Here is a 493,406-nt window from a genome sequence, read left to right as displayed (position 1 = left end):
GGGCTTGCTGGGGCCCGGGCGGCGCACAGAGAGGGGAGGCCTCGGGGGCCGGGGGGAGGCGGCGCTGGGGGACCCACGGGGGGCGAGCAAGGGGCGGCCCCGGGGGACAGGAGGAGGTGAGCCGGTGGGGACGGGAAGGGGTGGCCGACGGGCGCGCGGGGAGGGGGGGGGTCGGCCACCGCGGGCCGGCGCCCGGGGACCCGGCGCGGCGGCGGCGGCGGCGTCGAGGCGCGGCCACGCGGCGGGGCAGGGCGAGGGGGGGCGGCGCGGCGGCGCCGAACTACAAGCCCCAGCGTGCCCCGCGCCGCGGCGGGCGGCGGGCGGCTGCGCGAGGGGGCGCGGCGGGGAGGAAGCCCCGCCCCCGGCGGCGGCAGGCGGCGCTGCGGTTGGCCGGCGGCGCTGCCGCTCAGAGCGGGGGTCGGGGGTCAGAGTGCGCGGAGGTGAGTGGCGGTGTTGGGGACTCGTGGTGCGGAGTGTGTGCGGGGCGGGGGGGGAGGGCCGGGCCGGGGCGGCCCCCGCCGCGGGGCGGGGGGGGGTGGGGGAGAGCACGGCGCCGCCGGGCAGCGGGCGGCGGCACGGCCGCGGCGGGGCCCGGCCGGCGCGGGGGCCCGGCAGGCCCGGCGGAGGCGTGGGGCCGCCGTGGCCCGGGGCGGGGGGTGGAGGCCTGGCCCGGAGCCGGGGGGCGGGCGGGGGGGGGGGGGGGGGAGCCGGGGAAAGGGGAGGGAGGGGGGGGGGGGCGCGGCCTGGCCCCCCGCGGCGGCGGGGCCTGTGGCGGGGCGGCGGGCCGCGGCCGGGGGTGTGGGGCGGCGCGCCGGGCTGCGGGGCGGACGGTGGCGGGGGTGGGGGGTGTGGGGAGGCCGTCGGGGACGGGTGGGGGGGGGGGGCGGCCCCGGCCCGAGGGGAGGGCGCGGGGCGGCGGCGGGCAGGCGTGGCGGCGCCTCGTCCGCTCGACGCCGAGCCCCGGGCTCCTCTCTGGTGGAGCTCGGGGCCGCCGGGCCCTCCGCTCCCCGCGCTCTGTCTTGGGTGGAGGTCTGGAGGGTGGCGGCGGCGGCCCCCCCGGGTCCCGGCCGGAGCGGGGTCAGTCGCTGTTGGGGCTCGAGGAGGGGGAAAAACGTGTCTCCCCGGGGAGCGGGGGGCGTGCGCGGGGTGAGCGAGAGGCAGCAGCGACGAGGGTTTTTCACGTTCCTTTTGGGATGTGGAGGTTCATAGACGGCGGTGATGGGGAGTAGGAGTTGTTTTTTTTTTTTAATTTTTTTTTCCTGTTTTTTTTTTTATGCTGTGAGATTGAACTGGTCACCTGTCTCAGATCTTGAGACTGAAGTAAACTTGAGAGGGCTTAGAAGTGCAGGATCTGTTTACTTGTTTCCCGACTGGCAGTAGGAATCTCTTCTCCTGTTCTTTTCTTGCTGCTGTGCCGTTACAGGTGTTTCTTCTAAACTGAGATACATGAAGAGGTGTTGTCGTTTACTCCTTATGTTCTCTCTTTTACAGTCCTGTGTCTGGTGGATTTACGTGGTCATTGCTGGCCTGTTTGCTAATAAGTCTGACGTTTGTTTTACTACTTTTTTACTTATCTCTTTCCTTATTGAGCTTCTGGTTTCAGAAATGGGTGGATTGACAGCTGCTGCTTAGTCTGAACTCTTAATATTCTTTCAACAGTGAAGTGAGGGACCAGCAAGTTTTCTAATATGTTAATGCTTGCACTGTGCCTCAGGAAGGATGAGGTATGCAGGGCCACAGGCAGGTACATCGCAAAGGCACTTGTCCCATCAGATACTGTTAGATAGTTGTTTGAGGATTTTTTTTTTTAATGGTAACTTGACTTTATTTTATCCTTTAGTTGCTCTTTGCAACATTGTAGCATCTCATATCACTTGATGTTAAAGTTGGCATTTGAACTTTTATTTCCAAGAATGAATTGTTCTTAAAATAAGTAATGTGTTAGAAGTCCAGTTGGTTACTTTTCAGTGTGTGGGCTTGGGAAATTTGATTTCGGATATTTTTGTTTCCCTTTTCAAGTACTGAATTCTGGCCTTTGCAACTGAATTTTCATGTTAGTTTATAGTGTGGACTAAATGCCTGTCTTGTTTCAAAGAGTGGCCCTTTTATGGTTTTTGTTCATCTCAGACTTTGGGTTGCTCCACATGAATGGTGTGTTGGGGTTTTTTTTGTTTGTTTTTTTTTTTAAAAAAAGCCAGACAGATTTGACTGTTACCAAAATCCAAAAGAAGAAACCCATTAAAGCATTAAAAAGAAAATGCTCATGTGCTTGATGCTAAATAAAGAAGTCCTTGGATTGAGTATACACTAATATGACCTAAAGTTTCTGGTCTGCAGTTGAGAGATACTTAACTTGATTCCTTTAGGAGGCCCGATTACAGCTGTTCTGGTGCTTGTCTTGTTTTGGCTCTGTTAACTTTAGTAGGCCTTGATTTTATTTATTCTCCCCCACCCCCTGCCTTCCCCTTAAATTTTGGAAATGGAGCTCTGGAAGAAACTTAAATGTGTTAAGATTTTGCACTTGACTCTCCCCGGATATCAATCCAGTAGCCACCTCCAGTAAAGGGCCTCATGACTGCAGAGTGCAGGTCTGGTGAAGTTCAGGTAAACGGTGTAGGACCAGCCACTCTGACTGTACTTATAGGAGGACACTGAAGGCTATTAAGCAACTATGCATTTGTCACAAGTCTGTCCTTGGATCCGAAGCACGTGTTATTGCTGGAAGTGGTCATCGCGGAGACTCCTGGCGTTTTACTCTAGTAGGGCTGAGCTAATATACCAGCATGGTGCAATGGCAAGCAGGCAGATGAGGGGAGAAGAGGACAAGTTGTGGCTCTCAAAGCGTAACCTAGAGCAGAGGTACTGGCTGTTGCTGCTAGATACCATTTGGCAACTTTTCTCTCCCCTAAGAGAAGTTACCTGTGTTGGCCAAATGCCACCTGAGAAGTTGCATTCTCTCCAGATACGTTATGCAGGTAAAGATACTTCACTCCCAACCAAAAAAAAAAAAAATTTCCTTTTTTTTTTAATTTCAGCTGTATTTGTTACAGTTGGGGTTTTTTGGGGTTTTTTTTGTGGTTGAATGTTAGGGTCAATGTCGTCTTTGGCTGGTTTTCCAGGCTCACTGAGACTGGGTTGTGTGGAAACCATGCCCCACTGTAGCTGCTGCCTTGCTTGGAGCATTTGCCTGTCTACCAGGACAGAGCTTTAACGGAATACAGACTTTTTTTTAACACTTTTGGAGTTCATTTGTGAAGATCAAAAGCAACCAGTGTATTGAGCAATGCAAGTGTTGTCTCCCTGAATCCAGGCTGAGATTTATTTGGCACTCTCGAGTGTTAACCTTCAAGTTCGTTTTTCAGATAACGAAGGTGTGCAGCTGTATAAGTGGTGTGAACAACTGTGGCATTCATGTGTATGAAAATCAAGTAATTATGCATGCTAGATTCCATTAAACAAAGGGTGGCCTGCTATGTCTCCCTTCCACTAAATTAGGCCAATATGCAATAGTAGCTTTTACTGACTAGAAGCGTAGTAGCTACAAATCTCTTACTCCTGGCACTAGGAGCTCTGCTGTGGATTGAGGGCACTGAAATGCCATAAATTTCAGAACTTGCTCCAAAGACCAGGGCTGGGAAAGTATGAATGAAAACCAAGATGTGTTATTTTTTGACAGCGAATAGATGGACCATTGGAACGAGCTGTCTGAAGGTAGTGGGGAGCCTCCATACTTGATGCTGCAATTCAAGGCCAGAAACTTTTTCTGAAAGGTGTTCAAGCCTTTGGGCTCAATTCAGGAGTAATGAAGTGGAAACTTTATGGCCAGCATTACATGAGGTTCAGACAGGATGGTCCGATGGGCTTTCCGACTTCAAGTTTTATGTGTTTATGCTGCTAGAGCCAAGATACGTTCTCCATTTCCTGCAAAGTGCCACGCCATCCCAGGTGTACGTATCCTGGTCTGAGTACGTGGCTGGGTGAGCGGCTGAGCCGACCAACAGCTCCCAGTGGCTCATCTTCCTCCTGCTTCTGCCAGTGTGGGCCCATCCTCTCCTTTGAGCTTTGGCACTCATCCAGCCTGACCCCGAGCTGATTCGTCTCACTAAACCAGCAGGAAACTATCTTGTTTTAATTGTGTTTTATTCTGGCTGCATTAGTCCTTTTATAGGTTCCTGTGGTTGAATTGGCTCGCAGAGGGGCCAGACAAGCTCAGGAACTGGTGTAGGGAAATCAGCAGGAGAGTAAGACCGAGAGGGAAGGACAGGCCTGCCTCCTTTTGGCCTCCCAGACCTATTGGCTTGGTTACCCCCATTTTGTGTAGCTTCACCCTGGCTCATTTTCTTTATGACTCCCACGCAGAGGCGAGAGACTGGGCTAGAGGATTCTTGGTCTGATCCTCTGCAACCATTCTTTTCCTTAATACCAAATCTGCTCCTCCACTGTGACTTTCCAGTCTTTTGCTGTATGCATCTCTGTTGTTGCTGCTTTGTTTTAATTTTTGTTGTTTCCTTCCTCTACATTTCCTCTAAGTGACCAGTCCTTTACTGTGTGGAACTTCTTCAGACTCCAGCTTAGACCTGTTTGCCTATCTGCAGTTACTCTTGGAGGAGGTTTAAAAATACACAGCAAAGCCTGTCTTAGGAGACCAGTCAAGGAGCTGACAAAAGTGGGTTGCCTAGCAGAGGTGGCCTGATAAAATTGGAGTGGAATTGTACTGTGCATCTTTGGGACGGCTTCTGGGTGGTCTGTTCAGACGAGTTTGAGTCCTGGCGGTGTGGAGTCTTGTGCGGGTTTCACTGTGTTGTCAAGTGAACTGAGATGTGTTTGTTTCCCAGCCTCATAGGGTGTGATAGCCCCAGCAAGTGCTTCCCTAAGTAATCAGCGCCTTCGGCCTTGCTCATTGTGATCTCACAAGCCATCGCGTCTGTGATGTCACAATGGAAGAGATTCTGGTGCTCTGACATAGCTGACATATCTGGTGGTGCCTTTGACATATCAGCCAAGGAATGCAGCGGGAAGAATGAGCTCAAGAAACGGGAGAGACCTTCCTTAACCTGAGAGCGCCCTCCATCCTTTAGTCAACCCTTTCCGTGTTCACTTATCTCTTCCATAATGGCCATATAGAGGGAAGCTGGTGCCTATATAGAGTGAATTTTTTTTTTTAATTGAACTACCAAGATGCACGTATCTCCCGGATGAGCGGTTGCCTGACTTTGCTCCTGTAACCCTCATTCTTCTCTGCTGTTACCCTCACTTGTTGTATTGCATCTAATTTTAGACTGTAAGTTCTTGAGAACAGGGTCCTCTTCATCTCTAGTGGGAAGAGGTTGGGTGCGATTGCAGAGTGCTGTAAAAACAAAATGATTGATGCCAAGTTGTATCTGAGCTGAGTAATGATGGGACAGCATATAGGCATCCCATGGCAGTGCTTTGGGAAAGTTACATTACAAATTTTCCAAAACACAGGCTTGGTTGTCTAGCAGTGCCGGAGACAAACCCAACCAAAAGTGAAGGGAGTGCAACCGTGGAATTGTACTGGATTCATGTTCAAGGGATGATACTGTGAGGTTAACATATTAAAGAAGCAAATTTACCTGTCTAAAATTATGTTACATTATTAAAACGGTTCCAAAAGCTTTGTGTTTTGTTGTTTGTTTTACTTTATGTATTTTTTTTTTTTTTGCAAGTTTGGATGGTGACAGTGGATAAGCTGGTTTTGTTCATAGTCTCTCATTTCCTGCCTTGCAGGCTAGCCAGGTGCTGTCATTTTTGGACTGTAGTTCATCTAATGAAATATTTGGGTTTAGGTTAAGGTTGATCTAAAAAAAAAATAGTTATCTCTATTGTTCTTCAGTTATATCTTCACACAACTGAAATATGGGCTCACATTTGACCTGTGAGTATGCATTTGAATGGCTACCAAAATGGAAGTCCTGCATTTTTTTTGTTATACTCTGTTCCAGGTGTTGCTAAATGTATGCAATTTTGTTCTACAAAAAGCATCTTTATTACCCTATCTTTTTACTCTTTATATTTATAATTTAATAAAATAAGACAAACCTGACTTACATTTTGGATTGGTTTTGGTTGCTCTAGCCTTGAGTTCAGTTGTCTGTAGGAGGCCAGGAGTCACAGCTGCCCCTACCCAGGCTTTGCACAGGCAATGAACTGAAGCGTATGACTCCCAAAGCTTGCTTGCTTTTGTTTTTTAATTTTAGTTTGTCTTGTCCTTTAGATTAGTGTCGGGGGTTTTTGTTTGTTTATGACAAACTTTACTTTTTTGTTTGCTGTAACAAAGTAATCTAACGTGTAAACACAGGCTCTCGTAAAACATATAATTTCTTGGGTGACCCCTCCAACCTGAACTTAGTTTTTTGTCTTCTTGCCCCCTCCCTACATCAGCTTATCAAACTGGACAGTGAAGTGAAATATTTTGGGGTTAAAGGCAAGCTGTTAAAGTTATGCCTTCTCTTGCTGCCAGGTGATTTTAATTAGATGTGGTTGTAAAAAGTAAATATTAATGTTATGTGCAAAGAGCCCATTAAGCTCAAGTTCCTAGGCTAATTTGTCTCACCATTGATGAATTTGAATCCTCTGCAACTTGCGTGGTGCACATCTCTGTATGTGGCTTTGGGGCTGTCCCGCAGGTGGGGGAGAGCACTTGTAATGCCCTGCTGGCTTTTGTCACCAGTGTTCTTCACGTGGCGGGAGTTCCCCATCTTGTTCCTTGCCGCTTGTGGTTGCCCCTAAGCGGCTTCCCCGGTGCAGCCACCGGTGCAGATTCTCTGTTTTGCGCTCGGTGGGGCCCCTGGCAAGCCGGCAGCTACAGCTGGCACTTGCCTTTCTCCTGGCTTTCCTTACTTGCTGGTGATCAAACTGTCGTGCTTTAGTATCGTGTGCTTGGACCGCTAACAAGCGAGAGCTGTAGTCAGCCTGACCTTGTCCTGTTACCTGCGGCTGATGTCCAGAGATTTAATTTTTTTTTAATTATTTTTTAAAAGACAGTTGCTGATTATAGCCGGTGATGTCACGTGTGGCACCCGCTGTTATACAGCACATAACGTGAACTTTATCTTCCAGCCGAAGCCCACCACACGTGGCCATTTCCCGTGTTATTGGGTGTTGCAAATGTAAAGTGCTGTCACATTTTCCTAGGTCTGTGTACAATCTGTCAAAATAATTCCTGAGGTCCAGCCTCAGTTCATGGTCCCGTTATGTTTCATACGTATCTGTGTAAGGAATTGGAGCTGTGTGATATGAAATATTAACCCAGTAAGGTCGAATGCCAGATGTGACAGCTTGTGCTGTCTGAGATTATAATCTGAACCTGTGTGCATAAGAAATATATATGTGGTGTTTTACGTAGGTTTGGAAATGGAATCACTGAACATGTGGATTTATATGGATAGAGCCGGGTTTCTAATTTTTGAAGGTGTGTTGCTTGCATTGTTGACCGTTGGAGAAAAATACGGGATAATTACTAGTGCCTTGCATTGTCACAGCCGTTTTGAATGCTTTACATGACTTCTAATAAAATGTGTTTGCTCACCAGCTATCTTGTGCTCTGAGGCACTCTGACCTTGCCAAAGAAGATGATGTGAGGTCTTCCCAGGGCACCTCGAGCAGTGGCTGGGTAAACACGCAGTTAAAACTTCATTGGGCTGAAGGTGCAGAGTTTGCAGTGGGGTTGCTCTTATTTGTATGCTGTCTGTGTAGGGGAATCAGCATGCAATACCCCACTTGCACACCTTTGTTTGGAGCTTTGTTGCTCCCTCTGCTACCTGGGAGAGTGGGGAGGAAGGCTGCTTTTAGGATGAGGAGCCTGGTCCCGTTGTTTGACATGGACCACCTGCAGAAGTTGTTAGTGTAAACAGGCACTAGATAGATGTTGGCTGTTATTTCCCTCTGCTGATGTGCCATGGTATGTGTGTGACACAGACCTGCTGGGATCTGGAGTGGTGCTGCTGTGTCTGCATGGTGACGTGCCTGAATCCTGCCGAGACGGCCGGTTTACCTTTGCCGTGTGGACTCAGTGGCTCGGGAACCTCTGCACTGCTGTGCATGGTGCGGGCCAGCCTGAAGATTCATGGGGTTTACGTCTGATACCCTAGTCTTGCCAGTTAAGATACATTAGAGAAGTACTGATCTTGCTCTGTGTGGGTGGATAATGTATGTTTTATTGCATGTGTTTGATTTAGGGGTTGGAGCCTGCCTGCCTCCCCCACTCCAACTGTATATTTTACTTTATGCAGCAGGCTAAAGACCAGGTTTTACCGCAACTAACTTACAAGCTGCTTTATTCTGAGATACTATATTTGCTGTGATGGGCCTTTAGATTCATAGTCAGTAGCTTGAAGATTTAAAGCACGTATACCTTAAATATCTCTTATCTGGTGCAGGTTAGAAGTGAATATAGCTAACTTCTATTTGGCTGTAACGCATTTATTAATGACAGTAAAAGTTGTAGATGGAAAAGCAATAGGTAGAACTGAGCCGCTTTAGAATAAATGCAATGTTGGGCTCTCCATTATGGTTTTGTAACTTGAGTTTTCAGTTTTCTGGGTACCTGCTCCCTGGCACACTGCTTGAAGAAAGCAAACAGCCCCCCAAAATGTGAAAGCCACAAGGTGGAGATGCATATACGCCATGGAATTGGCAGCGTGGGCAGGGGCTCAGTCTTAAACATCTCAGCTCCTTTGATTTTTGCCTTTCACTCAAAACCTTGAAAAGGGAAGGTTACCAAATGCATGTTTACTCGAAGCACACAACCTGCTCAGCTGCAATTATCTCCTAATCTGGTCCTTCCGAGTTTCTCTGGTCTCGCAGGTAAATACAGATTTAGCCGTTATTCGAGGCATATTATTTACCTCATTAAGTGTGTGTTTTGGCACGTGCATTATTTACCTGACGGACTAACGGATGGGAGAGAGCAAACGCTGTCTTTTGTGCAAACAGCGACTTTGTTCGTGGGCGGCGAGTCCTCCGTTTCGCCTTGCCCATTTCGGCTCCATGTGTGGCAGCGGGCGCATCCAGCCCTTCACGGCAGAGCGAAAAGTAAGCGCAGGCGTGGGGAGGCTGGGCGTGGAAACCAGGCGGGTGGGGGGCACGTGGTGCGATGGAGCTCTTGCCCAGAGCCATGAGCGGTGGGACCAACTGTGGGGATGGATTTAAATATCTATGTAGTGAGGTGTGTGTATATATATATATATATATATACCCACACACACAGTTAGAGGGGGTACTCATATCCTTGTTCGACAGGACTGGGTTGCTTCAATTCACCTGTTTTGCTATCAGTCCCTCTACCCAGCTATGTAACACCTCCATGAGTTGGGCTTGAACTCTCATCCCAATAAATCTATTAGCGGCCCTGAGGCTGACTTGCCTTGGGCAGTGACAGTCCTGTCAAGTTTTTCCTGCAATGTTTTAAAAGAAAAAGCGTAGGGAGGGGAAATCCAGGTAGTCTCATGTGGATAATGTAATTTATTAAATAGCATTTGTTAAATAGAAGCATCAGAAGGTGATGGCTGGGTGAGGTATTTCTTTGGGAGGGAGACTGTAACCTAGAGAGTCCTGCTTGCATTTTACAGCTCCTGCAGTACACAGAGCAAATGAGAACTTCCCTGGGGAGGAGCCTTCCAGCCGCCAGACATGTGGATTTGTAATGGAAATGGGAGGTTTTGGTGCAACTAACAGGTGTTTCAGGGCCAAGCTGTTTGGATGGGTTGTAGTGTTGATATGTGTATTGCTGTATTCAATTCCTACCATGTATCAGAAGTTGCATTGCATATGAAAAGACCAAAGGCCTCCTCAGAAATGTCAATGGGGTTTAGATCAGATTTTCTATGTTTTAAGTGGTTTGTTTTGTGTTCTGCCATGATAAGGTTCAGCAGGAGGGTGTGATCTGGTGCCTGGAGCCATGACTGTTGTGTGTCTCAGTTGTTAATTTAGAGCCACTTGCAGAGGTTAATTTCCAGTTGCCTGTGATTCTGGACACCTTGAGCTCAGTCCAAATGTCATCTGTTGTGCTTAGAGCAGGTTACTGTGTTATTTCAGGTTTGTGATGCTGGAACCTCCACTGGGAAGCACAAAGGAAATCCCTGTCAGAGGATGACCGTGAAGAGATACTAGCAGAGATGAGATGTACGTGTGCATGAGTAACATGAGTCTGTCTTCAGTTTCAGATGCCTCTGGATGTTCAATGATAGCAGTCCTCCATACTGGAGCAGCAAAGTTTCCCCAAAACTTAATTCCAAAGGCAAGACAAGCTGTGTGCTCCCTCCTCCGGGCTGGTGTTCTCAAAGGGTACAGCTCCATCGTAAGCAGGAAACTGGCGTCCCACGGCTTTGGAGCTTCCATGGCAGCAATGTCATCCTTCCCTCCACAGAGATATCACTACTTCTTAGTGCTGGATTTTGAGGCTACGTGTGATAAACCACAGATTCATCCTCAGGTAAATAGTCAATCCTGTTGAAATTATCCCCTTGCAAGTTGCTGCTGCTGTTCTGAGGGGTGGAAGGAAAATGCACAGTGCTGGCTCACTCGTTTTCTCTGGTTTGTCCCGCCTCCTTTCTGTTGCTGGTCCTCCAGGGCTCTTGCCAGTCACCTGCTTTCTCAGGAGCAATGCCAGGACCATTCGGTGGGAATGAAATGAAGGAGCCTGATTTCCATCAAGGAAGTGACAATTCATGTGTTATCGAAAGCATCTTTGTCATGTATGCTTGTCATCTGCCTGAACTGGTGAGGGTCTAGAAATTTTTGGCTGAGAACCTGCATTAGTAGAGTACTCATGGCAGCCTTGTTGGTTCTGCAAGGAAAAAGGCATGTTGGCACATGAATATGTGCAACATAATGGTGTTTCTAAGTAGAGAAGGACAACAGTTTGGAGCTATCTGATCTTGATGAAGTTATCTTGCCTGGGTGTTAACTCTGGAGTGTAATGAGACAGGAAGAGTTCAGCTTCAGAGAGGTCTTCCAGTGCCCTACCACTTGAGACATACAGAGATCCAGATGAAGTACAGAGGTTTTTCTGCAGACAGTTCTTCCATAGTAGTGTAGAGCATATTAGTAAATATATTTTCAGTTGTCAGCAGGATGGGCCTAAGTTTTCCATTTAAATTAGAAAACCATGCTAAAAATCAAAAAAACACACTGATACTGGGTTGGTAACAAACAAACAGAATTTCTGAGTCTCTAAATTGAACTTGGACTTCGCAGCCTCCTCTCCCAAGCAATTGGCCTCTTACGGGTATTGCTGGTAATATATGCATTGGGTCAGAATAACTTCCATCTGCTTTGTTTCGAATATAGTAAAGGCTAAGCAGTTTTCAGTGTGGTATCTCATTACTGAAGTGACTCCATACAGTGTGTTTGTTTCCCAGTGCAGCTGTGGTTTCCCTTGGGCTTGTCCTGTCAAAGGGATGCTGCAAGTCGGGATCAAACTTGACTTCTCTCTTCCCCAGTAGTGCCTTGGTGAGTGCCGCCTGCTTCTCATGTTTCTTGAAAAATGGACAGCAAATTCCCTGCTCTTTTGCTGGGTCTTTGTGGGAGGCTGTTGTGGCTCTGCATCCAGTTCTGCTAGCAGGGTCTTAACCACTCTCCAAGTGAGATGTCAGGCTGTTTCCTGCACGCTCTGCCTCGGGTGCATAGACCTGTCAAAGCTGTAAATTGGATCTACCTTGTCCCTTTGGGTATGGGTTTGGTCTGTGCACATTTTGATGCAAAACCATGATGCATGTGGAGCTAGTTTACAGCTAGCAGTAAAAAGGAGCATGAGTAGAATATGATTACTACTGTTTTAAGGAGCTTTGTCCCCAAGTCCTTGCCAGGGAAAGTAATGGTCTGGGCCAATGCAGATCTGCTATATATTTTGTTGGTGAGATAGCACCTTTAAGGTGGAGATGTTCTTCAGTGTTGTTTTTCCAGTCTGCTGTGTTCAGTGCCTGTCTACATCATACTGTGCGTGGAAAGGGCTGTCAGTCCCTCATATCCTCACCAACAAATTAGTTTGACAAATAAAGAAATGGCTTTTGCTACATGGGAATCACTCGCTGTAGCTGGAAAGGCTGAAGGTGCCTGCCAGAGTCAGGCAACTTTATAAAATTAGACTTTAGTTGATGCCCCTACCTACATCTTACCTTTTTGCTGACCAGCATGGCTTTTATCCTCTTCACTGCTTGGCGGTGTGTCATGGTGAGCAAACTGTGCCATGTTATTTCAGCGATGTTTTGTGCAAGGTTTTAGTGGCAGGATCTTTCACTGGAGCAGTGGCAGATGGGTTTTGGAGGTTTGGTCTGAGGACAGACCTGGGAGCTAAGAATGGTCAGGTGCTGATCTTCGCTGTGATCCTAATCCTTTTTCTGCTTTTGTTTTAATACCTGCAAAATAGAAGTCTAGATACAATGAAATTCAAATGCATTGGGATTTGGTGAGGAGGCTGCATGCACAGAGCTAAGCTGTGATTCAGGTTACTTTAAGTGGGTAGGCATAGCTGTAAATTCAGCCAGCTCAGCCTAAAAGTCTTGCAGAGCGCATTTGCCACCGTGCGGCACACTTAACATTTCTCACTAACTGCTCTTCAAAATATTCTGGCTTCTTACCAGAAACTATTGAAAGAGCTATCTTTTTATCTACACTAAGGTGTGTGACTGCCACATCTGCTCCCCCTCCCACTGTATTTACTTGTGCTCTTCTGCAATCAGCAGCCTCGCTGGCTTTATCCCTGGGGAAGTCCTTCATGCTCATTTGGGAGCCCTGAAGACACCTTCATTTCCATTCCCTTTCATGCTGCCCAATCGCTCTCCGAGGTCTCGTGGTATGGCCTCCATAATGGGGATCAAGGAGGGTCAAGGACAGTGGTATTCCCCTGGGAAGCTGTCTGCATCATGGCTGCAGTGGCTGGGACCACTGGCTGAGTTCCTCCTGGCCGCTGCCCTTTGCTTTACCACTTCTGGGTTGGGCATGGAGGGTCCTTCATGTTCCCTGCCCTACACCCACAGAGGAATGGTAGCATCCTTGCAGTCCTGGCTTCTGATGGCTTTCAACAGATATGCCCCTAAATCAAAGCATATATTTATATGCACAAAGAAGCAGCTTAGTTTTATGGGTTTTTTTGATATATTTATAAATCATGAGGCCATCCCAGAGAGAAAAGAAGGTGGGGGGTTTAACTGCACTGCCCTGGATGGATAGATGGGAAAACCTGAAAGAATAGAGGCACAGTCTGTGTCATGTAGTGTTTTAGCCAGCCAAAGGTCAGTAGGAGTTGGCAGTAAGGGATGTTTATGGCTGGCCCCTTGCATCTCTTTAAAGCTCACCTTGTGCATTTGGAATTTGATCCAAAGCCCAGTGGGGTCAGATGGGAGCTGTTGTTCTGCAGAGGTCAGTGGACCTCGGACCACGGCGGTGGTAGTGTGCTTCATTTTTCAGCTCTAACCCTGACTTTTTTTCCTTTACTCTCTGCTAAGAGTTTGTAAGTACCTGCTGCTTTTATACGCTGTCAGCCTGTAGAGCTGGGTACATATGGTGCTTTAGCTACACAAGAGAAGATGCATTAATAAGTGGGAGTCTCGCTCTTTTGTCCTTTTGTCCTTGTATACACCAGTGTTTATGGTGGTCAGTGCTTTCAGTGACTGTGTTAAGGAGCTCCCCAGGCTCAGATCTGTGGCTGGCTGTAACCTTATTTTATTAATGCAGTGAGTGGGTGTGCCTCTTTTGGTCAGCAAGCCAAGTATCTTGCCTTCAACTTCAGCAGAGTGGATGAAAAGCAATGATTTTTGTTTAAATGTAACAAGTCTGAAGGTAGAAATCAGATCTGTTCAAAGCTGAATTTGAAATTAGGCTTCTACATAGGATGTTAATCTCTACTGTAATCTATTTAAAGCCACTTAAATGAAAAACAAATAAAATTCAAGCTTTGTATGTCTTCTGCCTGGAAGTGTAAAAGAGTATCAGACCCCTGACCTGATGAAAGAACTGGACCTAGGAGTTGCTAAGCTGCTAAATGAGCTTTTGGTAGTGATGAAGTTGCTTTTTTTCATGTCAGTTTTTTCAGGTACTTGACTTCAGTGTCTGAGATTCACTCAAATTTGATAATCAGTTGGGAATTAGAAATTTACCTCTTCCAAACTCTGTGTAAGAGGAAGGTATGAAATGTTCAGATCTTCTCATTGCCGAAAAAGGTTGTGACCAGAGATGGAAGAATAAATCGTTTACAGACAATACTTTCCTTGTTCTCTTAAACAGCACATTTTAAATACAAAAATATCTTGATATTTTTCTTTAGTGTATCCTACATATTTCAAGTTTGTTTAGACTGCATTTTGATAGTTATTTGGGCGGAATTTTTAATTATAATTACTGTCAAATGAAACTGGACATGCTAATAAATACAGAACATCACTCACCATTTTAACATAAAACTGTAAACACTGAGACTATGAATAAGCTATTCATATAGCTTATAACTATATTAGCTCAGTTACTAATTTATTTTTAAGTGTACAAACAGATCTGGATGATCATAGTATATTTCCTGATGGGCAAAAGCATATTAACACATGGAAGCCAGTCTTTCTGTAAGATAATATTATGTACAAATGCATGACAAGGTTAAATTGGGTTCAGGCTGTGTTTCCTTGAGTGCTAGTGTAAAAGAGCATTAAAGACGTTTTCCCCTGAACATCCGTCTTGTGGTTCTGGCTCGCAGTCGCGGGCTGGTGCAGCTGGAGTGGCTGCAATGATCACTGCCTCTCCACCGCCCGTACTGCTCTACCCATGGTCTCGTTCCCATGGCAGGGACAACTGAATGATGTGTCTCTGCTCCCGAGAAGCTGTGATTTATAGACTGACCTTGTAATGGGAATGGATGTTGATTTCCACCAAATTTAGGCCGTAGCAACAGATGTGCAGTCCCTGCCAAGCTCCCTGCTCAGGGTGAGTAGATAGGGGATAGGCAAGCCACCTTGGGAGCTGTAGCCTAGGCTCAGAGGACTTTCTAGGAGGAATATGTCCCTGATATCACAAACCTGCTGCGGGAGGAGGTTATGGAGGGACTGCTGGTCCGCTGCGAGGCATCTTCTGTGTGCTTTTCAAACGGTGTTCTGTGGAGCCTGTGTCAAGGCAATCCTAGCTGAAGGCCACGACAGGAATGCAGAAGGTGGCTCACACAGTAACGGAGATTGTCACAATCCTACCCAGAGGTGGATAATGGAGATGTGCCTGCCTATTCTATCTAGACGTCCCTGCGTAGCAGCTTTCTTCTTGCATGGTTTTTGTGTGGCTGTAAAGCTCAGTGCATTAGAAATCACCTGCCAAAACCTTTATTAAGGATGATCGTGAATTGCTGAAAAGTGAAGAAATTCAGGCTTGTTTCCCATGGCAACTTTAACGCGGCACTCTTGTGCATAAGTATTACAGTGGAATATTAATCTGCAATTACCTGTCTTCGTGCAGCTTAGGCTTGGGTGTAGTTTTAAATACCTCGTTCTCAATTCAGCTTCTTACAGTGTTGTTTCTAGAGGAATGCCGTTAAAAATGCACGTAACACAGTGACTTACAGTCTTTTTACTAAAAGTAAGTTAAAAAAAAATATTTATCATCTCTTTGCCAATTATGGCTATTGTTATGCCATTCATTTTATGTCGGAATGCTTGAAGTTCCTAGAGTGGCAGGAAATAGTTCATATAAAAGCTGTTTCAGATGGATTTTTCTGTTTGCGTCAATTTTTTGAACAATCTTTTGAAAAAACTTTTTGAGGCCTTGTAGCTAGTTCCTCTGAACAGTTAAAAATTTTGCAGAGAGCACATGAATATCCATAGCTCAACATCCTGCAAGGTGCATCTGAAATTAAAGAGATGCCGTTCTTTTATAATCATATTTTCTGTATGTCACGTGCTTCCTCGCAATTCTGTTAGACTGTTGTGAAATCTTATTTTGACCAATATGGAGGATAATGTCTTTATTTTAAAAGACATAGAGAGAAGACCAGCGTTTTGGAGAGGCTTCTGCAGCGTCTGAGACACCAGGTGTGGTGTAACCCTCAAAAGCTGCATTCTCCATGGCAGTCGTTTTGCCTTGGAGACCTCCCTCATTCTCCCAGTAAGTGGGGACAACCTTGCTGTGACCCATATGAATCTGACAGGGTGGGTTATGGCTTCAGGCAACAGAATTAACTGTATTTATTTAAAACCCGATGAGCTAGAGAACATGAACAGTTACTGAACCCAAATCTCCTGGAGAGCACAACCACGAGACCACCAGGCAAGACATCTGATGTATGAAAAAAAAATTCAAAGCAATTTCTTATTTAAAGATATAAACCCAGCATTATTATAGCAACAAGCCTAAAATACCAAGGCACTCAGGTGGCCAATTGCTGCAGTCCTAACCTGACCCAACCTGCTTAGCTTTCAGCTGGTTATTGACAGGCCGATGAGATGACTACTCTAAAGCAATCAGTCATGTTGCCCTTTCCCTCGCAGCGTGTGGAGACCCCACATCAGTTATGCATCCCGGCGTGCAATTCCCCACCTGTGCTGTTTGAACGCTGTATCCTTAGCTGTGCAAACATTACACATCGTTTAAGTGACAAGTTGCAAAGTTAAGTAGACTTGTTGTTACAGCAGAAAGTAGTTGAGCGGCAGTCACCCTGAAAAGAAAAGATCCAGCTAGCTCAGGAATGTGCAAGTCTGCTGTATCGTGTTTAAAGGTTTGTTCGCCTCTCCGTAAAGCCGCTGATGAGGGTAACGTGTGCTGCTGGAAATATTCACGCCACGTGCATTTCTGAAGTGAAGGAAACGGTTGCCACAGGTTTGTACATTCGCTGTGCTTGTCCTGCCGTGTGTATGGCCCTGTACGGTCGCTGATGATCAGTGTGTGCCTGCTGCTCTTTTGCAGCCTCTGAGGCAGGGGGTGTATTTTGCATCCCTCCCAGAATGATGTTTTAAAAACAGGCAGTATTATTCCACGGTGTGGCATCTATCTAGCACTGCACAGGGACGCCACTTTTCAGGCTGCTGTGGTTCCTGGGGAATGGTCTTTGCTGCATTAAGGTGGTCTTTTCTTAGTTTTGAACAAAACCTTCCTGATAAAGAGAAAGCGCAGCTCAGCTCTTTTGGTGAGAAGGGCACAGGACGTGCCTAAGCCTTGTGCTTTTCTTCCCCTTTGTGCCAAGCTGGCTGTGCAACCATCCCTGTGTTGTCTTTGTTGGTCTGTGCACTTGTTAGCTGGCAAAATAGCTCTTCGTTATGTTATTTAGTTCCTCTCTGCCAGGCAGAAATGCGCTGTCACAAGCAGCTAGTTGTGATGTCTGTAAAACCCTGGGTGTTCATTTACATGCACTAGTGTGCCCTTTCTACCCATCCCAGATGTTTTAGTGTTGCTGGGAACATTGATCATTTGTGCTGCTCAATATCAGGTGAAGAGGTTGAGTCTTGAAATGATTTGATAATTCTGCAACAAGGACTGCACAGGCTGGTTGCCTGCGGTAGAAAGGAGTGGATGTGAAAAAGAATATAGTTTAGTTGTCATCTTACAATGGAAAGGTAGTATTTGGAAATGTGTGTGTGCTGTTTTTAAGGTGGTTTGAGTACTAAACTTCCCCCAAACTGTCAAGCTTGAATTGTTATTGGCTGTGTCGGTGGAGGTTTTCTGGGTGGTTAAATATATGTCAGTAGTGCTTGAAGAAAGAAGTTGAGGTGTTGATGTCTGTTGGTCTATATTTCTCATCCCAAGTGTGGAAAGAGGAGGGAGGTCGTGCCTTACTCTTGATGTCTGGGTGCTGCTGGAAAGATCAAAATAGCTTTGTGGGTTTTGGCAGGTAAGATGATGCTGATGGTGAGAGGCAGGAACTAGCCTGGGAGCAAATCACTACCAACAGTTTTGTTCAGGATGGCAGGACAAGGGTTGTGAGCCACTTGTCAAGATTTCAGGCACAATGGCAGGTAGGAAAGAAGCCCCAAAGATGACAGTGATAAATTTAGGGGGGAAATGTCATTTGCAAGACATGTGGATCCTCCTTTTCTTGGCCCTGTAAGAAGGGACCTCAGCTGAGGAGGTGCTTCACTTTGGATTCCATATTGCAAAAAAAAATTGAGACTATTTCAAGAGGGTGCAGAAGAGAAACAGTGAGTGTGACCAGGGGTCTGCAAAATACAACTGTGAGTGCAGGCTGGATGGCATTGGGGTTGTGTTTAGTGCAGTGACAAGAGGGGTATGTAAGATGAGGTATTCTGTTGCAAAAATGAGAAAGGCAATGTTCTGGCCTGCGTCTGCTGTGGGTAGGAAGAGCAGTCATGAATTTAAACAACAGCAAGGGAAATTCTGATTAGACATTAGGAAAAACTTTCCAATGATAAGACTAATGAAACAGGAGGGTAGAGTGCCTGGGGAGCGTGTGAGTCTCTCTTATTGGAGTCTGTAAAAACAGCCTAGACAAAGTCAGAAATTATTTAGGGGGAGGTGATGCTGCCCTCAGGCAGGTGCATGGACTAGATGTCTCTCTTAAAGCTCAAGCTCCTGGAGGCATGTGATTAGATGGGAATTTCAGCTTCTATTAAAGAAAGAGAAATGGTCCCTCACCCTCACAGTTGTAAGGAAGCACCTGGAAATAAGAGCCAGGTTTGATGCCAGTGCAGAACCCAAAACGCAACACAAAATTGATCTTTGAGGAAATCCAGCCTTTGACATTAGGCTTCAGTGCCTGAGTGTTGGGGGTCAGCAGTGAGGTTCACGTAAGAGCAGGGGGAGGAAGAAACCTTGGATATTCAATGATCGGGCAGCAGAATTTGTCTTTACGTCATCTTATCCCAGTGTTTCGTGATCTTTCCATATTCCTGCCAGTTTTCTTGTGTTTTTATTTTGTTGTGTATTTCCCTTCACGCTTTTCCAGGATATAACAGTTGTTTAAATGTATTAAATTGTTGGGTATGTGCATATGTGTACTTCAAGCTAGGTAGTGCTGGAAAAAGAAATTTGGGGGTCAGTGGCTTCCCCGAAGACCTTTTGATGGGGTTAATCAGTACACAGAGTAACTTACCTAGGACAGAAGCACTGAGAGACTCCTCACCATGTGTGCAGGTGGACATCCTTTGGAAAGTCAGCATAGCCCTGATTCAGCAGAAGTCCTGCTGTCCCCCACTGCAGAGGTGTTGCCTTTATGGTGCTTGTTTTGGTTAGTTTAATAAAAATTTAGAAGTGGGGAAAAGACCTATGAGGTCATCTTCGTTACTGCCCCTGAGGGCCAGTGCAAGGCTGCTCACTTGGAAACAGCTTTAGTTAAAATAATAATTAAGGCAGAGAATGGAAACTAGGGAGGCAGATCTGTTAGGCTAGTGCTGTCCTTACTATGTCCCTTTTCGATTTTAATTGCCTTGGAAAAAAAGGAAAATCACAAGGCTTTAAAAGCTCTGATTCTTCCTGCTCTTCAACCCCCGCCCCCTCCCCGATCTTGGAGGCATCAACTCTCATCTGTCAAAGTGTAAATCAGCAATTAAAACACAAACAGCGAAATGCCAAAGATGACCCGAAGCACAAAGCAACTGACAAACAAGTCCGGACAAATCGGTGGATAATTTATAAGCATTGCCCTAAAATCTAATTATTTGGCAATTCGAATTTGCAGCCGGCCAGGGCTGTGCAATAAATTTAACCCGCCATAAATTATTTAGGAGCAGCCCGTGGTGTAAATCAAAAACACGAGTGTTTGTTTAAGAAATAAGCTCCTTGTGCATAAAATGACTTTTTTTCTTTAAAGAGGGGGGGAAAAAAGCATCCCTGAACAAAATGAGCTGGTGCTGTGTCCCTCCACGGAGACTCTCTTGCCTCTTCTGCTCTTACCTTTTTTGAAGGTGTAAAGGGGTCTTTTGGTAGGAAGTTTTATGCTTTTCCTTATCAGAAAAAATCCCTTTCTCTCAACGGCCTCTGCTTGTTTTTATTGCATTTTGAACAGTCAGCTCTGATTTTTATGGGCATCTTTTATTCTTGTGTTTATTAAACTTCTTCACATGGGGGTGGGAGTAAGGGATAAATTATTCTCTGGTAGTTGTTGAACTGAATAGGCCACACGGTCGTACTCAAATATTTAACTCAGTGTCCTGAAGCGTGCCCTGTCCACTTGGTATGTAGGCTTCTGGATTAAAAGGTTGTGAGAGCTGGGAAATTCTTGCTGGGCACTGTATTCTTTTCCTCTAATGATGTTAGTGCTCCCCAGATCCAAAAGAATAAGCGAAAAGATTCCTCTGTGGGAATTAGTGTAACTTCAGGTGCTTTCTTCTCTGAACTCCAGAGATCTGTCCATTGCGGGAAATTATTTAGCAAGTATAGTTGTGTGCTTGTTCATTTCTTTTATTAGCGGGAAGATCAAGACAGCTGAATTTGTGCATCCCTGCTCCGGTGTTAAAAGAAGGCGAGTTTCATTTAGGATGGTTGGGTAAGGAGAGGCTGCGTTTATAGCAGTGCTTTCACATGCCCTTATGAATTTTTCAAATCACTCTTAAATGAAGTCCCTAGTCATTCCACAGTTACCCTGAAGCCTGCTGCTGCTCAGCCCACTGGCCTGGGACAGCCAGGTTGCATGGGAGGCTTCCACCTGGGACCTCTTTTTTGGGAATTTTTTTTTTTTTTTTTAAAGGCAAAAATTGCGAGCAAGCTGTCACATAGATTTGCTTGAAGTGCCATGAAATCATAAATGCAAGATCGTTGTAAAGAGAATGGACCTGGTAATGGATATGTATAAGCCTCCGGCTCTGTAGGTTCCTATTGTTACCGTGTTGGGGGGCGCAGCTGAGGGGAGGGACAGGGTGCCGATGTCTTTTTCTTTAAGCGTGTTAATATTGATTTTAGAAGCTCTGTGTTCCAACAATATAAATGCAAATGCCTGTAATTGGGAGCCGCGTGCAGAATTTCTCAACAGAAAACATGTTCAACTTTTCATGACAATGAAAGGAAAATAAAAAGCTGCTTATTTATTGCTGGTGGTTTGAATCCTGGATTTCCTTTCAAGTTACTTTGCAGTGCTAAATAAAATACCTAATTGCAGTGCTCGCAAAATTCAAATGGGTACATTTGTTCTTCTGGTAGCTTGCGGCTATTTGCAGCCTCTGGACACCCTCAGCATTATTTCAGCACATCCATAACTTCTTGTTGTGCTATAAGGAAAAGCTGTGGGGGACAAAAAAAAAAAGACTTAGAAGCCCCAAATACTGCTGGCACAAATCACTGCCAAAGTTGGAACGTGTACTCAGTGTTGAAGGTGGAAATGGGTGAGGATCTCAATGTAATGCTTATGGATGATCAGACTGATAAAAGAAAGGAAGTGTCAGTGAACCTCTCCTTTTAATTCCCTTGTGCCGCTCTCCTCCACCTTTTCCACCTGGGAAGAAGCAGTGAAGGTCCTTGATGGTGGAGATGGAGCTGAGCATGTTGAGCTCACCGGGCTGCTGTGAAACGTGAGAGTGCCCGGCTGCCTGCCTTCATCACGGTCTGTTGGGGGGTTGTGTGTGTGTGTGTGTAAGTGCTCACCATTTCATAATAATTACTAATGAAATTCTAGATCTGTAATAACATTTTGGATATCTAAAACAAACCATATGCTTGTAAAAAAAAAAAGGGGGAGAGGAAAAAAAAGTGGAAACAGATCAACTTTAAGCCATAAATTCCTGGTAATAGAGGCCTCTTTTTTTTTTTTTCTTTTCCCCCCTTTCTGTTTATGTTTGATAGATATTTTTGTTTCTGCAGGAATGTCAACTCTTAATTTCATGATGTATCATGGGCTTAAGAAAATTGAATTTAATAAAGGCAAAAGATGAATGGCACCTTTAAAGGTCCCAACACTTGTCTTTATTAGCAGGACAAACTGCAGGGTCTCCAAACACTGCTTCTCTCCAAATGAAAGTTTAAATGAAAAGTACAGCAGTGTCACAGGTTAAATTTCATTGCAGGACTGGCTAACGTCGTTAGTGAGGAGTGGGGCTGATTTCATGGGGCTGGTATCTGTTGCCTTAGATACCAGTGGAGCAAACACTGCCAGAGACTGGAAAAATCTCCGCTATAGGAAGCGTGCAGATAAACAGCCTTTTGGGAAAGATCCTTTACCACTGGCTTCAAAAACTGACCAAATAAGCCCGAAAGAGCGGCTGCGCTTTCTCCCAAGATGCTCAAGTCCCTCCTGGGGTTCCACCCCCGCTCCTGGCCGCACGCTTCCCACAGACCTGCAGTAATTCTGGATGTTGTTAAATTTTCCACATTTTTTTAGTACAGCTTTTTATTTCTTCTGTCTGTCTTAATCCGACCCTCCTGGAAGTGCTTTTTGCCTTTGGTTCTGGAAGGCAAGCGACGCCTTTGTGTATCAGATCAGCGGCAGGGCTGTCTTTCAGTCTCGCTTTGCATCCAGCCACTTGATGGCCCCTGAGGATGTTTCTGGTCCCTTAGGACCGATCTCGGCACTGCAACGCAGCCCTGCTGTGAAATCCAGCTGGTGCGTGTCCCTCTCCAGGAGGGGGGAACGCTCGTCTTACCCTGCCGTGGGCTTGCCCGCTTCCGTGGTCACCCCCTGGGTGGGATGCAGTCCTAAGGGGCAACGAGCCGCCCCAGCCAGGTTTGAAGGATGGGGCGGTGTTATCCTGGGCTTAAGCTTGGCTCTTTTATGACGTCCTGTCCATTGGCTTCAAACTCTGCGGTCTGTTTTCCTTCCGAACAGAAATTTGCTGCTTTCAGAGCCTATCTGTGGTAGCTCTTTTGAAAGGAGGATCAACCGTGTCCAGTGTTTCTTACTCAGATTGAGTTTCTCGTGTTTCCACGGGTCCTCCTGGGTGGCTGAAGCTGGTGAGTTTGGCTGTACCACAACAGGCAATCTGGGCAATGCTCAGGTGTTTTGCCTCTGTGTCTTCCTCCCCTTCCAGCCCACGGGTTGAGGTTTGTCTCTTCCGTGGGGAAACTTGGTGACTCCCGGTGGGATGGTACGGCCATGGGGAAGGATGTGCCCAACCCTCTGCTCTGCCTTAGCCGGCACAGCACACGCAGAGTGTGGCACAGTCGACTGTGGGGATATGGTTAAGACCTGCATCCTCTGCAGCTTGACTGCTCGGTGTCTACACCTGGGCACTTCAGCGCTGTTAACACTTTATTTTAATTTTTTTTTTTTCCTAACTTTCCATCTCAGCGGCACGTGCTCCCCACGTGCCCTGGTCTGGGCTGCGTGCCTGCTGCTCCAGGGCGCTGTTCTGCTGTGGCCACAGGCTCTGTCTACTGTGGAAATTGGGTGTTTCTCCTGTCTATTTAAGAATTTGTTCTTTCCATTTACCCACCCAGCTACTTGCTCTCCCTCTGCCTGCCGGGGTGGTGATGTCATCAGCTCATATGTATGACCTCACGATAATTTCCGCCTGCAGGTCATGAGGGTTGCAGCCAGGGTCCAAAAACTGTGTTAGTTCCTCTGCAGCGGCTGCATTTTCCACATGCTAATTTTACTCACAGGAGTTGGATTTTTTTTTTTTATTTTTTTATTATTTCTTATTTGTCTCTTCCAGATGTTTTCAGGCAGTTTTTTTTTGTTGTTAAACTAATTCCATTCATGTTTTAAAAATTTATGAAAGCGCTAATAAAAATGTCAAAGTGGTAAAAATGTTAGCTTTTGCTCTGCTTTGATTAAATTTTGCAAACTGTTTTTGAATATTAAAAAGCAATATTTTTTTTATTCTCTCTCCCTCTCTCTGTTTCTCTCCAGAAGTGATTTGAGAGGCTTGTTGCATGGATATCACTCAGCAGGCTCATTTGCACTCGAGAACCTTGGTGCCATGCATCTCTATTAAATAACATAGACAAATTATTCTTTAAAGACACCAAACAAATTGTCACTTCTCCTCTTACATTAAACTGGAAGGAGAAAAGGGAGTGGAGAAGGAGGGGGGTGAACACAAAGGATTTTATCGCTTTTATTCAGTGGTTGGCTTTTTTAATTTCATATATATTTTTTAATAATTGAGAAATCCATCGCAACTGGATTTGTTTAAACTTTTTATTAACAGGTCCATGTAAATTTTTGATTGCTGATTATTCAAATAACTGAACATTCTTCCGATGAAGGAATGTTTTTATTTCCCTATCAGCATAAATTGGCTACAAAGAGCAAAATGAAGCAGGGCTTGCTACTGTGCTCTATCCCATAGGGATGGAGCCGGGGGGAGGGTGCTTCCAGCTCCTCTCCTTACTCTGCTGGAGGACAGCAGTGCTCCTCAGCCTCTCCTGGGAAGGAGGTGCCTCATGCAGTAGCTCCTGTTGTCTGTCCTCCATAAGGATGGCAAGGTGGAGAGGATGGGACTGGTTTTGGGGAGGGCGCAGCCCCTGGGAGGTCCTTGCTAAACAGATGTGAGCCCATTGCAAGTATACCTCCGTGTTCCCTGGGTGGTGCGTGCGAGTGGTGCTAGACCATCTTCCTTAGGTTCAGCTCAGGCAATGATGTGTGCAGTTGCAGCGCTGAGCACAGAGACCTCCTTGCTGCCCATCCCAGCTGCGATGAGCATTGGCAGCGTCCTCATCTGTGCTCACGGCGTTGGATGTACTTTGTGCTTCGGCACCACTTTCCACTTGTATTGCAGAGCTTTGTATTGGGCTTGGTTTTCTTTGGGACTGTCAGGCCCCTCTTTTTACAGCCAGCTTGCTACGTGGGATCGTTTCCAGCTTCATTTCTGTTTGTTTTAAATGAACAGCTGCTTTTCTTTTTGCCCTCTTCAGGAAATCATCGAATTCCCTATCCTGAAGCTGAATGGCAGGACGATGGAGATCGAATCCACCTTTCACATGTATGTTCAGCCTGTGGTGCATCCCCAGCTTACGCCCTTCTGTACAGAGGTAAAGTGCAAAGGTTCCCTGGTGCTCCAAGAGTCTCCCTGGGAAGCAGGTTTCCATTGCACCAGGGGTTGGGATTGCAGCTTCACAGTGCGGCTGCAAGGCAGCGTGTCATGCCAGCCTCGAGTTAAGGACAAGGGGAATCATTTTTTTGTCATTGCAGTAGCATGTAAATACCTCAGTTCGGATTCATAAGTAACTCTAGCTATCATCTGCTAACTAAGATAGTTGTATTTACGACTAACTAACGTCTCACTTGGTGACCACAAAATAAAAAGCACTCATGTTAGCTGATGCTCAAAATCCTGTAGCCTCTCTGTGAGCTCTTCATGATTTTGCTGTGCTGCTCTTTGGTGGGGAAGGTCAAAGAGAGCATGGTCTGAGGGAATAAAGTGTTGTATGGCTGCATGGTTCAGAGGCTCTAAATGACTCTCCTGTGGGCCTGCCTGTTGGGGTTTGATGAGTCCTTCGGAGTGGTAGGATAACCCATGTCTGTATTTTTAAGACTTTCTTTTTGATGTCGTGCTTGTGGCGTACTTGAAATGATTGCTGGAGAAGTGGCCTCTTGTTACTTGGTTACTCTCATTGCTGAGGACAGCTGCTCTTGAGCTGCGGCCACCTTTCCCCGGATACAGACAAGAGGATGAAGGTGGTAAATGCAATCCCTGAGGGTTCAAAGGAATAGGGGGGCAGGGGTTGTTTTTTTGGTTTTTGGTTTTGTTTTTTTTTCATTCAACACAAAAAGTTAACTGTTTCTGCAAGTACGTTCTTCCTCCCTGTTGTAACCATCAAAGCAAAGTTTAAGTTCCTTTTGCTTTGGGCTTTTTTTCCTGTCACTCCACTGGTTCCATGTTGTCCAGCTCAGCGACTACAGTACTGACTGTGGGAACCAGGGTATCCAAGCTCTTCGTTCTGTCCCTGTCTCATCTGGCATCATCGACACCGTGGCATGTTTTCCCCGACCTCCATGGCTGCAGGTTTAAGCCCTTGAAGTGCTTGTCCCGCCTGTACTAACTTGATGGAAAAATGACTCCTCTGTGTTAGGTGAAGTCCCCTCCAGGACCAACCAGCGCCTTCCATATTTCCACATTGTAAAAACAAATACTTTTTTTTATTCTCTTGTAACTAAAAACCATCTGAAGGTATTTTATTTAAACTTAAAAAAAAAAAAAAAAAAGAAAAAAAGACTAAGCACAGAAAACATTATTCCCAGGAGAGGGGCTTTTAGAAAGCTATAAATGTGTGAAAACAGAGGGTTATAATGGAAACGATTTTGCAACCTTAATGCTAGAAGCCTGGACAACTACTTTGGCTGTCCTTATCCCCATGAGACTTGCTGGACATATGCTTGTACGAATGTGATAAATCTCACAGCTTGCACCAGATCTTTGCTAAAGCAACGTCATCTTCCAGAGTAGAGCCCAAATTGTCAGTTTTGCATGTCATCTAAATTCTAGAGAGAAGTCGTCTCACTCATTAACTCCCACCAAAATTCCTTTTTCTGGAAATTCCTCTGTTGCGTCCTTCCCCCCGCTGCTAAAGGTTGCAGCTCTGTTCTTGCACAAGAGTCTACGTGTCTTGCTTGGTGTGACTGTCTGAGCTGAATGGAGCCTCCAGCCTGCTGCAGCCTGAGGACTTTAGAGGTTCTCTGGATGCCAAGCTTGTGACTGGGACATTCAACCCAGAATGGACTGAATGGGACCAGTGGTGCTGGTTTCTCCATCTTCTCTTGCTCACAGGAGCCTGGAGCAGCTGTTGCTGTCTCTGCAGGTTTGTCTCCCCTGCATGGAGCCCTTGAGCAAGTGAAGCTGTGTGTGTGTGCTGCCTGTGCGTTTGCAGGAGTCCCCAGGATGGGCATGAGTGTCCCAGCTGCGGTGTTGTGCTGCAGGCTCTGCTGCTGACCTCGGTCTGGTGTCTTGTGTCCTGAGTTGGGAGCTGGTTTTAACCCTAGCCTGGAAGCCACCAGCTCCTGGGCAACCCCCCACTGCGCCTGTGCTGCTCGGTTCACAGCATGGCCCCTGTCCCTCCTGGCTTGGCGGTCCCCCTGCCTGTTGCAGGGGCTGCCATGAGGTCCAGGGAGTGGGATTGTGCTGGAGGGGTAACTGGGCTTGTCCCTGGGCCCCGTATCTGGGTCTGACTTTGAAACCCTGCCTTAAGAGCCACAGGTGAGCTGGTCGTACTGAGGACCTTACTAAACAATTGCAAAAATGTCCTTTCATATTTGCAGCCACTCCATATTTGGAGTCTGTAGTGGCTACGTGGAGACCTGTGGGGTCAGTGGCTCCTGCTAGGCAGGTGCAGGGGTCAGCCCTGTGCTGCAAGTGTAGGTTCCCCTGAGACCCCCGGGGACACAGCTGGGACGTGCTGTGTGTCCAGCTCCTGCAGAGCTGCTGCCCGCACAGCTCCAACGCTTGCCATTGACTTTCAGCTGGTTTATGTTTTCTGAAAAATACCCATTTTGCTAAATGCCAGTAAAGGGCTTTGTCTAGGCACCTCTACTTACAAAGGGTGAGAGTTATTGGCCTCTTTGTCTACAAAGAAAGACCAGGCCTGATTATCAGATTGTACACGAGAGACAAGTGCTTAGGTAATCAGCAAACTGTCTTGGAGTAGAAATACGATGGTTTCCCAGATAAACTGTAGGAAAAGCAGTGGTGTTGACATTACACGGGAGCCTGTCTGCTGTGCTGCTGCTTTTCCCTCTCCCCTCCACTTGCTGCCTTTGCCAGGAAGCAATAGGACTGCTTGGTATAGACCGTGTGGGAGGATTACTGGGGTTGCTCGATGTTACTCCTTGGGTCTGGAGTACCTCTCACATCCCTCTTCTTCAAGAAGGAAGACAGCACAGCATGGGAAGGGTGCCTGCAAGGGTGGAGAGCTTGTGGTCAACCTCAAGGCATCCGTTTGCATAGCTTTTGGTGTGTCTGTGCTCTCCCCTGGCTACAGGAGGTTCTTCTGACTCCCCACACCAACGGCCAGAAGCATGTCTTCCAGTGCTGGCTCACTCTGTAGCCCTCCTCTGGTCCCCTTTCTCTTGACCTGCTTCTGTAAAACAACAGGTTACAAGGCTTGGTGATGATGAGGGGTGTGCTGAACGTTTTAGACAGAGAAGGTGGAAAGTGCTTGCAAGTAGTTAAAAGCTGTTGTTAGGTTCATAAAGCTCATCATGCCCTTTTGGAAGATGCAAGTGGTTTGTCTGATGCCCAAGACAGTTCGTGCCAGGAGCTTAAGTGAAAGGTTTCCTCTACACAAAAGGTGCTTGTACAGGTTTTTTCATGGTACTTTGCTCTCTTTTTATGATTAATTTTTATTGATTTTTTTTTTTCCTGAAGGAACAGACAATAAAAGTACAAAAAAATAAATGTCTTATAGCTTGTTTATGTTCCCAAGTACCATGTGCTTCTTGGGATCGCCAGTGAAACTTTACAATTGTGCAGTTTTATGTCTTTATACTTTATCAAAGCTGCAAGACCAGATAATGCTGCAGAGACCCAATGCACTAGGTTGGGTGTTACAGATGGACATAACTGATAAGAAAGGACCAGAAAGGGTGAGAGAGTAGAAATCTGGTCCCTTTTGAGCGCTCTCTGACCTGTATTGAAATGTACCCACAGAGCAGGTATATCCCTTTGTATTTGTGAGTGCGATTTCTGCAGCATGAATCTTGTGGCCTTGTGTGCTTGGCGATGTGTTCTTGTGTGGATAAGTTGGTACTTTTCTTGGCCTGGCAAGGAAGGAGGGAAGGAGTCTTGGGCAAGATCAAGCAGTGACTCTTCGGTGGGACCTCTGTGTTCACCTTCCTGTTCCTCCCTCCTCCTGATGGGAAATGTCTGGATGCGGCCATTTCACCCTGTCCTCCCATGGCCATCAGGGGTGCGGCACTGAAGAGATGCAGTCCTGAAGGTGCCTGGAGCGGTAGAAGCCATTTACATCAGTGCCGGCCGTGATACTGAAAGGTTGCCTGTCATGCTTAGTACAGGAAAGACACGGACCTGTTGGAGCGGTCCAGAGGAGGGCCACAAAAATGATCAGAGGGATGGAGCACCTCTCCTGTGAAGAAAGGCTGAGAGTTGGGGTTGTTCAGCCTGGAGAAGAGAAGGCTCCAGGGAGACCTTACTGCAGCGTTTCAGTACTTAAAGGGGGCTTATAAGAAATATAGGGACAGACTTTATAGTAGGGCCTGTTGTGACAGGACAAGGGATAATGGTTTTAAACTGAAAGAGGGTAGATTCAGACTAAATATAAGGAAGAAATTTTTTATGATGAACGTAGTGAAACACTGGAACAGGTTGCCCGCAGAGGTGGTAGATACCCCATCCCTGGGAACATTCAGGGTCAGGTTGGACAGAGCTCTGAGCAACTTGATCTAGTCGAAGATGTCCTTGCTCATTGCAGGGGGGGTTGGACTGGATGACCTTTAAAGATCCCTTCCAACCCAAGCTATTCTATAATCCTTTCCCAAAAGCTCATCTTCAGACACTTCCAGAGGTTTGATCTGAGCTGCCCTCTGAGAGATAGAGCCAGCACTTTGCAGTAGGTGAGCTGTCCACCTCTGCCAGGCAAATGCATGGAGAGAAAGATGGCAAGAAAAGCAAAAAAACAAGCCAGTGAGCTTTAAAAACTGCTCTAAAAAGCCATGCGTTGATCTCTCAAATCTGTTTGTCTCTCAGAGCATGGGAAGTCTGTAGGTAGCAGCTGTTACCCAACTAAAATACAGATTAATATAAAAACAGTTTCTGGAATATAAAAGAGTGTTTGTGTCCCTCCACTTCCTTAAAATTCCACCTCATAATGCCTTGATGAACTTGAGAAACCCACCTAGAGGAACTCTGCATTCTTAAAATTAAAATACTTCCCCTAAAAGGTATATATTACCATTCCATGGAAGTCACTATGAGAAAATAATCTTTCTACTTACAGCTTATTCAGTGAGTCAGGTATTTGGTATTCATTAAATGTAATTACAGTTTAATTGGAGTTTAATCTCTTTTTTTTTTTTTTTTTTTCCTTCCTCTGAGTTCGGTGCTGTAAGCCAGCAGCCAAAGAAACAGAGAGGTAGAAACCATTGAGCTTCTTTCAGTTGCCACACATTTAACAAAGCAGAGCCCTGTGGTTTGTGAGAGGGCTTATGTTTTACAAGTAGGCTGAGCTGGTCTGTGTGGAAGAGTTACTCCTGGGTGGTGGGGGGGCTGTCAGCACATCTTGACTGGACGCTGTGGCTTCTGGAGGCTTGGATGCGTGTGCAGGCAGCAGGGCATGCTCCTAGGCTGTGTTTGACCTTTGTTTTATGAAAACGTGCGAGATGTGTAGCTTCAGGAAAGTGCCACATGAAGTGAAATCCTGTAGTGTGCACTTGTTTTAATAATGATTTTTTTAATTACTTGGGTGCATTGATGGCAAGCTACTGACCTCCGATATTCAATATGTTAAAAGACAGTTTTGTCAGTTGGAAGACAGACAGAAAAATTATCTATTTTCCATGTGCCTCAAGCTATCCTGGGCAGACACAGGCAGAAGCCCATGAGACTGCATCTTTTTATGCGTGTGTCTAGCTTTAAACAGCCAAGCAGTCCGGGTACAGTCAGTAGGACTATCTGTTGGCAGGACCTGCTCCTAAGGAACCTCCTGAAAAACAGAGTAGACCAGGGTGCTGGAAGAAAGCGGTTTTCTTCAGATTTCGTTCAGTTGTTTTAAATACAATTTTGAAATGCAGAGAGGTGCTGTGATGGACTATGGGAAAGCGTGCATGCTGGCTGCCCAGCGCAGAGGAGGTTGACTGTGTCCACTCTGGGTCTCACTTACCAATAGTGGTCTGTTCTGTTAACCTAACACCGTGCAACTTTGGTGTCACCGCAATAGCAGGGGGATGACCAGAGACCCCGGTAGTTACTGCTGCCTGTGTAAGTCAAGGCAACATCAAAACTGGTAAAATGCATTTTGAAAAAGGGCAGCATTTTGGGCATCGTGCCAGTACACGAAGTAGAGGGCACCACTGCTCCCCAGGTAGATGCTGCCCTGCTGAGAGTTTGCTGTCTTGTGGTGTGGGTAGGAGCCCACCTACATTTCTGTTTGGGATGAAGCTGTGCCCTTGCCCGTGGCTGGGGAGCTGCCAGGGTCACTCTGCTGTGGATGGCTTCTCAGCAATGTCCATGTGGGTCATAGGAGCATGTTTTGGTTGCAGCGAGATGGACAGGAGAGGAGACCTCTCTAATGATCTTTTGAGTGCTGCTCTGATGCCTGCTTTCTGTTTGTCTCTCGTTTCAGCTGACTGGGATTATTCAAGGCATGGTGGATGGGCAGCCAAGCCTCCAGCAAGTGCTTGAGGTAAGCAGAGTAACCTTTAGTTCCCGAACTCTGACCTCTGGTCCTGTCGTCCCCTCTTCATCTCTTTCCCTGCACCCTCCCCTTGCTGAGAATCGAACCGCGTAATTTGACTATGATTACAGCTTCATTAGAATAACATTTGCTGTCACATTGGTGACATGCTGCTGAGAGTATTGAACCATTGATCTGTCATCTCCAGCTGTTCATGTCAAGGGTGCTGACAAGATATCCAAACTCCTGCCAGTAGATAGGAGAAGAGGCGATTCTTGCTTGAGCCAGTTTTAAAGCACCAAGACATTGCTTGAGACCACCGCTCCGGGAGCTTCTGCCTTCATTTTCTTTCCCCTCCCTTAGCACTTTATTAAATTAATTTTTTCTACCTATTTAAATGCTCAATAATACATGTAGTATAGAAAGAAAATGCCTCTAAATCTAATCTGGAGGATGTGCGAATGCAGATATGGCCCTAATAATGCCATCTGCTTAATGTTGAATTCCTACAGCATTTAGGGCTTAATTAGCTTGGAAGTATTTCTCCATCAATAGCTTTTGTTGGTAGTCAAATAGTGAAGGAAACCTCCTCAAGCAGAGCCCGCTTGGGCTGCAGGTTGGTGTTCGATGCATTGTTTCTGTCAGGATTTCCACTGCTGTGTTACCTAATTGTTCCTAATCAGAATAATTGCAACAATTGCTTATCTGAGGAAATCAAATTAAAGGCTTTAAAATCCTCCATGGAGACAGCACTTCATGGGGCTCCCATCAGGGAGTGTAGAAAGGTTACTGCTGCTATCCCTCGCTCCGGGGAGCCTCGTGCAGGGCAAGCTGGAAGATCCTGGCAGCCCAAGGGAGGCAGAAGTGTGGCTGAGAGGCTGGATGCTGCTTTGAGGGCAGCTTTACTCCAGAGGGCTGTTGTACAATAACTTGCAGAAAGAAGAGCCGTCCTCTGCCAGAAAAGCTGCGGCAGTGACACGAGGCTGAAGACAGTGCTCTGTGAAGGTGACGTCTTGCATCCATGCAAACCCAACTCTCCCCAGTGCTCTCCAGAGAGCACGTAGCAGCGGTGCATGTCCGTAAGCATACGAATGCCTGTGCCTGCTTCCCCAGGAGGGAGAGCCCTCTTTGCCTGGATGGGTGAATGTACATCGCTGCTGGACTATTATAGAAAATGGTTCATTCTGTTTCTATGGGAGCTTCCTATGAGTGTGGAAACATTTCTGTAGATTTTTTTTTTTTTTTTTTTTTATGACTGAAAAGGTGTTCGTACAGCCACACGTTTCTAGGTTAAAATGAGATTCAGGTCAGGCAGCTTCTGGGGCGTGCTAGTTTATTCAGGAGCAGAAGGTGTCGAGCAAGGGAAAAGAGGAGGGATTTCTCTTGCTGAAGCACTGGAACTGCTGCTAGTGAGGCTGCATAATAGCAGCGGATTGCCTGTCACCTGTCACTGGAAGATTTTGGGCATGACATTTGCTAGTTCTAGCTGGAGTAAGTGTCTATGCAGCGGTTTTAGTCTAGGTTAATCCCTGAGGTGGACGTGCATCCTCCAGATTAACATGGCCCGTTCTGAAGTGGATCCAGAACATCTGTCCCTATGGGAAGTTGATCAGGAATAGTGGATTCACTTTAAATCCACACTGTACCCTGCACAAGCACTACCTCAGAACTGTAAGGAGGAAAGAGAGACCCAGCCTGGAGAGGAAGGGGACGCATAGCTTTGTTTCTTACTGCCGCACAGTGCCTGTGTGTGCCCAGCCTTTCCATTTCTCCCCCTCTCCCATATCCCCTTGGAGGCGTATGAATTGGAGCATGTGAGAAATGCTGTAGGTTAGGGGTAGCATCCCAGGACGCCCATGTTTTCTCACTGGAGGGGACACAAGTTATGCTCACTATAAGCCCATTTGGTACAGGGAGAGGAAAAGTGGAGGAGGAATGCCAGGTAACAGTGCAGTTGTATCGTCCCGTTAACGCTGCACAACTTCCATCCCTCCACAAGCAGAGCTGCTGCGGTGTCTGATAAGATCGTCTCTGCTCTGGTTGCCTGATGTCTCCTATCAGAAATCTTCAAAGGTCCAAACGTGCTGTTGTTGAGATGGCAAGCAAAGAGAGAAGAGAGAGAGGGAGAGGGTGGATAAGATCACAATTTTCTTCTCTCTTGATTGCAAGCAGCTTATCTGAGTTTAACTGTTGTGGCTCGGCCTGTCTCTGCAAAACTCATCCCCTTTTCTTGCCTTCCTTTCAGAGGGTTGACGAGTGGATGGCGAAGGAAGGCCTCTTAGATCCCAGCGTCAAGTCGATTTTTGTGACCTGTGGAGACTGGGATTTGAAAGTGATGTGAGTATGGAAGGGGAGGGAGATTTTTCTGGGCTTCATTGCTCCATGCTTGCCTGTAGTGCATATGTCTTTGTCCTTACAAGCCTCAGACTGTCCCTAGTCTTTGTTTCTTAGGGAAATCGCTGTTTGCCATGCGTAAGTGGGAGTGGAGGCTTGTTTAAGAAGACAGATGGGTGCTGGGCATAGTGGAAGATCACTGTGTAGGATATTCCCTATAGCAAATGAATCCTTTCAGAACCCCAAGAAAGGTTGAAACTGGAGCTTTGTGATGTTTTCCCTTTTATCCAATATACTTTCCAAAGGGATGGATATTTCTGAGCACATACATGGAACTCTTTCTGTACACCCAAATCGAGCAATGGTCCTTACCTGACTTCCATGTGCAAGGCTTTCTCTCTGTCATCCTGGTACAGTAACTGGATGTGAATCACAGAGTAGTCTTTGGAAAGAGAGTACAAGCCAAGTCTGGTATGCTTCATCAGTGTTCTTATCGTTAAGGTCATCTTACAGTCGCCCAACTGAACATCTGGAGAGTACCAGGTGGGGACCTGCACTGGGATCTGCAAGTGTCAGTGTATGTGTGTGTTTTGTTATGAAAATAGCTAGACTACCAACCTAAAAATGTTATTCAAAAAAACCGAGTTAAATGTCTAAGAATTAGATTAGTCTAATCTGTAAGGTATTTGCAGATCAGTGTCATATTCTGCTGAATTCACTTGGATTCCTATAATCTTGCTTCAGCTTTTCATTTCCTCAGAGTGCTGGATAAAGACTCCTGTTGTTATCACACTGGTAAAGCATGGGCTTGACACGTCCAATGCTAAACTGACATCCACAACTCGTTAGTAGTGTTACTTGGTTTTCACTGTGACGTTGATTTCCTCCAGTCGGAAGCCTAAATAAACTGCATACAGCCTGGGAGCAATCAACACCAGTTCTTCCCTGCAGAGTGGTCTTTGTAGAGTGGCAGCTCCTTGCCTCTTCTTGGTATGATTAGTGAGACATGAGATACGAGGACCGAAACAGCAGCACAGGCGCTAGTGGAGATGAGAAATTTGCCGTGCTCTAGACAGGGGTGTGTATGCAAGCTTTTGAGTCAAAATCTGGGTCTCTGCTGGGGCAGTGTCCAGAGCTGATATATATTGCCAGTTCCTGTGTTACTGGTTTAAATTGGAAGTGAGGCTTATTTTTCTTCATATATTATGTTTAAACTTTTATTAGAGACCAGCACAAAGACAGGTGCAGGGATGTGCTAAACTTCTGTTTCTCATCTGTTCTCTTTTCTCAGTTCTTTACTCCTGTATTGCTGTTCTGAGAGTCCAGTTTACCACTTTTGGTGATGGCTGTGAGGAACAGAGTTATCTTTGCTCAAAGCCCATCTTTCCATCACTTTCACAGTGGGATGACAAGGTTCCCAGATAATGACATCCTAACTTGGTGTCTGTATGGAGTGGGCAGCCTTCTGGATGTTGGGGTTTTTTTGCTTCAGAGCTCTACAGTGGGAAAATAGAGGTAAAAATGAGCCCCATTTCTGGTGAGCCGTAGAGGTTGTGGGGTGAGCTCGCTCAGCAGGACATGCAGTTCTGGAGCAGAGATACTCAATTCGCCATTTGCAGTGGTCTCTCGCATGGATTGTGCCTCACTAGTCAGCTGGAAAAGAAGACTCCACTCCTGGCCATGAGGTTGCAGCGAGTGGTTCATTTCTCCCTCTTCCTTTTAAAAATTTTTTTTAAACCATTAACTTCAGAATTCAATCCTGAAGCGTCTCCAGGGCAAAGCAGAAAATACATTTCGTGTTTCCAACCACATGGATAGCGGGAGTCTGGCTGCAGCCGCTTGGTGAGTAGCACATCACGCCACTCCATCGCCGATTGGGTGCCGCAGCATGAAGCGTCACATCTGATTAGCGCCGTGCCAGTGAATGAGGCTTGAGTGAGGACTCCCTGCCAGCTCTGACTTGTCTCATTTCCCATTACTTTTATCCGTCACCACAAATGCCGAGTCTCCCTCCTGAACTAATTAAGTTTGCCTGTGTTTAGACACATTGCCAAATAGGGTTTAGCAAAGCAGAACTGAGCATCTCTTTTTAAAGAGGGAAGGCAGAGAGCTGAAACAAGGCCGCTCAGACAGGGAGATAGAGCCTGAGAGATGTGGAACATCTAGGAGGTATTCCAGGGAATCACCCGGTGCTTCCCTTCAAGACTTGCAGTGTAGCTGGTGCCCTTTGCGACTGTGTCAAGACCACACGTGGGACACAGAAGGCACTGGGGCAGTGGGAGGGGAGGCGGTGCTGCTTGTCCACATTTGGAGGAGTGTGTTGATGGAAGCATTGTGTGGTAGAAACCCCACTGGGTTCCAGAGGAATTCAGGACAATGAGGTGAGTGCGGTGCTTCCTGGCTTGGGCAGTGGCAACTTGGGGCAGGTCCATTCCTAACTCTGCTGCTCCTGCTTGCTTGGTAATGACAGCTGCCTGCAGAGCTGCCTGCGAAGCAAGCTGCAGTCCTCTTACCCAGTGTCTCGTGAGGTTCGGAGTTCCTGTCCTCCGTTGTCCTTAGCTCAGCTCTTGGTGGGAAACCATGCAGCCTTGTTCCTGGCTTCTCCAGCAATGACCTGGGCATTTAATTTGGCTTCTGTCTGCCTGTGCTGTTGAAGAGCTAAGACATGGTATCTTCTGGACAGGGCTGTCTACTGTGAGTGCTTCCAGTGGGTGCCACTGGTAGGTGCCAGGGCACTGGGAGGCACAATGGGGTGAGCAAACTGGATGGGGGGAGTGGCTGGAACAAAGAGGAAGAATCTACAAGCCTGTAAATGGTGGATGTGGGGACAAGGTGGGGAAATAGCCCTGTCGAAGCCAGGAGTTACAATATGTATAACACTCCTAGCTCAAAGAAAAACACCAGAGGAATAGTGATTGTCAAGGTACTGCTCTCTGCTGATGGTGTCTAGCAGTATCTGAGTCTGCAGGATTCAAGATGGAAACTCAGCTGCTAAAGGACCTGGGAAACCTCTGCTTGGCTCGGGGATCCTCAGGGAATGAGGCGCTGTGTGGCTACAGACTTGTTTCTCTTGAACGTTGGAGCTTTCTTGGAAGATCACAGAGCTGTTTGTCTGGCTTCGCTCTGACAGCAGGGGAGCACTAGTCATAAGGAGCTGGGTGTCCAGAAGAGGACACCAAGCATCTGGGAAGGGTTCATGGACGTTCAGCATGAGTCAAGGTCCTCGGCCATGCCACCAAAGGCTTTGTCATGGGTGTGGTGCACCATCAGAAGGAGAGTCCCTGTTGGAGGGATTTGGTCGCTGCTGGAGAGAGCCCATTGTGCGAGAGGGCTCAGAAATGGAGCACTGCTCCTCTACTGGCTGCGCCTGGATCCACCGGCTTTCAGCGCTCGGTGTGTGTGAGCCAGGCTGGAGTCGGGGAGACAGCAGCTCTCCTGCCACCCCTCCCCTTCCCTCTTGTTAAGATGCAATTTCTTTAATGAGGAAAACCTCTTGAGTAGGAACATCACCTTTCTGAAGGCTTGTCCTGACAAGGCAGTTCAAGCCGACAGAGTCGCATATCAACTTCAGCAAATATCAGTCACTCATTACAGAGACTCTTCTCCCCCACCACCCCCCAGCAACACCCCTCGTTCCCAGACAAGGGAATGAATCACACTGCTGCTCTTGAATACATCATGACAAGTCGTGGTTCTAATGAGAGAGGGCCATTCATTCTGGGTGGAAAGTTCCCTGTGTCGACACAGAAATGTTATTAATTAAAGAGAGCTACCTGAAGCAAAAGATGAAAGGAGCACCAGACCTGCCAAGCTAAAATATGAGTGGGGATACAGCCTCGTTAGGCACACGGTCCTAGGGCCTCCAAGTGCTCAGTGGGAGGATTCCTTTAGCCTGTTGCAAGGAGCTATCCTCCAAGTTTAACAGCTCCAGGGATGGATTCAGATACCTGGTGTAGACTGCTTTAGTGCTTGGCCCTCATCCTGCACCTAGGATGGAACTGCCACTATTCATTAAGCAACTTGCATTGATGTGGCATTGGGTGGCGAGGGTAACGTGCCTCTGAAGGGCTGAGGGAGCTGCTGACTGCAGGAGACGGTTTTAGTGGAAAAGAGGGTACTTGGTGTCTGCCAGGGTTGAACCCTTGTAATGTAAGCTCTTTAGTGTGGTTTATCTCCTCTGAAATGTCAAATTGCCTCCCTCCGTGTATGGAACCGGTTTGCCTGCTCTTAAGCACAATGTGAATTAATCTCGGCAACCAAAGAAGCATTTTTACTGTGTGTTCATAGCTACAGAGCTGAGATACAGTGAGGTTAAGTGATATGCCTATGGTTGTGCAGGCAGGCAGAGGCAGAGAAAGGAGCTGAAGCCACATGTGCTGAATCTCAGACCTGCACGTTAATGTCAAGAGCATCAGTTAATCCTTCTCCTTCCAGTTTTGGATCATTCCGCAAATGTGTTGAACATAGGTAAAAATGCATGTAGGCTTTGGTCTGTATAGCTCTGACATGAAGATGCTTGTACTGCACTTACTGTGGCTGATTAGAACATGCTAATTTATGTCTTTACAGGAAACTACTGCTCAGAAGTTTTTTATTTTCTTAAATAAGTGTTAAAAGGCAAGTACTCTCTAATATAGTGATAAAACAGTGAAGTGTCTTGAAATGTTTATAGCCTTTGGTGCTCTTCCTAGGTTGCATATTAGTAAATTCTGAGCAGTAAATTATACCATTGCTTAATTTTATCTTACTGTTTTAATTCTTTCTTTGCAAGTTACGCAGGCTGGGAGGACGCTTGCCTTCTCAGACCAGCTCGGAGTGTGGCAATGGGTTGGTCTTTTCAACCTTCTGTCCTGGAGGCTTGGTTTGAGATCAGCCTTAGGTCATGAATGAAGAAGGATTGATGGTGTTAGCGTCCCTTGTGCATGCCGTTCTTTATCACAAGAGCAGGAGGGGGTTGGTAGCCTCTGCCTGGGGGAGAAATCGCAGACAGCCACTGAAAGGAGTGAGTGGGACCGCTTGGGTAGCTGTGGGGAAAGGCAGGAGAAGGCGTAAGGGTGGGCTGGTTGGGTGGAGGGTGACTTTGCGAGTAACAAGAAAGAGCTGGCAACTGAAAGATAACATAATAATCTGCATTTAAAAACAATAAAACAATTCCTTTCCAACTAAGCAAAGATTAGCTTGTTGTTGCTGCTTTTAGTGGGGGTCATTTTGCTGACCAAGCCTATGGTGTATCTCTTCATGTGGTTACATTGGCTGAAGGAAGAGGGTGGTGTGAACTACAGTGCAGGGATGGGACTGAGTATCCAGGGTCAGGAACCTTTCGAGTCAGCTTTGCTGATGGAGTCGTTCATGTAATTACATCCTAAAGTGCTTTGCCAGAGCTAAGCAAGCAAGCCTTGTGAGCATGCTCTTCTCTAGCACTTACAGGGAGTAGCACTGACCCCATTCACTTCTGCAATCCTGCAGTCCAGCTTTTTGTTTTTAAAGGAAATTATATTACTTATGCAAAATAAATTTTGGATTTTAAGATTCCCCCTCTGTACACTCTTCTTTAAAATGAATGTAGCACACTTGACTTTTGTTACCCTTCTGCAGTGGTTCCCCTGGCTGTCTCCTGTTCTTGCCTTTGTTTGAAAGCCATTGGTTGCCGGAGCTTCTGCAAGTTATGTTGTCCGAGATGTGTGACTGGGAATGCCTTTGGGTTAAGCTTTGGACATGAAATCTTTGCATAGGGATCATCATGCAACGGACTATCACCTTCAGGTCTGCTAGTTGTCTGGCACGTCATAGCAAAGACATTTGTCATAGTCAGGGCTGTAGTGGCCACAGATTTATTGAGCTGTGATGCCTGACACACTCTGGGGAGCACGGACTCTGCTGGCTGGGAATTAGGACCAAAGAAGTTGGAAACAGCATGAAAGACAGTGGAGAAACTTGGAATAAATTTACAGTGTAGGGGGGGAATGAGACAGGCATTGCATCAAGTACTTTATTTCCAGCACTGAACCATTGGGATGGGGTAATGAATGGAGAAGGTGGATTTTCCATCCCTGGGTAACCTAACTCAAGCTGTGTTTGGAAACAGTCACGCTGAACTGAATGCAAGCTGTTGGTCTTAGTGTCATCTGCTCATACAGTGAGGAGCCACAATTCCCTCTGCAGCAGGAATTGCTAAGGTGAATTCTGTGTCCAGTGTTATAATGAATTCAGGCAAAACGGTTTCAAAATCAATGGGTCTATAATGGATATTTGGTAAAAAGCACACCCTGGCCTCTGTATGAGAGAGCCCTCTAATAGCAACTCAGCATCATGGTTATCCTGTGCCCTGGGGAACTGAAAAGCTGGTTGGCTTGGGGACTACAGAGGATAAACCACTGGCGGGCTGTTTGCATCTGAGTTTTGTCGTCTGCGGCATGTGTGAAAAATAAGATTAGCTTCACAAAGTGTGAATTTTCTTTATTACTTCAAAAAGCTTAATTTTTCTAGCATTAGACAGCTGTAGTGTTTCATGCTGGGGCTAAAATGCTAAAATCCCTTTGGATCCCAGCTCTTCTTACTTCCCAGCTGAAGCAAAGCAGTTGTGTGTTGGCACCAGTGCTGCCTTCCCAGTGGCTTGGCTGGGAGTGGTGCTCTCATGGCTTTTCTGCTTAGAGAGCTCTGCTTGAAAAATACTGCCAGCCTGGGAGCAGCGTCTTTTCCCTTTCACTTGCTCTATTCAAGCCTTGTATAAGTCAGTAGCTTTCTTGAAAGCATTTTATTTTGTTTGCATGTTTGTTTCCTGTTGGGAGCCATTTTCCTGGATGGGTTCAGTCCCTTTCTTCCTGAAGCTCCTGGCTGGCAAAGACCTACTGGGCCATCTTGAGGTCATCCCTGGTATTTTCCCTCCAGCATATTCTCGTGTGCCTTGTCCAGCAACTCTCCGTATCCTGAGGAGTGGATGTCTGGGTGTGTGCAGGACTCTCGGGAGGATGCTGGAGCTGCAGACTAACTTTTTTAGCTGAGTCCATTCCACGTTGGAGTCACCTTTTTCTGTGTGTTTGGCCAGGGTGCTGCCCTCAGCCTGGCACCCTGAAGATGGTGTCTTGTGCTCCGAGATTGCTCTGGACCAGGTGTTAGCAATGGTGTGAGGCACGTGGAGGTGGTACAGGAAGAAAGAGCAGAATAGAGGAGTTGGGGAGAAGAAGACTGAGGAAGTAGTGTGATGTGCTGCTGGGGCTGTGTGCGGGAAGCTCATACTGCCCAGGACTTCATCCTGCCTTGGTCCCACCAGCCTTCTCTGCCTCTGTGAGCAGGGCTTTCTCCTCCCATCTGCCCAACACCTACAGTCTGGGACACCTTTCGTTTTCCCTCCATAGGTGCCTCTTGGTCATCCCTAATTTCCCTGCGTCAGTTTTTCCATCTGGGTATTGAGCCAGGTCTCGGTGCTGACCATCGGCCAGCATGCTGGAGGTGCCTGGGCACCGGCTGAGTTCAGCTCGTTGTCCCTGCCTGCAGTCACGTGTGTCCCCTGCAAACCAGGCAGAGGGAGGAGGCTGGTGGGAGGTTGCCAAGACCTCTCCTCCAGCTCGCTATGCTCCCAGCTCTGAAGAGAACTGTTACATTTTATGGACCATTTAGCTTCCCAATGGTGATCCTAATTCTTCACAGCATGTATGTGCCATTTCTTGGTTATTAAAAGGACCCCTGAAAAGGAGCTGCCCTCTGAGTCAGTGTTCTTCCATGCAGTTAATTGCAGGAGGATTTTGCTTAGACCGTGAGGCTTAATATTTCCAAACTGCCCCTGTGCTAAGAGGGTGAATTAATACGTAGGTCTCCCCGTGGCTGCAGGGACTGACCCTTGCACACCGCCAGTAAGCAGGTGGGGGAAGAACACTTCTGCCGGGAGTAATTCAAACTTGGAATTGCTGTGGAGGAAGTCCACTTGCTTTCTGCATAGCGATCAAGGGCGCTTTAAGGGCTGACTGGCCAGGTGTCTCAGTCTTTCATCTCTATATCCTTATATTGTGTGACACTTCAGGTGCCAAAATAGCTTCTGTTCCTTGGGGCCCAAGCAAGCTCCACACTTACTGGGAAAGAAGTGATTACCTTGGACTGACAAGTCAGCCAAAGGATGGATAGCTGTGGCTGCACAGCAGGTGTGAGATGGATGGATGGGTGGGTGGATGGATGGATGGATGGGAGGTGGTTCAAGGGGAGGTTCTTGCCAAGCCACTGCGCTGCGTATGAGAAGACAGAGACGGCAAGCCATTTTCTGTGTATTTCAGGTGTGAGGAAGATGCTGAGGTCCCCTGGCATTGCGAAATGCCAAGTGAAATGTTACTGCCATGCGGAGCACAGCAGCGTGTCAGGATTAATGAGACTGGTGTAGGGAGAGCACACGTGGCCGGTCTGGAGGGTTAATGTGTGTGAGGGGGATAGGCTTAGGCAGGGGTTTGTCATCAGGGTTGCCGTGCTTGGGAAGCGCGGTCTAACGGCAAGACCACATGAAAAGAAATTGGAGCTTGCAAGGGGAGCGCTAAAAGTCATCAGTTGCCAAAGTTTTTTTGCGTTTGCTGCAGGCCTGAAGCAAATCGCTGGCTTAAGGGGCTCTGAGCACCTGGGTCTTGCACTGGATTTACAGGTAAGGTGAAATTAGGAGGGGGCTAAGTGATTAATTCCTCTTGCTGTGACCAGGATGGGAGATGATTCTGACTTGCCACTTCTCCTCAGAAGTTTCTTCAGAAGCTGGTAAGGACTCTGGTTGTGAAACCCGAGAAGCAAAGAGGATCCCTGGGTGCCTGACAATTCCTTTTCTCTGCTGGTTCTTTCTCGCAGGCAGCCTCGGGCTGCCTGTCTCTTTGTTAAGAGAGTGACAGCAATGTGACACCGTGAAAATAATTACTAACAAATCACGGTGGTGACTGCAAACAGCTCGCTGTCTTCAGAGGCATGTCAGGGAGCATTAGAGCAGGGCCGTGGGAGCGGCAGAGCGGCTAGGGGCTCTTTCTCTGCTCTAGGCTGAGGGAAGATCTTTGGAGACCTTTGGCGCCTGCCACCCCCACATCATTCCCTTCTCGTTGGCTTTTTCTTTCTTTCCTCCCTTCCCTGCCTTTGCCATCAATAATTAAGCCCATTAATTGCACAGTGAGTTCAGGAAAGCTGCGAATGGTAAGACCGGGCTTCTGCCTTCCCTGGATTCAGCAGCCAGCCACAGAGCAGCAGAGGAATTTCTGGAGGGGTATCGTGGGCAGAAGCACATCCAAGCTGTGTTTCCTATCTTGTAGCCCTTGTGTGCTGCCCAGGGCGGTAATGTTTATTAGCTGTGTGCCCCTAGGAGTTCATGGGCTGCTGGTACAGTTGAAGAATGGCCTGTGTCCTTGTCCTCGGGAGCCTCCAGTCTCAGTGAACCTGAAAGTAGGTTTGTATTTGTGTAGAGCATCATGGCAAATGTGCAGTCAGCTGGCATCTCCAGAAAAAAAATGGGCAGAGGCACGAGAGGTCCTTCCAGGATGCAGCAGGGACGGTGCAGATCAGTGTAGCTGAAGCTGCAGGTGAAGATGATCCTTCAGAGATTAAACGGTGGACAGGTCACAGGTGAAGAAGGTGGTTGGTACCAAACAGCAGCTGGGGGAGTCTCTGCAGGGATGAGGCTGCTGTGGCTGTGGGGGAGCAGGGACCCTTCTGCAGAGCTACCTGGACAGAGCCTGAGAGTAAGCTTTCTATAAAGCCTTTCTTTATATTGCTATAAAGCTCCCTCCAAAGGGAGGGTCTGGCAGATATACCGATAGGAAACTGGAAAGCAGTTGCTGGCTGAAGTGTCCTTCAGCAGCATTGATAATCAAACCCCTGGGCAACCTTTGAGAGGGGAGCTCACAGCCTCCCCTCCTTGTTCTTGGTGGTGTTTCATCCTCTGGTTTGAGAACAGGCTGTGCCATCTGGGAGTTACATGTGTAGAGAAGCACCCTGCAAGGGGAACCAGAAGGTGTGGGTAGGAGCCCACTCCCAGGCACCTGCTCCACCGAGCAGCTCTTTCCCATTCCCCTAGTTACTCAAGTGATTTTCCCAACTGTCACATCTGTAAATAATGTTGCTGGCATATCTAGCTAGATGCAGAGTGGCGATGGAGGGGGGAGGGCTGCTGCTGAGGGTGGCTGTAACAGCCCCTCTCCCCGACTCATACAATATTTATGCAGGGCTGGAAGTCGGCGGCACTGACCTCCGGGTCATGCTGTTAAACAGCTCCCGCAGCCCCTGCATCCTAATTGCTGCACTTGTCCTTTGCTCTGGAGGATTCGCTGCGCCTTCTCTCTGGCGAAGCAAATACTAATGGCAGCTTGTGCTTGGAGGTGGGGAGCGGTCTCTTCCCCACAAGGAAAAGACAAACTTGTTCCCCCTTGTGCAGATGTAATTTGCAGCTGCACAGAAACGTGTGCTCGGACGCTGTTACATGATGTGCCAGGCTCCCCACTGCTGCCGGCCTGGAGGCTGCCGAGAGCCCATGAAGCTGTTGTGCGTCTAATTTTGGGTTGTGTATCATCAGAGGGGATAGGGAGGGGTTTACCCCATCCCACTGGCTCCTTATAGGATTTCTGTCTTCCCTTCAGTGGGGAGAGGGAAGAAGAGGCAATCACAGAAGTCAGATGAGAGAGTAGACCTGGATGATGTGGTGCCAGAGGGCAGAGACGGTGCCAGGAAAGAAGAGGGGCTCAAACAGCATCACAAAATGGAATGGCGTATTTTCTTGTAGATAAGTGATCTGCTTCGGTGAGTGGGAAGAGAGGTGATGCAGAAGGCTGGAGGCCCTCTGTGTGGGTGAGGGCCTCCTGCCCCCCTTGCAAGTGGTACAGCTGTGGCTGGAGGTAGAGGGGTTTTTCACCTGGCAGGCAGGGGCTTTCGGCTGATTCAGGTGGTTCAAGAAAGCCCAGAAGATAAAGCCCTTTGATTGCTAGAGCTGCCATGGCTTTCCCCCATGCTGTTTGGCTGGGCTCCATCCTTGCTTGGGGCTTCACGTCGGGTGTCTGCGAGTCTAGTGACCTGACTGGCCACCCACGTCCCTTATCCTGCCTTCCTGAGTTGGCAGGTCGCCTTTGTGACTGGAAAAGTGCTGTTTAGACTGGAGACTAATGGCCTTTAAGTGACATGATTGTATTATGTTAAGCGTCTATGGGCTTTACCATTAGGCACTAAACAGTTTATGACTCATAGCAGAGAAGCCCTTGTCCCAGAGAGTTTATACACTAAATGGTCTGGACAGGCAAGGCATGGAAAAGACGAGGTTTCCTCCTGCCTGTTGCACAGCAGGTCTGAGGAAGGACTGGGACAGGACGTGTCTTCTTAGTTCTAGATCAGTGCCTTGCTCTAGGTCTTGCATGCTCTGGTTTCCTGGGGAGAAACACTTCTGCAGTGGGAATTGGGCAGTGGGAGGAGAAGCGTGTTTAATTTAGCTTAGTTTTTGTGCGTGTTTTGGTTTTGAGGGGGCTTAGACACGATGCGTTGCGGGTGCATCCATTGCATCAGATATATTCCCTTACTCGGTGCGTAATTACAGTATTCTGCAGCAGGAGTCTGAAAACTCCTTCTTAAAACAGCTAGTATGCAGAGGACCAGGCGACTACTAAATTAGCGTCTGTATGAAAGACTTCTAAGAGACCATATAGATGGAGAAAGGACACGCTCTGTGTAATCAGGCTCTGCTGCAGCGTGAATCACAGAATGATTTAAATAGACATCTCTAATCCAGCCCCCTGCTCAAAGCAGAATTAACTTCAAACTTAGATCAGGGTGCTCAGGGTCTTCTCCAGATGAGTTTGAATGTCTCCAGGGGAGGAGATTCTACCACCAATCTGTTCCAGTGCTTTATTACCTGCACAGTGAAGAGTTTTTCCTGATGACAAATTGGAAGTTCACCTGCTGCAGCCTGTGGTCATGATGAGTGACTTTCACTGAGAACATGCTTGTGTGGTAGATGTACACAGTAGCCGATTCTGTACACTCCTGTTCATAAGATGCTGTATAATAAGCACACGGACTGTCACAGCAAGCTTGTGTGTAGAAATCTGTTTTTAAGGAGTTTTCATAGTGTCAGGTTCCCAAGGGTCTGGGGGTGACCTCCGCATTGGAGACTTTCCAGTTTCTCTTTCCTTGGGAGCAGTGTTATGCATTTCTGATGTCAAAGGGAAGTCCACCCAGTCATCCTCCCTGTCTGGAAGGGCTGGTGAGAGCATTTGCTCTACCCCTTCACCAATCTGCAGAACTCGATATGGAGGAGTGCAAAGCTTCTGCCTGCTGCACTCCTAACCTCAGCTGAACCGTGGAGCCAGCGAGCTCTGGTTTCCTGCATGGTAATTAAGTAGTTATTTAAAAATCAAAAGGCTCAATTCTGATCCTGCTCTCACTGGCTATTTACTAACTCCAGGTAGAGTTACTCCAGGTTTACTCCCACATGCATAGCAGCAGAATCAGGCCCAGTAAATAGAGCTATGAATCTTTTTAAGAGAAGCTGTTAAGCGGTAGCACATAGATTTATTGTAGCATCATGTGTGTGCAATTGTTGATGAACATCTTCTGTTGGAGGCTGAATACCTGCTGTGTTACAGCCTTGCTTTTAATGTTGAGATAGCATCTCTGCCAACATCTAGCTGACGCACAGACAGATACCCATAAAAGGACCAGATCTCACATGGTGTTAAATGCCTTCATGTTTCATTAAGGTTGATGGCAGTGGAAGGCACGCAGTGCTTTGCAGGACGAGTGAGTCACGATGAGCCACTTGCCCTGTGTGCTTTTTGTAGCAGAGTTATTTTCCTAGTGTATACGTTTTTCTGGTTGCAGTCTGGGCTAACAGCCTTTTTCATGTGCAGGCTAGCTGCTTGGAAAGCATGGGTGTTGAGGCTCTCCCAAATTTCTTAGTACCCAGCAGAAATTTAAAGAGGGATCTGGCTGTTAGCATATGACAGGTGATGGGTGTTCAGGCATTTCAGCCAGTGCTGCTGTGAGTCCCAAGTGTTAAGGCTTGCAGCTTGCCTTTTAAGCTTCCTAGGCAGGAATATGCCTGGTAGAGAGAGAAAGCAGCGCTGTCCAGAATGGCATCACAGAAAAAGAAAGGAAGGTCTGAAAGTGCCAGGTATTAGCCTCACTGCTTAGCCTGGGTTTTTTGGCCTCATTACACTAATCCAATTAAAGATTGATGGAAAAAGATAACACACACTCCAGTGAAGGGGTTTGTGTGGTGACTGCTTGCCTTCCTGGGCAGCTGGAGTGGCCCTAGTTATCTTGTGCATCACCACACCTCCCCGGGCCCTGCAGACCCACTGGTGCCTCCACATGCCGTGGTATGTGCTCTTCTCCTGCATCATGTCTCTCTTATTACTAATGGAGCATGGATGCATTTTAGCTGCTGGTCAGCCCTCATTAATATCCAGAGATGACAGGTTGACATTTGTAAAGAAGACTTGCATTGACCTTCATGTTGTGCATCGGTGCAGTTGCCATGCGGTGCCCTGTGCTGGATGTTTCTTCCTGCGCTGCCTCAGGAATGCGTTTGTGTTAGCGAAGGGACAGGCTGCTCTGTAACCCTTTGCTGCTGCCGGGAACACAGGGAGTGTGTCTGGATGTCTTTGCATCCCTCTGCCCATTCCCAGGACCGTTCCCTGTACAGCTTCCATCCATCCCAGTGAACAGGACTGGGGGGTGTTGGCGTTGCACTCGTGGCTCCTTGTGGAGGTTGTTATTTGGTTACTGGGACCTTAATGGAAGACAACTTCATGCCAATGGCGATGTCCCGTCTGCTTCCTTTTCCTGGCTCCTGTCTGGGGATGGAGCAGAAGAAAATGCTGCACTGCCCAGGCATCCTGAGCGCTGTCAGTCGCCTGTCTCTCCCCCGACCCACCCCATCCTGGCTCGAGGACTGCTGCAGCCCGCTTGGCAATGACATTTATTAACAGAGGGAGCTTTGAAAAAAGGCAAGCTGCTCCTGCAAAGGCTCCTCGCTGTAACTCCGTCTCCTCCTCTCGCCAGCCCGTCTGAGGCAATGGCTGCTGGTGTTGAAATTCATTAGTGTTTCCTGACAGGCGATGGAGGCTTGCTCTGTCTGTTCCCTCTTCCCTGCTCTCATGTCCCTGCTTCATGCACGCTGATACTTAAAGCTGATGTGCGGCTCGTAGGCTTGTTGCACTGTGACAAGTTTGGGGGTGGTTGAGAGAACTGAGGGGGTGGAAGGAAAGCAAAGAGGGAGGGAGATGGGACCTGTCTCAGGGTTTCTGTGAAAGCCTAGAGCTTTTCAGACCCTCTCCAGATGTATTGTCTTTCCACAGCTACTGCTTGTGAATTTTAAGTACAGCCATACTGGGGTGGTTTGTCCTGCACTGACGGGGCGCGGAGGGATGGCACCCTGGGTGTGCTTGGTGAGACTGGGGTGCAGTCACCTGGCAAGGGCTCGTCTGGTGGGAAGCAAGGGCAGGTGGGCTCCTCCAGCCCCTTGGCAGGTGTGTGGGGCTGAGGAGCATATGAGTGGGGTGCCAGAGGTCTGGCAGGGTGTTCAGGTGTTCATCCCTCCATCCTTCATTTTGGACAGAAGCATGAGGGGAGCCTGGCTCAGCTCTTGCCTCTTTGCACTGAGTGGCGTAGCGACTCCAGCACTGGGGAGGAGATGTCTCCCTGTCAAAGCCTTGGATTACGCAGGAAAGCTGCTCCTGTCTAATTTGAATTATTGGGATGGGGGAGTTTGGGGTTTAGGCGTTTTTTGGACATGTGTGTCAGCATGCTTCAATTTCCACAGGCTGCAGAGTGGCTTTGGCTGTGCTGTGGGCCCGAGGCGCTCCGCTCATGTGCAGGTGCTGTGGCATCACGCTGTCAGAGCCCTCCTGGCCCAGCATGGTGGTTTTGACAAAGCCCAGCCAGGCTTTCTGCCCCTCTGTGGGGTGCTCCTGCAGCCTCCGTGCTCTAGAGCAAGAGTGTCACCCCTTTGCATCCCCAGGCCATTGAACCCTCCTGGCTGGGACTTACTGTTTTAACCAAGTTTGGATTAACCTAAGGCTGTCTCTTTGGGAGGATGTGGTTTACCTAAACTGCTTTAAATTCCTAGCTTGGCTCCAGCTCATGTGAGGTTCAGTGCAGACAGAGGTGGCTTTGCCTGTCATGGTGCTGTTTCTCTGCTAAAACGTCTCAGGTGCCTTAGCACAGGATATTATTCCCTCACTAGCTTTCTCTGTTAGGAGAGGGCACCCAAGCTTTCCACTTGGCCTGCCAGACATCCCACCCTACATCAAAACAGAGCAGCACCTCTGCGCCGCATGGTCCAGAGCGACGCCTTGACCAGCCTTGCTTTGAACTAGGGTGCAAGGCTGAGATGGGTTTGACAGCTCCTCTATCTAAGGCTATCACCTTGTTGCTGTTGTGTGCTGCAGCATCCAAGCAGCTTTCTTCAGACTTCCCAGCCCTCCTTCAACAAAGGATATCCAGGGCAGGAGCCTGCCTGCCCTTTCCTTTGCAGCCCGGTGCAGTGGGGTTGGCCTGGACACAATTAAAACATTCTGCATCTCTTACAATGCAAGGTCTCCAGGGCGTGGATTTTTTGGAAGGCTGAGATCAGGTCTATAAAAACCAAGATTTAATGTCCCTTTATCTTTCCATAGAGGGACTTGTTCTTTTGACTGGTTCAATATCAATACACCCAGTGTGTAGAAAGTGGCCCAATTTCTTTGTCTCCTGACATCCTGAACCCAGAAGCAGATGGACGTTAACCAGCTCTGATTAGTTGGGAGAATCAAGCATTAATTTTTTATACGCCAGGACCACCTGAGTGACGGAAATCAATTACGGCTGCCCCTCCCCCTTCCATATTAATGTGGTGGCTCTGAGCAGAGACGGAGGAACCTGTTGAAATGAGAAACCCCTATTTCTTAGTTTGACCCCCTAGATAATTAGGGTTAAATTGATATGCTATCGCACTGGTGACACATTTTATCTGCCTCTGTTTGTACAAGAGGATACAATAGTGGAGGAAGGACCAATTTGTGCCCTGCTCTAGCTAACCAGACCGAGATAAAAGGTGTCACTAGTACGATAACGTTCTTGCCTCATGCTCCTTTATTGTTGCTCAATTTGCCTTTTTTTTTTTTTTTTTAATCCTGTTCTTTTTCTTTCAATACCCTTGGTCATATTTTAACTCCATGCCATCGCATAATGACGTCCTGCTAAATGTGTGTGGAGATAGGCAACTCTGGCTGACAGCCTTCCCTGATAACCGAATTCCAGCCCATCCATCACTAGGCTGCTCTCCTTAACTTAAGGAAAGTGATAACTAAAGCAAGGCCGTTTATCACCGCCAAGCTGTGCGCTTCTTGCCGCCTTGGAGAGAGATGGCTTCAACGGGAGAAATGCAGCCATGTCACTTCGCCTCCTGTTTGCATCCCGTTCATCTCCAGACCCCATTTACCCTGCAGAGTGGAGGAGCAGGGCTGGATGGAAATCAGAGCCTGGGGTGATGAAAGCTCTCTGAAAATAGTGCAGAGCTGCCACTGCTGACCACAGTCCAAGGAGGACTTAGACTTGTTTGGCTGGTGGAGGAGAGTGTGCTACCTGATGTCAATTGCTCTTCTGCCCAAAGGGGACCTGCATTTTGCAAGAAGGCAGAGGCTGTGTGCTCCCATCTCTGCTGCTGGGAGGACAGACTTTACCAGAGCTGCATCAGAGGCTGGAAAATCCCACAGCCATTTTCAAGTTTCTCTCAAGTGCAGTCATACCTGAAGCCACGGTGTTTGGCTGATGGGGTGGTTTTGAGAGCCACCTTCATTCCCAAGGAGTGAGAGCTTCAGTGCTTGGGGAGGCAGCGAGACTTTGTTCAAAAGCTGGAAGGATCATGGGATGTTGAATGCAGTGAAATGTGCCATCATTTCTCTTCTCCCTTACCTGAGGGAGGGCCACATCCTTAGCTCTTTGCTCAAGCAAAGCTGCCCCAATGAACAAGGCTGACTCTTGCAAGAGCAAGAAGCTGTATGGAGCATAAAAGCACGTTTATCAAATGAGCTGCTCAAGTGAGTGGTGGCCCTGGTAAATAGAGGTACTTCCTTAGAGGCCCTGGCACTTCTGTTCCCCAGGAAAGCCACAGATGTGCCTTGTTCACTCCAACCTGGAGAAGATGCTGGAAAAAATCCTGCCTGAATCACCAGGCTGAGGAGTGGGGGGGACCGCTGCAGGTAACGAGCTTGGAGCTGGGGAAGAGATGCAGGGATTGCAGGCATGTTTTCCTTCCCGTAGCTACCTGGGGACTTGGTGTCTGTGCGGTGAGCACCCTCGGTTCCCTGTGCTGGGAGCACTGCGTACCCAGCCTAGACCAGACCCATACGGCAATCCTTCGCTAAAGGCAAGCGCATTGAGTGGCTGTATCCCTCCTGGCCTGGAGCCGCCAGGCCTGCATCTTCCAGCTCGGGGAGTAGACTGATGCTTTGGTCTGTGTTGCTGACAGCCCGCCCAGGTTATAGCATGAGTGTAGGTCTTCTAGTGCTTGAAAAACTTGGTGAAGTCTCTCTGGTGCTAATGTGAAATGAGGGGAGCACAAGCGCGGAGGGGGAGGGGGTATGTCCTTAGGTCACACCGCTTCACAGGCAGTTTCTGGGGTTGTTACTTGTTTGCAGAAATGTGTCATTTATTTAGTTGACATATTTATTTGGAGCGTTTATTTTCTCCAATTAAAGACCCACTGTCCAGCGCCCAGGGCACACTGCCATCAGTCTCAGGGTGGAAGTAGAACCAGACTGTCCAGTTCGCTGGGCCTTTTGGTCCCACAGGGATGGAAAGGCTTTAGATGTCATTCGTTGCACTGCGTGGTTAGCTGTCAATTCCTGTGGCTAACAAGAACAATGCTGTACTTGCTTCTTCTGGACCCTATCCAAACATTAGGTGAATTGATAATTATTCCTCTAACTGGAGCTAGGCTGAGACCTGTATTTATGAAAACCTCTTGGGCTGGGAGGAGAAACTCAGCTTTTAGTAACATACCTTTTGCTAACTGCTATCATCATCCTCTCTGGCTAAATGTGAGCAGTCTAAGAGAGGTTGAGCTGATCACGTGTCTGTATTTAGACCAGTCATTTGTTTTAGGTGGTTCCTTTTCTTGTGATCTTTTTTGATTTGGGCATGAGTAGAAAGCAGCTTTCCTGGAGAAAGAGCTTGTTTAGCATGCTGGTTGGGGCTGGTGGGGTCTGTTCAACTACAGGATGTCATGGACGTATGTGTAATGGTTGTAAAATGCATGGACCAGGCTGCTATTTATGTGACGGCTATGCAATTGCGAGGAGTGACTCCAGGTGGTTTATTTCAGCATGATGGTGCTAGCATCAGATGAGCCGTGCCCAGAGATGAGACCATGCTGTCAAGTCACATTGCTTACCCTGCAAATCGCCATAGCCCTGCTGCTTCCAAGCCCGTTCTTTTGACAAGCTTCTTGCTTTCAAAGAAATTCCTCTAGACCTCCTTATTCAAATGTGTTTGTATGACTTAAATTATTGCTCCTAAATGATGATATGTGCGTCTTTTCAGGACCAGGCATTTGGTTTTGGCACAGGGAGTGTATTCCTTTCTTAGCCTAAGCAGGGCTCAGAAAGCCAGTACACTGGTGGGGCCCAGTGTGTGCTGGCTCCATTGGCCACATATTCCTGGGAGATTCCCCTGGATATGTTTGCCAGCTTCCTTCCTTTTCTTCCCATAGAAATGGAGGCAGCACCGAGACCAAACCACTCTGGTACTGCACTACTCTGAGTCTCAACGTTATCTGCAAGTGCATTGTCTGTGTCTCTCCTTCATCTCCTTAATTGGGAAACTGCATGTAGGTCTGAAGAGATGCTGCCCTGTTCACCAAAAGGTTTGGAGCTGGGCTGAGCACTTGGGTACTGTATGGGGTGCTGATGGTGCACCCCAGCTCATGGTGGTGTATCTAGCTTGTATCCACATCTGACCAGAGATTGTTCCTGAATTTCAGCCTTGAATCTGAAGTCCGGTCTGGATTATTCACTCTTTCCTTTATGGAGAGTGGGAGAAGACTGTGCCCTGGACATGATCTGTCTTGGGCTGTTTGAGCAGCTGATGCTGGCACTTGCAGCTCTTCCCTCCTCCCCTACAACCTCCCCCTACAGCCCCCAAGTGCCAGAGGAAGCTGTGAGATTCCCTACCCTCCTCTGTTTGCAAAAGCCGATTTCTGGGGTTGTGGCTTTTAACATGCACAAACGGCTTTAATTTAGTCATTTATTTAGTTGACATATTTATTTGGGATGTTCCTTTGCTTCAGTTAAAGATCCCGTGACCAGTGCCCCAGGCGTGCTCAGAAGTACGTGAATGAACAAGATCCATCAATTACTCTTGATCAGATCAAACCGGCCGGGGAAAACTCACATAACTCATCTCCCTGCACAGGCTCGGCTGGAGCTGCACAGCTTTGCAGCTTGGTCTTCCCCGGCTGCGGGGCGCATCGTAGCTGCCCTGCAAACACACTGGGGTCAGCACAGTGTGGGAGAAACAGCTTTCCAAATCCTGGGGTCCTGCTGTCCCTTCAAGGAGTCCACCTCCCTTACCGGTGCCATTTTGTTTTGTGAGCCCTATTCTAGCGGCTTGCTGTAGGAAGGGAGAGGTTAAATACATGTGCTCGCAGCTGTGGCTGCTGGTGCTCAAACCCATAGTGAGACAGTGTGCAGCACCTTGCATCTTTAGAGTCGTGACTGCTCTCTTCTTCAGAGCACCTGCTTGGAAAACAGCCTCTGCTTTCTTAGCCCTAAAAAGTTGGTCCTGCAGCATTACTACCCAAAAATGAATGCATTGGTGCCTCCTTTCCTCCCTCATTGTCTCATTCGGTGTTTTAACCATAAAGGCCAAATGGAAAAGCACCAGGGCATGACAGGTGAATTGTCAGTCCTTCTGTCTGCCCTGTAAGCCGCTGCCTGAGCCAGATGGTTTTGCAGGGATTTGTGATGAATTCACTTAGCTAAGGACAGCCTGGATGTTCCAGTCGTGTTTATGTGTTAGCCACTGTGGGAGAAGAGCTGCATGCTGCACTTGCATGCAGCGCCTGTTCAAACTGTTCAGTCTGAAAGCTGTGAGCAGGCTGGATGTATATAAGTCTTCAGCCAAGCTCTGCTCTTGTGAGATTTTTTTTGCCAAGAGCTACAGTCCTTCTGATGTGCAGCATGTTACAGCAGACTTGAGGGTCTCTTCCATCTCAGAACAAAATGCACTTAAGAAAACAGAGTTTGTGTTGTCAGGACACTGATTGAATCAAACCTGCTCTCTCTTCTCTCTTACAGGTTACCAGGACAATGCCAGTACTTAGGGCTGCCGGTTGCTGATTACTTCAAACAGTGGATTAATCTGAAAAAGGTACTTTTGTGCAAACTGCCAGTCCCCGTCTCCCTCTCTTCCCCCTCCCCTTGTCCTTCTCCTTTCCTCTTTAAGGAGGTGTCTAATAACTACTGCTGTTTTGCATTGAAATGAGTTATTTTCTCAGAAGCTGGGCTGAGCGAGTCCTCCAGCTCCCTATTGTATCTCCTCTAATAGAGTCTTACTGTACTTGATGGGATGTGTTCTGCAGCTGGGGAGAATCCCATTGTGGCAGGCACAGTGTGGTGTCTCTGCATAATAGTGGGACACTGTGAGGCCCCTCTTCAGCGAAGGTTGTGTTGGCCCCAGTGTTGCTGACTGTTTTGTTTTGCAGCCGTATAAGGCTACTAGGAGCTCGGTTCCCTTCAGATCAAAATCTGGTTGATAAACATGTGGAAATATTCCCAAATAAAAATGAGTATTTCCCTTTGTGCTGTGGGGAAGGGGAGCTGTCTCAGCAGCACATCCACCTAAGAAACCAGTGGTCACTTTGCAAAACAAAATACCTTGGACTTTACTGTCTGGTGCCTTGTGTTGCTCCATGCCTTCTCTGGGTGGTTAAAGAGCAGCCTGCTGTGCATCCACAGGGTCTCCTGGCACAGGTGCTCCATCTACACAGAAAAATGTAGTGATGCCATAAGCCAGAAATCAAAGCGGGAAGAAAAGAACAAGTGTGATTACAAGCAGTAGCAGGGGGAGGGGGGAGGCTGGGGTCTGTGCCCAAGAGAAACTGGGGTGGCCCTCCTGGTTAAACCTTTGGAAGAGTAGGATTCCCCTCCCCCATTCAATTTAATGTTTCATTTGGGTTTCTGCACCTTTTCCTGATAATTAGGGGTCTCGGTAAGTGGAATTTGCTTGTAAACAGCTCATTGTACTTGTGGGCTTTCCTTTTGTCCTTTTATTTATTTATTGTTTTAAATGGAGGCATGAGTGACAGGCTGAGCGGCCGCAGAAGGACAATTTGCATGATCTGTTCCGTCAAATAGGGTAGAACATGAACTTAACAAGGGATGCTGGCAGCACATTCCTGGCTGAACTTGTCAAAGGGTCTTGTATTTCCCTGCTGTCAGAGCAAATCTTTTGGCTGATTGCTGGTCCTTGGTAAATGAAATCTGAAAGCACATTGGGGCATTCTGCAGTTCAGTGACCATTAATGATCGCCATTTGAAGTTCACTAAACTTCCGGTGAATGGATAGCAGCTATATAACCAGCAGGTTGATGGCTGCAGAATAATAATATTAAAAAAAAAAAAAATCCCTGTGTTCCATGATGTTTGCTAAGAAGTAGGTTGATCCAGCCGTGCTCCTCCTCTGGGCCTCAGGATGAATGACTTATGGCTCTCTCCCATAGTTCAAGGCTCCTGGATTTAGCATGTTAGGAGCTGGGATTTATTGTAGTGTGGACATCCAGGCAAGTGGCTGTTCTTCAAGATGGGCATTCATGTATTGGCATTCAGCAAATACCATGATACTAAGTTGAGGGCTGGTGAGCATCCATGAAGTACCAAGCACATGGCTAAAAGAAAGAGGAGGAGGAAAGCACTCCCCTTCCAGCTCTCTGGAGGGGCCGCTGGCTGAGTGTGTAGGATGGGGGCATGTGGGTTGGAGCCTGTGTCTTCTTGTCTGCCTCTGCAAATGTGTTACCCAGAAAGTAAGGCTCCAATCTCTTTCAGATCATGCGGGGAGGGTATGTGTGTGAGAAATGTTCATCTTACTTGAAACCCTCTAATCCCTTAAAAATCTGAAGTTTTTCTGATTCTCTAATATCTGATGCCCTGTGACACAGGGTTGTTCCAGGGTCCCTGTGCCCCTCTGGGAAGTGACCCAGCTTGAAGAGGAGAGCAAGGGCCTCTCCTGTCCTGTGCCTCAATAGCTGCCTCCCCTGGGGCTTGCTCTTACCCCAGGGTGAGGATCTTTCCATGCCGCTCACTGCCTCACTCTCTGGGGGTGCTTGTGGGGGAACTGCCTGTGCGTTTTCACGAGAGTATTTCCAGCCTAGGCAAATAATTCTGACCAAGCAGCAGGACCCAATGGGACCTCATTCTCTTTTGAGTGAGCTCCCAGCATGAGACAAATAAGGTTGGACAGGTACGTAGCCCTTCTGCTCTTCCCTGCATAGCTCAGGTGGCCCCTTTTCCTATCCCTCTGGTATGTTCTTGAGTTAGAAATACCTCCTAGGCTGAGTCTGCCTCTGAGCTGATCCGTGAAGTGAAGGTGTTGGGGAGGGGATGGTGTGAAACTGCTAATTTCTAGGTCATGGATAATGCAGAGACTTGGATGTTTCAAATGTTGAGAAAACAGTTCATGTGAGTGTAAGTGGCACGTGTGACAGAGCAGTTTCCTGCAGGATGGTCCCACCTGCATCTGCTCTCTGTCCTTTGGGTCTCTGCTTGTGAGCAGTGATACCAAGAGGATCCTACTGAGTTAGGGAACTGCTGCTGCAAATACAAGGCAATGCAAAAGGGTGGGATTACGTACAGAAAGGTGTGTACATGGGGCAGACGTGTTTGTGTACCTGTGTGTAGTGCAGTAGCAACAAAATATGTTCCAAATTCCCTCTGCCCATGCACACACGGCTTCAGCTGCTCTTTGTCTCTGATTTGTATCATCTGAAGAAACAGTCCTTGTCTGTGCTGCTTCTGCCAAAGCACGGGATGCCCCAGAGCTCAGCAGTCCCTCTTCCTGAGGTGGTCAGTTGGTCTTTTCTAGGATTCATTCTCTAATAAATTCCTTCCCTTGTCACTTCTGTGCTGCAGGACCAGTTGAGGTGAGCACCCAGGCCTCTTTCAGAGTATCCAAGACTTGCCTCTCAGGCAAGCTGAAGATGGGAATCAGCCCCCACTAGCTGCCACGCTTGTGTTGTCCCAGGAAACTTTGTGCAGGTGGTGGTGAGCTCCACACCTGATTGCTGTGATGGTGGCCACAATGTCTTGGGATCTGTGAAAAAACCTCCTGTGGAGGACAAAAGGAGAAAAGCTGCCTGTGCACTTGACCGCGTTTGCTGAAGTTTTACCTTGCCCTGTGCCCCCCCAGCCTGCTAATGCATCCCTTCTGTCAAGCCTGATCCGTGTTTGCTGACATTTTTAATGTCACTGAGCGATCTTGTATTTCTGGTGAACTGTCAGTGTAGAGCTGACTCGGGGCAGAGAGTTTATCATGTTCTTCACTTTGATTAGCTCAGCCTTGTGGGAGGGTAGCAGAAAGCAGAGGAGGCTTTCTTTGAATGCTGCAACATTTCAGATATCCCCCTAAACCATCTCGATAGAGAGCCACCATCCCATCTGCCAGTTCTCCTTATGTGCCTGTCATGTTGATCCACAGAGGCCCCGTGGGTTAGGACTGAGGTGCAGAACCTGAGCTACATCGTTGGAGCTGGATGCTTAGGATGTAAATAGCAGAGAGTGCTTCATGTCAGGAATGAGGGGCACCAGTGGAGAAATATGTGCAGAAAGCAGGAGGCTGTGGGTCAAGATTTATGTGAAAAGAAAAGCTGCTGCAGCTAACAAGCTATGAGCAAGCTGCTGCCCCAAGAGTATCCTCAGGTAGCCTAGATATATTCATTAGTGCTTATTCTAACACAACGATCAGCTCTCGTTTCTGCTTCCTTTGCTCTTCCAGGAGCCTCTGTGGTTTATTGTTCCAGGTCCCACGTGAGTTAGCAGCATCGTTGGTCCTGTGACAGATCCTCACCCTGCGGGAATGGAACCAGCGCTGTGTTAGGCTGAGGATGTGGTGCCTGCAATCACAGGGTGGCCGGGAGCCTGGGAATGGGAAACCCGGCAGGCAGCAGGAGTGCCAGCACCGCTGGGTTTGGGAGCACGTCACAGAGGGGAGAGTGGTTTGGTGGAGGGAGGAGGTGGAAGAAGGGTGGTGAAGCTAGATTTTCTTACAATTAGCTTGTGCAAGAAAAACATCAGAGGGGTGATGAAGGTGTCAAAATGGCCAGACCAAAAGTCTAACCCAGATCCTCTGAGTGCCAGAGGCCAGTAGCTGATGCTTGCAGGTGTAACGAGGAGAGCATGGTTTGAGTCAGCTTTCTCTGGTTCCCACCAATTTCCTCTTCAAGGACTGTGAGCTGGCAGCTGCCCCTGGACCACTGTGTCTAGCACCCACTGGTTTTACTACATCTGTCTACCAGGAACTTGTACGCCCTTCTCTAAATCTGCTCATGCTTTTGGTTTCTAGAGCATCCTGCAGCAATGAGTTTTACTATTTAATTATGTATTAATTATATTCTGTTTGTTCATATGTTGTGTGAAGGTGGAGGTTCTTTTGTTTCTTTTAAACCTCCTGTCAGATCATTTTCTTGAGCCTAGGTCTCGCATTGTGTGAAAGAGCAAGTAAGTGTTTCCAGTTCTTCTCCCTTGTGTTATTCTTGACTTGAGACCTCTGCCATACTCTTGCTCAGTTGTCTCTCTTCCAGAGCAGCATAACTTGTCAGAGGGCCGGCACAAAGGCACTTGCGGGCTCTCTGACTCTAGAACTGGGTTGTGGAAACTATTTTTAACGCTGTATACACTATCCTGATCTTCCATTTCTTCTCTGGATGATATGCAGTTAAAAGATACCAGAGGAGTGTTTTATGTAACCACTAAGGGTTTGGTTTGTTCCTTGTTTTTCAAACGATATTGTATTTATTTTTAAAAAAAGACAATCTTCATATCCATCACAGAGCTACCTCTTTCTCGGGACAGCTATTCTAGCATGTTTGACCATCTTTGATTTCTGTTCGCAGAGCGCAGCATGTCTTTAGATACAATAATAATGGCTGCTTTAGAAGTGACAGAAAACTGGTCCTAGTTTGACATCCTCCTGAAGTCCAGGAGAGTTTTTATGAAAGGCAAGGGTTGAATGATGTGTGTGGATGAATGCAGCTTTCCTTCTCTGGGTATCACAAAACAGAGTTGATGGAGCCTTGGGGAGCACAGCGTGACCATTCTGGGGGTGCCATGGCTGTGTGCAGAGCTGGCCTTTTCCAGGCCCAGCCTTTATTTATCTGTAGATACTTGTAGTTGGAAGCAAACTGTTAATACACATGCACAAATGTTTTAAGGTCACCTACTCACATTGTGAAATCTGACAGAGGAAGCATGTAATAGGATGTTTTTGTTAATATTTGGCAACTAGAAATAAACACATCCTAAACAAACAAAGATTTGCTAACAGCTTTTTGTCTCTCCTCTGAATTAACAATTCCTGCTGCCTTCAGGGTGGGAGGAGGAGCTCAGTGCTTCTCAGGCACTTGGTGCTGAAGTGTTTTGAGTGCTTTGGACAGAGAACATTGAAATGGGTGCAAGTGAGAAATGGTTTATTTTGTGGCCCATATGCCTGGAAGTTGCTTTTGTGAGGTTTAACTTCTTGAGGACTTACTGTGATTGTTATCTATTGCCTGTTTATTGGGTTACTGCTTACAGGGAATATAAAATGCCTAGTTAGGTTAGAAATCATGGGCAGGGATCCTCAGGCAGAGTGCTTCACAGCCAAAGCATCAAGCACATGAGTAGATGTTGCCAGTTAACTGCGAAGAGCTGCTCATATGCCCACGATGCTCCATGGTTTGCTGGTTTGCAGCATGGGTGAGTGCTCTGAGACTCTGTCAGACCTTTCTTCAGTGGAAGCTGTGCTTTCCTGGGCTCCTCATCCCTAGCTGTAGAGCTCTTGGCTTTAGAAAGTCTCTCTCAGAAGGCAGGGATGGGAGAGGTTGTAAATGGAAATTAAAGGAGAAGCGTGACTCCAGGGTTAAGGGGAGTAAGAGTGTCTTTTCCATGGAGAATAGGAAAGAAAAGTGCCTGTGCAATGGCATTGGTTCATAGTTGGAAGGAAATGGAAGAATTGCTTAAAACAGCAAAATGACTGTGTTTAATAAATACTTTGCTCTGTATTTAGAGAAAGGCAGAGGATGCCATATTGCTGAGCAAGAGGTTTGCTGTTACAACATGATTTTCTGATAAAGTTAAGTGGTAGCTTTCGATTGGCATTTTGCATAGCTGGTTTACAGGACTTTTAAAGAGCTGGCTGAGAAGCCCTGGCCTGTTAATAAGTCTTTGAACATGGGGGAAGTTCTAGAGGACTGGAAGAAAGCTAATGTTGTACCAGTAATTTAGAAGGGCAAATGGGATGACCGATGAAGTAATTATAGCCCTATCAGCTTGACATTAATTCTGGGCAAAGTAATGAAAAGCCAGATATCATAGTTGATTAATAAAGAATGAAAAGAGGGTAATATAATGCCAATCAATGTGGATTTATGGAAACTAGATCTTTTTCAAACTAACTTGATATTTTTTTTATCGGACTACATGTTTGGTTGATAAAGGTAACCATGTCAATGTAATATACTTCTGGAAGGCATTTGACTTGGTACCTTATGACATTTTGATTAAGAAACAAGAGTGATACAAAATCAACATGGCACACATTACATTGATTAAGAACGAGCAAACTGACAGCTCCTAGCATTTAATTGTAAATGGGTAATCATCATGGAGTGCATGTCTTCCTAGTGGGGTCCCACAGGGATCTATTTCTCAGACCTCTTGTATTTAACACTTTTATCAATGCCCTGAAAGAAAACATAAAAATCATTTTCGATAAAGTGTGCAGATACTGAATCTAGGAGGCGGCTGCTGTTGGATTTATAAACAGGCAGTGGTGAGTAGGAGTAGAGGAGCTGGATCATCTCTTTCTTTGGGACTGATTTGATCAGTGTGGGATGCTGGGTCCCTCTCCAGCATCTCTGCATCAGAAGGGATTCTGGAAACTTGAAGGCTGGATGAGAACTGCCAAGACCCACAGAAACACTCACCATGCTGTAAAGCCCCTGAGAGCCATTTAGGGTACAGAGAGAAGGGAAAGGGAGACTTGGCTGTAGTCCCTAAGTATCTAAAGGGAGAGCTGAAATGTGGCGAGAGGTTCCTCCAGTCTAGCAGACAAAAGCATAAGCAGTTCCAGTGCCTGGAAGCCAAAGCGAGGTAATTCAGGTGCAGATTTCTACAGTGAGGGTAATTAACCGTTGGAACAACTTACCGAGGGCTGTGGTGGATTCTCCAGCTCAGGAGGGAAGGTTTTTTCCTAAAAAGATCAGCTCTGGTTCAAACAGGAATTAATTTGGGGCAGCCTCGTGGCCTATGCAGGTCAGGCCAGCCGATCACGGCGGTTTCTCCTGCCGTGATAATCTTCGACTGTCCGTCTTGGCGTAGCTCTGGCTGTTCCGTTGCCTTGCGGTGAGAGCACCCTCGAAGGCTCCTGACTTAGGGGAGCGTGGGCGGCACGGACGCCACGAGGCTGGGGACGGAGAGGACGGCATCCCGGGGAGCGTGGTGCTGCCAGCGCGGGCAGGAGAGCTCTCCTGCTTCGAGGGCTGGAGCGTAGCAGCCGTCCACGACTTCTCCTTTAAATCTGTCGTGCAGCTGTCTGAACTCTGAAATTTCTTTCACTCTCTCCCTCGCCTTGTTAACATGTGTTGCCTTTGGGGTAATCAGGGAAAAAATATTATGTCCTTTTACAATTACCGGGTTTTGGAATATTAAAATGTCTCTCTGCATCGGCAGTGTTATTTTGATTGGTATTCTAACCTTTGACTAGCCCATAAAGCGAGCCGCTCTTCAAGCCAATATTGCAGGACTGAAATTTAATTCCGAAATGATTCCAGATAATAGGGAGACAGATAATATATGCATGAAGGATATTATGTTTGGACTAAATGCAGCAGGGCCAGGGCTTGGGAGTTGAATAATAGCCCAGAGTGAGTTATAATCTGTGGGACAGAAATACCTTACTGTCAGGGCCAGGAGAGGAACTCTTAAATCAAAGGGAGGGAGACGGGGAGGGAGTCGAGGATAGTCATCTCAAAGGGAAAGGGCATCCAGGAGAGGCCTTAAAGGAGCAGCCCTCTCTGTCCCGCTGCAGAGGGACCTGTCCTCTGTTTCTTATTTAACAAGGAGTGCTGAGCAAAAACACATTTCCAAGGAAAACCAATAAGCGGGGGTTGTGCTGGGAAGAGAGGGTGAGAGTCTGCAAGTTCTTGGCAGTCTTTTCCCTTTCCTCCTCCTGGACTCATTAGAAGGGGATACAGGATGGGTTGATGCATCAGACTTCTTTGCTTCCGTTTCCCTAGAAGTTATAACCAGATGGATGGAGGGGATGTTGACGTGGTGGGTTTGCAATACGTGCTAAGGTACGGTGCTCACGTAATGCAGAGTAACCGTCAGGGTTGCTTTTGGTATCCACTTTTGCATAGAATAAAGGAAGCGGAGGCATGGCGTGTGGGCTGCGTGGCCAGTAGTTGTTGTTCAGGCATCTGCCCTCTGCCTCCTCAGCCCAGGAGTCACTGGCAGGCAGGGTTGTCTCCCTCCCTCAGAGCTGCTGCCCAGGCTGGTGCCTGGAGACACAGAGTAGGAGCATGCTATGTGGCAGCTAGGTGCAAATTTAGTGCCTTTTGAATACTGGAGGCTTTAAGAAACAACACCCCCCTCTGGGCTGTCTGCCCCAGGGAAGGAAACTTGCGGTTTTTGCTATTTGCTCCTCTGCAAGTGGCACTTTGGAAGCTGCCGGCAAAGCACAAGCACAGTGGAGCAGTCAGCAGGGTACTTTTTGCTCTGCAGTAGCTCAGCCCTATAACTTTAACCTGTTAGGCAAGGCGTTGGGAGTTTTTCTGTAGCTAGACTTCGCAGAGCATTGCGGAATACTGTGCCAGCAGCTGTCCCGGGAGGAGGGGAGCTGAGCAAGCGGAGATGGAGAATGATCTCTGCTGCTGGGGTGACACAAACCCATGTCGATATAACAGGCTTTGGCTCAGTGGCACGAGCTTATAGTTTCAAAGTAATGATCCCAGCCTCGCATTTCATTTCCTTTTCTTGCAGTCTCAGGAGCTGGTCTTGCTACAGCTGAGAGGGGCTCTAGATGCAGCCTGGAGGCTTCACTGGTTTTGGATGACTTGAGCAGTAATATACATGCCCATCCCAGGAGGGCAGAAAAAACCAGTGTCCATCTTCACCTAGATCAAATGGTTTTGTGTGTTTCCCCCTCCTTTGGCTTTTGTTGGTGTTTTTTTTATTGCATCCTAAAAGACAGGAGCAATTTTCTGTGGAGCATGTGTCTGTACGAACTGTTCTGGGAGCAGACGGGAAAGATGTGATCCTCAGAGGGTTAATGTAAGTTTTTGGTCTTGGTTCACCAGAAACTAGCTAAGTTTCCTGGCTTGCAAAATAGCGGATTAGGTTAGTAATTACTTCTGGCCATAAAATCCACAAGTGTGTGAAAGAGCACTCTTCTTGCTGCCAAACTCATGCCAAGCAGAAGGTTGTAGGCTGGGCACAGGCAGCCAGTTCCTCTCTCACTGCTGTTCAGACTCTGCTGGGTGGGTGAAGACAGCCGCTGACAAGGTCCTATTACATGGAAGCCATTTAGAGATACTCCAGTGCAAAGGGGACATGTCAGTATGTCTGTCCTATTCACAAGAAGCTTTTCCCTCCTTCCTGTAGCTATCCTGCATGTGCTTTAGCATGTGTTCATCTCACAGCATCTCACACACCAATTAACTTCTTTACCATCGGGGTTCTCCTACACTCTCTTTTGCTAAGACACATTAAAGTTGTGCTAGGCGCATGTTAAAATCTCACCTCTTTTCCTAGGCAAGGTGTTTTGGAGCCTAGTTTTAGCCTTTGGGACAAAGCAGTTTTGCATACTGCCCTCGGCGAGGACCTGGCACAGGTGGAGAAAGCCCAGAAGAGAACATGAGAAGAATCAGAGGGCTGGAAGACGTGACCTCCAGGGGAAGTTTGAGGGATCTGGGATGCTCAGCTTACAGAAGACTAAGCAGAAACCATTTTTGTAGGAATTAAAGTACTCAGAGGAGGGGAAAAGTTTATTCTGGGTGGCTGCAGTGGACACAGCTCTTAGTCATGTCCTTACCTGCTGCGAGGAGATCAATAAACAGTCTCTGTGGGTGAGAACAGGGATGCAGGACCTTTAGCTCTTGAGATTTTTGGAGTTTAGAAGAATATAGTGGGGATGGTTTGGGTGGAGATGGTCCTGCCTTGAAGCAGACGGTATGGGTCATCACTTGTGCCTTCCTGCCCTGTTTGCTGTGACACTTCTGTGCCCTTACACTTGGACACAGGCTGTCTGCTTTCCTTGGGACACGTTGCTGAAACTCGGAGTACCTGAGCAGGGAAAGAAGGGGTGGTTGCCCTGGGTGCCATGTATTGTCTCCACTCCTCTCCCGATGCCATGTGCCCTGATCAGTATGTTTGTACGAGGAAAATCCCAAGGCAGCCTTTATTATTTGGCAAAGCCTTCAAGCTCCAGCAAGGACTGGGGCTTCCTGGTGTGACACATGGTAGGGATAAGGCAGGAAGGTAGTTATTCAAGAGAAACTGAAGAACACAATTATCTTGGCCTCATGTAGCCTGCAGGTACTGGACAAAGCAGAGAGGAGTATTTGTTGCTTTTGTACTTTTTTTAACCAGTGCAAAAGCTTTGCCTTCTAGATGAAATTTTAAGCAGCAGTTTGCCGAGTGCACTGCAACGGTTGCTCTACCGAAAGCATCCTTGTCTATGCAAGTGGTTGGGGGCAGGTTGGCGTTTGTGGTTCTTCTACGTGCACATCACCGTAGCCTGCAGGCAAAAGGCGGAGAGGCAGCTGCTCAGACCTTGCATGCTGCTCTTCCTGCTGAGTGCCATATTGCTTGGCTGCACCTCACTATGCCTGCGCTCCCCTTGCTGGGGGATTTGAACATCTGTCCCCTGCACTGAGAAGCCTCCTGGTTCCCATCTGGCTGTGCGTGCACTGCTGCTGAGGTTAAACATACTGCTCAGGCCTTTACACCGTGAGTCTGGTTGCTGCTTGCAGGTTGAGGAGGGAGCCACGCTGGCTTTCCTGGTCCTGCCTGTTTATGGGGCAGTGTGCTCTAGGTGCCAAAGGCAAAGTTTTGGAAAGAGCATTTGAAAGCAAGCAAAATAACCCACAATGATACCTAAGCAACTTGTGCTTTTGATAAGAAATCTTTCTGCAATGTCAAGGTTATGCAAGCTGAAGTGGCCTGATGGTCTCCACAGTGGAGTCTGGAGAGGCAGGGAGTTGCTGCGGGGCTGGTCATGGTGTGACTGGGACCTGTCAGCTGGATGCTCTCTGTAGCTGGGGGTAACGGTGTGTACAGTGTGACCGGAGCACGCCTGATGTGCCACATGCTTGCATCCAGACTTGCCGTGTAATGTGCCCTTTGCATGGCAGCCCAGGAGCAAACCAGGGAAGTGATAAGGATGGTCAGAGTTAGGCCCTCGATCTCCCAGTGAGCAGGTGTCTGTCCGGCACAGGTCTGGTGTTTCACCTGCACACAGGACTGTGGCTGTGCCTGCGGCGCACCGGCACTGTTGGCAGAAGCTGGAGGCCTCCAATCTCATGTGCCTGCTTATGTGAAGGTGCGGGGCAGCCTGTGTTTTCCCACATCTCATGTGTACTGCGGTCAGCTGGAGAGGCTGGAGCCTTCTGTGTGCCCTCGTATTGCGAGAGGCAAGCCTGACCCCGGGCCTGACACAGCTCCCCGCAGTCAATACCAGAGCAAGGCATGAGGAGAAGGGATTAGAGGCAGGGCATGTTTTACAATAATCCTGCAACGTGTGCTGCATTTCAGGCCAGGAGGAGCTAGGAGGCGAAGGCACAATGTGTGAAAGATGGCCTTTCCCAGAGTCCTGTGGGTCAGGCGAGGGGCAGAGCATCCCTGCATCCCAGCCCTTCTGCTGGAGCTTTATGTGGGTACCCGCACAGCTGCCTAGTTCCTGGGAAAGGAGCTGTGTCCTCTTTTCTCTGCATTTAAAAGATGGGAGCTCCACCTAAGAGCATGAAAATGGACCTGTGTAGTTCTCTGCAGAGGGATGAGGGGTTAATCAGATTTTCTAGCCTTGGGGATTAAAACATCAACTGGTTTAGTCCTCGTTGTCCTACCAAGCCAGCATGGCTAGAAGAGGGAGAGTGGCGGCCTGACATCTCCACCAACAGCAGCAGGCTGGTTTATGGTAGCAATCGGCTTGCCAGTAAGTGGAAAGAGCTTTTTTGGTATGAGGTGTTCCTGGTGCCCTGTGCTAAGCGTGATGCACCATCCTGCTGAAAGGAATGGGACTTTGCTACTGCTGTCTTGGCTGGGAAAGTGTGGGTGTGCAGCCTCTGCCCCATTGCACAGAGGCATACCGTGGCTTGGCTTTTGCTTGTCATGGGCTCGATGTAAAGCGGCAAGAGATGCTGAACTGGGAGATAGGAGATACAGTAGTGGAATTTGTATATTAATAACTTACAGTGCTTCACACTCATTTAATTAATTAATTAAATCCTTCAGAACCTTAAGGCTACTAAGCAAGTTGATTTCAGAGTTGGGATTAAAAGTCTCCTGCTGCCCTTTCCCCATGCTGGCACAGCACTTCTGGCTCCATCCTGGCTTTTGCTCTCTCCACTTGCAGGTTTCCTTGCTTGAGCTCTTTGCCTGCAGCCTGTGGATTGGATCTATCACAGTGGCTTGCTAAGAACTGGCTGGAAAGTCTGCAGATACGATCTGCTTTTGTTTAGGAAACAGCCCATCTTTTGCCCTCGTCTAGGCATAAACTTCTCATATTTTGTGGCCTGCTGGGGAGGGACGCTCTGATCACTCCGAAGCATGAGCCCAACCAGGGGCTATCTCACAGCGGCTGGTTTTCCCAGATGCCTGGGCACAGACTGGGACCACCTCCTTGGGTGTTCTGATATGAATGTTGCTGCCGGCTCTATGGGGCATCAAAGCTCCTGAGCAAATGGGCCATCCTGAAGTCATGGTGTGGCTTGCTGCACTGTAGCCTTCCCAAGCTTGCTCAGTACCCATCCAGTTCTCAGCAGTGCCCTTCTGGGTGCCAGTAGGTGCAGAGGCAAGATGCTTATATTTGCTGACAACATGCATCTTCCCTTCCTCATGTTGAATCTCGTGTTGAAAAAGCTCATAATGATGTTGTTTGATGTTTTCTTGGGCATCCTATCCACAGATGAATATACAGGTCTCACTCATGGCTGACGGATCAGCTCCACCTCCCTCACCTTTCTTTGAGCCAAGATACTCTAGCATTTCTGCACTGCACTCAATATACCTTAAAGCCACCAACTTCCATTAAGCCACCTAGGATGGAGCGTGGCTGAGGTGGTCTCTCTCCTGCATGCAGTGGTTGGCATCCCCAGCGGGTTTCAGTGACGTGGAGATGAAACCTCAGCGTGCCGTTCTGCCAGCACTGCTCCTGCATGCATCCTGCAGATGCATTTTTAAACAAACTCTGGATATTTAGTGTACGGTCTTGCGCCAACTTCAGGAAAGCCTGCTCTCTGTGCTCTCCCAGTGTTGTAACCTCTGTCAGCTTGGCTCTGATTGATGGTATTAATATTTTAGAGATCATTTAGGATCTCCGCCTTGGCTGTGCCGCTCGCTCGGGGAGGAGCTGTCCTGCGTGGATGTCTGCAGCTGCCAGAGGAGCGCGGTTGCTGCCTGCCGGTGTGTTTTGGAGGAGGCAGGTCTGCAGGTTAGCAGGGCCACCAAGACTAATGGGAGCACAAGGCCTTCAAAGAGCGAATTGCTAGCCTCCAGCATGTGCAAGCTGGCCCTTTCTGTAGATGAGGGTCTTTCAGCCTCCCTGGAACACTCCCTTCTGTCCTTGCCTCTTGGCAAAGGGACCAACTTCCCTCTGGACGTTGTCCCACCGACTGCATTTGGCCAAGGTCCTTGCTGTGGAGGGGTGTCCCCATGCCTCTGCTCAGCCCTTCCAGTTCCTGGAGCTGGCCTCAGCGGAGCTGCCAAACCCAAAAGAGCTCTGCATCTCTCCTGTGTTTTGAGTCTCCCTTTGCCATTGCACCATGTATGATTTAGCCACATGGAGTTGGTTCTGCTGCAGTCTTGTCTGTGGAGTCAGTCTTTAAGCTCAAGTTGCAGAGTTCACACGTGCCCTTGCGGCTCCCGGATCCATCCCTGGTGCTGATCGGGAGGTGACTGACATCCTTTGTCAGTGCTCTGCAGCGCACCATCTCCAGCTGCGTCTCAGGAGCTGCACGTGGACCCATCCTGCACCTCCCTGCCTTGCGTTCTGCCCTTGGTCTGCTCTAAACAGTGGAGCTGCGTGGCCATTCCTCTTGGTGCAGGAGAGCTCTGGTGATGCTCTGCTTGCTCAGCCTTCCCCATAGGGCCCGGATAAATCCAGCTGTGGGAATGGGGCCGACGTGCTGCAGGGACGGGGGCTCCGGCAGATCCAGGAGACAGTGAAGCCGTGTGACTGAATCCCAGACTGTGTTTGCTCTGCCTAATTATCAAAAGTATGAGTTTGTTCTGCTAGGTGCACATTATGCCTTTATTGTGGTGTAATTATGCCAGCTGCCTATGTTTAGTGTCATAAAAAGGAATAAAATGCCCATTACCCGCCTAAAGAATTCTTCTTGTGGGTTTTTTTTATTTTTATTGCTCTGGAGTACACAGTGGGGATATCTTTGATCGGCAATTCTCCATGTAAAATAGCTAGTGAAATACTGTGCCTTTCAGAGAGCTCCTCCAGCCAGCAGCCTGCGAAGGCAGCTGGCCTGCCAGCCTCACCTGGCGCTGCCTCTGCTGCTTACTGCCAGCCCGATCTGGTGGTCAAGATGGTGAAGCCACCACGGTGCCTTCCCCTGCGGAAGCTCAGCTGCATTCCGGCAGCATTTCCCTGCTGCCATCCAGGTCCCAAAGCTCCCTCCTGCCGACACAGCGCCCGAGAGGTGCGGGGTGCTTTTGAAGCCTGGGAGAAGATGCAGCCTCTCTACCTGCTGGAGCTGTTCGGAAAGACACAACGGTGCCTGGGTCTGGCCGAGCTATTTTTCGGACATAATGATGTGTCAAGGAGTCCCGTGCCCGGGGGGAAACCCATAAGGTAGTCGAGGGAGCAGCGCAGAGCGATGTGCGAGTGGGAGCGGTTATACTCCTTTGCCCTCCTCGTCTGGAGCGCCGAAAACACAAGCCAAGCAGCCTGAACCTGCCAACGGCCTGGCGGTGCTCTTGCAAGAGCAGGGATGCTAAGCCTCATCCCCCAGCCAACTCGCGGCCCCTGCAGTCGGGCTTTGGCTGCTTTGGGGTTTCTTGTGGCGTCTAGATATCTGGGGCCGTGTTTCTGTGGTGGTGAGAGATGCCTCGGAGGAGCCGTGTCCTCCAAGAGCTGAGGTTCTGTGCAAACATCAATTACTGAAACACGTACTCCTGCCAGGGAAGAGCGGCTGGAGGCTTGCTTTGTGTGCGTAAATGCTAGGGGCATTTTGGTAATATTAAATCATTTCTGATGGAAAAAAAATACAGAAAACCCCAAATCCAAACCCCACATCTTTAGAGGTTGTTAAAAGCTGCCTCTCTGCCTTTCCTTCATCTAATAGTTTCAGTCTCTAATTGGAAATGGACTTTATTAGCCTCATTAGGAGCAGTTAGTGCTGGCTATAGATAGCTCTTAAATATATGGTTTCAGTGGATGGTAAATCTGTTGGGTTAGTTGGCTTGTTTTTCAACTCGATGATCTTTTCAGCAGGTCCCTGGTCCCCCCAGCCCAGCTGTGCCACAGATACCTCACACAATGTCCCTTTTAATTCCCTCCGCTTATTTTTTACGTCAGGTGTTCCTTGAAGTGGCCTTCACAGCTCTCCACCCTTTCAGCCGATGACTACGTCAGGGGAAGATGGACTTGCGCCTCCCCGCAGCTTCATTGCATATGCACACGCCGTCTGCCCCGGCGGCACGATTGCCTTGGTGAAGAATCCAAGGGGCTGCTGATAGCAATCATTGATTAAGAGGGTAATTGTCCTGAAAATTCAGATTGATCAAAAGGCAGAAATGATAACTTGTGTAACTGTGTTTAAAACCACGTCCTGTCAATAGGGGAGACTGAGACGTGGCGAGCAGAAAGCAGGGAGAATTGGATGTGCGAGCGGGTGAGTGTGCCTGTGGTTCGGGGAGGAGGGGGAGCCATTCTTCCTTGGGGTCCGTAGCAGGATGTTTCTTGTCACTGACGCTGGGCTATTGGAGATTCAATCACTTTTATCTTCCCCTCTCTCTCAATCCAAATGCCTTTTCATATTAGAAAATTAGAATCAGCTCTGCTCATGCAAGATTTATTAGCTCTGCTGAGCAATACCACAGAAGAGTAAATGATGTCGCGTTTCAGGGGCTTTTTACACATTATGACCAAACTTGCAACTTCTTAAATATTCTTCCATTGAGCCACTGCAGGGTGTGAAAGGGATGGGGAGACAAACTTCTCTCTGGAAATAGTTCTGCAGCAGTCCGGATGTCTCTTCTTTATGATCAGAATGATTGGATTTGGTTGCTAATACAGATCTTTTCTTTGGGCTCAGTTTCTGCGCTTATTGCTCTAGAAATCCAACTGTAAGATTTGAGCCTGTTTATCACATTTTTTTCTTGGTTCCCTTTGTAGAAACACTTTTCGGTGCTACAATGTATGTCTTTGGAGCTCTGCTGCTAGCTGGCACTCCTTTACAGCTGAAGAAGACAAGTCTTGTTTCCTGCTCAAATTTTTTCCCTTGTGTTTTGCACTGGGTGGCTGCTTTTTTAAATGCCTTCTGACCCTGTGCCGTACACAGCTCATGTTTTGCGTAGTGATGGTCCTTTGGTCTTCAGGCAAGCTCTTTAAAGACATGAATGAATTTAGGCTCATAATGTCAATAGATATTATTGTGGGGATATTGAGGCACTGGGTGGTTGGAAGATTTTCCTGTGAATCCACATCAGAGATTGGAACAGAAATTAGGTCTCATCTCTCCTGCTCCTGGACTTCAGCCACAAGGCTTGTTTGTGAGGCTTTTCGCTTTCAAATCGCTTTGCAGGCATTAAATCCATGCAGCATCCTCGTGGGCTGGCTGCACAAGAGGGTCACTCAGCCACAAGAGTCAGAACGACTGGCTCTTGGGAGCCTCTGCCTGAGGTGCTGTTCAGTTTTTCTCCCCATCTCAAAAATTAAAGCATTTGAGATTCACCATATTTCACTGATGATATACAAATCACCAGTGCTCCGCAGCACTCCACCCCTCTCAGTGGGCATTGTGTATGTAGCCCCTATACAAAAATAGTGGCTGTTGTCAAGGTAAACACCATTTTTCTGCTAGTTCTGGTTTGGGATATTTCCAAAAGAGAGCAAATTTTTCTCCAGCCATGATTATTTGGGAAAGTAGACAGCACCACACAGGGATGCTGATACCACCGCTCAGTGTCTCACACCAAAACCAGCATTAAACAACAGAAGCCAGAATCAAGCCATGGAAGGGAATAGTCCGCTCATAGCTTCATCTGCTGTCATCGTCGTGCGGTGGAGCCCAGCGCCTGCAGATGAGCTTCTGCCAATCTTTTGTCTGAGTCTGATTTTTCCTTGACGTGGCCAAGCTGCTGGGAGGATTGCAGTGCAGACAGGGCAGAGGAGAGGTTGCGGTGGCCTTGTGGTAAGGTTCTCTCTCACCCATCAGCATAGCCAACACAGGTCATCAGCGTGGCTCATCATTGTGGGCTCCAAATGCTCAGCAGCATCTTCCGCTTGGCAGGTTTAAAGGGACTTTGTTAACAGGCAGTGCTAATGACATTTAAAACAACACCATACTTGGACCTGTCCAAATGCAAGTCTAACTTGGCACAAAATTTTGCCATTCATCTTAGCAAAAGGCATTTCTGAAGAGCTGCTTAAAGCTGCGGCTGGCTGGCAGGGAGGTTTCTCGTTGAGTGTCGGTGCTTGGGAGGCGGATACACTTGACAAGCAGAAGGACTTGACTTTTTCCCCTTCTGTGTACAAGCACTATGTATTATTCAAGGTCTTCTTAAGTCAATGCTGGGTTATTAATCGGTCGCTTCTCTGCATGTTAAATTTGCCTACTAATTTCGAGGCTCTGGAAGAGGACTGCAGCTATGAGCTTGCACAGTATCTTCCCTCCGTGAGTCTCCGTACACCCACATGTGCAATCTGGGGCTGCTGCACCCCCTTGCCTTGGGTTCAGATGACATGGTGCTGCCCGCGCGCCAGCCACACGGGGAGGTGAGCTCCGGGTTACTGACTTAATGTTCCCTTTTCCAGATAGTCACTGATGGTGAGGGGGAGCAGGGGCAGGGCCAGAGCAGTAAAAGCCTTGCCAAACCTTGAGGGGCCAGGCAAGACCCCAGCAAAGCACTTCCTAAGGACTAGGGGTACTACAGTCCCAGGTGACACTGGAGAGAGATACAGCGGTGTCCAGGTCTGGGGCAGGCATTGTGCACAGCCCAGGAGGGGTTTGCTCCACGAGATAGGTGCTACCCACCTCCCCTTGGCTCCTGCTCGGTTTGCAGGCTGATGTAATGAGTTATTTGCAGCCATTTTGGAGACAGCCTTGGTGTCTTGGGACTCTTCCTTCCCTGTCCCCCAGCCAGGCCTCCATGCTCCTGTCTCCTCTCCCTCCACGAGCTCTGGTGGTGCTGCCTGCGGTAGGCAAGGCACACGGGCCAGCAGCGCCTGCACGTTCCAGGAATCACGTCAGCTGTCATTACTTACATTACCTTGATTGGGAACAGTCAGTTATGTCACCGTCCATCATCGTGTCTCTCCTGGGAGATGCTGAGGAAGGAGGAAAGGAGCAGGAATTATAAAGTGCTTCTGCGGTGCTCCGCCAATCCCACAGCTCCGTTGGCTGAACATCTGTCATCAGACAGCTTGAAGAGAAGGTGCTTTGTCTGATGGATCTTCCCATTGTAGCTCCACAGGGAAGAGCCTTCTGCAACACTGGGACTGCCCCGAGGGAAGAGCACTGGGGGCTTTTGTGGAGTTTAACGTGAAGGGAACGATGCTGCTGCCTGGAAGGCTCTGGGGGGACCGCAGGAGAGCCTGCTGGACAGCCGGGGCTGTGGGCTGGCCTCCTCTGGCTGAGGGCTGCTTTGGAGCCAGGTAGAGTTACCAAAACTATCTCTGGTCCGAATGAGGCAGACCTCGGACTTGCACATTGTCCCCACGCGTGACTGCAGAGGATTCCTGGCCATGTCTCAGGTGAGAGTTCATCCTCTCTTTGGCTGTGAGCTCCAAATTCTCCTAATGAGAATGAGATTTGGCTTTTGATGACAGAAACTTCTTATTTCTAATGGAAAATGATCTGGAAAGTTTCCAGCCCTCTCTGCCCTGATTGATTTGGGACTCTGGCTCCAGTTCCAGCAGCGAGTCTCTTCGGCTCAGGTGCCCCTCGCAGGCTGGGGGACAACACGTGGCAGTAGCTGTGTCCATCTCTGGTGGCAGAGCCCATGGTGCCATGTGTGGTGGGGAGGACAGTTTGTCTGTCTAGCAGCCTCCTGTGAATAAATTTGTGCCTGAACTCAAGATGGGTTTCAGAGGATAAGGAGGAACAGGAGCTCCATGGCTGTGGCCAGGAGGTGTTCCAGGGCTGTAAGGCCAGGTTCCCCAAGGCTTGTGTGACCATGTCTGTCAAGGCTGAAAGTGAGAACGGTTCAAGAAGCACACGTTGCCCGACAGGACACACTGGAAGGTGGGGAAAGCAGTAATGCCCTCCTCCTTGGGTTTCTTGCTATATGCGTGTTGGTCCTGGCACTGTGACTTTGGGAGAAACGCTACCTGTTAAGCACAGTGCTCATATTTTAATTTCTGTTAGCTGGGCAGGGAGGGAGGGTGGTTTGGTAGCAGCTGGACCTCAGCGAGACCCAGGAGGTGGGTGTTCAACCCAGCTGGGACCTGGCAGTGCCTCTCCAGAGATCAGGCAGCTGGAGGGGAGGAAAGCCAGGGCAGGAGAGGGCTGCACCCAAGGACTGAAGTGGGGAAGAGAAGTTTCATGGTTCTGTACGTTTCTCCTTGGAGCAGCTCCATCAAAGGCAAGACTACGGTCCAAAAGGAGCTCTTAAAACACAGAGGAGCTGGCTGGCACCAGCAGTGGCTCACAGGTGCTGCGCAGGGTGTGCATGCGGGTAGTAATGGGCAGCTGAAGCAGCCTGGTCTCAGCCAGGGCTGTGCAAGGCATCTTGTGCAAGTACAGCCAGCAAGGTCTGACCTGTAATCCATCCTGTCATTTAAACAACTTGCACTATATAGAAGTGATGCTTTATGTGAGCCAGGGGCATTGCTGCTGTTACTCTTAGCTGAGTTTGAAGAACTCTTGCTGTCCCCAGCTTTAGGTGTAGGCTTTGTTCTGCTGGATGGCCCAGGTGCATGGAGCTTGCTAAGCAAAGAAAAGATTGCAGAGGGTACATGGAGCAGAGGAGAGTTGTTCTGGAGGAAAGGTGGGTTTCCATGGTGGGGGGATAGCTAGTGAAGTAAATACGTGCTATAAACATGTTCAGAGCATCTCTGTGTGAAGAACCCCGCACAGCCTTTTTGAGTGAATAGAAAGAGAGCCTGGGTTCAGTTCATATGTCTGTTTTCTTTTCTTTTCTTCTTCTGGTCAACTGTGGCTGTAGATAAGAGTTTTCTATTTGAAGTTCAGAAGGGAAGGGAAATCCATTGTTAGAAGAGGAGACTTTCTTTCTGCTTGATACCTATCTCCAGCGACACAGCGGAGAAGGAAAAGATTTGCTATGATAAAGGTAGCTTTAAAAAAAAAAAAAAAGGCACATTGAGTGTTGCTTTTCTCTGTACTTCAAAGCCTGGAGTAATATGGAACAGTGTAAAAGAAGAGAGAAAAAAAACAACCTAGCCCAGCCTCTGCATGGGGGCTGTGAATGCAGAGCCATAATAGAGCACCATCCTGGCCAGAAATCCAGCGTTCTGCCCGAGCCGTTCATCTGGGCTTGGCGTGGTGTTGGTCAGTGTGCACAGCACCTGCCTGGAGTCCACAGGGATGGGCTTCAAGGGGGATGCTCATTGTGGGGGGAGCAGAGGAAACGTTTTGCAGGTGTGCATCCTCTGGGAAGGACTGAACCAAGGGAAGTCACTCGCTGGAAAGAAAATCAGGCAAGTCTGGAAGGAGTATGGGAAAAACGTGCCAATAAACATTTAATTATTAAACTAACTCTTGAGATTGCATAGAGTGTTCAATATGGTGTGGCAGAATGAAGAAGCTGAACAGCGCAGCTCTGGTGAAGGCTGTGTGTGGGAAATGGCTAAACATCTCCGTCCGTGCGCCCTGGAGCCAGTGGGATTGGCTTTCTGGGGTCCTGGGCTGTAGGGTCAGCTTTCCCTGGGGCTCAGGTGTTTCCAAATGAGGCAGAGCAGAGGGGTGCTGGGGAGGGAGTGCCTGTGGCTGCCACCCCCTTGCTTGGAGCAGGCACAGCTGAGCTCCATGAGCATACAGGGGGGCTCCAGCCTCCATGATTGCCAAAAGGACTTGGGTGGCCCAAATGCAGGTCTGGGCTGTGCGACATGGGCAGGGATGGGAGCTCCCTGCCAGGGGACAAGGCAGGGGACAGAGAGGTGCAGCCCGGGGAGCAGGGGCTTGTGACACCCCTGTTACAGTACTGCTGTGTCCACACAGGCTTCCCCTTTCCACTGGCCCCGTGGGTGCCCTTTAGCCAGACTGATGGCATGGGGCCCCACATCTGCCCTGCTGCCATCATAGTTTTGGTCTTCGTCCCCATCCCAAGCTCAGCGTGTGGTCTTGGCTTCTGGGGCAGCCCTTGCTGTGCCAGCCCACTGCTGTTCTGCCAGGGGGTCTTGGGCTCGCTGAGCTGCTGGGGTACTCCTGGAGCAGCTACTGGCCGATACCCCACGTTCGCCTCTGAGAAGCTGGTGCAAGTAAAGGAGAGAGCAAGCGTGTGCTGGAGGCTTTGCCTCTGCTGGAGTGTGGGGAGGAGCAGGACGAGAAACCAACAAACTCATTTTCAGCGCTGACCTGAGCGGAGGCTGGAAGTGAAAAGATTTCCAGCAAACCTGGGCTGGTCAGGGTTGCTAACGAGCCTTTCCTTTGAGCAATGTTTTACATTCTTTAAAGATCGCAGGGAGCTCTTGGGGAGAATCTGCTAAAGTAAATGGCAGAGTCAAGTGTGCCGGCTCCTTTCTTTCCCTTTTCTTTTTCCTTTTTTTTTCCTTTCCCCTTTCTTGGTTCTCTTTATTATGTGGAGTTGCTCTGGCTCTTTCTCTCACTTCTGTTTCTCCTTTTGTTCTCTCTTTGTCTATTTATCACACTGTGAAGGTTGAAAGAGATGTTATTAATCTGGGAGAATGAAGGCAGGATTAGTGGTATGAATCGGATTTTGAGAGCTGTAATGATAGAAAGACTCGCTCTGCTGGCGGGCTGCGTGAGTTTGATAAATGGGGAGCACTCCAAACTGACTCGCGCCTTCCTCCGCACTGCTCGCTTTGCCCGCTGGGGCGTGCCATGCTCTCAGATCTGCCAGCCATCCCACACCGCTCCTACCTGAACCAGAGCAAAAAGCCAAGGGTAAATCAGAGACAAATATCTCCCATTGCACTTAAAGAGATCATTTCTTTCAACATCTTTTTCAAACAGAGTCCTGTCAAGTTCTTGGACAGCCTTGTGGGGAGGTAGGATCCTTCCTTGGAGTATGGCTCGGAGCCGCGGCCATGCATTATTGTCTCCTGCCGTGGCTTTGCAGAGAGCAGCGAGGGGTTAGCATGGCTGCAGCGAGGAGTTAGCATGGCTGCAGCAGAGCTCCCGTCCTGCAAGGCACAAAGGAGCAGGATCATCTCTGTAGGGCTGCACCCTGCTGTCTTTGCCTTCTGAGAATTGCACCGAGCTTCAAACCCCCGGGGGACTGGGAGAAGGCAGGGGGTATTTCATCATAAGTTGCTTTGGGGTCTTTCCCTGAAGTCTCCTGAATGAGGGATCCTGCCCTTGCATAACGTGAGTCAGGATCCCTGTTAGCAAGCTTGGGAGGGGTAAAGCAGGCTCCGGGGACAGCAGGCAGAGCAACAGCCCCCAGCTGCGGGGCACAGCAGGACTGTCTGGACCAGCAACTTTAGTGAATAGGGTCCTTTCCTGGGATCACCCCACTGCACGCTCACCCACTTGAACCCTTCCTCATCCCCACCCTTGAGTGTGTGGTGGTCCATGTTGCACCCTACAGAGCCAGAAAAGCTAGGGACAGACTTGTAGGTGTAGGGTACGTAGCACTTTGAAGCTGGTTCGCGAGCACGGAGCTCACTGCCCTGTTGCGGTGGTGCCACCAGGCATTTATACATGGGGACTGTGCCCTTGTCCTAGGGCCCTTCATGGTGGTCCTTACCGCAGCCCGTGCTGTGGCTTCTGCTGTGGGCATTTTGGGCTCGCTGCTTGCTCTCATGGTTAGGTTTGGGTCTTGTGGTCCAGCCCACGAGTGTGCATTTGCTGAAGTGAGATGCGGTTGTGTGAGGGCCATGTGCAATGTGTTGGGAAGGTTTGGGTGCTTCAGTGCCCCTCGCCCCAGGGGCTGTGGGCAGGGACTTGGCCCTACAGCCCATCCAGGGGAGCACTGAGTGTCTAGTGGTGGGTGCAGGACCACCCGCCACCGCAAGGTTTGCGTCTCACCTGGGTTGAGCAGGGGATTATTGCTCGGTAGAGGAGGGGGACAGCAGTGTGCGGGAGGGACCCCTGCTTCGAAGGGGGAGGCAGACCACGGGCAGCCCACAGTTGTCAATGTCCCTTTAACTACAAGGTAATGGACTCGCCCACGCTCGGGCTGAGCTCTCTTCCTGCCATTGCAGGAACGGTAATGATTGTCGAGGTAGAGCTAATGAGACGTGCACATCTTTAAAGGATCGTGTCTTCTGAGACAAAATTAAAAGAAAAAAAGAGAAAAGAAGGGATGGGGGAAGGAGAGAAAGTCCGACTGCAGTGCTTTGGCCAGCGAGGCGTCCGTCCATCCGTTCTGCCTGTCCCTTGGCAGGATCACCCCTAAATGACTAGCAGGGTCTCTTTGCTTCCTGCCGCAACTCCTGTTTGGCTCTGGGAACCTCTTCGGCTCCCTGAGGCCCCCTGACAGCCCCTCCGCAGGTCGGGTACCCAGGGCGAGGGAGCAGGGCGCTGCTGGCCGTGTGAGAGCATGGCAGGAGCACCTTTGCTGGGCAGGCAGCGGGAGGGCAGGCAGCCCAGCCGCTGTATGGCACAGCTGTGGGGGCAGCGGAGCTGGAAAGCGGGACGGGAGGAAGGCGTGCAAGGAGATGAAAGACACAGGAATGTCCTGTCCTGGGTTGGTTGAAGATGTGGGGTTGGTGGTGCTATCAGTCCTGGCTGGCTCATCCCTGTCTCCATCCCTTGCTTCCAGGTCTGGGATGCTGCACTTGGCACTTCCCAGCGTACATAAAGGTACTGGGGATCTGGATACCGGGGAGTTAGTGATCCCCCCAAATGCCTGCCCCACAGGGGGAAGGAAGAGGTGGCTCCCCTTTGGTGTTGGGAGATGCCCCATGGGCACTCCTGGTGCAGGAGAGGCTGTGCGGAGCAGGCTGAGCCAGATCTGGCCCTTTGGGAAGAGCTGGTGGGGGAGCTGGCACCTTGTGTGTAGTGCATGGTGTGACTGTCTGCACACAGATTTCCTCCCATTCTCACTATTTCAACTTCACAGGTTGAATTGGTTCAGAGCATCCAAACTAAATGAGGAGAGAAATGATCAGTCAAATATTTCTTAAATCCTGTCTTTAAGAGCTAAGTGCTTGGCTGGAACTTTAAGGCAGGTAATGAGGCTCACTTCAGATCAGCTTGTGATGTGGAAACTGCTAGATTGACCAGGCTGCAACTAGAAGAAAGCTCTGTCACAGCCGGGGACAGCGCGGCACGGGACTCCCCACGCCCCGGCACTCTGCACCAGCCTGCTGCCGCCTGCAGCTCCCTGCTGCCTGCGCCTGTCTTTGCCCTCATCTTGCAAGGAGTAAAATACAGCTGGGAGCTTGGGGGAGCAGCCTGCTTGCACGGAACTGGGTAACTCCCTTCTGCATAGGGGGATGTGCATGTCAGTCAGTGCTTTGGAGTCCAGCCCCAGTTTGCTCCAGCCATGCGGGTGAGAGCTTGGGGCGGAAGCAGCGACCCAGAGGACTCCTGTCCCTCCAAAGGATTCTCACCGGTTTTCAGTTTAAAGCTGTCAGATTTCTTGTGCTGCAAAAATCAGAGTGACTTCAAGCCAGTGGCTCTGTGAGGTGGGGTGCTCTCTTAGTTTCGTCTCTAGCTGGTGCAAGGGGAGAAGGAAAATGTCTCTATTCCAGCAGCCTGGTAAGAACGCGTTGGTAGGATTGGTCCTTCCTTTTCAAGACACCATCCTTCCCTCTGCAGTGGGGCACTAGCAGTGCTTGTGTGCAGCCTGACAGCACCTTTGCAAGGCACTTTCCAGAGCAGAGGGCTTGGTTTGCTGGAGGAAAAGTGGCAGTGCAGGAGCAGCAGAGGAGAAGGGAGCAATGCTGGACAAGATGGGATGTACCAGGTGACTCTTCCCAGCTCCAAAATACTCAGTTCTCCTTTAGTCTGGGACCGGGGAAGAATCTGGTCTTACCTGGCTGCTCTGCACAGCACTGCCAGTGCCAAACTCCTATGCTCTTGCTCCTAGTCATACCATGCCCACCTGGCAGCACCTTGCCATACTGCTGTCCTCTGGGCCTTTCCTGGGCAGGAGCTGGGGACCCTCTGAGCTTTCTGCTTTGTATCCAGGATTTTTAGGCCTTCTGTTGTTAATTGTTGAGATGTAATAATGTGATTAGTGCACTATTAAAAAAATCGCTGATATGATTACCATGGATTTAATATCACATGATATATCATTACATTGTTACATGGTGACAGATGTAATTGAAATACACTTATTGGAGCCTGGGGTCGTGTTTCATTCAATCACAGCAGCACCTCCGGGGGGCAGAGCAGAAATGGCTAAAAAAAAAAATAAAAAGGCATCAGGATTGGAAATTATAATGAAAACAAAGAAACTTGCAGGCTGTTCAAGTCTGGGGCAACTGCTGCTTTGGCTTTTTCTCCATAGGAATTTAGAAAGGTAGAACTTAGGCGCGCTGTCTTGTGGATCAGCCGGAGGAGATAGGTCAGCCAAGTTGAAACTGTCTGCTCAGGGGATGAGCAGGAGGACTTGTGTTATGGACCTGTACCCAGAAGGCTTCCAGCCATCTTGCAGCACATGAGCCCGGCTGCTATGGACACTATACCACTGACCTGCCAGCCCCTCTTGGCTCCTTTTTAAAAGGCACGTGGACCCGAAGATGGTACCTGTTGTGCTGTGGGAAAGCCAGCCAGCTGGCCCCTACCTCCTGCCTAATTCTGCCTGTTTTGGAGTCAGGGATCACTCAGCTGCCTGCGTTTGGCCCAGGCTGTGCCACGGAGGGCAGGTAGGCAGCGGTGAGCTTGCCTGCAGGACCGCAACCCAGGTCGTGTTTCGTTCCATGTCAGTGAGAAGAGGTGACATCTGTCTCTGCCGCGTTATCCTCGGGAGGATCTGCACATGGGCTCTGGGCAGCTGGGGCGAGGAAAGGAGCACCTATCATGTACCCTCTGCAGAGGCAGCCAGCTAAACCGGAGCCTTGGCAAGGAAGGGACTCTGCTGTCTCTGCCCGTGGGGCTGGGGCAAAGCTTGGGCTAGAGAAACGTGCCTGCAGGAGAAGCACAAAGACCCTACCTGCTGCTGGCACAAGCCTGCTACTGGTCCTTTTCAATATGGTGGTGAACAAGAAGCTGGTGGTGAACACGGAGGTCTCCTTTTCCTCTATCGCCTCCCCTTCCAGGGAAACAACTGTTAGCCACCCTCCCAGTCCCCCCCAAGGCAAGTGATAGTTTGGGGTGTTGCACTGGGCAGGATGGGGCTGTGGCAAGACCTCAGAGATACAGCATGACATGATTAATGCACATTAATTGCTCTGATCGTCACCAAGTGCTAAGTCTTCTCCTGTAAAGGGGGCCAGCGAGGGGCTGTGGCCTTCCAGAGCTGTGATTAGGACTTGGGTACACCTGTCCCCAACCCTACTGCAGGTCCCCAGGGTTATTTTATCCCTGCAAGACGGTGTGTAGGTGACTTTGAAACTGAAGGTGCTGTGTTTAATCTCATCCTTGTCCAAAACAAAGGAAGGAGGAAGAATTTGCGGATGGAGTGAAGGCAACTTTTCCAACCAAGAGGAGAACGGCAGTGTGGTTGAGACATCTGGATGTTTGCATAATGACGCGCCGGCATCTGGCCCTGCATCGCTGGCTCGGCGTTCACACGTTCCGCGCAGCATCACCTCCTGCTCCAATGCGTCTGTCCCGGGAGCTGGGTTACAAACCTTGCTGATGCTTGAGGGGTCATTTCTGTTTTAGGCTTTTGATTCTGTGTCATCCCCCATAAGGGTGCTCCCACCCCTCTTTTGTGGAGCCAGCATGCCCATTATAAGCCCTTGTTTTGCTGGGAGCTGTGGAAATTGATTTCCAGCTGGTGTGGGAGCACTCTGGCTGGGAAGGCTCTGGCAAGCATCTTTCTTTCGAGGTTAAAAACATAATTTCAGTCTGACCTCTGAGTTTCGGAGCTTTTGTTGGTTTTCTCCACCCCCAGATGGTTTTTGTGTGTGATTTTAAAATAGCCTTCTTCTCTTGGTTGAAGCTAGCTGATGCGTCCGCTTCTCATTCGAGGATTGTTGTGTTTTATTAATGCTGTTATTATTCCATTACTGTCATTGTGCTCTTTTATAGCAAATAGCTTAATTTAGTTGAGATACACAGATGCTGAGAGTTTAAGTGAAATCTTCAGCACTTGGTATGCTGGGCACTGAGCAGATACTCCCTAAGCACTTTGGTATAAACCTTTCACTTTAAAACAAATTGGCTGCTGGGGTAATGCTGGGTGGCAGGAGTTTGGGAGAGGGGAAAAGTGGGGGGGGAGCAAGTACCTGTTTAGCACCCTAGGGAGGACTTCATAGTCAAACGTGGCTATAGGTGCTCAGGAATAAAGCTCTCACTGAGGGTTTTACTCCCAAGATGGAATAAAGCTCCCACTGAGGGTTTTACTCCCAAGATGGGCTGTGATGGGGTCCTCTTCCCTACCAATGCTGCAGGACAGGGGGAATTACACCACCAGCATTGCTGGGTTGCTTTGGGTTGAGGTTTTTTAGGGGTGGAGGGGTGGAGTGTGCTGTATTTTCTCCAGCTGAAGCTGCCTGGCTCCTGGGAGAGGTGGGGACTGGTCATGGTGTCACCACGGGGTGGATGAGACAGTGCCATTGAAACCAAATTAATCTGGTTGAAGAACAACGTTGCTGCTGGAAAGCTGGACTGTGCTGTGAGTAGTTCTTGGGGTAGAGGAGAGGGGTTGAGAAATAGCATTGGTGCACAGATGACTTCGGGGCCAAGGGTCCTGTTGTTAGAAATGACTTGGGTGCTTAAGCCTCCTGGGGAGCTAGTGCAATCTAGGCTCTGAAGTACCTTAGCTACTTTTGAAATTTTACCTCTTATTGTTGACAGATGTTCATCTGAAATGGATGCTTCTTGCTCAGTGCCTCTGGGCGTTCATTAATACTAGTGATAACAATTCCAGATTGTCTCCTACACCATTTTCCCTGCCTCCATTCCTTAAAAATTACAAAGGTAAAGCCAAAACCCTGTTAGTGTCATGTTACTTGTGTACTTAACTCTTACTGCCTTGGCAAAACCTGCTGATCCTGGTGCTATCAGTGCCAAAATTACTTTGTGTGGGGCAGGGAAAGCCAAGAATGGAGTAAAGTAAAATGGAGCAAGCAGGTGCCACACAGGTTGAGATGGTGCTGATGGTGGTGTTGGCTCAAGTGAAGGTGTCCTCTCCACCTGGCCATGGCAGGGAGGGTGCCATGTCCCTGCCAGGCAGTCCTTCAGGGAGCAGCCCTGTGCCTTCACCCTCTCCCACCCGCAGCTGTAGGACACCCTCGTCTTTCTGGGGAGGGCTCTTCCATTTTCTTGAGCTCCTCGGGGACAGCCTCTTTGGGGTGTAGCTGGCAAAGACTTGCTTCCCCACCTTTTCCCGTGGCCAAGCGAGAGGAGCAGCTCCCCATGGTGCGGGGACGGGTTGGGGAGGAGGTGTGCACTGGCCCATGCTGCCCGTCCCCAGTGTGCACTCATAATAGCTTGGGGGTCTGTGGGAAGTTATCGGGATCATTTTTTCTTCCTGCTTTGAGGCAGCTTTGTGGCTTTATCTGGCTTTCGAGGCGACCGGGGTAGCTAACAACATGCACGGAGCATCCTCTGTGGAGGAGACCTGGTGCCCGGTTTTGCTAGAGGTCTGCTTTACCACTTATGAGAAACGAGTTAACCTCCCTTTGATCTCGGTTCACGGCTAACCCTTTAACAAAGTCCGGGATGTGCGAGGAAATCAATACTCAAGGCATTGAATTTAACACCAGCCATCAACTCAAGCGTAACACACACACACTGACTGACTCCGATTACAAGGAGCGGGCTGGTTTGAAGCTCGTTTGCCAGCTCTCTGGGGTGATGCGGGGCGGCAGCGGGGAGAGCAGGCGCGCTCACATGGCTTGCTGTCACTTGAGGGGGGAGTAAGAGGGACCTGGCACGCTCTGCCATGTCCTCCCGATCGGCTCTGCCTCTTGGTGCCCCTTGTCTCTCTCCTCATGCCTCTGATTTGCAACCCCGGCAGCTGTTCCCCGACACAGGAGGAGAGAGCTTGGATGCTGTGTGCTGTCGCTGAACGCCTGTTTGCGTACACACGTAATTGCTCTTCGCTGGTGAGGAGCTGCAGCAGGACTTGAGGCAGGGCAGGTTCCGCTGAGCTGGACAGAAAGGGTACTAGAACTTAAAAATCTGAAAAATAAAATGCTGCAGGCAGGAAAGGTTGAGCGTCTGGTCAAGGAGGCAGCCATGTCATTTCTCCAGCTCCAGTCGTCCCCGCAGAGATCTAATTAGATCAGTGGAGAGCTAATTGGGACACCTTGTTCCATACCAGACGCTCGCCCTTTGCTGGAACATTGGCAGGAGGTGGCGGGCGGGCTGCCTGGCATGGCTCTGTCGCCAGGAAAGCCAGGTGGTCCACAGCCAAGCACTTTCTAGACAGCCCATGAACCTTCTCGTCACATCTCAGCCCTCCAGCCCTGTGCTGCAGACCAGCTCTCCTCTGGGGGGCATTTGTTCTTGCTTGCTCTTCTTGTTTCCACCAGCCATAGCCAGAGCTGAGACAGCACACGAGGGGTTCATGGGGCAGCTGAAGGATGCTGAGAGGCATGGGATGAGCGTTACATGACCCCACAGCTCTGTCCTTGTGCCGCGGCTGCATGGGGGCCATCCCTCTGCTACCCATGCTCAGTAATAACTCCGCTGGGCACGTACTCCTGGGACCTGCTCCTCAGGTCTCATATCATCAGCAGGCAGCAACTAGGCAAATCCTAATAGTGGTTCCGAGGCGCACTGGCAGGGAAGGGCCAGCCGAGCCGCTGAATCTGGCCCTCAGCAGCAGCAAGGCAATGATTGTTCTTACTACAGGCAGAACTGCAGGCACAGCTAAAAGCCATAACTACAGAGTGTCCCAGCTTGCCCGGTAAGGAGACCCTGGCTGGCTGGCTGCAAGAGAGGGTGGTCGCTGCGTGTGCCTTTGCCGGAGCCCAGCCTGGCTGGCGGTCGGTGAGCCTGGTGGCACCAAAGAGCCATGGAGGTGCCTTTCGCTCCCCTGGGAGATGCGAGTTGAGGCCTTGGGGACCCGAAGCCCTTCGTTTCTATCAACCGTGTCATGATCACCTCTGTCACCTTCTCAGGACCATAATGCAGTGCTGATCCCCCCTTCCCAGTCCAGGTAGCTAGTCCTACCCCCACTCCTGCCTGGCCATAGCTGATGCAGTTCATCCGCCCATGCCTCCTCTAACAACCTCTTCTCGGGACCTTGCCATGTCCTCCTTTCGGGTCCCTTTATTCTCTGCTTTCCTGACCTCTCTCCAAATCGATTCTCTCATGGCATGCCGCCTGGCCCCTTGGACCATCTCCTTCTGTTTGCTCTTCCATCGAAATTGGGGAGCCTCAATTTTGCCACCTGCTGCCCTGGTAGGCTGTGCTGGCTGGGCCTGCGTGGGTTGCCTGCTTGCCTGGTGTTTGCATCCATCAGAGCTCTTAGAGGCACCTCTGCTTTAACCTCCTCAGTCTTAACCCTGACCTGAGTCAACAGTCATGAGGAAGAGCTGCTGCTTAGATGATCCAGTGTAAACTCTACCTTTGATTAGACAGGTATCATCCCCAGGCACTGGCGCAGCAGTACCTTGTTAACTTTCCTTGGTGTTCCCTCACTGCAGCCATGAGAGCCTCCGACGCGGGCAAGGGACATGGCCACTGCCCTCGTAATCTTTATTGATCTTTTCCCTGATGCCTTGTGCATTGTATTCTCTTGCCTTTCTCTTGCTCTTCCAGCTGCCTCTCCTCTGAGTGGCTTTGCATCTTGTGGGAGTGCTGAGAAACTCTATTTTATTCGATTCTTGCAGAGCAGTAACACTCAGAGGCCCCGACAGCTTTGTTGGGTTGGTGCTGTGCCAAATGTGAAAGATTGGGTTTTGCTCCTGAGGGTCTGCAGTCTGGGAGGGGGTAAGAGGGAGCAGGGCACATGTTTCCATGCCCCTCTGGTCTGTCCTATATGGGTCAGTTTCTCTGCATCGTGCCAGAGGTGAGTTTTGGAGAAGGTCATTTATCTGTCCCAGGAAGGCGTGCTAGACATGAGAGTGGAAGGATTTGTAAGACGTGAGCAGAGGGAGATATGTATGTGATAAGACATACAGGCAAGTGCATAGAAGTGGTGAGAAGGTCCTGCAGGATCACTCTGGTTTCTTTCCCATCCCCCAGGGCCTGGGTTTTAGGAACAGATTATGAAACTAAGACGTGAACCTGCTGGTCGCCCAGCACCCCTCCCTTGCTGCCACCTTGCAAGCACCTAACCTTGACAATGCCAGGTAGTGAAAACCAGAGGGTTGAATTGCCTTGTCTCGCACCTGCAATGTGAACGGACATTCAGTCGTACGGCACCTCCCCTACACTTTTCTCTTGGTAACCTGTCCGTGGGGTCTCTGCCCTCCGTGGTCCCATTCTCCCCCTGTCTAGCATGTTTGTGCATAGCAGCTGAACCGTCACCAGACGTGTCCCTTCCAAAAATGTCCAGACCACCGGGTGCTGAGACATGCCGTGCATGCTGCAAAGGAGCGGTGTGTCTGCTTTGGACAAATGGCTTTGTTTTGCACTGGAAAAACTGGAGTCAAAATGTCATGTCAGTGTTTCGCATGGGAATAGATTGCTCCTTTCCAAAGGGCAGCAGTTCTGTCACTGGGTTTTACTTTGTGGTTCCCAAGCAGAACTGTTCCCACACAGTGAAAGAAGACAATATTTTGGCTTTTTCGTCCTGGTTAAGGGTGAAAGGCAATGTCAGAGCATCGGTGTTTCAGTGGGGTAGACGTGGTTTCCCAGTGTGTAACAGCAAGAGCATGCTCCCTGCCAGGAGGCGAGGACGAGTCCTGGGGATGTGCTGCTTCTGCTTCCAGCACGTTTGATCCAGCTGGGCTCTTTCAAGGTGTGTGGAAATGAGCTACAATCTCATCATTCCTGCGGAGGCTTCTCGGAGGAGATAGCGGAAGGGTCACAGCGCCTCTGGAAATCTCCCTTCAGGCGATGTGCCGTCGCATTTCACAGCAGACAGACAGAATAACCTTTAGGGCATGGTAAGAGGCAGCGTTTTGAACTCCAAGCTGGGGAGCTCAGGAGCTCATTTCTCTGACACATCATCTGTGTCCCTGCCGCTTCCTGCATCCCCCTGAAATACCTTTGTCCTAATCCATCACTTCCTTAGCTGGAATTAAAAAAAAAAAAGCTGGGGAGTTGGTCCCTTGTGTGCTGGCCACGCAGAAACCAGCCTCCCCTGTGGGAACGCACCCAGACCCTCTGCCGTGGACAATGTTGCCTTAATTTGAGCTGCTCTCAGCCTGCATGGAGGTGGGGGGCTGCCCCGCCAAGCCAGCCCCAGCAGCGGCACAGCTCCCCTGCTCTCTCTTGCCTTCCCTGCATTGCGGCCTCTCTGGAGAGGTGCAGTACTTGGGTCCTGAGCTGTTTTTTTCTCCCAGATTTATCTGACGTGGTCGTGGGGAGATGGGTGGGCTGGAGCCAGGCAAACTGGGGCATGTGCAGGCTGGCACGGGCTGCCCTTATGAACCGGAGGCTCCCACAGCAGTGTGTTAGCGGCTGTGCCGCACTGGGAGGAAAGCACTGGCTCTCCCTCCTCCCCTCTCTGGAGTAAATAATGGTACTTTTTATTTAGCTATTATTTCCCAGTGGCAGATAGCTCCTCGGCTGTCTGTTTAACTATCTTTATCTCATCCTCCTTCTCTGTTTGATATAGTTATAGATAAACAGATAGCTACCTTAGTAAATAACATGTTTTTAAGAGACCGGTGGTATGGTTAACATAGTGCAGCAGCTGTTGATTTGTCTTTCACTGTTGTGGTTTTTTTTCTTAAGGAAATGCTTTAAATAAGGGATACTTCATCTATTAAAAAAAAATACACTTGTAGCAGCTGCTAAGCCCATCCATAAGCCTGCTTTACGTTGTATTTGTGATGGGACTGACAGTGCATGGAGGAGCCTGATTATACACAATTCCATTTTAGCAAGCCCTGCGATGTAATTTCACAGGGCGATCAGTGTTTGAATGTAATAGCAGCCTGTGCTAAGGTGTCAGAATATTAAAGGCGCTAATGGAAAAGCTCCCTGGTACACAAGGGGGACAGCATTACAGGAGACGTCGCAGATGGCTGGGCACTAAACTAATGGGGCAGGATCCAAGAAGGGAAAAAAAACCTAGAGAAGGGAGAGCTCACGGGAGCACGGGCACCTGCTTCCCTCTCACACGGAAATTAAACAGCAAGCGAGGGAGAGGCGAGCGTGTGCATGTGTAAAAATAGAAATCGAGGGGGGAAAATACCCCTTTTGGAAGGGCTTGAAGGTTTTGACAGTGAGCCCAGTGCCAGCTTTGCTTGGGAAAGGCATGGGGTTAGATTAAAGGGGTGCATCTGGGGGACTGTGGGGCATGTCTGAGCATCACAGCCATCGTTGGTGGCCCTGGAAAGAGAAGAAGGACGTGATCAGTGGATGCTGTTACCTACCCTTGTGTAATATGGCAAAACTGCAGCTCTCTTTGGCAGTTGTTAATCTCCGGTTAAATCCAAGGAGGGTGAGACGTGTCCATCTCGCTGCTGCCCCGACAGCTCAGCTCTGCAGCATGGCGCATCTGCTGGGGCTCCATCATGCCATTTTCTGTCCTCGTGTATGCAGGGGCTGACAGTGGGTCTGATTTCAGGGCAGTGGCAACATTTGCCTGTTTTCCAGCACCGTTGGAGGCATCTTCCCCTTCCCCCTGAACCCCCAGTTTCCCCAGGAGCAGCCAGAATCGGACTGGTCCATTCTTGTCTGTGTGGAGAGGCAACCGTGGCTGCAGTGAATCATCATGAAGTGTGTTCCTGGGTTCTCCTTGGTGTCATAGCAAGCTTCCCCACTCTGCTGGCCACAGTGCTCCCAGGTGGGGAGAGGCTTAGCGCTGCTTTCCTGCTTGAATTGGCCCTGCAGGGGCTGGGCCAGTTCCCAGTGGATAGCACCGCAGGACATGAGCCCATCCTTCCCAGGGCTGGAGGGGTAAATCAGCCATATGTAGGTACTCCCTGGTAGCCGTCTGCCACGTCGTCGTGTGTCTCTGCCTTTCAGGCGCTGATCGGGAGCTGCTTGTGTATCTCGGCGTTGGGACCTGATTGCATACATCAGCGTAACCCAGCCTGGGTCTCAGTCACCCTGAGGTGCAGCCAGAAATGCCAGGACACATCGAAAAGGCAGCCCTGTTCAAACAGACATGACCTGTGGCTCAAGGGCAGGGCCACTTGTCCTGGACTGGGAAAGGTGCTGGCCATGTGTCCTCCAGCCCCTTGTCTTCACAGGAGCCCCCGGAATCCTGCTGGAATTCTCTGCTCGGCCGCCTGACCCCGAACCCAGACCCCCTGGTCCTACCAGCAGCCCCATTCTTGAGCTGCTTTCTTGGCGGTTTATGGCTCTGCTTGTCCCCTCTCCTGTGCCAGCACTGGCTTGTGCACACCCCAGCTCTATTTCCCAGCCCCCCGGGGACCCAGACCTGTAGCTTTGTTTTGCTTGTGACCAAACCCAGGGCTTTGACCCAGGTCTCCACGGCATTAACCTAGTGTGTCACCAGCCGCAGAGCACACAGCAGTCGAGAACATTTTATCCAGGATAATCCCTAGCCTGGGAGCAAGGCAGAGACTGTTCTTGTTCAAACACGGGGAAGTGTGAAGCCTAAACCGCTTGGCAGTTTGACACTCCGGAGTCAGGCACACCAGCGTGTTTCTATTGCAGTCTAAGCCAGGGCACGTGCTAATCCTGCGCAGCGGCAGGGCTACCTCCCCGCCGCCCGACGGGGCTGCAGCGTCCAAATGCACCCTGGAGAGGGGCTGTTGGTGGCTGCAGGGTCCATCCTGCCCCTCATGAAGTTAAGAGGAGTTTTGACAGTGAATTTGCACGGCTGTGGCTGAGTTGGGGTATTGCCGGGACCTAGGCGGGCTGAGGCTGCTCAGACATGTGGATAGGAAGAAGGGCCAGGCATGAGATCATTGCATGCCTCAGTTTCCCTTTTGCAGTGCTGCTATGGACAGAGATCTGACGGCATGAGCTGCTTATTTTAATAAGGAGAAAGCATGTACAGTTATGCTGCATCCTCCACATCTTATCTGACACCTTGTTGCCTTCCCTTAAGCTTGACCTCTCCTCCTCCCATGGACTGGGGGCACATCGCCTCTGTAAAACACTTCCCAAAGGTGGGCAGAGCCAGGCAGCTCCTGTGTGCCCAGCACTCACCTCTCCAAAAATAGACCATTCATCTTTTTATTTGTTTAATTTACTGCCTGACGTGAGGGATGAAGATGTGGCTGTTTTAACAAGCAGCTTTGCAATTGGACCGAAGTGGACACCAGCTGGGCTTGCCAAAGGTTGCTCGGCAAGGCCAGGTAGGGCTGGCAAGGTGGCTTGTGTGCCAAGGGCTCCCTGCTTGCCCAGGACATGGGAGAAGCTGGCTGTGTGGTTCTGTTTTCTGAAAAACCTTCGAGTGCCATTGTGTAAAGAGGGCAAAGCATCAGGCAGGGTCCCAGCACCTTTTCAGCAATGCGGGAGGATTATATCCAGATTTCATCCTCCCACTGCAGGGTGCTGGCAATGGCAGGAATTTCCAAGGGCAGCACCTGCTTCCACCTAAGTGGGGCCAGACCCATTCGTGGTGTCCCCACGTTCGGTGTGTCGGCCCCTCTCCTCCCCCTGCAGCTCTCAGGGGGGTTGTGCTCCAGAGAGGGACGTTCCCTGGGAAAGGGCACCGCTCACATCTTCTCCTGCGTCCTCCCATGTCCAAACCCCAGCCAAACCACCTCCTGCTTGGTGGCACTGCAGATTTGTTTGGCAGAGGACAAACGCCCTCTGCTCTTGTCACCCCCACCCCTTAATTATTAGCACAGATATTTAATCCAAGGCTTCGGTGGGTGCCACATTGGGCAGAAGTTGTTTTCATGCACCCGGTGCCACTCACGAGTGTTCAGAGAGCTTGGTGCACTGAGAAAAAGTAATTAAATGTGAATGGTGTTAATGCTGTACCTGGTCAGTCTGGAGGCCCTTCTTGCTGCCGCGTTTGTAAAAATTAAATGCCTCTTATTAGCGGCACAGCAGAGGTCTGTAATACGCGTGGACAGAAAGGCAGGGATGGATGGAGTTGGTGTCAGGGCAGCAATTGCTTATCATGCCTTATCTGGGAATATGAAACTGTATTGCATGACATCCAGAGGCAGGCTGAATAGATATGCCAATTCATCTCGAGCCCGGGCTTTGACAAGCTAGACTGCCCTTGTTGAAAGGCATCAGTCAAACAAGAGCTGCTGGCTGCTTTTCCCTTTCTTATACTTTCTCTCGCTCCCGCGCTCCCTCTCCCTCTCTCGCCGCCTCCCCTCCCTCCGCCTTTTTTTTTCTAAGCTTTTTCCACACAAAATTGAAAAGCTTTGGAAATAATAATAATAAAAGCCCCCCAAACTAATACCATTTTAAGTACACCCCTCCCTCCCTCCCCAAATGGGATTGATAAGGAACCCCAGTGTATGAAGGCATGTTTAGATAACATTGAGAATATTATAGCGAGTGAGAGAAAGTAGGGGGAAAAGCTTCCTGCCGCGTCTAAGCCGGGAAAGGCGACGGCACCCTGGCTAATACGAGTGTTTAATATTTGATGTGTTGGGATAAAGCAGGATCACCTTCGAATTGAATTGAGTGTCAGAATGAGAATCTATTACTGAAATTCTTGTGTGATTTGACAGCAAAGCAGACGATGTTATTCTTCACTAGTTACCGCAATCTTCTCCCCTACATCACTTAAATATTTTTTTCTTTGCTTGAGTAAACACACATTATCCTTTTTTTTTTCCACCCCCCTTTCCTTTTTTCTCTCCCTCTTTTACACTTTTTTTTTCTTAAATCAAACCTGCCTTTCGCAGGGCTGATGGAGTAGATTGTTATTTCTTTATTTGTCCTATTAAATGGAATTCCTGATCGTTTAATCCTGCTTTTGTAAGTGATTTAAAAATACTTGAAAAGCTGTGAATGCGGTAGGACTTCTGACTAAACTGCTTAAAAGGGACACGCTACACCTGGGTTTAGCTCCTGCCTCCCGACAGCCAGCGAGGGTAGCAGGCTCCAGCGCTGCCGGGGCTGAGCCATCCCGGGCTCCGTGCCTCTGTCCTGCTGGACAAGCTTTCCTCTGTGCCTTCCCTGAAGCAGAGGAGCTCTGCCGTTGTCAGCTGGGGCTTGGCAAGCTGCTTATTCATTACCCACCTCTTCTTTAATTGCATTCAGCCCCGATCCAGCAGCCTTGCTACTAAATGATTTGGCGGTGGGGTCAGGCCCTCAGTGGTGTTAAATTTGCCTTGTGTCATGCCGGTAAGTTTATGTGGCAAGAAATCCCAGCAAGAAATGTCCACCTCCCATCTCTGAAGTGGCACGCAATTAAAACGGGATGTCAAGGGACCACCCCGGCGTCCCCAGTGTCCTGGGTGCTATTTGGGGGTGGCCTCCAAGACACCCCCAGCCCCAAAACATTATGGTTACTGGGTGGCACTGAAAACATTTTAAGCGGTGTTTAAAAGCCCTCTTAGTCGTAGACATGACCTCTTTTTTTCTTCCCACCATACAAAGTAATATAAAACCTTGACACTTCATCGTGGCAGCGGCGGAATGAGGGCAGTTAGAGGGAAATACTTATTTGGGGTGGATGCAGTGCACAGCTGACATGACAAGAGGAGGAAGACACTTCTGCTGTCACAAAGTCATTTTCTCCATTGTGAAAATGTCAGGGGGGTCGGCTCCAATCGGCAGGCTACTGTGCCCAGCCTGATTCTGGGGTAGCACAGCTGGCGCGTGTTGCTTGCCCAAGCCGGGGGCAGCTGGGGACATCTCACGGCCGCTTTCTAGCTGTTTAAAAACATGTTCTTCTCAGGCGTCTTTTTTAAATCCTTAACGGAAACTTTCAGCAAAAACCACTTTTTTTTTATTCCTTAGTACCCACCCTTCAGCATCTTCTCAAACCACTGAGCCCCTTTGCTCCTGGGAGGATTTTTTCCAAAATGAAATATTTTCTCCCTGCCTGAAAGTGTCCGTATTAATATTAAAATTACAATTAGCGGGTGAAACATTTAAAACCTCTTGATGGGACATGAAAAACGAGAGGGTTGCCGGGCTGGGCAGGGCAGGAGGAGGCTCTGTGCTGGTCCTGGCAGTTCTTGCTGCCATGGTTTGTGGACACGCTTGTGCTGTTGCAAAGCACAGAGCTGCTTTTCCCTCCTGCCCTTCAGCTAAAGCGCCCAGGGCGGTGCAACACCGGCAGCTTTAGTGGAGGGCAGAGGGGCTGGCGGCTGGCTGAGCAAGTCGCAGCATCGGCACGTGTGGAAAGGACGGGGCTGGCTCTGTCAGCGTCGGCACCTTGACCTAGCAGAGCTCCGACAGCTCTGTGAGGACCAGCCCTGTCCCTCCCTGCGTGTGCGGGAAGGATTTGTGGGGCTCCCCGTGGAAGTGAGCATCCTGACCTCTGCGCAGGTGCCCTGTTTGCATGATGCGGGACGTTAAATCTTGCCTTAATGTGACTGCTGAACACCAGTTTTTGTGAAGTGTGCAGGGCACTTCCCCATAAATAAATGATAGAGCATTATTCAGTCCACTTAGATCAATACATCAGTTTGACAAGTTCCAGTTCTGGGAATTTTCTGACCCCCTGGAACATCTTCTCTGCAGCTGTGCTGCTTATAAACCGCGATGTGTAGCCCAAACAAGCTCCAGGGAGCGGGGCGTCAGGACCCGACTGTGTTGGCACTGCCTCCTTGCTGCCCAGCGTTGCTGGGGATGGGGGCTAGTTTGCACTGGGATTGCAGCAAGGGCAGGTGGGTAGAACTCGGTGCCAAACTGGGCAGCATTTTTGCAAGAACTGGGCAAATGCTACCCATGTTCTTCCCCTGCGAGCAGCGCCATGGCACTGCCCAGCCTCGCTGGCATGCCCTCCCTGCGCTCCTCTCCCAGCGCAGAGGACCATCTTTAACCCCCAGCGCTACCAGAAGTGGTCCACAGAGTTCTTGTTTCAGGCTCTTTGCAAATTGAGGCAGATGCAGCATGGCCATCGGGAAGTTTTGTGGCCTGGTACAACAGCAGGATGATCTCAGACCATCTTTGCTTTATTATAAAGCTAGTCCTAGATGCTTTGATACTGCGCACGCAGCATCTCCCTGCCCCAGGGTGCTGTACGCCATGTCTTATCCTCACTTCTGGTTTTTGGATTTTCTGCAGGTTGTGTGAGGTACAGGTTACCTAAGGACTTACCTCTCCATACTGGCACTTTTAACAGGGTGTGGATAATCTGTGGTGCTGGCTCTATGCATGGAAACACAGTATGTTCCTAATCTCCTGCTGCTGTTAGCTCACATTTTTCACAGGAGTATCTGCTTACCTTTGATTCGAGATCCCTACATCAGGGGCCTAGGGCGGTATTTGTCTGTGAACTGCTGCGTATGCCTATGGGATTGTATAAGTAAATAAATATAATTAATAATCATCTGACTTCAGAGCAGCATTGGCAGGGAGGTAAATGTAGCCTTCATAGAATTACAAACAAAATCAGGAAAAAAGGGAGAGCTTTCTAGGAGCTGGTGTGAATGGAAATAATTGTGTTCAGGCTGCTTGAAAATTATTCTGCAAACAGCATTTGGGTGGTTTTTAGCAGATCAGAGGCATTGACTTTGTCTCTAAATCAGAATTTTGACCAAAACCATTTAAAAATAGCTTTTTTAAAAGATGTCTGCATTTTTTATCAGTTAAAATGCAGATGAAAATAAAATGCCACGGGGTCCTGGCCCTGCTTCAGTGTCTGACCTAGAAGGCAGCAACCCAGTCCCTGCAACACCAGGACTGAACAAAGGGGAGGAACAAATTAGTGTGATTTCCTGGCAAAAAGGCTTTCATGACATTGTTTTAAATCCTTCGTCTTGCAAGTGAACCAGGGGCATCTTGGACTTTCTTACGGTTTGCTGTAGGGGTAAGCTTTGAAGGGGCAGGGGTCTGTGCCGCTGCCGGCAGCCGTGCGGGGCTGGAGCGGCGGCAGAGCCGGTGGGAGAGCCGCTGCAGGCGGCACTGGTTTCCCAGCGGCTGCGGTGAGCCGGCGGCAAGCCGACGGCCACAGCCACCCCAGCGGGCTGGGGAGCCCTGCGTCGGGGAGCCTCCGGCACCTTCTGCCTCGCTTTAACAGTCAGAAGAAGAACTTTCCTGTTTAAAGATTAAACGTTGTCTTTAAATATTAAACAGCAAAGCTCCTCGCTCTTGATTGTGTGGCTGCTGCCGGCAGGAGGCTCAGAATTGCCAATTTTAATTAAAAAACTTTATTTTCCAATGCAGCCCAGCGATGGCTCCTCCTCCCGGCCAGGACTGGCTGACCTCTCCCCTTGCTTGCCTTCGTCTCTGCCCGCATTTCCCTCTGCCTGCAGCAAAGTGACGGTCCCTGCCAGCCCCGAAGTGTGAGCGGCCTCGTCTGGGACTGATCAATGCCCCTGGCACTTCCTTCCAAAACCCCAGGAAAAACAATTAAAACCCAATCGATCCTGCAGGCAGCTTTGAATATGCATAAGTGCACACTTGACCTTCAGTGGTCAGGCCAACTTCCACCCCGGCTGCTTAGCTAGTTTGCTCAGGTATTGCGGCTGTACCGAATGACCTTGATTAGGAAAGCAAAACGCGATGCAAAGATGGGCCCGGTGCCCATCCTGGGGCAGGGGCACGTGCCGCCGGCTCCCTGCTGCCGCTGCTGCTGCTGCTGCGCAGCCAGGGGAGGCAGGCTGGGGTTGGCACTAGCACCCAGCTGTCAGGAGCTTTCCAGAGCTGTCCCTGTGGCTTTCCCGGGATCCTGCCAGCCTCCCGCTGTGCTCCCTCCGTTGCTCCTGGCTGGGGTCCGAGGGATGTGTCTGGGCTGGGAAGGCAGCCTGCGATAACGGTAGCTCAGATCCTGCCCTGTCCCTGTACCGGGACAGCCCTGCTCCCTCCCAGTCCCATGTGTCCTCCCCCAAAGCGTGCGGGGATACCCCTTCCCCAGGGATGCCCCCCACTGCTGGTGACCCCAGGCCTGGACCTGCTGGTGCTGAGCGTGGGGACCTTCCTGCGCTGTGCCTGGGCTTGCTCGTTGGAACGGAGCCCAGGAGAGGGAGCCACACGCGGAGCCACTGCCGCTGTCACCCAGGGCCACCCGGCAGGTGGGTGGCAGGGTCCCATCCTGCACCCTGGCCCCCTGTTCCCCCCAGCCCCCCGGCTGGGCAGCCTGCATCTCAGCCGTGGCGATGAAGATACCAGAGCATGTTTGTCGAAGGCAAAGGAAACCTCCTCGTTGTGTACACAAAGTGTAATTTCAGTGAATTATGCATAGACTTAATTAGGAGTTTTAATTGCTAATCATCTCCCAACAGGATTAGCAATGCTGTCTATTAATTATCTGTGGAGCCCTCTGTTTTGCTAAGGCAGGAGTAACAAAGCAGCATGAATGGTTACGTCGGCCAGTAATAAATTAACTCCCCCAAGCCCCGTAACTCCCGGGGGACCGCCAGCTGCGAGGGCTGCGTGGGGGCCGGCCCTGCCTGCGCTGGGCAGAGCAGCAGGTAGCGGGGGCAGAGGGACTGGCAGCAGGTCCTAGTGGCAGGCAGGTGGGTGGTGGGCTGGAGGGGGGGACCACTCGGCTCCGCTCGCCCCGTTCGGCCCCGATCCCGCTGCAGAGAGCATCTCCCCCAGCGTTTGCAGCCCGCGGAGGGTGTCGGCGATGCCCTGCCGCGCTGTGGCCACGGTTAGCGATGATCCCCGCTGCAGGAGGGAGATAGGGGCTGCTGGATTGACCCAATCTCATCTGGGGACAATGGCCCTCACGGCAACAGAGATAGCGCCGACGTGAGCGACGCTAAGCCCACGCGCCCTTCTTACTGCTCACAATGCAGCGCTGAGCTTAATTCCTCAAGATGAAGAAGATACGTGGCTGTCAGGCTGTAATTACAGCCGTGTATGTGACACGGAGGCCCAGCTGCTTTCACGTTTGCATTGTCCGGTGGATTTGTGTGCTGCTCAGGCTCCCGGCTGCCTCGCTTCTGCTGGGAGCCCTGCCAGGGGACACGATGGGGATGGAGCAGGCTCCCTCCGGCCAGGCTGTGGGCTCTGTGCAGTGGGGTGAGCAGTGCTGGCTCCCGGAGGAGTTTCTCCCAGTGATGGAAAGCCCCAAGGCAACTGGGGTCTGGAGATGGAAAGGAGAGGGGAGGCTGGGAGGACTGTGCTTGCTCAAGGGGAAGGGGGCTGCTGGCCAGGCCAGCCTGGGCATGGGCACCCCTTTCCAAATCCCCCTGACTCCTGCTGCCAACCCCATCCTTGGTGAAGCAGGAATGGGCAGATGATGTTGGACCAACCCAGGGACAAGTGGGATGAACTCGCAGCCCCTGGCTCGCCCCAGCACGGTGAAGGTGGCCTTGGGTGATGCCAGTCCGGCACAGTGGCCAGCAAACCTCGTGAGGGTTGTCACCCACATGAAGCTCCGGGACAGGTCCTGGACACCTCTTCTCTGAGGAGCATCAGGTGGGACAGGCCAGGGTGAGGGTGCTTTGTGCAGGCAGCTCCAGGAGAGCTGCTGCAAGGGCGATGCATGGGTCCACACTGAACACGGCAAACGCAGACCCACGCCGGACCTGGGAACAGCCAGGCCTGAGCGAGCACAGCTGGCTGCCAGCAGCGAGGCGCTCCCCCCAAACATGTCTGCACGTGGGCTGTGCGCCGGTCTGACCCTCTGCTTCTCTCTTCCAGGCGTACAGCTTTGCCATGGGGAGTTGGCCAAAGAACGGGCTCTTAGACATGAACAAAGGACTGAACCTACAGCACATAGGGAGGCCTCACAGCGGGATAGGTGAGTGATGCCGCCCCGCGCCCTTCCTGTCCCCACGGCTGCTGCTTCTGGTGCGTGGGACATGCCTCCGCTCCCGAGAGCTGATCCAGGCTGGAGTGCTGAGAGCCAGCCAAAGGACTGCGGGGTCTCTGGCTGGTGGAAGGGACGAAGATGTGTCAGGGCAGGATGGGCATGTGGGGTGAGCTCTCCATCGCTAGCACATCCCAGTCTGCCAAACATACCTGCCCGTCCCTCCGTCTGGGGAACTGCTCCCCTCCTTGGCCACTCTGGCAGTGCTCGGGCTGGGGGTGGATGTGGGCAGCGCCAGGGCTTGCGCAGTGCCTGGGGCACAGAGCAGGGGTCCCCAGGCTGGGCAGGATGCTCTCCCTGTCGGACCAGTCCTCCAGCTGCTCTGGATGCTGCATTCGTCTTTGGAGAGGAGGCTCTGCCAGGCAGCGCAGCCTCGGGAGCTGGCTGGAAACACGCTGCAGAGTGAAGATATGTGGCCCCAGCTGGAGAACTGAATCATCGTCCTGTTTGCTCACAAGTGTGATGAGTTTCACGGTCCTGCAGCCTGCTCCAAGATAAACAGCTGAGACTACTGTGCGCAGTGGCAGAGCTCCATGTTTCCCCTAGCTCCTCTGCACCAGGGATCAAGGTGATATGAGGAGGGAGAACTGGCCTGGGACACCGAGGCCATATATCTGCCTGCTGCTTAACTCTGGGGGTGCAGAGCTGGGGCATCAGCAGGCTGTGGTACGGGCAGGAGCTCAGATTTACTGGGCTGTAGGCAGGGCTGTAACTCAGGGCTGCATCGCTCTTGCCTGTCTTGTTTCTCTGCGGGGCATTGGATCACCTCTTGGAGACCAGCAGTCAGATGTTCCCTCTGCCTGCCAGCTCTTCATCCATAGTCACTTGTGAGCATTAAAGTTTGCAAAGAGGTAAGATTTACTTGGAAAAGTCACCAGCTACCTGGGCCTTGAGGAGGCTGTTTAATATTGTTTCAAGACTCTAACCATTAAACTCTCCAATCAATCCAAGTTAAGGAGATGAATTATTTAAAGCTCACCAGCTTTTAATTAGCAAGCTCCTTTTGAACTATGGATCTGGTTGCATTATTGACGGAGGTAGCATTAAAATTTGCTTCCTTGCCTGGGAGCAGATTTGCCTCGCTTCTGTGCCATGTTGGAATCACGGGAGGGGGGGAGCAGGGACTGCAGGAGTTGTGTGTCCATGTCCTGCTCTGGGGGCTTGGGCTTTTGCTAGGGTCTCCTGGGGGATGCAGGGTTGGTTTGTGCCTCGTCTTTCCTCATTTTATTTAGGGCAAGAGCTGTCTGTTGCTGTCATCTCTTACCTTGACAAAGCATCCCCAGCTCTCGAGTATCATCTGTCTGCCATTGGTTTCTGCCCATGTTTATCTCAGTGCTGCTGTCTTGCACAGGTGTCTCTGCCTGATGGAGTTCAGGAGGTGCTGTTCATGTCCTCCTCACTCCAGTCCTTTAGGAGGGTTTTGCTTCTTCATTTCTGCCAAACTCCCTCTGGGGGGAGCACTCCCGGCTCTCCCCAGTACAGGGTGAGCCATGGACAGATTGCCTATGGAGAAGCAAGGCCCAGCAGCCAAGCTCCATTCTTGCAGCTTTCCGACCCAGCAGCAAACCTGCCCTTCACACACTGTTTGGAAGGGGGTTTACGTGGGTGCTGTGAATGATGCCAGGCCAGCAGTGTGACAGTCTCCATCTCCCTGGCACCGCCGATGGTGCACACGTGCCATGTGTGTTGCAGCCTTCTGGCTGCTCCATTTGGGCTGGGTCCAGAGCAGCTCTGCCCCGGGTGTCTGTGATCCTCCGCCTGCCTGCAGAGGCAGCAGCCGCTGGCACCCTGTGTCTGGTGGCTTTACTGCAGGCTGAACCCCCGGGAGTGAGCTGGAGGCACGGCTCATTGAATGGCAGCCGGGGAGAACGGCTTCTCCTCCCGGCCAGCTTGGGAGCCCCAGGCACAGCTGCTGCCTGCGGCGTCAGGGCTGCTGGCTCTGGGGCTTGGTAGCCCAGTGTCCCCCCTGGGAGAAGGCTCGAGGCGATGCTGGTGTCTGGAGACATGCCTTGCCTGGCATTTTGTCAGGGCTCCAGTCTCCTGGCCTTCTGGCCACTTCATTTCCCAGCCTGCTGGCTTTTCGGGTCCTAGGCATGGATCAAGTGTTGGCTCTGGAGACAGCCCAAGAGGTCCCCAGGCCAAGGGCCGAGGAGGGGCTGCTCACTGCAGAGACAGCCTGGCTTCCTTGGGTCCAGCTTTGCCGCCTCGTCCTGGGGCAAGTGTTGGTCCTCCACAGCTGAGTCCTTCCATATCGGCCACTGGGACTGGGCACAGTCATCCCAATTGCTGACAGTCACCCTGTGACCTGAGAAGTCCTCGCCACTCTCCTCCTTCATGCTCTCAACTGCTCTTGCTTCAGGGCTGGGAGGACCTTTCCCTGCCCAGGGCTGCCCACCCCTTCCCTCCGTGGCTGTAAGGAGCCTTGCTCCTGCCACAGGCCTGCCCACTCAGATGAATAAATGACCCCACCTCAAGGACTGCTGCCAGAGAAGAGTGGAGAACAATGAAGATGAGATGGGAGCTGGCTGTGGCTCTCAGGATGCTCCCATGCAGTCTAGAGCCTCCCTTCTCTTTTGTGGTCGGTTCTGGGGTGCAGCAGGGTTGGGGGAAGTTGGCGAGCTGAGAGGGGGGTCCCCAGGGGTGCCCAAGGTGGGTGTAACTAAGGTCAGCCTCTGATTTTCATGGCCATTGTGGGTCACTGATGTCCAGAAGTCTGCAAACCAAAGAGGGCTGAGAAGGGAGTAGCAAGGAAATGGGTTAGCCAGCCACACCAGTTTCACGAATACTGTGCTGTGTAAGAGAGCGTCCGTGCAGCTCCTTTCCTGGCAGCATGGGGAACGGTCCGGGGCGATGCAGGCAGCCCTGTGAAGCCTCAGCTCGCTTATGCAGGAATGTGCAATATGGATGTTTCCCTTCAAATCTGACAGAAAAATTGCAGTGGATGGCCACTTGTTTTTGCAAACAATTTGCAAGGAATTCTGCCGTCTCGCCTGATCGGTTGTGTATTGCTTTGTTTTCAAATCACTCTCTGATTCACTGGCTCAGCAGATATCTGCTCCAAATCCCTGCACTTGGCATGCTCTGGGACCAGTCCCGCTCCATGCTTCATCTCCTCTCCTTCGTCTTGTTCAAAATCCGGGAGCTCAGGGCGCTCGACACCCTGCAGGGCCAAGGCCAGATTCTGGATGGGAACCTCACCTTTAGCATCTGGTGCGTGTGGGCAGGAGGGGCTCGTGGTGGAGCACGGCGGAGTCTCACCTCATCCCCTGGGACATACAGCTGCACATACAGCAAGTTGCTGAACAGAGCTCATGTTCTAGCTTTTGTCTGGTTTCTACTTGTGAGCCAGTGAGCTGCAAATCTTGTCGAGGGGTTAGAAAAGTGTCACCAAATACACCAAAGCTGCCTTGGGGTGGAATGGGTGCACGTCTGGTGCCGTTTTCTTGGGAGGGAAAAGGTAAAGGAAGGGGGGAAATGTCAATATTTCAGCTTGCTGAGAAATGCCAGGCAGAATAAGGGGATAGGAAAGTCCTGCTCCAGAGTGAGGATGCAGGAAATCCTTAGGATATGGGAAAGGAGCAAAAGGGGAGTGAAACCTGTTCTTTGATGCCTTGTCTTGAGTTGGTATTTCAGCTTGAAGGATTCCCTCTGTGCTGAATGTGGCCCTGAGGACCAGAGAGGACTTTTTTCTGCAGCTTCCATCTCTCCTTAAACATGGGTTAAATATGTGTCAGCTCTGAGCGTGGGCTGTAGGATCTTGGGGTGAGGAACTTCTTTTTTGTTTGGTATTTTCTTGGCCCTCAACAAAATGAAGTTGAGTCTTGCCAAGAAGTTAGTCATCTTACAGATGTGTGCATGTTGCCGTTCTTAAAACATATGTTTGAGGTGCTGCCTGCCAAAAACACGCTGCAGTTTGTAATGGGGGTCTTGGCACTCTCATGCAAAGACCAGCATTCACAGGCTGCACACTAGTGGAGCTGGGTTCTTGCATTTGGGGTCTCTCTACTGAGTTTCAGAGACTGATATAAATCAGAAGGATTAAAATCCCAGGCTTTAGTTGTGAGTTAAATCAGCCAGCAAATCACCTGGGTTCAGTAATTGATTTTCTTCTGGTTTTTCCCTTTTTTTTTTTCCCCTGTTTCCCTGAAAAAAGGTCAAGTTTTACTGACCAGCACCTGTCAAACAAAGTACAGTTCTCCTTACCACTGCCCAGTTGTTAAATCTGGTTATTCTTTTATTCATCAAATACTCTATTTTTGCTACATTTACTTTGATTGGTTATGTTACATAATATGCCTTTAGTCTTAGTTTTTAGATATTTGTTACATTAGAAAAATGGTGAATTACTATTTGTTCTTAAAGAGGTGGTGATTAAATTATTACTCATAATGAATCTTTTGGATAAAAATTCGAATACCATGCTAAAGTACCCCAGCAGTAGTTGAATTGGTTTTCTTAGTAAAGTCCTGTTTCCCTTGCATGTACTCAATACAGAAGGAAAAGCAAATTTCAGAATACTTTTTAGTTACAAACACCTGATGCATGAAACCAAAGCAAGAAGTGATCGGTGAGTTGAAGGAGTGTTTCTGGAAACCACCCTTTCAAGATTTTAGAATTAGTACATCTCATCCTCTCCCACCTTAGTTTGTTGTTTTGTTTGCTTTCCCTGATTATGGAAAAGATAAAAGACACACCTTCTTTTTCTTTTTTCAGTCCTTTGTTGTTTCTCAGCTCTGAACAAGCCAGTTACTGAACTGAAAATACACCGAAAAAAGTAAAATGTTTCCAAATCTGCAGAAGTAGCTGCTGCTGCTGCTGCTGGGAAAGCTTGTTTCTCATTTGTCAGCTCGGCTTCTACCTCCAGTGCACTGACTGTCTTCAAAACATGATGCTACCCCTTGCTAGTGGTCTTTTTTGAATGTAACTGAATTTAGTTGGATCTTTAAAGTTTAGGCTTTAGCACACAGATTATTACGATTTTAGATTTAGTTCTAAACATCTGGTTTGGGGTTTTTTTCTCTTTTTTGGGGAAGGAGGGTAACCAGGCTGCTGTGTCTCTTGCTAGTGAACCCACAGTACCCATCCCACGCGACCAGGAGATCTGGTCCCATAGTAGCGCCTGTCTTGACACGATGCCCTCGCTGGGCTGTTTTACACCAGCTGGTGTAATCCCATGAGCTGTGAGCCTCCGTGCGGGACTTCATCATCTTTCCTGTGCCATGGTCGCCCCGGCCGGGGCTGTGCTGTGCTCCCTCCATGGGGATCTCTGCTGTGCCAAATGGAAAAGCCCTACCTGCCTGGGCAGGTCAGCTGCCCATGCAGCGAGCGACCCAGCAAGCCACCATGCCTTCCCGGCTCCATCCCTCTCTTTTCATTTACTGATTGGAAATCTCGGAAGGTTAGGGTCTGATATTGTTCCTGATCTAGAGCATTAATTAGGCCTCGAAAAGAAGAAGAGGAATTGCGTGTTTTTAACAGTGAGGTTAATGGGATGCTCGCAGAGTAGACAGTTTTAATGAGCTTCAACTCGATGTGCAGTGAGTTTACTCTTCGTGTTAAAAGGGTCACACTGCAGTAGTTTGATGTGGATTGTCTCCTGGCCCCCGGTGTCATAGGTGAGCGTCTGTCAGAGTCCAGTCAGAGCGCATTTACTTAGTGACACGATTCTAATTAACTACCTCGAGCTGCCACCACCGCGGGGAGCTGGGCCAGCGCCTGCCAGGGGTGCCTCCTGCCCGGCGGAGCCATCCCTCTCCCCACATCACTCTGCCTGCTCTGCCTGCTCGTGTCCCGGCAGCGCCGGGCTGCTCTCCGCACTGACATTGAAGGAGAGGGCAGCGAGGGCCACGCTCGCTAAGTGTGGTGGCAGGCAGCGGGCCGCCCGCCGTGATGGGCGCCTTTGGCTGTCAGCACTGGCTCTCCCCCTCCCCGTGAGCTCGGCAGGGGCTGATCAGGCTTTGCCTTGCCCTGCAAGGTGCTGGGAGCATGTGGTCCTGGCAGCTTGCGGCCCTGGGAGCTTGCTGGCTTTATTTCAGCCTCCTCTCATTCTTCCCTGCTTTCCTTTTCCCTCTTTAGTTTTCCTGGCTCTCCCGGGGGTGCAGGGAAGCCTGCAGCCCCCCAGCATCTGTGGGATCCCCGGTCACCCTTGGTGCCCACCTGCCTCCTCTGCAGCGGGGCGGGGGGAACAAGGGGACAGGGACAGCATTTAGTGAAACTCCCCTCCGTTTTTTTCACCACTTTCCATCCCAGCCTGCGTGGCCCTGGCTGGCAGAGCCGGTCCCACCCTCCCTGTCCCTCCCAGGGGATGGGAGAAGCCTTGGAGAACCCCACGCTCCCCCGGAGCAGGCAAACCCCGTTCTTTGGCTCTTCGTTTCTCAGCAGAGGTGGCACGCAGCTGGTGCCGTGCCCGGGGGCAGTGCCGCTTGCACCATACCGTCTTTATGCCGGGGGATGCCAAAAGCGAGAGCCGAGCACGGGGTTCACGGCTGCGGAGCAGGGCACGGGGCTGCCTCGGGGGCCGCTGCCCCACGCACAGCAGCCCCAGCCCAAGGCAGAAGGGGAAAAACTCCCAGTTAAATAATTAAAAGAGACTTAAGTAAAAATCAACAGAAATGTCATCAAATGAGCAGTGTCATTTTGAATTAGCGCTTGTAAAGGTCAGGCAGATCCAGAACAGGTGGAGCGGCTGCGTGCCGGGTGTTGCGGCCAGGCGGCATGTCCCAGCACCCAGGGAGGCAGGGTGCTGGGACCGGCCCAGCCGTGCCGGGGCACCCGTCGGACCGCGGGTGCAGGGACAGGGCAGCAGGAGGGCGGCGAGGGGTCCCACCGCGAGCACCAGGCCCCGCATCGCCCAGGAGGGGTGGGGAGGGAGGGCCGGCCGGGGCGGCCAGTTAGAGGACGCGCGTCTGTCAGAGTCCAGTCAGAGCACATTAACGCGGTGACATGATTCTAATTAACTACCGTGAGAGGTGTCACAGCTGGAAAAGCAGTGAGCGGAGACAAGCTTTTAAAAAAAGAAAAAAGCAATGTGACAGTCTTTTTTTCCCCCTCTTTCTTTTTCTTTTCTTTTCCCTTTTTTTTTTTTTTTTTTTTACTCTTGTGTGCTCTCTCCCCTCCATGTGGGAGTGGATCTAAAGATAATTAGGATGTCTGGCTGCCTGGGAACCTGAGCTGGGGCTCTTTTGCTTTCAGTCATTTAAGTTTTCGACATCTCTCTGAAGGGACTTGGTGGCGCAGTGGATTACTGTGCGCTAGAGTGACAGAACACTCTTCTAATCGTAAACCCTTTTTAGAAAGGATTCTGCTCTCCCTTTTTCCCCGGGAGCAGCGGGGGGTATGTTCTGATCACTGCAGCTCTGTTCCCATACATGCTACAATGGGAAACTCAAGGTCTTTCAGCTGTTTCCTGCAGTTAACAAAGGAGGCACAGAAGAAAGAAAGGAAGGATGATTGAGTGTTTGTGTTGACTGCACTCACCCCTCCGTCCTACCCTGCCGAAAGCTGGTCGTGCACCCGCTGGGGTGGGGGCACGCGCTCACCCGACGCCGCTGCCTGCCGGGGGGCTGTGATGGGTTCGTCACACCTTGCCCCTCGCCTGAGGACTCGTGGTCCCCGGAGGGAGCAGTCCTTTGGAGGGGAGGGTGAGACCGGCTGCGGGGCTTCAGCTGCCTGAGAAAAGTGGGGTGCCGCCATGCGCTCCTCCCAGCCCTGGGGCAGGCGGCAGCAGCGCCCGCTTGCTCGGGATGTGTGGAAGGTAAGCGCGAGCCCCTCTCTTTGGGCTGGAAGCAGTTACGTTTGCAGCACCGGTGTCAGACTGAAGATTTAAGGGGGGGTTCTGGATTATTTGCTCTTTGCTGTGCTGCAATGCCTGGGAGGCCCAGCTGCAGATCCGGGCAGGTCTATTCTCTCAAGCCTCGGACCTGGCTGACCCCCAGCAGGACAGCGCTGCCATCATCCTGGAGCTGCCCTTTGGCACGGCTGCTGCTGTACCCTCCTTCCTCTGGCTTCTGGTTTTAGGACCAGCGGTGGGGACTGCCTCCCTTGGCGAGAAGAGCAGATCTGCTGTCCTTCCCTTGCAGGCCAGCTGTGATTCTCAGCCCAACACCTGGCCCAATTGCTGTCCCCATTTGACAGATAAGAAAACTCTCAAGTATGTTTTTTGTATCACTCTAAACTGTTGTTGGCATAGTGGGAGCACAGGGAGAGGCTGATGGTTTGTATTATGTGTTCTCTGTCTTACCAGTCAGCCAGTTCCAAACCCAGGAGCATGCAGACGTGAACTGATCTGTGCTATAGAGACCCTTGCACTGCCTCGGACGCATCCCGCTGTTGGCTATTTGTCCAGTCCTGTGGCTGAGCCTTACAAAATATCCCCCCGCCACACACAGCTGGAACAACCCTTGCACTGACCAAGCCCTGTCCCACGTTGTGCTGGGCAGGTAAAACGTCTTTGCTAGCACTTGTTCGCCTGCCCCTGTAACAACCAGCATTTCCCATGCACCGTGATGCATCCTCCGACACAGCGAGACACATGTTAGGTGAGAGGCCTTGGAAGATCATTAACTTTCTAGAGAGCTTTTTCTACAGAAAGTAGCAACATAAAGCACTGAGTGACATTTTGATTTCCCTGTGGATTCTTTTGGTGCCTTGGTGTCTCTCTGCAATGTGTCCCAGACGAGGCTAAATGGTAGCGCGTCTTGCCTTACCTGTGAGGAGGGGAAGAGTTTCCTGTTAATGAACATAAACATCTCAATTAAGAGCACAGATTGCCTGCTCTGCTCTGCAACAGACTCTGGTGGAAGGTGTCTTTTAACACCGTGCTGTCATGCAACAGCAATGTGTCCCCAGACTTGCCCTTCCATACCTGCGTCCCAGGGGATCGCAAGGATGCTGCTGTCCCTCTCAGGTTAGCCCTCGTCTCCAGCGTTCAGGCATCCATGTTGTCCTGACTCTGGCCTCCCTGGGCAGCGCAGGGCTGGTGGCTGTGAGCACCGTGGTCCCCCCATGCGAGGAGGAGAGAGTCCTGCCCAAGTTTTAGCAAAGATCTGCCTTTAACGAGAGTGGTGGCAGAGGTACGGAGCGACGGCTGTGTCAGCAAGGGTCGCCAGGTTTAAAGCTGCCCCGCTTCACCTAATGAGAAACGATTGCAAGGTGCAAGAGGGGAAGGGGTAGCCGCCAGTCGGAGAGACTCCACCGCAATTTAACAAGTTTCCATTCCCCTGAGTTCCCTGACAAGACCCCCCTCTAAGTCTGTACAGGAATTCATACGAATAGGATAATTAGGATGTTTCAAAGCTGCGACCCTCAGAGGAGTCCTTGGATTAATCTGTTTTTTCCCTTAAAGACATCTGTAACTACAATCTTTGTTTCTCTCCTCTTCTTCCCCCCCTCCTTCTTCTCCCCCCTTGTCTGTCTCTGTATCTCCTGTCAAACCGTTGCAGACGTAAATGACAAAGAAATCAGAAAGAGAGATCAATGCAGTCCAAATTAGCACTTGGAGATAGACTGTGCTGGAGATGTCAGAGCCTGACCCCAGTTGATCTGCCAGCCTCTGCCGGTGATATTATGCAAATTGCATCCATCTGGCAGAGCCCATGAAGGACTAATGGGGCAGGGAGGGGGCTGTGGCCAGGCGCCTTTGGGAAGCAGAGAGAGCTGGGGGTCTTTGGGGAAGAGGGTCCGTGATCGACAGGAGAGATAAAGTACTGCATTGGCTTCGTTTGCGCTCCTGGGTGGATTAAAACCCAAACTCCAGATAAGAGATAACCAAACTTCATTTCGTTTTTTATTTTATTCCTTATTGCTACCCCCACACAACCTAGTACCAAAAAGAAGGGGGAAAAAAAAGATGGTTCTTGGTGCTCTTGTTTCCTGCACGTCATTACCACTGATGGCAGTTTGAGGGGAGAGACAAAGTAGGGGAAAGAAAGAAAAAAAAAAAAAAAAAGCTAGCTGCTTAAAAGACTGCTGTAATAGGAGCATGGATAATAGAAATCTCAAATTACGGTGATCGCCTTGTTAAGAAGTTTGAAAATATGGCCAGATTGTCTTTAATGAGAGAAATATGGCTGTTAGTTAGTGAAGGAGGAGGGAATGGACCTTGTTTCAAGATCTGTAGCTCGCCCATCAAAGAGGCGCCGGCTGTTTCATTTCAAAATCCTGTTCCTCTGCCTGATATTAAAAATAGTTGTTAAAGGCTTTGACTAGCAAGACGATTCTCTTTGGCTTCCTACTCTCTCTCCACCTCCCCCGAAAGACTTCGCTAAGAGAACTTCTGCTTTAAAAAAGGCCAAGCAAAGAAAGAAAGAGAGGAAAGTTTTGGGCCACGGGGTGATGCTGCCCCTGGCACTCCGGGGTACCCAGAGCCTTCAGGCTGAGCACTCCCGGCACCGTGGCCGTCCCCGCCGCGGCAGAGGGGAGCCCCCTCCGTGCCATGTGCCTGCTGTGCCGGGATGAGTGCTGCGACGTGGTACCATCACTGCTCTCCTCCTGGCAGCCCCGACCTGGGCACGGGACGGCAGAGGCTTTTTTGGCATCTGGACCCCCGTTAAGCACCGTGGTGCTGCTTTCCTTCCCTCTCCCCGGTGCCTGGGAAGCGGTGCTGGGCCAGGGCTGGGGATGCAGAGGAGGGGTCTGACAGAAGGCAGGTCTGGCAGCTGCCTGCCGGCCCCCACCTCTTGTTAAGAGCTAACGGGCACCTCTGTGCTGTTAGGCTCTGACCCGTAACTCCTGCCTCGCCGCTGTGCTGACAGTCCCCTCTTCATTCTCCCCTGAAATCAAAGGATCGCATTAATTGGTTTAAGGATCGCTGCCCCGTGTCCTGAGCGGCCTGTTTAAGATAACGAACTCGGAGTGTATTAATAGCTGGTATAACTCAGCAGAGGATCTAGGGACGAGGCCTAGCTGGGGAAGATGCTGCTGGGTGGGAAAGATGGGCACCGAGGCATCGAAATCTGTCCAGTGCTGTGTTTTTCCCTGTTCTTACACAAATCAGTGCAATTCCCCTGCTCCCAAGTTGCTAACGTTGAAATCCCAGGGCAAAGGGCTCTGGCAGGAGGGGACGGCTGCGCCAGCCAAACTGCTGCCCTTTCCCAGCGTGGCCTTGCTCACTTTGTGGGTCTGCAGTGGGATCAGAGGGGATCTGCTCTCCTCTTTGTCTGCCAGAGTAAGGTTCTTCCCAAAGCCACAGCTGCCAGTGCGCAAGCTGATCCCGGCTGTGCCATTAACCACCCGAGCTCTGGCTTGTTCCCGGTCGTGTGGCAGAGCCCCATGGCGGGCGCTGCGCTGGGACGGCAGTGTTCCCCTCTGTCCACGAGAGTCCTGAGCAGTCCTGCTCCAGCTTGGAAGCTGGGTTCTTCAAACCCAGCGAGAGCACGAGCAGCTCCTCCCAGCCTGGGCCCCGAACTGGGTGCTGCCAGTGTGCGGGACCTGGAGGAGAGGCAGGAGGAGAGGGTCATGGTCACTGCTAAGGTTGGGTGTGCCAGTCCACGCTGCTGGGACTGAGGTTCCGTGTCCAGTGCCGTGGTGTGACATGTCTGCCCTGCGTGTTTGGAGGTCTCTGGGGGGGTGGCATGAAGCAGGGCCCCAAGAGCTCCTATCAGTTTTTGGCCAGGTGGTGGCCAAGCGGTGCAGTGGGATAAGCCAGGCTGGGCTGCTGTGCCGGGTGGGCTACAGGCCTGTCCTGCTTCATCCCCCCATGGCACCGAGCTGATCTTTAACCATGGAAAAACCCCTATCCAGTGACGTGATGCAAAACCCCGCAGTGATGGAGAGCACCCGGCAGCCCTGGGTAAGTTTTCCTGCTGTAGTCAGCCTCGCTGTTAATTACACGTAGGCCTGTAATGTGCAGGGGGAGCGACCGCCCGGCCGGAGGGGCTGTATCTGCGCAGACCTTCCTGCGGCACCCCAGCCCTGCATTGCCCCTTGCTTTCCTGCCCACCCCTCGGCAGCAGGCGCGGTGCTGGTGCTGCCGGTTGCCTGTGCTTACCAGGGCGTGCGCGTCTCCCTGCCCGCCGCCGCCTCTCAGCCTGGCCCCAGTGGGCAGGGGACACGCGCCCCGGCACTGCCACCTCGGGACCCTTCCCTGGGGGTTCTGCACGTGGGGTGAGCCCGCGGGGGGCAGGACCCCCGGCCCCTTGCCCCACAGAGGGCACAGCAGCAGCAGCATCTTGCTGGGAAGCCCACGCCAGCCGTTAGCTGCAGCTTCCCAGCGCCGGGGGTACCAGGGCTGTGTCCCCTCTCCCGTCCTGTGTGTTTCCAACCAAGAACCAGCGGTTTGGCTTTATTTACATGCCCAGGGGACTCAGAGCTTGGCAGCTGGGCCATCTCCAGCACCCACAAAGCCCTCTGCTAGTGCTCTCCCCCTCCAGAAGTACATATATAACAGCCAAGAGAGGCAGAGAGGGAGAGAAAAAGAGAGAGACAACGGCTTTGCCTCCACGCTCCCGTCCAGAGCAGTCTCCTAATGAGAAGAATATGGCTGCTAGTTAGCAGAGGGGTGTGTCCTGTAGGCTAAAATGAGATAGTTACACTGCACTGATTGAAGGTTGAGGTTAGAGGGCAGCACAATTATGTTCAGGAGATTCAAGGGCTCTGTTTGATGCGGCAGTTCTAAGCTCCCAGCCAGTGTCAGTAGTTTAGCTCAGGGTTTCTTTTTTTTCTTTTTTTTTTTTTTTGTGGGCTAAAGACAGGAAGGATAAAAACTATGAGAATGAGTTGTTACTATTATTATAAAGTGGTGTGAGGTTTTTTTTTTTTTAAACCACCAGTTCACCCCCCCTTTTGCTTAACTGTTTCCTGATCATTATTTTTTAAGCTGCTCAGAGGGAAGAAGAGAGCATCCCCTTCCCCCTGGAGAGTGGCTCTGAATTTTCTCCCAGACAGGGAAGGTGATTTTTTTGTGCCTGTGCTTCAGCTCAGTTCTCTGACTGCGGATCAGGAAAGCAATTAGCAGTTCAAATTATGCCAAGGCCAAATTCTTTGTCTCAAAATCATGGGTTAAGAGTTGCAAAAGATCCATAATTGTCTGGTGCTGAACTAGGTATTTTTTCTGAGAGCATTTCCAGTGCTTAGGACTGTTTATGGGGGAGTCTCTTGTGTTTCAAAAGCGCTGCAGTGGCGCTGCCTTTTCCCAGAGCCTGCAGGAGTGCCCAGGCGCCGCACCAGTGTCCAGGCACCGTGGCAACATCCCCGGCCTCTCCAGCCTCTCTCCCACCAGCTGGCTTGCTGCTTTGCAGGCGACCATGCATCCTCTCATCCGTCCCAAGGCAATCCTTGTCGCCGTCTCCCTTCTCCACTGCCCTGTCCTCTAACCCATCTGTAGCTTTGGGTGCAGCCTGCCTGCACCCTCCGGCCACTGCCCGCACCCTCCGCCGGCCACCCGCACTGCAGCGAGGCGAGGACCGCTCGCCTGTGACAGCGGCACGTGGGAGCCCCGTGCTGCCCGTGCAAGGAGGCTGTTGCTCGCTCAGCGGCAGCACCCAGCCTTGCTAGGTCAAACACGGGGCGCCAGCCTGCCCGCGCCAGCCACCCCACCCCGAGGGATGAACCAAGGAGCGCCTGCCCCTTTCTCTCCTTGCCTGTTCCCCAGGGCCCATCTCCCCGGTCGCATTTGTGTCCCAAGCCCACACTTTGCGTTGCCTTTTGATCCGAGTGACAGCCTGCTTTATTTATTCTAATGGTTCTCGGTTTTAAATGTTAATTCCTCCCTGAAGAAAATGTCTTTTCGGGATGAGTTGCCCATCAGCAGGGACGTGGAGGGTGTGCTGGCATCCCCGGCCCCTGTGCAGAGCCAGGCGTTAACCCAACAGGCGAGAGCCCAGTAGGTGCAGGGAGCCGTGGGGCCCAGGGATCGCCTCAGTCCCTGCCACCGCCACGGCTGGGCTGTCCCGGGGACGCCGCATCGGCGGGCAGGGCTAGCCAGGACGGATGCATCCCTAGCGTCACGGCTCGTCCCCGTGCAGCCTGTTTGGCACAGCGCCACGCACCGCTGCCACGGCCCCCCGTCATCCCCGCTGCAATTAGGGGCTGATGGATTGTCCCCGGGCCGGGGTCTCGGTACGGCCCCCTGAAGGGGACGTGGCACGTGCGGAGGCAGGCAGGGGCCCGCTGGGCTGCCGCTGTCGAACAACAATTTCTAATCTTGATTGGAGAGGAGGGCAGTGGTCTGGGGGGGAGGAATCGGAGATAAATGTTAGCTCATTTCTTAAGTAATTAGTTACCTCCTCATCCCCATGTTGTAATTGTGAACAAGCTGTAATGTTTAATTAGTGTGTAAATGAAACCCCAATTTCATAATGGCTGCGGTGACAGCGCTAAGTGAGACAGGCACAGAAGGGGCCACATTGTTTCAGCGGGAGATGAAGCTGTCGCCCAGCAAGCCGAGCGTCTCTGGGAGAAAATGGAAATGATAAACGAAGTGAGGCTAATTAGCAAAATCATACAGGCCCCACTGATGGTTCTCATCAAGGGGAGGTAATGAAGCGGGCGGGCCAAGCTGAGGGGGGATTAATTGGAGCTGATTCCTGCACATACAGAGGCTGTAGAGCAGCCGACGCAGGGATGCAAACTTTCCTGCTTTGCTTGTCTCGCCCTTCCCCAGGACCCAGCCGTGGGGAGAGCCTGTGGGGAGCAGGGACCGACCCTGGGAGATGGCCCTGGAGCAGGCAGGACGCGGGTGCAGGGGAACGCTCCCTGCCTGCGGGCGTCTGGGCAGAGGCACATGGGCACCCACCCCACAGAAAGCATGGTGTGAGGGCTCTGAAATGTCGGAGAGCTGCTGCAGGGCTGGTTTATAGCCCGAGGAGGGTTATAACCCTTTCTTAGCTCCTTTCAAGTACCTCCTCCTCTGCTGACTGTATTTTGAGAATAGACGTTCAGAGAGTAAATAAAGCGCCTCTGCTCGATGGGTGCTGGGGAAGGGGTGAATCTCCCCTGCTCACCCTCTGGGCCGGGGTCTCTGCAGACCCGAGGCCCGTGGCAGCACGGCACGGCAGCTGAGCCGGAGCTCGCTGCAGCAGGGGAGCCTGGGGCGTCGTGGAGCTGAACTTTATCCTTTCGAGCTGTGTGAGAAATGCCCTTTCTACAGCTGCTGGTGCACAACCCTGATCACGTTGCATTACTTACTGACATTTCAGGGAGTGCGTGGAGCCCCGCTGCCGGTGGGCTCGGCCCCAAACACCCCATCCCTGCTGCGGATGGGGGACTGGCTGCCTGTGGGCCAGGCTGCCCCCAAACCTGCTCTTTACCTTCTGCCAACTCAATATCAGAAGCGAGCAAAAGCCTTGCCAAGCAGAAGAGAGCACAGCAATACCTGTCTGTCTGGGCTTGCGTCTGTCTGTCTGTCCAAGCAGGTTGTTCCTGGCTGCACGTGGAGCTGTGGGACCGTGAGCAGGTCTTTTCAGTGTCTCAGCTTGGCAAGTGCCAGATCCTGGGATGTCCAGTGCCTGCCCGGAGTCACTGCGTCCCTCCCTCGTGGCATCTCGGAGCCCCTTGCTGCCTCTCCTGCTGAGTAATGAGAGATTTCCCTGGGCCTCCGAGGGCTCTAAAGAGGGGCTGAGCAATATTATTTATTCAGTTGTTTACAGAAGCGTTTGATCGGGAATAGTTCTTCACTGCCAGCCTGTTGTGTATTATTCATTGCAATAATCTCTGCAGATTGTGATAAACTGTAACTGCGGCGGGGCAGCGCGTAGCTGGGCTGTACTGCCACCACTGCCTGCACCGGCCTCTAAAATATCGGCAGCTGCAATCATAAATCTCAATTTACAAGTGGGACTATTGCACGGGGAGTTATAGTTATACTAATGATTACTTCTCTGTCTTATTTTTCATGTTGCAACAGAGTAATAAATTTTTAAGAACAGCCTGGGCAAAGCATTAGCGAAGCCTGCGTGTCCTCCCACCACGCTGTCGGCAGAAAGCGGCGTTCCCAGTCTCCCGCGGGCATCTCACCAGCAGGGCACCTGCCCCACTTCTCAAGGAGGTGATGCAAAGGGGGGACACTTTGTGTCCCCACATTGGGAGAAGTGTGGTAGAAACTCCCAACAAGCACGATGGGTCGGTAGGCTGGAGCATCGCTTCGGGGTCAGCTCTTGACATTTGCTGTCCTAGAGAAGACAGTTCATCTCCCTGCCTTGGTTTCCCTGCTGGGAACGGGGGGCTGAGCCTGTCCCTCTGATGCTGAGCTAGTCTTTCTTAGTCAAGCTCAGGAGATCCTGGGGCTGACAAGGCCAAGGGATGGGGATTTGATGACTGAGAGTGGAGATGATGTTTGAGGGGTGCTTTCTGTCCCTGTAGCTCACCACTCTCCTGGCGCTGGGGCTTTCCCAGAGATGGAGGGGTGGGAGCTGCCTTTTTGCAGATGGTGTGCCTGCAGTGTGCCCACGGCATGGAAACAGGGTGATGGCTTGGCTGGTCCCACCTGGAGGAAAACGCCCCTTCCTGGGGAACAGCAAGGGTCAGCAGGGAAGGCTCTGGCTAGAGGAACCCAGACCCTGCTCCCATCCCCATCTCTGACCAGTGACTCACTAGCAGCTGGGGATGTCCCTCCTGGGGGAGTCCCCATGGAGGCACTCCCCCAAAGACCAAGTTTCTTCCCCAGAAGGCAGCGGTGGGACATGGGGTTCAGCGAGCATTTCCCGAGTGTTTATCACAGCTCCGAGGTCTGTGATGTGAGGCCTCTGATGGATGCCTCCATTCACAGACTTGACATTATGATGTACAGGGAGCCTAGAGACATATAGATTTTCAAAGTGGCCACTTTGAGCATAATTATAAATATCCAGCCTCTTTACATAGTGAATTGCTGCCAGGAAAAGAAGGGACCCGGGAGGGCTGAAATTCTGGCATCCAGGCTTTCTTGAGAAAGGAGCCTTGGCGGAGGTTCCCCACCCATTTCGGGGTGCCAGGAAGGGATGAGCGTTAAGGGATGATGCCTTTCCCATCCTGTGCTCCCCTGACAGCTCCTCCCCCCTTCCCCTTGGTGCTAGCAGTGTCTCTCACCAGGGGACATCTCCCGGGCGCTGTCTAGGACCCTCTCCTCCCCTGCTTGTCTGCACCAGCACACTGCAACCTGATCTTAACTGCTTCTGAGTGGCTGGCTCCCCTTCCAGATCATGGCACAGAGCATCAGGGGCATCAGGGAGCTGGGGACAGGCGGTCCCAGTCTCTGTGCCTGGTCCATGTCCCCAGAGACACAGCGAAGGAGAGCTCTTCCCCTAGCTCATGGCCAGCTCGTCTACTTCCACTTGCCTTTGGAGCATCGCAGCCCATGCAGGACTAGGACTCAGCACAGAGGCACCAGTTTTCAGGTGGGCAGAAGAAGATCCCTCCAGTGGAAGGGGTGCTGGATGCAGACCTGGCAGCTGAGACCCAGGCACAGTCAGGAGCACTCCCGCATGCCCCCTTGGACCCTCCTAGAAAAAAGGCAGCTGTCCTGGAGGAAACCATCTGGAAGTCCCTTTATCATGCTTTTCTCTTGTGGTTTGGATGGCATTAGAGCATCACCACTTCCCTGTCCCTGCTGGAGCTGGGGTGAGGGTGCTCTGGAGAGGATATCTGCAGGCAGCAGTGTGTCCGTCCCTGCACATGAGTGTATAGGCTCAAACATGCATCGGTCATCACCTTCCCCAGCCTGGGACTGGGGCATGCTGGAATATTGCAGGGAAAAACAGAGGGGATGTTTGAGGATTTGTGCTCTGTTTGCGAGCAGGGTATGGAGGAGAGAAGGTCAAAGAAGAAAATTGGAGCTGAATTGAAATCAATGGCAGGTAGAGATTAGAGCGGTGCCCCAATTAACTGCAGTGATCTGAGGGGAGGCGGGGGGAGGGCTCTAGCTCTCCAGGTTAGGACCCCCCCAGTGGGCCCCGGTTCTGCTCTATGGAGATGTGAATGCCCCAGACAAACAGGGAACATGGCCGGGGGCCTGGCATGAGCACATTGGGCCAAGGACTTGCTGGTGGGCAAGGGCTGGAGTAGTCGGAGGCTGTGGATGGCGGCAGACCTAGGTGGTTTGGTGTTGGATTGAATCCCACTCCCTCCTTCCTTCTCTGCATGTCTTGCCAGGCTGTCTGCCTCCCCATCCCAGCTTTTTGTCCTCATTTCCTTGTCCCAGTCTCTTCCCTCATTTCTCTGGTTTCATCTCAGCTCCCCCCACCACCAGCCCCACTAACTCCCCATCACTGTTTCCTCCCGCTTCTCCTGCCCCTGACTCCAGCTCTTGTTGGTGCAAGTGTTTCAATGAAGCCGTTTCCTCCGTCGCACTTCCTGGGGAAGTCATCGAGCGCCCGGAGAGCCGGGTCTCCGCTCCCTGTGCAGGTGCCTAGAGTGGGTGCCAGGGGGGTTGCAGCAGCTGGGAGCAGGGGTCTGGCCTAGGGATGGGCGTCAGTGCACGTGCGGCCACCCAGGGCTGCGGGTAGGGCTGGCTTTGCCCAAAGTTGGCGAGATTCTGATGGGAAATCCAAAACTCTCCCTGGCCCCAAAATCACCTTCCTGACAGACTTCAAGGCTTTGTTCCAAAACATCTGGGCATGCACAAAAAACCCCCGCAACAACAAGTAGCTGGAATTTAAGGGAAATAGCGACATATTTTTCATTCTTGTTGATGGCAATGTATTAACGGTTCAGGCTGGAATTTCCTGGGAAAAAAATTCAGCGTGTGTTGGACATCCAGCATGGAATATCTCAGCCAAATTGCTGAACTTTGGGGAAAATCAGGGTAGGTCATGTCAGAGCAAGGGGAAGCCACCAGCCCCTCTTTTTCCCCAACACACACCCTCCCACCTATTCCTAGGGCCGGGACAGCCAGGAGCCCAGCTCCCATGGCCCCAGGCTCACAGGGATCAGGCTTTGCTCTCACGAGCAGCCCTGTGCGCTGCAGCATGTTGCACATCACCCAAGGAACATTAATTAACATTGCTGGAAGATCTTACGAAAGGTGCAATTTGAATGATCTGGCACTGCAGTCATTCAGATGCTGAGTTAATTCAATCCTTGCACACAGTGCTCCTACAGATTGTTGGCTTTAAACAAACAGCAGTGACAGATTTGTTGCTGCGGAAATGTGGTCATTAAGTTGGGAGCGTGTGTTTGACCTGAAAGCGATTGAGTGATGGATGCAAGTCATTTTAAAGCTGCAGCAGCCAAAAGGATGCTCCTTTTGGAGAGCAATCTTGCATCTGAGGAGTGTAAATAATTTAAACAAACAAGTAAAGTAAGGTGAAAGCACTACCATTGGCCGCTCTATTGTATTACGGCACTAAATGCAAAGCAGGGCAGTGCTGCCGGCTCTGTGGCGGAGGAGAGCTCTTTTGTGCGGCACTGGCATAAAGAGGTGCAAGGTGCCAGCTTTGGGGCTGTCCCTGGGGATAAATGGTCCCAACTGAGCTCACATCACTTTTAGTCACTCGCAAGTGCAGGCAGTGTGAGCGCCGCGGGATCCCCAAGGAACGGGGACCAAAGCGGCTCAGTGGTGGTCACCCTGATGTCCTGGCAGAGCAGGACTCAGGCGTCCTGCAGTGTGGGAATGTGCCACTCCAGCCACTCCTCTCATCAAGCCAAAGGAGCCCAATACTCCCTTGGCTTCCAGACGCCCATGTCTGGCTCATCTGGCCCAACAAGAATGCTTTGGAGAACCAGGAGCTCATCACGCTGTTGGGCTGCTACTCCATGCCAGCCTCGCTCTGAGCCATCCTCTCACTGCTGTTGATGATCCTCTCACCCATGGGCTGGGAGCTGGGAGGGAGCATTAGAGCCGCACTGGTCACGTCGCACGGGTCTGCGCCTTCCGCCGCTGGAATTGGCGTCCCAGTAATGAGGCTGGTAGTTACTGTGCAGTGGAAACAGCCATTGCTTAAGCCTCAATATCTCAGCCATTTAATTTAATGGGTTTTTTTAAATACCAAAAGCAATTAAGTTCACATTGTGAGCTAATCGCCTACAAAATTTCATTTCAAAGATGCTCAGACTGTTTGTGAGAGAATTGCTGGAAAGAGACCCAAATATGCCACCATGTCTGTCCGTTTGTCCTTCTCTGCCTTCCCTCTTTCCCAGCCAGAGCTAGGCAGACATCTCGAAAGCAAACAATCACGTTCTCAGTCTCCTGCTTTTCTGGCAGGTTTTTCCATGGTGCGAATTATAGATGTGTAAGTTAAATGCCAATGATTGGTGATGGTTATAGTGCTTAGCTGGTACCACAGGCGTGAAAAACAGGGATTTTAGGGCTGCCTGATGGGCAAGAGCCAGATTGCTGTTGTTGGGGAGCAGTTGGGCGCACAGCCTTGTACCCCGGGCCAGGAGGAGATGGTGGGAGCTCTGCCCATAAGCATGTGTTACCTGCTGCCTTGAGGCCATATGTCTGTGCTGCTGTAGCTGAGGGTGTAAGTGGTGCCTGAGTAGGAACACCCAAACCTTGCACAAGCCTTTTGGCTTTGGAAAGGTGTCCCAGGCGAGCTGTTTGCAGCATGTCCACCCCATCCCTCGGTGGCTCACCCCATGTGCCTGCCTCCCTGCTCCTCCTCCGGCCCCAGCAGCCCCAGACGATGGCATCCATCCAAGGCAGCCCCCGCAGGGGCCAGCTTGTCTGTAGGCTGCATGGCTTTATCAGATCGGAGAAGAGCCGGAGGTCTTTGCCAGAGATTACTTGTTCTCCTAAACAGCCATGTTACTGAATACGGAATAATCCCCCCTCGACAGCCAGCTGGGGGTTTCATTTCCTGCACTGTGGCTATCCTGTTAACGCTCTCTCCTTAAAGCACCTTTGCCGGCTGAGCCACCCACACGCTGCCTGTCACCCCACTGGCACGATGGGCAGGGGCACGCTCCGCACCGCTCCTCGCCAAGCTGCCTGCCCCCGCTTTGTTCGGCTGAGCCATGCGCTGCCGCCCATTTCAGATGTGGCGTTGCCTGGTCCGGACCCCCCTTGCCGTCCTCCCCGGCCAGTTTCCCTGGCCAGCAGCGGGGAGGTGATTTATGGAGTCCCGTGCGCACCCGGTGAGTCCAGCTCTCTGCATTTCAGGGAGATCCATCGCACGGGGAGGGGAGGTCACCGCGTTGCAGGTTTGCTAACCTTGCCCGCTTATTAAAAATGGTAAAAGCCTCCCTCAGGACTCGTGAAGTATAGATCCAGAGAGCTCCATATGCTGTTCCCCTTAATGAGATGTCTGCCTGAAGAGCAATAGCAAAACACACCATCCAGTTCAGGGTCCCTATAGCTAGATGGCCTGGCTGTAAACAGAGCCGTCCGTCTTAATGGGCTATCGTGTAAAAACTTCTCCCAGTCAATAAATCAAAGGGGCTCCATTTATATCATGTGCTGCCTTCGCTATTAGGCTGCCTCTGGATGGCATGTTCTGATACAGAGCTCCCCAGGACCACCAGGCGAGGCCAGAGTCTCTAATGGGCATTTAATTTAGGCTTCCCCTTGCTGATACCTCTGTGGAGCTCAGCAGCTGGGGCTCAGCAGGGGATCCCCTGTGGTTTGGGATGGCCCTGCTGTGGGGGAAAGGGCACCCATGAATCGGGACCTGGCTGGCATCACCTCCCCTGCCCTGCTGGGTAGGACCCTCTGGTGTACTGGGGACACTTGGGGAGCTGCTGGGGACCGGACCCTCCCTGGGAAGGGTTGCATGGGGGCTGGCGAGCACCCCTGCTCATCTGGGAGCAGCAGCAGTAGCAGCCTGGTGCAGATATTTATTTTTCATTCCCTCCCTTGTGCTGCTCGGATGCCACCGGAGGGAAGTTCCGCTCCAGCCACCATCCCAGGCAGAGATATTAGTCCTCATTACTAATTAAAGGAAGCAGGAGTAATTGACGGATGGTAGATGGCAGGGGAGCCGGTGTGATGAACAGCCCCTGTCCCTGTGCCGAGGACGCATGCTGAGCGCTACCTGTTAGCTACAAATAAACAAACCTGATAAATAATAAATAGTTTGAGAAGAGTGGCCGAGCATTATTTAAATTAATAGGGATTAGAGGGAGAGGCCTGAAAGAGCATTCCTCCGGATGAGCTATCCCCGGACGAGCAGGGACTCATTTGTTGCAGACTGGAGTAAACAAGGAGATGGGGAGGATACATCACAGCAGGGCCTTGCGGCGCTGCTCGGGCTTGTATTGGCACGGCCGTGCTTTTCCTGGCCACCCCTGCGCCGAGGCTCCCCGTGTCCCTGCCACCTCGCCGGCGTCACCGGGCTGGGGCACCGGGGGCAGTGGGGGAGCCAGGCTGCTGTGGCGGAGCAGTGGGGAGCGGAGCGGACGCTCGGCTGCCGTGACACGGCTGCCGGCGGGGTCCCATGCCGTGGCAGGGCACCCCGCAAGTTTTCCCAGCCAGCTTGATGGGCACCCGAGCTGTGCGGCAGCTGCTGCCTGCCTGTGCCCAGGCCCTCGCTGCCAGCTGCGGTTTGGTCCCAGCCAGTGAATCCAGCTGCCGGGGGGTCTCTCCTCACCCCCTGACATTTGGATAACCCCCCCCGCCCGCTCAGAGCCGGGCGGCTGGGGGTGGCAGAGGGAGGAGGGATGCTGGGGAAGGAGGAGAGCAGAGGGCGGGCGCTCTGCTCGCTATCACATCTACTCCATCTTATCGCCACGGTAATTTGATGATAAAAAATAATCCGAGGCTGGAAAGGAAACATGTGTAGTGGAGTAAAGATTGAATGTAGGTGGATTGTGCCCTGGGGCAGCGGCTGGGAGATAGAAGGAAATGTCCTTCTGTTTGACATACTGCCGAGATGCGGCCCCGTGCCCCCCGCCTTGCCGAGCCCTGCCCACGGCACGGGGAGCCCACCGGCCCATGTGCCACATGGCGGGCAGGAGGGTGCCTGCTGCGGCCCCCCGCTGCTTACTGCCCCTCTGCCCACACCCCCCGTACTCCACGGGACCCCGTGGGGTGCTGCCCCCCACCCTCCCACCCCATGGCTCACTCCCAGCGTGCTTCTGATTTATTTTTTTTTCCCTTTGGTTATGCTTCACAACTCATTTTATCAGCTGTCAGTAGCCAAATGTCTTTTTTAAGGAGTGGGTTATAGCCACTAATGTACTGAATGCTATTGCACTGGCTGCAGTTAGTGTTCCACGGCTAAATTACTATAATTAATGTTCCACTAGAACTGTTTGTAACAGGCGGCTGCGGGAGCCCCGGGTCTGGGCTTTCACAGCCACTGAATTATCTCTCCTCCCCGGAGAAAGAGCCTCTCGCAAGGGGAGGGCTGAGGTCAGCACCAGGACAGGCAGGCACGAGCTGAGCCGGGCTCTGGCCGACTGGGGGTCCAGGAGCTGTTCCTTGCGGCACAGACCCCGCCGTGTCCCCCAATCCCAGCTGCTCTGTCCCACGGGAGTGCGGCCGGGTGCGCGGTGGGCTACGGCGGTTCTCTGGCTGGGATGTGCCACGACACTGCAGCATCGCCCACTGGCCCCAGGGCTTCACTCGCCACCCTCCACGAGTCGCGTTACAAAGATGAAATGCAGTGCCTAGAGAGAAGCTCCCCAAAATTCGCAAAGGGCAGTCGGCGGAGATGTTTCCCTCGTGCCAGGCACGGCACCTCTGCCCACGGCACGGCCCAGTGGGTTAGAGCATGTGCCTGCAGCGAGGCTGCACCCAAAACCATCCCTGCCCTCCCTGCTCCCCCTTTTGCCTCCCAGCAAGGCCGGAGTTGCAGGGAAAAAAAATTCTCGTTCCACAGGCAGGGAGGCCCGCACACACCCCTTGTTTTGCTAAATGCATTCGTTCAATACCTGCAACAAACAGATTAGCCGGGGCTTTATCAGGGACAAGAGAAGGGAGAGCAATGTGATAATGGTTTTCAGCAAATCCTCGGGCTGTCACAGATTAGAGCGGCCGCGGCAGGAGCATTATCAGCCCTTTCCTCCTCTCCCCATCGCCTCCCCCTTTGTCTCCTCTCACCATCGGATTTCTCCAGCCAATCTATCCCGGCGAGAGCCGGGCAGATACAAGAAGAAGTCGGTTTCCATCTGATCCGCGATTGGTTTTTCCCGGCAGCCGATCCGTGTCGTGGCATCGATCCGTGGGCCCCCCCGGCACTCGTCACCTTGCGTGTCTGGAGAGGAAGGTGGCGGAGGGAAGGGGGATCGGGGGGGGGGATGCTTTAAACTTGCCGCGTACCATTGATCCGCATGTGGGAGCGTGGCCAGGCCGGCCCCGCCAGGCAGGAGGGGCACGAGCAGCCTGCCCTCATCAGAGGAGTTTAAATGGCTGTGACCTTCTTATTAAAGGAGAGCAATGGCTTCGGAGGGCTGGCGGGAGGAGGGGGCCGAGCCCCGGTCCCCAGGGAAGGTGGCCGGGAGCTGCCCGGCCCTCACTGTCCTGCCGAGGGGCAGCTCGGTGAGACTGGCACCGGGGCACAGGGAGCTTGCCGGGAGCCCTCCTCTCTCCCAGGGGACACCCACTGCACCCACATCCCCATTTCTGCTCCCCAGCTGTCTGTGCCACACCGAGGGCGGCCGGGCACGAGCGAGGATCCCCGTCCTGGCTCTGCAGCTTGCCGGAGCCTGGGGGAGAGGTTCTGTCAGGTGGGAGCTGTTGGGTTAACCCCGATGGGTGGGCAGCTTTCTCAGGAGACCTGAAGCTGCAGGGGGTCCCTTTTTCCTTCTGGGCATTGGGGACGTCATCCTGATGGCTACGGCCAGCAGGCAGCCAGCAGCACCAGGCGCGGGAGTTTGTTGAGACACCTGGAGATGCTCAGAGGCCATTGCCCGACGGGCAGGGCAGCGGTGCTGTACCAGGCAGGGCCCTGCATCCTTGGGGTCAAGCTGGAGAGTCATGGTGTGACCGGCTGTGCCGCCTGCCACCCCCCGTACCCCTCTGCCAGGGCAGAGCTGTGGCAGCTCTGCCTCGTTTCGCCTTCCCTGGCTCACCCGAGGGACGGTGGGTGGGAGGGCAGGAGGGGATATAACAAGTAATGGCCCCAAGTGTGGAAACAGTGTTAATAAAGTGTATTTCACTTTTAATTTTGGCATATAATGTAATGATCTTTTTTAAGGCCCTATCATATTATCTGCATGACTAGATTATTGAGTCTTCATCATCTCCAGATAAATTTATGACCAGGATGATGCTTGGAATTTATTATCAGTCAATAGAGCTCAATACTGTAACAAGGCGTGTAATAAGATATACATATTTAATGATCCGGAGTAAAACAGCCCCGCTAATGGGCAGGATGAGACGGAGGCTGGAGCGTTAATTTCCACCTCCTGCCCCTTTCCGTGGGAGCCTGCACCGTTCAGACAGGACACAGCCCCAGGGTCCCATGCGTTGCCTGGCATGGGCTGGGAGCAGTGACCGGCTCTGGGGGATGCAAGGCAGCACAGCCCTCGTGCCGCTGCGGCTGGAAGCACATGCCTGCTGCATGTATGCATTAGTGGGAAGGCACATGTACCGGCCCATCCCTGCGGGCGATGTGCAGGTCTGTCTCACACATAGCACACAGGTCTCTCCGACGTGGCTTTGCAGGTCTGGCTGACATCCCCACCTGCACCACGTACGGACCTGGCACACATCTGCCTCGTGTGCAGCTCCCTCCAGCCTGGCGGTCTGGGTGAGCGTTGCACAAAGCTGCTGTTCCAGCAGCTGCTGAGATGGCTGGCAAAGGCCGCCCGGTGCTTTTCATGTTTCAGAGGCAAGCCTGAAATCCTGCCTCGGGACGGTGCAGGGCTCTTCGGCTCGACAAGGGGAACCGAGCCCAGAGCAGGGGTGGACGAACGGACTCTGTCCCCACCGTGCGAGGGTGCCTCTGGCCTGGCAAAGCCTTTGGTGGGGACACAGTCCCGAGCGAGCTGCACTTGTGGTGACATCAGGGCAGGGTGCCCCACGCTCCTGCTCTCCCAGCTGCGTCCCCGGCAGGAGAGCGGGCAGCACCAGGGTGGTCACGCCGCGGGGAGCAGGGCAGGTCTGCGTGCCGAAGCACCCTGGCCCTGCATGCAACTTCCCGCAGATGCAGTCGTGGCGAACGGGGACCCATCTCCCTCGCCAGGTTATATTTTGAGCTGCCGGCGCTGATTTTTCCAGCCCTTTGGGTTGTTATTAAATTAGTTTCCTAGGACTTTTTTAATAAGCATTTTTGATGTCTTTGAAGCGTGCAGCTTTGTGGGAAGATTACAGTCCCGCATCCATCTCGCTGGGAGAGAAACAATGGCAGCAGGGCTGCCGTTTGATCTCTCCTCCAGAAGGCAAGAGAGGGTTTGTGTGAGACAAAGAGGTGAGCTGCTGATTTGGAGCTAATGTTTAAAAATAGGTAGGTCTCCCTCCAAGATAAAGAGACCTGCCCTTCTCTGTGTAATCGTCTGCCTCTGCCTCGCTGGACCTGCAGAAACACAGCTCGCTTTATTTGAAGGCTTCGAGTGCAGCGCCGCAGTTTGATTCTGGGTCCTTTTAAAGCAATAACTAGGCCATCTGACCAAGCTTTAAAGAGCAGGAGAACTTTCCATTAGGACTCGCCACACACTCTCGGCGGCACTGGAATTGCATCCTTGCCTTTTATTTCCTTTCTCTGACATCTCGTGTCACTCACAGGCAGGAGAAACTCAGCTTTATAAACTCTCTCATTTCTCCCTTGAAATTTCTCCCTAATTAGGGTCCCAATCCCAGTGGTGGGACTGGGTGTCGGGAGCTGGACATGGAGCAGAGCCAATGGCTGGGCAAGTGGTGGGGGGCTTGCAGGGCTCGAAATGCCCTGCAAAACCCCAGGGTGGTTTGGCCTTCTGCTGCCCTAAATAATCCCTCCATCCGAGCAGGGCATGGCAGCATGTGGAGGGGGTACAGGAAGCAGGGACACCTGCAGTGGTGCTGGGGACCAGAGGGAAGGCAGACCGAATTGCTCCCTGCAGGCTGGGCACCTCCTGACCCCCAGCAGCATCAGTCAGGGGCAGGGAGACGGCATCTCACACATCTGTCCCCGCAGCTCCCATGCAGCAGAACCAGAGCAACTGTCCGTGCCATGCCAAGCACCCATGTGCCTGGCCCCCGTGCTGGCTCTGGCTGGGACCATCGGGTGAATTACACACCATGAGCACCCAGCTTTGGCCAGGCATGCCGTCGCCACGGGGAGAAAAGGCATCGGGGGAGCTGAATTCCCTTTATCTGTGTGTAACTACTGCTGCCTTTAACAGCCTGGAATAAACTAGCCATAAATATCGTGATCATAAGTGCTTAGATATGGCAACTTTACACTGAACAGAGGTTTTAACCTTCCCTGCGGAGGCTATCCAGCTCTACATCACTGACTGTTTCCATCCAGCTGCACGGCCAAAGACGAGCACTAGGTGAGCTGCTCAGAGCAGCCACGCCAGCTCTCAGCCCAGTCCAGCCCCAGTCCTTACCCCAGTTTTGGGGTAGGACTTCCCTCCTGCTCTCAGGGCATGGCTGCTGCCACCGTGTGTCCTGCTGGAGGGGCCAGGAAGGAGCCATCCCACCCCCCGCTGCCTGCCTGCCCTCTGCCCTCTCTGGGGTGTGCAACGGGAGAAGGGGCAATGGGGCAGCCCCCAGCGCCCTTCCCGTGGGATGAAGCTCCACCACCCTGGCAGGGCTGCCTGCTCCCACCAGTGCCCCCCGGGATCCCCAGGGACCCGCTCCAGCGGCAGCGATGGTCCTGGCTGCGCAGGCAGGGCAAAGGCAGAGCCGTGGTGGTGATGGGCCGTGGGCCGGGCAGTGTTGCTGCAGCAGCATCACGTCTCCCACCCGTCCCCTGGACTTCTCTCTTGCTCTGGTACTGGTGGGGCTGGACATGCCGGCAGAGCTGCTGCCCGCTCACCTCCCCTGCCTGTCCCGTCCCCTTCTGGCAGCTGCCCACAGCCCTACAGTCTGCCCAGGCTGGTCCAGGAGATGAGGCTGTTGCATCTGCTGAGCACCCTGTGGGGCTCCCAGCCTCCTCCCTCACCGCACTTTGCTCTGGCATCTCTGGCTGTGTTTGAGCAGCGCCTGTGGGCAGGAATCCTCCATCCATGTTGCAGAGATGGGCAGGCACCAGCCTGGCCATCCCTGGCATCCAGCACAGCCGGGAGGAAGAGTGCAGAGAGCATCTCTGCCCTGTCCCGTCCCCAAGTCCAGCTGGGTCTCCCCAGGCGCCCCAGCCCCAGCAGGCAGCAGTCCTGCTGCCCTCTTGCCACTGCTGCCATCCTTTCTTCCTCTAAGGAAGCACCAGCGTTGGAGCCAGCGGTTTACTGGGCTCCTGTGGGGACCCACCTCCCATTCCCATTCCCGTTCCCACCCACAGAGTCCTGGAGAGGGCCACCAACTTCTGCAGGGTCTTGTCACCATCACCTTGTCACCGAGCCAGGCCAGGGGTCCGGTACCAGCCCCGGAGCAAAGGGGCGGCTTGCATGCTCCCTGCGCCTCACCAGTGCCCCACCATGACTTTATTTTGCACGGCGACTTTCAGGCGAGCTGTAAAACACTTGGACGAGTTAAATAATACACGACAGTGTACGGTATAAATTACAGGAAGCCAGCGGTGGAGCGACATTGTATGCTGAATAAATTAAAGGCTGCGTGACTTACAGGCAAGATTGATCTCCTGCCGAGCATTTTGTTTAGTGACGTGCTTGTCATAAGGGAGAGCTAATTACGGGCGCAGAGGCGCGCAGCTCCGACGCTGGGGAGTACGGCGCAAACTGGGCTCCCAAATGTCAGTGGGGTCCTCACACTTCCAGGATTTGCTCTTTCCGAGGCCGGCCGTGTGCCAGGCCCCCATGAGCTGGGTGCCGGCTGTGTTCCCGGGGCCATCCAGCTCCGTCACAGCCCAGGGCAAAGGACCGTGCTGCCACGGGGAGCTGCCGGGGACTGAAAGTGGATGCCCTGGCTCAGGAGACACAGATGTCTGGTGGCTCTGGGGGTCTGCCGTGGGCAAGGGCTGGTGTTGGGGCTGCTTTGGCAGCAGGCTGACGGGGGGCATGGAGGTGTCCCAACCCGAGCCTATTCCCAATGGAGCAGAGCCATGCAGGAGCACACTCTTTGCTCCTGCAGCTGGTCAGAGCCAGTGCTGCCTGTCCTCGAGCCCTAGCACTGCTCACAAGGTGACACAGGGACCCCGCTGGTGCGGGGGGACCCAGGGCTGGCTGAGCAGCAGAGCTGAGAGCCGGGGGGCTGATTTGGGGGCTGAAGAGTACAAAAAGGCAAATCCTTGCCAGAAATTAGGTAGATCTTGTAGTAGTAGGATACTGCCGTGAGCCACCAAGGAAGGGGGGGGTGGTCTTCTTGAGGGCACGGTTTGGGCTGGATAATTTTGGGGAAGACGTGCTTTACCCACAGGCACACAGGAGTCGGGTGAGAGGCTTGGGTGCCCGTCTGCTGACTTCAACTGCCAAACTCAGAGCCGAGTTTGGAGGCCCGTCCTGCTGGGCTCCTCCTGCGGGCAGCAGAGCAGGGATGGCTCCAGTGCGGCGTCACCCCTGCCAGGAGGTCTGTCCCCACCGCCCGCATGGCCGAGCGATGCCGAGCAGCCGGCGTGCAGCCGGCGATGCCGCGGAAGAGGCTGCGCCACGGGGCCGGCGGAGGGGAGACCTCCCCGGGCTGCCGAGAGGGTGCCGGCGGCTGGAGGCCATGCTTCGGAGCGGGCTGGCCGGCGGGATGCGCTCCCCTCCGGCTCGGCCGGCTCGGCGGCTGTCTGTCACTCGGTGGGATTATGAGTAGTGAGCGTAATGCATCGGCGTATGAATAGGGTTGTCTGGCTGATGGTGATGTATCGTTTTTCATTACTGCCTCTCAAGCCCTCCCTGCTCCACGTGTGGAAATTCTATTTATTCCCTAATTTGTAAAAATTCCCTCCTTATCTGATACCAATCAGGGAGGGGTAATTGGCTCTCCAGGGCTAGCGGCTGGGGTCCTGATGAAGAGATATGTGTGTCTGCTCTGGCTGTCCAGGCACCCTGCCCTGCTGCACCAGCGACACGGGCCACAATTAATAATGATTTGCAAATGGCAGACAAGCAATAACGCAGAAAGATGTCCAGCCAGCCTCCTGCCCGCCCCTTAATTTCCTTCTGTAATATAAATGGCACGGGAACGAAAATCCAGCGCTATAAATTCTGAAATTAGTTATTCACCGTAATAAATGGTTCCCTTTTTGGTGTGCGTCCCCCCCATCCTTCTCCCCTGACCCCCCCCGCCGACTCCTTCCTCCCCTGCCGCCCCCCTCGCCCGCTACCTACTTCATTGGAGTCCTAATATGCAAATGCTGTAATTTAACGGGATGGTGAAGTTGATTTTCATGTTAACTTAATTACTTTGATTTATGAAGGGCTGGGATGCAGACATGGCTCCATCCTTGCCCACCTCCCACCCTCGTCCCTCTGCGGTCTCACTGACCCGCCGCCTCTCTTCCCTTGTCTTCCCTTTCCTCAGTCCTCCCTCTTCTTCCCCAAGTTTAGTGTTTTATTAGCTGCCTTTAAGTGGACATAAGTCCTCGCGACAATCGCGTGATGCGGAGGACAAATTCCCCGTCCTGCCTTGTTTAATCGTGCCTGGATAATGGATGTATAATTGACTCATTTGAATGCTTTTGCCTACAGGAGTGCAGAGCATTAAATGTTTGATTGCCTTAATTTCCAAACAGATCATTATCCCCTTCTTACCCGCTCTTAATAAACACTTTATGAGGATTTTTTTTGTAAAGGAAAAAAAATCTCCACTCCTCGTACTTCTCTGAAGTGATAAACTCTAATTAAGTCTAATATTTAAAAATATGGTAATGGTGACTTGTTTGAATAAGTGGCCTGCATTTCCATAATTTCATTATTACGTAAAACACGCTAATTATTTGAAGTGTGCTTATTACTAAAAGAGAAATCTCCTTCTAATAAAGATGAAATTGGCTTTTTTCCCTGTATTGCCACGCACGCTGCTCCCCTTCCCTCCCGGCCGGTGAGCAGCCGCAGCCGGGAGCGGGGCGATGGAAGCGCTCGCTTTGTTTGCCCGGGGATGCCTGCCGGCCTGCGAGGATGCTGGATGTGAGGGGACGGTCACAGCGGCTGGCAGACGAACCGAGCGCACCCTGTGCCACCCTTGGTCCCAGCAATGTCGGCGTCCTTGGGGCTCGTGGGCTCTAGGAGCTGTTGGGGTTGATGCGAGAGAGCTCAGCCCCGGCTGCCACCCCCTCCAGCTGGGATGCCCCTGATCTCGGGGTGTCCCCGCACGACATTGCCTATGCCAGCCCATCCGGCAGCCTGCGGGGCTGGCAGGTGTCTCAGCAGCCGGGTGTCTTGCGGTGCTGTGTCCCCAGACACCCAGCTCTGTCTGCTCTGGGACGGGGCCAGTGCAAGGGGCACATGATGGGAAGAGCAGTCTCCAGCACAGAGGACGGGACAAAACGTCCCGTCACCCATGGGGTGATGGTGGCCAGCCCGGGCAGGAGGAATCAGGTGCCCGGGGCTTAGGTTGAACGCCGGGACGGGTCCCCTCTGCTGTGCTTTTGTCTGCCCAGCTGCTTCCTGGGGACACCGGCAGTGTCACCTTCCTGCAGTCCTGGGCACTGCCAGAGATGGGCCCTCCCCACTCCAGCATCCCTGCTAGGGTGAGCCGGATTCGGACGCCTTGCTGACCTCGGTGTGCAGGGGGTGGGACGAGCGTCCCATCCCCCTGGGACGGGGACAGCAACAGGTAGGGGAAGGACAAGTATTGATTGTGTCCAAACCCTCTTCAGAGCCCGTGTGGGCGCTCTGTGGTGGGGCAGGCAGGGGAGGCACTAGGATGAAGTCAATATAAAACTAATTTTCTTTTCTTCGTGAAGAAATGAGGTGTGTGGCAGTAACGTAATTGCAGATAATGAGGTAAGTTATTCTTAATATTCTGCGTGTCGCTGTCAGCTCCACCTAATATACCTGCCGGCTGTGCAGGGCACACAGAGCCCCTCGCCCTGCGTGCAGGGTTATGAGGCCATTCATTTGGGAGCAGCCCGGCAGGACCACCCCCGGCGTCCCCATGGATCCCTTCGGGCTGGGAGCTCTGGGCTCTGCCATGTCCTTGTCACCGCTGTTGCCAGGCATCCCGGTGTCCCCACCTCACCCAGCATGTCACGGTGGGGAGGGATGCAGGGCAGACACAGCTCCCTCCCAGCTCCAGCACGGACAGGGTGAGCGGCTGCGAGAGCCTGGCTCCCTGTGCCAGGCAAACGCTGTCACTCCTTGCCCCTGATGGCTGTCCCCTCCTGGGACATGCCGGCTCAGGCGGAGCAACACAGCCCGCCGGGGAGGACCCAGCACCCAGTGCTCCCCTTTGCGATTGCTGGGGACGCTGGCAGCAGTGCGGGGCTGCATGGGGACCGCACGGCTCCTGCCGGCCACAAGGCCACCTGCTGTCACCCGGGGTCGGCAGTGGGGAGACGAAGGGCGGCGGTGGCTGGGCGGCCCTGTTCCCGCTTTGCAGGGAGCTGTTATACAAAGGCAGCAGTGATATTATTCATTAACAGTAATCTGCCATTAGAACATTGACAAATGGCCCCTCGTCGCCTGAGCATCAGTTCTTGTACAGCCCATAAAGCATGGGGACAGTTTAAATATGGACCTGCTCAGCTCGGGCCGGGGGTGATCCGTCTTCCCGGCCACAGCCCAGGTGCGGCGGGGCTGCCTCCAAATGAGCACATTTAGGGGGGCCCTGTGCTCCCCCAACCACCCCCAGCCCGCCCGGGCGGCCGCTGGGATTGAAAAGCTCGCTCCTTGCGTGGCAAGCGTCTCAGCCCAGCGCACAGCGGTCGCGGCAGTGCTCGGCCCTCTGAGCCCCTGTGGCGGTGGCGTCCGGAGGGTCTGGTCCCATGGGGAGGTGGGGGAAATGCCAGCAGGGCGGCACGCGTGGGGACGCGGCCCCTTCCCTTCTCCCCAGTGCCTGGGGTGGGTGCGGAGGTGATGCTCTCCCTGAGTGAGCATCACTCCTCCTGGCAGCCCGTTCCTGTGGCGCAGCCGCATCATGCCTGGGCTGTGGTCCAGCCTCCTGCTGACAAAATGCTTGAGCTCGTCCTGGGCTCGCAGTGGTGCCGCTTTGCCACGGCCGGAGGGAGGGCACGCGCTGGGCGGTGAGTCCAGTGCCATGGGCCAAGGGGTTTCTGCCTCTGTGCCGGCAGAGGAGCACGGCGGAATGTCTGTCCCCCTCCAAGGACGAGGGCAACCAGCTATGATGAACGGTCGCAAACTCCAGCCCTAATTAAAAGAGGGCTCCGGCTGCCCCATGCCTGTGCACGTGCTGCTGTCCTCGGCTGTCACTGCAGCGAGAGCTTGGCAAGACACGGAGAGGGCCGTGGTGTCGTGACTTGGGTGTCGAGGCGATGCGGTGTTGCAGTGGGTAATGCTGAAACACCAGAAGGAAGGGTTAAAACCCGGTGGAGCTAAGCCAGCCGCGGCAAGGGGAAGTTGGGGCGGCACGTCACCCCGCGCTGCACTGGCAGCACCTCGGGGGGAGCTCGACCCCGGCTGTCCTGGGGCCGCCATGGGGGGACACGGGGCGATGCTGGGAAGCGGCACGACAAGGCGAGGGGCAGGGAGGCAGGGCAGAGCCGCCGCTCCGTTGGCAGGAGGCAGGATAACCCCAGGCTGACCCCTTTCACACACACCGCACAACACCCCTAAATCAATTGCATCTTATTATTACAATATCAATATACAATATTCCTACAATAACACCATTGATTTTCTACTCAGAGGCTGCACCTAAGTCTGTTTTAAAGAGGAGGGAGTTAATAGTGCCCTCATTAAAAATCTATAGATTACCCCCCACCCCCAAAAAAGAAAAAGCAGTTTATATTCATTAGGGCTATTGAATATAAAGTAATATGTTTGTGTAGGACATTGGAGTAATGTGATAATCCGTCCGCATATCAGGGAGAAATCCACTTAGCAACCCTGTCAGCTTGACAAGAAAAATGTGCCCATAAAGTCGGGAATACATTGAGGGAGCGAGCGCGAGGAGAGCAGGGGCGCGCGTGCGTGCGCGCGCCTGTGCAGCCCCCGCAGAGCCGTGCTGGCCGGTGGCGTGGGGCCACCTTCACCCCGTCCCCCTGCTCAGGCCTGGGGACGCAGGCGGGCACCCCGACGGCCCCTGGGGGTGCCTGGGACCGGGACGAGCCAGGTGCGCTGGGATAGGGATCGTGGGGGACTCTGCACCCTGCCAGCCTCCGCAGCCCCGGGCAGGGTCACCCTGATGGGACGGGGCTGGTGGGTGCCCGCCTGGGTGCCGGGGCAGCCCCGCCGCGGCCCCCTGCTCCCCAGGGAGAGCCAGGCTGGGGGGCGCAGGGTGGGCAGGGCTGCCCGTGTCCCCCCACCTGCCTCGGACGCCGCTCGTCCCCCACCCCGTGGTCACCTTTGCGATGGATTAAGCACTGAAAGAGCAGCAAAGCAATCCTGTTTGCGCTCTCTTAGGCTGTCAATTGCCATTTTTGTAATAGAAATTCCTTTCACAAGGTAACGACGGCCAGATTTAGAGGATTTCATATTGCTAATAATTCCCCAAACAGCCATCTGACTGTGTTGTTTTAAAAGCCGCTTAGTTTCTTGCTTTGGAGTTTATGAAAATCTCCCACTCTAATATCCCGAGAGCCAGCCTATAATTGTGTTATTAAATCAATCGGAGCGGATTACATTGTAAAATCAATAGATGGCTGTAATTGCATATTAGAAAGTTGTTCTGCTGTTGTTGATTTTTTTTTACATGGATAATTATAATAAGCGTGTTTACCTTAGCTCTGATTTGGAATGAGTCTCACTAAATGACTTATGACGAGCTTGGCGCTCCCGCTGCCAGGGGGCCGTGGCATCGTTTGGGACGGCGAGGACGATGTTGCCAGCATTGGCATGTGGGTGGCATCGACCCACCGGGATCCCACCGGCTTCGCAGGGCGCCAGCCCGGAGCCTAGGGTGGCTCCCAGCGCTGGCACCTGGCACGAGAGCTCGTCAGGGCTTTGGGGAGACGGCTGGTGGGGTTCAGGAAGCAGCCGGTGGTCCCAGAGGGTCTCCCCAGGGACCAGCTCCGGAGTCCCAGGAGGTGCCATGGAGTCTCGCCGCCAGTTTGGCCGCTCCCCAGGTCTCTGCGCAGTTCCCCTTTCGGAATATGGAGCAATAGCCAAGTCCCGGCGGCCCACGCCAGCCCAGGGAGATGCTATGGGCAGGGAGGTGGGCAGCGGGATGCCTGGGAGTGGTGAAGGGCAGGGGCCAGGGCTGTGCTTTCAAATCCAAGCCAGCCGCCTGCCAGACAGCTCAGAAGCCAGGATTTGCTTTGCTGTTGCTTTCTGGGGGGACCAGGCCAGGGCTGGCTGTGGAGTGGGGGTACTTTGGCTGCAGATGGTGGCACTGCCCCTGCCTCGGTTTCCCTGGCTTTCGAGCCTCCATTTCCCTGTTAGGTCCCACTGGAAGCTGACTCCAGGGGCAGGTCTGGTGCTGGTTTACCAGGGGCTCAGCTGGCCGGGGGGGACGAGATGGATGGAGCAGGGGGTCCAAAGGATGGCGAGGAACTTGCTTGAGCAGGAACAAGTGGCAGTGGGAGCTGGCACTGTGGCTTGCTGGGCAGGACATCAGTCACCTCCAGGGCCCTTCCGGAGCCATCGGTGCCACCTCAGCCAGCGGAGAGGACAGGGGCACAGAGAGACGGGCTCATCTCTGCCCCCACACCAGCTCGTGGGGCTGGGACACCCCTCCTTCCTCAGCCTGTCCTCATGCCCAGCTCCCATCCCCGGCCTGGCACACCAGCAAGGGGAAGGGGGTGCCATGAGAGGGCCTGGTGGGACACTCGGGAGGCACATGGCTTTGACGGAGACGTTGCCTCTCCCACTGCGGCCATCAGCCAGGAGGGTCCCCGGCAGCTGCAGGCAGTGCCCTGGGCAGCTGCATGCGGGGGAAGCCCCCTGTGCCTCCGACCGACACTGGGGGACGGGTGATGGCTTTGCCACTGGGTCACCGGGCGCAGCGGTGCTGGGCAGGGCTGCTGGTCTGACACGGAGCGGCAAGGCGGCCTGGCAGCCCCGTCCCCGCAGGCAGGCGCCTGGCAGCAGGGCAGTGCTGCCCGTCTGCGCAGGGCCCTCAATCCGGCACGCGGCACTGTCAGCAGGCAGCCTGCTGTCTCCTAGACAGTGAAATATGGCCACAATTAGCCCGGATACAGTTCAATTATGATAAACAGCGTTTGCACCCTTTAAGCCGTGATTAAAAGGCCTCCTCCCGTTGATAGAGAGACCTAATTTCACATTATTATCGCTGTAGCTTGATTATAAAGCACTCCCTGGATTTACAGTTGGGAGATGGATGTGGAGGCTTCTTTATCATTTACACATCAGTAATGATGCAGCCTTCCTTCCACCACAACATCCATCCAGCAGCGGCGAGGAGAGGGGGGCCCTGCCTGCGCCCCCCCCCTCCCGGGGCACCCTCTCCCCGTGTCAGCCGGGCCCCGCTGCCACACGCAAGTGGGCAAAGTCACCCTTACGGTAACAGCTTGATAAATGGGCGGGCGGTAATGAAATGGAGACATCAAGGCGTGGGGCGAGGAAGAAAGAGTGGTAATCGGAACGAGTGGAGCTGTCCCGAAACGGAGGGGAGCGGGAAGAAGGATCGCCTCTGCGCCGTGTGCTGTCAAGGGAGAAATTACACATTTACTCTTGCTTTTTCTTAAGGAGACGGCCCTCATAGATCAAAACATGGATTTACAAGCCAATTTTCAACATGAAATATAGACACCAGGAATCAATTTAAGCCCGGCTTCTATTTTAGCAAACGGTGCCTGCGTTTAGTCCCAGGTAAATAACATCAGCCGGAGCCTTCCCCCTCCCCGGCTCGCTGCCTTGCCACCGCTCGCTCTGGCGGCCGCGGTGCTGCCGGCCAGGCCCTGGCACCCACTTCAACCACGGCCCTGCACCGGGGATGGCTGCGGCTTGCCGGCCTGGCCACCCGCTGCTTGTCAGCCTGGGCCAGCAGGCGTGGGGCAGCACCGAGGGCTGGCTCTGGTGGGGATGGGGATGACCCCGAACCGCAGCAGTGAGCCGAGGGAGCCAGGTGCCACGCAGCCCCTGCCTAAGGAGGGTGAGGGGAAGGAGAGGACCCCACTTGGCTGGTGGAGGGCAGCTCCAGCATCACCCGCTATCCTCATCCCAGTGCGGGGACAGCCCCTTCACTGGCCAGTGCCACCAAGGGACAGGGGTGCTGGAAGAGGAGGCTGGGGCGAGCAGCACTGGGCTTGCACGGAAGCAGCCGCTGGCAAGAGCTGGGGGCCAGCGTGGGTCCAGCTTGCAGGAACGCTGCCTTCCCGATCCCCAGGCTCCCCACGAGCTGTGGGGCAAGTTCAGGCCTGGAGGACGCGGAGATGTGTTCGCCAGCAGCCTGGGCGATGCTACTGCCCCAGGCAAGCCTCCGGGTCCTGGGCATGGATCCATCCCAGTGCAGCACGAGGCCATACCGGGATGCAGGTGGCCAGTGCTGGGGACGCTGCACTCACCCCACACCACTGCAAGGCACTTGGGACAGAGTGCCTAGACTGGTGGGGACACAGGGGCCGCATGCCTGGAGCTGCACAGCCCCCCACGTCCCCCAGAGAGGGGGGCCGTGCAGCTCCAGGCACAGCCCCAGCGTGGGACTCAGAGCTTGATCCAAAAGCTCCCAGTTGGATCGTGGCTCTAACCCGGCATCTCTGTGCTCTCTCTGCAGACGACTGTAAGAACATTGCCAACATCATGAAGACACTGGCCCATAGAGGCTTCATCTTCAAGCAGACCTCCAAACCCTTTTGATCCCCAAGGCAAGCCAGGCAAGGGCTGCATGCGCCCGGCGCCGGCGAGGCGGGGAGGACGGGCTCCAGCATTAAAAAAAAACGGCAACCGAGGCCAGAGGAACCGACACAAAAAATCTCAATTTCAGCTGTTAACTCCAGTAGAGGTTGTATATATGGGAAGGCAAATCTGTGTAGACCTGATGTGACTCCCTCTCTGGGCTGCTCCGGACATTATGCCATGCTAGCGGACAGCCGCGTAGGGCGCTTGCACCACATTTTAGACTCGTAGTTTGTTCTTTTTCTTTGGCTCCCGATTTCCGTCCCTCCCTCCATATCCCACCCCGTCCTCCCTCTCCCGCCCCGTAGCCAGAGCATCCCCCATCTCTTCCCCGGCATGGGCCGTCCCCGCCTTCCCTTCTTTCTTTTCTCTGGTTTTATGTTTTCAGGCCTCGACGGCTGCTGCAGCGAGGCTGGTGCATGCCCACGCCCGGGCAGCACTCACGGAGGCTCAGCAGCGTCGAGACGGCCCCTTGCCCTCCCCGCCAGCCCCCTCGCCTCTCCCCCGAGCGCCTGTTCCCCTTTTTGAGTCGACACTAACCCCTCTCTGACTCCTGTATGTGACAAACGCGATCCGTCTCTTTATGTTCAAGGTGAAGTGCCTGTATTCTCCGCTGCAGAGCCCCTGGCAGCCCCACCGTGGGCTGTGGGGCCCCGGAGGGCTCCCTTCAGTGGGGCAGGGGCCCGGCGGGCAGGCGGGCAGCAGGAGGGAGGTGACAGTGTCCGCGCAGAGCCCCGTCCCCGTCCCATCTGCTCGTGCCTCTTGCGGGGCTGGGTGGGATGCCCAGCCCTGCCCCGCCGACCGATTCCAGCTCCACCGGGGACGGGCCCGCCGCAGCACCGCGTCCGTTGCCGGCGGTGGACGTGCCAGCGCGCGCTGGCCCCCGGCCCGCAGGTACCCGAACAGGGGAGCTGCAAATAGCCCCCGGGCCCCTGACCCCGCTCCCCTCCGACCCCGTCCGGCCTCCCTCGGTTCCCGAGCTGAGGCTTGGCCCCCCACGTGCCCACGGTCCCCGCGGGCCGTGCCGTGCCCCTCGCAGGTCCCCGCGGACGCTCAGCAGCAGCTGGCTTGTTGCCTGAGAGAGTTGCCGAGCACGTCCCCTCCGGCTGGGTGGGCTCCCAGCCGGCCAGGGCGGTTGGGGGGCAGCCGTGGGGCAGGCTGAGGGCGCACATCCCCCCGGCGTCACCCAGCCCCGGGGCCCTGCTGAATGGAGCCCTCATCCGGGCGCTGACCTGCAGGGAGGCTGCAGCCCCGGGCCCGTGCGTGCATGGCCTGGAGCGAAGCCGGTGACGGCAGCCAGAAGGGCAATACAGGCACTGAACTTGGCGGTACATGACTGCATGGTGTGTGGTGTTCCAGTTAAACCAACCGATAATGCAAACCCAGCATTTTCATTGTCTAGTTATTCCAATCCTTGCTGTAAATGTGCCACATGAATAAAGTTTGGGGGTAAAGGAGCCTGGGCTGTGCCCATGCATGTGCGAGTGTGTACGGGGGGGGGGGGGCAGAGGCGGGGGTGTGCTGCCTGGATACATGGGAGCAGGGTGCCCCACCAGCGGAGCTGTGCTCCCTGGGATATGGCACTGCACCCTGTCCATGCTCCCCAAAAAGGCAAACTTTTTGGCTGTGAAAGGGAGGTCTGGGTTCCCTGCTGTTGGGAGCACTGCCCCGCTCTCCAGCATGGGCACCACGGGTGGGCCTGCAGTCTCCCCCGCTACCTCGGGTTTGCTTGTGCCCCAGGACAGCTCTGCCCCGAGGATGCCACCAGCACACCCCAGCTGGGCTGCACCCATGGGTGCACCCCAGTGCAGCCTTCTGCCCGGAGCAGGGTGACAGCCACCACCACGTCCCACTGGCATCTGTCACCCCGCCCTGCAGCCTGGCACACCGTACCTGCACGGCCGCTACCGCACTTACGAGTATCTCCGCTACAGGCTGGAGCCAGCGTGGCTCTGCCCAGGGCACAGGAGCACTCGCTCTGCCCCGGGCAGCAGAGCCAGCACAAGCGCAGCACCATGATGCGCGGGAGCCATACCCGGCCGTGCAGGAGCCACCACCGCATCCAGGTGCCCAAGGGACCTGCCGCGGTGCTGCCAGGTGACAGGGACGCAGCCGTCCAGCTGGCACAGAGCGGGCAGCTCCTGGAGGGAAGGGGCAGCCCCAGCCCACTTGCTCCAAGCAAAGGTCACGGGGGTTTTAATGGCTCCCTCTGTGCAGCCCCGATCAGCTTTATTGACCTATTTTCGATGGAGTCGTCTAATTAGTTTTCTATGAAAACTAAGAACTTGGCCTTTGCCCTTTACTCCTGCAGGCGAGAACGTGACTCAGAGGACGTTGTCACGGCAGATCGATTGCCAGTTACACTTGAAAGGCAGGCAGAGGGGACGCGGGGTGGGCAAGCAGGCAGCGGGGCAGCAGCCCGGAGCAGGGCACGCAGCCGGGGCCACCTGTGCCCACAGTAGGCAGTGCACGAATCCAAGCTCCCATTGCTGGCTTCAGCGACGCCTCAGCCCCCCCAAGGCCCTGCAAAACACAGGACACAGGGACCAGGGGCCCCTTTCACCGTAGACTGAAGCCAGAGGTGTCTGCCTGCCTTGGGTAGAGCAGCAGCAGGAGGAACTGGGCCTGACAGAGTGCTGGGGACAACACGAGTGTTTCCCGGCAGGGGCATCCCCTCACCCAGGCGAGGCAGTGCTTGCAGGCATGGGACACACAAGAGCTGCCAGAGGAGAGCAGAGCATGTGGGATGCTGGAGGGAGCTCCCCAGCCTGGCACAAGCAGCACTGCAGCAGACGAGAACAGGGCCTGGCGGCCCCAAAGGCACCAGGGGCTACAGCAACCCCCGCTGCCACCCCATGACCGAGGCAGACTGGCTCAGGGAGAGCCACCGGCAGCCAGGGCTCCCAGTATGGCTAGCAGCACCCAGCCTGCCCAGGCTGGAGGCAAGACATCTCACACCATCTCCTCCTGCTCCATGCGGGCTCACCAGAGCTAATGATGACTCTGCTCCAGTACAAGTGATGGGTTCTGTATTTACAGGGACGCTCAGAAAAATCTGGCATGTAAAAAAAAAAAACAACCCAAAAAACAACCACCAGAACAAACCACAGCTAGCACTAGCAGCCGTGGGGCAGCCATGCACGGCTTTGGGCGGAACAGTGGCCACTAGCAGAGCCCAGCACGGCCCCAGGGCCACCCTCCAGCACCTGCTGCAGGTGTCTGGAGGTCACACTGCTCTGGAGGTCAGATGAGGCTGGGGCCGTGGTGCTGGGCAGAGGATGGCTCCCGCTGTTCTCTGGAGAGCTGTATCATTTGCCCCAGCAAGGCCCCTGTCCTGCCCCATTGCTGCAGGCAGCCAGCTGTCCCTGGGGGCTCTGGGACAGGACGGCACTGACCCTGCACACAGCTCTGCACCTCCTCCTCGCCCAGCGCAGGGGGCTCACGGCTTCTTCACCTTCTTGACGGAGGAGGAGCTGGAGGCCAACTCCCTTCGCTTTCTCTGCTCCAAGAGGGAGGCGGGAAACAAAAGAAAAAGCAGGGTCAGCAGGTGAGAGTGCTTGGGTCACACGGAAAACACAACCGCCTGTCCCGGAGTCTGTCCCAGGGCCAGCCACGGGGCTCCAGTATCACAACTGGCAGCGCCCAATGGACCACACTGCCATCTGCCCGGCTGAAGGCAGAGCCAGGTCCTTGCACGATGGGCGGGATGGAGCTAATCCAGCAGAGATGAGGGGCTGCGATGGCACCCTTGCAGGGGATGTCACGTCCCTGACATGGGCAGAGCTTTGGGACAGTCATCTTTGCAGTGCAGGGTCTGGGAACGAGCAAGAGAATGGGGCTGAGCTCTGCAACAACCCCGTGGCCCCAGGAGCCCTGACCAAGCAAGCTGGCATGCAACAAGCCCTAAGGAGCAGGGCCTTGAGAATGGGGCAGAGCAGCTCTGCACTACAGCCAGCTGCGCTGGGGATGCTCAGCATGGGACAGAGCAGAGCTGGGAAATGCTCCTCCACCATCAAAACCTGCCATGAAGCGGCCCAGGAGCAGAGCAGGAGGCTGACAGAGAACTACAGCTCCTCAGAAACACCACCTTTTTTCTGGGCAGTGCGTGGATACACCTGAGCGAGACCGGTGGGCTCTGGCGAGCCTCACCCTTCACAGACAAGATTTCAAGGCTGAATCCGGCCATTGGAAAGATGGGGCCATTCGCGCCAAAGGGAGAACATGACCCTAGCCCCACCGCCGCATTGCAGTGAGACTCTGTGCTAGGCGCTGCACGGACACTATGGCCAAGACCACAGCGGGTTCAGCACCCAAAGCCGGGCTCTGCGTGCGGGGCGCCCCAAGCATGCCAGAGCCACCAGGTACCCCGTGCCGTAGGGCACTGGGTGCCATAGGGACACGTGGTGCCAAAGCCCTGGGGTCCCCGCTGCACAGCATGAGATCGAGTCCGCTTTTCACACTGCACCACAGGCAGTGGTGGAGGCCGGTGCTGCAGCACCCCCTGCACAGGCACAGTGACTGCAGTCAGGATCCCACCATGCCCAGCCCTGCAGCCATCCCTGTCCCCAAAGGCCTGCAGAGCCGCTGCCCTGGCTGGCAAGCACCCAAGGGATGGACAAGGCAGCACTGACATGGTCTCCAAAATGAACCAGGCTTGCCCATCCCTGTTCCTCCAGCCCTGCCGGTCCTGCACGCGTGCAGCAGCACACATGGTGGGAGGCCCTGCTGCCTCCTCCGGTGGGAAGGCAGCCCCCAGTTCCCGCTGGGCGCTGGGCGAAGGGCAAACAGAGCATGGAATTTGCACGGCTAAAAGTTAAATACAACACACACACGGATTTCGTCAGAGGCCCTGGCACGGCTGCCTTCGCAGGATCCGATTAACAGGGAAATAAAAGGGCCAGAGAACCCACACAGCAGTGTGAACAGATGCCCTATAAAAATCAAATACATGGTAATCAAGGGGACCGAAAGGTACATTTAAAAAAACAAAAACCCACCCTGGAAACAAAGGAGCTGGGCTTTGTGGCTTTCCTGGGAGGGCTGCGGAATTAATGGGGAAGAGCACATGTGTTTGATAATCTTTATATGGCAAAAGACCCATCTTTCAAATATGTCACAAATTCATATTAATCACCTTCCTATTGCCTTCTGTGGCGCAGCTATTCCAGTTGCCTTGGGCAAAATTGGGAACTGTCTGGTTAAAAAAAATGTTTTACATTATAATTTACAAGAGCCTACAAGTCTAGTTTCTTTTAATGGAAAGAACGATTTAAAAAAAAGAGAGGAATATATATACACCCTGGTATATATACACTATATATATATTAAAATATATATATATATAAAAGACAGATATTGTAACTCCATCTGGAAAGAGAGAATGTTTGATCTTAACAATGTAACTTCTAGCTTTCAAACAGGCTCAGAAAACAAGAAGTCAGCAGGAGTTCAGATAAAGGAAGCTTAAAAGTCAAATAATTCTGACTCTGAACCCGAGACTTCTTAGACTCAAGGTCCTTTCCTTTACCCATTAATGGGCTGACTTGTGAGCTCAGGAACAAAGTGCTGCAATGTGAGGATTTCTGAGAGTCACTCATTACAGATCACTGAGTGGAGTCTGAGTTGCGGAAATCAAAGGATCTAATCTGGAGTAACTGGCTGAACTTCTGCTTGGAACTAATTTGTTCCGAGTTCGGCTCACCTTTCACCTCCCGAAGGCCCCGAGTAAAGTCCCTACCGGGGTCAGCAGCAGACGGCACTGGGGGGATCCCAGCTCAGCTTTAATGGTCAGCGATGAGCATTGCAGCCCCCAGAAAAGGGTGGGCAGGCAGCCAGGGTAGGAGGGAAGCAGTGGACACAGCAGGCCAGAATGGTGCCAGGCTTCCCGCTGCCCCATGGGGTCTCGCTGCTGAGAGACGCAGACACCTCTCCTAAACTGGGCTAAAACACCCTACTGAAAAGTCCCCCATCCCCACTGCATGCCAAGGGGGATGGTGGCAGCCAGCTGTTGCCACAACCAGTATCTCAAGACCCTGGTGTGCCTTTGCCCATCTGTTCCAATTCCTGGAAAGGAATCCAGGCATGCTGGGCAGGGCTTGGGAGTCAGGACTCCTAGTCCTATTCCTGGCTTTGCCACTCACTCCCTCCAACATCTGGAGCAAGATACTTCTCTCCAGGGAAACAAATCTGGCTTCAGGGGGAGCAGCTGGTTTGGAGGCTGAACTAATCCATGCTTAATCCAATGTGTGGAGTGCCATGGACGGGCAGTGCTAGACAGCACAAAGGGATTCTCCAACTCAGAGGAATTTGAAGCAGGGAGATTAAATTATTCCCCCAAGGACCCCTGGCAGCTCAGTGGCAAAGCACACACTTGAACTTGGGAGTTCAAGGCTGGCGTGGCAGGGTTAAACCGCTGAAGCAGCCTCCGTGAGGGGAAGGGCAAGGTGTCACCCGCAAGTGCCCACCTCCAAGGCTGTAGCAGGCAAGGGAGGGAAAGGCCACTACAAAGCACTACTGCGCTTGCTCTGCAGAGAGCTGCTTGTTTGCACTACCAATATTGCTGCCCCTGCTGCAAGCGGCCCAGCGTGGGGGAAAAGTGCTGTGCTTGCAGAGGCAGGCTGCTTTCTCAGCACTGTGTCCTGGGCCCACTGCCTCCCACGCTGTCCCCATCACACCAGGGCCTGGGACACCTCAGGGTTATCACTGTGCAGGGTGGGGACACATGCATGCACCCTACCAGCCGAACAGACAGCAACTGCCCCAGCCACCCCCCTTCTCAGAGCTGACCCCAGCCCGCTGATCTTCCAGAGGCCAATTTTAGCCATGATGCTGAGCGAGAGGCACTGGGGCTGCTCCTGCCAGCTCTGGGCAGGGTAGGGAGCATCACCAACACACAGCCTCCACTCAGCTCAGCTCATCCTTGCAAAAGCCAGTTGTGGGCCGCAGGCTGCTGGTCTCTCCCACCGCCACATTGCCCAGAACTGCGGGAAAGGTTCAGGGCAAGCACAGTGCCAGGCCCTGCCTGACTCTTCAAACATACCTGAGCCAGGCAGAACGTGGTACAGCAGCCTCATTCCCCTTCTCTCCAAGATACCCCTCCAGCTGGGATGTAATTTTTTCCCCCCCTCGAAAGGTAGCATAAAATGGTCACAGTGTGAATGTGCTTGACCTTTTGTCTTGGACTAATCTAATTGTGTCGTCTTTGTGTAATCAGCCGGTAAAGGTCAGTGCTGTATTTAACATGGGGGCCCTTTAGGTACTGAATTTGCCTTGCAGTGAATTAACTTGATTATATTTCTTTCAAATATGTCAGAGACCAGGTCAGTTTAACCCTTTCTGTGCTGCCTGGGCCCACCCCTTTGTTTCCAATTCCAGGAGGTGGCACTGAGGAACAACGTGGTCAGAAACACACACATGGGCTCCCTCTTCCTGCAGCCACTGCCACCACCATCACCACCACCTCTCCCACCTTCCCAACAAGCAAAGTCTCCAGGGAGAGCAAGTGTGTTGTGAATCAGCCCAGAAAGTTTGCAAACCAAGACACTCCAGACCCACAGGGAGGGGTGAGATTTCAGATTGAATGCAGTAGGGAAAAAAAAAATTCAGAAGACTCCTTTGCAAACATGAACCTGTCTCAGTGGAACGCTTCCTTATGACTCCATACTGTCACAATCAAATAGGACATTACTCAAGTCCAGATTAATGTGTCGCCTCTGCCGTTGACAGATAAGATGTTCTCAATATCCTGCAATACATTATACATTTCAGAAAGTAAAGGTCTGTGCCGCTACCGGGAGCAGTATGTCTGAGGCGTCGAGGATGCCACTGTGTGGAGACGGGCAGCTTTTATCAGGCAGTTCAGCTCAGCTGTGCCAGGGGACTGCAGAGAGGGGAAAGCAACCTCAGCTGATCCCCAGGCTTACCCTTGGCCCTGAGGCAGTTGTGAGGGGCTCGGCAGCCTGCTCTCGTGGAGGCAGGAAGGAGAGGCTGGTGATTGGCATCCTGCAGAGGTACATGCACAGGACATTGTGACAGGGCTCGCAGTGGAAGAACCCCTAGTCTGGCTTTCCTTTCCCGGCACTGGAAATAGGGTATAAAAAACACCCCTTTGCTCTTCAAACACCTCTCTCCTTCCCAAGCCTCCTGCTCCAGGCAGCGCTACTGCCTGACTCCAGGGACTTGGGTAGGTCATGGCTCATCATCTCAAGGCTGCTTTCCCCACTCGCTTCCCTCTGCCGAGCAACCCTTATGGGGCTGTGTCTAGAAGGAAAATGCCTCAGGCCTACAGCTGTACTGGCATCACTGTTGCTGCCCTAGTGCAAGCTCTCGTCACCCAAAGCCTTGCTGCTTTGGTCCACGGTGGCACCCACGTCAAGCCATCTGCCTGCATGCAGGATATAGAAAGCCCTGCTGACCCCACCTATAGCACCAAGAACACTGTCCAGCACAGGAGACAGCCCAGAGAGCAGCACTGGGACTTGGGGGGAACAGGCGTGCTGTGCTCCCTTGGACGCGCACACCTGGAGGGAGAGCAGGGCAGCATCCCCAGCGCTTGTCAGGGCATCTGCGTCGGAGACCTGAGTGCTCCCTGTTCTGCCCCCCCAACCTTCCTTCTCACCGAGTTGGGGGTCAGTGGTGCTCCTACTACATCAATGATCTGGTCCTTGGCATCTCCCTTGCTCTCCTCGATGCTGAGCCCTGCCTGGCCATCTGGATGGGCGCCTTCCACACTGAGGGGGCCAATACTACCAGCTTTGGCCAGGGCCTCATAGCGGTGCCGTAACATCTGCAGCTCATATTCGCAGTTGGCAAAGGCTTGCTTCAGCTCATACAGCAGCACCAGGTCACTCCGTAGCTCGTTGAACATCTGCACGATCTCCTCTGTGGGCATAGGGTTGAGATCTAGGGAGAAAAAGGGCCTCTGTTAAACACGCAGACCCGGAACCCTACAACAGAAGATCCCTAGAAAGCTCCTGGCTGCCCATTCACTCCCACAAAGATATGCCAGGAGCCTCACTGCCATCACATGGCTCATTAGCAACCGGCATCCCTAAGGGCTGGAGACCTGAATTTCCAGGCTATCCTTCAGCTCTGGCCAAGGCCTAAGGGTGAACCTGCAAAGTCCAGGACTCGGCAAGTGAAGGATGATGGAAGATGCAGATCAGACCAGACAACTGAACTACCCACCAGGTCATATGAAGCGAGCTCAGTCTTGGGAGCAAGTCCTCACACACTGCTGCAGAGGACAGAAGAGCTCCTGCTGTTCCCTACACCTTCACCAACAAGGGTGGACGGGCTGAGCTCCCTCGCCTCTCTTGTTGCTCCTCCCAGGGTAGGACTGAGGCAGAGAATTGCTCTGCTGCTGTGTTAGAGACATGTATTAATGCAGACCTGAACTGCTTGTAGCAGGGGCTGGCAGATCACCTCTACACACCATGCATTCTGCTGCAGCCCATCACACACACACACAGAGAGCCAGGAAGAGCTGCATGTTTTGGAGAAGAAAAGGATGAAGGTCTGCGCATTTGTCCTGATATACAGCAGTGGCCCACACAAAGCCCAAGTGTGTTTCTGCACTCTAAGGCACAGCAGGGCTGGAGCACCAGGAAGCCCTCGAGATACGTGTGTTTTGTAAGGCAGGAGTGGGGAGTCAGGAACCCCTCCCTACCCTCGTGGAAAGTGAGCTCTAAGAAGCACTCACATCCTTCCCCAAGGCTTCCCTAGCAAGCAAAGACAGTAACTCCCTTAGTTTTAAAGCAGAAAGGGGAAACCACCCTGGCTGAGCCACTTTCACCAGCCACAGGAGGCCTTCAGAACTGCACACACTCTCTGAGACAACATATCAAGCCATAAACCAGTTGGCCAAAAAACCTAACAGGAGTTAACAGAAGTCAGTACTGGGAGCAGGCTCAGTCATCTCTTATAAATCACCGATAAGGCTTTTTTTTTTAATTCTTCTTTTCTTTTTCTATTTTTAAAAATCCCCCCAGCCACAGTGGGGGGAAAAGGAATCATCAGGTGTCTAATCAAGCGGCACTGCATGCTGGGACCTGTAGTACCTACAAACTGTACCCTCTGCATGGAGGGCAGCAGCTAGCCATGGGCTGCACTTCTTCCCCTCTAGCTACGAGCGGGTACTGTACATGTTAAGTGAACCCTTCTTTCTGCTGCTAAGACACCGGAGTTCAAGAGTGAGGGATGTGTGTTTACTCGCCTTTCAGCAGAGATGCTCCAGATTTTCACACAGCATGCAACCTATAAAGGGGGGATGAACAGTCCCAGACGCATTTTGGACTTGCCACCGTGAGCAGTAAATTAAGAGGAAACGAAGCTTGAAAGCAAGACAGGGCAGCCCTGAACAATGCGCGTGCCGTGGTCACTAACACACTTAGAAGTACCTCTCCTAGCAAGGCTGAGATTTGCCTTCCTAATACTGTGCTGCCTCTCTTGATGGTTAAAAAGGCCCAAACAACAGAGAAACAAAGGCTCTTTTAAAACATTTTTCTACTGGGAGGAAAAAAAAAAAACCCCTGTGCATCTTGTTCTGGCTTTTACCCTCTCTTTTTTTTTTTTTTAAAACACATAAAATATTTTAAAAACCATTCACATACTGTTATTCAAGAAACTGGCTGTATTACTAGGGGAAAAAATAGCCCATCTCGAGAACAAAGGCTAGCTCTGTGTGTCTCTTTCTCTCTCGTGTGCCCCCTTTACTCACCTACTCCGAGTTCCATCAGCATCTGCTCCAGGGCTTTAATCTTCTTCTGTCCCACCGAGCTTGGCAGTTTCATCTGGAACACAAAGGTAACAGAGCCACACAGCTCAGAGATAGCCCTCACTCACAGCCGTCTAGTTCAAAAGGCAAGAGAGCTTTTCTTTTTATAGTGCAGGGGAACAAAAAAAGAAAGGGAGAGAAAGGAAAATCAAGTGGTAAGAGAGGGAGACAGGGGCTGAAAGTTTTCAGACTAGGTCCGAGGGCAGGTATTGAAAAGCCTGGTCGTGAGGGCTTTTATTTTCTCTCTCGTGTGTGTGCAAGACACGCTGTTTTACAGTTTCCATGTGTCACTGAATTAACAACAAAAGTTCTTCTTGGCTTCAAACCCTCTCCTGCGGTGCCCAGCCCATCAAAGGGCTCATTTACACAGTGGCTAATGTGCAATGCTGCCCTACTTTATTCGCTTTAGCCGGCCTGATTAGACTCATGCGCTAACAGACTCACTTCTCCTTTTACCTGCTGAGCCCCAGACCTGTGGGATTCATTTACAGAGCAGGCTTTATAACAAAGGGGAGAGACAGAGAGAGCACAGTTACTTGACTGGCGGAAGTGTGAACACACATTTACATCGGAGCTAAGGGGCTAGGTGAGAGAGGAAGCATCAGATGTGAGCTATGAAAGGGAATCTGAGCTGGCCAGGAGAGGAAGAATGCATACACTTAGCAGGGTCCTTCCTCTGCATTCATTTGGGCTCTAGCAGGAGTGCTAGCTGCTCAGACCAAGCATTTATTAGATTACAAGCAGCACAAACGTTGTTGGCACAATATGGCAGGGCGAACAGGTTTCCAAGCCCTGCGTATATATCCAAGAACGAATGAAAGCACTTTCCTTCCTCAGCAATGCTAGAAGACAGACCAGGAAATAAACGATGCTCAACACCACAGTGTCAAACACCTCACTGCACACAGTCGTAGGCTCTCCCTCCATATCCAGCCCTAGGAAGGCGAGCTCACCTCTCCATCCAGGGATCACCATCACCAGCCCAAGCTGCCCAGCAGGCCATTGAATAGCCAAGAGGTGAGAGCATCCTGCACACCACCTGCTGATCAGTGGCCCCAACCTTGGCCAAACCAACCATAAGCCTGCAACACCGGGCTGGGAATGACCTGAAGGAAGAGCCATTCTTTACTCCACCTTAAAACTGGCCTCTGAAGTGAGCTCACTGGAAGGTCCCACGGTCACCTTACTTCCCATAAGCCACAGGGTGAAGTTCCGCAAAACAGACAGCCCAATGTCAATCTCCCAAATTAGGCCCATCTTCTCCACAGTGTTCACTGCCCCAACACAAAAATGACGACAAGAGACACCATCTGGAACTTCTTAATTCCTTTGAAGGCAGGAGCACTGCATGTACATACCCAAATAGTGAAAATGCTAACCTTAACTCAGCTATGGCTGAATGCGTCCCCTCAGCAGCTCCACAATCCCAGTGCAGGACCTGCTGGGAAAACCTGCCTTCTCCACCACATCATTTCAGCCAAGAAACCAGAGTATGGATGCCACAGAGCACTCCAGGGGAATGGGCCTTTCACAATATATGCTAAGAAGCGCCTAGTCCTTTTGCTAGGTATTACCACTACAATTAAGACTCCAGCAAAGGACCAAGAGGACTATCAGGGTAGGATTTCTAGGAAACCAACCTGATCTGGAGAACCCAAAAGGAGCACTAAGGAAAAAGGAAAACCTGCCCTTACGCAAACAGCCAGCACAGGTTAAGAGAACATCTCTGTCTTTTTTTATACCCTGAGGGTCTTTGGCTTAGAGCTGGGGTTTCTGCATAGCAGTGAATTTCATACTTCAGAGACTGAATCTTTACAGTTGACCACAAAATGATTGTTTTAGCAGAAGACAGACTGCCAAAGGTATCAGGTATTTGGAATTCAGTCAAGTCTTTGGTCCAAAGTCTTAACTTGAGCAGAACTTTACTAAAATAGGTTTTCCCAGGAGCTCTGCGGCACAGACTACCTGCACAGGCTCTGCTGAAAAGCAGGAGGAGAGGGTAGACCCCTAAGATAAGGCAGCCCAGAGCACTGGGACAGGAGATGGTTCTGTTTATTTGGTGGGTGCCATGCTGCAGGCTAGCAGTGGGATGCCAAGGAAGGAAAGGTCACTTAGCACAGCTCAGCAGGAGACAGAATGGATAGCCTGGAGCATCAGGAAGACATTCCCGAGAGCAAGACACCTTGGTCCAGAGAACTGTTCTGCCCCACAAAGAATCACACAGAACATTTAAGATGGGCAACGTACCCAGCTCTGCCTCAGCTGGGGGATGTATGAGCTGACCTAGTCAGACTATGCTATCCTTAACTCGTACGACACAAAGAGTTAACAGAGCCCAACATATCCTCATTGAAGAGCTCTGGACACACAATACTTATGTGATTATCACAGCGCTGAAAGTCTTTCTTCAGCCCTGCCCCTAACACTGACATCACGGTCTTTCTAGCTAAAGGGAGGATTCCCTTCTGTTAAATACCAGCTGGAAAAAGCATGCTGGACTTCAAGCCAGCTTCAGGAACAAAGGACAAGAAATAGGAAAAGTTCATGTTTGGCTAGGCGAGGTGGACGGACAGGAGGTCTTGGTTTGTTGGTTAGAGGAAGAGCACAAGCTTTTCTCCTGGGAGACTTCCACTAGCTCAAGGAACTACGGGCAATACAAACAATTAACCTGGCAAAGCCTTCAACTGTGATGCTGTGTATGTCCTGCTCACATCCCACAGGAGTCTGGTCAATGAATACCAAGCCAAGGTCTTCACTGACACTCCTGAAGATTAGAGGATGGAGCAGGGAGAGGCAGGACAAATTAATTTAACTTCAAAAAAAGGAACACTAGAGATGCTCAGGAGGAGCAGGGCTGTGAGTTTAGTTTAAAAACACATCAATTAAGCTTCCTTTTAATTCAGGCAGGAGGATCTGGCCTGCAAACAGGAAGGCTTCATTGGTTTCTCAAAGCAAGAGTATATTTTAATTTTACCATCATTAAGAAAATGTTATGATTTATGTGGCTGCTGTCGGACTAATATCTTTAGAATTTAGCTGGCTAAGCCAATTCATCTCTAAGACTGATGAAGGCTGATTGCTCTCTATGCAAAATGTATTAAAACTAAATGAGCAGTCTATTACTCAAATGCTGCTGATAATCTGTTAGCCAGGGTCCGTTAGCTGGGCTGCCTTGTTGCAGGAGAGAAGCCCTCATGCCCTGTACAACTCTGATAAGCCCAAGCTTACTTCAGCAAGCCCTTCTTTGTTTTGGTAGATGTCCAGAGATACACCAGAGTGCTGGAAGTGGTGTATCACCTGCCCTCTTTCCTGAGGCATAAGGCAATCCACAGGGACCACAGGTCCCAGCCAATGGCAGAGAACAGCTCTCTGGCTCGAGATGCGTGCGCTGGGATATGTGGTTTCTGCAGGCCATATCTCTGTGTTAATGAAAACACCACTCAGGGCAATCTCGTTGCTTACACCACAGCTCCTGGGACATTCTTGGTGTTGTCATGGATCGAGTCCTCTGCAGGGGCTGAGGAAAATTACGTTCCTCGGAGAACTCCAGTGAGCAACCACAGCTTCTGAGGTGAATGGCATTTGCCCTTTTCTCTCCGTCCTTATACTAGACTATTATTGTTATTTATTATCTTTAAAGTCCCCATATAATAATAATACCTGGGAAACAGATTGCTCCCGTCAGAAAACTGATTAGCCGGGATTTTTGAGGTTACTATATTTTGGATGCTCTTCTCCTTTGACAGCCTCTCCCTACAGCCCTCTTTGCAACACCAGCCTGTGCTTATAATTACACCAACGTCGCCTTTGATTTAAGGACTGTAATCCTTTGTCCTTGCCATAAACAACCTGCATTAAACACATGAACTGCGTGTACCAAGAGAAAAATAAATAAAGAGCTACAGAAAATTGTGTGAATCAACACCGTGAAGCCACAATACCAGAGCTTACCTATGCAGAGGAGCCTTGCCTGATCCTGGGATACACAGCCTCTGCTGGCATGCACTTGGCCTGAGAGGCACAGAATATACCCATACTGACCTGGTCTGCTCTCCCCTGAAGGAGGAGGGCATTGCTCAGGAATTGGGCCATGCAGCTTAAATAGATGAACAGAGCATCCACTGCACTTTCACAGCAGGGACTGAGAGACTGGGGGGTGGCCCTGAGCAGTTCGATTTCTATAGAGGGTCTCACTGCAGAGTACCCTTGAGGTTTTGAATGATACAGGATTTTTATTTAATGTTCGAGACATTCCGCCAACAAAACCTTGCTAATTCACACTAATGACTAGGAGACCTACTGCAAATTAATTGCTAATTGGCAAAATTCATTAAATGAACAAACATGATAAGAAATAACTGAAGATATAGCCTCCCCAAACAGACTTGGTTCATTTATTTTTGTGCGCCATTCAGTTTTCATGATTTATGCTAATACTTTTAAGCATAGTTGTAAATGTATTTGAGTATATTTTGGAGGAGTAATGAAGACTAAGTAATAGCAGAGCTTGCAACACAGTCCCCTGTTATGTCTTACAGCATCACCACCTGGCAGGTAGAGACTGTCAGAGAGCTGTACCAGGAATGGAAAAGGTCTGCAGAATCTACAGACACATTCAGCTAGGTCCCACATGTGATTACATCTATGTGGTCATCTTAAATGTCCTGCTCTCAATTTATCGCTTTCTTCATAAATGCTCCATTTCTGGTGCTCACAACTTTAAAAAAAAAAAATAAAAAATCCCACTTTTGTGCTGAAACCTTTTGTTTGGTCTATCACCAAAATACAAGGTCTTTTAAATTAATCAACAGTTATTTGGATATTTCACATGTACCCTCCCTGACGCTGCACTTCATTTTAATTCAATTTTAAGACAACCTTTTCCTTAAACTCAACCTTCCCCAACCCTAAACAATATGACTGTCCTAAAGCCGTTAATCCTAAAAGCTCTACACCATCTGACCTGTGTCTGTACAGCCATAAACTGTGGTTTTATGCACCAGCACCAGTATTGTTGTTCAGGATTATAATACAGCTCACTGACATTGAAAACTACCTTCTTCATGGTTTTCAGCAGCAACAAAACTTTCTCATTAGGCACTTTCTTCATGGATATCTTTAGACTACTGAATTGCTTAGTGGGTTTCCGGGAAGGAGTGCTAAAGTTTCAGATGAATAATGTTTTTTGCATTTTCTGGCTTAAGATGGGGAAAGAAGGTCAACGTTTCCCCGGCTGCATGGCTCTACTCTGCAGGAGGGGAGGCTCTCCGCTCCTGCAAGTTTTAAGACTCAAGGAAGGAAAGAACCATATTAAGTACTTTAGCCTTAGAGCTCTGGAATTTAAAAAAAACCAACAGAGAAATTCAATTTCAGATATGAACGTGCACATTTCTGGAAATCTGAAGTGCTTAACTGCTCAGAACTAAAGTGCTACAATGGAAGGCAGATGGGCAATTGCAATGTATCTATGCAAAAGTTAGAAAAGTTTGAAATTGCACAGGTATTCTCTGCCTCAATGAATATACATGCTTCACCCCACCCCAGCTTACAGCCATGGACCCCGTGTCTTACGTCAGTGCCTGCTCATCTGCCAGACTAAGATTTAGGACAGATAAAAATAAAGAGTCATACTGCTATGCCATCTCTACTATGCTATGTAACACATTCAACACACAGTAATCACTGGGATGGCACATGACCATCAACTTGCTCCATCAATTAGGCTTAATGCTAAATAAACCAATCTTTTCAGAAGAAAACATTTCTATATTAACTTATGTAAATGGTTATTTCTGAGGGTTTTTTGGACTTAAGTTAGACATACCTCACAAATTACCAAATCAATTGTGCAAAAATATAAATTCTGTATTTGAATCCTCCTAGTAAATTAAACCAGTTTTACTTGTTAGAGAAATATACCTAGTGAAAGCTTTGTCAAGGATGAGGGAGGCCAACAGATTCCAGAGAAGCACAGCACACTCAGGTATATGGCAAAGTAGCAGCTCACTGATCCTATAAACATTAATGCCTCGTTATGCATGTATAGCACTGATTCAAGGGGTAAAGCTAAGAGATACTACCTAAAGAAACTGAAGGTCCTGGAGCATCAATGTCTCAGCATGATGGGTTTTCACCAGTGCAGGTAACAAGGTCTTCAGGGTTTTTACTCTTTCCCACCCTTTCCCCCCTGGGAAGGGGGTACAGATTGCTTTGACCGAGCACAAGTGGCCTAAAATGAGAATGACTTGGAATCCACACAAACAATGCCCGATAACCTGGAAAAAGTCAGCTTTCTACAGGAAGTGTTTGTGTAGGGAAAAATAGTAAAATACATGGTGCAGAAATGAACTGCACAGGACATTTTTACTGGAGGGTGTTTTATGTCAAAAGCACGTTACCAGTATGACACCATACTATTTTGCTTTAGGAGATCTGCAGATTCCCAGAGAGTCCTACCCCTGCCTCTCACTATAGGCATGGAAACCAAGCTAAGACCTGTAGAGGTGGCTGCAGGAAATGGAAGTGGCTGCAGGAAATGGAAGTGGCTGCAGGAAATGGAAGTGGCTGCAGGAAATGGAAGTGGCTGCAGCCTCTGAGCTGCATCTGACTGAAACAAATCAAGAACACAGAAGAATGTGCTACAATCACAGGGAGGGCCCTAAGGCAGGCCACAGGAGAAGGAACTCCTAGGACAGTTTCACATAGTACAAGAACATCATGTAAACTTCCAGATCAGACACAAATCCAAGAAATTGTAGCAGAACATGCATCTAGTCTTGAATTGATGTTGCCTTTCTCTTAAATAATTTAACTGAAACTACACTTACACAAATACAAAAAACCACACTGACTAATTACACTCCAATCATTATATTGGTTATGCTAATGAAAGAAAAAAGTAATATATATGGTGCTCTGCACAAATTACATACAATCAGATTACCTGATGAATGACACCTAAGACTGTGTTACTATGGGCACACAAAGGTAGCAAAAGCTTCTCAAATCGGTCCAGGACTGGCAGACAAAGGTCTCCAAGGCCTCATAGTGCACAGACACTGTTTGTTACCTGACAATTCAACAGAAGTAGCAACACAGAGTGTCCTTTCCAGAACTACAACTTATTTTAAAAGACCCCATTACTGTACCTAGAGTGCTCTCTTTATACCCGAGAGCCTACTAAGGCTTTGGTCCAGATGCTTTCCCACACCAAAGAGCTCCATGAAAAAGGTGACAGATGCATTTTCTTTCAGCAATTTAACATTAACTGCCTTTCAGTTTAGCTAAGTATGAGAACGGAGGAGGAGAAGTGTTGGATTCACCTTCTCTGGTTCATCCAAGATTTTGCATCCTTTGCTGTTCTCTTTAAAAATAAATACTCCAATATTTTCATCTTATTTCATTCTCTACAGGCAGGAGTTTGATTAGGAAGTGCACCAGCACTCTCTTGGCCCTAATTAAAGGGCATGTAATACAACAAATAGATGGCAATGCCACAACATGAATTTGATCCAGCCTGCATCATTTGTTCATAACTTTTATTCACAGAAATGAGACTCCTACTTTCCTTACACACCTCTGTCAGGCTCCCCATGGAAATTACTCTCATCCACTCTCTTGTAGAGTGCAAAACATACAACTTCACTAATGAAAAATTGCTAGCAGAAGCAACAAGCACATCTCAGCTAACTAATCCATGGGATGTTCAGATCTGGAAACATAAAACTTTCCTACCTAATAAGGGTGTGCTGATCTCCATCAGATTGATGCCAGGATGCCTTGGAGTGCAATCAATACAAAACAAATAAATTATTAATTGCTCCAAGTAATTAAATTTATCAAATCCAAATAAAAATAACTGATATTTTATGGAACTGCTTCCAAAGCTGAACCTCTGAAGGGACAGTATTGATCACAGGAGGACAGACAGATGTTTCACATGTTCACAGCCGATGAGGTCTGGGTTTGCATTAATGACAGGGAAGGAACAGAGCCAACAGCCTCCAATGCAGAGTAAACAGGTGGCGTGCTTGGCCATTTAATTGCGGGTCAGATCAAATATGGAGAATAAACATGTCTAAACACATACATACAACCCCATCTTCCTCTAGAAATATCATTCACCTTGGAGCTGTAGTAAGCACTCAGTTCCCACTCCAAAAAAATAAAATGGAAGAGAACTCACACACATACATTCCCCCCGCAACCACAGTAAATTCTTACTCATTAATCAGTGCTAAAAAAAAATGCTCAGCAGGCTAGTAAATATTTAAAAGCTGGTGAGTGTGAATATTTGAATCAATGGGTAGTACAGCTGTACTTGTAATTTTCCTTTCTCTACTTCTTTTTTAATTGGGCCGGCTAGTAAATTGTCTACAAGATCCCAGTTAGCAGATGGAGTCTGGCTGCTGGCTGGAAGCCTTTTCTGAGGGGAGGTGGCCAGCTTTGAATGACGAAGCTGGAGCATGCCTCAGTCCTTTCTGCGGACTGACATCTCTACAAACTCCTTTTCATCACAGAGTTTTGTTTTGTTTCCAGATGAGACATCACTCAATCGATTCTCTTCTAGTTCCTTTGTTTCCAAACCCGTGACAACAGAGCAAGGACACGGACTTATACCTCAACATGCAGGAGTGGGGACAAACATCCACACTTTTCCATCCATTACTTTCCTTCTTAAAAGCACTGCTGCACCAATTCAACAGCATTAATGAAACCATAACTTAAAATTTGCAGATAAGGCTGAGAGAGAAGATGAGCAACTTCAAACACACTGAAGAGATGTTATGTATGCCAAAGTCAAGTGCTCCGAGCACAATAAAGTCAGACACAAAGGTTAAACTTAAAAGAAAGCTGAACATGACATGGTACAGAAACACCGCAGTGAATTCAGAACAAACTCAGCTCTGCCCGACAGAAGCAACACGATGCCTAGATCACAACCATGGTTATTGTTGGTTTGTCTGGGTCCTGGAAAAGATTCAAGTTCAACAGCTTCCATTTTCCTTTCCTTCAGGCAGATCCTCAGCAAAGCTTTCCTTCCTCCTAGCTCCTTGCTTTCCCTTTAGTCTCTTCCTCTCCTTTCCCTGTACAAATTACCTACCCATCTCTCATTTCCTCTGGCTCTTTGGCTGTCTGCCCTCCCAGCTGAGCCGACCTGGTATAACAGGAAGTTTTCCAGAAGTAACGCTTAGGATTAATAATACATTTCTGGTGTTATTTTCATAACGCTGTTTTACTAACAGCAAAGGCAAAGGTCTAAAATTCCTTTTCAAGAAACTCATGAAAGACTTACTCCTTCCAAAACATCTACTACTGCCTCCTGTTCTCAGTGGCACCAAGGCAATACACTGCCTTGAATTAAGACGAAGCTTTTCATAATGCCTAGCTTTCTACTGCCTTACAGAAACTTGCAGTCTGTGCTGTCAGGAGGCAGAGGGGAAATCCCATGCAGAGCAAGGGCACGGGGGCTGTGGCCTTCTTTGCCTGTGGCCACAGTCCCATGGAGAACAATGGGAGACTGAAGCCATTGTGATAGAAGGCAGCTTGTCGAACTCACTGGAGAAGATTACTCTTCAGCGTCTGCTGAAGGAGAAACTTTCGGTTATGAAGAATAATGGCCATAAGTGACCATTAATCCTAGGAGGAAAAAAAGTCTTCAAATTCAGCCTGTGCATAAGATTTTGTAAGCTTTAACAACAGGGGGAATTTGAAAAGCCAGGCCTATTGTCATAAAAACTACTGGGAACAAATTAAGTTGAATACAGATTGCTAACTTTTTCTTCAAGGACTCATTTCTATAAATTAATTTTAACTCAAGTTTTCAGACTAATTGTAAATCCTCAGAAAAAAAAAAAAAAGAATATCTCTAATCAAAGAGTAAGTGCTATTATCCTGGGGATGATACGGTACATTTTTCACACATGACAGAGGTTGAGTCCATGATCTCAGTGCAAAATCCAACTTCGCCTAACTATGAAGGCGTAAAGCACGGTAGCAAAGTACAAAATAAAGGAGGACAATAGAAGCCTTTAGGTGAGGAACCCTTTAGGTCCACAGGCAAAAGAACTTACTGCAGGATGTCACAAGCCTTTAGAAATCATTTTCCAATGTGCTCAGGGCAAAACATCTTATGCTGGATGTTGCCAGACTACGAGTTTCCAGAATAGCATCCCAATTCTGCACTTAGTCCTAATCAGCTCCCACCCTTATCAATTCCACACCACTGGCGTGTGGAGGGTTTGCCACATAAATCCCACAAGTAACGTAATTCGGATTAGTACGGATTGTCAACTCTATACCACTTAGCACTTCAGCCTCTCCTACCAGTTCAAAAGGCCTGTACTGACCTCATGTAATTAATTCTCCCCATCACCCATATGTGAAGCAAGTGAGTCTATTAGCTCCCGTATTAAAAACAGAGAAGACTTGAATAAGGAAGCCAGGTGACTGGCTAAAAGCCACAAATGAATTCATTTTGCTGGGTTGGAGGCAGGTTTCACATTTCCAAGCAACAAAGTGTTGTTTTTTCACCTAGATCAGTGATTTACAATCTTTTTCAATTCACAAACCACTATTGCTTCTAATAACAGTATTTATATCCTTAAAAATTTCAAGCAGAGCACAGAAAGTTGCTCTAGGTCATCCCAGGAGCTTGGATACTGCAAGCTGAAAGTTGCTCAATCACACTGCCATGCCCCAGCTTATCACTGCATTTTGTGAGCATTAAAGAGAACAGGGAGAAGCATGTAGCACCCATTTTCAAAAAGGCTGGGATCTGAATGGCCTGTTTGGCACACAAAAAGGCTGCTGGCTTTGCCAGATGGTTCCATCACTGATAGGTTATTGCTCAGCTTCTCTTCCAGAGGGGGTAAAAAAATAGAAAAGATCAACCATCACTTATTAGTTTTCAAAATCCAAATCAATCTCCATAAATTACTCTATTTATCTTAGTGCCAGAGAACACATCTGCCACGTCTCCATAAATCTCAACACATGCACTACAGTCTTGCCTGTCACTTGCCTGTGACTTCCTCAAGGCTGTAGCCCCTCACTCAAACAGGTAGCCTGCAGATGGTGGCACCTCTACACTAAAGGGGTCCCCCAGCAGTGACCTTGCTGAGGCATACTGCCTCTAACATGCACATGCACCCGTATGTCGAAGCAGCATGATCCTAAACACATTTCTGTTAACAGCCCCAGGGTGTTCCCAGCAAGATCTGAAACTATTCTGACATCAAAAGAACATCCCATAAAACAGTCTTTAAAAGTGACCTAGAAAATTGCTATGCCAAGTGAGGGTGCTGGGCAAGGAACCTACTTCTCCACCTTTGCTATGATAAAGCGACTAAGGATTATTTTATTTGGCTAGGAAAAAAAAAAAAAAAGCACTTGTACTGGGCAAACAGGATTTTGCTGTCAAAACCCCTCTGAAAACATTCAGTCGGCCAGGCAGGTTTAACTTACTTGGTATCCCAAAACCTGTCGCTACGAGACAGGCGTCTAGCCTTGCTGATAAAACAGCAAGAAAGTTCTTTTCTCAGGAATATCTGTGCAACAGAATGAACAAAGGGGCTTTTTCCCAAAATATTTTCTGAAGATAATGGAAATAGGAAGCCTAAAAATTGTTATGCGTTTATGTGTGTGTCTTTTTTTCCAAGACACAACCTGAACATCCAGTTCTTAAAAGCACCTCTCATCTATTAATTCAAGTGCTCTATGAGGCCTATTACATTTGGCTGTGAGCTCTGTTTGGACTAGACAGCTCCATTTGGGTCTGTCACATGTGCCTAACAGCAGAGTGGGCACACCAGTAACAAACACCAGCAAGTTCAGGTGCCCCTGCAAGGCGATGTGCTGGCTTTCACCAAGCCAGCATTCCAGGTTTCTGAGTCTCCACATTTATGGAATTCCTTTCTTATTTTAGAGGCAAGAACTTGACTTTCTTTAGCTATAAAAGGAGAACAGATGAGGAGACAGACAGGCAGACTGAAAGACATTAACAGAGGTCCCAAGGGACCAGGACAACAGCCTACCCTCTGGCTTCGCAGCGTGACACCTGCAGATTTGAAGTCAGGAAACTTGATGCCAGCAGTCTCAGGAACAGCCTGAAAGAGATCGAAACAGGATGTGTTGATGCAGGAAATACAAGATTTCATATAGAGACTATCTGAAGGGGAAACACTGTTTCCTATGACAGAGAACCACCTGCCACAGCCACATGTCAGAGCTGAGGCAAGAGGAAAATCCCAAGCAATGGGATTCAGTGGGAAAATCCCAAGCAATGCACTGAGAAAAATACTCCAGTTCAAAGTATGTCTGGAGAGTGCAAGCATTTATGTTTGGTTGGTTTAAATGCACTGCTCTATGCAGAGCCTTACACCCATACACACAAGCATGAACCCTAACCCTAAATGGTACTCCTTACACTAACATATGCATATTTGCACAATATCACCCTTATCTAACTTAGGCCCATTTCACTGATCAAAACAGCCCAGGACTTCCCTAAATCTTGGCTTTTGACTGCAAGTCCTCTAAGGAATGAGCTGAGAAACCTCTGATCTGTACAGACATGAGCCCACTAATGAGGATGTAAGGACTGCACCCCTCCAGGGAGGCCTGCTGTTTATAGATGTTTTGCCATGTCCATTCATTAGACAGTTTTCTTTCTTCCCCACTTCACATTTTAAGCATAGCAATACAAGGCAGCAAACTTCTAATGCTGCTGCTGCTAGACAGTAGAACATTTAGTTGTATTTCAACAAAATGGAAAAAAAATAAATGCAATCCCTTAAAAATCTGTGCTGCTGAGCAAAGCACAAGGTGAGCAAACTTTTAAATGATTAAACCAGGCTATCTACAGGGCCCTGTGCACTGAATGGTGTGGGGTCCCCTGAATGGGTCAGTGATACTCATGATTCAATCTAAGAATAGCCACAACCTCTGCAAAATGCACGCTCAATCACGGTTTTCCAAAAGGAAGAGTCACCTGAAATCTCCCAATTTCTTTGGAGATGGCTTTTGCCTTGCTGCTCCCACATTTCTCTGCAAAGAGGCTCTGCAGCTTGCTCTTTGTTCATTCCAGACAGGGCTGAGACAACCAGGGCTGTCCCAAGATCATAAGAGATGCTGCAGGACAGTGACTCAGTTCCTCAAGTTCCCTGCCAATGACTCTCACATCTCTATCAGCTATCTCTATGTATTGGTCTTGAGGTGGCACCTTGCAAACCACTCTGCATGGCCTGGCATTAACATTTTTTTCAGTTACCTGTGGTCAGTCCAATAGAGGCCCCAGGAAGAGATTTCTAAACATGACCATGGTGGAAAAAGGATTCTCTAACTACCAACAGGGCTCATGAACTTGTAGGGATCACTTTCATCTTTGTTAGGATGTAGCCTCCCTGCTTGGATTATTAGAGACAAAGGCGGCTGCAATCAAAAACCAATCCTCTCTGCTTCCTTTGGATGAAGGCTGGCTTTCAGACTCCCCGAACTCTGCCCCCCCCCGCCTGTTGCTGAACACCCTGACACAAGCAGTGAGGGTAAATCAGAGGGTAAATCAGCATCGCTGGCTTAGCCGAGACAACTCTGACTGCACTCAGCGCATAAGCAATTAAATGGGTTCTTTTGCCTTGCGTGCCTGTACATGCTGTAAACGCTTCAACCTCAATTGACTCTTTGGTAAATGATTTTCCTTTGTTGAAATGATGCTGATGCAGCTCCCGATTCAAATTCTTAGTTAAAATGCAATTTTTTTCTTAACATTTCCCAGCTATAGTTGGTAATTGACTCCTAATGGACTCTGTCATGGTTGAAATGATGCTAGTGCAACAACAGAAACTGCTTCTCTGCCCACCCTGGCGTGCCTATCCACTATATGCCTGCAGACAGGCACCAGCCAACAGGCAATATTTAGGGCTGGACTCCCTCACCTTGGCATCCTCAGCATCTTTCCAGCCCCATTCTCCATCACCACCCTTTTTTCATTACCAACAACAACAAGCAGCTTTCTTTAAAGGGAGATATGCCAGCCATGCCTGGCCTTACCAGATCAACCCTCGAGGGAATTCAATGCACACAAAGTGCCCAGTGATATTACGTAGAGGGGCGGGGGGACCCAAAACAATGTTTTAAGGAAGTGGTGGCCATTAGGCACACTTCATCAAGCAGTAACTGTCTAGCATTCACTGCTTCTCTCCCCTCCCTGCACAGACCCTTTTGGAGGACAATGACACAAGTGCTCTCTGTTCACAAGGTGCAGGGACAGGAATTCCCAGGGTCTCACTGGAAACATCTGAGATTTTGTAACAGCCCTTTCCTACTGAAGGTGCTGAATTTAGTTCAGTCCACGCCGTCTTCTTTCCAGAAAGGGAAATTGAGGTAACATCAAATGTGAACTGAAACCTGTGTTCTGGGCTCCTTAGACTTTAGCTCAGCTCAGGGAGAAGTAAGAAGCAATAGCTCCCAGAATACAAGAGGCCCCCAGCAGGGCTGCTCCGATCACAGCTGAGGATCTGGAGAGGAGCATCTATTGAGCTTGGGGAGATGCTGCTGAGACCCAGGAGTGGGGAAGGAAAGGGAAACCTGGACTAGAAAAAGAAGACAGGTGAAAGACAATGGGTTTGTGGGACAACGCTGCACAGCAGTACCAGAATCCACTTGGGAGAAGCAGGGAGATGGATGCTTCTCCCTGCCACAAGGCATGAATGGCTGGCATCATTTCATTCCATTTCTCAGGGAGGGAAAGGGAAACAGGACTTAAACCAGCATTTTTCAAATAGGAGAGAGACAGAGAGCACACCAGAGCACTCTGACAATGGCTGCCTTAGACCAATCTGCCTTCCAAAAGATGTAACCAAAAAAGCATCTGCCAGAAGGCAGCCAGCAGCTACTCCCCCCAGAAGAGCTGAGGGCCTGATCCCAGTAGGATTGCTGAAGGAAACACGTTACCCAGCCACAGCATAAGCTGAGGAAAGAAAGGAAAAAATAAAAAAAAAAAGAAATGTTTACAGGCTTCTCTGTCTCCTTCTTCTGTGGCAGCTTCTTCTTGGGAGCCTTGCGCTCGGCACGTCTCTGCTCAGTGGTGGTGTCAGCAGCTGTGATAAGCTTCTGCAGGTCTTGGGTTCTCTTTTCTCTCTCTTTCTTCCTGGTTTCGATTTTGCGGAGCTCCTGGATGAGGTATTCTTCTTCTGCCACCTGCAGACCAGAGCACGTAAAGGCAATCAGAGCAGCAGGGGAGGCATAGCAAGGCAAGGGGGCCATCTACCGATAACAGCTCTGCTCTGGGCCAGCCTGGGAATAACTTTAAGCTCCTCTGCCTAGTATCTTGGATTTGCAGAGCACATTATGCTTCATAGCCTTGTCCTGCATCCATGGCAATGCCGGTCTACAAACTGGCAGGTACTGTATCACAACATCCATGATGCACCTTTCAGCAGCATCCATAAATGTTTAATCCCACCTCCAGACAAAGAGACCAAGAGCACAGATAGAATGGTAAAAGAGCCCAAATATACTGTAGTTGCAAATGCAGTGTTGTGAAAATCTGGCTCCCCTCCTCAAACATAGCATGTAGAACCTAGAGCAGCTATGCCTAGTATCAGCACACCTGTCAACGTGGGAGGGACAAGCAGAGTCATTACACATATGAACTTGTCATTAGAGGGAACTACTAACAGAAAAGGATGTTCTCCCTCAGCCTTTGGGGAACACACAGTTCCTTAACCTCTAAAGCCTGGGACCGTTACACAGCTTCAACAAAGAGGAGAACTAAACATGCGGATTTACAGTCTTTGATGTTTTCTGGCAAGATTTTTACTCTCAAGGAAATAATTCTCTGCCCATGGGACTTGGGCACTCCTAAGGACACTGATCTGAGAATTTCTTTCTATTCAGAGGACTAGTACAGTAAGTGTCACAGAGAAGGTGTTAGCAGTTACCAGAGACCACAACTCTGCTCACCTAGCCCTCTCTCCTGTATAATCAGGTTTCTCAGTTATTGTCCTTTTGTATCCCTTAGAAAGACATGAACTCAACAACAAAAGCAGTACTTAAGTGTTGCTCTTTTCTTGTCCAGTCTTTCTTTCCCTTTCCCACCCTCTGGTCTATTTCACTCACCTACTGATTCAACTTATCATAAATCTTTTGGAGCAGTGATGCTCTCTTCCCCAAGTTACCTGCTCAGGTGTCCTGTTGTACAGCCTTTCTAGTTGTTCCTTTCTTCGCCTCTCATGGCCAGCATCAAAGACTGGGATTTTCAGGTCTGTGCCCGGAGCTGCACGAATATTAGCCAGCTTGGCACAGATGTGATAATATCGTTCCTTCAGGTCCTCCACTGATCTTTTCTGTGGAAGACATCACAGGAGGACAACATTATGGAAGAACCAAGCAAAACCTTGTGCAGTAGCCAGCTAAGAACCACTGGCTGAAGGATGTCAGCTTTGGTATAAGACACAGTGCCTGGGAGGAAGATCAGCAGGGAGCCTTGCCAGTCCTGGTGGAACCACAGGGAAGGGGGAGTTTCTCAGTGAACTGCATGAATCAAGTGTCATGGATTCACAGCTACTGCTTTAAAAACACCCACCAGTGTCCAACAATACAGCCGAGGGTTAGAGACAATACAACAGTGAAGCACTCCCAGATAAAAGGATGCAAAGATAGTTGTCTCGAGAGGAGAAAACCTGCCAACAGGAATCTGTGACAAACGCACAGGAGGCCTCCTCTGAGCTGATCCAAACAATGGCCATTCAAGTCATAACCAAGAAGGTATCAGCTACGACAATTCATTGCCCATTGTTACAGGGAGTCTGAGCTGTGTTCCCTCACTCCAAGCACCGGACGTGTTTGGACTGCCCAGCTGGGCAGACTCTTGTTATTTCACTTTGCCACAGGCTCTTCACATGAGCATTTCAGAGGGCAACAAAAAGCTCCAGCATTTGGAGCTGTTCTGTAGGAGTCACATCATTCCCCCATGCCATCAGGAGGCATGGAACCAGCAGTTACAGGAGATTTATGATCATGACACCAGGGCTGCATCTTCAGACCACTAACAGTCCCTGCTTCACAGCAGAGATGACAGAAACCTGCAGCTGGTCAGACCACAAGTCAGGAGCAGCACCAGGGAAAAATCCCAATCCCCAGGGACCTTAGCAGATCCTCCTCCCAGGGCCTAGACTGGAATCCAGGACACTTATGCTGCTCAGATAAACTCCCCAGCTGCTTTATCTTCAAGGAACAATGAGTTGCTCTCCTGGCAGGGGCAAACCTTCTAACTTGCTAATAAAACACAACAGGGAATGAGCACAAGTCACAGTGGATTTAATTACAAACTAAGCAAGCAGCAATGCCCTGTGCTGGAAATTCAATATTCCTTGCTGCCAATAATTCATTATTTTCCCCTAATTAAGTTGATATAAAGGGTAATTTGGTCTTTGCAGTGCAGCAAGCCCTGCACGTGCCATACCAGCAGTTTGCTAGCAGCACCTTGGCCCCCGGGACTCACCTTGAACTGCTGGTGATCATAGCGGTCATGAATCACTACAAAGCGCAGATCAAAACGCCGAGCCAGGTCAAAGAGGTGGTCTGTCTCAGCTTTGGTCCACGCATCATCATGGAGATACATCTGGTACTCCTGCTCCGAGTAGACAGGTACCTGCACTGTCTATGCAGAGAAAAGAAAAACATGGTAGCTCTCTTGCAGCACTGCCCTTCTCACTGCCAGCTGGTAAGGGCCGAGATACTTGAGCCAAGAACAAGAGCAGTGCACTGACAGGAAGGGGACTCCCAGGACCCTGAGCAACATGTCCTGGTAGGAAACATGATGAGCAGGCAGGGGACTTGATAAGGAGCAATGTGTGATCTCAGGGCCACAAACATGACGTTCTTGGGAGCCTACGAGGAACTACTGCCTGGGAGGCTGAAACCTATTTCAGGTGGCTGACACAGGCAGAGGTCAGCAACCCACATCCTGACTATAGGTTTCAAAATTATCAGGCTAGCATGACAGTGAAAACAAGGTTCAGCCAGCCTCCCTGCATTCCTCCCATATAGCACCAATACCTTGACATAAACTGCTTTGACAGTCATCTTTACTTGGCTTGGGACACGCTTACTTGTACGGGAAGAACAGGAAAGGCAAGGAGCAGTACTTCCTAGCCTTTAGCACACCTTCTGCTTTGACACACAACCCACTTCTTTCATGTTCGGTGCAGACAGTGCCATGAAGATATGAAAGGCTGGGTGCTGTACAATTGAGGGCCATAAACTTGGCAGACAACTTTGTCCCTCCCTTCCTCATCCACCCTTTCTCCAGCAGAGCCACAGGGCCAAATGACAGTCCAACTCTGAGTGTCCCAGGTGCCTAAAAGGCCAAACCCACACCACTGTCCCCACCCTGGAACTGCTCTGCAAGGGCTCTATCCAGAACACAAGTGTCACATGACTACTAAAGGAACAGTAAAAATACTTACTGTATTAGGGGAATTCCTAGCGCATGGTAAAGCAAAAATGAAAACAAGCCTGTGCTTTCCTCCCTTACCACCTCCCACCACTCCTGTAGTAGAACTTCGCTCAGCCTGAGGAGGTCCTGCCTCCACAAGAAAACATCTTGTGCATGCGAGCAATGCACGTGCTTCAACACCTCTACGCCCTCCTGAGTCCTACACCAGAAAAGTCATCCTCATGAACTCCATACAGCTCAGAGGAGCATTTCTGAGCCTCCAAATAGCAGCCTCTTTAGGTCTACTGCCCTTCTTCCATCACTTAGACACAGAAGCTTTAAAGGTGAAGCATATCTCTTGGGGATGCACTGCACCTCAACCTTCAAGTACCACTTCCACCAGGAGAAAAGCCATCTTACTAGACACGTAAGGATGTCCTATGTACATCATGAAAAAAAAATATTTTCTAGAGTAGCATACATACATGAAAAGAGCCAGCAGGGCCCTCTGCAGTGGGTGGAAGAGAAGGTGGCAGATGCCTGACCAGAGAAGAGAACGGGATAAGAGCAAAGAGCAGTCCCCAAAACACTTCCTCAGCCCCACTCATGGCTGCGCAGGTGAGAACTGTGGAGAAGTGAGAAGGTGGGAACTTATCAGGTGGAAAGCTTGACCCAACCACGGCATGACTGTAAGTTCAAATGCAACATGGCCATGAAAATGCAAATATGACCCCCCGAGAGGGATTTCCAGCAGAAACTGGCAGGGTTTCAGTTGCACAAGACCTTGGCAGGAATACCAACTACAACTCTACTGACCCCTGTTCAGGAAAGATGAACTGAAATGGGAACAAGTACAGAGAAGAACAACGAGGATGAGTAATGGGGTGACGAGCTTGTCTTCCCACAGCAGACTGGAAGAGAAAGGAGCCTAGCAAATGAAGTCTGAAAGGGAATCTGACTGCAGGCTTCAAGTATGCTAGATGGAATGAAAGGAATACCCACAGGAAGAAAAGAACAACTGAAATAAGGACAAAGAAATTGGCTTGCAAAGAAATGCCAATTTAACATGGAAAATTTAACCTGGAAATGAGAAATGGAGCAGAGACAGTCTGGAACAGCTTCCCAAGGAAGCATAGGGGCAGGAAAATCCAAGTGCTTTTCAAAAGGAACTTCATCAGTTTATGAAAGGGACTGGATGGTGCAGGACCTGAAAGAGCCAAGAAGAGGATTCAATGGCCCAGAAAACCCCTCTCAGTCCTACATTTCACACTATAAACTCACACAATGATGGGCATTAAATTAGCTGAAACTGCTCAGGAAAGATCCTGGAGCCATGAGATAGTTCTGTGAAAACATCAGCACAATGCCTAGTAGTGGTGAAAAGACAAACTGAACAGTAAAAATGATCAGGGAAATAAAGAGAAACACAGCCAATGTACAAACCCACCATGCTTCCATAAGTGAAACACTCACTCCTAGTCCACCCATTTCAAAAGAAAGGATATCTGAGAACAACAAGGGTGAGACAGGGCACAAAAGGGCAGATGTATGTCAAATTACAGAAAACACAGTACATAGCAAGGACAGTTTGCTACATCATGTAACACAAGATCTCAGAGACACTAAATGAAACCCCAAGGCAGCAGTTTAAAACGAACAGAAGAAAGCACCTTTGCACACCATACAAAATTAACCTGAAAAACTCCTTACCATGGGATATTCACAAAGCAGCTTTCTGCCCTGAACGTACCTAGCAAGAATTATTAAACACAAATTCCAAGTTAAGAAATCCTTAAGCCAAAGACCACCAGAAGCTAGGAAAAAAAGCTCTATATTTACCCCATTCTCATGCTCTTTCTCTAAGCCTTTACTAATGGTAGCCAGAAACAGAATATCGGCTGAGAGAGGCCTTTGCTCTGACACCAGTGAAGCTGCTTTTATATTCCTATTTCACACCCTGGATCAAGGCTCAGTGTACACCGTGAAACCTAAGTTTACATTTTGGATCTCACAATGAAGAGGAGGGATTTTGTCTGGAGACTGAAAGCACGGAGAAAAGGCAAAGCTACTGAGCAGTGACGCAGGAGCCAGGTTAAAGAGCTTGAGCGACCAATAGGACAGACTACACAGGAAAATGGGCTCATGCCAAGGGGAGCGAGAGATTCAGGCACAGGTATCAAGTATCAAGTATGTGAGAAGGAACCTACAGAAGAGTCTGGAAAAGTAAATAAAATTCCTCTGACATAGCAAATATCTGCAAAACTACTCATCAGTACCTTCTACCCTCTCAACCACAGATCCACAAGGATAACAACTTGCTCCTAATATTATGTAATTGTGCATGTGCAGAGGTCTGCACCACTAATCTAAAGGTTGCAGTCTTGCTGAAGGCTCTTCTGTCTGTCAATTCACAGTACATGATAAAGTTAAGGAAACGAGAATCATGTTATTACAACACCCATGTATGGCCCCCTCTGATAAACTTGGTTGAACTCAGCCAAAACATGTTACAGCAGTAGAGTCTTAGAGACAATTACACTCCCAAAGTTTCACTCAGACAGCTAGGTAGGTGCCTCAACTAAGTGAGTCATGCTTCAGACTTCCACCCTAGACATCAGAGAAGAGATACCACAGGAGGCTCTTACCAATGTCCCAGCAAGAGGAAAAGCATCAGTCAGAGCTTGAGCCTTCTTACATATAAGGTCAACCAACCACTTAACTCTGCAGGAAGCCAGGCTTTGTTAGAGCTGATGCTCTGTGGGTTACAAACTTAAAATGTTGTATACAGTTATACGCAAGCAGAGCTTTTGTGGAATCATGTTAGCACGTACTTTTTTTTTTCCCCTTCAGATTTGCATCATGAAGGGGGTTAAATTACATTAGGGAGGTACCCTAACTCTGCTCCTTCCTAACTTTGGAGGTTCTGTCTTTGAAGTATAAATCTTGATGTAGTTTTCTTTGTGCATACACATGAAAGCCCCAACCACTCAAAGCAGATACATCTGGGACAAAAGACAGCAGGAGATTACAACAACACATTGTGACAATTTAATGTAAGATGCAAAGAACAGGGTACTGCACCACACTGATACCACAGGAGCAATTTCAGAGGGAACGCAACGCAATTCAGCATCTGTGCTGGAATCCGGCCAAGAGGCTGCAAGCCAGCTTTTTGGCCGTGAAGCTCAAGCAATTTTTTTCATACTGGGCAAAATAACAAGACTTATGACTTTAATGTCTCACTTGGAATAGAATCTCTTTTACTATCCAGAGCCTGTAATCAGGGGGAGGATGTTGGTTAGGAACTGAATTAGATGGCATAGTGCCTCCTTGCCAAATCAATGACTGCACACCTGAAACACAGGGGGCTCTAGCGAACTCTGACCACATACTGAGCCAGCCCACTTAGTTTGAATGATTTGGAGACATCATAGTCCGTGGTCACATGGCTGCAGGCCATGCTGCAATTTAAAATGCAGCTGCCAAATCTAACTCAGCCTTCACTTGTTGAAAGAACCAACCTCCTGTCTGGACATTCAAGCAGCTGACCAAAGGGTGCTATTTATATGCTAAATATAAATATTTATATTCCAGCTGCTATTTATACACTTTTGTTTGAAAGTGCTCCCACTTACTTTATTGAACCTCGCAAAAGGGTAGTCCTTCCCTTCCTCTGCTGCTCTCCTCCAGTGGTAGAACATTGCTCCATCTTTTCTTGCTGGGTTGGTAAAAGGCATCCACTTCCAAGGCCGGACTTTCTTTGACCCCAGTTTTGCTTTCACTGTTCGATAACCCTGAGTTGTATCACTTGGCAGCAGCGGAGGTGCATCCCTGTGGTGGAGAAAAGCACTGGCTGACAAGAAGCTAGAAGCAGCCCAGCACAAACCCAAAGAGATTTCAGACTCAAGAGTGGGATCTGCCACCACGATGTTTAGGGTGGGAAAATCTGAGTTTAAGCTTTATTCCAGGTTTTGGACTTCCCAGACTGCAATGCTTCCAGCATCAGAGGACAGAATACACAGCACGGATGGGTTTGAACGGAACCATCTGGAAAGCAAACTATGCAAAAGACCTTTGAGGCAAGGGCACAATCCATAACAAGCTAAATACAGGCTGCAGTAGAACTCTTTTTGCAGAAATAAAAGCAGGTGCTATTCCCAGTTGCGAATAAAAGAGAATTAGATACAGAAGGGTAAGAACACTGCCTTGTCTGCCCTAGACTATTGTGCCTGTACCTAACTCATTTCCTACACAGCGCCAACCCCTCAAATTTAGGAGAGAGAAGACAGACGCTGTCCATGACTGTCTAAGAGAGAAGGGCACGAGCATGGGCCAAGCACAAAGGGAAATCAGTCTGGGAAGTGAGACTGTCTGTGGTTTCAAGAGGATGCTGCCCTGCCACCAAAAGCCCAGGCTACCCCACAACCTGCACAGATGACCATAAGCTCTTACTTTTTGTCAGAGTAGAGGAGTGCATAAACTTCTCGGTGCATTCCCTCTGGCCTCTTAAATGTCAATGTCTCTGAAGATTTCTTGGATTTTTTCTGAAACAAAAGAATTGCATTTTAGATTCAGAAGTAGCAATCCCAAGGAACATTAAACTACATAACCTGGTGCCCTGTGATGGTTTTCACTTTTATCTGGTTTTAGACACCTCAAATTTCTCCAGGAAAGTGCCTGTTCCTGGTGGAAGACACTGACAGACAAAATGTGCCCACTTTCAGTGATAGCACTCACCAGTACTCAGACAATTCTTGTTGCTGATAACACACACTTAAATTCTAAGTTGAACACCTGGCTGTAATTTTCAGGGGCTGGTGCACTAAGTGTTTTTTTACTAGGTAAGCATGGTCCTCACGTGAGGGTATTAATGCATTTAATTAAGTGATTCTCTACCTTTTAGAGAAGATAGTAAGAAACGTCTTCCCACCCTCTCTTAGTTTTTGTCACTTTGTTCTGCAGCAACTTCAGTTTTTACCAGTTGTGATCAAGTCCTTGCAGTAGCCCCACGTCAAAACTACTGGTATCACCTACAAAAGTAAACCCCCCGTTCCCAGCTCCGCTCTCCCATTTATACAGCAAGTAACTCTTTTTAATGTAGTTTCTTCATACTAGTTGTTCAGTGTAGACAACTCAATCTGGCCCCTAAAACCTTGTCAGAACTGATGGTTTCTAAGACACAGTCCACTTCATATCACATATACAAGTTTATAAAGTAACCTGCTTTGGATTCAGGTAGATACAGTAACAGCCACATTAACAAGGTACACTTTATTTAAGTGGGCCAAGTTTACCCAGTAGTCCAGAGCATTTGGTCTAACTGTACCATCTTTATTACTACTAGCCATGTCACTGCTTTTAAGTACTTGTTTACCATATTGCTACCAACTTTTAAATCAGAATATTTTGCAGTAGTAAAACTAACACTGTATCATAAATTGTATTAAATCCATAGTCACCTTTATCAAGCAAATTCAAAATCCCATTAAAAAAATAATAATCTATCAGCTTGGACTACAACTACTTTCCATAAAACTTCATGACAGACATTCATTATATTAGCACCTTTTCACTCCTAATCAAACACCTTTCTCCTAACGTGTCCATCACTTTGCCCAGGAGCAATGTAAGGCCAACCAACGCAGTTACCCATGGGTCACCACGCACCCTGTTTGAACACAGGCTTCTGGAATTCCCCCAAAGTTCCCAGATTTATTAAAAGTTAATATCAGCAGGCCAGAGATCAGCTCAGCCAGCTCTTTTAGGAGTTGAGAACAAATTACTTGGTCCTGCTGATTTAAATGTTTTTATGCCTAGTAATTTTTATTTTAACATTCTCAGTCACTAATGGACTGGAAAGTACTTCACAGTTCTCTTGTGATTTAAAGACATCAATCTGTTTCTTTTTGTCATAGTTTAACCCCAGCCAGCAACTAAGCACCATGCAGCCACTCACTCACTTTCCCCCAACCCAGTGGGATGGGAGGGAGAATCGGAAGGAAAAAGGTAAAACTCATGGGTTGAGATAAGAACAGTTTAATAGAAGAGAAAGGAAGAAACTAATAATGATGATGATGATAATAATAATAATAATAATAAAATGACAATAATAATAAAAGGATTGGAACATACAAAACAAGTGATGCACAATGCAATTACTCACCACTCGCCAACTAATGCCGACTTTGATCCTGAGCAGCGATCCCCCCCCGCCCCGAGGTGAACTCCTGCCAGTTTATATACTGGGCATGACGTCACATGGTATGGAATACCCCTTTGGCCAGTTTGGGTCAGCTGTCCTGGCTGTGTCCCCTCCCAACTTCTTGTGCCCCTCCAGCCTTCTTGCTGGCTGGGCATGAGAAGCTGAAAAATCCTTGACTTAGTCTAAACATTACTTAGCAACAACTGAAAACATCAGTGTGTTATCAACATTCTTCTCATACTGAATCCAAAACATAACACTGTACCAGCTACTACAAGGAAAATTAACTCTATCCCAGCCAAAACCAGGACACTTTTCTAATTGAGAATAGATCCATTTCCTGAGCAAGTGCTGTGCTGTTATTAGCAATTTTGCTCTCTCCACGCAATACCTTTGGTTTGATTTAGTTTCTGTACTTTGTAGAAATTCAGAATGTTTCACTCACAGCCGCAAATGGCCTCCTGCACTCCTATCCCAAAACCTCTCACTGCATATTCCCTTCCTCTCTCTTTCCACTACTGTAAATTTGAGGAGAAATCCATCTTATTCTCTGCTGCAAAAAGAGAGACAGACAGCCACCAGTACTCCTTCAGCTCTCTGCTAGCTAACAGACAAATGAATCTAAATCAAAGAACTCGCAACTCCAAACACTCAGCAGCACAACATTGCGGGCTGAATCCAGCCAACAAACTGCTCACCGGACACACTATTCACCAACACAGCCGATAACTGGTGATTTTAACATTTCAGCCTTTAAATTACTGAAACTCATCAGTTTTCCATTACGCCAATTATACTATGTGTCCTATCCCCAGCAAGGCAGTCATGAAACCACTGTGCTTCTCTTCAGAGACAAACATTTCAGTGGGGGCAAAGACAGTCAGGAAGTACTTTCAGGGATGGGGTGGTTGCATATGTTTGGTTTTGGTTTGGTGTTTGGTTTTTTTTAAAACAAATCCACAGGCTTTACTCCAAATCAGACCATCTCTGTACCAGACAGCTCTTGGGGATTTCACCTCCCCCAGCTCATTTCCAAGCACCTCCGCATCTCAAAACTACTCGTGAATCAATCTTCCCAACACCTTGCAAAGCATGGGACAGCCAAGAGCTTACCCGAATTTAAAATACAGAAGGCAACAACATACCGTAGCGTATTACAATACAGAACGCAGGACATGATGGCATACATCCTTAACAGAGCTTACCAACTTGCCCACATTCCCACAGGCAACACATCCCATTTCTCCCAAACCCCAGCCACACACCTTCCCCACATGGGGACTGCTCCCATGGTTTGAAGACATTTACCGTTCAATCAAGTCAGATGTTTTTTCCTTCTAAAACAGGACTGTATTATATTATTTCCATCTGCTTGGGGGCTAGATGGTAAACACGCCTCACACTTACTCCACATAACGGGAATTTTAGAAATAGCTAAAAATGTCCTGGGGCCAGGCTCAGCTCACCAGGTCATCACTTACACAGCTCCAGCTTAAATACCACCCCAAATGCCACAGCACAGTTAACTAAGAATCCAGGAACCCAGGAGTGGGGCCCTCCAGGCATCTCCAGATACTCCTAGGAAGCCCAAAAATAAATGGACTATAGTAGGAACATGCTTTATTCTATCTTTTTTCCAATATTCACCCCAGACACCACATGCAAGGTCAGTCAGCGCCTAGAAAACAAGCAGCGGCCCCTTAGAGCATCGCAGTTCACCTTATCCGAGTTGATGATATCCTTTTTGTTGATGGTGCCTGTGTTCTCCGACTCTACGCCGCCCAGCTCCAGGATGTCCCGCACGTCTGCGCCCGTCGCCATCTCTCCGCCTGCCTGCTGGCCTTCTCTGCCGCTGGCCTGTCCGTCCCCTCCAGCTCTGGGTGGGTGGGGAAACCAGGGGGGCCGGGGTTAACGTGCACCTCCCGCGGGGGCTATCCCATACACGCACAAACACGCATATGTGTGCATATATATACACACACACATATATCTACATGCATACACGCATATATATATACACACACACACACACATATACCTACATATACATACACACCCCCCGCAGCCGCCTCCCCATCCCCCCCAGGCCCAACAACGGGGCCTTGTACCCGGCCGGTCCCGGGGGCCACGCACGCCGAGCCCGCGGCCCGAAGCCCCGCGGCGGGGCCCCGGGAAGCCCGCGGGAGGACGGGCGGGACGAGGCGCCGCCACGGGGACGCAGCAGCGCCGAGCCGAGCCGGTCCCGCGCTCACCCACCGGCGCCGGCTCCGCAGCCACCGGGACGGTGCGACCCACACAGGGACCCGGGCAGCGCCACTTCCGCTCCCGCCAAGAGGCGCCCGGAAGCGCCCGGAGCCCTTTGCGGGACGCACCACAGGAGGTGGCGGGGGGAGGTGGGCTCGGCGGGTTCGCGTCCCGCTGCCGGCAAGTCGCGGCCGCCCCGGGCCCGGCGCTGCCTCCGCCGCGGCCTCAGCGGCAGCACCCGGACCCGCTTGGGGCCGACGTACCTCCTCCCCGCTCGGGGCGGAGAGCGCGCTGCGAGGCGGGACTCGCTCCCGCGCCAGGAGGTGGCAGCACAGCCGTGCTCGGCCCGGGCCTGACGGGTGTCTCCGAGCCCGGCCCGCGGCCCGGGGGTCGCGCCGTGTGCGGGAGAAGGGGGCTGCAGGGCCTTCCAGGGTGCTCCCACCCTCGCCCCCGGGTTGCCCGAGGTGACGAGGCAGGGGTGCCTGTTCTCCCGGGGCCTTCGTGATGGGTCACTGGGCTCTGCTTCGGCCGGGGACGCCGGGGCTGTGGGGACTGCTTCGGCCGCCCCCACTGCCCAGCCCGGGACAGTCCCCTGCTCTCCCCGGGGGTCTTGGGGCTGACCCCAGTTCCCTGCAGAGCTCGTAAGGAGTTTTCCTGTCTCCTCGCTGGGTCCCGAGGCGCTCACTCGCAGCTGTCGCGCCCTCCCGCTCTCCCCGCCAGCCCGTGTCGGCCTCGCCAGCGGTGAGCCAGCCGTGCCAGATGGCCGCCTGCCAGGGCAGGCGCTGCACGTTCGGGCTGCCCGTCCCAGCTTCGTTTTACAAAGCCCATGCTCCTCGCCTTTGCGCTTGGTGTGAAAACCCTCCCGAAGCGCTCCAGAGCTGCGGCGCTTACTTGAGGCTGTGGGCAGCCAGGAGTGAAAGTTTTATTAATGGGACTGTCCTGTTTCCTCTTCCCTGTGGGAGGAAAGAGAGGGGGGAAGGGGAAAGGGGAGGAAACAGCAGCGTGGGGCCAGGAAGGACTTCGAGAAATCACCTTCCCGCTGCATCGAGGCAGGAGCAAGGCTGCCTGGCAGAAGTTTGTCAGAAGCAGAAGGTTTCAACGTGGGGCACAGAGATCCACAGGGATCTGCCAGCCACCTCAGATAACCCAGGAAAGGGGGTGTCCCTCAGGGGATCTCTTCTGCTGTGCAGCAGCCCTGAGATGAGCTGAACCCCGCTGTGCCGAGGTGACACTGGCACGCAGCCCCTCAACACCAGCCAGGCCGTGCTGGAGTTGCTGCTGTTCCCATCCAGCTGGCAATTCCTTCCCGCAGGGACTGGCACAGAGGCCAGCCAGCACCAGTGTGCCCCAGCAGGAGCTGGTAACAGCCCCAGAGTGTCACCCCTTATCTGAACCCTCCCACACTGCCAGGCATGGCTCTTAGCATCTTGGCCCTTCCTCCCACAAGGACAGAGCTGATCCTGAGGTTTCTCCTGTCCTGCCCATTTGCTCTCAGCTCTGCCATGTCCACCCAAGTCCTCCCCCCCTCAGCGCATGTGGCCCTTCCTAATCATTTCTAGCACCTTTCCTTGCTCTCCTGCCAGAGCTGGCCTGGAGGTAGGGTCCAGGCTCCCCAAAGCGGGTCTGCAGAGGGAGACAGAACTTTCCCAGTGCTGCCTTCACAGTCTCACCCCTGCTCTGCCTGCCTGGCAAGCCTGGCACTGCTGCTCCAGAGAGAGCTTTGTAAGACCAGAGAAAGAGGACCTCTCTTTTTGCCCCTTGCTAGTGGGTCGTTCGCAGTCTGTTCATGTTGTTAAACAGCACTTATAGAAAACACAACCAGTCCCACAATAAAATCCAGAGACAAGTGGCCATTCAGTGTCCTTGGGTTTTGATTATATCCCCCACTTTTAGGCCTGACCTACTTAAGCCCAGCTTCCAGCCCTATCCCAGCAGGATTTAGCCCAAGCTCTGCCCCAGTGCAGGGTGATTAACTCACTCCTCTTCAACAAAGTCCACAGCACAATTTGAGCTCCTCTCCCCAGGGTAGCAGCTTTTTAACCTCATGAAAGGTGGAGATTGTGGGCAGCTGGGTTGCGTTGTTCACAGCCTGCCTCCCCCCCTCCTCTGTGAGCGTGGGTGTCGCTGCATCCCACCAGGAGCTGTATGGACCTGCAAGTGAAACACATTACTTGGGTGCTTCTGCTAACCTGATCAGCAGTGGAGCAATTAGCACTGCCTTCAAAGGGACCCAGAGATATTGTTTCTGGGCAGCAGCTGCTGCATCCCAGAGCTTGCACAGCCTTCAAAGAGCAAAGGGGCACAGCTGGAGACCTCCATCAGCCCACAAACACCTGGTCCATCCTTGAGAGTCCTGCACAGGGACACGTGCCCAGGTCTGTCACCTCCCCAGAGCACTGAGGTCCTGCCTTGCCAGGGCAAAAGGGAGAGCCCAGGGAATGGAGCAGGTCAGGGTAAGACAGCAATGCCAGGGAGCTCAGTCCTTCTGCACCCCAGGGCTTTGGTGGGGGGACAGCAACAGCCAGCATGACTGTCCTGTCACCGCAACTCCATCACCTACCTCCTGCTGTCCTGCGGTCACAGGGTACCAAGCCTGGGCAACCTCAGTGCCACCCAGCAGCTGGGGGAGGGATGTCCCCCCACATTTAGCCCTGGCAGGAAGGCAGCGCTGGCCTCCTCCAGGCTAGCTGCCTGCCCACCCCAGGGTCCTGGGGGAAGGATGTTCCTGATGCTGTGAGGCTTCATGCCTCATGCCTTTTGCCCGTGCCTCGGCTGCCAGGCATGGCCAAAGGTGGCCCCGGGCCAGAGGTGTGCGTGCCTCCAGCCCAGGGCTTAAGGTGTGCGTATCTCCCGGCCTGGCACCAGCGGAGGAGGACAAGTGCAAACACTGCGGCCAGTGGGGCGGGAGGAGGTTATCTGAGGCCCGGCAGTGGAAAAACTCTCAGTGTGTGTCTAAGGCACGATAGTGCCAGGTGTGGGTCCAGGCAAGGCGAGTGAGCTGGGGAGTTATCGCTTCCCCATGGGTTCAGGTGCCTGAAGCCAAATGTTTCCTAAGGGTGCGGTGACAGCCACAGCCCCGTTATCACGGCGCCTGGCCCACCCCAAGTGGCAGGGATACAGGGGAAGTCTGGTGGACCTTCCCCTCATGGCAGGGATGGCACACTTCCAACTACCCCACTGGGAGGGGGGACACCAGCCCTGGGAGCATCCTTCAGCAGGGACACCTCGGCCCTGGGCACCCCACCTCCCACCTCACGTTGTGGCGAGGAAAGGTCTGTGTCAGCCCCTCCAAGCACCCCCAAACCATCCCTCCCACCCCGGAGCACCCAGGCTGTGTCCCACCTCTAGCACCCTCATCACCTCCCCAGCTCCATGCTGTCCCTGTGCACAGCAGCAACCGTGGTCGAGCCCTGGGCAAGGAGCCCTCCCAGACCTGCGACGCCCCTTCACCCCACCGCCCCGCAACCCCGGGCCAGCTCTGTGGGACCCGTTGGCTGCAGCACGGGGGAATCCCCACGAGCTGGGTCATCCCTGGAGGACAGAAACCCACCGGAGCTGCTCCTTCACACCTCCCGCCCCCAGCTATGAAACCCCCAGGGCACCGCTCCTGCTGGCAGGTGACTGCACGGCGCCAGGCCACGCTGCGGCCATGACTCACTCCTCTGCTGGGAGGTGTTTCTCCATGCCTCGCTCCTTCCCTTCCCCGCTTGCCTCCCCGCTGTGCTGGTTGGGCTGTACCCCAAAGCCACAGGGCTGCACCTTAAGGTTTGCAGGGGGGCCAGGCTCCTCTGCATCACCCACCACCATGGCTCCCAGGAGCTTTTTTGCCAGGAGGTGACCAAAGGGGGAAAGGAAGGCCAGGCTGGTGGGGGGAGATACGGCCCAGAGCAGGGTCTGCACGGCTTCGTGTGGGCACAGCGGCGTGGGCACTGTGGCATTGCCCTGCCAGCCAGCTTTCCCTCTGCACCATCCCTGCAGCAGGCCAGCATGTGAGCCAGGACACCAGGACCTGCCCCAGGCTGTGCCAGCCACGGACCCAGGGGTTTTATGTGGGTAAATCAGCTCTTCAGGCACGAGCCTGGCTCCTCTGGACCATCCCCCTCTCCCCTCCAGCACAGCCACATTTCTTGCAAAGCAGGGTCCCACCTGGTCGACTGCTGTGTTTTGGGTCCCCGCATGCCCCTGCCAGGCCAGGGCAAAGGGCTTTCCAGCTGACCACAGGCACACAGACCGCAGGCAGGGATTGCACCCCAGTCCTGCCTTTCTCAGTGCTGCCAAGGGTGTTTTCTTGCTGCCCTCATCGCCTTGCAGAGCAGCTTTTGCTGGGGACAGGACTGGGCTCCCTCCTCCAATGGAGAGTGCGTCTTGGCCCAGGCAATTGGAAGAGGGTGTTTTTTATTAACAACAAATTAACTGTAATTGCCTTTTCCACTACAGCTGCTCCTCCCCCAGGTGAGGTTCCCAGCCATGCCAGTCCATGCGACCGCCATGCCCCATCGTGTGCCCGAAGGAGTGCCTTGCCCCAGGCCCAGGGGAGCAAACCTGGAGCAGCTCTGCCCAGAGAAGGAGCCAAAATGCCTTCCCCTGCTCTCGCCTCTGTGTGAGCCAGCAGCAGCAGAGCCGGACCTTGCTCCCGCCCTGGCACAGCGATGATGAAAGGCAAGGAAGAACTGGTTTGTGCTCTGATCTCAGAGCTGAACCTCAAAACAGCTGTGGACCGTCACTCCGGCTCCCAGGATGCTTAGGGAGGACAGGACAGCAGAGCCAGCCTTTCCAGTGGGACAGGATGGTTGGAGAAATTCATCGTTCCCCTGGAAATAAAACTAATAATCATAATAAAAACACAAAGCCAGAGATTACTTATACGCACACAAACACGCAGGCACGCACTCTCTCCCCATCTGGCTTTGCCAGCCTGACTCATCGCTAATTCAAACAGCCCACACCTTTCCCTCTCCCTCCATGTGACGTTTTGAACAAGTCTCCAGGGAAGAGGCAGCAGTTTTGCTCCAGCCACCCCGCCAGTGTCAGACCCTCACCCGTGGGTACCGGGTGTCCCAGGAGCGAGACACCCCCGGTACCCCATCACAGGTCACTTGTGTCCCAGCATAGTCACCCCACCCAGGCACCTCTCAGAAAGTGGGGCAAGCAGAGGGTGGAGGCAGCTGTAGAAAGGACAAGTGATTGAGCCTGGTGGATCTGTGACACCTGTGGATGCAGTCCCATGGTCCCATGCCTGGGCCTGCAGGCAGGACATGATGTCCCAAGCTGCTGCCACCACCCTGCCTGGAGAGACCCATGCTTTTGTACCTGCTCAGGGCAGACCCCAAGGCTGGGTGCTGGCCCCAGGACTCTGAGCCACCCCTCAAGGGGACATCAGCCCCGCTCTGCCATTCCCATCTCTTTTTCCAGCTCCACTCTCTGCAGCTGCAAGCAGGAAAACAGGGAAGGAGCGGGATCAGCCCAGCCCATGTCAGCAGCACAGCCCCAGGGCATCCCCCCAGCCCTGGCCAGCCACCTGAGGCTGTGGCAGGGAGCACAGGAGGAGGAAGCCACCACCACCACAGGCCAGGGCACCGCACAGCCCATACGGCGTGCTCCCTGTGCTGCCAGCACGGTGTCAGGTCCAGACAAGCCCCGGCCTTCAGAGGGATGCGTGCATCACGGGTAATCAGCCGTGGGAGGGAGGGATGGAGCCAGACCTGCTTGCTGAGCTCGGGACCTGCCAGCACGCTTGTGCTGAGTCACCACCTATTAACGCAGGGAAACCTCAGCACCTGAACCCCGCCAAGCTGCTGGGCCACCCCCCAGAAGGACAGCAGGGACAGCACACAGGATCCAACAGCTGCCAGTGACCTCCTGGTTGTGACCACAAGGCTGGTGCTGCAGAGCTCCCGCTGCAGGGGCCACTGGGACAGGACCGCTTAGGAAGAAGACGGGACCAGCGAGGCTCCCGGTACGGTTTCGGCTGCCGTTCCCCTTGGGGATGACTCACCGCGGGACCAGTCACGCCATCCCGGTGCCGCAATTGCCCCATCTGCAGATTAGGGAAACTGAGGCACAGGGAAGTGGGGTGACTCAAGAGCTGTTGCACAGGAGATGCTGCTCGGATGCCGAGGCTTGGGCGTTCCCCATTGATCCTCCACAGCTAACTTAAGCAGAAATGAACATCGATGTAAATATTTACTGACAAGCAAGCCCAGCCTCACCCTCTCCTCTTAGAAGAAAGCTTTAAAGTAAACTCTCCTGGCTCTTTCATGTTTACATCTTGTTTATTTATTATACAGCAGATCACAATATTTCAACAGTTTGCATATAAAGAAAAGTAACATTTCGGAGTGCGAGAGACCTAACGTGCCCAAGCAGAGAAATGTTAATTAACAATATACACAGACGGGAACAGTGCACTTCCCAAAGCCGAGACTCATCTGTGTTCCCAGCTGGAAGAAAAAAAATATATTAAAAAACAGAAACATTATATATTACTGCTTTGTTTAATTTACAACTTGCTTTGCAGAAGCTGCACATAAAAAGACTCATTTTCTTTTGAGTTTTTTCTTTTTTTCCCTCTACGAAAGTTTCAAGTATAGCAGAGACCTGGGCATTCATAGCTGGACTCACTGTCCTTTACACACTAAATTTAAAAAAAGCAGCATGGGGAAGGCAGCTGCAGCAGTACCTGGTGTCATCCTGAGGGGAAGAACAAGACAAATGAAAGCAGACGAGAGCCAGGAGAGCCATTTTAGGCTCCTGAGCAGAAAACTGTGGGAACGGCCAGGACCGGACTGCCCGGCGGGGTCCCAAGCTGGCAACGAGAGCATCCCCGCTCCCTGTGCAAGGTGATGCTGCGCTGCCAACCCCTGCCAACCTTTATAGCCACAAGACAAGGTCAGGTCCCATCTTTGCCCCATCCACTCTGGGCTTTTGGGTCAGGAGGTTTGTTCTGATGGCCACAACCGAGAAGACCAGCAACCCATTTCCCAGCACCACGACCCATGCACCCAGCAGGCACGTGTCTCCGGCCGAAGCCTGGCCAGAGTCAGCCACCACAGTCCCTGGAGCCAGGGGGGTGCCAGGATTTGTGGGGAGAAGGTCAAGCTGATACCAAATAAAAGCTCTGGGGACAGATCCCTGCTGCACCAGCCCCCCTCCACTCACCAGGTACCTGGCTGGGGGGGACCCTCCAGGCACAGGGAGCTGAGTGGTGATGCCTGGGCAGGAGCTGGAGACACTTCTTGCAGCTTTGCTCCCCATCTACGCCCCAAAGCAGCCCTTCCCCACACTCGGCTGGGCCCAGCTCTCACAGCGGGGGCAGGAGGAGAAAACTAGTTATCAACTACAAGCGGAGAGGGCTGGGAGCCCGGGCTGCTCCCCAGTGCCATCCCCAGCCCAACGCTATTTACACTGTGAGCTGGCTCCGGGGACATCAAGTCCAGCCGCAGCCCACTGCTCACATGTGCCGCTTCATGTGGAGGGCGAGGTGGTCGGAGCGGGAGAAAGCCCGCTCACAGAGGTGGCACTGGAAGGGCCGGTGCCCTGTGTGCTTGCGGTAGTGGCGGGTCAGCTCGTCGGAGCGGGCAAATTTCCAGCCACAGCCTTCCCAGGTGCAGTGGTAAGGCTTCTCGCCTGTGGAGGAGAGGGAGTGTCAGTGGGCTTGGAGGTCCCCATCCTCCCTACACCTTCACCCCTGTGCTCCCCCACCCAACACCCCTCTTTTTGAGGGGGATCCCTGACCCCCACCCTTAGGAGAGGGGAGCCCTGCTGTGTACTCGCTCCCCCCACACACCTCTGCCTGCCCCACTTTTCCTTTTGTCCCCCACCTTCCTGCCCTTCCCCACGTGCTCTGCTGTCCATGTGCCCTGCATGGGGCTCATCATTTGGGCACCCCTGCCCCCCTGCAGCACCCTTCCATGTGCCCCTGCCCCACTTCAAAATGTGGGTGCTCCCCTGCTCATCCCTGCTGTGGGGCTGCAACATGTGCCCTGTCCCAGCTCTGCTGGGGGGTCTCACCATACACGCCCATCAGCCTCCCCACTCTGTTCGGCCCCAGCCCAGGTGAGGGGCTTCTCCATGTGTCCCCAAGGCCCTGCCTCTTCAGGCACCCCTGGGCCCCGAGGCCAGCAAGCAGGGGTGTCACAGAGGTGGTCTCGGTGTGTGCCCTGGTCCGGGTGTGCCCCTGCCCGGCCCCACCACGGGGGTCCTTCTGAGCACTCCCGGGGGGATCCCCGCTGCACCCTGCCCCACACGCAGGACCCCTCCCGTGAAGCCCCATGCCGGCTGCAGGATCTCTCCGGGTGCCCCCGCCCAGCCCCACCACAGGGACCCCCCGTTGCACCCCCGGACGGACCGGGGTCTTCTCCATGCACGCCCGGTGCCGCTCCACACCCCCGGCCGGCAACCACGCTGGTGCGGGCTCGCGGGTCTCACCGTGCGCCCCGGCGCCCCACCCGGGACCCTCTGCGCATCCCCCCGCGTGGCCGCCCCCCCACCCCCCTCACCCCCCGAGGCGCCCTTACCCGTGTGGGTCCGCATGTGCGCCTTGAGGTGGGAGCTCTTGGTGTAGGTCTTGCCGCAGCCCGGGTATTCACAGTTGTGCGTGGCCGTCCGCTTGCGCGCCCAGGAGCGGCGGCCGCGCTTGGGCTTGCAGTCCTCGGGGGGGGCCCCGGCCGGGAAGTACTCCAGCACCGGCGAGTTGGGCGGCGTGACCAGCAGCCCGGGCAGCCCCGCCGGGCCCGGCCCCGGCCCCTTCAGGGGCTCCCTGAAAACACTGAAGTGTCCATGAAACTGCGGCGGCGGCTGGGGGGCGAAGTGGGGCGCGTAGCGGTGCGGGGCCACGGCGTAGTGGGGCGGCAGGTCGGCCAGGAGGTGGGGGTCGGCGCCGGGCAGCGGCTCCTCGGGGGGCCCCAGGCGGCCGTGGGCGAAGCCCGGGTAGGGCAGCGGCGGCCCCGGCACCGGTCCCGGCCCGGGACCCGGCGCCACGCGTGGCTTGTGCTCGCCGCCGCCCGGCCCCAGGTACTCGGCGGCGGCGGGCAGCCCCAGCATGCAGGCGCGCTCCTCCGGCGGCTCCTTCTTGATGCGGGGCCCGAAGGGCTGCGCGGGGTCCAGGGGCAGCGGCCGGGCCAGGGCCGGGTGGTGATGGGGGTGGTGGGGGCCGCCGGGCACCCGCAGCTCCGTGTACTCCCTCCGTTGCAGGTCGCAGGGGCCGGGCAGGTCCGGGGTGAGCAGCTCGGCCACGTAGCTGTGGCCCTGGCCCTCGGGGTAAGGCGCCGGGAACTTGCCCGGCGTGGGGTAGGAGCCGTCGCTGTCGTAGGTGGTGCCGCAGCTCTCGGGGGTCTCGGGCAGGGGGTAGTTGGGGCCGGGGCCGGGGCCGGGCGGCCCCTGCCCGCCGCTGCTGGTGTGCGCCAGGATGAAGTCCAAGTCCACGAACTTGCCCAGGTCGTCCTCCTCCCGCTTGACGGCGGCGGCGCCGTCCTGCTGCAGCATCCTCTGCGGGGAAGAGGGGCGTCAGCACCGGCGGGGCGACGGCTGCGGCGGCGCCCGCCGCTCGGGCACCGCGGTCCGCGCCTCCCGCTCGGGGCGGCGGCTCCCCCCAACCCGTCCGACGGGTCGGCACCGCGCCGGCTGCGCCGCCCCCGGGACGCCCTCCGACGGCGGGAGGGGGGGCCGCCCCCCCCCAGCCGGGCTGATCCCCAGCCCGGGACGCTCTGCCCCGTAACCCCCTCGCCGCCCCCTCCCCAGTCCCCGGCGCTTACGTGGAGCATGTCGGCGGGCCGCTCCTCCAGCGGCAGCAGGTTGGCGAAAGTGGAGATGGAGGGCAGGGTGCTCTCGTCCACGGCCACCGCCATGGCGGGCCGGGCGGGGGAACCGGGGCCGGGGCGGGCTGGGGGGAGCGCGGTGCGCGGAGCCCGGCACCGCTCCGCTCCCCGCGGCGGCGGCAACGCTGCCTCTGCGCCGCCCCGCGCCCCTAAGCTGTTAACAGCATGGCTGCGCCCCTATTGGCCCGGCCGACATTGATATTCACCGCCGCCGCCTCCCATTGGCTTTCCTGTCTCCCGAGCCACGCCCCGTTCCTGGGGCTGCCCCGGCGGGCGGGGTCGCCGGCCGCCCCTGCCCCGACGGCGCTCCGCCGCCTGCCCGCGCGGCTGGGCCGGGCCGGGTCGGGCCGGGCCGGGGCGGCGTGGCGGGGGTCTCCGCGCCCTGCCCCACGGCGGGAGAAGGGGCAGGGGTACCGGTGTGAATCGCAAAGCCCAGAGTCCCTCCTGCCCGCCCCCACGACGTGACTGGGGCAGCGGTGCCCTGGGGCCTTGCCCCACGCTGCAAGCAGGGAACAGGGCTGTAGTTCGCAGAGCCGGGGGTCCGCCGGCACCCTGCCCCGAGGGGGCAGGGGCAATGGCCGGGTCGCATGTCAGATTGTGTGGACACGAGCGGGAGCGTGCCAGGGAGGTCTGGTGTGGGCTTACAGCTGAGAGCAGGCCGGCTGGTGAGCCGGGCACAGCGCTCGCCATGGCGGACACTGAGCACGTCAGCGAGCAAAGGTGCCGTCGCAACGGGTGCTTGGGCCAGTCGGGGAGCTGGGCCTGGGTGGCTGAGCCCCGGTGCCCCCATACCACTCACTTCATGTAACAGCGCCCGTGAGGCCGCGTCCCCCCGTGCCGGTGCTGCCGGTGAGGCAATCAGCAACCCAGAGCGCACCAGCTCCCATCTGGCTGCGCGCAGGGTGCGTGTGCGAGCCGAGATAACTGCCCGGCAGACCCTGCCGGGGGGGCTGGCACCCTGCCTGCATCGCCTCATCTCTCCCCACAGCCCCTGAGGGACGTTTGTCTGCCCTGCCTGGGGACCGGTGCCGCGGCCGACCCTCCGACTGCTCTGCCATGGGGGGCACGGGCTGGCTGGCCGACGCTGCCCGCCCCACAGAGCCCCCGGGAAAGTGCTGTCCACCCGAGGGCTTCCCACGGCAGGGGATGTGAGGGGACCAGGATGTCCCACCTTGCAGGAGACACCCCGGTGCCCCACTCCGTGCTGGTGAGTCAGGACATGGCACGGAGACCCGGGGCGCTGGGCAGGCCTCCCCGGGGGGTCTCTGCCACCCTGTCCGGATCACAGCGAGACCTTCTCCACTTGGCCCCCAGCCAGCCAGTACCAGGAATGGCCCTGCTACTGTTGCGTTTGTCAAGAAGCAATGGCCCTTATCTCCTGGAGCCTCTCTCCCTGCTTTCTGGGGCTTTCCATCCCCAGATACCTTTCTAAGAACTGGGGCTGCTGCCTGTGCTATTCAGAAGCGAGGAGTCAATTTGAAAAAAAACAAATATAAACACCAAAGGTGAGGTGCGCGCACACACACGCACACGCCACTTCTGGCTCCAAAGCTACTCTACCAGTTGCTTTCATCACCGCGCTTTAATTATAAGGGTGGAGCATTGCAATAAATTATTTCAGTAATCCAGTGGAACAACAACGATTCAAGTCTTCCCCCTTTTACCAAGAATCCCTGCCCTGGTTTCCAGAGCACACACTGGGTTGCTGCCTGGGCCCCATGTGCCCAGCTGCCGGCAAGGGAGGGGGTTTATTAATGCCACCCGGCATCGAAATACACGGGCTGCAAAGCCCTTCCTCAGAAAGTCACCTCCAAAGTGACAGAGAAGCATGTGGGCATCACTCAAAATCCCTTTTACCCTGGCCCCCAGAGTAACTTAAGTCACCAGTTAATCCCATTATTTGTTTCTTGGCCAAATAATAATTAATAGCAAGGCAGTTCCTGCCCCAAACTTTTATAGATAAGTGAAAGCAGATGCCACAGGAGACAGACACTAATTCCACTTGGTTTTCTCCTTTTCCAGGCAGTTTTGGTGTCTGCACCCGTGCAGCACTGGCTTATTTTAAGAGAGGCGTCACCAGCAGATCAGGTTCATTTTTACAGCCAATATTTCTTGCAAATGTGAGATATTCCCCAGGAAACTCTTATTACTGATGCTATGGTGGGAGGGCCGGCACGGAGGGGAGCGGCACCATGCCAGGCACCACACCAACACAAGCACTGCCAGCACTGACCGCACAGGCAGCCGGGGAGGGCGGCACAGGAGGGGTTTGCCCGCTGTGAGCCGTAGGGTGGGTACGGGGGTCCCCGCTGCAGCCCTGCCCACCCGTTGGCTGCAGGAGCCTCCTCCGAGCCAAGAGGGAGGCGAGCAGGAGCAGCCGGTGCGTGCACAGCCCACTGTTGAGAGAAGCCCATTTAGGAAGCGCGGATTATCTCCCTCACCACTACAGCGGGCTATAAAGTCGCTGGCGTCCCAGGAGATCAAACAGTGGGCCAGGAGGAGAGCAAACAGAGGGTGGGAAGGGCTGTCCACCCAGGCGATGGCCGAAGAGGAAAGGGTTAACGGTTATCCCTGCTCTTGGCACATCTGGCAGCCGAGGAGCTGCCATGCCCAGTGTGATGTGCTGGAGGTGGCTCCATCAAGCCGAGAGTGTCGGCAGCCCTGCCAACACTGCCACAGCACCGCGGCACCCTCCCCACGGCACGCAGCACGCATGGGCAGGCAGGGGGGCGATGCCCCACAGCACTGCTGGAGATAGCGTTGGTGCCCACATTGCCCGGCAGTGCCCCCAGGAGACCCAGAGGAGTCCCCTACCCCACAAAACACCGGGGACTGAAAAACACCTGCTCTGCGTGCCCCCCTGTGCTCCGTCAGCTGGAGCTGGGGGCCTGAAGTGAACCCAGGGACTCCCCTTCAGGGCACCTCCAGTGCCCCGTCTCCTACGGGAACCACAGAACCCTTCCAACACCAGCCATGACATCACAGGCCAGAGAGCTTCTGCTTCAGCGGGAGGCAAAATCCGTGCCCCAAAAGCTCTGCAGGGGACCCCATGGGGAGGTGCCGTGGGGACCCACACAGGACACCCCGGGCTGCTGTGATGCTCCGGGGTTACATCCCTGGGAGGATAAAGTGGATCTGGCTGAGTTTTACTCTCTGTCCTCCCCTGGAGAAGGGTGCAGGAGCCCCCAGACCTGCCCGCACCCCCAAGTCCCCTTCCCCTCCTGAAAAGAAAAGAGGAACCGAAAATGAAATTAAAGCATAATTCAATCCGGAGCGGGTCCAGAGTAAAGTCATCTGCTCTTATCGTGTGCTGGCAGGCTCTTCCCGCTCTGCAACAAACACAATGTTATCAGGGCACAGAGGGCAGATTCGTTTGCACCGGCCGAGCGAGCTGCTGTGTCCGCCCTGCCTGCCCTGGGCCTCGGGAGCACCGGGATGCATGGCCGAGGACTGGGGCTGCCGGGGGCTCATGGAGGCAGGCAGCGCTCTGGCAGCACTGGCAAGGAGCTCAGCCCCGGGATGGGGTGCTCTGGCTGGGGGCCGCATCCAGGCTCCCCGTGTAACTCTCCGGCCAGGAGCCAGGTCAGGTCCCTCCCGGTGAATGTCACCGTGGAGTAAACGCTGCGGAGGGACAGGGCTCGGGGGTGACATTTTTGCCAACGGGAATGTACATGGCCCCATCTCCCACCGGTGCTGCCCAGCTGCTGGCCCAGCGAGGCTGCTGAACCGGCAGAACTGGGCACCCCAACCCCCTGTGCGGCAGCACGGTGACACCGCGGCACCCCCGAGACCCCGTACGCGCTCCCAGCCCCACTGCACCGCCTGGACCGCATCCTGCTTTGATCTCTGCCTGCTGCCTGGCTGTGCCCCGGCGGCTGCGGGGCCAGTGCAGCCCTCTCCGTCCTTCTTTATATACCCCTGTTATTTTTAACTCTGCCTACGCAAATCCCGAATCCGGAATGAGCAGCGGCTGGGGGCCAAGGGGAAATGGACATGGTGCAAATTTCCTGCCCTTTTTACCTCTCTTCCTCTATAACACACAGCAACGTTTTTCCTCCACTGCTTAACTTTCACTGGTACAGGAAAGCTGAAAGCATCAGGCTCTGCACAGAGCCACAGGGTCCCGCACCACGATGGATGGGGCATCCCCCGCTCGGAGGGGACATCACTCCCAGCGCGGTGCCGAGAGATGTCCCAACCGGTAACGCACGCCACAGCCTCCATCAGCAGTGCAACGTGCTCGGGGCATCCAGCCAGCCCTCGCAGCAGCAGCCTCACGTGCGAACACATGCGCTCACGTGCCAGCCCAGGACCGCATCCTGCCCCCTGGCTCGGTGAGCCCCCCCGGCCCCAGCCACAGAAGCTGGGTCTGGACCACGGCCGTGGGAGCCATTCGCTTTGGCTGCCTTCTACAACAGCGCTGGAGAAGACCCGTGCCACCCCAGCAGCTCCAAGGGTAAAAAGAGGAATTGCTGTTTTCTGGTTCCTTGTGAGCAATAGGGAAGGCCAGGAGGAACGCAGGATATTTTTCCCAACATCTCTGGTTTAATCTTTAAAAAAAAAGCCCCAACACCCAGTGCCAGCATGTTGCACGGGGAGTTTCACAGTGGGCATCGTGGTATGGCTGCACAGCACAGGGGATGTGCGCGTTAGAGCCCTTCTCTCGTGCGTTGGGGATTAATAGCTGTACATCATGTATGAGCAACCCAACTACAAAAGTTTCAAATAATCCAGGTAAAAAACTCCGCCACTCTTTTCTGAGCAGCCTCCATCCCTCCTCCCCAGCAATACTCCAAGGTATTCAGCCTCCAATGAACTCGGACTCTCAGTGGGTGGGGAAAAACTCCCTCGCCCATGCACAGAGGCAGGGAAAGTGTGGGCACCGAGCCCAGCACCGGTCAGCCCTGCTCCACACAGGTCCACACCATTTCCCAGCCCGGAGAAAGCCTGGCTGGCCCTGGAGGCTGGGTACCGGTGTGGCCGCAGTACGTGGGGCACTGCCGCCCCGGCGGGGGAATGACTTTCCGACGGGAGGTGTGGCGTGGGGCTGAGTGAACGGGCTGCACCATGAGTCACGGGCACCCATGGGGACACAGCCCTGGTGTGAGGCAGCAGGGGACAACCCATGGGACAGCAGGTCAAGCAGGGAGCTGGGGAGCTGTCCTCCTCTGCGTGGAAGCTGTTTTCCAGGACATCTGATTTTCTTATTCCTCCCATGCAGCTATCTGCTCGCAGCCACCTCACCAGTGTAAATCACACACCACAGAGCATTGCATGGAAAAGCCGTCCCGCTGCCGTCCCGCGCCCCCAGCACGTGCACTGCACCGAGGCTGCCCACTACGGCACGGAACGCCGGCCCCGGCTCACAGCCGGCCACACGCAGATGCCGTGGTGCAGTTGCACGCACGCAGCCCGCAAAAGTGCATCCTCCCACCTGCGACACACGTGGCAGTGGCCGCCCTGAGCAGCGGCCGCCCCGCATCGGGAGCAAACCCCTTTGCGCCGGCATTACATAAAGCTGCTTCATTCTGCTCCAGGAAGTGGCATTTAATTACCCAGCCTCTCTGGTAGTAAATGGGTTTGCAACACATTACAAAAGGCTGTATTTTTTTTTTTTTCCCCAACCCTGCTCTGTGCGCTGCGCTGGTGAGCTCATCCCCTGGGAATACCAGCTCCAAAATAGATTTGCTCCCTTGTTGGAAATAATCAAATGGGAATCCAAGCTGGCTGAGCCCAAGCCCAATTCCTCCCTTTGTTCTAGGGCTCTGGCAGTGAAGGGGTTCAGAGTGGGGTGACAGGAACTCGCCTTCTCTTTAATTGACCTCCGATGATGAAACAATCAACCAAACAATTTAGAAATGTGCATCCAGTGAGATCATTGGGAAAACTTCTCCGGGAAGGAGCCTGGGGAAAGGAAGGTGGCGGTAATCCACCTGCTCCAGCCGCCTCAGCAGGCCTCGTTGCGTAGCACAGCATGGCACGGCACGGCCACCCAGCATCCCTTGGGCCACCTTGCTGCGGCTTCATGCCGGCAGCCACCTCGCTGGGGCCAACACCGGCGAAGAGGCCAGTGGGACCTGCCCCAGCAGGCAGGGACAGGGGGTAAATGGCACTGCTTCCCATCCACCATGGTGCCAGCACCACTGGCAGGGTCACAATGTCCTAAAGGCAGGGGGGTGGCCGGAGCCACCTGCTCCCATGGGACACCCATCCTCCTCATTTCCAGCCCCAGCCCATCCTCAGCTGATGGGTGCCCATTTAACCCATGCCAGCACCAAGCGGCAGCGCTGCCCATCTCCAACCCCAGCCACCCCGGCCCCACTGTGAGCACAGCCACCCCGATGGGCATTTCTAGGACAGGACCTGCTATTCCAGCGTGCGGTGGAGGGAAAAACCCTCCTGTCCCCAAGAGGGCTGCCTCACTGGGGATTTCCATCCCTGGCACCCTTTCCTCAGCTTTTTGCAGCCCGGCGGGAGAGCAACCACCCGGGAAGGGCTGGCACAGCTCCCAGGCCCTGGCTGCGCCGGCAGGGCTGCCCCGGCTTCCCCAGCCCGGGCGAGAGCAGGCTCCGGCTTGGCATGCGGCAGGGGCTAATTTTGGCCCAAAGGGTTTCCCTTCAGCAGACTCTGCCGCCAGCGTGGTTTTGAAGACAATCTTAGCCGGAGTCTTCCTTCCTCGGCTGCCAGTGACCCGGAGCCGGGCCGGTGTGTTTGTGTTGTGTGTGCGTGTGTGTGTGTATCTCCAAACCGCAACAAATATTTCATGTTCGTTTTCTTTCTTTCCCCTTTTTTTTTTTTTTTCCCCCCTCCAAGCCCTTGGCTGTGGTATTTAAATAGTAGGTGTGGTCCCGGCGCTGAGTGCCAAAACCAACACCAACTCTGGAGCAGATAACCCTGTGAGCAAACGCAGCAGCAAAACCATGCCGAGCTGCCGGCAGAGCTGCGCCAGGATGGGCAGCGTTGCCAGGTATGGCCATGGCACAGCCCCACAGGCAGGCAGCAAGCGGGCGCAGTGGCTGCGTGGCTCCCTGGCCCCCCTACACAAAGGCTCGGCCGGAGGGGCCGGGGCAGACGGAGGAGGCGGTGGAGGCAGCATGTCCAGCCACAGAGCCATGCACTCGCTGTTTGCTGCATGCAGCCAGGAGCTGTTTGGGATGGACCCGGATGGTCATCAGTTTTTTTTTTATAAATCAAGACAAAACATTTTGCTTAATTGTCTATTTTCCATGTTATAAATAATAAAAAGGATTTTTCATTAAAAATACTACTTTTCTCCCAAAAAAGTAGAGTATGAGCAAGTGGGAGGAGAAATCCCTCCAGTGTTTTAAGAGCAGCTCGCAAAGAAACTTTCTTATGCCCTGATGTTTTTCTCATCCAAGCCGAAAGCCCTGAAATATGGTGAACGTCATGTATTTCAGCATGAGTCACTTGGAGAGAACCGGCTGCTTCACCTACCCTGGCAGCGCTGGTGGTGCTGGTGTGCACCAAGGACGGTGGGGACAGTGGAGATGGAGGGAACCTCTGAGTGCTCTTGGTCCGAGGATGGACAGAGACAAATCCAGGCAGGCAGGAAAGGAATAAAGAAAGATTCCTGCAGACCCAGAGCCCAAATCCTGCCCTTCCTATCACTGGGGCTGCAGCCGTTTCTGGGGATAGAGAGGGGTTGCCTCAGAGAAACCGTCAAGCTTTGAAGCTTTGTGGCATGAGCATAATCCCCAGGAAGCTCACGAGCTCATCCGCAGGCGAATGTGCACACGCATGTGTGGCGTTGGCAGTACCGCAGCCAGTTGAGCGGGAGCCTGTGCCTGGCTGCCTGTGTCCCCCAGGGCAGCACCCGCATCTGAAAAGATGGAGGAAGATCCTTATCACAGCCTTCAGGGCTGGCGAGGAACCTTCCTTGGAGGGGAGGTTCTCTTCTCCCAAGGTTTTGCTCCTGAGGGGACCCGGTTGCCATTTGCAAGCCATGGGATAGCAGGGCAGTGTCCCAGGGGAGGGATAAGGGGGAAGCCTGAGCTTTCCCAGCCCCAGCATGCACATCCCGCTCTCCTCCTCGCTCCCTGGGTGGCCCTGGTGTGGCAACCTCAGTTTGCTCCTGCCCTAAGCTGGCGCCCTGTAGGAAGCGTCCCGCGAGCGTGGTCCCAAAGCAGAGACCACCACCCTGGGGTGAAGGGTCCCTGGGACCCCCAGCTGCTGAGGGCAATGCTGGGAGATGAGGATGCTCCTCTCCACCTGCTCCAGGGCACCAGGCTGCTGGGGCTGGAGCCCAGCAGCCTGCCTGGAGGATGCCAGGGAATAAGTGTCCCCTGGCCTGATGGTGCCCAGAGTTGGCCGCTGGCTGCTTGTCCCTGAGCTGAGCTGGTGCATGGCCATGGCCAGGCGTGCGGCAGGAGCAGCCATGGCACCCCTCCCTGCCTCCCGGCCCCGCAGCCGCTGCAGTGCTGGAGCGGAGCCGGCCAGGCGTGCAGCGCTTCGCCAGCAGCACAAGGTGCACAGCGGGGCCAGGATCCACCCAGCCTGTGGCAGAGTAGGAGGGTCCTTGGCAGATGAGGTGCTATTTTAAAATCCACAGCCGAGCCGGCTCCCTGCCCAACCTCGGCGTGTGTTTGGGCTACAGGCAAACAGCCCCAAGCCCAAATCCAACCTCTAGCAGCCTCCATTTTCCCCAGCTCCATCTTCCCCGCTGCGCCTCGGTCCCGCTAGGCTGCTACCTCCCACGTGCCATCGAGGGGCTCGGCGCAGCTGCGGCATCCCGTGGCTCCCAGGGGACCGCTCGGCCCCACTGGCGCGTGTCCCACTGCGGAAAGGAAAATAAGGTTCGGATGTCACCTCCCCAGTCAGGAGAGGAGAAATCTTTCCAACAAAACACGCTTTTAATTCCTCACTAAGCGTAGCTGGCATTGGAGTCCCCAGCCCCCAGATTCCTGGCCAAACAGGGAATTTTCCACCTACATCAAAGCAGAACCATGCGGTTTTGTGGGGATGGACGCGGAGGCCGTGCCCTGCGCACCTGCCCGCCTGTCCACTTGTTTTGGCAAGTGGTGGTGACTGTGAGGCACCGTGCAGGACCCCGAGGTCCCCCGCTCCCCACCATGCTGGTTCAGTCCCTCCTGCCTCCTCTGGCACCCTACGCACCGTGTGGTGTGGGGGAGCTGGGGGACTTTCCCAGGGCCGATAGCCTTAACGTCATCTCCCCTCCCAGAGACATGGAATGAATGAGGCCTGACAGAACTCGTGGTACATGTGAGGGCAAGGAGGCTGCTGGAGGGGGGGTGCAGGTCATAGCCGAGCCCACACCATGGGTTGGGGAGTTGGGGGGGTTGGAGAGGGGATCTCTGAGGGTTTAGAGCTGTAAGACCACCCCGGCCCCACTGCTGCCCCCCATGCATGGCCCCACATTCCTCCTCCTGCTCTGGGGCTGCTAGGGGGCAGGGGGAGCTTCTATGGGGCTGCAGTGAGGCTCTGTGGGCTGTGGAGCGATCCATGGAGCTGGCGTGACTCTGTGGGGCTGTTTTTTGGGCTCCCCCTGGGGCTGTGGGCAAGGGACCATGCAGGGGGGGAGCCCAGTCCCACATCCCAGGCACTCCGCACACCAAGCCCTTTGCCGACCCTGCCCTCACAGGCTTACAGCCCAGGGGTGGTGGGCGTAAGGAGCCATGGGATGGTGGGCAGCTCCCCCCACCCACCCTGCCCGAGGGAAGGCCCAGAGCAGCTTAGGGGACCGGTATGGAGTGGGGATGTGGGGTGACACAAGGGTGCCTGGGGCCAGTAGAGCAGCACTGGGATGGTGCTGGGAGGAGGAGGAGGAAAGCCTTCCTCCCTGCCTGGGGGGGTCGGGGGCTGCCACATCCCAGTGAGACTGTGGCCCAGCCTCACTCTGAGCACTTCAGTGGATTTAGGGAGCCAGGATGCTCCTAAAGTGACTCAAAGCCAGGTTTGGCTGAGTAAGCCTGCTCCAGTTCACCTGGTGCAAATGGGGCCACAGCGGGCACAGGGGCTCAGGGGACAACGCAGGGGGGCCTCAGGCCGTGCCTGGTCACCACCCCCGGACCACCCCTGCCCTGGATGGGGGATCTCTTCCCCCAGCCCCTGTGGGTGCAGGTTTGGTGGAGGCACCTCCCCATCAGCCCAATCTGATGCACTTCAAAGCCGAGAGCAGAGCCGAGCCCCAGGCCCTGCAGTAGGAGCCGCCTGCCCTGGGGACATTAGTGGCAGGCAGGGGGACATGTGGGCAGCCCGGGCTGGCAGTGGGGATGGTGGGAGATTCCTCCGGGAATCTGCGCTTCCCATAAAGGGGCTGGTTCCGGGAAGGCATTGAGGTTGTGATGTCCCGCACCTGAGGCATCAATGGGACAATTACGGGGCCACTCAAGCCGCCTGGGAACCTTTTTGTCTCCAGCCAGGTCTGCTTCCACCCGACGGTGATTTTGGGAATCTTCTCCCCTCCAAGTCCACAATTGCAGGGTCATTTGCATCTAAAATGGGAGCTGGGCTCTTTAGCAGCTTGTCTGCTCCTGATAACGGGGGCTGGGTGCCTGCTCGGGCACTAAACCCACTAATGCAATCAGCGGAGCCGGAGGCTTCTGCATATCAAAGGTCCCGGGCTCTCTTATAGCAGCCTCCCGGCCACAAACCTCCCCTCGGCCATCTTTTATCACTGCCCCTGGCCGCGGGGAAGCCCCAGGAGCAGGGATGGAGAAGGGCCACCAGCCCTCCCCGGGTCCCCCACCCCTGCGCCCTTGCCTGCACCCCTCTCGAGCACCCCGCTGCTGAGGTTTCCTTCCCCGTAGGGCTGCACGGAGGAGCTTTTGTCCCCATGCACGTCGTGGAGGAATGTGGCCGTGGCCGTGGCCGTGGCCGTGGCCGTGGCCAGGCTGGGGAGAGGGCCGCAGCCCCCGCCCAGGGGGGCCGTGGGGCCAGCGCAGGGCAGGAGCACCCACAAACACTGTGACTCACGTGCGGGGTTACTAACAACATCCGAAAGGAAACTGGCTGGGGCAGCCCTGGCCCACATTCCCTACGCCAGGGAGTGGCACCGTCCTCATCCCGCTGCGAGGTGTCCCTAGGGAAAGGACCGGACTGGCAACCCCGGTGCCACGTACCGGCAGGGAGAGCGCTGCTCGGCATGTGCCTAACGGGGTGCTGGGCGCTGGAGGCTGGGCTGGGTGGGACAGCCTGCGTGGCCTGGCTGTGGCTGCTGCATCCCCTGAGGCGTGCTTGCAGATCGACCAGCTTCTCCTTCTCTTGGGAAAGAGCTTTCCTCCTTGCTCATCCTCTCTGCACCCCCAGGACCCCCCCGGAGCACCTTCCCTGGGTGTGACGAGGACACTGCCCCGTGGACTAAGGTGGCATCACGCTGCACCTGCAGGCAGGACAGACCTGAGCCATCTCTGCATCCAGAGGGATGTGCTCAGTGCTCCCACACCACAGGGTGGTGGCCCTACGCCTCCTGCTAAGGAGGACCCTAGAGCCCCTTCAGGTCACAGCATAATCCTTGCCATAGGCAGGTGCTGGAGACCAAGCCCTGCCTGGATGGGCTGCTGGCTACAGCTCTCCTAGTGTCCATCTACAGCAGTGTCCCAGGTCTGCTGGAGGGACAGCATGGTGCTCCTGGAGGGACACGAGGACACCTATACAGTGGCACAGGGGTGCTGGCTGCGCTGGCTCGGCACTGTCCGGGATGCTGGCCCATGACTCCCAGCTGGCAGTCACCTCTCAGGGCAAACAGCTGCTTCCCCATCCCTCTCCATACCCCACTGGTGGTGTCGGCACCGGTGCCAGCGACTATTGCCATATGGTGCTGACGTGTACACAGCGCCTGCGTATGCACAGCGTGGCAGGAGCGTTTGCACTGGGGGCTGCCCAGCCTTGGGGGGACCCAGCACGCCCCAGCCATCTGCACCCTTTTGCAAAGAGCAGGGTGAGGGACATCAGGTGCCTGCACAAGGGATGGGGCCCCACCGCTGCCTGCCCCATGCCTGATCTGGCCTGCTGGAGATGGGCTTCTGGCATGGCCAGGAGCCCCCTGCATGCTGGGGAAGGAGCCCTTAGGGCAGGGAAGTGGGTTTTACTGTGCCTGCCGGCTGCTCAGGGCTGCCTGGTGCAACCAGGGGGTGCAGCGGGATGCTGGGTGGCTGCGGCAATCCCACCCCGGCAGGGAAAGCTGGCAGTGACTCACCACCCTTGCTGGCCCTGCCTGCTGGGCGACTCCTCCCGCACCCTGTCCCGTGGGTCCCACCAGCACCTTCACCCTCCATAGGGCAGCGGCCACGGGCCCAGATCCTGCGGGGCGCTGGGAGGATGTTGGCAGGGATGGCTGCCAGCCGTGGGGGGTGTCCCCTGGGCCTGGGGATGGAGGGACCCCATGCCCTGTGGCAAAGGCTGCACCGTTATCAACCTGTTCTCCTGCCCTGGCTTGGTGGTGCCAGACCCAGGACAGGGTCAGGAGAAAGTCATCCTCCACCCCTTCCACCCTCCCCTGCCCCTGCTTCCCACTGCCCCCGGGGCAATATGCACCCAACCCCTCCCGCAGGGTCCCTCCATCCTCCTGCTCCCAGCCAGTGCACGGGCAGGGAGAGGAGGAGCCCTTTTGGGGCTGTCCCTGTCCCCAGAGCAGTGCCTGGGGCTGAGCCGAGCCCTGCGCAGCCAACACCTCACCTGGCCGCCCCGGGGCTCGCAGGGGTGTGCGCATCCCGGAGGAAGGATGCAGGCAGTGTGTGCCTGCATCCAGGGAGGACAGAAAGTCACATCGGGATGCGTCCAGGTGGTCAGCCCCCATTTTGGGAAGGGGACCCTGGGTCGAGGGGGGCAGGTAGGGATGGGGCAGCAGGCGGGAGGTGGGGAGGGGACCAGCTTTGGAAACCTCCCCAGGAGGTTTTGCAGAGGTTAGCTCCCCTGCATGGCTGCTGCTGCAGCAAGCGGGTGCCTGTCTCAGTGCAGTGGTCCCTTGCAGCGTGTGATGTGCTGTGGTCTTGCCACATCCAGGGTGGCAGCAAGCCCACGAGCAGCCCCTGAGCGTGCATGAGGCCTGGACACCCGCGCCGATTGCAGGAGTGAAGACTTGGGATGGGGAGATTTACGCCCAGGGTCTGACAGCAGGCAGGCTTGGGGCTGGCAGAGCGGGGGCGAAGCCCTGCCTGCCCCAGCCATCCTGCACAAATCCTGCAGGTACCCAAGCCCCCAGGGACCTGCACCAGCTCCCAGCTGACACTCCTGGGTTGCAGGAGCACAGCCGTGCATGCACTGATGCTTTGCTGCTCCCTGTGCTCCCATGGCTAAAGGTGGGTCACGTGAACCAGCGCGTGGAGCCAAGGACCCCAAAACCAGCACTCCAGAGGTGTGTGGGGTGACAGCACGGGTGGTGGTAGGGAGCTGCTGGAGAAGCTGGGGTTAGTGGTGGCTGGTTTCTGCAGGCAGGGCTGGGCAGTCGGAACCCAGCTCTGCTGGATGGTGGTGCTGGGGTGGTTACCTGGTGGTTTGCATTTTTGGGGGTCTCCCTGCAGCTCTGCTCCATCCTGGGGGCTGGGTATGGTGAGGGGCAGAGCAGAGGGATCAAAGGGGTGGGGGAGAGGAGCAGCTCGGGAGTTGTGGGTCATTATCTGTTATTAACATCTGTAATCTCCCAGAGAGCAAACTGAGATTTACAGCCTGTTATTAGGCTGTTACTCAACCTGTTGTGCAACAGCTCAATTTAAAAAAAACTGAATGTGATTAATAGCCCGCTAATAAGGGGGAAATCTCTCCTATTTAATTCAAACAGCCTCTGCCTAGGCACTCCAGGAAGGTAATGGCGCTCAGCCCAGGCTCCCAGGCTGGCTGCTGAGCTCCTGCTGGGATCCCCCTGGGACCCTCCATGCCACAGGACACTGGCACTGGGTGGGGCTCCTGGGCAGCAATGGGTGCTGCTCCCCCCTACAGTTCCAGGGTCGCAAAGGCATCGGGGTGCAATCGCTGCATCCTCCCAGTGCTGGCTCCATGTGAACGGGGGTCCTGCCTGGTCCCTGGCCGTCGCCTGTGGTCACACTCTGGAAGAGGTGGAAATTCTGAGTCAGTTGTGGTTCTTATCCAAGCATCTCACCTTTTGTTTGGTGGTGACTCGCACCTGACTCACTTTGACCCCACAGCTTCCTGCCCTCCTGCCTTTCACTGCCTGTGGTCTGGAGGGTGCCCTCGGCCCCCAGACACCCGTAGCCCTGCTACAGCTTCACCTCTTTGTTCTCACCCCCTTTTCCAGGCATCTGAACCAGTCCTGCCTGTAAACACCTCCCTGGCCCCGAGACCACCACATTGGGGGTGCTCCCTGGTTCCTGAACCCCTCTGCCCCTGGGTCTTTGCTTTTCCAAGTTGTCCCTTGGTAGGATGGGGACAAGCAGGCAAGCGATATGTGGCTGTTCCCCCCAAATCAAATCTCTGGACACTATTTTCATGCCACCTGGACCCCAAGGACCTGTCCCTGGTCCAGGAGGGGGGCATCAACACAGTTGGGTAGAAAAGATGATGCCAAGAACCCCTTGTGCTTTGCAGCCTGGATTTGGCCCCTGCTGCTCATTCTGTCCATAGCCTCACTCAGCTGGCTTTTGACCTGATGACTGAGCACTGTGGTTAATTGGATTGCAGCCGGCCCTGTTCCTACCCCTGCTGCCAGCCCAAGTCCTGCCCGCACTCCCGGGATGCTCCAGGAAAGCCGCTGCCTGGGACCCACCTCTCTGCAGCCTTTCCCTCTCCCTGCAGCACTAAATCCCTTGACCGCTTCCCTTTGGACACACGCTGGCCCTGCCCAGAGGGACTCACAAGCTCTGCCCCGGGTGGAGGGTGTGGGCACCCAGGAGCTGCTGCCGTCTGCTCCTGCAGGGTCTTCTCCATCCCTGGTTGAAGGCAACATCACCTGCAATTGCTGGTGCTCAAGGTCTTGCCAGCAATAGCTGGTCTCCAGGGCCATCCTCTGGGATGGCCTGTCCTGGGGTGGTTGGAGGTACCTGGGGGAGGAAAAGCAGCCCTTGCCACCTCCAAATGACACCCTGGGAGGACTGGAGGGTCTATTGGCAGTTTCTTCCAGCAGCATGAGGTCTGTTTGGGAGCAAACACACCTGGGGAGCCCACAGGGCAGTGGGAGCACAGACAGCACCCATGGGCACAAGGGCAGTGGCACACTGCAGTAGGGGACACAAGCCTAGTGCTGGGTTCCCCACTTCCTACGCCCGGCCACCCTGCAAGCCCAGGTGGCTTTGGTTCGCCCTGACCAGCCACTGGCGATCACTGGTGGAACTGCCACCCTCCACCGTCATGCAGCGCAGGGCTAAAGCGGGCAGGAGCTGGGTCCCTGGCCCCTGGGCTCCCAAAAGCATTCCGGATGGCTGCCACTGCCAGCGGGGTGGGCAGCCGCACTGTGCCAGCCTGTCGCACGGTTGCTCAACGCTGCGGAGGAGGGCAAGCTGAACCTGTCCTGGCAACCCACGCACTTAATTAGGGCCTTCGCGGCGCATCGTCAGCAGGGCACCCTCGCTGCCCCGGCCGAGCGAGCGTCGTTGCGCGCGGCGCGGTGCACGCGGCGCTGGAGCCCAGCCGCGCAGGCAGGCCTGGCCCTGCCTGCATCTCACGTGGCGCAGTGGCTGGGCTGCATTTTCCACATTCCTCCCGGCTCTGAGTCACCCGCACCTCCGCTGCCAAAACCTTTACCTGCGCCTGGCCGTGCTGGCAGCCCGTGCTGGCTCCAGTGGCCAGGCACACGGCTCCATGCAATGCGATAGGCACCTGTCCCTGCGCGGATGCTCCAGGGTGCCCTCCCCTGCCCCGGGGCTGGGTTTCACACCCTGGACCCCACCAGCGTGGGGCAAATGCTCCTGCCCTGCCCTGGGGAAGCTTTGGTGCTGGGGGTCCTGCACCCTGTGGGAAGCCCCCACCCATGTACCCTTTGCCCCAAGCAGCCTGGGAAGGGGTTTGCATCCTCTGCCACCGCTCCCTGGCCCTGGCTCCAGGCACGGCACGCGGCCTCGCTAACGTCCCGCCGCCTCCTGTCCCGGCTCGCTGTGGTGCTTGACTCTTTCGAAGAGCGCGGCGGTGCTGCCAGCAACCTCACCCTGCCGGCAGCCAGCCCGCCCCAGCCCCGGCCCCTGCTCGGGGCCACCTGCGCTGCCCCATGTCCCCATCCAGGCACGCTGGGAGTGTCACCCCCCAGCACCGGGGCTGGCCCGGCATTTGCAAAAGTAGCCACGACCAAGGCCTTGGGCACACGAGAAGTGCTTGGCTGGTGGCACTGGGTGCCAGGGAGGCTGTGGGGATGGAGTGAAGAGGGAGGGTGCATGGGGCTCCCCCCTACATCCCCCCCAGCAGCCCCTTGGGATGGCTCGCTGTCTGCAAGGAGCGCACATGCCTCTCCCACTGCCTGCCCATCCATCCCAGCACAGCACTCCCCAAATCCACTGTGGGGCCTGGCAAAGTTGTGCTAGGGATTGCCGAGACCTGGCCCGGTGCCGGAGCGAGGTGTGACCCCCCAGCATGGCAGCGATTTCCACGCCATCTGCCCTCCAGCGGGGCTGTGGGCTCACGCCAGTGCCACCATGTGTGATGGCTTTGCTGAGCCACGGCTGAGCCCAGGGCAGCATGGCCGCATGGGTGGAGGCCACATGGGTAGAGGACGAGTCCAGGCGACCTGGCACACAGCGGTACCTTGCCAGCCCCGCACTTGGGACAACCTGGGGGGAGCAGCTGGGTGGGGGATCAGTGTGCATGTGGGATGTACAGGAGCGTGGGGACGTGTGGCAGGTGTGTGTGTGGTCTGGGGGTGTCTGTGGGGGTGTGCCACGTGTCCATGTCCCCATGTAGTGTGCAGGCACATGTGAGCCTGAACTGAACCATGGGGCAGGGGAAGGAGTGGGGTGAAGGGGGTTGGGTGAGTGGGCACATGGGGGGTTTGCATGCATGAAGCTGTGCACGTGGATGTGAGGGGGGATACATGGTGCAGGGTTGAGGTGGGGTGTGCATGGATGTAGTGGGTGTGCACAGTGTGTATGTGATGTATGCATGTGTGTAAGGCGCATATATATGTGTGCAGGGTGTGCATACACATGAGGGGTGCACATGGATTCAGATGGGGGCATTTGCGGGGTGCATATGTGTATGGAGGACACTGATATATGCACAGCGTGTTTGGGGGAGCATGTGTGGGGAGGCCTGCGCATGTGTGTGGGACATATGTGCAGGCACATGCACAGTGCCTGGAGGGGACAGTGTAGAGGGGGGTGCAGGGGGTGTGCACACGGGTGGCGTGTGTGTACGCAGGGACGTGCACTGCAAGGTGCATGCCGTGTCAGGGCGCGTGTCCGTCCACCTGCGCCACATGTGTACACGTGCAAGTGTCGCCAGTAGCAGTTCCCGGTGCGCAGCGGCGTGCCAGTGAGCACTGCCGGCTCACTTGGCGGTGGGTTGGTGAGTTCTCATGCAAGCAGGTGGCTGGGGAGCAGCCCTGAGACCTTCCTGGTGCCTCTCCCCAGAGTGGTGGCACCAAGCCGTGACACAGGGGCCAGGCTGTCTCTTTCCGGCTGTTTCCCAGCCTGTCAGGCCAGTCGTGTCGGGTCTTGCCGCGATTTCCCGGATGGCTGCTTGGCACCTGCCTCTTCCCCATCCGGATGGGCAAGTTCCTGGAGCACCAAGCTGGGGCAATGCATCACCCTGGCTCCTGCCCTGCCTCCCCAGCTCCATGCTCCAGCTCCAGCATCCCGCCCGGGTGCTGGCCGGCTCCCTGTGGTGCCACGGCTGCTCTACCTGGATGATGCTGAGCAGGCGGCGAAGGAGTGGGGCTGTGAGCGCTGGCAGCAGGCGGGCACTGAGTCACACCGGGGCGGGAAGCACGGGGAGAAACCTGCCGCCTCTCTGCCGGGCGGTTGGGGCGGCCAGACTGGCTGGGCCAGTCAGGCCCGGGCGGGCAGCGTGGGCGCCTTTTGTTCACCACCATGGCTGGAAGACGTACCGGGAGAATCTGTGCTGGTGGGCACAGTCATTTCCCGGTGCCAGAGCCCAGGGAGAGGTGCCCACTGGGGCCAGGCAGGAGGGCAGGGCCTGCCCAGGGCTGGGAACTGGGCAGGCAGAGCCAGGCTGGGATGGCTCCGGTGAGCCGGGCTCTCCCTCCCACTGCACAGGATGGTACTGGCCACATGGGAATGCCCAGCCTTGGGAAGAGGCTGGATCTTCAGCCAAACTCACGCTGCCCATAGAAAACCCCTTCCCCGCCCAGAGCCGCCTGCAGCTCCGCACCAAGGATGAAGATGTGGTTTTGAGCAGAGGGTGTAGCTGTGGCCGCAGGCAGGCGTGTGGGAGCCACTTGCCATGCCGAGCACTGCCGTGCCTTGCTGTCCCCTCAGCCTGCTCGGGGCAACTCAGGCCGTGCCACCACTTCTGCCCCAGCAGCAGGACAGCTCATGCACCCGCTCACCCACCCATCCTTCTGCACATGGGGAAACCGAGGCAGAGAGTGCGACGGAAGAGACATGCTGGGTTAAGCCCCAGAGAAGCTGCAGGCACTGAGCCAGCAGCCCTGCCCAGCCTCTCGCAGTCCCAGAGCATCCTTCAGGGAGAGCTGGAGCATGCGGCTCAGGTACTGTGGTGATGCCAGACCCATTTCAGTGCTCCCAGCAGCCAGGGGACTGTCCTGGGGACATGCCCCTCCAGGCCATGCTAGGCTGTGCCTCCGTGCCTTCCTGGCCACGCTGAGCAGGACATGGGCTCTTGGCTGGGGCAGGGGAGGCACAGGCCCCCAGGCACCCGGACCTGCTCCGTTTATTCCCACAACTGGTGATTAGCATTGCTGCTGGGGTCTGTAATTACCCGCAGTTCTCCCCGCCCAAAGCAGGGGCTGCCTGGGGAGCACAGGGGCAGTCAGGATCCCAGGGGGACAATCCCCCAGCAGGGAGACAGAAGGACCCCCGGGCTAGAAGCTCCCCTGGTACCCTTGCCAGACCCAGGGGCTGCATCCCCACCAGAAGGACAGAAGGGCACCCCACATCCCAAGCCTTTCCAGGAGCCCGTTGAGTGTGGTGTCCCAGCAGCCGCTGAGCAGGGTCCTGGGCGCCAGGGCAGGAGGTAAGCGAAGGGGGAACCGCTGGGGCAGCCCACGGGATGGAGGAGTGGGACTGGGTAGCCCCACTGCTGAGTGAGGGTCTCCCTGAGCAAGCAAGACAAGATCCTGGCTGGTGGAGGAGGGATAGAGCCCTGTGGTGCCCGGAGGCTGGGCCCTTGAGCTCGGCTCTCCATCCCTAATGATGTCCCTCCCATCCCTGCCATGACATCTGGTTAATGAGCCCCGTAGCTCCTGCTGCGAAGGTGCTGGGAACCTTGTCCCACTGCCACGGTAACTCTTCCCTGCCCGGGCTCTCACAGCGTGCTCTGTACCCTCTCCTTGCCGGCACCCAGAGGATGAGGATGCACCAGCCACAGGGATCCAGACTTTGGGGCCACTGACGAGTCCAGATGCCCCAGCAGAGCCAGGATGTGCCCAGCTTGTGTGGTTCCATCCAGCCCCACAAGTGTCCCAGGGGTGGGTTGGGGGACGGCCGTGTTGAAGAGACCCAAAGGTCCCCGTGGTCCCTGCAGGGCAGCGGGGTGGGGGTGCAGGGATGGGGCCATGGCAGGGGCCAGGCTGCAGCCCGAGTGGGTATTTGGGGGGCAGCTCTGCCCACCGCAGCCAGTGGCAATTGCATGCCAGGGCCTGCCGTGGTGTAAGGCAGCAAACACATTGTCCCAGATGGGACAGCAGCAATTCGCATCACTGGAGGAACCTGCTTCTGGGTGTGAGAGGGTGGCAGAGCCTGGCACACCTGCGCAAGGGGCTGTACATGCCTGGCACACACAGGGATGTGCAGAGAATGGGCTGATCCCCTGCAGCAGCATGCGGGCAGCATCTGCAACCCCTGCCCTGGCCCCAGTGCCAGCGGATCACAGCAGTGTCTAGGGCAAGGGTGCTGGACACAAGGGCCCCAACAAGCCCACTGTGTCCCCCTCATTGTCCCACCAGAGCCCTCACCCCATGAGCAATGCTCCCCTGGGGCCAGGACAGGTAGAGCAGGATCCCTGCCCCAGCCTGTCATTTCGGCTCTAATTGGATCCCCTGCTGTTCCCCTTCATCAGGGCTGAATGAGGGGCTGGCTAATGAAGGGAGTGTGATTAGCAGGGCAGGGGGCTGACTCGGTACCGGGAGGCTTCCCTGGGCTGGGTAATGACAGGCTTTTGTCCCCTCTGCTCCTGCCCCCCCCACCCCCCCAGAGGCAGGTGGATGAGGATGCCCCAGGCAAAGAGTGGGTACCAAAGGGCTGAACTCAGCAAGTCCCAGCCATTCCCACCCCCCTGCAGTGTCACACTAAGGGGGGATGCCTCGGCTGCTGGAGCCTGACCAGGGACCCAGGAGTCCTGGCTCCAGCTCAGCTACCCAGCCCCAGTGCGTCAGCTGGGGGGGACATCCCAGAGCTGTTACCCCCAGGCCTGGGGATCCTGGGCTGGGAAACCCATCCAGCCATCACGTCCTGTCTTGGGACACCATGTTTCTGGTGGCCAGGGTGCACCCAGGATGGGATGGATGCCTGGACAGCGGGCTCCAGCCTGCATCAGCCCCTAGCCAGAGCAGCATGGAGTGCAGAGACACATGGGGCCAGTTGCCCCCCATGCTGCTCACCCATGCAGGGGCCAGCATGGGAGCACACATCAGCCGGCACCGTTGGGGACACATATTCAAGCCCACGGCTGCTGGGACCCAGGGACAGGGTCTGGCTCTGCATGGCCTGAGTTGAATGCTGTACCTGGGAGCGGCCAGGGCAGAGCAGGGAGAGGAGTGGGACCAGCTCCCACTCTGCTGTGGGTGCTGAGGGTGCTCTCAGGCCTTTGGGGATGGAGGTGTAGGTCCCCACTTTAGCCAAGCGCACATGGCCAGCACTCAGACACACTTCAGCCCTGCTGGCGTCCTGCACCCTGTAAAGCTGCAAGGACACAGGGAGCCCAGGCTGGACATGGCGTGCACGGGCAGGACCCTGCAGTGGGACCCTGGTGCACCCAGCACACTGGGCAGGTGCCATGCCTGCAGCCTGGCAAGCAGGCGGGTGGAGAGGCAGATGGATCGTGTGCGACAGGCTGGGGATAATTCGCTGCTCCCAAGGAGAGAAATCCTCCACCTGGAAAGGAATCTGCCCCCCTCCGCCCTCAGCCCAGGAGGCTGCAGGGCCCGGAGGGGCAGGGAGGGGTGTGCAGGTGGGCTCCTGCGCTGTGAGCCTGCGCAGGCAGGGCAGGCAGCACCCCTCACTGGGGCAGGGCACCCGCAGCGCTGCCGTACCTGACCGGGACCCTTCTGCCCCACGGACACGAGTCTGGACACACTGGTGGGATGCTGGGGAGGAAGCCAGGGTTGGTGCCAGCTGCTCACCCACCCTGCAGCTCCACGTGCACACCCGCCACGGCCAGCACGATCCCTATACTGGGGGCATGTGCTGGGGTGAGCTGGAGGGCGCTTCCTGATCCCCACAGCCACTGGCCACCAACAGCCCAGCAGCTCCCATCCCTGCATACGGGTGGGAGGGTGATCCTGGCGGGGTGCGGAGAGATGCCCCGGCAAGGTGCAGTACATGCACAGCTGTGGGAAAAGGCTGTGCCGGGCAGTGCCGAGAGGGCTGGAAGCCAGAGCGGCTGGAGGGCTCATGGGGAGGGTATAGCCTGCGTGCCCCAGCCCATCACTGCTGCGTTAGGGAAGCCGGCTGCATGGCAGGCCCTGGCATGAAGCAGCGTCTTTGCTGAACACCTCTCTTCTCTTAGCATCTGCCAGGGGATGCAGCGTGTTCCCCTGCGGGTGTCCTGGCCTTGGGGCTGCCGAGTGTGTGCACTGACACATGTGTGTGTGTACACGTATGTATGAGCATATCGACTGTGCACGTGACACATCTTCAGTAGGGGCTAATTAGGTAGTGAGCTAATCAGCAAATGACCCTCCCCCATTGGCTTTCTAGAGACAGCAAAGGAGACAAGTGAGGATCAGTGGGGAGATGGAACACCCCCCTCACATTCCTCCCAGCCACCTCTGAGCCACAGACAGCATCACACCAGGGTCTGGGGGCAGATATCTCCCGGGATGGGGCTTACCCGTCCTTCAGCCGGGTACCTCCATCCCTGGCCTCCCTGTCTCCAGCTCCCTCTCTCTCTGTGGAACAGACTGAGATGATGAGGACAACGTGCCGGTAAGGATGCTGGAGCAGGCTGCTGGGCTGGCGGAGGTGGGGCACTGAGCCCGGCCCTGTGCAGCTCAGTGGCCTCAGCTCCCCAGGGTGGATGGACACACCGGGGGCACGGGGACACCCTGCTGAGCCAAGGGCACACATGGCCATGCCCGGCACCCTGCCTGCAGCAGGCAGGGCTGTGGCAGCATGCGTGGTCCTCTCCCCGGCATGGCCGGCATGGCCGCCCTCCTCTGCCGGTCCCTGTGTCGCCTCACCGTCCTGCCCTGCACAAACATTCCCTCACTCCCGGCCACGGTAAATATTGTTGCAGGGCAAACAGTGAATCATCCCCCTTTGTTCAAGTGCTGCTGGCAGCCCCGGCTTGTTCAACTGCTGTTTAATGACCCTCCAGTTGTGTACCCTGGAGGTACTCATTAACCCCAGGCTGCAGATGGTGAGGAGGATGGATCCGAGCCAGCTGGGAACAGTTTGCCAGTGCTGCGGACCGGCTCCAGGCAAATTCTGGTGACCTTTTACCAGGTGCCAACATGCCAGAGGTATCCCCTCACACCTCTGCAAGGTGCGGCCAACGCACTGTCAGCCCAGCATGCCTGCAGGCCCACAGCAACTCCACAGCATGGCATGGCACAGCACAGTGGGGCTTTGCTCAAAGCAGCATCCCCTTCAGAGCATCCCCCTCCAGATCAGCCCATGCTCCTGGCAGAGCCATGAGTCGCAGAGGAGCTGCTGGCTCTCACAGAGGGATGCTCGAGCCTCCGCGTGCAGCAGGAGGGTTGCAGAGGCCTGATGGTGGGAGCCGTGGGGTGGAGGGCTGTGCAGCACAGCTTGGGCAGGTCGGTTAGGACAGGGTGGAAGTGAGAAGCAGGACACCCTGAGAGGTGCAGGGTGCGGAACAGGGACTGGAAATGGGCAGTCCAGGAAGGACTGGGAGGAACTGGCCAACTGGCTCAGAGCAGGGAGATGGGGGATGCTGGGGGCACAGAGCTGCTGCTCTGGCCTTGATGCCACCCCAGGGGCTGCAGAGAGGCTGCACATCCTACAGAAAGCCTTCATTCCCAGGGGGCACCCGCAGAACTCCAGAGCTCCCCACTAGCGGGTCTGGGAGGGTGCAAATGCACCTGGGTGCAGGCTGGTGCCAGCATGGGGTGGCTCCACAGCAGCAGTGCTGGGGCACTTGTGGTGGGCAGGCAGAGGCCATGGGCAGGCAACCCATGGGTGCTGGGCCCACAGGAGCCTCCTGCCAGCACCATGGAGCTGCTCCTGCTCCTCTGCCTGCTTCTCACCTCCCATTCATGTGGCCCTGGCTCCACTCCAGCACCTCCAGCTCCACCCCACATTGTAGTCTGGCTCCTCCCCCTATTGTGGTCCTCGCCCCACCCCTCATTGTGGTTCTGTCCCTGCCCCACGGTGGCCCCACGGTGGCCCATCCCCAAGGGGCAATGCCAGCACAGCCCAGGGACTCCCCATGCACCAGCACTGGGGCTGGACCTCAGGGTCCCCGGTGGCACAGGTCCCCAGGGCGGTCCCCAATGCCAGGCGGGTGGTGCCCCACACCAGCCATAGCAGGTGCCAGGATGCCAACCCCACTCCCCTGTGTCCCCATGCAAACCTGTTCCCAGGGCACCAAGCAAATTGGGCTGGTGGTAGGCAACAGCGCAGGGCTTGGGGCCATCCCCGCTCCTGCCAGCAATCAGCCAGAGTCAGCATCTCTGGAGAAGCAACAGCAGCTGCTGGATCTTTTCCCCTGAGGGCCCAGCGGGATCGGAGCAGGGCCGTAGCATGGGGCAGGACCCTGTGCCTGTGTCCCCATAGGGCAGTGCAGGACCCAGCCGTGCTGCCGGCAGAGGGGACAGCCCAGGGAGGACTACAGAGACTGCACGGGGTGCTCGGCATGGTGGAGCGGGGCTGCCAAGAAGGCCCCGATAAACATCTAGCCTCTCTGTTTATTTATGACCAAGGATATTTATACCGCAAAGTCCTTTAAATTTAGCTGGAGACACACCCAGGCACCATCCAGTGCTGACGGCCCTGCGGGAGCTCCCAGTGCAGCCTGAGTTGGCACAGGCGGCGGGTGCACCAGCGGTACCAGATGTGCCCCAGGACCGGCACCCCCAGGACTGACACCCACCGTGGGGTGTGAGGCACAGGAGCACGGCTGTGGGGATGGTGGTGCTTCTCATGGGGGCAGGATGAGGCTGGCACCCAGAGAGACGGAGTTCCCGGGGATGACAGCACAGGCTCTGTGCCCATGCAGCGAGGATACTGGTGCCACCAGGGCAGGTCCATATCTCCCCTGACCCAAAACCACCCCGGGCCAAGCTGGGACCTTCCCGGCCCCGTGCTCAGTGCCATGCGGGACTGGTTGTGGGGTCAGAAACAACCTTGGGGCTACGTCCCAAAATTACAGCTCAGAGCTCAGCCGCGGCTGGGTTTGGAGCAGCCCCGGGGCCGTGGGGCACGCTACACCACCCCGGCTCCGCAAGCTTTGGCCCCATGTACCCCCCAGCCGGTGGTCCCGGGCCGGCGGGGCCGTGCCGGAGCATCCCCCGCCCCGCCGCCGCGGTGTCTGCCTCCCTCTGCCGGCAGCGGGGCACCCGCCGCTCCCCTTCCTGGGCTCTTGGAGCTCCGGGACTTGAGGTCCCTCAGCCCCAGGGCAGCAGTGTCCCCTGCCAGCCAGGCCCGCTGCCCCCTTCTTCCCCTCGGCCCAGCTTTGGGTGAAATGCGGCATTTTGTTCCCACACAGTTTCCGGCTGCTCGATGTGTCGCTCTGCCCCCATCGCTACGGCATCGTCTGCAGAGCTGGGTCTGCACAGTTTAGTCAGCAGTGGTTTGGCATTGCCCCTGCCCCACGGTGAAGTGCAGAGCAGCCTTCAGGCACCCGCAGGCCTGGCTGTCCCACGCGGATCTTCTGCGAGGTGCTGTGGACGCTCACCTGAGCATCCCTCAGCGCTTGCAGCTCTGTGCTGTGTGGACGTGCCACCGTGCTCATCTTACCAGACTGCTTGCTGGTCTGCCCAGTGTCTTTATCAAGTGAATTCCTTGTCTCAGAAAGGGACGCGATAGGTTTGGACAGGCGAGGTCAAGTTTCCATGAGGCAAAGGCAATGTGCTTTAGGATCCCTACCCATTCAGTCTTTATTAATTAGATCCCATCTCAGTTTCCCCCGTTTCTCCAGGACAGATGTGATGCCCACCCGCCTGTGATTGCCTTTGACAGCGAAGACAGCCCCATGTTCTCCCATAAATGTGCTGTGCCTCATCCCACTCTGACACTGAGCCTTTCACCTCCAGCTTGTCCTAAAATCCCTGCCTCCTGGACCAAAAAAAAGTCCTAAATGACTCTATATCTGAGCAGCGGGATCTCAGGGCTGGCCAGCCCAAACAGGGTCTGCATGCCCAGCATCCCAGCCCACAGGGACCATGCACCCGGGTGTGCTCCTGGCCTGGGCCATCCCTCCCAGCCTTTTGCAGCTGTCCCCTCTGTCCCCTGCTTCCCTTACTGCTGCCAAGTCACATTAAGAGCTGCAAGGGGTGCGTGTACCAGGGACAGGCAGCTCTGCGTGGCAGAGCCTGGCCATGCCTGGAGGCTGCCTGTCCCTGTTCCTGGGCATTCTGGAGCTTGTTTTCAGGCTCGGGGACACTCTCAGCAGCACAGGGCAGGGATATCTGGATTTTATCTGCTGTGAACAGCTCCGAAGGGAGCCATCCCCCAGCTTTACATGTGGAGCTCCTGCAAGCTCTCCCCAGGGACACACGAACCGTTCTGGGGACGATGGGTGCCCGGCTGCAGGCGAGCATCGGCACACATGAAGAGTGGGGCACCCCAGGAGGACACAGCCCTTGTCCCTGCCAGCAGCGGGGGCGAAGGTGACCCACCCCGGGCTGTCCCCTCTGCCCGCGGGGGACAATATCCCTGAGGGTGCCGCGGGACCCGGGCAGGATCCGGCCCCTGCTGCTTTGCCGGCGGCTGCAGTGAGCCGCAGCTGTCCGCAGAGGGAGCCCGGCGCCTTCCCAGCCCTGCCGGCGGCAGGGGGGGTCACCCTGGCACCCAGCCCTCCCCCTCCTCCGCCCTGCTCAGGTCGGCAGCTCCCCTCCGGGCCCCGGCCCCTCTGCCCGTCAGACGAGGGTGTGGGTCCTGAGCGCCCGCCAGCTCCCTCGGGGTTCCCTGCGCAGAGGGGGGGCGAGCTGCGGGTCAGGACGGCAGAGGGGTGACCCCCCCCCCGAGCACGGCTGGGTCCTGTCTGAGCTCCATCCATGGGACGCCCCTGCCTCCATGCCTCCGGACCTGTGCTGGGGGACAGCAGCCCTAGCGCTTGCTCGTCTCCTCCAGCACCAGGAATTTTACCCATCCTGGGGTCTGTGGACTTCAACCATGGAGCCTTCCAGCTGCCCCCTTCCACTCTGGGACCCCCACTCCAAACTCAGGTCGTGTTTGTTTTGCACCAGGAGGTGCTGATTTGTCATAATCCCAGTGAGAAAGGCACTCAGACTCTTCAAGTGTCATTTTAAATGCTGTTTATTAGAGTTCACACTATAGAGAGACTACTACAGATAATCTTAGATCCCTTCCGATGCAGGAACCCTGAGCTGCGCAGCATTTAACAGACCTCCGGTCCACGTACAGTACGCCACGCAGACCCCGTCGGTGGAAAGGGTTATCCCATTTTAGTCATTTGAGATACTACAGAATTTTCTCAGAAGAAAACAGCTCTATTCATTATTTCTGTTGCCAAAAAGAAAGATGCTCACAAGAGAACTTCTTGGTGCTGTTTTAGATAAAGACACAGATATGCACGTGGCAGGTACCAGGTACGAGCTCCCTGCAGACTCCTCTGTTACGGCCTGGTTTCTAACCTGGCTGAGCTTACCCCACAGCCAAGGGATGCCCACAGCACAGGTCCGGGCCTGCTCAGGCTTGCTGTTACTCAGGTCACTAACTCCTTGGTGTACCATGATCTCCTGGCCAGGACCACAGCAGCACCCTGGCTGGAGCAGGGTGTCAGAGCTGCAGGGGACTGTGCTATTTCCCAGGGCCCCCAGCCCCATGCCATCACTGTGTGTCCCTCCCACAGTCCAGCCCCAGGGACACTTGGCTGAATTTCCCACAGGGAATTTCAGCAGGGGTCAGAGGCATGACATGACGTGGTAGAGGATGGGTGAGGGGACATGTCTGCGTGGCTGGTTACGTCATGTGCATGCCCCGAGGGGAACTGAAACCCCTGTGTCATGAAGGATGGAGCACTGTGGGGCGAGCTGGGCAGGCAGCACCTCGTCCATCGCTGACCTCTAGGATGGCCTTGGGGACTGTCACCAGCGACCTGCATTGGCAAACATCGTAAGTGGGCAAGTGCAGGCTGCTGTTTTGCCAGGCTGGTGCAGCCGTTGTCCCTCACCCCCATGTGCTCTTTGTGGGAGTGCCACAACCCTGCAACCCAGGGATGCTGCCCAGCCTGGCCCCAGCAGCCAGGCGTGATTTACGCCCAGCTGCCTGCCTGCCTACCGCTCCCCGGGGACACAGCACCGGCCCTGGGCAGGGCAGCAACACCACCCCCTTTTGCCAGGGCCCAAAAGCCAGCTGGCCAGGCTGGGAAGGGCAACCCGGCGGCAGAGAGACGAGAGCCTGGTCCCTGTGTTTGGCTGGCTCCTGGCATGGCGGGGACTGGGACGGGGGGGGGCACCCTGTGGCGTGTGGCTGGCCGCCAAGTTGCAACAGGAGCTGGGAGCAGCTCTGCAAGTCCTGTCCAGCCTCCGGGCACCAGCTATCCCTGTCTGGGGGGCAGAGGTGGGTTCGCGGAGCCCCAGGGCTGCGGCCACACGCCCTCCCCGGGCAGAGCACCCATGGGTGCACCGGGGCAGGGTGGTGCTCGGGGGAGACAGTCCCTTGGGCGATGCTCGTCCCAGCCTGGGGTGCTCAGCGGCCAGCAGCCTGTGGGTGGTGGGCTGAGCGCTGCAGCAGGATGGCAGCTGCCTCCAGCTGCTTCAGGTCCATGGGGCGCTGTCATGGGATAGCTCCCAGCGGCCAGGCAGCGGGGGAGTGGGGACAGCTATTTTGGGCAGCCCAAGGCACCCCAGCTGTCGTGTTCTCTGCAGCACAGAGCCCATGCTGGGGCAGGGACCTGAGTGCTGCCCTGGGCAGCATTAGGGGACGTGCACATGTGTCCCATGAGGTCCCCAGCACCCCGCTGCCCCCCCGCACCCAGAGAAGAGCCACATCCCAGGGATGAGGCAGCCCAGTGCAGAGCCGACACGGGTGATGCTGAACCCATCCAGACGGCTCTGTGCCTCCCAGCCAGGTGCAACCAGGGCAGAGGGAGGAACAACAGCCTTGGGACCTGCAGCCAAAGTATGAGCCCCCCCAAATGGAGCCCTTGCCTGTGCCCAGGGCTGTCCCCACTGGCCACACATGTCCGCAGTGTGAAACACAAGCCCTGTGCTGCAAGCTGGGTGCTGCGTGTGCCACCGAGGCGGACTGCAGGGAGGGCAGCGTGGGGCAGCGTGGGGGCCTGGCTTCATCCCCCACAGCCGCTGGCCCCGGGACACTGCGGGTTTGCCCACCCATCTCCCTGCTCATCTGAGCCAGAACTTCCCCCAGGCTAGCTGGTTCCTCCATGAGGGACTTTTCCCAGGCCACTAGCAGGCACCAGAGTGGAAAGTCCCCAGGAGCGTGCCTGGGCTGCTGGGGACCCGCATCCCTGTGGCCGGGAGCAATGATGCCTGCGGCATCTCCTGCAATCCCCGACACGCCTCACCTGCCCTGGCACTCACCCAGGCAGCAGCACTCAGCCGAAGCCTGGAGCCGGAGGGGGCATGGGCTGTTGGCAAAGCCCAGGGCAGGGGCACGGCAGGGCCTGGGGGGAGCGAAGCCTGGGGTTGGGTGAGGGGCAGCTCTTGGCACAGCAGGAACAGGGGTCCTGGGATGCAGGGGGCTGCCAGGGCAGGAGTATGGCACTGCCACACAGCATTGCAAACGGGCCAGGTCTTTGCTGGGGAGCGAGGCAGCTCTCATGAGGTGGCTTCAAATTGCTGGCGAGTCAGGGACAATTTTGGGGGCTTTCCAAGAGATTCGATACCATCACAGGAGCCGTTGGGTGGGAGATGGCGTGCTGTCATGGGCCAGTTCCTCTCTTCATGTGCCGGGCAGTATGAGGAGGACATGCCGGGGAGAAAAGAAAGATGGGGAAGCTGGAAGGGCAAAACACGAGCTGGTGGCTCTTATCTAGAGCTTGCCCTGCTGCATTGCGGGGTCCTTCCTGGTACGGCAGGGGCAGCTGTGCTATCCCCACAGTGGGCACATCCAGCCTGCGTGGGTACTTCTACCTCCATCCCCGCATCCTGATGGCAGAGGGTTTGTCCTGCCAGCCCGCTCCCTCCCCAGGCTCCAGCGCTCAGGTAGGAAGCTGGGGGACCAGGATGAGGGTCACCCCAGAGCACGTGGTGCCGCAGCCTCTGCAGCTCCCCAAGCAGCCCGGTCACCTTTGGGGCTGTCCTGCAGCCTGGGGAGCTGGGAGCTGCTTCTGAGAAGCTGGTTTAAAAGAAAACTGGTTGATCTTGGTGAAGTACCATCATGCCAATGCCGAACTTTGCCCTCCCCCTGCCTCCCACCCTGAGACATGCACAAGCACTGGGGGTGTGATCCAGGGCGGGGTGGGCAGGGAGCGCCCGGCTCTGCACGCAGCATCCCACCGGCAGGGAGACCTTGGGGCCGGATCCAGACGCGGTGGCGCTGGGGCTTGGGAAGCAGGTTGGGACACAACCCTGGGGTCCTTCCAAGGAGGTGCACAGCCAGCCCCCATGCCGGGCACACAGGGGAGGCAGCATTAAATCCTGCTGCATTTGGTGCACCCCCAAACTCAAGGACAAGCTCTGGACCATGCCAGGGCTCCGAGCACTCAAGGATCACCACAGCCCTGTGCCGCAGGCCTGGCATATGGGAAATCTCCAGAGATCTCTGGCGTTTCAGCCAGCCCAGCCCTCTCTCAGGTGCTGGGAGCTGGCGTTTCCTCCCCACCCTTCACCCCTCTGGATCCCTGCCTGCGTTTGCCCACAGTTTCCCAGGCAACAGCACCCATGGAGATGGAGAGGAGAGGCCGTGCTGCTGAGGCGGGGATGCCACCGCACGCCAACCCATGTCCCCCACGGAGATGCCACAGCCGCCATGAGGTCACTGCACTTGCCCGCAGGGGGGGAAGCCACCAGCCCCACAGATTTGAATGGCACTGGGGAAGGGGTGCTGTGGCATCACCCCCACCACCCTGGGGGTGTGATGCCTGCCAGTGTGACACCTGACAGCCTAGAGGAGGGATGGTGAGGCGGGAAGGAGATGGGTGCCCCAAAGTGGGGAATGGGGGGATGATTGCTACCAGGTGGGGAGAGATGGATGAAGGGGGCACGAGCACAGGGTGGAGGCTCGCACCCGTCCCGCATCCCTTTGGCACTGCAGCCTTGCACCCCAGGGATTGGGAGGACAGGCCCTGGGCACCGCGAGACGCTGGGGAATGCTGGCCGGCGCAGCAGGATGGCGGCCAAAGCCATGGCTGTGTGAAGTGCCCAGGCTCCTGGGGAGGAGGTGTTTCCACCCAGGTGCAGGGTGCTTCAAGGGCACTGCAGCTTCTCGGAGGCTGCAGGGGGACAGGAGCTGACCCAATGGGGACTGTGAGGCCCCTCCTCCTGTTTCCCCAAGTCAAGACATGGGAAAGCGCACAGAGGAGATGCACACAAAGGGAGCAAGACCCTGAGCAGCCTTGAGGGTTGGGACAGAGAGGCCTCCAGTCCTTGTGGAGCCAGCACAGCCTGTCCCGCCTGGCATACCCCAATGCTTGTCCTTGGAGTTGGTTTGTGCAAGGACGGAGACGCTGGGTGCGGGAGCTCTGGAGCCAGTCGTGCCTTCACAAAGCCATGCTGGGGGTTGAAAGCATGAGTTTCATCCACAGAAATCCATCCCTTGAGGGTGAAGTCTGCAACTTCGCGCGGCTGGCAGCTCCTCTCCAAAGCCCAGACCCTGGGGCAGGGGTGCGGGTTGCAGCCGGGTTCTGGCTCTGACACAGGACGCTGGGTGTGGGATGCTGGATTTGGGATGCTGGGTGTGGGTTGCTGGATTCAGGTGCTGGATTTGGGCTGCAGGGTGGGGCGTCAGGCCACGTGCAACCAGGATCGAGGGTGCTAGTGAGCAACCTGGCTCCTGGTGCAGAGCAGCCATGCGCGGGTGCTGGGAGGGCGTGGGAGGACCTGCGCACCCGCCGGTTTCACTGCTGCCTTCCCCTTCCTGCTGTGGGTACCCTGACTCTGGCTTCAGCACACTCATAAAACGAAAGCAGTGTCGGCGCATGAGTGCGCTGGCGCCGTCTCCCATCCTGCAGCCCAGCACCCTGGCGAGTCTGAGGTGGTGGGGCCTGCAGCGGCTGGCCAGACACCCCGGGGCACCCACCACATTGTTGCCCCCATCTCCACCCCATCCCGTGCTGAGGATTTCCTTAACCAGGTAGCAACCTGCAGGGACAACGGGGATCTGTGGAGAGACAAGTAAGGGATGCTCCCTAAGTCGGCTGGAGCAACAGAGGGTCAGCCCGGGGGTGGGGTGCAGGGCTGTGGAGGCAGAAAGGACCAGAGAGCACCCAATGGGACGGGGACAGGGATGGGGATGTGGGAAGGGCTGTGCTGTTGGTGCACTCAGGGTGCTGGGCTGTGGGGTGCAGGGCCCCCACTGCGCTCCGGCCACGCTCCCCACAGCCGCTCCAGGGCCCCGGTGTGCAGTGTGCCCTGAGAGCTGGGCAGGATCCAGGGGGCAGGGCAGGGTGCCGGGGTGCAGGCACCCGTCCCGGCATGCGGGAAGCCCAGCGGGAAGAGGAGGGGAGGGGAGGGAGAGGAGGCCTCGGCGAGGGGCGGCCCCCGACGCACCCGTCATGCATTACTGGAAACATCTGGCCTGGGCTGCGGGGGCGTGCTCTGGCTACACACGCATGTGCACACATGCACATGGGTATGGGGACACACACATGCACATATGGATTTATGGGTGTGTGTATATCAGTACATGCATCCACACCTGTGTACACTCATGCTCATGTGTGCATACGTACCCATACATGTGTACACACACATACACAGGCATGGAGTTTTGCACACACATGTAGATAGATGCTCACATACACGTGTATGCATATAGATACAGACATGTACTCTTACGTGTGTACACACACGTACACGCACACCTAAATACATAGGCGTACGTGTACAGATTTGCAACCATACACATGTGTGTACGTGTGCCAGCAATCACACTTGCTGCAGCATGCACATGCATGGACATACAGGTGCGTGCGCACGGACCCACACACACGCAACAGACACATGCACGCACATGCACACATGTACCACAGTCACACTAACCGCACGCATCCTGGCCGGAGCCTGCGGCCATCTCCCTGCCCGGGCTTGTCCTGGTGCTGTGCCCTGGCAGTGTGAGTCTGTGCGAGTGCTCGCTACGTGCGGATGCTCCTCTCTGTGCGCTTGCGGGTGTGAAAACACGGGTGTGCGGATGCACGCGTGCCCTGTAGGAGCCTGTGTGTGACCATACGTCCCATATATGTTGATGTGTGCCACGTCCCTGCACAAGCCTGCATGTGCCCGGGGGTCTCCACGCACCTGTGGGCTGCACGTGGGTTGCGAGTGCCCGTGTGTGCCCAGTATGCCATGAGAGTGCCCAGGTGCGCCAAGTGCATAGCGTGCCCATGTGTGCCCATATGTGCCCGTGTGTGCCCATATGTGCCCGTGTGTGCCGTGTGTACCTGTGTGCCCACCTGCGCTCTCTCACGCCCCGCGAGTGCCCGCGGTGCCCGCGCCCCCGGTGCCGGTGCCGGTGCCGGAGCGGGCCGCTGGGGAGCGCGGCGGCGCGGGGGGCGGAGCGCGGCGGCGGGGGCGAGAGGCGGCGCCAGCCCCCACCGACCTCCAAACTTTCATTAACTCGGCAGCACCGGCAGCGGCGGCTCCAGGCCTGGCACGGCACCGGCATCGGTACCGGCACCGGCAGCGGGCCGGACGCGGCGGGGCGGCGCCCCCGGGGTACCACCTGGTGCGGCGGGAGAGGCCGGGCGGCGGCATGGGCACGGTAAGAGGCGCGCACCTCCGCCGGCACCGGGTGCCCGGCCCGGCCGGCAGCCGCGGGAGCACCGGGCCGGGGGGTGTGCGTGGGGGGGCTGCCGGGGAGGGGAAGGGAGGGGAAGGGATGGGGGCGGCGAGGGGCTCCGGGGCGGCGGGGCCGGGGACGTCGGGAGCGGCACCGGGAACGGCACCGGGAGCGGCCGCCCGCCAGGACGGTGGCGGGAGCGGGATGCGGGATGCGGGGCGGTCCCGCATCTGTTGCTCTCCCGGCGCGGCGGCGCGGTACCGGGGGGAGCGCGGGGGCGCGGCGGGCAGAGCGGGGTCGCCCGTCGCCGCGCCCGGGGCGGGCGGCGGGGACCGAGGCGGCCCGGCCCGGTGGTGGGGCGGGGGGGCTGGCGGTAATTTTCCACGGGCATGTGCCGGGGCGGGGCGGCGGAGCAGCCACCACGTGGCGGCTGATGTAACCGGGCCCCCCCGCCGCCGTGCCGCACCGGGCGGCGGCGGCGGCGGGCGGGGGGGGGGGATGCCGGGCGGCGGGTGCGTCGCGGCGGGCGCTGCCCGCGGGGCTGCGGCCGGAGCCGCCTCCGGGTGGGGGGGGGGGGGGGCGGGCAGGGCGGCGGCAGGCCGGCCCGCTGCCCGTTTCCCGTGGGTACCGGGGATCCCCGGCTGCGGCGGGCCCCATGGATGCTGGCGGAGGAAATGGCCTCGCAGGTGGTAGCGGCTGCACCGGCGCCCCGGGCCGCCCGCCGGGTGGGAGGGGATGGGGGGGGAGGCTCCATCCTGCGGCCGGGCATCCGTGGCCTTCCCCTGGGTGCCGTGGGCTGCCTCCCCCGCCGAGGTGTGACACCCCAGCCGGGAGCCCCCGTGGGTGCCCAGGTGTCCCCGCTTCCACAGTGCCACCCGTCCTGTCTCTAGGTATGAGCCGCCCTGCCCTCCGAGCTGTCATGGCATTCCGCAGCTCTGGGAGAGCTGCCCCGTAGCGCCAATGTATTGCATCCCTATCCCTGCAGGGCTCTCCCAAGGGATGCTGCAGCCTCGGGCATCCCTGCATCTATCCCGTTGCCGCCCAGCACCTGGCTGGGCGCTCGCCTCCTTGCCAGGCTGGGAGCCGAAGCCAGCAGTGTCTACACAGGCACGCAGCCTTATCGGCGCCTGGCAGACTCTGGGGGGAGTGGCGGGCCGTCCCTTTGGGTTCTTTCCCTTCCCGAGACACGGGATGAGTCCCCGGGCTGAATTCACGGCTGCAGGGCTGGCGCTTTTGGCCTGGCTGGCGATAGGTGTGCGGCGGGGAGGAGGTCCAGCTGCAGGCCCCGCACTTCCCACCTCTGAGAGGTCCCCGTGCCACACGAGTAGCGGGGCTTGTCTTCCTCCCCGCACAGTGACGACATCTCGGCTCCCCTTGGAAACGCAGCTGCTCTTGGGGAGGGCTTTGGCGGTGGGACTCGGTATCTGCTGGCAGCAGCCTGCCTGCGCTGGAGGGGCTGTGGCCGGGGCCGGGGGCTCGCCGCACATCCCCCGGGCTCTTGCCCTTTATCTCTGCCGCCCACGCTCCCTCCCCACGGCTTCAGGGCTTTGCGCCCCTCTGCTGATCGCTCCGTACCCATGGCGGCCTGGGGACGGGCCCTGGGGTGCTTGGCCGGTAGTGGTGGTTGGGGACCCTTGGTGGGGGTCGGGGTTCTTCCACAGCCGGCAAGGGCACCGAGTGCTTGTGTGGGATCTGCAAACACCGGTGCTGTCTCACGGACAAGTAAACTGGTCTTTTGCAAGAGTGGCTGAGAGGGCAGGCCCCGGTGCTCCCCTGGGGCCCCCAGCAGCCCCAGAATGAGGCAGGGGTAAGAGCAGGGGAGGCAGCTGCCTGCCCCCGTGCCCTGTCCGGCAGCACCTGGCGCCTGGCAGAGCCTGGCGACTCAGACCCCATGCGCTGCACGTGCGTGCGATGCACCGGGGCAGAAGGCAATCGTTTCCCATCTGTGTCCTGCGCGGCAGCTGAGCCCTGTGCTGGCCCCGCTCAGTGCCCAGTCCCAGCGCTGCTGTGTGCAGCAGCCACTTCGGCTCCAGCTCTCACTGGGGGAGAGTTTGGGGGACCCCCGTTCCTGCCCGTGGCCCCCGACGCCCACCTGCCGGGAGGTCGGCAGCCAGCTGCCCACAAGGTCGCCTGTCCACGCTGGGTAAATCTTTAACTGCTTCTTGGGAAACACCTGGGAGCTGCTGCTCCTGCGGGTGCCGGGGGTTTGGAGATGCTGGAGGGGCTGGGAGCCATCAGGAAGAGAACCCGCCACCAGCGCACCCGGCCCTGGGCCCTGCGTCCTCCACCAGCCCTGCTCCCATGTGCCCTGCGGGCAGGTACAGGGGAGCAACCAGCCTGGCACAGCCCCTCGGTTCCTGGAGGGAGGGGGAGGCCCGGGGCGGGGATGTGCCCATCCCACCAGTCATGTCTCCCTTGATGTCTCTCTCCCCCCTGCCCAGCTTGCTCTGACGGTGGATTGAAGTGCACCGGTGCTGGTGCAGCGGCCAGCGCGACGGAGAGTGGGCAGGCGAGGGACCCCACGGCGGGCAGCCGGCACCGCGCTCCAGCCTCCAGGGATGGCTGATAAGTGCAGCGAGGGGCTGCTGGTAAGTGCTGGGGTGCGGGGACCGGGCTGGCATGGGCCACTGCCTCGGGGACCCAGAGCAGCTGGTGCAGGGAGCAGGACACCGGGGCTCCTGAAAGGCTTGATGCCCCCCTGTGACCCCCAGCCGGGGTTGTGCTACCCTGGTGCTCCCCCAGCCTGATGACCGTGGGGCAGATGCTGGCCACCGCTTGCCCTGAGCCTGCTGCCTGTGAGGCTGCCTGGGTGCAATGTCTCGCTGTGCCTGGAGATGCTATCGCTCATCTCAGGCGCTCTGCCTGGCCTTATCACCTGCCCCAGCTTTCTGGGCGGGTGGCAAAGGTGGGAAAGCCCTGGCCAGGCCGCTCCTCTGCCTGCTTTTGGCAAAGGGTGTGGGCATCCCTCTGTGCCAGGTGCTCCCAGAGGGGCACGGTGTGGAGCTGCTTCCCCTCTGCCTCCACCCGGCAGGCTCTCCTGGACTGGGCTGGTAGCATGGTGTGTGGGCAGAGCCAGGTTTTTCCAGGCACCGGCGTGGTACCTGACCCTCCGTTCTTGCAAGCGGTGTGTTGCAGGATTCTGTGTGCTGCCCTGCGCTCGTCTGCACCAGGGATGGCTTCGGTGCCCTGAGTGGATCTGGGATGTGCCCAGCGCATGTCCTCGCTGGAGGGCCGTGATGGCCCTGTGCTTGTGGCAGCTTTGCCATGCAGCAAGGGGTTTAGGAGTCCCGAGCTCAGGTTCCTGTGCCAGGCTGCTGTGCTGCACCCGGCAGGTGAGCCCAGGCTGGGCTTGGCTCTTCCCTTTTTCCCGATGGATGGGAACTGATTGCCGGGGCCAACATGATCACCAGGCCCTCCCCTTCCCAGGGGGCTTCCCGAAATAGCTGCACGCTCCAGCCAGAGGGCCGGGAGCCAGGACTTCCCTGGGAAGCCAAGAGCCAGGGGAGCGGCGTGCTCCAGGAGGTGCTTCCAGCGTGCGCGCGGCTCTTCCGCCTGAGTGTCCCAGCGTGGCCCCACTGGCTGTGCCTGCAGTGGGGAGCCCAGCGCCCGTCCTGCCTGTGACGGGCGGTGTGGAGAGGTCAGGGCAGCCGGCAGGCAGATGTCTCCAGGAGAAGCCCTTGGCTGGGAACAGGGAGGTGCTGAGGATGTATCCAGGCTCGATCAGGAGTCTGTCATGAGGACATGCTCCTGCATGTTGCGGAGCGCTTGCCATGGCTCCATGCTGCTGCTGTGGTCTTGCCCTGGCTGGAGCAGCTGGCATCACACCAGGGCGAGGGCTGAGCCTGGCACCCACGGCAGGGAGCCAGGCATGGGAGCACCCACCTGCTCCCAGTCGATCTTTAACCCGCTTCTCGGCAGTACCTGAGCAGCCCGCTCCAGTGCCAGGGCATGCGGAGAGGTGGGGACGGGCAGGGAACCGCAGGGCCTGGCACATGCTGTGGCTTGCAGCTCTCTGCCTGGGACTCCCCTGTTTGCGGGGTGCAAGGACACCCCTGTGCAGGACACAGGAGGTGCTGGGGGGAGCTCGTGTGGGGGCTGTGGGGAGGAAGGCAGGTCCTTGTGAGAGCCTCCCTGCTCCCGGAGCACCCCTGCTCCTGGAGCATCCCTGCACCACGAGACCCTCGGGAGGAGCCGCAGCAGGATGGACACTGGCTGCTGAGCTGCCCGGGTCACTGGGGAAGGGAGCTAATCTCCTTGGCCTGCCTCCAGGGCCCTGCCACTCAGCTGGTAAAGCGTGGTCCCTGCCTGTCCTCTCATCCCTGCCTGCAGGTGCAGCTCCTGCCACCGCTGCCCCCAGCCCAGTTGGGCTCCTGCAGTGCAAACCCTGCCCAGGGATGTGTGTGCAGCCCCTGGGGCTGGGCGGGTTTGCAGCGGTGCTCAAGGTGCCTGCTGTGTCCCCCCTGGGGAGGGACAGGGGTGATGAAGGCAGCAGCTGGGCAATGTGCAGCTGTGCCTCAGTTTCCCCACCTGTGGGCTGGGGTCTGCGCCTTCCCATTGGTCCAGGTGTGATGAGGGTGCTGTGTCCTGCTTTTGCAGGCTCTGCTTTTTATGGATGCCCCTGGGAATCTCTGCATGCTCACTCCAAAACAGCAGGCAGGAGGGCAGGCAGTGCCCCTCTACTGCTCCCAAACCCCACAGATGCCCTGACAGCGGGGTGCCCAATGGAGTGCAGGGCAGCTCCAGGGGCTGGAGCAGTCCCTGTGTGGCTGGGCAGGGGGGGTCCCCGTGGGGCCACAGGGGAATAGGGAGGGTCTGACAGCCTCTCCCTCCCTGCCTTTAAGGACATTTTGTTTTGTCCTCCTCAGGGCGCTTTGTCTGGCCTCCAGTAATGCCAGCGGCTCCTGACTCTCAGGGCTGCCTTGCTGGCACGGCCGGGCAGCCTTCGGCTGCAGGGTGCCTGGCTCAGGTGGGCTCCTGCCATCACCCCAGCCCACCCTGGGCAGACACTGGGGCGCTGCTCCCACCATGCTGCTGGGGGTTAAGGGGTGGGGGGGGCCCTGCCTGTCCCAGACACCCCCAGCAACGCGGTGCCACTGGCCAGCAGCCGCAGGCAGGGGGGCCGGTGGAGCTGCGGAAGTGGCTCTTGGCTGCGGGAGCCCTTCCCGGAATACCAAGGGGCAGTGATGGGGGGGTTGGCGGGGGATTTTTCTGCCTGAACGCCCCAGGAGAATCATGTCTGCCCCGGGAGAATGGGGCCAGAGAAAGGCAGCCCCGGCGGGAAGCACCTAGCTAGGGGATGGTGGCACTGGGGCAGGTCCCTGGGCATCATCCCTGCCCCAGGCACCCTGCAGCCCTGCTTGGGAACAGGGTGATGGGGGCTGGAAGACCCATTGCCATCCCCGATGCGCCCATCGCCCCTGCCTGTCTAGTTCAGCCCCAGCACCGCCAGCCAGCCAGGGTGGGGACCGGGGTGCCAGGGGAGGTGAGGCTCCCACTGTGGGCCCTTCGCTTCCAGCGTGTCCCCGTGGGGCTGGCAGTCCCCTCTGCCTGCCAGACGGGCTGCCAGGGGAGCAGCACTGTGCTCCCACACGCTGGCACAGGGCCTGGCATCCCTGGGATGGGGCGGTGGGTCCTGCTGTGCCATGCTCAGGCTGCTGCGGGGGGCACAGGGGCAGCGTGCCTGGGGCAAGACGTCTGGTGGTGGCACGCAGGTGGCCCGGGTGAAGTGGTGCAGCCAAACTGGGGCACGGAGGGGTGCTCGTGTGGGCACCTTGCGGGGTGTTCGGGCACAGGAGGTGCCTGGCTGCACGTGGGGCAGGACTGGAGGTTGAGCTGGCAGGGCTGGGCTGCGGTCACTGGAGCTGGCACAGCGTGGGGTGGCTCTGGGCTTGCACGCGTCCCAGGGGGGCACGGTTGGGTGCTGCCATCCCATGGATGGGGCACGTCCCAAGCTATTGGGTGGTCGTTGCAGGAGGGGACAGGGACAGGCACTGGGTGCTGGCTCGTGGGGGGACGAGCGCCCACCCCGCACACGTGTGCCGTTCATGTGCGTGGCCGCCGCTGCCCGGACCCCAGATGGTCGCCCGAAAGCGCCGTCCCGTCTCCCCGCCCTCCGTGCACCATCACGCCTCGCTGGCGCCTTGGCTGCGCTCCCCAGCCGGGGCGCAGGGCTGGGAGCAGCTGGGGCACCCTGAGCCTGGCTGGGGGGCACCCCGCACCCATCCTCCCGTGGGACACAGCACCCCACCGCGGTCCCACCCCACGCTGGCAAGGGGGCAAGCAGGGAGGCTGCGGGGTGCCCGGGTGGCAGGGGGGTCGTGGCACAGCCCTCCTGCCAGCCAGATGGTCCCCCGCGGGGCAGTGACCTTGCGAGGGTTGCCATGGAGACCCCGTGATGTCGCCAGCGGTATGACGTCAGAGTGAAGTAGTGGCACTCTGCTGGGGATGTGCCAGCAGGCAGGCTTGTCCCTGTGCCCCCATCCCCAACGGAGCCATGCCCGGTCCCCGCAGCCCTGGAGTGCTCAGGGTTGGGGTCCGGCACGCGAGGCCAGGTGGCATAGGGGCAGGAACGCGCGTGTGGGGCTGGGGGTGTTGAGGTGTGGGAAGGGGGGGGTCCGAGGGGATGTGGCCTTCTGCCACGCTCCAAACGCCGGTCCCGGCCCCAGCCAGACAGGCAGCGGTGCCCGCGGGGAGGGCAGCGCTGCCCGCTGGAGCGTGCGGGGCTGCCAGCAGCTGGACCCCGCTAATGAGGCCTCATTAAGCAGGACAGGGCTCAGCCTGCCGTGCAGCCTGCCCTGCCTGCACCTGCTGGGGAGGGCACCTGGCTCGTGGGGGCACTGCTTGCAGCGGGGGGAAACTGAGGCACGGGGGTCCCTGTGGTGTGGGACAGGCAGGGATGGTGCTGGGGTGGGCGGCGTGGTGGGGCACCGGTGCTGTGGCGGGGCGGGCAGTGAGGGGCCGAGCCCAGCCAGGAGGCGAGTGGGGAGCAGTGCCAAGAGCTGGAGGCAGCGAGCGGGGGGAGGCGGGCAGCTGCTGTGCCGGAGCCCGAGGTGCCAATGAAGCTGGGGACTCGCCGAGCTGGCCAGTCTGGCCCCCTGGATGGCGGCTGTGGGCAGCTGGGCCGCCCCCGGCCCCCTCAGCAGGTCGGTGGAGAGGTGAGAGCAGGGTCTGGGAGGGCAAAGCAGGGAGCCAGGCTGGATGGCGGCCGTGCCAGCGACGTCACCCCCACCACCATGGCTCTCCAAGCCCCTCTGTGCTGGCTCTGGGGCAATGGCTCTGCAGGACTGAGGCACAGCTGCAGCTTTGTGCCGTGGGATGCTGGAGAGGCACCCCAAAGCCCCAGAGCCAGGGATGTGGGGTGCTCTGGGGGAGGGAGGGCACAGCATGGCACCAAGCCCCTCCACGGCCTCAGCTGTGCTGGGAGCAAGAAGAGATTGCCTGACAGTTGTGTGTTCATTAACTCTGGAACCTACTGACTGCAAGAGACTTTGCCTTGCTCAGTGCTGCAGGGGCAGAGTCTAGAGAAGAACCTCCCCCCTCCCCCATTTTGTGGGCATCAGTGAGCAATGTCAAAGCTTGCCCTGGCCCTCCATGGCACCCCAGAGCTGGGCTGGTGCTGCTGTGGGTGGCTGGCAGAGCATGCTCAGGGCTGTCAGTGGGCCTGGGCAGCCTCCCTGCATTGGGGGTGGTCAGGACTGTGTAGCACTGCTGGAGGGTCCTGGGATTTGGACATCCTCCTCAGAACTGCATCACCCTGGCCCTGGGAATGCCCCCGTGCCCATCCTGGCACTCACGGCTGATGCTGCCACCACTCAGGCCATGCCAGATGCCTGTGCTCCCATACCATGCCCACTGGGGCAGGGGCAAACATGGGGCTGGGCACTGCAGAGAGAGGGCAGGGATGGCTAGGATGTGCCTGTGGGGCTGGCAGAGCGAGGACAGGCACGCTGGCAGGGCACGGCAGCCTGTGGTGCAGGACTGGCACTTGTGGGTTCATTACCCCATGTGCCAGGGACAGGGAGTGCAGGGGCTGATTATAGGAGCACCCCCCACCACCACCACAGCACCCAGGATCTGTGAACAGCCAGTGAGGGTACCCAGGACACCCCTCTCCACGTCGCCCCATCTGTAGGGACCCCTCTCCAAGTCACTCCATCCCTGGGGACTCCTGCCCCAGGCATCCTGCACCCCACTTCCCTGCCCTGGAAGAGCTGCTCTTTTGGCAAACGATGTAATTAGCACGTATTTCTATCTTCCGGCAGCCCCTGCCTTGTTCAGCCATGACTTCGACACCATCACCATGGCAAAGAGCAATGACATCAGGCTGATGACATCAGGGGTTGACTGGTGCCCTGCGTTGGCATTGCAGGAGCTGCCCTGGCACCCCATTAGGAGGCTGGGGAAAGAATTGGGGGTCCCTCACTAGTTCAGGGAGGGCTGGATGAGGCTGATGCCCCATGGAGTGCTTCTGCTGGGCTGAAATACCCCTGTGGAGGCGGTCTGAGTGGGGCAAAAAGAGGGGGGGACCACGCTGGCGATGCCTCCTGTGGGGACATCGCCTCCCAGCATTGACCCTGCCACTGCCACGAGCTTCCCAACCGTAAATCAGGGCCCCTTCGGGAAGTGGGGGGCATCCGGGCACCCCAGCCAAGCTGTCATTGTGCGAGGCAATGCTGCTTAGCATGAGAAAGGCTCCGGTGCCAGGCGGCGTGATGGATGATGCCCACTTTGCTGGGCTGGGGAAGCTTTGGCCATGTGGAAGGGGGGTCCCTGGGGAAGGGGGAGGAAGGTGGGGGATGTTCGGGGTGCCCAGGAACATCCTTCCTCCCCCCCCGATGTTTTCACCTAAGCCAGGCATCTTTTGGAGCTGCATGGGAGCACATGCATGGAAAATTTGGGTTCTGGTACCAGGACCCCCCCCGCCCCCGCTAGAGGCTGCATCCTTGCTGGCGGGGCAGCTCCCCCTTTGTAGCCCGGCTCTGTCCCATCTCCACAGCAGGGAGGGGGGATGTCTCATCTTCCCGGACGCCTGGGTTCTCTGTGTCCCCCCCTCTTTCACTATGTGGGGTTGGGAGGGTGGTTAATGAGTGTAAAGGACGGGGCAACCTTCCCAGATTTGGGGAGAGGGGGGGTGGTAGCAAGCTGATGGGTAAGCACGCAAGTGTTTGCGCACGTGTGTGTGCTTGTGCACGCATGGGCACACATGTGGCTGCCCCCTTATTGGGGACAAGCGTGCCAAAGCCCCGGACTGCAGGAAATGGGGGGGGGTGTGCAGCAGAGGTCTGGTGCCCTCATTGCACTGGTGCCAGGCAGCTCAAAGCTGGGGTCCCCCATTGGGCATGGGGGTGAAGCCCATGCCGGGGTCACCTGAGCAGAGGGGTGGCTCTCCGGCTTTGGGACAGGGCCGAGGCCCCCTTTGGGCACTGGGGCTCCAGGCTGAGCCGGGACCATGCGGCGTTCCCCCCCAGGACCCTTTGCCAGGGAGGCTGGAGCGTTGTTCCCCCTCCTGCTGGCCGTGCTGCTCATTAGGAGCCTCGTTAGTGCAAGCAGTCTAATCAGAGGCTTCCCGATCGGATCAGCATGCTCGAGCAGGCAGTGTGCCCTAGCGTGGGGACAGTGCCAGTGTCCTGTCCCTCCACCCCAGGGACCCCTTGGCCCGGCTCCCGCTCAGCACCCCCACAATAAGAGCCTCCCCCGGGCTGCTGTGAGCTCATTTCTGATGGAGCCTTTGCCCATGGGGTCTGGCGTAGGCACCCCGGTGCCCTGGCTAGGCACAGCCAGCATATCTCCCCTATCGCCCTGCCCAAAGTGCCCGCCGATCGCCCCTCTCCCCCAGCCCTGCACCCCGGCAGCCCCCCCGCAGCCCCCGGCGCGTGCGGGCCCCGCTTGCAGCAGATGGCTTTGTTTGGCAGCGCGGTGCCGGAGTCACCGGGCATCACGTCCCGGCTGTGCCGGCCCTAATCGAATGATACGGTTAGGTGCACCGCGCCTGCTGCCCGCGCCCCGCCGGCATGAGCAGATCCAAAGCGACGGCTCCCATTTGTGGCCCGCTCGCTGCCGGCGTCAGCCATCGTGGGGGGCACACGGGGGGGAAGGAGGTGCAGCGGCGGGAGCAGCGTGAGCGGGCACGGGCACAGGGGTGTCTGTGGTGGGGAGATTGGCACCGTGGAGTTCCGGCGTGCTCCTAGGGCTGCCGGCACCCCATGCTGCTCCCGTAGGGTCATGGGTGCTGTGGGGCCGTAGACCGACCGGCACCCTCATGCTATGCACCCGTCGCCTGGCCTTGGGTGGGGAAGGGAGGGCTTGGGGCACCTGCAGCACCCCAAAATGCCATCTGTCCTCAGCCCAACCTGCCAGAGCTCAGCAGCATCCGGGCAGGACATTAGTGTGACCCCAGGGCCATGTTGGGACCGAGCCATGGGGTGATGGGTGCCATCTCCGCCGGGGGTGATGGGTGCTCATCCCTGTTGTTGTTGTCCCCGGTGTGAGCTCACATTGTGTGACAGCCTCCACAAAGCGCCCTTTCTTGCTCCCGTCTGCCCCCCCCCCCCCGCCAGGTCCCCTGCGGTGAGGGACGGCTGGGCGCTGGGGCTGTCCCAGCCGCGGGGACCCACCTGCATGGGACCCCCGCCATGCTGCCCCAAGTTCGGTGCCCTCGCTGGGCACTGAGCCAGAGGCAGGACCCCGGCTGTGGCGGGGTGCCTTTCCTGGGGGGGGGGGGCCACCCAGCCCCCCGCCTGCTCCAGTCACTGCACCCCACGCCCCACTGAGGGGGGCCCCTGCTTCACCCCGGGGGTCCCACCATTCCCCCCCAGCCATGGGCAGTGGCCACCCAGCAGGGCCTCTCTTGCTGGGCGCGGGGAGGGGGGGGGCGCGGGAACAGAGGCCCCTTTGTGCTCAGGCGCCCGGACCTGCTTTGTATGAGTCGCAGGCTCTTCCTTCGCTGCAGCCGGGCTCCGGGCAGAGCTATTCATTGGGGGGGCCGCCACCGCCGCCCTCCCCCTCCTTGGCACTGCCTGTGCGTGGCGGGTGGGGGGGGCTGGCATAGGGGAGGGATGGGGAAGGATGGCGGGGACCACCCAGCCCCACTCAGCGGCCGTCACCCCTCCGATGGGGCCGGCGGGGGGGTCCCCGGTTGACACACCCCGCGGCATCTCTCCACAGAACGGCGCCGTGCCCGGGGAGCGGGGCAAGCAGGACAAGAGCGTCAAGCGCGGCAACTGGGGCAACCAGATCGAGTTCGTGCTGACCAGCGTGGGCTACGCCGTGGGGCTGGGCAACGTCTGGCGCTTCCCGTACCTCTGCTACCGCAATGGGGGAGGTGGGTGTCGGGGGGGCCGGGGGAGCGGGGTGCCTCTGGGCAGGGGCGGGGGCGTGCACCCTGGCCCCACGCGGTGCTTGCCGGCCCCAGGCTCGCCGGGGTGGTGCGGGGCGCGGGGAGCACAGCCGTGCCCGGAGTCGTTGCCCACTTTCACCCTCTGGTTCCTGCCTGCCAGGTGCCTTCATGTTCCCCTACTTCATCATGCTGGTGTTTTGCGGCATCCCCCTCTTCTTCATGGAGCTCTCCTTCGGGCAGTTCGCCAGTCAGGGTTGCCTCGGCGTCTGGAGGGTCAGCCCCATGTTCAAAGGTAAGGAGCTGCCCGTCCCCACCGGCACACTCTGGCACAGGCTGCCTGCCGGCACAGCCCCTGGCACGTGGTACGGCCCCCGCACACCCCATGTGTGCCCTGCACACACACCTCTGGCACATCACACGGCCCCATGCAGGCACCTGCGGCTCGCACAGCCCCATGCACGCGAGCCTTGCATGCACATCACTGCCTGCATTGCTCGGGTCCCCTGTGCGCACACCCACCCCGGGCCACGCTGCCCTGCACACACAGCCCGCCTGGTGTCTCCCCTGCATGCATTACACACGTCCCTGCACATGCGACGCATCTCCTGTGCATACCCCAGCCCTGCACTGGCATCCACTGCAGGCATTACACACACATCCCTGCACATGCCACATGTGTCCCCAACGTGTCACTCTTGCAGAGGCCGCTTAGGTCCCCTGAACATGCTGCAGGTGCCCATGGCCCCTCTGGCTGTGGGCACGCTCCTGTGGTCCTCTCCCTGCACCATAGGCAGTGGGTGCTGTGCCCACGTGCATGGGTGCTGGCCATGCTCAGAGCTTGCCCTGCCGTGGCTGGACCCCGCTCTGGGTGCACCTCCTGGCACACTGGTGTGTTCCCACGCTGCCGGCTCCCCTGGCACAGGCCTGCACACTGCCTGCCAGCTGATGTGCCCACATGTCACATCTGAGTGTGGGCAGCCTGTGCACATGCGTCTATGTGCTCTTCTCCGTGGTGTGCTCAGCTTGGGGTGTGTTTCCCCTGCTTGTGTGGCCTCTGTCACATGCCACCAGGTCGCCACAGCCCTAAAGTCACCACAGCCAGGAGAGACCCCCACCCAGTGGTTCTCTAGGGCTGCAGAATCCGAGGGTTTGCCTGCAGCCTTGCGGGCCATGCCTCCCCCGTGCATTGCCACATGTCCCAACGGACTCTCAGCACCACTGGGCTTGCTTGGAGGTAGAGGATCCCATGCACAGCGCTCCCCACCCCAGTGCCACAGCCAGGCCCCGAGCCGCAGCATGGCTGCAAGGCTGCCGACAGCGCCGCATGCCACCTGCCCACCCCGTCCACCCCAACCCCCCGTGCTGCGCGCCGTGCCCGCGCCGTGCCGCACCATGCCGCTCACCCCCTCCCCGGTGCTGTTCCCAGGCGTGGGCTACGGGATGATGGTGGTGTCCACGTACATCGGGATCTACTACAACGTGGTGATCTGTATTGCCTTCTACTACTTCTTTGTGTCCATGACGCGCGTGCTGCCCTGGACGTACTGCAGCAACACCTGGAACACGCCCGACTGCGCGGGGGTGCTGGACGGGAACCTCTCCAGCCGCACCGCCCTCAACCTCACCCGCCTCCTCAACGCCACCCAGAAGCGCACCAGCCCCAGCGAGGAGTACTGGAGGTACCGGGGACAGGGATGGGGGACGGGGGAGGCGGTGGTGGCGGGGCCCCGCTGACGCCGGCTGCCCCCGTGCAGGAGGTACGTGCTGGACCTGTCGGACGACATCGGGAACCTGGGCGAGGTGCGGTTGCCCCTCCTGGGGTGCCTCGGCGTCTCCTGGGTCGTCGTCTTCCTCTGCCTCATCAAGGGCGTCAAGTCCTCGGGGAAGGTACCCGTGTGTTCCCCCTCTGGGCCCCACTCCCGTGGGAGGACACGCCCCCCCTAGGCATAGCCCCTCTCCTATTAGGAATGCACCTCCCATTGTAGATGCAGCCCCACCCCTTCTGGGCACAGCCCCTCCCCTTTTAGTGCATGCTCCTCCCACTCTGGGAAAGGCCACACCCCTTGTGGCCTGGCCACACCCCTTCTGGGGACAGCTCCTCCCATGTGGCCATAGCCCCTCCCCCTGGACCATACCTTCTCCTCCTGGTCCATTGCTCCCCACTGGACCATAACCCCTCCCCTGGTCCATAGCCCCTCCCCCAGCCCATAACCCCACCCCTGTCCCAGGCCACACCCCTCATCTGTCCCCACCCTGTCCCTGCCCCACTGAGGTGCCGTCCCGCAGGTCGTGTACTTCACGGCCACCTTCCCCTATGTGGTGCTCACCATCCTCTTCGTGCGCGGCATCACGCTGGAGGGGGCCCTCACCGGCATCATGTACTACCTGACGCCCCAGTGGGACAAGATCCTCGATGCCAAGGTGAGTGGGGACGAGGGACGGCGGGTGGCTGGGGGACAGCAGGGCTGGGAGGCACAGCACTGACCACCCCACCGCCGCAGGTGTGGGGTGACGCGGCCTCGCAGATCTTCTACTCGCTGGGCTGCGCCTGGGGCGGGCTCATCACCATGGCCTCCTACAACAAGTTCCACAATAACTGCTACCGGTGAGTGCCCGGCTGCGGTCCCCCGTCCTCCCGGGCCTGCCGCCGGTCCTGACCCTTCTCCCCACAGGGACAGCATCATCATCAGCATCACCAACTGCGCCACCAGCGTCTACGCCGGCTTCGTCATCTTCTCCATCCTGGGCTTCATGGCCAACCACTTGGGGGTGGATGTCTCCAAGGTGGCCGACCACGGCCCCGGCCTGGCCTTTGTCGCCTACCCCGAGGCCCTCACCCTGCTCCCCATCTCACCCCTCTGGTCCATCCTCTTCTTCTTCATGCTCATCCTCCTGGGGCTGGGCACACAGGTAGGTCATGGTGGGGCAGTGTGGTGGGGTCACCGTGTTGGGGTGGGGTGTCATGGTGGGGCCAAGGTGGTGACATGCTGCCCCCTCTGCTCCACCCGCAGTTCTGCCTGCTGGAGACGCTGGTCACGGCCATCGTGGACGAGGTGGCCAACGAGTGGATCATCCGCAGGAAGACCTTCGTGACGCTGGGGGTGGCCATTGCGGGCTTCCTGCTGGGTGTCCCGCTCACCACGCAGGTAGGTGACCACGGGACTGTGGTGACAGGGTGCCTTGTGCCTGTGCCATTGCCATGGCAAAGTTGCCTCACTGACACCATTGGCCATGTCCACGTTGTTGCCATGACCACCCCGGTGGTGGTGATGACACCCAGGGCCTGGTGTTGCCATGCCGACACTGGCGATGGTATCCAGACTAAGTGCCACCATGCTGATGCTGGCATTGGGCCTTACCATGCCAACCAACCGCGGCGGTGGTAGCCGGGCTGTTTGCTGCCGTGCTGCCCGGCGCGCCTGTGCCGCTACCCTGCCGACGGCTGTGGTACCGCCGGGGCAGCCATGCCAATGGGTCCCTCTCACAGGCGGGCATCTACTGGCTCCTGCTGATGGACAACTACGCTGCCAGCTTCTCCCTGGTCGTCATCTCCTGCATCATGTGCGTGGCCATCATGTACATCTACGGTAGGTGCAACCGCCTACGGCCAATCAGCTGGCAGGGCTGCCCCAGCCAACCAGTGGGTAAGGGGGTGTGCTAACTTCTAGCCAATCAGGGGTTTGCTGCATGCTAACTGGCAAGGCCGTTGGCCAGTCGGGGCAGCCGTGACTTGAGGAGCCTGGTGGGTCCCACCGAGCGGGTGCTGGAGCGGGTGCTGGGCAGGGCTGGGAGGGGGCTCGGGGTCCCACCGGGGCCCCAGGCCAGCCGCGCCAGGGCTGATGGCCACTTGTCCCCCCAGGGCACCGCAACTACTTCAAGGACATTGAGATGATGCTGGGCTTCCCACCTCCGCTCTTCTTTCAGATCTGCTGGCGCTTCATCTCGCCCGCCATCATCTTTGTGAGCATCGCGACCATGGGGCACGGGGCCATGGGAGGAGGGGGCAAGGAGCCCACCTGGACACCCCACTCGCCCACCCTGGGGAGGAGGGTGCTGGGCTGCAGGAGGGCAGCAGGGATGGGGCAGAGCAGGGAGACTGGGGGCACGCAGAGCAGGCTGGCTGCTCCCCACCGGCTGATCCTGCCTGTCCCTCCCCAGTTCATCCTGGTCTTCACAGTGATCCAGTACCGGCCCATCTCCTACAACGACTACGTCTACCCAACCTGGGCCATCAGCATCGGCTTCCTCATGGCGCTCTCCTCCGTCATCTGCATCCCCATCTATGCCATCTACAAAGTGTGCCGCTCCGAGGGGGACACACTGCTGGAGGTGGGTGGCCAGGGGCTAGGCCCCCTTGTCCGTGTCCCACCTGGGGCTGCCTGCAAGGCTGTCCCCCACCCCACTCGAGCTGTCAGCACCCTGCAGTGGCTGTGCGCAGGCAGCATCTGTGGGGCACCCCATCTCCAGGCACCCCTGGGAGCTGCTGGCATGTTGGGGGATGCGGGGCAGGGGAGCATGGTGGATACTAACCCTGTCCCCGTCCTCTCCCTCTCTCTCTAGCGCTTGAAAAATGCTACCAAGGCAAGCAAAGACTGGGGCCCGGCGCTGGCAGAGCACCGCAGTGGGCGCTACGCCCCGGCGTTCAGCCCATCGACCGAGTCCCACCTGGAGGTGCAGCCCCTGCAGCCGGAGAAGGGCCGGAGCGAGGCGGTGGCTGCCTCCCCCGTGCAGGGCAGCAACGGCTCAGCCCACAGCCAGGATTCCAGACTGTGACCCCCCGCCGTCCCCGCACCCCCTCTAACCCCTCCTGCGCGGTGACACTTTCGCACCTTCCGCTGGCGGAGCCTGGCTCCGGGCCGCACCGGACCACGGGGGGCTCTCAGCGACCGTCCCCGAGACCCCCCACCTCCTCACCGGTTAACCCCCCTGCCCCCCCCCCCCCCATGGCGTTCGTTAACCCTCGTGTTTACGGTAACCTTTGTGCGCGACGCTGGGACAAGAGAGGAGGGGGCACAGCCCTGGGAGGGCCGGGAGCCAGAGGCACTTTGCAGGGGCCCTGCCCCGGGGGGATGCACAGGATGGGGGGAGCGGGATGCCCCCCAGCTCCCGGCCCCCCCGCAGCCAGGCAGCCTGCGCCGCCGTGGGTCACCCTCCTGGCCTACCCACGGGGATGGTGTGGGATGGGACCAGGGCTGGGGCACGCCAGGACTGCCCGTGGCCATCCCAAGCTGTGTGTGCGCATGGCTGTCGTGGCAGGGGCTGGCACTGCAGGGACCCCCCAGCCTGGGTGGTACCCGCTGTGGCTCAGAGCCTGCAGGGTCCCATGGGTGGCCGTGCCCAGGGACGGTGCCAGGCACCAGGCCAGCACAGGGAGATGGGGGCAAGCACACTGCCTGCACCGGCAGTGGGAACTCACGGCACAAGACATAAGCACTTAGAGCACACGTGTGCGTGCATGTGTGTCCCTCGCAGACACGGTATGGGCACACATGTGGCATACGTGAGCATGCACATATGCATGGTACCCCGGGGCTGTGCAGGTGGCGAGCTGGCATGCCCCCGCCATGTACCCCTCCATCCTACGGCCCCAGTGGGGGGCTGTGGGTGCCCACCTCAGTGGCCAGGCACTGCCCGCAATGCTGGGCGCAGCTGTAAGCAGTGTGGGCGCAGCCCAGCACTGCTGCCTGCCCCGCGGTGGGGCAGGAGGCTGGGGAGCACTTAAGCCTGGCCGGGGGGTGAGGGGACAAGGCTGGGGTCCAGCTCTCCCCGGCAGCCAGCCCTGGCACAGGCAGGAGGGGACCTTCCATGGTGCTATGGGGGAGCAGGATGGACCGCACACACACACACACACCCCCCCCCCCCCAGCTGCTGCTAGCGAGAGGTACCAGCGGAGACACGGAGGGCTGCACCAGCCCACTTGCTCCGAGCCATCCAGGGACGCTCAGTCCCCAACCAGTATTAGCGGAGCAGGATGCACTGGCAAAGGCCGGGCAGTTTTAAATCTGTCTTCCAGCTCCAGCCAAAGGGCTTGGAGCTCTCGCTTCGGGGTGGATGGGGTGAGACCCTTCCCACCCCATTGCTCCCCTCCCAGCCAGTGCCCTGTGCTCCCCATGCCACAGCCCCGAGGCTGGCACAGGGACATGGTGCGGCTTGGCACGGTGGCAGGAGGTGGCGGGCAGTGGGCGCTGAGCCCCAGCAGGATGTTCCAGCTCCCCGTCCCTGTCCCGAGCCCCCCGCCGTGCCACGGTGAGGGGTGCAGGTTCCCGCATGGTGCCCGTGCCCTGCCCCACATGTCACGCCGCTACTCTTCACCTCTAATTGTTAGCAATAACGCACGCGTCCCTGGGCAGCGCTGCCTGTGCCAGTGTCTCTCCCGGTGTAGAGTTCTAAAGTATCATCTAGATTTTAATGAGATTTATATTCCTGAGGCCGTGTCCCACTGTGCCCTTCTTTGGGGACCCTGGGGAGGGTGGGGTTGGAGACTGGGCAACCGTGTCCCATGGGTGCAGCCCTTTCCCCCTTGGATGCCCAGTGCTGGCACTGAACAGCCGTGCTGGGGAATGTTCCCTTGCCTCACTTGGACCTACAAAACCAGCCAGAACTAAGGCAGAGGATGGGGGGCAGGGGCTTGTCCCTGCTGGGGGAGACCGCTGTCCCCAAGGGGAAGGGGGCAGCAAGTGTCCATGGCACAGTGAGGGTGGCTTTGCCCCATGCATGCCCTGGGCACTTTGCCCTAGCTGGGGCTGGGCACCTTGCAGGGCAGGAGCCCCCCCAGTGCCGATCCAGGGCTGGGTGAGCTGGGGGGTGCTCCAAGGGGGTTGGGGGGGAACCTCTGCCTCCCAGCCTCCAGCTGGAGGTGGCAGGCAGGGCTGGCCCCCACCCCCACATCCCACTGGATGCTGAAAATGCCCCATCTCATGGTGATTTCTGGCCCCCCCCCCCCGAACCCGGCCCCACAAACCCCGCAAACTTTTGAAACTTTTATTAAATACAAAAACCCCGGTCTCTACGACCGAACGCTGCATTCAACGTACGCTGAAAAAAAGGGTCAGACATTCAAATGTACAAAAGTCGCCGGTGTCCCCCCGCCCTGGCGTGCTGCCCCGCTCACAACCCCACTGCTCCCGGCCCCCCGTGGGGTGTGTGGGGGTGCCGGGGCTCCCGGTCCCATGGAGGGGCACGGGGCACCCGCCCTGCACGGCCCCGGCCTCTCCTGCCTGCAGCTCCTCTGCCCCAGGCCTGGAGGGGGAAAGCCAGAGAAAAGAGAGACCTCAATGGCCCCCAAGCCGCCTGTGGGGCACCCACCGCTGGAGGGAGCTGTGGTGCAGCCCCCCCGCCAGCCTCTGCCAAGAGGGGCTGAGGGGGTTCAAATGAGCCCCACCCCCCCCCAAAGCGGGGAGGGCAGGTGAGGGCAGGCACAGGCAGGGGCTGCACACGCACACAGCATCTGCCTTTGGGGGGGGACAGCATATGGCCGCCCCCCCCCAGCCCTGGGGAAACTGAGGCACGGCGAGGGGCGTTCGCTAACCCGAGGTCTCTGTTTAGCAGAGCTGAGACGGGGCCCGGCTCTAAGCACCAGACTAAAGCAGAGGAAGACAGCGAGCCACATCTGCGTGCCCAGCAGTGCAGGCAGCACCCAGCTGGGGTGGCACCGTCCTGCCTGCTTGGGGGGGCCTAGGCTGCTCCCATCCCCGGCCAGGGCAGCAGCGGCTCCAGCGCTGGCGAAGGGGGAAGCCTGCACCCCGCTTCTTGCAGCGCTGGTGGGGACCCCCCCAGCTCTTCCAGAGCAGCAGGATCTCACCCTCCCTGCCCAGGGTGCAGGCAGGAGCTGGCATGGGCAGGGGGCTCCTCGCCAGGGCTGGGGCTGCCCCCTCCCTTTGTGCTGGGAGCCACACATGGGGCGGCCGGGCTCGTCCGCCAACACACCGAGTATGGGGCGGGGGTCCTGCAAACACACTCGTGGGGACAGGGGGGACAGAGAAATCCTGGGGACCGAGGGGCGGGCTGGGGGGCAGCCGTCTCTGGAAGGCAGCAGAGTAGGCAGAAAACATCCCCATCCAGTCCTGGCTCTCGAGCTGGGGCAAAACCCGCTGTGCCCAGCCAGCCTGGACACAGAGCTGGCTCCCGGCGGCTCTGCCGGCGGCGTGAGCACTAGCCCCGGGCCAGGCGGGGGGGTGGCCTGCCAATCTCCACCGTGATGTTGGTGTACATGGGCTGGCGCGAGACCTCCACCAGCCGGTACTGCAGCGAGCTGATCCCATCCCGCTTCATCGTCATTTTGGTGTTCTGGATCTTGGTGAATCTGGTGGAAAGGGGAGCGGGATGAGGCGAGGGGGGGCCGGGGGCTTGCCGTGGTGCCAGGGCTCCGTGGGGGCGAGCAGAGCAGTGGAGCCGGCAGCCGGAGAAGGCCCAGCAATAGCCCGGCGTCCCGGCTGCCCCGGTCCCTGCGGCTCACTCACCTCTGCGGGTTGGGCTCGTTGTGTTTGTCGCGTTCGTGCTTGATCATGCGGTACCTCCCGATGCGGATGTCGGGCCTCGATACCTTCATGCCGTTCAGGGAGATGCTGGGGGCCAGGAGCAGGGCGAGGATCGGTGTGAGGGCACCAGGGTGGGACATTCCCCAGCCCAGAGACCTCCCGAGTCAGCCCCCAGCCCAAATAATCCTGTCCCTGGTTAAACAGGGCTGTGCCAAGCCAAGATGAGCAAAGCCAGACCACGGCCGGGCCAGTGCCACAACTGAGGGTGCCGCGTGCCCCAAACACCGCTCCCGCCTGGTAACCTCCAGCTCCGCAGGCCGGCAGCTGCGGTCAGCCTGCACCGAGCACACGCTGCTATCCCTCCGTCCCTCCCTCCGCAGCCCCTGCCCTTTACATTCTCCAAATGCCGGTGCCCAGCCCTTCCCTTGGGGCCCTCCCCACACGTTAAGGGCTGCCTGAAGCTCTCCCAGAGCTTCACACGCTGCTTGTTCCCCACTCTGAGCCCACCCTGGATGGAAACCGCAACTGCGTCACCCTGCCTGCGGCACCTGCAAGGGGTGTTTTGCTCGCCTGGCCATTACGGGCTGGCTGTGCACCACTGGCCGTGCGCTTCTCCTCTGGGCAGCGCCTTGGGGAAAACCGTGGGAGATGAGGCAGCAGCCGTGTGGCTCCAGCACCCAATGTGGGCTGCACGCGGGGGGATTCGGCTCCAGCTCTGCGTGTGGTTGTGCTGCAGCCTGCCGGCTGCCGGCAGAAATGCCTGTTTGGCTGCTGCACAGCCGCCACCAAGACGCTTCCAAGTTTTGCATCCCAGCCCTGGATGCTTCCAAGTTTAGCATCCCAGCCCTGGCCTGGAGCAGAGCCCGCAGGCGCGCTGCCCCGCTGGCGCAGCTCATACCGCGGCGGGAAGGAGCTGGGCCCCACTGCGCCGGCGGGGTTCGGCCACAAGGAAGGCATGTGGGTGCCCCATCGTCCCCCAACACCCTGGGAGGGGCCAGTTCTATCCATGAGGGTCAGCAATCCTCAAGTTGGAGGGTAATTAAATCCCTCCCCGCCATGTGGCAAGCCCTGTGCACCTCCCCCGCAAAACCGGGAGCCCTGGCGCTGGCGAGGGTGCTGGGTTGGTGCTCAGCAGGGAGCCCCCAGCACACCCGAACCAGCCGGCACTGGCAAGGGGTTGGCACCTACCGGTTAAAGATGTCATCGTCCTCTCCTCCCCAGCCCCAGTACTCATTGGGAAAGCCGTTGATCTTCAGGAACTGGGACTTGCTTAGCCCAGAGACGCCGCCGAAGTAGCCGGCGTAGGGCAGCCTGCAGGTTGACAGCAAACAGGTCAGCCCCAGGGACAGGCAAGGATGGGGTTCAGCCCCACGGGGATCCCCAGGGACAAGCACCAGCCCTCCCCTGTGTCACCCTCCCACCCAGGGCTCTCTGCCCTCTCCCATCCCACGTCCACAATTCGAGCCAGCGACTGCCCCAGGTGACAATCGAGGTTGGTGGCCCCAGTGTCATCCCGGCGAGGCCACCCCAGCCCTGCCCAGATGGAAATGCCCCAGGCCCCCAGGGCACCCACCTGAACCCAAACTTGTCCATGCCAACGGCAAAGTGCCGCGGCTGCTCGTAGCAGCGATAGAGGTTGCGGTCGTCCATGGGAATGAGGTCCACGTCGCTGAAGATGAAGCAGTCATACTCCTCGTCGTCCTTGAGCGCCTCCAGGAACCCCACGTTGAGCAGCTTGGCCCGGTTGAAGGTGTCCTCGCCAAACTGCAAGGCAGAGCTCAGCGATGCCTGCCTGCCCACCGTGGCCCTGCCATGCCCTCGCCCCTGCCCCGCCTCACCTGGTTGATGATGTAGATGCCATAAGCCACCTTCTGCCGGCGCAGGATGGGGTGCAGGTAGTGCAGCCAGTACTTGAGGTGGTGCTCGCGGTGCCGGAAGGGGATGAGGATGGCCACCTTCTGCCGGGGCAGGCAGTCGGGGGGGGTGTACTTGCCACCCTGGCGCACATCGGGGTTCTCCCGCTGCACCCGCTCCATGCTCATGGGAGAGCTGAACTCGATAAGCAGGCGCCCAACTGCAAAAGGGAGGGCAGGGTGATGCCCGCAGGACGGGACATGGTCAGGGTCATGGTCACCCGCCGCTCCCGGCCAGGCTGGCAGAGCAAACAGCGAGGGGGACCTGCAAGGGGGACTGGCACTGCCGAGGGCAGAGGACGCCCAAAACCTTTCCCAAACAGGGCCAGAGAGACTGGTCAAGCCGCTAACAAAACCTGAAGCCAGCTGTCCTGCTACCAGTTCCAGGCTGGGGTTTCTCCACTGCTCCATGCCTGGGGACCACCAGGAAGCCATGCCCAGGGCCCACGGGACGATGCCACCCACGGGCACCCACCTCAGCCCCACGCTTGGAGCCAGAGCCCAATTCCCCCCCCCACGCTCACTCCGCATGTCTCACCCAAGCCGGGAGGTGTCTCCTGGCAGGGCTGCAAGGGCTTCTCGGTGGCAGACTGGTTGGTGCTGGGCTTGGCACTGGGGGACGGGGCCTCAGCGCCGGCCGGCCCGTAGCTGGGGACGGTGCTGTTGGGGCGGGAGGAGTTGGAGAAGGGGTGGGCGCGCGAGGCATTCCTGGCGTTGAAGCGGCTGAAGAAGTCCAGGTGCTGCGCATAGACATCGAAGTAGAGGATCATGATGATGACGAAGTGGAGCAGGCAGAGCAGCAGCACGGCCTTGCAAATCCTTTCCAGGGTCACCCCCAAGAGCAGCCTGGTCATCTTCCGGGCACGGGCAGGCAGACATGTGCGCTCAGCGGGGCAGGGGGGCGGCTCCAGCCACAGTCCCGATCCTGCCAAGATACCCCATGCTCAGGACACTGCGAGCCTGAGCCCCCAACCCCACCCCGAACAACACTGGAGCAGCGGGAGCAGTGCAGGCCTGATGCAGAGGTGATGGGCTTGCATGTCGGTATGCCAGAGAGCACCCTGGGGTGGATGCTGTGCTCGGACCCCTGCTCTGAAGGCACAGCCTTGAAGACGCAGGAGGTCCCCAGCCCCACGCAGCAAGTCTCCTCCCTGCTTTCCAAGGCCAAGACCAGGCCAGACCCACTCCCCGTCCCCGTCACCCCCCCAGCAGGGGATGGGGATACCCCCACAGGTGCTGCAAAGAGCCTCTGTGGAAGCTGGCCCCTTGGAGAAGGTCATGCTCTCCAAAAACACAGCCAGCTTAGGGCGTCCCAAGGGCACTGTGGGTCCCCCCACCAGAAAACCCTTTCCGAGGCACCCCATTTCCCTGCTCCCCATCCCGCCCTTCCCGCAGTAGCACTGATGCGGAGCCGGCAGCGAGCGCCATGCTGTCAGGGGCCCTCCTTGGGGCGAGCAGCTGCGCGGCAGACACTGAGTGGAGCGGAGCAGGACATCCCAGCCCCTGGGGTGGGGGTCCCAGCCATGTCCAGGGGGGTCCAGCTTACAGCCAGCAGCATGGGTCGTCTCTCTTCCTGCTGCTGGTGGTGAGGTTCCCCAGGATGGCGGGAGCCGCCGGGAGCCAGGGTCCCCTTATCTCGCACATGACACCTGGAGCTGGGCCAGAGCCCTGCCGGGAAGGCAGCTGGGAGAGTCACCAGAGCCCCAGCTGAGCCAAACTGTCCGGCCCTTCCCAGCCCCGCCACTGCTGGCGCTCAGCCTGCAGCATGGCCGTGCACCCCAGTTCCTGCCCTGGTCCCTGCCCCAGTCCCCGCTCTCAGGGAAGCTGCTAGGACAGGGCAAGGCAACCGCACGGGACAAGCACGGGGGTTCGCAAGGCCCTGGGGACCCTGGGACAGGCCAGTGCCACTGCAGGGACCCCTGGGGGACCCTGACGGCCAGGGAACTGCAGCAGGACCCCCTGGCAGGAGCGCAGCTAGGACCCGAGGGTGCTGGCAACTGGCCCAGGGCTTGGGGCCAGCCCACCGGCAGCTGCCAGCCCTGGCCAGTGGGGCCCCCCGGGGAGCCGCAGGGCACTGGAGCCGGCAGCGACGGCAGCACTGGCTGGGAGCGGGGATCGGAGCCGAGGTGCGAAGCAGGACCCCCCGCCCAACCCCACTCCGGCTGCCCTCTCCCAGCCGCAGGGCTGACCCCGGCAGGCAGCAGGGTACAGGCAGGAGCCCACCGCAGGCAGGGAGGTACTAGAAAAGGCTCTGGGCCCGATGCCCCAACTGTGTCCACCCTCTCTCTCTGCAGGATGCAGAGTGGGGTCCCCACGGGCAGGGGTCTCCTGGCATGCGCCAGTGCGCCAACCCCTCATCCAGACTTTTTTCTAGAAAGTGACCCTCTGGAGAAAAGCCAGCTTTGCCGTTATCTCCCAAACCTTCTCAAAGTCACGGTGCCGTGTCACCCAGTACAGCCCTTGACGTAGGGACCTGCCTGCCCCCAGTGCTTGCCAGAAACCCTCCCCAAAAATCCTTGCAGCAGGCAGCACATGGAGCGGCGGTGGCTGGACAGCCAAGCAGTGAGGTAGGTGCTAGGGAAAAATAAGAGTGGGTTTTAGGGACCCTTCAGCAGGGTGGTCCATGAGGCGAGTAGAGAGTGATGCTCGACGGGAACAAAAGCGAAGCACTCCATCGAACGGTGGCCACAGGATGCCACGAACGTGAGTGGGCTTAAAAACACCCGCTAAGCAGGGGGCTACGAAATATGATGTCATCTCCCCCCACCCCAGCACCTTCGCAGGGTGCGAGAGGCCGAAAGCAACGTGGGGCTGGGGAGCCTGTCCCCAGGGATTCACCCCAGTGCCATGGGGCTGGTGATGCTCGTTTTGGAGGGCATGCTCGTCCCTATGGGCTCTATCCTTCTTCCCGCAGGACATCCCTGGGCCGGGAGGAGGGAGGCGCGGGGGGGAACCGATGGCCCCGGTGCCACCAAAGGCACCGGGGCCATCGGTTCCCCCCCGCGCCTCCCTCCTCCCGGCCAACGGCAGGGCGAGGGGGCACATTCGGCACAACTAACCCCCCCCCAAATTTTTCCCAGACCCCAACACACAGAAAAACTTATTAAAAAACCGAGAAACAACCTCAAAAAGAGGCTTTTTTCCCCAGCCGGGGCGGTGCCACCCAGAAGTGACCGGAATCGCGTCCCCCGGGTCGCCTCCCGGGCCTCCCCCACCCGGCCAGGCCTGTCCGCGCCGCTCCACTCACCGCGGCCTCGGGGCTGCCGCGCCGCCCCGGCGCCGGTCAGCGACCCCCGCCGCCTCCTCCTTCTCTTCCTCTTCCTCTTCTTCCTCCTCCAGCCCCGGCCGCCGGCCCGCGGGCTCCCATGCCCGGGGCTGCGGGGGGGGCCCTGCCGGCCGGGCCGCCGCACCGCCGAGAGCCGCAGGGAAACGGGGCCGCGCCCGCACGCCGGCTCCGCCCGCCGCCGCCGCCGCACCGGGCGGGGCCGCCGCCGCCGACCGCCCCGCGCTCCGGGACCGCGCCGCCGCCGGGCGAGGGCAGCCCCGCGGGGCCCGGGACCCCACGGATGCGGACACCCACGCCCCCCCCCCCAGGGTGCTCGCTGCCCCCACCCCGAGACGTTCAGCCCTCGCGAGCCCCGAGCGCGGCACCGGGAACCCTCCGAGCACCCCCCCGGCGACACAGGGACAGGGTCACTCGGTGTTTCTTTCTCCCCTCCTTCCCGCTGCGTTTTGGGCAGCGCTTTCACGGACCCACTCAGGGCGAATCCCGCGTCCCCGAGCGTTGGTGCTGGCTCAGCACCCGTCGCAACCTATTTGTGGCTCCTTTCCGCCCCCCCCACCACCACCTTTCCACGTTTCATTGCTAGGAAACACCGAGAATTTCACTTTCCCTAACACAACGGCATCAGCGGAAGATCTTGGGCTGGTCCCACCACGAGTAATTTTTGCACCGTCCGCAGCCTCTCCCTTCTTGCCAGCCACCCCGCGGCATTTGTGCCCGTTTTGAGGAGCCCCTGTCCCCCGAAGCCCCTCCTCGTGCCCCGTGCCTGGCCACTCACCCGAGCGAGGGCTTTCCCTCAGCCCCACAGCAGCTCCCTTCAGAAAACAACAATACAGCAGAGATCGGAGCAGCACCCAACCAGCCCAGCCCTGCTCCAGCCCTGCAAGCGAGCCCTCCTGAAAGCTGTCCAACTTCTGTCTCCAGCTCTCGGTTCCGCTCTTCGGCAGGTAGCATTTCCCCCGTGAGTACTTACACGCAGTCACCAGATCATCTTCCAACTCCTGCTGCTCCTAAATGAGACAAGGTGCAAGATGCCGGAGCCCTGCTTAAGCTTTTTCTCTGTGCTTGAGCAGCAGGTATTTAGCACAGCCAAGTCCTAGAACCCAAGCAGACGCACCTAGAACAAGGAAGTGCCCGGCACGCTCACCTCACCACCACTGGCTGCAGGAGGCAGGCCGTGGGCCACCCCGAGACCAGCCCTAGTGGGTCTCGTGTCCTCACGAGGGGCCTGTGAGCAAGTGCGGAGCCCGTTCCCCAGCCAAAGCTGTGATACACACAGGCAGGATTTGGAGGGCAGAAAAGCACCTCGCAGAGGGAGATTTCTGACAGTGGATGGATTTCTATCAAGCCAAGGCAGGGCAGGGTGAGACCCATCCCCGAAAGACAAGTGGGTGAGTCTTTCAAGACAGTTGTTAACCAGGAAGATGATTAACCCATAGAGCAGCTTCTCCACCACCAGTGCAGGTTCTCCAAGCCCGGGCATCTCCTTCCTGAATGCAGCCCCATGAATTCAGCATGGGTTCAACAAGATGGCCCTTCAGCTCCCAGGGGCTTCAGCTGCCTCTGGCCTGCAGCAGCGGCAATGCGAGAGGACAAGGGTACAGCCCTCGTGCAGGACAGGCAAAACTCTGCCCACACCTGACACCCTTTCTTCTGAGGGGGCAGGGCCCAGCTTGTGTCCCTGCTGTTACGTGGGGCCCACGGAGCTCCTGTAGCAGCCTCCAGCCCTAGAGGACATCCAGCAGAGCTAGCAGGAACAGTGGCTCGGTTTGCCCCAGCAGTCTTCCCACACCCAGGGCTGAAACACACTGCTGTCCCAAAATGCATGGGATAACGAGGAGCAGAGCCAGGAGACTGGCAGAGCTCAGAGGCGCCATGCAGAGGCAGCTGCCCTAGCCCAAGGGCAAAAAATCAGCAGGTGTGAACCCTTCCCTGGCTCCAGCAGTCCCACCGCTACCCCAGCCTGTTGCATCCTGATGGGAAGAGATGGGCAGCTCCAGGCATGCATCTGCTCTGACACAGCACTAACAGCACCAGGGGATCAATCCTTCTCCTACAAAGGTGTACTGGCAGCACAGCAAGATGAGGGCCTTCTGCTGGATACAGCAGACTGCAGAAGCATTGGCTCCAGGGCCTCTGCAGAGCAGAGGCAGCAGGACCTTGTTCTTCCCTTCCCCCAAGCAGCAGATGAGCTGCAGGCCCAGCTGTCCACAGCCGGCTTCTCCACACTGTATTCCCCACAGCCGGGGAGAGCAGAGCAGAGCCAGCACAAAGCATCCCCACCCCTGGGACCTCTGCCAGGGCCCCCCTGGGACAGAGGGGCACTGCAGACTGGAGAGCCCCAGCACCCAGCAGCACCCAACCAACAGTCACACAAGGGAGCTGCTGGCTGGAGGACAGCCTTCGAAGGGGCAAAAGCTTTGCTCCTTTGCCCTTCTGATGCTGCCCAGCTGCACAAGGGGGCTACGGACACGGTGTACACTCCCTCTGCATTAGACTACCTGGATGGGAGCCGAAAGGCCCAAACCAGCTTGCGCCTGTGCCTCCAGCACGCCTCACATGGGGCAGCGCCAGCGCTGGCAGGAGCCTGGCAGAGGCAGCGCTGAGCTGCCTGCTGCCTGCTCCAGCAGCCTCCTACCTGCTCCAGGCAGCAAAGTAGAGCTCCAGTGTTCCCACAGCCCCAAGAGGGCAGCCTCTTGCAGGCTGAGCAGGCAGCAGGGTTAACCCCACACAGGGAGGGCACCACCAGGCTCCTGGGGCAGGACAGGGACTTTGCCAGAGGCACAGAGAGGAATCTCCAAGCAAGGGGTCAGCCCAAATCAGCACTTGCTCTCTGCAAGCCTCCCCAGCATGCATAGGGCAGAGGAAGAGCTGTATCCTTGGACGAGAACCATATTTATTTCACGGACACAGAATTGCACTGGTGGTCGATTTTACACACACCGGGAACACGCAGCAGCAGCAGGGCCCCGCGGGCTGGGCCAGGCCGCTGGGGGCAGAATTCACACAAATTTGTTTCTTCTGAGGGGCCGAATGATCGGCAGGACTGGGCTCTACACAGCCGCACTCCCGCCGCCGGGCAGCTCCCGCCCCAATCAAGGCTAGAAACATTAAATAAGTATATACAGCACCTCTTGGGGCGGGCTGGAACAGGCTGGGTGCAACAGGGCTCAGTTGCCCATTTTTACTTTAGATGTCTAGAAAGAAAGAAGAGAGGTTAGGCCGTGCCCCACAAACCCCAGCCCAGCACCCCAGTCCCACCCAAGCACCCCGGGACAGTCCAGAAGCTGCAGACAGCTTATCAGCCCCACCAATAAGACATGAGCATCACACAGGTTGCACCCAAGGTGACACTGTCTGTGACAGTTGCTCAGAGGGGCCATCAAAAGAGCTCACACTGCTGCAAATAGGCACGGTACGCTGTGGGGAGAGCTGTGCCACCCCAAACCTTGCGAGCAGCCTCCCAATCCCAATGCAGAGGATTGTGCTGGAGCCCAGGTGTGTCTCTCTGGAGCTGAAGAGCACCCAGGGTGACAGGCATCTTGTGCTCACATAAGCCTGGTAGCCCCAGGAGGAAGGTACCTGCAGGATAGCAACGATGACCCCAAACAGCCCTATGGCACTGCCAAAGATCTCCACAATCAGGATCTTGACAAAGAGGCTGGCGTTCTGGGCATCAGCCAAGGCAGCCCCGCTGCCCACGATGCCCACACAGACCCCACAGAAGAGATTGCATAAGCCCACGGTCAGGCCAGCCCCAAACATGGAAAAACCTGTGAGAGAGGAAAACTGCAAGAGCAGGGGGTAAACCCCTTCTACCTGCACCCCAGGCATGCTGCAGCAGCTCTGCCTTGAGGTGACAGAAGACCCAGAGCTGCCAAGCACCAGCAGCATCCTCCTGTCTGGGGAGCAGGACCACTCCAAGGTGTGCCCCAGCTCCCGCAGCACCAGGCCAGCAGAGGTGACAGCAATCTGCTGCCGCCTGAGGGAGGAGCAGTGCTGCTGCTGGGCAGCACAGCACAGCTGGGTGCAGGAGGGCCTCGAGAAGATTAACTAGAAAGCTGCTTTTTGGCAGAAGAGTCACATGGCCTTCAGACACCTGCAGCAGGCCACGGCCGGTCAGAAGGCAGAGGTCAGGGTGTGGCAATGCTCGCACCGACCAGCACCAGGGACCGAGCAGTCCTTACCTGCGTGGTAGTTCCTGGCTCCAATCGTCTCTGGAGTGACTGCAGAGAAAGGCTGAGAGAAGGAAAGCACAGGGCCTGGGTTAGTGGCAAGTCCCTGGTTTCTGGGACAGGTACCTGTCCCTGATATGGCAGCCACATTTCGGCCAGAACTGGTCCCTGACTCCATGTCCATGGGTGGGTTCATGACACCTGCCTTGTGCATGCTCCCCCAACCCACTCTTCCATGTGGACAGGGGCCACGACACAGACCATCAGCCCAGGGACTCCCAGAGGCACAACAGTGTCCAAAGTCCCCACAGGGCCACCGCTTATAACACTGGCCCATGCCCGGCGGCCCATCCCCACCGTGGCCCTGAGGCCAGCACAGGGCTGGCAGGGCAGCCCAGGTCCTCCCATACCTCAGCCATGTTACTGATGACGATTGCCATAATGATCCCGTAAATGGCCACAGCCTCGCAGAAAATGATGCTGTGGGAGAAAAGCAAAGTCTGAGCACAGTGTCCCAGGCTCTGCCCCACCCCAAGCAGCCCCCGCCACTTCATGCCCAGCCAGCCAGCAGCCACCCACAGCCACATTTGAGCCTGTCCCACTGCTGCCAAGGGCGGAAAGGCAGTCCAGCCTACCCACTGTTTTCCTCTCAAACAAGGGGGAGCTGCCAAACATGAAGGCTGGGTGCTGGTCATGCTGTGCCACCCAAGCAAGCTGTGATGGCCCTGTGGGAAGCAAGCCCAGGGAGCCCTGCCCTCCACCAGCCCCCTTCTGCTCCTTTGGGGAAGGGCTGTGCAAGGTCTGGCCAGAGGAACCCTGCCTGGGTCAGGAAGTGTGATCTCAGGGTGTTTGTTTTCAGCACACTGGGCTCATTCACTGCGTGATATCACACAATGACTCTTCAAAGCAGCACTCTGGCTCCTTTAGGGCTCTTTGTTTTGAAAGCAAAGAGCATCAGCAGGTCAGCAAGGAACAGTCTGCCAGCAGCACCCAGCTAGAGGTAAAACAGGAGCCTCTGCACTGGGCTGGTACCTGCCCCGCTCAGGCGCAGCATGAGCACTAACCCCAGGTCTGTGCTTACCTGACCAGGTTCTTGGTTTTGATCCGAGGGGCTTTAACTCCACCACCGATGATGCTGGAGCCTGTGATGTAAATCCCCCTGTGGCAGACAAGGGTGGTTGGTGGAGGGTCTGGCACTCGCAGAAGGATTCAATAGGGAAACCAGGATCTTCCAGCTGAGCAAAGAATTGGGCATGCAGCTGGGGGACACTGCAGACTTAGCCTGTCCACCCCCAGGGTACAAGTGGTCCCAAGCTCCACCACCTACACCAACAGAACTGCTGGGGCACAACAGCCACCACTGCACAGCCTGGACTCAGGGGTACAGCTTCTAGAGAGCCAGGGACATCCTTGCCTCTCCACTGCCATTGCAGGCTGCAAGGTGGTCTGCCTAGACCGCCCAGGAGCCCAGCAACCTGGCCCCACTGCTGTGGTGACCCACAGAGCTCCACACCCCTGCATGGACACACTGTTCTGCCCCTGCCCTGCTGTGGGGAAACCACAATGTGCACACAGCTACCGAGGTGGGATGGCAGGAGCCCGCTGAAGAGCCAGCCCCACTCACCAGGCAGCTCCCACCACGGACAGGGAGATGGCCAGGCCAATGCCCAGGTTGGACCACATGAAGGGTGAGGTCTCCGTCAGGAACCTGGAGAAGAAGTGCCCCGAATTAGCACACAGACTGAACCCCCCCTCGTCATGGGGCACAGCCCCAAAACAGGTACCCCCCTACCCGATCATGCAGCCCAAGATGGGCTGGGCATTGCCAGACAGTGGGACACCAGAGCCTCTCTCTGCCAGCCAGCAACCCGGGACCCTCAACTGCATGGACCAAGACCTTCCTCCCAAACCCTCACTGTGAAGGTGAAGCCTGGGCTGGGAGAGGGGGTGGGAAGGGCAGTTATAGCTGCACCAGGACCCCGTATGGAGCCAGCCACACAGGCTGCATCTATCCCACCTCATGGGGAGCAGAGGCCCCGCTCACTGTAGCTCTTGCTGCTCTACGATGCAGGGACTACTGCCTGTCGCTCAAAAGCAAGTGCTATTCCCTGCAGGCACTACTAACACTGCCCACCTCCTCACACAGTCCTGAGGATGCCGGTATTTACAGGGAACTCACCAGGCCACATCAAAGCGGAAGCCCAGGTCAAATATTGTGTAGCAGATCCCTGGAAAGCAAGAGTGACATGGGAACCTTCAGACAGGCACCAGCTACCAGCCCAGCGTTGCCATTTCCTCCCCTACCCGCGAAGCCCCGGGTCAGAGGCCCCAGGGCACAGCACAGTATGTAGGAGGGTTACTGGGAGGACTGGCTCAGGCGTGTAGAGCTGAGGGGCAGAGTGCCCCCCCGCAAAGTCCCATCCCAGTGATCCTAGCACTCCCACATCATTGCAGGACAGACAGCCCAGACTTGTGATATTCCCAGACCCCATCTCAGTCTTTGCCTAGAAGAGGATCATGGTGGTTGTTGCACCCATTTTCTGTTCCCTAACCCTGCTGAGCACCCACAGGCCATGCTGTGCTACAGGGGCTCAAGGGCAACCCACAGCCCTGTGTCCCAGCACCATCTCCATCCACAACACCCAACGGTTCACCTCCACTGGAGAGCCACGGCATCGGATGACCAGCTGTGAGGTCTTCTCTCTCACAGGGGAGGTGAGAGGAGCTATGCTGTGTGCCCTGACTGACCATCACATGCTGCTCTGTCACCATCTCACCAGGGTCTGTGCGGCTCACCAGGAGCCCATCAACACCAGAAGCTGCAGCTGCCCCCCAGCACCCCCCTCTCCAAGGCTGTGGACGTTCCAAGATGTGCCTGCCATCCCCAGCGTTTCTCCCAGGGTTAGTTATTTCCAGAGAAATTTGTACTCCAACACAGGCAGGAGACACCAAAGCGCAGCCCTGAGAAACCCAGAAAAGCCCTTCCTTTCTAGGGAGGGATTACAAGGACAGCTCGCCCTGCTGTACCCCGAGTGCTCCTCTCTCTTGTTGAATCGCAGCTGGGAGTCACACCCAGCAGCCCTGTGCAGCCCAAGCACACGCAGAGGTGCTCGCACCGAAATCCAGCCTTGCTCTGAGCTTGTGAGCAGGAAACATGGCTGCAGACCAGAAGAGACACTTGCTCTTTGCATGCCTCACAGTGTGCAGCTGGAAAAGAGAGGATGACCTGGCCCTAAGGAACAGATAAGCACAGGCAGTGGGGCACTGTCTGTTTCACACCAGATAAAGAGGGGGAAGGGACAGGCTCTACTGACTGGAGCCACTGGCTGTGTGACACGGACCCGCTGTATGGCTGGGAAAAAGTTGAAAGTGGAGGCTTCTGAAATGCTTAAAAGCAGCAAAGAGGTCACTGCACACATCCCGCTGCTCCCTTCTCCCCAGAGTCACAGCCTGGAGGCAGAGGGTGATGGCAAGCCAGCAATGTGCCCAGCAGCAATACGGGGGCAGGACTGTGTGCCCCAGGTCGCAGGAGCAGCTCCCTGCCCATGGCCAAGACCTGCAGGACGACTTATCCTACGGGAGGGCCTCAGTGCTGCAGTGTAGGGCGACCTGCCAGCCTCACAGCAGAGATGTCCCTGTTGTCCCTATGGGATAAACCCCTCCACGTGCAACTTGGGGCTCAGCACCCTGTGTACTGGGAGAACATACAAGCACTGCCAGGCAAGCCAGCCCTGAAATGGGAAGTGGTAATGCTGGTCATCCCTCCCACCCGCAGAATCGAGGTGCCCCGCTCCCCTGCAGAAACACACGCAAATGAAGAACGGTGCCACCACAGCCAGGGAGCACGGAGGGAGGCCACATCCCAGCCCACATGCCTGGCGACCTTCAGGGATGATCTCTATGGTACTGGGCCCGGCTGGCCTGTGACTTGTGTTTTGGCTTTGCTGCTTGGCTGGCAGAGCAGAAACTGAACCCAGCCAGCCTCAGCTGCCCCCACTCCCCAGGAGTGGTAAGGAAGAGCTACAACCAGCTCAGGGCAGATCCTCAGGGCACCTTCCATCTCTTCAAGAGCAGGTGTAGCCTTGGATTCATATACAAAAGAAACAGGGCAAAGGACGCTTTCCTGTGAGCTCTGGCTCCCAGCCCTGCAGCCAGAAGGACAGAAAAGAGCCGGGGCAAGAAGACCGGAGCACCAAAGCAGGGCTCAGGACAAGGAGGGAAAGCACAAAGAGGCACCACTGCAACATTGTGCAGAGCGAGACCGTTTCCTGCTCATGCCTTCCCCAAAAAGGGATTGCAACAGAGCAGGGGAAGTTAAGGGCATCTGGGCTCAGTTTGTCGAGATTTTCCGACAGTCTCAAGTTTGCAGCATGCATCTGCGCTGGCGTGAGCCACATGATTCAGAAAGCCCAGTAAGGCAGCCCTGGGCCTGGCACTGGGTTCATCAGGCCCTGGAAACACGAGGGAGTGAGACACCCTTCACTTCTGACTCGGTCTCTCCCCTCACCCAAATGCTGAGGTGAGGTGACGCAAGGTCTCCCTAGCCTCTGCCTTGCTCGCGGTCACTTCACTCTGCACTGAAAGAGGAAATAACCAGCAGCTCCAGCACAAAATCTTCCCACTACCCCTTGGGCATTAAATCCATCCTCAGTGCTGCTGAGCCCAATGCCATCAGCAGCAGAGCCTGGGCTGCGACAAGCTGCAACACAACCACGCACCAGCTCTGCAATCATCCAGACCAACTTGCACATTTCCTTATGCTGCCACAGCTCGGCAAAGCGGGAGGGCGATCTCCTCCGTCCAGGAGACATCAACTGTCACAGCCTGAAAAACCAGGCGCCTGCCTTCACCTCCCCTGATCCGCCAAATCCAAACACAACCCTCGACTGGCACCAGCACCTTTCCGCTCACACACACAGACAAGCAAATCAACTCCTCAAGCTGGACAGGCTCCGAGCGCTGAAAGCTGCGTGTCCAACTGCAGCTGACGGTTACACAGCGCTGCTGGGGCTCCAAACCCTCCGAGGGAGCAGCTCAAAGCACCCGGGGGGGGGGTGACATCCAGGCTGAGGAGCCCCACAGCAGCGCTCCCGGTGCCATGGCAGGCCACGGGCCAGCCCTCCTGCTTCTGCCCGTGAGCAGCTCAGCGCACCGGGGGACCGACAACGTTGCACCCCCTCGAACCCCCGCCTTCCTTTTCCACGCCACAGCAACCCCCCCCCCCCGCCAGCCCTCCTCCCGCGAGGGAGCGGCCAGCACGGACGCAAGCCCGAACGCCGGTCTCCCCCTCACGCCCACCGCCCCCTCTGCCCGGCCCTGTGACCCCCAGCCCCTCCGCCCCCGGTCCCGGTCCCGGTCCCGGCGCTGACCGACGCCCAGCAGCGTGGTCCAGAAGGCGAGGCCGAGCCCCGAGTAGAGCAACGCGAGCCCCGTCATGGCGGCAGCGGCGCGGGACGGAGCGGAGCGAGCGGGCCGGCCGGGGGGGGAGCGCGTCACCTGACCCGCGCGGGACACGTGAGCGGAACCGCAGCGCCCGAGCGGAAAGAGCGTAACGCCACCGCTTCCACCGCGCCCGCTCATTGGCTGGCCGGCCTGACAGCCGCCAGAGAACTACATAGACCGTAAGGCACCGCGACGAGCGCTTCTTGCCATTGGCTGCCCTTCCCCGCTCCGCCCTGCCGTGAAGCGCGATAGGCCCCGCTCTATCAGGGGCGGGATTTCCGAGCACGGGAGGGGGCGGTGCCGAGTTCTCATTGGCCGGCTCCGCGCCCCAGCCCGGAAGCGGGCGCAGGGGTACCGCGTGGCGAGCCTGACCCGCGACCCCGCGGCGCCATGGCAACGGCCTTCAGCAGCGACGGGGAGGCCGCGCTGCGGCGGGAGCTGGGCCCGGCGGCGGCGGCGGCGGCGGCGCCGCGGGGGGACCTCGACGGCTTCTACGAGATGGGCCGCGCCGCCGCCTTCGTGCGGGGCGGCGGGTTCCGCAAGGTGAGCGCGGCCGGGGGTGGAGCAGGGCCGGGGGCTGCGGGCCGCCCCTGCCCGCGGCCTCACCGCCTGCCTCCCCTGGTCAACCCCCAGGTCGCCCTCCAGTTCCCCGACGAGCTCCTGGCGGACGCGGCGGCAGTGGCGGCCCGGATGGAGGCGGCGACGGGCGCCGAGATGTACGTCCTAGGAGACACCACGTACGGCAGGTCGGTGTGGGGCCGCGGGGGGTGTCCCGGGGCTCCTCCGCAGGCAGGAACGGGGGCGGAACGGCCCTGGCAGGGCCGAGGGCCGGAGCTGCCCGGGCTGGGGACAGCGGTGCCAGGGAGGAGGAAGAGCTGCGGGGCGCAGAGCCCGTCTGACAGCGGGTCCTCCCCGCAGCTGCTGTGTGGACGAGGTGGCCGCCGAGCACGCGGGTGCCGAGGCGGTGCTGCACTACGGCCCGGCCTGCCTCAGCCCCTGCGGAAAGCTCCCGGTGCTGCACATCTTCGGGCAGCAGCCCCTGGACATCGGGCGTTGCGCAGAGGCCTTCCGGGAGCTCTACCCCGACCGGCAGAGCCGTGTGGTGGTGCTGAACGATGTGGTCTATGCCCATGCGATGGGTGAGTGCTGTGGGGCAGGGAGGGGGTCTCTGGCAGTGCTCAGAGCTCTGCAGAGCTGCCAGGGGGACAGGCAGCAGCAGGCAGGCAGTCCCCAGCCTTGATTTCTGTCCTTTCCTCTCTCCTGATCTGCTGTCCCCCCTTCTGCGGGACGGGCCTGTGGCCATGTTTCGTTCTCACTCTTCTCTCCCTTCAGGTGAGCTGGAGCAGCAGTTGTGCCCCGAGTACCCTAATATCGTCTTCTCCAGGGTGGTGCGTGAGGACCCTCCTGGCCCCGCGCCGCCCGGGGAGGTGTGGCAGTTTGGTTGCCAGTTCCTGGTGGAGGCACCAGGAGGGTTGCAGGACTGCTCCATGTTCTACGTGGGAGCCGAGGGCCTAGCCCTCACCAGCTTCATGCTGACCTGGAACCGCTGTCCCTTCAGCTCCTTTGACCCTGCCACCGGCTGCGGCCGCCGCGAGACCCTCAATGTCAACCGGGCCCTGATGCGACGCCTCTACCTGGTGGAGCGGGCCCGGGACGCCCGCGTGGTGGGCATCCTGGTGGCACCCTCGGCGTGGTGGGCTACCTGGCCGTGCTGCAGCACCTCCGGGAGCTTCTGCGCCGGGCCGGCAAGCGCAGCTACACGCTGGCTGTGGGGAAGCCAAACCCCGCCAAGCTGGCCAACTTCCTGGAAGTGGACGTCTTTGTCCTGGTAGCCTGTGCTCAGAACTCCCTGCTGGACTCCAGTGACTTCTACCGGCCCGTTGTGACCCCGTATGAGCTGGAGCTGGCCTGTAACCCAGCCCGTGAATGGACGGGGGAACTACCTCACCGATTTCCGAGACCTGCTGCCAGGTAACAGCTGGAAACCAGCTGCCCAACACCCTCCCGGGGTGCGTCCTGCCCTGCTCCCCTGCTTGGACGCTGTGGTTGCCCCAGCTCTGCACCGGCTGGGGGATAGACATGAGCACCAGGCTAACGTGACTGTTTCCCGACAGGTGCCTGTGCGCACGTTGAGCTCCCACCGGCCATCCCTGCAGCGGAGGCTGTTCCCGACATCTCTCTGATCACGGGGGAGCTGCGCGCCACTCAGCTCTGCGATCCCCCGGCTTCCCAGCTGCCCACCAGCACCACCCTGGCCTGCAGGGACCAGACGCGGGCCCTCGCGAAGATCAGCCCTGCTGGTTCGTGATTCGTTTTCATGGTGGGGCTGAGCCCTGGTGCAGGGGCAGTGCCGCCTCCCTGCTCCTGGTAACAATTCCCTTTCTCTCTCCTTCCAGCCTCCTTCCTGGAGTCTCGCAGCTGGCGGGGTCTGGAGCAGCAGCTGGGGCAGACGCCCGTCTCCAAGGCTGTGCAGGGCCGACGAGGGATTGCCATTGCCTATGAGGACGAGGGGCATGAGCAACCCTGATTTGGCAGCAGCATTTGCACCCAGCCGGGAGCAGGGCTGTGTGGGGGCCCAGGCATTGCCTGCCACCGAGTGTTGGACCTGTGAGGGTCTCACAAGGGTCCGGACCTGCCACCTGCCGGCCCCACACTGGATGCGGCCTTGGACCAGTAGTGCCGCACTGGGAGAGCAGGAGTTGGGTGTGTGTTTGGGGATGCCCATGGCACCCTGGGGCTCATGGCCGGGGCAGCAGCAGGGCCAGGAGAGGCGCTTGGCCCAGACCCAGCCTCCGAGGGCTCCCCAGTCCAGGGCAGCTTTGGCCCTATATGGAAAGGTCACAGCTTCACAGGAGCTGACAGCACCAGGACTCGAGGCTTTTGTGGACGGCTGCTGCTAACTAAAGTTGAATTGAAAAGGACTTGTGAGTGAATTGTTTTCTAGAATAAAAAACATATAGACTGAGGAGCGCAGACAGGGGTGATACCAGGTGTCCCAGAGTGAAAACACGGATCACGGTGCCCACTTGGGGAGTGCAGCCGTGTGCATCAGCTAAAACCAGGCCGAGAGAACAGAAAATCAGAACTGGGACCCCCAGAAATGAAAGCATGTTCGCAGGCTGGGCTGGGGAACTAAGGCAAAGGGGAAAGGGCTCCGAGCATGAGCAAGCCCCTTGCCTGCTCTGATGAACACGAGTGGGGTGCACACATCCTGTGCTGCAGGGTGGCCCCTGCTTTTGGCAGGTATGGAGTCTGGCCTCTCTCCTGTGGGGCAGGACCGTTTCTGCTTCATGCCAGGCAGGAGAGCATGGTGAGCGGGGGGTACGACTGGTTTTTGCCATCCCTCCCGAAGCTGGGGGGACAGGAGTTCTTTGAAGCATCCCAACCTTGATTTAACACCCTCTGCCGGGCTCTTCCCCGGAGGCAAAGGCTAGACAGAGTCCAGGCACCGCAATAATGACAGCCACAACATAGAAATTCTTAATATAATTAGGTGCAGGGCCTCCCCCCCTCCCAACCACACACATACAAATGAGCAGGGGGTCAGGCCCCCTGCCCAGCCAGCCACTGCTGCGGGCACAGGGGCAGCCTCCCTGCCACGGGGCACAGGCACCCACGGGGAAGTGCCAAAGAAGGGCTGGTAGCCCAGGAGTGGGGCAGCCCGTGCTGGGTTAGTCCTGCCCAGGCTTCCCCCCGTCCCCGTTGCCGCCTCCTGCAGCCGGCACTCCCGTCCCCTGCGAGGGGGGAGCATGCTGGGGGAAACAAAGATGCTGACACCGAGATGCGGCCACCAAATCTAGCTGAGGAGCGTCCCGAGTGGGTTAATTCTAGGTGGAGGGTTATTCTATGAGCCGTACTGCAGCAGGGTGGGTGGGGGGGGGACTTCTTTGCGGGGAAGAGCTGGTCTGGGCAAATTGTCCATGGTCCTGGCCAGGTGCTCAGTAGTCTGCTGTGTACTCCGTGCCATGCAGCCCTCGGCACAGCAAGGTGAACTCCTTCACCATCTCCTTCACTCGCCGCTTGTTCACACGCTCTCTGCTAAGACAGAGGGAGGGGACAAACATGAATCAGGAGGGACACTCCAGGCCATGCAGGAGCAGGGGTCATTCCCACCGCAGGTGGGGGCACAGCCACCACAGGGAGGGGTGCACGAACCTGAGGATCTGCTGGCTGAAGGTCTCCTTCTGCTCAGGGCTGACACGGGCCGAGGGGAAGCCGTCCTGCTGCATGGCCTCCTTGATCCAGACACTCAGGTAGCTGAAGCAGTGCTTGTTCAAGGCAAAGAGGATTTCTGCGAAGTGATCCATGAGGCTGCGGGAAGCCTGGCCACCAATGCCCTGTCACAGAGCAGACAGAACCTACTGAGCCCTGGCATCACCCTGCCTGCACCCACCCACGCTGCGTGGTGCTCTGCCCCTGGCTCCGCAGGGGTGCTGCTCAGGAATAGAGCCCAAAGCTGCCCGGGGAGCCCACGGTCCCGGCATTGCTCACCTCCAGCACTGCCTGCAGCAGCACTTTCCCGTTCTCGTGCACGACCTGTCCCACCGGGGCGATCTCTCCGCAGCGGGGCAGCAGTTCTGTCTGCAACACAGAGTCCGGCCCGCTCAGTGCCAAAGCTGGCTCCAGGCCGCAGCACCCTTGCCCAACCTGCAGCCCCGCTCCTTCCCTCCCAGCGCTCAGGGGACTGCACGATGCCACAATACTCACAAAAAAGCCACAGGATGCTTTGACAGCTGGGGCCTCGGGGAACTTGAGTGAAAGGACACCTGCAGGTAGATATTGCTCAGGTTAGCAGCCAGAAACACCGCACACCATCCCAAATCAGCCCTGTGCTTCCCCAGCCCCTGGCTGGTCTGTGCCCAGCTCTGCAGGAGAAGCAGGCTGGCTTCTCTGCAGAGCGATTTAGAGTGCGTGCCCATGCCCGTGGTACTCACCACACTGAAACACAGCTTTGACGTCCAGGTTGCTACACAGGAAGAGGTCCGGCTTCCTTTTCAGAGCCTGCAAGGCACACAGACAGGCAGCATAAACCCAGCGCTGCAGAGGCAGCCAGGAAGCCTCCGAGGAACCCGGTGCCCCAGACAGCCTCTGCCTGGACACACACTTACCTGGGAACACTCATGGTAAACGGCAGATTCACACAGTACAGCAGGAAACCATCACTTCCCCCCCCCCCCCCCCCCAAGAAAGTGTCAATCAAACAGCCAGGCAGTTTGCTTTGCTCAGGGACTGCCAGCCCCAGGACCTGAGGATAGATGCCACAGTGGTGTACACACAAATGTTTCAGACACAGACAGGACAGGAGCCGCCTGTCCCAACAGAGCAGGACAGGCAGCGGCAGCGCTCCCGGGACAAGGGCAGCCATGCAGGGCCCAGCAGAGACCAGCCACCTCTGTGCTTTGCTCCTCTCCTCTTGAAGATGCTGGCATCCCTGGGGTCACAGCAACTGGTTCGAGCAGTAACCCCACACTGGACCAGCGGCTCACTCTGCTTGGGCTCCGGGGCACAGATGACAATGAGACGCCAACATTGCTTGGCAGTTCCTGAGCCAAACCTGAGATCAGAAAAGCTTTGGGGGTTTTTTTCTGCCGCACAGTAATCCCACCGGCCTCTGTGGGGGTCAGGCGCTGCTGCTGGGGACACCCTGAGCTGTGGCACCTCATGCAGTGGCTTGGTCCCCCCTGGGCTGGCACTGGGCAGTTACTGGATGGAAATGTTTCTGCCTTGCCACAGCAAGCCCTACTACATAAGGCAGTCACATCTGTGCCCTGCCCACCATGCCACCGTGCCCACTGCTGCGGCCCAGCACTGGGGATGGCAGCCATGCTTCCTGTCCTGCTGTCACTGTGACACCAGGGACAGCAGCCGCAGCACTGGAGTGGCTCTGCTCTGTGCCTGGAGCTCGGAGAGCAGGATAACGGGCAGGCAGCCCTTGGGCTGAGCTGTCTGCAGGGCCAGTGCCACCCTCTGAGCCTGCTCGCTCCTGGGGATGAAAGCAGGGACAGCTTTCACCCAGCAGCGCCCAGGATGCATGGCCATCTGCCCACAGCCATGGTCTCTACTTGGAGCAAAATGGACTTATTTCCCACCCCTTCTTCTCCAGGGAAAGCCCACAGCCATCTGCCCAGTGCAGAGAACATATGCTGGAGATCGAGAAGCTGAGGAGCAGGTTTCAGGGTTACCCCATTTCCTTTCTGACCTTTTGTATCACACGCTGCAAGAGAGGACTTGGGTTTGGGCACCGAAGGCATCGCTGTACCAGGCAGAGATGGCACAGTTGCAGGGACCTGCTTCCCCGCTAGATACAAGCGGAGACCTTCACAGGGGTGATCAGGGGCCACGTTCTACCTGTGTGTGTATATATACAGACTGTGTGCACCATCCCTCCTGATACGCTAGCACCAACATCAGGCAGCTAACTAGTGCCTGGGCAATGGTTTAGAAACACATCTGCTCATCATGCCTGCTGCTGTCAAGTCAGCCCCATACCAGACAAATGCTTGCAAGACATGTAGTTTTAGCCATAGGAGACTACACTCGCTGGGGCTCTGGTGCGGGCTCCAGAGCAGTGACCACGAGCCTCTCCCCCAGCACCATGCTGCTTGAGGGCAGCTGGCTCCCGTGATACCACCCAGCTGCAGGTTTCTCTACCCTGACCATCCAAGGGGCTGGTTTTAACCTGAGTCCAGCACACTGCAAGACTGTTCAGCTGGCACAAGAGTCTTCCAAAGTGCTCAGGTTGCCACCTACCTGCAGGGTGCTTCTCCCAGCCAAACCAGACCTGTGGCAGGCAGATGCCCCCCAAGCTCTCCTGCAGACTCGCTGCAGCATCTGCTCCTCACTCCGTCAGTGCCACAGTGGAAAGCGTGCCAATACTGGAAAGGCTCCTTCCCATAGGACACCTCCACCAAGGGAGCACAGAGTGCAAGCCCAATCTGGGCACACGTGCACATGTCTAATGTAGACAGATGCTTTTTACCCCCATGAGATGGGGCTCTGTGGAGCTTCTCCCATTAGCAAGCAGCACCGGGTAGGTCCAGCTGCTCTTTCCCAGCACCAAGTACCCTGCTCCAGCCCTGGGGGCTCTTACTGCCAGCCTGTCCTCCCCATCTTCCGCCAGAGCAGCTCTGCTCACCTGTTCTGGGATGGGGACAGGTCTTTAAATGCTTTCAAATGTCCCACCCCATCCTCCACTGCAGTTAGGCATTGGCTCTCCAGCGAGGGCTGTCCTGCAGGCTGGCATGGAAAGGATGTCGGGTTCTTCCCCATGGCAGCTGGGAGACCCCCAGGCAGGTCTTCAGAGCAGGCTCTTCTTCTGTGCCCAGCTCTTCAGAGGCAGGCATGGAAGAGACACTGAACCCCACTCCTCCAGCAGACAGGGGACAGTGGGGGGGCTGTACGGCCAGTTCCTGTAGCTCCCCAGAACACACAGACCAAGCCCTTATGTCCAGCACCACCACCTCTTCCCAGACCACATGCCTGGCAGAGCAGAGCCTCCAGCTTTGGAAAAGGCACGTGGGCTTGGCCAGGCACCAGGGCCAGGGAGGAGCAGTCAGCCCCTACCTGACAGGGACTGGGGATGCTGAGCTCATGTCCTCCACATGGCTCTCACTCTGGCTGGAGAAGGAATGGTGGAGAGCTCCAGGACTGCTGCGTGCAGCCTGGACCAGCCCAAGAAGGGAGGGAGATGGGGGACGGCGGTGGCTGGGCCATCACAGGTCAGTCCTCCATCTTCTGCCTGGCAAGGCCCCGCTTGCCCAGTCTGCTCCTGGTCTCCTGGTCAGGGGAGGTCACTGCAGCGCTCCCAAGGTCCGTGCCAGCAGGGAGCCCTGCCAGGATGGGTGGATGTGCCTGCAGCCACCAGCAGGGAGGCAGGCTGGAGAGCCCCAAAATCCTACCTGCAACCGGGAGCACGCACACTAGCGATACCCACTGGCCAGGGAGCGGGCAAGAGCTCCCGAACACCAGAACCTCCTGCCTGGGTTTGCAGACGGAGACCCAGGTGCAAGCCCCAACCGCCGCGGCTGTGCGGTCCTGGGCACGGGTGCTCCGGCTGCGCGGGTGGCACTGAGCCCCGCACCCCTTCAGGCGGGATGCTCACCTCGGGCACAGCAGCAGTGATGCTCTGCGCTGTTCCCAGCACACAGTGGAGGTGGGAGGGGAGCAGCTGAGGACAGATCTCAATGCAAAGGGTGCCAGCACCACTCTGTGCAGCCTTACAGCAGACTGGTTATTTTATACTTAGCTTTGAGTAGTAACAATAACTCCAGGGTCTCCGGCATCTGTAAGACATTTTGTTTAAGCCAGCATGCTCTTGTGATCAGCCAGCCATCGTCAAGAGTGGATTGCCAATTAACATGGTGGCAAAACGGTCAGCCACACCAACTGGGCAGTCCCACAGGCTGCAACCAGGCCCAAATAAATATACTGCAAAGTCAAGTGAAATCCTGTCACACAGAGAGAGGGCTCCCTGTGAGCTGGTGACAGAGGGCAGATGTGCAAATATCAGGAGGTAGGAGCTGCTTCTGAGTTATCAGAAGGTAGGAGAGTACTTGCTGGCAGAGGGAGAGGACAAAACCACTGCTGGCAAGGAGAAACCAGACACATTTGAAACAGGGAAGATATTTTTCACCAAGGTCATCAACCACAGGAGCAGACGGTCAGGGAAGTGGGAAAGTCTCCACCTTGACACACTCTTGGGTCCAAACTCGCTGCTGCTCTGAATATGCATTCCTTCACCAAGGGCTCCACAGGCGGAGCAGGCTGGGAGGCACACAGCCCCTGCCACATGAAAATCGGATCTGAAGAAACTGCAGTTCTGTCTGACTTTAATCCTTGGATCTACAAATGCTCAACAGCATCACCGCAGAGCATGGTCCTCTGGAAGAGGACTGGCTGGACCCACCTCTGCCATCAGACAGCTCTTGAAGTCCTGAGAGCAACGAGCCAAGCAGGGATGGCAAGGCCGTTTCTTGATGGATTTCAAAGCACCCCACCAGATCATCAGTCCGGGAAGAGGGGGAGGCCAAGGAAGAGCAGGAAACAAGTCCTACGTGTGAGGAGAGAAGATGGGATCCTTTGGTCTCCATGGGGTTGCTGGAATAAAAAGCCTAGGAAAACATCAGGTCTTGAGTGGCTGCGGGTGGCAGCGGGCTGGCAAGCGCATCAGGCACCTCACAGTGATTGATGGTGGAGCAGCCATGGAGGTAGGAGCCTCTGAGCTGCTCCCGTAACAGGACCTCCAAAGGACGTAGACTGTCTGGAGACCGGCATGCCAGGGACCAGGCTGGCTGCCAGCACGCTGGCCCAGCATTGCCTGCAGATCCTGCCCATGAGGGCAGCGTGTAACAGCTTCCCAGCAGCTGGGATGGGTGGTGTTTGCTCTGACAGCACAGCCCATGGAAGTGCAGCATGGATGCACTTTTCTCTCCAAGAGAGCACAAATGTGCCGTGTTCAGACACAGAGAAGGGCCCCAAGCCAGAAAGAAACTCAGCACTTTCCAAAGAAACAACAAATAGCCTTGGAAGAGTCTCTCAGAGTCACCTAATCCCCTACCCTCCCCCAGCAGGATCACCTCTACCTGCCCTCCAGGAGCAACAGGCTTGTTGAGTCCTTTCAAGACCTCCAAGCAACAGCAGCTCCCCGACTGACCTTCCAGTGCTTCCTTGGGCTCTGAGAAAGATCTCCTACTGCCTAACCTGGATCCTTTTCCATGATTTCCTTCCGTGACTGTTTGTCCCACTCGAGGAGAACAGAACAGGGGTTTTTACCTATGACTGGGATATCACCTTTTACACACCCCAAGACTCATGCAGCTCCTCAGGCTCCCATCAGCCTTTCCTCCTCACCGTGTGTACAAGGTGGTCATCTTCCCAGATGCTTTTCTCTATGCTCTCTGGTCTGTATCTACAGAAATGTTGTGCCCCAAACTGGGCACAGTGCTCGAGCAGAGGTCCCGCCAGCACCGAGCAGCTGGGGAGGACATCTCCATGAACTTCCCGCACAGACCCCATTCACCAATTCTCCCATCACGTTCAAAACCCTCGTTAAAAGGTCACAGCTTCTAAAACCAGCATCAGCAAAAGCTGTGAACGCTTTCCGATAACCTTGATTACATTACGTCTTTCAAGAGGAAAAGCAGGGAAGAAAACACTGCGATACAACTTGCGAGATGCGATGGGTCTCAGCGGGATCTGGGCATCAAGGTGAGACCCGTGAGGAGCAGACCCTGCCTGGGGGGGGAGGAAGGTGCAGCCCCCTCGCCTGCTCCGTCCCGCAAGACCCTTGCGAGGGCCGAGCTGCCATCGGAGGGGGCCGACAGCTTAGCACCTGGACATGCCAGGCACCCTTCCTGGGCTGCCGGCAAGGGCAGGACGGCCACAGCTCTGGCAGCTGCTCGGGCGGGTGTCCCTGCACAGCCACCCGGCCAGCACGCGTGGTCAGACCTCTCATCATTACAGAAATGAAGCAGAAAGCAACTTTGCTGGCCCTTCCTCGCCACCGACCCACCCTTTGGGTAGGTGCCGGGGGATATCTCTCCAACGGGGGCACTGAGCGCATTGAGGACGTCAGGGCTTCTCCCTCAAGGGCCACGGTGGGCTGAGGAGCGTGCTGGGCTCCCGCTGCTCCCAACAGGCGTATAGACACCCAGAGCATAGCACCGGCCCTGCCTGCCCACTGCCAGCGGTGACACGAGTGCCAAGCCTGCAGACAGCCTGCAGCCCCTGCCACACCAACGCAAACCGTCCCTGCGTGCCACCAAGCCAGCAGCATGGGAGCACTCCCAGGTTGCAGACACAGGAGCTGCCCCCACCCCGAGAGGCTGCCGGGGCGGGAGGCAGTGTGGCACCCTGGCAGGTCCAGACGCCATCACAAGCGCATTGTTCAGAGCCAAACCCCGGCAGCTGCCTGCTACCGCGGGCAGGGGCTTCCTCCCACCAGCCCTGGGCCAAGGCAGCCAGCTCAGCCCATCCCCGCTCCGGAGGACTCATCACAGGGCAGGTAAATGGGTCGGAAAACATCCACTTAATGCTCTAATTTGTCTGTCACCCGAGGGTGACTGCAGCAGCAGCCCCAAGCGCCCCGCGCCGGCTTCGGCAAGGCGAGGGGGGTGGCAGCTGGAGGATGCCCTGCAGAGGAGGGCACTGCCCTGGGGATGGTGCGAACCCAGAACTAAAGGAGAATGTTTTGTTTTCAACTTCCACGGAAACAGATGGAGAAACTCGATATTCAACTAAAAGGAAAAAAACGTTGTCAACAGAAAGCTAAAAATAGGTTTAAATTGAATTAAAAAGAGAAAGAGAGAGAACAGAAAGTGAATGAATAAGAAACTAAAACACACCTGTGCCAGGAGTTGCATAAATGAATCAACAATATCAGGATGATCCCTGGGCCCTAAAATATAATAAAGATGTAACTTAAGAGAAAAATCATACAAACAGCAACTCAACATCATATAGTTATGTGATACAGAAAGAATTTACAAGTGAAAACAGGAGTGTAAGGGAGGAGGGGTGTGTGGGGAAGGGGATGGGCAACATGAGCAGCTTGAAGCAAGTTAAAGAAACAAAACATACAAAAAATCATGAAACTTGGAGAACCCAAGAACAGAAAGAAACTGCAAAGGAAAGGGTCTGAAGCCCCAGGGTTTCCAGCTAGCACCTGGGTGCTGCAGAGCCAAGGTAGAGATCTTCATGTCCTTGGGGAGGAAGAGGAGGAGGAGCAGGGGCTAGCTGGGCACCATCTCCACAAGGAGAATTAGAGCTTTTGCACTGTGGGGACTGAGCGGGTGTCTTCAGAGCACCGTTCGGTCCTGGAAGATAACTGCAAGTGAACGACAACACCTCAGCAAACGCTTGACAGGCCCGGCCGGGCTCAGGCGTGCACATGCTTGTCACCAGCTGCTCAGGAGCCCCTGGCACAGTCACCCTCCCGCCCCGTTCCCAGATGCTCTCCGAGACCCTGAGTCCAGGACCCTCCTGGAGGTCTCCTCCAGCATCCTCCTGGGAGAGAGCAGCTCAGTGCCCAGAGATCTCCACGCCAGCGCCACTCACCCTACCTTGGCATCTGACTGTGCACAGACGCGTCTTGTCCCCTGTGGGGTCAGGCGTCCCCCTCTCTCCTGCCGCCCGTGGGCTCAGCAGAAGGGGCTCGCCCCGCTCAGGGCCGGCCGCCCACCGAAGGGGACCCATGAGGTGGGTGGGAGCACACAGTCCTGGGCACACAGCGAGCTGGACAGCCGCTTGCCTGAGCAAATCTCGTGTCCAAGCATTGGCACAGCTCGGGCTCTGACCCTCCCCTTTCCTCCTGCAGACATGCCTGCTGCTGCCCGGAGGCATCGCCGCCTCCCCGGGCGACGAGCCAAAAGGGTTTCAGCGTAGACGCATCCACACGCCGCTGGCAGAAGCAGGGACCTGATCTCCGGGTAAGCCCGGCTCGCTTGCCACTGACCCCAGTGACACCTCAGCGCAGCAGGATTTGCTTGGACCGTGCCGTGATGATGAAGCAGGGGTCCTCACACCTCCCCCACCTCTCTAGAGAGCTCTGAGCCTCGTACTGGGGGACGGCATCACCCTACCCAGCACCTGGCTGTGAGCAAAGGACAAGACCCCTTGGGGACCGCACATGGAGGTGCTGAAGGACCAGAGCCAGCAGCTCCAAGGTACATTTGTCCCTGTCACGGGGCAAGTCACCAAGAGGCTGAGGGGAGCCATGGTGCGGAGGGGCCTGTCCTAATCCCATTCGCTTTTTGTAGGCTGGGCAGCAAGCCGAAGAGGGGCCCCTGCCCTGGGGGAGGATGCCAGCATCCTCAACATCACAGCGGTGACTCGGTGGCCAGCAGTGACTCTGAAAAGGTCATTTCCCAGATGTTCACACACACATCCTCCTGCTCGTGCAAGGGCTTGATTCCTGGCCACTACAAGCAGCGCTGGCCCCCGGAGGAGCCCCAGCATCTCCCGAGGAGCACAGCCTCCCTGCCAAGCGGGACTGGAGCTCCGGCTCGACCCTTGCAGCACGCGATGCCCAGCCCTGCTGCAGAAGTGGGGCTGTCACGGCAGTACAGAGTCTCGCCCAGGGGTTTCCTGCTTCTGCTGCCCTGCAGGGAAGGTACCCACCTTCCAGGGGTTGGGATGAATCCAAGAAACAGAGATGGCCCCATTAGCTTAGCTAGGAGTGAAAACAGCCATTCCTGGTAAGACGCCTCCAGACTCCATGCATGCAACAGCCTGACAACAGCCCCAGCACGAAGAAGGGTTAATCCCACGTACCTTGCTGGAAGAGGGTCAGCGTGACTGAGGTAACGAGCAAGAAGAGGGCCTTGATGGGAGGGAAGTGGGCAGGCTCATGGGCAAAGATGTGAACCAGCTGCAAGAGAGAGAGGACTGAAGCTGCTGCTGGCCCTGCACACCCCCAGCCTCCCCGGGGAGCAGCAGCCCCAGCCCCAAGCACGGCTTCATACCTGCCGGGTGAGGTCGATGGCAGAGGCCTGGGGGATGGTGCTGTACATCTGCCCCAGCATCTCGCACAGCTGAGGCACCATGGGGGCAAAATCATCCAGGAGGGTCTTCACGGACTTCTCAAAGATGGCACAGACAGACTGCGGGAGAAGAGGGACTGCGTGAGCAACGGGCATCAGACGACCTCTCCCAGGTGGCAGGGCTTGATGGATGGGTCCCAGGGGAGGGAAGAGCTGGCAGTGGGGAGGGGGAACCAGCCAGGCAGAGGGCTCAGACCTGCTCTGGTACTGGTGCCCTGCCCTGCAGCCCAGGATGCTCCCAGAGACCAAGGAACACTGTTCCTGCTGCAGCGGGAAGTCTCCCCGAGGGGCCAGGGGGAAGTAGCTGGTGGGACGCTGCACATGGGTATTACTGGACTGAGCAAACCGGAGAAATACCGGATGACACCAGTCCAGGTAAGAGCAGAGCTATCCTCTTAGGAAACAGGTTTGGAAGATCCCCATCTCCCACCTCCCTGCTCATGGCAGGGCCTCTGTAACTGGAGAGGAGCAGAGCTGATGGGAGCACAAGACAGACGAGAACATCTGGATGCTGCTGGTGACTGTAAGCAGCACTGGTCCAGACAACCCAGCAAGACATCTGTCTTACCGGGCATCACCCAGAGTCTGTCCTTTGCTGTCCCCAGTTCAGGTCAGCAAGGACAGGCAGAGCTGCAGGCAGTACACAGGAGGAGCTTAGTTACCTCCACCACCTGGGCATCATTCAGCCACTTGCTGAGAACCTTCTGTATGAGCTGGAAGACTTGCTGCAGAACCACCACCACCTGTAAGGAATGAGAGACACTGAGGAGAATTGGCCCCCATGGCACTGGGGAGGGGAGATTCAAGACTAAGCATGGCCTGGACTCAAAACCTTCAGGCACCACTGCCTCCTCCCCTCTCCAAAGCTGGGTAGCTTTCTTCCCTGTTGAAGCAGCCCGGCATGGCTCACAGCTGGCAGGCAGCCCTTGGGCTGTCCTCCAGAGCAGCACCCAGTCAAGAGGGATCCTGCAGGTCACCTCTGCCCACCTCAGGAGCTGTGGGATGAGCTGAAGGAGCTGTTTGAGCTGGAATGCACCAGCACTACCCTCTTGATGGTACATGCTGCATTCCCACCAACCCCCCGCTCCTGGCACCAGCAGTGAATAGCGAGGCTTTGGCCAGGCTGTGGCAAAGGGCATCGAGCTACTGCTCTACTCACTGGGTTGGGTCCTTGCTGCACTGGCAGTTTCTTGACCTCAGTGCTTTCATGGTCATCATCGTGGTGGCTGATGTCTAGGGTGGTGAAGAGGTTGGAGAGCAGGCCCAGGATGTGGATGATGGCCAGCTTGTTGGAGGGATTGGGCTGCCAGGGAAAATAAAGCCAAAGCATGACACAGACTGCGCTGCTCAATCGCAGTCATGCCTTTGGGATCCTGAGGAACCAGGACTGCAGAGGCAAAGTGCCAGAGAGGGGTTCCCTGCACTGCACTCTCTCTTGAGCCCACGTTCAAGAGTGCTGCTGCAACACAGCAGCCCCAGGCCTACAGCCAGTAGGAGAAGCCACTTCTGGATGGAGGTAGCATGCGGGCACTCACCGTTTCATCAGCCAGCTTTTCCAGCTGCTGGATGTAGGGGGTGATCAGGGAGTGCAGGTTCTTCAGGATCTCCTCCACTTGCAGTGCAGAGAGCAGGAAACCAAGAGCCTGCATCAGCCACATGCACTGGCTCGTCTGGGACAGAGAGGACACACAAGGGGACAGGTCACCTCCCAGCCTGCAGCCCTACCACACACGTGCTAGCTAAGGCAGCTGCCAGGGGCCCAGCCAGCAAAGCCAGGACCCCAGTGTGCTGCAGCTCCTGAGCTGCTCTATCTGGGTCACTCTAGGTACATCTCACTGCAGAAGAGGGGAGCAGCTCTCTACCAGCATGGCAGAACCCAGGGAACAGGCGCTCTGCCACCAGCACACCTGGCGTCTTCCTAGCAACCTGCCAAGTTGGTGCCCAGATATCTCTACGCTGGCCCTCACCCTACCTCAGCACACCATCCTTTGCACAGCTTGTCTCGGCCTCTGTGGGGTCAAGCGTTTCACCCCAGCAGTGTGCCCAGGTGGCCAAGAAGGCCAACGGCATCCTGGCCTGTATCAGAAATAGTGTGGCCAGCAGGAGCAGGGAGGTGGTTGTTCCCCTGTATTTGGCACTGGTGAGGCCGCACCTCGAGTACTGTGTTCAGTTTTGGGCCCCTCACTGCAGGAAAGACATGGAGGTGCTGGAGCGTGTCCAGACAAGGGCAACCAAGTTGGTGAGGGGCCTGGAGCACAAGTCTTCTGAGGAGTGGCTGAGGGAACTGGGGTTGTTTAGTCTAGAGAAGAGGAGGCTGAGGGGAGATCTTATCGCTCTCTACAATTACGTGAGGGGGGGTTGTAGTGAGGTGGGTGCTGGTCTCTTCTGTCAGGTGGCTGGAGACAGGACAAGAGGAAATGGCCTCAAGTTGAGGCAAGGGAGATTTAGGTTAGATATTAGGAAAAATTTTTTTACTGAGAGGGTTGTCAAACATTGGAATGGGCTGCCCAGGGAAGTGGTTGAGTCACCATCCCTGGAGATATTAAAAAAGTGAGTGGACAGGGTACTCCAGGACATGGTTTAGGGGGCATGGTTAATGGTTGGACTCGATGATCTTGAAGGTCTTTTCCAACCGAAATGATTCCATGATCCTGGTCGCAGGCACAGCCTGGGCTCTGTCCCCACAGTTATCTCCCTTCTTTTTTCTCTTGAAGACTTGCCTGCCATTTCGGCATCCTTGGGCTTGGAAGGACTGGGAACTGCTAGAGTTAAGCCTCCCTGGGCACTTCCCTCTCTATGAGGACATACCCCCCAGCGTGACCCCAGCCCAAGTGCAGTGGGAGCCCGGCAGTGCAGCAAGGGGCAGCCAGCAGGTACTCCTGGCCCTGCACACAATGGCTGCAGCGCTGAGCTCTCCTCAGGGGACAGCCCAACTCACGACGGCACCCTTGTGTCTTCAGCTGAGCACAACTAAGGGGTACGGGGGGGCAAGCAGAACCAGCCAGAGGTGTGAACCAGCCCCTCTTACCTTATGAATCTGCTTCATTAACACCTCCTGCCGAAGAGAAGGGGAGAGAGAAAGAGGGTGAGTGCTGCAGAAAGCCCCTTCCCTCCCAGGAGGCAGGACTGACGCAGGAGGTCGAGACAACCAACAGCAGCGTGGCCACAGACAAGTGGCATGCACTCCCCACAATCCGCCACAGGCAAGGAGCAAAATCCTTGTCCCCTAGTAAGCTCCTCCCTAAGCCAGCTCACTCAGCCACCCAGCAAGGGGAGCCCCTGGCTTGGACAGGCTCTGCAGCAGGACAGCTCGAGGAGCCAACCTCAGCCGGGGCTTCCTTACTCCAGTGAGTGTCCCCCAGGCTCTAAAAGCAGAGACTTATCCCTTCCACCTGCCCCTCTCTGCTCCCATGCACACCCTGGCAGCTTGCCCAAGCCCAGCCGTCCTCTTAGTGCCTCGGGGCTCTGAGACCCATCTGCCCCAAATGTTGAGAGCCAAGAAAGACCACGGGACAAGCTGCCCAGGCACTGCAGGGACCAGCTCAGTCTCCACGGAGAGGCTTGAACACCAGGATACCCCCCAAGATGCCCAGCAGCAGCACCAGCTGCCTGGCGGGTGCAGAGCTGGCAGGTTGCTGCTCCCAACAAAGCAAACAAAACCCCGGGGAAAGGATAGACACCCAAGCGCATACCCCAGTAGACCCCTTGGCAGTCGTGTCTGCCACTGCCTGCCATTTCTGCGCTCACAGCAGGACACAGGGCCTGCCACCTGGGTCTACTGGCCTAGGAACAGGACAGACAACAAGTCTTCCACACCAAGCAAGAAGCCCTGAGCTGCTGCTTTGTGTCCCCCTGCCCTGATCCTTGCAGAGGAAAGGGTGTGCACAGAGCACATCCCAGGTCACCACCACACATTCATCTGCATCCAGCTCCTACCTGTGACACGGCGACAATGTTGGCAGCGTAGGGTGGCAGGTCGTACTTGCACTCCCGGCAGATCTTCTTCAGGGTGGAGACACTGGAGATGGAGAGCTCAGGGTTGCCCAAGGCTTGGAGCACCAGCGGCAGCACGTTGTTAATCATGACGGGGTGATCAGCCAGCCACTCTGACAGGGCCCCTGTGCACACAGACGGGATCAGACTGCAGGACTGCACCATGGGGTCTTGCTCCCCGCGTCCCGGGATGCTCAGCTTTGCTTTTCAATGGTGTTATTGCTGGGCAGGAGCGGTCTCAGAGGGGATCCCCCTCCCCAGCCCAGCCTGCGCGCGAGCAAAGGCCTCACCGATAGTGAACATGACTGTGTCGGCCAGCTGCACGTTGCTGATGCTGATCCGGGGAATAAGGCCAATCAGCCCCGGCACCACGTCAGAGTAGTTCACGTCGATGGTCTCTGCAATGGACTGGAAGCCGTAGAGCAAGGCCTCCGTGTGCTGCCAGGTGGGAGAGGCACCGTCAGAGCCACACGCTGACCCCTTATGCCCACCTCAGCCCCAGCTCCAGGCACTAGCTCAGACCACCCCACGGTGGCTGAGGAGGCTGGTCCCTGTGCAGCGCTAAGGACAGGGAAGCAGAAGACCTGTTCTTCGCCCCAGCAGACCCCAGAGAGCCTGCATGTGTACTGGCAAGGTTGTCATGCTCCTTGCCTCTATCACATCCCTTTGCTCTCAACGCCCCGTGGCAAGGACAGGTCCCCAAGAGGCTGGTAGCCATCAGCCTGGCACCCGGGTCCCCTCGCTCACCTGCCACGTGGATGGCTGCTCTGTGTTGGTCAGGAGACGTCCCAGTTTGTCATAGAGGCTGCTCAGGAGCTCAGCACCCAGCATCTCGTACACGTACATCAGCGTGTCAGAGATGTCCACCCTGCAGAGAACATGGGGGCTCTCCAAATGCTGTCCCCATCCCCTGCAGAGCACTCCACGCGCAGACACATTACTTCCCCTCTCGCTGTCAGGCAGGGTGCAGGCATTGCCTGCACAAGGACACTGCCCCAGCCCAACGCAGAGCGCTCCCAGGGCTTCCTGGGAAGGGCAACTGGTGCCACCCCAAAACACCAGCTTGTTTCCACAGCACCACCACAGCCAAAACAACTCTCGGTGGAAGGAATCTCCTCCATGTTCCTCCTTAGGCGTCCCCACAGCGCTCAGGCTCCAGGCAGGCAAGATGCTGCCTGTGTCCTTGCCTACCTGCCAAGCAAACCCCACCTCCAAGCCTAAATTTGCATCCAGGCAGGGAGCAAAGTGCCCTGCTCCTGCCACCCAGGGAGAGGCATGCCCCAGCTGTACCTGTATATCCGAAACTGCTCCTTCTCATCCGAAGACCAGAAGCCATACTCCTCATCAGAGGGGAACTGGGCTTTGTGCAGCAGCACGTCCACCAGCTGGAAGTAGACAGGCCTGTAGACCTGCTGGTACACCGCCTGCTTGTCCGGCTCGAAGGAGAGGATGTCGTCCTGGTGGCAGGAGGAGAAATACATCAGGTGTTGCAGGGGAAAGAAAATGGAGCCAGCACGCCCACTGCATGGGGGACTCAGGGGCATCTCCCAGGGCTGGTGGGACCTGTCACACCTCAGAGGTTGCATTTCCAGCTCCTCAAGGTCCACCTGATGCCAAGCCCTTCTGCAGCAGCAGCATTATCTGGAGGCAAGATGCTAGAAGCCCCAGCAGCTAGGTGGACCCTTGGGCATTTGAAGACAGCATGGTTACAGCAGGGTGGCACTGCCCTGCCGTGTCCTAGCCTCAGGAGCACGCCTGCTTCGGGAGCATGTATGCCTCAGACCCCCAGGAGGCAGGCTGGGATGGGTGCCTGGGGAGCACAGCGCTCTTCTGCCTGCACCTGTATCCTCAGACCCATCTGGGGAAGCAGCGAGAGGAGGTGGGAGCCTTGGCCTGGGCCCGCACAGCAGAGGAGCTGCCGGCACGGTGCCGACATCGCTCCCCTCCCTGCCCACACTCAGCCACATCGCATCAGATTGCGGAGGAATGGAGCTGGGGGGATGAACGGGGACTAAAAATAGAGCACAACATGGCAGGGCCGCTCTGTTGGTGCAGAGAACACTGGCCGTGGGAGAGGGAACCCATGCGGGGCAGCCACTAGCAGCCCCCAGCAGCCCCCAGCCCTCTCTCTCCTTCTCTGAGAGACCACAACTACCAGCCTGGCAGCAGGGTCTAGCCCACAGTAAGCCAGCACGTGCTCTCCTCCTTGCCTGCAGCCGATGCAGCCGCACAGCAAGAAGCTAAACAACCAGGTCTGCTGCTGGAAAAAAAAAAAATTAGCATGAAGTTTTAATTAGTTATGTTAACGAGGCCCTTAAAGGCTGGCTCAGACTTCCAAGGGAGACTGGGGGTGGAAAAAGCAAGCCACGGGGCCAGCATTTCTGAGGTATGTGCCCTGCGGTGGCTGCAAGTGCATGGCGAAGAGCAGGGGCATCGGAAATCCCTGGGGACCAAACGCAGCCAGGCCAGACCCCAGTCCCCGTGCACCGGTGCCTCCGGCCCTGCCTGGAGCACCGGATCCGGACAGGCTGCCCCACGATGGCCACTGACCTGCAGCGTGTACCAGAAAGTGAGCGTCAAGGAACTGGTGGTTTCGTTGACAGGGTAGTGCCCGGGGATGCCAGTGCAGAACATGATCATGTTGACCAGGGCCAGGAAGCTCTGCCAGTGCTCCACCTGGTCCAGGAGGGCCCTGGGGAGCAGAGAGCACGGTCAGGGGGGCACCGCCGCTGCGAGCCTGGCTCCTCTGCCCTGACACACATCACCGGGTGCAGGACAGGCCCTGGACAAAGCAGCATGTGGGGAACAGTGGGCTGCTCCAAGCTCACTTCTCCTGGGGACCATCCCCAGCACTCACCGGGAGTGGTTCTCCCCCAAGGCCACAGCGATGCGGCAAATCCCATGCGATGTCTCCATGTCCCCGCTCTGGACCGCCTGGCGCAGCTGCTCCTGGAGCCCCAGCACGGGGGGGATGAGCTTCAGGAGGGTGTTCACGTACCTGCAAGCACAGCCTGAATCAGTGCTGGGCATCACCTCACCGGCACCGGCTGCCATGGCATCCATCCCTCCTGATGCTCTCCCAGGGCTCCTGCCCAGCTTTCCCTACTGGAAGGCTGCTTTGTGTAATGGGATGCATCCAGGAGCCTTTACTGCTTATAGGGACTCTCCTCCCAGCCTGTGGCCTCGGGACAAAGGCTGAAGCACCGAATACTCCTGCAGCGGAGCCTCTGCAAGCAAAGAGAAGGGCCGAGCCAGCGGCCATCAGCTCTGTGCAAATCCCTCACTGCACCACAGCGTGGGTATCTGCCCGTCTGCCAGCACCCCCTGACCAGCACTAAATTGTCGCTGCCATAACCAGCTCCAAGCGAGTTGTGCCCACATGCCGCAGCATCGGCGGGGATGGGGAGTGGGAGAAGGGTGGCGAGGGCAGATCTGCAGGCTCTTTTTGCCATGCTTGCAGCCCGTGCTTCTCAGCTCTGCACGGCGGCAGCCAGAACTGCCGCTGGGAAGCCACACAACTCTCCAGCATGGGCACATCTAGATTGTGCTCTCTGGCTGGGATGAAGGGGGCAGCCACGCTCTGGGACTCCTACCCGGGGAGGATGCTGGCCCCATGGCATGTTCCCCCGGCCCCCCACCCTCCCCGGCTGCCGCAGCCCTGCGTGGCACAGCTCTCCCACATCACATCACGCACATCAGCCTCCCCTCGAGCCGCTGCCTGTAAGTGATGGTAACCAAGGCAACGAGAAGGAGGCAGCCAAGGTGAAATGCAGCCCAGGGCCCCTGGAGAGAGGCCGTGCCGGAGGCTGATGAGCAGCCTGCCATTTCCCTGCCCACCAAAGCGCATTATGCAGTGCTGCAGCTATTCCATGTGCTCCCCGCCTGCCCCGCTGCACGCAGGTGTGGGGCCAAGGATGCTCAGAGCGGGAGGCACACGTGATGCCAGCTCTCCTGTGCCCATCGTGGGGAAGAGATGTGAGTGCTGATATCAGGACAGCTGCACATCCACCCCGGAGCAGTAGGGCTACCCAGCGTGCTGGCCACTCTTGCTATGGCCAGTGTAGGAGTGAACAAAGCCATTGGTGCCACCAGCACAGGGAGAGAGCTGCACTGGTGGTGGCAGCTTCTAGGTCTGGGTCAGTGGGAGAAGACAAGAGGGAAGAGGGACTCTCCGCCTCGGCATCCCCCCTGTGTGCTGTGTGCTGCCAGGGGTCACCCCCTCCTCAGCCCTCTCCCCCAGAGGAAATCACACGGCGAAGGGGACAGGTATTTGTGTGTAAACCATTTTCAAGCCTCTCATGCCCCATGAGTGATGCTCATGGCAGTGTGGGAGCGCTGCAATAATGGAGAATTTGGGAATTCACCAGCTTCTTTCCCAGGGAACCGATGCTGCAATAAAGGTCAGCCCAAGAGAGCTGACAAAAAGGCACAGGGGACGTTCCACTGCTCCAGTGTAGGGCAAAGCCATCCTTCCTCTGCAGCACTGGGTTCACATTACCTTAAAGATGTTTTCATGACTTTAGGAATTTATGACAAGGAACCTGCTTCAGCTGGTTACCTTGAAATACTCAGAGTGCAGATGCCTAGACCTGAGCCAGTCCTCTGGACTCCCCGCACAGCCAACAGAGAGAACCACCTGGGTTTGCTTCCATGCTGCAACTCATCCCATGTTAGTGAAGACTTCTAGAAAAGGTTGGGTGAACCACATCCTGAGCACCACCTTGCTCTGCTCACTGCCTATGCAGATGTAAGGGTCCACAGCGAGGAGGTGGACTCCTGCTCTAGGTGAGTTGTTTTAACCAGTCACTCAACAGCCATGGCCAAGCCAGCCAGAGCTGGGCTCCTCTCCTCCGCATCCAGGAGCATGGAGCCCCAGGCCACCCCATCTACTTGATGCTGCTTCCCAGCCCTGAGCAACCAGTTGGCACCATGGCCCTGATCGGGCACAGAGCTCGCCCCAGGAGGCAGACACCGTGCCTGCCAGCCCTGCGGCCAGCCACCGCTTCCCACCCACGGCACCCCAGTGCTGGGCAGGGGAGGACAAGACCATCCCGGCCCAGGCAAGTCCCTGGCCGCCCAGCTGAGCAACCTGTCTCCAGCAGCCGATGACTGGGAATGCCTGCGAAAGAGTATATGAACGTGGCAGCCCTATGGTGACAGTTCCCCGTGTACTTCCCTCCTGTGATTTGTGTTAGCCTTCCTGAGCAAGATTTGCTACCTTGGTATTTAGCAGCTGAGCAAATTTTTCTTCTGTGAGTTTGTGCGGTCCCTTCTCAAATCTCAATGCCCAGTGAACTGCAGCATCCACAGCTCGCTCTGTGGGACCAGCACCTCCTCTACTTTTCCCACAACTCTCCCCAAACCACACCATGGTGCAGGGGACAACCTGCAGAGGGGAGATACAGGCAGTTCACATGGGACAATCTCATCCTTCCTAATCTAAAATTTGAGCCACTTCCTGATAAAAAACTCCCACATATTAAAAACCTGTTTCTAATGAAGCTCTTGGAAAACTATTCTAGTGCAACCCCCCTTCGGGGATTCAGCACCAGGTGCCAAGACCAGGAAGGGATGGGCTGGACACCAAGCAATCCCACCCAGACACCTGCAATCCCGCCAGCTCCACCACTGCAGCAACACCCGGCTGCTTTCAGAGAGGCAGTTCAGTGTCCGATGCCCACACTCCGTAACTCCCACCATGGGCATGCACCATGTGGAGGTCCCTCTCCCCTCCGACATACCCGCCAGGCTGCAGGAGGGTGGCCAAGTGCTGCGTGCCAGCTCTCCCCCTGCAGCACGTGCTGCCGAGCTCTCTGACCAGCTTAGCCGGGGGATAATCCTCAAACGAGACGGAAAATCCAGCCCAAGCCTCCTCTGCAAATGAGATGCAACAACATTTCCACTCCTGCCCTCCTGTGACTCAGGAGCTTCCCACTGCCCCTGAGAGCAGAGGTGTGCGCAGAGGTGCTCCAGCTGCAAGCTCCTGGCTGGAATGCTGTATCCTAACAGAGGAGCAGCATCCAGGCTCCAGCAACGCCCAAGACACCCCCTTCTCTGGGTGCAAAGGGCTCCCACCCGCCTGGCAGGTAGGGAGATCAAACACTTCGCACCCACAAATCTCTGCTGCATCATGTCTAGTAACACCTTGGAGGCAGGAAAGCCAACCGCTGCTGCTCGCAGGCAGGGAAATGGAAGCTGCTGGCACAAGCACCATGGCCAGGTGATCCTTGCCCATGAGGTCCCACCTGCCCTTCTCCACCTGGACACGGGTGGCAGCCAGCTGCTCCCGGGGTGAGGAGCTGCAGCGTGAGGGATGCCTTGCAAGGTGGTGCTCCCCTGGGAAGATGACCCCAGGCTACCTAACCCTTAGTGGCAGAAACCAAGCTCAAGAGCCACTGAGCCTTCTGCTGATGGTAGAAGCCCACCTGCACAGTCGCCTCCGCACCAATGTCAATGAAGCCAGCTGGGAGGGGGCGAGGAGGAAAGACACAGGGTCCATAACACCCGGGGAACCCGTGGGAAGGTGGGGAGCCCCGAGACCGACCTTCTCACAGAGCAATGCCCTACAAAGCTCTGGAGAGGACCATGTCAGCAGGCCAGCGCCGAGGACGCTCTGAGCTTGTGGCCAGGGGCAGTGGGGAGCCAGGCCCCTGCGGAAACAAAGGCAAGAGATCGCGGAGGAAGAGAGCGGCTGAAAAGCAGCAGGAATCTCCCAGACTGTGGAAATAAGAGACAGAAAGGTCAGGAGACTCCCTGGGGGCTCGGGGAAGAGCTGGACCCGCCGGCGGCTGAGCCACAAAGCCGGAGGGGCGGGACAGCTGGCACCAGGGGAAGCGGGAGGAGGGACGCAGGATGGAGGACACAAGGAACAAAGGGGAAGAGAGAGCCCACCGGGGCCAGGAAGCGGTGGCTCTGTGAGCTACCCCGCTCCTGAAGCCATCCCAGATCGAGCACAGTCCTGCTCCTCCCTGGAGCAGCTGACACCACACGCCGCCTGGCAGGGTGTCCCTGTGACAATGCCACCGCTGTCCCTGCGCCCCGGGAGCGGGAGCTGTGCCAGGCTCACACACTGGGCAGCCTTTCAGACCGGCTGCCCACCCCGTCCTGGCCACTGCCCGCACGCCTACGGACAGGAGGGTGCTCTGCCATGACCGATGATGCCCCCAGGGATAAGGATGGAGAGCAAGTGTCGGTGATGCTACAAGGGAGCAGCCAGCGTGGCAGGACTGAACGGGGCCAGAAACTGCATGGCAGGGTCAGCATGGGAGGAGAGAGGAAACTCCGCTGTCAGCCACGCTCCTCATCAAAATTCACTCTGAAAGCTCAACAGAAAGCTCAGGCTTTTAATGCACCTGAAGAACAGTGCTGCGGGGCCAGGCTCCTGCATACAGGTGGGGAATCACAGCCAAGGGACTCCTGAGACTCAAGGGAAATGGAAAGGAGGAAGATAGAGAGTCCAACATTTCAGAACTGCAAGTCACCTTCTCTCACCTTCTCATTTTCTGCACCAACCTTGCTACAAGGGTTTGGGCTGGCCCACAGCCTTTGCTGGGTACAAGGAAAAGCTGCTTGTGGTCATCTTCTGAATGCTAGCAAATGAGGCAACCCCTCCGCGCACCCGGCAGTGCATCAAAATCCTGATGGGTCGTCCCTTTGCACACCAGGACTTGCAGTCTCCAGATGCAACCCCCTTGTCATCGACAAGGACAGCCCCAAGCTGCCCTTGAGCCAGGGACTGAGCCTACCCTGAAGCCAAGGGGAGGACCAGGGCTCACAACCGCAGCGGCAGCAGCATCCGCACCGCTGCAGAGGGTCGGAGCCTGCGCGATGCGCAGCGATGCACAGGGATGCACAGCAGCGGCAGCTCAGCCCAGCCTTCAAGAAAATCCTCCTCTTTGGGGGAAGGTTGCTAAGCAGCCAGGAAGGGATGTGGCCACAGGAATTGGAGGAGATGTACTTTCCCTTCTGCGGGCATCGGTCCTGAGAGCTGACAGCAGCTCGGACACCACGGCCAAGCAGATGAGCTCGGAGCCCTGCAGTGTGGCCCCAGCAGGACCTGCCCCAGCCCCAGGTCCCAGCTCAGCTGCTCCAGGGGCAGCCACGGCCACAAACAAAGGACGAGTCCTTGGCTGGCACGAGCTGTTGGAGCCAGGAGGAGGGAGAAGACCGACAGGTCTGGTTTTATTATCTCTGCATTAAAGCAGGTCCTTGGCTGGACAAGCAGCACAAGGCAGAGGAGGGTCTCTGAACTCCCCCTGGCAGGAGCCAGGCAGCTGCTCCCTCATCGGGTGCTGCAGGATCTGACACGAGGAGCCAGAAGGGAGCATCCTCATCTGCTTGAGAGGAGGAGGGTGGAGATGGGCTGTAGCTGCCCAAGACTACATGGTCCCCAGAAGTCAACCATGGTGCAAAGCCTTCCAGGACCAACTATGTGAAACCAGTAGCCTCTGGCTGCTTTTAACCTTTCCCACTTCCAAACCCTGTCATCATCACCTCCAGGGCCGATGGTAGCTAGAAAAAAGCCTGAGGTTCTTCCTCCCCACCCCGCTCCCCTGTTGATGCCCAGGAGCACTAGCCCGCAGCGCATGGGAGAGGCTGCCCTTACCTCTGGGCATCAGGCTGGGAAATGGCATTGACAACAGCCTCCACCGCTGTGTCAAAGAGCTCCGGGTCCTGCAGAGAGGTGAAAGCTGCCTGGATCAGGTTCTCGCAGTCCATCAGCGGGATCTCCAGCTGCACCCAGCTGGAGAAGCACTTCAACACCTTCTGCTTGATGAAACCTGGGGAGTCCTGCTGCTGCAGCAGCTGCTCCAGCAAAGGGAAGACGGAGCCGCACTCCTGCGCCAGGACGCTGCGTACCTGGCCCTTGCGGTACTGCGGCAGGCGGCTGGTCTGAAACTCCTCGGGCAGCACCGTCAGCAGCTCCAGCAGCGCCAGGCACCGCGCTCGCCCGTCCACGTTGGAGTCCTCCGCCTGGAACATGCGCACCATGTCTGCCACGGCGCAGGGCCAAGCCTCCGGCATCATGCTGAGCGCCAGGGAGGCCAGTGCCACGCACAGCCGGGTCAGCACGATCTTGGAGCCGCTGGCGAAGCGGGTGATGTGGGTGAAGAGCTGCGACTTGAGGCTCTCGTACTGGTCAGCTGGGATGTCATTCCAGTAACGGGAAATTTTAATGTGCAGAGCACTGGCACCGAAGTACTGGATCTCGGGCACCTTGTCCATGTGGAGAAGCAGCCAGCTGAAGTGCCACGCTTGGGGAGACACCTGCGCCTGCATCAGCCATTTCTGAGCCAAGTTCTTGTTCTCGATGTTTGGGTCATAATACAGCTGATGGAGAGCCTGGAAGAGAGAGGGAAGCATCCTAGAGCAGCCGAGGGGCACCACCGCAGCCGGTCCCGCCAGGGGAAGGCTCACCAGGACAGAGCCCAGCGCCTGGACTGCCCGCCAGCCACTGCCCTGCAAAGCCAGCTCCCCTCCCCGCATCCATCAGCCTGTGTTAGCTGGCCTCCCTCCTCGGACTCTCGGCGAAGCGAGAGCCGTCTGGCAGCAGGCGAGGACCTGCAAAGCGTTCTTCCCCTCCTCCTCTTGTGCTGCACTCTGGAAATTTCTTTTTCTTAGTCATCTCCCATCCTCGCCTTCACTCATGCCGAACCCGCCTGCTTCCCTGCTGATGCCGGCACTGGGGTGGGCGCAGGACCCCTCTGCCACACAAGGGCTCTAAGGGACATGGCACACCGGCACTCCTGCCTTCCACCTGCACATGCTCTCAGAAAGGTGCTGTGGAGGCACCGGCTCTCAGAAAGCACAAGTGGCCCAAAGCTTGCATCTGGGAGCCCACGGAACACAAGAGCCACTGCAGATATCTTCATCTGTCAGGTTGTACAGAGCCCTGGAAACCCACAGTCACTAAACTCGGGGATTAATCCCTCCACGGAGTCCCTCTGAAGTATTCCCAAAACCGCCCAGCTACAGCTGAGCCAGAAGAGCCGACATCTAACCCTGCCTCTGCCACCACCTCCCGTGACAGTTCGGGGCTGCTCACTCCATCTCTCCATATGGAGAAAGGGAACATCACTTACCTGCTCCAGCAGCTTTGGAAGATCTAGTTACTGCTTTGCAGAACTCGGATCCATGTGAACAGCCTCACGCAGGCTGCAGGGCTTTATTTGCAGAGGAATATTATATAGATCTTAAGGCCAACATCAATTAGTTACTTTTCCTGAGCGGGTGCAACTGGTAACCAGTGATGCCCTCGCACATGGAGGGAGAGAGTAACTACCCCTTGCCTGAACTCCATCTTCTAGCAGCGAGGTTTTCTGCCTGGCAGAGCGCATTTCATTTCAAATCACTGACTGCACACGCCAGGAGCAAGGAAAGGCAATGGCATTTGTCAGGCTATCAGGCACCCGTCGCACGCCACCAGCAAATCAGAGGATGAATCCAGCAGGTGCAGATGATTTTTTGTGTCCCCATCCTAGCTCCAGGTCTCAAATATCATCCTCCTCCCCCCTAAAAAGCTCGATGAAATTTTTGTGTGGCTCTTGTGCCCAGGAGAGGATTTAAACCCTATTTTTAAGCACGCAGAGCTGGCAGCCTGGGGCACAGAAACAATCTTCCCAAGCAAGTGCTTGTGCCTCCTGCTGCTTCCCAGCACAAGACCAAAGAGCAGGACAAAATGACAGGAACCTTACAGAGATGGCATTGCCCAGGCCGTCATTTGAAACGTTCAAGACTTTGTGGCGGGGAAAAATGAGGATAACCTCTTTGGAAGAAAGAGGTTATGAAGTACGTTGTAGGATTCGGAGCCAGCCAACACAGGCTGCAGAGGGACAGGCGTCTGTCCCACTAAAAGATGTATCCTGACACAGAAAAGCTCAACCCTAGACAAGCAGGACACAGGGAGAGAGAAATCTGTCCCGACAGAGTGTCCAAGGGGAGCCCATGAGTTATCAGCAGCTAGCTGAAACCTTGCTCTCTTCCCAGTTATCTCAGTCTTTTGCCTGAAGCATCAGTCAGCTGCTGGGGCAGAGGTAAGTGCTGTCATCCCCTCCCATCAAAGCAACAATTTACTTCACTATCAAACAGTAGCTGCAGATGTGCTAAAAGCTCAACCACTCCTGGGGGTAGGAACCTGGCTCCTACCCCTGCTCTTTTGCTAAGGACTGAGTCATCCTGCAGCAGGGCTTGAGCTGGAGCTCCCAACTATCTCCTCCATTACCAGCTCAGTCTCTTACTTGCTCTTGTCAGACCTTGCTGCTTATTTTCTTTCCAAAAGAAATCTCACTTGAGATTCCCAGAGTCAGTGACAGCACACTCTTTCCCTTCCCCACTCGCTGGCCACCGTCACAAGGTGCAAAGGCCGGCAGCAGTCCCCTCCACCTGCTCCCCAGCCCGGGACCACTCCCAGCCTCTCTTTTTACACCCCCACGCGTTTCCTAATTAATTGATTTCTTCTATTTTGAATAACCTTCCTGCTAACACCTAGAAAATTGCGGGGAGAAAAAAATCCCTATGCATCATATATTACAAGGCGCAACGTGTACACATGCCCCAGTAGCCCTAACCTCCAACCCAGTACGAGGTTTGCAAAGCATGGACCTCACCATGCGTGGAGGATGGACCCGGCCTCCAGCGCTGGGTTTCCAATCCGCAAGCACCCCCGCTGCTCACCTCCGCTGGCTTCAGGGCTGCGGCTTCATGGTCTCACAGTGGGGAGCTGCGCAGGCAAAGCGTGGCACCACGCACGCTCCGGGCACACCGAAGCGAGCCCCTGGAGCGATGTGCGCACGGGGCGAGCCTTACACAGCACCGCAGGTGACGAGGAACGTGGCAGGGCAGCAGAGAGGAGGCTGGTGTACACAGCCTGCCTGCTGGGAAGCAGCTGCGGGATCATCCTCCTGCCTGGCTGGGGCTGCCGGCACTGCTGGCTAAGGCCTGATCCTGCCAACGCCTCCAACCAAGGAGACCCCGGTGCGTTCATGAGATCACCCAACTGAAGGGAGAGGAGCGAGCGACCAGGCAGAGCCCAGTGTGAGGCTGAGGTGCGAGCATCCCGCACGCAGCCCCGGCAGCAGAGGCTCTGGCACCGTCTATGCCAAAAAAACCAGCTGCTGCATCGTAACAACGGCAAAGAGGGAGCACTATCGTAGATGCTCCCCTCGACGCTCATGCTGGGGAGGTGTCACTACCACTGCATTAGAGGAACAGTGAGCAATTGGGCCGCAAGACCCCCTCCCCAGGCAGGGTCAGCTTTCCAGCCACGCAAATGACTTTCCCATCACCACCATCCCAGCCCCTCGCCTGCACCCCTCACACTCCACCCTGCACACAGTGCCCGCTGTCACCAGCGAGCTCTCCGGAGAGGTGTCCATCGCCCAGCAACACCACCCCAGAGCCCCGCTCCTCCCACAGGGAGCCTCTGGGGAGGTTTCCAGGTGAGGGCCCCAGGGACATATGCTGGAGCCTCCACGGCTCAGCACCTCAGGGAGACAGGGTGAGTGGTGAGATGACAAAGTCTACCAACTACACAAACTTATTCAGAGGATGGAAACAAAGCTGACGCTGAAGCATCATGCTGCAAGCTGTTGGAAGTCAGAAGAATATTCTGGAAAAACACGGCTACTGGCTTTCTCACTCCCCTTCCCCAAGCGCCCTGCCTGGGAGGGGACCAGCCGTGGTGGCTCCTGGCCAGAGCACGGCTGTTCCTGCCTGCATGCAGAATGCCAGGTAGAGAGGCAAGGCAGCACGTGCCCTGGGACTGCCGGCAATGCGCCCCATCTGGTGCTCTACAAGACACGGGAGAGCTTTGCAGAGGACCTTCAAGGATGGGCATCAATACTGGGACCATCCTAGTCCAGCTCAAAGCAGCCGATGAAATGCCTGGGAGAAGACTAGGCTCTCTCCCTAGACTACCACACACATCGGCCGAGTACCATCCTCTGCTGAGAGCGTCGGACAGGAGGCTGCAAGGCACTGTGCCCTGCAGAAGGGTACCTGAACACCCAGTACGCTCCTCCCCTGCAAGGAAAGGCACCGTCCTCATCCCAGAGGCAGGTGCCAGCACCAGCTGCTATTGGACTTTGACATCACCATGCTGGCCAGCACTCTCAGGCCCATCAGGAAGCACTGGAGATGACGAGGGGAACTCATTAGTTCCAGGAGGGAGAAGCAGAAGGCACGAACTTGGGCAGTGACATCTAACAGGGAGGCTTTGTGCATTCTGATTTGAACGGGTGACTGACACTGGACCTGCCTCCTCCGCAATTAGACCTGTAACGTGAGAGCTGGTAAACAGCCCGGCTGTCAGCTATGCCCTTTGGCCAGGGAAAGAGCTTTCTCCAACATCAGCTCTGCTTGGTTGAAAATAATTCAAGCTTGTTATGATGGCTCTTCCCTGCTCTAAAAAGCTGTGACCAAAGCCTCAGGCTCTAGTCACTGGAGCGGCATCAGCCCCCCAAGAGAGCCAGAAGTAAGCTGCCTTGGGGCAGGGGAGCTTTCCCAAAAGGCACAGGTCAGAGGTCCCGCACTGGTCACTTTGGGAGGTGGAGGGGGACCAGTCCAAGGAGAGTTACTGCCAAGCAAAGTCACCTGATCTTAGGTTGCACTCCCGTATCATGAGGGAAAGAGCTGCTACGAGCCCAGAATCTCCCAGCCCTCACCTCTCAGAGCTTCTGCAGGGAGCCCACAGCCAGCAGGCTGTCTCCCTGACTGCGCCGCATAAATACATTGACATAGGGTCCCCAGCAGAGAGGCATTGCGTCCATGCTGTTTGCAGGTTGACAAGAGGAGCCCTGGACACGTGGCTCTGGCCCCACAGAGCCGGACCGTGCTGCCTGCCATTCTTGGGGACTCCGTGGGGAGACGGGTCCCCTCCAAGGGCCAGTCTGCTTGAGCAAACAGAGGTGACAGTGGGTACAGCCCTGAGGTCTGCATCCCGGCGGGGGAAACGGCAAGCTGCAAAACATATTCCTGTTCTGCTCCTTGCTCTGTGCCCACAGCCGTGGCGTGCCGGGGGCAGTGGCGGCCACAGTCCCTCGGCAGCCACCAGCCTTCTTCCAGCAAGACCCCCTGGGATGTCTCCCGCTGCAGTCTCTCGCTGTCCTTTCTAGCTGAACGCACTCGCACCACCAGCGCTCCAGGCCTGCAACAGCACAGCCACTACCACGGCTCTGCTGAGCAAAGGGAACGTCACCCCTGCCTCCCCCCACCCCGCAGCAGCCGTCCTCCCCCTGCCACAGCAGGGCAGGCTGAGCAGCCAGCAACCCCGGGAAGGCGGCAGCCTGCCGAAACGCCGAGGATAGCAAATGGATGCCAAATAAAGCCGTGTGTGTGCTGCCAGGCGTGCTGCTCCTGCTCAAGGCACCCACACTTTGCCAGCGCTCCCAAAGAATGTTTTTTTTTTCCCCCTGTCCTAATGAGAGGTGCTGCCACTTCGCAGCCCCTCTTTGAGCCCAGCTTGCCCACACCAAGTCCCCGGCTGTCCGGAAGAGGCTGCAGCCCAGACGCAGAGCGGCAGCCTCAGCATCCTTCCCACTGCTTCACTGCCAGCAGCCCTTTGCAGAGAACGGCGTGGTCCCCAGCAGGGACGGGGCTGTAGGAGGGAGATGTGTGCGCTCTCAGCAGTGGCGGCCAGCAGCCTGCACAAGCAAAGGGTGAGCAGGACCAGAGAGGAACCCTGGAAGGGCAGAGCCCGGGATGAGTTGCAAGAGTGACCCAAACGCCTGTTCACCATCTCGTGTTTCTACCCATCACTTCAGTCAACGAGTTCACAAGCATTTTGAGAGAGGAATCCCCACCGGCGCCCAGGCACCAATCCCCCCCATTCCCACTCTATAAGACGTCGGAGTTGAGATGAGGCTCCAGTGATGGCCCTTGTAGGGCACAGCCGAGTCCTGGCAAACACAAGGTGTTGCCCTCTCATCCCATCACCACCACGCCACAGGAAGGAGCAAGGTGTTCAGCCAAGGTTGGCTGCGGGTGGAATCTGCTTCTGCAGTGAAGATCTGCTTAAACACTAAACAAGGTGACTCCTCGCTTTCCTCAATTTTGCAAGAATCTCCCCTTCCAAGGCCCCTAACTTACCATCCCCAGCATGGCTGCCACATCTTATGTACATGGGCTGCCTCTGAGGAAGAAGTGGCCAAGCTGCTGCCAGTGGTGCACCAGACAAGGGATGCCATTCCCCCCACCCCGACGTATCCGTAATTCTCTTGATCAGGTTTCTGAAGACAGGCAATAACCTTTTTCTGAAGAAAGCAGATGCACTTGGGTTTCTCCTTCCCATCCTCCTGGGTGGAAGGCAGCCCTGGCAGCTGCCACATCCCCGAGGCTCAGCATTTCCGAGGAGCGGTGATCAAAGCCACCCCTCTCCCATCACGGTAGGCTCCGGATGTCAGCTCCATGACACCCCGCCTACCCATCCTGCCAGAGAGACTCTGAGCATTCATCAAGCATCTCCAGAGAGGCACACGGCAATCTGGAAGGCCCAGAGATGCCAGACCGCTAATGTGCTAGGGAAAAGACGTCAGTGAATATTACAAACACCCCAGAGGATGAGCGGCAGGCCAAGGGAGGAAAGACCTGGAAGGAATCAGACAAAAAAAGAGGGTGAGAGCAGGCACTTGGGAAGTTCACGGAGGAATGGCACTGCCTTCTTATTTCAAAAAGGGGGATACTGCTAGAGCAGATTCAGCTGCACCGAAAACGGATAAAGAGGGTCTCGCGTTCCTCTTCTGTCTAACACCGCAGTGTTAGGTGCTGCCACCCCTGACCTGGCGGAGACCAAAAACGCAAGGCACAAGTCCTGCTTGTGCACTGCTCCTCCAAGGCAGACACGGCCAGCAGGGACCGAACGTCTGCAATCCATCTTCACCGGAGTAGGGTTCATACTGCAGCAGGAGCGTCACCTCCCCAGGGCAGCATCACCCTATCACCAGGCTGTCAGTCATGCAGGCGACAGCCCATGGGCATGCAAAAGTGCATGCAGGTCATGAACCAGACTGCACCGTTTAGGCACAGGGAGGCCAAGCGTCCTCACAGCCTGAAGGTCTCGGCTTGCCCAGCCTTCCCTTCCCTCCAACTGGAGCAGCAGAGCCCTGCTCAGCAGCAGGTGCAGGGGAAGCAGAGCCAGCCCAGAGCTGCCGGCCGCCCAGCAGGTCCACACAGTGTGGCCACGCCAGCCTGCTCTAGCTGTGCCAAAGCCAGAGCAGCATCTAGGTCAGGCTCAGAAGAAAACAAAAAGCAGCCGAGCAGCCCTCAGCTGGGACCGGGGGACGCTAACACAGTAACCGTACCGCAACGGCTCAGCCCCAGTGTGACCCAGCTCCTTCCCTGTGTCACGGGAGAGCTCCCTATGGAAAAACGGAGCAAAAAACCATAGAGAGCAACTTTCAGTTGGCCCCTGAAGTGCAGCACCTGAACCTGACGCTTCCTCAGGAACAGAGGCAGCTGCCTGCCTGCTGCCCGTGGGCTTTCAGACCTGCTGGCTGGCAAAGGGCAGCGTGGGCCCAGCCTACGGCATCCGCACCCTCCCGCCTCCCTGCAACCGCTGGTCACAGCTGGAGGGGTCTAACTGGCTCTCTCTGGCACAGGTCATGCTGGATAAACACAGCAATGATCCTCTTCAGCTACACGGGCACCCAGAGCCCTGCAAACCCACGAGGGCATTTGCCCAGCCTACTGCATAATAAACAACAGTGGGGGTACAGAAGGGTCTTCCAAGGATGTGAATCCTCTCCACAAAAACCATCAGAAGAGAGCATGATGGGCACGGTCTCATCAGAGACTTCCCTGGCTACAACTGCCACATGTGATGACTTCCACTGCGGGTGACCTGGAGAGGCTTTGACCCTCTGACTTAAGAGATAACCAGCTCCTTACGCTGTTCCTAACCCCAGCACTGATCACTAACTGACCCAGAGTGCAGTCAAACTGCAGCTTCGATCAGTATTCAGTGTTATTAATAGAGCCATGCACAAAACCTGGCAGGCAGAAGAGCCCGGGCCAGTAGAATCATCATTTATCTGCCAGCATCACCTCTGACAAAGCAGCTCTACCTACCTGCCTCCCACCAGCCCAGCCCCCAGCAAAGGCCACCTTTCCTTCGTGTTGTACCAGAAACACCCCACAGCCCTCCCTTGAAAAGACAGACACAGGAGGGCTCCGAGCTGCTGAACGTCTGAGTTTTTTCTGATCCCACCCCACATTTCTTCCCCTAGGCAGGGACCGTGCTGCTGTCCCCAGCCAGCAGCTCGGAGCCCCACCTCGGTCCACAGCCACACCTTCAGAGGACACCACCGAGATGGCAAAGCCTGCGGAGACAGGGAGAAGCCGGGCAGGCTGGGGGAGGGGAGCCAAAGCATCCTAGAAGGCATCTTCGCCTCCTCCCAGACGGCAGGAGACTAAAATCCAGAGCAGCACGGCGAGGGCGAGCTGTCTCTCGGCACAGCCCCACCTCGCCCAGCCAGCGCCGGGCACCCCCCGCCCTGGCACTGCCCACCCTTCCCGGGCAAGTGTGTGCTTCATTGTTGGTGCAAACAAAGGAGCGGGTTGTGTCTGCCGAAGAGAAAGGAAGTCGGAGGCAAAACCATCCAGCAGCCCTGGATATATGCAGATTAAGCTACAGAAGGTTGCATTAATGTAGCATTTTCCAGACATCACTTAATCCCCCCCGGCTGTGCTGTCTCCATCTCCCTGGCGGAGGTGGGCTGCATCTCACCTGCGGCCACAAAGGCACCTGGCACCCAGTTACAAACCTGACGTCCCTGACCTGACACCTCCTGCGAGGGCGGGCAAGCTGCTGGGGAGGGACGGGTGCGAAACACAAGCCATGTACCCACCAGCATGCCCGTGGGCATCGCTTTGGCAAGGAACTCTGTCTATTCTCATCGAGGAAAAATGAGGACACTGGGATTCCCACTAGCTGTCTGGGGACCGAGCTATGGATCGACAGGCTGTCGGTCTCTGAGCAGATGTCTGGCTACAGGGTGAGCGGAAGGGAGCACCGCTCTCTTGCTGTTTGCCCTTCAGGGATGCATCCTCCGCTGCCCTGCCCCCATCACCTCCAAGACGGCCCAAGGGAAGGTTTTTGCTCGGCTGCCTTCCCCGGCACTGGCTGAGGTGTCCTGCTCGGTCTCCGTGATGAACACCAGGTCACGGCGGGGGCTGCTCGGGGCTCTTCCCAGCAGTAGCGTGGTGCCGGCAGGCCTCAGTTTGCCATGGCCGTTCCCCAGATCCCAGGTTTCGGCAATCACGACCTCTCTCCTCTTGCCCTGCAGCTGCTTAGGAGGACCTCGAGCATCAGCAGGAGCAGGAGAGCTGGATCCCAGGTTTAGACAGGCACCACCGGGCCATCCACCCTCTGAAGGCTTTTCCCAACCGTAACTCCCAACAATTCCCACCACCTGGCAAGAGTCCCTTCCCTGCCTGATGGAGACACTGATAATGTCGGGCGTCGAAGAGACGCTGCTCGTCCAGCAGCCAGGACTAGACCCGCAGGCTCTCCCCGCCCGGCGCTGCAGCACGGCGACCCAGAGGACGCCCGTCGGGGACACAACTCCTCCCTTCTGCTCCCATTTCTGCCACATCATTTTCCCTCCCCGGGCTGCCCCGGCGCACAGGAGCCGGCGGCTCCACCTCCCGCGCCGCGCACCGGACCCCCCCGGGCGCGCAGGCGGGTCCCCGCCGCCCCCGCTGCGGGCAGGGCGGGCAGGACAGGGGGGATGCCGCCCCGCCGCCCTCCCCGGGCCCGACACCGCCGAGCAGGTGCCCCCCCCCCCGAGCCGCAGCCCCCGCACCCCCGCGGCAGCATCAGCATCCCGCAGCCGCGGCCCCCCGCCCCGCCAATGCCGCGGGTGGGCTGGGGCGGGGGGACTCGGGGCGGCTCGCTCACCTTCTCCACGTTCTCCACGGTGAAGTCGAGGCCCTGCGGCGGCGGCGGCGCCTCCGCCCTCCGCTCCATGGCTGCGGCGGCGCTTAGGAGGCGGCGGCGGCGGCGGCGGCGGGCGGGCGACAGCGGCGGCGCACGGGCAGCCGCATCGCGGCGGGACCCGCCTCCCCGCCCCGACGAGGGCGGCGGCGCCGGGGCGGCTCGGCTCCCCTCGGCTCGGCTCGCCGCGACGGACAGCGGCGGTGGGGCCGGGAGGCGCCCGAAGGACGCCCCGAGCGGCACCGCCGCCCAGACCCGCTCCGCTCCGGCACCGCCTGGCCCCGCTGTCCCGCAGGCGCGGCCGGGCAACCCGGGACCTGCCGCAGCGCCGCGCCGCACGCCGGGAACGGTAGTCCCGGCCCACGCGCGTCCCCTACCGGGCACCGGCACCGAGCGCCGCCCCTGCTCCCCACGCGTGGTGCGGGCGGTGCCGGCAGGAGACCCGCTTCCCACCCTCGCGCTGCCAGCCCACGGGTGGCAAACACGCCGGGCACCCCTCGCCCCCCCCCCCCCATCACGGGCACAGGCAGGGGGTGGACACGCAGCCCATCGCTTTATTGCTACAGGAAAAGGCGACTGTACAAAAATAGAGTTTATCCCTCAAATTTTACAAATAATAGAAAAAGGGGGCTGGGGGCACGGGGCGCTGCCCAGGGCTTCACAGCAGCGCTGGGGTTAAATTACACCCGGCCCCCGGGGGCCCAAAGTCATAAATAGGAGCTGCCGCTCGAGAACAATAAATAAATAATTTAGAGTAATAAATAGTTTAGTGCCGCAGCACCGCAGGGGCAGCGGGGGGACCCTGCCACCCCCCTGGGAGCTGGGCAGGGGGCCCGGCGGGTGTCCGTGCCCTGCCATCCTGCAGAGCACCGGGGGCTGCTGTCAGCCCGGGTGCGGGGCCCCCACCCCACGCTGGTGCGATTTGGCCCCGCTGCACCCCTGTCCTTGGGGACACCCCCTCCCTGCAGGGCAGCTCTGGCCACCGCCAGCCCAGGGTGCCCGAGGGGACAGGGAGGTTTTGCCCCCTTTCTCTCCCCCTCTGAAGCTTGGGCGACACTTGGCCCCGGCTTCCCTAAAGCAGGGGTGCGGGAGCACCAGTCCAGGCAGGGCACAGGTGAGCCAGGCGCTGCTGGTGGACACCGGGCTGGCAGACCCCTGCGAGCAGTGGGGATGCTCCATACCCCCTCCAGCTCCTCTTCCAGGGCTGAGCTGGGGTGCACCTGGGCAGGACCCCACATAGCTGTCGGCACTAGCTGCTTGGCACTGAGCAGGAGGGGGCTCAGCCACCCAACCCCCCCTGTTCACAGCTCCATCTCGCCTCCGTCCCTTGTGGCCATGTAAAACCGGGGGCACCAGCCTCTGCCAGACCCTTCCTCTGAGTGCCAGTGCCACTGCGTGTGGCAAGCTGGGGTCTGCTGGCATGCGTCAAGCTGGGGCCGAGCCGGCGGCCCCCTCCTCAGCCGATGCAGCTGCACTCGGCTGCCGAGAGCTTCTCCACCGTCTGCCACGTGTTCTGCACGTCCATGAAGGAGACGGCCTCGTAGCGGGTGGGCCGGCAGCAGGGGTGGCTGAGGACCCGCTCCTGCGGCCCCGGGGCGATGAGCTGCTGCCGCAGCAGGCTACCCAGTGTCAGGTCGTAGTTGCTGCGCGCCCGGTGGCAGGACCCGCTGCAGTACTTGAAGAGCACGATCTCGTCCGAGTTGAAGCCCAGGCCCAGGTCGCGCACCTTCACCATCAGGTTGCGGATGTGGCAGTTGCGCCCACGGGTCCCCCGTGAGGGTTTCCGCATCCCTTTCTTGCCTTTGCCGGCACCCGGCGGTGAGCGCTCGGCACGCAGCAGCAGGTCCTCCGCCAGCTCCGTGGCGCCAGGGCCACCCGTCGTCGCATTGTCCCCTGCATGCAGAGGGGACGGCACTGTCAGACCCCATCCCGCACCCGCCGCCCTCCTGGGGCCTGCCGAGCCTGCCTGTCCTCCCGCTGTGACCTGCAGACCCCTCCTGACCACCCACTACGGCACTGGCTGGGTGCCCACGGGGCAGTGGGGTGGGCGGGCACCCGGTCAAGCATCTTCTCATCCCCAGGGCTCTGCCACCATCCCTGGCATGAAGCAGGGGGCCCCATGTGTTCAGTCCCCCCCCGCCAGGCCCCGATGTGCAGAGGCAGCCCCGCACAGGCTGGGGCTCACCACAGCAGCTCCCAACCCGCCCATGCCCCACGCTCGGGGCTACCGTGCCCAGGCTGGGGGTCCTGCCCCAACACGCACCGTACAGCTGGCTCCAAGCAGCGGCGAGCGGTACCTCCACGCCATCCTCCACAGCCAGGCTGGCGGTGGCCATGCCCTGCGGCGTGGGGGCTGCGTCCAGCGTCTCGTTGCAGTGCGGTGTTCGCAGGTTGCCCGCGGCCAGCCCGGCCAGCAGCGAGAGGATGGCGAGGAGCCCCCACAGCGTCCCCTCCTGCGACAAAGCACAGCACAGCGGGGTGAGCCCTGACCAGGGTCCCAACATCAGGGACAAGGACGAGGCTCCATGAGCTGGGGACGGGGACATGTGGTCCCAGCCATCGCGGCCAGCCTGGGCTCACCTTGGGCTGCGGGTGCGTGGTGGGTCCTGCAGGTCTCAGCTCTGGTGGCCCTGCTCGCTGCTTCATGCTGGCTGCAAGTGCAGAGGTGGGGGTCAGCATCCACGCAGAGGGGATGGGGTAGACATCGAGCTGGCCGGCTGGGAGCTGGCACACCTCTCCCCTGCCCCTGCCAAGCATGCCATCCTCTCCCTCACCCCCCAGCACCCTGCAACACCTCCTGTACCCCATGCATGACCCCTCCCCCATCCCCTCCCCGCACAGCCAGGCACCCTCAGCACCCTGCGCACCCCTTCCAAGAGATTTGGCAGCTGGGGCCGGCCCAGCCTTTGCCCAGCACCTCTCCTCAGGGGGATGCAGCCACCGCTTCATGAGAGCGGCCCAGGATGCCAAGCTGCGCCGTGAGGCAGCGGCTGGGGCTGGGAGCGCTGCGGGGGGGGGACCTTTTCCCATGGCCCTTCCCTGGGAATGTTTTTCTTGCTCGCGGTGGGAGCCTGACCTTGGAAACTCCAAATCCATTAGCGCAGGGTCCTCGGGTGCAGCCACCCCCTGGCCCTGCGCTGGCTCCCCAGCCCGCTGCCTGCGCCGAGCTGGGACGTGCAGCCCCAGAGCAGCCTGGGCGAGTGGGGCTGTGAGGGGCAGGCAGGTCCCGTGGGGCCATGGTGGGGCGTGGGGCACCACGCTGGGCTTGTTGTAGTCTTTCACCCCAACACCACTGCCCAGCATCCGTTGCCCTGACACACACAGGGGAATTTGGTCCCCGCCATGCATGGTCCCAGTGGAGCTGCGAGCAGGGTCTCAGGGGAGGGATTTCCCCTGGGAGGTGCAGGGGCAACTCCCAGTCTGCAGCCATATGTTGCACCTCCTTCCCCAGCTCCCCCGGGGTGCAGGGAGGCCCCTGTGCCCCAGTGTCCCGAGCCAGGATCCCCCAGAGGTGGCTCCCAAGGGGGCTTGAACCCTCCTTGGCCCATCTGCTGCATTCCCTGTCTCTCGGGACAGGACTGTCCCCTCGGAGCTCGGTGGCAGTCTGCAGCGAGGAGTTCCCCCATCCCCTCCATGGCTTTGCCCCGGCATGTCCCAGGTGCTTCTGTAGCAAAGCTGGGATGAGACACGCTAAGGAGAGCGCTCCTGGCCAAAAAATGAGGGGACACGGCTGGGTGCCGCTGGGACAAGGAGACAAAATCAGTTCCCCCAGTCCCCCCAGCATCTCTGGGAATGGTCCCCAAGTCCCCATTGCTGCATCAGATGCCACCCTGCACTGGCCGCGCCGTGGCAAGGGGCTGCGATGGGCACTGTCAGGCCCGTGTGCCTCCTCCAGGGGCCGTGCACCAGGCAGGATGCGTCCCCGGTGCAGGCAGGGCTGGCACCGGGCCCCCCGGCCCCGCCAGCCGCCGCAGCCTGGCCAAGCACAGCCCACGCAGCACGTCGCTCCCGTGGCGGCCTGTGGCCCCGTGCCAGCCGCTGCCGCCAGGTCATGGTTTTCCCAGGCCGGCACCCTCGGAGGGGCCAGGAGAGGGTCCCCGCGCCCCGATGGGAGTGGACGGGCCCCCCCGCTCCCCGCTCCCGCGGCCGGCCGCCCCGCCGCGGCCCCTCGGCCCCAGCATCCCGGCGGAACGGGACGGGACGGGACGGGACGGGACGGGATGGGACGGGACGGGACGGGATAGGACGGGACGGGACGGGACGGAGCAGCCGGTGCAGTTCAGGCTTCTCCCGTCCGGCGGCAGCACGGCCCCAGGCTCTGCGGCGGGAGCGCTGCCGGCGGGGCGCCGGGCGAGGGCAGCCTCCCTTCGCCCCCGGGGGCTACGGACGTGCCCCGCCAGTGTCTCCGCAGACACGGAGCCCCGTCCCCGGGGGCAGCTCCCCGAGCGCGCAGGACCGCAGCCCACGCTGGCCCCGCAGCCCCGCTCGGCCTCTGCTTTTCCCCAGCGTGGGCAAGGCTGAGTCGAGCTCCTGGGCACCCCACGGGGGTGCCAGACCTGCACTCCCAACGGCAGACCCCCGGCTCCCGCATGGGGGGGGATGTGGCTGGGGTCTGCCCCTGCCACGGCTGCAAGAGCCCAGCTGGGCCATTAAGAGGCACAGGAGCCCTCTCCAGGGTCAGGATCAGGCCCATCCATGGGAACCGCCCCCCGCCACATGTGTCCCCTGCCCGGGGGCTGAGCAGCAGCGTGCTGGGGTAATCCCTGTGCGGGTCACCCCACACCCACTCGCGCAGAGCCCCGGCGAGTCCCGCTGCGCACAGGGCGCTGGGGGAGGCGGGAGCCACTCGCGAAGCGCATCCACGCGGGGCCAGCGGGTGCCCCAGCCCCGGGGTGAGGGTCTCGGCTCATGGAGTGGCCGCTTTTGGAAGGCGGCTCTGCTGGGGCCTCGCTCGCCGCCGCTCGCCGTGCCGGCCCTGCAGCCGCCGGTCCTGCCCGGCAGCGCGGGGGGATGCCCAGAGAACCCCACGGGCACCTGCGGGCACCGGCGGAGCCGGCGGAGGCCCGGCATCCCACCGCGCTGTCCCTGGCAGAAGGAGTGACGGGGGGGGGGGGATGTCAGAAATCAACCCCACGTGTGACGCGGAGCTGGCACTCGCCCCGCAAAGCCGGGGGAGGCCGGAGTCGGACACGTGGGGCACAGGGGAGAGACCAAACTCGGCCCCAGCCCGGGGAAAGCAGAGCCGGGGGACACCGGGCGGTGCCGGCCCGAGCACCCCCACGCCGGGGCTCTCCCCCGCCCACCGCCCGGGCAGCCGGGACACAGACCTGCCCGACGCGCCGAAAGGGCCGGGGCGGGAGCCCGGGGAAGAGGCGGGTGAGACCGTCCCCGTGCCCCCCGGGCACCCGCGGCGGGGTCCCGCCTCTCCCCGCCCGCGCAGGGAACCCCCTCCCCGCCGCAGCCCCGAGCTCTTCCCGCCGCCGAGTCGGGCTCGGCACCCCGGGAGCCGCCCGGCGGGGACCTGCCGGGGGGCGGCCCGAGCCCCCTCGGCGCCCCGCGGGTATTGCCGGGGGACGGGCGGCGAAGCGCCCCCCCCCACCCCCCCCCGCAGCCCCGGTACGAGCCGCCGCCGAGGCCCGGAGCCGCCGGCAGGCTGGGGCGGACGCTGCCGCCCGCCGCCCCGGCCCGCACTCACCGTGCCCGCGGCGGGGACCATCCCCCGGGCCGCCGCCTCCCCGCATCGCCTCCGCTCCCCGCCGCCCCCCGCCGCCCGCCGCCGCCGCGCCGGGGCGGGGCGCGGGCGGGGGCCGGCGCTGCCCCGCCGGCACCGGCACCGGCTCCCGCCGCTGCTCCCGGTGCCGCTCCCGCTGCGCCTCGGGGTGCGTGTCCCGGTCGCGGTGGGCCTCGGGGTGCGGTGCCGGTGGCGGCGGGCGGGCGCGCAGTGCGGGGCAGCGGCGGCTCCATCCCGCTCCCGCCGCCGCCGCCGGCGGTGTCAAATTCCAGCCGTCGTCACCTGACCGGTGGGGCGGGCACCGGCACCGGCACCGGCACCGGGACCCCGATCCGCGCCGGCACCAGGATCCCGACCGGCGCCCCGACCCGCACCGCGGCGGCACCGGGACTCTGATCCGCACGGGCGCCGGGACCGCCCCGGGACCGCGGCGGCACCGGGATCCCGCCAGCAGCAGGAGCCGCGGCCCGACCCGCATCAGCGCCGGCTCCGCGCCGGGGCGCGCACCGCCGCCGAGCTCCCGCGGAGACTCGCACCCCGCCGGCAGCGGCACCGGCTCCCCCGGCGGCACCCGACCCCCGCCACCACCACCCGCCCGCCGGCCGACCCCCGGGCCTGCGGACACCTCTCGGCACCGCCGGGCAGGCGGACGGACCCGCAGCCCGGACGGACGGACAGACGGACGGACGTCCCCCGAGCGGGGCTCCCTGCCTCGACGGCCCGGTCACAGCGCCGGCAGGACGGACCCACGGACACCCCCGGGGACGAGTTCAGCCCTCCCCGGAGCGCCCCGGGAGCAGAGCCCCGCGGGGACCCCACGCCCGGCGTCGGGCGGGCAGAGCCCCCCGGGGGTCCCGTCGCACAGAGCGGGCCGCCCGGGCCCGTGGGGACCCCGGCGGGGATGGGTTTGGGGCGGCGGAGGGGGGGCAGAGCGGGGGCCATGCGGGCAGCGCCTGGGCCGCGGCGGGGCCGGCCGGCGTCCCACGCACCGCGGGCCACCGCGGGCCACCGGTGCGCCTGGCGTTCACGTCCGGCCTCGCCGGAGGAGGAGTCCGGCCTCCCCGCCCTGCCTCCCAGCCCGCCCGCGCCCCGCGGCCACGGCCCACGGGCGCCCCGCGGCCGGGTCCACCCCGGCGGGGCCGCCCGCCGCCGGGCTCCTTACCTCCGCCGTCTCCCTGCCTCCCTCCGCCGGGGCCGTCGCAGGCCCCGGGGACATGGGGGCCGGCTGGCGAGCCGAGCCGAGCCCGTGCGAGTCCTTACGTCACCGCCCAGGGCCCTCCACGTCCATCCCGGGGCTCTCAAGTGCTCCTTGCAAACGTGCCAAATCCCGGGGCCGCCTCCGCTCGGCCCCGCTTCACACGTGCTCCCCTGGCCGGAGCCGGCCGCCGGGGCGCAGCCCGGGCCGGGCGAGCCCCCCCGGGGCCAGCCCTCATGGCCCGCCGGCCCCCCGGGCCCTGCCCGCGGCGGGGTCCGGAGGTGTTCGGGCGGGCGGCGCGCCCCGGGATGCCGCCTGCCGTGTCATCTGCCCCGGCAGCGCTCAACCGCCTCGGCGCAACCTCCCCGGGCTTATATAACTCCCCGGCTGGAGCCGGGCCAGCGGCTCGATCGCCGGCTGCGCCGTGGCTGCACGCCGGCCCCGGGTCGCCCGTGGGCTCTGCCCCGGCACCCGGGTCCGTCCCCAAACTCCGCGTGGCGTTAACTGCTTCCCCGCCGCACGGCAGGCCGGACCCCACGGTCCTGCGGCGGGGAGGGCCGGCCGGCGCGTGCGAGCCGCCGGCGGAGCCGGCCGCCTCGTCTTGTCTCATCTCGTCGGATTATCCGGCGCGGGGATGACAACTCCCGCGTCCCTCCTGCGGCATCACCTGCCAGGGAATGTGCTGACACAGGCGGCACCGGCTAAGCCGTCCTCGCCACCGCTGGCGGGGACGGTGGAGGTGGCACGCGGCCCGGAGCTGCTTCCCCAGCTCTGGCGTGGCACCGCGTGGTCCCCCCCCGCTCCCAGCACTCCCAGTGCAGGCGGCTTGGCCAGGCCTGCGGCCGTGGGTGGCTTCACACCTACTAGTGGGACCACGTGGGAGGGTGGGCTGTGCCGTGGGGTGCCATGGGGCCGCGCTGCCCCACGGCCGTGGCCTGAGGCTGCTCCCATCCGTGATGGAGCTGGCAGAGGTGATGCCCCGGGTGCCTTGGCCCAGCAGAGGTTTGGAGGCCCAGGAGCACCCCTGGCGCGGGGAATCAGCGGGGCAGGGGACGGGGGACAGGAACAGCATCCTCTGTTTTGCCAGGGTGCAGGCTAACAGGGCTGCCTGCTTGGAAAGTTTCCGTGCAAGTGGCATGTCCTGCTCCAGGTTGCCTGGCTGTTGCCAGGGGCTGGGACTGGCCACAGGCCTCCTCACGCAGGGGGAGCTGCCCGGGAGGGGCTGCCGACGGAGCAGGAGGGGAGGGCTGCCTCCCCCATGGACAGCCCTCGGAGCTTGGCGGCAGCCCCAAGTGCTGGCTCACCCCAGGGGTTACCCCATTCCCTCCCACCTTCCCCGTGGGCTGGGCTGGTCCTCGTGTCCCCAGGGCGCAGACGGGAGCTGCTGTGGGTGTGCTGGTGGTGGGCAGGGGGCTGTGTGGGGCATGGCACAGGGGGATATCCAGGGGACCCCATACGGGTGGGCCCACGGTGTCCCCGGTCCTGTGAATGGGGTGGCTGTGCAAAGCCGTGCAAAGCCTGGTGTCTGCCCTCTTCCAGGTGTGCTCCCTTCGTGGCCGCTGCCCCAGACACCTGGGGGCCATGGCTCCCCCCTCTGCCCCTGCCCCTGGGAGATGTGACCCCGCTGCTGCTGTCAGCCCTGCTGATGTCCTGCCAGCGGCACCTCCTCCCTGTCTACCCGAGATCACAGTGGCAGGAGGTGGCACAGCCCAGTGCTGTGCCTGAATCCGGGCACTGGTCTCTCCCCTTGGGCTCCCACAAGTATCGGCTCTGCCCTGGGGAGTGCTGAGCATGGGCCGGGCCCCACAGGGTGCTGGGGTGCAGGGCAGGGTCCCCAGCCCCACGGGTCTCCAGACAGATGGGTGACCTGCTCCCTGGCTGCCGCTGGCAGCAGCTGGCTTGGTGCCTCCCAAGGCACCACCTGCATCAGCCTGTGCTCCTGCACCCCCAGGGCTGGGATGTCCCCGTGTCCCTTGTCTGGTCTGGAATGAGCCTTGCGGGGCCAGGGCCCTCTGTGACATCTGTCCCTGAAGGTGCCACCCTTGCATGAGTGGGGGATGGAGGTGATGTGGTCCACTCAGATGGTAGGACTGAGCACGCCGTGGCTGCTGCTACGCTTGTGTGAGGCTGTGGCTCGGTGACAAAACAGACGTGGGAGACAGCTGTGATGCAGACGGACCAACCGGTTGCACCGTCCCCATCTCGGCAGTGACACGGCTCCTTTGGGGACACCTGCTCCAGAACAAGCGTCCTTGTCTCTGCTGACCTGAACGTCCCACGGGCCGTCCCCATGTGCCCCAGTCCCAGGCTGTGCACTCTCCCCCTCCAGAGCCCTCCCAAGGCCAGGATGGGGCATGGGCCACCCCTGGGGCTGGCCCAGCCCGATGGCAGCGGTGTGAGCCTGCTCTTTAACGGCTGGGAAGAGAGGAGGGCAGGAAGGAGGGTTTGAGCAGCTCCAGCATTTCCTCTCTGGGAGGGATCTGGAACTTGCAGCCACACACCGGGGAGGGCTGGGCGGTTGCCTCTGCAGCGTCCCATCGGTGCTGGCAGGAAGCCACCCCTTGCGTTTAGGAGCTGGCGGGTCTGGCAGACCAGTCACCCACCTGGAAGAAGCCACCCCATTCCCCCGGGTGATGGGACTGTCCCCGACTCGTCCTTTGGCTCCGGAAGCCCTGCGGCATCGCCGGGGTTTGCCATAGGACTTACGCTCCTCCTGCTGGGACCTGGCAGGTGTCGGAGCCAGTCACAGTCTCAGCCCCCGGCTTCCTAAAACGCTTCCTTCCTGGACGCTGCGTCGAGAAGGTCACTTGGCCGGACGCCTGCCTTTGTTGGGGCCGCACCCAGCCCAATTGCTGCCGTGACCCTCGGCGGAAAGCCACCCCGCTGGCAAGGAGTCCCTGAGAGAGCGGGCAGAGTCGCAGGCAGCCCATCCCGGGCAGGACAAGCCCCCACCCCTCTGCCCTCTGACATGACATTCACCCAACCCGCGAGCCCCTCTCCCACCCCTCAGGTCACCTGCAAGGAGGAGCACAGCCCTCTCCTGTCCCCAGCACCAGGCCAGTGGCATCGGCCAGCTGCAGCTCCCAGCAGCTGCCTCTGGGTTACTGTGCCGGAGGAATCAGCAGTGAAACCAGGCTGGGGACAGCCTGAGCAGGGGAATCCCTCTGCCTCCCCTAAGAAAGGCCAAAGGCAGCAGAAGAAAGAGGCCAGCCAAGCTTGTTTGATAGCTTTATTGCTTCTGTGATATGACTGAATTGATGTGACATAAGCTGGCTTGGAGGAGCCTGCAAGACTCTTGCCCTCCCTGCCTACAGGGGAAATTAAAAAAAATTGGAGAAACTAAAACTAATTTTAAAAACTCATTGAGTTCTTGCATCTCAGCTTGGTACAGTACCGGCGAGCGCACTGGCCTTTGGGAGCGAGTCCCTGTGCAGGCTGTGCAAGGAGCCAGTGCGCGGAGGGGCTGGGTAGTGGCCGGGTCACCCGCACCGAAGGACGCATCTCGTAATACTGCATATGATACACGCTTGGACTGATGGCACGTGCTGTGCTGGTGCCGGTGGAGCTCACCGTGGCGGCCAGGCAGTCTGGAAGCCCTTGCCCATCCCTGCTGCTGCCTGTACCCAGCCTGCCTGCCCCTGTTTGCTACAGACAGACGGATAGCCCTGTCCTGACGCCTTCCCCCTCGCCCAGAGTGGGGAGGGTACCCCACACTGGGGTTTACCACACTGAGGGGTAAAGCAGCACGGCAGGGCCTCCCTGCTGCTCCCTCCCAGGAAAGGCAGATGCTGGAAGCCCAGAGATGCTGGGCTGAGGGATGCTGGGCCACAGAGGATCCCACGGCTGGCTCACGCTCCCTGGCCATGGTGCCTCCGTTTGGCACGTGTGAGCTTGAGGCCACAGCACGGCCAGCCCTAACAGGGTGCGCTGGTGCAGGGAGCCTGACGCCAGGGTGGTGGGCCCTGGGGAGGGCTGTACACCACAAATGCATGAGCAGCCTGTGCTCATGGTGTGGTCAGCGCAGCAGCAGCTCTCTGGCAGCTGCTCTCCCCCGGAGCAGCATGTGCTGGCTGGCCTGCAGCTCCCCAGACCTGCTCTCTGCACCAGCTGGAGCAAAACCCCGCTGCGGTAGCTGGCTCCCCGACCTCCCTGCACTCCCCCGGCCTCTCTCTAAGCGGGTTCCCTGCCACCCGAGTGGCCTTTCTGCACCGCAGCGCGTCAGAGGCGCCAGGCAACCCCGCTCTATATTTAGGCTGTGGAGAATTCCCCTGGGCTCTCCCTTCTGAGCTGAAAAGGTGAGTCACTGCGAGGGAGAGGCCAAGACTCACATCCGTCCCACTGACCCTGCTCTGACCTGCGCGCACCGCTCTGAGCTGGCAGGACTGCAGCGTTTTGGAGGGCGGGAGGTGGCTGCAGGTGCACACTGGGAGGCAGCCAAAGGAACGGCATCCAGGAACGAAACCCTGCGCTGCGCGCTGCTCCCGGGGCTGGGGTGCACATCCCCATTGCCCAGCCATAGGGCTGCTCCGTGGGTGTGCTTGCTCCACTGCCGTCAAATGGGACAGTGAGTTAGAGGGGAGCCTTTGGCCCCCAAATAACCCCCCATCCTCTCTTTCCTTCTACTTGCAGGTGGTCCTGACCCACCACAGTCACCCTGGGCCATGTGCTCATCTATTCAGCCTGGGCACTTTTGCCTGGAGACCCCCGCCAAGGTGGAGGGAAGGGCTTGGAGTTACCTCCCTGGACTGCAGGGACAGCTTCCCATCAGGACCTGTCCCTGGCCGTGGTGGGGAGCTGGGACACGAGGGAAAGCAGAGCAGCGGCCATGCTCTCTCCTTGGACCTGGAGCCAGTGAACTGGAAGATAAAGGTGCCCTGTAGCTTTGTAGTGTTCAAGAAAGCAGACTAAATCAAATTAATGCCATCACAAGCCTCTGTTGCGGTGCTTCACCCGGGGGGTGGAGAGGAGCCCAGCACGGACACCGAAGGCTCTTCACCCCCCTCCTCCTCCTCCTGGCTTCAGCCACCCGCGCTCTGGCATCTCAGCTCACTGTAGTGTATGGATGCAGCTCATCACCCCATCACTGTCCCAGGGCTCCCACAGCAGCTGGTTAAAAACCCAGTTCAAGCACCAAGGTGGAGGGCAGATGCCTACCCTTCCCCAGCCACAATCTTGGCCAGGTCCAGCCCAGGCACCCCCACTGCCATCGTGGCAGGGACTCTACGGACGACGGTCCCAGGTCCACGCTGACACACAGGAACTGCAAAGGGAGTGCCGCCTGGCAAGAGCCATGGAAATCCAGTCCCTTGGGCTCCTTGAGCAGGAAAAACAAATTGGGGGAGAATATTCAAAGGAGTATCTGCCACAGCATATGCTCAAAAACCTGCTGGAAACCTCAGCTCTCCAAGCTGGAAACTTCACAGAGCACCCTGGGGGGAGGCATGTACCGGGGGTAGCCGGGACCACCTGGCTGGGAGGCCAGAGGGACAGCAGAAGGGACATGGGAAGGAGGAAAGGGAGAGCCTCCCAGCATCTGTCTTCTGCAGCCTGGAAGTGGCAGGCAAGCAGCAGCCATGACCAGAAGCTGGACAGGACTTGCCCCTGAGCAAGCTCCTTGGCTATGGGCACACCACACAGGAGAGGCTCCTGAGGGTCACATCCCATGCTGGTCTGTGGGCAGCACCCAGCACCATGTCCTGAGAGCTGCCTCTGCCTGCTGTCTGGTCTCAAACCATTCCATACAGTTTGCTCCTCTGCCTCACACCTGAGTCACTGCCTGCCCCTCCTGCACGTCCCCTCTGGGGTCTCAGCACCAGAGCCACAGCCCCCTGCAAGTCAGCGGGAGCAGAGGCGGCCCAGGGGAACCATGCGAGCCCTGCTCTGAGCATCCCTTGTCCATGTTAGGGCCGTGTTCGGGCCATGTTCTCCCTTGAGGTCAGAGCAAGGCAGACTGCAATCCTTGGGCTACGTCAGATGCAGTGCCAGGACCATGAGCCCAGCAAGCATCTCTCCGGGATCCCCCTCCGCTGACCCCAGCACTGGCTGGCTGCATGCCGGTGCCTCAACACACAGGGACTTGGCTCAGGACAGTGCCCATGGGTGCAGTCCAGCATGCTCCATGCTAGGAGAGTGTGGGAGCCGATTTCCATCTGTAACCATTCCCCTGGCAATCCCCCTTCTGCCCACGCTCTCCAGGTGGATGAGACCACCCTGCTGTCCTCACACTCAGCTACGTTGCTCAGTTTATTCCAGCTCCTCTGAAATACGTATACAAATCAAATGTGCAAATACTGCATCTCGGGACCAAGACGGCAAAGGAAGGGACGCACTCCTGAGAGCAGGAGGAGCAGCAGTGCTAGAGCAGCACAGGAGGAGCTTGGAAATGAAGTGAGCAGGGGCCGAGCAGAGAGTGAGGGTTCCCAGCAGGCACCCATCTTTGCCAGCAGGCTCCATCATCACTGAGGTCACACATCGCTTAAATAGGGAACATGATCGAGTCTTGAACATAAACATCTTCGGCGGCCTGCTCTCAAACTGTAAAGCTTCAGATCTCCGCGCAAGATCTGACCTCCTTCCAAAGAATAAATTACACATCTCCCACACAAAAATAAAGCGAGATGCTGTCCAGAAACGGTGACACCAATCTGCATGGACTCCACGGGGGCCCTGCACAGCAGGCACAAACCGAGAGGCCTGAAAGCCTTGAGCACAATGAGGCAGGCTCCTCAGTGCCATGACAGGCAGGAAGGTGGGGAGGGTCTGCTGCAGGCAGAGAAAGCCATTCACTCCCTGCTCCACCTTGGGGTCAGGGCAGAGGCAGAGCAGGGCAAATGGCTATGGAAAAGGCAGCCAAGTAAGTGGCTGCTGCTGCCGCCTCTACGCCGGAAGCAAGGAAAAGTGCAGAAAAACAAACCCATGCTCATCTCCATCCAGAAGCTCCAAGTGGAGAATGAGGGAAAGCCATTATTCTCCCTTCAAATTATAGCAGCACCAACGACACCGAAGTTTTGGACGGATTTGTTTTCCTGGGGAAAGGTCTGAGGCTGGTGACAACGCAGATGGAGCATGGAGAGGCCGGGCTTTTCGCAGGGCTGTGCACAAGCAGACTTTGCCTTGCACTTGGTATTTCTAGTATGATTCCAGCAGAGTTTCTTTTAAAAAATAATACTTTGTACATTCAGGCATTGCTGCCTCGGGGCAGCATCACCTCCCATTTGGCACAAATCGTTTTATTCACAAACCTTTCTTCTCTCTCCTGAGTCTTTCCTGTTTAAGTCAGGACACAGAAGATCCGTCTGCAATGCAGAGTTCGAGAACTGCCCACTCAGCCCCTTGCCCACCTCCTGTCAGCTCTAGGCCTGGAGGCAGCAGATGCAACCCTCGTGCAAACTGGCAACGCGAGAGGGTCTTCCCAGAGCACCTGGGCATCTCTGTGTGTCTTCAGTGAGGTGGGATTCTTGCGGGGGGCTGCCAGTGCCTGCTCCCAGAGCTGCAGCGTGCGTCTTCGTCTCCTCCCTTGGAGGCAGTGGCTGCAGCCACTCAAATCCCACTAGTTAGGTCAGTGATGACTCGGGCTTTCACCAGCTTCCGCAGGAACTCCTTCTCCCGCTGGATGTTGTGCGTCCAGGACTGGAAGGAAATGGGAGAGACAGGAGGTCAGCAGCTATCTAGCCAAGCATGCTCCCGTCCCCCACGTTGCGGGAGACTCCAGCTGGGGCAGGGCAGTGACTTCTGCCAAGGAGACAGACCCTGCTGCAGACCAGAAGAGCCCTTGCAGACCAAGGGCCTTCTCTTATCTAAAGCCGATGCAGCCAGCAGGGTCAGACCCGTGTACCTGAGGTAGGAGGGCTTGCTGTGGGCTGCGTGAAGTTTTTTTGGCACGGTGAGATCGGGGCAACCCAGGTACGTTGGGCAGATGTAGCTGGTTACAGTGCCCTCCCAAGCCACCGCACACGAGTCCAAGAGCGCAGAATTAATGGTGATGTATGGTGGGGAACAGAGCTGGCAGAGAACACGGTGGCAGGACATGTTTGTACACAGCTTCCTGCCAAGGGAGGTCTCTGGGGAATGCATGGGGGTGCATGCAGCTGAAAAGCCCCAAGACCAGCCCCATCAAGGCCGGCTCTTGCCTTCTGCTAGCCCTATCAAGAGGAAATCACATGCTAAAGGTTACACTAACACAATGCGAAGGATGAAATGGTCACATCTCCCAGCCAAGGATTTCAGGGCAGTAAGTGATTGCTATAGCTGGTATCAGCCCACCCAGATGTGTTCCCTGCAACAGGCTTTAGCTGTGATCACAGCATCTGCCATCACCCCCCTGCACTTAATGCGAGCATGCATTAATGAAAGTAGTAAGTGGTTTGTCTCCCTGGGGAGACCAAGGCACAGCAGGGAAAAGCAACTTTCCCCAAAATCTCCCAACAGGACAAGAATCCCAGTAAATGAATCCAGTTCTCCAGCACAGTGCTCTGGCCAGCAGGTAACCTGAGCTCTAAATAAGATCTGGACCATGATAAAATCAGTCTACAGGAGCCTCCCTGAAATGGCCTCAAACGAACAAAGCGCCAGCCCAACAAGCCCTCTGAGGGCACTCTGTCATAGGTATCTAAACACAGCTTACCCACTGCAAAACCGTGGGCACCTGCCTGCAAAGCACTGGTTGTATCCATCACACACAATGTGCATGTGGCTCTCCCGTCATCTGTTGCTTGTCCTGTCCTGTCCTGTCCAGGATGAGCAGCTCTCAGCCACGACTGCTGTGTGGCACTGACAGCCCTGGTCATGGTGTGCAGCCTGCTGCCAAGAGGTCCAAGGGACTGGAGGTCCCTTGCTAGATCTCCAGCACATTTGGAAATACCTCTCTTGCTGCTACTATGCGTTTACAAGCCACTTCCATCCCCTCAGTGCACAGGAATGATGACAGTTAAAGCTGCCAAGGAAAGTTCAGGCAGGTCTTATCTTGTAACCCGTGTTCAAAAGAAGTCTTTGAGTTCCTCTGCTTCCACTGACACTGTTACCTGAATGCTGCAAAGGGTGCACCAGCACTGCGAACAACAGGGCCACATGTGGTAAACTGTGCTGGTGCTCTTTGGGACTCTGAAAATGCAGAAGACCCCATCTCTAAACCGAAAAGACACCGCGCAGAAACAACTCAGTGCTTGGCTTCTGCTAGCATAAAAGCAGAAACTGAAAACTGGCACTGGGAAGAAAGCTGGCTCATAAAAGGAAAAAAGCAGGAATTTCAGAAAGCAGCTGTGGAAGCGATGGTGGTGCAGAGCAGAGGGAGCTGGGAGAACAGGGCTGTGTGTGCCTGTCACTTGGAGCCAGAAAGCCAGGATCCCCCAATGTGCTGGAAACAGTCCCACATGTGGCATGTCAGCTGGGGGTCCCGGGCTTGGCCCCCACCACGCAGCAGTGCCTCTTCTGACAACACAGCCCCTTGCTAGGAACGCACGGCACCAGCAGAGGCAGCCAAGTGTGCGCGTGTGCTCCTGCCAACAGGCAGTGAGCAGCTGTCTGCTGGCAGAGGCCACGCTGGGAACACCAGGTCTCAATGCATTTACTTACATCTGGCTGGGCTTGTTGTTCAAAGCCTATCTGGAGCACCAGGGAGCCTGATGTGCCTGATACGTCATAGCACAATCTGATCCCTCCTTCACGTCTTTCAGCCTCATCAAACAGTATGAGAAGCCAACCGGTTTCACCCAGGGCAACCTGCTTGCGTCCCTTGGTAACTGGGGAAGCAGCCACTTCCAGGCAAACTCAAACCACCTAGAACGTCACCTCAGGCCACATTCAAGTGCCTCATCTGACGGCAAGAGGAAATCTGCTTTGTAAAAGGTGCAAGTGGAGCAGGAATTTAAAGTACAGGAGGTGGATAATAAAACTTTGGGTGATACAATTGCAATCTCTCACATTACGGCTAGGTCTGGCTCCAGCACTGACTGCAGGGCTGCTGGCAAGACCTATAAACCTCTGGCTGTTCTGTATCCAGGCTGCTCTATACCCTGGGCACTGCAACAAACTCCTTTCTCCAAGCAGAAAGTCACATGTGAAGGAATGCAGCCTCCCACTTGATCCATGAATCTTAGTGGTGTCCAGGGCAGTACTCTCAAATGTTTTGTGGCTGAATGTAAGACCACAGAGGAAAAGGATTCCCTGGTGAGGATGGGCTTTCATCCCTCCCAAAGAGCACTAGCAGGGTGCTCGGTGTGGTGCTGCTCCCCCCACGCCCGACAGCAACGCAGGCAGGGGGGATGAGGCATGTCTTCAACACCAGCTCCAGTTACTGATTACAGGAGAGGGACTCACCCCACTGACAGGCAGAGCTAATCAGGCGAAGGAAGCTGCATTCCAGCACCAGCGGCAGCAGTGGGGAGAAGAGCCGGAGCAGAATTCTCAAAAATGCCAGAGAGAGGCAGGCACCTCACTCCCATTGCCCCAACAGGGGAAAGGCAACAAAATACACCCTAAACTCCAGCAGGTTTTAGGGTGTATACACCCTAAATAGCACCCTGGATAGCACAGCCTGGGTAGTACACACTGCCAGCAGGACTTGGCAGGCGAGAGGGCTCTGTGAGCTGGCTACAGGGTCTTGTGAAAAGCCAGGTCTTGGCAGGCTCAGGTTTGCTTTGGGGCCAGGACCACATTATGGCTGTTGTAAGGGGAAGTTCTCTTTCGCCACCCCTCACTGGGTATGCCGAGGTGCTCTGTGTAACCAAGCTTGCAGGCAAGTTGTCCTGGAAATCTTTCAGCTGATGCAGTGTCCTGAGCTGCATCAGGATGATAAGAAAGAGGCAACGGTCTGGCCACCTGCATCCCCACAGACAGGGTTGTGCTGTCAGAGTGCTCATTTTGACATTTTAAGCAGAGGATTGTGGGCAGGACCTGTGCCTGGAGGATGATTACATGAAGCAGCTGCAATGCTGGTGGTTTATTCCTGCTACTCCTGCAAAGAAGCCTTTTCCTGCCCGCGGATGCTGGATGCACTTTGGCTGCGCTGGCAAGATGCTCACTGTCCCTTCTGACTGCTTTGACCTTCTTCCTGTGCACACCGAGCCATTACTGCCTCATTTCCTATTCCTTTACGTGGGATTGTTCACATTCACAAACCTCCTGCCCCAAGTCCTGAAGCTAAACCTCAGCATCACAAGCAGAAAATTCCAGCTCTTCTCTCATGAATCTGCACCTCCAGACAGCAACGGAGCAGCTCAGAGCATTCACTGCCACCTCCACCTTCTTGTCCCTGCACGTCACCACCACTGCTGCTCCTGCAACCTGGCAGACTGGCTCTGCCCTGTCCCTGCTCCGCCGCTCGCATCGAGCAGGCGTCGGTACAGCTTCCACTTGTGCAAACAAAGGGGCTGCTTGTCTGAGCCCACAGCCAGAGTAATGAACTTCTGGGAGTTCCAATAGGAACGTCGCAGGAGGCTCCAGAGCCCTTCTTGTTCTTTGGGGATCAGGCTGGGATTTCCTTTGCTTTGGGTCTTTCTCTGAGTAGTGAATGTTTGCTCTTTTCAGCAGAGAGAGAGAAGCAGCAGGAGGAGACTTGCTCTGCAAGTGCATGCACTGTTATGGCTGTCCATCCCCAGAGAGGTGGCAGTGGGTCTGATCATTTGGTCACAGTTGTTAGATCAAAATTTATCATCAGTTAAAGCCACCTTTCAGGGTTATGCAAATGCAGCAGCCCCAAACCACCCGTCCTTTTTTTCTTGACAATTCCATGAGGAAGCACACATTCTCTGTCCCTTCAAGAGAAGGCAAGTAGAATATTTTAAGACTAGGAAAATGTTTCAGAGACCAACCCAGGAGGAAGGAAGGTAAGCTCCCCATCTGTAATCAATTACAATCAGGGAATGCCTCAGCTTCAGAGCACATTAGTCATATCAAGTATATTGCAATATCTTAAAATACAGGAAGATTTAATCAGAGAGTAAAGTCAATGAGGAATGCATTCAAGAAAAACAGAAAGTTGTAAAGCAGAAGGTTTCTCAGTTGTGTTACATCCTCTGTATTTCTGCAGGTCAGCAGCATTTCTCCCTCAAAACCTACACAGAAACCACAGCAGCAGCAAGAAGTGCTACTTCACTGGTAGCAGTCGGTTTCCAGTCTCCTCCAGTGCCAATTTATCTCTGCCTTTAACCTCCACTGCCTTGTCTCTAGAGCTGCTTATTTTTCATGATTCTGCTGTGCCCACGCCCTTGCTCTGGTCCCGGCATGGTGACCATGCACACTAGGTGTTTTGTGGCCACCCAAGCAGCAGTTTCACCTCCCAGTGCACCTCCCATGACCCCAGTGCCCTGCCTCGTTCAGGACCCGTTGCCCCCTCCTCAGTCCATCACCCCAGACTGCCCCGTCCGCCTGCACCCCCTCGGCAGTCACAAGTACTGAAACAAAAGGGAGGGCTGGGCACCCTCCTTTTTTCATGTTTAGGAAATTTACTCACAGCTCCTTTATGCCCAGTCATTCTTATACCAACCTGAAAATTTGAACAGCTCTTTTAGCTCCTGCTTATTCTTAATACATACAGAGAGAGCAATTGTATCTCTTCTCAGTCTTCATTTTACCAAGCTAAACAAGCCATGCCTTCCTTCTACCAAAACGGGCTGTTCATTTCCCCTATGAAAACTGGGAATTTCCCAGAAGTGTAGTAGCTCCCTCTGTCCCTATTTACCCCAAATTTACTTCTCGTGAACCAGAAAAAAGGCTCACCATTGCCTCATGCAGAGACAATTCTCTCTCTCTCCAAGAAGTCCTTTCCTCTAGTCTTTCCAGAGCTGTATTTGCCTTTTTTCCCCCCAGTAACAGCCTGGCATCCTGAATTATCCTGTGATTTATTTGTACCTATCTAAGCACTTTCCTTCCCCACCATTGCCAAATAATGCTATCCCAGCTTAAAGTCAAAATTTCTGGTATTGCCCCAAACAGCATGACCTTCCATTCATACTCTTAGCTTTCATGCCACCCAGTTTACCCCTGTTCTCAAGGTGTTCATGGTCTTCCTGGATGGTATTTTGATCCTCCCTTGTATTGACCACACCTGGTTTTGTCTCATCACAAATGCCACTTGCACACCATTGCCTTCTGTGCCAAAAATCATTAAAGCAAACACTAAACACGACCTCCTGTGGGGAAACTCCCAGCCGTCCGCTCAGAGCTGCTCTTTGTGTTCTTTAGAGAGACTATTCACATACAGGTGTTGCACCAAACTGTAGCTTCTGAAGCTTAACTAATAATATCTCACATGGCACAGTATTGCACGCCTAAGTGAACTTCAGACAGACTGGGCTACCACACTTCCTCTGTCCCCAGAATGATTTTTTTTTTTATCAAATAAAGATATTAAATTAGTTTTTGTAACCTGCCTTTGGTAAATCCATTTTGTGTTTGCTTTCAGGATTTAATTATTCTTTCATTTAAACTTACTCTGAAGTTCTAAATAGTACCTCTGAGGTCAGATTAAGAGGTCTGAATTTGACAACATTATTTTCCTTGCCTCGCTCCCATCCCCCCAAAAAAGAAAGGAAGAAGAGGTATTATGTCCACTACAATCTAATCCTGTGGAACCACGTGTAACCTGATAGATTTATTGAGGACCTTTTCCTCTGGACTTGCAGCTTAATTGGCTCAACAGCGCAGCAGCTGGAACAGAGAGATCTCAGGCTCTCACACCTAGTGCATTAGCTTCAATGGCTTTTGCCTTTCACTGCTGACCTGGTAATTTTCTGTTTCTATGAATTTCTCACCATAAGCCACCCTTTCCCTCACGTTCATCATATCACCCTTATGGAGATAATAAATTCATTCGTGTGGTTCCCATTTTGGCTTCTTAATTCCTACGCCTTCTGCTTCCTTCACCTCCCTGGATGCTAGAGCCCTGGTAATTCTTTCCTTGTTTCCATATTATTTGTTTGGCAGTGGGACTGTCCAGTGTTTGTTTATTTTCCTTTGCAAGATCTAATTCAACTTGACTTTTGCCAGTTTCCCCTTTATCTCTGTCCATTCCAACCATCAGGGGTGAAGTCTCCTGATGCTCTCCCCCACTTCTCTGTTACTTCTAACACCACCTTCGAAGCAGTTATTTATGAAGTTATGCCTACAGCCTTTTCCTGCCAGTTCCCCCCTTGCTGCAAACATGAATTGCAGATAATTTTTGCACTTTTCACAAAAAAGATTCCAAGTCTACAATGAGTCCGTGAGTTCTTCAGTGCATCTGCTTTTGGTAGCCCATTCTCCTAGTCTAGGCCTAAATTCAGGGAGGTCAGAGTCTGCACACATGTCCCAATTCCACTGAGCACCCCACCAGTACTGCTGCGTACCACCCCACAGTGGGGGTACAGCCCTGCTTATCAAGGTCCCTCCTTTTGGAAGAAAATCTGAGTTATAACATCCCTTCTGTTGCCTTTCCATTTAATTTAACCATGAAGGCACTTGATCAAATGCTATTTCCTAAAATGTCCCTCTGCAAGGTCTTCATGCCTGGTAAAAACAGCTCTGAAAGGCCACCAGCTCTTCTTGTGCCCTCACAGTTGGTGAGAAGAACTGTGCTAGCTACTGCATCTGGGAATACCTGGGCTCTCCCTTTGACAGTACTACTGGTTCCTACTGTACATCCGTGACAGTGCGATTTCTGGTGGTACCTAGCACCCCTCCAGAGGTCTGTGTTCAATGCTGGGGTCAGCAGCTGGGCTCTAGCACACCCCTGTAGATCTTTTACTGTCTTTTCCTACAGAGATCTTGTCCAAATCCTAGTTCTGTTTTTGTCCATCCTACAGCCTTACCTTCCTTGCTGTTATTAGTGCACAGTGGTACCCCACGAGTGTTACCGTACTTCTGTCCTACTGAAAGAGACAATACCTGTGCTCTGGTCGTGACTGCTATTCTATCAATCTTTTCTGGATTTCTACTCCATAGACACACAGTCCTTATGCACAGGCACAGCATGTGAGGCCTTCGTTCAGCCAAAATGCTGTCGAACAGGTGGCTTTTAAACAAAGACAAAAATGTATAAACCTCATCAGTCATCACTGCTGGCCCCAAGAAAAAGCACTGCCCTTTCAGAGGTCCCCCTGCCCCAGCCCCTAACCTCCCCCTCCAAAGCTGACCTCCATTTCAGTCTGCACCATTCCGTGTACTCCAATTGCAATTCATCAGCCAGGCTCGAATAGCTGTGTTTTTAGTCTATAAATCACCAGGCTAGACATCTGCCCGGCTTTCAAAGGAGTTTTGTTCTTCTTGTTGGCTACCGCAAACTTTAAGGTACTTGGAGGCCTGAAGCAGCCCAACCACCCCCTCCCAAGCAACTTGTGTTGATTTAAAATGCAAAGGACGGCTTCACAGAGAGAGCCCAGATGATGATAAAGCACTATTGTTTGTGTCTTTATGGGCCGAGACTCCAAACTTGATGTTTGCGGATTATTCTGAGAGGTAGCTGCTGGCGGGGAGAGACAGAGACAAAGCTGTGTGTCACTGCGTGCTGCAGGCCACCTCCCCTGGCCCTTGTGACAGCCCTTACACAGGCTGAATAAGAAGTGTTACAAGATGGTGTCCTCCAGCATCCCACAAAGACCTGCTGGGGAAGCGGAGCCAATGATCAGAAAGAAGCCATCAAAGGCAGTCGCACCACCTCCCCCTCGGGTCAGGCAGCAAGTCACTGAAGTGCCGGGCACAGCTGTATCAAAGGAGCTGACACCTCCAACAACATCGGCACTGGCGCTTGATCTGCTTCTACAGCGAAAAGGAGACAAGTCAGCAGCTCCACCGAACGACACAAATGCCACAGAGGGGCTCTGGGTGGATAAGGGTGGCTTTTAACCACACATTCTCCATTTTTACCAACTGCAAGTGTGTGAGGCAGTCTGCAGCCAGCTGCTGAGAAGACACCTCAGGGTGTTCCCTCTGTGGCATCTGAGGTGACTCCTTGCTTGCATTCTTGCTCCTGCAAGAAATGACCAGGAGACTGAAGCCCACCTCTGGATCACGAGGCTGGGGAAGGCTGTGTGCTAGGGCAGGGCAGGTGGAGGAGGAATACTGGGAGCCAGTCTTGTGCTTCGTTCCCATGATTTAGCACAGCCTCCTGCTTTCTCAGTTTCATCAACTCATGTTTTCACTATTCTAAACACTGTCACCTTCCCATCCTGAAACAATTTCTGCCTGAAACACTAGCCTGTTTTGCCATTAGCAATGAAGGTGTATTGTAATCCTTACGGGCAGGTACATTAATTATTTTATCCAGAAAAGCCTTCACTCTATTTAAAAATTATTCCCTTTTTCCTCACCTCCATTTCCATGTTTCCTTTGCTATGTTCCCAGTGGATCTGACACTTCTGCATTAATAGAAGACAGTGACCTGTGATAAAAATACACTTTTATGGAGTGCTTGGGCAGGAAGCATTACAAGACCTGAGCAAGAAATAAAAATACAATAAACTATCAAAATTCAGCTCTGATGGACTCCTTGCCACAAAAACAGAAACAAGTGAGCAGACACCTTGGCAAGGACTCAATCATTTTCTGTACAGCATTCCTGGAAGCAGCCAAGGGTTGGAAGCTGTTGCAAAGTTACTGGGAATAGGGAAAATAGTAACTGAAGGGGGATGACACACTTGGACATTCTGCAATTTCTAAGTTAAAACAAAGAGACGGGATCAGAGCTGAAAAATCACTGATGAGAGTTTACACAACAGCACCAGGTCTATTGGGCAGCCATTTCCCAGTAACAGACCAGAGACCAGTAGGCTGTCTTCATAGCACCCAGAACCCCCCTGCTGGAGTGCAGGCCAGGGACTCTGCACCCCTGACCCTGATGGGGAGAAGATGAGAGATGAGAGGAGAAGGTGCTAGGCAGCAGAGCTGGGATCGAGGGGCGGTTTTGCCCCGCAAGCATTGATCTTCCAGCTCACAGCCTGAAACTGAAAGCACTGTACCAGTGTGCTTTCAGCTCTCCAGAGCACATTTATGAACAGAAAAGGGTCCCCTCCACCAGGTCTGCCTGGATGTACCGTGGCTGGAATACACTGAGCTACCCAGGACAGAGGGTAAGGAAGCTGTCCAGGACTAAACTGGAGAAATTTACTCCCATGAACATTCACAAGCACAGAAGAATCCATATGCGTTTTGCAGCCATGCTACTGACCAGAGTCCCAAGACCATATACTTCCCCTTGACTGGTAACACCGATGAAGTTCCAGAGCATCTGCCTCATCGCAGAGCCTTTTCCTTTGGGGCAGTAAATGCCTGCCCAGCCCTTGGGAGTCGAAGATACTGGAAGAGGCAGCGGAGGCAGCTGCCTTCTGTGGTAGCAACAGCAGCACAAACTTGGACCTTGAGGGCTTTTACCCCCGCAGGGAAAGCAAAGACTAAGCAAAACTATACACTGGGTCTGCCTGTTTCTCCTCTTGGAAATTCAGCCACCAGTCCCACAGAGCAACAGGAAAAATCACATTCATTTCCACAGAGATTTTATCACCTCAGTCTTGGCATGGGAGAGGCATCTCCGCCCAGCTCTGAGCAAGAAAGTGCATTTTGCTGGCTTTTTTTATATAATCAGAACAAATTCCTTGGAGATGAGTCACACAGTTTCAAGAGTGTCCAGAGAGATGTCAAGCAGGCCTCAAGTGTAAATCAGTGACACACCTTGCTGAGAGGGTGCACACTCGCTGGCAGGCCCTTTGCCCCTGTGGACACCAGGCAAGGGAAGGGGCTCGACGGATGTTCCCAGGGAGGCTCCCACGAGCCACAAACACACATGTGGCACCTCCAGACCCAGGACACTGCTGGTGTTTACATTCTCTCTGTAAAGACAGTGATGGTTTCAGGGTGGAGCTGGAGTGCTTCCCTGCAGCTGCTCTCCAGGCTTGAACACTGCAGATTTTTGGTTATTCAGGCTGGAGGAGCCTGGCAGTCAGGGAAAAGATTTCAACTTCAGAAATAGAGGTTCTGCCCCACCAAAGCCTCGTCAAACTGCAGGGGTTCCTGCCTGGGATGTTTGTTATGGTGGAACAGCTGCATCCCATGGCAGTTGTTTCAGTGCTGTGATGTTGCTACGTTAAGCAAACCTGTTCCACTCCCTTGTCCGGGAATGCGTACTCCAGCCTCCATGGGTCTGCAGGCCAGACAGAGGACAAAGACGGTACCTGCGTAATTTCAAGGCATAGCCTGCTTTAGTGTCTCCTTTAGAGGTTGAAATGTAGAGGAGGACCAGGAAGAACTAGACCCAGACGCAGTCCCAGTGGTCCAAAGTAACACTGAGGAAAATGCTGTGGATGCTTTTGGGCCTTTAGGTATCAAAGCAGATGGAACAGACAAAAACATTGGTGGAGCTTGGCTCTGGGTCAGTCTTCTTTCACTAATGCCAAGGGCAAGGCTTGGCACAAGGTACCAATGCAGGCCAGCCTCCTGATTTGCAAACCACATGCAGGTCTCTCTTCAAGCAGGGTGTGCAGGGTGCTGCCAGTGTAGAGTGGGGCAAATATCCATTTGTGTGTTCTTTGAGGGCAACTGCAGAAGACACAACCCAACTATTACACCCTTCACCTTTCAACTTCACCCTCAGGTGACTAACAATTACCAGCTACCATTAATATTAAATGGGAGAGAAAGAAATGCAATCCTCTCTCTGCTCTTCACATTCCACAATATCACAAACAATTTGTCATATTGGGAGGGGCAGGGGCAGGAGGAGCATTAATTATTGATACTCGGGAACAGATGGCTTTTCTTGTACCAGGGCAGCGAAATGTAAGAGGAGCCTGTGGGTGAGGATGTGAGGATTAGATGGGCAGACACATATCAGATAACAAGCCTTCAAGTGGAACAGGAACCTTCCTCCTAGGACCAGCTCCACTGGCCTGCAGAGCTCTCAGCAACAGCCCCGGCTGCAGAAACAAATCCAATGACATCTGAATTAGTGAGGCTTCACCAGAACCTTTCAACGCTCCCTCACCTCTGTACAGAACATCCTGGACATGATGACTGACAGCTTCCAGACAGCAGAGGCTTGACAAACCAGACACCAATTGGTCTTTCTAGGAGACCCTACTGGTTGCATTTCACGTGTTCATCCTCATCTACTGTCCTGTGCCATGCAAGGTTTATTCCTGAGACCACATAAGGTGTCCAAGAGCGACTCCCTCCTGTCTTCCACTGGCTTCTGCATCCAACTCAGGGTGCTGGGCTCCAGAATCAGAGATCCAAGTGATCTGGGCCAGTGACTTCAACCAGAGACTCTGTCATCCAACTCTTTTTGCCAACTTTTCCTATTGATCCATATAAGGATCAAGAGCAAGACAACTTCATTCTTGTCAGCTCCTGTGTAGGTGTCCTTGAGGTCAGAGACATTTACCAGGTTGCAAAACAGGCTTGGCACAGGATACCCGCTGTGAGTGTCCCCATGTCCAAGAGCAGACCATGGGACTGACATCCTTATGAGACAGGAGGAACAACGGGGCAAGAGTGATTCTCCACCAAAGGCAGCCGGTTCACCAGAGTGCAAACAGTGGCACTACAGAGACAAAAGCTTCTCCTGAAACTTTCATCAAGAGTCTCTGTATCCACTGCTGAAGCCAGGCATCTGCATCCGTTTTCACTTTGGTGTAGTTGTGTGTTTACTGGAAGACTAAGGAACCAGCTGTACTGACTCAGACCTGGGCCTGGGTAGCCCAGGGTCCTGTCTCAAGCAGCGGCTATAAGCAGATGCCCAGGGAAGAGTCAGAACTAGGCAAACCAACGGTGATACCTCCTCTACTACTACAAGAATGATATTCCTCAGCTATTTTCCGTTTGGAGATTTTACAAGGCAGACACCAACTCTGTACATAGTGACTTAATTCAGTCTTCCTCTTTGGACGTACCCTTTAAATCCTGTAAATGGGCACACACTTTCCCAGCCAGGACTGATTAAATCCATGGTTATTCCACTGAGCAAGGCAGACTTTCTTGCTACCTCCAGAGGCCCAGAAGGTACCTCAGGACCACAACATCCAATCCCTTGATATATTGGGGACCTCCTCACAGCCTTTACCCAAACTCAGTTTGTTCTCTTGGCCTCTGCTAAGAGGTTGTTCCAAAGCCTCATTACTCTGATAATTAGACATGCTATTCTCATTTCTCAAGCTGACTTATCACTGATTTCCAACTCCTCTCAGTCTGCCTGGGGTCATGCAGCCTGCAGCCTGTGAGAGTCCTAAGACACGTACAATCTTGTGATTTGGAAAAACACAACTTCCCAGCTTCCCTCCTGGCCTGGATCAATGGCAAAGTGCTCGAGGTGAACAAATGCCAAGTGCCAGGAGACAGCTACTGTCCATGAACAATACAACTTTTCACAATGTGGAGTAGGATGGAGAAAGTTTCCCTACCTAGGCGCCAGTGAAGAGGCGGAAGCAACCTTAGAAAGACCTGGGCGACATCTGTCCTGGGAAAGATTGAGCTCTACCAAAAAAGCAGGAAACCTTCCCACTATAGAAGCTCTGATCAGTGTCCAAGTTTGCTCTAGTTTGGTATGGGAAATGGACAAACCTGAAAGAGTGTCTTTATACTGCTGCATTATACCAACACGAGAGCTTTTGTTCCTCTAAAAATGCTGTTCATCTCACTGTGATAGTACCACAAAATGTTTCTGATGTAGATCTGGCTTTAAAGAGCAGTCTCCACAGAACCATGATGTGTTTACACTAGCTAACTGCTGCTGAACAGTCAGCTGAGAGCTAACATGCATGGGCTAATCTCACCTCCCCCACATTTCACAGGGGCTAAGAAGGGGATCATCTAGCAAAAGAAGCCTATGGATTAGAGAGCAATACAATGGATCAAAAAGCAGGAGGAGGCCACATCTTTTCAACCCCAGAGCAGAATTGCTCCCTTTCACCCTACTCAAGTTAACATTTACGTGAATCTTTTCTCTGCTGCTCGAAGAAGGAATCACATTATATACACATTCCAGAGAACTTTTCCCAGCAGAAATAACCATTTTTAACACACATTGCGCTTGGGAGAATGTCTAGAATTTTACAGGCAAATGCATGGGTGGAGCTGTGTTTTGACCCATACAGGAAAGCTGTGAGTTGACATCACCATCCCAGTCAGGCTCTGGAGTCAGGGCAGTCGGCGGGTTTGGGATGAAGATGTGCTTGGCAGGAGCTCCCTACCTCTTTGATGGCAGACATCTTGATGTTCTCATAGTAGTGCAGTGGTGCATTGGGTGAACTCATGTCATAGCCAAACCCAGCTACCGCCACCTCATCACAGTTGTGGAGCGCCATGGTTATTGCTACGCTTCCCAATGTGGGGATGTTCTGAGAGGAGAGAAAGCAGGAATGGAAGTCATTAGCAGGTTGCCATTTCTATAATCAAAGATTTCCTCTTATTGTCTCTGCTCACAGGGGCACTGCTGCTGCTAAGCAGAAAATCAGGAACAGGGTATTTGGCTATATCGGCACATCAGCTGCCCAGTGCCATCTTGCAGGGTCAATAGCCTCCCAACTTATAAAGAAAATCATATGTTAGCTAGCTTCCTGCAAAGCATCTAGCACAAAAGCAGCGGCTCTCATTTGAGGGTCTATGACCTGACTCTCCAGGGGAGTATTGCAAGGCAGAGGGATTAATGCAAATGGTCAGACGCCCCTTCCACAACTTTGCTATCCTGAGAATGGGGCAGCAGATGACCTGGAGGATGAATCACAGTGGATACGTTAGTTTTCTGAAATGAAAACAGACGTAGATACTGGGTTACAATTCTATGCACGTTGCGGGCTTCCAGCTAGGCTGAGGAGGAATACTTATCCCAAACAGGCCACCACAAAGGAGCAGAAGTGAGGAACTGTACAAACTCTTTATTTTACTGATGGCAAAAGCAGTTTAAGGAGGCTGTTAGACAGCTCTGGGAGATGGAGATCAGGCAGACCCAGTCAGCAGTGTGCACTGGGACCCCTTCCTTTGCTCAGGAGCACCCTCCCAGGCAAAGGGCACTCTGGCCTGTGCCATACCCACCCTTCCTAGTCACAGCATACTGGGAAGACAAGGAGCAGTGGAAAGCCAGCCAGAGATGGGTGCTAGCATTCTGAGCAGGGACACCCCAACTGTCCTCTCCCGTCTGCTGACCAGCCATTTGCACCGAAGTCCAGCCTCAGCCCTTCCTATTTCATATGGCTTCTGCCGAGGCCCTGTGACAGTGGTGCTGTACGGCTGCAACTCCTTTTGTGCGTTCAGATGAACATGACCACTGTGATAGATGAGTGCTCCCAGTGCAAGACCCTAGCTCACAAACTGTTCTAGCTCCCCTTTAGGCAGACAAATCCAGAGGTAGTGTTACCCCAGGGGCTAGGGAGAGGCTGAGAAATCCACCCACATATCTTATCTTTATTTGTAGAGCATCCAACATTGGCCATATCAAAAGTTTCACGAATTCAGAGGACATGCTCAGACAGTCACTAAGGGTGACAGCCTCTTAGCTGAGATGTAGAAACCAGCTCCACGCTTATATTTTGCATTTAAAATGGTTTACCCTGAACCGGTGAGCAACGCTGTTGCATGTCACCTGATGTTTGTAACAGACTGGGAACACAATGTTTTGAGTTTCTGCCGCTCATTCAAAGGAACCAGCTTTTGGCAGCACACTGCGTTGCTCACTTCTGATCACCTGACCAGTCCCAAACCCAACATTTTCCAAGCAAAGAATGCCACCGATACCCTAGCTGAGATGTGCAGAGCTGGGAGCACAACACATGTGCTATGGAGAACTCCAATACAGTGCACTGGAATTACACTAATCTGAAGACAAACATGCAAAAACTGCTTATGGCTAAATCAGTGAGACATCAGATTAAAACATTTGCAGTGCAACAGTAACAGTGCACATCTGAAATGAAAAGACCTTACTACATCCTCCTGTGCCAGCTCCAGATGTTAGGAAAAACAGCAGAGTCATTTTGTTCTCACTGCTTAATTTCAATTGACCCATACAGGAGAGCAACATTCATAAAAACAATATTGTTTTTATTCTGGTTACTTTAGTTAATTGTTAATTCACTTGTAGCCATAAAATATCAAGGAGGGGTTTAAAAAAAATTGAAAAAAGTTTATTAGGCAAGGATAAGAAAATTCTCCCAAATTTCAAAATATGCAAGAACATCCTGTCTTCCCAGGCATGGCAGTTCAAATTCAGATATTCCCAGCTTTATGTTTTACATAGGAGATTACATTCGGATGTCACTGGAATTGCATCAGCTGGTAAGTGGACTTGCCACAAAACCCTTTCCCTCAGCTGAGCTGTAGTTACAGTGTCCAAAACATAGTGAGTAAATGGTTACGTCCTTGAGAATGTGTCGTTGTTGGGAATACGACTGCGTTAACACCACCCACACTTGCACTGGGCCCATTCCCACGGTACAGCTCAAGGGAGACACAGGGTCTTTCCCTGGAGGGAATTTCACTCGCCAAGTTAACATTTAAGAGCTAACTTTCTAATGTGAGTCTTACAAACCACAGAGAATTAATCATACTACCCAACCTTATGGGAGGACTGCCAAATGACCATAACTTTCTTTCAAGCATATTCTTATTTCTGTTTGGAGAATAACAGATTACAGAAATCAAAAGTGAACTTTCCTTTGGTCACCGAATATCTGCCTGATTTTATTCTACATATAATACCTCCAATGGCCTTTATGGAAAAATAGGAGATAATTTTCTCATCTGCTTCTGTTCTTCAGTAGTTCCTGACATGCCAGTACCTCAGTACTGCCTGCTTCTCTCTCAAAAATGATTAAAATACCAAAGACTACCAAAGACTTCCTAATCTCTCAGATTGCAGTAGATGTATCTGGTTTGGCTCCTATGACTATCAGAAATTCACATGCTGTCCTTAGCAAAATAGTTTTGTGTTGCCCTAAAATCACATTCAGAAACTGATGATCTGATGGCAGTTTTTAATTAAATTATGCCTTATTTATGTTAGCACCCTCCAATACTACGGTAGCTACAGCCTAATGCGTGTGTCCCCCTTGAAGACAGAGATCAGCAGCCATTCACACCTTCACTGCTGAGATGCAGCCTCACGTCCCACTGCTGCAGGCAGAACCCTGTGGGCTAGAGAGGACCGTCTAGAAAATATTTTAAAAATTATTATCCCTGCTATTCACTGAGGGCAATAACTGTTAGGGCAGCACGGGGGTGCCTGCAGAGCCCACGCTTAGTAAATGGCGTGGGTAACAGCACCTGCTAAGAGAAGAACATGAGTACAAACTGTGTGTGCACCCACATGCGCCTGGATCAAATACACATAACTGGGCATTTGTTCCAAACTGCTTACGTTAAAGAAGAAGCAACTATAAGACAGATTAAACAGTAACTGAGGAATTAGAGAGGCTTGAAAAAAAAGGAGCCAGCTTGAACAGAAGTATAGAAGAAGCATGATTGCTGGTTAACTACATGTCATTAGTAAGTCAATACAGTGCTTTGGTCCTGATTTGGTTTAAACTATAGAAACTGAGTGGTTTTCTCCTGTCACAGCCTGCTGAGCTTCTGCTACTCCTTCCCTCTGTTGAAAATGAAGCACTGCCTCATGTCCAGCATGCAGCACAGGAAAGAGAAGGCCCTGTAGGATCTAGGGATGTGTCCCAAGCTGTGCTGCAGAGAAACCAACTCAGCAGCATTCTCAGGTCCAGAGGAAAGGGCTCTCCTATCCTCTCAGCAAAGAAGTGGCAAATGAGAGGGAACACGTATCAGAGAGAGGAAACGGGTTAGAGGTATTCTCTGGCTGCATCTACACAGCTTCCAAGCTCTCCTGATTGTACACAGGCATATAAATTTGTTTGCTGCTAAGCTCTAATCTGCGCCTAATGAATCATGTACAACCTTCAGGGCAAGCTGGGGGACAGATCACTCCAAAAGAAGTTAGGCATCATGGACATGGCGGTGCCAAACCTGGCTTGCTATGCCCTGCACAATGCGTCAGTGCAATCTCACCACACACACCCTGGTGCCGTGCCCCAAAGACATACCAAAGCAACCACCACACCTCTTGCACTGAGTTATGAAAATAAAACTCTCTCAAACAACTGAGCAGGCCTCATGTTATTCTAGGCCATTGCTAAGGAAAAAACCCCAAATCCCAACATCCTGCCTCAGGAATAATAATCTGGGTTTGGACGAGCTCAAAGCCTGTCTTCCTGCTCATGGCCCTCTATGTGCCTGGGTATTCCTGTACCACCAAGCAATGCTGCTTTCAGCGAAATGGTTGAAGAATGGCAGCACAACAGTGGCCAGTGCTGAGGCAGAAGCCTCCTGGGATGCGTCCCAGCTGCACAAAGACTGGCCAGTGCAGGCTAGACCGCTGCTCCAGATGTAGCCATGATGAGTTTCTGACCTGAACTGGTGCCCACCAGTCAGGGAGGGCTGGGAATGGCAAGACCCCAGAAAGCATTGGCAGTTCCCTGCCACAAGCCTGGAACTTGGCCTTCCAAGCTCTGTACCCCCTACTGTGTCTCACAGGTTTCTGTCCCAGCTGGGGCCCATGGTGGGTACCAGGTTCAGCGTCCCCTCCTCAGCACTGGTAAACAACTACAAGGGCAACCTCCCTGGATAATGTGGCATGAACTGACAGTCAGAATTTCCAAGCCTGGGCTGCTTGTCTAAGCCCAAACATCTGGAAAATGTAATACCTAATATAATGCTCCCCAGGGATCAGCCCTTTGCCTGGTCCCATTTGAGAGAACGCAGCAGACCGACAGATGAGCCAGAGACGACACCAAAAGGCCATCTGACAAACTGAGAAGCTGAGAAGCAGCAAACATAGCAATGGTGAGCAACATGTCATCGTAGCAGTACTGGGCAAAGGCTGCCTGTGCATCCAGAACGTGGCTCCTTCCAGGGGCCTGCTGGCACGTGTCCTCCATGGGTGAGGTGAGCACATGCATGGTGGATCCTGAGTAAGAAAAGCGTGAAGACAAGAGAGGCAAAGATCTCTGGTCTTGTGCTGTGACAGCGATCACTGCAAGCTCTGTGTGGTGCAAACACCGCCAGTCTGCACCACCAGGTCAGGGGATCAGAAATGCCTTTAGCAGTACAGACAGACATAGGACAGGTTCTTCTAACTCCTACACTGTTTTCTGCTGCAATAAAAGATAAAAGGCTTCCCCTCAAGACATTGCTGTTTCATGTTCCATTGGTCCCCCTGAAGACATTTTTAAGACTGACTTCTACTCACAGAAGAAGCCAGTCAGCAGAAATGAACACCAGCCCTCCTCTGGACTTAATGGAGGCTGAGCATCATCACCTCATGGGCTTGCGTTGGAGATCCAGTGCTGGTGACCGAACCAGGGGACGGTAACTGCTCTTTGCTTGGTGCATGTGAAAAGCTCTTGCTGCTTTTCATTCCATGCCCGGGTCATTCCTGTGTCACTGCTTGCTGGACTGGAAGGAAATGACTGCTGTAAATCTGTTTTTAGAAATATTTGACTCCCTTAATATGTTAAATGAATTCCAGTTATTTATGGGATTTTACTTAGCTCAGGGTAAGACATATTGGATTGTTCAGACGATTCCAGTTGTTACCTTTTTCACTAAAAGGGTAAGCATTGCTAAAGAATAAATTCCCTAAAAACAATAATACAACTAGCTATTCAAATTGGTTTGACTACTCTATTAATTTTTTTGAGGGAAAACTTGAAGAACTGCTCACCTAGGAAAAATTGCTACCTTAGTTTTATCAGTTACAGACTTGACCACCTAATGGCAATAAAGACAAAACAAAAGAAATACAGAACAAAACTATAGTAGCCATCACACACTATACACAACAGTCACTGTATTTTTTTTTTTTTGTTCATTTACGTTTGCACAGGAACATCTCCAAACCTACGCTTTGCTTCCCTTAGTGGGCAAGTTTGGAAATCTGGCATAAAAAGCAATTTAGCATCACTTATTGTGAGCAGACAAGTGCCCGGCATTCTGCAGAGCGGTCCCTGTCACAGGAGCTTACAATCTGTAAGTAAGGTGTGCCTGTAGGGTACTCCCACAGCTACCTCCATCCATGCACTGAGTCAGCTGCAATATTGGGCTTCAGAAGACAAAGCAGAGCATCTCCAACACTGTTCCTTCACCTCCCCTAGTTATCCCTTGCTGTAAGTGGGACAGAGCCTCCAGAACTGGTGGTCTGCAGCAGAGCAAAAGGCCAAGGGCCTGTTACTGGTGGCATGACAAGCTGCCCAGCAGGTTTCCATCCTGCCATTTAACTGCTGAGCTCCTATATGACTTAGCCCAAACCAAATATCTTCCACCACATCTAACCTGATGCACAAGTTCTGATTCACCGTTTGCCATAGAGCAGATTCCTGTGCAATGCAGGGAGTATTTCTTAAGGACCTAACGATTTAACAGAGAGCAAGCAAGGGCATGACTTTACTAGAAGCTAGCCGCTCTGTGGTAACCATGTATATGCTTCATTCTGTGCTAAATGGGAGTTCATGGCCTACTCTTTCATTGAAAAGTAAACTCCCTTCAGTTACTATGCATCTATCACGTGCAGAAGCATGTGGTTGGGCATTTACTGAGAAGCGGCTGGTAGGCATTTATCTGCTACCCTATAATGGCTTATCTGAGTGTCCATTCCCCAGCAGGTCATGGACTGATCACACTGCAGTGGTAGTGGATTTAACAGTCCAGCCCATGAAGTAGATGTGCTGTCTTGCAAACCCAAAGCTTACAATGACACTAAGTCTCTATATAGTGGCCCTTTACCTGTCCCTCTACCTGCCTTAGAAGATGCCATCAGAAAAAGGAGGAGAAGTACGCAAATGGAAGGATGGGGTGGCAGACTGCTCTGCTCCTGCCATCCTCCACCTCTCTTCTGCTCCACAGAGACCCAAGAGATCTCAAGACACAGCCTTCACACAGTGACAGTCCAGCAAGAGCAGCCCAGGAGACAAAGCTTATAGGCACCAGGGCAACCCAGTAGTAATGACAGAAAGGGTTGTTATGACCAGTCAGGGGAGCTGAAAAGCTGCCTAAGCAGCAAAGAGTCACCACTGGCATCTCCAGAAAGGCTGCCTGCCCAAAGGCAAAACCACGTAACAGCAAAGAGAAGCCCTGGGGCACGATGTGCTAACACTCCAGTATCAGAGGTTAATCCCTGAGTGCATGAGGGCTGTCAGCACTCTGCAGAGGTGCTAATCCATGGCCAGGTGCCTGACACAGCCTGATAACACCTCCTGCACATGGCTCCTCCTTCACCAAGTTGGTGCTGAGGCTGGGTGAAGTCCAGGGGAGGTTGCTTTATCTCTTTAGTAAGGGGTCTACAGATTCAGCCATTTCTAATACACAAACAAACCAAAGGCTTACAGTTTTGGGCAGCAGAGCTTAATCTCAGAAGAAGTTAAATCATAAGCAGTTCCATGGATGCACAGCACCAACAGAGAGACAGAAACAAACACCACAGTCTGCACTGGAGTCCTCAGAGTCCTGACAATTTGTGCCATCTGAAATGTTCTCCTGGCCACCTCACATCATGCTCAGGGCTCCCAGAGGAGCCAGAAAGCCACTGCTCAAATGGCTCTGAGCACTACTGTGTAGACAGGACTATTCACTACACAGTAAAAAGCATCATGGCAATAACCATCCCTAGCATTGTACATGCAACAGGCAACGACACCTCTGAACTGATGTTCATGCTTGTCCACCAGTAAGCTGTCTGCAGTGTAAGATAGGTTATTGCATGCCTGAATTACCAGCTGCAATACCAGTGATGTCTGGTTTCAAGCCCAAAGGACCTGTATACACAGAACTTCCACCTAAACATAAATCACATACATACACCTTTGTCTAGTGAGACAGCCAAGCCTGTGCCCACTCCTTAAGAGGATTCTTTAATCAAAGAGAGGGTCTTTACTAGCTCCTTTCTTTCATGTTAAATCATCTTCAGGCATTAATATTTAACTTTCCCCAGACACTGCTAGGATCCTAAACTAAAGGGTTTTTTTAATCATCAGCTTATCCCAAGAAAAGAGTAGTCCACATGTAGTAGGAAATAGCTCTCCCTCTTCTTAGGACCAGTAAATGGACCGAGGAAACTCCTGAAAAGCTTGACCTGTTCCAGAGAGAAGTCACTGTTCATTGTGGGTGACCAGTTTTGCTCCTTGCTCAGACTTTCAGCTACTAATGCCACAAGTGCAACCAAAATGCATGTCTGAGTTGTACCCCTCTACTATCCTCCAGAACCATCTGGCCCAAATTATATTATCAAAGCAGAGGGTGTTACTACATTCACCCTTTATTGAATCCTGGGAAAAACGCTTTGAGATCAGCCCCAAACTATTTTGCTAGCTCTCCTCAACCTTGCTGAAAAAGCCCCCAAATTACAAAGTTAATTGGCAGCACATTGTTACCATATGTGGTGTGCAAGAGAAGCACTGAAGTTTATTTAGGCATCAGAACCAAAGAAGAGTGGAATATTACTGCTCTTTATGAGGATTTCATGTTGGCCTTGATAACTAAGGCACTCCCAGCCTTGATCCTCCTGTGTATAGCCTGTCCAACATATCACAGCACACTGCAGCATGGGGGCACCAATCTGCCCCCATTCCGGTTCCCCCTCAGAAACTCAGGACACATACTGTTTGCTGTGCTTTTGCTTACTAGACCTCAGCATTTTCATTTTCCATGTTCATATGCTTCTTTCCTAAGTAAAGTTTTCCAGGCTGTCTCGCATCTCTAAAGCATGACCCTGAACCCAACCAGCTATGCTCTGCGGCTGCTGGGTCACACTGTCTCTTGTGGAGCAATTCTCCTTGCTCTAACTGCCTTGCTCATCTTGCTGGATCTCTCTCAAATCTTTAATGAGAGTTGGATTCTTGGTCTAGATGCTTCGATTTCCACTCTTTGCATTTGAAGTCTCAGTGAAAAAAGGTCTATAGCAAATTTGTATCACTGGGATCCTACTCAGACTCCTCGCTCTTTACACTGGCAGCAGTACCTTCTGTTGAAGGATTTGCACAGATGCAGCAGCATTCAACTAAAGCATGAACTCCCAGCAGTTCCATGACAGCAGTCCATAGTTGATGTCTGTAGTAAAATTTGTACCCACAGGCTAGAAATACACTCTCCCTATTTTAAACTCTGACAGAATCCTGTATTAGAGTGTCCTTGCACAGACAGGACAGGGTATACTAACCTCCCAGCCCCACAGATGCACCTGCAGAGCTTCTGCTGCCCCATCTGAAGGAATGAACTACAATTAACACAATCTAGCAGGGGTCAAGGGCAAAGACTGCTTGCCTTGAAGCTCCATAAACTATTTTTAAATGCTCATATGGACTTTCATGAAGTGAAACATCAGGTTTCAATTAAGATGCCTTCATTTCCCAACCTGATGTGTGTTAAACAACCTATCAAAACCTCATAAACTTCAGTTCACAGCATTTTCATTTCCGGATTCTCTCTCCTCCTCTCAGCTTAAGTAATATCTTGTGTATTAAAATAACGTGTTTAAAAATAAAAACAAATCTGGAGAAAATAAAGGCGAAAGTCTTGATAATTTCTGTCCTTCATTGGAGCAGCAGTCCTGATTTTCTAGAAGAAAAATCAAGACCACATCCTTCTAAGGGTAAGTTCTGGAGAATGCAGAGAGGTGAAGTTACTTCGTAGCTGAAGGGAGTATTTGGGATAAGATACCTTCAGTGCACAGGGCAAAAATCCAGTGGTTCCAGAACCCCAAGACAGCTTCTGTACATACATACGCAACAATGCATTTCACAAAAGACCTATTCTGTGTGGCTGAATCTGTCTGCACATCTTGCACACCACAGTTTAAGAAGTGAATGTCTTACCTCCAGGCACCCACCCATCTGACCTGTGTAAAACAATCATCTCTAATATTTCTGAAGACTTTACAATATAATGAGAGCATGGAAAATGAGGCACTATTCTATCTAGTCCAAATCCATGCTGTGACATGGCAAATCTCCAGTACTGGTAACAATGGAGGGACAATGCCAGGGGCAGAGCAAACAGACCTTGTCCAGCAGAAGTGCTTCTCTCTGGGTTTGTCAGCTGTGCTAACGTGCCCAAAAATGTCACGTGTGGTCTCTATCAACAACTATATCACATACGTACATGAGTAATTTACCCAAGTAATACTTTCTCTAATGGTTGATACATTAGGTAGAGCAAATATAAATAGGTTCTCAGACAGTGTTGCAGTGTGAGATAATCCAGAAAACCCAAGTCACCACCTACTCCACGCTAACACTCCAAAAAGCTGCACTGGGGGTGACAGATACTAGAATGACCATGGAGGTATTCTGTTAATAACTATGACCTAGAACTGTGGTTTACATTGTCTTCTTTTGTAAGCTTTTACATCTAAAACTTTTCACTGTAAGATCAGAATTTCTTACCAAAGGCCTCATAAAACAAACCTTTACCCTCTTTTACTATAAGCCTGGGATACAGGATGAGATGTGCAATATCAGTGATTTTAGGCTGCAGTCTCCATGAGGACAGCAAATTGTAAAACTGTAGCATGACCTTTAGGGAGACCTGCACTGCCTTCAGATGCACTGAGGGTGCAGAGAGCAGGGTTCCTTCTTCCTTTTAGGAAGGAGCTCCCTCCACGCACACAAACGAGTGCCCTTCTGGCAGGCTGCAGGTGACAGGAGATCACCCAGCTGGTGCTGGAAGCCTCAGAGCTGCCTCCAGAAAAGGGGTTCTCTGTAACAGCCATTGCTTTGTACCAGAAATGAAGGACCTTGCCTTGGCCTTAAGGAGGCTGAGCGCTGCCACCATAACAGCGTCAAAGTCACTTCCCTTCAATGTCCAACAGCGGAGGCCCAAAGGAAAAGTAAGAACAGTGTAAGCCTACTCTGTTGTTTGGTCTCTCATCCTTCCCCTTGGTTTTGCTTGTTCTGCTTTATACCTACCCCTCTGCCCATCAGGCCATTGTTGAAAGGCAGTCCAATGAAGCTGAAAGCTGCCTCCTGGATGAAGTAGGGATTCAGGATACGTATCTCATGAGGTTCTCTTGGGACACGGGTTGCCACTGACTTCCAAAAGCCATCAGAGGCACTCTGGTAACAAAAAGAAAAAGGAAAAAGATAAAACAACACATACAATTATATACTAGAGATAGCAGATTGCTATTATTCTTAAAAAAATAAAACCAAAATGCACTACTGGCAGCAGTTCCTGCTATCCCTGCTCACTGCCACAAGGTTGTAGTGGGAGGGTGCATCCTGGAGGGGTGACAGCAGCATGTGCAGATGCACTCGAGCTAGTCTGGATGACAAGTGTGAGGAAGACAGAGAGGCCTGGGCTTCAGCACAAATGACTCCCTCCCTAGTGCCATCTTTTCACTCTTATTGGCACTTCAGCTAGTTTGGTTAATGGCTTAAGCGTTCCAGCACACACTGTGACCACTCCCACCTGCCCCCAAGGGGATGTTCCCTGGGATAGCAAATGCTTTTAAGAACATTCAAAGAGCTAAAAATGACCATACAGCTCTACTTTCAGTGTGAATTACATGCTTCCCACTTTATCCTAGATTTATCCTCTTCTGTTAGGTTTTATGTAAATTAAGTTGTAAGCTTATAAAGGTGCCATCTTGTCTTGTGAAGAGTCATGCATGTTCATGGTACAAAGCAAAAACCAACTAAGTATGTCCTTTATGTTTACCCAATAGATTGTTTTTTAATTAAAGTCTTCACCCTGCAAACATGGGAGAACACTGACCCTGAATACCGCTGCCCTGCTAGACAGCCCTTCCTAGAGGGGCTTGTGCCTCTCTGCCACATTACTTTATATCATTGCTCCTGCTGGTCCAGATGTTAGTGGGTATAGCATGTACTGCCCTCAAAATAACCAGAGGCTCCATGTTCACAGGACTTACAGAACAATTACATTCTAACATTTCACTTCTGTTTGGGTTAAAAATTGAGAGCAAGGCACAGGGAGGATGGCAGGAATTTTAATCTGCTAACCAACAGCTTCGCCAGGGTAATCTGATTGAATACCTCCTTCTCGAAGCATTGAACCATCTTCTCTGCGATCTGCATGACAAGCAACAGAGGCAGACATTACACTCTACATAAAAAGCACAAGCTTTGGAAGTCATTATTTACACCAGTTTTGGGTTGCGTGCAGCTTAACAGTGACTTTACAGTTGCTTTCAAGGCACTGCTGAAAATGTTGATGGTCCCCTGCAAAATCCTCAGGAGCCTCCTCTGCCCAGTAGTGATTACTCCTGTAATTACTGACAGTAATTCTGCCACAGCCAACGCCTGCTGCATTTCACACACTACTTGTGCCGCGCACGGCTCCTGTGAACTCTCATGCCACGTGGTGCTAAACACCTTACAGAGGCTTCTTTATGGAACAATCCCAAGGTTATCTTTAGTTGCTGAATTTCAAATCCTGAAGAATGAAACTTTGGTAGATGGCTCTTGCTACAAAAGGCATTAACACAGTAAACTTGACGAGGACGCACAGTTATCCAAACCAACAGTCTAAGACAGCCAAATGCCATTGCTATCCTGTTTTGATCCCACGTGCCCCCTCAAAGCTGCCCAAACATAATACACTTTTGCTGACCAGGGTAAGGATCCTGTGAGCTTAAGTTTGCATTTCAACAATGGCAAAGTACTCTCAGGAAACTAAATGGAAAAAAATCCTAATTAAGACTCATGTTCTTTCATCATAGTCGAATTAGAAAGAATGCCTGGTGTCAAAGCGGTCTAACACCTTCCATTATAATATGGCATTTTCAGCCACTGAGTGATCCCACCATTTAAAAAAAAATTAGAAAAAAAAATCAACTTTATAAATGTTAATAAAGTCCAACATCCATTTGACCAAGGGATTTGAGGGATTTGGTATGTCAGCTGAGTTTTGCCTCCTTGTGAAAATTCATTAAAAATTGGATAAATATTAAACCTTTGGAATTTCCTAAAGGCATATGTAAAGCAGAGGCCTTGCAGCTCCAAGGAAGGAGGGGGAAAAAAAAATTAAATAAAAAAAATTACAGATTCCACTTGCATTAAGCATGCTCCAGGTCTCACAGAAATGAAGATGATAAACAAAAATCTTGCACAGCTACTCATCCAGCGAAACCATCTTTCATGGCTTTAAGCAGGCACACCCTGGAAAAGTAGTGTGTGACCTTGAAACTAAAATAAATTTATAAGTTCAATTACGATTTCATGTGCAACTCTAAATATGGCATTGCCTAAATTCTGCAAACAATTCAAATCAAAGGTCTGCAAGCTATTTAAAGTGGACAAAAGCTGCCTTTTGTTTGGACTCACACTCCATATGAAATTTTACATAAGTTCTGGGATTTAAGTAGGTTTTACATTGTTTTTATATTACACAAAAACATTAAAGGGAAAAGAAAAAAAAGGAAGATTACAAACATTTGAGACTTTTATTCTTTGTTGTTGCTCGAGCTGTTCAGAAAGAGGTAACTACACACATCACAGTTGCCCATTTTCCCAGTGCTGTGTGAACCACGAGGACCATACCTGGGCTCCTCTCAGCTAGTTCAATGACAGTGCAAAATAAATGTGGACCCTATCCCTAGCTGGGAATACAACCTGTTTGCTTTGGTTCCTTCTGTGTGGCTGTTTCTCCTGTCATTCATCCAGACTATTTCCCTAAGCATTTTCCTCAGCTATCACACTGCTCTGAAATTGCTCTGGTTTCTCCTTTCCGTCTCATTTCTATTTGCTCTGTGTTCTTCCCTGTAACTTATCTGGGCAGTTCCCCTGAGATTATTATTGAGGGACACCTGGGGTAATCTTTCATTTTGGTGTGCTTTCCCTCTGTAGTTTCTAAAACAATTGTAGGGAGAAACGTGGAGTCTTGGCAGACAGTTCTCATTCTTCCACCTATATAGCAGGCAAAGCCCCACATAGGGCTAAAGATTCATAGAATGGTTTGGGTTGGAAGGGACCTTAAAGATCATCTAGTTCCAAGCCCCCTGCCATGGGCAGGGACACCTTCCACTAGACCAGGTTGCTCAAAGCCCCATCCAACCTGGCCTTGAACACTTCCGGGGACTGGGCAGCCACAACCTCTCTGGGCAACCTGGTCCAGTGCCTCACCATGCTCACAGTGAAGAACTTCTTTACATCTAAATCTACCCTCTTCCAGTTTAAAGCCATTACCCCATGTCCTACCCCTACATGCCCTTGTAAAAAGTCCCTCTCCAGCTTTTCTGTAGGCCCCCTTTAGGTACTGGAAGGCTGCTATAAGGTCTCCCCGGAGCCTTCTCCAGGCTGAACAACCCCAACTCTCTCAGCCTGCCTTCACAGGAGAGGTGCTCCAGCCCTCTGATCATCTTTGTGTCCCTCCTCTGGACTTGCTCCAACAGGTCCATGTCCTTCTTATCTTGGGGGCCCCAGAGCTGAACGCAGTACTCCAGGTGGGGTCCCACGAGAGAGGAGTAGAGGGGGAGAATCACCTCCCTCGACCTGCTGGTCACGCTTTTGATACGGCCCAGAACTAAAAACTGGTTTCCTGGCTTATAATTACTGAAATTGTCAGCCTTGTGGTTTGGCTCTACAAACCTGTAGTTTTGAGCTACATCTCAAGCCTTGCGGTTTTGTTCTGCAGCTTGTCACTGGCAAGCTACGAAACATAGCACCACCACAACTGCAAGCCCCAGGAGGCTGCTCCCCTGATGCAACCCCCTCAGGAGCCACGGCGACGGGAGCACAGCCCCTTCCAAGGCTCTGTGCTACCGGTGATGCTCAGCCGTGGGCCACCGCTACGCCTGATGTGGATGTTCAGTCTGATGGGACACAGATGTTCCGTGAGGTTTCCAAAGCAATTATTTCCCGTCGGGGAACACTGTCCCTTTTTAGGCTGGGAGGAAACAGGCAGCCACCCGAGGAGCAGCAGGCATTGGGAGGGAAGGCACGCTTCTGCTGCCAGATTTGGGAGCTCAGACTTGCAGTTTGAGGTTGGGGGCATCCCCTCTTCTCTGCTACAGTGACTAAGCCTGCAGTGCTTAAGGGTGGGCCTCTGAAGATGTAGTATCTCCCTTCCTGATTATCATAAGTCAGAAAATGAGTCTGAAAAGTGCTTAGGCAGTGTTCCCACAGTACCTCATCATCTCCTGGCATAAAGGTGGAAACCATAGGGTCCACGCTGGAAATCAGGTTTCCCTGTGTTAAGTTCCCACCTTTATTATTTGTTGGTATTAATGTGCACCTAGAGCCTCAGTCGCAGATCAGCGCTCGTGGTGCCAAGGGCTGCCAAAAAGAGCTTACAGTATAAGCATAAAGAAACTAGCAACACAGAGAGGCAGACAGGAAAACAAGACTGAAGAGCAAGTCTCTGAGGGCCACAGCATTTTTAAGCAATCTTGGAGTATTTTCAAAATTGTATAACTGTAAAGGACATCACTAAGGGCTTTAGAGGAGACTATTTAAAAAACAGAAAGAATTTAGATGGGCCAGGGCTTTCAGGCCAGTTTCTTGTACAGCTCTCATCCAAGGAGAGAGGCAGAAATAACCCCTCTACAGACACCACTCAAGGAATAAACAGATATAGACATGATGGACAAGAGATAGCAGGTTACGAGGAAGGGATAAAAAATGGCAGGGCTCACCTAATAGCTACAGCCTAGGTATGCAATACTCTGCTGCAAAGCAACAAAAAAGATGAAAAGACGGGAGAGAGAACCTGTGGTAAATGGAGATTATTGCTCTTTCAAACTCTGACAACACCAGAAATGGAGAGGAAGAAGGGCATGAGGGAAAGAAAAAGCAAGGGGATGACATACCAGTCACAAGACCTCTCCATGCCTGGGAGTACACAGTTCACTGGGATCCCTGCCCCCACCTAGGCTGGAATGTGGTTTATTCTACACCCATCATCCACAAGCACTCACTGTCACACACAGGGTACAGCAGGACTGCTGCAATCCATCTGCAGAGGCTTTTGAGAGGTTTCTGCTCAGGCATAACTGGATTAGATGTGGAAGGTGTGTTTCCACTAGAAAATAACCACCTGCATTTCTCAGCAGTCAAGTAGACACGGAGGCCTAGAAAATGCTCTTTCACAAGTGGCAATATAAATGAAGTTGCATCATTTGCACTGATTATCAAAGCAACAAGGCATTTTTAGCAACAAGAACACAGGTGCTGAGAGCCTGCAGTCTGGGTGATGGTCAACTGCCAGACCCACTAGCCCACACTTCAAATATATTTACCTAATCTTTTCAAGGTGATGGAGAAACCCTCACCACCCTCTGTACACAGCTCTGATGGCCAGCACTTGTTCTGAATTTCCCTATCTTCAGTTTCTAGAGTCTAGAAATGCTCTAGAGTCTAGAGCATCCCCACTGAAGAGCTTTTACTCTGCCTGAAGCAGGAAGGTTGCAGATTGTGCTCAAGCCTTTCCCTCATCTTCTCTTTCTCCCACTGCCAAAAGAGATGCAGCTTTTGGACTATCCAACAATATGATACTTCTAATCTTTTATAATTTTTGTTTCTTCTCTCTGAATACCCTCCCACTGACCAAGTCTAAAATCAAATGGTTGTAATTTCCCAGGCCATTCCCCTGTTGGTATTCCCCATCTCCCAACAGCCTCACAGCACCCAAGACAACTCCTGACAGGTTTTAAACCCCCCAAATTTAGCTTTTACTAATGTTTCCCAGTGTGAAACCCAAACACGTTTTCTACCCAGTGTTTTCAGTGGCAAAGAGCAGCAAAGCATGATGGAGACAAAAGCACCTCTTAACAGATGGTACTACTACAGCTTTTTTTAAAAGCAAAAATCTAACTATGTTTCTTCATTGGTACAGTTGAGCTAGTAATACTTCACTACATTGGCTAGAGATTAGTTTCTTTAGGCTTGATAACCAGGTTGAAAACCACAAGAGAAGGGAAACTTAATTCCAAGTAGTGGTTGCGGACTTTAAACTTTGTGCTAGACATATGAACTATATGGCACCCTGGCTACATATGAAAGTGGAAGCTACCCTGTCCACAGACACCAGCTCAGAAAGCAGCAACCTCAATGATGACAAAAGCCAGCTGGGACATGAGGGTGGCACTGGTGCGTTACACACCAGGTCAGTTTGCTAAAACATAGCAATGTGCTCTTTCCCGTGGCTGTCAGTACAAGTTTCTGCCCTGTTTACCTGCAAGCATACATTATGAATAAGCAGAAAAGCATATACAAATAGGCCTACTGAATTTCAAACTTCATTTGGCCTATATAACTTTCAGTGTTACAGCTAACCTACAGACAGACGTGGGCCTCTTGTGTTGCTGGTCTAATACCAACTGTCGTCTTCCCATTCACAGGACTAGGGAGCATGAGGCCAAGACCAGCTCTAAAGAGTCAGGAGAGCAAAGCTATTTTTATGCTATGTTGTAAATGCAAAGGAATTCCTTTTTCTTAATGTATTTCTATGGTTTTATCCACATAACTGAGACCAAAGTATGGTTCACAGTTGTAAGATAACAAAACACTGTTGAAAAAGAGATTGTCCTGTGAAGAAAATTAAACTTGGAACATGTCAGATAAGCTGCAGAAAAACACTGAAGATTATTCTGATGAATACTGTGTTTCACAAGTCAAAGCATAAATGATAGCTCACATACGGTGTGTCAGAAGACATGTTTGTACTATGCGCAAACAGGGTGATGGATAGACTGTACTACAGATACTTTTGTTCAAAATGGAAGATGGATTTTGAGCCAAAATTTGAAGAAATATTCCTGTTTTGAAATAACTTTGGAAAGATGGAAATTTTTAGTAAAAGGAATGGATCTTGATAATTTATGTTTCTGTTGTGTTTTTTTGTCTGTGAATAATAATAATCCTTCAATGAAAAAATATCTAAAGTTTCAGAATAATCCTAAAGAACAAGAGGCCCTATAATATCACCATTATTTACAGGATATTTTATTTCCATAAAGGACCAGCCCCTTTACTATTATTTTTATGACATAGTTTAAGAAATATCATACTCACATAGCATCTATTAAAAGAATACCATGGCTGAAAGGCCAAATCCATGTGTTAGTAAGTGCTTAAGCAGGACAACGGCCCTGCAACTTCAGAGCTTCAGCTCAGTATTTCTGTTGTGAAGAGTGGCTTTCTACTTTTCCCACAAGATTTTTCTTATATCACCACATATCTAAGTGTTTTACAAACAATACTTTCATATTTAGAGCACCTCTGTAGTATTTGGCATGTATTACACCATTTTACAGTGGAGAAAACAAAGATGAATGCCCACAGTTTCCATTGCCTCCTGATGCTCTACTTCAGACACCTTAAGCTGAATTTTCAGAACATTTGTTAAGCTCACAGTAGAACTCCATTGACTTCGCTGTTGCTTAACACCCAGCTCTACTGCATATCCACCCCACGAGACTTAAATATGTTTGGGAAATTCTGATGTAACTTGCCCAGCACCACATTGGTCAGTCAAAGGCTAAAGCACCTTCTCAAGAGTGTCTGTAAGCAGAGACCATTCTTTCTCCTCTCCTTTCCTCTCTAGTATCCACAACATGTTCTACAGCTTCTGCAACTACTCATACCAAGGCTGAATGTCTTGTATTACAGAAATTAGTCTAAATCTCAGTCTTCCCGCTCCACTAGATAGACAGCTGTGTTCTAAAAGAGCCAGGATGTAATTATGTAATTAAGGATAACATCTGCACAGGAGAACTGAATTAATGTTGAAAATGCAATGGTATTTTTTCGCTTTTCCTAACTTCTGGCAGCTTGATTTTTATAACCATAAAGCTCTTTAGAAAATCTTAAAGGGTAACTTAATATGTTTAAAAAAAAAGTCAACTCAAGAAAAAATCCACTAAATGGAGCAATTAAACCCAGGGTACAGTCCCCTAAGTGCAACTACAAGCTCCAGTAAGCTATTGTATTCTAGATCAGCTGTTAGAGGAGAAAAAATGCACCCTCTTATAGGGCTCCTGAACAATTTACACCTAACAAACCTGCAAGCGTTTGAGGAGTTCCCTGCTGGGTGTAAACCCTTCCTTCCTCTGCTGTCCCTGGTACCCATCACCTTTCAACCTCCAATACTCCTGCTCTTGCCATGCACCTGACCCAGCTACTGCTCCTTCACATTGCCCCGGTGGCTGGCGGGAGGAGAGGGGATTCCTGAGAGTCCAGGAGAGATTCCCTGCTTCCAGGTCTGTTGTCCATGCCCCAATCTCTTTGAGAGAAGCAATTGAAGGGAAAAGCCTATTTGGTTCTTACATCCCTGGAGATGCTGCATCCCGACTAACCATACGGGGAGGGCACCTGACCAGTGCAGGCAGGCCAGGTAGGACAGACGGTGCCCAGCGCACGCAGCGCTGCACCGCCAGTGGCTATCAGAGCCTGTGGAACATCAGACCGAGCCATGGGATTTCACAGAACAGGCTGCTGTGCTAACACAGCCTCACCGATTCCCAGCCACTGCCCTGAAGAATTAGCGAATCTCAGCAAAATAGGGTGGGAGACTATTTTTTTATTTTTTAAATTTTTTTTTCAACAGGGATAAAATGGTGCATTTTCAATAGCCTTACCATGAGAGACAGCTAAGTTATTTTAGCTGAACTCTCCAGCTGTGCCAAACACATGGCATGGAAAACATGAGCTCAAAGATGACAGTGTAATAAAATGATAGAGCATTTTCCCTGTTGCTTATACCAGAAAGCACAAGGTGATCCCAACTATAAGCACAGCTACCTACTCCACTTACAACAGCATGCCTGCACCAAAGAAAAAAGAAATAAAAAAAGTTTAAAAAAGCTGTCTTTGCAGGCTTTGGTGACAAAGCATGAGGGCATCCCAGGGCGTCTGAGGACACCCATCAGCAAAGTCTTTTTTAGGGAGCTGAACTGGTTCGTGAGCTTGAATACAAACAACAACTCATTAAACAACACATATTTAGACTAAACTCTTGGCACATTACAACAAAAAAAACCCTAAAGGATCACCACAGGAAGAATTATGGCCTAGAAACCCTCGTTGCTTTCCGAAGTTATCTTAAAGTGAGTCTCTAGGGAAATTTTTACACTGTTTTTACAGCAAGAGTACACAGAAAATCTGTCTTCTCCTATTTTGGCATCTTTGCTGAAACAAGAAGCCAAATAATTTGTATGTTCACTGAGTGTTCCTATAGAATATATACAAATTGTTCAGCATCCTTTAGGAGGAGAAAGCAGAAAGGTCAAAATAACAAGAGGCTGCGAAGATGCCAGGAAGCTCCTGCCCTACTTTATTTTCTAGACTTCATTAATAATAGGCGCTTTATGAAAGAATAGTTTTTAAGTAACATTATTTAAAATATAAGAATTTAAATAAACTGTAATCCAAACAGAACATTTACATTTAAGAGATTTCCAAATAGTCAAAGTGCTGGTTGCCTGGGCCAGGCTTGGTATTTTCTGTACTTGTCAGTTGTGGGCAAAGTTCATTTCATGGAAAATGGAACACAACTGATGGACTGACTGAGAAAAACTTCCAAGCAGACCTACCAAAAGCCTTGTGCACCCAACAGCTTGGCCATTTTCCTTCAATTTTATGTCTCTGATTAAAAAAAAGAATAAAAAATAACATACTAACACTTTTACAAACCTGGTCTTAACTAAGAAGAGAAGAAACACCTTTAACATCCCATAAATTTGCGACTGTAAGAATACAAATACTACAAAAAAATGTGAGGTCTTCCCAGAATCTTTCTTGCTTACTACCTTCACATGGCTTGGTTTATTTTCACTTCTGTTGTCAGGAGAAGTGTTCACATTAAATAACTGTGAGTGTTGAGGTAGGAGAGAAGCTGAATCTAGAGGGTGAGGAGGTCAGGGATTTGCTCCCCATGCACGCAGGAGCATCCTCCTCTCTTGCAGAAAGAAGCTGCTGTTCTTCTTGGGAAGAACCAGAAGCACCACACACAGCTGGAGCACAGGGGGAGAGATAAATTTAGGAAGATAAAAGCACACAGGGAGTTTAGTTACCTCAGTGTTTATTATAGCAAACTGGAGATATAGGTTAACCCCTGTCCTGGAGCCCTCAGTGCTTTGAGGCAGAGAAAATGTTACCAATCGCTCAGACAGCACTAACTATGCAAGTAATCCATGGAGCCCGCCAAGGAACACATGTGTTTCAGGCATAAATCGTCCAATCTATTCCTTTCTGAATTAACATCTGTCATCATGACACCATTCAAAATGACTGAAGACTGGATCATATTAACAACCACACATCTTGGATAAATATTTACTGTTCAGAGTGGGGTTTTTTCAGTTTAAAGAAAAAAATGCAAATAGCAAAATTCCTGGAGCTGTGAAAGGGGAGTCTCTTTTCAGCCACTGATAGAAAGCATGTGATTTTATATACAAAATCAAATCAGTGTTTTTCCCCTCCTCTGTGAGTCTTCATACTGCACATGGGTGAACTCACAGCATCCTGTGGTGTTGCAATGCTTTCCGAAGGGCTCTTCTGGGGAATTTTGTTATGCTGGAGGTTGCTCACCTCAGAGACTCCATGAAGCCTTCTCCCTCGGGATGCAGAAACAGATCTGGCTAACTGTGCCCCAGGAAGAGAAAATTTTTGCTGTGACCCTTGCAGACAACTGAATGAAGCAAATAACTTACTTTCATGAAAAGCTGTCAAGGGTATTTACTGGCTTGCTATCCTGCTCCTCACAGTCAACAAACGGGTCATAGAAAGTGAGGACAGGGGTTCCCAGAGTCACAGAACAGGATGGTGAGAAGGCAACACAAGAGTGCAGCCCCATCCTGGGTACTCCCATGGAACAGAATTTTCCCAGATACTGGATTAGGTCTGTATTTCAGAAAAAGGTGTCAGCAGTCAGTGCTTACCTCTGCAGGTATGTCATTCAAGTATTGTAAGTGCAGATTTCTAGGAAACTACAATCTGTCCAGGGTGATTTTATCTAGCTTCAGCTCCTAGCCACCACATTCTGCTATTTCTTATCAGCACTGCTCGAAAGGCCAAGAGAGATCCTGACGACATCCTCCTGGACATCCTGCATAGCAGGGAGCAGTATTCCCTCAATCAGCAACTTCTCCTTCCAGTTCTTTACTCTCACGCTACTTGAGCAGAATTTTACCAAGATATCCAGTCTTGATTTTAAGACTTCAAGAGCAAATTCATCAAGCCTGTAGGGCAGATGTAGCAAAAATAATTATACTGATATAAGTGTGCTGCCTTTTTTGGTTGTTTGCCTAGTTCAGATATACTTCTTCCCACTAAATTAAAAAGTCTTCTGAGAAAAAAATGTTCCCTTTAGGTAGATGGAGATACACTACAAGTAAATCTCCCCCAAGTCTCATGCATAAGCTAAATAAATTGAACTCAAATCTCTTAGTCTAAGGGAGGCTTTGCAGACTTCAAATAATTCTTGTAGTTCCTTTACTGAAGTGTTAACAGAAAGCATCTTTATTCTACTAACACTTGCATGAATAGCTGATACCCTCTGGGCGACATCTCAGTTTCACTGTTGACGATGTTCTCTGACTTTTTCCATGTGCTGGATTCACAAAGCACCGCTCCAGTATGGAGGAACATTTGCTGCACATGTGGGCAATGCAATATCCTCAGCAGGCATGGGCCGCACTGGTGGTAAAGCCATGTATGTCTGGATGGAAGAGACACCCGCATGTCTGCATGTGAGGCCAGGTGGAGATGATGCCAGGTGAGCTCAGCACTTACCTGGTGCCCAGGTGCCCAATCATGCACATGTGGGCCAGTGAACATGCACGTCTTGGCCAGCATGCAACCACCAGGCAGTAGTGAGGGATAAAAGGGAGGATAGAGCATACTGGGTATTTATGAGGTGGGGGAAATCTGAGAGTATTGTGGTGCAAGAGGGAGCAGGACATAAATCCACAGTGATCAGGAATTTCATTAGCTCTGCTGTTTATGGAAATGTGTGTTTCATTAAGATCAGCATCAGATTTGGAATGAATTTCTTTACATTACCTCAGATATTCCAAGCCTATCTTTGATCAATGCAGCTAACCAGTATAACCTGAGTTTACATGCACTATGACCTTGAAATGCACCTACCATGATTTGCATAATATTGATGTCTGAATATTGCCAGAGCCTGCCAAAGAGGGAGAGCGCAACATGCGCACCTTCCTGATGCTTTTTCAAGGCAGCTGCATTAGCTCTTCAGTTGGCCCTCACTCCTGTTCGCTTTTCAAAATCATAGAATCGTTTAGGTTGGAAAAGACCTTTAAGATCATCGAGTCCAACCGTTAACCTAGCACTGCCAAGTCCACCACTAAACCATGTCCCTAAGTCCCACATCTACACGTCTTTTAAATACCTCCAGGGATGGTCTTCCCTGGGCAGCCTGTCCAATGCTTGATAACCCTTTCAGTAAAGAAATTTTTCCTAATATCCAACCTAAACCGCCCCTGGTGCCACTTGAGGCCATTTCCTCTTGTCCTATTGCTTGTTACTTGAGAAAAGAGACTAACACCCACCTTGCTACAACCTCCTTTCAGGTAGCTGTAGAGACCGATAAGATCTCCCCTCAGCCTCCTTTTCTCCAGGCTAAACAGCCCCAGTTCCCTCAGCCGCTCCTCAGAAGACTTGTGCTCCAGGCCCCTCACCAACTTGGTTGCCCTTCTCTGAACACGTTCCAGCACCTCCATGTCTTTCCTGTAGTGAGGGGCCCAAAACTGAACACAGGACTCACTCAAGGTGCGGCCTCACCAGTGCCCAGTACAGGGGAACAACCACCTCCCTGCTCCTGCTGGCCACACTATTTCTGATACAGGCCAGGATGCCGTTGGCCTTCTTGGCCACCTGGGCACACTGCTGGCTCATATTCAGCCGGCTGTCGACCAGCACCCCCAGGTCTTTCTCTGCCGGGCAGCTTTCCAGCCACTCTTCCTTCCCAAGCCTGTAGCGCTGCATGGGGTTGCTGGGACCCAAGTGCAGGACCCGGCACTTGGCCTTGTTGAACCTCATACAATTGGCCTCGGCCCATCGATCCAGCCTGTCCAGATCCCTCTGTAGAGCCTTCCCAGAGATATGGAAAACCTGCAACTCTAAATTATCCAACTTCTTTGACTTTGGTTGAGTCATGGATGAAGAAGTAAGAAATGATCAAATATTTAGGAAAGGACAGCAACTGTCAGTTGGATGGCAGCAGATATCAGAAGAGATTAGAAGATGACAATTTTAGGAAGAAATTGTCTCTGGATAAAGCAGGATGGTGAGGCAATCCCAGAAAGGATGTCCTACTACAGCAATGATTCAGTCTCTTCAGTGGGTAAATTCTGCTTGGGTCTCTTGATTTAAGAATGATGTGAAGGAAAAGGAACTGAAGAAGAATAAAAATCTGACTAGAGTTCTCTGATTTTCACATCGCAGCTATGATTACTGAGCCAGAAATTAAGATGATGCTGTCTTGGCAGATGTGGGATAAAGGTTCTTTAAGGTCTACCACAGCCTAGCATGAGTAAATGCTTCTCATCTTTTAACAGGAAGTATAGTGCAAGGAAGACTGGAGTTAGGTAATAGCAAGCAAAGCAAGGGAGAAAAAAAAAAAAAAAAAAAAAAGGACAAAACCCATGCATGGGAATGACTGGAAGGGCAGGCACAATAACAATTTTTATTTGAATTTTAAGGACAAACTGTCTAAAATTGGAGTAATCAATGATGTTATTCCTACAAATATAGATACTTCACAAACTTTTGACACCTTTCTTTCATCCAGAAAATAGTGTACTGATGGCTATTTTTTATTTTCATCATCTGCCCCAGAAGCTTAGAATGTGGCTACAGACTTGTGGATATTGATGACTATCCAATCCAGGTGTACAAGTTTTATTGTCCAGCGTGCATCCATCTGATAATAATAAATGCTATGAAGGCACATTGCAACGGCCTCAGAGCAGCCCCTGTCACCAGCTGATGCTTGACAGTGTACTTACAGACACACTAAATACGCCTGGGTGGGAACAGCTCTCAGCTATGTAGTGACCTGCCTAATCTTATTATGCTGTTGCATGCAGGTATGTACGAAGGGCAAGCTCCAGCCTGCACTTTCCATACCAACAACCTTCCTTTGGGAATCTGGCCAGGAAGTCTCCCCCAAGGCCCATGTTGCAAACTGGGTCACTCGTCTACTGAGGTTCCTGTATGGTCCTCACCACAGTGCTACCTGAAACCTAGCTTGTTAAAAGCTATACAGTAAAGAACTAAGGTCTTCTCCCTCTTCTGGTCAGCAGGGACAAGATTATATCTAGCATATCTATGTATTTCCAGCCTCTCTTCTAACCATGACTGGAAAAAAACTGGCTCACCTTCTCTCATAGTGTTCATACTTCTCCTTACGTCTTCTGGGAATGGCTCTAATCTCCTAGGCCAGTCACAGAGGATTTATTTTTTCATATGCAAGTCTTCCTTGGTTCCCTTGGGCCATTCCCACCAATGCACTGCACTGGGGGAGTAGGTCCTGACCATGGGAGCACAACCCCTCAGGCAGTACAGACTAGCCTTCTGCACAGCCAGGGAGAGATCAAAACCTAAAAAAAAGTCAACATTGTCCCAAGAATCATCCAAGAAAGACAAACTAACTCCCAGCTACCCTCTGTCAAAGGAAGATGGAATATTCTCCACAGAATATATCACACAGTTTCTCCCACCTCTTCTTCTCAGTCAGAGACTTGGTGGGAGCCAGAAGAGTCTGCCTCATGTTTACATTTTACTACAAGGCATTTTCTCTGCTTCAAGATTTAGTAACGGTTCAGTTGCCTTGACCAAAGCACTGAACCATCCTGATGATGTGATAAGGTATTCTCTGCTATCAATTCCTCCTAAAATCCCCCCACGCTCTGTGAATGGAAACGGCCTTTTGCACCGTGTGCTAGGACCACAGGACAATCATCACTGAAAAGGCTTTCTTGCCTCTTCCCCAGTGCAAGCCTCATCATGTCCTTTATGCACATTGGCTGCCTTACTCACCAGCCATGCCTTTCTATATTATACTTCTGAAGGGATTAGTTATAAATGGCTATTTAGGTGAAAACTCACATTTGTGAAAGAAATGGGACAACCCTTAAGATGACTTCCCAATTCAAAAGCTTCTTCTCATTTATGATGGAGCAGCAAGTTCAGCTTCTGTCCCCTTCCACCCGAGTCCAAGGAGAGCAGGAGGACACAAGGCAATGCCTACCCAGGCATATCTCTAAGCAGATGGGCTAGAGCTCTGTCTCAGCACAGGATCAGGCATCACAAATCTGTAACCAAGCTTTGCATTCATAATGCATTAAGACAACTAGTGGTGGATTTGGAGCTCCACCAAAACCAGATCATGAGTCTTTCTCACCTTTAAAAACTGAAAAGACCAACCGTATACAAAATATTTTAAAGCAACAAGCCCCTGGGAGGAGGAAAGGGAAAGAAAATATTTGCAATCCAGAAGCAGACGCTGGCATGAAACTGCCAGTGGCAGTGGCCACTCCATTTGTCACCAAAGGCAAGTGACAGCATTGGAAAAAGCAGGTTCTCCCTCCCTTGCCCAGACCCAGAGAAACTGCCTGCTCAAGTGCTGGGCTCAAGTTCCAAACAAGCTGGAAATATATGCATATGGATGAAGCTTTACTTTGGGTTGGACAGCAAGAACAGATTTACAGCCTCACTATTTTCCTCTAGCTGACAGGAGGAGCATGGTGGCTCCTCAGGTTTTTTCAGGGATGCGAAACAGCCCACATGCGAGGCTATTTCAGAATCCAAGGAATCCGCAGTGTACTACAAGGCTGTGATGTTCACAGTCTGCCCTAGCAAACACATAGCATGACAAGGCCATTAACTAATGGAAGAAGAGACGCTCTAAACAAAAGCTCAGCAGACAGCGAGGGCTCTGGCAGCAGTCTGGCCTTGGCGCTAGCACAGTAACACAGGCTAATCAAGGCAGGAAGGTATCATAACATACATTTTAGCAGGACTAGAAGTAACCTGTTGACTTAAAGCAGAAACGTAGATCCCAAATAAAAGGTTAAAAAAAATCTCCACTGCTGCCACATCTACAAGATCTCCACAAGCAGCAGTCACGCTGTGACAAAGGAGGAGGGGTTATGTCGTGCCCACTGCTGGAGTCTCAACATCTGCTGGAAGACGACTGCTTTTGAGATGCCATCATTGCCATGTGCAAATTGTCAGAGGCATGCCCCTGCAAAGGACAGACAACCAAACTTGGCCTCGCTTGCAGGCAGGTGCTCACTCGCTCCTGACTTTCACTATCAAAGAGAGCTTCAAGGTGCCGCAGGCGCTTACTGCACAAGTGACGACTCCTGGCAAAGGCTGCAGAGATTCCTGCTGGAAGCGTCCGCAGGCTCATTACTACATAAGAAGGAAGCTTGTGAGCTGCCAATTTCTAGTGAAACCTTTGCCCTCACTTGGCTGCTTTACCACCATGTGCCAGATGTTCAGGGAAGTGAGCCCTAGCAAGCAAGAGAGCTCCTTCTGATTCACTAATGACAGGCAAAAAACCACCCTGGAATCAGCCTCAGCGCCAGGCTGTGGTGGCTGGTTTGCATAACTGGCACTTGTAAATTCCTCTGTTTCAGGAAGCATCTACTCTCCACGCAGTAGAGAAACCTTCAGCTTTTGACCATTATTTTAATAGAGAAGAGCGGTATATGGCCAAACCTCCCTCCCCTTATAATTCCTCTGGTATTTCAGGTATTCAGGAAGAGCTTCTGTCACTGAGAGACCCAGGGTGATGCAGGACGGTACAATAGTGGGAAGCAGGCAGGGTGGATCACAATACGTATGGGTTATGTCTCTTGGCAAAAAGAACAGTCCAGGAGAGAGTGTAACTGTTCTGAGTGACTGTCCATGAGTAATGCACCTCTGGGGACACACTAGCAGCAGCCGTTTCATCAGAGGAGGGGTGCCTGAAAGTGTCAGCAGGCTCTTGCAGCATCGACTGCAAGTCAGCACTGCCAGACCAGTCACCACAGACGCATGAACAACTGACATCTGTGACCCTTCTGCAATAATCATGGGTTCATGCGACTACAGGCTGCTGGACTCCAACCCACTTTGTTTCCACTTGTACATTGACATATTAGGTCAGCATGGTGCAACACTCCCCTCTGCTAACCATTTCACCGTTCTCCATCCCATAATCCCTCTCCCCCATTTACTTGCAAGAGGTACAATTATTATCTCCTTCAGGTTATTCTAATGCTTGTCGAATGACTGAAATCAGATTACCAGGGTTTTCGTCACTCAAATTCACCCACCTTTCCCCTTCTTAAAGACAGGTCTATACTCTCCAGTGATACAGCACTGCCCTAACTTGCTACAAGACTTGCAATTTTGAGTGCCAGCTCACCCAGAACATTATGATGGAGACTACCTTTTTTTTGCTGCTGATGTTGAATATTTAGCCAAACCTGTCCTTTTTCTAGATTAATCTTTTCTCTCAAGTTTTTATTTGTTTCCAGATATTTCTGTTTTAGTGTGAAATAAAATGCAGCTGAGCTTTTGCTTTTTCTTTGGTCCATATCCCACTGCTCCTCTTTCTGGATATAGTGCCTCCCAGGGCACTGAGGCATCATGCAGATCTCTGGAAGGCTGTTGCACCAGACTGTAACACATCAAATCCTCTGCCTCACCGTTCTGCTGCTGCTTCTGCATCACACTGATTCTTCTTCCTTATAACATCTCCTGAAAATCCTCCTCTCTACAAAGCACTTATCCCTTCCTCAGTATGTAAGTGCTGCCAAAAGACTAACATAACACAGAGCAAATCCCTCTCAGCTGCAGGGAGAATAAGCTTATCTGACCACTGACCCCAGCAATAAATAGCCATTCGCCTTTCATTTACTCTTTCTCAGATAAACTCCCTTCCATTTCACTTACTTGAGAGAGGACTAACCAAGGATCCTAGTACCTGGCCCAGATTCTCTGGTCAAGGAGGTCCAAGCAGCTCCAGGTCTGGTGTCTGAAGGAATTCAGAAAGTCTCATACCCCACCTGTGACTGTATCATGGACACATGCAGTTGCCATCAACATTCAGGGGCAAATGAAACATCAGAGGGTAGAGTTGGGTCTATTTTTTTGAGGAATGTGTCCACTTCCACAGCAGTCATGTTCTTTAGCAGGATGCTTCCATTTCCCTTATCTCTGTCCTGAGGTCAGATTCCTGACTGTAACCACTGGTTTGCAGCAGGGATGAAGTCTTGCAGAGGGACAGGCCTAATGTCAGATAAGGAATAAGCAACAGTGGCATACAGAGCTCCTGTGCCTCTAGATGAATCCAGGAAAGGAAGAAACTCCCTTTTCTCTGGCAAATCAGCTGAGAGAGAAACAGAAACTGTCCACAGAGAGCACTAGGCAGGCATTTGTCATTTTGACCTTACCACACACTGATAAAAATACTAACACTCACTACCAGAACAAACAGACGCCTACATCTTATTCCCATAGCACTGTTAGTTCTCCATCAGGTCATTTCTTCTAGCTAAGAGCACTTTTTGCATCAGTTTACACTAGAAAAAGCAGCTGTGCTAGCCACCTGCTTGCAGCTAAAGCCAGTGACAGCAAGATCTCAGCCTCGGAGAGAGATCAGATTAGAGAGGACAAGACAGATGTTTTCCAGTCACCTGGACTGCATCCTAAAGTATTCAATGAACGGGCTCAGCAGGCTCAAAACCCAGCAATGATTCCCTTTGGGAACTTGTGTAGAACAGGTAGGGTGTCAAAGGATTGAAAAATGGACAAAAGTAGTGCCTAGCCTTAAGAAGGCAAAAAAAGTGAAGAGAGTTGATTTATGATTTCAATTCTCAGAACAGCAAGATTAATTATTTGTAAGCACCTGAAAAAAATAACAAAGACTGAGTAGCAACCCAGGTGGATTTGTCAAGGGGGAATCATTATTGAAAAAAAAAAAGTATTTCTTTATACAGGAAAAGAAGTATCATAGGGGAGAAGCAAGACATGAACTGGAATTCAGTAAGGCTTCTGACATATCACTTTCACAAACGTGCCAAAAAATGTTATTAATAATACTACTGTGATACAAGTTCAGAAGTGGCCAAAAAACTATCCAGGAGGAGTTCTCAGTGGGCTCACTGTAGAAATGGAAGTATGCTGTTACTTTGGGGTCTGCCTAGGAACCAACTTTGTTTAGTGTTTTCATTATCAACCTGGATGATGGAGTAAAAAGTACACTTATTAAATTGCAGAGGACGTGAATCTGGAAAGAATGGCAGGTATACTGGAAAGCTCTGCCAAAGGAACTTGGCAAACTGGAGAAGTGTCCTGGAAGAAAGAATCAGTAGGGTCAAGTGTATGGTGCTGCTCTTTGGCAGGAAGAGCCAATGGCACAAGCACAGGATGCAAAGTTGGGAAGGTAGCTGCTCTTCAGTTCTTCCTGAGATCTGGAGTCTCAAGGAACTGGACACTCACCTTCAGTCTCATGCCATTGTGGAAAAGGCAGTCAAAACAGCAGATGTATAAAGAATGAGAAACACGAGGCTAGTGAAGTAGTTGTTTGTTCCTCTCTATTTGCTGTACTCTATACATTTTTGGGCACTGCTCTTCAAGAAAAAGATGAATCAACTGCAGGCATTCAAAAGAGCAACAGGAATTAAGAGATCTGGAAAACATCACCTATGAGAACTGAAAAAAAATGGAGTGTTTATTCCAAAGAAATGAAGCATAAGGAGCCAACCACAAGAGTGTTGAAGTAACACGCAATGCAAGAAGCTTGAGTTCTTTCTGCTCTCTGCCAAGCTGGGCACTGAAGCGCTCAGCTAAGATTACTGCAATCGCTCTCCCCAGTCTTCTAGCAAGTTTTAACAAACTATTTGCTGCATCTTTCCAAAAGCAGGGGATACCACATTAGAATCTAATGATGACTGCATGACTGCAAGCATCAGGTGGAAATTAAATTTGTTTTGAAGTAATCCATCCTTTGAACTTCAAGCTAAACACTAGGAGTCCCTACAACTGCGTTCAGGTTGCAGGGCACTGACACTGCCAGGGCCTTCCCTTGCCCAGAAAGAAGAAAAAGAGTGTGACATAAACCAAAGAAAATTACTTTTGACTCAATTATTCATGTTACAAAATCCCACTTATGCTTGCCCAGAGGCTGACAGGTAACTTCATCCGTCTGGTACCAGGAAAATAATTGCAAGTTGGTGCCAGTGTGAGACAAGAGCAAAGTATGAGCTCTTAAGGCCATCTATGTAACAACCGCATACAATTATATTCCCAGACTGTTTCATTCTGTATATGGTGAGCTGCCAGCCTCTTCTCTCTGTTTCTAAACACATGATATAAAATCCCGTCCTTTGAACATCAATCCATTTGTTTGGTTATTTGTTGAAAAATCATTAAAGAACATTTGAAAACAGATATATAAGATTTGTAAAACAAGAACTATACCCAAATAGAAAGCATTTATTCCGGCTTTCAACAGATAAAGACAAACCATCCACTGAATGAGAAGTCATTGATTACAACCTGATTCCATTTAGGATAGGTGAATTACACAGAACAACCCTGACCAGTAACAGGTCCATGGTACTTCAGAAGGGCACTAATGCAACTGATTGGGACAAAATATTTACATGGGGAAAGCAGTGGATTCACCATTTCAGTGTTTTAAAATTAGACTTGATACTGTTCTTCTGGGTGATACTTTAGCCAAACACAAATAATGAATCTCAGTACAGCGATAATGAGCAAAATATAATGGCTTGTGCTATTCAGGTCACATTAAGTCTGTGGATTGTAGCCTTTTCAACAAGTTGTGCTGCTGCTGTCTCCTCCTCCCCTCCTGCGCCATCACATCCTTATCTCCAAACTCCCATTTCTTCCCTTGTCATTGCTCTTTTCCTTCCTCTGCTCTTAAATCCAAAGAGTCCATAAAATCCATTCAAAAGCTGGTCCTTTTATATACTCTTCAAAATAAATAAAAATTAAACTTATTGTTCCTAGTACACACTAACATAATCTTGAATAGAAAGCCTCATCTGTGATGCAAGGTCAGGTTACAGAGAGATGTCTTTGTAAAACATATTTAATTAAAGCTGAAGTCCATGGAGGTAAAAAAAGCCTTCACTTAAACGCAGCAGGACACACAGAGGAACTTTCCTCAGACCAAAACGTGGCAAATATGACTGTGATATCATGTCTGCCCACCATTTCTAATTAGGTGACCTTCACAATGTCAGCTGACTGTTCTTACCACTTTCTCCTTGTAAACAATGTATTTCAGCCACTTGAAATCCTGCCATTTGAATCCCGCCAGAACAAACAGGGAATCCTTCTCATACTGCTCCATTTTCTGGATTGCACCTTCAGGATACGTGATCCGGAGAGTTGTCTTGCCACCCACATCTTTTTCAAAGCCCTTCACTGGAGCTGAGTTCAGCCTGCAGGGCAACCAGAGAAGACACTGTCATGGATTCCCACTTACACTCATGCATGTTGATGATACAGCAATCACTGCTGGGCAAGGGCTCCCTGTACACAGCTGTTACAGCAGCAAATGTTAACTCCTGCAGTTCTTCATCACAAACATTTATGAAGCTTTATACCAAGTGACAACAGTTTAATTAGAAGCTATTGAAATTATTTCATTGAATATAATGCAAACAATTCCTGCATATCCACTCTTGTGATTTAAATCGGGCTGGAAGCTTTGGAAAAGGAAACTGAAAAATATTGTCCTTGCAAATTTAGAGTTACAAACTAAGCATTAATATTTTAACATTCCGTCACTCCCAGCATATCTTACTTGGATTCTGCAAGACTGTGCTGAAACAGAGGATGCAGCTCCATGGCAGTTTAAGCAAACTGAAACTGGTCTCGTGCTCCAACCCCAGTCCAGAGCTTACACTGCTCATCTTACCTGCAGTGAGATTGTTTAGGGAACTAAAGCCAGCTAATAATTTTCAAAAAAACCCAAAGGAACAATCTCTACCTGGTTTAATTCCCCAGACTGGCTATCCAGAAGGTGAGCTGCACTGCAATGCCAACACAAAGAAAGAGGCTGGGCTGCGCAGCTCGGGTAAGGCTCAGCAGCACTGCAGTCTCACTGACTCAGAAGAGTTTTCTGCTGTGGAATTGCATCCCACCCTGAAAACACCTGAGCAGACACACAGCTTTGCTCTTGGGCACACCGATTTCTAAGGGAATGCTATGTATTTAGCCGTGCTTTTGTCAAAACACCCCTCAGGGACAAAGTTTTTTCCCTTCAAAAAACAAACTGCTCTGGCGTTAACAGCAACGATGACTTTCATGACATTAAAGTTATTCAGAACTTCCATTCAAAACTAGAAACCCAAAGCTGAGGAAATTTCAACTAACTTGGAATACAAATCTTGCTGACATCAAACAGCAGCCCCTGATTGAACAGCATTGCCTGCTTGAATTACTGCAGCCTTCTTGACTTGGGGTAGTTCAATATACTGGAAAGTGCTTATGGACTGCAAATTTTGCCATGTAGGAATGTTAATGAGGATCTGGATTTGTCTTTTTCAGCTCGAGTAAGCATTTTAGGGGGGAAACCTTTTAGTAGAAGAAAATACAATCTGAAATTCTATTCAGAATTAAGGAGAATAAATTACTGTGTATTTTTAGTAAAAATACTTAATCATTAGGAATAAAATATTAAAGCGAAAACAACTTAAGAATCAGCACCACCCACAATTTATACAGGAGATGAAGCCTTTTTTTGTGGTTTACAAACCCTCGCTTTGTACCCTGACACTGAGGTATCTAGACCTGACTGCCTGCAAAACCAGTGCTCCCAGCTAGCCTGATCCCTTGCTTTTTCCTCTGTTGCTGACGCTGTGTTCACACATCGCTCACTTTTGCTATGGGCATTATTTAAACTTCAAGGCATTGTGTCTCTTTAGGGTAGATGACCCTACATAATGTAAAAGCATGTGGCTCTAAAGGTAACAGAGATAAATGCAATGAAGTACTATGTCAAGAAAGACACTTATACATATTTTCATCTGTCTTCTTGAAGTTGAGGGGAAGGTTAGCATCTGCAGTAATTTCAAATGTCAATGTGTAGCTCTTTGGCAGGGTTTTCCCCACCCCTCAACTGCTGGGTTCACTGTTTTGCTGCTTACCTTGTTAAAGCACCCAAAACTTGGCACCCCTACTTTGTATTTAGACAGGAAACAAAACAATCCATTCCCCCAAGTAAAATGAACTCAGGTCTTCAGCAAAGGGCCAGAGTGTGAGTTGCTGACGGAGTCATACTGATGGAGTCCTGCTAACGAGCCAGCACTGTCAGCCCCACAGTCAGTGCCCCAGGGGCAGCGCAGGCAATGGAGCAGGAAAAGTTCTGGCAGCCACCACCTGTGTTCATGAAGGTGGATACTACGCAGCTTGAGCCCCTTCCCAGGCAGGACATGCTGGTGGTTATAAACACAGCTAAATCTTAGAAAACCTCAGTTAGGATGCCAGGCCTCCTCCTAGTGCCCATGGACAGGCAGTTTTCTCCGTAAGAAGTTTGAGTGTTTTTCTGTCTGTGTCCACTGACGACATAGGGAGCTTAGAGACACTAACTCCTAAACTTGGCACCATGAAGACCCTCTCAAATGTCACTAAAGTATCATCATCAGGTGAATCCCTATATCATTCTAACCAGGAATTTCTGATACACACTTGTTTTTCCCCTGTCTACAATCTATTCTAAGGAGGCATTTCAGAGCACCGATGACTGCTGCAAGAAGCTCCTGCCAGGTAAACAGCGTGACAGCTGGGAATAACGTCTGCACTGAAATCTGATAATATCCAGTTAAAGAAAAAACAGTAACTAACTCACTCCAAGCTGTTTTAGGACTGTCAAAGCTGATCTGACTCTCTTCACAAGATCAAAATTTCTTGCTGCAAGTAGCAATCCTCACATGGTAACACGAGGCATCAAAAACCTCTACATACTGCTGGATCACTCCTTTGTCCACACATGTACCACATTTTTCCCTTTAAAATTCACCTCCTAGGTCCCAAATCTGATCCTTCAAAGGAGTTTTGCAATCCATGAAAAAGGATGCTATAACGCAAGGGACTTCCCCAGATTCCACAGGAGTAAAGGGAGCAGTTGGATACATTTAAGACGACTGTTCTCACCTCCTCAGTCCCACATCCAAGCACCTGGCTTCATTTAACCTTTACAGTTGACTTTTCTCTCCTTTATGCATCCCACAAACAGCACAGGTGCTTAGCTGCCCTCTCATCCTCTCAGCTTGCAAACTGATTTAGATTTACTGATGTGGAGAGAAAAGGTTGAACTTTTCATTTGGAAATTAAATAGTGGACTTTCTGATGTAAATCTTAGTGGGTGGCTTAGTCCAGATGGATTGAAACTGTTCTCTTGCTACTTTTTGAACAGTCTAAGCCCAAGAAAAGGCTATAACTGAATTTTAATTCGGCTCCAATAACTGCAAGTCACCAGACTATGATGAGTAGTAAGAGCTCTTTGCTAACAACTGATAGTGGGATGAAATAGGAGAAGGGCTGTGAAAGTTTCATCCTGTTCTGAACAGTCAGGCCTGTGTACAGAGCACTGCCGGGGAAGCAGGGAACCGTTCACAGGAACGAAGCACTGAAAGGGATCTTCTTGGTCTTTTTGTCCAGAGTTAGAGGGTATTTATTACTCTGTGTATGTTCTATTCTTTCCTCAAGTGCCCATTACTAGCACATGGGAGAGAAAGGAGACCATGCTAAATGATACCTTCACTGTGCCTTAAATTCTTTTACTAATCCCTTTCTTTCTTCCACCTTAGCTAAGAATTTGCTATTTGCCACCACGTCTCGTGGTTGACTAAAATTCAGAGAGATGATATCAGCTACATTCCCTTTAATATGAAATCAGTTATCTTACTAAGGAAAAAACATACCAACTTAGACTATGTTAAACCAGTTTTTATAAACTTGCACTGTGGTTTTTCCTATTTTTTCCATTGTAATGGAAATGGAAAAACTCCCACTTTTCCTGTTTACCATTGTAATATTTTGTTAGTCATGATTCAGAACCTGCTATAAAGTTCTGCATTTTTTTCAAGTCAGACTAATGGGTCTGTAGCTCCCCAGAGCACGTCCCCCTTCCCTCCTACACACACTCTCTCTCTCACTCTCCATTAGTACAGGTATTGTGTTTGTTAATCTCCAGTCACCCAGAACACCTCCCTGACTTGACAGATTTATTACTAAGAGTTATGACTAGACCTGTGATTTTACATATCAGCATGTTTTTCAAGCATTCTGAGATGGCAATGATCTGGGTTCTCAGCAAAAGCAAAGTCCTAACTCTGACTGTGGTCCTTTCCACTCCTATGCCACTCTGCTTCTGCTCCCTTATTCAGCATCACCATCTGCACTGAAACAGAGGCAAAGTATTCACAGTTTCTAGGTTGCACCTACAGGTGTTTAATCATTACTGGGTCCTCACACATGGAGGCTTACTGCTTCCTAAGAACCTATGCTGCACCATTCTTAGTTCTTCCGATCCTAACTGTGAAGTGTAGGTCCTGGGGAATGCTACACATGTATGACCAATAATACTTCCCTGAGCTACCAAGATGACATATCTGGGAGCAGATCTAATAGTACATTTTACTGCTTCCCCATTTAAGGGCATCACAAAAGCAGCAGCTTTTAGAAAGGAGCTATGAAGAGAAGGTTCAAGTGGGATCATAGGAGAGACCACATTCCCAAACAGCTGTGGAAAATGGAACGCTTGAGGAATGCCTTTACCTTTTGACGTGATCACCATTTATAACAAACATTTATATGGTCATTTTTTTCCCCCTCCATATTAGTTAACGCTTCCATACAAATGGATATTGTCACTAGTGTAGGTTTAACGTTTGCCTGCATAGCATGTGAACTGATACAGAAACTGAATATATGACAAGAAAACTGTGATGCCAAAGACTCACCTGACAACAACGTCATAGTCATCAATTTTTAACCCCAATGACTTATTTGCAAGTACTCCACCATTTCCCACAATAATACATCGCCGGCAGCTGAGACTGTGGAAGAAACAGAGGAAAGAGGTGATTTTTGTAACATAACTTTGAACACACTGAGCTGCACGTATTTAGTTTGCATCTGAGAACTACAGGAAACCTTTTGGAATACTAAGAATTAAGAGGAGGACAGAGATACACTTGATCCCCAGCTCACCCCATCATGCCCAGGCATTACACGTGACAAACTGCTTTCAACACCTCACACCACGTGTGGCCTAATGAGATGAGCTGTCAGGACAAGCAGGTCCTCTCCCCCCACACCCCTGCTATGATGGGCTTGAATCAAACCCCTCTGTTTACTTAAACGTTCTCATTATTCATTTAGCACAGAAATAACAATAAACCAAAGGCTTAGTGAGGAAGTCCTCTCTTCAAGCATTTTTCTGAATGCAGGCAGATCTTGCCAGGTTATCTGGGGTGTGCTCACCTTGCTGAGTGCAAAATTTGTGCAGTTGGCATGAGACTTCAAGAGACAGAAAAACACTAAATGGATAGAAAAAGGACCCCCCCACACACCTGTCCAGTAGGAAACATATATGGAGACACAATGGGTGAGGAAAGGGAAGGAAGACAACCTTAATTAACAAAGAAACAGGGAAGAGAAGGAAGAGAACAGTTTCTCGTGGAACTGCAAGTCACGAGAACTCTCTGCAACAGATGTTAAAAAGTGATTTCGTTTTGAAGACAGAGAGAGGACTTCTTTCCAGCCATCTAATCCCAAACGCAGCTGGCTCTTCTGGCAATGCGCCTCCAGCTCTGGTAGTTCGCTGAAGGAATACGTGTCTGCAGAGCCCTTTTCGGAAAGGTTCCAAGGCAACCAGTTGTTTGGAGGAGATCTGTGGGCTAGGCGGCCTTCCTAGTCCCAGGCACAGTCAACTGGTCTCTTCTAGGCTGTCCTCGCTGTGATCAGTCTAAAGAGCCAGCGTGAGGAAAGCTCTAATTATGTGGGGTCTTTCTTTGCAGAGCAGGGCTGGAGTGCGCTTAAAGACTCAGCTAAACCACTGAGGGTTACCCCGCTGACAGACCCATTAGCTGGACATATGTGGAGAATTAACAGCACCAAGAAACGCTCAGGAACAGCTTTCCCAGCCCAGATAAAGTTTCACTGCAGATCCCAGCTTTTCCAAAAGCAAAAACCTCCTCAAGAAGATGGACATATTAGCCGAGTGCTCGTGTCCCTAAGGGCCGAAGAAGTGTGGATGTTTGTGATAATCAAATCACAATAGAGAAAGAACTGTATAGACAACGGCACAGAAAAAAATCACAGTTCTGGCGACAAGGAGAAAGCAGAGGCAAGATCTGGTTCAGGCAGTATATTGTGTCAAGGAGGGAAGGGAAAGAGTCAGCCCCAAGTACACCAACCGAGTGACAAAGATGTTAACAGCTCTGTCAAAACCTTTACGGAAAAGGTGCTGCAGGAGGGAAACAAGACGTAGTTCAGTTCCGGCCAAGTGAAATTTCAGATGAAAATATGCTCTTTTGATGATTATAAGAAAGTTTGACCTCCTAAACAACAGACTGCTGGGTGAAATACTGCAATTTCTCTACCTAGTTGTCTCTGAGCCACGACGTTTCTTAATTTTACATTGTGAAGAATGGTACCATGCTGAAATCCAAAGGCTGCAAGCTATAGACACTCCCCTCTATCCCTTTCCCACTTACTGTTAGGATGCTAGCTCTTACCAGTTTTGAATACAGATGTGTTTGTTTCAGCCTCAAACCACTTAATTGCATTCTTCGCTTTTCTGCTAAATTAAAGCACCATCTACTGTCAGCAGTCCCTTCCACATCTGCCTGTGATCCACTTACTGACAAACCACTGTGTGTAAACATCTGCCTCTACATACATAATCAGTCACAGGTCAGACTGGTGAGCATGAGCCGCTACACATGAGATAAAAGAACCAGTTCCACCAGCCAAAGCTGTTCCAGCAGCCTCTCTTCATGGCCCTGTTCCTGCACAGTACTTGTAGACTGATCAAAGCCCATTCTTAATTTTCTCTTGTCCATACAAACCAGAGTGAGCTCATCACATCTCTTACGGTATGGCAGCTCTCCTAGATCCTGAGTCACATTTGCAGTACCTCTCTGAACCGTTTTCAACTTCTCCCCAGATCTCTGAAGTGCTGACTCTGGAAGACCAGCATGCGGAGCTCACGCTGCTCAAAGCAGGGTCCCTTTTACACAGAGATTTTATGTGCATGATTCCAATGCTCTTTTTATAGTCATTGGTTTGCAGAATACAATCCTCATCTTGTAAGCACAATTTGCACTGTCACCTCTGAGATGCCTGACTTCTGATTAGGCTCCAGTAAAGAACTGTTCAGAGAAGGGCCCAACGAAAAGGTCCAGACTGACCTGGCCCTCCTACTCCTTACTTCCCTAGTCTTTGGCTCTGGCAAATTTTCCTAGTGTAATTTTACATTTCCTCCAGATTGGTTTTAACCACTGCAAACACCTGCCAGTAGGATTACACTAGAAGTGTCACTAAAGGATTAATTCTCAACCCTGACAGTAACTTTTCAAAGCTGTGTGACATATCCCATTCCTAAAAAGGATATGTCTGCAACAGCGTTGTGTAGAACCAGAATATAATGGACCAAGACAAATAACTAATGCCTATCTTTAACAGGTTACCTTTATCAATCAAGCTTCTAGTTCATCTAAAAAATATATCCACTACATGACAAGATTTCATTTCCACAAACCCCATGATAACTCACATCAATTATGCTGCCATCCTAGCTCTGTCCCAGATCTAACTTTCCAGGATTTTTCCTGCAAAACCGAGCTATAATCAACTCACAGCCACCTCTGTCATCTCCCATATTTCCCCAGGAATGGCACAACATTTGCTGTTCTAACCACCATTCCAAGAAGGGTTAAAAAGCAAACAGTAATAACAAAAAGAATTCTTGATTTAACTACAAAAAGAATTCTTTATTTAACTCTATAAATACTCTTCAGTGCTTACTGATTTAAAAAGACATATAATTGTCTTTTAAAATCCTCATAGTTACTAATAAAAATACACAAAGTATTTCATTGTTGCTATAAAATGGGACAACATCATTCTATCTTTACCCCCCAAAATGAAACAAATACTTAACTGAATGGTTCTGCCTTTACTCATCATAACTGATAGGTTAATCACCTTTACCCAGATTCATGTCTGAACCATTCTTATATTCTCATGGTCTTGACGTATTTAAATGCATCTTCCTTTTTCCTTAAGTCCACAGATAAGATTTTTCACTAGTATCTTTCTGACACTAAGGTCTAATCTTTGATCTTCTAGAAGCTTTTTCTTAAATTTCTTTCAAAAGTACTCTGCCCACTCTCATCACAAAGCTGGAAGTTTCTGTTGCACACTCAGAAGGCAGTATTCAGGTGCAGATTGCTTTCTTCAGGTGTACGTGATGAAGATATGGCGAGTCTTGGACCGTGCCTGGGTTCTGCACATCAGGCATGTACATCAAGTCTGGGCAGCCAGGACTTTTTTAATCAAGACAGGCAGAAAAGTGATCTGGCTTGGTCTCACCAGCTTTGGCAATCACACTGTGGATCAGTGAGAAGACTGCAGGGCCACCCTGATGGCACTGTGAAAGGGAAGCATTCGGCAAGGACGTCAGGCACCTGACCTCACATCCCAACCAGAAGTCGGGACACTTTGCACCAGCATAGCTGGGCTCCTTTGCAGCCAGCACTGACTGATGGTGCCTGAGCATGGGAAACTTGCAAAGTCACTGCTGGCTCCAGGCAAGTTTCTGGCTGAAGAAACACGCCATGCAAGCAGCATCAGTTACAGCTCAATTGTTCCTCCACAAAGCAGTGTGCAAACACCTTTTTGTTTGTTTACATAGTATGTCAAAGCTGTATTTCTTTTCCAGAAGAGCTCAAGGACTGAACACACCAGACTGAGCCCAGGTTCCAGTTTGCTACCAGGGTGGTATGAAGGAGGGTCACGGACTTTCCACACCAGTCAGACTTTCCCTAAAGCCCTAAGTTGGGAGCTGCAGCCAGATGTACAGCCTCTTGACACAGATGCTCAGAGGTTGAGTTCATCTAGAGCAAAACTGGGATTCACACAGATCTTCTTGAACAATATAGCACTGTAAACATATGTATGCATTGTAGCAATTGCTACTTCCTCTCTTATCAAAGCGCTTTAGGGATTTGTCAGGGGAGAAAAACCACAAAGCCTTCCTTTACACAACTTTGGAACTAAAGGCTTTGAGGAAAGGTATAACAGAATAATTAAAAAATACATCTTTAGGGTAACTGGTGCTTAGGGAGGCTTAGCATATTCTGGTTTGATCTGGCTGATGCTTATTTAAACTGGTACTATCAACCTGAGCCAGAGGGACACACCCATCTCTCCTGCTCTATCAAATTCCTTCCTCACTTGTTAGTTTATATACTGCATTAGTAAAGACTGTGTTAGTTATAAGTTCAAACTCTCAGGTTTCCTTCATTACTACCTGGAAGCAATACAAAAGGATCAGTCAGGTTTTTATATTTATGTCTTTTCATAGGAAATTTACAGGGCATTACCGCAGAGATTTAGCCCCCAAATACACTGAAGTCCAGCCAGCAGAAGACCCATGGAACTAGAAACCAAGCCCTGGTCGATTTGCAGAATGAGGGGCATGCTACTGGAGGAGCCACTAAAGCAAGCAGTGAAAATGTCAGTGATGTAAATGGGCCTGGAAAAGCCAACAGAGGGCAAGAGAACTCTGAAGTGTCAAAGACGAGGCCCACCACCATCTGCTTTAGGGAGAAAGACATGCCAGCTCTGAAGGAAGAGGACACTGCTTCTAGAGAAAATCCCCTGGATCTCCAATCTTTTCCAGAAAAGCTCAGAGCTGAGTTGCAACTGCCCTCACAAATGCAACTGCAGCTTTACCTACCTCCTGCCCTGGAGCAGGAGCAGGTTACTATAAGAACTTCAACAAAAAGGTGCCATAATAAGGAGTCACGAAGAAAACTAAGAAAGCATGGCACCACTTACACTATGTTACAGGTGTGAACTACAGCATTTGTTCACATGCCCTCCAGCTGCTGCTAGTTATTAACACAACTGTACTCACAATGGAGGGATTAGTTGAAGCGAGTTGGCAAAGCTGCTTTGGGATGATGAAAGGTGTATGCGTACCCGGAAGGATGAGTTTGCCTCATTTCAGCACCACATCGGTACATTGTTTCAGGAAAGGTGCATCAGGATGCCCTTTTGGCACAGGGATAATCAAACAAACAAGTTCATTTCCAGGGCTATGGGAGACAAGTGAAGGTAACATCTCAAGGGACAGCTTTGTGAAGGAGGACAGAAATGGAGAAGCTTGGGTGGGGAGAAGACCAAAGGCTTGGTGTAGATCCCCCACTGTACAACTCTAATCCCCTCTTTCCTTCCTATGCTCTCACGCACTGCTCTGACCTCACCTCTCCTGCCTCTCCCACCCTTCCCCTGGGAAAGCTGCGTTCAGCGCATGGTTACATGAACACTTGCTTCAATCGGCCTGGCAGCACTCACCCTCCCCACCCATCCCCAGCCCTCTGCCTCCTGCGCTGCCGTTGCAGCGCCGGGCCAGTGCAACTCCTCAGTGGGAGGGGAGCTCTGTAAATGAGGTCACTGGAATGACCCAGGTTAAGAGAAAAACTTTTAAACTGGAATCATTTCAGTGACCCACTTTAAAGTCCTTCTTCAAACAATAGCAGCAGCCCAAGGAGAAGGTAGGGAGCTACAGTCTGAGAGCAGGCAGCAGCAAATACAGCTCCCTGGACTGGCTTTGCCAACAGAGAAAATGTTGGCGCAGCTCCACCCCGAAGAGAAGGTGAACCTGGAGCGTCTGCTAGAATCAGCCCACTAAACTTCTGAGAGCCTACAAGTGGAAGGGTTCGCAAGACCTCCTAAGTCTGACCCTTTGTACCTCACAGACTTTAGCTGTGTCTCTTATCTCTTTCACAATAACGCGTTTTTTCAGGCCTTAATCATAGAATCATAGAATGGTTTGGGTTGGAAGGGACCTTTAAAGGCCCTGCTCCCAGCACACTGGAGCTGCCACATAGAGGAACTGTTGGGCCCCGCTTTGAGCTTGAAACAAGATGAGAAAGTAGCTAACCTTCCCTCAGTCTGCTCCATCAGCTCTTCTGGAATCCAAAATGGCAGATACCCATTGCTGCCAGCACTGTAATTCACTGACAATCACGGCTGAAGAACACTTCTGGATGCATACCCAAGTCTTAATCCATGCCCTACTCACCAAGCAGGTTTCCAAGAGCAGCACTGTGGTAGCCTTAACACCTCCTACGGTACCCAAGCGCTCTCTCGTAATAACCCCTCTGTTGCAACTCCATCCACCTACTGCTTTAGGGTCTCACTTTGCAGCTTGCTATCCCAAGCCTTTCTTGTCCCTTTCTCCCACATCAGCTTTGATTTTTATCTAAGACCTGCTCACTTGGAAGGGCTCTGGGAGGTATTTGACTGTGAGGCATATGTACTATACAACCAACATTGACTGCTTTGCATTTATCACAAAAATTCCCAAGAAAACAGTACTTCCCCCAAATATCTGTGTGTTTACAAGCATACATACCACCAAACCTCGTTACTGCAATCCTACAGAAATACATTTCTAGCCTGTTCCTTAGGTCTCATTCGTACTTGATATCTCAGGGACTTTGCATACGTTTCATGAAGGCTTGAGCGTTAGGCCTTTCCTAACTCTGTACCAAACCCACTATAAAGAATGTAAAACCAAAGTGAGCAGCTCATGCTAGAGTAGCTGTGTTTCACAGCCTCCTGAGAAATGACTTAAAAAACCTGAAACATTCCACTCTGCAAAGAACAGGTGAGCAGCACAGGTCACAATTACATTAACCTTCACTGCAAGAATCTTCCACCTGCCCTCTGTCATTAACACTAATTTCCCATGAGCAACCTTCTGAAAGAGTCTATATGTGGATTTTTCAACAGATTAAAATCTTAGCTCTCTAACCAGAGCTGAGATAAACCCCAGATGGGTGAGACTCAGTTGTGTGCAAAATCTCTAAGAAGGTCATATGTAAAATGATTTTGCCTTCTGGACATCATTTCTCAAATTAATCCAAACTCTGAAGGCTAACCCTATCTGGCATTGCTGTGAGGCAAGGCAAACTTCAAAGCAACCTAAATTAGCACACAGACTGCAAAAAACTAAGAATCAACTTTCACATAGAGAGTAACTCCCAACTCTAACTACAGCAGGCAAGCTCTACAAGTCAACATGAGAGATGTGGAGACTTACAGAAAGGCTGGAAAAGCTTACGAACTTTGTCATGGAAAAGCAGGCAGAAGGGGAGCTGGGCCAGGAAATAAAACCAATGTGTTTAGAAAGCAGGAACTGTGTTGTTAGCCTGGATTCAAGGAAGTACCACTGCCTGGAAAGAAGTAGTACCAGGACTTTCAAAAGAGATCACGTCCCAGTAAAAACCTCTGACAGCTTCTGAAAGAAACTACCTCTAATCCGGGAGGTGGCACTAAACCAAAACTGCAGGGCAAAGGGAAGGAATGACAGAAAAGCAAGGATAGGAAAGACTAAAGGACTATCACTGGGAAGCTGATTGGAAACATGCCAGTGAGTTTCAGAAGCAGCCTCTACAATAGGACTGAAGAATCAAAGGAGCTTCTTCTAAAGGCATCAATTCAAATACCACAGGACCCAGGAGACTGCTATCACATCCTGGCACAGGCTTGGCCAAGACAATCACACATTCGTGCTTTAAGGGTGAGGTATTAGTGAATGAGGTATTAGTGAAACATTGTTAAAACAAGCCAGTCCCTTCTTTCCCTCAAAGAGTTTCTTGTGATCCTACTGCTTTGTCAGAAAGGCTGAAAGAGAATAATGTGTTTATTGAAAACCTACTATTTACTTATTTGAAAAAGGGGCAAGAGGGTGTATTGTAACACCACATGAAACAAAAGATTAGGAAATAGTCAAAAGGTAAATGCTTTTTTCTACTCATGTTTGACTTAACAGAAGGCTCCAGAGTTTACAGATTTACTGGAAAGAGGACACAGTTTCCAGCTCCTGATCTACCTCCAAAGCACAGCCACATCTACTGGCAATAATTTCTGGCAAAAATATCTAGCAAAATTTATTTAGGACATGTGGAAAATAATCACTTCTACTCCTTCTATTCTAAAAGGTCTCATCTTACCTGTCAAGAACTGGAGTTAGACGGTAATCTTTGGTTGCTGACAGGATGGCTTTGATCAGATTATCTGGGGAGAAAGGAAGAAGACATTAGGAACAAGTTCTCACTTCTAATGGAAATAAAAACCAAAGTGATGTACAGCATCTGAAGCGGTTACTCGGAGAAACTGAAATAAGGTTGACATTAGGAATAAACACTTTAACTTGCATATCCCCATATTCTCTAGACAATGACCTTCATGCACTGGCTGCAAAGAGATGTTATGTGCCAAATTCTGATGCAGTGTGCAAATGCCTTGCACAGAGAGAGTGACAGGGAACAAACACAGTACAGTCTAAGGCAGTGGTTTCATACTCACTTCCCTGAGATCGCAGTTTCACAAACACTTCAGACATGAAAAAACCAGTATCACTGTCAATGCTTGCTTTCAGACAAGCTTTTATGCAGCTGAGCAGCGAACTGGATGCAGGAACAGAACCAGGTTAAAACCAATGCTTTATTTTCCTGGCTTACTTTTAGTTTAGGTTCAGCCCCTCAGTCTGGCTTTCTTCATGGCAGAATCCAATTAAACCATCATAGTTGCTTAAAGAAATGCCCATGCAACCTCAACCTACGCTGACACCAAGTGAACACTGCAACAACTAGATGGTATAAGTTATGCAAGTGTAGACACACACACAAATTAAACGTATTAAATTGTAGAAGCACAATGATTACACGTAAATAATTCTATCGACTATGGAAATTTTTGAGTCTGCTTCCTTCTAGATTTTGTCCTTTGTCCCTGGTTTTTCTACCTCCTTCCCCCATAAAGGTCCAAACTCCTTTACTATGACCCATCCAGGGCCAAAAAGCAGCAATGCTTTGGCTAGTCTGGATTTACAAATGCACCAGTAACTTCAGAATGGCTGTACTGGGTCTGACAAAAAGTCTGTCTGTCTCCAAATCATGACTCTAATTGTGGCCTTAAGAAGATGCCTAAGAGGAGCATAAGAACAAAGCAGACAGACATAATATTTCCCTGAAATTATTTCCCACCATTTAATTATTTTCAAATCAGGGATTTCATGTGTCAGGTATAGCTTCTATGTATCTGACAACCACAACCCTCAGTGATTTCTCTTCCATGAGCTCAGAATCCTCCTGGATCCATATGGACTTTCAATCACTTCCCTTTCCTGATTTTGAATATGGATTCCCTGAGCTTCATTTATACTGAAAAAAATTGAGAACAATTAGTCCCCTTCCACTTTCCTTGGGAGACTGTAAATATCTATCATATCCTTCCCTTAAATATATCTGTCAACCAGCCAAAAGGAATAAGTAAGTCTCATTTCTTTACAAAAGATTACAAATGACACAGGAACACTGAGAAGACTGACATCAAGTGATTGTTTACAGTGAACTTAAATAGTTTTCCTGATAGACACTACTTACTGCAATCAGCACAGTTAGGGGAGTCCCTTTCAAGTAAAGAGTTTTCTTCTTATTTACTATATTCCTCTGTAGAAACTACAGGACAAGGGTGTGGGACAAACACACAAGCTCAAGGCAGCCCATGTGCCAAACACCTTTGAACCTGACAACAAGCTGGTGAGACACAGAAGGCAGACAAAGGTGATAAACAGAAAACTCTGATGGTTATTTTTAGATTTGGGGAAGTTTTTGACATGGCATTACTGACAGCCCCTGCCAACCATTACAAGCTGGGAACTGTGATTACTTTCGGAAGATCGTATTTTGGAGCAGAGTAAGGAAAGTGGCAATTTGTAGGGTAAAAGCAACTTACTTTGTTAGCAAAATAGTGTTTTTGTTTAATTTTCCTTCATCTGAAGAATTTCTTTTGATGCTTTGGCAGCAGCCTCCCTCTCCAATAGGAATGCTATTTCCCTAAGTCTGCTGCAACAGCAGTAGGTTGTTGTGACCTCTAATGGCACCAAGCCACAGTCCTCTCCTTGGCCTGTCTCATACGTTGACTTTTACTGGACAGTATATGTTACATTGGTTGTATTCCCCCACTCTCAGAAAAGAGATCAAAGGATTGCACGTCAAGGGCTGCAACCTCCCATCTACCAAGCTTTTCTTATGCCAGGTTTGCTCTACCACCCACAAGTTAACACCCCGCACTACTTGGAGGGCATCCGTTACACTATGTTAAAAAGCACATTAAAGGAATACAGTTGACTAATGCACTCAGATAATTCTGTTTTTCTCATCTTACCAGCTAATTAGTAATGCCTTCATAGTGAATGCTCAGGAATGAAATACAACTACTTTAGGACTGGATATGGCAGTATTTGGGATGAGGATGCTCCCCATTCCCATCATCCAGAGAGAAAACAGGAAGAAAACAAACAACAATATAGGACATTCAGGACAGATTATGAATGGCCAAATGGGACATATCTCTTCAGCAGCCCCCACAGTCCAACAACACATGGTATCCCCGAGGTCTGGAAGTTGCACAAATCACAGTGTTATCTTTCAAAACTGCTGAATGAAGCTCAATAAAAGACAAAGTACTTCACTGCCAAGTGTTGATGCACAGCAGGAATCAAGGTGGCACAGATGCCCTCAGTGGCAGTTCGTCTAGTCTAGCACCCTCATCAGAAGCCAGGAGCAGGAGCCACAAGCACTACAAGGAACAGCTAATTGCCTGGGCAGGGGAGAGGCAGTAGATCTTTTTGATTGAGCTGGGACTCTACTAGAAGATGCATGCTACACTGCTGCTGAGGTGGACACTTGCACTTGGCACCTTCCTCACTAGCACCAGGATGGAAGGACAGGACCTCCTTCAGTAGGAGCTTCTGTATCTTCTTTGGGCAAGGTTTGAAGGATGCTGCTGTGGCTGGTCTGCAACCTTCCACAAGACAGTGAAGATACTTACAATAGGGAACCACTGACTGGATCTTTTACCACAGCTGGGTCAAGGTGGAGGGTCACTTGAAATCACCACTGCAAAGACTACTATTACAGACAGCAACCTGCAGGACACAAAGCAGTGTTCATCTCCAGACTACGACTAAAGAAAATCAGGCACCAGGAAAGCAGGTGCATTATGTAAAGTTAATTGATGGAGCATGCTTTCTTCAGGGTAAGTGAGAAATTGAAAGGGTGATGAGCACAGTCTGCCTTATATACCTATGTACTGAGTGAAAATAATGGATGCAAGTACATGTTACAAATGCTACAAAGAAAAATTCCTTCCTGTTTCAAGTAACAGGATTTGTGCACAGCCACTGGCTAAACACTTATCTGTCAGGGACTAAAAGCAAGTTTTTCAAGGATAAAATAAAGGCCAAGTCTTCAAGACCCAAGCCACTGAGACTGCACCAGTGTATGCACAACATGATTGGAACCCCCATGATCCGGGCAATAACTGACATGCTCTATCTTCATGCAGTAGCTTCTGGGCAAATTCAAAAAAACTGTTCTACAGAACAGTGGCAGAAAGGCTACCAAACCTGTTTTGACATTGTACACACTGATGCTAAACTTCTGAACAACTTATACTAAACCATTACCTGATTTAGTAGCAAATCTGATCAGCAGCAGATCTGGTATGCTGCACCTCGGCCACTGAACCCCTCCACTGGGGTGGGACAGCAGTGGGAACAGTCGGCACCCTGGGCAGCAAGTTTCTCTGGAGTAGGCATATTCTTAAGGGAGAGGGATAGAGCTCATGATTGGGACCTACTTATATTGAACACAGCAAAGAACAAAGAACAGAGCAACTCAAGATCAGTGTTTCAGGGGAGCACATTTTGTTCCTGGTAACTGTCAGCTTTTCTCCATTCATCCATCGATTTTATTTTCTGTTTTGTTTTTTTTTTATAAAGCACCAGCTGCATACAGCCCTTGCTTTAACATGAACCCATGCTTAAAAGAAAGATTGTTTTATTAGGGTAACAGCTATGCAAACAATTTGTTTTGATTTTTCTTTTCCCCCAGACGGTTTACCCAGGTTGCAGAGAAACCATGGCATGGATGCAGACACAATGCTAGCCCAGGCACAACTTCTCTTTTGCTCAGCAAGCGAGAGGAACAGACACAGTGGTGGGTGTGCTCTGCCTTGTATATCTGTGCACCAAGGAGGGGCCAGGAGGGGCCCGAGTATACATGTTCTGAGTACTACAAAGGAAAAAATCCTTCCTGTTACAAGCAACAGGTATGCATACACTCACCTCTTGCTTCGAGGGCCCAGGCACACAGCCAGCTCAGGTGTAACAGAATTCATTAGCTCAGACACATCCCCATTCAAACAGGTCTCTCATTCTGTGAGGGCCATTTCCAGTGTGGAAAAGTTTCAGCTACTTTTGTTCAGTGCAGAACGCCAGCAAATCAGCCCAGCAGACATGTCTTGGCACCATATGCCCAGAAACGTGAACCATGGAGACCATGTTGCAGAGACCTGCAGGGCTCCATGGAAGGTCAGCTCAGACCAAGCAGAACTTATTACCTGCCATTCATCGCTGGCACAGTGGCAGCTCCCGCAGATTCAGCAGCTCTACGTCATGTTTACCCTGGACAAGGAGAGCTGGCAGCACTGTACCATGGCTACCTTGCACTCTCCATGGGATCCTGAGCAGGGGATACTGAGCAGGCAGGAACAGAACAGCTCAGGCAAAACCATGCACTTCTTCCCTGTCACTCTCCTCCCCTAACCAGTATGGATAAAAGGTGAATTCATTTTTGAGAAGCAATTAATCTTTGCTCTCTTCCCAGCTGCCAAACAGGCAGCCCAGCAGGTGCTAATTAGCTGCATGTTGTGTGACATACAAACTTCCCGCTGGAAACTGAATTCAAACACCAAACTCATCTGATGCAGATCATCCAACAGCCATCCAGTGGCCACAGTTTTGGTAACTGCTTGAAGGCTGCGTAAACCCAACAGCAATATCGCTTCATGTGTACTGTTGCTCCTATTCATCCTCACAAGATTCAAGGCAGTCGTTATCAATAATAAATCCTTCCTCAAGGATGCTGATGTTTAAACAGCAATGGCAGTGCCATCATCCTTAAGGCTACAGATGTGTGCCACTCCCAGGACAGCTAACATCTCAGCAGCAGCTCACTGGCAGCCCATTTTTTATTCCTGTTAGCTCCAATAGTTCACGTCAGAAAGAGCAAATTACAATGCAGTGGATGCTGAAGCCATCTGTATGGTAGGCCTAAGAACATAGTGTACATACATATGTTATATATAGGGAGGAACGTTTGTGCTGTTTAATTCTAGCTGAAGTATTAAGCAAGTGAACTTTTATTCCAACACTAAACATGTGGCTTTTACACAGCTCCTTCAAGTCGAAGGCTATAAGGTGACACATATACACCCATATATGCATATTCCTGAATTTACCCTCTCAGGTCCTCCACCTGTTCTCCTAATTTCTGAAAGCAGGAAATGTCTTCATACTCTGAGAGAATCAAACTTAATGAAGGTCACAAGGCAAGTAAGTGACACAACTAGGAACAGAATAAAGCTTTTGACTCCTAGATAAGGAGCCCTCTGCAAAGGCTTTCATCTTCAGTTAGCGTTCTGGCTTACATGTTCTTTGCATGGGTCTGCTACCATCCTTTAATGATAAATTAATGGAAATGAACACCAATATCCTGCATTTTCACCCTCACTTTCTCCCATTATTAAATAATGAACACATCACCAGGGCAAGCAATCTACTGCAGTCTTCTGCAGCCGTAGTTTGTTTATTATATTTTTTTCTTGTCATGGAGAAATTAGATTACTGGGGAGAGTGGGAGATTATTTAACCCATTCATCTATCAACCACTATGCACACACTATTACTATACAAACAGAGCAAGAAGCCTCTGCACATTTTCCTCCCATCTAGAGGAGTTGTTGACTACATTTTCTAAGAATCCTGAGTTATCATGACATATTCTATCAGCTTTGCCTTATAACATCAGAAGATTCAACAGCAGCTCAGGACTGCATGATTTCTCTGAATGCAAGTACATCCTGACTTCAGGTTGACCCTGAAATTTTCAGACATTTGGAAAAACTAAAAGTAAATAGTTAGAAATTAGGCGGGCAGTGACCACACAGTGAGAACCAGCCTAAGTCTCAATCCTAGCTTTTTTCTCTGTTATTTATGTGGAGGAGTGGAGACCTTAACTGTAAATGTCAACAACACTTAACATTGTTGTTTCTACTGCATAAGCTTCTCGCTTGTATCATTAAAAAAAGATGGGAGACCTTTCCACTCCACAGGGCTTACTGCAGGCATCTCACAGGGTCTACCTTCTGCCTGCCTTGAAAGCAGGCAAATTGGGCTGTTCATGCACTCTCAAATGGCCAAGAGAAGAACCTGTAATTTTTCAAATGGTGCATACTGGCCATCTTCCTCAAAACTTAGCAAGTCTACATGCCCTTATTGCCAGCAGTAGGTATCTGAATATCATGCATTAGGTCAGGGAACAGTGTACTGCTGCAGTTCTTCGTGTTTGCCCTGCAAGCCATGGTCAGTGCCCATCTCCACAGGTAGTCACCCAACTGCCACACCTCTAGCTAGCACTTCTGCAGGACACGGGGCATCAGCTTCAGCTTTTGGGAATACACTGACTAGAGCGAGGTTGATAGACATCCCTGAAGCATGCCAGTCTCCTCTGCATATGGGTCCCTATCCCACAATAACAGAATGCCACGTGTGTGTCAGCTTCATGGGGAAACTAAACACTATCAATGCCATGGATTAAACAAATCGCAATATTTACAAACAAGCTGTAAGCACGAACCTAGTGCATACTTTTTTTTTTTTACACTATCCAAAAGTTCAGCTCTGTATAAAGTTCCTTCTTTGGCACTTTTTTCCTTAAGATCTCGCTCCATACGGGAGCTGAGGAGTGATCTTTCACAGATGGATTTGCCACCCTGGTGCCCAGCACAAAGCCATGGACCCAAGTCTTGCCACATATTCTGTCTTCCAGCTCTCTCCCAGAAACACCATGTGCAGCTGTAGACATACAACATTATTTGCATCTTAGTGAAGCTGGGAGTCCAGTGAGTACAACAGGTGTCAAAATGAGTCTGACATTCCCTGCACTACCTTCTTTTTATTATTGATCCGCTAACTTTGAGAGGTCTATGCAGGAGAAAGCAGCTACAAAGACTTCCAGAACTTTGAAGCAAATTGCAAACATGTGAGCTGGCTCTCAAAGACAGTGAACTACAAACTGCAGGAAATGTGTCCCCAAATCACACCTTGTGTGTAAATGCAAGAGAATGGTTTCTTGAGGTCATTAGCTGTCCCAGATTTAGGTGGTTTACTTGCGATATACCTTACTAACAACAGGACTGAAAACTGCCACTATTTCCAATATCCCACTGATGATTTTTAATGGTATTAAGACAAGAGGCATATAGTGTGTTGCATAGACGCAAAACACAAAACAAAAGAAAAAAAAGAAAGACTGAAGGTACATGGTAACTCCCTAACAATTTTAGGAAAACCAGATATGCGTTAAATGTAAGCTCCAGAAAGCCCTTAAGGCCTTTTTTTATAACGAGATATAAATAAAATACATAACATTTGGACTCTTCATTTACATCGTAGTTTTGAAGCCTTCAGGGATTTTTTTTCCAAGCTTTTCTTCACAACCAAGAGTTTGTTTTTTCAGAATACAAGCTTAGTTCCCAACATAATCCCAGGGCTTGGAAAGTTGGAACATTAATTTAAAAAACAATTATGCCAAAAAAATGGGCAACATTTTGCAATAACCATGCATTAACTATTTTGATCCAAACTCAAGTTTGATGCACAGGAAGCAATAAAGCCTGTAGAAACAGGCTAATTCATGCCAAATGAAAACAGTCCTTGAAAGATTCACAATGTGCTGTCCAAAGACCAGCGGGAAAACAAATACAATTGTTATAGAGGACTGTTCTTCCCTTTGTTACTGCATTTTTGATGCCCCTTCACAGGTGGCCAGGCAATGTCTTCAAGGCCAAAAAACTCAGTAACTACTACGGGGATTTCTAATTCTCCCGACCCAGCCAGAGAAGACCCGCACTTCCTTTTAGGAAGTAAAAGATAGGAATAATGTCCATGTCTCAATTGCACTTCAACACTTCTGGGAAGAACTCCAATATGGAGTCACCCATTTAACTGCAAACTTGGGGTTATGAGATCTCCCTGAGGCACCTTTCCCTTCTCAGTGGGTTGGGAGAAAGACTATTCTTTAAGCACATTCAACAGCAAAGCATCGAGTTTGATTGAAATAAGGCACTACACTGGAGGGTTGTACTTTTATGAAGAGAGCTCAAGAGCGAGAGTTGATTTAACTTCAAAATTCACAATACAACTTCCCTTTACACGCTTTATTCAGCAATGAAAAGCTGATCCTCTACCTCTTCTGAAACTTTAAATTTTTTTCCCTTCAAACCTCTTATTTAATTTCTTGAGGCTATAAAATCAGCTAGATTCCCTGGGGAAACAGCAATATTTTTATAGCTATATTCCCATGTGATAATGGCAACTATTACCAATTTTGGTCAAATGTAAAATTCTAGTGGAAACTAGTTCAGAAATTTGCTTCAAACTCAAGAAGAAACAACAATCTTTTATTAATACCTACTCTGAACAGGACTAACAGCTATACATGCTTGTGCTTCTTGCTTAGTTGTTAAAGGAAGAACACACGAAGAAAAAAAAAAATGCTCACAATAGGAAAATCATCTGTACAACAGAGTACAGCTTACAAAATAAGGACAAGGTTGGAGAATTAAAGCAGAAAAGAGACACCTCATTATCAAGCAGACCCAGTCAAAAGTAGGGAAGGTGTCTGCATGTGGTAATCCAGCCTCTGTAAAGAGCTGGAAGAGTACGTTGGAAAAGACTTACTTTTCTGATAGTTTTTCTTTGGGTCAGCTGTAAATTTCAATTGTGGTGTCCAAGTGACTATGTTTTCTCAGAGATAAAGTATTGCTCATGCCAAGAAAGTTGATGCGGAAGAAAAAGCTATGCAGGAAAAGAACATGCATGAAAAAAAGAAGAGATTTTCTCCCGATAACATTTTGATATGCCAACTTTTGCACGCCTCAAAACTCAACATTTTCACTGAAGATTAATGACCTCTCCCCCATGAGACTAATGAAACCACTAAGCAGCACTGAACCATGGTTCTTCCCAGAAGCACTAACACAAAAGAAAACATCCAAATAAAATGAGTACAAGAACAATTAACCATTGCACAATATATCTATTAGCATTAGTGCTCTGTGCAAAGACTTGATTTCTTCGTCACCAAACATGTCACCGATTCCAGGTGCCCTTCTTGTAAAAGATGAAAATACAAAGCCTCCTGGCCAGTAGTACATACTATATTTGATAAAACTGTAGCACTTCAAACATGTTCTTAATATTTTCTTATCACTGTGGGAGAGATATTGCTGCCTAGATTCCTGGTGGGAGGCAAATTCTGAGATGGTGACAAGACAGTCAGTCCCTAAGAAATAAGTATCACTTTCAAAGACAAACTGATGTAGGGCCAACAAAGCAGCCTCTCTGCTTAAAACAATCTAGCAGGAACAAAGGTAGAAGACCTATAATTACTGCTAAGCAATGACACAATTACTGACTAAATGCATGGAAGAGGTATTACATGGATCACGTCTGTTTAGTTTTTTAGTGTATGCTGTGCCATATGTTTTCACTTAAGTTCAAAAAAAAACTGCAGCAACTCTCCCATCCTCATTATACAGAGAGGATGCCAGATACTAGCTACTCTTTCTTATGAAAGCCTTTTATATTCTTTAAGCCACATGTACTGAGAAATTCTATTAATAGTCAGGTATTTCTCCAGTCTTGTTTGTTGCCCTTCTCCAAATAACTCTTTCCTTTTGCTTTAGCTACAGAGGTAAATTTGGGGAGGAGGCCCTCTGGGATTAATAATCTCACTAACACTATAAACAGTTTTTCCATTGCTTTTTCATTGACAAATTTAACCCTGAAAGCAGTGCATATGCTAGAGGATCTCTGCAACAATATGGATGGTATGTGCATATTCATACCTCTGCAAGTTCCACTGATAGAAGCACTCCTAGAAAAGGGTGCAAATACAAAAGAAGAAATTTCAATTTCAATTAAAAAAAAAATCTCCACGTAACTAATTTAAGAGCCTGAGATTGCTGCACTCTCCTTGCTCTTCACTGAAAAAGCTGCAAGAGCAGCCTTGGTGGGTGCTGGGAAAGAAGAATTCCTACAAGCAAATTAGAACCTCGCAAATGGTGAAATGTGGGAGGCACTCCAACACCCCAGCTAATGACAAAACAATAGCCTGGGACACTGGAGGGTGCTCGGCAGCCTGAGCTGTCCCCCACAGGACATCTTGACATTTGTAGCTTTTAGAGTTCCAACTTCTTGTTACAGTTTGATCTTCTCAACAACTCTTAAAGTTTACTAATTTCATTGTGTTCCTGAATGACATCCCTTGCTTTGGCTATATACACACTAACAAACAATCAGCAGCAGGGCATGGGCCCACACTGTCCTACACGAGTCCATTCTACTTAAGTGTTAGCACAAGCCCCGATGGTTTTCATCAGGGCCAAAAAATATCCTCCTCTATAACTCTCATGAATTCATGGGGTCACAGGCTAATACAGGCCAGTGACCTTTCTTGATAGGAAGCCTAAATATAGTCACACTCTTTTTGGGGGGTGCAGGGAGTTAAACTGTTTGAACAATGAGCTCAACTGCCTTCAGGACCACAGGACAAACATTTTATTTATTAATAGAGATGGAGTCACCATTTCCAAGCGCTCACAGCGGCACATCCCTTTTCTAGATTCTGTCAAGTCACATAGTAGAGACAAGCTCAACATGGCACTAAAAGTCTCATTTTTTAAAGTAAGTGCAGTCCAATATGACAGTGGCCTGTTTGACATGGTCATTCTTCATCATTTAGAAAATCTTGATTCAGATTCTGAAAGATAACCTCATACGTTCATAGTCAGCTGCAGAAGTCACTGGGTGAAACCTAGAGCCACTGTTACACAGAAGGCCAAACTACATACTTGTAGTGACCCTTTGTGGTGTCAAAACCTAATATACTTACACCTCTTCAGAAACATGACATATCTATCACTTTCCCTATTCTCTGCACACAGAGAAAGCTAGAGTTCCCACAAAGGGCTACAGACATCCGTGATGAATGCAATGACACCTACTGATCTGACACTGATCTGATGTATTGGCTACAACACTCCTGACGGTGCTCAGCTCTGCTTTTGTCCCAGGTCACTGGGGATTAGGATCACGTAAATAGGATCAATCCTTGGTCCAGATCTTTGGTGAACAGAGGCAGAGTCAACAAGTACAACATGTACTAAAACTCTCCACCCATTTAAGACAGTTTAAGAAGAAGGTGCAACCACTCCTCATAAACTCCTCTTCATCTATTTCTAATACCTTGTAGAGGACACTCAGAGACCACTATTCAAAGAATTTGCGTAAGACTTCCTACTGCATGCCTCATCTCAGAAAGTCCTGTTCATAAAGCAGTAGGGTCACCACTTGCTTATTCCTGTGCTTCTTTCATTTAGCAGACAAGTAATCACTAAGGTGGTTAACTAACAATAGCAGCAGCAGTTTCCAGTCTGACATGAGATGTGCATTATTCCTACTGCAATAGTCCATTTTGGAACCAACATCATTCGGGGGAAAGTCTAAAAACTTGCATATTCAGAACCATATTCACCTTGAAGGCATCTACACACAAATGCTCTTGGAGAGAGTGGAACACTCTGGTCAGAAAACCCCCTTGCATGGGCTAATGGCCAAATCAGAAAATGACCAATGGAGAAAAGGAGCAAGCATTCTTTCATGAAGAAACACAGTTAAGCTTTCTATGTTACACTGAGTACTTTTTAGCATCTGGAGATGGAAGAACTGTCTTTGCAATCAGATTCTTTTTTAAGAAAATAAAGATCCCTGATGAACTGTGTCAAAATGATCAGCATACTGCCTTCTGCTTGATATGATTGCCTTTAAAGAGCAGTAGTCCTGCCCTGAAAATTCCTGAGCCATTTCTACTCTTTCACATGTAAATTATACAGACGTGTTACTCCAAATTAGTACAGCTCAGTAGACAATGCTCCTCAAAAGCTGTTTTCCCCTAAAGATTGCAAGACTTGCTCTTGTAATCTTGGAATTGTTCTTTCTTGGACCAGTAAACACCAAATGATGGATGAAAAAGGACTTCTTTCAGTTTTTTTTTTTCAGAGACAAAGCAAAGAAAAACTTAGCTAAAAGTCTGAAGAACAGAGAGAAACTTTAACAAGAGAAAGCAGAAATGGTGGATTAGCCTCCAAGCTGCTAAGGATCTCTTGAATTCTAACTTTAGTAGTGTCAAGCTACCACAGATTATTTTCTAGAAGTTTCTTGAAACGTGCAGCACTGCTGAAAGTGAGCTCATCCTGTAGCTGTATTTCACACAAAAAAAAAAGCCATTTTGCACTTGGACTAGACCACAGTGACTTGAAAATGCTGGGTGATATTCACTGAAGTTCTCAGCAAAATCTTCCCATCACCAGGCCAGCTACAGTCAGTGTCTATAGACGCTGACCGCCTTTCCCAGCGTGATGCACGTCGGAAATCCCAGCTGATGGTGTCACAGAAGCGCGTAGAGCAAAACTCCTGCCGCGTCTGTTTCAACACAGGCACATCTCTCTACACTTTCTCAGTCACCCCGACTACTCTTTTTCCCATGCACATCCCAGCTCTGATAGTCTTCATCTCGCACCAGCACGTGACTGAGCTCCACGCTGCCTGCCTGGGTCAGTTGTTTGGATATCATTAGATTGCCCTGACTGAAAGCCCTAATGAGGTGCTGATCCCATCATCCAATCACTCAGCTGAGCCAGAATGCATCCCGTGGGACAGCCAGAAAAGACTGATGCAAGAATTCCAAGTGATGTGTAACATGAAAGGGCGCCATTCGCATCGCTAGGACTCACAGCCTGTCAGCACGGCCATTAGAAATCCTGGGCTACAGAGATTTATAATTCAACCCTCCCACACACAGAACTTGCTCCAGACTGAAACTTGGCACAAAATTCAGTCCCAGGAGGGCATTAAAAAAAAACCCCATTCAACGGTTTCCATCCCATGGCTTCAGCTCACAGCCATTTAAATAATGGCAATTTCTCATTTCTCTTTTTAACTGAGGAAATCCAATATAAAATACCAGATTTACATAACATTGCAGTGGTGATACAAGCTGGCAACAAACCCAGAGAGAAGGCTGCCAGAGCCATTCCGTCATCCCCTTTTGGTGAATTTCTCCATTTGGATTCAGTTTAACAGAATGATTTTTATTAGGTATAGCTGACATCATGTGTAATCTGCAAATCCCACCTCCACATTGGTCAGGCAGCTTGCCCTAGCTTTGTACACCTTGTATGCCTGTTAGAAGGGGACAAGCCCTCCTGTGGTCAATGCACCCTTCCACTTGTGCTGCCACTGTTACTTCTTTGCTGCAAACTCTGCTGGCTGATTTAGAGGACAGTAATTAGTAGCCTATTGAGCTCCAAAAGACTGACTGGACAAGGAATGGACATACACAAAACAAAGAAGGGAATTGATGAAAGCCAAAAGAAATTTGTCAGTAGAGCCTTTGATTTGATCAGAGATTGTTCTGACAACTACCACACGTCTGCTGCCAGGGAGAGAGACAGACCCAAGCCTATTGTGGGTACAGTCCTTTCTCCACCAGGTAGTTCAATTCCTACAGGGACCATCTGTAGTCCTGAGTTTGTCAGGGGAAAAAAAATCTTGGAAGTTGATGCAATGACACAAACACTTCTTAATAAATACATCAGACTTCAGGAAGTCTGCAGCAAATCACTGCGGTGAGCATAAGCCTTCTGCTCCACCACCACTCACCCAGAGAGGCCTTTGGTGGCACATGCGGGATAGCAAGGAGCTTGTGTCACCCACAAAAATATATCATTGGTTGGGTGGACTACTGGCTTCCATCTCATCACCACCAGCACCACTCCTGCTCTCCCACAGCACACCTGAGACGCAGCCCTTCCTACCACACTCTGGCTGGAGGACAGGGCATATTACAAATCATCACCAAAGCATCTGAATAGATTTTTCATATTTGTTATACAACTCAACAAGTAGCACAACTATAAAATAATTATATGACCAAATGCTATGAGAAGAAAATGGGGGTTTGTATCAGTGGTCAGCCCCAAGGCTCCAAAACTCAGAAAGAGGAGTCTTTCTTGTTCTTTAGAGAATTACTGACTTAAAGGTACTTTAAACCAGTTTGGAGACTCTGCTGCTGTCAGAAAAGATGCTACAAGATGCTATGGCAGTCAGTGTCAAAATGTTTCTTCCAGAACGTGGTCGTAGGTCTAAATTGCCACTGTTGCATTGACTCTCCCCATGTACTAAATCATCCTCCCTGAGACCACCCTCTGAGGTCCACGTTCCAGCTGTGAAAACCCTTCTGGGTTTCTGAGAGCTACATGTGCATTATTTCTCTTGAACAGGGCAAAAAGGCTGACCTGAAGGGACCACCTGAGCTTTCAAAATGGAAAAACAAGATGGGGCAAGCATCTGCAGAACCACCTTCTTTTCCGACAGCTGCACAGTTTTCTCATACCTTGTCCTTTAATTCCAAAGGGGGGTACAAAGTCCCTGATACGTGCCCATTTCCTGAAGGAATCATCCAAGAACATTGGTGCCGGCTTCGAGAACCTGAGAAAACCAGAATGAGAAAGAAATTAACTCCTGAACTAGGAAGGAAAAATTTCTGTAGGGAGGTTGACAGAATCCATACCTAAGTGCTGATTCTACATTCTCACTGGCAATACAGTAACGTGGAAGATTTTACTTTTACCCAAAGGCGGCTGGAAGTGGAACAAATCTTTCAGAATTTGTGCCATGAAGACACCCAAATCACTCAAGTCGTGAGCTTGGCAATCACTTCCACTCAGCAATTTATAACATCCCCACTACTGTTTGGCTACTAATTTAGCTACAATAAGATGTAAATTGCAACCAGAGTTTAGACAGTTGTACTTCTAGCTTTGTAAGCACAAGCCAATTCATGTGCTGTCTACGCGAGTGTGTGAGGAAGGGGTGCCGAGTTGCCTTTATATTGTTCGTTACATGTATGAGTGCTGCTCTGTGCAGGTGTGAATGTACTGGGCAAATGCATGTGGAAAGCAAGGCTGGGGTTATCTGCTCTCATGGCTGCTTCTGCCTCACTCATACGCAGCAGCTATCATAACACAGGCAAGAAAGGAATGGTTCAGGAGATCATGAAGCAGCATTTAGTTTACAGAGAATGGAAATTCAGTACAGATGTAGGTGTTTTCTTCTGCATTCATTAACATATAAATGATTCAAGAGAGGTCCTTGCCAAACCAAACAGTTGCGATCTATCCAAAATCACTTACAAAAGGGAGAACTACTCCTTCTTAACCGTGTCATTATGGGAATACATTATCCTAATTACACCATCAACAGACAAACACAGCAGCTACTAAAAATTTGTCTCTTCTAGAAAAAATTAGTACAGTGGCCAGATAGAAGGAAACAATTAGCAAAAGAAACTACAGAAATATTAACTTTCATATGGAACCATTTCTGAGTGTATTGTATCAAGATCACTGCTAGAAAATATGCTAATACTATTAGAAATCTGTTCATTCAATCATATCACAACAGCAGCAGGGATGTTCTGGATCAAAATCAATCACACTATGCTATAGAAATGAAGAAAGGAATGTATTGCATGTTCAGATTCAGAGAGTACATCTCCACTACAGCCAGACTGCAAGTGCAATGTACACGTATCTGAAATAGATACAGCCTGGCTAACCTAGGTACTGGTAGCAGGATAGATGTAACGCACTGGTTTAACCCTCCCTTCAGGCTGTTTTTGCACTCAGCATGCAGCTCCGTGCTACTGCAATCAGATAACTTTTGGGCTTGAACTACCTGATTTAAGATAAACTCATTTACACTATGCCACAGCCAGGTACAGAGCAGCAATTTCAGACAGCAGCACTGTGAGGAAAGGACGGAATGAATTCTGAATTATAAACTGCTCAAAGTACAGTCCTATCACAGATGCCCAGTAATTCAGAGGTTGCAGAAATCTCTGGGAAGGGGGAAGAGAGACCAAGAGTATTTAACAAAACAAGAAGACTCAAACTCACCCATGCATACTGCTTCACATCCACTCATGCAAACTTTAATAAGATCATCTATAACCATAAAAGCAGGATGCACAGATTACATGGCTGATCTAGAAGGAAAGGAATGTTTTTCCAGAGCTGAGGATACGAAAGGATATACATAACTTTATCTGGGAAAAGGTGGGGAAGATGTGTTAGATATATTAGAGCTTCTGAAGATCTTAAGTAAAAAACAAAAAACCACAGGCCTATTTAAAAAAAAAAAAAGAACAGGATACAATAATACTCTGAAAATACCCTAAAAACTTCAATAACCTGACAAATTAGTTCAATGTTTTTTCAAGCATCTTGGTGCACTGAAATGTAAGTATTATGTTACACTGGTGGGTCTCCAAGGAGTTCTCTCCACCTCCTTCCAACATCAATATGAAGAATCTTTGCAGGATTCTCATACAATGCAAGAGCTTTCATAACCTGAATGGCTACAGCACAGATGTTCACAGCTCTTCCTCTACAGCTACCACTTGAACTAATAGCAGAAGCCAGGTCCCACAGAATGGTCCCCATTCTGCCCAAGCAGCAGCCGCAGTGAAGGACGATTGCATTGCCTAGGGGTCACCAGCACCTTTGGGCTGGTTTGTTAGGTCACTGAGCTACTCTGGTTGCTGCTGTGGCATGCCATCTTCAGGAAAAACTTGGGTGCTTCAGAAAATGCATATATGAGCAGGTTTTATTCTCCTCTCAAGAATCAAGAGGATTCCCTACAATAATGCTACAAAGTAGTACAGTGTAAATAAAAAACTTAACCAGTTCAGTTCACCTATTCAAGAGCACTGCACGAGAAAGAAGGTACAGGCTGTAAGGTCAGGCCTAACTCAGAAGTTGGTATTATTTATAGATGCAATTAACTGGCCTATTTGCAAGTCATACACCACGAAAAGACAGTTCACAGTAGTCTGATATGGAGTATGGAGTGTCTCTCCCTAATGCAGATTGCCCCTTACAAGGTGCCTAGTAAAACCAGGAGGAAGGTGATATCCTCCTGGGACTCCCTGGGCCCCGAAGAGTGGTGGTGCATTTCTTCCCCCTCTCTGGGCTGATCTACAAACTTGGGAAGTCTTGCTAGGCCTTAGCATAAGTGTAATGAGTTGGGCGGTTAAGCATCCCTTGACTGTACCAGGAATTCTTGCATGGCTAAGATAGGGAGCTGCACTGACTCTACCAAGGACTCCTGTTGCCTGGCAGAGGCTGGGGACAAGAGTAGGGATAATTAGACATTTCCTGACAACCTTGTGACATATCTCAGTCCTCTTCTGACAGCCTTGGAGCATCCCATATCTGAATCTTAAGTCACTCTCTGACAGCCCTGGAGCCTTCCTTATCTAAATCATAACTCATGTGAAACAGTACCAGCGCAGCTGGAATCCCAGTAATTTGCTGATGACTAAAGCCAATCATCTCACAAACCTGTAAAGAGCGGTACTAAGCGAGACCCTTTGAGCTCTCCTGGACCACAACAGGCTGTGACCAGCATCTCCCTCTGAGTGGGATGCCTCTCAGAGCTCGCAAACTCTTCAGTTTGCGAAGATCAGAGGTCCGTCGCCAAAAGCAGACGAGACTTGGGCTGATTCTCTTTGCTCCTTGAGGCTCAACCCTTTGCCCATTGAGAAAGATGCTGAAGCATTTGATGTGAATATTGTCACTGAACTTGATGGGAATTTTTAACAGGTATACCTCTTTTACTTGCTTATATGTATCTCTTAGTGTCTTTGTGCATATGTGCGTGTGTAGTAACCTGAATATTCTATAGCAAGGACATTACAAATATTGCTTTTCAAATCTATATATAAGTTACTGTTGCAAACTTTATTTGACTGTGGATGAATCTCAGGCTGCTAGTATACTCATAATCCCTTTAGATATAAACCATTGACCAAGTCTGGGACTAGGAGTTGATCCGTCTGCACTTAGACTCCGACAGGAATTTAGAAAGCAAGGGGGTCTTCTCTGAACCTTGTGACTCAACGGGAGGGTCTGCCCTACCTTTTTACATTCCTGACCTCTGTACCAATCACGATAAATCAATTCTAACCCAATTTTCCTTTGCATTTTTCTCTCTTAACCTTTTGCATTGTCGGTTTCATAGTTTTAGTTTGATTCTAACTTAATTTTCCTTTGTACTTTTCATCCATGTATTAAGTAAGAGTGAACCTTGCCATCGAATTCTGTGAGGTCATGCTTTTATATAAATTCCTATTAAATCATTTTTGCTAATACCCTTGATGGTGGTTCTTTAAGCGGTCCAAACCACTCCATTTCACGACACGAGGGGAGTTCCCATAATCAGCTGAAGCGCTAGAAGGACTGATCTGAGGTTCCATGGTGTCCCTTCTGCATGTGACAACCAAGGGACCAAAGTGATGCCCAAAGAGAAGGGTGAAATGACCACTGGCCTTTTTATTGTATTTGCTACAAGTAAATGTAGAGATTTTTCTAGCAGAGAACACAATAGCCTTAGACCACCTACTATTATTTGGTAATATTTAACACTACTGTGCACAGAGCTAGGGAAACTGACTCATACTTTTGCTTCATTTAAGAGGTGGACAAACAGTTTTGGGGGAAATATTTTATCCATGTGGGGAAAAAAGGAGCAAATTAGAGGATATTTAGCTCCCATAAATCTTGAAGGTAATTCCATTTCTGAAATATTAAGAAATCATGAATGCTGTAAGCTTATGATTTATGAAAGCGCTTTGCCATCTCAATAAATCAGAGCAGGCCAGAACCGATGTCCAGCAGTGACAGGGAAACGCTGTCTGCCAGACCTCTCCAGGAGCATGGCTGTTCTGTCTCAGCTCTGAAGCGCATCTGGCATATTCTAGGACCCTTCAGGAAATATCAGGATATGCCTCAAACAGGCCATGGGAATGCTCTCTACAGAGCACCTAAAATACATTCCAAGGAATGCGTGGGAGTTTGTCAAACAGAAAAAGTAAATGTTTCTCAATGATCTTAAATTTTGTATCTACTGAGCAGCTTGCATACAGGATGCTGCATTTTACCCGAGTCATCTCTCACAGCTACCTAAAGGCAGGTTAGCTTCACCGACAACCACAGCTCTAGAACTGAAATAGGCTTGTGCTCTATGGGCAAACAGCATGTAAAGGGAGAGTTTTGATTTTTCAGATTTAAATTTTAAGCACTTCCTCTCTACCCCACCCCAAAATCCAGAACAGACGTAATGCAGCCTCATAGCACAAGACAGCCATGAAAAGATGAGACATTGGCGTGCTTGTGGCACATACTTATGACCTGCATGATTTGGGAGACAAATGCCACGCATTTAAAATCTCTAGTTTGAATGGTATACCCCGATAAAACAGCAAATGACATCTAAATAGACTAAATGCTGGATACGATAATTACAAGGTATAGTCAAATCTCTTCCAGCTCTCAAGCTTGTATTCCTTATACAAAGACATTAATAAAATCTCTAACACAATTTGTCACCGCACACAGCGAAAGGAAGTGCACTGCCAGAAAACTGTTCTTAAACAGGAATCTATACACATAAGAAAGTGGGATATATATTTGTATCTAGGGGATTCCGGCTTATGCAACAAAAAATTACATTTCCGGTTATTTTCTCCCTGACAAGTAAGAAGAGTTGTGACCCCAAAACATTCTACCTTGAAGGCTGAACTAGCCTGCCAGAAGCTCCCCAGCCAAGTTTTCTGACCATTTGCATTCTGTCCTTGACACACAGATCCATTCACAGATACTCCTCTTTGATGTATGCTGAGGTATTCAACATCGGCAGCACTAACTTCCCAAAATATCTTGCAAATCCTAGACTAGCAGTGCTGCTATTCAAGGTAGCTATTGAACAATTTCAGACACTTAATATTGACTAGAATCTGCTCCCTACTCCTACCTGCTGCTTTCAAGGTAATACCTGTGTAGAAGAGAGTAAGCTAGAGCAGACAGAAGGTAAAACAAACAAACCGATTTATAGCCGTTGGCTTTAACAAGGAGGGAGGAAGACATGGCCAAGTCCCTGAAAGAGAACAGGAAAAGATGGCACCATGTTTCTAGAAATCATGACACTAAGGAAAAGCAGACTGGCAGCCACTAAACTCCACTGTGGGCTTATTTCTCGGGATTTCCTTCCCTTCCCCCCCCCCCCCCCCCCCCCCTCCTTTAAGCTGCCCTGCCCTTTTGTTTCTTCTTTAGTTAGGGAGAATCAGTAGCGAAGGAAAACTGGAAGCTGAAGAAAAAAACCCAAACAGTGCTAGAACCTAATTTTGTACATAACCTGCACATTGCATTTGTAAAAGGGCATGAACAACCTTGGGGTTTTTTGTTGTTTTGTTTTGGTTTGGTTTTTTTAACCACACAAAAGAATGACTTATTTGTTCTGGCATGACTTCTGTCTTTTGTTTGCTTATGCTCAAAAGCATCCACAGTTAGACAGAAGGCACAAAATCTACCAATTTTATTAATAAAATGGCTGAAATTGGTTGAAACCAAAGCACTCTAGTGTTGAATAATTAGCTCTGATAGAGGCATTTATAAAAGTACAGAGAGAACATCTAAACTAACCTTTTCCTTTTTCCCTAGTGAGACCTAGATGTATGTTCTCTCCCTTGCCTCCCTTCTCTGGGGAACAACATGGTGTGATAGCATAGGGAATGAGGAGGTTTGTGATGTCCTGATTTCACATTTCTTATTGACATTAATCCTCTGTCAAAAATCCAAGCAGCTCAAAGATTCCTCAAGCAGCTGAGAAATTTAAGAAATCGCATTAATAAGGATTAACCCCATCCTACAACCAACATACTTCTTTTCCTAAATCAGCAAACAAACGAGCCAAAAAAATGGATGGCTGCAAGAAGAAAATCTTCAACAGTAGAGATCAGGCCAAAAATCAAGTTGATCTTAGCAAACTGCAGAAATGGTCTAAAATAAAATCAGACAATATGGTAAAGACAACTTAGCACTGAAGAATGGTTGGTCAGTGCACCCTACCACTGCCATTTGAGACCCCTAGTTCTTCTTCTGGAAGTGACAGTGAGCCACTGATCCCTATCCATTTTCTCCCATGCTATTCATGCCTACAGACCCTGAGTGTACCTACAGTTGTCCCTTTCAGGCTGAAAAGTCCTGAAGTACTTGGGCATTCTCTATACAGATGCCACTGAATTATGCAGCGGTACAACACTGTTTTGCTTTCTTCTCTGCCCTTTCCTAATAACTCTACCATTTGGGTTTTGTCCATTACTGAGCTGGTGTAATCACTCGTTCCTTTGCAGGTCTGCAAGAAGGATTCTGAGGTGTAAATCATGGTCCTTCCTTCTGACAGGAAGGGGCAGTAAATGCCACAACCACTCCAAAAAATGCCTTTGAACAGGCTTTATTACATAAGCAAAGAAAAGGAAGTGCCAGGTAAAGTCCACTAAACAAAAAAAACCTCTACCCGCCCATAGGCCATGTAGCAGTTATCCCAGGTATCCCAGCCACCGCCCCGGGAATGATTGCTCTGTACCTTTGAGGCACTCTGGAGCATCATCAGCCTTCTTGCCCTCTTTGCTCTCCATACCTAGTAAGTTGTTTAAACTCATCGCTGTAGGCATTTTCCCATTGCCTGCTCGCTGCTCTATTTAGAGCCGGACCAGCTGCTCCAACATATCTTAAAGGGCCTCCACACTCTGTGCTGTGGTTAATACACAGAACATTGTCATACTACTGCAGAAAAGATAAATATCCTACCATGACTGAAAAATGTAACTATCACAGCTGTAAAACCTGTTAAATACTCCACTTTATTCAGGATCAGAAAGCATCAACTCAAGCACCGTGCCCAGTTCTGACCCTCACGCAAAAAACATGAACAAACTGGAAAAAGGCCGTAGGAGAGCTGTGAAAAGGATCTAAGGTCTAGAAAACATGATCTCTGAGGAAAGCTAGAAAGAAATGAATTTGTTTAGTCTAGAGAAGAGAAATTGAAAGAGGACATGATAAGCCGTTAAATATTACAAGGCTACTGCAAAAGAGAAAGGTAATATCTCCATATCTCTGGTAAATAGAAGTAGTAGCCCTGGGCCTAAGAATGCAGCAAAGGAAACTTAAATTAAACATTAGAAAAAGGTTTCTTATGCTTGGGATTATTACACATTGAAAGCTATTGCCTGGACATGGGTTACAGCACTTGCATCAACTAAATTGGATTGTGATTTTACTGTATTATTTTCAAGAACAAGTTTACATCTGTTAAGCATGATTTAGCCACAGCTGTACCTACTTTTAAGAGGGAAAATTAAATAGATGATCTTTTGAAGCTCTGCACAGGTCTATTTCTTTTAAAACCATTTTCACACTGGGCTAACATTGCTAGGAGGTGACCAAGTACCCAAGCTACAGGCTGCTGTAGTTGGGAATCAAAAGCTACCCTTCAGACTCTTTGTGCTTCTCAAGTATTTACCTTCATATATGGTAATCAAATTTCAGTACAAACACAACTGTAGATAAGCAGCACACGGATTCTGCAAGCCTGTTGCCTGCCAAGACTGCTTTCTGTTTGTACCCTGTACCTTTGTGATAAACAGGAAGACACGTAAAGTTTAACCTTTCTGCAGTCGTTAATATCTTGGGCTTACGCACCACCAAGGCACAAAATCAAAGACTGATTTAATATCAGCTCACTCTCTCCTGCTAACTGACTACATTCTGACATGTATGAAGTCCAACAAAGTGTCCTGAACAGCTTACCTATATAATGCAAATAATCATTATGGGGACTGGAAAGTTTTGAGATAAACTTTAAAGACAAAAAGAAATCAGTTTGCCTGCTCTAACAAAATCCTCAGACTTTCCTACTGGTTCTCCAAACATTTCAGACAAAAAACACACATGCACACAAAAAAATAACAAGAAGCTTGGTTTAAAGTTTGGCTTCCTTTTTGGGGGGGAGGGGGAGGGAAGCAGCTATAAAATTCAGACAAGGCAGAAACTTTGTCCTGACCTGCCTCATGTTGCAGCATATAAGACAACACGCAAAATTTGTCATTGTTCACCGAACCCTCCAATACCAAACCACAATTATGCAAGGGTGAAAAGCTGACTTCTAGACAGTGTAGAATGATGTTAGTTTAAAAACCAGTCTCCTAACATAATTTTAATGTCATAGTTTGTTTTTTATGTGTTATTGTCAAAGATGCAAGATTGAATTACAGCTAGTTTTTCCTACCGAAAGCCAGGTGGGGTGTTCAAGGCCTCTGAGGGAGCACTGAGCCAAATAGATGAGATTACATGGTATTTGGAAACATGATGAAGGTGAGCAAAAGCAGACTGTAATTACTGCCTGAGTTTTCAAAGCCTTTTGTGCAAATAAAAAATGAGATGAGGAGGGAAGGAGAAAGGATCCAATCCTCCCTAGCAGAAAGAGTTAGCTCACATGGAAGATGCCAGCCAGCAACTCTGCCAGTTGGCCAAAGTTTAGCACAATTATGCTCCTGCTCACATTCCACTGGGACAGCAAGGAGATTGCTGTTTCTAACAAAAAAGAATAGGAGAGCAGTCATCTAGGCTAATTGCTTCTGTGCAACATTGCACTCCCAAAAGGCAGGGTATCTGTTTTTTCTGGTGAAGATCTAACATACATTCCAGAAGACTGCAGATGATGGGCACAGTTCCCATCACTGACCTGTTGTCTTTCGTCATAGATACTAATTAATTAACCGTTCTGTTAAATGCAGTGGCTGCACTTTGCTTTTATAAAGCCATCTTACTGTTCTCTTTATTCTACTTGCAGAGAAAAGTTAATCCACAGCCACGCCATTGCCTGCAATCCTCCTCCCCACCCACTGCTCATTCCTGCCACCACTGGCATGTTTGACTGCCTTGAGCTGCTGGCAGCCTTATGGTAGAGCACATCAAATTGCACTTCTCTGTTTCAAAAGCCTCTGATCTTGTTTACTCCTACCACATTATTTAACGTACATATCTATCTTGATGTTATCCTACTGTATCAGACCAATTTTCAGATTTCAAAGCATTGAAGAGAATAGTAAAATTTTTAGTGGCCTTCATAATGAGTAATAATGCCACTGCAGAAGGAGCCTGGAATACTTAATTCCTCCATCTAGAACAAAGAGCACATACAATTTTTGCGATTGTATGTCAAGAAAGCTGAAAAGAACTTGGTACATATGTAGGGAACAGGACAATGATGAAAAAGAGCCTTCCACCATCAGCTAAACCAAAAATGCACATATTGTTTAGCGCTGCCAAGCACAAGCACAGAACAGATGTGACTGCTCTGTCCACGTACAGCACAGGGGATGCAGCACGGAAAGGAAAGAGCTATTGAAGCTAATGAACAAATAGGCACAAAAGACAAATGAGTATTATCATGATACAGCCAGCTGAAGATGAAAAAAAGGTCACTAACGTTTAAAATGGGTAAGCTCCAAAACAGCCTTGTGATGGAAGCCGAAGAAGACAGGAAAGTACAAAACAAATGACTTGAGGTGAAGCTTGGTAAGTTTATGAAAGGGCTTGTATGATCTGGTGTCTGCACAGGCAGGGGATTGGACTTCGTAATTCATTTGGTTCCTGAATGCCTGATGTTCCTTCACCTCTGGGATATTGCTCTTATCCAGGTCAAAAATCTGCTTGGGGCAAAAATTTCCTGCGTAAGTCTTACTGTAGTGAGGATGCTGGCAGAAGAAAAGTCAATTTTTCAAGCATTGTTACTGAAAACAGATAGGTTGTTCTGAGAGAAAAAAAGAGTGTTAATTTTTTCAAGGTTCATATACTTCCAAAGTGATCAATGCCATTTCAGAACCTAGACAAAAAAATCCTTTTAAGATGATGTGGAAATTATTAATCTGCCGCAAAGGACACACTATGACATTAACAGAGGTATTGTCAGCTCTTCTGATTTTCTTACATGTAGTGCAATATTCTGAAAAGTTCTACGCAATGCAGTTGCTTGTATCACACTCCTGGGAGAATCTCAGCTTTCATGTTAAAAAAAACCCAAAGCAAATAAAAAATATTTTCCTAGCCTTATAGTTGGAAATGAGACCTCAATAACTAATAAAGGCTCAGAAACTTGGGGAAAAATAAAAAGAAACCATTATTTTCAAACTGTATGCATTTTCTGTCCTGACTCATTATTACTGAATATTTACAGGTTGCAATTCTCATCAGTGCAACTCCCTACAGTGACTTTAAGGTGTTCCAGAGAAAGCCTCCCCAGTGAAAATGCAGGCAAAGGACAAGCCTGCTTTCAGACACAAACAGGAAATGAAAGCAAAACAGTAAAAGTGAGGGGAAAAAAAGTCTGTAGAAGCTATTGTACCAATAGTTGCCTACAGCACACAAGACAGGCAGATAATTAAATGCAAAGAAACAAAGACAAGAAGTAAATTGTTCAGCTTCTTTCTACACTATATAAATTGATGCTCAGAGACGATCACACATAGTCCATTGTGATGTTTCTTAGAATTTTTTGTCAGTTATTTTAATTTTTTTTTTTTCAGTCATCACAATCTGCGTTTGACATAAAAAACTGGCATAGCAATGACAATATCAAATCAAGTCTACAGTTTTGCTGAGAAAACAGGAAGATACGAACTAGAAACAAGAATGAAATCTGAAGTGAAAACAAGAAGGGACTGAAAGCATCAGAGATGCTGGACAAGCATGGGAGATGCTGGACAAGCACAGTTCTCTCTGAACATTTTGAAATTGGACAAGGCTTTTTGGTTGGAATCCACGCCATAATTTGCACCACTCAGAAGATGGACATCCTAACTAAAAAAACAGTGAGGGTGGAAATGTTCTCCATTGCACAAATTCCTAATGCCTAAACAATTTACCTTGGCATGCTCCTTCTTGTAGGAAGTTGTTCAAGAAACAGTTGTGTGATTTTCAAGCTTGCCTAGTAGTCAAAGCAGTGTAATTCATCTGGCCAGAGAATAAGCTTTTCTTCTTCTATTAAGTGAAACAGGATAATATAGTTTTAGGTGCCATCTCCCAGGTACAGCCACCTGATGTGCATTTGTACAACATATACACAAAAAATCACTACTATAGGAATAATATCACTTACTGAAAAACAGTTACAGATAGATTACAAAACTGCTATTAATGAGATCCATATCAATCCTGACAGGAAAAATTCCAGATGTGTTTCTGTTACTCTGCTGCACAATAGACTTCACATCGTAGTGCAGGACGAACTGGGGGCGGCCAGTTGTTACTATTTAAGGTTTAGAGAGAGGCTTTTTTCTTCCTTTAACCGGATGCAAAAACCTCCAAGGATTTTTGCATCTCACAGGCTTGCCTGGGAACCTAGACAAAAAAAGGCCAAAACATGTACCCCAAGTGGAAAGAGTGTTTTCAGAGGGGTCTTTTCCCCCCAGGTGCCAGTAGGTCTTTCTGTAACTGGACAGAATGTTTGTTATGGGAGACATGGACCCTGTGCCCAGTTTCATGTTATCTCTGTCTCCTCTGTCACCTTATTAATTCCAGCCCTTAGCCTAAGAGTGATCTCTAAAGCAACATGCATTAAAATCTTCCAGATAATATCAGCACTGTTTAATATAAGCCTCTCTCCTTTGGTCCCATGGTTTTAAAAATAAACAAGTATTTTAACAAAACAAGGGTAAAACACTGAGCTTGTAAAACCTCTTCCTGGGTACTGCTTCTGGAGATAAGGCATAGAGACTGGACACTGAAGAAAGTTTCCATGTAAGAGGCCACCTGACAAAACCAGAATTTACTGACTCAAGGAGCAAACAGATGCAGTGGAGAAAACTGCAAACAGTAGACAGCACAGACAGCTATATCCTTTCTTCATCATCCCACACAGAAAGTGTCTGGCTCAAATTAGAGATTAGGCAGGGAAGAAGAGACTGGAGGTGCGACTTGACCACTCTGACAAATAAAAGAACCATTGTATTGGGTCTGGCTGAGATGGAGTTAATTCTCCCCATAGCAGCCCTTGTAATGTTGTGCTCTGCATTGGTAGCTAGAACCACACTGACCTCCTGTCCTACTTGCAAAACAGGTGCAAAAAATAAGACCTATCCCTCCAGCCGGCACACTTACTGGCCTCCTCTGACCACAGTCCTATGCTCTGTTGGGTCCCCAAGTCAAAGTTCAACATGCATCTGGCAAGAGACTGTGCAGCAACAACGGCACCCACAGCAGTAACATTGAAGGACTCTGCTTCGAGGCTTGATGGATACCTGAAGCACAAGGTAAGTTCTTAAAAGCCTGCTCTCCAAATGCTATAAATCTTTTGGAAGAACTGATATCCTCCCCGATTCACTAATCAAAGCAGAGAGACCCTCCCAATTTTTCTTATTGCACCACATGAAGAATGGTACAACAGTCCTCCTCATTCCAGGAATGGAGCTTTTCAATAAGAGTTCATTTCAACAAGTTCCCACAAGAAAAGGCAGTAGAAAAAAGGATGTTGCTGATTTATGCATTTGAGATTTGTGTAAGTCACTGAAACAAATACTAAATATTATTAGCTACTAAAGGAAATGGTTATGGTGAAGATGAGGGGACAAAAAACCACCACAAATATGCCTTCTCTTTCAGTACCCTTGATAAAGAAAGCGCTTTTCCTACAGCTGTGGGAAAGAAAACAAGACGTAACGGTGAAAGTCAAAATTACATGTCTTTTGGCTGTTATCAAAGGGAGCTATAGCACACAGACAAAGTGCAGCCTGAGTGATCCCAAGTTCCAAACCAAAGAAATGCTGCAGGCATATTCATCATCGGCATTTGTATTTGCTCCTGAATATTACAAAGAGCAGTGAACATTGCTGATCCACTACTTTTGTCCCAGTAGCAACGTTTAATTGTGTGAACTGTGTTCAGCCTTTGTAGAAAGCATCAGTAAGTTCACTCCTACCATTGATAACTCTCCCAGTGGCCCCCTCAGGCAACCCAGTATTAAGTAGTTTCAGTGTGCTGCACTGCTAGTTGACACAGAAATCCTGCCACACCCGGGAGTTTTCCCTACCCTTAGTGAGTGGGTGGAACAAAGTACAGAGAGTGACCTTGTAACCCAGCATCTCCACCGATCCATCAGGGAGGCACAAAAGAAGTAACTTACTCTCCGCCTCAGCCTGGAATTCAGTCTATTCACTGTATTTTCTTAGCATCATCCGGTTTTGGTTTATTTTCTCATTCTTTTGTTTGCCCACCTATGCCTGTGTAACCACTTAGATGGCCTACACAACCATTACAGTATTCACGCGCTCCACAAATAATTACTTACAATTTACATCTGTCAGAGAAGGCGTTCGTGTTTTCATTCCACTTCTTGAAAGTTTTAAAACTAATTCCATGAAGGTATTAAACTTTTCACTCCAGACATTTTGGAAGTCGACATGCTTGGTGTGTCAGTGCAAGAAATCTCTCCATTACAATGACAAATTGCAGTCATTTTGTTCTCGTTTAAACTCACTTTTAACAAAACAATCACCTTGGTAAGAAAACCTGGAAAAAGTCATGAAAGCTCACAGCCTAAAAAGTGAAAGCTTTGGAATGCACTGGCAAAAGAAAACGAAGACCATAATATAAATAATGAGTAATCTTAATCACCAGCTATTTCTAATATCTTATCATCGCAAGTACTTCTACCCTCCAATAAATCAACAAATACTTAGTCACTTCTTTGAACTTACTGAAGTACAATAGAAGAAATAACAAGCAAGCTATGGTTCAAGCTACCAAATAAAGTTCCTTAAAAATAATAACTTATTATTCAAAGCTGTAATAAAATCCCAGAAAACATTTTGACTGCCCTTCCAAATTTTTCCCAAATAGTTATTTTTCTGAAAACAATTTCCCCATATTAGCTTAAAGTAGTTTAAAAAAAGTTAAAGCCCACAACCCCATCTAATTCAGGATACTCTTAAATTTCCCTGTCTAAACAGAAAAGTTGAAGGACTACTTTAGCCGAGTATCCCTTGATCTCAATGACAAGAAATGCAGCAGATTTTCATTAGCGAGCAAAATAGCAACACTGTTGGCTGAAAGGAGAACTTCCCACAAGTATTTATGGGCACTCTTTGGACTCCAGACAGACAACCATGGAGTGAGAAAACAGTACAATATCATCCCACATTACTCTCTCCGCCCCTGTAATACCCATGCTCAGCCCTCCTGAATTGTACCTTTCCTTTCCCTTGGACATTTTGCTTTTCCTGAGTTGCAGACGAAGTGTATTTGGCAGTGAAGTTCACAAGCAACACAATTATAAAACCTGCAGATTCTCATGTCAATGTTGTGTAAACATCAGTGTTTAACCTTAAGCCTACAAATGACTGAAGAAAAGATTTTCAGAGACGACCAGCACTTTGTTGAATTCATCAGAAACTGCATAGTAACCTGTCTTCTGAACAAATCAGGTCACTCATGTTACCATACTTATCTTCTAGTAATTACTTCTGAATTTTCCCAGGGCACATTTTTCCACCACAACAGCCTGATACATGCTCTGCAGCAATTTCAGTATCTTGGCCTGTCATGAAGTGAATCAAATCGACAGCCCCTCTGGTGATACCAAGCTTTAGAGGCAACAAAGCAGGTCCACTCCCGTCAACTTTTATCAGCAAACCTTTGAAAAATGGCATCCCTAGTTACAGGGATTAGTATCTCCCACACTGAGAATAGGAATTAGGAGTAAAATACAAGAGCAGCTCTAGTAGAAATAAGTACGGACTGATGTGCAGCAGTATCAACAAATTGCTTCCAAACCTGCCTGTGGCCAGCACAGCTTTGGAGAATCTGTAACAGTTAGTGTGAGCTTTCATTCCACGGCTACTTACAACTTCTTCTGCTATCAAGAGTGTGCTTAATGCTGCAAAGCACAAATCTGAACAAACTTTGCTTGCTTTGCTTACTGTTGTCACCCACTGAAAGCTATCATGGGCATTTCTTGAAACGCACGTGAAGAGCCTGGACTCTGAGGGCAGCGATCTTGAGGCACTGAGCTGTGCAAGCATTGACCATCAACACTAATTCCAGAACAGAGGCACGGGGATCAGAGATGTGCGCTTTCTTGGCAATTACACTTACCACATCAGAATTGGTTGTCTCTGAGGGAGGACAAAAAAGCGTTGCTTGATTTTTAGCTTGGGATTATTTTTTTAAGAGTTCATCGGCTTGTTTGCCCAGCAGTAAGGAAAATCCTACCTAAGGATGCGAGTGAGACTGTGCTGGGTCAGATCAGAGTTCAAAATCTCTTTTCCAAAAATGGCAATAAATGGATGTGCAAGGTAAAGCAAGAACAGGGCAAAGATAAAATATTTCCTCCCTAACATTCACACAGCTTTCAAACATTTTCAGCTGAGTGGATTTCCTGAGGTTGATGTGGTTTGTCTAATCAGCATCCCCCCTTTCCCTCCCAGCAATGGATCTCTCCTCCAAATGTTTGTCCAGACTCCCCTGGAATTCGTACAGACATTTTGCAGCCGTCACATGCTTTGGCAAGGAGTTGCCCAGGTATATGACCTGATGCACAAAGAACTCCATCTTTTTTGTTCTGATGCAGGGGAGTAGAAACACATTACGCAGAAAGACTGTATCAGTGTTTTTTCCCTTCTACCTTTCTTCCCTGTAGTAAAAGCCAAGGGAGAGTTCAGCGCAGCTCAGCCAAAAGACCTACCACAGAAGATCAGATCTCCCTCTGCTCTCATTTCCTTCCCCTCAGACACTAACAGGGACATATGTTTTTATCCCATTTGTTACACATCCAGCTGCCTCAGCAATCACATCGCCTCCTACCTCTCAAACCCCCTTTGCCCTCAAGGTCTTCCCTTATTCTGCCTTTGGGATTTGATGTTACCAAGCTTCGAGAAGTTTTCTTTCATGCAGCTCGCATATGGGAAGCAGTGTATCTCTGTGCAGTAGAAGCCTTTAAATCAATTTCTTATGTTCCTTATGTGTTCCTCAGACTGTACCTCCCACAGCTCTCTACTGGCTTCCCCAGTGTCTACCTCAGGCCACCTACTCTCACCTACTAGGTGAGCAACTACGCCTTTTTGGCCTGGCAGACCACGTCACAACTTTCAAGATCGGGGAGTACTGCGGGCAGTAGTCCCTCTCCCACCACATAAGGAGTCCAGCCTCCTCCTCTGTTCACACAGGACAGCTTTCCCTAAGATGTCTGGTAGCTGTAGATGCCTGGGAAGTTTCAGATTTACTGCATATGACTGAAAATATCTCTCTGCACAATGTAGTTCCCGACAGGAGCACCAGAAATGAAGTATCTGTAAAGGACTGAAGGGCCATACACGTACAAAGAGTCCCAGCTGCTTTCTGGGAAACAGTGCACAGGCGCAGAAACCATGGCACGCTCAGGAAGTGGTCTGGGCTTCCAGCCGGTGAAGAACATGAAGTCGCTACATCCACAGACTGCACCGAACAAGAAGCGGCAGCTATGGCAGCTATCAGCTGCTTCAAGGAGATCTTCTCTTGCTCTTTTGAGCCGGCCAATGTTCTTCAGCAGCTGTACGCAAGGAGTAAAACACTAGCTTTCAAAAAGACGTATTTCATAAGGAGATGAGGTCTGTCCAGACGCAAATGACAAACAGCCACATTACTCCTCCTGACCCACTAACTAGCGTGGGAATAAAGCTCAGACACAGGAAAACTGCCTCTGTAGCAATGTCCTACAGCTGTCAAAGAGTTGGCATGTGAACAAGTCAGGCACAGCGAGAAGAGATGTGCTACTGCAACCCTGGCCAACGGAGCAATTTCAGAGTCTCAGCATGACAGCACAGAAGTAGCTGACCATAAGACACACTCTCCCATCCCACCTTCTGTACAGCTTTGCCTTGGACATTGACATGTTGTCTCTACTGACCTGTGGGAAGCAATATGTACGCTTTGATCCAGAAATACTGACTTAAAACCCAGTCTTGCATGGGATGTGTTTAAGAATTACCTCTGGTAGACGCTGAAATCATTCAACCAATTAACCGAGATTAGATTACCTAGTAGGTTTGGAAAAATGCTATGAATAAGATGTATGCAGCCGCACATGTTTTTACTCAATTACATGACGGTAGGACATGTACTACTTCAAGCATCAAGGCTACACCAAATCAGATAAGCAATCCCACCTAAAAGAAAAAACAGCAACATACTTCCCACAAAAGTAAAGTAACTTTGTACTAAGCCACAGTGGAATAAACTGACCAGAGATACAGTTTCTTCCCAACCGTGATCAGCTTCAAAATCAATGCCTTAAAGAGCAAGAATTCATATTCTTACTTTTTAAAAAATCTACTGTTACTGTAGGTGTTTTCTTACTTCTATTAGTATGTGATGATGCATCTTTTATTCAGATCCTGTCTCAGTGAAGTCTATACGGTTAGACCAGTTTGAAACATGGTCTACTTCCATTTAATTGAGAGCCAAGAAGGGTTAGTATTAATGCAATTTACTACTTTTCTGCCATTTACTAAATTGCACACACCTATGGTATTTTCTCTGCAAACTAAACACATCACATTTTCGCTCATACAGAAGCCATCCTTCCTAGAGACACAGGCTACGATTTTATTTTGGAATAGCTCAGAAAGCAGGTCTGAAGTAGGTGTGCAGACACGCAGGTCTTCTCTACCACTACCTCTTCTTAGTAAGGAGTAAAAGAGGAAGAGCAGAGGACCAAGGCCTGAGCTCTGTGGGCCTCCTCCTAGAGGAAGCTTGATAGAGCTGGGTCTGAAAGAGCTTCTGAAAGACCTGTGAAGGAATGCTGCAGTGAGAGAACAGGAGGAGACAAATGAGTAACGGAAAAAACAACATTTTGAGAAGAGCCAGCTTGATGGTAGTAAAGGCTGTTGGCTGGAACAACCTAGAAGACTACCAGTTTTAGGCAAACGCTTGTCACGCTGCTGCTTCTACCTCTTCTGGTAAAATCACGTCACATCAGCTCACCTCCAGAAACTGCCTGAAACACTGCCTACACACTGCAGTTCCTGTGGATCTGATGGTATTTACCAAACTACTACTGCATCAAGGCAGTTCCTGCCACGAAATAGGGTCTCTGGTGACTGGGACTAGAGAATTTACCTTTTAAAACCGTATTTCAGAGTCGCACCTCTAAATTCTGCTTGGAACCCATCTCAGACCAGCCCTTGCAGCTTAGCAGTGAAGAAGTCAAAGACTCTGCCTACAAAGAAGCCACCAGAACCTCTGCCTAAAAGCTTCCAGGGGCCTTCAAATGTGTAAGCTGTACTGGAAGTAACCTAGTATGGAACTGGAGGAGGGAAGCTCAAGGACATGAATGGAGTGTTATTCTTGAGCATAGAGATGAAGGGAGGAGGGCAATTACTAGTGCAATGGGATAAAAGACAAGTATTCTCTAAGGTGGAGGGATAAACTCTTCATATCTCAAAGTACTCTAAGGGAGCAAGCAAGGAAGCAGAAGAGCAGAAATTTCAGGAAAAGACCCGACAAGGAATGAGAAAAAATTTGTAGAAGAGGAAAAGAAAACAAGTTAGGGAACAAGAAGGCAAAAACATTGTGCTAAATATTGTCATTCTCTCTCATTTGAGTGGAGAGCAGTGAGACTATGGGCAACAAATACTGAAGAGGGCTTGAGGGCAAGTCACAAACAACATAAAGCATTTATCTCTGTGGCCATGGCAGGTGGTTAGAGCAGTTTCACCAGGAAAAGTACAAAACCAAAGGAAGGGAGTATCCATTTGTAACATAAGACTGGTCCCAGATTTCTGGCAGGGTAAGAACAGTAGTACACTGAGGTGAGCCAGGGTAGACCTGGTGGAAGACAAGAGAGGCAAAGGAATAAGTAGCAAGTAAAAAGAGGACAGGGAGAACAAAACACCTGTCAATGGAGGAAAAGAAGCTGATATAAGGTAATATAAGGAAACCAAATGAGTTGTCATAACTGATGCAACAGGTCACAGAAAAAAAAAGGGCAATGAATTGTGATAATTGAGGCTTTACATACACAGTAAAACTTCAAATAGGTTCACACTGCATGACTTTCAGTTATAGGAGTTGTGTTGGCCTGTGTTATACCATGGTCATCTAAATGTTTAGAAGTCTATTTTTAATATTCCTTTTAAAGAGTTTTCCTGGTAAGCAAGTTTATTGTGTTGTGGTTTCTCAAGTCCCTTTGCAAGTTTAGCTAATATATTTGTTCCTTCCATTCCTGCAGCTGAGAGTCCGATTTTAATGAGAGATTGCGCATTTTGGTTACCAGCTCAATCATTACATTCTTAAGCCTCTTTAAAATTCCTAGATGTATACAGTCCAGGACGAGTGATTTAGCACTCATTGGTTTAGTGGCGAGAGAGACCAGAGACGCTGCTTCAGAGAGATTTTACTGTTCTGAAGTTGGTTCCTAAGTGTACGAGGCTTGAAAGCAAAAAGGTAGGAGGGCAGATTTACAAACCCGCAACACGGAGAAGAGCTAAGGCTTGAATGGGATACAGTCTATCCTCTACCTACTTCCTGTCTGTACAGACAAAAACAAAATGCCTCTATTTAAACGAACTTTAAAAAAATACTTGCTGCTACTATGGGCAGAAACATGCAGAAGAATAAGCCCTCCAACTAGTTTTAGTGATAGTGTCCATGGAACTTTACCTCTTGATCAGTGGTGCTCTTTTTAAATGATTGGCAAGGGTGTAATTAAGGAAAACGAAGTAAGAAAGATAACTCAAAGATGAATGAGGCCTTTACTCAAGGTATCTCTGAGAAGGAGCAGAGACTGTAAGACAAGCAAAGATGAGGGTCCTGGTGGACAAGTTGAACACGAGCCAGCATTGCGCCCTTGCGGCAAAGGTGGCCAACAGCATCCCGGGCTGCGTTAGGCAGAGGGCTGCCATCAGGGCAATGGAGGGGATCCTTCATCTCTGCTCAGCACTGGGGAGGCACTGCTGGAAGGCTGGGTCCAGTGCTGGGCTCCCTGCTACAAGAGAGACATGTTGGAGCAAGTCCAGCAAACTAAGATGATTAAAGGATTGGAGCATCTGCCGTATGAGGGGAGGCTGAGAGCTGGGATTGTTTAGCCTTGAGCAGAGAAGGCTCAGGGGGCCCTCATCAATGTGCATAAATACCTGATGGCGGCAGTCAAGAAGGCAGAGAGACTCTTCTTAGTGGTGCCCAATATACAGGGCAATAAGAAAAACCTGAAATATAAGAAATTCCATTCAAAATAAGAAGAACAACTTCTACCGCAAGGGTGGTCAAACACAGTAACAGGTTGCCCAGAGAGACTGTGGAATCTCCATCTGTGGAGATATTCAAACCCAACTGAACATAGCCCTGAGCAACCTGTCCCAGGTGACCCTGCTTTGAGCAGGGGGCTGGACTAGACCATCTCCAAGAGGTCCCTGCCCACCCACCTCGTCAGTGATTCTGTGGTCCTTCTCCCTACAGAGCAAAGAACATTAAAGTTGCAAGAGCTCAATTCCTATGCAGGTCAAATTTCAGAAACAAGGGTCTGCTAAAACTCCCATTTTATACAAATGCTGTAATTCTTGCTGACCTCAATCAGCCTGATCAAGTGATAAGATTACAAAATGGAAAAAAGGCATTTAATTTCATCCATACCAGTTGCTATTCCACTGAGCTAATGCTTGGCCAGAGAGAGCTTGTGGAAACTAGATTAATGCATGTGACTACAGGATTTCATCCTCTGGAAATCACAGCTTAAATTTGCCATTCAACAAAACTGGAAATCTGTAGCTTTAATGCTACCCCATTGCTAATGAGCATATTTACCTGGCATAAAACACACAAGGATAATTTGACCAATCAAGGCATGTGTTTAAGTGTAAATCCCTAGACTCTTACTCTGAACTGAGGGTGCCTGTACAAATTTGATGCCTCCTGCAGAACAGATATAGGGAAAGCAATGAATGACTCCTTTCAGTTGATGCTGAAGAAGAGAAATTAATTAACCAAAATGGGGAAGGGCAAGTCTCAATATTTGCAGTTTAGTCAAAGGTCTCCTAAGTATGCAAATGCCCCATGTCTACCCACACCATTTAACACCTTTGCAGTTTAAGTGAAGCGGTAGGACTGATAAATAAGTTAACATCAGAGTTCTGTGACACAACAGGGAACTGTGTCAGGAGACTCAAGGCTATCATACAGCCAGCAGTGCTGCTGCAGGCAAGGACGAAAGGACAGTGACAGAGCAGAGATTAAAACAACGAGAAAGCCCAGCACGTCCAGCAAGAGCGCACATTATGGCACTGCTACAAAATGGTAAGTTGTGTTGTAAAGGAAACAAATAGTAAAAGTGACAACTATTCCTCCCTATTTTGATTTTTTTTTTAAGTTACTCTTCAGCACAGTCTTCTGACAAACTACGGAAACTGTGCAACTTATAAACTAACATAAACTTATAAACTTATACAACTAATAAGTATAAATAGGGAAGCTGCTTCACTTTTGTCGTCAAGTCAAATTAGTAATTCAAGAATCTGTCAGTTCCTCTATTAGTCATAGCTCCCAATAACCTTATGAAACATGCAGCGATTAGCAGAGAGCTCAGAAATTTGTAAACGATGCAGCTCAGACATGTGATCTGTTATCATAATCTGTACCCATGAACCATCTCGGCCAGCACAAAGCAGGACATTTCCTCAATCCAAACACACCACAGGAGCAATAGGAACTTCAGTTTATCTGATTTGAGGTTTCATTTCTACACCATTTCAGCATCAAGCCAGCTGATCTGACAAAAGGTATTAAGCAAGAGACTAGAGAAAAGAAATAGCACTCAGCACTTGGGATACACTGGCAGCTAGATGGCAGGTTTTATTCTCCATAAGTGCTACCAAAGCCCGAGCCCAAAGCCTGCGGACATCCAAAAAGTGAGTAGCTCACTTAGGACTGTAACAGTCCCAGGCAGAATCCTTCTGATGAAGCCAAGGTTCCTGACAACACAAACATCAAGTTTCAGTGATTTAGCAAAGGCTGTCAAACCCACGAACTGCTGCTGCTTCTGTAATTCACAGGGCATAGAATTGCCCTTCATCCAGAGATTTGCTCCTCCTGCTTCCCAACAGCCATCCCAGAGCAGGCCCTGTTATCTTCTTCTGGAAGCACCTTAGTCTGCTTAGCACTTACTTCATTATCTTTCCCTATCTGAACGAAGGAAGAAGAAAAGCTGAAGTTCATCCTTTGCCTGCTTCTGAAGTAGGCACCAAGTCTGTTACATTTATTCCTAAGCCATCTATAACTTTCTTGGACTATTTTCTCTTGAATAGTCCTATGACAAGACTGACTCAGAAATTATTTTGAGATAAGTTTTATCAGAACAGTTCAACCATTACCCTGTTACATCATTTCAAGGGACAGGCAGCATGAAGGATGCCTTTCCATCTGCACAGGAAATTTTGTGCTTTAGTAACTTTCAGTGATTGAGGTCAACATTTTCAAAATAGGATTCCCAGAGCTCAATTTTCTAAGTCAATTTAAGTAAAATAAGTCTAAAAAACTTTGGCCTAGATTTCAGAGGTATTGAATGCATTCAGCTCTTACAGCTCTGTAGCATATATAGCTAAGAAAACAGACTTTAAGGTACCTAAAACGTGGATGCAGACTAAACTTTGGAAATGTTGGTTTAAAGTCAAAGATTTGAAACTGATCACAAAAGAAACCAGAGTCAGCTTGTGAAAATATTTTCTATGCATTTTTTCATAGCACATTTATGCCACAGCAGTATAAAGCATCACGTATACAGCAAAGAATTATTGAGTTATGGCTTCATTGGGCATATTCTTCTCTCTCTTTTAAAATAAATTTTAAGAACTAACATTAATATTACATTACAGTGGGGGATCCATGCCCACAAACGTCCCCTTTTTAAAGCATAATCCATAATGGATGCGCTTTTAATAAGTGCCTTAGACATTGCGGAAATGTCACCAGAAGTACTAATGGACTATTAAATGTCCGCTATGAAATACACTGACTGCTTCCACATAGCTGTGCTAATGCCTATTTTCGTACATAATTCCTAGTGCTTGCAAGAGGGTGACACACGCACTTTGAATATTGCTCTGGTACCTCAGCTGGCTTCCTTTCTTCTATAACTACTTTTTACAACACTTGCAGAAGATGTGCTCCTTTAGAAAGAAATGAAAAGAAATCTACACTTTTCTGTGGCACAGGTCCCAGCAGGCAGAGCTCTTATGCTTGTAATTGAATTATTCTAGCTTCTCCTTCAGCCTTCCAGATACCAAGCTACAGACATAACTACTCGGCTTTTTTTTTTTATTACCCCCTTGCTGTAGGCAAACCAAGACAGTAAACTCAGGGTTGCATCAATTAAACGCAGACGGTACAAAACAAGCACCGCAGAAAACACTAACAAACTACATTAAATTAGCACCTTACAAGAATTCCCCTTATTAGTATTTTAATTTTCTGCCTAGTTCCAAACTAGAGGACTAAAACACTATGCTTAACCGACACAGGTGAGAAGAAAACCTCTTCCCTTTCCCAGTTGTCTGCAAATTGAAAGACAACAAAGTAAGATCTTCTCTTCCCTCCTCATCAGCATGATTCAGAGCATCTGTAAATGAAAATGGTAAGAATAAATAGAAAAGGCAGCAAAGGATTCAACATTTAGAAATTTCCCATGAAGCTGATCCTTAATATTTATAGCCCCTATTATATTAGTACCATGGTCACTTTACAATGATTTCCATCATTGTTGTGCATTTCTGTTATTCGTTAATAAAATGTGGTTTTACTCTTCCGCAATGCACAGAGTTGTCCTTCAGGATGGTCACAACTGAGAGATAAAAACCGATGGATGCTCTAACCTACCTTGAGGTCAGAGACCTTACAGCACATCCACATTATGTAACACAACATTCTGCAAGGACCTCGAGCTACTGCCAAGAGAACTGGTGTGCACGCACAGTGGCATGCCACGCTGAGGTAAGAGCTTGGTCCCAAAAGCAGTAGAGCCATATCGGAGAGAATAAAGCTACCCACGAGGCCCACGAACTCTGGCACAAGAGCCACAGATGAGCTCCTCCTCCTTCCAAAGGCAGGTTCATCTCCACCATTTCATGCCTAGTGTATGCAATACATAACATGCTGCTCAAACTTAGCACATTCAAACTCGCAGGGTAGTTTGTGGCAACATCTGGCAGACAAAGAGTATGCAATTCAAATCAAGTTTCTTTTCCTTCTGCCAGACAGATGAGGTCTCTTCTGCCTCATCTTGTTTTTCTCCCTAGTCTCAGGTACCCAGACACAAGGATTAAATATTCTGAGTATTTTACAGGAAAGCATTATCTAATCATTTATCTTTGCAATTAAATCAACTATAGGCTTGCAAACAGCTTGTATGAGCTGTCAGAATGTTCCTAGATTTGTTTGGAAAGAAAAAAGATTTTACATTTAATTCAGCTAACAGTGAAGTGGTTGGCAGTAACTGTCCACAGAGTCCTGCAGAGGCCAGTAAGTCTGAATTTAATAGAGTGGAGAAGAGAGAGTTAGTGAAAGGAGGCAGATCTTGTCACTGAAAGTATGACAAATGAGGAGGATGAACTTAACAGCAGTTTTACAAGAGACTAAAAGGAGCAATACAAGTGTAAACAAGAGGAGAAAGCAGCATATTACTGTAATAATACTAAAAAGAGAAAGTCCCAGCTCAGGGCTCAGCTATGTGCAGAGGAGGCAGCTTGATGTTTTTTGTAGATCAATTTTGGAGCAGAATCCCATGGGTTATGCCTCTACATGGGTATACTATTTGGGTTACATTTAGCAATCGGGTCTTGTTATTTAGCAACACAGATGCAGGACTTGCTGATTCATACAAGCCAACCCAGAACACAAAGTGTTTGGGTTCTCTTTTCCTGTTAAAGTCTTTGTTATTTACTGCCTGCAAGATTGCACTGAAGTTCCAGCCAAAACTCATTTCTGCTGTTTCCAATGTACATTCCAAACACAAAAAACATGGCACCACATCAAATGTTCAAGTAAGATCACTGTCATCCAGCTGCCAAACAGTTCCTACAGGTTCAGAGGCAGAGAGTAACAGAAATCACGAACAGTGGTTCACCAGAATGAGCTGACAAGTGTTTTCGCACTTGTATTATCAACTATAGTATCACAGCATAGTGGGAGACATGGTGGTCTAGAGGACAAATAGATTTTACCATGAAAGGAAAAGGCTGGATAACACAGTGGCTCATAACCCCGGGGCTACCCAGAGAGGACAGCATGCAGAACTGCAGAAGAGGCAGAAAGACTCAGCACAGAAAGGGCAGAATAATCTTTTGCCAGCAGAATAATCCAGTAGCCTCCAGAAACGTTACCACAACGTCAATCATGAGTTCCTATTGTGCTATGCAGCATAAAACCACTGACCAGTCCATGCAAAAACATCTGTCATTCATTTAGACAGATAAGGGAGAAGCAATACAAATCTCACAAGCAGAGGGAACTACACAATGGCAGTAGTTATTTTAGCTCCAGAATTTGAGAAACGGGTTTAGGTCAGAATGACATGACACAGTATGAAGAAACTAAGGCAATACTACAGGATAATTTTATTGAAATACTATAATTTAAGAAAACCTGGAAAGTTCTAAGGCAGATGTAGGCAGTAAAGCCAGGAAGACCTTAGAATACAGATGTAAATGAGTCAGTTCAGTAATCTGGCAAATTTAAGGAAGTTCAGACTGAAAAGCTGAAAAGAATTCCACAGTCCAACCACCTTCAGGATTTGTTTGAATTTCTTGTATCTATTTAGCTGTTGCAGCTCTTTAAACTTTCCTAAACCCAAGGTGACCTTTAAAAAAAAAAAAACAAACCCCACCAAAACCAACCCACCCCGAAAAATTTGCCAGCACATACAAACATATTCTAAAACATGCTGTCCGGAACAAACAGTCTTCAGAACAGGGCACCAAACAGTCTCTATAATAAACCACGAGCAATTAGTCTTCTGGGAAACAAATTAGCTCATTTCATTTCAGCAGAGTAAAGGTGGCTGTCATGCTCCAGGGTTGATGTGAACTGTGGGGTCTTTTCCTGACCGACCCTTACTGGAAGCCCATCAGTTCGTACCTGCCAGAGGGAACTGCTGTTTCCAGGGCCTAGGAGGCAAAGCTACAAATCACCAAAGTACTCCCTCCCTAGCCCTGGTGCTTCCTTAAAATGCCCCTGAGAGACAGAACTCCCTGGTCCACCAGCACATGCTCTCTTAGCCTTATCTGCTGCCTCCAAGTCTGGCCATTACATCCCAGTCCTCCTGTTCCTCCTTGCTTCCTGAAACTAGAGAATTTGTAAAGTGAAAATCTATCAAACTTGATATCAAGTCAGGTTTTCAGATACAAAGCTAGAAATATAGAATGCGCACGTGAATAAACAAATATAAAATGTAACTCTAATCTACACATCCCAACATAATCCTCTCCTGGCTCTTTTCAACACCACTCCTCTAAAATGCCCGTATTCAAATTTAAACTTGAAAGCCACATACCCACGACTCAGTTACTTCACCTTCTAATACACCTAGTCCTGCCATCTTCAACTTCCAGGGAGTTCAAGACTGGAAGTGACTTTCAGCTTTTTTGGCCCTCTTACATTGTTTTCGACCTAAGGTTTGGGTAGGCACATGCCATCTAGAAATAGCTGTTTCAAAACAGGGTAGCTGGAGATCCAAAACTCCCCCAAAAATTTGAGAAGGGAGACCTGTCTCAGGTTCTCATCTGCACCATTACTGTGCTTTGGCAAGTCTACAGACAGCCAAGCTTAGCTAGGAAGCAGTACGACTAGGACGTATGCACACTAAACACGCTTCCTGATACAGGATTTACAAAGTGCTGTAGAAGACTTAAAAATGCTGTGAGCAACAGAAGTTACTATTTTATTTATAAAAAAAGTAAACAAAGATGTAGCCCAAGAGGGCCACATCCCACACAATCTGTGCGCTCTATCCACATGGAAATGCAGATGAGATGGAGCCAAGAGGAGAGCTCTGAGGACAAACAGGGGAGAGAGAGGGAAGTGATTGTCTTGCATGAGAGAGAAACCAGCCCAGGGCTGCAGCATGGAGCAAACCCTGGAAGGTGGAGACAGGGAATAAGTGTCTTCCTCCCTAGGACTGCTAGGAAAAGCAGCATTATGGAGTCAGAGTATTGAAGAGTTGACATGACTTCCACAGTCAAGACAAGCCTCCAAAATCTTCTAGCAGCTGATGAAATGAAGAGATCCATGTCAGGTATATTCAGAAGTTTGTGTTTGGTTAACCTTATGCTTTTGGTTTGTAGCTACTTCCAAGCTACTGATCACAAATTCAAACTGTGATTTGCTACAGAAATTGGGTTGGTTTTTTAAAATTGTTTAGTGGTCTGACAAGCAGAAGGTGCATTGTAATCTACAAAAAAAAAAAAACCCAAACCAAAATAAAATGTAGCAGACAAACCCTCTGAACACCTGCAAAGTAGGACAAGTTTGGAAACCTCCACTCCTGCGTGTCTAACCCTTTAGACAGGCTGACATGCCAGGTCTTAGGAAGAAAACTCAGTAGCAGCTGAAAGTCAGTGAGATGCTAAAAAAATAACTTACAGAAGCAAGAGTTTCCCACAACTCTAGAAAAACCTGAAGTACCCTGGTACTTAACACTGATTTTCCCACTTAATTTTTTGCTCCTTAACAGCTGCAGAGTGGTCATTGCAAACAAGCTACTGAGGGCTCTTCCTAGGCCAGATGTCGTGGATACATATGGGTCATCACCCCTACCAAGGCAGAAGGTCTTGTCAGTGATGGCTGCTTCACACTCTCCAGATACGGGCAACTCGGATCATTACTCAGTTATCAACTGCAGACAACAATGCCTTGTGCACTTCTAGACAGGCCAGACAACTTTGTTAAATAAAGTTAGATCTAGTAATAAATGATTTTGTCTGTGGGAACCTTTTCCTTTTCCATTTTCTCTCATGCTTCTCACCTCTCTTCTGCCTTTTATTGGGGTTCTTACATTTTCACAGAGTACAATTTCTTTAAATTAGCTAAAGACAGGATTATCTCAGAATAAACTGCCCTCCTGGTATCACTTTATTTGAATTACTGGATCTTCTAACTGTTTATCATAAAACAACATTCAAATATTTTGAGATCTTAACTGAATAAAGACAGTTCTGTCAGTGAAAATATTTACAGTAGCCTCACTAATTGAGACTGATTTCAGCTTCCTGAATCTCATTATGGTAAGCTGGGCGCTGCTGTGAAAAGGAAACAAAGAGGAGATGAATCAAAACAAACATTTAGAAACACAAACAACTGCTTAGAGTGACATTAATCATTACAAAAAAATCTGTCAAAAATACCCCTCTGACTGGCGTCTGTCAAAACATCTCAGCAGTTCATCATCACACAGCCACTGTTCAGATGGAGACAGAATGTGCAACAGCTAGCACTCCAAACCTCACATAGCTCTGAATTTTTAAGTGAATTATTCTGTATCTTAGAGCACTCCAGACACGGCTTGTTTCACAGGATTTCTGTCCTTTATCTCCTGCACGGCCTGGAACCATTACTGTTCCCTCCTCCTCAGAGGGTGCAATGTCTGGCAGCTAATTATGCAGAATGAAGTGCTGCTTCCCCTCTGTGTTTTCTGTCCGACAACCCACAAGAGATGGTAAAATACTGGAAATCAAGTCCCATTAATACGAAGAGAAAAAAACCACCCAAACTATTAGCCCTATTTCCTCTCATTGCCTGTCTGGGCATGGTTTAGGAGTCTCCCAGCTATAGCAAATTCTACTAATGCAGTACTGATGAATGAAGAATCTGCTTCTCGGAGAGAAGGCGGAGGAGATCGGCACTTCAGACCCACACCTGCCATGAGCAGCAGGTGCCAGACCTGGGAGAAGTGAAGCCGAACAGTTCTTCCTTTCCTCTTAGAAAATACGAGAGGACTACTTTCCTGCTAGAATACCTTCCTTACTGAGCACAGGTGGAAAATTCTGCTGGCTGAACACAGGACAGATCTTCTGCCAGGACACCATGGCAGAGCAAGGCCAACTACTTCTTTACAGATGTGTCTACTCAGCCAAGTTGCTCTACCCATGACAGATGAGGAAACCCCTATGTGAAATGAGCAGTCACAGAGCAGAAGTAAACAAGCCTAGTGTTTATAAACTGTTTGGTATCCTGTTGTTCCATAAATAGTTATTATCACCCAGGAGATCAGATCTGTCCAAAGGAGAAGAAATGCCTGGTACACGTGCTGACTAAAATCCCCAACAAGGGAAACAAAACAGAGAAAGTTTGTGGTTTTCCTATTTTAGTTTTCTTTGCTTACACCAGGACCTGTAAGCATACTTTGCCTCCTTCAAACTTTGGACATCCTTTCTCAACCGTTCCAAGAGCAGCAGGAACAAGTCCAGCGATGATGGATTGCATGCTGGCCTGTTTAATCAGAGCCTTGGGACCAGCATCTTCCTCTGCAAATGCCTAAACTCCACAGGCACTGTCTAAGAAACAAATCAAAAGCAAAAAGAGCTGGCCACCGCTGGCTCTAAGGAGTTTCCTGTTTTGCCACAGGTTACATTAAGGCTGCCTGGTATGCTGTAGCTTTAAATACCTACCCATCCATCAGGGTTTTTTTTTTTTTACAAACAAATTCTTAAAATATAAACAAAACTTGCAGAACAGATATACGCTGTGCTACTTATCCCTAATTCATTGCCTGGTGAAGCATCTGGTATGGCTTTGAACACCCCTGAGACCATTCCAAAGTTGGTGGTGTCTTTCCAAAATGGACCCGGAGACTCTCCCAAAACAGCTGTTGTCCTACAGACTTGCTCATACTGCAGGTTCGGGGCCAGCAGTGCCCAGCCAGCCCAGGACAGCACATCACAGACCCAAATGATGGCTGCAGGGACAGGGAAAGCCATCACGTCCCAAACAGCTTTCCCCTTGCTTGTCATTTTTAGGTGACTTAACACTATTCCACCTTTCCTGAAGCATTCATGGGAACTGTTTATGTTTGGAAGAGCTCATCCATAGGCCAGTCTTCGCTCTCAGTGTAAACCTTTTGTAAGAAAAAAAAAAAAGAAAAAAGATACAAGCCCCGAAACGAACACTTCTGGTGGCTAATACAGCATCACTTTCCATTAAAGACAGCAGAGATTCCATAACAGAGGCAGGCCCAAAGTAAAAGCAGATGCACACACACCTTTTTATTTAGGAGGGCGACAGGTAAAGCATTGTGGTTTTGTGCACTAGCATATTTATGTATTCTTCTGGTTTCAGGCTCTCTGAGACCCCAGAGGAGGTCGCAGATATTTTAATCTGTTTCATTCCCAAATAAATTAATTCATTTCTCAGGAATCTCTTTATCACACTGACATCACTTTCAGCAGTGAAATTCTACATCTATTCGTAGATACGCCCTGGTGTAAACGCCAACCTAGGCTGGCACAGCTGATAAATAGATTAGAAACATGCTAAAATTGGTATGACACGTATCAATTTAGAAAGAGAAAACCATATAAAACTCTGAAATCTTTTTTTTTTCTTTTTTTCCAAGAACAGTACAAGAAGTTATTTGAAATGTACACAATTCTGAAGCTTACATCAGTTGTTTAAGCTTGGAAGAATAACAAATTAGCATGGCAGACGCAATGATTTTCAGGAAACTCACAATGAAACACTTAAGAGAGCTAGACACGGTATTTCTGGTTTACAAGCTGGACACTGGAGTAAGCTACAGCCTTGACTTGCACTCACAAAGTTCCTGTGCAAGTAAATCAATGACTCAAAGTGCTTCAGGAGAGAAGATGACATGATCATTCTTAAAGGTATGGCAGACTACACAAAAAGGAAAAAACTTTTTTCTGAATGCATAAACCTTCAGAATTTAGCAAAACAGAAGCAGATTTAAAAAACATAGTGAGTAATACTAGTGAAATATGCCATCCCATTGCAGTCAGCTTCACTGCAGTATGTGGTAATGCTCTTGCCTTGGTTTCCAGCATTACAAGTGATTTGGGTTGGGCTGAACCAGCGAGCAAGAGTCCTCGGGAAACTACAGGAACTTCACCAAGCTACTGTGATCCCTGACTCTATTACAACAGTTACAGCATTGCTTCTATAGTATTTAGCAATTAATTTATGGATTTTATTTTGCTGCATAGTTAGCTCAAAATTATATTAAAAGGTACCAAAGAAAATAATTGCCAAAGGAGCTTACACTGTTCACACTGCAGTGGAGTGAGAGCTTCTACAATATTATCCGAACAACATTCTCAAGTGACTTTTCACATTGCCACAAAGAGAATTTTTAATCTTTCCAGTTTTTACCTTCATTTGCCTAACGTAGAGTTGGAGGGTTCCCCAGACTGTTTCTAATTTGGCCTAATAATCTTGCATAAATTATGAGACTTGCTTTTCATCCGTATTCTTAGCCAATGTGCACTGGCTCAGTGACAGTATTTGCATGCACTGACACTCCTGAAATGTTTCAATAATAGAACAAAGTGTGACAGTAAGAGAGGAGGAGGGAAAGGTAGAAGAGGAAAATAAATTGACTTGAAATCTACCCAACGATAGGAAACTTCATGAAAACCACCAGTAGGGAGCTCAGAAGCAACAATTATCCACTCTTGAACACAATTCAGAAAACTCTGAGGGAAGCTGCATGCTTTTCTATGGCAAGAGGAAATCACTGGTGACAGACAGAGCCTCAGAGATGCCAGGGAATTTCTTGGGGCTCTGGGGCAACGATGGGCTGGACCAATAAAGATGAACCTTCAGAGAGTCAAAGTCAGAGTTTTAATAAAAAGAGAGATACCCAAACACACTTTCATAGGGGGATCTGAGAAAAAGAAAAGAAGGTAAGACATATATATCAAAACCACAGTGATATTACATACACTGTTTAACTTTCATACTCACTGCTATTTTCATTCACTCAAATGCATTTAGATCCTCAAGCAATCTTTGCTGCAAGATTTCTCCTCAAAGTTAAACATTCTTATTGGTGTAGCTTTAGACCAGATGGGCCACAGCAACAGAGCCTAAACACACATGCACAATAAAATATGCTTATTTGTTGGCACAGATTAAGTTTATTGTTTCTATTACAATCATCATGCTCACGCAAATACAGTTAGTTACTTGTACATTTGCAAAGCTGTCCCTTTTTTTTTTTTGGTTAAAGTTCACAATTTAGAAATAACTGTAGTATTCTAGAAAACAAAAAAAAAATGCAAAACAAGACAAAAACCCCCATCCTGTTCCCACTACGGCATAAGATGCAGTGCACTCATACTGAAGCAAGAGTGCATATGCTCTGCACCTTTTTTGAAGCCAGAAAGGCACACGCTCAGTAAGGTCCATATGTCCATATTCCAGCTTTCATCTAACAGTCTCACTTAATTCAGAAGTCACGAAAAGGAATCTGAAGACAAACTTTTCAGGCGCAAAGCCTGCACATCACATGGATTCACATACTTTTTTTTTTTTTTTTTAAACTCTTGAGAGAGGTTAAGCATGAGAGATTTCAGCTCCAGAAATGGCTCTGATGTAGAATCTACTGTCATGATCAGCACACAGGAATTGCATGTACTACTTCACACATTTTTTTAAAGGTTAAAAATTCAACATGGGATAGAGAGAACAACCTGCATGAACTTAAGGTGAAACCAGATCCCTACCTCCTGAGCAACAGCTCCTCATACCTCTGTCCTGGTGCCCAGGCCAGCTTACAGAGTTTTTGCAGTCCCATTACCTTAGCTCTTCATTCCCAAGCTGCACCCTTGGTGGGGTTTGTATAACGATTTGGTAATTCCATAAACTGGATCAGTGAACTCATCTGGATTAAAAATAATCTTGCACAAATCAAGTAGGGGATGGGGGAGGGAAAACTCATGTTCAGACATAAGGATTATTTTACTTACCCAGTTTATTGCACTGTCCACAGGCAGTTATGCTAGCTCAGATAATGGAGCAGCACAAGGGGCAGCACGAACTCCTTAAGCAAACAGTGCCACAGAGAAAAGGGGGTGCAGACACAAGAACCCAAGCCTTTTTTTTTTTTTTTTTAATCTACTCTTACCTTATGACACATCTATTGCAACCTGACACAGCAGCATGCACATCTTCAGAGGCTGCCAGAAGTGAAGAAATGAGCTGTTGCCATTGAAGTTTGTTTTGAAGTATGAGCTCCAAGCTGGTTAATCGGTGCTATGAATTAAGAGCTAGCAGTTAAGTTCTGTGTACAGTTTCATCTGCTCATCTCTGGAATTAACGTTCCCGATCATTGCTCACTACAAAAAAAATGAATGCAGGGAATCTATCACAGAGAAATTAGTTATTTGAACACGCTTTAAAGGGACCTTTGGTTACTACCACTTTGGTACCGGAGGTTTGCAACACTCTGAACATGAGCTATCAAATGTTGCCTCTTAATCCCAGCTTCCTCCTGCAGACAAGGCAGGTGGAAGGGACTGAAGCAGTTAGGTTGTTGTGAAGAGCAATCCAATTGCCCCAGTTATAAATAGCAACAACAGCTCAGACAACAATCTTAGTCTGAACATTAAAAGCAAATGTCTCCTAACAGACTGTGCTGTATGTTCACTGAAGTACAGCCAGCTGTGACAAAATATTTTGTGAAATAACATACTTTTCACCTTTAGGCAGAAGTGTGAGAGATTTAAGTCTCTCAAATGAGCACATGACAATAAAACATAGGAATTATACCTGTTGTATATTCTGACCCAATTCTGCCACTCAAAATCTGTGTTAATATGTATTTTAAAAAATCATCCTCTTTGTGCCTTCAAATTGTAATACCCAACACGCTAATTGCAGAGGTGAAAAAGTGAGAAAATCTTCACTCCAGAGCCAATATATAAGGAAGAAAAAAGGCACTACAGAAAAATCACAAGGAAAGAAAGGTAGAGCAGTGCAAAACGTTCCCTTTGCCAGCAGTGACAGTGGGTCAGCAGCTAACCACATAGGAAGATGTATTACTGGAAAAGCCAGGGAGCTCTGGGTGGGCAGGTGCTGCCCAGACACCAGAAGTAATTTTAGGAGCATGCATGTTTTGGCTCAGATGTTTATTTAGCCTGGGTTTTACAAAACACTGAGTAAGGAGGTGACAGGAGGCAAACATGAGCAGCAGCACGCTCTGACATCCCTGGCACGAGCCAGGCACCGAACAGCTTGGAGCTTGGAGAAATGGGAAACACCGATGTCTTAACCGACCAGGGCACCATCAATTCCTCTTTCATCTCTCCTTTCCCCTCCTGAACTCCTTTAGCCAGAGTTAACCAAGGAACTGAGGGAACCTAATGATGTTCAGCACTGCCCAGGAGAAAATACACCTGCATAAACTTGGCCCTGCAAATTCAAACCTCAATAATGCAACAGGAAGTATTTCCTTCGTCTTTGCTGTGGGGACAGGCAGAATAAGCAAGACACAGGATCTGAGGGGAGTTTGTGATAAAGACTCCAGGTCAGTTCTCTGACACCCCCAAACACACTTTTGGGCACGGGCACATACCAATTTCCTTACAGAGCAGTGATTACAGCAGTTACTGGGACACCAAATGTAACTTTGAGCTCTGAAACAATCTCCACCATCATCGTACACTACTCCTGAATGCACTAGCACAGAACAAGAGACTTAAATAAGGGATTGGGGTTTGAGTACTCCCTGTTCCTAGAACGGGAGTAATCTTGGTTTGAAGGAAAGCAAAAAGTCTTTCTCACAGCAGTGTCTGGGACACAGGGACCCTGACTTCAGTGGGAGCCTCCAGAAATCCCACTTTCATTGTGCACAAGATGCTTTCACAGTTCAAATTAACAAAATGAACCACTTCAGTGTATTTCAAAATGAGATGTACATTATATATATGTTTAGAAGACAAAACCAACCCTACTGTCAATAACTAATTTAGCATATATATACAATTTTATATATCTTAAAAAATAAGAGATACTACCCACTGCACCTGAAGAGACCGCAAAATATGCAGTAGATGGATCACGCTACAGTCAGGGAATAGTTTTGAATTCCCATAGCAATCCTCAGTGGCAAACTAATTAACCAAGCCTATTTCTGCAGTAAGCTCTCGCAAACCACGTGAAGCTGCCATCCTTTGGCTTCCTCTGCTCTCCTTAAATAGTTAATCACAAGGAAACAGCCATCACCTGTGCTGACAGTCTCTAAGCACTGAGCTCATGCCCTGTCACTTCAGCACAAGTCCATGCTGGGTATGGCACTAATTCACGAGGCACTGAGACAGCCCAACATGAATAAAGTCAGTTCTAAGCAGAGGGTTAAAAATTCTCTTTTTAAAATATTTTTTTCTGAATATCTAAGTAACAAAGCAGGAAAGCATGGAATGGAAAGATGCTCTTGTGTGCTTATTATAATAGGCACAGCTTCCTGGAAGGGGATATGGAAACGAAGTATTTCGGATGAGGGGACTACATTTTTAAATTATCCTGACCCCTACTAAAGCCCTTGCTAAAGCTCCAGTTCCGCCTGAAGCTCCTATTGCCCATTCGCATATAAGAATGCATGTAAGAATGTTTTTTTTCCCTGAAGTATAAACCTGCATAAACTATACCTGCAAGACAGCAATGGCAAAGAAATTTTTGCCAAGCTGTGTTAGCAAGGAGACAGGAGTCTACCCTGTACACTTTAGAGAAAGGCCTTCTGGAGCTGTCCCAGCTATACACAACTGGCCTGTGGAAGTGGAGAAACACACAGGACTCTATGACCTACAGTATCAAGGGGGAACTAAACATCAGAAAAAAAAAACCCAAAAACCCACAGAATTACTTCAGAGACAGCCACTGAAATTTCTACAGCTGGCATAAATCTGCATCATACATTCTCCACTGATATGAAAGCTTAAAAAATTTTGAACTTAATGTAGAAAGAAACAATTCAGCAAGAAAACAGAAACCTAGAAGAGTTTACAGGAGAGCTGTTTTTCCTCGGAGTGAAGAGCAGGCTGTAGTATTGAAAAATAAGGAAACAAACAAAGAAAAGACTGAAGAAAATGCCAGTTGTTAATCGAGAGAATGCTTGCACCAGAATAATCAAACAAACAAAAGTGATTTTGTTTCTTAACTGACTTAAAGTTGTTTGTGATTCATGTAAGACTATTTCTTAGCACCAATTGACTAGGAAGAGATGTTTACGATCATATCCTTGGTGCTAAAAATAGTCTTATGTATCTGAATCACAAATGTTAAACTCACTATTTTGGTCACAATACCTATAGATTTGTTGTATATTGAATTTCCCCTTTCCCCCTTATTCTGAAATCCTTTCAGATACTCTTTATCTTTCTTTAAATACTTTTTTCTCCATGTTCTCTTACCAAACACAGATTCACAAGTCTGCAGGCTGCAGACATTCCCTCTCTATTTACCGCCTCCTCTAATTTCTAGTATTAGCTGCCAACTTACAAGAGCTTGTGGTTGGAAAATTGTCAGTAGCTGAACTATCCCGGGCTGGCATGTCAGCCGCAAACCATGGGCAGAGGTCTCCTTTCTCATTTGATAAAGAATAGGGCATAGAAAGAACTGTACACAGGCAGCATCGTTTCCACAGTAAGGCCAGACATGCAGGAGACTGCAGCGTTACCACTGCAAACACAAGTTAGTGCCTTCTACGAAAAGGTCAAAGCATTAGCTCCAGACTTGTAGGTGACCTCAGACCTACTAAAAATAGTCTAATTCACTGAACATAGTAGTTTAATTCACTGACCTACTGATGCCATTTTACCAAAGATGCTTGTCATTTTCTTTGTATCATTCCGAAACCAGTAACCCTACTTCAGGCACTTTGAGTCATTATCTACTGTTGGGACATTTGCAAGAGGCGGAGTCGTATTGTCCTGGAAGGTGAAAAATTAGATAACTCCTTCATTTACAGTGAGCAGCAGATGCAGCCCAGTGAGCCAGCTCCTACACTGAGATGCAGTACTGAGATCATGCATCCATTTCTCTTTGTGGGAAGCCACTGCCATGATTCGGATTACAGCATGTTCTTCTGAAGCTGTGCCAGTCTGCCTTTAAGGCATAATAATTAAAAAACCCAGAACCAAACAAAACAAAAACACAGGCATAGGCACAATGGATTAGACCAAACATCCATTTTGCCCAATACTTGATGTCTGTGTCCATTGACCAGTATTTCAGTAAAAAGCCTAAGAAACAGGGAATATATAAAACTACACCCTGCCCTCAACATCCATTTAGTTTCCAGCCTCCTCTAACTTCAGGATTTCCGTGCCTGTTTCTGAATCCTTGCAGTCAATAGAACCTGACTGTCAAATCTTTTTATTTTTTTAATCTTTTGCCCACGAGGGACCTCATTCTCAGAAAAACGTAACTGGAAATAGCATGAAATAGCGCTTCCCTTTGTTTATTTTAAACCTGGTGCACAATATTTACATTTAATACCCCAAAATCTTTTACTCAAAGAAGCAATCACCTAAACATCTTCTCCATACCGTTCACTATGTTACACATACTTCTGAATAGCCTCTGCTTGCTCTACCTCAAACTCGAAAGTCTAAGTCTATTCAATCTTTCTGAGCATGGAAATAGCTCCATGTTTTTGTTTAGTCTTTATTACCACTATATATACCTAATTCTTCTAGATCTGTTTCAAAATTAGTTGAAGAGAATTAGATGTGTTATTGAAGATAGAGGCACAAGGGGTATTTATACAGTGTCATAACATATTCTTGGCTCTTCTGCATTTATCTCCTAATATGACTACGGTCTTTTAACCATTGCTGGTCAGTAAGTCACAGAACCATCCACAGTTATTCCAAGATCTCTTTCATGATTTGCAAGACATAACTAAGTCCATCATTAGGTATATGCTGTCAGATCAATCTTCTCAACAAACACTACATCTATCAGAACTGAATTTGGCCTGCTATTTTGCTGCCCCATCACTTAGCACTGTGAGATTCCTCTGACATTCCCCACAGTCAACTTTTGGTCTTGCTACCTGGAAAAATGTGTCAGCGTTTTATTATTAATCATCTGTTCCAAATAGTTCATGAGCACTTGGAACAGTAGAAATCCCAGCACGCATTCTCCAGAGGACTCCAGGGGTAACGTCCCTGTACTGTCCAATCTTCTTATTTTTTTCCATACAGTTTCCAATCTTTACCTAGTCACTACCTAACCACTACAGGATTACACCAGTTTAATTTCCCAAAAGTCTTTGAAACACCAAATGTTTGGTTGGTTTCTTGGTTGGTTTTTTTGTTTGTTTGTCTTATTTTAAAGAAATCTAGACATCTTGTATTAGTTAAATCACCGCTTATCAAATGCTCATCCAGTCATTCAAACAACGTGAGCAGATTTACAGGGCAGGACTTCCTGCTGCAGAAGACAACTTGACTCCTCTCTATCATTGCCTTTATTCCTGTGAATGAACACTAATTCTATTCTTCTTTTATAGTTCCTACCGAGGTGCCTGATACAGAAACCAGGCTCACTATTAGTTTCCAGTTTCCCAAACGCTCCGCTGGCCCCTCTTGAGAAGCCTGACACGTTTACTGCTTTTCATTCCTCCTTCTGTGGCCAATTTAAGCAATGATTATACACAACTGCGTGTAACTCGGCAACTTCACCACCGAGTTCTTCACAAAGTGAGAACTTTTCCTAGCAATTCATTGTGCTGATTTGTTCCAAAACGTCAACCTTCTGTCAGCTTCCCCCAGCCTGTCCCCCAGAAAGGAGGGCTCCACGTGGGAACTGTTCTCCAGTGAATAGCAATGCAAATAACTTCTCTGCTATGGCTTTACCTTCCCTTAGCTCACATGTAATATTATGATCATCTATCAGCCCATCAGGATCTCTGGCAGGCTTTCTGCTTTTGACAGTTAGACAAAAAGCTTTATTTTTTTTTTTTATGCCTTTATAAAGTTGTTCCTCAACATTTTTTTGGCCTACCTCATTATGGTTTATATTTAACTTGCCAAAGTTAATGCTCTTTCCTATTCTCTTCATTTGGATACAACTCCTGCTTCAGAAAGATGACTTATTTCTAGGAGCTTTGTTTACTTTACTGTTTAAGCCAGTTCTTGTTCATTTTTGTGGCTTTTCCTTCAATCTCTTATTTCCCCTCCCTTGGACTTTCACCATCAAAACTGGACACAGTATTCTAGAAGTCTTCAGTTGTGGGGTTTGGGGGGGGGGGGGGTGTTTAATTTTAAATCAGTGCTACACATAAAATTTCTCAACTTATGTGTGTACATATGAACCTGAAATAGCATTTCAGCTATGATATTTTGTTGAGATTACGTGAAGCTTTCTCTGTGTCTGTTTCCACAACAGTTTTTCCATCTTGAAGGTATAATCTGCATTTGTTCCTCCCAGATGTCTTATTTCATATTGGATGTATTAACATATATTTTGTTGGACTATGGCATTTAAATCAGGCAATCCAGATTGTTCTCTAAAAGTAACCAATCCTTTATTTAGTACTCTCCAATAAGCCTATCATGTGCATACTTAACCTAGGATTTTTTCCAGCTAGGATTATTGATGAAGGCATCAAGCATTGCTAGAGTAAGAACTGATCAACTGAGGATCTCATAAAAAACAAAACCAAACCAAATAAAAAAAACATTTAGTCTTTCCTTACCAGCAACCACATTTTGAGATTTCTCAGGGCATTGCTCTTTAATCCATCTAGCTTGGTAAAGTCTGAATTCACTCTTTTACAGTTAAAGCAGCACTTACCAAGAGGAGTTACATCCTCTAAAAAATATTTATTCTATTGCAACTACTTCCATCATATTTTGCCTATTTACATTTAAAATTGCACTAAAAAGCCAGGAACCTTTAGAATGGGAAAACATTTATTCATTTTATTCATGCTTGAAAACAGCCAAACCAACTTTATCCAAATAATAAAAAAACCCAACAAAACCACACATTTTATGGCAAAGACCAAGCCTGAAAAATGTCAGCCGCAGAGATGATGTTTTCCTAATGATACAAGCAACTGAAAAAAAAAGCTAGAATAAAAGAAATCATGCAGCTCAAATTCTTAAATTAACAGGCAAGCTAATTTGGCTTTAAGAGTTCTAAATATATTAAATTATGATATCTGGCTTAGTAATGGTAACTTTGCATGGTTCTTTGAGTACGAGAGAAGTTTGAGAAGAGAAAGCATCTTAAGTGTAGCATGGAATTCTTTGCAGAACTACTGGTCAGCCATCCTTACACCAATCCTAGGTAAAATAATGAAATGTCCGACACTGAGTTCAATTAATAAAGAATTAAAGGACATCCTGGAAAAAAAAGTCAACCTTAGTAAGATTTAGGGTTCACGTTAGAAAAGCAACTGAATATAAATCCCCAGCGAGATGCTGTCTCTAGAACTATGAATATGATTTTTCAATGTATGAACAAGACAACAACCACCTAGTTAGACTAGAGACAAGTTACTACCTCTTTGCATGGTATTAGTTCAATGCAGTTAGCTATTGGGAGAAGGTGACTGAATAGCAATCTGTAAGTAGCTACTGAGGGAGAGAATAAGTAACACTTCAGATTCTAGCAGGCAAAAAAGTCCTTCTTGAAGCCAAAGTCTTAAATTTAAAATGAGATTAATATTTTTGCAATAATGAGTTTATCCATATGAATAACGTAGCATGTTATTACCAGATTCTCCACCAACTGAAATCTTTAAATCAAGCTAACTACCCTGTGATCCACGATGAATTTACTGGAAGAAAACATCATGTCCTATGTCATGAAACAGATCAGGATAAGGGACCATTAAAGGTATTTTTCTGGCCTTAATAACTGTACCAAACAGTCTTCCTTCTTCAGAGTATATAATTTATCTCAGCAGAATCAATATGTAACAACAGACATGCCTTGGGAAGGGCAGTTAGGTTTCAGCTGTATAAAGAAAGGAAGCCTTTAGCTTCAGACATCTTACCACAGTTAAATTACCTTATATTCCTCTTCTGTACTATTTACATTTAATATATACACAAACACAGATTTAAAAGCACTCAAAGTTCTTCAGAAGAGGATGATCATGTGTCTACCTTTGGTTCTAGTATTTATTTATATTCTAACTAGAGTTCCAAAATTCACACAGAAGATAATACTGATAATTGTTTGTTTTACACTGGTGATAGAGAACATAGCCTCAACACTTAGTATTTTGTTTTGGTTTTAAGGCCTGGCTGTAATATCTCCTGGTTACAAGGCAATGTAATTGGCAATTTATTTTTAATTTTTAAAGTTTGTAGATACCATGTTTGCCAATAAAACCAAAGAAGATACCACCAGTTTCAGGCTTGGCCTGAAGGCCATGGTCACCCAACTTAACCTCTATATGTACAAGTCATGGAAATTCCCTCCTCAAAAGAAAAAAAAATACATCTTTTATAAGAGTACCAGTTGTGTTAAAAAGTCCACAACCTCTTTTGCCAAAGAGATCACTGCACTAGAGCACCTTTTCCACATGCATTAGAAGCTTGTACAAAGGTCAAATAACCATTCGGTCAAATTTTCCATTTGATGAACCAAACTGAGATCCTTATAAGTTTTGGTTGATCTGTTATGATTACATTCCTCATTTCTGAGAGCTATCAAACAGTACTGCAACTTTCCACCCTTTCAGAGGGAAATAAATTCTAAAGAAACTAGTAACACTTCAGCTAACAATAACTTCTCAACACAGTAAGATGCAGAGTTTGTTAATAACATGTCTTAGACTCTTTGGAAAAAACTATTGCAAAGCCTCCAGGCACCTGAGGGATGCTTTACCCTGTTCTCCCAAGTAAAAAAAAAAAACCCACACTTTACTACTCCAGATAACTCAATGTCACTTCATGTCCAAAGCTTCCTACGGATTGCATCATCTGGCACCAGCAGTGAGCTTGACCACACATCTGTACCATACACTGACAATATAATCTGTTTTATTATTCAACACACAGAACTCTCTACTCTTTGAGCAAGCTCCTGGTCAGACTGAAATCAATTAAGCCATTGCCACTGACCACTCAAAGAGCCCAGAATTTCAACACCAGTCTCCCCTCGAACCAATCAAGTGACAGAGTAATGACACTTTCAAGACAATCTCTGCAGATCACCCACCTTGAAGGATGAGAAGTCATCAGGGGAAGAGGGGAAAAAAAAAACCAGTAAAGTTAATTACTTACTTTGGGAAGATGACAGTCATGAGCGCTGATGCATAACCAGGCTTGCACACTCCCTCAGAGAAATTTGCATACTTTGATGCCAATTCTGGAGGCCTGTGAAAAAATAAGTAGAGAGTCAGGACCCTCCTGGCTACGAACTGGCTTCTACAATCATCCAAGTTATTTTTTTCCTTACAGGTTTTCTGAAAAACAGCTGTGAGCAATAATAGCAAATACAGACAGGTATTTATTTGTTGCAATATAGCATCACAGGAGAACAACAAACAAAGCATAGGGTTAAAGATATCTGAAATACCACTAAACCACTAGTTTTGCTGAAAGATTTTCATACCTAGGAAGGTAAAGCTCATGGAAGAAAAATATCAAGATATCATCTTAGACTTCAACCTTTCAAAAGGAAGAAAACATAAACAGCACTTTGCTTTGGCTATTTTTCTAAAGTATGATCAAAGTTAAAATTATAGAAAAGTATTATTTAGAATATTATTTAGAAGACACCTTTCAAGTATTTGAAACAAACTGTCGAGCAGTTCTGACAGGCTATCATCAAGGAATGCATGCTTTCAGTATTTGGATTAGATGACATTGCTGCTGTTCTGTTAAGATGTGTCTTAATTCAGCTTGCCTAGTGATTTCAGGGCCAAATTTAGAATATTGCAGTTTTTTTCATTTAGTTTTTGTACAGAAATAAAATTAGCAACTCAAGAAAAGATATTTAAGTCCAGTACCTACTTTTATGATAGATCTGCTGAGTGACCTGGAAAAAACATTTAATTTTATTTGTGTCCCTATTCACCACCTGCAAAATTTTTACATTAATCCATTTCACAAAAACATTACAAGGTTTAACTCACTTGTGCTTTCAAATTAACATTAGATACCTTAATGTCAGTCACAGTATGAGAATTATTAATATTCCTTAAAAAAAACCAAATGCATTTACAGTTACACGCTCAACATTCAGCGGAAGTTGGAAGTGGTAATTACCGCAAAGAGTTGATTGATAATATTGTATTTGCTACACCATTCTGTTAGCATTAGGCAAGTAACAAAAGGTTTTTTCCTACAGGTCAACAGTAGGAGTCAAATGAAGATGACAGTACAGATCCACAGAGTAGATGCACAAAAATAATTTTGAATAGCCCATTCTTATCACAGCCATGCTTTTCCAGGCATCACCAACATGTACATCACCAAGATCACTTAACTAGCAAACTACTGCTAAATGTAATGAGCATGGATTCAGAGAGTTTCAAGTGAGTGGACCCCTGAGCTGAAGACAAGGTCCTGGAGGGATTGTGAGCAGTGGTGGAAACAAAACCCTGGCTGGCAAAATTACATATCCCAATAACAGTAACTCCATGCTGAACTAGTAGTATCTACCCTTCTTGTACTGGTCCTGGGGTCACTTCCCAAGAGATCACTAGCCAGTTCCAACTGGGTTATCAATAGACGGACAGTTAATTTTAGAATTAGCTGCATACAGAACAAAACCTCCTAAATCTATAGTTCCTAAAGAATAAAATCTATGTCTGATGAATAGAAATCTAAATCTTCAACAGCTGGAAGTGGAAATAAACTGGAGAAAATAAAAAGTCACTGTAAGTTTTTGATTTCTTAAGACCTTTGCAGATGAAAAGCACCAGAAAAAGCTTAAGAACATGGACCTGACTGTAATTCTGCCACAGCTTTCCTGCATAGTTTTGGTCAAAACATGTAATGTTTTACTATCACAATTCCTCATCTATAGGATGGCAGAACAATACATTTGGCTATTTAGACTGTCAATTATTTACAGTAAAGTTTAGATTTCTCTAAATATATTATATAGACATGGAGAGATAGATGCAGGTATAACATTATCTAGCACAACCCAAATCCATGAGTTCGGTTTCCGCAGGTGATATTGTAATACATATCTCTCAGTGAGAGAGATGAGAAAACATCTAAGATGTGAGCATCTGGAAGTTTGAATCCTGAAGACTTGCACTGAATGATGTGTGCTCTGACTCCAGTCAGGATCTCTTTAGAAATAGACACAGGAAGGAAAGGCCTGTGGCTGACAAAACAGAAGGTTTTAATGGCGCTAAAATGTATCCCCTTCTGACACAGTCAAAAGGGACAGCAGGGTGTACAGATCACAGCTTATTGCAGCGTTTCAGATATGAAGAAATGTGAGAAATCCTAACCTTTATCAAGCAAACTTAAGTGTTGCTGGATTTTTATTGTTTAAGCAACATACAGAAATCCCTAATACCAAAATCTTCAAAAACAAGTAGAAAGCAACTGGAATTTATCTGCAGCCACCACGGTAGTGAGTCATTGCTGGCAAACTTGTATAACTATTTCAACAGCAGGCCTTTCTCAAATGACCTCAGTGGTCACACAAAATATCTTGTGCCACAAACACAGGCATTTTTCTCTTTTCTGATTTAATGGTGCTTTCATTATCAAATTAAAATGTCACTCAGATGCCCATCATGGTGTTTCTGCAAAAGAACAGTAGGCTGAAACCCTCATGCATTTGAGTCGTACAGAATGCCAATCAGAGCTGCATACTGACAGTGGAGCTGTCAATTACAAAACCCACAAAGATAGTCAGAGCTGCTAAAGCCCGAGGGGCCGAGCTGTTAACATTTCTTGGATGTGATGAAGTTCATGATCCAGAGTGCCAGAGGCAGAAAAATTCTCATAAGCCAACTGTAGCTGCCATCTCGTATCATTCACCATTTGCTTATCTCCCTTCTTCTAGCCACATATTGAGCCAGCAGGCTACAGAAAACTAGAAATGGGCACTCTACATTTTAAAACCATCTAGGGACACATTTTATTTGTTCGATTTCTTTAGATTACACACTACATACTGTCATTGCCAGTATACTCATAACGATAAGCCTGCACTAGATGTAACTCAAAGCAAAACATTTGGAGTAAGGCTGGATACAGCCTTGCTGTCTAACATTCTGCTACCGCATGAAGCTATCCAAGCTAACATCATTTTAGATACATAAATTTGCTTTGTGTTTTTTCTGCAAGATTCACAGATCTTGCAGAGATTGCTCTTCCATAAATCAGACTGCAAAACATCCTGCATGAAGTGTCCCATAGAAAACCATACCTTTTTCAAACAAATCCAGCTTTGTAAAGTCACACTGCTGTTAGCGTGTACACAGTAGGGTAACAAAAAAGTGTATAGAGCTGAAGTGTATGAATAAGCATCTCCTTCATATTTGATGACAATGTACTTATTACACTGCTGCATATATTGCTGCTGCTTTGATTGTGTTTCTTATTTCCAAATGGAAGAAGCAGTATTACTGAAAGTTCTGCAAAGGTCACCTGACAAGTTACCAAAACATGGTGCACAGAATTACAAGAGCTTATGTTTGATTCTCATTTTATAATCCTGAATGCTGCTTGCAATAGATGGGTTAAGAACCACACACGAAACCAACCATTATTTTCTTAGTGCTTTACTACTAAGTAGCTTCATCTCACTAGCTCCATTACTGTGCCTGGAATCCAAGGCTATCCCAAACACATGGAAAGCTGTTGCGGTAAGCTAGCCAGGGCTATCATGAGTGTTACGGCACAAAGGCGCAAACCCGCTCTACATCTTCCAGGCCCAAGCACATTATTCCAGCTCTTGATTCTCATGCTCCTAGTTACAGTGAAAGCTTCAGTTGGGTTGAGGTAGTTAAAGAGCTAGTGGAGACAGCAGAAAGGATATAATTAGATGACACTGCGGACGCTTAAATTTTGCTCAGATTTTGTGCAGGAAAAACCCAGTAAGATAATAAATTTATCCAGAATAAATGAGGGAAACAATTCATAGTCAGTAACTGTAAACATCTGCAGTTTTTAAACAAGTGCCTGCATGATGATGAAGTTAAAAGGAAGTAATTGGCTTACTCTACTAAAAAGAAAATGCACTCTTGCATTTTTTTCTGACTTTTCTCCGACGAGACTAGCACACATCCTGAATTCTTAAGATTTTCTGTGCTTCTCTACCTGTTATGTGGGCATTGATCTTAACAAAATTTCACAATTTGGGTAAGTTAAAAATCCAACTGCTGTCAGAGGATTTAGAAAAAGTAACGAGATTTTGCCTTCTGCTTGCATTTGGCAGATGTGTGTCATTTTAATCTCAAATATGAAAATGTCACCACGGTTAATTCCTTCATCATGTCTTGATCAGGGACAACATGTCACCCTCATAGGACTGGAATCTAAATCAATTTTAAAAAAGAAATTAGTAATACAAACTCAGTGTTTGGAGTACTTAAAAAAAGTCCACAACTAAGCTCATGCAATTGAATATTACAAAAATATACTTTAAGAGACAGATTTTTCTGCTTTGCCTTCCACATGGAATTTAAATTGTGGATTGTAAAAATTGAAAAACTTCATCTGCTTGAGATCATCTTATTTGAGGACTGATTTCTCTTGCTGTTACTCTTGCACACAAAATATATGTACTGATACATTTCTGAAAGAAGGAAAAGGGAGTTCTTTGGCAATGTGCTCTCCAGGTTGACTCTGCTCCTTGGGGTTTCTTTCTCTTTGATCCAAAACCCCCTCAGTCTTATACCTATACAGCAGCTCTACAAAGTTTATGTCATGATACCTGAAGAATGGAGACATGATGAGAACATGAAATGAAAGGCATGTAAAACATAGGGGTTATTATGAAGTAATAATTAAATAATTTTAGCAAGTAATTTGGCAGATCAAAAAAGGGCAGATCACTAAGTCAAAGCAGTTTATGCTGAGACCCCATATCTACAACACATGAGATTCAGGGCATTTTATTTTAGATAGGACTCCAGTCAAGATTCCCTGGGTCATGTGATGTATCAATCACATACATACATGGCTCAATGTAGGCCAAAAGGCCAAGTTTCAGTTTGGATTCTTATGTCCCCAATTAAATATTGTTGCATTTTGTAGACTCCTGGAATAAAGCTTTCGGTTTAGTTTCCCCCAGATAAGCCTAGGGCTATATTTCAGTGAGCATACAGTAAGAAACAATTATGGTATTTGCTTCAAAATTGCAGGATGGCTCCAAACAATATACCAATGAAGACAAACCAGAGTGGCTAGGGTGTACCTTTGTTTATATTTTAATTAATATCAAAGGGTCACAGATCTTTGAATGGTGTTTGTTTTATACATCACTTATAGTCTAATAAATAGACAGCTTCCAGTCCTCAATATGCTTTTTCATAGTATCTCATAAGCTTGCAAAGCAACAAATCCCATTTGAGGGGGAAAAACCCTGGAACAAAACCATAAACCAGCCCTCCCTTCCCAACTGGCAAGGACTTTAAAGAGACGGATGAGAAAGTAAGTACCCCATCAACTCTCCCCTTCACTACAGACTGTCAGCCTCACAGCAAATATTATCAGTTCACTTAAAGGCACGGGAGGACATCTTTAACAGGTCTGGTGATGCAGCTCTTTCTCTCTCCTTCAGTTACCACTATTCAGTCAGAGGAAGAGAAGTCATTAACAGAGGTCATTAACAACAACAGCAGCCTTCACCTATATAGTAGTAAATTCCCATACACCAGTAACAGCACGGGACTGAAGGAAAAAAAAAAAAAAAGTATCTACACATCTGACTTTATAAGTAGACTCATGATCATCATGTCATTTTGACAGGCGGAATGTCCTTGAATGCAAGATGCTACGGAAACAAGATGAGCTGATGAACCCTCCTCTTGGTACATGGCTGGAGCTCCAAGTTCAAGAGGAGCGCAGCATGGGTTAGGAAACACTGAGACAGAAGTTTAAGGAACTCTGATTACAGCTCTGTTAGAAGTTTCCAAACTCTGGTTCAAAGAATTACATGGCCTGATCATGTGATATTTGCTATTTTTCTAGTTCCAGCTGAGGAAAAACTAAACAAACAAAAGAAAGGAATGAGGAGAGAGAAAGAAGAGGAAAAGCAGAATGCTTACACTGAAACACACAGGAAATGCATCTATCACACTATAGCCAGCTAAATTGATGTAAATATTTTCAAATGTTACTTCAGTATGTAAGCAAATGCCTCAAGGAGGTTGTATGACCAAATACAAGGAGAGATGGCCCAAATCCCTCCTTCTAAAAAGATGATGCATGCTAAAAAAACCTATCCTGTTCTGCTTCTCCACCAAGAATTGTGGCCTCTCATGAAATTAATTTCTTAACAGTGAAGATAATCAACACATACTTTTTTTATTTGGACTACTCAAGACCAGCTGAAGAAGATTAGGTTACATTAAACTGGCCCAGGAAAACAAAATTTTAAAGACATTCCACCAAAATCCATGACCCACCTCCATAGCCCTGAATGAAGACATGACATGAAGTCAATGCTAAATGCACGCTAGGCAGAGGGGCACTGACAGCTGAAGACCACTAACACTGGCAATGCCATTCACCCTTTGTGAAATGTTGTCTTTGCACAAACACACTGAACAGGTTTCCATGCACAAAAAAGTCACGAGGATCCTACTTCCTTACTAAATTCCATTCCTGGCCTTTGACATACTTCGAGTTAGATCACCAGGCAGAGTAAGGAATTTCAGATTAGTCTCAGCAGTGCTAAATACACTAACATCTTAAGAAATACAGCTATAAGTGATTTCTCTACCAGAAAGGACTATATCATTGTACCATCTCTGTACAGTTCACAGAATCCAACAACCTTGACTGGAGCTTCTCAATTAATAAACTTTTATCAACTCCTAAAAAAGTGTTGGGATCCTTGTGGAGAAAAGAATCAGAAGTTTTCAAGCTAGAATGTTTTTTTTTGGTTTAAATAAGTAAATAAAGAAACTAAATGCTGAGTTTATAAAACCAGATTCAAAGGATGCAGATAAAAAATCCAAGAAAAGTCCATGGCACATTTTGTATGTGACCTCATGCTGCATACTCCTCCAAGAACTGAGTAATATCCCTGATCTCCTTTGGTTTTTATAAACTTTCTCCTTTTTTTCAAATTTCTGTTTCTGTTACATCTTACCTTTAAGACTAGTACCAGAAAGAAAAAGCAGAATTGTGTTCAAATAGACACAGATAAGGAGTAAAGAAAACAGTCCACTTGAGGGTTTGGTTTTTTGTTTTTAAAGAAACATGGAAAGGAGAAAACAACTGGCTGAAATACCAATTGTTAGACTAAACAAAAAGCATGAAATACAGGAATTTTATTTTCACAGAAGGCAACTGTTTACCAAAGAAAGAAAAAAAAAAAATCAAAAATATGAAGATGGCTGCTCCCTGAGTTTTAGATTATTTATTAATCTTTGGACAAAGAAACTTGTAACTTAATGATGAAGTAACTTGCTGATAATCAACATAATTCCTGAGTGTATATTATTAGACTTTTATCTATTCTAGTTTCTATAGATCAAAAATTACTGGTTTCCATCCTCAGTAGTAAGTATCAACATTTTGGTTTTACAGATAAGAGACAAGGATGACCTAATGGAGGATAGTCACTTTTTTGGAGATGGGATGTGTTAGGACTCACTTAATAGTCAATAAAAACCTCTCTCAGCAGTCAATTGGGATTCCTACCTGAACTGCTTTCTGAATGAACTGTCTAAAGAATGTCTAAATAAACTCTATTTCCCCAAAGTCAGAAGTGATAGTGCTACCTAATATTAGAACATGTAATTCTCAAAACTTGAAAATGAAATGCTGTGATTCTCTATTTAAATGCCTCTCAAAACTCACTGTTAGCACAATGGCCATAAAAAGTGAGCCAATTAAAAGTCTGATGGAAAATAAAACGCTCACCTATCACATCCATTTTTGGCCAAATGAAGGAATGCAAGAAGATAAATTGAAATGTCTTAATTTTGTTGCTGTAACCCTTAAGTCTTCATCACCAACCCTCATCTGTTATATCTACAAACAGGCAATGCTTTCTTTGGCTTGGGAACAGTGTTTTTCTGTTTGTAGTGTAATGAATCCAGCAGTGTAGGTCAAGGAGAGAGAAACAAGTGCTAAAGGGATGGGAATAAATAATTCAACCCAGTTAGAATCTAGGAATCCCCTGCTCAGACTAGCAGGAATCGGTACATCTGAAAACAAAGATTCTCCCCTAAAGCCTACAGCTGTGGGGAAAAAAGATCAACTAAGAATTCCTTAGGCATCATAGCTGAAATTACAGTTTTATGACTGGATACTACAGTTTAGTAGATTTGAATGTCAAAATACAGTGCTTAGCAGTTTTAAATGCCAAATGAGAAAATCAGTTCCACTAAGGTTTTAATCACCAAATCTTCCTTCTGAAAAATGTAGTTCATTTCATTGCAGAACACAGCCAGGCTATGGAACACTTCATTTCAGAGGAACTCACAGTGTTTAGCTACGTGTGAGAGCACACTGGCACAGCATAATGCTATGGAAAAGATCAACAGTGATTTATTATTCACTATTTCCCATATAATCGGAACATCAACCAAAATTATCCTAAAGACAGTAAAACTCTGACAGAAGGAAGCACTATAATAATAGTCTTTCCTAAATGTCTTTCCTATAATATCCAGTTAATCAGTAGATGTTTTTATGTCAGTATGTTACAGAAGCCAGATGTATAGATGGGATCAAAAGCTATTAAGAGGTCTCACAGCATCCCCAACCCAGGAATACCAAAGCTTCCTCTCCTTGGAAGCTGGAGAGTACTGGAGCGAAGATTGCTTCCCACCAGTGTATTTTTCTCCTTCCCTAAACAGTTCTAGGGAGCACTTTGAGACAAGACATGGGAGCAGGTGAATATTTGGTCTGGTCATTTTTATTTTCCCACAAAGGAAGTCCAACCCTTTCTGTTACAGTAGCAGATCTATTGCACAAGCAACTGGCAGAGACCAATCCTTAGTGGAATAAACCCCACTTGGAAAAAATCTCTCTCAGCTACCTGATAGCAAATCTTTAACAAGAACCATTCGCAACACTCTCCCTTTTCAGTTTCTTCAGTAACTTTGCAGGGGTAATGGTGATAAAGGTTGCCCTTCAAACTTTTCTTTGGAAGATCTGGACAGCCTGGGAAGGAATAACAACTTAACTTCTCTTAACTAAAGAAAAAGAAAACTCTGGATATGGCAAGGGCTTTAATTTTTTTTTTTTTTTCCCCTGGGCTGGACTGAAATTGAGAGGAAAAAACCACTAGTCAGTGAATAAATTGCTTTAGATGGTGTATATAGAGGTGACCTCACCATTGGGGAATGTGGTTTAACAGTAGTTTTACAAAATGCTGTATATAGGCATGACGCTCTGAATTTTTCTCACTCTTTCTGAAGTAGTAGTCCAAAAAAAGCTGTCTTCACTGACCTGTATTAGAGACAGATGTCATGAATTCAAACAGACATCAATTAATCTAATAAGTACCACACTGAAGTCTTAAGAAGAAGGCTACATATTGGGAGGAAAATGTTTCCTCCAGAAACCTTGCTGTAAATACAGAACATAACCCTGACCTGGAGGAACCCTTGCAGATACTGTGACTAAATGTGCCCTCATGAAACTAACAAAAATCCGAACTGCTTTAGGGTAAATAATTAAGAATAGCCACAACTCCTAACAGGAAGAACAGCTGCAGAACCACCCAGATCAAAAAACTCTCCTGTTTACTCCATACATTGTTCTAGTGAATGCTGTTCTGCTAAGAACACTTTTTTTCCACTTCAAAGAACATCTGCTTGTCTGAAAGGCCATCCAACCAACATCTAAACTGCCATATGTAACCATGATGAGTCAGAGAAGAGAATAAAGTTTGTCTCAAGGAACTGTGAACAGCCCAATTAATCAGACTTTCCTTCATCTTATGTTGCCCCTAACTTCACTGAACATCAGTCCTACATCAGAAGGAGGTTATTTGTGGGTCTCCAAAAGAGACAGAGAAGTGGTTTTCTAAGGTGTTTGGTACAGGCTAAAGGAGAGCTCCAAGGCTGAGCATTGAAACAGGTTTCACCCTTCACCAGGACAAATCCTCTCCTCTCCTCCTTGTTAATTCATCAAAACAGCAACACTTCACAAAATCGCCTGAGCTTGAGTCCCATGATGATAAAATACAGCTTTGAATCCTGTACAGATCAGAGCCCCTGACTCAGGGAGGCAAATGACACAACAACCTTTGGGGATTTCTGCCTTCAATGATGTATAAAAAGGGTCACTAAAAGAGGATGCAAAGGAGCAGGAGGAAGGCACTCAACATTTTGCAGCTGTATAGGACACTGCTCACATTTTTCAGGTCTTCAAGATTAACCCTTTTAAAGAGCCAGGGGGAAGATATTTCTAAGTAGGAATTAAAAGGTCTGAAATCAAACAGAAGTATCCAAACATATTCATTGGTTTTGATTCGTTTGTTGGCTTTTCAGTTTATCCTTTAACAAGCTGGAACAGATGGCATGGCAGACAAGGAGGAAACAGCATATACATGTTCTGTCAGTCTTCCGTCCCTCCCTGTGTGCTCCCGATTCTTGTTGCTGAGAGCAGGACTGGGGCTGCAGATAGGGTCAGGAGTAGCATTTCTGCCTGTTTTCATTTCTGCTGTGAGCTGAGAAAGAATCACATGGGCTTCTGTGTAATGTAAGAGTACAAAGCATTTCAAAAAAGTTAATTTGTTTGGTTTTCTCAAAAGCAACTAGAGGAAACCTCATCTGAGCCTCACAATTCAATTCAAACATCCATAACCTCAAAAACATCTTACAGCAACAACTGCTACACGACTCCCTCCTCAACATGGCACATCAGACGCAGCTTTAAGTAACCTTCCTGCTGCAAAGTAGCCTTCATCATATTTTGTTCATTGCAATGGGCATCACATAACACCAGCTCTCTCACCCACCATTGTCAGGTCTGGGGTCCTTTAGAGTACTTCTCCAGTGCAGATTTGTCAAGGATGCTAGCAGCAACACTATGCTTTCTCAAGGAAAGAACATATTCTAAACCTAATAAAAATTTACCTTGTCCTTCAGTCCTAGAACAACTTTAAACAGTAAAATACAGAGATTTTTACTAAACAAGACTTACTGTCAGGTTTCCAGTCGTAAGGCTGGGAACAGAACAAGTAAAATACACCTCTGGATTATATTTAACAGGGTTCTTTCAGTCTCTCTCATCTAGAGTTCCTCTAGCCTGTTACCTCTGTAGAAAGCTAAGGATCATGGTTTCACAGCATGTCACTACCTGACAGATCACCATCCTGTCTTCTGCTAGGCAATTCTTCTCAAGCACAGTGATCAGGCTTCCTGCTTTCTTTCAACATAAATGAAATATTGTTTTCTTAGCTAATAGATCATAATCACAGCTGTTAAAAGTATGTCTTGGTTTTACTATCCTTCCCCAGCATGCAAGAAGTCTGTAGGTATTTGTTCTACCAAACTCTTCCCTGACTTGATGACCTGCTACATATTCTTAGAATTCATGTATGGCATTCTTAGCACATACACACAGCAAAACTTTGACGTCTCTGGTCACATTATAGCAATGCAGAAGACAAATTTAGAGTCAGACTGAGTAAAGTAAGCTGTCTCTTCCCATACACCCCATTTACAAAACCTCCTCACAGCCAGCTACAGAAAAATATAAATTAGGAGCTGACAACTAAGCTGTGTCTAGATACCATAGCAAGAGTGTTCTTCAGAGTAAGTGGCATGTTTCAGAGGCAGGCTTGATAAATGGTGTAGTGTTCCCTTGCTGGAATACCCTTGATTTCCATTCAACCATCAGATGAGGATTCCCTAAAACATTTCCAAGGGGAAACAGAAGGGAAGTACATTTCTCTTTGTAGGTGGAACAGTGCTGGCTTGCAAGAAGGGATCTACATCAAGCCAGTCAGGTGCAGAGGGGTTGATGCTTGGTGATCACATACATGCCTTTGGGATTTCCAACAGAGGCAACTCTTACATCAGTTTAATGATAAGCTCACAACTGCTTTGATTCAGGACAGGCAGCAACAAATCACACGTTTCCACAATGTGTGCTGGTACTTTGTTCATTATGACCAATATCAAGAATACAATGATGAACACCAGTGTTTTAACATAAATCTGTATCAAAACCCATGATCCCACAGAATATCTAGTCCTTGCAATAAACTGTATAGTCAGAATAAGACTAATTCCTATTCTTATCCTATTAGATAGAGACTAATTCTAACCTCTTTAACTGAAGTTTTGGGAATGATCAATGCTTATGTAGCCCAATTAATTCAATTTTCATAAGCTATTCAGAGAGCAAGAAGGTCTTTGTAGGAGGATATTCAGTATCTAGAAACTTAACAAGCTTACCAGTGCAGAAGCTGGCCAAAATTAAATTTATCTCTGAGTTTTAGGATAGTTTTCTGAAGGAAGAACATGAAGTTGGCTTTTTATATGCTCTTCTCCCAAAATGATAAAGCAACAGGAAGGCCCCATGTCATTTATGAGCTTATAGATAATCCCTGAATTGCGTTTTGCTACTGAAGTAAATTTAGCCTTCTGTGAACGCAACAACTGTAAAAATTTTTGCTCAAACAACAGTTACTAGAAACTTGTAAAGTTAACTAGTTGTAACCATATCCACCCCAGGAAAAACGAACAAACATAAACTTAATGAGGTTAATGCTACTGTGGTAAAGAACTACAAGCAAAGCGCATGCTCCACCTTACAGATATGGAGAGGAAAAAAGAACTGAGCCTTTTCTTTACAGGCTTCCCAGTTTTTATACCAGTAGCCTGGCTGGTTAAAAGAACACAAAATGTGCAAACCCAGTCCTAAGAGGAACATACCAAGAAAGAAATCAAATCTCACGTGTCAGGCACCTTCATGCACATTCACTTGAAGAACAAGCTCATCTAACAAAAAGTGTTTCCTATTTAATATGCACACTAATTGGAACTATATGTATTACCCTTTTTTTTTTTTTTTTTTGGTGGAAACTTCTACTGGCCATTATGTTATTGTGGTCAGAATCAAAAACAGGTTGAAGAGCTTATGAGTCACTCATTTTTGCTTTTAAAATATTTGTACATCAACTTTCTGCCAAGAATATGGAGAACCCCTACTGTCTGAAGATTTATTAATAAACTCTAGCAGTCCAAAAAGTCCTCAGCCACTTCTTTAGAAATTCTTGCAAGAATGTTGTCCAGACATAGCAATTCTAAAGCACATAAACGTAGGTTATCTGCTGCTTGAATTTTTGTTGTTGACATTAAGGAGTATTTTTTTTTCCTCATCCAAACACAACAAAACTCCATGTATTTACTGCACACTTCTACCTTTTCTATAAATACGTTATCACTGTTTTCCCTTACAGTCTTGGTAAAACTGGTTTTCCATGAACATTTCTTTCTTATGAAACTGAACTTGTTGGGGCAAACAGTATAAAACTGCTCTAAACAATGCCCAGCCATTCATATTTTTTGCTTTGCATTCTTTTCCCACATGGTTTGGTTCATAATTACTTCCAGCTTCAGGAAACTGGCCCTTTTAAAAGCAGCAAACATAAGTTTTTTACTTTGTTTGCACTTAACAAATCAAGTAAGGAATCAGTTCTACCTAAGTAGCCAGTAACTCTGAGTTCTACAGTCTTTATCTTCTTCATCGACTGAGGTTGTGTCTAACACAGGAATCTCAAAGTGATATAATGGAGACTCACATAAGAAATCCTTATAAGATTTCCAAAGGATCAAAATTGGAAAAAACGGAAATGAGCTAAGAAGAGCAAAACAAAAAAACCAGAGATGGCAGTTAGATCCCACCCAAATGTGGAAGGTTTGACGGATGAACAACAAACAGCCCAGTAATTGAATCGCTGTGAATAGCTAGGGTTCATTTTCTTAAATATTTGAAATGCTCAAACAATTTGTACAGATTGGAAGAGATTAGGTAGAATGACACAAAGTAAAAGTCAAAGAAAAATCTGAAATGGAAGAGAAATAAATAACCAACTGCCAGGGAAATACCAATGTCGTAAAGTATGCTAAGCCTTGAAATAATCTTCCAGAAAAAGCATCAGGACGCTCTTGCTTGTGATGGTCAGGATCCCTCCATTTAGCCTGTGAGACACACTCTTACCCCTGCTTAGGCAGGATAGGAGATCATTAGGACTTCTCTCTTCCTTTCTTTTTTCCCTCTCAGGATCGCAGGAATACAAAAAGACAAATGGGAAGGAAAACAGAGCAGAAAGAAAACCCACAGCAGCAGGCACAGGGAAAGTCCAGCATTCCAACACATTTATTGCTTATTTTTACAGTGCTTAATGGCAAAGTACCACACATAGACACAAACAGTTTCAAATGAACCTAGAAACAAAATGAGGAGAAGGGGCTCTGTTTCAGTTCTTCATTATTAAAGCTCTGAAGTTAAGAAATTTCAACAAACGGAAGTAACCCAATCCGTGTGTTTCCCTAGCCCAAACTCCCTCCATTTTTACGGTCTTTTCAAAGTCTAGATCAAGTTTCGTTTGAGTTTGCAGAGTGAAGGTTGTTATTTCTGGCTTCCCCACCCACCCCCCCAAAAGAGTCAATTTCTTTGTCTTTTCTTTTTAAAGCAAAGTTTGAAATTATCATGAATATTCAAAAAATCTTTGTTGCACCTCCCAAATCTACTCTATAATATTGGAAAAACATATAAATACACAGTATCACAAAATATCTAGCAAAGCACAGAGCCCACTGGAAAAAATATTCCTCCTTTTAACTAAGTACTGCCTAAAAATTCCCAAAGTACACAATATAAAACATATACCATATATTGTATTATCGTGGTCAACCATACTGATCTCAGAGTCATTTTTCTAATTGAGAGGGGTAGCATTTTTTTTTTACCTGTTTCTACCTTTAAAAAAAATTTACTCTCTCTTTCAAGTTTATGCATTATAGTACCCACTTATCTTTTTGTTTAAGTGAAGAGTGTTTCCATTAAGCTCAAGCACATCTTCTAACATGCGCAAAACTTCATGAGGGAGTGGTTCTTCCCCAGTCAAAGTCAAACCCTGGGACAATTCCTCCATCATTCATCAGCTGAGATTTTACCATTCCAGGTTTCGAGCTGACTGTGGCAGCAGGTGAAAAGATCCACCATCACCCAAGAGGAGCTTTTTTTCTGGCTGGTGCTTAGAAGCATCAAATTGCCAATCTAACTGCTAAAGCACCTTTGAAAATAGCTTTTGAAGGATGAGTTTGAAATGAGGACAGAAGTAGCGGTCACTAGCTTCCACCTCACCAAGTAAATGGCACACCAGCAGAGTTAGGAAAGCTGGTATAGAAGCATAAGGGGAACAATGCAAGGGAAAAGCCCCCAGATCACATGGATTATTACAAAAAAGGAGCTTTTCACACACAGAAGACAAGTGAATCTACACTTGTAACATGCCAAGGCATACTCAAAATAATTGTTAAGGTGACTAAACCAAGCATTTACAGAGTAGTAAGTGACAGAATAAAGAATGACCATGCAACCTTCAGCTGGGCCCACTAAATACGCATTAAGATACAGTCTATAATTAACTACATGATCATATGCTGATCCTTCTACAGAAATCTCACATAATTCAACACAAACATAGATTCTGCTCAGAGAATGATTCAGAATTTGTAGTAAATGAGACTCTTGTTTCTAGGATCTGGCCAGCCTCAAAGAACTACTACAATATAAATGTTTAATAATAATAAAAGCATGCAACCCTTTACCAAGCACAGATGTTAGAAAGCAACTGCAAATCTTGGCATTTGGTGGCACCTAGTAATCCACTGGCTGAGTCACTAATGTGACTGATGGCCTTAAGTTGTTCAGGAACTATTGGCCCCTCCAAGAATTAAGACCTGTGAATCGTAACACATTTTTTGTATAAGTACTTTTCTCTACACAACCAGTAAATGTTGGATTTTATTCTTAAAGGTTTCAAAATGGTATGTGGCTCTGCTGCTTGGGAAACCTCTTTACCTGGGAGAAACTGATGCAACTGGCCTGTTTCTGTACTTCATGTATATTTTGTTTTGATATTCTAATTTTCGTAATGACATAATGGTTACTGCAAGCATAACTAAAAGATAAACTCCTCTTGCAACAGATCTTTTTCACTGGTCTGGTCCTGAGGAGTCTTAGGTCTTGTTTTGATTAAGGAAACAACTAATTCATAAATTGTTGCCTACAGATGTCCTCAGCTTTCCATTCATCCTGTATTTCACTTACAATCCCCACCCGGATACCATCCTGCTTTTTAAAAGCTAAAAGACTTTTCAAGGAAGAGTTAGCCTAAGCACAGGCAGCAGAAAGGAACCATCTTCCTTCTTGATATTCTCCTCTCTGACAAGCTCAGAGCAACAAGAATTCTGGTCAGAACCAGTCATTTCCATGAAGCATATGTACAGTATCTTTAAAACTGACCATCCCCTTCCAGGTGAGATTACTGGCCACACCAGCCTCCCTAATGCTATACCAAGGCATGAATCACACATACGTTCCCACAGAAAACACTTCAAGTAATTCTGACAGATTTTCCCTCCAAAAGTTAACAAGTCTAGTTTCATTACCATTTCTATGAACTCAAAGAGAACCAGTGAAGAGAATCATTACATTGCTGTAACCCCAACAGACCAGTGAAGAGAATCATTACATTGCTGTAACCCCAACAGAATGTATTATACCTGAGTAACATGCCCTGGACATCTACAGGGTAGAGGACACTAAAGTAGTAATACATGAAAAAATTAAATATGCAAAGGCAAATGGACACATTATTATTTATTCATGTCAAACACTTTCCTATGTATCATGTCATTTAAAATGCGAGTCAGAGCACTTAAGTTTTAATGCAGATCTACCTTTGTAGAAAATGTTAGTCCTCCATGTCATCAGTTTAAATGACATCAACTAACACAGCCAGGAACAGATTTTGAACAAATAAAAGATTAAAGAAAAAAAGAGAGAAAACTCATTGTTGCCCCAAGTGCTTCAAGTCACACAAGCCTCTCACATGCTGTCAATTAAGTGAACCCTATAAAGTTATGATCTATGGCAAAATTCCAACAGAACGTTTATATCACAACAGACATAATTAAATTATTTCTGCCAATAAAGTCATCAGTGCAGAACATATTACCCCTTTCACCTCTAAGCAATTTTTTTTTAACCAGAAAGTGCTTCTATGATGGTACCATCTTGACTGAATTGCAGAAAGCATTTCTAACCACTAAGTTCCACAGAATTCAGCGTGTACTTAGAAACATATTTGGTACCCTGAACACACATGGTGAACTTGTGGAACAGCAGCAAATTCCTCTAGGCTGTCACCCATTTTTCTTTCAAAATTTATTTAGTATGTTTTATGGTATTTTCAGCTTTTTTTCTGTCTCCCTTGCTATTGAAAAACAAATAATCATAGAATAATTCAGGCTGGAAGGGAACTCTGCAGGTCAACAGGTCCATTTTCAAAGCAGGGCCAGCTTTACTTCCACAAAAGAAACAAATAAATAAACAACAACAACAAAAGGAAAAAAAAGCAACAGAAAAAAACCAACCTAAAGCCAACAAAGGACAATTACAGTTAAAAAAAAAAAAAAAAGTAATTTCACCTTAGTACTTGCTTTTTTGCTCCTTAACTTAATCTCATAGTATTTATTTTATTCATACTGATTTTATTACAAGCCTTTCCAGAAGCTAACTTCATGGCTTTGAAATGCACACATGCACATTTAGGGTGCTATATAAATATCTTTTTTTTTTTTTTTAAGTAGTCAACAAAATCTTTCTTTAATCAAAAATAATGGAGGGTTTTTATCATGGGGAGGTTTTAATAAAAAATTCTAGGGTTTTGGAAGCCCTCCAGCAGGTAAAAACTTCACTTGGCCTCATACTAAAGCATAAGAAGGAGCAGGCCATGTCTCAGAAAGCTGTAATTGAAGTAGATAAGTCAGCAAAGAAGAGAAAAAAATGTAACAGAAGCTTGAGGGGAAGGAAGATGCAATGGGACTTGCTAAAAGCAACAAAGAAAAGGACAATGAACACAGAAGGAAGAATAGAAGCACAAGACTGAAGCAGTGGTTTGGACACAGCACAGGCTGGTATCCAAAGCTGGTATGCCAAAAGCGTGCAGACAGTCAGTGGGCATGTTCAATAAATCGGACATTACAAAATACGCAAGGTAGTCTGGAAAAAAACAAAAATCTGACAACTTAAAAACCATTTTTCCCTTATGAAGACCACGATGTTCATTCAAAGGTTACTTACCCACTTCACAATTTTGGACTAATCTCTTTGCTTTGACTTCTACACGTATAAATTAAAAATAATGTATCATCTCATCCTACAGTGTTGTAAGGGTACATACGCTATTGCCTCTAAATCACAAGGATGTCCCAATACAGAAAATTCGATAAAGAAAATTGGTAACTGTGCAACCAGCGTGGGTTCCAGATAGCATGCAACAAAACCCACACAGAACACTACATTAAATGAGACCAGAAAGAAACCTTGTCCAGCTATTCATGCAGTAAACGCCATCCTTCCTGCACACCGAATGAGATAGAGCCTTAAGAAAAAAAAAAAAAACAAACCCACAATATTCCTTCTTTCTCATATGTGTTCTTCTACAGCACCTTTTTGCCAGATGAGTTACAATAGCTGAGTTTACGTACCCAGCTGCTCCTGTAAAAGAAGCTCCTACCTTGTGACTTTCATTTCCTGCAAACAGCAGTTCCCAACGCACTTACGAGGCTTTTATTTCATTATGGAAGCTCCCAAGCTGCTCAGCAAGACTAAACTCAAAACTTTAATGTTACACCCTATAAATACAATGCAACTTTCTAAATCTTAAGAAAGGTTTTTATATTAACATGATATATTGTACAGGGGGTGCATCCTCAAGTCATTCAAAGCCACTAGACTGCTTCCGTGCCTTTTTAAGTAGTAGAGGCAGAAGGTTTTTAGTATTCTTTTTGCTCCCAATACAATTTCCACAAGGCTGTTGACCTCAGAAACAGAGTCGCTAGTGACCCCTAGTGTTAAGTTGTTCAGTGTCAATTTGACTGATTTATGGCAAATAGCATGATGAGTATCACCCTTCTTCAGCACGTTGTTGTTGACATAGCAAATGGTAACTGCCTTGCGCTGAGGTTCCTTCCACTCCAGTTTACAAACAAAAATAGTAGTAACCATTTTTAAAGAAACAACTGGAAAGGAAACAAACTTCTATGCACTCTAGTAAATTGCAGACTGACATTCCTCCTGCTTTCTACATTTTTCCTCATTTGGAAGATTAACAGTAGGATATCTAGAGCAGACTGACAGTCATGGCTTCAGGTGGACATTTATAGCCTCTTGATCAGTCATTAAAGAATTAATGACAGTGAACCACAATCCAAGCTGGCCAGCAAAGCCTAGTGTAAGGAAAGAAGTCGTAATTGCCAGGTTGATGCAGGACTTGGCTGTCTCGGGTAGAAGAGTATAGTTCAGTGAGCCAACTGCCCAGATGACATAAAAGTTGCTTACAACAGAAATCTGTAGCTACAGAAACAAGAGTCCTACTGTTCTACTTACAATTTTGAGTCCAGGTTCAGGAGAAAGCCCAGTTTGTCATATTCTGGAAAACAAAAGCAAGGGACACAATATCATAAAAACTGCAAGTGTCTCCTCTGCAAAAGGCACCAAAAAGCAGCAAGTGCTTATAGAAGGCCAATAATTATTTCTAACTGAAAATAGCTATATTGTCATTTCCAATCACTAGCAGCTGTTATCACAGTTTATCGTTACTTCAAGGTATTCCCAAACTAACATTTCTGAATCTCCAGGAAATACTAAAGCAAGAGAATGTGTGGGTAATCATTAATTTAGAAATCACTAGAATTAACCAAGATATCTGTAGTCATAAAAACAAAGCACTACTGAAACCACGCATACAGTGATATACAAAGTTTTCCTGCTTGCAGTAGAAATCATTTTCCCAATAATTTGTATGACAAACACTCCTCCTAGGTCCTGACGTGGTAAAGCTTTGAAATTTTTCTTAGTTCCTTGTGTATTCCAACCTACAACTTTGTAATCAAGCAGCTCTTCAAGAGAAAGTCACTCACGGTGGCAAAAATGCTTCAAGTTCAGCTGATGTTGTTCAATATAGGAAACGGCAAAGCCACCATTTATGCCACCAACCTGGAACAGCTACAGAAACAAAGTTATCACTCAGAACATCTGTAACTCCTGTATAAAGTAAGCTTTGCGTTCAGCATCTCTGAATACATTGTGGTTTTGTACATCAAATACTTGATCCAAAAAAACAAAAAAACCCCTATTAGAATTCACAAGACACACAAAAAAACCCAAAAGGTGTAGTATCCTTGCGTTGCGTTAAGCTCACGGGCCTCCTCACACTGAGAACCACTGGGTCTCACTACCATACAATAAAAAAAACAATACAGAGAAGTAAAAGATAATCCCTCCAGAGCTTCATGATCAGGACATATTAATACAAACAAGAAGAAAAAGAATTCTCATAGCCTTTTAGAAAGAGCTTAGTGGAAATAGAGAATTTTGCTTTCCTTATGAAACACCACCAGAATTTCTGCTGCAGTCGTTTACCTAACAAGATCAAAAGCTTTTCATGCTATCACTTACTGGCAGAACAGGAAAGCCTAAACATGTACCTAAGACAAAACGATTGCACCAGATAGGTCAGCATAAACTGTGCCATTGATTTCAATCCCATTAAGATTTAATTCCCGAGCCAAGGGAAGAATTAAGTTTAACATGACTTAGGTAACAGAACTCGCAGAACATGTGTGCACTTGATATTGGCACATACTATCCGTTCTCTGCCAGCACCCACGTGCCATGCACCATCCCCATTGTACCTGATGTTAGAAATGCACCCGTGCATCTCTCCTCCACCTTCCACATACTGACAGTTGTGTTTCCTCCATGTGCTGCCTGCCTTATAACTTCCTCCCAGTTTATTCCTCCTACAACAAATGATTTCCTGTCCAACCTTACCTCCTCCGCATGTAGCATCATGCATAGGAAGGTATCCATTCCAGAAAAAAAAAAAAGCCTTCCATTTTTATTAACCCTTCCTCCTTCCGAAACCAACATCCACACTGAGCAAACAGCATCAGAGATTTTTTTTTATTATTATTATTATTATTATTATTATTATTATTCTTTTTTTAAAAACATCCACAGGCACTGACCAACCTGTCATGAGTCTTATCCCATTCGAGCTAACATTCACTTCTTCCCAACAGGAAATACAAGAAAAGGAAATGAAATAAGAGATACATCACCTCATAACTACAACATCCTGGACTTTCTACTAACTCAGCACTTCATGAACTTTGCAACCAAAGCACCAGAAAACGCACAGATACTAAACGCTAAATGCTACAGATGACATACCTCCATTGCAGTGTTTCATAAGATTTACCTTCTGTTTGTCGCATACATTTCATCTTCCCTAGGTTTAAAGTGGTTATTTTTGATGTTCACTGATGACTACTAACAGATGTATAAAGTAATCTTGTAAAATTATATATGTCAACTATCTTCCAACAGGCACTTTCTAAAAAAATGTATGAAGTATAACAACACAAAATAACATTTCTGGTTTCAAACTAGAATCATAGAATAGAATCACAAAATCATAGAATCGTTTAGGTTGGAAAAGACCTTCAAGATCATCAAATCCAACTGTCAACCATGCCCACTAAACCATGTCCTGAAGTGCCTTGTCTACGCGCTTTTTGAATACCTCCAGGGATGGTGACTCAACCACTTCCCTGGGCAGCCTGTTCCAATACCTGACAACCTTTTCAGTAAAGAAATTTTTCCTAATATCCAACCTAAACCTCCCCTGCCACAACTTGAGGCCATTTCCTCTCGTCCTGTCTCCAGCCTCCTGACAGAAGAGACCAGCACCCACCTCACTACAACCCCCCCTTCATGTAGCTGTAGAGAGCGATAAGATCTCCCCTCAACCTCCTTTTCTCCCAACTAAACAACCCCAGTTCCCTCAGCCACTCCTCAGAAGACTTGTGCTCCAGGCCCCTCACCAGCTTTGTTGCCCTTCTCTGGACACGCTCCAGCACCTCCATGTCTTTCCTGTAGTGAGGGGCCCAAAACTGAACACAGTACTCGAGGTGCGGCCTCACCAGTGCCCAGTACAGGGGAACGATCACCTCCCTGCTCCTGCTGGCCACACTATTTCTGATACAGGCCAGGATGCTGTTGGCCTTCTTGGCCACCTGGGCACACTGCTGGCTCATATTCAGCCGGCTGTTGACCAACACCCCCAGGTCCTTTTCTGCCTGGCAGCTTTCCAGCCACTCTTCCCCAAGCCTGTAGTGCTGCATGGGGTTGCTGGGACCCAAGTGCAGGACGCAGCACTTGGCCTTGTTGCACAGGTGTGTTCTTGATTTTCAGTAAGGTGTAAATTATCCTTTCAGGCTGTAACATCAAACCAGAAGCATCTATTCTCCTTCCTCTCGCTGGCTGGTGAAACATTCAAACTACTGCAGGCAGAGAAATGTTGTCCTCACCACGGGCCATCTCACACTCACTGGGACTTCTAGAAGTCACAGCGTTACTATTGGCTTGAAAATGAATCTCCATCATGTGCTGCCCCCCAAGAAAGACACTAGGAGCCTCTAAATAACAGATGAAAAGTTAGATTCCTTTTTAGCAAAAATCAGTCTTGTTAACAGACTTCCAATGTCATTTAGCTGTATCACTACAAATACAGGGGCCAAAAGTCACTGCGACACACAACAGTGCAGCTCATGTGCTGGCTGGAAGCAGTCTGGATTCACAAAAGACAGATAAAACCCCAAATACCTGGAGAGAGTCAAACACACATAGCCCAGCTGCAGGAAAAGGCAATCCTTACCTGGAGTTATGTATTTAATTTAAAACAAAATAAAACACAGACCCACTAAATCAAAGACAAGTACAACCGAATCTAAAATACAGTATAGTCAGGGTGTGATGATTACAGGAGATGGACTGAGCTGATCACACAGCTCACTGCTAGAGAAAGGGGCAATCCCACTCCTACCCTTTCATCCTTTGAAAATACTGGCTGCAAGAGCCTACTTTGGCACTCATGTAACCTCTTTGTGCCCTAACCTACAGGTTGTTTTCACCTCCCATCACCTTAGTTTAAAGCCTTACTCACCAAGCTGATACACACAAACATTTCTTCTCTTTTTCATGCAGTGGGATAAAGAAGTGCTAGAACATTAGAGAAAACTGAACAAAACAGCTAGGGAGAACAAGGTAGAAATACTCCAGCATCTCCACCAAGAACTAGCTTGGACCAGCTGGCCGTGATAATTGCAGTGTGATGTTGGCCTCTGCCAACATCATCATGATGACCCCCCCTTTAGGGGGTCTCTGCACTGAAGCACAATGCAGAGCTACCAATGGATGTGGTTCTGGAAACTCCGTTCAGATCTAACCAGGGTGGTAGGTCTGATCCAGCTCCAGCCATGTCTGACCCCCCAATCTCCAGACAAGGCATTTATATGGCTGTGGGGAATAGGATTTTTTTTTTTTTCCGAAGCCAAAAATGAGTGAAGGTAATAAAGAATTTATTTTGCAAGATCGTGGAAGAATCTGAACAAGGCTTTACGTTTTCAGTCCATAAGATACTAAAAGGCCCGTGAGGTATAAAAGCAACAGTATTAAAAGAGAGCAAGGCAATCTAAGGACCACACTCACTTGTGCTAGGAAGCTACACATCTCAGCTGACAATGTGGTACAGTAGTGTACAGAAGCACAGAAATGAATGAACATGGGAAATGAAGTTTCATCATGCCCTGTAAGAACAAGAGGTCTTCTTAGGTCAGAAACAAAATGCATTTCTACATTTCCAGGAAGATCAGAATTGAGTAAGAATATAATAACTGACAACAATTTCATAATAAAGCATGTAATTAGGATTATATGAACAGAAGTACAGCCAAGCATAGCAATTTCTATAAATGATGCAAATCCTGTGCCAAATCCAGTGCTGGCATTAGCATGGAAATTTCTCCCAAGTATCCAACAGAAATCCAGCTACCAGGCAGCAAGTGAGAAATGCATTGTTGAATGTCTGTAAACTCCATGCAGACCACCCAAAAAGCCATAAAGCACAGTGTACAATATCCATCAAGTTTTCAAACTGCATTTTGCATCTGTAGCCAATATAGTATATACAGGCAAAATGGGCAAAATTTTCCCCTTACGCTACTAATCTGAAATCAACAATCCAGGAATTAACTTGGCTCACTGGTTTTAACCTTCCAAACTACCCATAACTGATTTCACCAATGACTTGAGTACTATTCCTTTAGCAGCTAGCTACTTAGAAGCACAGTACAAATAACTTTGCCCACAGAAAGAGAAAATTAAACTTTTTTTAAAAGATGGTCTATAAGCGGTTCGAGCACTCTCTGTGTTTAACTGTTAATTGCAAGTACAGGAGGGAAGGCAGAAGGTTCAATTTCAGCTATTTTATTCAAAATGTTTGTGTTTGTCAAAGAAATCAGTATGACACTCAGGAGACAGAAGTCCTATCAAGAACAGCTCAGACCACCCTGATACATTTCATCCTGTCCAGTGCAGTTTGGTCTCTGCGGAACTGAGGCTCCGACTGAGCTAAGCCTTGGTCACTGTCCACATGCAAGTTCTGTATCTGTGGCAAAGGCCAGGTAAAATGACTTACCCTGCAATGAAAAAGGTCAAACACCTCACATTCACCTTGGACTAAGAAAACACATATGGACAGTTATAAAAGTTCAGCTGATGTAAAGCAATTCTGCTAGAACTCAGGAGACAAGAAAGAATTAATGAAAAGAAGTCATATGCAATGAAAGGACAAAAGAAAGGTTTTCTTCCAGGGTTAAAAAAATACTGCTCAGGATTACTGAGCAACAATGAAAGTACTAGACAAACAAGGACTTAATGTTGCATCCTTTCCTTAGGATTTTCACTTTAACCTCTTCAGTGATGGAACTTACTGATGAAGGCATTATTTTCTGACGCTATTTAAATAACTGGAAAAAAAAAAATAAAAAGAATGTAAAGCCAAGTTCAGAACGGGTGAAGCTGGGGCCACCTGGGCTCCTCAGCACTGTACTGCATAGACTGCATGCACGTCTATATTCCAGTTTCCTCCTCACCCCCATTTACTCTTTTGCATACAAGTTTAACAGCCTTTTTCTTCAGGTTGTCCAAGTGACATCAGGGAGAACCCCAAATATACTGGTAAGACCAAGCCCAGTCCTTGTGCCTTTCCCTGCTCTGTAAAAATACACAGAAGAAACAGAACTGATATCTGTAAAGATAACTGCTTAGCCCTTGCAGCCCAGTACTAGAAGCACGCCTCACCAATCTACGACTGCGTAGAACTATCTGCCCATTTGACGTTTCCACCACGTGTGAAAAAAAATTATTCTTCAACACCTTTTAATGTAGTCTCACTTAGGCTTCCTTTTTTTCTGGGGAGCAAAAGAACTTTCTTAACAATACTACTCCTCCAGCAAAACTTGGAATTTCACATCTATTAAAAATGTTCATAGACTGTGCAAACTGATCTAAAGATACCAATCCTGCTGCACCAAGCTCAATATTCATTTTTCAAATACTGCACCTGATGAATACAGGCATATTTGATGGAAACGGATACACCAAGCACTATCAGCACAACTGAAATACAAACCTGTGAGTTCAAAGAGGGCAAGAGAGAAATCTGTCTCCAGTCTCAAACCCCTGCGTGCCCTGGTGACACCTAAAATCACGAGGATACTACTTATTGTTTCAGATTTAGCAGCAAAAGGAAGTAATTTCCAGCTCTATACCTTCGAGGTGTTTTTTTTCCCCCCCTGTAATCCCTGATGGGGGCCCCCAAAGACATCTGGCCCAGCTTTACAGCCTGAGGAAAGCAATACACCAGAGGGGTCTCCTTCATTAGACACTGCAACTACATTATTCATCCCCCAGGCACAGAAAGAACAAATAAGCAATCACTTGCTGATAGTGCTGTATGGGTCATCCATCAGGAAAGTCTTTTCCTTGCTTGTCTTACCTCCAAAATAGGTATAGTAAAACAAAAAAGAGGTCATTCAAGCATATTACATTTTAAAAGGCTCTGGTTACCTTAACAGGGACTATAAAACTCCTTACCATTTTTTTCCTAAAAAACCCTATAGCAACCTCCAACAGCAGAAAAGCAACTGACTGCTTTAAGCTGAATTTATTAAAGACTCTAGTAGGAAGATGAAAAATTTCCTCCTATGAACTGCATATGCCCTTTTTCGTTTCCAAGGGAGACAAGTGTTTAAAGCCAGATTGCAACCTTTGCTAAATAAACAGTTGTTTCATTTACTACCAAGTATCCACTTGGCTAATGGCATTAATGCTGCCTGAATCTTCTGGCATATTCTTTATTTTAGAAATTGTATCGTATTTCCTAATAAAAGTCAAGAACAATATTAACAAAACAGTAATCTATATTGGCTTTTAGTGACTTACAAGATGTACTGACTTGATGCAGAGAGATGCCACATGATAAGAGAAAAATCCCATTAAAATATTTTTATTTCGAGAATTCTTTAAGCCACATCTTGGCATTTGCACCTCAACTCATTCACAGCTGTATTTTCAATTGAAGGAACAGAGCATTAATAAGAAGACAGATGATGATACTGAACATGCTGGCAAAGTCACATAAGGACTATGCAACCGATACATGACAGTCACTGGCAAAGATTCAAGCAGCTCCCACAGTCTACAGCTCAAAGAAATAAAGAATGAAGAGAACTTCATTAATCAAAAATGAAAAGGGAAAAGCATTTTTGCAGAATAAAGCCACTAAAACCAGCAGAAAAAATATATAATCTTTCCCATTTATTTTCTACTTTACAGGAATGGAGAAAAATGCAGCACAATAAGTTCACCTCTCCTTTCCCATCACTACCACGTAGCATTAAGACAGTCAGAAATGCAATTAGGGGGAAAAAACCCCAACAAGAAAAACCCAACACACTAGAACCACATCAGCTCCGACCGTAAATTAAAATTGTTTTCCTGAAACCAAGAACATCTACCAGAGTCTCACAAATTCTATTAATTAACATAATATCTAAATTACCACTAACCTAGAAATCTGGGAAAGATCAGAGTTTGTAACTGTAGCCACCTATACTACCAGATTCTCACTGAGAAAGCCAAAGAACAGCAAGTGATCTTCTGCAAGTCACCAATGTTTTTCTCTCATGCTGGGAATCTGTCAGTATTCTACCAATTTGATACCTGATGATTTCAGTTATATTCCTATTCCTGGCCTCCATCCATACCACTCTCCATCCAAAATGCAAGAAAATAGTCACCAAATTCACTCTGGAATTGTATTTAGGAGGACAGACATAGGGTTCTTTGCACCCTTCACAAAATGGTTATCTGAGCACCTTCAGCAGCTGAAGGAAACAGAGAAAGCTTCCTTAAGTTCTCACAGTTTCTCCCAAAATGGTTAAGGACTTTAGCATAAGGAATTACTAACAGCAAACTCCTAAATAAGCATGGATTTAAACTCTCAGACGATTACTTCACTATCACTGTGAACTCAGCATGTGGAAGCATGGTCTTGCATGTGGGCTTTCACAAGCACATGAGCCACAGCAGATATGCTACTCTAAACCAAATTTTGAAAGCTCCATTTTCTTTGCGTAAGTCAAGCCAAACCTTTTATAAGATTTAAGAATTAAATTGAAAAGAAAAAAGCAACAACAACAAAAAAGTTAAAATATTCAAAGAATTTGAGCAAGACCTAGATAATGCTTGGTTGCTTGAGATGTTAGAACTACTGCATTTTAAGCCTGCAGTGAGAACAACTGCTATACAACTGGTGGCCAGTACTGCAATCAAAGATGTCTAACAGTGTAAGCCTACAGTCATAATGTATTTAGAACCTCAGTATTTCCAGCAAGCACATTAGCAGATGGGAATGTTGCACATTCAATGCGCTCTTATCCTAATGAGGCTTAGAGAAGAAAAATTTAACTTGCTTGCTCTCAGACACAGGAGGTAGAAAAAGTCTTGAACAAAAATAGCAGGGGTATAAATCTGACTTTCAAAGTTCAGTGTTTGATTTGCTAGCAACGAAGTAAAACAAAGCAACCAGAGAAGCAAGAGGGGAAAAAAAAAAAAAGAGTACTAGCTGTCTACGGCAAGTGAATGAAATCTAGGTCTCCTCAAACACCCTGTGTCCTGCTTAATGTTTCCCAAGTTCAGAGCATGACACTCTCCTTTCTGAAATAGTTTCAGCTGAAACACTGGCGTAGACATCACATCAAACATTTATCTTTGCTGCTCAAACTTTCTTTCAAGGGAAGGGGCAGTCGTGAAGAGAATCACAAAAGCATCTGGACTTGTGAAGGCTAGACCACTGCATGAACCTCAGACAGTTCAGTCTCACTCCAAGCATATTTGATTCTCATGTCCTCTAGGCTAATAATCTTCTATGAAGCAGTACTTCAAGCTCCATAGCCAAATGATCTTCTGAGCACTCAGTTCAGAAAGTTTATCCAGAATAACATAGAGAGTGTCATTAATCTGAGATACATTAGGACAGATTTCCAGCCTCCCTGAAAACTGAGATTTGCATGTGGGACAAAGAGCTAAGGGGAAAACCAAGATAAGGACAAACAGTTGATTCAAATAAAATACAGAAGCTTCAACAAGACATTGCCCCTCACATGGCACGATTAACAATTACAAAAGAGCAATTCTAAGAAGCTGTTTAATAGGCAAATATAAGTCAATAAGTACTAGTTGTGAGCAGCATGAAATCTTAACAGGGAGACTATTATTCACAGCTGTTTAATTCTGACTAATAAAGAAAAATGTATATGTATTTTTATGTTTCAAAGTACGTTGCTTTAGTCCCTTCTTACCCCAACCTGAAACATCACCTACTAGGAATGGCTGGGCCTGGAGCTGCCATTGTTTCTGTGAGTTCTTTCTGGGCTCTGTCTTTTCCTGGGTCTGCAGCAAGGTGAGATGGGATGGACAGCGGAAGCACAATAGCCACAGTTTTTCTCTCTCTCCTTCCTGTTCAACAAGGAAAGCTATCCCTCAGTTGGATAAGCATCACACATCTTGACATCTTATTACACATATCAGTTCAGAGCAAGTTAAAGTTTGCAGCACAGTGAGTGCAGAGTACTAAATATGAAAGCAATAAGCATACAGCTCTCTTGGACATTTCTGAGCCTCCCTTCTCAAATATATGATTTTTCTTCAAATTTCTTCAATGAAGAAATTCAATCTTGTTGCAGTGGAAGGGTTTACAAAAGATCAAATTTTACTGTCTTACTCCTAACCAAACCAAGCCTGAGTCGCAATATAAAAGCAGAACAAAGACCAGTGCTTTTAAAACAGACCCAGGCAGGCCATTAGCTTACATTAGCTTGTCTCCCACCCTCCATATTAACATAACTCCGAAAGACACAGAGCAGTTGAACTATATTTTTCATAACTAAGTTTACCACCCTATTGGTAGTATACATAACATTTATGATTAACTCCACAGATACCCTGCACTGGAAGCTATCCACAGGGTTAACTGTTTTCACATCAGTTAGAAGCCAAAATAGCATTAGGACAAAGAAAATCCATAGTAGGTAATATTTAAAAGTTTTACTCCAGGACAAATTCTGGTCTTAGCTGTACCAACATCAATCCAGCACAACTCTAGTGTAGGTATGCTGATGCAGACATACTCAGCTGTAATCAAAATATTTCCCTGAATTTTACTCACAGATTTCGTATCTCAAACCTATGTAACCTCCCCCCTACTTTTGCAGACTAAAGAAACCATCACCCAATACAGAAGGAGGCAGGCAACACCACACTTCAGTTATGACTGATATTAATTAGTAGAAGGGAGTTAACCGAGGGTCTCTTCCCCCCATAAATACAACAACATATCCACTCCGCACTCAGCACCCTAGAGATACTCCCACATCAGACCATGCACTCACAATAGATCCATTTCTTCATAGAAGTTTTAGAGAAGATGCAGGGAAAGCAGAAAGCATTTGGGGTGTCGTAAATAAAGCAAGTTACTGCCACTAGTTCGGGGGTTAGTAAATTGGAAATCTGAGTTCAAGCTTTGCTGTTAGTGTCAGGCAGCAGGCTCTCTTTCAAAGTGTGCAGGCAGAAGACAGGTGCTATGTTGGAAGGCAGCATGTTCCCCCTATCAACCTAGGAGGAAAGGCTAGTAAACAAGATAAAATATAAAACTTTCACTTGGATTATTTTTACTTTTCTGCAAGATAGTAAATACCCCCATCTTTTAAGTGTTAAGGGGTTTTAAGTTATAAGAGTAATTCTTAGCCTTTCCCCTGCACTTCATGTATCATTATACATACGCTGTAAACTGAATTTCATCAAGTATCGTGCTCACTATGGTGTGCCTTGGCTACAGCTCGTGTGTTACACATAGCCAAATGGATAGTTACTGGTTTCATGAAGTGCCCCCAACACAAAAGAATTTTTGATTTCTGGTTCAGTTTAATTGAAGGCCATACTCCGGTTCCAAAGGAAATTAGATTGGGCAGGATTCGCCCTGGGGTTCGATAATGCTGGTTGATCTCCACCCAAAAAACAGTTTTCAGCCCTATTTGTTTAGCTACGACTTTTCGCCTTCTCCTTCCTGGAAGCATTCCTGATGTCTTTCCCCAAATAACTCAACTGTTTGTTTAGCTGAGAAACTCTCCTAGTAGCATGGAACAGTTTTTCTTCAGCTGGTGGATGACATCATCTTAATGCCTTTCACATGAGAAAAGAAGCACAAACCACATCACTAACGCATGTAACACATCCAGGTCATATGCCTTGCTGGGTAATGGAAGGGGTCCCACATGTTAATCCTCATGTCGCACTAAGACCCTTAATACTTCCACTACACTTAGGAAAGGACCTGTTTACCCACTTTGGCTAGATGGTTGATTCCCACAAAAGTCTGACTCAGTGACCTGCCTCCCAACATGGCTACCATGTCCAATTAAGTAGAAGCCTTGTCACAAGGTGGGAGATAGAGAAGAAGGCAATGTTGTACCTGAGCCTATTGTATGTCCAACGGAGTCAAAGGAAAGAACCACTGAATCTGTAACACAAGAGTACAAGTTCATTTTCCCCTTTTTCTTAGCACCATTTCTTGCTGTAACATTTCTTGTTATTTTGCTTAAACAACTCCTTATGCTCCCTTCCACCAGGAAGCAGAACAACTTCTTCACCAGCCAGACAAACCAAAAGGCATCCAGCAAAGGCAAAATGCTGGAGTATGCAACAGATCATGATGTCATTACCCAATGAAGTAGCTACAATTTATTGAAAATAATTTCATTTTATTCCCAGTAAGCTTGGTCAACCTTTCCAAAACTGAATCATAATATGCTTTTGACTGCTAGACTGGAGAGCTTTTCCTTATCAAATGTATTATCAATATTTTATCCCCACTTAAGGGACTCGCCTGTTACAATCAGCTCTTCCCTGACACTGTTTGCTAAGCCCAGTATTTTGTGCTCCTTGAAGTTCTCACTATGTTTTCCACATTTTTACTCACACTAGTGGCTCCCTAGCTAAGTGCATTTCAATTTATCAATATCCTTCACCTTTGCAGCATATGTGCCACGTATCAAGAAAATATAACCTCTCTACTCAAGACCCTTTTATTTTGCCATCTGGGGATCACAATAGTGCTTTTATCCATGATCGCAATGACAACTCTTGCTCACCAGTTAACGCTCAATACTTTTAGTCACTGTTTCATATGATGAGGCACACTTTGCTTCAATTATGGTTCACAGTTCCTAGTTTTTATATGTGCAACTTGACATTTGGCCACATAGAAACCCTTACTGCCTGCTTGCACTTAGCTCACCCCATGATCCAGACCCCTTTATTAGTCATTAATTTTCTTCATATACCACTCTCCCAGCCTAGAACCTGTTTGCAAAATTTATCAGTAATAATTTGATGTTCTGTTCCAAGTGGAGCTGCAATATGGTACCAGGCTCAATGGTGGGGTTTTTTTCCAGCTTTATTCTTACTTGAAACAAACCAACACTTATTTTGGAAGTAAGCTTCCTGGTTTGCCATCCATTTTGATGCCAATCCCAACTGAAGGAGAAACTCTACTGAATTCTACTCCACCACCAGTGGAGCAGAATTGGGCCCAGAACTTAAAGACAATTTGTCAATGGGTAAAACACAGCAAAGAACAAACCACCTTGATAGGATTAACAATTTTATGGAATGAGCAGCTTTAAACTGACAGCAATAGCAGAACTGCCTTTCATCGTCAGCTAAAGGAAAAGATTGAATCCCTTAAAGTCTCTCTTTGTAACTTAGGCCTCAGATGTGATCAGCTGATCAGACATCCTTTGCAGCACCACAGCAGCTACCTTGGTGCAAGCCCTTAGCACAAGGTAAAAAGCCAAAGTACAATCAGTTTTAGCGTGCTGAAAAGAGGTTAAGCTCCCGCTGCACCACCTTACATTTGGGCAGGCTACAGTCGCAGACATTGACATGAGCCCTTGGCTTTTCTATACTGTATATCATCCTCGTGCTAATTTTCCAATTCTTACAAATTCAATAAGAAAGTGCTAATTTTCAAAATAAACACAATAAAACTGTTCATTTAACTGGATTTAAAACAATTTTTAAAAAGCAGGTCTGTGCTGTCCCAGATCCAACACTATGGTAGTAACATGGGGGGGGGGGGGGGAAGATTATTACTAGTCTCAAAACTTATTCCAATAAAAATAAAAATCCATCTGGACTTAACAACTGTATTTCCTCTTTTGGGAATAAAATTCAGACATCTTTATATTATTCTAAATAGCAAGGGCTTTAATTCATTTTAACTGCGTTAAATTCATCTGCCATCAATTAATTCTGAAGTACCTCTGTGGGGCTCTACTTTTAAAAAATTGTTGAGATTTTTATCAACATAAAGTATTGCTTTGTAGTTAATGCCAAATTTAAATGTTGTTCACTTTCCTGCAATATATTTTGCATTCAAACACTGCACATGAAATATTAGCACTTATCTAAGAACAGCTGAAAAGCATTGCAAGCACCAAATTAATACCATTATTGCAGCCCACAAAAATAGTATAATGTTTCATTCCCTTAACTGAGAACATTATCTTCCTCCTATAAACAAAAAAAAATTACAAGCAAAGTAAGCATGTGAGCTCCCTTTTCCAATCCAGTCCTCCATGTGACTATTAGTTTCACAGTTTCAGCATCAAATTCACTGCGAATAACCTGTATTACAGTCAACTCCCCATCCGCCCCCACAAGTAATTTCACAAACCATGGAGCTTTATTAAAACACTGTGTTTATTTCTGGCATTAAACACTTCAAAAGGGAAGAAGCTATAAACTTGAAAAGGCTGAGAAGATAATCACGTCACCTTTCTTCTACCCAATCAGCTATTCACATTCAGCCAAATTCAGAGCTACAGGTTATTTTTGTCTGAAGTTGATGGAGATAAGCATTTCTTTGAGGCAAGCCAGATTTATTTGCAAATACACTGAGTCCTGCTTCCACGAACATAAGAAGAAAAGTTTCTTTGCTTCGAGCTTCAAATCTCTTCAGTCGTCACTCAGTTCAAAATCCTCCCGGCTTTCTAGACTATTTTTTCCAGAGACAAAGTGGCTGTTCAGTCTGTGCCCAGTGCCTTCCCCCCCCCCCAGCCCCTGAGTCCACTCTATCTTTCAAAGGCAATCTTCAAAGGCTCTGTCTTTCAAAACTTAATAAGACACAATGTAAAACTTACCCAGTTACATGCACCCTTGCTTTACGTGCCAACAAGTGTTTATGTCTGAAGTAGCAGTCCCGAACCTTTCAGCTACCTACTTCCATAAAATAGCTTAAATGTTTTTTCTACTACCTTCTTAACTGAAGAGCAGCCTTTATGCCCAAATCATGAAATCTGACACCAGATAACTTGCCAATATGCACAGCTTAAGGCTGCACACACCACAATGCCAGCCTTTTACATCTGTTTTCATGTTAGCTACAATCATTTTTTCAGTGGCTACAGCAGTTTAAAAAAAGAAAAGGAAAAAAAAAACCCCAAAATACAGCAAAATCCAAATGCAATTCTGGATCTGATCCAACCCATCAGAAGAAGCAAAGACAGCAGAAACACTCAACTTATTTAGAAAGCACTCAGTGCCAGGAATAACAATGGCTGCGACCTCACTAGCCAGACTGCAAAGCTGCTTTGGGTCACTTTGTGTCAACTTTGGGTCAAAGCTGCATTGGGACCAACGCTCTGGGTCATTTCCCCCGCCCACCCACCATCCAGATAAAGCATCAAAAATTGGACCAACACATGAATCTGCTCCATCACCCCCAAAAAACAGTGCTGTGCAGGGCTACCTGAATGTGCTCCATCACAGCCCTTTTGGAGAGTGGAAGAGTGCCATATGAGACCCCTCTTCCAGTAGAGCTCACTGCAATGGAACAAACACAAGGATCCCATTTGGTTCAGGAACCAGGAGCTACAAGACAGACTGTGCAGAGAGGCTCAATCCTGCTCTGGGAAAAATTTAAACTCTGCTCCAACAATGCTCCATACTGGACGTAGAGCTGAACTTGCCTTTGAAGGAACACAACTGGATTTGCACAGTCGTGTCCTGAAGCAAAAATCCTGCAAATCTGAGGTGGCTACATTCGTTGCTGCACTTAAACCACAGTCTAGATAAGCCACCCAGGTGTGAGGATTGATTGTATTTCAAGGCAAGGGATGCACTTCAAGTGTCGGTGACCCCTTATCTCTTCACATGCACACGCCCCTTTCCACTCCAGTGTCCCCCCTCTTAGGTCTCCTGCAATTCCTGCTGTTTGTTTTGTTAACCGTGAGCTTTCTCAGGGCCTGGATAACTCTGCACCACACTCCCCTGTCCCCAACACAGGTAAATTAAATTACTCATCTTGCTGCATATATTGTGCACCTCAGGTCTAGGCATTTCTGGACAAGCGCTAACTATTTAACTGCTATTCCTTACAGACTGCCGTATCTTTTCCACTATTCTAGTCTCTGAACAGAAAAATAAATGAAGATTTGGGTCTTCATAAAGGAGCAATGATCCTGACCAACAAACTGCAGATTTTTAAGACAGAGAAAAACAAGGCCATGTTGGAAAACATCTGAAGTTTCATACTGCCAAGAAAGAGATATGGACACCATAGGATAAACATTTAATATCATGCATGGGTACTGCACACGAGATGTGTGGAAACAGCTCTTAAAGCCCAATTGTGTCAAGTTCCTGAAATCATGTAAGAGCAAATACATGGACCAACTTCCAATGCAACTACTGCCCTTGCTTTGATTTCATCATTGATGAAAATGCAATATACAAACTGAAAATAAGCAGTGGCAACACAGAATGAGAACAGCAAATATAATCCACATTTAATCAAGAACTATATAACCTGTATGTTTATTATATGTTGTTTCAGAATTTCAGTTAAGACTTTTACATTAAGTCCCTCTAAGAAGCCACTAACTTTTTTTGCTTTTTACAGATTCTCCCTGCAAAGATTTATAGATATTTGTCTCATCCTATTGGAAACCAAAGAAGCTGAACCAATAACTTCTCTCGGCCTTTAAAAAAAAAAACCACAAAAAAAAACCCCAACCAAAAAACCCCAAACCAGACTTCAGCAATAAACCAACTTCCCCAGGAAAAAAATTTTAAAAAAATAAAATCGGTTAAAAAATAAAAATGATTGCATGCTGCTTTGGAAGTGGTCCTGAGAAACCACAAAGCATCGGTCCCACGGGAGTTATAAGCATTTAATAATAAAGGCTTAACACAGCCTTGATACCACATACCATTACAGTAATGTGCTCCACAGACCAAGCCAAACAGGGAATACAATAATACATTGCAACATAAGGCTGTAATTTGGCACATCCCCATGCAAAGACTCAAGCTCTGAGGTCTGCATTGCTTTCCTATATGCATAATCACTGTTAAGTTTCTCATTCCATACCCCTGCTCTCCAGATACTCCGATGGACTCCTGCAGAACTGCAACCTATATTCAATAACATTCAATATAATTTCCACCTCCGGAGCTTGATCAGAGACCAGATATCCTGCTGAGTTCCATCACCGGGACTGGGGACGGCAACTGCAGTAACAACGTTAAAGAATATAATTGTGATTCAGAGTCAGAATGAAAAGGAAGATTTTAGGTGCTGCTTTTTTACCACAGAATTAGAAGACCATCCATGAAGAAAAGGGTCTGTGATTCAGCTGTCTCCCTTTTTCAGCTGAGTACTGAAAAGGATAGCATCAAACATCCCAATAGCCATCAAAATTTATTTCCTGTTTGAGATCAATATTCTATAACATAACATATAACGGAGAAGGAACACTTAATGCACAAAACTCTTCATAACTTAGTGATGAAAAGGCCAGTAATAACAAAAACTATCCTTACGTTTCATCTAGTCAGAAAATGAAGCTCACAAAAGCAGTGCCACTTTCAGAAAACACACTATTGCCAGGATTCATTTGGCAAGATCTGTCTCAGAACATCCCCTGCCCCAAAGAAAAAATATTTGGAAAAAACCCCACTCTTACTACAACTATGCAACATTCTGGATGATTCTTATATCCAAGGAATTGAAGGGAACTAAATAATTTCAGTCCTATTTCACAGAGATCTCGCTTAGATACCTAAAGCATGAACATCCTTCCTCAGATTTGGTGAAACACAAGAACAACTGCCCGCACTTATAAATTACTTGACAGGGAACCCTTCACTTCCTAATGCTTTGTTTTACTTGCTGAAGACAGATTTAGGGAAGGGCTAAGTAATTTATTCAGTCTAATGACAAATACTGTCCTACTAATTTATTAAGTATCCTACTTTTGCATTAATGTTGTGTTCCCACCCACTGCTTGGTTTATTCTGCTTTACTAAGCTCTTCCTTCTATAGTACAATTCATTTTCCTACTTCTCCACCTTTTTCTGAGCGTGAGATGACTCTGTGTTAAGAGCACCGGTCACTACAAGAACATCTTCTGCACCACAGCCTCAAGGATCTCTGAGTTACTCAAATTCTTTATTCAAAACTCAAGGCACTAATTATGACATCTCCTACATGCACCACTTCACACAGCATTAGTGAAGGTCAAAGGAAACATATGGAAGACACTCCTATTAGTAATCTCAACTCCTGCATACATACTCTGTGAAAAACAATCGCTAGTGTTCCCATGCTTAGATGCCACAAGAAATTACAATCTCAAGTGTATTGTTTGAGCAGCTTTATTCTAACATTTTCAATATCTAAGATGAGGAATATATAAAGACAACACGCACAGCACAGGCACACTTCCTAATCACAGATGTGCAAGCTAACAGCAGTAAATAACAGGGACTGCAAGTTTTGGCAAGCAAACCATATGAAGAGTTTCAGTTCAGTGCTGTCTGCAACTGACAGGAAACCCAGGTTCAAAGTTCAAACTTATTCCCTTTATGGGAAGGGAAAAGTCATTCAGCAACAGGACACATCTTCAGCAACGGGAAACATCTGATTGTAAAGAACACTTCCAATATGCTCTGGATTTTGTACTTTAATAAATGGTCTTAAAACAAGGCTGCACTACAGTGTTTCTGTTGCACTAGATTTGAATACCTGTCCTGTGTGCCACCTGGCTATATTTGTATCGGTACAGAGATGGGGGAACGGGCTGGTGCTTGTTTCATATAAATGTACCTGTGGGGGAAGATTCATCCTCATGTGAGAATGTATATCATTGTAAAATATCATGAGAATGGAAAAAAGTTCATTCTGATCTAAATATTAATTCACTTATGCACTGTACAAAGTTGATGAGTTTCTGCATTGTTGCTCTAGCCAGCATCTCTTTAAATACTACCCTCATTTATACAGTACTAACTTTTTGAGTATACAGTACTAAAGTAGGCCAAGCAGTGTTCTCTCCATTTCTGTATTGGCTTTGTGTGGCAAGGTTTTGGTAGTGAGGGGGTTACAGGGGTAGCTTCTGTAAGAAGCTGCTGGAAGCTTCCCCTGTGTCCGAAAGGGCCAATACCAGCCAGCTCTAAGATGGACCCACCACCGGCCAAGGCCGAGCCCATCAGTGATAGTGGTAACACCTCTGTGATAACATTTTTAAGAAGGAAAAAAAGTTGCGGGACAGAGACAGAAACAGCAGCTGGAGAGAGTGAGAACATGTAAGAGAAACAACCCTGCAGACACCAAGGTCAGTGAAGAAGGAGGGGGAGGAGATGCTCCAGGCGCAGGAGCAGAGATTCCCCTGCACCCCGTGGGGAAGACCATGGTGAGGCAGGCTGTCCCCCTGCAGTCCATGGAGGTCCACAGTGGAGTAGATATCCACCTGCAGCCCGTGGAGGACCCCATGCCGGAGCAGGTGGGTGCCCGAAGGAGGCTGTGACCCTGTGGGAAGCCCACGATGGAGCAGGCTCCTGGCAGGACCTGCAGACCCGTGGAGAGAGGAGCCCATGCTGCAGCAGGTTTTCTGGCAGGACTTGTGACCCCGTGGGGGACCCACGCTGGAGCAGTGTGCTCCTGAAGGACTGCATGCCGTGGAAGGGACCCATGCTGGAGAAGTTCGTGGAGGACTGTCTCCCATGGGAGGGACTCCATGCTGCAGCAGGGGAAGAGTGTGATGAGTCCTGCCCCTGAGGAGGATGAAGCAGCAGAAAATAACGTGTGATGAACTGACCGTAAACCCCATTCCCCATCCCCCTGCGCCGCTGGGGGTGGTAGGTAGAGAATCTGGGAGTGAAGTTGTGCCCGGGAAGAAGGGAGGGGTGGAGGGAAGGTGTTCTGAGATTTGGTTCTATTTCTCATTGCCCTAATCTGGTTGATTTGTAATAAACTGAGTTAATTTTCCCCAAGCTGAGTCTGTTTTGCCCATGACAGTAATTGGTGAGTGATCTCTCCTGTCCTTATCTCGACCCACGAGCCCTTTGTTATATTTTCTCTCCCCTGTCCAGAAGGAGGAGGGGCGAGCAATAGAATGGCTTTGGTGGGCACCTGGCGTTCAGCCAGGGTCAACCCACCACAACAGCACACCCTTTTATTGACAGACGACTTCAGAGCCAAGGTTAGAGTTGAACCCAAATTCCTTGGCCATCCATCCACTCTGCCCGGACATCAGGTCCCTTTTTTGCTTCAGCCTCCAGCCAGCCAGTTTCCACACCGAGAAACTCGACACAGAGTGATGAGGCTCACACACAAGCTCTGCCCCGGGAAGCACAGACACAGCTGGTTCAGAGCTCATCTCTACAAACTCATGGCCAAACTAGAACACAGCCAATATGGGTAATCTTGCTATAACCTGTGCAACCGTGAACAAGTCCTTTGATGAAATTAAGCGCTTCTCATCTGTAAAAATAAACAATCTGCTTTTTTCCAAAGACCCTTGGAAAAAAGCCTTGAGAGCTAGGAATGGATATAGCGAAATATTATCATTTGTCTCAATTTTATGTGGCATCAAGATCTACTGATTACATTGTAAACAGCAAAGTAATTAGAATCATAGAATCATTTAGGTTGGAAAAGATCTTCAAGATCATCAAATCCAACTGTCAACCATGCCCACTAAACCATGTCCTGAAGTGCCTTGTCTACGTGCTTTTTGAATACCTCCAGGGATGGTGACTCAACCACTTCCCTGGGCAGCCTGTTCCAATACCTGACAACCCTTTCAGTAAAGAAATTTTTCCTAATATCCAACCTAAACCTCCCCTGCCACAACTTGAGGCCATTTCCTCTCGTCCTATCTCCAGCCACCTGACAGAAGAGACCAGCACCCACCTCACTACAACCCCCCCTTCACGTAGTTGTAGAGTGTGATAAGGTCTCCCCTCAGCCTCCTTTTCTCCCAACTAAACAGCCCCAGTTCCCTCAGCCACTCCTCAGAAGACTTGTGCTCCAGGCCCCTCACCAACTTGGTTGCCCTTCTCTGGACACGCTCCAGCACCTCCATGTCTTTCCTGCAGTGAGGGGCCCAAAACTGAACACAGGACTCACTCAAGGTGCGGCCTCACCAGTGCCCAGTACAGGGGAACAACCACCTCCCTGCTCCTGCTGGCCACACTATTTCTGATACAGGCCAGGATGCTGTTGGCCTTCTTGGCCACCTGGGCACACTGCTGGCTCATATTCAGCCGGCTGTCGACCAGCACCCCCAGGTCTTTCTCTGCCGGGCAGCTTTCCAGCCACTCTTCCCCAAGCCTGTAGCGCTGCATGGGGTTGCTGGGACCCAAGTGCAGGACCCGGCCCTTGGCCTTGTTGAACCTCATACAATTGGCCTCGGCCCATCGATCCAGCCTGTCCAGATCCCTCTCTAGAGCCTTCCTACCCTCAAGCAGATCAACTCTCCCTCCCAACTTGGTGTCGTCTGCGAACTTGCCGAGGGTGCACTCGATCCCCTCTTCCAGATCATTGATTAAGGTATTAAACAGAACAGGGCCCAATACTGAGCCCTGGGGAACACCACTTGTGACCCGCCACCAACTGGATTTAACCCCATTCACCACAACCCTCTGGGCTCGTCCATCCAGCCAGTTTTTCACCCAGCGAAGAGTACACTTGTCCAAGCCATGAGACGCCAGCTTCTCAAGGAGTATGCCATGAGAGACAGTGTCAAAGGTCTTGCTGAAGTCGACGTAGACAACACCGACAGCCTTTCCCTCATCCACTAGGCGGGTCACCTGGTCATAGAAGGAGATCAGGTTGGTCAAGCAGGACCTGCCTTTCATAAACCCATGCTGGCTGGGCCTCATCTCCTATTTGTCCTGCACATGCCACGTGAGTGCTCTCAAGACGAACTGTTCCATAATCTTCCCCGGTACCGAGGTCAGGCTGACAGGCCTGTAGTTCCCCGGATCCTCCCTCCGACCCTTCTTGTAAATGGGCGTCACATTGGCAAGCCTCCAGTCCTCTGGGACCTCCCCTGTTGACCAGGATCGCTGATAGATGATGGAGAGTGGCTTGGCAAGGACCTCCGCCAGTTCCCTCAGTACTCGTGGATGGATCCCGTCTGGTCCCATAGATTTGTGAGTATCCATATGGCATAGTAGGTCACTAACTATTTCCTCCTGGATTAAGGGGGGTATATTCTGCTCTTCATCCTCGCCTTCCAGCTCAGGGGGCAGAGTACCCTGAGGATAACTGGTTTCTCTATTAAAGACTGAGGCAAAGAAGGCATTGAGAACCTCAGCCTTTTCCTCATCCCTGGTGGCAATGTTCCCTTCTGTATCCATTAAAGGATAGATATTCTCCTTGGCTCACTTTTTATTGTTAACATATTTGTAAAAACATGTTTTGTTGTCTCTTACAATAGTGGCCAGATTGAGTTCTAGCTGAGCTTTTGCCATTCTAATTTCCTCTCTGCATGACCTAACAAGATCCCTGTACTCCTCCTGAGTTGCCTGCCCTTTCTTCCAGAGATGATAAACTCTCCTTTTTTTCTTGACTCCTAGCAAAAGCTCCCTGTTCAGCCAGGCCGGTCGTCTTCCTCGGCGGTTCGTCTTGCGGCACATGGGAATAGCCTGGTCCTGAGCCGTTAAGATGTCCTTCTTAAAGAATGTCCATCCCTCCTGGACCCCTTTGCCCTTCTCTATCAGCTCTCAATTTCCCGTCATTTAATTGAAATGACAACTCTATTAGCAATACAGAACTTGAAAGATGTAGTACTATTTCTTTAATGAATTTTTATTAATTTCATGGAACCTAACCAACTTTTACACTTGCTGTTGTGCGCATTGCTCCTTTTCCATCAGGACATCCGTAATGAAGTGGCAAATTCACTAAGCAAGAAACAACACTCATGTTCTGAACAGATGTATTTTTAAAATGTTCTGAGCATGCCAATTTTCTTTATTCTGCAGTGAATGAACTGAATGAAAAGACGTAGTGTCCTGCGCCAGCTGGCAAATGCTTCAGAAGGATATTACATTACTGTTGTCTTCAGCAGCGCCCAAATAACCGTTTGGTCGCAGGAAGGGCTGGTATGTTTTGCTCGTAAGATCAGTATTTATTTGGATCTACTACATAACTTCGCAGTGCCATGATTGACAAAACTCTGGGCACAAGGACAACACAGTGCTTCACTCCGAGCATCTGGTAAAGTGTAGCCCTTTGGTGTCCATCCTCTCCCTATTCCAGGGGAAGGCCAACAGCACTGGCCTCTTAGGTTGCTCTTTCCAGAAGAGATGGAAAAACAGTCTCCAAATGCCAAGGAGAAGGGGAGGTCAAGGTGCTGCAGAAGTTCAGTGAAAATATACTTGGTTTTGAGGATCACGATTGTAGAGAAGGTACAGATCTACCATCAGGTCACAAAACCAAACAGACCAAACTGTACCAATAAAGCTAGTACCCGAGAAGTTTTTCTCTTGACAGAGAGAAATCCTTTAATTAATCCCAAACAGATTCTCAGTATTTTAAGGGGCTCGTGTCCTCCTAAGCCAAGTCTCATACTTTGGTTTCAATTATTATTGTAGCACAACGTCAGTCATATATCCAAATTCCATAGTGGAACGTGCAATAAATTACAAAACAGTAAAACTTCTCTCTTCTAAACTTACAAACCATGTGGCAAGACAGAAAATGGATATTGGCAGGTGGGGAATTACACAGGAACGAATGTAAAGATGTGGGTCAGTAAGGTAGTACGAGCTCAATTCAAGAACATTTTCTTGAGCATCAATGGTAGTACCAGTCTTAAAGCAATATGAAGTAAAACCATATATTGTTTCTTAATAGAAGATTCACTCTTTTCATCAAGAAATACATTATTTGTGCACTCAAATGTAAGACATTTGCTTTAGGTTCAGAATATGTACCTTCTTCTCAATGTGTATCTCCAGCTAATACTTCAAAATTATTAATTCTTTAAAACATATATTTTAAAAGGGTCACTACTAGCGTTTCCTAGATAATCTCAGTAACAAAACAACACTGCAGCTGTCTTTATAATTAAAATTAATGGCAAACTTGTACACTGGATATATCAGGGGGCACAGGGGAAATTGTATTTAGACTTACCTGTGTATGACTGTTGGATCTAACTATTAGGAATATTCAGAGGATAGACCAATTTAACCACTGACATGACTTAAGACAGAAAACTACTGAATCAACAGTAAATCTCATTATTGTGTGGAATGTGTCTAATAATCATTAGTGTAGCCATTATTTAGTTCAAACAAGAATACTAGACAGGAAGGTTACAAATCACAACTAAAAAAAATTTTTTTTTTAAAGCATTTTTAAGTAAAGCACCTAACAACACTCATTTGGACATAAACCCTTGAAAATACTCTAATATATAATTTGCAAACTAAGGGCTAGACTCTATAATATTTTGTTGATGCAAAACAGATGTAAACAAAAATTAATTGGCCAATGCTCTCTGGTTGATTTCAATCACACTTCAAAAGCTGCAAATTGTTCATAGAGAAAGTATTTTTTAAAGTCATTTTAACCTAATAATATTTATTTCAATAATTAGAAAAATGTAGATAGTATACTCACTTCAGTTTTCTTGGTTAGTGCTCACGCATGTAATTTTCACATAACTTTTGGAATACCAAGCAATTTCCATATCAAAAACCCCTCAAAACTTTCTAACATTGTCAATCTTTATTACATACTTGCAGCTTGAAACTACAAAGAAAGCAAAATACCCTTAAATTTGTCCTTTAAAAAGTTCAGTTTCAAACTAAAGACAAATAAGCTAAAATTTCTTGATCACATTAGTGTACAGCACTGGCACAAGGAAAATTAATTCTGTAATTTCATAGTGCAAACATATGTTGTTACCTTAGATATTATAAAATACAAAGCATTCATAATAAGAAATAAATTGCTTTACTTTTGTAGTATTTTTATTAAATATGGACATGGGCTTTTAACCTTAACAAAGCACAGTCTAAGAACTGTATTAGTGACAGTGTCTTAAACTTACGTATACTCACAGAACTGTCAGAGAGCTCTGGAAGGCTGCTACACATTATCTTTGTTTTACATAAATAAAGATACCTACATGCAATTAATGGCAATTAGGACAACAACTACTTTAACAGCCTGGTCTTGGTATTATGCCTACTGCAGCCATTCAACCTTTGGTTTTTTTTCCTCCCTCTCCCTGGTATGGAAAAAACTTTTTCTGTGTGTTGGCTTTTCCGAGCTAGCTCTCAGAAGCCTCTCCCTTCCTCAAAAGAAGAAATATAAATACTTCCATCAGGAAACTCACATTCTTGAGTTTGTTTGAAAATTATCTACTACTTATGATATTAAGCCAGTGGTCAGAAGCCTCCCAAAACCTTAAAGCACACAACATCTGGCCCAGCTGCCACCAGAATAACTGCCAACGAGTTCATATGTACAGCTTTATAGTGACACTTCTCATCTCTTCTGTGTCTGCCTGGAACACAAACAAATGACAGGAAGGAGTAAGATTCATGAAAAGTGTATGAGCATAAAACACCTTCTGAAAACAAGTGCTTTATAGGCATCTTCTCTAGAAAACTGCAATATTCTACTTTCTTTTGCATTACAAGGACCCAGACCATTTATCAACACGAAAGGTGATACTGAACAGAAAGTCTGTTGGATACATTTTTCACTCTTTCCCCCCCCCCCCCCCCCCCCCTCAGTTTGGGGCTAGGGGGAAGTTTGAGGGTTTTTTGTTTGGTTTTTAACGGCATCGCCATAACTGATTCCAAATCTGAAGACATTTCTGGCCCATCAAATCTTAAGACTCATTAAGATTCCAAGACGTGCACTAAAGTTTGGATTTAAGAGGTCCTACACAGTACATGATTTTATAGGTAGTAGATATATACAGACAGATACCGAGCATATGTTCTCTCAAAGCCAAATATCTTGAAGAACACCTTTTATGCCTTCAGCTTGTCTTCATCTTCCAGCCACACTAACTGGTCTACAAAAGGCATTACATCTACGCAAAAAAGTCTTCCATCGTCCTAAACCAAACAAACATTGACACATGCAAAGCTGAAATAAAGATGTCCCAGAAGTCATCTGTGCATCCTAGAAGGATGCCAAAAACAAATGCTATTCTGTTCCCAGACTATGAAAGTTCCTATACTCAGAGAAAAAAAAAAACAAAACCAAAACAAAACAAAAAAAAGCCCCCAAAACAAAAACACAAAACCACAGTAATTTTGAACAGTGCATATATAGATTCTCATTTCCTATTATTTTCTTTTACAGAAGTGTTTGATTTGAAAAAAAAAAATTGGTTCATTAAAACATAAGAAAAATAATTCAGAGATGGACTAAATACTGTCAGTAGTGCCTCATTTGCATGTGCAGGAATTGCAGGACAATGAAAAACATATTCAAATAGCAGCAGCAGAAGTTGATCATCGCACCACCCAGCCCCTGGACACATATAGCTGGAGATGATCTAAAGAAAAAGTGTTCCTCCTATCACACCACATATAAAAATACAATGAATCCCTTTAAATTAGCACTTGGCAGAGAACCAAGCCAGTGAGAAAACAAACTTCGAGGCACCCAGAAGGTTAAATACCAAGAAACATTGGTTCCAGTCTAGGATCAATGGAATTAAACTGCTAAGCACCTAACTAAATTGTTTCACAAAGCAAGCAAGCCTTCTTTAAAAAAATAACTCACAGTGTAGTTTCCAAGTCAGCAGTGGCTAAAAGCACAACCAAGCTGCCACCCCCCCATGGTAGGAAAGGACTAAAAAAAGAGGCTAGTCTCACCTCCAGCTACAAGAACAAATTGTATTTAAAAGATCCTTGTCTGTCAGAAACGAAGCTTACAGTGATACAAAGTTCATGTGCAAAACTGAAATAGGCAGTAAATTACCAGAGAACTGCATGCAGATGAGCAGTGTGACCAGGCTCATCTGCTATACTGCACCTGAAAATCTTGGGTGACCCTATTTGGGAAAGCCACGAAGTCTCCTGCATGTTTGCAACAAGCAAACATAATAGATAACATTATTATTATATGCTGGAACAATATTGAAGGGAAGAAACTAAAATTTTACAAGTTCAGTAGAAAGGTAATTATTGATACGACTCCTCTTGTTTGGTCACACACATTCACACACATTTTTCTCAGATGTGCCACAATGCAATGGACAATGATCTATGTTGTTCAGTTATGCCTCTGAAACACCCATATTAGCTTTGCTCTTTTGAGTGGTCATGTAAACTTTCAGTGGACTGGCAGGGCCTCTGGAAAAAAAACAAAACAAAACAAAACAAAAAAGCCTACCCCAAAACCAGAAAGCAAAAACCAACCCAGATCAATGGACTACTTTAATCAAAATATCAAGGCAAGGGAACAGCTTGCTTAAGAACAGTAATCCAGCAGTACCAGCATCACTGAAACATCAAATGGTTTTGATGAAGATCATGTGAAACTGCCAACTCGATTTCATCAAAAGCTGGAACTTCAGAAATTTGAGAGCTGCCAAGAGCAACTCCCATTCTTAAATTAATTCAATTTCCACAAATAAAACCCACTGTAATCTCAGAAAGACAAACCTTCCACAGCACTCCACAACAGACCCCATTCCTTATTAGCATTTCAGCACCTGCTGAAGCATGCTCCCAGCCAGGATTTCACAGGCTCACTGGGATTCACAAATTTTAGAGTTTCACCATTTCTGGATTACTCCACTAGCAGAACTCCTTGTAAAAGGCAACAGTCATTTTATTAACCTTATTCTAAAACAGCTGCCTCATCTAACACAACTTCATTTGACTGGCAAAAAAACCCAACAGCTTGATGTTGGCAGGTCTGGGATCAATTCAGAAATGGAAAATGGCCTCTTCTTGGTTTGTGACAAGCCATCAATGTAGGCAACTTCTTGGCCATAAGTTTGACTGTGAAATTGCCTGCACAACTGAACAGATGATAGGGAAAGAGAGGAGAGGATTAAGTCAAGGGAGACAGCAACAAGTAGGGCATTCTAAGAAAAAAGAATATTGCAGAAGCCCGAGACACCAGTTCACAAAACACAAAGGACTGCTGATCATTCAGAGAAAACAAACTCTATGTTTCTAAATATCTTAAGCTGTTGGTTTTTAAAGTCAAGGTTTGGTCGTGGGGGAAGGGGTTCTTTTGGTTTTGTGAGGTTTTTAAACTCTAATAAAAGAGCATCTTTCTCAGGCTGGATAACCTTGACATTCTTTCTAAACCATACTAAAACAAACATGCCCACTAATTCTCCCAAACCAAATCAACTAATGGCAGCACTAACCATAATAGATGCTATTCAGTGTGATACACTAACCCCAGCATCTCAAGGCCAAGGACTCCATATGGAGAAATGCGAGCCAAAAGCAGGATTTAGGGCCAACTTCAAAATTGCACATATGGAAGAGAACTGCAACCACCTTAAGATCCTCACTGCATCCAAGCAGGCAGTTACCACCAGCTCCAGGCCCACAGACACTTGAGAGAAGGAAATGAGATTTATCAGTTGCAGCAGACCACTTTCCCACAGCTGGTTTTAATTAAGCTAATTTGGTGGTAGTGACTAACAGCAAGCAGAGCCCTCTCGAATCACTTTGCAAGTATTTTTGCCAGCACTTCACCATCTGTGCTGACCAGGAACACTGGATACTAACTAGGATGTTATTCTGCAGTTCTGTCTGGGGTACAGTGTTTAGGAGTGGTGTATCCAGTCCCCTTAAACATCAGCTGGTACAGCTACTGCTTACAGGTAACCAGGTGTGGGGAGAAGATGCAGAACTTGAAGAAAGGTACTGGACAAACTCCACTGAGAAAACCACTCCTGAAAAGGCAGCTGGATCACTTGCCAGAATCCCATCATAACTTGGCCATACCCAAGGCTACATGAAACTTATTAATGACTATGTGGATATTGAACAGATTTTGGAGCTGTAAGAAACAGAACAGCCTATATAATTCCTAGGCTAGTTGGGCAGTCAGCTCCTCTAGGCCAGTTTTTCTTTTGTGGATTCATACAGGATAGGATAGCTTTACCATGAAGAAATACTTTGGGTTACACCATGATCTCAGAACAATCCAGGGCATGGCTAGACTGTGCAAATTTAAGGCCCATTTCCAGGCACACATAAGGGGATGGAAATGGGTCTAGCAAGGGAGTCATTTTAATGATATCTACTAGATGGAAGTTTTTCTAAGGTAAATCTGTGTCCAGCAACCGGAATCAGAGAGACTAATGGCATCAGTACCAGCATTGGTACATAAGACTGACACACATAAGGAACAGATGTATCAGTAAATGTAAGTTAAGAACATGCCAAAAGAAAGTATAGCCTTCTACAGGAACATTTAGCACTTATCCAGACCTGGCCTGTCTGGTTCACTCAAGGTATGTATGACTTTCAGATACAAAAATCTCTAGTTCAGATTAAAACACACAACCTAGCCAGCTCACCACAAATGCAGGCTGAGGTATTAGGACTACTGATGCTTAAGCCAGGGAAGTCACAGAACCAAGCCTTAAGTCACAACCAAGGCAAAGGAAACAAGGCAAATTGCAGGATCATAAGTCCAGCTTCAGGAGAGCAAAATTTAGCCTTTTCAGGGACCTGCTTCAGAGAAACCTATTGGGTATGGGCCTAGAGAGAAGACAGGTGCAGGAGAGTTGGTTGATTTTGAAAGATAACCTCCTCCAAGCTCAAGAATCATCCAGCCCAACGTGCAGGAAATTAAGCAAAGGCACCAGGAGACCTGCATGGATGAACAAGGAGCTTCTGACAAAACTTAAACATAAAAAGAAAGCATACAAGAGGTGGGAGCAGGGTCAGGTGAGCTAGGATGAATATAAAGACACTGTCCTAGCGTGCAAAAACAGGCTTAGGAAGGTCAAAGCCTACCTGGACTTGAAAATGGTGAGCAATATGAAGGGCCACAAGAAGTGCTTCTACAGGTAATTTAGCAGCAAAAGGAAGACTAGGGAAAATGTGGGCCTCCTGCTGACAAAATATATGGAAAAGGCCTGGAGAAATGGGCAGACAGATCTCATGAAGTTCAGCAAAGGGAAATGCAAAGTCCTGCTCCTGGGAAGGAATAACTTTATGCCGTACAGGCTGGGTGCCAAACTACTGGAAAATAGCTTTGCAGAGAAGGACCTGGGAGTCCTGGTAGAGCAGCTGAACTGTGCCAGCAATATGCCCTTGCAGCAAAGGTGGCCAACAGCATCCCGGGCTGCATTAGGCAGAGGGCTGCCATCAGGGCGATGGAGGGGATCCTTCATCTCTGCTCGGCACTGCTGGAGGGCTGGGTCCAGTGCTGGGCTCCCCACTACAAGAGAGACTTGTTGGAGCAAGTCCAGCAAACTAAGATGATTAAAGGATTGGAGCATCTGCCATGAGAGGCTGAGCGAGCTGGGATTGTTTAGCCTTGAGCTGAGAAGGCTCAGGAGGATCTTAGTAATATAACCTGATGGAAAGGAATAAAGAAGGCAGAGATCGACTCTTCTCAGAGGTGCCTAGGGAAAGGACAAGAGGCAATAGGAACAAACTGAAAAGCAGGAAATTCTATTTAAACATAAGAAAAAAAACAATTGTACTATGAGGATGAAGAAGATCTCCAGAGGTGCCTTCTAGTCTCAACTATTTTGTGATTCTGTGAAACACCTTTGTTCTAAATCAGCATTGCTCTCAGGGTTTTAGTGCAAGTACTTCCCCTCATGTTAGACTGATTCAGAACGAATTAAATGCAGAGGAGTCAGCTGCAAAAAAGACAAACATTCCAGTCTGCCGGTATTGCTATGCCAGGCAAAATGTCTTAACGCGTTTCAAAGCGAGAACTGAATTTATCCTGAGTTGAGCACAGGATAAATCTAATAACTATAAGGTTAGGGTTCACTTACAAAGAATTTCCTTCCCAGGATAATGAAATGTATTCTTATGGCTAATATTTGAGTCCAGGAGTGAAAATCCAAGAATGATCCTGTTGAGGTCATGACTATTACCCATAATAAACTGTTCTTTACTACTGGCTCTCACAAGAAGAGCAGCCACTTAAATACAACAGCGTGCAAACTGGAGTGTTCTGGCCAGGCATTATCTGAGGTGGCGCGCAGGATCCAGGCACTTTCTCTGCAGTTGTCCAATACACCCAGCATGACTGAAGTGTCCTGCACTGACAACTTCCCCCATCAAATTTCACCCATCAGAAGATTTCAAGCAGATGGATTATTAATGCCACACATTCTGCTAGTGAAAATTTAAGCAGTGGTGCCAGAGAAGGCAAGGCTTCATAACACAGCCCCAAACAGCCCCTGAACCCATTCCCCCATGTCTCTTCCTTTGAGCCATCACAAGGACTCCCCTGGTTGAAAGGTCAAACTAGCAAAATGCCTTTCCCTTTTGGTCTTCTGCTGTTTTAGAATAGGCTAGCATTGCTTGCCATGCAGTGGAACAGAAAAAGCTGGCTCAATGTAAGCAGTAGAAACAAAGGTTAGGGCTGAAGCTCAAATGAATATAAGTGATGTTTCAAAACACATTTATAACCACTGCTAGCAGTGTTTCCTGTAGCCAAAGCCCAAAAGCACACCAACATCTTTCTATACACTCCCCTCCATCTTAGCTCAACCCCTACCAGACATCTCTCTTCTGTTTTCTGCTCCAAACTGACTCCATCACTAAAAGCTACCCTACCATCCTAGAAACATGCAGAAGAATGAAGGCAGATTGGGGAAACAGTTATTGGGGGCCTACGAATAAATTTCTTTCAAGCTTGTCTACATAAGGTCTTCTCGCAATGAAATCACACTGTAGTACCAGTAAAATTATCCATGTGGACAAACCATAATGAAACGTAGACGCAGCAGCTGAAGAACTTGGGGCTTCAATGAGTTTGCTATTGTATCTACTGTATCTTGTACCTATGAGGGGTCTTTTCTGACATTATGGCTTAAATCAGTTTGCCAGGTGGAAAACTTTACTCGCAAGTACTTAATACTTAGAATACGGCAGTGACCAAACTGAAAGTGTCTCACTCCCATCAGGATTACCAATTCCAACCCCAAATTAACACCAACCTGAAGGTGCACTTACACAGTACTTTGGCAGCAAAGCAAAATTAAGGAAATTTTCACACCCTGTGTGTCCCAGCACACCACTGTAACTCCCCCAGCACAGCTGTGCCAAGACAACTGCTCACAGGGTGGGAGGAGGTTGTAAACTGGATCACTGAAAAAGTATGGGACAAAAACCACCAAAAATACTCCTTAAAAATGCTACTACGCAGTTACTTACAGGAGATTTGCCACCAAAATCAACATACCACGTAACTATACCCTCAGAAACTTAGATTTGGAAAGCTCAGGTCCTTTCTACAGAACTGAAATGATCCCTGGCAAAACACTAACATTCCTTAAAAGCAGCACACCTGTCAACATTCAAATGAAACATAACTCTGGTGAACAGCAGCCAGAGACTATGTAAGAATACGGTAACTAAAACAGAGGAGAGATTGTTGTAAGGCTGTCCAACAAAAGAGATGGAATAATTGCAACTTTGTCCCCAAACCATTACTGTTCTTTTTCACACTTTATCTCCAAAAGAAAAACTCTCTGGAAAGCTGTCCAGCATAATCGACACCTCAGTCTAGAACAAAGAAGGAACAGTCTTTCCACAACACTGAAGGAAAAAAAGGTGTATCAGAAGACACATCTTTGAAGCACTTTTTTTTTTTACAGAAACAATAACAAGAAAACATTCATACTTAATTAGGGGGTTGTCCACAAAACTACTTAGTAAATCCATAAATGGATGGGATGAACATGAGGCGGCAAGCCAAAGATGACTGTGTAATAACATGTCAACAGTTTCAAATGACCAAAACATTAAGAGAAAAAAAAAAAAAAATCCAAGCTCTGTATGAAAAAAACCCTCACTTTGTATCTTACACCAACAGTACCCTCTACTGTTACAAAGCAGCATAGCATAAGATGAAGCCCAGCCCTGACCATCAGGAACACTCGATGCATCAAGAACACCTACCAAGCTTTATTCATGAACTAACTAGCTTCCTGTAAAGATGTTCCAAGTTTGTTGGTTTCTTCCCACTACAGTCAGGTGTTGGGTTGGTTATGACGTTCATCTATTTCTTTTCCCAAGACCTTTTTCTGTGATTGGAAAATGACAGATAGTTTAGCCTTAAAAATAATTTTAAATATTCAAAAAATTTTAAAAAAATTGAAGACTATCCTCTAAGGAAGACCAGAGCCAGTCAACACCACAGTAATATTTTCTGGATCATTTCTGCAAAGCCCAAAGCGGCTTTTTGATTTTAAAATCAGTGCATCATCCAACTGCCACACATCATAAAGAAATCCAAATATTCTATCAGAAGGTTCTTCAAAAAGCAACTGGAAGGCTACATCCCATCTGCAAATGGCCCCAGGGGTAACAACACAGGCAGACTCCTCTGATTCTGATATCCTATGACCACCCACCATCCCTGTGCTGGAAGAAGGACCATTACATTGCAGATACAGCACAGAAAGAGCAGAAATGGGGAGGTCAGGCAGGCAGTCCCTTAGCTTCTCCTTGGGATGAAGTTTCCAGACTGGTTCACAGAGGGTCACGGTGAAGCTTCAGCACAAGCCATGAACTTCAGGAAACACCGCCCTCACAGTGTCTAGCTGATGATTTTTACCAGCAGAGAAATTCAGGAACTGGGTGTACATACTGTTCTACTCACATCACATGGCAAGCAAGGGGAGGGAAGATAAGCACAAACTATATGAGCACTATAGGGCAAAAAATGCTCCTAAGCTTGATTTGAAGCACAGGCGTATTCATCACAGAATGCCTGTATGAACAAGCAGCAAGGAAGACAGACATAAGAGTAAGGAATGCTCTAACTAGATTATGTGGTTAAGATTGCTGTCCCAAAATTGAACTGTGAACGAATACACTGAAGTATAATCCAGAACTACACACCGCCTGTCTTCAGAAAAACATAAAAATAGAAAATATAAATCCTTCAGTACAGAGAAGAGAAGAAAAAAAGTTGTACAACTTGCATTAGAAAAGAACCCTATACTGCTGGATCTAGAAAGCCTATCAGGGCAGGGATACACATGACAGAAAACATCTACAGAGCTTGAAACTGAAAGAAACCCAACGAAACATGTTGTCCATAATGATATTGCCAACAAGACACTTCCACCCAGTTCAGTGTCTTTTTCTGAAGAGATGGGAGACAGCAGTCAATTGCCTTTGACCAAAGGACACAACTTTTAAGCTTCAAAGATGGTTTCATGTCTTTCCATCAGAGCAGACTCAGAATGACATTTTTATATGTTCCAGAGCAACAGCAACAAGACATCCAAGTATACAGCAGGTATACAAATATTTGAATCTTGGCAAGGGAACACAGTACTTCCAAGTGGACATAATGGTGTTATAATGAGTTATAGTGAATGGCAAGCTGATCTGAATCAGCACTGTGATAGTGAAACCCCAATGTCTTTGCACTGAAAAGCATGAATTAGAACATAACTGCAAGCCACATTTTTCTACTCCACTCATACAGATAGAGCCTCCAAAGAAATATATTCTGGAGTATCACATATGCATAAGTTGTAGTGTCTTTAGAAGTAAGAATGATCAGATTCCAAAAAATTTTCTCCACTAGAAAGATTAAAAATCCCAAATCTGAAGAAAATAAGACTGAAAGAAGCCTATCAACTAACCTAAAATACATAAACACATGGGGGGGGGGGGGGGGGTGTCAGAAAGCTTGCAATTGACTTCATTGTGGCCAAAGTGATTTAGAGTAGACATCAGGAAAAATCTCTCTACAGGGAAGAATAATTAAGCACTGGGATAGATTGTCCAAGTTTCCATCATTAGATTTTATAGAGTACTTCTGACATATGTTGGCATAAAGTGATGTTAAAAATATTGTTTCTAAAGGCCCGGAGAAAGACCTCCTGCAGTTCTTTCCAAGGCTATTTTCTACAATTTCCTATGAAGGAAAACATTTTGAGTGGCCATTGTTAAAAAATACAGCTTCTAAAATAAGTAGCAATATTTAAGATCAGATAATCAAGAAAATGAACAGTACTAGAAATGAAGTACATTAATCTACACTAAAAAAACATAAGAAAATCAGCTTACAAATTAAATATTTACTCAAGTATCTTAGAAAGTAACTAAACAATTATACAACAGGAAAGGAAACTGCCAGTTTGGTTCTTAATGCCAGTGAGGTAGCCGGGCTAAAAAACGGTGTCAGGAGTACAAAAATGCAAGATAATGGCACTGAGATACATAACAAATACAAAAAATAAGTAAAATTTAGCAGTTAGAAATAAATAGTAGGGTTTTTTAAAACTTAAATACATATTTTGGAACTTAACACCGTCCCTTCCTTACCTACAGAGTGACCGTCCAGACTGCTATTCTCATATCTTTCTGCTGTTAGTGCTTTTAAAAAAAAAATTTTAAATTAAGTTTCACCCATGTTTAACATCAGGATAGCAATAAGGAGGTTTCTGCCTTATAGCAGAAGACACGTTATTTTTCAATACAGCCCAAGTCCCAAGATGGTTACAATCACAGCAACATAACTTCTTCCTCAGTACAATTGCCCAGCATTCATCTAGAAAGTTGAGACACTTTCAAGCCTGTCCTTTAACAGAAGCCAAAACCATTTGCCTTGATGGGGAAACAACATGGGGGAAAAGACAAACTAAAAATTATTAACTTGAATTTGCTCCTATCTTCAAGATGAAACTTCTAATATATATGTTTATAATCCTGTCTGAGAGTACAGCATTCAATATGCAATTGCAGGGGATTTATACCCCTCGTGATAGCATATAACCGCATTTCCCCAAACATTTTATGGGACCAGACAGACATTCCAGAGAAGAGGCTTCACACTGTACAGGATGTAGGAAGGGAACCACCCAGCCATCGGTGAAAAATGAAGCCTTCTGGAAACATTCATCCCAATAGCTCCCACTGGACATGGACAAAGGAAATACCACAAATAATGTTTTTTAATTAAAATGTTTTATAAAGTCTACACTGGCACATGCTATGAGGAACTGATAAAAGTTATTTTAAGAGAAAATAGCTTAGAAGAGGAATATACTCACTTCTCAACCTTACTGAAAGAAAAGAGATTATGGTATTTGTCATTGATTATTAGCTTGCATGCTTTGGAAATCTGACCTTTGAAAGACAACAAGTGGAACTGCTATGAAAAAGAGACAACCACTACTGTCGGTGTAGTTACTGCAGACAGAAGAACAGACAATTGCGTGCAATGGCTAAAAGGACTCAAAAGGTAGATTAATTGGCAAGGTACTGGACTATGGTCACCACCAGCATGCATCGTATTGCGCAACTAAGGGAGTACCTCAAATGTTCCTATACCACAGAGAGGTTTGAATCAATGAAGCAATTCACGGAAGAGATTTAAATGGCTAAGTGTAGATGCCTGACTAAGAAAAATAAACTACCTCAAAAATAGTTTGGAAAATAACATCTGCACTATACCAGAAACTGCAGAACTACAAGGAGTTGAAGAAATAAGTCCAGAAAGTTGAAACATGACAGAATAAGCAATACAAATGCTCAAAAGGATTAGAAAAACCAAACACAAGTACACAAGGGAGACATTAAGGGCGCTACTCCTTTGGATGCAACACATTGCAGTCACCCAACTCCCCTTGGAACTGGTTGCAAACCCAAATTTGTCGTCACTTCAGTGAAGATCAAACCTGTGTTCAACACTCCAAATAACTCCACATTTTTAGTCACAACCCAGACATGCCTATCATTAATAGCTGGCAGCAGCAGCAGTAGTTCAAACGCAGCAGTGTTCGCACCCAATCCAGCTATTTTCAGCAGCACTGTGTTCTCCAGAGGGAACCAATTACCACATGCATGGCCGCCCTTGCAACCATCATCTTCACACCAGTCCTTGACATCTGATTACACAGCAGTCTGTAACAGCCACCCTCTTCCAAATAGTTCTTTGTTATTCTGAGCTTACTAAATAGCTGCATGTCAAGTACTCGGAGCCTAAATTAGTAGTATTGCACAAACAGCCACTGCTTTTCCTCACAGACTTTCTCATCTGTTGAGCTCTGGAATTTCAAGACAGAGCTCTGATTATCTTGGAATACCCTACTTCTCACGCTGCCTTCAGGACTTCCCTTTCTACCTACATTACATTTACAGAACAAAAAAAAGCAGGCATACGGAAAACATACTCAATGCCCATACCATCCTGCGAGTCCTTCAGGGGAAGGAAGTGTCAATGGCTACAAGTTACAGATCAGGAGGTTCAGACTGGACACTAGGAAAAAATTCTCTACTAGAGCACCATGGAACAGGTTGCCTAGAGAAGGTGTCTGTTGCCTGAAGTCTGTTTTTCTACTCATCCCTCTGTTCTATACTCCCTTAACAGTGACTGCTTTAGGACTGAGCCTCTTGAGAAGCAAAAGGCCTTTGTGGTAGCAACAGCGTTATCTATATCACTATGGTATATTCAATACATTCAATGTCGTACATTCAACGTCAAGTGCCCCTTCACTGATCTAGCATTTCTTCAGCAAGCTCCCACACAGGTACCATGCACCTTCAATGCAACAAACACACAATAAGGAGGAGTTTGAAACAGAAGGTGAAATACCAGAAAGTATATGGAAGGATTTAACTGACATGAAGCATTTAAAAAGTTTAGGGAAAAAAAACCACAAACAAAACCACAAACCCCTCCAAATGACAATGAGCCCTCTGTCTTAATGCATCATGCCTGGTCTCTAGGGAGGGCTACAGACAAACAAGGGATTGTGCAGATGATCAAATACCAGCGCACTAACACAAGACCTATGAGGAGAGACTGAGGGAATGAGGCCTGCTTAGCCTGCAGAAGACGAAGCTTTGGGGACACAAAAGGGAAGCCCTCCAGCACCTGCAGGTAGATTACCAAGAAAACAGAGCCTGGTTCCTGAAGTGTGGCATGGTAGGACAATGAGAGGCAGTGGGCATAAGTTGAAACAAGAGAGGTTTGGACTGAATGTAAAGAAAAGTCTGTTCACCATGAAGACAGTGAAGCATTGGAAAAGGTTGTACAGAGAGGTTGTACAGTCTCCGTTCTTGGAGGTTTTCAAAACCTGACTGGAGAAAGACCTGGTCTCACCTAATAACTGACACTGCTTTGACCAGGAGGTTGGGCTAGAGACCTAAGTTCCCTCCAACTGGTGTTATCCTATAATTTTGCGAAGTCTTGCTCTCTTCTTAAAAACACTGAAAATTCTTGAAAGATATTTTAAACCAGAAAGAGTTGGATAGTAAGGGGCACATTAAGACTAATAAATGTAGGTGTATTTTCCATTAGATTTCTATATTTGGACACATAATACAAGATGAAAACTGGTTTTTTCCCACTTTTTACATGTTACACACGTGTGCGCACAAATGTGAGAGTATACTGCAGTTACCTTTAGTAAAAGAGCTCTTTTTACTACTAAGCCTGCAATGATAATGGCTAAATAGACCCAGAAAAAAATATATTAATATAAACACAGGTGAGAGAGAAGTGAAAAGGATTCTGTTTTAAACACCAGAGTAAAGAGAGAGACAGAGATTCTGCTCCAGAAGAACACTACCTTCTTAATTTGCTACAAAAGCAAATCAGGAAGGGATTGACTGGTCACGCCAAACTAGCCTTAATTTACTTCTCAGAATCAACCTGAGCCAGAAGACAGAGTATTATTAAGCTTTTCTGAGTTTCAAAATAATGATATAAGAAACAGAGACCACCATTAACCACAGACTAATTCCAAATATTTCTCAAGCCTAATTCCAAATTTAACCCTGCTTTACTAGAATAAATCTACTTTCATCTTCAAGCTGATCTCGTATCAATAGTTAGCACATGTGAACCTGACAAGTACAAAGATTAGTTGCTTTCAAAGAAATAATGTAATATGTGCACTTAATCTTTTAGGTGCTTACAACATAGGAAACGTTTGGAAAAGTGCAGCCATTTGGAACAGGTTTCCTAAAAGGGTAGATTTGGAACCTAAAATCATCAGATGTCAATACACAGGAATTCCTCTGTCGAGAGCATCCACTACAAGATTAGGGCAAAAATTCACAGGAAAGGAGTATGCCTCTATTCAACCACATCTGAGGCATCCTTAGAAGAAGCCCTTCAATCACATAAAGAAGTTTAATACCTTGAAGTAAGATTCATTCTCCTTCCAAATCTGGCTTTCTAAAATCTTGGTCAGATATTCTTAGTTTTTCCAACCTCTATATAGATAATAAATTCTCTTCTGAATCCAGATAAATTCTTAGACTGTCATCATAATTTCTGCCCAGAGTTAAACATTCACTACACTATCTCCTTAATCACTTAAAACAAACAAACAAACAAAAAAAACCAACACAAAACCAAACAAGTAAAACACTTTGCCATTCATTTAGGGCAATTTTACCAAATGTTTCTAGAAAAACTAAATTATTTCCCCACCTTAAATCATTTATGTTTTAACTAGGCTTTAGGAATGCTTTTCCACACAACACCATTATTTTGGGAAGCTCAATACCATGTGAAGACTGTACCAGAAGCTTATATATAGGTTTGAAAAGTAGTCACACAAGCGTATGTCAGAAAATCTTAGCAGACACTATTACACGAAAAGACAACACATCTACCTCAGGAAATCAAAGGTCACACATTACAGGAAGACTGGAAAGTGGGATGGGAGAAACAACAGTAAACACTAACCCCGCTGACAGTTTTCTAAGGCACCATGCTACTTGGACCTCTGGTCTGACCAGACACAGCCGTTCTTACAATGAGACTGCTACCAGTGATGGAGGAGCAGAGCTTACCCATACAGACTTTGCCATGAAACATGAAGGAGAGATACAACAGATGTGCTTCTTAAAACGAACTTGTCTCCCCAAAATTTTATTTTGCTTCTCTCTTTAAAGTATGTAAAATTAACAGCAGTAGTTGTTTTAAAAATTATAAACATGTCAGCATCACTTGGCAGAGGACTTCAGCATTTTTTGGTCTTCAGTTCCCATATAAATTCTGCCTGGTGAAAAGCAATTCATATTATCAAATGCGGCTTTCATTCTTTATTCTCCTCTGCTTTAATGTCTGCAAGGATCTCAGGATTAGAAACATCCAGATTTTCACCACAGTACCAACCCATGAGATAAGGTTACATAGTTAGAACTTTTCTTCTTTCTCTTGAACTAGCAAAAGTCTTGTAAATAAAATGAGCTGTTCTGTAAATAATTGAAGTAACAAAGCCTGGTTTCCTAAGCATTTTAGATTTTTCTAGATTTTCTTCCCTCTGCAATAACACAAGCATGGTACTCAAAACCTTACATCTCTGTGTAATGTCTCCCACTCTCCCCAGGATCTTTGGGCATATGCATAATTTCAACTGAATTAAAAAAAAAAGACAAAAAAAAAAAACCCAAACCCCAGCTATTAGGATAAGGCACTAAAAGACCTTCTGAATAGGAGTATCAGGAGGCAAAACCAGAAACTCATCACAAGATGGGACTTGATCATATTATGAAAATAGCTACTGGCAACAGTAGTGGACTGGATATGAATAGCAAGGTTCCTCCAAATTAAGTTACTCTAAAACCAAATGACTCTATAGAAGGTTTTTTTTAATGTAGTATTTACTAAAGTTCACCCCTTTTTGTAACTGCAAAGGAAAGAAGAATGCTGTGCTTTTTGGTTTGTTTTGGGTTTTTGTTTGTGGGCTGGGTTTTTTTTAAATAATATTTATTCAACTTGCAATAGATTTTGACGTGGCAGGGGAGTGCTGGTGAGGGGGTGAAGCAGAAGACATCTGCTGCCCTCACGCGGTACCTGCAATAACCGCACGCTTCAACAAGCCACAGCCTTTCGAGCTCAACTCTTCACCTGCGTAGCTGCAAGAGTATTTTAGCATGTCAGCCTGCCTAGTATGGATTAAAAATAACATTTCCTAAACAGCTGAAGGGAGAGGGAAGAGAAGGCCTCTGTGTTTTCACACTGTATCAGTTTCCTGGTCCCATTCACCATACAAACGAGTTTTCCAGCATATCTGAATGCAAGCCAGAGGAGCAGAGCTGCTTAGCCCATGGGCTCAGCAGAAACTTTTCCAGTACAGTAAGTCCAGAATTCATTTCACATTACCTACCCTATCATGTTATTTAGTCTTTACAAAGATTAAAGTGTTTACCTAAAACAAAAAAATTAGATCAGAGAACCAAGCAAAAAAATTAATTCCTCAGGAAAAAAAAAAATCACAGTATCCCATGCAAATTTCACCTCTTCAAGCATGAGACACAATGTGCCTTTAAAAAAAAAATAAATCCGTGCTTATAGAAACAGACAAGCATAAAACAAGAAAAAAAAGAACTGCTCACACAGGAAGAGGTAATAGGGATACCGTAGCAGACCCAGGTACATTATGTAGAGCTCTCAGGGAGAGAGATTCAACAGTAAATACCACGTGTCTACTAAACACTTTCACACAAGTGTGAACAACCCTTCAGATCCAGCTGGTCCACAATAAAAGCAGCTAAGCTGGCTGCAGAGTAAATTGTCTTACAGGTTTTGTCCACACAAACAATGGAAAAATTCAAAATTAATCATACAGATCTCAAACATGTTTGTAAACAGGTTCTTGAAGAAAGAAACCATCAGAAGATTAGTTAACACTGTGAACAGGGACAAGGATAAAGCAAGCTACTTATGGGGTATTCCATTCCTGAAAGGCATAAACAAATACACAACTGCTGAGCAAGGTACACTTATACTAGCACAGCATTATGTCAAAACCAGCAATTAATACACAACACCCAAGAGGGGTTTTTTTAAACCTTTTGGTTACACTGTTAAATCTTAAATAAAATCAAAGTAGCTCTAACTTCCTGAAATTACATTAAAGTCTGCAGAAAAAATTCTTATCTTAGTTCTTTTTAATGCTACAATTATAAAGTTTGCTAGAAATGAGTGAGCTTCCCAATACCAAGATTTTTGTTGTTCACCTAATGGTTCCTCTCACTTCTCAGTTACCATTTTCTGAAGCCATACTTAGACTTAATCACAAGAAGGAATTCCACATCTGCATCAAGGCTGTATCAGAAAAGCAGCAAATCACTAGACAACAGCAGATTTCTCTAGTCCTTCATCCATCCTTTGAAGCAGGAAGTGTAATTTGCATAGGCGAGTACATCATAAAGAGTACTTAGTCCTAGTTTATAAGCTAATTTTAATTCTTCTCAAAAAAAGAAAGCGTTTATTAACTACATCAAGAAACCTAAAGCATTCGAAGGTCAGGAAACACCAGCCTAAAGGCAGTCCCTTCATATAACAGCATGGTCTCTATTCATAGAAGCACAAACTATTACTCAAATAATACAATATACTGTAATTATAAAACTAACTCTGCGGGAAACAGAATACACAGCAAGCAGAAGTAATATATTATACAGTACTGAAGCTTTTGTATTTTTGCAATGCAAATAAGGCCTATTTTTCAATGTGCAAACTTATCTTTCAAAAGTTTAGAAATATTCAAACTACATCTGAAGCATCCTTAAATATGAGGCAAATTTAGAAAATTCAATCAGAATTAACACATTTTTTCCACTGGAATTCAATTCGCAGTCTTTACATTGTATTAACTCAGGCTTCTGCTTCTAATAAAGTACTGGACCCAAACACAAAGGCTCTGAACTAAAATATATAGAAATTAATGTTATAATGAATCATATTTAAAAATAATAAAAGCCTTTCCAATGTTCAGATAAGGCACCTCTAAACAGAGATTATGACAACAATGCTAACAGAAAAAGGTAGCAGTATAATGGAGAACCGCCTATGCTCTATTTGGAACCCAATAGAATTGTGTGGGGCAAGTCTCAAAAGGCAGAAAAGTCTTAGCAGCTAAATTCACAGTAATTAGTTTTCTAATTATACCTAGACCATTAGTGATTGCTATGGTTAAAACTGCCTGAACTCTTCCATTATTCCCCTCTTTTCAAAAGCTCAGTTTTTCATCCTTTGAGCAGAAATTCTAGAAGCTTAGTCTGTGCCTGAACATAATTTTTTTAAAAAGTTTAAATAAAAGAAAAGAGAGTTCTGTGTTTGAGTATGGAGAGCAAAATTAAACTTTTCCATTATAAAAAAAATACCACCTTTAAAAAGAAAAAGGCATTTGCAGTATTAATGCAGCTGGAAAGCATGAAGTACGGTGCCTTTGATGTGGTGAATCTGAAGGTTGAAAAACCCCAAACCAGCATTCACAACTGTTCAGGTAATACACTTAGTTCTTAAGGCACTTCCACAGATGCATCTTAGGCAACTTCTAGCAACAACTTACACTAGCCACATCATACCCTGATTACAGTACCTACATCAAGCCACCAGCACTGCCCATGCAGACCATCACTAGTTTTGTTATTATCAATAAAGTACTTTGAAATACTGTGTTTTTGCAACTATCAGCAGATGATCTCTGCCCCATGCAAGCAATTTCAGCATATTACTCCTCTCCTGAACTACGCAGATGTAGAATGCGTAATTACAAGAGAGTGAGCCTCATTTGGCCAACTGGACGCTAGATCAAGAACCTCGAGACACTTATTCTATTCATAGCTCTCCCCTTGAGCTGCTGTGTGACATAGAATAATTTCACTTTCCTGTGCCTCAAGCTTCCTCTGCCTTCCTGAGTCTATTTAAGTTATCACCCTTCATCCTAAGAAATGTATCTCAGTACATTTTTTTGATTAGGGTCTCTAGACACAATCACAGCTGAAAAGCAATACTTATGTAGTATTAAAGCTACACCGAGATTGATTAACTTCTGACAAAGATAAAAAGATGCAATTGCACTTATAAATTATTAACTTTGTCAACATTTCTTTAGAGTAAGCCTTCATATGTAGCAAGCCATCAGTTACCTGTGGGGAAAACTCAGCTTTTACTGATTTCTGTGCCATCTCATTTTCACTACTTCTTTTAAAGTATACATAGATCTGTACATAATGTTTTGAACAGAAATACTCCTCATAACATGCACACTCACTGTAGCTAGAAAAGATAGCAGTTAAACTTTTCTGCAGTTACACTGTGATAATTCTTTTTGTTCCAGGAGCTATTAAGGGGCATACTTACTGCACTGTTGCAGCTCAGATGAACCTCACGTTTCATCAGTGCCCCTAACACCAAAAGCCACAGGATAATAGCTGCAGAAAAATGACATGCTGCAACAGGGACTGAGTTAAAGTAGGAGGGATCCTAGCATCATCTGAAAAAAGTTAAGAGACAAGCAACATACATGTTTATAAGCTCTTAAAAATGGAAATAGCTGATTTTAACACATTCTGATTTCTCTTTTTTGGAACAGAACAAGAAATGCTAAATTCTGACCCTCAGAGATATATATATCTTGGATTGTCTAGGCGTTTGGTTATTCAAAATACCAAGAACTTGTGAAGAAACATCCTGTAGTTTCTGCACCTGACTAGAATTTTGGCACTATCCTCACATGCTATTACTTCCTCAAAAAAGCAATGCATACAAGAGCAACATAATCACGTGGTGCCATGAAGGAGTAACCACTTGAAATCAGCTATCTCAGGTTCAAACACCTATTCAGGATATGCACACACAGTACAAATTACTTTTTGCTTGATGCCTGGGTGCACAATTACATTCCTTCTGAAGTGCAGAAGAGATACATAATTCATATGGAGCGATACCTCATGACCCAATTGTACTTGTCCTTGCAAGTCATACCCAGGCGTGGCTGTTTTATTCCCTCAGCCTGACACTGTGATGTAAACCCAGACTGCAATGAGAAAAAATGAGATGTTGTAGTGACAAGAGCACCAAAAAGGCTGGCAGAAGATAACAACCTAGGAAAAAAATCTCTGCAAAACATCCCTAAGTGTGACAGACATGGTCGGAATCAGTACTAAGGCCACGGTCAGAAGCTCACAGCAGCAACGGCTGTCCAACTCGAGACAAATCACGTATTACCTCCTTTGTGCCAGAAGTTATTGCCCCAACAACGTCAGCAGAACTGACGTGAAGCAGAACTGAAATGGGCAGGAAAGGTGCCCAAAGTCAGCCTGCCTGTATTAAAGCCGATGGAGAAAGTCTGTGTGATCTACTCTATCAAACGAGTGATAGGCTGGAGCTTCCACTAAGGCTGGTAGTATCTTAAGGCACAACAGCCATTGCTGCAATGGCTACAGGTCAGAGGTGTGTGCGCTTTGCACGCCACGGGGATGTACAGTGACAAGATGGAGGAAAGGCAGAGAACCGCTTACTAACGCAGATGAGACAGTCCTCACAGGGAGGTATTGTTTCGAGCTGAACTCATTGCTAAGGGGTTCAGTCAGCTGAGATGAGCAAGTCCTTTCACCTCTGAAAGCACTCAGCTGCAGAGCAATTGCTAAGAGAGGTAAAGTGCTTTCACTGCATTATACCTTCCAGAATATGGAAAGCTGCTGACTTTGACCTCTAAAAAACTATACTGAAGGACGCAGCTTCAGCTGCACATGAGACACAGAGTACTGCCCCTTAAGAGCACTATCCCAATCAGCCTATCAAAAGTCACAGGAACATACCCTTCCCAAACTTAGGGGGGAACAGGGTAAAAACGCACAAGGGTTGAGCAAGTGAAGCAACTGAAACACTAAGCCAGGTTAAGGTCAACTGAGCGAAACAAATAAAACCACACTCTCTTCTGAACTGGGCAAGTTCCTCAACTGCACCCACCAGCTAGCTGCACAAATGGAGAAAGGGGGAAATACAAAGGCTTGAACAGGGACTGAAACAGCAACAAAACTGCTGTTGTCAAAAGAAGCAAGAGCACCTTACTGTTTTGGGATGCACAACTAAGGCCCAACTGTGTGCAGGGGGATGGAGAAGTATTCTTGCAGCTTGCTTTTCTATCTTGCTAAAAAGTCAACATTAGCTCAGAACTAAAACAGTAACCCAGGGCTGAAAAAGCTAAAATGAAGACAGAATAAAGATGAGCACAAGTACAGCATTACAGCCCCTTCTCAACCCATGAAGTGCTTAGGGTGCTATGCTCTTAATGCCTTTCAATAAACCTGCCCCTATAGGTTCCTAAAGCCTGAAGAGTGTCCAAGGAGTTTTACTCCTCTGGAGAAATCCCAGGGACGAGGCAACATTATGCTTGCTCCCTCCCTAAACAGCTCTGTCATGCATGATTTCTCATTGCCCCAGCAGAGTTTCGTCCTGCATTGTTAACATTACAGCAACACTAGATTTTCCTGGAGCAACAGCAGGGTCCCTAGAATGGCAAGGTTGTAAAGTAACATTGGGTATTTCACTAAATGCGCAGTAACAGGTCAGAAAAAGATGAAGCACTTTCATTCCCCTATTTCTTTGGGCTACCTTGTGAAGTGCTGCCTTCTAAAAGACAGGGAGGCACTTGTGATTTTTTTTTTATTTTGTTTTTAACTTTTTCATGGACCTTAAAAGTTCTGATTCATATTCGCTGAGTAGACTGTCTCTTCTATCCTGGTGGCAGACAGGCAGCTGCCTCTGGTGGAAAGGGCAGGTAGTTCTGTGCGGTTGCATCAACAGCCAGAGCAAGAGGAATCAGGAACGTACACATCTGTCTCCAGCAAAGCGAAAAGTAGCTGGCATTATTACAGCTGTGGAAGATACTGCCACAGCTGAATGTCCCAAGTTGCAGGAGTTTAAGTTTAGCCGTGCTCCTTATTCTGGCAGATTAACAGGGAGCACAAAGTAACCTGAACAGCAGTTAACAACTTCCGGGCACTAAATCCATTCTTCTGTGTTCTGCACAGATAAGAGAATCATCCACCATAGTTAGTACGCTAAAGTTTTCAGTTTCAAGCTGAACACAAGTGGAACATTTCAGCCCAATAGGGGAATTCTTAGAAAAGTTAAGCTACTTTACCAGACAACTGTTGCTTTAACTCCTATTTTTACATCTTTGTTTCTAGTATTCACTGCTGCCTCCATAACATTACCTCCTATTTTTAACATTTCAAAAAGCATCATTGTGATCCTCAAATCCCTAAAGCATCTGAAAGTAGCAAAGAAACTCCTTAAATCTGTAGCTGGATCCATGTTATGAGAACTTTCTAAACATTTGTTCTCAATTTTGGTGCAATAAGTACAGCACTAACACAGACTACAGAACAGCTGAATAGATGAAACAAACCTTGATGTTACTAATAATTCAAACATTAGTGGATTCACAATAACCCATCCCAATGCTGTTCCCAGTCTCTTCCTGCAAAGCAAAAGAGCAACTGTTTCAGGAAACTTACACCGCTGCAAAATACTGTCCAAATCAATTTTTTTAAAAAAGCTAATACCCACAAGGTTAAAGTCCCACAGACTTTTCAGCCTGGGGAGCAGCAGCAACAGCTATAAAGTCTACCATAAAGAACACCCCCCGCCCCAAGGCTAAGGCCATAGATAGACACAGAGCAACTTCAATGGCTACCATCACCATTTGCTTGCCACCCCTCACAACAGGGGCATGAGTGCCTTGTAAATCTACAGTAAAAAAGGATATGCTCCCTCATCCACCTAACCATAAATTTGGCCAGCTTAGCTCAAACCACTTTCATCAGAGATTTATGCTCCCAATGCCAAGTTGAGCTGACCCAGAGATGTTATTTTTTACAGGAGCACTCCTGCATTTCCTTCTGGCAAAGGCAAGTAGGACAGTAACTCCCAGAGATGAGGGTCTGAACACAAAACTATTACATGCCTCTCTCCACAAAGGGGACAAGTTTCTGTCTGTGGCCTAGTTGCTCACACACCAACTCAATGTCTTTTCATTTGTTTTTCATTAAATAACAGAATGGAAAGAAGTCAGATGTCAGTGTATGCAAGATCCACTCCCTTAACATAGAACAAATGACACCCCCAGTAACTCAAGATACAACAGTTGTACCCACACTACATACCATCACACATACTGTGAGGCTTTAGCCACATGAGAAAGAGCATGCACATTCCGAACCCTTGTAAAAAGATCCATTTCTTCAGTACATTTTTAGTCCCTAATACAAGAATTGACAAAAATACCATTTCACTTCAAATGAGAGAAATCAGTATTGATATCAAAGATAAAGGTTTGAGTGCTTTTGATTAATTTAGCCTTTTTTGCTGCTGCTGCTGTTTCCATGGAAATGCAAGCACACTAAAAACCTGCAACCAGAAATGAGTCAGTTTTGCCTGTTTATGTCTCCTCAGTTCTCATGGAAACAGACATTAAAAAAAAAAAAAAAGAAAAGAAAAAAAAAAAGCATAAGGGTCCTGAAATACCTTCAGAAAATCTCTTCTCAGAGCTTTATCTCTTTGGCTGCCTTTCCAGAATTAGAGTTGAAAATAACATGGAGCAACAGATGACAGAGTAGTGACTTGATATCTTTATGGAGACTTCAACAGAACACACCTGGAGATGTTTCAAAAGTCACATTCAAACTGACAAGCTACAAATTCTATTAACTTAGGTTTTGGCAAAAGTACCTGAAGTATATATTTCTTTAAATTAATTCAATGTAGATAGAAATACTGTAGAGAATAGGAAAACAGCGTCACACTGTCCTTGTCCCAAGTACATTTTAATACTTTGAGAGGGGAGGGGGAAAAAAAAAAAAAAAAAGCTGCCTTGGGAGAATGAGTCCAATATTTCCACAGCCAGGACATTTTTTAATGGAATCATTCCTTCCTTACAACACATTCATTTGTAAATTGCAAAATCAGCTATACACATACCAGGTTAAGTAACAAAACATCAGTATTAAATTTTAACATGACTATATTCTGTCCTTCAGTTATGGGTAAAAATGCATTCCTTCAAGCTGATAAAGCAAATCTAAGAGGCACTGTCAGCAAAACTCCATCTCCCATCGTGCTTTTCAAAGATAATGGGGCACCTTCCCATGTGCTGTCTTCTTCACAGATAACATCTTCCTTCCTCCTCAGAGCCAAATGCATCAGGGAAAGTGGAAAGGACATAGGACAGGCAGTTGTTAGGAAAGAGGCTGTAGTGCATGTCTCAGACCTTCAAAACCTGCTCCTATCACTACCATTACTATGTAAGAATTCCCTGACAACTCAGTGTCCAGAAACACAATGAACTGAGTTATGATTATCTGCTGATGCAAGGTCCTTCTAGAATGTACAGGACAGCTCAACCTAATAGCAAATTTATTTCCTTATTTGCCTCCCACATCACATTATAAGTTCTGCGTGCTTCGCACACCTCCATGCAACTCAACACTCTTAATCAGAGGGCTGCGGCATCTGTCATTATTGCCTGTCTGGGAGGAACACGCAAGGACGGTGTACATCTCTTACTACTATTGTCAGAGACTGAAGCTGCATTACAGAAATCAGGAAAGAAAAAAGGAAAGCTTACCTCGGTCCTAAACACTGCTTATATACTCCCAACGATCACCAGAACTCAAAGGCCCTCCTGCATTCACACAGTGTTACACACCACGTTTCTGCACTTTGCTACTGCTCTGAGAACTAACAATATATTGCCACCGACATGAAACAAGGCTCGGGGAAGAGTAGCCAGCCATGATACTCATTAAAAGGATGAGAAAGGGGTAGCAGTCATTGGAGGTGCGTCTTAAATGGAAGAAGCAGCTGAACTTAATTCAACCTTGATTAGTTCACATTAGCGGAAATCAATCTATTCTTGTCATAGGAAAGATAAGCCTTAGAGAATTAATTCTTTCCTATTCTCCTTTGTATTTTGGCAAGGTGTAGAGTCACACAGTAAGAAGAACAATCTTAAAGGAGAACTAAGGCATCACTCAAGGAGGACAGATTTAAAGTTAAATGGAGATGGTAAGAGAAACATTGATGTGTACCTTTCCTTTCAGTCTATTCAGAAGTTTAGCCTCCTTCCTTGAAGGTGTCAGAAGTACAAATAAACAAATTACTTTATTCATTTACTTTAGCAGCTAAATATACAAACATTGAAGTCTCAGGGTGACTAGATTCCTTACATAGTTACCATTCAAATTGATCCATAACAACAACATACATGGGCATTTTCTAAAACATTAAGTGAACAAAACACACAAGCAGCAATTAACAAGATCAAGTTTTTTTTCAGCATACTCTATGGCAAATTTATTTGTGTCTGATATTAAATACAGGTGTCAAGTTTACTAAAACCAGTCTCTGAAGAGATTGCAAGGGTGTCAGATGTCAGGATCAGCATAGTTTCATACCTCCTCTAGCATAAAGAGCAGAACAAAGAAAAGATGAATGTGACTACTGAAGCTAGGGAGTCACTATTACACAGAATAAAGACACTGGTCACAAGAAAAGAGAAAATAATAAGATAACTTACACATAAAATCAATAATCTTAGATTATTCAGCACCCCAAAAATTAACACATCTAACTTAGTTTTGCCTTTGGGGACACCAGCATTATCATATCAATCTTAAAGAGATTTACAAGGTCACACACTGAATTGTAATTCAGGAAATAAAACCACAAACAGCTATCAAGCACCACCTGTCTTGTGCACTGAACTAAGCAAGGCTCCCCTTCAGAAAATAGAAAGTATAATTGCATAACACCATTATACATTGTATCATATTACACATGCTCAAGGAAGCCTAATCATGGTTAAATGAGCAACTTCAATTCTGTCATTTGTTAACTTCCAAACGCTTATTTATAGAAGCTTAACATTAACTCTTCATATCAAGTTTCCCAATACGGGCTTTTAAATTTGTATTTTAAATCTGCATAAGTTCCTCATGTGTAAAATTACATGATAAATAAAACATTTTTTGATATGTACAAAACTCTGAAGATCAACTGAAAACTGGTACCACCTTAACTGTGTTCAAAAGTAATCACATAAAATTTTGCCCTCTTACACTAGACTGCTGTTTACACTAAGGAGCTCCATCTGACATTGAAGACACAATCCATAAAAGTGTCTAGAAGAAAAGGAACAATGGTACAGCCTATATCAATTATGACAACTGATAAAGATCAGTAAGCTAAACCTTCAAACTAGCATCACTGCTTTGTACATGTTGAAGAAGCTTAATGCAAGCAAGCACTGCAACTTCCAAGAATAAATGAAGAACACATTTTACACAGAAGATTTGAAAAAAGGAGACACACAACTAACAAAGTCTGTGACGTTACCTCACAGTGCTCCTGTCAGAACATCCTGGGTACTGAAAAGCTGCCAGTACGCTCAACAGAAATTACTCTAACTAGGCTACAACTTAAAGTCATCTTTCCAGGTAAAAGTGTTCCATTTATAGAAATCCACAATGTTTGCATATAGCTTTTCAACACTGCATCACAAGGCACAGTTACCACAAAACTCCCCAGGGACTGACATGTGGTGTAAAATAACAAATGGCACATAAAACTAAAGGCACAAAATCCAAAGAGGCAAACCCTGAAGAAATTTAGAACCCACCACAGCACCTTGGTATATGGCACATAAACACAAAGCTTCTCCTCCACATTTAACAAAGTTCACATACAAGTTGTGGCCTGAATGGTTTTCTTGCAGGCCTTGGGAAGTCCCAACACAATTTCTGGTGGTATGAAAGAAGTAAAGGGTGGCAGGTGGTATAATTTCATAACAGATCATCATGTGGTAGCAGATACAGCAAAACTGTTCTTTTAACTACATTCTATACTTATTTTCATGCAGGAAGGATTTTCTATACCTCATCGACAAAAGTGCTAGTTTTCAGAAGGTCACAATCAAGATTTTTGACTCCCTCTCTGAAGCACAAACCTGAAGAAACGGTCCCTGCTCAGAAAGACACTATCCATCTCCTTTTACAAATTCAGTCTTACAATACCCGTTCAAGTACAAGACACTTCAGCAGTCCTCCTGTCAAAATCACTGCATCAGTGCAAATGTTATATCCAAGTCATCATCTGTCACCAAGCAAAACTTCTTAGAGCGTATAACAACAGATACGGAGCATGTAGAGGTAGAAAAATATTAAGTTTAATAAACACTGCAGTAGAAACCTCCATCAGCATGCACAGAAACACAATACAGCAAAGATGGAATTTGACCGACTGCTTTTTGTGAGACAGAACAATACTTCTGGACCACTGTTTCTCAGCTGCTGATCCAGGGAGCAACGGTTGGCTGTGAGACATCTGAAACAGCCCATGGAACAGCTGCAAAGAAGGCTGGCTTGTGTTTTGGGTGGGCGGGGAGGAGAAGGGAATTGTTTTCTTGTTTTTATATTTTCAATAAACAATTCTCACATGTAAGGAAGAAAGCAATCAACACAAGCAAAAATAAGAGCAATAACTGAGCAATCAAACCTCAGCCTAATTTATATCTCATTGCATCTAAAACCCCCTATGGCATTACTGCACAGTACAATCCTCAGATTGTATTCAATGAGGTCAGATGTCTCTTTGGACTTAAAAAGGTTGAGAGACATCCTTTTAGATGAGAGATAGTTGGCAGATAATAACATGGAAGATAAACAGAAGATGAGGATTTCTGAAGGACAAAGTAAGATGATGAGATAACCAGAAAATATGATTATAGAAAGAAATTAAAATCCACCAGAGAAAAAACCTCTTGTCTTAGATATTTTGACATGTACAGAAAAGTTCAGGGAACAAAAACCTCAGCACACAAAGTCTTTATTTTGAGAATTAGGAATCATAAACTGACACTGAATATTCTAAGAACTGAAGTCTCTAATACTAGATTTATACAGCGTGAACTTGCTTTTCTACCCAGTAATAAAAGTAAAGCCATAAAGAGCATTAGGTAATCACAAATTCAACCCCTTAAGTATACTATAAGCTCCAGCATTTGATTGGGCTTAATCATATCCCTCTAATACTACTAAATCAGAACCACCTCAGTACTATTGCAACTATTTGACAGACATTTTAGGGAGCCCAGAAACAATCACACGTTGCTTATACTTACTTGAATCCTCCCATGTGAGGAGGTGCAACTTCCAAGCAGAATAGTACAGAAATCCCAGTACCAGAAAGAGGCAGAGGGCTAGCAGCAGTTTACGCATAAACACCAACAGTCCCATCTTCACATTAAATCTGCTCTTCTACACGCCCTGAGAAAGAGAAACACGTTGAGATTGGAGCCACCTTCTCTGACAGTCATCCTTCCAAAACCTGCAATCCCATACACACAATAATGCACAGCTCCAAAACCAGTCTCTCCAGAAGGTAAAACGCACCAGTTACCCAAACCCACGAGTGAAATAAGAACTACCACCCTAAGAAGCTGCCCTTTTTTTTTTTTTTTTTTTTTTAATTGGCAAGAGGGTAAATGCCATGCCGGAGAGGCAGGAGGGCACTGCAACGCTACGGCAGGGCAGCAGCCCAACTCCCCGCTGGCACTTACGCCCCAGCCCGTTTCAGATAATCAGTCCCAGAACGGGCGCAGCCGGCGAGGCCTGGCGAGCACCGCGCTCCTCCCCAGGCACAGCAAAGCCCAGAGGCGCCACAAAGCAAACCCACCGCGCCCAGGGGCTCCCCGCGGGTGTCCCACGGACGGCGGGGCCCGCCGGAGCCCGGGGGCAGCGCAGGTCCCGGCGGGAGCCCCGGGCACGCCGCACTGAGGAGACGGGCTGCCCTGAAGGTGGGGACGGCGCCGGGGGAGCGGGGCCCGCCCGGCCCGAGCGGGGACGGCAGCTCGCCGCCGGCTGACAGCTGCCAGCGGCCGGCTGGAATCCGAGTTCGAACGGGCAGCGGCACCGGCACCGCCACGCCACCGCCGGGCTGGCGGCAGGGCGCGGGCCGGGCACCCCGCCGCCTAGCCCCCGCCCCGCCGGGCCCCGCTCGCCGAAACGGCGACGGCCGCTGGGGCCGGGCCGGCCCTGCCCGATTCCGCCACCCCCCCTCCCCGCCCCCTCCGGCCCTCCTCACCCGGCCGCCGCCGGCCCTGGGCGCTCGGCCGCCGGCTGCGGCCCCCGGGCGCGGGGCTGCGGGCGCCGCCATGCCGGGCGCGGCGCAGCGGGACCGGCCGCCGCCGCCGCGGCGCTGAGGGGCACGGCGGCCGCCAATGGGGCGCCGGGGCGGGTCGCCACGCCGCCGACCCGCCCGCATAGCGGCCGCCGCCGGCCAATGGGGCGGTGCGGGGGGCCGCGGCCGCAGCCTATCGCGGGAGGCGCCCGCAGCCAATGGCGGGCGGGCGGCAGGGGGTCGCCGCCGGAGGGGCGCTGCGGCAGGGCGGCGGCGCGCATGCGCGGAACTCCCTCGTGTGTGTGCGTGTGTCCCGTTCCCCCCCTCCGTCACTGCACGGTGGTGGTGCGGTGCGGTGCGGTGCTGTGGTCTGCCTTGCTCTGCTCTGCTCTGCCCTGTCTTCCTCTGCTCTGCACTGCCCTGCTCCAGTCACTGCACCGTGCTGCTCCCCCTCCCCTGTCACTGCACCACGCTGCCTTCTTCCATCACTACACGGCACCCCCCCTCCCACTTTCCGTGGCTGCAGGGCACTGCTCCGCAGTTCCCCGGTCGCTGCCTGGCATTGCCCCTCCTTCAAATCGGTGCACTGCTTCCAAGTCACTCAGTGGCACCTTCAAATCACTGCAATGCCTTCAAGCGCTCCAGTACGCCGATCCTTCTCCAGGCATGGCACTGCAGGACCCCTCCAAGCACTGCCCCATCTGTCAAGCCCCGCATTGTCTCACTGCTCCAGTTACTCCTCTGCACTGCACAGCGCTGTGCCTTCCTCCAGCTGAGACAAATCTTGCGGTCACTGCAGCCGCGACACTACACCACACCTCCCTCCTATCCAGCAGCTGCACCCCAACAGCAACGCTGCATTGCCTAGCCTCTAGTCACTGCGGTGCAGTGCACTGCATCTCCCTTCGATTGCCGCACCACCCAACCTGCAAGCACTGCTCGGAACAGCCTCTAACCCCTGCACTGCTCTGCCCAGCCTAGCCTACAGCCACTACACAGAGCAGCCCAACCCTGTCTTGCTTCCAGTCGCTGCCCTACACTGCGCCTAGCCATGACACACGGGCCAGTTTAGCACCCAGTCACTGCCCTGGGTCACTGCCTTCGCACTATCTTCCAACTTCTGCAGATCCTCACACCACCGCATACCCAACAAGGTCCTGCCCAGCCACTGCACGGCACTGTGCCACCTCCCTGGGCTTCCCAGTGTTGCACAGCCTCCACCACTGGACCACACCAGGCTGCAAGGACCACACTGGGCTGCACAGACCACATCAGCTGTCGCCCCACAGCACAGTGCAGCTCATACTGCACAGCCCGTGCTGCACAGCTGATGCCACACAGCCAGCGCCGCTTCCACCCAGTTCCCATTATGTTATGGTCTCCCCCTTCTCACCGCACAGCTGCCCCGTGAGCACCGCAGCGGTGGGGCCAGCCCACACCTCACGCTTCCCACAGCATTGCCCTCCTCGCGCTGGCCCCACAGACTTGCTGGGTACCCCTAACACTCATTACGCACAGGGAAAGTGAGAAACACAAGTATAAGGCAGCACAGGGAGGGAATGATAAGGAGGGAAATTATTAGGCATGGGGGGAAAAGTCATCTGAAAGGAAAGAGACCGTAAGGAATAAACCTGCATCTTCAGGACAGCAAAGCAGACCAATGATTTGCTGTTTCCACCCTCCGTGAGTCACTAATAACACAAGAAAAACAAATAGCCACGTGCATTTAAGGGAAACTGAGTAGGATCATGTCCAGCATGGTGGCGGCTTCCACGGCAGGCAAGCCCAGGTGCCGATGCCAACCAGCAGACACCACCTCAGAGGGCACAGGGCCGGCTGAGCGCTGGCCGAGCCCCCTCCCTGGCACTTGGCGAGAGGCAGAGCCCATACAGGTTGCAGGGAGAGCTGGTGGGGGCTCATGCAGCCCCACTTTCACAGCCAGAAACCCCACTTTGTGTTCAGCACGAGTGAAGTCAGCATGAGCTGGCTGCAAGTGTGGGACCCTCGCACAGCTGCCGCGCTCCTCCGCAGAGACACGAGGGAGACACATGCTGCTCACCCACAACACCCCATTACGTTTTTTGCATGCCAACGACAACTTCTAGATGTAGCACAGGAGACAAACAGACTCATGCCAACAGCCGGGTATCACTGGCACCAATATCCCCCGAGGAGGTGCGTGGAGAGAGGCCACAACCACCTCCACGCAGCCCTGTCCATCTGCAGGTCTGCCTCCCCTACCGCTGCCTGCACCGACCCCCAGCTCTCCAGGGCTGACCCACTCAGGACGCTGGTCGCTCTCACCCAGCTGAGGCAGCTCCCTTCCCTCCAGCTTCACAGCAAGCTGGCAGCCAGGGCCGGGCTGGGCAGCCTCCTCCGCCAGCCCCAGCTCAGCTGCCGGGTTCATTTCCTCCAATAACCCCACCAACTCCTGTGCCGTGTCGCGTCTGGCTGGAGAGCGGTTTTGCTTCACAAACACTTGCTTTATGCTTGCTCCTCTCTTTGCTTCTTCATCCCTCCAGCTGCATAAGCCGGATCTCTTCTCCCTGCCTCGACCCCCGTGCCCTGGCGATGCGGAGCTGCCTGTGATGCCTGCCGCCGCCACGCCACATCTGCTTTGACCGTCCTCAAACCTCACCTAAACCGTCCTGACTGTACCGCTTGCGTGCTCAGAGTTTAAACCCCGAGATCTGCAGGCACAGCAGGTGATCTGATTTTGATGATGAGATAAGCGGGGACCTACATCAGGAAGCCAGATAGCGACAAGGCTGGGGCTTGCTCCTGAGCCTGCGTTTGTCACTTGGGAAACTCAACCCTCTGTTATCGGGTGTCAGTGTGCTGGAAAGAGCCCAGGATGAAGTCACACTTCTTGCCAGCCTGGAAAAAACTCAGGAGGCAAGTGCCGTGCATCTATGGAA

The 493,406-nt window shown here is 50.6% G+C and overlaps 12 protein-coding genes across 30 annotated transcripts; 4 read left to right on the top strand and 8 right to left on the bottom strand.

Moving 5' to 3' along the window:
- Window positions 1-349: 349 nt before the first annotated feature.
- Window positions 350-136,462, top strand: ERI3 (ERI1 exoribonuclease family member 3). Of its 4 annotated transcripts, none has more exons than XM_052800424.1 (8): window positions 350-440; window positions 10,179-10,453; window positions 24,730-24,846; window positions 31,108-31,167; window positions 33,404-33,495; window positions 53,763-53,835; window positions 97,097-97,196; window positions 134,884-136,462. In XM_052800424.1, the coding sequence occupies exons 2-8, from the start codon at window positions 10,202-10,204 to the stop codon at window positions 134,964-134,966; spliced, it is 777 nt and encodes a 258-aa protein (XP_052656384.1). In that variant the 5' UTR covers window positions 350-440; window positions 10,179-10,201; the 3' UTR covers window positions 134,967-136,462. The 4 variants fall into 4 exon arrangements, with proteins under 4 accessions (XP_052656384.1, XP_052656385.1, XP_052656383.1 ...); XM_052800425.1 differs by lacking the exon at window positions 350-440 and adding an exon at window positions 444-466; XM_052800422.1 differs by lacking the exon at window positions 350-440 and having other exon boundaries at window positions 10,156-10,453.
- On the bottom strand, window positions 131,502-172,826 carry DMAP1 (DNA methyltransferase 1 associated protein 1). Of its 5 annotated transcripts, none has more exons than XM_052800414.1 (11): window positions 172,677-172,826; window positions 172,140-172,296; window positions 168,671-168,762; window positions 167,854-168,049; window positions 163,283-163,441; window positions 161,958-162,125; window positions 160,792-160,977; window positions 157,815-157,886; window positions 145,723-145,795; window positions 143,623-143,906; window positions 131,502-133,812 (listed from the first exon to the last, which is right to left on the bottom strand). In XM_052800414.1, the coding sequence occupies exons 2-11, from the start codon at window positions 172,239-172,241 to the stop codon at window positions 133,714-133,716; spliced, it is 1,431 nt and encodes a 476-aa protein (XP_052656374.1). In that variant the 5' UTR covers window positions 172,242-172,296; window positions 172,677-172,826; the 3' UTR covers window positions 131,502-133,713. The 5 variants fall into 5 exon arrangements, with proteins under 5 accessions (XP_052656374.1, XP_052656375.1, XP_052656376.1 ...); XM_052800415.1 differs by having other exon boundaries at window positions 172,673-172,708; XM_052800416.1 differs by lacking the exon at window positions 172,677-172,826 and adding an exon at window positions 172,529-172,648.
- A 6,091-nt stretch (window positions 172,827-178,917) lies between these two features.
- LOC128147657 (Krueppel-like factor 2) lies at window positions 178,918-182,635 on the bottom strand. The gene is made up of 3 exons (XM_052800421.1): window positions 182,417-182,635; window positions 181,181-182,150; window positions 178,918-180,290 (listed from the first exon to the last, which is right to left on the bottom strand). The coding sequence occupies exons 1-3, from the start codon at window positions 182,507-182,509 to the stop codon at window positions 180,115-180,117; spliced, it is 1,239 nt and encodes a 412-aa protein (XP_052656381.1). The 5' UTR covers window positions 182,510-182,635; the 3' UTR covers window positions 178,918-180,114.
- Window positions 182,636-215,630: 32,995 nt separating this feature from the next.
- On the top strand, window positions 215,631-232,699 carry SLC6A9 (solute carrier family 6 member 9). 2 transcript variants are annotated; one of them, XM_052801259.1, is made up of 14 exons: window positions 215,631-215,784; window positions 218,244-218,390; window positions 226,966-227,122; window positions 227,298-227,429; window positions 228,564-228,816; window positions 228,892-229,024; window positions 229,424-229,558; window positions 229,639-229,742; window positions 229,810-230,047; window positions 230,149-230,283; window positions 230,625-230,724; window positions 230,997-231,097; window positions 231,296-231,466; window positions 231,698-232,699. In XM_052801259.1, exons 2-14 carry the CDS (start codon window positions 218,361-218,363, stop codon window positions 231,908-231,910), a joined length of 1,902 nt encoding a protein of 633 aa, XP_052657219.1. In that variant the 5' UTR covers window positions 215,631-215,784; window positions 218,244-218,360; the 3' UTR covers window positions 231,911-232,699. The 2 variants fall into 2 exon arrangements, with proteins under 2 accessions (XP_052657219.1, XP_052657220.1); XM_052801260.1 differs by lacking the exon at window positions 215,631-215,784 and adding an exon at window positions 217,465-217,945.
- A 1,405-nt stretch (window positions 232,700-234,104) lies between these two features.
- Window positions 234,105-240,980, bottom strand: B4GALT2 (beta-1,4-galactosyltransferase 2). The gene is made up of 7 exons (XM_052801261.1): window positions 240,775-240,980; window positions 238,066-238,452; window positions 237,453-237,688; window positions 237,188-237,378; window positions 236,803-236,925; window positions 235,597-235,701; window positions 234,105-235,439 (listed from the first exon to the last, which is right to left on the bottom strand). The coding sequence occupies exons 2-7, from the start codon at window positions 238,379-238,381 to the stop codon at window positions 235,289-235,291; spliced, it is 1,122 nt and encodes a 373-aa protein (XP_052657221.1). The 5' UTR covers window positions 238,382-238,452; window positions 240,775-240,980; the 3' UTR covers window positions 234,105-235,288.
- A 174-nt stretch (window positions 240,981-241,154) lies between these two features.
- On the bottom strand, window positions 241,155-243,554 carry LOC128148187 (uncharacterized). Its single transcript, XM_052801719.1, has 2 exons — window positions 241,958-243,554; window positions 241,155-241,820 (listed from the first exon to the last, which is right to left on the bottom strand). The coding sequence occupies exons 1-2, from the start codon at window positions 242,291-242,293 to the stop codon at window positions 241,323-241,325; spliced, it is 834 nt and encodes a 277-aa protein (XP_052657679.1). The 5' UTR covers window positions 242,294-243,554; the 3' UTR covers window positions 241,155-241,322.
- A 135-nt stretch (window positions 243,555-243,689) lies between these two features.
- Window positions 243,690-250,509, bottom strand: ATP6V0B (ATPase H+ transporting V0 subunit b). 2 transcript variants are annotated; one of them, XM_052801721.1, is made up of 8 exons: window positions 250,355-250,509; window positions 247,165-247,213; window positions 246,610-246,693; window positions 246,067-246,144; window positions 245,396-245,465; window positions 244,998-245,049; window positions 244,393-244,583; window positions 243,690-244,007 (listed from the first exon to the last, which is right to left on the bottom strand). In XM_052801721.1, the coding sequence occupies exons 1-8, from the start codon at window positions 250,419-250,421 to the stop codon at window positions 243,981-243,983; spliced, it is 618 nt and encodes a 205-aa protein (XP_052657681.1). In that variant the 5' UTR covers window positions 250,422-250,509; the 3' UTR covers window positions 243,690-243,980. The 2 variants fall into 2 exon arrangements, with proteins under 2 accessions (XP_052657681.1, XP_052657680.1); XM_052801720.1 differs by lacking the exon at window positions 250,355-250,509 and adding an exon at window positions 247,640-250,161.
- Window positions 250,510-250,769: 260 nt separating this feature from the next.
- DPH2 (diphthamide biosynthesis 2) lies at window positions 250,770-253,348 on the top strand. Its single transcript, XM_052802337.1, is given in 8 exon segments — window positions 250,770-250,970; window positions 251,061-251,173; window positions 251,346-251,566; window positions 251,760-252,101; window positions 252,104-252,360; window positions 252,362-252,398; window positions 252,542-252,727; window positions 252,824-253,348. Coding segments are annotated over 8 exon segments (1,440 nt in total). The 5' UTR covers window positions 250,770-250,817; the 3' UTR covers window positions 252,955-253,348.
- A 550-nt stretch (window positions 253,349-253,898) lies between these two features.
- Window positions 253,899-287,190, bottom strand: IPO13 (importin 13). Of its 3 annotated transcripts, none has more exons than XM_052800978.1 (20): window positions 286,851-287,189; window positions 276,564-277,300; window positions 270,816-270,956; window positions 270,509-270,650; window positions 269,249-269,415; window positions 268,706-268,826; window positions 268,249-268,396; window positions 267,902-268,083; window positions 266,994-267,020; window positions 265,501-265,635; window positions 265,125-265,268; window positions 264,628-264,708; window positions 263,888-264,025; window positions 263,697-263,793; window positions 261,770-261,822; window positions 255,362-255,428; window positions 255,135-255,193; window positions 254,919-255,008; window positions 254,583-254,764; window positions 253,899-254,465 (listed from the first exon to the last, which is right to left on the bottom strand). In XM_052800978.1, exons 1-20 carry the CDS (start codon window positions 286,917-286,919, stop codon window positions 254,366-254,368), a joined length of 2,880 nt encoding a protein of 959 aa, XP_052656938.1. In that variant the 5' UTR covers window positions 286,920-287,189; the 3' UTR covers window positions 253,899-254,365. The 3 variants fall into 3 exon arrangements, 2 of the variants coding, with proteins under 2 accessions (XP_052656938.1, XP_052656940.1); XM_052800980.1 differs by having other exon boundaries at window positions 253,899-254,462; window positions 286,851-287,188; XR_008237116.1 differs by lacking the exons at window positions 253,899-254,465; window positions 254,583-254,764; window positions 261,770-261,822 and having other exon boundaries at window positions 286,851-287,190.
- A 237-nt stretch (window positions 287,191-287,427) lies between these two features.
- Window positions 287,428-294,407, bottom strand: ARTN (artemin). Of its 3 annotated transcripts, none has more exons than XM_052800983.1 (4): window positions 293,780-294,407; window positions 289,467-289,537; window positions 289,150-289,339; window positions 287,428-288,779 (listed from the first exon to the last, which is right to left on the bottom strand). In XM_052800983.1, exons 2-4 carry the CDS (start codon window positions 289,530-289,532, stop codon window positions 288,343-288,345), a joined length of 693 nt encoding a protein of 230 aa, XP_052656943.1. In that variant the 5' UTR covers window positions 289,533-289,537; window positions 293,780-294,407; the 3' UTR covers window positions 287,428-288,342. The 3 variants fall into 3 exon arrangements, with proteins under 3 accessions (XP_052656943.1, XP_052656942.1, XP_052656941.1); XM_052800982.1 differs by lacking the exon at window positions 293,780-294,407 and adding an exon at window positions 292,582-292,628; XM_052800981.1 differs by lacking the exon at window positions 293,780-294,407 and having other exon boundaries at window positions 289,467-289,673.
- Window positions 292,904-294,316, top strand: LOC128147632 (basic proline-rich protein-like; the record flags this gene model as incomplete). The annotated part of the gene is made up of 1 exon (XM_052800372.1): window positions 292,904-294,316. A coding segment is annotated over one exon (1,413 nt), but the record flags the coding sequence as incomplete, so codon positions are not given.
- Window positions 294,408-301,025: 6,618 nt separating the features above from the next.
- ST3GAL3 (ST3 beta-galactoside alpha-2,3-sialyltransferase 3) lies at window positions 301,026-493,128 on the bottom strand. Of its 6 annotated transcripts, none has more exons than XM_052800781.1 (13): window positions 492,793-493,128; window positions 489,491-489,635; window positions 448,507-448,554; window positions 446,361-446,495; window positions 436,956-436,998; window positions 417,441-417,533; window positions 374,664-374,758; window positions 360,030-360,093; window positions 351,738-351,833; window positions 347,024-347,210; window positions 325,726-325,872; window positions 314,962-315,108; window positions 301,026-301,441 (listed from the first exon to the last, which is right to left on the bottom strand). In XM_052800781.1, exons 2-13 carry the CDS (start codon window positions 489,603-489,605, stop codon window positions 301,352-301,354), a joined length of 1,260 nt encoding a protein of 419 aa, XP_052656741.1. In that variant the 5' UTR covers window positions 489,606-489,635; window positions 492,793-493,128; the 3' UTR covers window positions 301,026-301,351. The 6 variants fall into 6 exon arrangements, with proteins under 6 accessions (XP_052656741.1, XP_052656740.1, XP_052656742.1 ...); XM_052800780.1 differs by lacking the exon at window positions 492,793-493,128 and adding an exon at window positions 490,453-490,552 and having other exon boundaries at window positions 446,357-446,512; XM_052800782.1 differs by lacking the exon at window positions 448,507-448,554.
- Between the last annotated feature and the right edge of the window lie 278 nt (window positions 493,129-493,406).

This window comes from Harpia harpyja, chromosome 11 (assembly GCF_026419915.1).
Source record: "Harpia harpyja isolate bHarHar1 chromosome 11, bHarHar1 primary haplotype, whole genome shotgun sequence".
Classification (NCBI taxonomy): Eukaryota; Metazoa; Chordata; class Aves; order Accipitriformes; family Accipitridae; genus Harpia; species Harpia harpyja.
Note: the sequence above shows the minus strand (reverse complement) of the source record. Positions and strands in the feature narration are given on the sequence as shown.

Coding starts and splice junctions, on each gene's coding strand:
- ERI3 (XM_052800422.1), top strand. CDS start 10,163: ATGAGTCTGTCTTCAGTTTCAGATGCCTCTGGATGTTCAATGATAGCA. Junction 33,496..53,762: donor GACTGGGATTTGAAAGTGAT/GTGAGTATGGAA, acceptor TCTCTCTTACAG/GTTACCAGGACAATGCCAGT. Junction 97,197..134,883: donor GAGGCCTCACAGCGGGATAG/GTGAGTGATGCC, acceptor CTCTCTCTGCAG/ACGACTGTAAGAACATTGCC.
- DMAP1 (XM_052800414.1), bottom strand. CDS start 172,241: ATGGCGACGGGCGCAGACGTGCGGGACATCCTGGAGCTGGGCGGCGTA. Junction 168,050..168,670: donor CTCCTCTACTCTGACAAAAA/GTAAGAGCTTAT, acceptor TCTCCACCACAG/GGATGCACCTCCGCTGCTGC. Junction 145,796..157,814: donor TCACGCTGCGAAGCCAGAGG/GTAGGCTGTTGT, acceptor TTTGTGTTCCAG/ATGAAACTGCCAAGCTCGGT.
- LOC128147657 (XM_052800421.1), bottom strand. CDS start 182,509: ATGGCGGTGGCCGTGGACGAGAGCACCCTGCCCTCCATCTCCACTTTC. Junction 182,151..182,416: donor GGCCCGCCGACATGCTCCAC/GTAAGCGCCGGG, acceptor TCTTCCCCGCAG/AGGATGCTGCAGCAGGACGG. Junction 180,291..181,180: donor GCACATGCGGACCCACACGG/GTAAGGGCGCCT, acceptor TCTCCTCCACAG/GCGAGAAGCCTTACCACTGC.
- SLC6A9 (XM_052801259.1), top strand. CDS start 218,361: ATGGCTGATAAGTGCAGCGAGGGGCTGCTG. Junction 227,430..228,563: donor GGTCAGCCCCATGTTCAAAG/GTAAGGAGCTGC, acceptor TGCTGTTCCCAG/GCGTGGGCTACGGGATGATG. Junction 228,817..228,891: donor CCCAGCGAGGAGTACTGGAG/GTACCGGGGACA, acceptor GCCCCCGTGCAG/GAGGTACGTGCTGGACCTGT.
- B4GALT2 (XM_052801261.1), bottom strand. CDS start 238,381: ATGACCAGGCTGCTCTTGGGGGTGACCCTGGAAAGGATTTGCAAGGCC. Junction 237,379..237,452: donor GCATCTACATCATCAACCAG/GTGAGGCGGGGC, acceptor TCTGCCTTGCAG/TTTGGCGAGGACACCTTCAA. Junction 235,702..236,802: donor GACGATGACATCTTTAACCG/GTAGGTGCCAAC, acceptor CCTGGCCCCCAG/CATCTCCCTGAACGGCATGA.
- LOC128148187 (XM_052801719.1), bottom strand. CDS start 242,293: ATGCCCGGGCTTGGAGAACCTGCACTGGTGGTGGAGAAGCTGCTCTAT. Junction 241,821..241,957: donor CTGCAGCCAGTGGTGGTGAG/GTGAGCGTGCCG, acceptor TGTCTCATTTAG/GAGCAGCAGGAGTTGGAAGA.
- ATP6V0B (XM_052801720.1), bottom strand. CDS start 247,757: ATGGTGACAGAGCAGCATGTGATGGTCAGTCAGGGCACACAGCATAGC. Junction 244,584..244,997: donor AGCCAGGAACTACCACGCAG/GTAAGGACTGCT, acceptor CCTCTCTCACAG/GTTTTTCCATGTTTGGGGCT. Junction 244,008..244,392: donor TCATCGTTGCTATCCTGCAG/GTACCTTCCTCC, acceptor CTTTCTTTCTAG/ACATCTAAAGTAAAAATGGG.
- IPO13 (XM_052800978.1), bottom strand. CDS start 286,919: ATGGAGCGGAGGGCGGAGGCGCCGCCGCCGCCGCAGGGCCTCGACTTC. Junction 277,301..286,850: donor CCGTGGAGAACGTGGAGAAG/GTGAGCGAGCCG, acceptor TCTCTCTTCCAG/GCTCTCCATCAGCTGTATTA. Junction 265,636..266,993: donor TAATGAAGCAGATTCATAAG/GTAAGAGGGGCT, acceptor TCTCTGTCCCAG/ACGAGCCAGTGCATGTGGCT.
- ARTN (XM_052800981.1), bottom strand. CDS start 289,643: ATGCTTGGCAGGGGCAGGGGAGAGGTGTGCCAGCTCCCAGCCGGCCAG. Junction 289,340..289,466: donor CCACGCACCCGCAGCCCAAG/GTGAGCCCAGGC, acceptor GCTTTGTCGCAG/GAGGGGACGCTGTGGGGGCT. Junction 288,780..289,149: donor TGCTTGGAGCCAGCTGTACG/GTGCGTGTTGGG, acceptor CTCTGCATGCAG/GGGACAATGCGACGACGGGT.
- ST3GAL3 (XM_052800780.1), bottom strand. CDS start 489,605: ATGGGACTGTTGGTGTTTATGCGTAAACTGCTGCTAGCCCTCTGCCTC. Junction 417,534..436,955: donor CTGAACCTGGACTCAAAATT/GTAAGTAGAACA, acceptor ATTTTTTCACAG/GCCTCCAGAATTGGCATCAA. Junction 351,834..360,029: donor CTAACTCCAGTTCTTGACAG/GTAAGATGAGAC, acceptor TTTCTTCCACAG/TCTCAGCTGCCGGCGATGTA.